This window comes from Heliconius melpomene, chromosome 2 (genome assembly GCF_056956725.1).
Source record: "Heliconius melpomene rosina isolate 202511_hmr_F chromosome 2, ASM5695672v1, whole genome shotgun sequence".
NCBI lineage: Eukaryota > Metazoa > Arthropoda > Insecta > Lepidoptera > Nymphalidae > Heliconius > Heliconius melpomene.
The window spans coordinates 4,680,339-5,203,253 of record NC_140390.1 but is presented as its reverse complement, the minus strand read 5'-3'; the positions used below and the strand labels follow the sequence as shown (position 1 = coordinate 5,203,253).

The 522,915-nt window shown below is 32.9% G+C and overlaps 29 protein-coding genes, 3 long non-coding RNA genes and 2 pseudogenes across 53 annotated transcripts; 22 read left to right on the top strand and 12 right to left on the bottom strand.

Annotated features, from left to right (window-relative positions):
* Positions 1 to 5,979: 5,979 nt before the first annotated feature.
* Positions 5,980 to 10,954, top strand: LOC146540528 (uncharacterized). Its single transcript, XM_085200084.1, has 2 exons — positions 5,980 to 6,444; positions 7,321 to 10,954. The coding sequence occupies exon 2, from the start codon at positions 8,421 to 8,423 to the stop codon at positions 9,537 to 9,539; it is 1,119 nt and encodes a 372-aa protein (XP_085056210.1). The 5' UTR covers positions 5,980 to 6,444; positions 7,321 to 8,420; the 3' UTR covers positions 9,540 to 10,954.
* A 2,168-nt stretch (positions 10,955 to 13,122) lies between these two features.
* Positions 13,123 to 18,625, top strand: LOC146540527 (uncharacterized; annotated as a pseudogene). Its single transcript, XR_014878888.1, has 2 exons — positions 13,123 to 13,264; positions 14,990 to 18,625. The product of XR_014878888.1 is annotated as an uncharacterized LOC146540527 (transcript).
* Positions 18,626 to 19,292: 667 nt separating this feature from the next.
* On the top strand, positions 19,293 to 44,387 carry Tango5 (Transport and Golgi organization 5). Of its 2 annotated transcripts, none has more exons than XM_085198801.1 (10): positions 19,293 to 19,434; positions 19,903 to 20,140; positions 26,661 to 26,767; positions 28,324 to 28,437; positions 28,555 to 28,654; positions 29,542 to 29,723; positions 30,759 to 30,959; positions 31,252 to 31,476; positions 36,998 to 37,285; positions 40,301 to 44,387. In XM_085198801.1, exons 2-9 carry the CDS (start codon positions 19,943 to 19,945, stop codon positions 37,251 to 37,253), a joined length of 1,383 nt encoding a protein of 460 aa, XP_085054927.1. In that variant the 5' UTR covers positions 19,293 to 19,434; positions 19,903 to 19,942; the 3' UTR covers positions 37,254 to 37,285; positions 40,301 to 44,387. The 2 variants fall into 2 exon arrangements, with proteins under 2 accessions (XP_085054927.1, XP_085054933.1); XM_085198807.1 differs by having other exon boundaries at positions 19,861 to 20,140.
* Positions 44,388 to 45,467: 1,080 nt separating this feature from the next.
* On the top strand, positions 45,468 to 48,273 carry bonsai (28S ribosomal protein S15, mitochondrial). Its single transcript, XM_085200767.1, has 5 exons — positions 45,468 to 45,769; positions 45,880 to 46,013; positions 46,542 to 46,615; positions 47,334 to 47,455; positions 47,918 to 48,273. The coding sequence occupies exons 1-5, from the start codon at positions 45,570 to 45,572 to the stop codon at positions 48,219 to 48,221; spliced, it is 834 nt and encodes a 277-aa protein (XP_085056893.1). The 5' UTR covers positions 45,468 to 45,569; the 3' UTR covers positions 48,222 to 48,273.
* On the bottom strand, positions 48,267 to 53,014 carry Dlish (Dachs ligand with SH3s). The gene is made up of 7 exons (XM_085200758.1): positions 52,807 to 53,014; positions 52,251 to 52,444; positions 51,870 to 52,057; positions 51,390 to 51,556; positions 51,188 to 51,283; positions 50,747 to 50,910; positions 48,267 to 50,250 (listed from the first exon to the last, which is right to left on the bottom strand). The coding sequence occupies exons 1-7, from the start codon at positions 52,853 to 52,855 to the stop codon at positions 50,086 to 50,088; spliced, it is 1,023 nt and encodes a 340-aa protein (XP_085056884.1). The 5' UTR covers positions 52,856 to 53,014; the 3' UTR covers positions 48,267 to 50,085.
* A 1,195-nt stretch (positions 53,015 to 54,209) lies between these two features.
* On the bottom strand, positions 54,210 to 77,386 carry Rph (Rabphilin). Its single transcript, XM_085202504.1, has 9 exons — positions 77,195 to 77,386; positions 70,610 to 70,755; positions 64,607 to 64,748; positions 63,861 to 64,032; positions 61,592 to 61,723; positions 56,364 to 56,709; positions 55,195 to 55,339; positions 54,873 to 55,106; positions 54,210 to 54,569 (listed from the first exon to the last, which is right to left on the bottom strand). Exons 1-9 carry the CDS (start codon positions 77,260 to 77,262, stop codon positions 54,272 to 54,274), a joined length of 1,683 nt encoding a protein of 560 aa, XP_085058630.1. The 5' UTR covers positions 77,263 to 77,386; the 3' UTR covers positions 54,210 to 54,271.
* Positions 77,387 to 78,832: 1,446 nt separating this feature from the next.
* Positions 78,833 to 107,435, top strand: Rilpl (Rab interacting lysosomal protein like). 9 transcript variants are annotated; one of them, XM_085197542.1, is made up of 9 exons: positions 78,834 to 79,231; positions 82,258 to 82,375; positions 83,976 to 84,115; positions 94,373 to 94,447; positions 94,837 to 94,935; positions 99,153 to 99,328; positions 99,610 to 99,735; positions 102,224 to 102,316; positions 102,845 to 107,435. In XM_085197542.1, exons 1-8 carry the CDS (start codon positions 78,932 to 78,934, stop codon positions 102,300 to 102,302), a joined length of 1,113 nt encoding a protein of 370 aa, XP_085053668.1. In that variant the 5' UTR covers positions 78,834 to 78,931; the 3' UTR covers positions 102,303 to 102,316; positions 102,845 to 107,435. The 9 variants fall into 9 exon arrangements, with proteins under 9 accessions (XP_085053639.1, XP_085053668.1, XP_085053658.1 ...); XM_085197532.1 differs by having other exon boundaries at positions 99,150 to 99,328; positions 106,072 to 107,435; XM_085197522.1 differs by having other exon boundaries at positions 99,150 to 99,328.
* A 4,702-nt stretch (positions 107,436 to 112,137) lies between these two features.
* On the top strand, positions 112,138 to 181,869 carry LOC146540521 (uncharacterized). Of its 2 annotated transcripts, none has more exons than XM_085200564.1 (8): positions 112,138 to 112,365; positions 121,409 to 121,445; positions 136,353 to 136,391; positions 157,593 to 157,789; positions 158,596 to 158,777; positions 173,367 to 173,623; positions 174,582 to 174,806; positions 179,683 to 181,869. In XM_085200564.1, exons 4-8 carry the CDS (start codon positions 157,625 to 157,627, stop codon positions 180,792 to 180,794), a joined length of 1,941 nt encoding a protein of 646 aa, XP_085056690.1. In that variant the 5' UTR covers positions 112,138 to 112,365; positions 121,409 to 121,445; positions 136,353 to 136,391; positions 157,593 to 157,624; the 3' UTR covers positions 180,795 to 181,869. The 2 variants fall into 2 exon arrangements, with proteins under 2 accessions (XP_085056690.1, XP_085056681.1); XM_085200555.1 differs by having other exon boundaries at positions 173,367 to 173,638.
* Positions 181,870 to 183,245: 1,376 nt separating this feature from the next.
* On the bottom strand, positions 183,246 to 213,907 carry LOC146540520 (uncharacterized). The gene is made up of 8 exons (XM_085207160.1): positions 213,584 to 213,907; positions 196,715 to 196,790; positions 193,641 to 193,841; positions 192,048 to 193,405; positions 190,585 to 191,352; positions 185,536 to 185,739; positions 184,218 to 184,342; positions 183,246 to 183,696 (listed from the first exon to the last, which is right to left on the bottom strand). The coding sequence occupies exons 3-8, from the start codon at positions 193,839 to 193,841 to the stop codon at positions 183,482 to 183,484; spliced, it is 2,871 nt and encodes a 956-aa protein (XP_085063286.1). The 5' UTR covers positions 196,715 to 196,790; positions 213,584 to 213,907; the 3' UTR covers positions 183,246 to 183,481.
* A 2,619-nt stretch (positions 213,908 to 216,526) lies between these two features.
* LOC146540518 (uncharacterized) lies at positions 216,527 to 238,300 on the bottom strand. Of its 2 annotated transcripts, XM_085200018.1 has the most exons (3): positions 236,962 to 238,299; positions 219,940 to 220,073; positions 216,527 to 218,982 (listed from the first exon to the last, which is right to left on the bottom strand). In XM_085200018.1, the coding sequence occupies exons 1-3, from the start codon at positions 238,150 to 238,152 to the stop codon at positions 218,979 to 218,981; spliced, it is 1,329 nt and encodes a 442-aa protein (XP_085056144.1). In that variant the 5' UTR covers positions 238,153 to 238,299; the 3' UTR covers positions 216,527 to 218,978. The 2 variants fall into 2 exon arrangements, with proteins under 2 accessions (XP_085056144.1, XP_085056153.1); XM_085200027.1 differs by lacking the exon at positions 216,527 to 218,982 and having other exon boundaries at positions 219,936 to 220,073; positions 236,962 to 238,300.
* Positions 229,225 to 230,931, top strand: LOC146540519 (uncharacterized). Its single transcript, XR_014879163.1, has 3 exons — positions 229,225 to 229,340; positions 230,230 to 230,286; positions 230,537 to 230,931. It is a non-coding gene; the product is annotated as an uncharacterized LOC146540519 (long non-coding RNA).
* A 910-nt stretch (positions 238,301 to 239,210) lies between the features above and the next one.
* beag (IC cytokine homolog beag) lies at positions 239,211 to 244,887 on the bottom strand. The gene is made up of 11 exons (XM_085199319.1): positions 244,601 to 244,887; positions 244,326 to 244,520; positions 244,034 to 244,097; positions 243,563 to 243,637; positions 242,708 to 242,815; positions 242,364 to 242,428; positions 241,935 to 242,178; positions 241,479 to 241,626; positions 240,926 to 241,132; positions 240,064 to 240,230; positions 239,211 to 239,399 (listed from the first exon to the last, which is right to left on the bottom strand). The coding sequence occupies exons 1-11, from the start codon at positions 244,747 to 244,749 to the stop codon at positions 239,322 to 239,324; spliced, it is 1,500 nt and encodes a 499-aa protein (XP_085055445.1). The 5' UTR covers positions 244,750 to 244,887; the 3' UTR covers positions 239,211 to 239,321.
* A 1,973-nt stretch (positions 244,888 to 246,860) lies between these two features.
* On the bottom strand, positions 246,861 to 247,849 carry LOC146540516 (macrophage migration inhibitory factor-like). Its single transcript, XM_085201760.1, has 3 exons — positions 247,550 to 247,849; positions 247,208 to 247,380; positions 246,861 to 247,052 (listed from the first exon to the last, which is right to left on the bottom strand). Exons 1-3 carry the CDS (start codon positions 247,655 to 247,657, stop codon positions 246,974 to 246,976), a joined length of 360 nt encoding a protein of 119 aa, XP_085057886.1. The 5' UTR covers positions 247,658 to 247,849; the 3' UTR covers positions 246,861 to 246,973.
* A 5,941-nt stretch (positions 247,850 to 253,790) lies between these two features.
* LOC146540515 (E3 ubiquitin-protein ligase SIAH1-like) lies at positions 253,791 to 260,054 on the top strand. Of its 3 annotated transcripts, none has more exons than XM_085201667.1 (8): positions 253,791 to 253,945; positions 254,031 to 254,204; positions 254,463 to 254,609; positions 255,082 to 255,219; positions 255,545 to 255,646; positions 256,551 to 256,791; positions 257,429 to 257,570; positions 258,035 to 260,054. In XM_085201667.1, the coding sequence occupies exons 2-8, from the start codon at positions 254,170 to 254,172 to the stop codon at positions 258,499 to 258,501; spliced, it is 1,272 nt and encodes a 423-aa protein (XP_085057793.1). In that variant the 5' UTR covers positions 253,791 to 253,945; positions 254,031 to 254,169; the 3' UTR covers positions 258,502 to 260,054. The 3 variants fall into 3 exon arrangements, with proteins under 3 accessions (XP_085057793.1, XP_085057785.1, XP_085057776.1); XM_085201659.1 differs by having other exon boundaries at positions 253,792 to 253,950; positions 257,429 to 257,576; positions 258,041 to 260,054; XM_085201650.1 differs by having other exon boundaries at positions 253,793 to 253,950.
* Positions 260,055 to 260,578: 524 nt separating this feature from the next.
* unc-119 (unc-119 lipid binding chaperone) lies at positions 260,579 to 266,987 on the bottom strand. The gene is made up of 3 exons (XM_085201748.1): positions 266,421 to 266,987; positions 265,901 to 266,073; positions 260,579 to 262,902 (listed from the first exon to the last, which is right to left on the bottom strand). The coding sequence occupies exons 1-3, from the start codon at positions 266,771 to 266,773 to the stop codon at positions 262,784 to 262,786; spliced, it is 645 nt and encodes a 214-aa protein (XP_085057874.1). The 5' UTR covers positions 266,774 to 266,987; the 3' UTR covers positions 260,579 to 262,783.
* A 651-nt stretch (positions 266,988 to 267,638) lies between these two features.
* Positions 267,639 to 287,959, top strand: vib (phosphatidylinositol transfer protein vib). Its single transcript, XM_085201700.1, has 8 exons — positions 267,639 to 267,832; positions 268,127 to 268,157; positions 271,453 to 271,564; positions 275,587 to 275,738; positions 275,936 to 276,013; positions 281,203 to 281,433; positions 284,509 to 284,567; positions 285,156 to 287,959. Exons 1-8 carry the CDS (start codon positions 267,816 to 267,818, stop codon positions 285,292 to 285,294), a joined length of 819 nt encoding a protein of 272 aa, XP_085057826.1. The 5' UTR covers positions 267,639 to 267,815; the 3' UTR covers positions 285,295 to 287,959.
* Positions 287,960 to 288,302: 343 nt separating this feature from the next.
* Positions 288,303 to 292,336, bottom strand: PIG-L (phosphatidylinositol glycan anchor biosynthesis class L). 2 transcript variants are annotated; one of them, XM_085201688.1, is made up of 5 exons: positions 292,168 to 292,335; positions 291,838 to 291,986; positions 291,304 to 291,594; positions 290,587 to 290,680; positions 288,303 to 290,081 (listed from the first exon to the last, which is right to left on the bottom strand). In XM_085201688.1, exons 2-5 carry the CDS (start codon positions 291,908 to 291,910, stop codon positions 289,907 to 289,909), a joined length of 633 nt encoding a protein of 210 aa, XP_085057814.1. In that variant the 5' UTR covers positions 291,911 to 291,986; positions 292,168 to 292,335; the 3' UTR covers positions 288,303 to 289,906. The 2 variants fall into 2 exon arrangements, with proteins under 2 accessions (XP_085057814.1, XP_085057806.1); XM_085201680.1 differs by having other exon boundaries at positions 291,838 to 292,336.
* A 289-nt stretch (positions 292,337 to 292,625) lies between these two features.
* Positions 292,626 to 295,301, top strand: Vps37B (vacuolar protein sorting 37B). Its single transcript, XM_085201733.1, has 3 exons — positions 292,626 to 292,918; positions 293,220 to 293,391; positions 293,474 to 295,301. Exons 1-3 carry the CDS (start codon positions 292,799 to 292,801, stop codon positions 293,827 to 293,829), a joined length of 648 nt encoding a protein of 215 aa, XP_085057859.1. The 5' UTR covers positions 292,626 to 292,798; the 3' UTR covers positions 293,830 to 295,301.
* Positions 295,302 to 295,394: 93 nt separating this feature from the next.
* Positions 295,395 to 296,951, bottom strand: LOC146540510 (uncharacterized). Of its 2 annotated transcripts, XM_085201719.1 has the most exons (5): positions 296,832 to 296,951; positions 296,535 to 296,731; positions 296,284 to 296,371; positions 296,059 to 296,212; positions 295,395 to 295,761 (listed from the first exon to the last, which is right to left on the bottom strand). In XM_085201719.1, the coding sequence occupies exons 2-5, from the start codon at positions 296,721 to 296,723 to the stop codon at positions 295,527 to 295,529; spliced, it is 666 nt and encodes a 221-aa protein (XP_085057845.1). In that variant the 5' UTR covers positions 296,724 to 296,731; positions 296,832 to 296,951; the 3' UTR covers positions 295,395 to 295,526. The 2 variants fall into 2 exon arrangements, with proteins under 2 accessions (XP_085057845.1, XP_085057836.1); XM_085201710.1 differs by having other exon boundaries at positions 296,535 to 296,923.
* Positions 296,952 to 299,517: 2,566 nt separating this feature from the next.
* Positions 299,518 to 300,828, top strand: LOC146540509 (uncharacterized). The gene is made up of 2 exons (XR_014879004.1): positions 299,518 to 299,660; positions 300,340 to 300,828. It is a non-coding gene; the product is annotated as an uncharacterized LOC146540509 (long non-coding RNA).
* Positions 300,829 to 301,781: 953 nt separating this feature from the next.
* Positions 301,782 to 305,222, top strand: sqh (Myosin regulatory light chain sqh). Of its 2 annotated transcripts, none has more exons than XM_085198756.1 (4): positions 301,782 to 301,953; positions 302,427 to 302,623; positions 303,197 to 303,335; positions 303,789 to 305,222. In XM_085198756.1, exons 2-4 carry the CDS (start codon positions 302,434 to 302,436, stop codon positions 303,982 to 303,984), a joined length of 525 nt encoding a protein of 174 aa, XP_085054882.1. In that variant the 5' UTR covers positions 301,782 to 301,953; positions 302,427 to 302,433; the 3' UTR covers positions 303,985 to 305,222. The 2 variants fall into 2 exon arrangements, with proteins under 2 accessions (XP_085054882.1, XP_085054873.1); XM_085198747.1 differs by having other exon boundaries at positions 301,783 to 301,953; positions 302,430 to 302,623.
* A 382-nt stretch (positions 305,223 to 305,604) lies between these two features.
* LOC146540507 (uncharacterized) lies at positions 305,605 to 310,942 on the bottom strand. Of its 2 annotated transcripts, XM_085198776.1 has the most exons (4): positions 310,828 to 310,942; positions 310,515 to 310,731; positions 306,545 to 306,644; positions 305,605 to 305,753 (listed from the first exon to the last, which is right to left on the bottom strand). In XM_085198776.1, the coding sequence occupies exons 2-4, from the start codon at positions 310,719 to 310,721 to the stop codon at positions 305,662 to 305,664; spliced, it is 399 nt and encodes a 132-aa protein (XP_085054902.1). In that variant the 5' UTR covers positions 310,722 to 310,731; positions 310,828 to 310,942; the 3' UTR covers positions 305,605 to 305,661. The 2 variants fall into 2 exon arrangements, with proteins under 2 accessions (XP_085054902.1, XP_085054894.1); XM_085198768.1 differs by having other exon boundaries at positions 310,515 to 310,936.
* Positions 310,943 to 311,359: 417 nt separating this feature from the next.
* On the top strand, positions 311,360 to 315,986 carry LOC146540506 (uncharacterized). 2 transcript variants are annotated; one of them, XM_085207156.1, is made up of 12 exons: positions 311,360 to 311,525; positions 311,599 to 311,666; positions 311,750 to 312,284; positions 312,378 to 312,444; positions 312,547 to 313,423; positions 313,507 to 313,586; positions 314,002 to 314,045; positions 314,145 to 314,254; positions 314,346 to 314,389; positions 314,503 to 315,245; positions 315,341 to 315,597; positions 315,779 to 315,986. In XM_085207156.1, exons 1-12 carry the CDS (start codon positions 311,492 to 311,494, stop codon positions 315,911 to 315,913), a joined length of 2,994 nt encoding a protein of 997 aa, XP_085063282.1. In that variant the 5' UTR covers positions 311,360 to 311,491; the 3' UTR covers positions 315,914 to 315,986. The 2 variants fall into 2 exon arrangements, with proteins under 2 accessions (XP_085063282.1, XP_085063276.1); XM_085207150.1 differs by having other exon boundaries at positions 314,002 to 314,066.
* A 699-nt stretch (positions 315,987 to 316,685) lies between these two features.
* Positions 316,686 to 318,547, top strand: mRpL44 (mitochondrial ribosomal protein L44). The gene is made up of 6 exons (XM_085207159.1): positions 316,686 to 316,928; positions 317,017 to 317,295; positions 317,379 to 317,539; positions 317,618 to 317,744; positions 317,834 to 318,007; positions 318,334 to 318,547. The coding sequence occupies exons 1-6, from the start codon at positions 316,859 to 316,861 to the stop codon at positions 318,489 to 318,491; spliced, it is 969 nt and encodes a 322-aa protein (XP_085063285.1). The 5' UTR covers positions 316,686 to 316,858; the 3' UTR covers positions 318,492 to 318,547.
* Positions 318,541 to 323,207, bottom strand: LOC146540504 (uncharacterized). Its single transcript, XM_085207144.1, has 3 exons — positions 319,803 to 323,207; positions 319,315 to 319,519; positions 318,541 to 318,843 (listed from the first exon to the last, which is right to left on the bottom strand). The coding sequence occupies exons 1-3, from the start codon at positions 323,063 to 323,065 to the stop codon at positions 318,712 to 318,714; spliced, it is 3,600 nt and encodes a 1,199-aa protein (XP_085063270.1). The 5' UTR covers positions 323,066 to 323,207; the 3' UTR covers positions 318,541 to 318,711.
* Positions 323,208 to 323,357: 150 nt separating this feature from the next.
* Positions 323,358 to 343,508, top strand: LOC146540503 (nardilysin-like). Its single transcript, XM_085205957.1, has 24 exons — positions 323,358 to 323,603; positions 323,849 to 324,056; positions 328,376 to 328,516; positions 328,835 to 329,003; positions 330,817 to 331,025; positions 331,332 to 331,502; positions 331,899 to 332,020; positions 332,419 to 332,539; positions 332,834 to 332,911; positions 333,397 to 333,537; positions 333,922 to 334,051; positions 334,360 to 334,618; positions 334,754 to 334,888; positions 335,306 to 335,354; positions 335,741 to 335,842; positions 336,028 to 336,155; positions 336,441 to 336,570; positions 336,948 to 337,052; positions 337,751 to 337,894; positions 338,880 to 339,016; positions 339,364 to 339,508; positions 339,929 to 339,991; positions 341,813 to 341,914; positions 342,300 to 343,508. Exons 1-24 carry the CDS (start codon positions 323,374 to 323,376, stop codon positions 342,495 to 342,497), a joined length of 3,417 nt encoding a protein of 1,138 aa, XP_085062083.1. The 5' UTR covers positions 323,358 to 323,373; the 3' UTR covers positions 342,498 to 343,508.
* A 1,516-nt stretch (positions 343,509 to 345,024) lies between these two features.
* On the top strand, positions 345,025 to 367,189 carry LOC146540501 (nardilysin-like). Of its 2 annotated transcripts, XM_085205993.1 has the most exons (24): positions 345,025 to 348,433; positions 349,552 to 349,669; positions 351,039 to 351,179; positions 351,930 to 352,098; positions 352,539 to 352,747; positions 353,401 to 353,571; positions 355,654 to 355,775; positions 356,151 to 356,271; positions 356,516 to 356,593; positions 357,010 to 357,150; positions 358,058 to 358,187; positions 358,467 to 358,725; positions 359,236 to 359,370; positions 360,022 to 360,070; positions 360,764 to 360,865; positions 361,233 to 361,360; positions 361,803 to 361,932; positions 362,957 to 363,061; positions 363,581 to 363,724; positions 364,011 to 364,147; positions 364,943 to 365,087; positions 365,944 to 366,006; positions 366,374 to 366,475; positions 366,914 to 367,189. In XM_085205993.1, exons 1-24 carry the CDS (start codon positions 348,270 to 348,272, stop codon positions 367,103 to 367,105), a joined length of 3,255 nt encoding a protein of 1,084 aa, XP_085062119.1. In that variant the 5' UTR covers positions 345,025 to 348,269; the 3' UTR covers positions 367,106 to 367,189. The 2 variants fall into 2 exon arrangements, with proteins under 2 accessions (XP_085062119.1, XP_085062125.1); XM_085205999.1 differs by lacking the exons at positions 364,943 to 365,087; positions 366,914 to 367,189.
* LOC146540502 (uncharacterized) lies at positions 355,569 to 361,335 on the bottom strand. The gene is made up of 2 exons (XR_014879277.1): positions 361,211 to 361,335; positions 355,569 to 355,760 (listed from the first exon to the last, which is right to left on the bottom strand). It is a non-coding gene; the product is annotated as an uncharacterized LOC146540502 (long non-coding RNA).
* A 2,836-nt stretch (positions 367,190 to 370,025) lies between the features above and the next one.
* Positions 370,026 to 396,234, top strand: LOC146540500 (nardilysin-like). The gene is made up of 24 exons (XM_085205143.1): positions 370,026 to 370,156; positions 372,998 to 373,112; positions 373,918 to 374,058; positions 374,267 to 374,435; positions 374,694 to 374,902; positions 375,591 to 375,761; positions 376,617 to 376,738; positions 376,880 to 377,000; positions 377,230 to 377,307; positions 378,011 to 378,151; positions 379,546 to 379,675; positions 379,901 to 380,159; positions 381,800 to 381,934; positions 382,453 to 382,501; positions 383,308 to 383,409; positions 384,017 to 384,144; positions 384,593 to 384,722; positions 390,048 to 390,152; positions 390,889 to 391,032; positions 391,823 to 391,959; positions 392,194 to 392,338; positions 393,831 to 393,893; positions 394,770 to 394,871; positions 395,296 to 396,234. The coding sequence occupies exons 1-24, from the start codon at positions 370,026 to 370,028 to the stop codon at positions 395,485 to 395,487; spliced, it is 3,219 nt and encodes a 1,072-aa protein (XP_085061269.1). The 3' UTR covers positions 395,488 to 396,234.
* A 983-nt stretch (positions 396,235 to 397,217) lies between these two features.
* LOC146540499 (nardilysin-like) lies at positions 397,218 to 419,650 on the top strand. Its single transcript, XM_085205970.1, has 24 exons — positions 397,218 to 397,747; positions 398,439 to 398,634; positions 399,269 to 399,409; positions 400,756 to 400,924; positions 401,360 to 401,568; positions 402,472 to 402,642; positions 403,664 to 403,785; positions 404,225 to 404,345; positions 404,912 to 404,989; positions 405,500 to 405,640; positions 406,147 to 406,276; positions 407,079 to 407,337; positions 407,729 to 407,863; positions 408,163 to 408,211; positions 409,158 to 409,259; positions 409,778 to 409,908; positions 411,173 to 411,302; positions 411,833 to 411,937; positions 414,231 to 414,374; positions 415,287 to 415,423; positions 416,225 to 416,369; positions 416,792 to 416,854; positions 417,308 to 417,409; positions 418,161 to 419,650. Exons 1-24 carry the CDS (start codon positions 397,569 to 397,571, stop codon positions 418,350 to 418,352), a joined length of 3,351 nt encoding a protein of 1,116 aa, XP_085062096.1. The 5' UTR covers positions 397,218 to 397,568; the 3' UTR covers positions 418,353 to 419,650.
* Positions 419,651 to 421,375: 1,725 nt separating this feature from the next.
* Positions 421,376 to 442,883, top strand: LOC146540498 (nardilysin-like; annotated as a pseudogene). The gene is made up of 24 exons (XR_014879198.1): positions 421,376 to 421,617; positions 422,062 to 422,257; positions 422,865 to 423,005; positions 424,099 to 424,267; positions 425,063 to 425,271; positions 426,036 to 426,206; positions 427,139 to 427,260; positions 427,497 to 427,617; positions 428,168 to 428,245; positions 429,398 to 429,538; positions 429,787 to 429,916; positions 432,661 to 432,919; positions 433,150 to 433,284; positions 433,551 to 433,599; positions 433,940 to 434,041; positions 434,693 to 434,823; positions 435,819 to 435,948; positions 436,553 to 436,657; positions 437,146 to 437,289; positions 438,310 to 438,446; positions 439,199 to 439,343; positions 439,732 to 439,794; positions 440,382 to 440,483; positions 441,116 to 442,883. The product of XR_014879198.1 is annotated as a nardilysin-like (transcript).
* Positions 442,884 to 444,615: 1,732 nt separating this feature from the next.
* On the top strand, positions 444,616 to 470,767 carry LOC146540497 (nardilysin-like). The gene is made up of 24 exons (XM_085205982.1): positions 444,616 to 444,850; positions 445,158 to 445,311; positions 445,627 to 445,767; positions 446,362 to 446,530; positions 447,917 to 448,125; positions 449,687 to 449,857; positions 450,015 to 450,136; positions 458,188 to 458,308; positions 458,768 to 458,845; positions 459,094 to 459,234; positions 460,345 to 460,474; positions 461,261 to 461,519; positions 461,818 to 461,952; positions 462,384 to 462,432; positions 462,952 to 463,053; positions 463,674 to 463,801; positions 464,365 to 464,494; positions 465,120 to 465,224; positions 465,713 to 465,856; positions 466,695 to 466,831; positions 467,533 to 467,677; positions 468,268 to 468,330; positions 468,753 to 468,854; positions 469,315 to 470,767. Exons 1-24 carry the CDS (start codon positions 444,687 to 444,689, stop codon positions 469,510 to 469,512), a joined length of 3,297 nt encoding a protein of 1,098 aa, XP_085062108.1. The 5' UTR covers positions 444,616 to 444,686; the 3' UTR covers positions 469,513 to 470,767.
* Positions 470,768 to 471,302: 535 nt separating this feature from the next.
* On the top strand, positions 471,303 to 496,129 carry LOC146540496 (nardilysin-like). The gene is made up of 24 exons (XM_085201204.1): positions 471,303 to 471,601; positions 471,901 to 472,087; positions 473,569 to 473,709; positions 474,032 to 474,200; positions 474,667 to 474,875; positions 475,735 to 475,905; positions 476,722 to 476,843; positions 477,287 to 477,407; positions 477,965 to 478,042; positions 482,531 to 482,671; positions 482,852 to 482,981; positions 483,334 to 483,592; positions 484,039 to 484,173; positions 484,545 to 484,593; positions 484,941 to 485,042; positions 485,768 to 485,895; positions 486,360 to 486,489; positions 487,111 to 487,215; positions 487,929 to 488,072; positions 488,848 to 488,984; positions 489,101 to 489,245; positions 493,742 to 493,804; positions 494,217 to 494,318; positions 494,800 to 496,129. Exons 1-24 carry the CDS (start codon positions 471,429 to 471,431, stop codon positions 494,989 to 494,991), a joined length of 3,333 nt encoding a protein of 1,110 aa, XP_085057330.1. The 5' UTR covers positions 471,303 to 471,428; the 3' UTR covers positions 494,992 to 496,129.
* Positions 496,130 to 499,420: 3,291 nt separating this feature from the next.
* On the top strand, positions 499,421 to 519,789 carry LOC146540495 (nardilysin-like). Its single transcript, XM_085207103.1, has 24 exons — positions 499,421 to 499,717; positions 500,049 to 500,235; positions 501,692 to 501,832; positions 502,155 to 502,323; positions 502,790 to 502,998; positions 505,328 to 505,498; positions 506,364 to 506,485; positions 506,921 to 507,041; positions 507,585 to 507,662; positions 507,897 to 508,037; positions 508,213 to 508,342; positions 508,930 to 509,188; positions 510,039 to 510,173; positions 510,592 to 510,640; positions 511,156 to 511,257; positions 511,897 to 512,024; positions 512,506 to 512,635; positions 513,139 to 513,243; positions 514,017 to 514,160; positions 514,736 to 514,872; positions 515,077 to 515,221; positions 515,819 to 515,881; positions 518,161 to 518,262; positions 519,009 to 519,789. Exons 1-24 carry the CDS (start codon positions 499,545 to 499,547, stop codon positions 519,198 to 519,200), a joined length of 3,333 nt encoding a protein of 1,110 aa, XP_085063229.1. The 5' UTR covers positions 499,421 to 499,544; the 3' UTR covers positions 519,201 to 519,789.
* Positions 519,790 to 522,915: the final 3,126 nt, after the last annotated feature.

The following is a 522,915-nucleotide window of genomic DNA, read 5'->3' as shown; positions in this document are numbered from 1 at the left end:
ATTCTGGTACTGGAGACAGAATTACTGTAGTTAAAGAGAGAAATTATAAAGTGGGGGATGAAGTGTATGAGGTTCTTCCTACCCTGTTACGTGTGGGATACAGCGTAAGGTGATTTTTTTTAAAGAGATAAAGGAAAAGTCTACAATTTGGAGTCAAAGGTCGGATCGTATTGGATTTTAGTCTATATAAAGGCACAGGTTATATTTATTTGTTTGATAAGCCCACTATAAATTATTTTATCTGTATCCTTCCTATATGAATTGTTGGACTATGAATCAATATCAGGTAAAAGAGAAAAATACACCTTGTTGTTTTATTTTAAGGTATACTGTGCCTTATCATTTTATTAAAATTTTATCTCCTTTTTATAAAAATAATAATAATGACGGTATGTCACGAAATAATAACAAATATCTATACTATAATAAAATAGTAAAAAAATGTGTCTGTACATTTATTTTCTTATTTGCAAAAAAATAATGTATAATTTTGAAAATTTTTGTCTGTCTGTTTGTATACCCATATATTTATATATTGGTCCAATTAAATTATATGAAATAATGAAATGCGTCCATAACGAAAGCGTCCAAAACGAAATTATTATTGTATATAGCCAAAATACCCTATAAGAAATAATGAAATGCCGCCCGAACAAAAGTTATTATGCGTGATAAGCATTTTACAGTGACATATTGAAATTGAAGATCTGGAACATCTGATGAATAGCCACACTGGTCCAGCTAAACTATAAGAAATTGTGAAATGCCACTTTAATAAAAAATTTTCAGTTTATTTATGGTGCTTCGAGCGTGCCAGTTGAGCACTAATCACTTCGCCAATGTCACGTTGTAAGGAGAACACACGAAGGAGATTGTACGGTAAAAAAGAGATAGTATTACACAAAAGGAGAATGCATGTCAAAAAGAGGTCCAGTGAAAGTACTGCCTTCACCTATAAAAATTGTTGAGTGTGATAAGTACTTATTTTGCAGTGACATGTCAAAATTCAAAAACTGGATAATTTCCGCAAGTTCAGTTCAGCAAGTTTTATTGTAATATTAATAAAGTTATTACAATGAACGCCAACAAATTATGTATTTTGTTAGGGTTTATATATCTTATACAAGGTTTAACACGACCGAAGGATCAAAGGTTGTCTATGGATAGTATGTATGATCAGCAATATTCAGTGATTTAGCAGATATTATATATTCTTTATTACATAAAACAAACATACAATAATATAAATTGAAAAAATAGTTGACAAGGGTGGACTTATTTCTAAAAGAAATCTCTTCCAGCCAACCAGTGGAAGTGGATATCTATCAAAACAGCGGGGAGAGCACATGCAATTAACAGTAAAAGAAAAAAAAAGTAAACAAAATACTTATACTAACAGATGAAACATGACACTGACAAAATAAATACATACATATATACAATTATACATTTATAAACTACATAAACATATATTCTTTGCATATATAAATACACTACACATATATTATAAAAAAATAGAAAATACTTATACTAAACAATACTTATATATGAAATAAATATATATATTTAAATGAGTTAAAAGAAAAGAAAAATGAAATACAGTTGCAATATTTTGAAACCAGCGAATTTTGAAACATTGTCGGAATGTAAATTAATTGTTCTCAGTAGCAAGTAAATGCTTTTTTAATTGGGATTTAAAGGATTTTATGGAAGGACTTCTCTGGATAGGGTTAGGGAGTTGGTTCCAAAGGGATGCAGCATAAACGAAGAAGGACTTTTGCAAGAATTTGGTGTTGCTCATAAGTATGTCAAGCGCTGGAACGACATACGACCGCCTAGAGCGTGAGGGAGGAGGAAGAACGTTGAAGCGGGAGCGAAGGTATGTGGGAAAATTTTTGTAGTTTAAAAAGAAAGGTAAGGATGTGCATATCACGGCGAAGACGAATTGGGAGCCACTTAAGCTTAGCACGAAATTGAGAAATATGATCATACTTGTGTAAGCCATAAATAAAGCGTATGGCGAGATTTTGAAGACGTTCTAATTTGTTAAGTAGCTCCTCAGTCGCGTCCAAATAGCAGACGTCAGCGTAGTCGAATATTGGAAGGAGAAGACATTGCGCTAGCATAACTTTGGTTTTGTGAGGAAGGAAGTATCGGAGACGCCTAAGGGAATGGAAAGAGAAATGCATGCGCCTGCTGATTGCATTGATATGTGGTGCCCAAGACAAGTTGCAATCAATAATAAGTCCTAAATTCCTAACCTCGCTACAATAGGGAACCGGCACTCCTGAGTAACGTATTGCTGGTACAGAATCCCAGTTAATTTTATGTCTCAGTCTATTACTGCCTATGATAATACTCTGAGATTTCTTTGGATTAATAAGTAGGCCAAAAGATTCGGCCCAAGTTCGAATTGCATCAAGGTCACTATTTAAACTGGCGATAGCTTCAGACAATCCATCTAAGTTACTATGACGGTAAAGTTGCAAGTCATCTGCATACAGATGGAAAGGAGAAGTAATGACTCTGGAAATATTGTTAATAAAGACAGAGAAGAGAAGAGGAGAAAGAACGCCGCCTTGGGGTACGCCAGCAGTGAGATCAAGCCATGTTGATGTGATATCGTTAGCTTTAACACATTGCCGGCGGCCGAAGAGGTAAGAACGAAACCAGCTTTCAGCTGCAGATGAAATATTGACTGCTCGAAGTGTGCCAAGAAGTATGTCGAAGTCCACAGAGTTGAAAGCACTGCTGAAATCTAACAACACCAAAACAGTGAGCTTGGTGTTGTCCATAGCACACCGAATGTCCTCCGTTATATTCAACAATGCACCAACTGTGCTGTGAAGAGGACGGAAACCGGACTGGAAAGGACACAGTAGATTATTGGCGGATAGAAAGGAGTAAAATTGGTTATTGGCTAAAGATTCAAGGACTTTACATAGAATAGGGAGGATGGAAATGGGGCGGTAATCAGCAACATTGGATGGATTGGATATTTTGGGTAATGGAATGACATAGGCACTCTTCCATAGTGAAGGAAAGACATTACTTGACAGTGAAAAGTTGATAATGTGGGTGACCACTGGTGCAATGCTTTCCAATACCGGAAGAATCATCTCAAGGCTGAGATTGTCAGTTCCAAAGGCTTTGGTGGAAATGGAGTGGACACACTTCTTGACATCGTCCTCCGACACAGCTTTAAAAGTAAAAGGAATGGAGTCTGGTAGGACGAGACGTGACAACAGTGATAATGTTTCCGACTTTATTAAGGGACTTATATTAATTGGTGGGGTTGTAAAAAAGGAATTGAGAGTGTGAAGGTCCACTGAGACTTGACGAGTTTCAATGGTTTTGCCTACACCGAACGACTCCAAGAATCTCCAAACTTGTGCTTGACTAAGATTCTGAATAGTATCATAGAAATAGCGACGTTTGGCATCCCTACACATTCTGTTGCAGATGTTTCACAGTTTTTTGTAGGCGGTGAGATTATCTGGCGAAGGAGATTTTTTGTTTTTTAACTTGGCTCTATCTCGTTTAGCCATTGTATTCTTGATGGCTTGTGTTAACCAGGGGGCAGGCGCGTGCTTCATACGAACTGGTCTCACAGGAGCATGGGTGTTATAAATGTTAATCAGTTCAGCAGTAAAAGATTGTACCATAGTGTCAATATTATTTGATTACATAATGGAAGACCAGTCGATGTTCCTCACATCCTCCCTTAGGCGTTCTAGGTCCATATTCCTAAAATTGAGGATGAACGCTGAAAAAGGATTTTGCCTCTAACCTTAGGAGGACGTAATTTATAAGATAGAAAAATAAGATCGTGAAAGGAGAACGGAGCGGTCATTTGACCGTGAAAAGAAACAAGTATAGGATTAGAGACAAAAATAAGATCAAGAAGAGAAGGTCTATAATTAGGAAAGTAATGAGTGGGGGAAGACATAGGTAAAAGATGTAAATTATAGGACTCGTTTAACGCCTTTAGTAGATGAGTTCTACGATCATTTTTTAAAAGGCACGTGTTTAAATCACCCATGCAAATTATGTGATCGTACAGAGGTCGTAGGTTCTCGAGAACACCTTCCAGAGTACTAAAATAATCGACATGATCATTGGGGGAGTACAGAACTCCGACCAGTGTTTTAGTATGACGCAAGGTCAACCGGACATTGCGAAATAGCTGATAGCCTGGAAGAGAATAGCAAGCAGAAGAAAGCGATGGTTTTAACCAGGTTTCAGATATAAGTATACCATCAACTACGCCGGAGCTAAAGGATGCGAGAAGGTCAGAATAGTGAGCTGAAACACTCTGCGCGTTGATATGCACCAGGGACAGGTTTGAAGAACAATTATTAATAAAAATTTTTGACAGCTTGTCATAGAGTGGTTCTGAATCAAAAGTGTCATCACTATCTGCACTATCATAAATGCTAGAAGAACAAGAAAAGTATTCATTTTCATTTAACATAATATAAACATAAAAATAAATAAATATATTAAACTATGTATATTTATAATATAATAAAATAAATATATAAAGGCAAATCAAATAAAAATTATAACTATACTATATAAAATTTACAAAAGCAATTTACCCGTACAAGTCAACTTAAATACAAATTTTACACAACACTTAAATTAAAAAAAAAAGAATTAATAGATATATAAAAAAAAAGAGAAGAGAAAAGGCTTAACATGAAACGGCACAGTTACACTTAGTTTAGTTAAAGTTAAAAATATGTTTTTAAACTTGCCTAAACGATAATAATTATCTGAGTCTTAGTAGGGTACAATGAAATTTATTAATAAAAAAAATATTGAAGTGATACAAACAAAGATCCGTCCGATCCGAAAACATTAGTTGTGAGCCGTGAGTTTCGTTCGTTCGTACGCGACAGAACTTTGTTCTATCAATTGTTTGAGTTCGCGTTGAGTGGAAATCTTGATTTTTGATTTATTTGGCATCAAAACAACAATCATGCCTTCCGATGACCAGCATTTTTTAATACCAAAATGCTTACGGGCTGCAGTAAAGACATCTTGGCGAGATTTTGTCAGGAACTCCGTCATAGTTATTTTAGTGCCTTTTAACTTAGTTTTCACACTCCATATTCTGGAACGAACCTGGCAACTAGTGAATCTAAGAAGTACAGGCCGAGCGGAGTCTTTTTTAACACCTAGCCTGTGGCAAGCCTCGATTGCAGTGGAATTAATGTCGGACATCTTCAAGTGGTTGGATAATACAAGAAGCATCTTCTGCAGAACATCTTCATTGCTGTCCTCTTCTAAGCCATGGAATAGAAGAACTTTTCTTCTGGACTGTGTTTCTAGGCGATCCAGACCACCTGCGACAAGTTCAATCTGAGACTTTAACAAGCCAAGGGTTTTCCACACAAAGGACTTGAATGTGTTAAATTCAGCAGCTAAAGTCTTTACTGTGGGGGTGGAAGCAGCAGAACCGGACTGGACTAGGTTTTTCTCGAACTCGCCCATTCTGGATGAGAACATAGAGGAGAGTTCTTCCATACTTTGCATAAGTTGCTCCACAGGTGTAGTCATTGTTGAAGTTGTGTAGAAAATAGTGAGTGAGTTTAGTTATTATTGACTTAAACACAGGTATTTACACTTTTACCACATATATGTACTTTTTTCAAAATTTATTACGAAAAAAATCACAGAGCTATTAAAAACGCGTCTATCAACTTTTGCGTCTACCCGCCGAAAGTATTTGAGAAAATGTGATTTTTGCGAATAGATATAACTACGATATATTCAAGTCCATGGTCCCTTAAAGCATAGAAGAAATCAAACTTCTAAGGTAATACAATGAAAAGCTACAAGCATTTATATGTCGATGTTGTTGCATTTTGAATGAAATTCACCTCGGAATCAAAACCTATAGGGTACTTTCCGTGGACCTACAGTTATGAAGTTTGGCACTTAGTGAGAACTTACTTTATTCAAATAAAGAAAAAAATCCGAATAGTGAAAAAAATCGTTACAAATTTATATTTGTAATTAATTTCGTACAAAATGAGTACTAAGTATGCTCGCAAATTTAATTTTGTCAACTTTTATAAGTTGTACAATGTACATCCCATTGGCCTATGATTCTAAAATTGGTATGGAACCCTCGGTGGGCGAGTCCGTCTCGCACTTAACCGGTTTTTTTTTCCTAAATACACTTAAATAACAATAAATAAAAAAAAAGGCGAAGCCGCGTAGAGGCCACTAGTATTTTATAAATCTATAGATACTCAAGGCTACATTACTCATCGCTATTCGCTCGCGTTTCCTCGAACCTGCGAAAAGTGTGTTTATACTTTATCAAATAACACACAACAATATTTTATCAGTATAAAGGTAGAAATAATTGTGGCGCTAGCTCTTGACTGACGTGATCGACTTTAATTCTCTAAAAGATTAAAAAAAAAAACGGTAAGTGTTTCAATTTATTAGTATCTAGTCTTATCATCTTCATTACTATGCACCTACTTTTGTATTGGGCGGATGCCTAAATATATCTATGTACTTTAACATTGAGTAAGTGAAATCATTATTAATACCTATGAAATCAATACTGTTTCAATATATTTATACAAAAAGTATACCCACATCGTTGCTTTAATTCAAAATTGCCATAAATAAATACAAAAAATCAAAAAATGTTTTTTTGAATTTTAAATTTTATATTTAGAAAAGACATTCAAATATTTCGCATTTTAAGCAACAAAAAACAGCATCCGTTTGTTTTGAACTTTTATTTTAAACGCCCGATATGTCATTTCAATTGGCATATTGTGAGTTACGTTATATTACCATATTTAAAAAAAAAAACATTTATGATGCTCAATAATATTATACAGAAAACAAAAATATTTCCAAATAATTGAGTTTTAAATAGAGAATTCACAATATGATAGAACTATTTTTAAATCAAAACAAACATACTTTATATTTATTTAAAACTAGTGTCCCACTCGCGGGTTCGCTGCTTCCCCACTTGTCTCCGTTTTCCCGAGAAAGCCTTGCACGGCCGGAGCATACAGCGTCCACTGTGCTATCGTTTGCATACCAACGAACGCTAGCATCTACTTGTAGATGCCATATATATATATATATATATATTCAGCATTCATATTAGCATATACCATTCATATTCAGATAAATATATGCAAAAAAATACTTGCCCAACAACTGTTTTAAAACGTACAATAATATCCAACAACTTATTTAATAATGAAGAAATATCATTATTTTAATTAATAATAAATCATTTTTTCTCTAAAATAAAATTTGTTTTGATTTTTCCAGATAGTAAATATGGCGCCGCTCAAAGTAGAAGGAAATACATTGGGACAGAAGCATCGAAGCTTCAATAAAATTGTCAATGAAGCTATAAAGAACAATAGTAATCCAGAAATTGCAGGTGTCGACTATGAAGAATCTGACTTGGATAATCTTTTTAAAATAGATTTAGCCAGTAATAATAGAAACGTCGAGTACATTTTGAACATATTAAAAAGTACAGACATGCTTTATATATCTCGAGCAATTAAACAATCTACATCATCATCATTGTGGAGATAATTAGTCATCAATCCTAATTATCTCCACAATGAACTCTTCCCAGAAATGACTTCAAAAGCCGTAAAAAAAATCTTATTGCACATAAGATTGAATCTTAAAGATGAAAAACGCGTAGAAGATTTTTTTAATTATTATAAAGAAGAAGATTTAGAATCTGCTTTCAAATGGCTACCTTTTTGTTCATCATAATTTATTGAAAATATTATTAAACAACATGCTGATGATATACCAAGACGGTTATTAGTACGTTTGTTTGAAAAATCTATTATATTTCTGGAAATATTTTTGATCAGTTCAAAAAAACATCACAAAGCTCACATTTTGCCGTCAACAATGTTTCTGTTGAAAAGCAATGCCGAAAAGTATTTAAATATCTTAGAACCGCATATTAATAGATGTAACTATATGCTTGGACCTCAATATACAAAACTACTTATGAATATATGTAGCGATAGAATATTTAATAATTTCGAATTATACGCAAATTCTGTGCACATACCCACTTTTGCCAAATTCATCAAAAAAGAAGACGTTAAAAATTTCATATTAAAACATATGAAGAATTCTAATTTGAAAAAATTTTTTAAGTGTGATAAAATAAAACCATTTTTGAATCAATTGTCTGGTGAAAATAGATTTCAGGTGGTTAAAGACATATTTATAGATAAAAATATCCAGAATCTTCTGATGATGACGACACGGATGATGAAAGCGTATACGGAGATACAGGATAAGGTAGTCCGCCATTCAGAAACCAACAGGAAAATGGTTACTCTTGGTATATATATGCTCAATTTAGTGTTGCTATCTTTCATCTAAAGAAAATGATTCAAAAGGAATCTAGTTCTGCTGAAAGATTAGGCATGCTTAAAGTGCTGCTATCATGCACAAAAAATAATATGCAAGATATACAAACACTATTAAAATTTCATAGAGAAAACCATATTAATGAACCATTCAAATTCAAAATACAATTTGTAAATCTTGTTATCAGTAAGACCAAGACGCACGAATTCGATAAAGTCACTTGGGGCTACCTGAATGACCTGTTCATCAGTATGGATGTGTATACGGAGTCAAAAAATGTCGAAGTTATTCAATCTTGCGTAAAGTCTATAATTTTGCATAGTGTCATTCAAAATGAAAGTGTTCCTGAAATCATAGAAAAGAAATTTATATTCGAGACTTGTAAGAAATATCAGAAAATTATCTCAAAGGAAGATACTGATAAAGTTTTTTCTTATTTACTAAAATATTTGACTTCGAAAATTGAACTCGATATAAAAGAATATAAACAGTTTACTAACACAATTGATATATTAGAAAATATTTTATATCTTTTATTAGATTGGAATCGAGAGCTTCAAGATTTCCCACAAATACTAAAAAAACTAAAAGATATGATTATCATAAAAAAGAAGAAATCATGGGATTATGATATATCAAGATGTTACAATATCAAGAAATCTTGGAAGAAACTTTTATTTACAGAATCAGTTTTGCTAAATCCTAGTCAAGAAACGTGTATCAATATACTTAAGCATGGTCCAGAATTATTAGAAATGTATAAATCTGAAGTCGAACTAATATGTCTTAGTAAGAATCGATACGTAGATCAGTTCCTCAAGAAACTTCGAATTTATTGGCCATCGCTGGCGACGTTTTACAAAAGTGTATTTATGAACAATTTTGATCAAATTATTAACCACAAGGCATCAGTTGTAGGTCTTTGTACCTTGTTACCTCAAAATGACCTTACAAATTTAGTTACGAAATATATACCGACAGAAGGGAAAATTGATTGGAGTCAACATGATGAAATAATTTTAAGCTTACGGAAACACATAGCGACCAGTCTGCACGTAGCGAGACCTCAGCCCTCTCTTACACTTGCTTTGTCCTATGCTAAAGGTGATTATGTCCAATATATATACCTTCGTTGAATGCAATACTCTATAATATGAGCTGTAATTACGCTAGCGATAAATTAAAGCAGCTACTTGACGCACCTGTCTCCCTTCAAAAACATGGCATTCGCATCTCTACAAAAAAGTTCAAAAATAAACACTTGGCCGAATTGTTTGCTGATATATGGAAATTAAACAAAAATAGTAGTATACGTAGTATTTTATTTTGTGAAACTTTCAATATTCTGTGCAAAGAGCGTGACTCAGTGACTATAAAGCTGATATGGCAATTATTAAGCTATTTTATAGACAATTTGACCTTGGAAGAAAATCAAAATATTTATAATCAACTAAGTAAAGTTCGAAAGGTACCTGAATGCATAAAAGGCGAGTTTTGGATGAAGAGCAATTCTTTTTTAAAAACTTTACCGGCGAGTGCAAATTGTGGTCATCTGATTCAAGAATTGCAAGACGCGTTGCCAGATATCATGGAATTTATTGAGGATGACTTGATTGTGCAAATGCTTTTGAATTCTTTAGATAGCAAACTCAGCACTGGAGGATATCTGGGTTCAAAACTAGCACCACGTTTTATATGGTTAAGTAAATCTGATGAAGAACAGTCACAACGCTACAATAAAGTCATAGTTCCTATTTTGGAACGGTCATTTGCTTTGTGGGATATTAAACATAAAGACCAATATTACGTGAGAGCAAATTTACTTCGAATGTGTCAATGGTTCGGTGTTTTATTCGAAGATATTTTTTTAAACAAAGCAACTAATCTTCCTTTAACAATTTTAACAAATATTACTGATAAAATACAAAGCAACTTACAATTGCAGCAGAATTATTCATTGATACTAAAAATTAAATTAGTAACTAGTTTTAATAAAATTTTGGGTAACATTGTATGCACGCAAAAAGATTTTTTTAAGGAAATAACGCAATCTACAATAGAAACCCATGGTAAGTGGCAGCCTTTGTACGAAAGAGCTGCTCCAGAGGTCGGTAAAGAATGTATAAAGTATTTGAAAGATGACGTTGCGAATATCTTTCCTTCAACATATAATATTTTTGCAAATGTTTTGTTAGACGTGTGCCGAGACTTTCGCTTTGATAGGCCTGCTATCCTAGCAATTGAAAAGGCTGTTCTTGAAGATAAAGATTTTATGGAGGGGCATTTGTTAGTAATTCAATTATTAAGAATACAAGGAAATTATTATGGTGATGACGATAAACTTAAAACAGAAGTTTTAAACGAAATAAGAAAGCATCCTTCTAAAGAAGTTCAAATACACTATTGGCATTATTGGCACGAATTTAATAATCATATTAACGATATATATACTTATGCATAATATTACAAGAAATAGTGTTTAAAGTTATTTTTTTAATAATGGCATACATACAAATGTAAAGCACTTAATATATTATATTCTGAATATTAATTCTTGTTTTATTTTTGTAATCCTGAAGTCGTCAACGGACAGAAACTTAAAATGTATGGAGAATCAAAAGAAAACCAAACAAATAAATAATAATCACTTGGTTGATACCAATATTCTGATGAATACCAAATTATTATCTTACAGATAAGAGAAAACAAAATACTCTTGTAAGTACGATCGTATATAATTTGAGTAAAAATTTGGTATATTAATAAGTTTATTTTATCGTTATCTACAGTAGCACGCGTGGGCCACTGAACTACGACTGACTCGCGCTCTCAATATATTTATATAAATATTGGTCAGAGCCGAAACCCGTCTACCCTCTTTTTCTACTAAACTACCGAAAATATGAAAAAAATAATAATAAGCTCACACAACAGTGATATTACTTACACTGGCACGTTGTAGCAAAACTTGATATACTTAAGCGTTCAGAGCCCGTAGAAGCCTTTGGTGTATGTGAGTTTATTCTGGTACTGGAGACAGAATTACTGTAGTTAAAGAGAGAAATTATAAAGTGGGGGATGAAGTGTACGAGGTTCTTCCTACCCTGTTACGTGTGGGATACAGCGTAAGGTGATTTTTTTTAAAGAGATAAAGGAAAAGTCTACAATTTGGAGTCAAAGGTCGGATCGTATTGGATTTTAGTCTATATAAAGGCACAGGTTATATTTATTTGTTTAATAAGCTTAATTCTTATCACAAATGTTGATTACACTACAGACCACTATAAATTATTTTATCTGTATCCTTCCTATATGAATTGTTGGACTATGAATCAATATCGGGTAAAAGAGAAAAATACACCTTGTTCCTTTATTTTAAGGTGTACTGTGCCTTATCATTTTATTAAAATTTTATCTCCTTTTTATAAAAATAATAATAATGACGGCATGTCACGAAATAATAACAAATATCTATACTATAATAAAATAGTAAAAAAATGTGTCTGTACATTTATTTTCTTATTTGCAAAAAAATAATGTATAATTTTGAAAATTTTTATCTGTCTGTTTGTATACCCATATATTTATATATTGGTCCAATTAAATTATATGAAATAATGTGTCCATAACGAAAGCGTCCAAAACGAAATTATTATTGTATATAGCTAAAATACCCTATAAGAAATAATGAAATGCCGCCCGAACAAAAGTTATTATGCGTGATAAGCATTTTACAGTGACATATTGAAATTGAAGATCTGGAACATCTGATGAATAGCTACACTGGTCCAGCTAAACTATAAGAAATTGTGAAATGCCACTTTAATAAAAATTGTTCAGTTTATTTATGGTGCTTCGAGCGTGCCAGTTGAGCACTAATCACTTCGCCAATGTCACGTTGTAAGGAGAACACACGAAGGAGATTGTACGGTAAAAAAGAGATAGTATTACACAAAAGGAGAATGCATGTCAAAAAGAGGTCCAGTTAAAGTAAGTAAGTTCACCTATAAAAATTGTTGAGTGTGATAAGTACTTATTTTGCAGTGACATGTCAAAATTAAAAAACTGGATAATCTGATGAATCCAGCAAGTTTTACTGTAATATTAATAAAGTTATTACAATTAACGCCAACAAATTATGTATTTTGTTAGGGTTTATATATCTTATACAGGGTTTAACGCGACCGAAGGATCAACGGTTGTCTATGACAGATATTTGATAAATTGTGTTTTTGCGAATAGATAACACGCTGAAATTAATATCATATATTCAGGTCCATGGTCCCTTAAAGCATAGAAGAAATCAAGCTTCTAAGGTAACGCAATCAAAAGCTACAAGCATTTATAGGTCGATGTTGTTGCATTTTGTATGAAATTCGCCCCTGAATCAAAACCTATAGGGTACTTTCCGTGGCACGAAGTGAAAACTTACAATTCAAATAAAGAAAAAAATCCGAATAGTGAAAAAAATCGTTACAAATTTATATTTGGAATTAATTTCGTACAAAATGTGTACTAAGTATGCAAATTTAATTTTGTCAACTTTGTCAAAGTTGTACAATGTACATCCCATTGGCCTATGATTCTGAAATTTGTATTGGTACACTTAAATAACAATAAATAAAAAAAAACAAGCGAAGCCGCGTAGGGGCCACTAGTATTTTATAAATCTATAGATACACAAGGCTACATTACTCATCGCTATCCGTTCGCGTTTCCTCGAACCTGCGAAAAGTGTGTTTATACTTTATCAAATAACACACAACAATATTTTATCAGTATAAAGGTAGAAATAATTGTGGCGCTAGCACTTGACTGACGTGATCAACTTTAATTCTCTAAAAGATTAAAAAAAAAAACGGTAAGTGTTTCAATTTATAAGCATCTAGTCTTATCATCTTCATTACTATGCACCTACTTTTGTATTGGGCGGATGCCTAAATATATCTATGTACTTTAACATTGAGTAAGTGAAATCATTATTAATACCTATGTCCTTGTCCTGCGTTGAATTCAATAGACATATTATAGTATGCTTGTATCAACCCCCCCTCAGGTAGTTTTGAAGTATTTGAAGAAAAAATGGCTCTGCCGCGTTCGCAATTAAGAAAGTAAGACAAATGACGGACGTTGAAACTGCCCGACTAGTCTACTTTAGCTATTTCCATAGTATTTTATCTTATGGAATGCTGTTATGGGGCAGTGCTTCAGATATCAATTCAATATTTATTCTCCAAAAAAGAGCCGTAAGATATATTTATAATCTAAGAGCTCGAGATTCTCTGCGAGATGTTTTCAAAGATGCAGGTATTATTACAGTTGCTTCCCAATTTCTATACTATAATATTCTCTTTGTCCGACAAAATATACATTGTCATAGAAAAAATAGCGACAGTCATACGATAGAAACGAGAAATAAAGATAAGCTTGTTACACCAAGTTTTCGCCTCCAAAAAGTTAATAAATCCTTTATGGGTCTGAGTATACGTGTATATAATAAAATTCCGCAGTGTATTCCTAATTTGCCACTTGCAAAATTTAAAATATCTGTAAAAAAAATTCTAACAAGTAAAGCTTATTACACTGTTCAAGAATATTTAGAGGATAAGCATGTATGGAATTAATGTCTATTGAATGTCAGGCAGGACAGCTGCCAGCTAATGTAATAGTAAAATATACCATTGGCTTTAAAAAGAGCAACTGTTGAGTTTCTTGCCGGCTCTTCTCAGGAGAACTGCCTTCCGAACCGGTGGTAGCTTTTTGTTGACATGTACATTCGACGATTCAAAAGTGCTTATAAAGTTTATTTGAATAAAGAATATTTTGAATTTGAATTTGAATTTATGAAATCAATACTGTTTCAATATATTTATACAAAAAGTATACCCACATCGTTGCTTTAATTCAAAATTGCCATAAGTAAATACAAAAAATCAAAAAATGTTTTTTTGAATTTTAAATTTTATATTTAGAAAAGACATTCAAATATTTCGCATTTTAAGCAACAAAAAACAGCATCCGTTTGTTTTGAACTTTTATTTTAAACGCCCGATATGTCATTTCAATTGGCATATTGTGAGTTACGTTATATAACCATATTTAAAAAAAACATTTATGATGCTCAATAATATTATATACAGAAAACAAAAATATTTCCAAATAATTGAGTTTTAAATAGAGAATTCACAATATGATACTATTTTTAAATCAAAACAAACATACTTTATATTTATTTAAAACTAGTGTCCCACTCGCGGGTTCGCTGCTTCCCCACTTGTCTCCGTTTTCCCGAGAAAGCCTTGCACGGCCGGAGCATACAGCGTCCACTGTGCTATCGTTTGCATACCAACGAACGCTAGCATCTACTTGTAGATGCCATATATATATATATATATATATTCAGCATTCATATTAGCATATACCATTCATATTCAGATAAATATATGCAAAAAAATACTTGCCCAACAACTGTTTTAAAACGTACAATAATATCCAACAACTTATTTAATAATGAAGAAATATCATTATTTTAATTAATAATAAATCATTTTTTCTCTAAAATAAAATTTGTTTTGATTTTTTCCAGATAGTAAATATGGCGCCGCTCAAAGTAGAAGGAAATACATTGGGACAGAAGCATCGAAGCTTCAATAAAATTGTCAATGAAGCTATAAAGAACAATAGTAATCCAGAAATTGCAGGTGTCGACTATGAAGAATCTGACTTGGATAATCTTTTTAAAATAGATTTAGCCAGTAATAATAGAAACGTCGAGTACATTTTGAACATATTAAAAAGTACAGACATGCTTTATATATCTCGAGCAATTAAACAATCTACATGGCTAATAATCGACCCGCAGTACGCGCACGTCATCAATCCTAATTATCTCCACAATGAACTCTTCCCAGAAATGACTTCAAAAGCCGTAAAAAAAATCTTATTGCACATAAGATTGAATCTTAAAGATGAAAAACGCGTAGAAGATTTTTTTAATTATTATAAAGAAGAAGATTTAGAATCTGATTTCAAATGGCTACCTTTTTGTTCATCATAATTTATTGAAAATATTATTAAACAACATGCTGATGATATACCAAGACGGTTATTAGTACGTTTGTTTGAAAAATCTATTATATTTCTGGAAATATTTTTGATCAGTTCAAAAAAACATCACAAAGCTCACATTTTGCCGTCAACAATGTTTCTGTTGAAAAGCAATGCCGAAAAGTATTTAAATATCTTAGAACCGCATATTAATAGATGTAACTATATGCTTGGACCTCAATATACAAAACTACTTATGAATATATGTAGCGATAGAATATTTAATAATTTCGAATTATACGCAAATTCTGTGCACATACCCACTTTTGCCAAATTCATCAAAAAAGAAGACGTTAAAAATTTCATATTAAAACATATGAAGAATTCTAATTTGAAAAAATTTTTTAAGTGTGATAAAATAAAACCATTTTTGAATCAATTGTCTGGTGAAAATAGATTTCAGGTGGTTAAAGACATATTTATAGATAAAAATATCCAGAATCTTCTGATGATGACGACACGGATGATGAAAGCGTATACGGAGATACAGGATATGGTAGTCCGCCAATCAGAAACCAACAGGAAAATGGTTACTCTTGGTATATATATGCTCAATTTAGTGTTGCTATCTTTCATCTAAAGAAAATGATTCAAAAGGAATCTAGTTCTGCTGAAAGATTAGGCATGCTTAAAGTGCTGCTATCATGGACAAAAAATAATATGCAAGATATACAAACACTATTAAAATTTCATAGAGAAAACCATATTAATGAACCATTCAAATTGTAAATCTTGTTATCAGTAAGACCAAGACGCACGAATTCGATAAAGTCACTTGGGGCTACCTGAATGACCTGTTCATCAGTATGGATGTGTATACGGAGTCAAAAAATGTCGAAGTTATTCAATCTTGCGTAAAGTCTATTTTGCATAGTGTCATTCAAAATGAAAGTGTTCCTGAAATCATAGAAAAGAAATTTATATTCGAGACTTGTAAGAAATATCAGAAAATTATCTCAAAGGAAGATACTGATAAAGTTTTTTCTTATTTACTAAAATATTTGACTTCGAAAATTGAACTCGATATAAAAGAATATAAACAGTTTACTAACACAATTGATATATTAGAAAATATTTTATATCTTTTATTAGATTGGAATCGAGAGCTTCAAGATTTCCCACAAATACTAAAAAAACTAAAAGATATGATTATCATAAAAAAGAAGAAATCATGGGATTATGATATATCAAGATGTTACAATATCAAGAAATCTTGGAAGAAACTTTTATTTACAGAATCAGTTTTGCTAAATCCTAGTCAAGAAACGTGTATCAATATACTTAAGCATGGTCCAGAATTATTAGAAATGTATAAATCTGAAGTCGAACTAATATGTCTTAGTAAGAATCTACACGTAGATCAGTTTCTCAAGAAACTTCGAATTTATTGGCCATCGCTGGCGACGTATTACAAAAGTGTATTTATGAAAAATTTTGATCAAATAATTAACCACAAGGCGTCAGTTGTAGGTCTCTGTACCTTGTTACCCCAAAATGACCTTACAGATTTAGTTACGAAATATATACCGACAGAAGGGAAAATTGATTGGAGTCAACATGATGAAATAACTTTAGGCTTACGCAAACACATAGCGACCAGTCTGCACGTAGCGAGACCTCAGCCTTCTCTTACACTTGCTTTATCTTATGCTAAAGGTGATTATGTTCAATATATATTACCTTCATTGAATGCAATTCTTCATAATATGAGCTGTAATTATGCTAGCGATAATTTAAAGCAGCTACTTGACGCACCTGTTTCCCTTCAAAAACATGGCATTCGCATCTCTACAAGAAAGTTCAAAAATAAACACTTGACCGAATTATTTGCTGATATATGGAAATTAAACAAAAATAGTAGTATACGTAGTATTTTATTTTATGAAACTTTCAATATTTTGTGCAAAGAGCGTGACTCGGTGACCATAAAGCTAATATGGCAACTATTAAGCTATTTTATAGATAATTTGACCATGGGAGAAAATCAAAATATTTATGATCAACTAAGTAAAGTTCGAAAGGTACCTGAATGCATAAAAGGAGAGTTTTGGATGAAGAGTAATTTTTTTTTAAAAACATTACCAGCGAGTGCAAATTGTGGTCATCTGATTCAGGATTTGCAAGACGCGTTTCCAAATGTCATGGAATTTATTGAGGATGACTTTATTGTGGAAATGCTTTTGGACTCTTTAGATAGCAAACTCAGCACTGGCGGATATCTGGGATCAAAACTAGCACCACGTTTTATATGGTTAAGTAAATCAGAAGAGATACAGTTACAACGTTACAATAAAGTTATAATTCCTATTTTAGAACAATCTTTTGCTATGTGGGATATTAAACATAAAGACAAATATTACGTGAGAGCAAATTTACGGCGAATGTATCAATGGTTTGGTGTCTTATTTCAAGATATATTTTTAAACAAAGAGACTAATCTTCCTACAGCAATTTTAACAAATATTACTGATAAAATCCAAAGCAACCTACCATTGCAGCAAAATTATTCATTGATACTAAAAATTAAATTAGCAGCTACTTTTAATCAAATTTTGGGTAATGTTGTGCATACGCAACGAGAATTATTTAAAGAAATAAAGCAATCGGTAACAGACCCACATTATAAATGGCAGATTTTATACGAAATAGGTGCTCCAGAGATCGGTAAAGAGTGCATAAACTATTTGAAAGATGACATGTCAAATATATATCCTTCAATATATAATATTTTTGCAAATGTTTTGTTAGACGTATGCCGAAACTTTCACTTTAATAGTCCAGCCATCCAAGCAATCGAAAAGTCTATTCTTGAAGATAAAGATTTTATAGAGGGGCATCTGTTGGTAATTCAATTATTACGAATTAGTGGAAATCATTATGATGACAACGAAGAACTAAAAACGGAAATTTTGAATGAAATACAAAAGCATCCTTCTAAAGAAGTTCAAGTACAGTATTGGCATTATTGGCATGAACATAACAATGATATTGACGATTTATAAAATTATGGATAGTATAACAAAAATTCATCAATTTTTGTTTAAAGGTCGATTTGTTTAAATATGGCACACATAATATTATTATGTAAAGTACTTAATATATTGTATACTGACTATTAATCTTGTTTTATTTGTTATAATCCTAACGGATAGAAACATACAATTAAATAACTCAGAAATAAAAATATTATATAATTCAATCACCGGGTGAAACTACTAAAATTATGAAAAAAAATGAAAAGAAAAAGTAACTTTTTAGTTAGAGCAATAACTATTTTGTTTATGGTTTGCTTTACCTTGTAACAAATACAATCACGTCTTTAAAGTCTATATCCCTTAAAATTGTAGTAACCAATTACCTCTTTTTGACTTGCATTCTCCTATTGTGTAATATAATCTCTTTTTTACCGTACAACCTCCTTTGTGTGTTCTCCATACAAATGACATTGTTCAACTGGCACGCTCGAAGCGCCATAAATAAAGAACCGAACCGAACCGTAACCAGTTAAAATAATTATAAATTTATTTCTTATAAAGTGTGGAATAATTCACGTAAATTAAACCTGGGCCATGTTTTTCTCGCTTGGAACTAGACGTTCATTTTGAGCTAAAAATCGGGCTGCTGGCAACACTTTCTGGCAAATTATATTAAAATAGACGCTAATAAATTATGTAAATTAATATGATTTTATTTTAACTTTATATGAAATTGAAATGTTAATATATTAACATTTTTTTTATATTGCATGTGTGTTCTTTATGGCAACAAAAAATTTAAAAATTTAGTTCATTATCAATAGTGTAAGAGGGTGTATGTGTTTTCTTTTTAAATTAGTTATATTATTCTCATATTTTTTAAACATTGAGTATAATATTAGTCTTAACATTTATTTCCATTCTAACTGTAACTGGATTACTTTTGCATGTAAGTATAATTTGCGTTATCATTTACTTTGTTAGGTTAGAAGTTGCATCAATTTCTGCTGACTGTCCCGAATGATTTTTAATAATTAAAATGAAGCTTATTACATTAGAGGCTGACAGTGGCTTGTTATTTGTAAATGCCTTAATAACTGAGCGTATATTTATGTTATTCTCAACATGCATTACGTTTCAGTGACCATCTATAAAATCGATACCTAATTTTGTAACTATAATTACACAAATTCAGGCAGTGCATTAAATCAATGTCACAGATAACCAGTAAAGCTATAAAAGTAAATTACTTTACAACACAACATCCTCCCAAATCAAAACAATTCAACATTGTTATTATTATTTTATATTAGTTTTATGGTTTATATTATTCATATTTAGTTTCATGTATTTTATATTGGTTTATTTATACAAGGAAGACTATTAACAAAAGATATTGATTAATTTTGACATGAAGAATCAAAACAGTGTTATATAGATAGTGGATATTCAGAATAATGACCAAATTAGCTGGCACAAGGCGTGCACGCAACCAGGCTACGTCTTTAGCAATACCTCGTCCAAACTCTATAGCAGATAATGGCAAGGCCCGTCAGAATTTAAGTCCAGAAGTACTGGCTTCCATGAATAAAGAACAACTGAGAGCGGAATGCCGGAAAAGAGGTCAACGAACCACTGGAAACAAAAATGAGCTGGTATCAAGTGTTTGCAAGTGTTTCTGCAGTGTTGTGCTAATTTTTTATTTTTATGTATTTTGAAGTTTTAATATTTTGTTAGCATTTAGAATATTTAGGCATTTTTTATTGTTTGTTTTTGCTTGTACTTTTTTATTTTGTAATATATCACACACCTTATTTGTTTCAGTAATATAAGCATATTTTTAGTTTATTTATTATGGAGCCCAGTCCTAACAATCACATATAACATATGTTAGTAATATAATACAAAAAAAAATGTTAACCATTTTTTATACTCTATAGACTAATTTTTACCTTTTTTTAAATACATTAAAGTATTATTTACACACTAAGAAAAGAAAAATATTTAGAAACACTTGTATGTTTCTTGGAAATGTATTGGATTGGTTTAATTTGTCCTAAATAATCCAATCCAATAATTACTAGTAGTTTGCTGTTGGGACGGTTTCCAATAAGTTACATTTTTATATATTTCTAAATTATTTTCTGTTTCCCATTTCTTTACAATAATAGTATCAAATAAAATTAAGATGTTTAAATTGACTACACAATCTAATTAATATGTTTAATAAATTATATAAATACTAATATTTTACAATTATAAACATCTACTAAGTATTAATCATTAATATTTACAATTTCTTTTGCCTGTTACCTTTTAATTCTGCTTTTTAAGTAATAGAACTTAATGCAAGTTTTAGATATATGTATTTAAATTATTATTGTAAATAAGTCGCAACATTTATATAAATAAGTCACAAGATTATTTTATTTAAATAATAATTAATTTTTAATTACTATTATGAACACAATGTAACTATTTAAAACAATAAATTTATATAATAATTATTTTATAGTAGGAGGTTGTAGGTGCTGAATTGGCTATAAAATATTAAAGTTCTATAATATCATTTTTAAATATTATATGACACAATTTTACTATAGGTTTGATTCCTATTCGAGGAAATAAATTATTTACATTTAGCTGGTAAAACATCTATGTCACTAAACACACTGCGAAAGCGGAAAGTGGAGAATAGAGTATCTGGAAACTATGTTATCTTATAATCAGTGTAAAGTATAAAGATAATATTTAGGAGTAATATTTAGGATGAGTTCATCATTAAAATGAGACATATATTTTTGCAACTATAACTTTTTCATTCAATTAAATATTAGTTTGGTATTTGGGTTAACAAAAAAAAAGATGGCTACACTAAATTTATTTTTTTATATAAAGAAGATATAACGTTTTTTTTTCTTATCTGTTGTAAAAGATACTAAAGATAAAAAGTATGTGTGTGTAAATCAAAGAATTGATTAAAAAAAATCTTCAAATAATTAACATAGATTAGAATAATAGATAAAAGAAACCTTCACTTCAACATTAAATTGCAGGTCAGTAGACTGCGTTCGGGCCACGCGACGATCACGCCACACACGCTCACTCTATTTCCGTATAATAAAAATCTTTACATTTAAATATCGACTCTAACTTTAAATATTACGATTGACTATTAAAAATCAGCATATGTTTTATATTATACTACAATTACATTATTATTTATTCTGAAAGTAATAAGGTGTTATATTATTTGTATTTTTGATGAGGCTTGAGGCCTTGTGGTGCAGTGGAACCAGGGTGTGATGGCGTCGGATGAGGGTTCGATCCCCATATTAATACCTATTTTAATTTCTTCGCTCTAGCAACAAGTCAAAAGCCTGGCGTTGAGTTCCTCGTTTCAACACGTAATGTCTCGAAAAAATCAGCGGAAAGTGGGCAACGGACCGTCTTGACTCTAGGTTCCCTCTGCTTACTCTGTTGTGTGCGGGATACAGCGTGAATCAGATATTTTTTTTAAAAGTAATGAAGTGTTATATACATTTTATTTTTATTACGACAAGTTCTTTGTTGTCGTCTTCTTAGTAGCATATCTAATACGTACATGTTTGGATGAATGCCACAGTATCGTCAGCTGCTTGTATTGATTAATTAATGAGTTACGTTTATTGTTCGCATGTGTTTGAAGTTTGAACGTCTGTAATTTTGAGGGTAGCTGTATATAAAATATTAGAGTCTCGCGATTTCGTTTACTTAAACTTATTTTAAACAATATTGTTTAATATATTTTTTATACAAAAAGTACCCTATGTCCTTTCTTATACCTCTAAGAATATGTGTGCAAAGTTATATGATAATCGGTTAAGTGGTTTTGGCGTGAAAGCGTAACAAACAGACTTACATTCACTTTTATGATATTAGTAGAGCATTGCCGCGTACATACAATGTGGTATTTATAATCGTCATGCCAAACTTTTATGTATACATTATTTTTTTGCGTAATTTGTATATGTTTAAAAATATAATTTGAATCAAGGATCGTTCTCAATTTTTCTTGAAATTTAAATATTTTTATTTAAACCGATAAACAATAGCTTTGTTCTTTTTTTTCACTTTATCATTATCTTTATCAAATAAAGTTGCAAATCTATATATATAAAATCGAAAGTTCACTCACTCATCACGAAATCTCAGAAACTACATGTGCTAGGAATCTCAAATTTTGCATACGAGTTACTTACAGGACGTAGGTGCTCATTAAGACGGGAGTTTGCAATAGTTCACTTTTAAGGGGTTGTTTTTGGGGTTGAAAGTTTGTATGAAACTTCGTTACTACAAATGCTAGGAGTCTCAAATTTTGCATGGACGTCACTTATAGGACGTAGCTACTCATGGAGACAGAAATTAATAATAACGTAGTTCACGCAGGTGAAGCCGCGGGCGGGCCGCTAGTAAATATATATTATTATATATTTCTCGTTTAGATAATAAATTTAATATAGATACGGTTTTTATTGAGCTAAGTCCATTTATAAGACTAATGAACTCATTCTCATCTCTTTGTTCTTGATCTCCAAAAGAACAAAGCGCGCTGTAAAATAACATTCCTTAATATTTCAAATTGAAAATATATTTTTTTTTAGCTTCACTCTGTATCTCGTACATAGTAGGGTAGGCAGAGGGTACCTAGTGTTAAGACACTACGTTCTCCACTTCCTGCCGAATTCTGGAGGCATTGCGTGTTGAGTGGCAGAACTCAACGCCGCGCTACGCCTTGACAACAGAGCGAAGAAATGAAAATATTCAACGTTTCGCGTTTACAGTCAGGCTTGTGCCCCTGCGTCACGCAGACGGCTGGCCTTGGACTTATTATTGTAAAGTTATAATTATTTTCAATCACTTAATGTATTGGCAATTTAATAATAATGAATTTTCGTTTGCATGAAAAAATTAAATATGTTTCTAAGTAGGTTTATTTTATACTAAACAATCAGTTAAATCTTTCGGTACAATGCGAATTTAAATATATTTTTTTATTTAAAATATAAGCATCTTTAGACTGAATGTTTTTTTAAAATATAATTCTACTTTTTTATAAAACGTTTTCTTAAGTTTGTAATAACAGTTTAAAAAATGTAAAAAAATATCTATTTCTATTACTCTTATCTACATAAGCGTAGACTGATAACCTTGTTTAAAAGATATCAAAATATTTATTTACTAACCTAATCTAACGAAAGGGAAAGCGGTGGGAAAGACCCGAGTTAAGTAAATTGTGTATCAATGAAGTAATAAAAATGGTATGTGCTCCGCACGTAGCAGATTCGGCAGAGGGAACCTGGGAACCTAGTAACCCAGACACTTTCGTCTCCCGTCTTCCGCCTGATTTTGGAAGCCTTGCGTATTAAATGGCGGAACGTAGAGCCGCGCTTTGCCTCAACACCAGAGTCAAGGAAATGAAAATATTATTTACAGTACGTTTACAGTTTTCCTTGCACCACGAAAAGCTTCAATGCTAGTTTTGACCGACATGCTAGTTTTAAAAAAATATTTGAGCTTATATACTCAAAACTACAAAGTAAAAAAAAAACGGACAGACAGATGGACAAAGGAATGATCTTATAAGTGTTCCTTTTCTCCTTAAAAAGTACGGAACCCTAAAAGTAAAGTAGGTGCAATACATATCGCTGTACGTAGAGAGTTAATTTCTTCAAACGTCACTTTCTGTCTATAATAAGTGGCCACTTTCATGGCAACAATATTTACATAGCATATATTCCTTTCTATTTAGTTACTTATTATGTTATACGATAATTAATTTTAAAGGATTGTTTAGCCAATGTGTCAATTTTATTAAGTTAATTTTAAATAATCATGAAATTTACCTAAGGCGCAGTGGACAGTTTCAGGCTGTGAAGGCGATGGTTGTAGATTCGACTCCCAACTCGGGGGAATGAAATATTTTTATATACTCGCACTGGTAATAAATCAAAGAACGGCTCGAAAAGTGTGCATATAGTGGTGGAAGGAGTGTTTTAACACTAGGTTCCGTTTAGAAGCTAATAAATAAAAGTCTAGCTATCCATTAAATAAAGTGAAACCTCCTATTTCATATACAATTTCGAAATATTTATATATATGTATATATGCATTATACATTAGGTAGGTACCTAATTATTATTCAAGGATAACTTAGTTAAACTGATAATGAAGTTGTGATTGCGTATTTGCCCTAGTAATTACAATGTTTGTGTAATATCTTTTTTTATAGGTTCGATTCCCACCTACGGGGTAAGAAATATTTAATATCTATATCATTTCTTCGTACTGGTAACTAGGCAAAGCGCTGCGATGTGTTCCGCCACTCAACACGCAGTGTCTCGAGAATTCGGTGGAAAATGATGAATGGAAATGCCTTAATGGGGAATGGAATGTCTTAATATTAGGTTCCCTTTCTTTTCACTGCTATAAGCGTGAAACTACAAAAAAACTACGTGTGAAATTGTTGTCGTACTTTCACCAATTTTTTCATCGTGATTAGATAATCTTTTGTAAATCGTCTGTTTTACATAAAACTTGTTTTATCTATACACGCCTAGTTAATTTTAAAATAAAATAAAAAAAAATATATAAATATTTTCATAATTAACTTAAGATATTTGTAAATATTAATTGATATTTAATTATAATTAGTAAGAGTTAATAGAGCTATAATAGATGACACGCGACGTCGCCCAGACGCCGTTACCGCTACCAGTGATTGGCCTCCAACGAGAGTGAAATGAGGAGGTTTGAGAGAGAGAGAGCTGTTTTTTGAAAGTGAAATTGGTACTCGCGTGATGTCACAGTTCACTCGTTTAAGTGCTAGTGCAAACTTGTTTCGTCTTTTTATTTAAATATTTACACGTAATATTTGTGTAATTTTATAGTTTTATGACTTCCTTGTTTTGAGGGGTATAGTGTGATCATTTAGTTGTGGTCTCTTCTTTTTTTTTGCAATACATTGGTAAGTCTAGAATTAATCTTAACCAAGACATTACACGTATAGTTTTGGATTGTCTCAAAATAATATTCAGGTTCAGATATTTTAATTTAAGATTCCATATAATGTTTCTATTTACTACTAACTTTGGAGTATTCTTAAATGTTATAAGTTATAACATTAGTTTTTTATAATATCACGTCTTATCCCGCATATAGCACTGTCTACCGGAGCAAGGGAACCTAGTGTTAGGTCACTCCGTTCCCCATTTTCTGCTAAATTATGGAGGCACTGCGTGTCGTGTGGCGGAACTTAACGTCACGCTTCATTTCTTCTTTTCTTCGCTCTGATGTCGTGACACTAGTCGTTCGTTTTTTACCTCTGCGTTTTTTACTATATACAATGAGTTTTAATTATTAATATTATTTAGTAAATATATTATCTAAAATGAGTATAGTTATTTAAGGTTTTAAAAAAAAAACAGCCTCACGCTGTATCCCGCACACAGCAGGGTAGGCAAAGGGAACCTAGTGTTAAAACACTGCGTTCCCCTCTTCCTGCCGAATTCTGGAGGAATTACGGAAGGGGAAAATTAATTATTTATATTTAATAAAAAAATAATAATATTGGGGGATGTTAAAGTATTCTTTTAGAAATAATATAATTATTTATAGTAAAATAGTATTGATAAGGAAATTTGAAATAATTTTGAAAATAAATTAATTAAAAAGTCAATTTAAATTATTGTATCTTGTGTATCAGAGTTTATTAAAAAATATTTATTAATTAAAAAATCTCGAATTTAAAAGAGTTAATTAATTAAAAAAAATTATGTTACTGTCGTGTTTAAAGTTCAAAAAAGCATATTAATTTTAAGTCGTTACTATTAGAATAAAGACAATATTAATTATTATTAATGTTAATAATAATAAACAAATAAAAACGAAAGCATGTATTATTTAAATAGTTTAATATATAAATAGCACAGTATAGTAAATGCACTTAGCACTCAATTATATTTGGTTTTAGTAACTAAGTACTAGTTGCATGAAATGTTTTTTTTTTTTTATAATTTATATTGAAAAGTTTGTGTGATCTACATATTTTAATAGAAAATGAAAGATATATTTATATTTAAATATTATTTGTATATTTATTGAGATATATTATTATAACATTTATTGTTTTCTCAGCTCGCCCGTCTCGGGTACTACAAGCTGGCGGCGGCTTCTGTAGTTCAAGTGGAGACAGAACAGCGTACGCGCAACGGGGTTCACCATTCACAGCCAAAGGAAATCAAGTTAGTATATAAATTATAATTATAGTCGTAGTTGAAAAGAGAGATTCTCCTTTTTTTGTTGCTAATTATTAGTTAAGCCTCATTTGTTTGGCTAATTGTATTTTCACATGGCATTAAGACGATGACAACGTTTTTAATATCGTTGTTAACTTGATATATGTAGTAGAACACGCGATTTATGTAGTTTTACGTGTTAATAGGGGAAAATATATTTTTAAATATTAGCGGGATTATTTTGGTTTGTGTAAATTATTTAGGGCAGTAGATATAGTGTATACCCTATTCAGGGAGCCATGAGATAAAAGGTAAACAAATCAGAAAAAGGTTATTTTATAGGTATACTATAAAACATAATATCTGTAGGACTTATATATAATCTTTTAAGTCTTATTGGAAATCAATTATCATGAATTACTTACATTATTTTCTTAACTTTTAATATTTGTGTTGTTTATTAAATAGTTGACATGTTGAAATCGAGGTGGTAGAAAAGGACGAAGGAAGTGATGAGTTCTCAACTTACATTTGTAAATGTTAATTAAAATTTTATTTAACATTTACAAATGTAACATTTTATTTATAAAATATAATTCAGGTAACCTTATATTTTGGCTCTCCCCAACCAACCTCAAAGAAAATATTTGTTGATATTTACAATATTTATGGCACCATATTTTTGGCATGTCACCCGTTTACGATCTGTTAAGAAATATATACCTATCATATGAACATTATATTAATCAGCACTGCATCTCGCATTGATTGCCAAAGCCCAGGCGACATTGTGTTCTGAAATATGTTCTTGTTAAATAACATTGTCTCTACAATGTAAAATATGATGATAATATTTGCTTATTGAGGCCAGTCGTGGCGTAGGGCCACAAGTTAGACTGGTGTTAAGTTCGATCCCCACTCGAAAACTGGTGCTTCAGCTGTTCTGTATTGCTTGTAATAGAAAATCTTGGAAAGCCAGAAAACAAATACTGTTTAGAGAGTATGTGAGATGTTATAAACATCACTTTAAAAGGTTTAGGTATTTTAAATATTTTATTTATAACCTTAGTCACCATTTGTATTTAGTACATTTTGACTGTGCCCTTACAAAAGGGGGGAGCCCTTTCGGTAGGAGACCCTTTTTAAAAGGAACTCGTTAATTTAGTTGGTTATCAAATAGAGCGTTGACCCCCAGGGGGAACGACCACGCTTGACTAAATAGTATTCACAACTAGAACTAATGAAATGAAATGGGTATATGAAGCATATACACAAATAAATTAAGATTATATTGAACATATGTATTTATTATTTAAATATCTTCTAGTAAAATAAAGATTGTAATAATGATGCAAAAAATCAACGTCGTCACCAGCAGGTTCCCAGGTTCCCCGCAGTAGGTACAAAAATTATAAAAAATATAGCATTGTGCTAATTTGGCTTAACCGGGATAAAATGGCTACATGACAAAGAAAAAGAATAAAAATACTACTAACTACTAATATCTTCGTTTCAATAGACATTTATTATTTTATTATTAAATAGTTGTTTTTTTTTTCCAGAACTAAAATAATTCCAATGGATCCAGACAGTCTTGTTCTTTGGCGAAAGCCTTTTACAACTCTTGAATATTTTTTTCGAGAACTCCTAATATTAACTTCCACAGGACTTAAAAGGTACGTTTACATTTAACGCCTCATATTAATATATATATATATATATATATATATATAGATATATAGATATATATATAGATTTTTAATCAATTGTAAAATTAATTTCTTTTGTTTTAGGTTGTTAGCATATAAGGCACTGGCGTTAGCACTACTTTCCGTTGTCTCCGCTACGGGTGTTTTATATTTTATTAACGGCCCACACCAAGCATATGTACAGGTATGTTTAGTTATAATATTATTATAATTATCTATAATATAAAGAAGTGAAGTCATAGTATGGCATAGTTAATATAATATGTGTACGAATATCATGTGGATTGGAGTCCATTTTGGGCCAATAATTATATTCAAAGTTATAAGAATTAATCAGCTTCAAGCTGTATCCCGCACATAGCAGGCAGAGGGAGCGTAGTGTTAAGACACTCCGTTCCCAATTTTGAGCCGAAGGAAAGCCGCGCTTTGCCTCGACACCAAAGCGACGAAATTTAAATATAATTATGATAAGCGATAGTATATTTAAAAGTAGTTTTTTAGTTGAAAAATATAATAAAATGTTTCTTTCGCACTCGTATAAGTATAATTAAATGTAAACTGTAAAGAACTATGTACAATCGATGTTCAAAAATATAACAGAAATACTTTTTATAATGATTTCTAAGCAATTTGTTACATAAAAATGACAAAAACATTTGTTGGCAACATTCCCGCGTTCTTATTAAAACACTTTCTCTATTAGAGAGGCCGTGGAGTTGAACTTTGAGAGTTATTTGTTTTTTTTTATTTTTTATGCTTTACCATAAATCATGGACAGTGACATTCCAATTTCTATTTAATCTGTGAAATTATTTGTAAATGTTTTTCATATATCTATTTTTGTCACAAATAAACCTTCATAAATAAATTTACTTCTAACCAAATATTTGTAATCATCCTTTAGTCTTTGCTGCCGCGCTTTGCCTCGTTACCAGAGCGAGGAAAAGAATATTAAATATTTATTCGTCAGAGCGCGAATCGAACTCACAATCGTCGCATTTGCAATCGATGACCTAACATACTTTTATAAACATATTGCCATTTTAAATAAGTATTATACTAATATTCCAGGATGTAGTATTAACCCTGGCATGGTGGGGCTGGTGGGTCATGCTGGGTGTCTGCAGTTCAGTGGGCCTCGGCACTGGGCTACATACATTCCTATTGTACTTGGGACCGCATATAGCACGCGTTACGTTAGCCGCGTACGAATGTGGTGGTTTGAACTTCCCATCTCCACCTTATCCTACTGAGTAAGTATTTTTTATTATTTTCTATTTTTCAGCTTCAGCTGTATTCTCCATGTTACAGGCTGGGCAGCCTAGTGTTAAAACTCTCCGGAGACACATTCTGGAGCTATTGCCGCGCTTTGTCCCGATATCAGATCGAAGAATTGAAAATATTTAAATATCTCATTTCCTCGAGTGCGAATCGAACCCACAACGTGTCGTGTTTACTGCCACACACATGTCCTCATGTGCCACGACTGGACTCTATTTTTTTGATAGGAATCTAAAATTCAGTTTTATTGTTTGTGACTTTGTTATAGATAAAAAAATCAGCTTCACGCTGTATCCCGCACACAGCTGGGTAGGCAGAGGGAACCTAGTGTTAAGGCACTAGGTTCCCTCTATCTATATCACTAGTTATAGATAGATAGATAAAAATATATTATTATATTCTTATGGAAATGTATTGTAATTAATTGCCATTACATATTATAGCGTATAGTACATTAAGTATACTGTTTGGAATATATAATAGTATAATTATGACAATGTATGAAACACAAGTATGATATAAGGAAAAATATTGTAGTTATTTTGAAGGTAACATTTTTAATAGTTTTATTTATATCCTTGTGATGTTTATATAATCTGCTATTTATCTGTTTATTAATTATATATTTACATATATATAATAATGCATTTAGAAAAATATATATTACACAGTACATTTAATTTTTTTGCCGTTTTAGAACGTCTGGAGATTTTTTTTATTTACAAAACTAAGAGTTCGTAAAATATGTACATATATTACAAACCTAACTAATGGTTCTCCTTGACCTGATAATGTTCATTTCATTGTATGATTTTTAAAATATTGTTGTTTTTAACAAATGGATTGAATATAAGTAGTTTTATGTTTCTTATTTAAAGTATATAAAAAATTTGATATTACTTTGTAAAGATATAGAAATTAACCTATTCCTCTCAAGAGGTTAACAATCTTTATTAATGTGTACAAGACAACAAAAACTTTATTTTATGTTATAATTTTTTTTTCAGTATAATCTGTCCAGCAGAAGTTGATCCAAAATACGCAGTGTCAATATGGAACATAATGGCGAAAGTGCGTATAGAGTCCATGATGTGGGGCATGGGAACCGCTTTGGGGGAACTGCCCCCATACTTCATGGCGAGGGCGGCGCGCCTCTCCGGAGGAGAGGTGGCAGAGTTGAGCGAGAAAGATGATTCTAGAACTGGCAGGTATGTGGTGTTCATATGGAATTTAATAACTTTAGGTTCTTGTACGTTTTGGTTTCGAGATGAATTATATATATTTTGTGTTAAATAATAAGTAATATAAGATTTGTTTTTAATTCATAAGAAAATATAATGTTAATAGAAAAATTTTTATATTTACTAACCAAATAAGAAAATACTCCATATCAATAAATGCTGCTGTTATGAATCTACCAAACCATAGCAAAATACCCAAAAAGTATTTTCAATATAATATTTATAAAGAAAATTATATATTAAAATAATATAATTTCAGGGCAAAAGTGATGGTCCAAAAGCTAGTACAAAAAGTAGGGTTTATGGGTATATTAGCATGTGCCTCCATACCAAACCCGTTGTTCGATTTAGCTGGACTTACTTGTGGACACTTCCTAGTACCATTCTGGACTTTCTTCGGAGCTACACTATTGGGCAAGGCTGTGATTAAAATGCATATACAGAAAATGTTTGTAATTGTAGCGTTTAATGAGAAGTTAGTTGGGTAAGTGTACTTTCTTACATTTATACTTCTATACTATTATTATAATGCAGAACAGTTTGTTTAGTTGAACGCACTAATCTCAGGAACTGCTGGTTTGTATTGAAAAAATAGTATTGTCTTGTTAATTGATGTTAATCGCAATATGGAATTGTACTCTCCCTTGAGTGGGCACTTTGAAGTAGAATGTCATGCAACATACACAACTCTTAGTTATTTCCATTTTAATATGCAGACAAAACCGTAGGTAGAAGCTAGTGTATAAGTAACATATAAAATATAGTTATTGTGATGATGTGATGTCATAGTTTAAGGATAATCGTTTCTGACTTATTCAATTCAATAATTATTTTTGATTATTTATTTATTTATTTATTTATTTTATTTATTTATTTATTTATATATATAAACCTTAACCTATTACAATAAATGGCGTATAATTAACAGTAACACAATTTTGGTTAAGCTAACAATAATTGATTAGCACTACCCTCCGAACTAGTAATACTGTATGACGGTAGGATAGTATTCCTCGCATGCTTGTTTTCTTACTAACGTAGTACATATAAAAAGTTTAGATGCAGCCATTTATTTGTTGAATTTTCTTAGTACTAAAATACAATAATAAAAACTTCTATGAAAGAATTATATAATATACGCTAAGAAAGTTTTATGTAAAATGAAAATATAAAAATATAAAACGGAAATATATATATAAAATATATAAAATATTAAATATATATAAATAAATATATATATATATATATATATATATATATATATATATATGTAAAATGTTAATATGATTGTATGTGAGTGTTTGCGTGTGAGTGCATGCGTGTGTGCGTGCGTGTGTGTGAGTATATGTATGTCTGAAGTGATTAATTTTAGCGATGAGTGAGTTTAATTTTTTCCAACATTTTCGAGTATTAAGTATGATTATATTAGTTTGATAAAATTTTCTGTGTCGTTATATGTTAGTGCTTTAAGATATTTGTCAACTGTTTTTTTAAATGTATAATTATTGAGGTTTTTAAGTTTTACAGATTTGGATATTTTATTGTAAATATGTGGTGCCAGTGAGAGATAGAATTTCCGTGCAAAAGCTGATTTAACTGTGGGAAGTTCAAACACTAGGTCTTGTCGTCTTCTTTGATTATGAGTTTCCACGATTGAGTGTTTGTGTTGGTCTTTTAAAATTGCCAATAAATATGTTTGCCTTACATTTAACATTGCTAAGTCTTTATAGAGTGTGTCAGTAGGGTATCTATAATCTTTACAAAATATTACTTTAAGAATAGCACGTTGAGCCCTTTCTACTCTCAATAATAGTGTCTTATTGGCCCCACCCCAAACAATGATGCCATAACTTATTAAAGAATTACAGAGCGCAAAGTAAATACTTCTTAGTAATGGAAGATCACATATGTATCGTATATTCTTAAAAATGGAAATCAATCTCTTGACTCGTCCATACAGTAAATTTATGTGATCTTTCCAGGAAAGATGCTAGTCAACAACAACTCCTAAATATTTTAAACTTTGTGTTTGTGTTACCTTTTGACAGTTACATATTAAATTAGAATCGTCAAGTCTGCAGTAATGTGCTTTTAGTTGTAGTGATTCTTGTTGGTGTTGGTCGTGGTATTTTTTTTCACGTATACAAAATGTTAGGTACTTGGTCTTGGCAATATTTAACGAGAGCAAATTATTGTCCAGCCATTTCATTACCACACTGAAGTCATTATTGGCATTTCTATAAACTTCTTCAGAAGAGTTTGCTTGTGAAATTAATACAGTGTCGTCTGCAAATGTTATTAGGTTAGTATGTTTTAGTCTCAAAAGACAAAGGTCATTTATATATATGAGGAAGAGTGTAGGCCCCAGGGTACTTCCTTGGGGCACACCATATTTGACATTAGCTTCATCACTTAGTAAATTATTAATACTTAACATTTGCTTTCTGTTTGTTAAGTAGCTAGTAAGCAATTGATGTGGAAGGCCACGTACACCTACATTTTCCAGTTTTTTTAATAAAAGAGGCACAGAGACCGTGTCGAATGCCTTCTTTAAATCTAAGAATATTCCTATACACTTGACGCGGTTATCTAAAAGGCTTATTATATTTGAGGTTAGAGATTTTAGAGCATCAGATATAGATTTATTATTTTGAAACCCAAATTGGTTTAGGGCTAATATTTTATTTTTCGTTAGGAATGCTTTTAGACGATTGTTTACAATTTTTTCAATGATCTTGGAAAGTGTTGGTAGTAAAGAAATGGGCCTGTAGTTACATATTTCCTCTTTTTTCCCAGATTTAAATATTGGTATAATTATCGTTTTTTTTAATGAATTTGGGAAAATCCCTTGTTGAAAGCAGGTGTTAGTGATTAAAGCAATGGGTTCAGATAAAATGTTTATATATTTCTTAAAAAATATAGATGTAATTCCGTCCCACCCACATGAATTGGTGTTTTTAAGTGATTTGGTAATATTAGTAACCTCATATATATCAGTTGGATGAAGGTAAAATGAACTACCTTGATTATTATTTTGTGATTGCAATTGTAAAAGTTTACTTTCTGTCATTTGTGTTCTATCGAGTATTTCATTTGCTAGAGTTTCGCCAACATTGGCAAAGTATAAGTTTGCTTGGTTTATCGATTCTTTTGGATGGTGTGTAAGTTCGAGTAATTCTAATGGAATATGTTCTTCTTTTTTCAAATTGCATACTTCTTTGATACAATCCCATTGAACTTTTGTGTTATGTTTATTATTGTTTAATTTATTTTTATAAAATGATCGTTTAACAGCATTTAAAACTTTTCGACAAGTATTCCTATATCTAATATAACTGATTTTAAGAATAACATTATTGGGGTCTTTACGTAATTTACTATGTAGTCTATCTTTATGTCTTATACATCTAGTTAAACCAGGCGTAATCCATCCTTTAATATTTCTTTTCCTCGATGATAGTTTTATTCTTAATGAATTTGAATTTATTGTTTTAGTAATAGTATTTAAAAATATTTCAGTTGCCTCGTCTGCATTTAAATTTAGTAATAAGTCGTTCCAGTCAATACATTTTAATTGGTTAGATATAGCTACATAGTTTATTTTTTCAATATATTTAGTTTGCGAGCGTATGGTAGGTTTATTTTGTAATAGCGAAACAATGACACTTGAATGATCCGTTATGGTCGACTGATAAACTATAGTTACAATTGGGAGTTTAGATTTTACAAAACAATGATCGAGACAACTTTTCTCTGTAGTAAGATAATTATGTGACGCAGTTAGACCATGCATAGCTAAAAGTTCTAGATAACTATCACATTTAGAAGAAATACAACCATCCTTAGTATCTATATTGAGGTCACCCATTAATATTAAATTAGTTTGTTTAAAATCATTTAAGATTAAATCCAGTGATTGTATAAATTTATCTAACTTACTAAATTCTGGTGGCCTATAAGCGCCAATGATATTAATATCTTTTAAACATGCAATAATACATGTTATTTCATTGGTATTTTGTGGTTCTATTACCGTTACACGCAAGGATTTTCTTATGTACATTACAACACCGTCATTTTTATTTATGTTCCTTACTGTAGAAAAACTTTTAAAATTTGATAATATAGGGAGTTGATTTACCTTAGAGAGCCAGCATTCCGTAAGTATAATAATGTCAAATTTTATTTCTATTTGTTGGAGAAGAATAATAAGTTCATCAAAATTTCTATTAATACTTCTGATATTCTGTGTTAAAATGCGTAAACTGTTATTACAGGTATTTTGTAATGTCCTTTTGCACTGTGCAACGTCACTCGTCACTATTGCTGTACCGACATTGATGTTCTTATCAATATCGGCATTTATTTTTTTTATGTCAAACATTAGTAATGAATTAATAGTCGATTTTAAAGAAGCAACAGTGATAGAATGACGTTAACTTGCATATAAAGGATGTTATTGAATATTTTTAACGCATTTTTATTTTGAGTGTATGGGGTATTATGTGTATAAATGAGGTGATTGTGTAATTGTCTAGAAGTGTAATTTTTAAATTTGTACGTATAGTGTGAGTAAATAATATTAAGTCTGCAGCTAATGATATAAACTAAGTATTGGTTAAATATTACTGATAATAACTTATACAAAATAATAAACACGAACAGTGAGAAAATAAGCAAATTGTAACATGTAAAAACCCGAACTAGTCACATTGTACCTTCCACTTTAATACGTTCTACTTGTTCCAATGATTTGATGAGAATAGCAGGATCACCATCATTTTTCTTTACAAATATTCTCCCTCCAGATATCCAGTTATACTTAAAGCCGTACGATTTCCGTAGCTGCCTGGTATGATAAAACAGCCTTTTTGCGTTGGGTGTGAGAAATTCATTTATGTAAATAGGTTCTTTTATATAATGATTACCGAGAACTTTTGTGCTCATTTTTTCATTATGTTTCTTATTGTACGATTTCACAAGTTTTAGAACTTCATTACGTATTTCCCCATTTTTATATTCTACAATTATCGGTTTTTTTGCACCCGACTTCATTCTGTAGCATTGCCTAATACTTTCGTCCACAGTCTTCAGACAAATTGCTTCGTGAATTTTTGTTACTATTTCATGAACATTTTCGTTATCTGTAATGGGTGTAGTTATTTCAATAAATGAACTACGCTGGCTACGCTGCATTTCTTCTATCTGTTCCTCTAAGACAGTGACTTTATTAGTTGTTTTTATGTAGTCATCTTGAAGTAATTCCAAAGACTTCCTAAGTTCACTATATAGTTCAGTTGTTTGAATCAGTTTATTTTCTATTTTTTCATTACAACTTATAATTTTTTCATTTTGATTTTTAAGAATATTATTCTGTACCTTTAGCTCTTCGATACTTTTAGTGATTTTATCAAATTTCGATTCTTGTCCGGATTTGATAGTTGTAATTAAGAGGTGAATTTCATTCCTTAAATCTTCAAATTCACTGCGTTCTTTGCGCTTCCGCCCAGGCACCAATGGCTCCAAATCAATTTTATTCGAACATGCTAAGTCCGGTTGAGAGGAATATTTACCGTCTTTTTTCGTTGGTGAGCGCTGCATCTCAAAATTTTATATTCACTATGCACTAATGGCTCGTCGATGTAAGGTAAAGAAACCGGTTATATCTGCAGTTGAAGAGGGTGTTTATTGTAAAAGGAGTCTTATAACTTTACTTTAAGGTCGATTTTCCTATGAAGAGATTTAATTTAAAATTGAGAAATAGACAGTATATTGTGCACACAGCTGATCGGCAGCAAGCTACGCGAAGGAATGAATTGAATGAATTTATCTTTAGATATTATTTATAACTAAGACTTATTTTATTATGTAGATACATTTTGTATTTATATTGTATGTACATAAGAGACTGCAGTCATTCTTTTAAGTTGCCAACTTAACTATAATATTGACTCTAAATATTTATATGAAACATATAAAAAAAATCTAATGATTATTTTTTACAGACAATCACTCTCGTGGGTTGGCAAAATACCTTACATAGGACCACAATTGGAGAAACCATTGCTAGAGTTCCTCGAGAACCAAAAGGCATATTTGCATAAAAATGTACCAACAGAGAGTAAAAGATCAATTTTATCGATTTTACTAGAAAAATTCATTTTAGTCATGGTATTATATTTCGTAGTGTCCATAGTGAATGCGTTAGCGCAGAATTACAGCAAACGGATGGTCAAAAAGAAGGGCAAGAAGAAGGATTAGGATTTGTATACGCTGGACTGTCGGCGGTCTAGGTAAGACTTAAATTCTACTCCTGCTAGTATTGAAAATTCGTGTGGATTTTGATTATACTTTCAAGTCAAAACTACTGAACTGATTAGGATGAAACCTTTCAGTAATATAGCATATCGTAGTTGCGCTTGCCAAAACCGCTATGTGTTTTTAGTCAAGTTTTCAGGAGAGACAAAAAAAGACAAAAAACAAATCTTATTTATTAAATAACAGCTTTATCAAAAAATTATAAATGCAGTATGGTGACAAAATATGTTATGTTTGAACTGAGATACAAGCGAACATGATAAAATGTACCCTTCATCTGCTATAATTTTTTTTAACCATTTTGATGCACATATCAGAATTGTCTTGTAACGATCATTTCTTACAAGTGAAAAATATGCACATATCAGTTTTGTAAAAGAACATAATCGGACTTATTTAATGTTATTATGAGGATAACAAAAATGTATTAAACTTAAAACAAATATGTATACTAATGATTAGTAATGATAAACGTGAGGAATTGTTGGTTTGGCCTTTTTTTACGTGAAAATGGTTAATCTGATAACGATAAAATAGTATGGTACGTTATATTAATGTTATGGTTATTAATACTAATAATAATTAACAAAAAAATGTTTAATAGAAAACTCGAAGGGTTGTTAGAAAGTGGTTAGGAAAGGTTTATAGATAGACTAAGCCTTTAATACTTATCCCTTAAATAACTAGGTAAATTTGAAGTAAAAAAAGCGAATTCAGTAAGTATTGCAATAAATTTTATCAAGATAATTAAACTAAATTTAAGTAACACAGTCGCCTTCGTGCCACACATGTACATGGACGTATTTATCGTTACTACAGTACATCTCTTTGCCTCCAACTCGAATATGGACGACCAAGGAATAGCGCCGCGCGCAAACCCGTGCCAGGGCTTAAAGCCTGAAATTAAGTTCAGCTAAAAAGCTGTTAGGCGAGCTCTGTCTTCTTCGGTCATCGACAAGTCGAGTGGATCAGATGACCCGATCTCAAAGAAAGGCGATGGTTCCGATCCATCTAACTACAGGCATATTGCCACTCTTGTTCTTGAAAGTGATGGAGAGCATTATCAATGATCAGTTCTTGGTTTAACTGGAGAATCACTGATTGATTAATGACAGTCAATATGGCTTCCGCCATGGTCGCTCAACCGGTGACCTTCTAGTTTACGTAATCCACCGGTAGGCTACGGCTATTAAAAGCAAGGAATAGCCATGTCCAAACTAACCGCCAGACCGGCAGTTAGTTTGGACATGGCGAAGGTCTTCTATCGCGTGTGGCATGAGGCGCTCCTTGCGATTCTTCCACACCCCCTCCCCCCCCCAAGGCTGAGTGCTGTGTGCCCTACGCTGTCTCTTCAGTATTTTCCTCTTATTTCGGTATGCTTCTTCTTTCTTTGTGTACCTCATATTCTTCTAGTGGCAAATTTTCTTTGAATACGGTGCACATGTCAAATTAAACCTTTCTTGGCTTAAATATGGGAACTTTATCAGCTTCCAAATTAATGTAAATAGTTCTCTTTATTGTATCCTCCTTATTTTTCTGGCTTCACTTTTTAATCGACTTCAGTGAAGAGGACGTTATCAATTCGAGTGTATTTTTTATATTTGTTACCTTAGAACTTTTGCCTTGGTCAACCGATTTTGGTTGGTGCTTCCCGTGTGGTTGATTTGGTCTATTTCTGACAATTTTATCCATGACAAAATCACATAAGTCTTAAATTTGCATTAAGTATGTGCGCAGAAATTGGAAGAATAACTCAATATCATAATAACCGATTTCGATGATTCTTTTTTTATTGGAAAGGATACACTTCAAGGATAGTTTAATGAGAGTTTGGTTATGTTCTAATTATGGGATTATTATGGTTTTTTTTTAATTGTTATACTTATTGTATACTTAAAACATGTGTGTCGTGATGTACTTGCTCTGCAATAATGATTAAGCTTGAACTTTTGGCAATAAGCCTAAAACCATTCTCACAGGCTTCTTACAGAAGCTGACTTACAAGAAGGATTTCTTGGTTTACTTTCAGAAGATGATTCTGGTTTGGTGGCATATAATTGCTTTATCCATGTATTAAAAGTATCGTTAGTTAAGTCTCTTCTACAATTGTATTAAGTACGCCTTTCCTGTCATAACTCTGCTTCGTATTAAAGTCGCGCTTTTTTTATTGTTGTATATTTCATCAATATCCATCTCCTCGAGGCTCGAGTGACGGTTCCCCTTAATGTATTACATTACATAATGTATTACATTCCTCATCGAATGATTGCTGCTGGATCATAACTGCACATAACGAATTTGTCATTGCCAAAAATAAAAATTATGTGCACATATCGATTTTGTTAAATCAACTTCTAGACGGAATTACTACATATTTGTTTTTGTAGGCTATGCAGAGTACTATTTTAATGCTATTTATCGAATAAAAAAAAATCAAAAAATACACATAACGGTTTTGGCAAGCGCACCGACGATATACATCAAAATAAAACATGAAAAATGACATTTTATGTATAGATTTTGTTTAATTTTGGATATAATGTAACAAAAACTCTGTATTTCTCTTTAAGTGAAATGTAATTTCTTTTGAGAAATAAATAAACTCTTTAACCACAATAAGCTGGGTGAAGCTGCGTTTAAGTCGCTATTACTTTGTATATTAGGCATTTTTGCATATTACGCAATGCATGTAAAAAAATCTGTATCCTGCATGTTCCAGGGTAGGCAGGGGGGTCTACTGTTAGTGGAAGACAATCTGCTCCCTACTTTCTACCTACTTCTGGAGGCATTGCTTATAGAGTGGCGGAATTCAACGCCGCCCTTTGCCTCGACACCAGAGTTAAGAAATGAAAATATTACATATTTCACTCCCCTGAGTCCGAATCGAATCCACAATCTGTTGCGTTTATAACCGCACTCTTTACCCCTGCGCCACGCCTAGTCTCATCTTGTTATGTTTTAATTAATACAATTTTTTTTTCTATCAACAGCGCGGTTATCTGACCCGCCGTGTCCGCTATAGAGGCGTATCACACGAACAGTTGTGAAAGTTAAACGTTTACTCTACGGACGTTACGTGCGTGTGGGAATGCCTTAACTTAATTCATCATTATTTATTAGTTTTTAAGGCAGAATTTATTTGGGAGTTTTATTGAAAAATGAAGTGTGTTATTTAATTTTTTATTTTTCTAAATTGTTTTATATTCTGAATATAGCAGGATAAGTAAGAACGAACGGGGAGTGAGACGGGAAAGGGAAGAACTTAGTGTTCAGCCATTCTGTTTTTCATGGACTGCCCAATATTTGAAATATTACTTGTTGAGTTGCAGAGCTCAGCTTTGTCTCTTACTTAGTAAGAATTGAACTCGCAACTGTTTAAGTTTTATGTACATAGTCTATTAATTTGTTTTTATTTAAAATTATTTTGTTGTTAAATTTTTTATTCTTTCTATTTTATTTACATAATATATTATAGTGTGAGAATTGGATAGTGCACTTCATTTTTCAATATGTAATTGGAATTCAAAATAAAGTTTTTGTTTACCTAATTCTGGTTCTATAAGGAAATTACAATAGATAAGGGACATTGGTTAGTCATTCACTGAACGTGATTTAATTTAAATATTATTTTATATTTTACTTTTATTTGAAATGAATTTTCTCTTTAACACCGTAAACTAAATGGATATTAAAATAATTTAAAACAATTTTTTCTATAATTCGAAGATAATTTTAGGGTACGAGGTAACTTTTTCATTAAAATATTACCATATTTTTTATTTTAACAAAAACAATATTTAATATAGAATTGAACTGATTTTCAATGTTTATTATTACATCGTAGTTACCATACCGGGTATTGTCTCGTGTAAGTTATGCCTTACATAAGTAGATAATTGCTTATTAAAATAATAATAATAATAATTTTCAAATTTTCTTCTCTAATTATATTTAAAATCAGGGTTTAACGTAAAATCATATATAAATCACATCAATCCCTCGATACGTCCTAAAGTAATTTTGTGCTAAATTATATGTCGAAATTGAAACATTAAAATTCATATAGAAATAAGTATATAAGTAAATTAAAATTATGTTTTTTTTTGTAAATACTTAAATGACACGCTATAAAGTAAAGAAAAATTTTAAATATGTTTAATATTATTAAATATATTTATTATATTTTTTAATTACAATGTTTTGTGATATTTAAGTAATGCATGATCCTCATTGAAACTGACAAGTAATCCTTAATCCCTATAAATATATTTTTTTAAACATTACTCTTGGACAGTTCATGGGGCTTAAAGCTGTGCTTTGGTTTTGTGTGCGTGTCACTGAAAGTAGAGTAAAAAAATCTTTTTTAAATAAGATTTATTATTAGAAATAAAAAAAAATCAAATTTAAGAAATTATCAATTTTTCTACACTAGACATTGCATAGTTCCATTTTATCATTAAGATCAGTGTTGTGTTTATGATTTTGTTTCTTTTATTGAATGCACATACGTTTTTCTTAATAACGATAGTGTCCACATAAAAATTTAAAAAATAAGAATTAAATAAGTATATGACATTGTTATCGGTGTAGTCCGTCAAAATTATTTTTGATATTCGTGTTAAATTGTGCAGAATAAATATGCGGAGAAAACGTTCGATCAATGTTACCATCCTGTTATGTTGTTTTACATATTGTTTATATGACTCTATCATATGATATTATATTCATATTTCATAGTAATGAACTAACAGCGTTAAACTCGCGTGCTTCTCATATGCAATAGCGATAGTGTTTAAACCAAGCTAAAAATGTGCCGCACTTAACCTCAGAGGTCACGTCTACACTATTATATAAACACTCACACAAATGCAAAGGTCAGTTTACACCTCACGGACTGTAATGAATTACGTTTTTTTTCTTCATGCTGTATCCTGCATATAGTAGGGTAGACAGATAACCTAGTAAGAGATTTCAGTTCCCCACTTACCATTTCCAATTTTCAAGACATTGTATGTTGAGAAAGATTTTTTATAGACAAACTAACTCGACAATATAATTTGTAATGTCAGCTTCATTTGTATGAACATTTTTAAACATAAATTTATTGTGTCTTATATATTATTATAATAATGTTTAAAATTTATTTCAATTTGAATTAAATATATATTTTAGTCAAATATATGTAAGTAGTAGTTTATAAATATTACCAGCTATCGCACGACGAGTTTTATATCTTGCCCCCCCTAATTGTATAATACATTTTATTGTAGTGTACTAGAGTAGATGTTTAACTTTTAAAGCTCAAATGTGTATTTAAATTAATTTCAATTTATTAAGCAATGGTGCTTATATTTTACTTTTCATTTATTTTAGTTAGCTAAAATATTTATATATTTTTTTTATGTCTTATAATTTCTAAATGTTACCATAATAGCACTTAAAATCAACAATTATGCATAGCATTATGCTTAATAATCTGATGCCTCTATATATTTCTAAAACCTTAAAAGTACTTCCCAGTACCAATTCTGTATATATGTGTCTATTTTATTATTATCTTTTATCAATTTTAGTCTTGAGAATTTCAATTTACATCTGAAATGTTTTCACGAAACAAACTTCAAATTTCTATAATATTAGCACTTTCACATACTAACTACATAATCAAACACTCTTTACTGATTTCTTAGCGATTTCTCTATAACATAATGTGTTTTATATATTATAGTCAATGTTAGAATGTGGACTTTAACAACCATTTTCATAATATATATAATAATTCTTAGACATTTGTAGAATGTGCCAAACTTTAATTGGTTGACAACACTCAAAAACAATAAGAAAACACTTATATTTCCGACTGCACTTATTTCTTGGCAATATGTTTATTTTTTTTAACTATAAATATTTTTTTAAAATAATAATAGTTGATCACATTTTGAGGGATATTATTTAGTTTAAAGAGTTCATATTTTATTATATTATACTATATTCAAGAAAGACATTTTTGTATTTAGATATAAATTAATATGTGTGTAGCTAATTGAAGTCCAGTATTAAATATTATGTACATTTTTATATTAAATTGTCATTAAGATTTTTTTGTTGGGTATCTCTACATTCAATTCGTTGATTCATAAAAGGTGGAAACTCCCTTTTGAAGGATATTTAGCAGGGATGTTATGGAGCTCTGTAACTGTAACCTATAGAGGTTTTATATATAAAAGTTTCAGGTAATTTTGGTTAATGATTTTGCCTGGCCGAAACCACATACTTTATGTTTTTAGAAAAATATAAACGACAAATATCAAAAATTACTTGGAACTACTTGATAATCCAAAATAGTGTTATAATTTTGTAACCCTATATAAAATTCTATTATGTCCCTGATATTTAGCTCCATGGCAGAGGTACAAATGTTGGCATTCCTTAATATGAATTATTTTTTAAGTATAAATGTACTGGCAAAATGTATTTATTACTAGTTATCACATAAAAAAATGATATTTTTCTTATATATGTAATTTTTGTTTTTCAACTTAATTATATGATTGTACAGCATTAGTGAATAATCATTGTAATAATAAGATTGTCTTCTGTGTTTGATACATTCCATATAAGTGCATAGTCAGTGAAATGTGTCTTTGGAATGTTTTAACTTCTTCATATTTTTACTATATATCAATTATTTATAAATAGTTCTATTTAATGTCAGATGAGAAGTTTTGAGAAATTACACTTAATTATTTATTTAAAAGACAATGTTGACTAGGATCCCCAAAAATTTATTACTTATGCTTAGAGAGAAATACCCTGAAATATATTATTAATTAATAGATAAAATATAATAGTGGTTTTGCTATTCACATCATTTTTAAATTTATTTCATATATTAAATATTATATGTAAATTGCAAAACATTTGTTTCTATTCTAGTATCATTAAAGTTTAGCTTAAAGTAAGTTCAGTCCTGTGGAGTGGTACATTTAGTACAAAATCAGCTGTAAGATTATAATTGTTTCACAAGTTTGACGTTTTATAATCTGAAAGCAATAATAAAGAGTGGTTACAAATATATTTAAAGGTGTTTTATTTCATTATGATATATTGTTGCCAACCCTGCAATATGCGGGATAAAAAATGACAAAAATTCTCGTTATAGTAAGAAGACAAATCGATGCATTCCGCTGTTTCTTACATTAGTCTAATTTTGTCTTAACATTATAGACTGAGATCCGGCCGTTGAATCCTGCATATACGAGTTTTCTTAATTAAACCTATATTAATTAATAATACATGATTAGCAGAACAGATTACACCTGGGTTGCCTGGAAGAATCCTGCCGCAATCACCTTTAATTACATTTTTTCGTAACTCGTTTTTGGAGAAAATTGCACCAATACGTTTTTTATATGAATCGCACATCATTTGAAAGATAATCGCATAAGGAATTGGAAAATTAAGGGTTGCCAGCTCTAAGTCTGCCGCAAGTCTAGGGTTGCCTGGTTTAAACATGTCACTAAATGTTAATAATTTGCACTCATGTGTTTTTTTAATGAATTATATATCAAATTAAAGCTTATTTTTTTCTGAACACTATAAAACAGGGTTGCCTGGAAAATTCCTGCCGCAAACAGGGGTTGCCAGCGTTTGAAATATTTTATTCCGGTTCCGTTTGACTATGAGAATAGACGATGAAATGCGCGGTCTGCCTTATGTTTTAAAGTAAAATATTATATAATAGAAGGTCAATCTTAAAATCAATGTTTATTCTAATTGTTCACCTGTTAAATTATGATTTTAATCATATTAAGTACACGCAGAAAACTATTTAAAGATGAAATCATTCTTATTTTTCAAGTAAAATAATAATCCATAATATTGAGTCTTCGCAAAATTTATTTTATAAATAATAATATTTAGTTAAATAACCCTTTTAAAAGACATATGTGGCACATAACAACAAAATGAGTTTTCATCCAACCGACGACATTTAATTTTTTTTATTCAATAATGGGTACGTCACTACAAATATATAAGTTTAAAAAAAAAAAGGTTATTGACGCGCTTAGCCTGGTCATACAGGATTTAATGAAAATGGTAACACTATTCACGAAAAGTCATAACTCAAAATCCAATTCAAATTCCCAACTGTCAACGTCATATTTAAAACGTCAAAAGTCAAAACATATGAAAGCTTCCTTTGCGCTGTAGAAATAGAAAAAAATAATATACTTCAACTGTTTTCTTGTTATTACAATGTTACGTAGTATAACGTCGATTATAATACAAACGCGAAATGCACAACAATTGGTGAAACCTTTAGTAAATATAAAATGGACGAAACCTGAATATGTGCCTGCGTATAAATCGGAGAGATCTGGTGACTTAGAGGGCTTACCTAAAATACCTGTTGACGCTATGCCTCTAGAATATAACTTAAGCGAGGAAATAAAAGAGTAACTTTTTCTATAGTGTTTTTTTTTTGCATGAATATTTTTTTTAGGTTATAAAGTAATACAAAGAAACTGCTTTGATAAAAATATAATTGGTTTAAATTTTTTTCTAGTGCACCAGAGTCTGTAAAAAGGATTTTTTCAGTAGAACATCTAGGAAAGAGAGAATATAATACCCTTGTAAAACAAGAATTAATGGACAGAGTGAGGAGACATCAATATGACAGCAATACAGCTGAAACAAGGAGTGAGTTACAATTTTTTTTATTTACAGTAATGAAACTTTTAATAATAATAATAAGTAGTTCAATATTTTAAATCTATAAATGCATTTGTAATGTCCATATTGAAATAAATGTATGTTTTTCTTATAAATTTTATAAGTTTTATTTTTTGTAATAATATGAATATACTTTTATAATTATATATGTTGCCTATGTATTAGTAATAATGAAATAACAAACACTGTGGTAAGTATGCATACATGCTACAGTTGTCAAATAACTTTAAAGTGCACCCGTTTATTTCCCCTTTATTATGTTTTAGCCGGTATTTTACCTACCAAATCATAATAAATATAATAAGGAGAGAAAATGGACAAGATTTGACACATTTGACTTTTTTTCTTAACAATTAGACATATTTCTGGTCTCACAAATATGTTAAATTGGGATTAGGGAATATATAACATTGTCTCTCTTTAGGAAATGCATTAAAACTCAATAATTATACAGTAGAGTTTAAAAATCTAATCTGTATTTTTAAATTGTTTCAGTTGCAAGAATAACTGCACAAATTCGCTGTCTTCAGGATACTATGGAAAATCACCCTAGAAATGTAAAAGCAAAGGTACTTATAAAATTTCTTAAAGTATATAGTGATTTTGTTTAGCTCCAATGTTTCAATGCTATTGTGGCACAGTATCTTAGCTCTTCTAAAAAAACAAATTATTTTATGACCTGAAATAAATCCTTCATGTCTATCCAAAAAGACATAAAAAGATAAATAAATCATAAAAATACAGTTATATTTAAAAAAAGAATTTTACATCATATTATTATGTAAAATTCTTTTTTTAAATATAACTATTGTGTAACTTCTATATAACATGCATAACTCAATTTAACAAAAAACTCTCAAAAGTATCAAATCTTGGTTAGTTTAGCTTTTTTGATATAATTAGAATATTGATGCTATGCTATGCAGATAATTGTGATTAAGAAATATGATATAATACAAATCTTTCTGTTGTCAAAATTAGATGTTGCAAGAAAGGAATATAGTGTTAAATAACTTTTCTAGACATTGTCATGTTGAATAGCAGAACCCAACACTTATCAGAGCTGAGCTTCAGTACAAATTGAAACTACTGGCACATACAGTCAGACATTCTGTGTTGTGCGTGTGTGCAATTTCTTGATTATTACTTTTATTGTTTCATTCTCTCTTTTTTCTTTCTACTTAAGAAATACTCTATAACGACATAAATTTCGCAGTTCCTTTAGTGTCGTTACATGGAATTTATGCTATATTTCGATTATATATATATATATCTCTTTATTTACAGCAAATTGTTCAAGAATTAATAGACAAAAGGAAAAAGCTATTAAAGTTTTTGAGGCAGTATGATTATAAGAAGTTTGAATGGCTTCTAGAGAGACTCAATATAGAATACAAAGCACATCCTGAGTAAGTAAAAACAAAAAAGGGAGAGCATACCACACTGAGTGGTGAAATTCAATGTTGTACTTTGTTTTGTGGAGTGAGAACTAAATTATAGGATCCGTGGTGTTCACACTCGGGCACTGTCCTGCGACGGCCTTGACTGTTATATTTATTTTTTAGTTTCAAACTGTATATCGCACAGGGCAGGGTATGCAGAGGAAACCTAGTGTTCCAATCAATATACTTCCGTTCCCCACTTCCCAACCAATTCTCGAGGCATTGAGAGTTGAGTGGCGTAACTCAACGCTGCGCTTTGCCTTGGTACCAGGGCGAAATAATAATTCATTCACCTGAGTGGAAGTCGAATATACAGAAGTCGCATGTTCCGTCGCACAACTTGTGCTCCTGTGCCGTGATGGCCTCAAATGTAACATATAATCTCCTCTATTACATCATAAATAATCTAAAACTTTTTGAATATTATAGATCCTTTCACAAACTGTCACGCAAAGAATCTCTACGCAAGTTGACCGAGATGCATTGTGAAGATATGCGTCAAAAGAAACTAACCGACTACAGGAATCTACTGGAAAGTCAGCAGGGACCCTTTCTGAGGCAAAAGATTGACGCTTTAAAATTCATTAGGAGTGAACAAATTGAATTAAAATTGCAAATAACAGTTACTGAACAAGATATAAAAAGAGTTGAGGAACAATATGATGAGTGGAAAGTAAAGGATGACTTAAAAGAGGAAGCTAAGAAAAGGAAGAAAGACCTACTTTTAGATTAATATTTTATTATATATTTACTAGCATAGACAAATAAAAGGCAGAACTGTACAATTTTTTTCATTTATTTTAAAATTACTCTTGAGGCCATCCATACAAAAATATACATGTAACATGATACATAAAATTTTTACATACTTTCTTTCATTTCAAAAATTTCATTATTCTTTTGAATTAGTTAATTAATATCTGTATTTTGAGAATAATATTATAAAAGTATATAATAAAATACGTTTTTATTAATTTCTATATGCTTATATTATAAAATTAAAGAATTTGGCAAGAATATTAAAGGCACCTGTTCGATAAAAGGAAGCACTTAGTTCTACATTGACTTATATAGATTATTGAGAATACAGTATAAAAATCGTTAATTAAACACATTTTAATTATTAATTAAACAAATAATATATAAGATTCATTGCTTTGCAATTTCTTATTTTACATATCTGTATTTTAAAGATGGCCCCTTGATAGTACCAAAATAATATATCAGTCAATTTGGACGGACAATTCACATAAACGCTTTTTCAGATCGAAACCTTAAAGGATTAAACATAACTTAAAATTAATATAGGGAAGGCTTACAATAAATTGTACATTTAAGCACACGTGGCTTTAAATCAGGGACATTATTGAAAATAAAAATCTATCTCAATATAGAAGATACAGACTATTTTAGATATGGGAGTCTAAATGAGACTTGTTGTCTCAATAGGATTTTAGGTTTTGTCTGGCTCTAGCTGATAAAATTTTTGGAAGAAAATCTCAAAAATGTTGTACAAACCTAACCTAAATTAACAGATAATTCGAAATAATTCATCATTATATTGCATTATCGGTTAACAGGTTTCAGCTTTAAATTGCTTAATTTTCTTTTAGAATAAACATTAGTTTATTTTAAGCATAATATTCGAGTAATGTTATTTAAAATGTTTAATATACAAACAACCTTACAATGAAATAAACATATTACGACTAACAATATTATGGCAAAATCTAAAAAGCAACTTAACATTAACTAACTTAATTGACAAATTAAATTGAATTTTAAATTTAAAGTTATAATTTTAAATTGCAAGAATAAATTGCAAAAATTAGTATTTAATACATAACTGTTATTATTTAATTATATATATTTTTAGACAACTTTGAGAAGTCCCAAATTACATCAATTGGTTAAACATAGTAATATTAAATCTGCCTTCCAGCTTCTAATTTGATAAGTTATAATTAGTTGATTAACTTTAAAAACCGTTTAATATGTATTTTGTTGTATACAATACAATACAAAGATATATAATCACCTTAACTTTCTTAATATCCTTATAAATTTAGATCAATTTACATATTCAATTGTCAATTATTATATTTTCTTTTTTAATTAAATGATCTTCGGTTTATATTGTGCTACAAAATAACAATATATTGCATATAGTGTTTTTTGTGATAATATACATCAATGAAAGGAATAGCCTAATTGATAGAAGAGAAGGATATATTTTTATAATAGCCTTAAAAGGGCAGTGGCATGTAATGGATATGAACCCAGACTTTCTGAATTTAAGCCTGTGAGCCCACAGCTACTTATGTGTTCAGGTTGAAATTCAAATTGAACTACCATTATTTTTACAATTTTTGCTTTTCTTATTCTAATAATATTATAAATGTGGAAATTTATGGATAGATGTTTGTTCTACTTTAAAAAAAAACTTAAAGAGATTTAGATGAAACAAAATAAGCAATACAATATAGACAATTTATGTTAAGTTTTTGTATAATTTAACTATAATATAATTCTAAGCGGATGAAGCCGCTCGTGGGTCGTCAGAAAAAAAGTAGATTCATTAGGAGTACATCATAGGTCTATAGGGAAGTAGTATGCGGTGCACGCGCATAAGCCGTGGGAATGAACCCGGACCTTCTCGACTTAGGCGCGTGAGCCCACAGCCAGCCCTCCACTGTTTGTTGCGTGAGGTCCGCGTAAACCCACTCTCCGCGTTTCACTGATAAATCGTCTGGTGCTTGTGCCTGGAAGGAATATTTTATATATAATTATTATTTTATTCATATTTTATTCCGCATATAGCAGGGCAGGCAGATGAAGTCTGCCCGCCCAATCTTTGTTCATATTGTATAGATAGTGTTGGAACTCAACGTCGCGCTTACAAGAGCGAGGAATTGGAAATAATTTAACCCACGACCGTCATGATTACAACGCGATTTAACTATTAATGTAAAATATTTATTAAAGGTTTGAAGCCATGGTAGTTTAGTGATACAAATGTGTGACGATAAACGCGAGTGTCATGGGATCGATTCTCACTTGGAGGAAAGAATAATATTATGATTTCTTCACTTATGTAACATAGGCAAACTGGGGAGCAGAGTGTTTAACATTCTGCCTACCCTTTTATAAGCGGGATATAGTATAAAGCTACAAAAAAAAAGTATTAGTAGTATATTAAAATATATATATTATATAAAAAAAAACAACTATAGAAACAAAACATTCAAAATCACTTACCTTATAATCATAGAGCATGACTAGCTCAGTGCCGTGGTAGCGCGCATCTGTGTCTTGTTGTGTGTTGTTGATGTTGCTCATGTTGTTCATACTGTTGTTGGTTGATAGCATTGTGTTGTTTGGTGGTGGTGGGTGCATCGTTTGATTTGTTTGATCTGGTGATGCTGGTAACCAAAAAAAAAGATATTATTACTTTGTGTAGTGTGAGACATTCTCTCTGACACTCAATTTTCAAGACACTACGAGTTGAGTGTTGGAACTCAACACTGTGGTTTGTCTAGCAGAGTGAAGAAATGAAAATATTGAAGTATAATCATTCCGTCGAGTGGGGATCGCACCCAGAACCACGAAGTTTACAGTCAGATGCTATATCCCTGCGCTACGACGGCATCAATTTTAACATAATTTTTTTAACATAAATAAAAAAAAATATTTATCTACCTTGAACAGCAGGATAAACAAAGCCAGATGGAATGAAACCTTCTTGACCATCACTCCGTACAATCCAATACCAGTCTGGATCTTCTCTGTTTAGAACTGAAAGTTTACATTATACATTAACCATACTGGAAAATAGTGGAAAACATTTTTCCAACATACAAAATGGTCGAGAAAACAAAGCCAATAAAAATAAATAACCTACCTGTAACAAACTCTCCTCTTTCCACATCAACATCATTCTCATCTCTTGCAGTGAATGTATACAGTACAACATATCGTCCTGAAGGGTCCTTACTGAAGGGGCACGCTTCACCCTCACTGCCTAATTCTGAATGTCCATCATTAGTTGCTCCATCAGACAATGATAACCTAAAAAGTTTTAAGATGATTAATATAAGTTTACATATTTGTTAATATTTTTTTAAATAGCATGAAATTAATAAAATTAAAACCCTACTTGATTCCTGAGACATAGGAGTTGTAGGATAGATTCACTTATAGGGAAGAATTATTATCATTTTCTAACTTTGGTCATCATTAAGACAAAAGGCAGTGTTAAGTTCCACCACTGAACATGCAATATATCAGAAATGTAAAAATTGAATATCTTAACACTTGGTTTTCTCTACTTGCCCTGCTATGAGATATAAACAGCATGAACCTTATATTATGTACAACTTACTGGGACACATCTCTATGTGCTAAGTCTGTTGGAGATCGACTTCTGGGGAGTTTCTTTTTCAAGTCATGGTGATCACATGGGGCACAATATGAGTGTGGTATGAATCCCTCTCTTCGAGAATCAGTTACAATTACATATACCCAATCATTTTCACGATATAGTACATTTACTATTTGTCCCCTTTTTACCTACAAAGTTGGTAGTAATAATTATAGTTAAATGCAAACTATACATAACAAAACATATGAACAGATTTTAAATGAGAATTATTATGATAAAAAATAAAAAAAAAAATATTAGAAAAATAAAAAAAAAAAATAAAAAAAAAAATATTAGAAAATTTTATTAAATGAACTACTACCCCTTTAATGAGCAACTTACCTCCAATTCATCATCAACATAAGGAGCAAAATCGTGTAACACAACCATTTTCGAATCAGGACTTAGCCCATGTTCCTTTTCAATACCAACACGGACTAATGTTTCTATACTGGCCGAGCCAGTAATACGGCCCATACCAGGACTTAAACCAGAACCAGGTCTAGAAAGTTCTTTGTCAGAATCACCACTACTCGCTGTTATAAAGAATAAAATATTTCATATATATACATACTATAAGATCACACATAATTTTATTAATATATTAAATTGCAATTGCTCTAGAATGAATTCGGTAAAATTTTATTCTTGGTTCATTATAAGAATTAAAAGTGAAAAAACAAGTATATATTTTCGTAAGTATTCAACATGCGTATTACATATATATTTTTGATTCAAAATCTATTTTCAGCAGTTTATACGATTTTTTATGCTTTATTAACGAAGAGTGAGTTTTGAAATAGAATAAGATTCATTTATTAGTTTAATTTATGATTATGTAGAAAGTTTGAGGTCATTGACTTGCAAAGTTTTCAATAAAAAGTTTGAAGTAACTTACATTTCTTCTTTTTCCCCCTTCTTATTCTTACAGGACATAGAAATGCCATAATGTAACATGAGCTATATTACGTTATCTTCTGAGATGTTTGCATAAATAATTTTTTGCACTTATATTAATAACGAAATAATTGAATAAAGCATTTCACACGATGTTCCCAAATGACATTGAATAATTGAACTAGTTTTTGCTGTGTAAATTGAAGTTTGAAGTTTGAACACGGATGACAGACAGATTACTGAAATATTCTTTATCTGTGCTCATAATTATTTTAATAAGATTAATAAGTTTTTTTTTCCACGAGCAATACAGTATAAAAATACAATGGATAAGAAGGAGTTAATATTCATTAATAAGTATAATAAGAGATTTAATGTGATTCAGCTTTTTTGCAAGAACAGATTGACTTATAACTTTTAGATCTTTTATCTATATGCTTATTATATGCTTATGTTTTTTAGCTTCATTCTGTATACCGCACGGCCCTAGCAGGGTAGGCAGAGGAAACCTAGTGTTAAGACATTCCGTTCCCCTTTTTCCGCCGAATTCTAGACGCATTGCGTGTTTAGTGGCGGAACTCATGGCCGTCTTTCGCCGTTATGTTTTATTTGAAGTAACATAACAAGACTGTTCCTCAGGCTGATAGGGTCACAAGAAATACTTTTAAATATGTAGAATATTTAAGACTACTTTATTACATAAATAAATATTTCTTTTAATAGCTATAAAAGAAATGGCCCAAGGAGATGGGCAAGAGGGCCAAGATTTACCGAAAAATGGCTATTTTTCTTATTATTTTAGGGTTATTTTTTTTGGCTAAAAAACGGAAATTATATTAGTGTACATACACACTAAAATAATAGAAGTAGATGTAAAAGAAATATGGATAAATTAAAAAAAGGTTGAAAAATATATATATATTAATATTATGTAATGTTAAATCGCAGTATTGTAGTCTAATAAACCTAAATTTTTAACAATAACAATATTATAATATTATTTGGCACATTTTCTTATATAAAAATACTGTTATTCTTTGTAATTTTACAAGAGATATATGAAACTTTTGATATCTATGAAAATATCCTATTCTATTAAAATATATTTTCTTATAAATTAAACTTACACATAAGATTTTACAAATGAAAAACGATAACAATTTTTTTATTCACCAGTTATGAACAATAATTAAATTTAATAAATATTTTTCTAAGCTTATATCTATAGACTTACGTAAGTTTTAACAATCAACAGGAAGCTTAATGTATTTATATACCATAAAATTTAAAAATTATCTTATTAATTAAAACAAGTACACTATTTTATATATTTTTTGTAATTATAGTATATTCAAATAGAATATTAAAAAATCTAAATTATATTAATCAAAATAAAATATAACATTTTATAATACATCATATGTATTTAATCAACTTGCAGTTAGTATTTTTCTAAAATCTAAATTTTACAAATGCTGTGTGTCAGTTAAGGAATGCCATTGCTCATGGCGATGATCGGGAAATTTTATACAATCCATCCAATGTTTTAGTCTTCGCCCTTTACTGCTAGCACCAAGAACCAAACTGCCAAGAAAGTCGTTCGGCTTGCCATAGTCTTTGTCCCAAACTGTCAATGTCAAATTTTGGCGGGAAAGTTCTGTCGGACGAGTTTCAAAAAGGAATTCTTCGTTCCAAACCGGGTTGAGGTTTCGCCATTTAATGGATGTTTTATGCTTTTTGTGATATGGATCTGGATCCAGATGCCTGTAAGTGAAAACATATAAATAAAATCGTAGGTAAGATGACTTGCAATATTCCAGTGCCATATAGACTTTTAAACATTTTTGCCTATTTCGCTTGGGACGTCTAATTTTGGGCTACAAATTGGGACGCCTGGAAAATGAACAATATATCCTGTAAAGAATTTACCGTATAAAGTAAACAAACTGATTGCAAAAATATGCATTTGCTACACAGTACCTATCTAATGTATTTGAATTTGCCTAGAGGAAAAAACTACCTTTTTAACGGCTGGGAAATACGTAGACTGCCCACACCAATACTTACAATTTAACAAAAGGATCAGAATATCCATTGCTGTCCTGTGGTGGTAGGTCGGCTCCTCTACAAACTGTAACCACCAGTGCCCGCTTCTTTGTACTATAGCATAACGCCAATAGCAACCTAGGACCAGTGGACTCTGACCCAGACGCTCCCGATAATGCCAGACGTAACTGTGCTGGTGACTTTACACATTCTCTGAGCGGAACAGTTGCAGATCCCATTTCGTCACAACCATATCTATAAGAAAACAATAAATATTATATTAATAAGTTTTCAAGTAAGTATACAGTATTTTTACCTATTTAAAATATTAATTTAACAATACCTGTCATCATCAAAAACGACAATTTCTAAACATTTAATGGCTAGATCAGATTCTGTTATGCCGAAGAAATGAAGAGTTTCATTGAATTCCGGATTTTTAGTTTTGTGCACTGTTTTTGTTCGAAGTCTATTTGAATAGGTGCCTTCTGAAATAATAAATAATAATTGATATTGTATTTTTTTTTTATTGTTTTATCAGCTTTACACTCACGCTGTAGTCAAGTCAGTTTCCCACTTTCCGACGAACTTTTGAGGTATTGTGTATTGAGTGGCGGAACGTAACGCCGTGCTTTGCCTTGATTTCGCTCTGGTAGCGAAGAAATGAGAATGTTAATAAATAATTATTTATTTCCCGAGTGGGATTCGTAACCACAACCGTCGCGTTTCGAGTCACACGCCCGTGCTCCTGCGCTACGACGGCTTCAAAAAACAATGTATTATTGTTAATAATTAAATCATAGTGTTTATTCCTAACACAATACAAGTGAGGTATTATCGGCAGGAAATTCCGAGTTTTAAAATAAATCATATATAAATAAATATCCCGCCAACTTGTTCGCTCAAAGCTAATATAAAGTTATTGAAGTTTACACGCAACTAGAATAAAAAATGAAGGTTTTTTATAATGTTATCATTTCTATTCTATTAATTAAATGTGTACTAGTGTGGACGCAAGAAGTCGAAGAAGATGGCTCTATAGTTTTCATAGATGACGAGTATGAAGTTGATGACAAAAGTGACATCCAGGCATTTTCGCTCAATAATAGAATAATTATAACTGTTGCCAATAACTGTCCAAAAGGTTATAAACGAATACGCCATCAATGTGTCCCGAAAAAAAAACAATAAGAGGCTATGAAGTGTTTAAGCTCTTCTTCATCATCAGTACCATCAACCTGTCCTCGTCCACAGCTGGACAAAGGCCTCTCTAATTGGTCACTGAGCTCGATCTTCAACTCTTAAGATATACAAATCGCTGGTGTACCTAGTATGTATGTACGTAAGAATAATATTTCTGCTAAATTATGTGAGTAATATAATTTTGCATATACTCAAAATCATGTATAACATTGTAAAAAACTATTAACTTTCGGATTCTTGAGATTACTGACAAATATTAAAAAGACGAAATAAAAGGAGAATTATCGATATCTATATATAAATAATTACCTCGAGGTAATACTTCCAATCTGCAAAATGGATCAGAAAGTCCAGTCATGTCCATGCCAGTTAAGCCTCTAGCTCTCATCACTATCACCGCCACTGAAGATGTAGCATTATCGTAAGCTAATTTAATTTCAAGTGTTCCAAATCCTGCATCAGGAATTATAGGTGGCCTTTCTATCTGTGTTGTTGGTTTTGGTATATCTTTTCTTGAGCTTCGAAGACTGTATGCGCTGCCTTTGCTCCCAGTTCGTTTCAATCCTAATGACCGTTGGTTGAGGCTGTCTGTCCTATGAAGACTTAGGCCGCTTACTCCGTGAGAGAGGATATCCGTTTCGCACCATTCGTGATCCTGGGAATTGTAAATATACTTATATTATATAATTTTGTAATGATGATGATTGTATTGACATTAAACTTACTATATTGAAAATTTAAGGCTTAAAACAAAGTTTAAGACCTCAATTTTATAAGAACTTTCTAGATATTTTAAGAATTTAAACAACAATATTTTTTAGAATAAACGTTACAATTAAAATAATAAATTCTGAAACGAAATATGATGCATTTTATTTATTTCTGTGTTCTATAATATCGCCGCGGGACGGTAATAAAGCCAATTAAGAGATGAAAGTAGTAATTGACGGGAGGTTGTTAAGTTTTATTAGTCTTTATCTTAAATATTGTTAGTTCACTGCTAATTTCAGAAGTATCATCTGTTTTCACGTTTTTTTAAAAATAAATCAGCTTCACGCTGTATCCCGCACACAGCAGGGTAGGCAGAAGGAAACTAGTGTTATGACACTTCGGTCCCAACTTTCTCCGGTCACTTGCGTGATGTGTGAGTGGCATTACTCAACGTCGAGTTTTGGTTCGTTACTGAATTGAGAAATATTAAATATTTATTTTTTTATTTTTTCTGGAGATCGAACCTACAACCTGTTGACAGTCACGCATTTCACCCCCTACACCACAACGGATAAATATAAACGTTACAGTATACTATGAAAATAGTAGCAACGCCAATTATTAGTTACGTCCGCCATTCTTCGTGTTTTCTTCGCCAACCTTGTCCATCTTAAGGGGAAAATGACCTTAATCAGACCCCTATCAAACCAATGAAACCGTCCAACAAGATTACCCCGATCGATATCAAAGCTTAATATTACCTTTGCTCTGTTATAGATATAGTTATAAGAAATAATATTAACTAATACTTAATTAATCAGCTTCATGTTGTATCCTGCACACAGCAGGGTAGGCAGAGGGAACCTGGAGGCATTGCGTGTTGAGTGGCAGAACTCAACGCCGCGCTTTGCCTCGACACCAGAGCGAAGAAATGGAAATATCAACGTAAATAAATATTTCACTTCCTCGAGTGGGGATAGAACCCACAACTGTCGCGTTACAGTCACATCCATGTGCCGCTGCGCCATAACGGCTTTAATTTACTTATAAATAATAATAATAAAACTTTTTAGCAGTGTCAAAAAGAAAGCAAAATTGTGCTTGTAAGCACGGCAGGTTCTGGGTTCACACTCCAAGAAATAAAATATTTAATATTTTCATTTCTTCGATTTGGAGATGAGGTATAGTTATTATTTTTATTTCAAATCCAATTAATGATTTATATTAATGTTGTAGAGAAACTAGAAACGAAGACATGGTATAATACTAAGAAAACAATATTTTTAATTACAGATATATGAACCTATATGTTCCCACATGTTATGATGATATATTGTATAGAAATAAGCATGGAATTAAGAAAAAACTTAAAAGTTCCATGGAAATAAATCAAACAAGCAATTTTTCATCTGAAGCTCTGTTGATATTCAAGAATCAAGGCTAATACGTTTTATCCTCTTGTTGTTCGTTTACTCTCAAAGCTGAAAGCGTTTACTAGAAGCATTATGAAATATAATAAAATCCGTATAATATTTGATTGTAAAAATGAGAAGCCAAGCACAATATATTTCACTTTTTAATCAACTTCTGTAAGAAAAGGAAAGAACTTTTGACTGGGTGAACCGATTTTGATGGTTTTTTTTTGGAAGGTAGGGCTTTCCGTGTGGTCCCATTTCTGACAATAGTATCAATTAGAGATTCTTGTTTTATTTGAAAGGACACACTTCAACGATATTGGTGAAAGTTTTTGTTTATAATATTCCTGGGATCTTATTTATGAATTATGTTATAATAATGACAAAACGAAATAGGGATAAATATAGTATTTGATTGCATAACAGGAAAAAAATAATTATTACATAACTTTAGGTCCTTGAACCAATTTAACTATACAATTTTGTGTTATTGTGTATTTGAAAGTCAGCTTCACGTGTATCCCACACACCTGGGGGAACCTATTGGTAAGACACTCCGTTTCTCTGAACTTTCCCTGAACCGCTGAACTTTAAGAAGCATTGCGTATGGCGGAACTCAATAGGTTTCTGCTTTGGGGGCAGAGCGAAGAAATGAAAATAATAATTCATGCCTTTGAGTTGGGGATCGAACCCATAACCCCCTCGTCGTCACACCCTTGCCCCTCTTCACCACGACGGGCTCTAATTTAACGATAATCAAAATATTTTCAAGTTCCAAAACTCTTGAAAGATTAGATATCTCCATATAGTAAGTATAATCTGTGACGCACGCGTGACGTAACGACGCGACAAAATGTATACGCCATACAATATGTATATTATATTCTAAGTAATTACAGCAATCTGTAGTACTTAGTTCGCTCGACCGAAACGTAGGCCGAAATTGTATGTAAATTTTGGGTTATGCTTGCTTAGTCTTATAAATATCTAGGTATTTATTTATATAGTGGAGAGTTAGGAGAAAGCTGTACTAGAGTATGAAGAAGAAAAGAGAATTTTTGACAAAAAAAAATCGACGTCAAACGGATTTCATAATTATAATCTAACCAAATTCTCATTAAACTACCCTTGGATTGTATCCTTTGTGTGCATCCTTTCCAATAAAAATAGAATCATCGAAATTGGTTAAAATCGTCCATCTGTCGCTAACATACATAATGTAAATTTAAGACTTATGTCATGTAAAGCATCAGCTGTCAAATGAAAAAGCATCATCAAAATCGGTTCACCTATTAAAAAGAAATTCTGAGGTATACCAACAGAAAAAAACTACAGTCTAATTTACACCTTTTACAGGAGTCTGTTCAAAAAGATATATCGGTATGGCTATATTATAAATTCGAAAGTAACTCTGTCTGTCTGTCTTTTACGCAATCAGGGCCAAAACGCTAATTTAATTATGATAAAATACTCATATAGAGATACGTGAGGGTCTCGGGATGAACATAGGATACTTTTTTTTCTCATATTTGTAATATTTTCGATATATATCAATATTTTAAAACCTTATTAATTTGACATACAATTTATTCCGCCATGTTAATAACAACCGTCGTTGCTAAGCAACGATTTGCAAAGTTTGTTATTAGAAAACGTCACCCAAAATGAGCTTGCTTAACGTATCTCTCTATTGAAAACTGAAAATAATTTCATAAATATATTTAATAAATATTCGTATAGTTCAAGCGGGCGTAGCCGCGTTCGGGTCCACTAGTATTATATATATTTAAATATCATTTTAATGGTCTATGGCTCTATGGTCTCAGGATATAAACATTTTTAAGAAAACATTATGTAGATATACTGGAGGCATATTACAAGATAAAACGTTATTCTACGTTCAATCCTAGCGGACGTCCGCTGGGATTTCAGTGTTATCTAGAATGATTACATTTAAGGGTTATTTTATCTTGTAAATTGAAAATAAATTCTATAGATATTGTTTCATCTTGTATGTGAGAATTAAGAATATAAATTATAATATTCGTTTATTATTATATTTTCGTTATTTAAATGGCTTAATTAAAATTATGAAACTGTTTGTCTATTTACGGACGATAAACTAAAAAAATATGATGTTTGTTATTTTGTAAAGATTGTTACTAACTCAGACGAAGCATTAGCCGCTAGAGCACTTGTAGCGATAAATTTATTTTATTTATTATATTTATTAATTTACTATTTTCTTTTTAAAGATTAATAAGAAAATATTAAAATAAAAAGAAAGTAAAAGAGAGACGTCATTGAATTTCTCTTAATGATGTGAGTTACTGGATTTATTAATTAAGCTTATAATATTTAATAGAAGTAATACTTCAAATAGAGTTTATTATTTAATAAGTAATAAGAACATTAATCGTTATTTTAACATTTCTAGACTACATTTTCTTTATATAAAAGTTAAAGTTAGTAAAAATCTTGTAAGTACAATATACAAGTGCTAATACAATCAAAAGCTACAGGTATAATAAGATTTAAGAACACTGGGATACCTCAATAATTTATAAACTAATTTATTATTCGGATTCTCCTCCCTCCTCCCTCATTACATGTAATGGATTCGTCAGAACAGCTGATTCAATAAATTGATTTAATAGAAAGGTCGGGTAAGTGAATTAGGCAATATATTAATGTTTTCTCAACCTAGCTTGAATAAACGAAAAAATTACGTTTTCTTATATTACGAAAATAATTTATAATAACAAATAGAGAAATAGGTAAAAGAGGTAGGAGACCTCGGTTGGCCTTCGAAAACACAGTATCAAAGATACTGGAGGAAGGTCACGTGAAAAGCAGGACTCCCCGGAGGGCATGTACGAAGAGGTTGATGACAGTGGACGAGGCGAAAGAGGTATGTAGAGACCGTAGCGTTTGGCGCTCCGTTCTCTCCGACTACCCCGCTAGGGATAATGCGTGAAGCTATGTATGTATGTATGTAAATAGAGAAATATTAGATAAATACTAGAGATGAACAAAAAGTCTTTTCACGGTTAACACTGAGTATATTCAAACTATTTTAAAGTATTGAGCATTGAGTAATGAGGCAGTCGTGGCGCAGCGGTACAAGGGTGTCACTGTAAACTCGACTGGTTGTGGGTTCGATTCCCACTCGAGGAAATGAAATATTTATTTAAATTTCTATTTCTATTTCTTTACACTGGTGTCGAGGCAAAGCGCGGCGTTTAGTTCCGCCACTCAACACGCAATGCTTCAGGAAAGTGCTGAACAGAGTGTCTTAACACTAGGTTCCCTCTGACTTACCTGCCGTGTGCGGGATACAGCGTGAAGCTGATTTGATTATATTTAAACTTAAATTTCTATAATAGAACAAGCGGAAGAAGATTTTCTTACCTGTGGCAAACTTACTGATTTTCTGCTATCAGTGTTGCTAGGTTGTCGAGTAAAAGTAGGCGGCTGCATGGTGAGCGGTGATCCTGGTTCAGAGTCCGTCTTTCCCTCATTGCTACTATTTCCTGCATGTTCCTGGCAAAAATGATGTAGAATTGTAGTATACTTTTTAAAACTTTCTAATTGAGGCCTGCCAGAGACAGCTAGGGGTTCAATTCTCACTGGAGGAAGTTAAATATTTAATATTTTCATTTCTTCACTCTAGTATCGAGTCTGGCTCTAAAGTCAAGTCTGGCTCTAGTGTTGATTCTGGCTCTAGTGTCGAGTCTGGCTCTAGCATTGAGTTCAATCACTCAAGACACATTGCTTTTAGAATTCAGCGGAAAGTGGGGAACGGAGTGTTTTAACACTGGGCTCCCCCTGCCTACCTTGCTGCATGCGGAATACAGTGTGAAGCTGAAAAAAAACTTTCTAATGAAATTATATGTTTATATCTAAATAAGCTTCAGCGAATATTATTAAATATGCCTGTGTATATATATAACAATGCCAACGATTTAGATATTAAATTACGCCGATACCGGTTGAAAGTTCACTAAGTGCCTATTGATTTTATCTAAAAATATGCACGCAACTTCCAATAATAAATGCTCCGTAAAGGGAAACTAATGTGGAAATTGCCAAGGCTGCTTGAGTTATATTACAAAAGTTACGGCATTTCTAGACAAACTGCAAGTTGTCGTTGAAACGTCTCCAAGTATTTTGTCTGCAGTTTAGAGTTTATTTTAACTTTGTTTTGATAAAAATAATTGAAAATGTCGTGTTTTTATCGCTTTAATATGCAGATATATTTTTATGGTCGCCTTAGAGACAATGCTTGTAAGTTCGTGAAATTTATAGTTCCATATAGTTCAAAATAAAAAAAATTACTGAATTTGAAGCACGAGAAACGGCCATATTGCCTTTTATAGGCCCTGGTCTCCTCCAACGATTTTCCACCATTCCCTATTAAGACCCGTCTTTTCTAGTTTATGAACTCTAAAATCTTGAAGTCCCGGGTAACTCCATTAAACTTCATGGAGGCATCCGCCGTGGCGCAGAGGCACAAGGTTGTGGTTTCGATCCCCAGGGGAGGAATTATTATTTATGAATACGTTTATTTCTTCGTTCTGACACCAAGACAAAAAGAACATAATTTGGTCATTCATTTTCAAATAACGTTTTTCTATACATATTTATATTTAATAACAAAATTTCTTTAAAGCAATTTATTATAAAATTTTAATTATATAAACTTAGTTGCTTCATCTTATTTTAATACGAGTTTCTCATTACGAAATATAAGGCCAAGCCAAAGATTAAAATTATCTGATACAAAATTATTTTCAGCTATTTATATAACCAGGAAAATGTATTAAGAATTTTTCACAGTAGGTACCTTATACGATTCCATATTTAATGGGATTAATTTATAATATCTATATATGCAGGATTTAAGTTACGTTTTTAAAAAAATATAAAAAAAATGCTTTTAAACATATAATACGGTCAGAGAATCGTGGCGCCCATAAATTAGATGTTCTGAAATTTTGCGCAATGGCAACTGCAGGACGGCTACGACGTGATGACCGTACTGCTTCTACATATAATGGTCTTCTATCGCAAAGAAGGAAATAAAATAGAAGAAAGAAAAAGAAAGAATAGATATAACCTATAATTAGAAATATCGCATAATATTATGTATATAGGCCATTGAGGCACAGCGGCTGCAGCTTCTGAATATAAATGGGGTGGTTTGAGGTATCCTTCAAGAGTGAAGGATTATTATATTATTATCATTCTTACGTTTATATTTCCATTTATTCGCTCTGGTGTCGAGGCGAAGCGCGGCGTTGAATTCCGCCACTCAATACGTAATGCCTCCAGAATTCGGCAGAAAGTGGAGAGCGGAGTGTTTAAACGTTGCGTTTACAATCACACGCTTGTGCTTCTGCGCCACGACTGGCTTCAACTTACTTACTTACTTAAAAGTACTTATTTGTCGCAGTTCGCTAAATTGAAATAGGCATAAAACACGGCATTTATTTTTCACCCCTTTTCTCGTAGAGATCACCCCATTATTACTGGAGTGAGCTTTTAAGAATAAACATTCTCTGGCGTAAAATACGAATAGAATAAGCTTCACGCACACAGCAGGGTAGGCAGAGAGAACCTTGTTTTAAGAATTTTTTTTTCTATAGGTTTTTAACAATTTCCACATTCTAATTCCCACCTGTAGTGATTTAGCGAGCTCCGTTTCGTGGTAGCGTCCGGTGAATTTTCTATCAGGCAAAATATATTTTGGTAATGTTTTGAAGAACCAGGCACCTGATTTTTTCCACATTTCTCGGGTTTCGGCACAGAGATTGCACATGTACTGCTCCCTGGAGTAAATGGACGACCTGAACAAGTAAAAAATATATTCGTTACTTATTTTTATTGTGGTCTTATTAAGATAAAATATTTTTATTTTTTTATTATAATTGTCAGGTGGGAAATTTGTTTTAACGAGCGACTCCCTTGGACTATACAATTATTTATTTTCTCATCTGAATTAAAAAAAAATTAGATTTTAAGGAAAATTTACCAAAATATAATAGTGAAAACTCAATTTATATCGGTTACGCCGTTTTTGAGATTAGTGAAACAACGCACAGACAAACAAATAAACTAACAAACACATAAAAATTTAAAAACTATTTTTATGGGTTCTATTACAATAATAAATACCCCCATTAATAGATATTTTCATTTTCTTCCACGTACAGACAGCGATGAGTTACAGTTTTATTATATGTTTCTATCATATAGAGAATATATCAAAATCCATATCCAGGGGGGCAGCCAGAGGAGACCTAGTGTTAAGACACTCCGTTCCCCATGAAAGTAATAACGTACAAATGAAATTATTATTTGCTATATATATATAGCAAAATATTATTATGTTTGTTCATCTATTGGAAAAACACTACTTTCCTGTGTGGTAGAGTATCAATAACACATTTTGAGCAGGCTGAATTTTGGCAAATGGAACACGTGCGTAGTGGCGCGAGTAGCTTCGAAGTTTCACCGCATAAGATACAGCATCTTGGGGCTGGACCTTGAGCTGATCTCCTCATTCCTGGCATAGAATTAAAAAAATATATAACGGTTTGTTTTTGTTTCTTAAATTATTTTTTTAGCTGCACACAGTATCCCACATATAGCAGGGTAGGGTACCTGAGAACATGGTGTTAAGTTACGTTCTCCACTTTCAACATAATTCTGGAGGCATTAAGGAGATATTGGCTGGCTGTACTCAACGTCCTCAACGCCTCGTTACCAGAATTGAGGTAATAGAAATATTAAATATTTCATTCCCTGGAGTGGGAATCGAACCCACAACCTGCCACGTTTCCAATCACCCCTTGCCTCTGTTCAAATGTAAATTATTTATCAAATTTTAGTTTGTTAAATTATTTATACATATTATACCACAACTGAAGCTAAAATAGCATTAGAAAATATGTATTCAAATTTCGCATAATAAAGAGACAGTACAAAGGTACAAGCACAAAGCGTAGTTCGTTCCATACACAATATCAAAGAGATTTCTTTATAATTTTAACAACATTTCAGTCGGATTATCTTTCCCCTCGAGATTTAAATTAAGATAAATTATTGAGAAGCATTGTCAAATGAATTATTATAAAAAAACTGTTTATTTATTTATGAAAGAAAATCGGCATCACAAGATCGATTTCAGAGTTAAGAGCTGTTTGTAAATACGGGCTTTACTTGTTTTATTGCAACCTGAAGGAAAATAAATTTAAATATAAAATTAACAGTTAATAACCCAATATAATGAATAAAAAAGGGTTCATTTAATGAAATATGGGGACCCAGGGTTAAGACATTCCAACTTTCCCAAAACTTGATTCGAGACATTGTGTATTATGGCGAACTTCAACACTGTGATTTGTCCAGTCTATATAATATTACGTCGCATAAAGTGAAAATTAAATCTATACTATAAAATAGTTTTTAGATTTTCAGTTTTTGAATAGAATAAGCGAAAAGATAGAAGGATATACTCCCAACTTTCGCGTTCAAGTACATTATATTTAAACGTGGCTGAATGAAAACTTTTCGTGCAACTTTGGGTATAAGTCTTGAACAATCGCAATAAAACTCCTTTGATGATTGTCGACAATGAAAATCTTTTTTTAGCCTTACGTTATATCTCGGAAATTGAAGAGTAGGCTTTCCTCCAATTTCTTAAGGCATTCCGTGTTGAGTGGCGGAACTTAACGCTGCGCTTTTCTTTGGTACCAGATCGAAAAGCGAAGCTATCAGATGTAAGGGCTCTGGCTAAGCTAAGCCTGAATTTCAGAAAAAGCTCATGATTTACAATTTTTGTACGGAATCCTCGGTGGGCGAGTCCAACTCGAGCTTGTCCGAGTTTTTTTTATAACACATACATACCTAGAGTAGTTTTTGATACATTTTATTATCACTTAACTTCTTTAAATAATTATAAACTAGCATAGTATATTCTTGGAACGAAGAATATGTTATATTTTAATAAAAATAATATCTATATATGCGATAAGTGGGTTCGATTCCCACACGAATAAATAAAAAACATTTATTTTTGCCATTTCTTCGCTCAGGTGTCTAGGTAAGGGGCGGCGTTGTGATCGTCATTCAAGACGCAATGCCTCCAGAATTCAGCGGAAAATGGGGGGTGGAGTGTCTTAAGAATAGGTACCTTTTGCGTACCCTGCTGTTTGCAGGATACAATGCAGCGAAGCTGATTTCTTATATTATTGGAACAAAGAAATATTATATTTAAAAAAATATATATATATGTAGAAGGAAGTGATTAGAACAGATATTATATTATCTTAGATGTTTAATGATTAGCTTTAATATCATCTGTAGCAACTGTTTATATTATGACTGGCTGTGTTCATGTAAAAAATGACAATGTGTATTATATTTTATTATATAACATTTGTATAGCTTCAGAGGAAGTGATCGAAAAGACACTAACTATTGATTATTGTAGAATTACGATTGGCTGACTTATGTTAAAGAGACTCCTATATGACTTTTATTAGACCGGTGAGGTAATTTGACCAATAACGCGGAGGCTTATGCCTTGAGTAGAGTCGTGACGTGTGAGGGTGAAGCTCGATTTTAAAATAAGGAGGAAGTTGACGATCGTAGAATGGTGTAGTCTTCTTATGTTTTGACGATCGTAGAATGATTCAGTCTTCTGATTTGGGAGAAAGGAAGGACTAGTGACGAGTGTCACGAATCTGCTGCGTTATTCCTGCTTGCATTAACCCACAATGGAGCCCACAGGTCCAATAAGAGTCATTTGCGAGCAATCTCCTACATATATATATATATATATATATATATATATATATATATATATATATATATATATATATATATATATATATATATACTACTAAATTTTCTACATCAAAAATTAATAATTAATAGGTAAGCGATGAATTTTTAGATAATTTTCGCTTAACTGGCTCTATGACTTCAAATATACCTACAAAAAGTTGCTTTCACCACATTAACCACATGTACAAATATAAGTAAGTATATTACACAAAAATAACACTTATCCCTTTTTTACCATTAACATTCGAAATACGAATATCTATTGAAACGCTTACAAATAGAAATCGAACCCATGCCATTAGGAAGTGTCAATCAGATACTATAAAAGATATTAACGATATAATTTGTACAAAACAGCTTCACGCTGTATCCCGCACAAAGAGATTGGCAGAGAAAACCTAGTGCTAAGACACTCCTTTCCCCATTATCAACCAAATTTTTCGAGGGATTGCGTCTTGACTTTTGCCTTGAAACAACAACTAAGAAATGAACATATTAATAAATAATAATCCATTCCCTCGAGTGGGGATCGAACCCTCGACCGTCGCGTTACAGTCGCATCGTAACACGAGGTTCCCTCTGCCTACCCTGTTATGTGCGGGATACAGCGTGAAGCTAAAGATATTACTTTAAATATATGAAAATTCATTAATGTCTACTCATGTGGAAATTGCCGTTATTGTTTAAAATATTTAAATACAAACCACAATTTTATTTATATTTCAAAATTTCAATATAGTTACTCGAGTGAACTGATGTGGATATTTGTATTCGTATGGTAATATAAAGTTATAGTTTTCCTGCTTCTCACTGTATTCTACATGTAGCAGGGTAGGCAGAAAGAGCCTAGAATTAAGAAATTCCCGATTCCCCCACTTTCCGCCGAATTCTGGAAGCATTACGTGTTGAGTGGCGGAAATTAACGCCGCGCTTTGCCTCGACACCAGAGCGAAGAAAATATTAAATATATAATTTCCTCGTGCGGGAATTGAATCCACAATCAGCAGAAGTTATAGTTGACAAAAATAATATTCTATTGAATTTAATATACGTTGACATTGTTGACGTTATTTAGTTAAATTCCCTTAACTCGTAAAAGGGAAGTATAAGTTGGAGGGTAACTGTTATATTGTATTGAAACTCGTAACAAATTTATATTCTGATAACATTATTTGACCCATCATCTCTGCTCTCTGCTCTCTCAACTAACAAGTACTCTCAAATGTGAACTAATATTTTTTTTTACATATTCTACATACAGCAATCTTAATTTTTCTTTTTTTTATCTGCTTTTTATAGGATAGGCAGAGAGAACCTAGTGTTAAAAATTATAATTCTAGAGGCATTGTGTGTTGAGTGGCGGAACTTAACGCCGCGCTTTGCCTCGCCATCAGAGCGAAGAAATGTAAATATGAATTTAAATAAATATTTCATTTCCAAGAGAGGTTCGAACCCATAACCACTTTTTGTCTCTATACTTTGTACCTCTAAGCCACAACTGGCCTCAGAATCAAAAATACGCCTAAGAATTGACATATTTAAGAAAAAAATTGCTTCACGCTGTATCCCGCACACCACAGAGTAGGCAGAGGGAACCTAGTGTTAAGACACTCCGTTGAAATTTGTTACTTCGAAATTTATACACTTAGTACAATACTATTATCTTTCCTTTATATAATTTATATCTGCTATAAAATTTGTGAAATTAAGAACCTCCTGTATAAGCTCTTCCTTTTTTTCCTCCCTTGTCCTTCAAAAGAGTTTTCTTTTATCGACAGGGAGCGAAGTGAAAGGGATTTGGCGAAGGAAGTGAGCAGTGGGCGAAAACTTATTTTATGTGATAGTGTATCATAGCATTTTTTGCCTTAAGGAATTAATTAAGAATTCGAAGTCGAAAGTCCTAATGTTATAAAGGAACGCAAAAACTACTGAACTAATTTAGATAAAACTTTACAGAAAAATGTTTAATATTATTATTATAAGTAAAGTATTTTCCTACATAGGTATATTTAAGAATATTTCATGCTTTTGCAGAACATTAATAATTTTAAGGATGATAAGGAATATATCAAAAAAAGTATGGGCTTCTAAACAATCTCAGACATCTAAAAATATGACAAATTTTATATCCACTTATCATGTATATTCAATTAAGTAATATAATTGTTCTTTCATTCTTATAGGAGCAAATATAGGAGAGTGGAGAACGAAGTCAATAAGAATTCTTGTATTTATTAACCCCACAGTCGCAGAATGCTGATGATACCGCCCGTTAAAACGTCAGCCACGTGACGCATTTTAACAATGGCTGCGTCAAACAACCTACTCGTAACATATGTATATTAAGTCTTTTTCCATTAATAGAAAAGGTCAGTGAAATGCTCAATGAATGTGTATATGATTAATATTTATTAATATATAATATAAGAGGCCGTCGAGGCGCAGCGGCGAGGGTGTGACTGTAATGCGACGGTCGTGGGTTCGATCCCACTCGAGGAAGTGGAATATTTATTTACGTTTATATTTCCATTTCTTCGCTCTGATGTCGAGGCAAAGCGCGTCGCTGAGGTGAGCCACTCAACACTAGAATTCGGCGGAGAGTGGGGAAAGGAGTGTCTTAATTATTTTTTGTATATGTGCCTTTTCATGGCGTTTTATTTCAAGATAAATATATTCTTAGGAAACATTGCGGAAAGCATTACTATTCATAAAGCTCTCAACGTATACCGACTAGTGATGAATGTTTTATAAAGTAAGGAGATGTTAATTCATTAATATATTAATTATGTTTATGACATTTTGAATGTATTTACATATATTCTGATTGCGGAATGCATTATAAATAGACTGTACGCATTAGCGTATCTGGAGATATTTTCTGGGGGGGATGGGGGGTAGCCTGGACTTTAACTTTGGACACATGTGTTCGATTGTTCGAATAAACTTTTCTTTTTAAATTTTTTGGGGCAAATTAAATTTCTGGGGTACATATAAAATTCAAATAGAATTGGATATTAAAATTGATAATTACTTAAATTTATTTCTTATTCATTTGAAAAATAAATGAAAAATTATCACAATTAATACAAATAGTGCATAGAATTTTTTTTATAGAAAATACTTGTTAAAAATATTCTTTGAAATTTCCCCATATTATAGAGGCAAAATGAATATCTACTCTGATATCGGTTCTTTTTCCACTTTCAAGCTTTCTGCACGAATACTCTTTGAAGAGCTATTGTGTTCATACATATCTATTATAATGATTTAATAATAAATAGTAAAAAGATTAACCTGTAACCTAGGAAATATTAGTGTTTTTATTTTGAACATTATATAATTAATATAAATATGAAATAGGTTTAAAATACATTTTAAATGGTTTATATTTGTAAAATTATTGATTTATTTCTAGTAATACTATTAGTACCTAATAACGTAACAAGGCAAAGTGCATCGTTGAGTTTCGCCACTGAACATGTAATGCCTCGAATTTCAGTGGAAAGCGGAGAACGGAAGTATTATAGGTTCCCAGGGTCCCTTATTTATATAGCTCTTTGTCATAAAATAGTTTACCTTCTAATCTGGCTACGAGACGGCCAACGCGTCGGGCTTCCACATCATCCAGCTTCTCCGCCCGCTTGACAACAGCGGCTATGGCGTCCCGTTCGCTCGTAGTCAATGGGGGGTCGCTCCTGGCCGCGCTCCACCCTGTACGCAGCCTATACACAATTTTTGTATTAGAAAACACTATTTTTTACATGGAAATTGTATTATGGGACTGTGTTTTTATATTGTATTAGTTGTATTAGTGTGTTAATTTAAGGGGGGAAACCGGTTTCCCCCCTTAAATGTGTTTTTATTACTGTGCTACAATTGCTAATGATTATACATATGAGGACTATACATTTTAATCAAATAGTCTACGTTTCTAAATAAAATGTGTAGTATTGGTTATATCTTTATGTGTCTCTAATAGGCAAAGGGAATTTCCCCATTTTTCCCCGAATTCTTAAGGCGTTGCGTGTTGAGGAAGAAAGGAAAAAATCAACGCCACGTTTTACCTCGAAACCAGACCGACAATATTTAATTTTCTTAAGTGGGAATCGAATCAACAACCTCTAGATCTAGATTGTAATATTTAATTGGCTATTATCAAAAATTACATGAAATCTTATTTGAAAATGAAAATTGTTTAAAAATACACATGATTTAAATATTAAACAGGTTTTCTTTACTCAAAGATTTTGAAGGACGGTAGCCTCGAGTCATTAGCCCGTGCGCTACGATGGCTACGGGGCTGGTTACGTTGTATATTTTATAACATTCAAAAGAATTATTTTGGGGTCGTTGCTGTTGGCATCTATATTAGATTATACGTAGAAATATTATATTTAATTATATGAAATTAGTATAATAGAACAATAATTCAATTATGGACAAATAAGCTTTCTTGAAACATTTAAGTTGTTTTAAAAAATCAGCTTCACGCTGTATCCCGCACACAGCAGGGTAAGCAGAGGAACCAGCAGTGTTAAAACACTCCGTTCCCCACTTTCTACCGAATTCTGGAGGCTTTGCGTGTTCAGTGGCAGAACTCAACGCCGCGCTCTGAAAAGTGTTATTACTTGTACATAATCATATTTTTTTAAATTTTATAATACTTATTTAATACGAATTAACTAATTTTACATTAGTAAAATTTATAACGAAAAAGAAATAACTAAAATAATTTTCTTATTATTTGTCTCGTAGCAACACGTTTTTTAAAGTCAAACTGACTAATTAACTTGCTAACTATAATATAATTTAAGAATCTTATTTTTTTTCGTAGTTTTATCAGAATTAAATTCAATATTGCGGGCAGTGAAGAACGGAAGTGTCTTAATGGGAACGGAGTATCCTAGCACTGGGTTCCCATGTTCTCTCTGGCTAACCCACTATTTGGGGGCATACACCGTGAAGCTAATAAGAAAATAAAGTTATAATAAATTAGATACTAGTAAGCAACCAGGTATAAGTTTCTATTTCCATTTAAATTTAGCATGCGAGTTGGTTTCCATTCAGTATAAAACCTCTGATTTCCTTGAATCCTCAAGACCTACTATAAGCTGCACCGTATCTTGTAAACATTGTCTTCTCCCATTACTCAGAATATATATTTAGGTATTTAAAACGTAGAAAAATGAATAATAATAATATTTCTTTTCAGCTTCACACAGTATCAGGGTAGGCAGAGAGAGCTTAAAACTAAGACACTCCGCTCCCCAGTTTCCTCCATAGAATCGTCACCAGAGCGAAAATAATGATAATAAAAAAAGAAATGATAATATTAAATATTTCATTACCTCGAGCGGGAGTCGAACCCATCGCGTCGTACAGTCACACCCTCAGTCTCTGAATAATATGGCCAAATCTGAATAATTTGTGACAAATTAGATAATAGCAACATATATATATATATATATATAACTCAAAAAAATTAAAAATATCAATATATATATTTTTTGAGTTATATCAATATATATATATTGATATTTTTAATTTTTTGAGTTTTTATTCCGCTGTTTGGCACTCATCCACTTCTATAGGTTGGCTTGGTTTTTTTTTTATAATTTTTTTATATGTGCAATAAAGAATATATATAACATTATTTGACCACATTCAAAAGTGAGTGTCCCTTCATATATATATTAATTTGCAAAACATAAAGTTATCAGTTCGGCATGAGTTGCTAAGATAAGGGGATCCAAATATACATTTTCGAGTAGCGATTATGCTAAAAATATTGAAGTTTTGTTTATCTTTTCTATGAAAGGCTGATTCTGTATCGTTTATGTCCCTTACATATCCAAAATATATATAAAAATATTATTTATCTTTTATGTAAATAATATAAATACTGTGAATAATACTGTAATGTTAATATTTATCTATGGAAATTATAATGTGATATAAAATGTTAATTCATATTTGTTAAGCGCGGCGTTGAGTTCTGACACTCAACACGCAATGCCTCCAGAATTTGGCAGAAAGTGGGGAACGGAGTGTCTCAACACTAGGTACCCTCTGCCTACCCTGCTGTGTGCGGGATACAGCGTGAAGCTGATTTTTATTAATATATATCTTAAAGCTTTTCATTAATTTAATTTGGCTGCTCTAATTGATCGAAACAGCCTTCGTAGAAGGCAACATTTGTGGTCGTTTTCAAAGTTTGTAGTTCGTCCAGTACATACTGTGACAAAAACCTATAGTATATTTCTGTTTTAGATACAGTACCTATGGATTAGTCAACTCAAATTAATTTATTTAATATCAATATATTTAATTTATTGGTTTAAAAGTTGACGTTTTTACGTCCAAAAGTTAACATTAAAAAACTACTATTAATAAAGTTTATTCTTTTAATTTATCATATATTTATTTTAAATGTTTTTTTTTATAGAGTTTTAAAGCTTTAACTTTTAATTAATCTATACAAACAACAAACATAAAATTTTAACTGACTGTACTGTCTGCACATAAGATATACGAGAATAGGCTTAAAAAGGTTTACGTTTTAAATTATATTATGTTATGAAAGAAAAAAACAATATTAAAATTATCTTCGAGCATTAAGATATTTTTTTGGAGAAGTAAAAGCTAAGTTCTAGAAAATGATGAGCCAAAAAACGTAATAAATCGGGATACAGCGTGAAGCTATAAAAAAATTAAATATATTTCTAAAATGATTTACATATCAATCTGTAAATGTACACAAGAGAAATTCAATTACAAACACCAAATTAAATGCATTTATGTGGTACGTATGCAGTACATAGTTCACAACGCTAATTAACCGCTTCAGCTAACTGACGATAGTTTAGTATAATTGTATAGCTTTTAATACCGACATCGATATAAATACATACAAATATATAGGCCGTCTTGGTGCAAAGGCAAATGGGTGCCACTGTAACGCGACGGTTCTGGGTTCGATTCCCTTTTGAGAAGTTTTTTTTAATTCGGTGTGGTAACAAAATGTTTCAAAAAAATGACGGAAAGTCTGGAACATAGTGTCGTTAAGACAGTAGTTTCTCAGGATTCTTCTGTCTGGTATCTGCGCTGTATCCTGCACACTGCAGTGTTTATGCGTGCGGGATACAGCGTGAAGCGTGTGAGAAGAGAACCTAATATACCCAATACTAAGTTTGTTTTAAGTTTTTAATTATAATATACATACAGGTATCGGAACAACCTTTTGAAGCTGTTGATACAAAGGTTAAGGGCTCAGAACGCAATCAGAAGGAAGAAAACGCATTTTCCAACCCTTATCTAAAATTAGATATTTTCATAGCATAATATTTACTTTTATTTTATTTATTGTATATTTTTAATTTTTTCTATTACATCTTATTTATAAATGATAATAATTCTTAATTTTTTGAATATTTTTTCTATCCCGCACATAGCAGGGTAGGCAGAGGGAACCTGGGAACCAGAATTAAGACACTTCAATTCCCTACTTTCAGTCTGGTCAGTAGTAAACGTATTTAGGCAAACCACATTATATCTATAACTAAATGTGAACGTAATTGATAAGTGCATATAAAAGCTTTGAAAGTTATAATTTTATTTACTTTATTTTGTCAAAAAAAAGGTATAAAATTGCTCTTTTGGATCAAATGGCAGGGTTGAAAAGCAATATGCTTAATTAATTTTCATCGTTGTCCTAGAGTGCAATTTGTTTTAATTAACATGTCATTTTAATATATTGCTGTTAAAAAACTACCTATATTTTTTAAATCAAAGTAACATATTGAAATTTTGGTTTAATAAATATTTTTTGTTAAAAACGTGCTCAGTTTATATGGACCCGTTCAAAGAATAAGTGATGAAAGAATGGCAAAAGAATATGATCTCGGTTGGCCTACGAAAATACAGTATTAAAGATATTGGAGGAAGGTCACGTAAAAAGCATGAGGACCCCACGGGGGGCATGTATGAAGAGGTTGATGACAGTGGACGAGGTGAACGAGGTATGCAGAGACCACAGCGTTTGGCGCTTCGTTCTCTCGGACTATCCCGCTAAGGTTTTTGTAACCTAAGCTAAGTTAAGTAAATCAAAATATTTTTAACTTAAAACATCTATACAGTTGTCTAATCTATTTTCAAATTAAAATAATATATAAAAAGAAAATAGACCAGAGTGGATATATATATATATATATATACGTATGATGATGAATCACATAAGTCTGAAACAATAAAGATGTATAACATTACACAAAATGACTAGTGGTTCGTCCAGTTCAGTTGTCCTGGACAGTAATTTATTGTCGAAAGGATAATGATATACCAAATTTGTATCTTTCATCTACAGTCGAATTCTATACATAATTTGGGTTTCGTGTCGGGTTTCGTTAACTTTGTAATAAATTTCAGGACGTGCCTAACAGCAAATCAAAAAACAATGCTCTTTTGAATTACCGCAAATAGTAGGGAAGGCAGGGGAACCTAGTGTTAAGATTCTCCGTTAGTCTCTCTCCGTTTGTCAGTCAGAATTAACATAATATCTACAAATTTCAAAGTCTTTTCGCACATCAAGGTAGAAAGAAAGAGCCTTTTGCCAAAACTCTACGGCACGTATTTATAAATCGCTCTCAAGATCGGTCTCAGAGTTGAGAGCGGGCCTATGTTCTCCACACAGCGGAAACAAAACTTGAATACCGCCACTCAACGAATATGGAAAAGAATATATTATGAAATATGAAGTAAACATGTTTTCTATTAAAAACGTCCAAACAAAACTAACAAAAGTTAGTTATCTAAAAATTAATTTACTATAGAAACCTAACAAAATCGATAGGCTTTATTTTTAATTTAAACATGTATGTAGGTGGATAGGTACATGTACAATAATGGAGATTACACTCGTAATGGAAACAAAACAAATAGGAAGCGGATGGAGTTCAGAGATAGCAATGTCGCAAGGCCAACATTCCAGCCTTGCTTTTATTTTTAGAAAATAAAACTCTTCGAATAGGTCCCTATTCTATTCTAATTTTCCTGAAGCCATGACCCTTCAGAAGATACGTCGTTTAATTTTATATACCTATTTATTATTAGATATTATTATTTTTTCAATTAAAAAGGAAATATTTCTAACATATTTCAATACTAAATATAAATATGTTTAAGAAACGGAAAAATATTTTTTTTTATTTTCTCCATGTTTTTAGGGAGAGACTTGAAATAAAAAAAACAACAAATTACATTCGCCACTATTAAACACCTGTAATGTATTATCATTTTATTACCTAGATTTAAGAAAATAATGTAAGTTCTAGATAAAATATTATTCAAGTAAAATATTATCGTGGTTATTATTGGACCCTAGAAATTTTATAGTAACATATATGTTACTAATATATAATTATGTTATATTAATTTTGCGGGTAAGCGCGGCGTTGAGTTCTGCCACTCAACACGCACTCAACCTCGAGAATTCGGCAGAAAGTGGGGAACGGAGTGTTTAACACTAGGTTCCCTCTGCCTACTCTGCTGTGTGCGGGATACAGCGTGACTGATTTAGTTTTGCGGGTTGCAATTGATAATGTACTACTTATTACAAGTCATTAAACTTTTTATCTCATCCACACCAGAAGTTTGATTAAAAAACTTTCTGGACTAACAGTTATTTAGTTACGTCATTAATATCAACCCAATATCGAGAAAGAAAGTTTTAATATTAATTACTTACTTCTTGCTATATTATTTTCGAGCAAGTTAGACAATAAATTTAATAATGATTACACTTCCATATACCTAGATATTATTCATGCCATCAATAATAATTATGCACCTTAAGTGGAAATTTAATGCTTAAAAAGTACTCATAAATTAATTTTACATACATTTTTCATTACAAACGTATTTAAAATATCGAAAAATAAATGTTATTAAAATTATTAATATTGCAACTCGTGTAAACTTTAATTTTTTTTATAATATATTCGATAAAACATTTATTATTCAACAATTTTATATTCTGTGCCGTTAATATATTTTTTTATAAACATTTAAAAATTAAAATAAAAAAGCGAATACCGAACCAGATGTCACTTTAACCGAAAACAAAACTTACAAAACTTTTAAAGTGCGAAAACACTAAATACTCACTTAGCTCGCAACGAGAGTTGTCGGTCGTTGGGACACACATATTTATTAGCTTTACTTTGAAAGTTCATCTTGTATTTGGAAATTTTAAATATTATAAATAAAAATAAAAATACGTTTCTTTTCGCGAATGGAAGGAGTCGTGCCGCACGCTCCCGCCTGTTGATATCATCCAACTGTTGCTTCGCGCGTGGCCACTTCTATTAATCGATATTTTAACCATGTTCTTGGAAACAGAGATAGTTGATGGGATTTGTTATTCCTTATCAGCTGTAAAAGGATACTGTTAGCGCGCATGTTTGTTGAATGTAATGGCGTTTAACATTATATGGTATACTGAGGAATTTAAAATATTACGTCTTAAATCTAAAAAAGGTAAGGGAGTGATATGCTTAGTTTACTAAAAAAATGTGTATTTACGCTTTTAATGTACATTGTTATTATTGATTCATGAACCAAAATAATAATATGTTTTCTCTCTTCTACTAAGCGTAATATAATTTGAATAAAACCACAAACGCATTATATATAACAATCAAGGATACCGTGCTATGTTTTGTATTAGTTATTATACACAAAAATTCATAAAGATAATTATTACGCAATACGTAAAGCTTATTTCAAGTATAATTTTGAATTACTATTTGTTATAATATAATTTAAATTTATATATTTAAAAAGTAAATGTAAAGGAAGGGGGGGGGTCTTGCTCTTGTTTCATTATATTTACAAATACAATAAATGATTTTAGTATATTAGATGGCAGTGTTAATATTGCCTTAGATTTTTAACATAATTGACATATTTAGTTAATAATTCATACCAACTACAAATTAAATGCAATTTTGTTATTTTTTATGTATGGTAAAAGATATATAAAATGAATTTCATACTTTACAGTTTATGTTTATGTGTGTATCCGAACGCATATTAAATTTAGTGATGTAACAAATATAGCTGTCATTACCAAAATACGAATACTGCTGCCACTCGACTTAAAATACTAAATCGATAATTGTAGTACACAGTTTAAATTAGGCAGTACTCGATTACCATTTTGTCGATAACGATTTAATATTTAGAGATTAACAATAATCAACATGTTTTATTTCTTTTAATTTAGCAATTCAATTACACACGCTTCCACAGCTGTTATGACCACATCATTTGATGAAAAACGTTTTCATGCATGATTTGTGCACATAGTTTTCTGTAACCAAATATTTCAGTTGAAATATTGCTTACACTGCCCAATGAAATGCCTAATCTTCTACTAAGCCTTCAGTTACTAGATGATTGCGTTCGAATGCGATATACTGTAATTCTTCTACGATTTCTGGTGTTGTTGTTGTTTTTGGACGTTTATAACGTGGATCATCTTCAAGAATTGAACGACCATCAACATTAATATATTTTAGTCGATCAACCTATTTTTCTGACTGAAAGTGAAGAGTTTTAACATTCGTTCTTAAATTCCAAAAATAAAAAAAATACTTGCTGCGTGATACTCAATTTTCTTCCATTGTAAAAAATACCGAGACATGACGACATCGAATATAGAATGATGAATCGAAAATGCATAACAATTCTATTCGATTAATTTTTGACATCCCTATTTAATGTAAGACGAATAAATTGACAGAAGTAAAATTCAGTAATAATGGCGCACTTGCGAAAGGTGGATAGCTTTCTGTAAAGATAACATTTCGGTGAGGTGGAGTGAAATTAAGGTGATTTTAAATGCCGTACCGCAGACGATTTTCCGCTAAAATGCAAGATTTTGATGACGAAGTTACCGTTGTTGATGTCTACGATTTAGCATCGGACATTGGAAAGGAATGTGAAATAATTATCGAGAAATACGGCCCTGAAGCCGTAACAGCTCTGCTACCTAAAGTGATAAATGCGCTTGAATTATTAGAAAATTTGGCTGTGCGAAACGAAAAAGAGAACCAAGCATTGCATGAATTAACTGCGAAAATCTCACAATTGGAGAATGACAAAATCGAGAAGGCAGAATATAGGCAAAGATTTGAAAAGGTAAGTGTTAGAGGTCATTGTTATTTGGTGATTGAATGAGTACGTATAAAAACATGAAATACCTAGTTGCTATAGTTTCAACATTTACTAATGCATTGTATTACACGAAATTAGCAAATTTATCATAATTTGCAACATTAATTGACATTATTTATTTTGTGAATGTGATCTTGGAGAGTTATGGTATTGTAATAACAATTCAAGTTGTACTATATATTCAGTGTTATATAAAAAGTGAACATCACAAAATGATATGCCAGTAACAATGTTAGTGTTTGGTTAAATATTGGATTGCATGTTGAAGATTAGACAATTTGAAAAAAAATGAAGTTAAATCTATTTTTTTAGATAACTAACAAATCAAGTATAAACTTGCTTTGTAATTAAAATAACACGATAATTATGTTAAACAAGTAATATACACAAAATAATAAATGTACAAACTTAATAAAACAATAATCCTTCCAAATAGTTTGTTTGCTATGTTTTGTGTTACTTTTATATACATCTTTGTTGTTTTATTTGTATATAAGATATTGCTATACTTTTTGGACTTACTGTATCTTTGTTTAAGAAGATAACAAACTGACATCAATCAATCAGTTTCTTTTTTCTTAGATCAATTTCTAAGGTATTCACAGTTAGGTTGTTGTGGCACAGTGTCGGACTTTCGGGTTCTATCCCATTCAGAAAGTTTTATATCCTAGCTCTAGTAATCGAGTAACAGAACTCATGGCAATAATTTGTAACATAAAAAAAAAAAATTGTGGTGGATAGTCTTTTTACTAGGATACACTAATGTCTGTAGGTTTAATTGGCTGCTAGGGATACTGTGTCAAACTAACGTCTGTAAATTACAATAACTATTTTAATGTAAGCTGCTAACTGAGATGAGAGTTACTAAAAACACCAATGTCATACATAGCTATTTCCGAATTATTATCATTGCCAAGATAATGGATAACTATGTATATATATTGAACAAATATAACATACAATAGATAAGAAACAGTACTTAAGTCTTGGGTAACAATATTTTGAAAACAATAGAGAGGCTTAATAGTAAGTCCTCTCTACTTATCCGGCTATTATATCAGGCATATTATATGAAGCATAAAATCAAAATATTCTTTACTCAATTAGGCTATTATAATTACTTTTGAATTATAAAATTGCATAGAAATGACAATTTTTTTTTTGAACTGAGTATGCTTTTGGTCCTTCTGACCACTACAGCATAATGAGGCTTGGGAGGCTGAACTAGAAGAGTCCAGACTTGGTTACCGTGGAAGGTACCAACAATTAAAACATGATATTGCAACGGCATCCCCTATAAGACTTGGACTGCCACTTACGTACACCATGTTTATAGTGGGGCAAAAAATGTCAGGGCAATAGCCACAATACCAATACCATGTCCTTGCAATAAGTAACAATACCCAATTGCAGAAATTTTCTTTGAAATTAGATGAATATGTTACATATTTGTAAAGTTTTATCAGCTTTGTAATGGAGTTTCAAATGATTTTTTATTTTAAATAACAACAAGATAAAGACATTAAAAAAAATTGTCTCTACATATACATAAATTTTATAAATGGTTGTTTACAACCAAGATTCTAAGCAACTTTTCACAATTATACTACACTTATTATTACACAATATTTACTTACACATATAATTTGATATAGAAGAATGAGGCCATTTATGGCATAGCGGCATAAGCATGTGATTGTAAAAGTGACAGGCTAGGGGTTTGATTCCTCTGGTTTTGAGGTAAAAATGTTCAATGCCTACAGAATTCATCAGAAAATGGGGAGTGGAAGGTCTTAATACTAGGCTCATTCTGCAAACCCTGCTACATGTAGAATAATGATTTATAATATCACATTATTTTAAATGATCAATTAGTTCTTTATGCTTTAACTTTACTAACATAACATCACCTTTTTAAATAGAGTATCCTTAAGTGTATGATTATGATTAATAGTATGATAAGAATATGATTATTCTACTGTTAAGTAGGAGTGTCTCAGTACACATATTTAAAAACACTACCTGGGAAAAGGAATGTCTTAACATTGGATCCCTTTGCCTACCCTTTTATGTGGGATTCAGTGGCAAGTTAAAAAAGTTATCATTTTGTATGAATCAAATTAAAATCAGTTTTATGCTATATCCCACATACAGAATGGTGGGCTTCTGCTGCATTGAGTGGCAACACTGGGCTTTTTGCTTTAGTGCCAGAGCAAAGAAATGAAAATATTAATAAATAATAATTTATTCCCTCAAGTGAAGATTGAACCCACAACCGTCGCGCTACAGTGACACCCTAGTTTGTATGAAGCATAGTTTAGAGGCACTGGCTGTAAATCACTCAATCCATATATTCCATTTTAGTTTTAAAATTCAGTAAAATCATACAATAAAAACCAGTTTTTTTTAAATAAAAGTATTAACTTACATATTATTTAGTGCATAAAATATGATACATTTTTTTCTAATAGCATTTTATTATAATGAGTTCCTAAAAATATTTTTGAATGTATATATAGCGAACCGCTAATAAAAACTACAACTCTCTTACTCAAATCATCTAAATGATTACTGCAATATAGTTAAAATTTCAACCAGATGCAATATAATTGGTAATATGTACCTTGACCAACTTCACTAGTTTCAGGATGCCTTGTTTTTATTACTGAATGATTCTATGTTGAATTTTATTTTCATTCATTTTTTTTTATTTTACTCATTTTATTATTACATAATGTCTTATGTTATTGTGTATTTTATGTTATATGAGCAAAGTAACAGGAAATATTTAACTTCTCAAGTAAATATAATTAAGTTGAGTGATGTATGATATTTTTGAATATGTAGGTACCGTAATTTTTGAGGTTGTCCTGGCGCTGGGGCATAATTATCGCCACTCCGTCCGGTCCTGCGCCCTTTGAATAACTTAACTTAATATGTATGTACAAAAAAAGTAAATTATATATATTTTTTTATTTATTGTTGTTCAGGAAATAGAGGATATCGAACAGCAATGGAGAACGGAATCAGCTGAGCTAGTAACGGCTGTCGCACGTCTACAAGATGAAAACAAACGTTTAAGGAGAACTGTAAATTCGCCTGCAGATGGTATGTAATTAAAAACAAGTTTTCTTAAAATCATCTTTAATGTTATAAAAACAGTTCTGTATGTTTGTTTGTGTGTATTATAGAACTAAATATAACGAAATTTGGCATAGTAAAAATAATCTATATATATAAAAGGACTTGTCCTCACTGATTGAGGTAAGACGCACGCAAAGCCGTAACCGCTGTGCGTAGAAACGTTAAATTTGGACAAAAGTTTACTTTCGTAATCTGGACATCCACTAAGAAGGGATTTTGAAAAATGTTAACCCTAAAGGGGTGAAATAGGGGTTCAAAGTTTGTATGGAAAATTTTTTAAATCGGCACCGATTTTTATAAAATTTGAAATTTAGATTTTTAAAAGTATTTAATTGAACACGTGTTTCATCGTTTTCTAGAATTCTCCCACTAAGGGTGTAAATAAGGGGTTGAAAAATTTGTATAGATTTTTTTAAAATCGTCACCAATTTTTATAAAATTTGAAATTCAGACTCTTAAACGTATATAATTAAACACATGTTTCATGGTTTTCTAGAATTCACTCCCTAAAGGTGCAAATAAGGGGTTGAAAATTTGTATGGGAAAATTCTTAAATCGCCACCGATTTTTATAAAATTTGATATTTAGACTTTTAAAAATATTTAATTGAACATATGTTTCATGGTTTTCTAGAATTCACCCCCTAAGGGTGCAAATAAGGGGTTGAAAGTTTATATGGAAAAATCTTACAATCGCCACCGATTTTTATAAAATTTGAAATTTAGACTCTTAAAAATATTTCATTGAACACATGTTTCATGGGTTATTAGAATTCACTCCTAAATACGCAAGCGAAGCTGCGCGCGTCCGCTAGTCATGTAATAATTAAACATAATATGAATGCGACAGATTGTGACTTCGATTCCCATTGGAGGAAATGAAATATTAATTATTTTCATTCGCTCTGGTGTCCAGGCACAGCGCGCTGTCGTGTTCCACCACTTAACACGCCTCCAGAATTATAATTTAGCGACAGTAGGGCGCGGAGTGTCTTAACACTAGGATCTCTCTGTCTGCTACACGTGGAATACAGCGTAAAGCTGAAAAAAAAAAACTAAATGCTATAGAAACTAATTTTAATAATTTCACTCATATCGCCGAAGAAAGCGTAATGTTTACAAGCGAGGTTCAGGTGATCCACTAGTATGAAAGTAATTGTGCGAAGCCGTTTCCGTTTTTGTATACGGGTGTTCCTTGTTCCGTCATATGTTTAAATATGGTGACATGAGTCAACCCTTATTGATAATTCAGATAAAGCCTGCTTAATATTTTTTATATGTTTAATTTTAACTTTGTAAAAGTAGTTTAATTGTTTTTTATATGAATTTTCTCGTAGGATGATATCTATTTATATTTGTATATATATATATATTACGTTTTCGTTTCTACGACCTGACTGGACAAAGCAAATCTGATCGATCTCCATCTTTTATTCGTTTGGAAGGAAATGATAAAAAAAGCCTAGTAAAGTAATAACCTGACCTGAAAGTGTTGGCAGTCGTGGATCCAAATCCTACTTCGATTTTAAGCATACTCTCAATACAGAAACATTGGTTAAAATTAGGTTCAAGCGCTCCACCATCACCGGCCAGAGAGCACGACCAAGAGGTGCTGTCACGACTAAGCAGTACTGCTGAGAAACAAAGAGCTACTCTACGCAGCCAGGAGCAGCAGCTGCAGAAGAAACAACAGCTTATTGAGAATGTGAGTGACATTCATTATATATGTTGTAATATTTAAACAATGCTTAAATCGTATTTGAAGCAGATTTATATTTATAAATTATAACGTTAATGTTTTTTAAACAACCCTCACGTCTCTCGTTGGCTGTCCTTTACTGTGGCTTAAAACATTAATTGTTTCTATAAGGCATCTCAGGCCCGAGTAATACCAGCTTAAACCCAGTGAAGCAAATTTCTTAAGAAATAATAGATTATTTATTTACACTTTATTTGTACCGGCAACCTTGTCACCGTAGTTGTTCTTTAAGCCAAATGCTGATGATACCAAAAGGGTTCACAGAAGGTAATTTTACGGAGAAATATAATTGAAAGGGGGAGCAGAGAGGGCAGAGGGAACTTAGTGTTAAGACACTCCGTTCCCCACTATCTGCCTAATTCTGTAGGCAGAAAGTGGAGAACGTACTAAGTGATAACTCTATATTGCACTATCATAGGTTATTTTTATTTTCTAAATTTAGGATATCAGTAATCGGACGCTATACCTCTAAGCGATACGATAACGATGAAATATAATTCAAGGCGAGCAATATCTTGTATAGGAACTAAGACGATTAAAAATTTTAAATTAGAAATTATGATAATTTATAAATTTACTTATAAATGCTTCTATTCGGCGGAAAGTGGAAAATGGTGTGTCTTAACTCTACGTTCCCTCTGCCTACACTGCTATATACGAGATACACTGTTAAACTGAAAATTAATAGTTTTTGTCGTTAGCAAGTAATAGATATTTTAAATTAACTTTTATGGTAAAATAGTGTAATGATTCTTCTTTTTTCACCATGTGCTCACACAGAGACATGTGGAATACTTGAAACCAGTATTACTTTTTGTCTAATCGCTGGATATATATTTTTTTCATTTATTTAGCTACATAGTTTGGCAATAGCTTCCCCACCATTTCCCTCCCCCATTTAGGACTTTACTTTACTTTTCACCGATGATGAAATAGTCCATTACCCCGAGTGGAAATCGAACCTGGAAATTATATTAGTTTCTAAAACCACTCTGAATGTCCAAGATATATTAACTGCTGCATCGAACTTTGTGGTTCAATACTATTATTACTATTGTTATCTTTTATTTTATTATTATCTTTTTTACTATATTATTACTGTTATTACTGAATGAAAAAATCGTAAGCAATTTGAATATTTTACTACATTGAATGTAACTTCAGAGAAGTTCTTACTTAAGAATTTCTTATGGTAACACACTATTAACTTTTTTTTACGTAACTTCATCGTCATAGTTCTGTCTTGTATGCGTATTTATAATTAAATAGAGTCACTTTTACTTTTACAGTGTGAGAGTATACATAGATGTATAATTGTATAACTAAAGCTTTACATCTATTAATTATACTATATTTGATATTGATGAGTAAAACTTTATCAATTTACAAATATATTAATGGTAATTATGGGGCCAGTCGTACCGCAGGGGAACAAATGTTTGACTGTAATGGCGACTGGTCATGGGTTCGATCCCTATTCGAGGAATTGAAATTGATATTTATTTAAATTTATATTTTCATTTCTGAGTTCCGTCACTCATTACGCAATGCCTCGAAGCATTCCGCAGAAAGAAGAAAACATAGTGTCTTGACACTAGTTTCACTCTGTCTTTACTGCTGTGTGATACAGCGTGAAGCTGATTTATTTAGTTTATTCTTTTAAAAAATGTAGGTACATTATCTATGTCCGTTGTCATATGGTCCCAGTTGGATATGTATAACAATGAAAAGTCGAGAAAATATATCTAAAATATATGTATGTATTTTCCCTAGACAGTTTCCCGAGTCTGGTTAGTTAGGCGAAATGTGATTTCGGCCTGTGTCTAGTATCTGTTTGACGGTACAAAATGTAGGACAATGTAATGTTATTATTTTTATATTCTGAGCTGGGCCAAAGAATGTTGAATTTGCATGATTATTAAAAATACATCGTTTTTTTACTAAAGCAGGGTAGGCAGAGGAAACCTAGTGTTAAGACACTCCGCTCCCCACGTTCCGCCGAAATCTATGAATGGCTTCTTCTGTTAATTGAAAAAAAAAAAAAACAATATCTTGACTTATACGTGAAGTGGAAAAAATATTCTCAAAAAATAGTTCTTTTATTCTATTCTCTAACACCTTTTAGCTAATACGGCGAGATGATCTCATTGTCTATGACGTCACCGTGACATTCCCTAACATAACACGAACCAAAATGTAACCTTTACCCCAGTACTGATGTAGGGCGTGACAGATTAAATAACCCGTATACTTGAAAGGTCTTCTCCCTATATACATACCAACGATATATCAATATAGCCTTTTATTTAAGCCAATTTGACATTGTTTTTTAGTTGATTAGTTCCAGTGTTGCCATGTCGTTAAAAATAAGTAAAGCAAACATTGCTTATTTGTTTAAAATGTTTCATCAAAATTAATATTGTTAGGTTAGGTTAGAAAAAAAATGTGGCACTATATTTTTTTTGTATTACCCTGCACTCAGCAGAGGCAGAGGAAACCTAGTATTAAGTTCTTCTCTATTTTCCGCCGTTCTCACCAGAGCGAAGAAAATGCAAATATTGAATATATAATTTCCTCCAGTGAGAATAGAACCCATACCCTGATCGTGTTTACAGTCCCACTTTGTGTTCCTGCTCCACGACTCTCCTCTATTCCATACAGTGTTATTTTTAGTTTTCAATTACTTAACATGCTCCCTCTTTAAGTGACGTGGCGTAGATAGGTAGACCCATTTGGGAGTCTACTTCGCGAATTGTAAAGAAACTGCTTAAAATGTTTTTTAATTTAATCTGTATATTCCTTTTATGATTATAATAGTTTATCCTGGAAAATGTTTGTTTTCGTTTTTTTTTATGTCAGTCGTGTTAGATTTAAAAAGGTATATTAAAATAATATTTAATTTACATTAAGTTAACATAATAATTATTATTAGATAGTACTGGTCGAAAATGTTGTTAAAATTATACTTTTAAAGTAATTATATAATTATAACGAACGAACGAGTCATTCCTATTGTAAATTGCTTACAGTCACGATTATGGAGAATTATTTTATTGAAAAACGACAATTCTCATGTTTAACATTTATATAAATAAATATTTATATTGTAATTCAAAGAAAAAATAATTAGAACATATAATTTATACGCGGAGTTAATGCTTCCAGAATTCGGCAGAAAGTGGGGAACGGAGTGACTTAACACTAGGTTCCCTCTGCCTACCCTGCTGCGTGCGGGATACAGCGTGAATGAAACTGATAAAAAAATACCAACCACCACCTTTATTATGTTGTTTTCTAGTAAGAATTTTTTAAAAAATAAAATAAAAACAACAATCGTTGTATAACGCGGTAGTGAATAACAAGTTCAAGCGAGTCGAGAGCGCGCACTCCACGTGTAATGGGATCCGACGAGAGGGTAAAAAGCCGGTCTGGAAAATGCAATTGACACTATTGCAGCAATTTTAGGTCAAAATATTTACACTGCAGCGAAATATGTAAACTTAGTTGTTCAATTATCGATTATTATTGCTAATATTGACTATAGTTTAATGTATATGTTTGACTATAGTTTTACTTTTATTATATTTGCAAGTCAGTATATTCTATGACTTATACTAGACTAGTCTAGACTTATACTATATTTGGATTCGTCCCTAGTGGTAATTTAGTGCCAAGTGAATACAGCATTTGATACCTATATAGGTTCTTCGATTTTTTTTTCGGCGAAGAAGGCGAGATCGATGTTAGGTTTATTCAACATTTATCTTGGCTCTCATTTCACATTTATGTTTTTGATGATATATCGTAACTTTTTGTAAAGAAGTTGTTGTTAAAATAATTTTATTTTCTTACTTATTTTATGTAACTTTCACACTTAACCTTTTTTTCTACTTTATTCATAGTTATCTATAATTGTCAGTTTTCAGATTTTTCCCAACATTTTATAAACTTTGGTTTCTAATATCAATTTTCTATGTCATCTAGAAGTGGGTTAGGTTTTTGGTAAGTGAGTCAGTCACAAAAATGCCGGTTTTTAAACGTTAATATTTCAATAACTGTTTGAATTAAATTCACAAATTTTATATACTATACAAGCTAGTGGGTATCGATAAATGCGCTAAATTGATATATTAAGTAGTTTAGGAGTTATATAAAACTCAAAAGCAAAAAGGAGCTAGAAATATTTCGCCTAAAATACTTAGTTTTTTAACTTGGCTGGACACGCTTACGTGTCCTTAATGAACATGTAAATGGATTTTTGGTATACATATATTGAAGACCTCGGTTGACCTTCGAAAACACAGTTTCCAAAATACTGGAGGAAGGTCACGTAAAAAGCTTGAGGATCCCCCGGAGGGCATGTACGAAGAGGTTGATGACAGTGGACGAGGCGAAAGAGGTATAGACGGTAGAGACCGTAGTCTTTGGCGCTCCGTTCTCTCTTACTACCCCGCTAGGAATAAAGCGTGAAGCTATGTATGTATGTATAAAAAACATTTATATGATATTTATTGTAAAAATTTAGAATGATTCATATAATAATATACTTACTACCACATTGCGATTACTCATCACCAATTCAACACACGAAGAAGTTGCGAGACGATATTATTATATCTAAAGATTATGGCTAACTTACAAAAACAGCTTTTATTCATATTTGTCTTTTTTAATATGCACGTTAAACTCGTATTTATGTTTATTCACATATATATAAGGATTCTGTTATTTTCTTTGTGAAGTACGGAACCTTAAAAATAGCTTTTATGATGTAAAATTGAGAACGAGTGAATAGGCACTACCTAGGCAAGCATGTTTCACTTTCGTTGTCATCGTCACTTACCACCAGGTTAGATAGCGGACAAATGCTTGTTTATCAACAATAAAAAAAAAAAAATATATTTGTATATTTACATTGAGGTTATAAAAAAATAAGCGATGGTTTTCATTAGAAGACATAAAACGGCCTGTACACAAGATTAGGTGTGCACCTATTTCAATCTTGTTATAACATGTGGTTTATACTGCAACTTAAGTTTAGTGACTACTCTCACCGTTGCCGTTGGGAACTAGGTATTTGAAAATAGTTGATTTTATTTGTGCAATACCCACGAGATTGTGGATTTAGGTCGTCTCTGTTACCAGCATAGTTTAATTATTTTCTATAGTGTAAGCAGTTAACTATTTTCCTTTTATAATCCGTAGGTATACTATATATATAATAGTTTTAAATATATCGTTCAATAGATTTCTTTGAGGTCTATTTGTTGTGTAATTATTATGTAAGAATTTTTTTTTATATAATCACTGGTGTTTAAAAAGATATTAAAAATTCACTTGTCTCGATCGATTCGATAGTAAATGTGAATGGTGAAAGTCTTTTAGAATGTAACTTAGAACAATAAATTAATATACACACTATTTCGTTGTAAATTTCATTATTATTTTGTTGTTTTGTCAATAGAAGATTTTTTAATTAACATTTTGCAAGTTAATTTTATTCTATAGATACGAATAATAAAATTATGACTCATCGCTGTTTGTACATGGAAGATTTATGAGAAAATCTATTATTAAATTTTTGTCTCTGTGAGTTTCTTCACATTAGTCTCAGAAACGGCTTAACCGATTTAAATGCAGTTTTAACTGTTGTGTTTTGGCAAATTTTACTTTAACATTTAGTGTTTATTTTATTTCAATCGGTTCATAAATAAAAAACGTTTTGACAAAATTGCTACAATTTTTTTATTGAATTGGCTGAAACTTTAGCTTTAAATGATAATGTTATGAGATGACAAAAATAAATCAGGTAAGAAAATGAATAATTGTGTAGTACTTACAAGCGGGCGAAGCCGCAAGCGTGTGAAATATATACATATAAACATATAATCCATTGCATGTGCATAAATGTAATTTCACTTGATGGTATTTGCTCGTCTTCATCAAAAAACGTTCTCTCGGTCTGATTTAAAACTTATTTTTATTTTAACTATTTATTTCTGTTCTACTTTACTTAGTTCCTAACTTTAGTTGGGCTACTCTAATTGTAATACCGCCGCAACTTATATAATATTTAACTTTAAATCTAAAACTTTATTTAGGCGTGCCTTATTTAGTGTGAGAAATAGGACATTTTGAAATATTTAATTGCAAATTCATTTCTTCACTCTGGTGTCGAGGCAAAGGGCGGTGTTGTGTTACGCCATTGAACATGCAACACCTCGGGACCACTACCAACGGAGTGTCTTTACACTGGGTTCCCTTTGCCTACCATGCTGCTTGCGGGATACAGAGTGATTTTAAAGTTTACCGAGCTCTTTGCATGTTATAACGTTATTATTTTGTCAAAAACAAAATTGACTTATTATACGATCCTTTACAAAAGATAAAAGATATTTAATGCGTCAGTAACTTGAGATGCAAAGATTATTTTAATCATATTGTCTCTTTAAAAAATCCGTCAGTGATCAAAATCAGTTGACAGATACAATATTCAATTTTAAAAAGAGGGTGGATTGGGCGGCCGTTTATATAAATTCGAAGAGCTTCCAACCCAATCTTATTTTATTTGGGATTCTTTTGTTTTTTCTTATATCCCCCTTTTACCATATTGTATTTTAAATATTTCAACCATGCGTAACAAGAGTACTAGCTAGCTATTTATTTGTGAATGTACATAATAAAGTGAATATTTAAATTTAGAAAATTATGTTTATATACTTTTTTTTCATATTAATATCGAATATAATCAGGTTCCCAGGTTCCCTCTGCCTTAAAAAGTCTAATATGAATTGAAAAATATTAATGAAATGTCGCACCTAAGTCGAAAAAAAAATTAAAAATGTATCATAATTATATGTAAATTCAGTAAATGTCATGTTATTTTTGCTAGGGTTTTTTTCACAAGATTTTTATTTCCGAGCTAAGTCTTTCAACAATGCATACCATTATAGAATGCTTTAATGTTATCTATTCAGCTGTGAAAACATTGCTGTGGTGTTATTAAGTTTAACTGCATCGCATACATATTAAGTTTTAAATTTTTTTACATGGAAAGTGGGGAACGGGAGAGTTTTAATTGGAACGGAGTGTTTTAACACTAAGTTCTCCGGTTCCCTCTGCCCACTTTGCTATGTTCTGTCGCACACTAAACACTGAGTCATGAGGAGGGGAGAAAGAACTGTCCGTTCGAAACACGGCTAGCGTTGGGTTAAGAGTGAAAGAGAGTGCGTGAGAAAAAGAAGCAAGACAAACTAGCGCCGTTACGCGTTACGTAACGAAACGTTTTTCCCTTCCATAAAAAGTTATCACTTGAAAATATTATTTCACATTTATAGGGTGAGACATGTGCATGCATAATGACTTCTATTTATGATGAAACATGTTAGGCCAGCAAAGACGAGATACATATATACCATGCAAACATCTATTGAATACACAGTTGAGCTGAGTGGTGACGGATTGCCTCTAGACGGATGTTTAAATATAGTATTTTGTATAGCAGTGATTACGTGTTTTTGTTTTCATTCATGTTTCTAAAGAAAATGTCGTTTTTATTATTTTATAGCAATTAACAAATATTTATTTTGTGCAAGAAATATACAACGTTTTGGTTTTATTGCTTTTTTATGTTTGTTTATTTAAATATTATAATATACTAGCGGCCCGATCGCGGCTTCGCCTGCGGGAACCACGGTATTATTGATTTCTGTCTCCATGAGTGACGTCCATGCAAAATTTGAGACTCCTAGCATTTGCAGTAACGAAGTTTCATACAAACTTTCAACCCTAAAAACAATCCCTTAGGAGTCGAATATTGCAAATTCCCGTCTTAGCGAGCACCTACGTCCTATAAGTAACTCCTATGCAAAATTTGAGATTCCTAGCACATGTAGTTTCTGAGATTTCGTGATGAGTGAGTGACCTTTCGATTATATATATATAAATTAAGTTTTCATTGCGTCATAAATGTTCAAAAATATTATAATTTAAATAATAAGTATAGTAAAAACCTATATGAGACTTTATTATATACAAGCTATATAAACATAATTTATCTTGTTATTTATATTTAATGTTTTCATTTCTTCGTTCTGATGCATCCCGAATTCGGTAGAAAATGGAGAACGGAGTGTCCTAAAACACCAGGTTCCCTCTACCTAACCTGCTATGTGCAAGATACAGCTTGAAGTTAAAAATATATATTTTAAATTTGAATGTTAATAATGTAAATCTCGTTAAGACCACTTCAATTTAGTACTTAATGAGTGTTCATTTTATTAATCGACAATAGTTAGTTGTTGCTTGTCATTAATTGTTATCGCTTAGATAATTTACGAATATTTTTTTTGTTATCATTTTACCCTATTTAAATATTTAGTACGTTATAATAGCAATACTTTCTGATTGTATTAGTTTTTATTATATCGTTAATTTTAAAAACAACGTTTGGTAGAATTTCATGTCATCTTTTGCGTGATTAACTCGGTGGTTGTGGGTTCGATCCCCACTCGAGGTAGTGAAATATTTATTTACATTTATATTTCCATTTCTTCGCTCTAGTTCTGCCACTCAACACGCAATGCCTCCAGAATTCGGCAGAAAGTGGGGAACGGAGTGTTTTAATACCAGATTCCCTCTGCCTATCCTGCCATGTGCGGGATACAGCGTGAAGCTAAAAAAAAATAATCCCGATTGGTAATATAAACTCAAAACTATTGTATTCGATCAGGGACATACTAACTGTACCACGATGGTCTTTTAAACTATTTCTATTTATACTGTCTTTTTTTCTAATTCCTTTAATTTCATTGATTACTCCATTCTAACGTTAAAGTGAAAAGTCTAATGTACCGCAACCAGAGCGAAACTGCTCGAATTTGCGGCATACGAGTGCTGACCTTCGGTTATTCAATAAATTACTATCATTATTACTAGGTACTAAATTATTAAGTAAATCAATATATTGATTACACTTAAAACATTAATAATCGATAGGCTGAAGGAATCTGGGAACCCATTGTGTAGTGTTAAGGCACTCCCGTTCCCCACTTTCCTTCGGATTTTGGCAGTATTTCGTGATGAGTGGCGGAACTGAACGCCGCGCTTTGCCTTGTTACGGTAGCGATGAAATGAAAATATTATTTTTTTTATTTCCTCGAGCCGGAATCAAACCCATTATATGTCGCAGTCATGTGTTTACAGTAGCACGCTTGTACGGAGGGTACACGTTAAGGCCACTGATAACTACTATCATAAATGAATGTTTTATTAAAAAATACATTATTATTATTATTTTTTGTTTATTTATATTTATTATTATTTTTATTTATTTATTACATGTTAGATTAAATTTTATAATTTTCGATTTGTTCACTGATGAAGAGACGATTTAATTGCTGAAACACTGCGTTATAGGTTGCTAAATCCAATGCATTGCTTTCTTTTCCTTGTGTAAATCTGTCCAATTTCTTTCTATTTAAATTGGAATTATAACAGATTTATAATATAACTTAGGCCCGTATTTATTAACCGCTCTCAAGTCTGAGATCGATCTTGAGATGTCGTTTTCATTCATAAATTATATATCTATGAATCAAAACAGCATTTCAAGGTCGATCTCAGATTTGAGAGCGATTTTATATAAACGAGTCTTGGTAACTGAGATATAAACTTATAGCTATTATGTTACAATATTGATTATTAATTAAATAATAACCATTCATTACTTTTAAAGCAAATATTATTGTTAATTGTTAATTTAATCTACCTTCCTCTGTAAATAGTGTTTAAATATTTATTTAACATTATTACTTAAATGATTTATCGACGACTGAAACAACAGTATATTATAGCAATTTGTTTAGATTTTTTGGCCTAAAATCTCCATTTGAATTTTTCCTTGTGTCTAAATGATTTCGGATTATAAGGATTGACGTATCTAATCATAAAGATATAATATGTAGTGTTTTTTATCTCCCGCAAAGCTAGAGTACTATCTTTATATGCCTACTACGTTATAGTTATCACATTTAAGATTGTATCGTTACCAAACATTACTGTTTAAAATAGTAAATTATATTTATATAGCCGCGGTTTTTTAAATTTTCAATAATATGTATTTTAAATTAATTTAACTCATTTTTTTTGCAAGATTTCTATTTTTTTCTAAAATATAAAATGGCCATTCTGGATGAATTACAGTTGACGAGTCAAGTGGAGAAATTAACTCAGGTTAGCCGCGACCTCGGACGGAAACACAAGCAGCTTCAAAGTCAGGTACTTGCCTCATTAGAATATGTACTTAAATCTCTTTATTTGCTCTTCGCTAATGTCTTTTTATTTAGATTAGTTAATTATGAAAATGTTAATTATTTTTAATTATAATGATAGTGTAAGAAAAGTAAAATATCATAAATAAAGATTTATTTTTGTTTTTTTTTTTTCATTTACATCTGTTTTTCTTTTAGTTATGATTGGACTAAATTATTGCAAAGAATTTCATCCTGAAGTTAGCTGTAGATAACTGCGCGTATTTGATTTTAGGATATTTCTTGTTTTTGATTACTTTCTTTCGAAGTTTAGAAAGTTTATTTAATTTGACAATAAAATAATATCGACGTAATTTAGAATATGATTGAGAATTAATTTTGCATTTCTTATTATAGATGCGCTTAGTGTGCGAAGAACGTACAGAGTTGACTGCCATAGTCCAGTCCCAGCAGCGCGACATAACCGCCCTTCAACAATCCGATGCACACAACAAGGTATGTAAATGTGAGCGGCACAAGGGTGTAGGTTCGATCCCCACTCGAGGAAGTGGAATATTTATTTACGTTTATATTTACATTTCTTCGCTCTAGTGTCGCGGCCGCACATCGCGGCCTTGGGTTCTGCCACTCAACACGCAATGCCTCCAGAATTCGGCAGAGAGTGGGGAACGGAATGTCTTGTCTCAGCGTGAAGGAATCGTCTTTTTTTTTTTTTCGGTCTTGAGGTTAATGCTGTTAGCCCTATTGGCCTTTACAGCGACGCCGGGTGGGTAAGGAAGAGGGTACTCTGTCCCTGAAAATATGCAGGCACTATGTGGCTGCCTGTGGGGTGGCCCCCTATGGGGCATGGAATCGTCCCCCCTTGCTTTTTCTTATATTTTTCTTATACATGAATACATTTAGTTATTTTATAGAGTACCCAAATGAAGTATCATATTAATAATAATTCATACATTACCTACATTTTGGTATTCTATACATTGCCGATGTATTGTATAGAATAATTCTATAATTATACACATTGTCCGTAACATATATGTATATTTATTGCAATTAAATTTGTACGCTTCAGTGCGTTACTACTTGTTTACCTTAATTTTAATATAATATTTTAATGAACATTGGACCTATGTTTTGCCGTCATTATAAATTAAACACAAGCGTGTGAATATAAACGCGATAGGTTGTGGGTACGATTCTCACTAGAGGCAATTAAATATTTATCTAAATTTATATTTTAATTCCGTGGAAAGTGAGAAACGGAGTGTCTTAACACTAGGCTTCCTCTGCCTAATTTGGTACATGCGGGATACAATGTAAAACTGAAAATAAATATACTAAATTGCAACAAGAAATCCACAAATTCTACGTTGTATATTGCATTAAATATATTAAAGAAAGGATAATAAATCTTACAAAAGTCAACTAACTGTCACTCGTTATCTGATGAGTTTATAAATACGCATATAGACGGAAGCAATTGTTCACAGCTAGTCTATAATGTATTAAAATGTATGTACATACATACATATATTTCTACTTACTTCAATTTAAATATTTAACATTTTAAGTCATTATGCAACTTAGTTTTAATTCGTAGTTTTCTATAATTTTTAAAATATTTATGTATGTATGTATAAAGGAAGTAAAATTATATTTTTTATTAAGACTACCTTTAAGCAATTAAAAACTTTTTGTTTTAATTTGGTTGGTCCGAAATACAGAAAGGAAGTTAATCAAATACCACAATCCCTTTAATTTTAATTTAACCCTTAAATGCATATTGTATCAAAAACGAAACAGAAAGTTTTACACGATTCAGAGCCCTTAAAATTTTTACTACGTATAATTTTGACTTATAATATAAACGAATAGTAGTTTCTGAACGAAAAAGTAAAGCATTGTGATTGGTCCGCCTTTTTATTATGCGTTCATATGTCATTGTTCGCTGTCCGTTACAAGTTTCAACAACAAGTGAATTTGAAAGTTTTCATCAGGTGTTATTGAATGAATCTTGAAGCTAATCCAGATAAAAAAAATATTTTATCGTAGGTAAGTACTTTGATTGCATGGTACCATAATATTTTACATTTGAATTTTATATTATAAATAATAAAAGCATTTCTTTTGCTTGTATCAAAAATGAGACATCATGCATTTCGGACTTTGACTTGTTTACATTTTCGCTTGGTTGCGGGCTTGAGCTTTTTATGTATTTTGTTTTAGAATGGAACGTAAAAGAATTGCCGATAAGGATATTGAAGATTATTTAAGCCAGTTAGAAGGTGGTTACTTATCCGACGACGGTAATGAAGTAGATGAAAACGATTTTGAAGAAATTCTAACTACTGCAGAGCTGCGAGCGGTAATTGAAGATGGTGAGCAATTTGAACCTCAAGCCGATGTGCAAGACCCTCCTGTGATAGAAGATCCTCCTTTAATTGAAGACCCTGTGCCAGGTATACACAATAATACTAGTAGTGGTAGCGAACCAATTCATGAAGCTATTGATGTGCAAAGGCTTATATGAAAAAAGCAGTCATTTATATCCCAAGAAGATAATATTCGATTTCAAGATTGTAATGATCTTCCTGCATGAATAATGACACTAGAAACGCCTTTTCAATTCTTCTCCTATTATTTTACTCCGGATTTCATCAGCAATATAACTGAAGAATCGAACAGATACTCCGTTCAAAAGCAACCAGATCGTCCTGATTGTGTAACTGACGTTGAAATACGTAAATATATGGGGGTATTCATCTTCATGTCTGTGTACCAAAACCCAAAAAATGGGCTTTCGGCCCATATCTGAAACTATGCCCGTATACAGTCAACAACAAGTGACTCGTACTTGGGCAGATACAGAATCTGCAAATCTGAAAAGTAGGAAGTGGTACATTAGACTATTCCATCATCTTCTTGACTTGACGGTTATAAATTCGTGGGTCTTATATAAGCAGGTTTGCTATAAAAAGAAGATAGCTGCGAAATATATATTGAATTTAGTAGAGTTTAGAACAGAACTTGCAGATGTTCTATGTAAATATAAAATCCACACCCAACCTGCAAGAGGTCGACCAAGTAGTAGTAGTAGTAGTATTCTTAATGGTACTATAGAGGAACCAGCTCCTAAGCGGAGGAATACCCTTCAGGTAGTGCCATCAACAGACATTATACACGATGGTACTGACCACAAACAAATACGCACGGATGATCGCATGCGCTAAGCTGCTAAGCAGCATCAAATGTGAAAAATGCAAAGTTTTTATGTGTTCAAAAAAAAATTCTGACTGTTTTAACAAGTTCCACATTTAATTACTTATACCTAATAAATAATTCATTACTTTGCAAACATTTTTCATTATTCCTGAAAATAGAAAACACCTTATCAAAAAACCAAAATCTCTTAGGGCCGTGAATACTTGATTAGATATTAAACGCATGTTGTATCAAAAATGATACCATACGTTTTTTGATAAATATTTATGATAGTATTACATAAATATTTATTTTACTATTTTTCCCGTATTTGTTACCCATATATATATAACATATATTTTTCTTATCACAATAAAAAAATCCATGCATTTAAGGGTTAAACATTTGCTCCAGTAGGATTTTAATCCCCTAATGTCTCCGGTCATCAAATACATAGTATTTCTTGTAAGCTTCTTGCTGTACCCCACATATAGCAGGTTCATATTCAAATATACAACACTTAAAACTTTAAAAGGCTTTAAAAACAACAGTTAAAACAAAATAAACTATTTTATCTTTCTATCGGTATCCTGCACATAGCAGGATGGGCAGAGGGAACAAATTGTTAAGACACTCCGTTCACCAATCCCGTCGAATTTTCGAAGCATTGTGTGTTCGCGGAACACAACGCCGGGTTGGTTTGCCTTGATGCCAGAGCGAAGAAATGAAAATATGAATAAATAATAATTCATTCCCTCGTGTGAAAATTGAATCCACAACGGTTACGGTACCCTTGTTTTCTGCGCGACGACGGCCTCGATCTGATCTATCTATCAAATAACATAAAAGCTATTTTATATTATTTGATAGAAAGATGAGGAAAGACATGTTTTGCTAAAACACTAAGAAAATTGCACTAAAAGTTATTAATTCATATAATTGTAGATGCAAGTATATTATAAATATAAAATAATGTCGCCAAACAATTGCTATGAGGAAAGTAAGCAAGCGTGGAGCGTGACGTAATTTCATATGATAAAAATCACACAGAAGTGCCATCGCTATCAAGATCGAGACTCAAGACAAGACTTAAGTACTGTATTTTGGACTTAAGCATCGCGATCGAAGATAATGTGCAAAGATTTTTATTATTTTCTAATAATAGCTTAATGTTTTTCGTGGCGTAGTGGTACAAGCGTGTCAATATAAACGCTACAGTTGTGGGTTCGATTCCCACTCGGGAATATAATATTTAATATTTTTTGTTTCATTAAAAAATATTAAATATATTTTTATATAATATTTTAATTTTTTCGCTCTGATAACAAGACAAAAGGCAGCGTTGAGTTCTGCAACTTGACTGTCTACATTGTCTCCACTATCTTAAAGATTCAGATGAAACTATATATATTATCACTAGGTTCCCTCGATCTACCCTGTTCTATGCGTAATACAGCGTGGAACTGAAAAAAAAATATATTAAATATTAATATACTTATATATTTAAGAAGTGCACATCATGCGGGCTAGCGCTAGCCGAGGGGGACGACGAGGACCAATCGTCGAAGCCTATATACAGCGTGCGCGAACTTCGCGATATATTACACGAAAGGAATGAACTGAAGTTGAAGTTGAACCGCGCTGAGGAGCAGTTGCAGGCGTTGCAGCCTGAGCCGCAGCCGGATAGGTTAGTATGGGGAACAGAGTGTTTTAACACAAGGTTCCCCCCTGCCTTGTCCTACCCTGCTATAAGAAAATTAACTCGGGAAGTTATGATGATGAAATTATTTTTTGAAAAGAACATTAGTTGAGTTTCTTGCCAGCAGAACTGGCTTTAAAACGGGTGGTAGCTTCCAGTAGAACTGACGTTACTGACATTTTCATATAACTTATGATATCAAAGTGTTTGGCCTAATTCAACAAAGAATATTTTTTGATTGAGATTTTTTTTTCATGTATATAAAACAGCAGCTCGGACACATCGCCGTCATTAAGCACATCAGTAGCAGAGGAAGACGAGGCTCCGGTCCAGGGACCCTTACCGGCGGAGCCCGACGACGCACCCTGGAAGAGACAAAGCGGGATTAGGAAGTTGTGAGTATATTATAGTATTTCTTTGAAGTTTTAATCTATTCCAAGGATAGAAAAATATATTAGAAAACGTATAAAAAATAATGTAGCAGGATTTGAATCGGCGGCGGCTCTTGGTAACCGTCCAAACGAGCATCTTCGAACTTAGCATCAGAGATGATAGGGAGAATAAGAAAATTAGTGGTCAAAGCGTTGGGATGGTTAACAATAGCCGCGGGTTCCTGCTTCGCCCAAACTTTTATATATTTTCTAAAATATATTTTGTTTCATTATTATTTTTTTGTATATATAAGGACGTTATAGAGTTAAGTGTTGCCATGTTTTTTGCGTTGATGGTATTTCAAATTGATTGGTAATTTATTTAGGATTCACTTAAAAGATATATATGAAATACGTTAAACTGTTTGAATAGAGTGATTGAAAATATTTTCTTAAAAAAATATAAAGAATATGGCTATACTTCTTGACGCAGTTGTTTAGGTCTATCTAATATTTAAAAATATACAACACTAAGATATTTAATATATTATATGCTTAAAGAAATACTATTCACTTTTTTAGTTAGACTTTTTTCGACTGTGTCCGAAAACAGTAAATAAAAATAATATTAAATCTTCGCTTAATTATTGAAAAAAATAAATAAACAAAGAATAAACTTATCCGATTGCTATATATTAAAACTGGAATCGATTGAATTTTTAATTTCAATAATAATTCGATATTTATTTTTGAAAATAGAACATATGTGATATTACATACATAGAAGTAATGGGTAACAGGAAAATAAACACTGCATTTATTTATTTAATGTTTCCTTGTTTTATTTATCTATGTTTAATTATACTGATTGTTTGTATGCAGTATTTAATTTTCCTGTGAAATATGCATGTTTGGGATAAAATAACAATATATGGGATATTAGGTTAAATCATTTACTAATGCATGCAAATACTATAAGCTTTCATTACATATTGTATTAAAAACCTTTATATTCATTAAATTAACATGTCTGCCTTATGGTTTTATGTATTTCTTTTTTAGCTTTACGTGTCTTTTCCTCTTTTTAGTGATGCGTTACTTTGCTTTCTATCGACTGATAAATAATTGTAATTATATAAAAAGAAAATTATTCATTAATATACTGTATTAAATAAGGTCGCTTGCGCATTTCTTTTCAATTTATTATATTTGTATGTTATTTTTATAATTATATTTTTATATCAAATTATACTTTAAAATATGAACTTAACTCTTAACTTATTGTTTTAAGCAAACAAGCTAATATAATATATAACTACGATATAGCTAATATAATATATATACGATGTATTGCTTCAAGCTGAATCTATTTTCAAAATGCACATTTTTATGTACATAATCATTTATTATAAATTGACACAACTGGCTTTCAAAATATTTATTTCAAAAATTAAAAACAAATACACCCCGCTTCCAATTGGTTCTGGTACATTTTTCCTATTTTTTTTGGTTTATTTATTAAAAAAAAAAACGCATGATTCACGATTTCTGGCTTATTATTTATATCAAAATTATGTCGATTGTTTTTAGGTGCGTTATTGTTTAAAATGTACGGCAAAATGCGACCAGGGCCGAAAGAGATCTCTAAACTATGGAGTCATCGTAACACTATGCACGACGCACGGAATCGCATGGAAGTAAAATACACTGTCGCTTATCGCTTGACCCCCACTTCCTTTACATTGTTTTAAATGTTTATTTTTTTATAGCAGATTTTGATAGGTTTTTTTTGACTTGCCAGTGGTAGCAAGCTAGTGCTAAAAATTTTATCTTTTATATAATTTTTAATTTTTTTTTTGGATTTTACACGAGTTTATCGTTTTTAAATATAATAAATGTCATTACTTACCAATGTTTAATCTCCTTTGTAGTAATCTCGGTTGATATTTTATATTATTGTTAATATTAATCAGCATTTCGTTCATTTGTCCCTTTACATATTACCGTCATTTTTAATCATAATTCAATAACCGTCTAAACGTGGTTTGCTAAAACCATTATCTCATTTATTGTAAACTAGTAACATGTTTGCGGCTTCGCCCGCTTTAACTACACGATTATTTATTTACTAATTTGAATTGCTTTCGTGTTCTAATAGCATTTTCATTTTTAAGGACAATTTCAAATTATAGCTTATTCAATAAAACAGCTATATATAGCAATTGTATCGAACAAAATTATTTAATTTAATATAACTTTTTTAAAATAAACACTAAATGTAAAAAAAATGACAAAATTCAACTGGATTTAAATCGGTTAAATTGTGTCTAAAATTATCACAAACGCACAGACAAACAGACAAAAAATATATAGTTAATAGTTTTCCTCAAATCTTCCATGTACATACAACAATCAGTTAAATGTTTGATTATATCTATAGATACGGAAAACCTAGCTTTTTTTTTTTTATAATTTTGTTGTTTTCGTCCTCGTCCCTGATTTTCGTGGGTAGGTTCCGGTTGGCGCTGACTTCCCGTCACGAAGGTCACCGGTCGCCACCGCCGAAGATCTCTTTCGGCCCTTGGTACTGATTTTTGGAATCAAGGTATTCAAAGTAAATTCGGTTTTTTTAATTTTTTTTTCTTCTTGTGTTTTTGCGATACTTCATATAGATAATGTTGATATTGATGTTATTAGAGTTGATATATTTTTTTGGCATGGATAGATATTTGGTTAGGAAGTTATTTTATTACTTAATTTATATAAAACTGTAAATTCCTATGAATTATGCAAAATCTATAACACACATAATGCTGAAAGCTTTACCAACTCTAATATCACAACGCTTACAAATGTAAAATTAGTATTTAGGTACTTCACGTTACAAACTTAGTTAAAATAAAATCTATTGAGAAAATAAAAGTAATAAAATTTATTTTTCGAGACAGTGCGTACTTTGCGGTATTCAGTTTCGCCAATAAGCACGCACTGTCTTGATAATTGGGCGGAAATGTGGGAACGGTGTGTCTTGTTAACACTTAAGTTTCCAAAGCCTATCCTGCTATATGCGGGATACAGCGTGAAGTTAAAAAATAAATTTAATAGTGAACTAAGAAAGTATATCGGTCCGCAGTTTTCGCAAGCTCTTTGCTGAGTCTGATATCGCCGTGGGCGGGTTCCCGCGCCCGCTATCGGCGCGCAAGGGAGCCGCGCACGCCGGACCCGCCTCCGCCCCCGCGTAGACACTCCGACACTGACACCAACACATCCACACACACACAACAGACACTATTTAGACGCTTCTCGGAAATCAGACACACAACGCAACACGTAGACCTCCGACAGGAACTCTTGCAGCTCAACCTGAACAATTGCGAAGTCGACTCGTGGCTCGGAAACAAATTTGATGAGAAGGAAGAGTACGATACTGATTTCAGATTCGAACACGATATACCGCTCCAGAAATCTATCTCCCTAGATCGTGGACTAGATATAGTCAACTATTTGAATACTCTTTCAGAATGTACGGACAGTCATGAGGATGTGTTTTGGACGATAGGCCCGGCGGAAGGCAGTTCGAGTTTGCGACTCGAACAGTATAGAAGTTTTGAGGATATACCAGCTTCTCCAAACGTGAGAAGTCGACACGTATCCGTGGATGTGACTAATTTGTACGGAAATAGTTCAGCGCTTACGGTGCTCAGAGAAAGTTACAAAGGAATGGAATCCGATAGTGGAAAGGTTAATCCTCAGATAAGGAAACTGCAAAAAACTTACTCGTTCAAAAATTTCGACGAGTATAGAGATTCTCCAAAGAGTTCTGATGAGCATTTGGAGAGGGTCGATACAGAGATCGACATGCATAGACTGCAAGTAAGTGTGCCAATTCATAGAAGCGTATCGTACAGTGGAAAGGATAAAATTGAAGATAATGTCAATCAAAACGTACGCCAGCGAAGATTTGGTGTCATCACTAACGTGTGGCATGAAAATCCCAATATTAATCTAAGAAAGGAAGTGCTTAAAAAAGTAAATTCAGATAATGTTAAGAGTTGTGATGACATACGTCATCATCAAAACAAATTCGTTTTTGGACGTGGTTCATACGAGGAAAACGTGAGTTCGAGGTCTAAAGATATAGAAATAAAATGCGATACACAAGCTATAAATAACCTTCGTAAACTTCGAAGCAACTTTTCAACTCCTATTTCTAAATCAAAAGATCGCAAACTTCCCAAGATAATTATAACAGAAATGGCGAATTCTGACAGTATTACAAACAATGATACGAATAAACTAATAGATTCTTCCATTTCAGTAGTTTTAGATAGAACATGTAACTGTAGGATTTGTAGCGAGAGTGATGGTGAGCAAACTGAATCATTTTTAGGCAAGAATTTGCTAAAAATATTTAAAAAAATTGTTTCTTACAAAGATTATGGACGTAATTTGTTATATTGGGATGAAAATATTAATTTCAATGATAACGAAATGTTTCATTGTTTCATAAACATTTTGAAAATGTTACTTGGGCTATGGCTGAGGCATTGTGACCACAAATATCATAATTTGTCTGTAACTGCAAGTGGATAGGTTTAATTTAAAAAATATATTTGTTTTATAATAATGCTTTAAAATAAAAAAAAAATCGCGAAATTGGTTGATTATTTAAATTTCTTGTTTACAAATATCACAATTATAATAAATTACTAATAAATCTAATTTGCTTAGTTTAGACTATCATTATTTCATTAGAGTTATATGATTGTTCTTGAAAAGCATAATTGACATAAACATAGGTGTCTAATATTTAAAATAATTTTATGATTTTAATGCCATTTTATTTCTAAAGCGTTGACTAATTTATTTATTTTCTTATACATTGTTGGTTCTACATAAGTATATATCAATAATGTGAGAAATGACCAATATTATATAGGGCTGTGTATGTGTGAAACTCATGTTTGGATAGAGTGTATTGGACTTTATATATGGTGTTATACAATATAATCTTTATACATGATGTATAAATTTGTTTAAAATCTGTTTATTCTTGCACACATTGAATTTTATTTGCCTTAACAAAATGGAAATGCGTATATGCAGTATAAATATTTAAATTTTCAATAGATATCTAACGTAAAGTGTTTTATTTTGACAAAAAAATTCTGTGATTTCTTATTTTTTTTTAATTTTATGAATTGTTCTGGCTTCGAATGATGCAACTTGTTCTTATTAGTGACGTAAGTTTGACAGAAAGTTGATATTATATCTGTATCGATTTTGTGTAGATATTTTATGGTTACGTCACTAATACATATTTAAAGGTTACTCGATAATTATTGCATGTTAATCGAAGTTCAATTATAGTATATATAACTTTAATTGTAAGTTTATCTGTTGTTAGTTAACAATAGTGTATGTCTAATTGGTATTGGGGAATAGAAGAGTATCACTCACATTGTAGACATTCTAGAAAATAATGGGTTTTCCATCGATTTCTGATAGAATTTTCAATATAATACATCTAAATGTCTACAATGTGCGGATGCTGTTAACATTAACTTTTAACAATTGGCATGAAAACTTTATATCTAGAAACAGTAGAGGTTTTCTTACTTTTTTATATCATAAGAAAAATATTATGACCATTTTGGTCGTGTGTTGCTATCGGAAACGAATTAATAAAATATTCGGTAATTTGTTACGTAATCGAATGGAGCGAGTCTTGTATCGATTTTGTAAATTACTTGCTCATTCGCAAAACTAAGGCATGGACAAGGGCGTTGAATTTATTTTGACAATTGCATCTTAAATAAGACTAATAAAATCCTTCAATAAAAATATGTAAAGGTAATAAAAAAATATATCGTCGCCTTAGAGTGTTAACCTGTTAATAGCCTATTTAGCAAATTATCTTGAGAGACAAAAAATGTATTTAAAAAAACTATGAATATATATGTATGTATTATCAGAAGATTTTTACAATTTCGAAAATTGATTTTTATTCTCTATTATGTGAAGTAAAATACAGGTAAATTTTGTATTATTCTTTATGTACTTTCGAATGGTATAAAAATGTACAAATAACGAAAAGACAAAAAATGATTTTAGCAGCTGTACCCACTAAGTCGACGATATTATATTTTTTTGGAGTGGGCGTTAACTTATGTGATTATTGAAAGAAAAAAATACATTCCAAATTTTGATGTCGATTTAATAATATATTTTTATTATTATAGTGGGAATATGTTCCATTGAACAACTGTCAAACACTTAAAAACACGTCAAGCATATTTGCATATGCAGTGCATGTCATTTTGTACTTGACGTTATTTAAAATGTGGAAAATCTTTACAGATGGCTCTCTTTGGTGCTCAAATGTACATTGTTCAGAATTCTGAGAACGAAAAGCTTCGACGGCTAATTCAATAAGGAATTTAGTGGTCACAACTCGCAATGCCTACTATTGTTAATTGAAATTTTAATGAAACTACATATTTCTATTTTATCAATATGATTTGCAATTGAACTGTTCCTAAAGTATCTAAACTAATTTTAAATATTGATTTCTAATTCAAATATATGCTTGTATAGACATTCTCTTGTTTTCTTGATTTTGAAACACTATAGTAAAAGTTTTCTTAATTCCATGCAAAGTTTTATCGTTTTTTTCATTATCATTTTATATTTAGATACAATTAAAGGGCCTATCAGTAATTTGATATTTTTATTATATGACAGTAGCTACATTGGGTGTATCAGATTTCGGAGATCGTTTTAATTCTAACTCGGGAAGTGTCAAGATATTACACAATTAGATGTTAGACAATAAAATAAACCAAATTTTTCTCTAAATAGATATATTTAATTGAATTCTAGATCTATTGAAACTAGCTGAGACTCTTCTAAATAATAGTACTAATAGTTGGACTAGAGCCGTTTTATAGAACACTAACAACTAAGTAACATTTTTTGATCGAAAGTTTACACTTTCATAGACTAGATATCACTCGCGGACCGTTCCGTGTGCCTCAATTGATAACGGTCCTTATCACACGAAGTATTGGATTATAGTACATCCATATATAATTGGTTGTTGTTATTAAGTTATTGTGAACGTAACCGTTCGTTAGCGTTAAGGCAAATGTAATCATTCCTTAAATTTCTTTCATAGATATTAGTAAAGCCGTTTTACTCCTTTTTTTTCTAGCGTGGTTCGTTATTTATTTGACCTTCAGGAATATAAAAAAATCGAACCGGCTTTATGTTAGCTATGAGAGAAGTTTTTTTTTATATATTCTATTATTATGGCATCATGTGTCATCGCGTTACAATGCTAGTCATAGTGCTGTTGAGGTACTAGATATAAAATGTTCTGTAAATTGAGGAATATTGCTCGTTCAAATGGTTAAAAAAATACTTATTATTGCAAGAAATCATTCTTTTTTCGATTCGATTCGAATGTTCTCGAAATTTTCTCGTTAAAGATTTTTTTTTTGCAATTTAATTTAAAGTAATGCTTGTAATATTCCGCCATTTATAATGAATATGTCACACGTTTTTTTTTTGGGTTCTCGTGATCGCAACAATGTCCACACAATATATTCTAATGATTTTTTTATGTTTATCTTGTAGAATGTTAAAAATGTAAGATTTATTGGTAAATAATACGAAATTTATAAGTTGACGGTGTCAAATAATTAAAATATGTTTATAAATAAGTTGAGTGTGTGTTTTATTGAACGAGTGCAGCTCGATGTTGATATTTTCATTTTTTATCTGTAACCCATTTTACATGTTTATTTGGAAATACAGTAATGGCGGATAAAATGAAAGAAATTGAAGGTGTTTCACGTAAGTATCAACAGTGGAGGTCAAGCCAAGAATTTTAGTGATTCTTTTTTAGGTATTTTTTGTTATATTTTATTATACAAATATGGTAGAATGACGGAATACAAACATAAATACATGGCTTTTAACATTGATACTGGTTAATATTATAAGTATATTTATTGAACATAAGTTATCTTTATGTGAGTAATAGCGACTGGGATAGATTTAACATTAAGCCTTTTCATATTCTAAATATGACTGAATAATGTCAGGAAAATATTTAAAAAAAAGTATAAAAAATTTAACGCGTCTTAGCCAACCAGCTCTATAACCATATACTGTTCCGTTTCATATAAACATTTTTTTTACAAATAGTATAAAAAATAGTAAAATAAGACTAATTTCCTCGAATCGAACCCACAACCTCGACTTTACAATCGTACGAGTGCACCACTGCGTCAAGATTGGCATCAAGCTTTCAAAATGAAAAAAAAATATATAATATAATGTTTTAAATCATAAATTTATTGTCGATTTCCAATGACATTTTTAGTATTTAATACTTATCACCGATGCTTTTTTTCTAGACCGGTTATACATAGTGAGTTCACAACAGGTTGCGGCCCACATATGGCAACTTTCTTCAGATTGAAAAAATCCGATGCTTGACAGGTGAATATTTCGATGCCTCAGGTTAAACTATCCGTTACTCAAGACGAGACTAGAGCAGTGGTACTCATTTTTTATTGCCGATTAAAATTGCTCTAAAATTTTATGTTCGAGCATAAAGAATGTTAATTTGATGAATTTAGTGAAGTTAAGTGATATACGCTATAGCTTGGATATGGATGGGTTTAATATAACAACTTTATAATAAAAAGTGTATGATATATAAAAGTATTAAATATTGGATGAAAATAATGAGTGAATTATATATAAATACGGGCATTAATGTTAAAATACACGCTGCTTTCTGTTTAAATTTACTTACAACCATTGCGACTACGATCAGAGTCTAGAGACTGCCATCATATCATCATCATCATCATAATCATCATCAGCCTGTCCTCGTCCACTGCTGGACATAGGCCTGGACATAGACCCATCATATGTACTTAGTTAAATATTTAAAATACATTTTGTTTCTCAGTCGATTTACAACTACTTTCTTTTATAAGAAAAGGAGATGTTTTTACACTACGATCAACAAGTCGAGGCCGCCCTGAAGTTAGTTTCTAAACTATTGCGCATTGTTCACTCGGTAAAACAATTTTAAGAAGTAAGAAAAATCGTAAAATAAAATTTGCGCAGCTATTTACAGCTACTTTCAACTTTAGAGCGACCACGAATCGTTCGAACTGTAGGTATATTGAATTTGATTATATTTAGATAGCTATCTGTAATACTTAAAATATAATATCTACTTAAAAAAAAAACGTAAAATATATAAAAGAAATTTTAACTTGAGCGTCACTAGTAAACTATTATTTAGTTATTTAGAAATGATAAACAGTTAAGTTCAACGTAATTTGGTACTTCAATATGTCACTGTAATGGACGGCGAGAAATTAGACACATCATTGCCTTTGACGTTTATGTTAATTACTTTCGTGCAACGATATATATTATATTTGCGTACCAGTCTACGCGAAAGGACGTGGGTTCGATTCCCACTCGATGAAATGAATTAAATATTTTGCATTTTTTCGCTCTGGTATCTAATTAGGCAAAGCCCAGGTTTGAGTTCCGCACCCAACACGCTATACCTTTATAATTCGGCAGAGTGTATTAACTCGAGTTTAAGAGACAAATATAAAAAATCTAATCGTAATTGTATAGGTTCCCTCTATACCCTAAATATTAACTGCTCAATTTTGGGTAAATTGCGTGTCGAGATGCGAAACTTAACTCCGCGCTTCGTTTATAAGAACGTGGAAAATCAAATAAATGAGATTATATACCTACATATTATGAAATCTTTCTTTAAGAATGCTTTATCTATTAGAAAAGAGTAGATAAGTTTTTATCATCGATTGCTAGATGAGTTATTTGAGAAAATTGCTTAATACTTAAGAAAGTTATATTTTTATTATTGATTATTATTAATAATAAATTATGTAAGAAGGATTAGAATAAAATTATGCACCTTAATATATTTTTTTGCTTCACATAACAGAGGGTACCTGGGAACCCAGTGTTAAGACATTCCGTTACCATTAAGACACTTTCGTTTCCCATTTTCTGTTGAATTCTGGAGGCACTGAGTGGCGGACCCTGACGCCGCGCCTTACCTCGTTATTTAATAGTTTTATGGTTATTTTTACGGCCTGTTGGGCAAGTGTCTTTCTTGGGAGAATGACTACCTTCAATTGTTTTTATTATTTAGTCTATTATAGCGGGGCATTGCGTTCCGCTATTAAACACGCAATGTATAAAAATAAGCAAAAAGTGACTGGGTTCTCTGTCCGGTTTTAGATATTGCAATGAAATTAGTAGCTTTCGCCTACTTATATTTTTTTTACATACCAATAACTCAGGAAACGCCTCTAGTATTTGGCAGGAAGCGGCCAGGAAAGTGTCTTAAGTAGTTTCAACAGCTTATACAAACAAATATCTCGTTTTATCCCGCATCCCGTTAGATAGAGGGAACCTAATGATTAGCACACCGTTCTCACTTTCCACCCAATTTTCAATATATTACGTTTCAACTTGCGAAACTGCTTACTCAGCTAAATGAAAGATACAGTGTTAAGCAGTAAAAATATATGTATAACATCTATTACGAATATTAACAAATTGTTCGTACAGGTACAGGTGCGTGTTTAAAATAACATGCATATTTAATCTCGAGGTTTCGGTTTCTCAATTTTCTATTAGAATCGACAATCGACACGCGCGACGGTGTCGAAATAACTGGAAAACGACAAAACATTAATAGACATTTCTACTTTTTGAGTAATATTCGATTATGACATGAACTTGTCATAATGGATCGATCGTAATGGATTATTAATATGACTACATTCTTCACATTTTTTTGCGAGAGATAGAGAATTATGAGATGAATTCGGGATATGGCAAAAATGGGGAACGGAGTGTATTAACACTAGGTTTGTTTACACTACTGTGTGTGGGATACAGCGTGACACTAAAACGACACGTTTAAAATTTTTAAACAATTTTTATATAGCAGTTTCGCAATTAATATTGTTACCTTTTTATTAAAAAATCGGCAACGCCAATTCGCCATGAATGGATTCTTGATTAAAATTTCAAACAGGTATTGCACCTATCTACCTTGTGTATATATTTTTTAGCATGACACTGTATCCCGTGCATAGCAGGGTAGGCTGAGGGAACCTGAGCACGTTGAGTTAAAACATTTCCCATTCCCAAATTCCGCTGAATTCTGGGAAAATTGTGTGTTAAGTGGCGGAATTAAACGCCACGCTTCGCCTCGTTACCTGAGCGAGGAAATGAAAATATTAAATGTTCCATATCCTCGAGTGGGAATCGAATTCACAACCTGTCGGATTTACGATTACACGCTTCTGGCCACCTGCCACGACTGGCCTGGTCCTCAAGTATATTAATTACAATTAACCATTATTATATGAATGATAAAATATACTATTAATTTCTATTAATATAAAAAACTTAAAAGATTTTAAGTACTAATTAAAAGGGAAACTTTTTTTTTGCAATAACTGGCGAATAAATCTAACACGAATGTGGATTTGAATGATGCGTGAATGTGGAATATTGTGAGGTTGTGTGCGTCTACCGAATATCGAGGCCGTACCACGGGATGTCGACGGAGTTACGCGGATTGATACTATTTAATACTTTATTATTAATATTTATTAATTAATTATTATTATTTTTCTCTGGAAAAATAAATATTATGTGATATAATAAAAATATTCAAAAAAATTCAAGAGTTTATCGTCAAGTTTGAAATATAAATAACATTATCTAGTCTAATAGAGGCCAGTCGAGGCGCAACTGCATAGAGTGTGACTGTAAATGTGACTTGTTGTGGGTTCGATTCCCAGTCGAGAAAATGGAATATTTATTCAAATTTATAATTCCATTTCTTTGCTCTGTTATCTAGGTAAAGCGCGGCATTAAATTCCACCATTCAACACGCAATGCCTCCAAAATTTGGCGGAAATTGGAGGCGGAGTGTCTTAACACTAGGTTTCCTCTGTCTACCCTCATGTGTGCGGAATATACACTACCATCTAAATATTACAATATTCATTTGTATCTTTGGTGTTACAACAATACATATAGTAATTACAATCAGATAATTAAAATAAAAAAAAAAATTCAATCGGTTGACCCAGTCAAAAGTTATGAGGTAACAAACATAAAAAAAATAAAAATAAAACTGTTGAATTGATAACCTTCTTTTCTTACAGAAGTCGGTTAAAAAAAATATCTCACATAACAAACGTACCAAGAACTATACACAATATCGAAGGCATTTAATAATCTATTCGTGTTATATCAAGATATATCAAAAGCGCTACACGAAGTAAAGGTGAGCTCTGCGCGGGCGCAGCCAGTGACGTGTCGCTCACTTCTCTTCCTTCAGTGAACCGCCAACCGCCGCGAGAGCTTGACGCTTTGAATCCACGAAAAAGATATATAACAATAATATAATTGGCATTAACATTAGTGTTCCTTTCTATTCACCAACTCTCTTTCCCCTCCCGGAGAGTTGGACTTGGACAAAAGACAGTGTATTTGGAAGTTTGTAGTGTTGTTAAAATTTTGTGATTTCTAGGATTGCGTGCTTTAACGGATCGATCGGTAAGTTGTTCCAATCAATAAGGTTAGAATTGTATTGAAATGGGGGAAAAGTAAATGGATAATTCATTTATAAAAATATTATTACTTTTCCTAGTCATATAATTTAAATACTTGTAGCTGGTACTAGAGTTGAAGCGTGACTTCTTAAAAGTGATACAACGGTAGATATTCAAATGAAATCTGTACATACAATACAATACGACAAAAAACTATAATGATGTGTTAGATATTTTAATGGTATGTGAATAATACGTAGTTAAGAATATATATATATAATATATACGTATGCACACACATATTTTTTACACACACACATATATATATATATATATATATATATATAAAAGTGTAAGATATGTGTGTGCGTACATTTTATGTTGTCTTCAATTATAGCTTATAACAATGCGTAATACGTTAATTACTTGTACTACCTGTGGTATTTAAATACTGATTATTATTTATATAAAATTATTTCTCGATGTTCGTACCTATGTCTGTACATCTGAAGTAGGTATGTAAATATATCTAAATTTTGAATTACCTTCTTTATTTTCTAAGAAATCCTTAGTTGATATAATACTACTATTGAAAAACCTTCTAATGAACGATCATTGTTGTAATGGAGTTGTGTTTGTTGGCGGGTTTGGTATTCGTGGCCGCCTTAGTTATAGTACTATGAAATGGCTTCTTCAACTGTCATCTATAAAATAATATCAATGACATTGGCTCTAAATCCACAAATACAAAGCTACAATATAAAAAATCCCCACAACATTCTTACCGTTGCCGAAAGCCGAAGCCGTTTAAGTTACACTTTTGAAACGTTCTCCATACATTGTTCATACAAATTATTTGCACACACATAGTCTATGCCAGGGGTTCCCAATCTTTTCTTGCTCAAAGACCACTTTTATATTAATATTTCACTTTGTATGTATAATCAATATAAACTCACCGCACTAAAATTTAAATTGTTCGCGGACCATTTGTAGGCTTCTATTTAGGCTTCTGCGGACAACTGATGGTTCGCGGACCACTGGTTGGGAACCACTGGTCTATACAAATTAATATGAAAGATTACGTCTCGTTAAATAGTTATTTTTTAAAATTAACTACAATATATTCTTATCACATAATTAATATATTTTATTAAACTATAAACAATTTTAAAAGTAAAGATTTTTGTTTCATATAAATTTAATAAATGAATATTATCGTCTACAGTCTAGACGTGCGTCGTAAGCAAGTAATAAACGTTTTACCAGTTTATAACCAATTTTCTTATTTCTACTGATAACATCTTATCAGAAAATTCTGATTCGAGATTACATAGTGCTAGTTAAACTAAGTATATGTTTATTGCTATAACTGAACATACTGTGTAAGGTAATAAGCCTTAAACAAATTTTTGTACATATTTATGGCATTTCTTTTATATATAAAATTCTAATTTCGTTGTAAGTACATCATGAAATCTTATTAGGAATTTTACTTACAAAAAGTGTGTTGAATGCTAGGGGAAGCCAGGGGACTTATCCAGCTGTGAACGTAAGAAAATTCCAGCTCTAGGCGTTTGATGATGACGAAAAGTGGAGTTCATTTCTGTTAAACGAAAATTTGACTTGGCAAAAATACTTTAAAAAAATATAAATATGTATTATTTAAATTAATTAAATACGTAAAGCTTGCTTTTTAATATTACAATTATAAATTGATATATCTTTGTCTATTTACATTAAATTACATTTTAATGCAAAACGATACCAGTCGATAGCGACATTGTTGGCATGTCGTTGTTAAGATTGTAAATAATAATATTGCTTGTATACTTCTAGTTGTACAAACAATGACATTTTTATTGTCAACACTTATTACCAAGTATTATAAATATTAATATAATAAAACAAGTACATAAAAAAAACCTGAATCTTGGTTGTGATGCAGGAGAAACCAGAACCCAAGGAAATTATATAACTTTGGGTTTTGGTTCATGGAAGTCAGAGACTGCGTCTTATAAGTACCTATTTATACGCTTCATTTGTAATTCTATTTTCCATACAAATCTTTATGAAAATTGAACTAAAAGTGTTCAATAATTTAATATTATAACGAAAATTGTAGTTTTGTAATACATTTTTTTTAATGTAAATTTTTTTCTTGATAATTTCGTTCTTCTTCTTAATGTGCCTCTCCAACTAATGAAGGTTGGCAGTCAACTTCGCATACTTGGTCCTGTCCCTAGCCAAATGAATGAAATCTACGGCGGTTTTAATTCCAGTCCATTCCTTGATGTTCCTTAGCCATGACTTCGTTAATTACATATAATAATTTCGTTAAATACATATAAGGCACGAAATATAGTCGAAGTTATGTAACTTAAATGAAAATACTAGCTTCTATATTACTATATATTTCTCAGTTCAGCATTTTATTAATACCAATACTTGACCTTTATATTTCATAACAATAAATAAGATTTGAATTTATCAAATTCTATAAATATAAGTTCAATACAAAAGACATCAACGATAGCACGCAAATAATAAAAGAAATTACTATTTAAATTATTTTCATTCATTCATTAGATAAAGCGCTGCATAGAATTCTGTCACTCATCACACAAGGTCTTGAAAGTTGGGCGTAAGTATAGGGGGGACTGGATGGTCTGTGCTTACCCCAGAAATTTTAATAAAAAATATAACTTTATTATAAAAAAAACTTTTTCGTGAAAATATCTGTTCAAAGCTAAAGTCCAAGTTCACCCAGAAAATATCGTTAGATACGCCCATGCAAAAAGTGGAGAACAGTGTTTTAACACTGCTGCCTACCCTGCTATAGGGAAATAAAAATGAACATCCTTTTTTAATATATTTGACAAGATATTAAATAGAAATAATATTATGGCCCATACTATTTATTAAGTTAAAAACAACTATAAAAACAGAATTCCTTCTTCATATTTCAAAATATAAAATTTAGGAGTTACAATCGTCATTTTAGTTTTTTGTTTCACTCGGAATCCTAGACGACGACCCGTAGCCGATTGTTTTTTTTTATTTTGATTACCGACACTAGGTAATAATTACAAACAAATTTGAACTCTATTTTATACGTCATACAGTATGTTATAAGTTACAGTGTTATAGAAAATTATCGTCGTCATAAATAATAATCTTTTAACAAACATGTAATGTGGTACAATTTATACCGTTCAAAATTACTATAGGATTTTTAAATGGAAAATTTCATAGGATTTTTAGACCCGTATTCGTTCGTAACTGTTCTGAAATCTAAGATCGATCTTGAGATGCCGTACTCATTCATAAATAACATATCTATGAATGAAAACTGCATCTCAAGATCGATCTCAGACTTGAGACTGATTTATATCTACGAGCCCTAGTTTAGGTACTTAAATTTAACAATATATATTTCAAAACGTTTGCAGGATTAAAAATAGCACCTACTATGCTGTTTTAGAGGAAGGCAGTCACGATGAAATATCTTAGGTTCTTATTAAGTAGAAAAGTGACTTAAATGGTGAGACTAGGCCCCAAGTGTATACACTTATTTAAATACGCTATACTTACTGTAAACATAAATTACTCTATAAGTGATTTTTTAAAATTACGTTTTTACATAAACTTTATAAAATATATTTTTATAAAATGCTAAATTTGTAATTCGTAGACATTTATCTGGTGAGATACCATTTCAATGCGGCTATCTTGATTATTTTGTGGGTCGTTCTCACTGCTTGTCACGATCGACATAATTTTATTTTTTAATGGAATACGAGAACGGCCATTCATTTTACTTATTTTTCTAAATGCAGTCGTCATTTATATTTATAATAATAATTTCTACTTAACCTAATAAATAAATTAAAAGGTGCAAGCTGCATTTTAGTGAAAATCGAGAAGTGAATATATTTCAGTACTTCATAGAAAAATATCATAATAAATTTGTAATTATAGTTAATTTCATACAAAATGATAATACGCCAGCAAACTATCATCGTTTATTGGTTATACGTCTCGTTAACTTACAATCCCGAAATTAGTACGAAACTCCGGGTAGACGAATCCAACTCACACTTGACCAATTTTCTTTAACAGTAATCACGTATATGGTTTAAAAGATTAATTATTCTCTGTCAACTTTCCTTTCCATTCAACAATATAAGGAATACAATGAAATCAAATTCAAATTATGTTATTTATCAAAACATAATTGATCTTTTGTATATTTCAAACAGTCAGCTACGATTGTTTTCGCGCCCATCTAATGACGAAGTCGTGTCCTATTAGTGTGTTAAATTATGTTGAATTAGTAGTACAATACACTATTTATCTAATAAAGCTTGGTAGTGATTCTTTGTTTAGTTTTGGGGGTTCGATTCCTATCCTAGGAAACGAGTTTCGCCATTGCAATGCCTACAGAAATTGACAGAAAATTGGAAACGGGAGTGTCTCAGCACTAGGTCCTTCTGCTTACCTTGCTGTGTGCGGGATATCCCTAAAAACGGGTGACCCTCAAAAAATTATCTTAGATAACTATACCTTCTAAAATTTCTTAGACACTGTATTCCACACTCAGCAGGGTACGCAGAGGGAACCTAATGTTAAGATACTCCGTTCCCCACTTAGACAGATATCGTTAAATATCAATATTTCCATTAAAAACAAATTACGTAAAATATAAATCATCAATTCGATACACTTTCATTGTAAATACGTTCGTTCGTACATGGATCTCGAGCGATCCACGTTTACATTCGAAAGTCTTCGCCATAATTATTAGCGAATCTTCGATCAGTTTCTTGTTGGCAATTCTATTATGTAATACCAATTAAGGAGAGTAAAATATAACAATATAGGAACTACTTTTTTTAAATCATTGGTTAAGTTATAATTTATATTTGATAATTTGGTTCGTCTTTATACATTAACTATTTTTTTTTCCTTTTCACGCTGTACTCGCATCGAGCAGGGTAGGGAGAGGTAGCTAGCTAGGAGCTAGCTCTACTTACCGTCTAATTCTGGAGAAATTGCGTGCTGAGTGGCAGAACCCAAATCCACGCTTTGCCTCGACAACAGATGGAAGAAATGGAAATTTAATATTTCCATTTGATTTCCTCTAGTAGGCATCGAACTCACAACCTAAATAACTCCTGAATTTGATGATATTTGGCATACCAGCCTTAACAATTACTAAGTCTAGGCAAAACTAGAGATAGATAGATAGATCTCTCTCTCTCTCTCTCTCTTCTAAGAGCTATTGCAGACCAGTACTTATGGTGTAAACAGTGTACCGGACAAACAGCCAGGGTGATCGTTCGGTCAAGCTAAATATAGAATACCCATAGGGCCATACCATAGCGAGATACGCGTGATTTAATGGCTGGTTTGCACTGAATCTAAGGGAACTAAAGTTAAGTTATAATTTTATTTTAATTTATTATGTAACTTATATAGAATATTCGATAGATACTGTGAATATATGGACGTTTTTTTAACTTAGTGTCAAGATATTTGGTTCCCATTAAGACATTTCCCAAATTTGCGACGAATATTGGCATTGCATGTTTAGTGGCGTAACTCAACGACGCGCTTTGCTTCGTTATCAGAGTTAGGAAATGAAAATATTAAATATTTAATTTCTTCGAGCGGGAATCGAACCCACGACATATCGCGTTTACAGTCGCACATCCTCTAAGAATCTAAAACGTAGCTGTATATATTATTATTAGTTTTTTTTAATATGCTTTTATATCTTTTCCTGCCAAAAAGGAAACGTAAATATTCGTTTCCATGTTAGAGTACTCATATGAGTATGTACTAAATAAATTTACCTTCTATTAAATTAAATTTAACTTTAATTTTATTAATTAAATAAAAATAATAATAATTATGACTTACAAAATGAAGTCAAGGATGGTGCACTTATTTAATTTCGACTTATTTCCTACTTTATAAAATTAATTATTTCGGCAATAGTTTACATCAGATGTGTAGATTAATTAAATTTCTACACCGACTCACCTGAGATCCACAACTTTTACTAGGTTGTGACATGAATTTAAAATTAAAATTTTACTAGATTTTAAATATATTAATGCAATTGGCAATTTATAATAAATATTCACGAATTAAGATTTAGGGAAGAGAAGGCAGAGGGGGAAAACTATTATTAAGACACTCCTTTCTATATTTGCCGACGAATACTAGAGCAGCGCTCAACGCCGCGGTTTTCCTCGACCCCAGAGCGTAGCAAAGAAAATATTAATTCAAATTCTCCAGTAGGAATCGAACCTACAACCTGTTTACAGTCAAACTTTGAGTCCTTGCACCACGACTGGCCTTCCTAACTGTTGTTAATATACTTAACTGCTTGTTTAAAATTCTATGGTGGTGATTCTTGATGGTACATTAAAAGTCCATTAAGAGCTTATTAAATTGAAATAATATTTTTTCATTCCACATCACTAGACGTTTCATCTGTTGAATTGTTATTCGAGTTTCTATTATACAATATTTTTCTATTCTACGATGAGTAAATGTTTGTTTGTTTGTATTTTTTTGTTTGTAGATACTTTTTAATTTATTTTTATTTTTTGATATTTTTTTTATTTTAAATTCGTCAAAATAATTGATAAATAAATAAATGAGGCCAGCCTTGGTGCAGGGACACAAGCGTGCAACTGTAAACGAAGAAATAAAATATTTAGTATTTTATTTTTTTTACTCTGGTAACCCCCGCCACTCAATGCCTCCGAAATTCGACGGAAAGTAAAGAACAGAGTGTTTTAACACTAGGTTTCTCTACTCTGCTAATAATCGGAATATCGCAATAAGCTAAATAAATTTAAAAAAATGATTTTTTTTCCAGTGTCTCTATTCACAAATTAGAAGAATTAGGTAGAGATGCATGTTTAAAATGTGCAATATTTCCTAGTTTCGTATTTCTTACATATAAATAAATATACGAAATCGTTATTGCGAAAAATTTAAGTTCTTAGGAGCGACGGTTTTAACCAACATTGACGATTTACGTAAGGTGTGATCTCATCATATTTAAACGTTTCAAAAAAATATATGAAACTTCTCAAAGGTTGCACAAATAATATGGAATTAAGTAAACAGTCAAGTTATGTATTCAGAGCTGATTGCAAATATTTCATTTATATTTATTTATATGCTCACCTCTAACTATTTTATTTAAATTCTTAACAAATTATGCTAATATTTTATTATTAAATCGTCTTGGGATGAGCAAATCCATTTGAAATAATCTTTTTAATTTTTTTTATATATATTGGAAACAAATATTAGGAATATAATTTTAATGAGTATCTATAGAAATTTTAAATTTAGATCCAGTTATGAAAGATGCGTAAGGATTAAATTTCTGAAAAAAAAAAATTTTTTTACCTTTACCGTAATTTAAAACAACGTTGTCTTCTGTATTGCATACGTAAAGACTCCAACTATATAGGTAAATTGAGCTAAAGATGTCATTTTATGCTCTGTAAACTTACAAAATAATATAATTGCTTTCAACTTATCGCATCGTTTTCTAAACATTAAGAAAGTAACAACGTTATAATAAAACAAAAGAAGTAACTATAGCCACATTCTGTATTGTATATATATGTAAACTAGCGGCCCGCTCGCGGTTACACCCGCGTGAACTATGTTATTATTAATTTCTGTCTCCATGACTACGTCATAGTGACGTCTATGCAAAATTTGAGACTCCTAGCATTTGTAGTAACGAAGTTTCATACAAACTTTCGACCCCAAAAACAACCCCTTAGAAGTCGAATATTGCAAATTCCCGTCTTAGCGAGCACCTATGTCCTATAAGTAACTTCTATGCAAAATTTGAGATTCCTAACACTTGTAGTTTCTGAGATTTCGTGATGAGTGAGTGACCTTTCGATTTTATATATATAGATATGAGTGAGTGAGATATGCATAATGTGAAGTTTTTTGAGTTTTTCAAGAAGTTAAAATATTAAATTAAATCGCTGTATCCCGCACCTAGTGTTAAGACACTCCGTTCCCCACTTTCCGTCGAATTTCGGTGGCATTGTGTTTTGAGTGGGGGAACTCAACTTTACAATCACTATGTCACTCACCACGACTGGCCTCAAGAAGTTGTTGTCAACCAACCCAAAAGTTGAACAATCATGACTTTACGAAAAGTGGAGAACAGAAAATTGACTTTCTCTTCTAAAATAATAATAACAAAATAAATACAACAAAAGCATGTTCAAATCAGCTACATGTTTTATTCCTTATATAGCAGTAGACAGAGAGAATAAGAGACACCCGAGTTCGAGACATTGTAATAAAACACACCCACACACCCACAAAAACCAACTGTGTTAAACTATTAATATATGTAAGTAGTTTCAATTAAAACACGTTAAAAAATGCCTAAGGAACGATTTTTATTAGGTATTTTGACAAAAAAAATATTAAAACTACCCTCCTTAGTCGTTCAAAAGAAAAATTAAAAAAAATTGCGATTTTTACAACAATATTTATTACGATTTTAATATCAATAAATAAAAACGGATAGTGAGAGTGTAACTGACGTGAACATTATATAAAAACGATTGATATCTGTTTTGCATTATTTATTACTTCACAGTATATACTCGTATATTAATTCTATTACATATTTATATGTAAGAAAATATATTTTACGCTGGAATTATATTGGAAAAAGAAAGAGAAAATAAAAGTGAAGAATATTATACTGAAGTGGGTATTTCTAATGAAGCATCAACACTTTTAATATACATATATACGGCGTACGTCAAACGGTGAAAGTTGGATCCTACGAGCGTATTATTTTGCGCCATTAGGCCGTTTTACACCACTTTCCCCATATTAATGTAATATCAAATGAGTAATTTAATTTTTATCGGTGTTTTTTCTTTCAATTTTATCCAATTTAAACGTTTTTCCCTTAATTGTTTAATAGATTTCCAGAAATATATTTTGTATAACGTTGTTTTTTTCTTTTACAGATTCATTATCGTCGGAAAAATTGTGGAATCAGATTAGGTGAGATATTTATCATTGCTTAAGGTTTTTTAATGTTTTTACAGCTTCAAGAAAGGCAGAGGGAACCTAAGTTAAGATACTCCGTTCTCCGTTTTCCGCCGAGTCCCGAAGGCATGCGTGCGAAGTAATGAAAATATTCAATACTTTTATTTGCTTGAATGAGAATCGAACCCAGCCTGTTGCGTTTACAGTCACTGACTGGCCACGACTGGCACGACTGGCCTCTTATTATTATATAAGATGGCGGAATTTATTGCTCATTATACGAGTATATTTACATAAATCACAAGGACATTAATTTAAAACAGGTTGCTTTTAACGAATTCCTTAATGAACACCATTATAAAATACGTAAAAATTTAAAAAAATATATATAATAATATATAATCAAGTTTTCTTTGATAATATTATTTAATTATAAGCTTCGTTAGCATGGTATTTAGATAACCTTTTGACTGATATTACCTGTATAAAAAAAATTATGTATATCAAATATTTAATAGATGAATTCTTAACATTAAGTATTTTGCATCTTCTGTATATATTTATATATATTTTAATGAAAAAGTATTCGAAATCAACAATCTCTTTATTAGTTTTACATTGAAGTTGGTGTCAATAGAAATAATATAATTATTTTTTTTGCATTTGCACACAGTAGAGGGAACCTAGTGCTAAGACACTCTGTTCTCCGCCGAATTCTGGAGGTATTGCGTGTTGAATGGCGGTATTCAATATTGAGCTCTCCCCTCGACAGGAGAGCGAAGAAATTAAAACATTAAATTCTTCATTTTTTCGAGAATCCTCGAAGAAATGAAGAAGGCCTCTAAATAATAACTTAACAAATAATTATAACGTAACAGTATTTCAACTGTAACTGCTTAAATTATTCTTTAACGATGTATAAGTGTTCTTTTAATGATATAGGATTTACTACCATTTGAGTTTTAAAAGCTATTTCCTTTAACGAGGTAATAATAGAGTGGAAAGCTGTTAACAAACAAAATTATTCTTAATAAGTTATTAAAATTATAATAAATATTATTTATATTAAATACAGTATATATTTTACCAACTTTTGTTAATGTTGAAAAAATAATTTTATTAACATTTTTATTGTAAACCTGATAAACTTAGTTGTACTATATTTTGAGTTTGTGATTTAATAGCCCCTAGAAATTTATCAGAGAGTTACGAATGAAAGTCTTAAACTAGGTTCCCAGGTTCCCTCTGCCTACCCTGCTGCAGCCTTTATAAATAATAAATCAAACACTAAATTAGTGTAACGTAATAGTTTCTTATTCGCTCTTGACAAAGAGGTCGGGTGTCAATATCTTTGAGGTCACGTTGCCGTAAAAAGTTATAAAACTTAGAATGAGTTGACCTAATAGAGATATCCTTGATATCTAGTTTATATTCTTATACATTATAATTTATTATATAATTATATAACGAAGCAATAAAATATTTTTAAGTATCAATATTACGTCAGATATTTTTTTAGTTCAATTGCTATTTAATATTTTGTCTTTAAAATTCGATTAGATTTTTCCCGAAATTAATTATTATGTTGTTGCTGTTGCTGATGCAATGCGACTGTAAACGGCAGGTTTTGGGTTCGATTTCCACTCGTGAAAATACAGTATTTAATATTTCTTCGCTCGGTAACAAGGCAAAGCGCGGCGTTGTGTTCCACCTTTCAGTGCCTCAAGAATTCCGCAAAAAGTTAGAACTCTGACTTAAATTTTCAACTTTACATTGCCCTTATAATCCAATATTTCTCAACAAACCTATAAATAAAAGTCTATTGTTTTCACCATATGGACGTTCCCACGATTGGGCGGTTATATCATACATACAAAGGTGCGAAATACGAGAGAGAAATTTGACTAAACACAGAAACTCTACACCTGTCCTCTAGACACTTTCAATTGTAAGCCTCTTAGAGAAGCTATGGATAGTGAAATTTAAATTCTAAACGTATATAAAATAAACCCTGCGGGCGTTTCAATTATGTATGTCACTTTCTTTGCACCTTCGTGTTATTATCTATTTATTTATTATTTTCTTTTATTAATATTTAACGTTTTGTATACTAAATATACTATATATAAATAAGTATTTCTCACTATTTCCATCCTCCATTTTGAGAGAAACGCAAAGAGATTAGTGACGCATTTCTGCGTTCTCTACTTCCTGTCCGTTTAAGATATACGTTTTGGATGATTTAGCAAACATATTTAAATATATTTTAATAAGTACTTGAAAAGATTAGTAGCACAGATTTAAAATTACGGTACCTACTAAAAAATCTTTGCTGTGTAAAACAATTGGAAAATCCTTATTGAAACTACGAAAATGCGGGTTGCATTAGGGTTTAATTAATATTCACATTATGTTAAGTGTTTTGCAAATATACATTATATGAATAATCCAGTAGTTAAAGCGGGCGAAGCCGCAAGAGGGTCGCTAGTGTATGTATATAATAAACATAAATATTCTTTCAAGTAAGTTTTAAATCCAGACAATAAAATATTTCTGTCATAATTAACTTTCCATTCGTGTTACAGCTATTTTCAACGAATAAATGTAAAATAATAAAAATAGTGGCGTCTCCTATATTCGGCGGAAAGGGAGAAAGAGAAGTGCCATAATGTGAATGGAGTGTCCTGTCTAGGTCCCCAGGTTCCCTTTGCCTACTCTGCTATGTGCGGGATGCAGCGTGAAGTTAAAAAAAGTGAAAAATAATTCACACATGTTAATATGAAAATTTAAAACGAACTTAAAATATCACTGTTTAATCCACATTTAAATATTCTTAAGTTTTCTAAATTTCTAACAAACAATTGACAAAAAGCTTCGTCCCTGATTACTTTTACGAAGCGACTACTTAGTGCCTCAGATTACGTAGATAACAATATTTGTTGACACTAGAACCTGAGATAACAGCTTATTTTAAAAGTATGAGGCCATACGTGGCGTAGGGGCGATAGGTTATGAGTTCGATTCTCACTCGAAGAAATAAAATATTTAATATTTTCACTTACATATTGTATTGGAAGAGCGGGGTCTCCTAGTACAGGCATTACTTGCTTAAAAGGATATCTCTGTAACAATTATTTATGTGTAAAATCTGTTGAACAAATAATGTATTTTTAGTTTGTATTTATTTATTTATTTCCTTGCTCCAGTAACGATTCAAAGCGCGGCGTTGAATTTCGCCATTCAATACACAATATCTCTACTATTCGGCGGAAAGTTGGGAACAGAAATGTCTTAATGGGGACGCACTGTCTTAACACTAGGTTCCCAGGTGATTTTCAAACAAAATATAAGTAGGTATATTACAAAATTAAAATATTTTAAATATTTACTGGTTTGAAAGTAAATCCTTCCATAAACGTAAATTCTTGTTCTACAATGAGAAGCTATGAATCTGCTTATCTGGTCACATGGTCAACCTTAATTTGAATTAAATAAATATTTGATCGTCGACGTCCATGTTAGATTAGGTCACCTTGTAGATTACACGTAATGGCCGCAATTAGTCTACATTTTTAACCGACTTCAAAAAGAAGGAGGTTATCAATTCGACTGTATTTTTTTTTATGTAAATTATTCCAGTAATAGGCTAATGTTGTTTGTTTTATCATATATTGGTGCTTTAATTGGATTTAATAACGCATCGAAATTATGTCGACTTTTTAAATTGCTAAGAACGAGATAGTTATTCTAGTTTTACGTATTTGATTTTGCAATTGAGAATTTCTAGGTTTTTTTTTCTATTAATTAAAAAACATTATATTTATAAACTTGTTTGCTAGTCATTAGACTCGTTAGGTATTTTTATTTTTTTGCTTGACACTATATCCCGCATATATCAGTGGAGGCAGAAAGAACTAGGGAACCTAGTGTTAAGAAACTCAGCTCTCATTAAAATATTACTGTTCCCCCTTTTCCGCCGAATTCTGGAGGTACTGAGAGGCAAAAATTATAAATAAATAAATTTAAATTTTCTATTAATAAATTTTTACTAATATTTTGCACATATCCATTCTTATAGAAGACAAATTGAATATTAATGTATATAAAATGTTATGTTTTACATCGTCCACTATATAATTAAATAGTAATAAATAAGAAAGTGAGTACATCCAACACTCTCACAATGTCGTTTTCGCTACGCGTGTGGCATGTCAATAAAACTACAGATAAATATTACATAATGTGAAATTTCTTTCTTTAAAGCCGCCATGGACGTTTTTTTTTGTTAATTCTTTAGAAATATATTTAATCTGTTTTGAATGTAATAGATAATATGTTATTACTTTTGTTGTTTATTAATATTTTAAATATATATTTATGGTTATACAAAAAGCTAAATCTTCTGTTTGTTTATTTTGATAGTCAAAAATTCATATTTTTTAAATTTAAATGCCTTATTTAAATAAATTAATTTGTATCTATTTGTCTGTCGATTGTCCACGTAACTACTAAACTGTTAAGCAAAATATATAAAATATTTAGTAAATATTTCTTTGATAACTTATCAATTATTATACTAATATTTGTTTAATAAAAAATTCTATAGCTTCTTGTAGATTCTTCCAATTGTCATTACAGGAAGCTAGAACAATAGGCAGGAAACGTTAACCGGATCCATTATTACCATATTTGAAAGCGAAATATTATCGTAAAAAGTTAATTTATTGAGAATACGCGTCAAATGAAGCGTAGAGCGAAAACAAAGCAACAGTATATGACATAGAAGGTCTGGAAGCTTATATCGTTGGACTAGTAAGCTATTGAACCATGATTTCTTAGTCATTTAATGTTAGTAAAACATTTTTTAAAAGTGTTATTTCACTTCTTCTTTGTTTCACGCTGTATCCCGCACATAGCAGGGTAGGTGGGGAACCTGGGAACCTAATGTTAAAACACTGTATTCCATTTCCCGTTTACAGTCGCACGCTTGTGCCCCTGTACCACGACTGGCCTCAATAAAAATGTTTTAGTAAAAATATAATAAACTAGTGGACCCGAACGCGGCTTCGCCCGATTGAACTATGCGAATATTTATTAAATATATTTATGAAATTATTTTCAGTTTTCAATAGAGAGATGCGTTAAGCAAGCTCATATTGGGTGACGTTTTCTAACAGCAAACTTTGCAAATCGTTGCTTAGCAACGGTCACATAACGACGGTTGTTATTAATATGGCAGAATAAATCGCATGTCAAATTAATAAGTATTTTAATATATTAGTATATATCGAAAATATTATAAATATGAGAAAAAAAAAGTAACCTATGTTCATCCCGAGACCCTCAAGTATCTCTATATGAGTATTTTATCACAATTAAATTAGCGGTTTGGGCCTGATTGCGTAAAACACAGAAAGACAGACAGACAGAGTTACTTTCGAATTTATAATATAGGTATGGATTTAACGTAGCCTATAGACCTTGCACGTCGCTAAAGAAGACATTTTTATATTATTATACGTTTTCTAATTAATAATGATATAGCAATGGTTATTTCACAATAAATAATATAAAAATCTTATGTTATATTTTAGTGAAAACAAAAACTGACTTCACTTCTACACCTGTTCACTTTTACTCAACTCACGCAACCCGGTGAAAACAATTGGTTTGTCACTACACGTTAGTATGGACACAGCATGGCGTGTAGTACTTGCACTTTCTCTAATTTCTTTACAAATAATTCCTTAACTATAGCATAACATACAGACATACATTAAGGATGTAGTAAACGAGACAGTAGTGGGTTCAATTCCCACTTATGGGTAAAGGCGCGGCCAAAGCGTGAGCGTGTGTTGAGTGGCGGAATTAATTTCTGTCATTCAACGTGCAATATCTCTAGAATTGGCCAGAGAGGCTATCTGACCGACCTGTCCTATAAAAAAAATATACATATCTATCAGAAAATAGCGCATATTTAAATATCTATATTTTATATAAAATCTTAAGAAGCTTAAAAAAATAATATAAGTGGTTTTGCGATCCTCACTTCGTTACGGTGCGTACAAAGAACTAGTTTCTTTATATTGTTTTGGTATCGTTCTGTCGAAAAGTGTTATAACTTTTTATTAAATGAAATAGCACTACATATAATGTATGTTTTATATTATTATAATTTAAAACTCGATTTCTTGTACAGTTTTAAAACACGTTTGGTCTTACATTTTTTTTAAATTAATGTGCCAAAAAATAATTAACAAATCGAGATTGAAAATTCGATAGAAAGAAATTCATAATTACCAATTACATTCATAAAATAAAAAGTAACTTACTTTTTGAGTTTTCCAGTATATTATTTAATGATGATAAAAAATAATGTAATAACACTTTTCATCTTACGTGTACCTGTAGTTTTTAGAAGGTGTGTCTGGAACGTTAATGGCGCAGGTTCGATTCTTGATCGCGTGCCTCATATTTTACTTTTTTATATTTTTTGTAAGCTTGTTTTTTTTATTGTCGAATTACTAAAAAAACACTATGGAATTTCAATATCAAGGATTACCTTATACAGAATGAATTCAACTTGCGTACGGCGATTAATTGAATTACTTTTTACGCTTTCGACATTGTTGTTGAGTTGGGCATGCGTGACTAATTTGTTAAACCTGTGGTATTTTACCTTTTTTTACCTCTCCCGTTATAATTTTTATAAATTTTACATGAAAAAACCTTTTACAAAAGTAAGATTTATGTTTTTATAATGTATTCGATATATCTTTTTATTAGGGTTCCGTACACCAAAAGGAAAATACGGAACTCTTATAGAAACACTTTATCCGTATGTATGTAATTAATATCAAATTTTTAGGTTTACGGTCCCTTGGAGCACAGGGAAAATCAATCTTCTAAGTTATGTATCGTTTTTGCTGCATTTTATATGAAATTAGAAGACTTCTCGTGGACCTACAGTTTTGAAATTTGGCAAGAAGCGAGTGAGCTCGCAAAGAGTGCATAGGTACGACCGCAAAATTAAATATGTCAACTTTTACAAATTGTACTTACTAACGGAACCCTCGGTATACGAGTCTGACTCACATTTGACTGTTTTTTTAAATATTTACCTATAATCTATATATATAAAATCGAAAGGTCACTCACTTATCACGAAATCTCAGAAACTATTTGTGCTAGGAATCTCAAATTTTGCATAGGAGTTATTTATAGGACGTAGGTGCTCTCAAAGACGGGAATTTGCAATATTCGACTTCTAAGGGGATGTTTTTGGGGTTGAAAGTTTGTATGAAACTTCGTTACTACAAATGTCTCAAATGTCTCAGTAGTCTCAAATTTAGCATGGACGTCACTTATAGGTCGTAGGTACTCATAGAGACAGAAATTAATAATACGCGGGCGAAGCCGCGGGTGATCCGCTAGTTACTTCTATATAAATGAAGCTAACTGCATAGTTTTCAATTGTATTTTATTTGTATCTTAAACATCGGGGTTTTGACCTATAAGGAATTGAATCGTTGTCCGATTAGTTCAGTAGGCACTTGGCCGACTTGCGGGACCGACGCGCCAATTACTACAAATTGATTCCGTAAAATTGATATCATAGTTGCATAATCCACAGACAGAATAGTTGAAACTTAATAGATAATAAGAAATATTATCAGAATAATAATTTTCGTCTTAAATATAATTTTAATTCTAATTTACAAGACAGCATTGAGGCCACCTCTGGCGAAAGGGCATAAGCGTTTGACTGTAAGCGCGACAGGTTGTAGGGACGATTCCCACTCGAGGAAATGCAAATAGTTTGTTAAATAAATTAAATAAAAAATACGTTAAATAAATGAAACAAATATATTTGACAATATACTCTTTTATACTTTCTTAAGTGTGGAATAACACTTTAAAAATATAAAAAATATACACTTTTGTTTAAATTATAAAGTGATATACACGTTGCTATGGCAACGCATCACGAGTCAAAAGGTCCTCTAGTATAATTACTATAAAATTAATTATAATTTATTAATTTTTATTAAGTAATATAATAAAATTGGATATTGGCCTTGTAATATTAATAAATTCAATAGCACAAGAGATGGCATAATTTATCTGTGAATAGAATGTCCAATGTCCATCTATATGCCTTTGTCATGAACGGAGCGACCTTCATGCTGCCCCTAACATTCACTGGACTTAGCCAGGGCTTTCTAAACCATGGCCTGCAATACTATGCCCATAATATATTTAGTTTATTTCAGTCAAGAACTGGTATGTTATCTTAAACAAGTAAATAAGAAGCTAAACGTGTACATACAATTTAATATATAAAATATAAAAAAATGACCTAAGAAATTTTATCTTATCTATCTTTTATAAAAATCGAACCCCGTTTTACCTCTTAGCATTTAGTTTCACTATAACAAGCTATACTAATATTTCGAAATACTTTTAAGCTTTTTACTAAATGAATACCTACGTAACTAAGAAAAAAACTCCTTACAAACACAAATTTCAAAAGAATAATCTTTTATCTTTTTTTTTTTTTTACGACCCAGATATGAAAAATATATAAATAAAGCCCAGATTAATAATATACTCGAATCAATACATTCTAACAAAGAATTATTTACGCAGTGTAAGCTGTAAGGCCAGTGCGTAAATATGCGGTAGTTCTTTTCCCATTTAATTTTTTTGCTACGAACTAGTTCTTACTCGCTCCCAGGTAGTTTCATTTTACTATTGATTGTAGATTTAATAAATAAGATATATAGATAAGTATGTTTTATATAGAGAAACACAGATTATTGGTATTTTGAAACATTATAGAAAACAAAGGAATTCTTGGCTCATTTTTCAACATCGTAACAAATTAGTTTAATTTAAAATTGTTTTTTTACTTGCCATTAGCTTGAGCATCTCCATTTCTATCTAGCATAGTCCGTAATGGTGCAGGGGCACAGGGTTGTGACTGTAACGCGATGGTTGTGTGTTCGATTCCCATTATTATTTTGCATTTCTTCGCTCTGGCAACAACGCCTGGCGTTGAGTTCCCCTACTTAAAATTCGACGTAGAGTGAGAAACGAGGAGTGCCTTAACACTAGGTTCCCAGGTATACAGCGTGATCTAGCATAAAGTGAACAGGTGTTTAATATCCAATATAACTACCGACAAATATAATTACGAAGTTCTTTTTGAGGTCAGTAGGACCAGCTATAGCTATTTGTTTGAAAGTCTTGTATCTATGTAAATTATACGTTATTTGCAACTTTTCTTTCCGTCACTACGATAAGAGATTACAGGCTTATACGATAGCAATCTGGAGCCGTCTTTACATTCAATAACGCGTACAAATGTGGACTGGACAGACAGACGAACGGAGAAATGAGGTTAAACCTGTTCTTGATCATTTTCCATGAGATAGCCTGACCTATCGCCTCGGCGAAAGTCTAACAAGGCTGCGATAATAACTCTGTGGAATGAGCGTTTCAGACAACTGAGAAATTTATAAAAATAAATTATTTATGATATTTTACTTTTTATACAGGTTGTGGGTTCGATTCCCACTCGAGGGAATGAATTATTAGCGATAGTTACAAAATATATATATATAGCGAAGGGTCCGAAAAGCTGAGGATCGAGTGTGGTGGCGAGAATTGGGGAAGGCCTATGTCCAACAGTGGACAAAAGATGGCTGTTGATGATGATGATGATGATATATGTCCTAAGAGTTTTCTTTAAACTTTCTGAAAATTTTCTCAATTTTGATTATATACATAAAGCACTGATAATTAGGGTACGGGACGCATTGTAGACAGAGGGAACCAGGGACCCTAGTGTTTAGACTCGTCGTTCCCATTAAGACACCTACGTTACGTTTCCCACTTTCCACCGAATTCTAGAGGCATTACAACATTACGGCATAATTAACATCTATTATATGTATATTCAACGTTTCAGTTAAGAAAGCTACCTAACGGAAAATATTAATGATGTAAGACAGTATGAACTCATCGTTGCTTATAGCGTAAAAATATTTACATTTAGAGATTAACTTAACTTTATTTTATTTATTACAATAATATACGAGAGGAACAGGGGCATAAGCATGTGACTGTAAACGGAACAGGTCATGGGTTCAATTCCCAGTCGAGGAAATAAATAGTTTCGTCGAAAATTTTCATTTCGTCGCTCTGGTGTCGAGGTGAGCGAGACGTTAAATTCTTTTCCACTCACTCAACAAACAATGCCTGGAGAATTTAACGAATTATGGGGAACGGGAACTTAACATTAGGTTCCCTCTGCCTACTCTGCTGTGTATTCTTGTTTACTTGAAACAAATTATTCAATTCAATTGTCGTATTCGCTTGAAAGTCGACTAGTAAACATTGCTCGGACCGGGCGCCCTCCAGTCAAGGTAAGGCGGTTGACCTGTTACATTCCGTTTAAGTCATCAGCTATATTTGTTTTTATATTGAGAAAATATTTCTTTATTCTAAACTTTACACGTAAATCTTTATAATTCTTTTTCTTGTACTTTCTCTATTGTTAATAAGAATATAAAGGCATTTGCAGATTAGATTAAAAAAATAATTTATAGCATTTTAAATATTTCAAGATTAAATTTTAAATTAATTTAACTATGTTTATTAATCTATGAGATATGAACTTGACTATACAGTACTTATTTTTTATATAAAATTGTGTAATTTTGCTGTGGTAACGAGGAACATGCGGTGTTGAGCACCGCAGCAATGCCTGCAGAATTCAATGGAAAGTGGGGAACGGAAGTATCATATAGGGAATAGAGTAATAAAACTAGTTTCCGAGGTTCCCTCTGCGTACCCTTGCAATGTTTTTTTTTTACTTAAGTCGAAAAGTTTGATAACATTTGCATATAAATATTTGGATTGGAAAAGGTAAGGTTAAATAAATTTTAAATAAGAATTTGGGATTATCTAAAACCATCTAAATCATGGTCGACTTTAGCAAAAAACATGTTTTTGGGATACCAATTTATATAAATACTTTTTAAAGTAAAATTTTAATTATATAATAACATTTTCTTCGAATTAGGTGTGAGTTGTGAGTTCAATTCCCACTGGAGGAAACGAAATACTTAAAGCGGGGAGCGGAGTGCCTTAACACAGGTTCCCTGTCTACCCTACCCTAGTACATGCGGGATACAGCGTGAAAACGAAGAAAAATGTATATTAATAAGTATTATTGGTGTAAATCAAATCAATACAAAATATAATAAATTAATTTAATAATTTCTTACTTAAAAATATGGTCATTGTGCTATAAGTAGGTACTCGTAGGAACTCTTATTGTACTGTAGAAATAAACCTAATATGGAATACCAACATACGGAAGAAAAAGCGATGCGAATAATTGTAAATATTGTTTATAGGAAGTTTCTTATATATCGTTTTCTTGTCATGTACGTGGCAAACGGCCACAAGTGTGTTATTCTAAACGCGACTGGTTGTAAGTTCGATTCCGACTCGAAGAAATTAAATATTTAATATGCTAGGCTAGAATATGCTAGGTCTCACTTCACTAGTTACTTATGGTTTATTTTCAGTAAAAAAAAATCATAATAAATCACGCTTCACGCTGTATCCCTCACACAGCAGGGTAGGCAGAAGGAAACTAGTTTTAAGTTCCCCATATTCTGTCGAATTCTGGAGGCACTGCGTGTTGAGTGGTACAACTCAACGCCGCGCTTTGCCTCGACACCAGAGCGAAGAAATGGAAATATAAACGTATATAAATATTTCACTTCCTCGACTGGGGATCGAACCCACAACCGTCGCGTTACAGTCACACCCTTGTGCCGCTGCGCTACGACGGCCTCTATAGACTATAAAAATAAATAATTTATGAATATTATTTTTAGTAAGTTGAAACTTAGACTCTTAAATATATATCATTGAACACATGTTTCGTGGTTTATTTTAATTCATCCCCTAGGGGTGTAAATAAGGGGTTGGAAGTTTGTATGGAAAAATCTTTGTATCACCATTGATTTCTATAGAATTAGAAATTGAGACTTAAAAATATTTCATTGAACATGTGTTTCATGGTTTATTAGAATTCACCCCCAAATAAGCAGGGGAAGCTGCGCGCGTGCTCTAGTACTCTATAAACTATTTTAATATCAACTTAACTTTGTTTCTATTTTATATTAATTTAAAAAACCATATAATAAATAACCTTAAATAAATATATTTTAATATAGTCACGTAACATGTACACAATTTGCGGTTGTGTGTTAAATAAATCTATTTGCATGTAATTGCTAATCAAAACTTATGTAAAAAAATGGAAATCTTTCATTAGTTTTAAAGAGTTTTGAAATAAAATGAAAAATTTTGGAATATTTATTAAAAATACTATGTAGAAACTTTAATTTTACTGTTTTAATCATTATTATTATTTACAATTAGTTTTTTTTTTTTTAAAAAAAAGAAAGAAGTGGGGAACGGAGTGTTCTAACACTAGGTTTCCTCTGTCTACCCTGCTGTGTGCGGGATACAGTGTGAAGCTGATTTTATAGTTTTAAATATATGGTAAAAATCACATTAACCTTAACCATTTTACTTAAATTAATACTGTTCTTCTTTATTGTTCTTTCAGTTAAATTTGTCTATACTAACTGTATAATTAATTAATTTAAACTTATTTATTGATCAATGTGTTCCACAGAGTAATCATTTACATAATTCAAATGCTCAAAATGCCAAAATATTATTTAATTATTTTAAAATAAGACAAAACAATTACTTATATTATAATAGCTTACCTAATCTATATATATAAAAGGACTTGTCCTCACTGACTGAGGTAAGACGCACGCACAGCCGTAACCGCTAATGGTAGAAACGTGAACTTTAGACAGAAGTTTACTTTCGTAATCTGGACATCCACTAAGAAGGGATTTTGAAAAATTATAACCCTAAACTGGTGAAATAGGGGGTGTAAGTTTGTATGGAAAAATTTTTAAATCGGCATCGATTTTTATAAAATTTGAAATTTAGATTTTTAAAAGTATTTAATTGAATACGTGTTTCATAGTTTTCTAGAATTCAACCCCTAAAGGTGCAAATAAAGGGTTGAAAGTTTGTATGGAAAAATCTTCAAATCGCCACCGATTTTTAAAGATTTGAAATTTCGACTCTTAAAAATATTTCATTGAACACACGTTTCATGGTTTATTAGAATTCACCCCTAAATAAGCTATTTTGTTTAAACTTTTTCTGCAGACCATACCTGCAAATGTAGTACAGTCAGTTACATAAAATTAATTAAGAAAATTGTTTAGTTGCAATGGAACTGATTAAAATAATTAAATTACGTGTTAGATTAAGGTTAACGTAAGTTTTTAAAGTAGGTAATTTTATATTATATAATTTCTAACTCTTACAAGTATTGCAGCTGTTTTATTGAATAAAAATAAATACGATCAAAGCCTGTATATATTTTGTAAGGTAAATTATTGGGAAGCAATATGTACTAAAAATATATAAATACAGAGATAATAGAGACATCAAGGGCCTAATCTAAGAATTTTCAATAAAATAAACACTAAATTATATTTCAGTAAATTTATTTTTCAAGAACATTTCTAGTCGATGAAAAATTTTGTAAGGATATCCTTATCCTTGCTTATATGAGAATAAGTATCTTCTAATGGTCTGTTGAATTGCATATTTCTGGTCTTGTTTATTTTTTATTTTGCAAGTTTTTGTCTCCATATTAAAAACAACGTAAACAATTTTCGTCTAGAAACCTTAAGATGTTTCTTCGAAATACTCTATTGTAATATCTTCCTTGTTTTACAATAAGAAAAAAAGATAAATAGACAAAGTAATAAAAGAAAACTTAAAGAATCGCGAGTGCCCACACGTAAAGGAAATGCAAGCGGCTCGCATTTCCTTTCCGTGTAGCAATACTTATTTCTTAACCCAGATGTATAGTTAATTAGTCTAACTCGTGGCATAACAGCTCTTCACGCAGATGTAGGTTATGGGTTCGATTCCCATTCGAGAAAATGAAATAGTTCCTTTATGTCCCCCTTGTGAAAAAGCAAAACGGAGTGCGTTAACACTAAGTTCCCTCAGCCGCTCCTCCATCCGTGATACAGCGTGAAGCTGAAAAAAAAAGTTCCATATTTTATTTATATCTATACTTCTATACTAATATAATAAAGCGGAAGAGTTTGTTTGTTTGTTTGTTTGTTTGAACGCTAAGATCTCTGGATCTACTGGATCGATTTACTTTGTTTTTGTTTTGTACGAAAGCTGCATTCTTCAGAAATGCTATAGGCTATATAATATTACATTACACATATATACTAATAAATTAAAATACTTTCTAATTTGACATGCAATTTATTCTGCCATGTTAATAACAACCGTCGTCGCTACGCGACCGCGTTCGTTACCGCGTCATTTTGATATTCATCCTTATGAAAATAAATATAATAGTATATTTCTATAGAAATTATATTCTTATATTTCAAGCAGGCGTAGCCGCGTCCGGGTCCGCTAGTTTATTTATAATAAGACTTAATGAAAGGTGTTTTTGTTTTCCACCAAAAGCCACTTTTTGTCTAGTGACACCTGTGACACGAATATATTTTAAATATTATGACAACACCGTAGGATATTCATTCTCAATTTTCAAAAACACTCTCACTAATATATAGGAAAAATACCTTTCTTTCTTTTTCCTTTTTTGTTAATCTTTTTTAAAAAATGTAATCCTTTTTCTTTAAGGCAAAAAGAAATTAAATATTTTTTTCTTTAAAATCAATGAATATCATAAAAGTTATCGTTATTTATTTAAATAACTGTGTCATTATTCACGGCAATTAATAATTATTTCTTCTATTTTTTTTTCAGATAACGTTTCAACAATCAAAGGAATTTAATATTGTTAAGGTAAAATTTTTATTTATTTAGATACAGGTTTATTAAGGACAAGTTAATGTCAACAGACTATATACGATTTGATTATTTTTTCTTTATTTTTTTAGTTAGCTCCAAAGTTGATCTTAAAAGGTAAAAAAATAAATAAATCAGAAAGAAAACAGCTTCACGCTGTATCCCGCATATGGCAGGGAAGGCAGAGGGAACCTATTGTTAAGACAATCCGTTCCCCAAATTTACTGAAATTTAAGAGGCATTGCCTGTTGAGTGGCGGTACTTAACACCGCCTTTTGCATCGTATCAGAGCGTAGAAGTGAAAATATGAATTTTAATTATTTTATTTCCTCAAGTGGAAATCGAACCTACAAACAGTCGCCCTCAAAACAACATTCTCGTCTAAAAATAAGATACTATCTTAAAGAATTTCGTTCACCATCGACTTTCAAGTGTAGTATTTACGAAATATTCCCCACTTATCAACATTCTTCGTTTATCTGGAGAATGTTGAATTTATTTCCGGATAATTTAAAAATATATGTCACTTCTCGATCACTGTCAGATAAGTGGTCTGTGAATTGTTGTGTTTCTATATCTAAATATATGTATATATATAATTGCTTGAAATAAATGAAATTTTAAAATAAATAAATTATTATCCTTCAGTGGTAGAGACGGTCGTGTGACTGAACGCGACGGTCGTAGGTTCAATCCCCACTCGGGGGGAATGAATTATTTTTTAGTATTAATATTTTTAGTATTTTTATTCGCTCTGGTAAAAAGCACAGCATTAATTTTCGCCATTCAACTCGCAATACCTCGAAAAATTCGACGGAAAGTGGAGAACGTAGTGTTTAACTACGTTCCCTCACTAGGTTCCCTCTGCCTAACCTGCTATACGCGGGATACAGCGTGAAGCTGAATGACTATTAATAGTAATTACCTAACTTGGAAAATACAATTCATAGTACATATAAATACCACAGATATTTTTTACCTGGTTACATCATTCCTAGCGATGAGTGTATTGTAATGTCAAACATAGTTAAAAGCATCAAGTTTTTGTTGAGGTAACTTCCAAAACTTCCACTTAAATTAAAGTATTTTTTACATTAGCACAGTTATATAATTAAAGAGTTAACTTTGGTTCCCATTGAGTGGAACCAAATATTTAACTGACAAGATATTTGGAAAGTTATCTATAAGTTATATAATTTAATTTAGATATGAACTTCACGCTGTATCTGTATATCTTTATATGTACATATGGTAGGCAGAGGGAACCTGGGAACTTAGCGTAAAGATACTCTCACCTAGATATTAAGTATTATTTTATTACATAGCAGTATACTACGGAATACTACGGAAAGTGAAGAGTGGAGTGTCCTAACACTAGGCTCCCCCTGCCTATTCTATTACATGAAAGAAATGTATTAAGTACGGCATATACGGATTATTCGTGTGGACATTCTGTTTATTGAAGAAAAACTTAATTTGAAAACTCATTGAAGCCTGAAAGGAGCAACCACCTGTGGTTAACAGCAAATAGCTCCAATTTGTGATTCGTATATTTATTTCTCTTCAGCTTTCTTTTTCTTTAAATAAGTTTTGATGAAAAAGTTAAACTGTTAAGGTATTTCTTTTTTGTGAAAGTTTGTAAAATAAAATTTGGAGAGAATAAAAAGTAAATGAGCAGTAAGAGTTTCAGATCTGAAATTTAAAATGATGCCTAGAAAATGTTACTAGAATACATATTACGAAAATTATTACTTTATCAAAGTATTTTACTGTGACATTTAACGTAGCGTAGGGCGCACTCCAGCTCGATTGACCGACGACCTGAAGAAGGTTCCTGGCTTCGACTGGATGCGGAAAGCGGAGGATCGGGAGCTTTGACGCACCCTGGGAGAGGCCTACGTCCAGCAGTGGACCCGAAAAGGCTGATTTGATTGATTGATTGATTGATTGATTGACTGTGATATTATAGACAGTATGTGGGTAGTAATTGCCGCGTTTGCCTTGGTACCAGAACGAAGGAATGAAATAACAAATAATGATTTAATTCCCTCTAGTGGGAATCGAACCCACATTTACATTCACACGCTTATTCTCCTGCGCTACGGCGGCCTTAATATTATAACAATAGCATAACTCGAAATTATCAAATTAAATTTTAACTTACAACGGATCTCTATAAAATGAAGTCGTTTAACTATCAACGGCTTCTACAGTCAACTTTAAGGCTCATATAGTACAAATAATGTTTTCAAGCTTTCCGTTGACACGTTAACAGAATAACGGAAACGGATGCGGTCATTGACAGTGGTCCTGTAGTGGTTGCTATACTAACATTTTATGGTACATTTACACAATCTATTACTAGAGGCTGAACGAAGCTGAATGTATCTAATAATAATATCGAGTTTATTGATATCTCTGATGTCGAGACAAAGCGTGGTGTTTAGTTCAGCTAATCAAGAAACCATGCCTTCTAAATTTGGCGGAAAATGGGGTACGGAGTATCATAACACTAGGTTCCCTCTGGCTACCCTGCTGTGTGCGGGATAAGCCGTGAAGCTGTATATTTTAAAGATAGTATATTATAATATAACATGTTTATTATATCCCGTTATCCTGTCTTATACCGGTTAGACATAGATTATCGCCAGGAAGTCGCTTGGACCTAAGCCTTGATATATTTACTTCATTATCCCATACTGTTTCAAAGAAAACTGGACTATTATCAACATAAATTTTAATTGGATGTCTGTAAAGGCTATATCCATATTTATTTATTCAGATTAGATATTATAAATAAAAAAAATAATTATGCCGCCTTTTTTCATGTATATTAATTCCAACCAGACTCTATTTTTATTTAGATTCCAGTTAGGCCTAGGAGAAAAAATATTTTTTATTGAAATTTATGCTTATATTTATGAATTTAAAACCGTATATTGTATGTTGAAAGATTTGACTGGAAGACGATTAATATATACTTTCACAAAAAATCAATTTTGTAGTAGCACTAATAAGAATTGGAAGAGTAATTCTAAAAAAAAAGTTTATAATTATCTAGTAAATAGATATTTGAAATGTGGTTATTGGGCTTGCTTAAGTAATATAGCTTCTTTTTTGCAGGATATTACAATTTGTTTTTTTTTTTGAAAACCGCTATACTGATTATAACAATATTTATTTACTGGAATTTGTTTAGTAATTGAAAAATTTTATTCATTGTTTTCATAAAAATATATTTTTATGATTAAAAATCTGCTTCACGCTGTATCCCGCACTCAGCAGGGTAGGCAGATGGAACCTAGTATTAAAACTCTCCTGTCTCCACTCTATTACATACTATTTTATTGATATATTCATAAAGATATACATTACGTCTCTACTGCTTAAAGCTGGTGATATAATGAAAATAATGGTAGGGAAAGTAAATTTACAACTTGCGTGATTCCAATTGTGCATATAATAATTAGACTATCAATCAGATCTTCAATTTAAAAGCTGATTTGAGAAATGAAAGGAAGTAATATGTGGAAGAAGAAACAAAGAAATATATTATTATTAATATTCATGTATGTATATAATTATAATATAATTATATATATTTAAGTATTTGTTACTTCCCCTATGAATTTTTATGCGTTTAATTTAATTTTATTTCCTTATTTTATATACTGGGTTACGTGAAAAAAAACCTATAAATATATAAAAATATATAGAATATTGACTTTAATATAAAATAAATAATATTGTAAATTGTAGGTATATTATAAATATATGTACATACCGTATAAATAATATATATTATATATTTATGAGTGTATCATAAAAAATATTTTGCTATAAGTAGTGCGTAAGACCACGAGATTTTTTTTAATTGAATTGTAGCTTTCTCTAGCTGTCGTTGTGAAGGAATAATTATATTTTTTTCTATTTCTATAGATGATAACGAACTATTATCTATATGTCCAATATATACAGACGTACATACATACTAGTACGTACAGGCGGTTCAATATAACAGAAAAAAAGAGCATTGTTATAGAACCTCTGTCCGTTTTAAACGACTTTCTCATAATTTTTCCATTTGTGCCATTAAAAGCGAATTTCACTCTTATACTTAAATTATAATTTAAGCTTTAACTTGTTATTAAGTTGTTAATTATTTTGATCATTGTTTTATTTCTAAATTACATACTTTACTCGAAGGTTTGGGTTTTGAATGTACCTACAGATAGCATCTTTTTTTTTTCCCTACGACTTATAATGACTTAGAACTCTTTGCTTATGCCTTGGAAGAATTGGTCAATTAAATCTTCCATAAAATTAGCTTAATTCGCCAATTTGCAATTAAAATTACATACGTAATGTAATATACAAAACAACCTAAAATAATATTTACAGAAAAAAATTAAAGCGATTTCCGAAAAGTTTTTATTCCAATTAAAACATTATTTATAATTTGACACTAAGATTAAAATAAAAAATATACCCATAAAATATATCCTTAAATTAAAATGTATGTAGCTTGCGTAATATTGAGCGAAATTAAGAATTATCTCTAGTACTATTAAAAATGTCATCACATACGATACAGCATTTATTTTAGCTGGATTCTGAAACCACTGCGTGTTGAATGGCGGAACTGAATGCCGCGCTTTGCCTGGACTATGTGAATCGAACCCACAATCTGTCGCGTACAATCACACTTTCTGCTTCTGCGCCACGATTGGCCTCTAATTGTTATTATCACCTTAGACAATTTTCTATGTCCTCGATTCTCTAATTTGATAGCAAGGTAGTGTTTTAAATTACAATTTTATTTTCTTTGCGCCATTACTTCGCACGAAATGGCGTCTAATTACGATACGAATATTATTTAAATTATTCACGCGTGAACTGAAACGCAGCCTTGCTCCGAATGTGAATGATATTGTTATAAAATAATGAGCGTATAGTACGGCCAACAAGTTGTGGTCGACGTGAAGTTAGCTGTCTGGCTGCGCAGTTGATTTTTTCATTTCCGAGTGAACTATGCGCAAGAATTTAGAAAACTTAACTTCAGGACGCCCACGACTCGTTGGCCGTATTATATTAAACTAGCGGACGCGCGCAGCTTCGCTAGCTTATTTAGGGGTAAATTCTAACAAACCATGAAACGAAATATGTGTGTTCAATGAAATATTTTTAAGAGTCTAAATTTCAAATTTTATAAAAATCGGTGCCGATTTAAGAATTTTTCCATACAAACTTTCAACCCCTTATTTGCGCACTTAGGGGAAGAATTCTAGAAAACCATGAAACATGTGGCCAATTAAATACTTCTAAGAGTCTGAATTTCAAATTTTATAAGAATCGGTGCTGATTTAATTTTCTTCCATACAAACATTCAACCCCTTATTTTCACCCTTAAGGGGAGAATTCTTGAAAACGATGAAACACGTACTCAATTAAATTCTTTTAGAAATCTAAATTTCAAATTTTATAAGAATCAGTGCCGATTTAATTTTTTTTCCATACAAACTTTCTACCCCTATTTCACCCCTTTAGAGTTAAAATTTTTCAAAATCCCTTCTTAGTGGATGTCCAGATTACGAAAGTAAACATCTGTCCAAAATTCACGTTTCTACCACCAGCGGTTACGGCTGTGCGCGCGTCTTAGTCAGTGACTTGTCCTCAGTCAGTGAGGACAAGTCCTTTTATATATATAGATGTAAGCACAATGTTAAGTTTTTAAACAATGTAAAAAACCCTGGAAAGTTTAAAATGTTCACTTGTTCTTTTATCAAAATAAATGGGATATATTTTTCCCATTTCTCTCACGATTTCTTAACAAATCAATCGCTTTTAGTTTAATATGATTAAATATTATATCAAATCAGGTTCACACCGTTTCGCCGCACACAGCAGGGTAGGCAGCGGGAACCTAGTGTTAAGATACCACGTTCCCCACTTCCTGCCGAATTCTGGAAGCATTGCGTGTTAAGTGGCAGAACTCAACGCCGCGCAAATGTTTAAATATATTACTTTATTTATAGAAACTGTTATTTTAATTATATATTCTAATTTTTATTCATGTCATAATCGTATAACTAACGCGTCTATAATAAGTACGTAAAATATCTCATTACTTCATTTATTTATGATGGTGATTATTATAATTTCTAATTTACAACTTTAAGTACGAAGATGCGTGAATTTCAAAATAATTTTGTTAAAGTTCCACATAAAACAACATTTTACAAAAGCTAATTACAAATTGGTGGCTATCGTGGTGCAGGGGTGGAAAGGTGTGATTATAACACGACGTTTCTGGGTTCGATCCCCACTCTAGGCAATAAATTATTTTCAATCTGTAGGATATTTATAACCATATCTGGTTAAACAAAATGGATGTTTCTGTTTCATATAAAAAATATAAGATCTTATTAAATAATCGTAGGCCTGTATTTATAAACCGCTTTCCACTCTGAAACCGATCTTAGGATGTCGTTTTCATTTACACCGACATCTCAAGATCGATCTCAGAACCTTAGATCCGATATCATATCCCAATATAAATCTTCAAACTAATAAATTGTTGACATCTTTCCATATAATTGCAAGTCGTTTTTCTTATAACACGTCCGCAGTGAATTGGCTGTTGAAGTAAAAATAAAATGGCGGATATTGCTAAATATCTATAAAACTTAATTGGTTTAGAATGGTATATCGAATTTATTAGTTAGTAGGACAAGTTTATTTATTGCATAATCGATAGTTCCAGTTAGAAGCAAGTGCTTTCGTTTTTCTTTTAATCGAATTTTATTTTTTATTTTTAATTCCATTTTATTTTAATAATTGAGTTTATTTCTGAAATTTATTAAATTTTAAACAAAATTTATTTCAAATAAATGAACAGAAATTATTATCTTCTTCAGCTTCACCCTGTGACCTGCATGTAGCAGGGTAGGCGCGCTTTGCCTCGACCCCAGAGCAAAGAAATGGAAATATTAAATATTTAATTTTCTCGAATGGGCATCGAACTCGCAACCTGTCGTGTACCAGACCCGTTTGTGCCTCTGGGCCACGACTGGCCTCTCAGGAATATATACCTATATACGAATATTATAGTGATGTAACTCTATTTGTAGGAATATAATACGTTAAACGAGACTGGAATATATATCTCTAGAACATCGTACAAATGGTATATTTATATAATGGATAACTTAATTTTAGCTTCACACTGTTTCCCGCTTATGACAGAATAGGCAAAGGGAACCTAGCGTTAAGTCCATTCCCCACTCTCCGCTCTCAACCGAATGATCGACGCATTACGTGTTGAATGTGGAATTCAACGCCGCGTTTCACCTTTCTTGATATAACTTGAATATCCATATATTATATAAACATAATATTATATAAAACCATCACATAAGAGCACATTTACTCGAATGTGTACTGACGTCCTACTGTACTTATTGCCTTCGCTGACAAGTGACACGAATGTAAGCAGACTGGTGCCGATACTTCCGGTAGGGGAAGTTACGTCACCTGGATATGAGTGCGTGAACTCTATCTAAATTTATTAATTATTTATTTAAGATTTATTAATAAATGGCTGTTATGAAATTTTCTTCTGTAATATGTAATTTATTATTATTTTATTTTGGTTGCGTCTAATAAAATCGAAAGGTCGCGGAGTTTGTGTTAATGCTTATATAATGTTTATCTAATGGTTGATTTCCCATATTATACAAAAATTTAATTTATGTATAAAGAATGAACTTTTTTTAAGAGTCACTATATCCTCTGGCCTCAAAGTATATAGTAAAAGTAGGGCTTAGTAGAGGTTAATTCTAATAAATTTTAGCAGTAGTTTTAGAGATTAAAGCGTTAGCCATATATATAAACTTTATAATATTACTATAGAAATATAGACATACTAGCGGCCCGCTCGCGGTTTCACCCGCGTGAACTATGTTATTATTAATTTCTGTCTCCTTGACTACGTCCTAGTGACGTCCATGCAAAATTTGAGACTCCTAGCATTTGTAGTAACGATGTTTCATACAAACTTTCGACCCCAAAAACAACCCCTTTTAAGTCGAATATTGCAAATTCCCGTCTTAGCGAGCACCTACGTCCTATAAGTAATTCGTATGCAAAATTTGAGATTCCTAGCAAATGTAGTTTCTGAGATTTCGTGATGAGTGAGTGACCTTTCGATTTTATATATATAGATAGATAAGCTTAAGTAGAAGTATGAAATCTAACTCCACCTACTACAATACCTTCACGCAACACAATGCACGAACAGAAACGACAGTGTGATGTCGTGATGCCTCGTATAATGCCTAACAAATTATTCAAGATTTCCGTTGAATTTTCTACTTTCTTTACCGTTTAATCAAGTAAAAACGGTAAGCCAATCGAGGCGAGGCATTTGTCGTTTTTGTGTCCTTTTAGTTAAATTCTTGCTAAATAAATACTATTTATAGATATATTGACATTAGAATCCCGTTCTTTTAATTTTATGCTATTTAAAGTTTTTAATGTAGAATAGATTAAATAAAAGTTGTCCCTCTCTCTCTCTTATTTAGATATTTCACTAAATGAAAGATTTAAAGGTAATCATCTAACGTTTATATCGGATCTTTAGCCCGAATTGTATAACTATACAAGTATTTATTCCGTTCTCTGCTTTCTTTAGGTCGGATCGATCCCACAACCATGACGGTTGCATTCTGACTCTTCCATTGCGTCACTTTATAAATATCATTTAATAATTTACAATTAATAATATAAAAGACTACTACTAAGACTGTCTTTATATAAAAAAATATTCCTAATTATTTAGCGGAAAGTGTTTATAGGAATTTCGTATTACCTAAGTTCAAATTAACTTTTAAAAAACCTTCCTAGTTAAATCAAAACTCGACTTACAGTTAAAGAGAGAAGAACTAAAACAGAATAAAGAGAGTTTTAGTCGTGACTTGATAGAACAATAAGCTATTTTTTTTTTTCGCGGCTAGATTCGCAATTGCAAAGACGTACTTTTAAGAGCTCTTAATTTTTTTACTAATTTATTTAATTTAATAAGCATATGTGTTAAAAATTTAAATACCTGTGCTTAGGTTGACTCCAACTCCACTTTCCCACATAATTTTGCACTTATTACGAATATGGAAGCACCAATGGAACACTTACTCAAGAGCATGGATGAACTCTCCACTATGTTCTCTTCTCGAATGGCTGAATTTGAGAAGAACCTGTCCCAGCCAAGTTCTGCAGCCCCAAATCCCACAATTAAAGCACTGAGTGCTGATTTCTATACTTTTAAGACTTTAGTGTGGAAGTCACTTAGTCTTTTAAAGTCACAAATTGAGTTGGTTGCACACGGTTTGGATCGCTTGGAGACACAATCCAGAAGAAAGGTGCTTTTGTTCCACGGCATAAAAGAAGAGAAAGATGAGAACGTGTTAAAGAAGACAATGGAGGTGTTATCCAGGTACATGAAGTTGTCCGACCTTTCGCCTGTTTCGATCGAATCTTGCCATAGACTAGGTGCCAAAAAAGATTCTGCCAGACCTGTCCTCGTTAGGTTTTGCAATCTAAAGGTACGTTTCAGCGTGTGGCTTGCAAAAACCGCTTTAAAAGGTACCAAAGTAACCTTGACGGAGTTTTTAACAAAATCGCGCCAGGACGTCTTTGTCGCCGCCCGCAATCACTTTGGTATAAAAAAATGTTGGTCAGCTGATGGCATGATAGTGATACTACTCAATAACAAATCCAGAGTCAAGATTTCTACGTTGTCAGAACTCAAACTATTAAAACAACAAAATCCCTCAATGAAGTCCACCATCAACATTTAGCCGGGTAGCTTTTTCTTTTTTTTTGTATCAATTTAACTCAGCCGGTTTACACATAATTTATTTTATATTTAAACTCATTTGTAATTTTGTCGACCGTAAGCTACATTTTCTCTCTATTTTGTCTTTGTTAAATTTTCACAGTTTTCCAGTTCATTACCGTCCAATATTTAGTTTGTTAGTTTAACTTGAAAATATTAATGTATAACTGTAGCAATGATAACAAATTGTTTACACAATAACACATTTGACAAGTGTCACTTTGCCGTAGAATGTAAATAGTAAGTTAATAGATAATACCATAAATAAGATATGTTAAAATGAATGATTATTGTTATTGTGTTTTTGTATTTGTTCATGTTCGATTGCGTTCCATTTTGTTTTACATGTGTTCTTTTTTTTATATTTGTATTTCTTTCTTTACTACTTTAATGTGCAGATTATTCCAAAAGTCAACCTGTGCGCGTGGATATTATTAGTTAATTTTAAAACGTTTTTATATATATATTTAGTTGTTTTTCTTTAAGTATATATATATATATATATATATATATATATATATATATATATATATATATATATATATATATATATATATATATATATATATATATATATATATATATATATATATATTATTGTAATTCTATTTATTATTGTATATTTATATATATATTTTATTTACATATTTATAAAATACTAAAATTATGAATATTGATGATGAGTTCTTTTCTTGCTCATCTAGTAATTATGATAGTGCTGACAGTAATAACTCGTCAGTCTCAGATTCAGATTCGCTTGTAGATAAGTTATCGAATATCTTTAATAACCCATCCGGTTCGCTTTCCTTAGTGCATATCAACGCACAGAGCATTCCAGCTCATTATACTGATCTTCTCGCATCTTTTGGCTCCGGAGTAGTCGATTGTGTACTTGTATCGGAAACCTGGTTAAAACCGTCTCTCTCATCAGCTTGCTATTCTCTTCCAGGCTTTCAGTTATTCCGGAATGACCGCACTGAGCGGGTTGGTGGAGGCGTTGGTATATACCTTCGTAACAGCATCCCTGCCAGGGTCGTCTCTCACTCCCTTAATCAGGCTGAAGGAATTCTTGAATATCTCTTTTTAGAAGTAGAACTACACTATAAAAAAATTCTTTTAGGCGTTTTATATTCCCCTAATGATAAAGTGAATTATTTTAATGCTTTGGAAGATATTATGGAGAGTCTTTTTCATCATTATGACCATATAATTTGCATGGGCGACCTAAATACCTGTATGTTAAAAAATGATACTAGAAGCAACCAGCTCAAGGCACTGAATGAGTCATATAACTTGCATATTCTACCCATGTCTTCCCCCACCCATTTTTTTCCTAACTGTCGTCCTTCTCTGATTGATATTATCTCCGTCTCTAACCCTAATTTTATTATTTCTCATGGTCAAATGACTGCACCTTTCTCTTTTCACGATTTAATTTTTCTTTCTTATAAATTACGCTCTCCCAAGGTTAGAAGCAAAATTTTTCTTCAGCGCGATTTTAAGCATATTGATCTGGAACGCTTCAGGGATGATTTGAGGAACATCGACTGGTCAACCACATTGTCACTAACTAATATTGACGATATGGTACACTCGCTAACTTCTGAACTGATTAACATTTTTAATGTTCATGCCCCCGTAAGACCAGTTCGTATCAAGCATGCGCCTGCACCATGGTTAACGCCAATTATTAAACGATTTATGACTAAGCGCGATCGAGCGAAAACTAAAAACAAAAGATTTCCTTGTGAAGAAAATCTCACAGCATACAAGAAACTGCGGAACATTTGCAACAGGATGTGTAGGGATGCTAAGCGTCGCTACGTTCACAATACCATTCAGAACCTCTCTCAAGCGCAAGTTTGGAGATTCTTAGAGTCGCTTGGTATAGGTAAAGCCACTGCTGATCATCAGATCTCAGTGGATCTTAATGTCTTAAATTCTCATTTTACAAACCCAAATATAAAAATAAATGCCCACATAAAAACACATACACTTGCTTCTTTATCTCAAAATGTCCTACCAGACTCAACTCCCTTTTCATTTAAAACTGTATCTGAAGAGGAAGTCAAGAAGTGTGTCCGCTCCATCTCCACTAAAGCCATTGGAAGTGACAATCTCAGTCTCGAGATGATTCTTCCCGTGTTGGATGTCATTGCACCAGTGGTCACCCACATTATCAATTTCTCGCTGACATGTAATGTCTTTCCATCACAGTGGAAGAATGCTTATGTCATTCCGTTACCCAAAACCTCGAACCCTTCCGCTGTCACTGACTATCGTCCTATATCCATTTTACCTATCCTATCAAAAGTCCTTGAAACCATCGTTTATAATCAACTGTACTCTTTTCTCTCCTCAAACAATCTTCTATGTCCTTACCAATCCGGGTTCCGTCCCTTTCACAGCACAGTTAGCGCACTGCTGAATATCTCGGAGGACATTCGGTGTGCCTTGGATAACACCAAGATCACTGCAATGGTATTACTGGATTTCAGCAATGCTTTTAGCTCTGTTGACTTTGACATACTTCTTGCTACTCTTCGTGCAGTTAACGTTCCTTCCACAGTTTTAAACTGGTTTCACTCTTATCTCTTCGGTCGCCGACAATGTGTGAAAGCCAATGACAATACATCGTCTTGGCTTGACCTCACTGCTGGTGTTCCTCAAGGCGGCGTTCTTTCTCCTCTTCTATTTTCGGTTTTTATTAACAATATTTCAAAAGTAATTTCTTCTCCTTACCACCTGTATGCCGATGATTTGCAGTTGTATCGACATGGCTACTTACATGAATTGCCTGAGACCATCGCGCTCTTAAATGAAGATCTTGCTGCGATTCAAGACTGGGCTGAATCTTTTGGCCTATCAGTTAACCCAAAAAAATCGCAGGCAATTATAATAAGCAGTAGCAGACTTGGTAGTAAAATCAATTGGACCTCAGTGCCTAAGATACTCTACTCTGGATTTCCAATTCCATATTACGACAAAGTGAGAAATCTGGGTCTAACCTTCGACAGCAACTTGACTTGGGCATCACATATTAATGATCTTAGTAAACGTATGCACTTCTCTTATCATTCTCTGAAGCGTCTCCAATATTTCCTCCCTCATAAAACAAAAATTATGCTTGCGCAATCTCTTCTACTGCCAATTCTTGACTACGCTGACGTCTGCTATTTGGATGTGACGGAGGAGCTACTCAATAAGCTAGAGCGCCTTCAAAATCTCGCCATACGCTTCATTTACGGTCTTCGTAAGTATGATCACGTTTCCCAATTTCGAGCTCAGCTTAATTGGCTTCCAATTCGCCTTCGCCGAGATATGCACATCCTTTCACTCCTTTTTAAAATCCTTAATTATTCAAAATTCCCCCCTTATCTTTGCTCCCGGTTTCATTTACTTCCCACTCCCACACGCTCTAGGCGTTCTTGTGTCATACCGACACTTGACATACCAAAGAGTAACTCTAAATTCTTCCAAAAATCCTTTTCTGTTTATGCCGCATCCCTATGGAACCAACTTCCTAAATCTATCCAGAGAAGTCCATCTATAATGTCCTTTAAATCCCAGCTTAAAAAATATCTGCTTGCAACCTTAAACTCGTAAACTTCATATTGTAATTACTTCCACATTTTCATCTCATATATCTATATATTTCTTTTTTATTTTTTTATATATTTATTATATAACTATATGTATATATATGTGTATGTATGAAACTATATATTTTATATAGTGTGTATATGTATATCGACATATATATTTGTTTTAATTATGTATTTATATATTGTAATATAATATGTGTATTTTGTTTTGTTTGTGCTAAGTTAACTAAATGTTTAAAGTAATAACTTAATTGTACTATGATCTCACCCGCTACTTGTAACTCATCCACTTCCACTGGTTGGCTGGAAGAGATCTCTTATAGAGATAAGTCCACCTTTGCGAACTAAATGTATTTTATTGTTTTCTTATGTATATTTTGTGCAATAAAGAATATTATATCTATTATTCTATCACGGACTGCGGAGGACAAGCCCAGTTGAAGAAACGACAATAGCCACGTGTGTACGTTTGTCCTAATTATTATGCGAGTTCTTCATGATATTTACACCGCCATTTTTAAATCTATCGATTAAATATGAAACTTACACGAATTTATTAAATGAGCTTCACGCTCTATCCCGCATATAGCAGGGTAAGCAGATGGTATATAGTGTTCAAACATTCCGCTCCCCACTTTCCATCAAATATTATATATATATATATATATATATATATATATATATTATTAATTTATAGGGTACGTAGGTATATTGAATACCTACCTAGGTATATTGAAGTATACTTTTTACTGGTAAAAATCTATTTGAACGTTTTGAGGCTTCGATCATTTATACGAATATTTAAATAAATAATACGAATAATTAAATAAATATAAAAATTGAGGCTTCATTCAGCTTAACCTAAAACAGCAAAAGCAATTATAACTTCAAAGACAATTTTATTCTCCTCTAGAAGGATTATCTGAAAAGTTTCCTTATTTATCTGATGAGTTATGGGTCCAGTATAACTGGAAATCTAGCCTGTCCTCTTTATATTAGACGTAGAAATTGTGAAGGTCGATGGCTCTGGTTTGAAACTATATCACTAGAAAGATTGTATTTAAACCGAGTCTACTTTCTGTATTAAACAAGTAATAAAGATTTAAATTATAATGTCATGATATATTATTAATATACTAGTATGTTAATTCGTTGAAATTAGAGTAGAATGCTTGAAGTAATTTATAAGAGACACTTTCCATATATTTTATATGGTGTAGACTCCTGTCGTCCGAAATTAAATATTTATAGTTGATTAAAAGATGGATTTTGCTTTAAACATTGATATAATACCTCTACCAAAAATAATATAAATTAATTTTAATATTTTTCATCGAATAGGATAGGCTGTGTGTCTTTCTCTGTCTAGTAACGAGGTAAAGCGTTGAATTCCGTCACTCAACTAGCTATGCCTCCTGGCTTCGGCGGAAAGCGAAAGTGTTTTAACACTAGATTCCAAGTTCCCTGGGTCTACCTCTCTATATACCAGATGCTGCATCCCATCCCATCACTATTTAAAAAAAAAAAATGTTACTAAAAAGAAATACTGTTTAATTTTTTTTATTATCATCTATTTATAACAATCACATCTTAAGAATTAGATTAGTATATTAGACTTACTCATCATGCTCTAATAAACAATTATCCTGACCCGGCATAGCTATGTGGGTTGCGTTTAACCGACGTTGCGGGTCGCGGGTGCGAGTTACATAACCGTTAAGTTACCCGTTAACCGTTGGTGACGGTAGGCAGTAACGGTATAACTCAACGGAGTTATTAGTTCGTCTTCATGTCTTTGGAACTAACTTTGTATCCTATGTTCGTGCTAAATTAACACGGAAGTAGTGTTAAATAAGATTATATTTAATGGTTTGATAGTAGGATAACATTAACTTAACGAGAGAAATTATTTTTTATTTTATTACTGGAATAATTATAATTAAACTTCAATTAAACTTTAATTATAATTTAACTCTAGGTACCCTCAGCCTACCTTGCTAAAATGCTAGATTTATATGGTATGATAAATATTTGACACATGCACTTGTTATCATGCGTATAAAAGACATTTTTTTTAACATCATCCTGTATCCCACAGCAGCAGGATAGGTAGAGTTAACTTAGTGTTAAGGATTGTTTCTCCACTTTTCGCTGAATTCCGAAGGCATTGCGTGTTGAGTGGCTGAACTCAACACCTCGCTTTGCCCTCGATGCTAGAGCGATGAATACAAAAAATATTTCATTTTCAGCAATTCAAATGTATGGCGGAAAGTATTCTGCTTAAAGTAAAAGAGCTTAAAGAAGCATTGAAGATGTTTCATTTTAATCTTTTATTTATTTTATATTTATAATTTATAATAAGAGAGAAACAATTTAAAATTTCCTAATTAAATATTAAGACAGGTATTCGATGTTGTAATAATTAAAGTACAAGATATGATGTTCATTAAAATTCCTCATACGTTACGTAACGTAAGTTGTAACTCTCGGTCATAATAATGCATTTTTCTTTTGACGGTTGTTCGAGCAGGTGTGGAAATTATAAAAGACTAGCGGCCCGCCCGCGGCTTCGTCTGCGTGAACTACGTTATTATTAATTTCTGTCTCCATAAGTACCTACGTCCAATAAGTGACGTCCATGCAAAATTTGATACTCCTAGCATTTGTAGTAACGAAGTTTCATACAAACTTTGAACCCCAAAAACAACCCCTTAGAAGTCGAATATTGCAAATTCCCGTCTTAGCGAGCACCTACGTCCTATAAGTAACTCCTATGCAAAATTTGAGATTCCTAGCACTTGTAGTTTCTGAGATTTCGTGGTGAGTGAGTGACCTTTCGATTTTATATATAGATTCAGAAAAAATATTCAAACCACAAGCAATTATAGCTAAAATATCAAGTTTGTAAGACTATAATATAGCTTTTAGTTGACTAAAAGCCAATATTAGATGTAAGTTTGCATCTTAGATTACCTTTTTTTTTATCAGGTTCACGCTGTATCCCGCACACAGCAGTGTATTCAGTGGGAACCTCGTTTTAAAATACACCGTTCCTCACCCCATTTTATTCAGGGTATAATTTCTTTTTTTTTTGTATCCCGCACAACACAGGGTATTCAGAGGGAACCTCGTTTTAAGACACTCCGTTGCCCATCCCATTTATTTGAGGGTATAATTCCTTTCTTTCAGCTTCACGCTGCCGCAAATAGCAGGGTAGCCAGTGGGGAACCTAGTGTTAAGAAACTCCGTTCCCATTAAGTATAGTAGATATATATATACATAAATTCGGCTTAGAATCACGTGCCCAGACCAAATGATATACCACAAAAAATATGGCCATAGGTAATTATTTATTTTTATTGCGGCCACAAAGGACAGTGACCGCTTTCCAAATTGGGTAAACCAAGGTAACATTCCATCTAAAATACTGTTAGAAGCTATTCAAACTCAATTGCTTTACAAAATTTGCGTCACCAGCTAGATCAGTGTACCTACTACCTACTACCTACTACCTAGTACCTACTGTACCTAGTACCTACTGTACCTACTGCACCTACGACCTAGTACCGACTACCTAGTACCTACTGTACTTAGTACATACTGTACCTACTACCTACTGTACCTAGTACCTACTGTACCTAGTACTTACTGTAACTACTACCTAGTACCTACTGTACCTAGTACCTACTACTTAGTACCTACTACCTAGTACTGCTACCTACCTCGGGTACCTAGCTCTGTGGGTTACACACCGACGCACTTGTTAATTCAATCGTTTGTTATACTAAGCAACAATAAATTACATTAAAAGTCAAGGTTATTGAGAACGTTTATAATTTTGATGTTGAGAATAGCAGGATACGCAGATGGGACCTGTGAATCCAGTGTTAAGACACTCCATTCCCATTAATATTTCCATTCTCCTTTTTCCGCCTAATTCTGAAGGCATTGTCTGTTGAGTGGGGGAACTCAACGCTATACCTCGTTACCGGAGCAACGAAATGAAAGTCTTAAATATTTCGTTATTAAGAATTTCATTTCGAAGGTGTTGTTGGAAAATTAATTATTTTATTGAAAGGATAAAAATTTACAGAAATAGGTATAATAATGTCTTTTTCTATCTGATATGTCTCCACACCATATGGTTAGTATTTAGTCCATGGATTCAAATTTCATCACGAAAAATGTTCTTTTTAAAGAAAATAGTAGAGAATTCCACTGAAACACTTATTAAGCCAAAATAACAGATTTATATTTGATAAACACTTGTAAATCACTTCAACAAGTGTTTATTTTGCACTTTCATATAAATTTAACACCACATTTAACCTGGTCATTTTTTTCGAAGATTCACCAATAAATTGCAAGGTGTAACATAACACGTATGTGGTCCCAACGAGGACACCACTAGAGCTCAAGAAACCTGTATTTTTTTCAAGTTTTTACAATCACTTGTAAGAACATACTTTCTTTAACCAGCTATGACTAAGATGTTAAACAAGTAAATCTACGGTTGTTTATACATTTTGGTTAAAAAACAAAGAGCTTTCGAGACCGGCATGTGCCTCGTAACCGAGTGGCCTCGATATTTGAAACCACTATTTCATCTCGTATTGTTCTTACGCCAGTCTTCACATGGTTAATGAGTTTATTCTGTAAATATATTTATTATAGTCAAAGTTGGCTGGTTTCTCAGACGGTGAACTATCATGAGGTTTCGTTGGTTCATCTCACGTTTTCTCTTCTTATATTTTTGACAGCTTCATGCTGTATCCCATATATGTTTGGAGCAGGATATGCAGAAGAAGTCTAGTGTTGAGACACTCCACCCCACTCTGTCTCTCTAGTGTCGACACCAGAGCGAAGATATTAAATATTTCATTTCCTCAAATGGAAATTAAAGCTAAGAATGGTTGCTTACTCCACGACTGGCCTCAATGGTTTCTCATCTTATATTGATAAGATTATCTTATTCCAAATCTAATGTAGTCCAATCTACTATCATTTAAATAAGTTTAGTTATTATAATTCAAGTTTAAAGCTTTACAAATGTACTGTTTAGCTCGGAAACTTTAAAATTACGAGATAAAATGAAAGTAAAGGCGGCGTTGAGTTACGCCTCTCACCACGCAATGCCTCCAGTGTATGTGCCTTTATTTGAGGAGTGTCTTAACACTAGGCTCTCTCTGCCTATCCTGATATATACGAGATAAGCGTGAAGCTGATAAAACTACTAAAATCAATTAATAGGAATAAAACATTCTCTTCAATGAAAAGTATAATTATCTATATTAAGGTTAAATATATTTTCACAAACCTATATGTTTCAAAGTATATAATTATATATTTATTATTAAATACATAGAAACCCGTGTGAAAATTAACGACACCTCATATCCACCATGGACCGACGACAGCAAAAACTAATTGGCCATTGTTTTTCTATAAACATTCGTATTGTGATGCAATACCACGTAACAAAGACATATTGTCATACGTGCATAATTACATGTTTATATAAAATGGATCCCTAATTTTAGGTATTCTGAAGATACGTGGTTTTTTTTCATGTAAACAAGCTGAGCAAGCGTTAAAATATATGAGAATGCAATTTAAATGTCAATTGTAAGTAAATATAGTTTTGAAGTTTATAGCAAATATTATGTTTTGCCTCTTAACTCTCTGTGTTAGTTTTACGCTGTCCCGCACACGGCAGAGTAGGCAGATTGAGCTTAGAGTTAAGACACTCCGTTCTCTATTTTCCGCGGAATTCTAGAAGAGAATTCAGAGCGAGGAAGTAAAAATATGAAATAAATTAGTTCTGAAGTAGAAATTGAACTCATAACGCACGCTTGTTGGGTACAAGCGCCACGATTGGACTATCAGAGAGTAATTTCTGATAGTATTGTTAAATTAAGATATATAATAATTATTTTAAAGTGCAAGTTAACAGCCGATTAAATCTAACATTGAGCAAGTATCTTCATACGATTCGCAGGTTTCGCGTATTCTTAGCGAGTTGTTAAAAAGAAGTCAAGGTTTGAGAAATAAATGAGGCAACAAATGCGTGAGAGAATTCGTAATAAACAGACGGACCAATACATACATGTCTGTCTACACTAGCTGGACTATAAAAACTGAATTAAAATTTCAAATTTTGGATTTTCTTTTATAATAGATAAAAAGATACATATAAAGAAAAAGATATATTATAAGCTATATATTTTCAAAGTGTAATGAAATTCTTGTCTTTATTTTCAAGTTAAACTGAAGCCAGTTATGGCGCAGTGGCACAAACGTGCGATTGTAAACGTGACAGATTGTGTGTTCGATTCCCGCTCGAGGAAATAAAATATTAAATATTTTTCTGTCTTCGCTCTTATATCAAGGCTAGGCGACACTCACAGGTAATGCCACCAGAATTCAGCAGTAATTGGGAATCTGAAGTGTCTTAAAGGGAACCTAGGGTGCCTCTGTTATATACGAGGAATAAAACAAATTATACATAAATAAACTATGTATACATAGGTTTAAATAAATACTTGCGTAAATAAGAGCAAGAAAAAAATTAAATAGCGGATATTTCTAATTCCATTGCCCTTATATACTGCAACTATTACATACATTAGTACCTAATTTTATTACATACATTTGTAACATGGCCGTCTTATCCAAGTATAGAATTTTAAATGGTACGAGAATTGAATTCTAATTTAATAGACTTATATGGAATATAAATATTGTTTTTATTTTATTATTTTTAATCTTAAACTCTATGCAGGTAGAAGTTATTTTATATTCAAATCATTTTATATCAGTTGTTTCGTGGAAATGTTTCTATTGGATTTTTGTACCATATATAGGAATATTTTACGTTTTTAAGTAAAAAACATGTGTATCTTTGAATTTAGTTTTTCATGTATAATATCAAAAATATAAAAATATACATGATTTTAACATAATTATAAGTATCTACCTATATTATAGAAACATATTTACATATATATTTTAACAGAATTGCAATTAATTATCTACCTATATTATAGGGAACATACATATATACACATGTACATAATATGTGATTACATTGAGGCCAGTCGTGGCGCAGATGCACAAGCGTGTGGCTATAAACACGTTGTGGGTTCGATTCCCGCTCGAGGCAATGAAATAATTTATATACTAGTTTTTTTCGCTCTGGTGTTGAGACACATGCAATGCCTCTAAAAATCCGTGGAGTGTTTTAACACTTGGCTCCGTCTGTCTAACCTTCTACAAGCGGGATATAGCGTGAAGCTGGAAAAAAAGTGATTATGTATACATACTGGTATTGCTATATAGCTATGCATAAAACCCTGTAACTTAGGAATGGTATTTTAAAGCAATTAACAGTACCTTTCACTCACTCTATTTGGCCATTACTACATTCACGAGAAAACTATAATTTAGTGGTACAAATATTAGGCATATCTAAAATATAAAAAAAATTAGCTTCACGCTCTATCCCGCACACAGCAGGGTAGGCAGAGGGAAGCTGGGTTAAGATACTCCGTTCCCCACTTTCCGCCGAATTCTGCGTGTTGAGTGGCGGAACTCAACGCCGCGCTTTGTCTCGACACCAGAGCGAAGAAATGAAAATATAAATGTAAATAAAAAATGTATATCTCAAAATTCAAGTAAATAAAATGATTCTCTCCTTTACAGGTACACAACAATGACATAAGAGTTAAAACAAAATGGCGTTACGACTAAAAAAAGATATAAAAAAGGCGTCGTACTACGTGTGGTTCCTTGGAGCTCAGGAGTCGCGTGGTCTGCGGGGCGAGGAGTTCGCTATACCTGCAATACGACTTTTGGAAGAGAGGTCGAGGGATTTGGAACCTTTTAAAGTTACTTTGCAGGTAAGTTTTAAAATTCGAAATAATTTTTCTTTTGAAGAAGATTTTATTAAAGTTTGAGAATTACTGTTTTACTGTAATTACGTTACTGGTAAAGAACTGTTCGCCTTCTTTTAAGTTGGTTCAGAAATAATTATATTAATTATTGTTGATTTACACTGTATACCTCATATAGAAGGGAAGGGACAAGACATTGCTCTCAACACCGCGTCTTGTCAACAATAAGCAACTAAAGTGGGGTGGGTAATGAAAATAATTCATTCCCCAATCGGGAATAGAACCTACAACCGTCACGCTTACAGTCAGGTACTGTGCCAATGCTCATAACACCCTCAATTTTAATCATAATGTTAATAAGAAAAGAAGAATTCAATTTTATACAGTTTTTTAATTATGTACTCAATACCTATACTTATAATAAAATCGTAAGAGGGTCGGTCTGTACTTGGAAGATATTTAAAAATAAATGTTATTGGGAACTTTTATTAACGTTATAGAGCCCAAAACAATGATTTTTAAAATTGTTACCTGTTTGTGTTTGTCTGTGCGTTCGTTTTCGCTAATCTCAGAATCAGCTTAACCGATTTAGATGCGGTTTTCACTATTGGATTCTGGCAGGCTCCCGAAAACATTTTGTTTTATTACAATCGGTTCATAAATAAAAAAATTTAGTCAATTTAAAGTACTTAGTTAGGTCGGTTTTTGTTGAATACACTCAAATAAATATTCGTATAATTCGAGCGAGCGTAGCCGGACGGGCCCACTAGTTGTTACTAAAAGTTAAATAAACATGAACTCTACTCCTACAGGTGTCACACAAAGGACTAAAAATAATTCAAAATGTAACAGCGAAAGGAAAGCAGCAAACAATCAAGCACTTCATACCGCATGGCAGCATCACCAGCGCGGTGGTGCAGGGTGACGTGGTGGCGTGTGTCCTGCTGCTGTACAACCCCATCACCGGCTGTCCCGTCCACGTACACGCGTACCGGTAAGAAGTAACAATTAAAGTTAATTGGGTTTAAATATGGATAAAGAATTTGTTTTGATAAGGAGTTCTCTATAGTTAGAGATATCGTGAAAGTGATTAAATACTAAATATTCTTTCTTATATGTCTTCCAACTGCACGTGAAGGAGCTTAGTGTTAAGACACTCCGCTCTCTATTTTCCGCCCAATTATGAAGGTATTGCGTGTTGAATTGAGTGGCGGAACTCAACGCCGGGCTTTGCCTCGATACTAGAGCGTAAAAGTGAATTTATTTCCTCCAATGGAAATCAAACCTACAACATGTTACTAAAATACTAGGCATAATTTTTTTTATCATAATCGATTTTCTATGAAGATATAAGACTTTAAAAATTCCATTCCTTAAAGGCTAACCTGTTCCATGGCTTACTTACCAGATGTCGATATAAATGTATCAAATAAAAGTTACAAGTGTTACAACACTACGAGTTACTTAGAAACGCGGTCGTGCAAGGCAACGCCGTGATTTACACATTTCTATAAAATGACTTGAAAAGGAATTGTTCCGTAATATAATGCAATGGTAGTACACCGCAAGTACGTTATGACTGGTGTCTAATATCTTTTGCGAAGGAACTAGAAACGAATCACGCTTCACGCTGTATCCCGCACATAGCAAGATAGTTGAGGGAACCGTGTGTTAAGACATATCTTATCCGGAACATAGTGTTTGGACAATCTGCTCCCCATTTTCTGTTGATTTTTTCGAGGCATTGTGTGTTGAGTAGCAGAACTCACTTGGCTTTTGCCTTGGTGCAAGAGCGAAGAATTGAGAATATTAATAAATAATATTTTTTTGCCTCGAGTGAGAATCGAACTCACAACCGTCAGGTTACAGATATATAGAGATTTACATTAAAACAGTATTATGGACGCCTGTCACTTATCATTTCGTTCCTTCATCCGCTTAATGATCCAAGATTTAATGCTGAATCATTAACAAAGAAATTGTAGAAATTTCATTTCAATATATTAAAAGATATTTTATTAGAAGCCAGTCGTGTCAAGACAGGTTGCAGGTTCGATCCCATTCGAGGAAATAAAATATTGATTTAAATTTATATTGTCTCTTAAATTTATGTGTCGGGGCAGAGCGCGGCGTTGTGTTCCGCCAATCACCACGCAATACCTTTAAAATTCAGCTGAAAATATCTTGTCACTAGGTTCCCTCTTATATCTTGTACCTTACTATGTGCGGGATACAGCGTAAAGCTTACACTTAAATATTGTAAAGACACTTCCGTTATACACTTTCCGCGGAATTCTAGAGGCATTACATGTTGAGTGGCGGAACTTAGCGCGGCGCTTTACAAGGCAAAGAACTAGACTCCAAGAGAAAGGAAGTGAAAATATTAATTTAATTTCCTCGAAAGGGAATCGAACCCAAAACCTCTCGCCTTTAAAAGCTATAAAAATTTTCTTAAATACATATTTAAAATTCTGTACATGTAAGCGATTGTATGGCAACAGACATGTGATCTACCGTCCGCGAAGCCTTAACAGGTTTGAGATCTCGAGATATATCACACCACTGGCCGGTGGCCACTGACCTGCCGAAATAATTTGGATTCATAGCGTCGTTTAAAGTTGGAAATATATTCGTATTACAAGTAAATAAGTAATATAAAATATTTTTAATAATTCATTTTTAATTCTTCGTTCTGATTTTCTTTGATTTAGTTGAGTTCAGCCTCTCAAGACGCAGTAATGCCTCCATAATTAGACGGAAAATGGAAAGCGGAATATTTTAACACTAGGTTCCCTCTACCTACCATGCTACCTGCGGAATACGAATTAATTTTTAAATTAGATAAATAAATAAATAGATACATTTGTATATTATTGTTGATATTAATTGGACTTAAGAAAATACTTACAGCCTTTCTTAATAATTTAGTATCATTTAAATGCTAATTGACATCTCTGCGAGTCGTGCAGCTGTTTGCTAACTGTTTCTTATAGTTTCGTGTGTTATACAAAAAAATGTAAAGAAATGTAGAATAAATACTAAGGAATATGTAGAACGATATTATCGTTATCAGAATTTTAAGTAAAGAAAGTTATTCTATAAAATTTAACATTCTTAATCTTAGGTCAATAGGTCACCATTTTATTTTTTACCTATATTAAATTATTATATATGAATTTTAAGACTGCTTCTTATATGAATATAAGAAGTGTTTAGTTCAGTTAAGTTGTGAATTTCTTTCCTTCAAATTTATTATAATTGTGGGCTCTAGGCAGGGCACAGCTTATATAAATCTATATATAAATAATCTATGTGAATTGTAAAATGTAACGGAACATTAATATATTACGTGAAGTTATTTTTTATATGAGAACTTATCCGTTTCAGTAGAAATATTACATTTCAAATACAGATTTAAATTTTAATATTTTTAAATTTTTCTTCTTTATATCTTTACACTGTATCCCACACACAGTAGTGTAGAGGGAACCTAGTGTTAGGACACTTCGTTGCCCATTTTCCACCGAATTCTGAAGGCATTGCGTGTTGAGTGGTGTGACTCAACGCCGCGCTTTCGACACCAGAGCGAATAAATTAAAAAAAATCTATATTTCATTTCCTCAAGTGAGAGTGAGAGAGAACCTAACCCATAATCACAAACCCAAACTCAAAGTCACACCTTTGTGCCCTACGCCAGGATTGGCTTCAATTCAATAATAATAATCATCCATCCATCCATCAGCCTTTCAACGTCCACTGCTGGACATAGGCCTTCCCTAATTCTCGCTACTCCATCCGGTCCTGCGCCCTTTGAATCCAGCGGATTCCCGCTGTCTTCTTAAGGTCCTCGGTCCACCTGGTTGGAGGGTGGCCTGTGCTCCTTTTGCTGAGACGGGGTCACCATTCGAAGATCTTTCTTCCCCATCGGTTGTCGGCCCTCCTGACAATATGGCCTGCCCATTGCCAATTCAGCTTGCAGATTTTGAGATAAAAGAAATACCAAGCATAGCCCTCTCCATCGCTCGCTGAGCCACTTTGAGCCTGTGGATAAGGCTTGCAGTGAAGGACCACGTCTCAGTGACCACCAATAATAATAATAATCTTTTAAATTCCTACAATATATTCTATAATATGTGGCTTCGTAAACAATAATAAAAGCAGGTGCCCTTTATCCACCATTTACATAGGCAAAACAAAAGCTGACATTTGGCGTGTTTCAGTGTTTAGTGTCGCAATGGCCCCGAATAGCGGTACTGGCGCATCTTTGAGAGCTGCGCCTGCGCAATACAAGTATTCAAGTCGAGTATATTTGTTTTTAACCTAAAGAGGTTCCCTTTGGGAAGGTCATTTTTGAAATTTTATATTTTTAATACAGGTTAACGTGATAGTATAGAAATTGTAATATTTTTCATTTTGCAAAAATAGGCAAAAAAGACCGATTAACTTTTTACATACATAAATATTTGCCTCTTACTTTGTTTGTAGTAAATATTAATTTAACAAAATTGTTAACATATTTACAATTTAAACGTAAAAACAAAACGGAAATTGAATACTTTAATCTCTCTACAAAATTAGGATGACATTTACAAAGCTAAAAAGTTTATTTTTAATTAATGGATTCGCCAAAAGGTGAGAAGTTAATCGTCAAAAGTTTCTCTCTGTAATAGAAAGGGGGACCTTTGCCATACAATAGAAAATTACAGCCAAGCTTATTGTGCTATCTGAGACAGTAAATGTTAATTATATATACATACATACATATACACTATACTTTACTCGTGTCTGTATATATATATATATAGCAGTATAAATATATAGAATTATTATTAGTTAGTACCAAATATTTTGAAAAAGTTGAATTTTATGTTTAACGCAATTCATAAGGTAAACATTGTGAAAATGTGTTTTTTTTAAATATTTTTAAGATTTTTTTCAATTCGAATCTATTGGATTTGAGTTGATTATTTAAAGATAAACTTAAAGTTACAGTCATGGCACAAGCCAGTAAACAAGACAGGTTGTCTGTTCGATTCCCACTCGAGGCAATGAAATACGAGTATGTAATATTTTCATTTCTTCATTCTAGTGTCACTGCCACTTACAAAACGCAATGCCTCTAGAATTCTAAAATATAACAGAGTGTCTTAACACTAGGTTCCCTCTGCCTAACCTACTGTATGCGGGATACAGCGTGAAGCTTACACTTAAATATTGTAAAGAGAAAGTATGTTAAATTGATATTGAGGTGTTCCAGCAATTCTATTGTTGCTAGCAAATTAGTCATGTGTCCACAATAGATATGTTAAAAAGCTATACGCCTTACAGTCACAGCTTACAGCCTTACGGTACCTAATTTCAAATGTATATATCTACTAGTGGACCCGTACGCGGCTACGCCCGCTTGAACTATACGAATATTTATTAAATATATTTATTAAATTATTTTCAGTTTTCAATAGAGAGATGCGATAAGCAAGCTCATTTTGGGTGACGTTTTCTAACAACAAACTTTGCAAATCGTTGCTTAGCAACGACAGTTGTTATAAACATGGCGGAATAAATTACATGTCAAATTAATAAGTATTTTAATATATTGGTATATATCGAAAATATTATAAATATGAGAAAAAAAAAGTATCCTATGTTCATCCCGAGACCCTCAAGTATCTCTATATGAGTATTTTATCACAATTAAATTAGCGGTTTGGCCCTGATTGCGTAAAAGACAGACAGACAGACAGAGCTACTTTCGATTTTATAATATAGGTATGGATAGATAACTTTAAGCTTATAGCAATAATTTCTATCGTTATCGCTTACAAATGATAGTTCTTATGTTATCTTATCATACAGTATCTTATATACAGTAGATGTTTTCTGTATATCTGTCTGTCACCCTTCTCCTCCTAAACGAATGGACTAATTTAGCTGTAATATTTCTAGCCACTACTGGCCTCACTAGACATGTAGGGTTCGATGTCAACTCGAGGATATGAAATATTTCCAAAATAACTTTGGTAACGAGGCAAGTGCGGCGTTGAATTACGCCACTAAACACGCAAACTCTAGAATTTGGCGGGAAATGGATAACGGATAATATTAACATTAGGTTCCCTTTGCCAACTTTACTAGTAACCCAAAAAAAATAAGGAAGTCATCTTCAAAGCTAGATTTAATAATAATAAACTAAACATGAAGCAATTCTAGTGACATATCACGGTGCATCTCAGGTCGTAGGTAGTTTAGGTCGTACTACCTACGACGCGAATACCTCGGCAGGTATTTGTGACAAGGACTGTCTGTCTTCGTAAATACCCTTTTACTTATAAAACCTTATAAAAATGATGTCCTTTTTAAGAAATGGTAAACTATTTATATTGGTTCCTTAATAGGAATTTTTTTTCACGCTGTATGCTACACATAGCAGGGTGGGTAGAGGGAACCTGGGAACCTAGTTTGAGACGCTACATCCCTCATTTTCCGTCGTATTCTAGAGGCATTGCGTATTTGCCGCGTTACCTGGGTGAGGAGCATTTTCAATATTAAATATTTAATTTCCTCATGAGAATCGAACCTACAACCATTCGTGTTTAGAGTCGCACGCTCGTGCCCTTGCGCTATAACGGGCCTCGATGATACTTAGGTAAACAAAAAACGTTATTAGAATTCAAAACTGATACTATAAAAATATTAAATATTATTTACAACAAAAAAACTGTAATTACTACGTTTCAATCTAAAATGTCTGATGACAAATTTAAATGTCTTTTTTTTTCAACTTTAAATGTCTTTATTTTAAACAAATAATTATGAAATTCTTGTTATTTCTAGCAAAACTTAGTGTAATTTAGATAACAGCTTCATAGAAGTTGTCCAGTAGCATTGACCCTAAGATGTGATCAGGAAAGCTAATAGAATTATAATTGAAATCCTGCTTTTCCACTTTTTCATTCTAACACCTGTCGTCCAGTAAAAGTCGCGTGGTTTCGCTTTATTTTAAAAAAATCAAAAAACAGATGATTTAAATTTTCTCTCTTTTTCAAACACAAATAATTAATGGTTATTCTTCCTCCTGGCATTAAGGCAGGCTTCCTTCTGGCAGGAAACAGTGTAATTATGATCTATAATAATATAGTATTTTGTTTAGGGAACGTAGAGTTAAGACGTTTCCCATTTTCCACCGAATTCTGGAGCGAAGAAATGAAATTATTAAATATTTCATTTTCTCGAGAGTTAATCGAACCCACACTTTGAGCGCCTACGCCACAAACAATACACGAACTAGCACTAGCACTTGCACAGTAAAAGTCGACGACAACCATCAAAGCGTACGATTATCATATATCACTGGAAGCGACATCAGTTAGGTTACTGTACGCGTAAACATCGTAAGTTTAGTTTTCACATTACCTTTCTCTTTATTAACATAATGCATGATAACAACTGCGCCTAGAAGCATTGACCCCTGTCTCTGCGCATTCAAGAAAACAACATATTTTTAGTTTCACGCTCTATCCCGCACTTAGCAGAATAGGCAGAGGGAACATGGGAACCAATTAAAGTGTTACTACACTTCTTAACCTAACTTAACTTCACGCTCTATTTCTAGCGGGTTAGTCACCTCTTTCGTGAGGGTACATACCTCTTTGGCCTCGTCCACTGTCATCAACCTCTTCATATATGGCCTCCGGGGAGTCCTAATGCTTTTTACGTGACTTTCCTCCAGTATCTTTGATACTGTGTTTTCGAAGGTCAACCGAGGTCTCTCCTTACCTCTCTTACTACTCACTTTTCCATTATAAACCTACGACACTTCTATTCCCCACTTTCCATCAAATTTTGGAAGCATTGCGTGTCGCTTTGCCTTGTTACCAGAACAAACAAAAATATCAAATATTTCATTACCTCAAGTGGGAATCGCATCCACAACCTGACGACTGTCATCATTGAATAAACTTGCAATTGCCAACTTAAATCCTGCTTTTCCTGTTCCAAGCTATTTTAAGGTAGGAAGGAATAAATATTCTTATAGCTATTCATATGCTAATTCAATATATTGCAGTGTATACGGCGTTCATGTAACTTGCTGATGTAACATACATATTTCCATACAGTCTTACATGTATGGGTACCTACAGTTAAAGTTAATAGTACTTATAGAATTCGTTTAATGTCATTTTATAGGGATTTTTGTCTATGAAGTAATAGAATATTTCATTTTGCTTATATTTTATTGTAGATTTTAATATAATTATTTTGAAGTTTTTATAAATTAATAGTAAGTAATAATTTAATTAAAAACGGATTACGGTCTCTGCATAGCTCTTTCGCCTCGTCGACAGTCATCAATTGTTTTCGAAGGTCTACCCAGTTTTCCCTTACTTCTCTTACCGATCCGCCATATTTAATAAAATTTTAAATAAAATCAAGTTGTATTAATATAATAGTCATATTAATTTATAATCTATATATATAAAAGGACTTGTCCTCACTGACTGAGGTAAGACGCACGCACAGCCGTAACCGCTGTGCGTAGAAACATGAGATTTGGACAGATGTTTACTTTCGTAATCTGGACATCCACTAAGAAGGGATTTTGGAAAATTTTAACCCTAAAGGAGTGAATTAAGGGTTGAAAGTTTGTATGGAAAAAAATTTAAATCGGCACCAATTTTTATAAAATTTGAAATTTAGACTTCAAAATATTTAATTGAACAAGTGGTTTATGGTTTATTCTAATTCACCCCTAAGGGTACAAATAAGAAGGGGAAGCTGCGCGCGTCCGCTAGTATATCCATAAAATGGAAAACCTCACCGCTTTTACAGAGATATTCGCAAAAGCGAGAGTATCCACATACAACTAAGTTAATTTTCATTAAGCAATTACGAAGTTGTCAAGAGACGACATTATCTCCTTTATTTATGTTCACAGATTTTCTATCTTCAATCGCTTTCCTATCTTTATATGGGCAATCGTTGCTCATACTTTCTAATTATTATTTCTTATATATATGTATTATATATATTTCTTAGTATATGTTAGACATTTTCATGGTGTAAAAGTATGTAAAAGTATGGATATAATGTAGCAAAAGCTGTAGTTTTCGCACTATATGTATATTACTTTTATTTCATTTGAAGAGAATTAATGAGTTAATATTTGAAACTATTTTTGAGTACCTAAATGATGAATTCGTTGCGCTTTTATTCTTTATAATTTTTTTTTCAGCTTCAGCATAGAGTTAAGACACTTCACTACGCTTTTTTTCACCCAATTCTGGAGGCATTGCGTTGGAATTCAACACCGTTCTTTGCCTTTATACCAGTGAGAAAAATATTGGATATTTCATTTCATCGAATGGGAATCGAACTCACAACCTGTCGCGTTTACTTAATTGTTTTAATATGTTGCTCTTTTTGGGTTATCGAGTTTTGGAATTTTCTATCTACATTTTTTTAAGTCGGCAAAAAATATTTGTTTTTACTAAAAAACCGGATTATAATAAATAATCGTAAAAATTCCGTGTTACTTTCACCGCCGCTGTCGCTTTACAGTTCCGTAGATGAAATATTTTTGTTTTCAATCGCGAAACACGTTTGGGTGCCAAAAAGACTTGAATAAACTGCTAACTAAGCGTGAAGTGAAAATTTAAAAAGGTTGCCATCATAAGTTTTTGTTTTTTATATTATTACAAAGTTAGAAATTTAGTTTCCTTCTTAAAAGCTTTTTTTAATATATATTTTTTTCTTGTGACTAGTGGAAGGCAATTTCACGTAATATAATTATATTAACTTTTTATAGATTAGAGATTTGTTCAGCTATAAAAGCAGGAGCAGGAAAGCCTAGTGTACACCCTCATCTGTTTGGAAGAGGGGTAGAGTTACAGGGTTTCCTGGATTGGAGAATTTACACTTTCTCTTTCTTTCTCTACTCTCAATCTCTCATTTTGCTATCAGCGATTAAATGAAAGTAATTCCTTCCACCTAATAATAATCAGACCAAAAATATAAATAATAATAATAATAATAATAATATCTTTATTTAAACACTTATTAGTTACAATTTGGTTAAGGTACTGTCCTCTTAGATAGGTTACAAAGTAACCCGTAGTAAAGAGTAACAGTGCCGTGTCCCACGGAGGGTACTAAATGAAATGTTCCTTTATACGAGTTACAAGTCTTAATGTACATATTATATTATAACCTAATTATTTCTTTAATATTATAAATATTTTGGTGAGTATATAAGATGTGTGTGCGTGTGTGTGTGTGTGTGTATGTGTATTTGTGTTATATGTAAGGTATGTATATGAATATGTATGTTTTATGCATGTAGTATAAGATTTTTATAATATAGTTTATAATAATGTTTGTAGAAATAATTCTGTTTCCTCATATGTTTTCTCTTGTAAGAAGGAACGGACAGTTGCTTTACATTTATGGATAGATAGATTATACATGGAAGTACTTGTATTAATTTTATTGTATAAGAAAGGGCCCAGATAGAAGAAAAATTTTTTAGAAAAAGAGTAACGTATAACAGGGAGAGGACAAACATTATCTTTACGTCGCTTAGTTATCTTAACGTAGGGGGTGATTTTGTGTTGACGTACGATTGTATCCAACACAAATAACTGCCTGACGCTAAGAACATTGCAGTCCTTATAAAGTTGCGTAGTCGAATAAAGGATCGGTCGAAAGGTGGCAACTTTCAGGATGGCTCTGTGTGCAATTTCGAGTGGGAGCATCACTGTTTTAGAGGCCCCCCCCCAACAAGATATGCAATAAGACACTACAGATCGACCGAGTGCATAATAGACATTGCGTATAATAAATTGATTCGCAACGTATCGAAGTGTCCTAAAAATAAAAATTAATTTTCGTATTCTGCCAGTTAGGGCTTCCACGTGAGCTTTAAAATTTAATGTCTTGTCCAAAATAATACCCAAGTACTTTATATTGTTTACCGAAGCTATCTGTGAGCACTGGCAATTGTGCCCAAATTGTGTGATGCATGAGTGGGCTATGAGGGTAATAGGATTTTTGGGTTGGGAGGTTAGTTTGGAAGAAAAAGTGATAAATTTAGTTTTGTCAGTATTGAGCGTAAGTGTGTGAGAGCGTAGCCAATTAAGGACAAGTGTTATACCAGTTTGAGCCACTGTTTGGATTTCCGACCAGGAATCTTCATAAAAAGTGATTGCAGTGTCGTCTGCGTACGTAACGATTTTTGAATTTGGTATACTAAGATTGCAAAGGTCATTTATAAAAATTAGAAACAAGGTTGGCCCAAGAATACTCCCTTGGGGCACCCCATATTGTATACGAAGTTCATCACTTACGTGGTTACCTATTTTGACCATTTGCGTCCGATCTGTCAAATAGCTCTGAAAAAATTTAAGTTGTTGGCCTCTGACACCTATACTTTCAAGTTTTTGTAAAAGAATTGTAATAATAATTTAATATTCTTAATATAATAAATAATTTAATAATAAAATAATAATTTAATATTCATCAAAATTATGTTTTACAGTAATAAAATTTTATTAACATTCCTGAAGTTCAATTGATTTATATATATACAAATACATAAATATATTAAAATTTTGTCCTCGATATTTCAACCTACTTATCTAGAGGTCGACTGAGGAGTACGACGTATGTACTTTTCACTAAAAACCACGTTCACCTCTCACGATTCGAAATTCAATTTAAATAGTGAAATAATATCTATATATGTAATATGTATACTATATACCTACATACCGGGTTCGATTTCCGCTCGAGCAAATGAAATATATAGTAGGTATTTTCATTCCTTCGCTCTGGTATTCGCTTGAAACTGGGTAGCGGAGTGTCTTAACACTAGGCTCGCTCTGCCTACCCTGCTACACACTACATGCGGGTTACAGCGTGAACGTGGAAAAAAAGTAATAAATTTATCATAATATTATTGATTTCAATGTACCTAGTACTAGCTTACAATTTTAGTAAACGCCTTGTAAATGACGTAGTTTCTAATTTTTTAAAGTAATTAATTTAATGTTATATACTTGTGTTTATATTGTAGAAAATACATTTTAATTATAAAAAATAAATGTACAAAAAACACTGATAGCATCTTTCAATTCTTTAAATATTTTCAAATAATTACCTTCCTTATACATATCTAGTTTCGTTTTTACAGAATATTAATTAATATATAAAACTTAAATGATATATTTATTTATCCTTGACATTCATATCTTGCTTATTTTATGAAATTCCTCACAAGTCAAATGTAAAAAACAAGATTTGCGGGTCAATTTGAATTTTTTTACAATTTTATTCTTATAGTTTTTCAATTTTAATCTTAATTGTAATCACCTTCCCGGACGCCCAAGGAAGCGCTGGTTGGATGTCGTGATGCAGGACATGAGAGCCTGGTGTCTGGTCTAACCACCGAGGACGCAAAAGACCGTGCAAAGTGGAGTAGGTTGAGTAGGAAGGCAGACCCGACAGCCGGGATTAATGCCAGGAAGAAGGAAGTTTCATCTTAATTCTATCAAATCCAATGAGTAAAGTCACACAGCAGGGTAGGCAAAAGGAATCTAGTGAGAAGACATCTGTTCTCTATTCCGGAGACATTACGTGTTGAGTAGCGAAACTTACGCCGCGGTTTGCCTCGTTACCCGAGTAAGAAAATTAAACTATTAAATATTTCATTTTCTGAAATGGGGATCGAACCAATAACTAGTGCTCATGCGCTACGAATGGCCTCAAGGAATATTTACACAATTTTTTTTATTTTTTTCTTTTTTCCAAAAGCTTCTTAGATCATACAATAACTTACAGTATTTCTAAAAAAAATATACAAATAATAAAATATAAAAGAAAAAAAACTATTTTGTAATTTCAACTCTACTAGGTACATCCGGGTTCATACTAAAAAGTTGACCTTCTCAAGCACTACTCATCAACTATTATAAATACGACATTGAATATAAAATGTCAACATTCCAACACTAGCTTGTATCGTCTCTAATAATAATTATTATAATTAAATTATATATGCGTAAAACAAGATGTAGGCAAGTAATTAAAATACTATTATAACATTAAGGAAAATTTAAGTGTCTTAAAGGGAACGGTGTGTCTTAATTCTATGTTCCCAGATTGCCTCTGCCTATCCTGCTATATGCGGGATACAGAAATTAAATTTCTTTAATATTGTTTCAGCGATTTTTTCACGTTAAACTATTATAACAAAGGAATTCTTAAACTAGTTTATTAAAATGTTTATATATTATAATAAAAATAAACATATTGTATATAATATATAGAAATACGTTATCTAAACAAATTTTAGTTATTCAATAACTCACTATTTACTCGACTCTATTTACTATTCGTATACACTCAATTATTGCACAATATTACAATAACTATATACATATTAGCATTATAACAGTAAAGGTCAGCTTCACGCTTTATCCCGCACGCAGCAGGATTAGCAGAGGGAACCTAGTATTAAGTTAACACTCTCTTCACCATTTTCCGCCGAATTCTGGAAGCAATAGTTGTTAAGGCAGGATTCAACTTGCCTCATTTCGTCATTAGAGCGAAAAATAAAATTAAATATAAATTTAAATAAATATTTTATTTCCTCGAAAGGGGATCGAACCCACGATCGTTCGTAACTCATAATAACAAAGTATTAGAACTATGAAGGATAGTTTCGAAACTAGACCAAGCAATGACATGATCGCCATGACAATTAATAATGAATATATAATGAATATATAATAAACTCATGGTGCCTATAGAAATAATTATTTATTTGAATTCTAGTTCGCTCCGCCCATACGAACTACCGCCCAGTTATTACGTTACGAATTCTTGTAAATATAATTTTTTTTTTCACATTCTTGCGCTTTGTTTCGTATAATAAATATAAATATATGATTTAAAAATATGGCGATGTTTTTACATATTATTTATTTTTAGTTCTGTTTGTATAAGAACGTTGAGCTCTGCCACTCAACACTTCCAGAATTTGGCAGAAAGTGGAGAACGCAGGTATTTTAATCTCTTCTGCCCTGCTATGTGCGGGATACAGCGTGAAGCAACAGCGTGAACAGCATTTTTTTTAAAATAAATGCTCATATTATTGCTTGCTACAAAAAATGTGACTAAAGGCGAACTGACTTGTGGCCTTGTCAAGAACAAGCCACGTCGCTTACGTTATAACGTCAACTCTGACATTACAACAAAAATAGACATGGCAAATACATTAGCTATTATAGACACTGTCAAAACCTATGAATATTGAACTAGATGATCGATGATGAGGGGTTATAGGAGAGTTTTAACTCTTTAGGTTACCGATAACGAGAACTACATTGACAGTTATAGGAACTTAATATATAGAGAGGTCTGGTAGGAGGGGTTTGGTTGGCAGATGGAGCCTAGTCTTAAAACATTATGTTCCCCATCTTTCCACCGAATTCTGGAGACATTGCTGTCGCGAAACTCAACGCCACGTTTTGCCTTGACACCAGAACGAGAAAATGAAAATATTAAATGCTTCCTCATGTGAAAACTCAGCCTTATTTAATTTGGTGTTATACAATTTATACATTATTATAAAAATAGTTTGGATGTCAACCATAGAAAAGAATAATTTTTGGCACCATCAATGATTTAGTGAGGTTTGTGGTAGAGGGAACTAAGTCAAGACACTCCGTTCCCCACTTTCTGTCGAATTCTGGAGCCATTGCGTCGACACCAGAGCGGAGAAATGGAAATATAAACGTAAATAAATATTTCACTTGCTCGAGTGGGGATCGAACCCACTACCGTCGCGTTACATAGCTATATAGCTATATAGTTGACACGTTTTCATAAAACGGCCGCGGCAATGCAATACCGGATTTGGAAAAGTATCTCGTAGGTTGGTCGGTCGGTCGCGTTACGGTGATTCCCTTTAGAGACAGTAATAACCTAATTTACTATGTACTGTTATTGGAATTAATGAGTGTTAGAGTTTATATAAAGTACATATAATTGTATAGACATTATTTTGTATACTTGTCGATACTTGTCAGTGAGTCATATTATTTAACTACCCGCTTATACTATAATTGTCTAAGATTTCTTATGAAGTGTTTCTAATTTGTATGACAGTCTAGTCTGAGACGTAGCAGTGGACGGTCGAATAAAGCGTTGTACTAAATTGTACTTTTATTCTGAGCCCCTTTATATGAGTATGACTAATTCGTTAAACCTAGCCTAGTTTTTTTGTATAAAATTCTTCAACTTTTAATAGATATATCAAAAATTATCTAAATATTTAAAATTTACCACATTAGAGAAGAAAATAAAGAATAAGAAGAGAATAAAATATATTGACCATAAAACGGCGTTTAGTACCGCCATTCAACACGAAATGTCTCCAAAATTGGGTGGAATGTGGGTAATGGAACTGTCTTAATGGTAACGGAGTGTATTAACACTAGATTCCCTCTACCTACCCTGCTTTGTGCGAATACAGGGTGAAGCAGAAATAATTATCATTAAAAACCTTATTTTTATTCCTTGACAGGTGCGACTCGGACCACACAGCGGAGATGCTATACACACATCTCCTAGCACTGATAGAACGTCCAGAAAACCAGAAGAAATTTGCCGATATCGAGAGAAAACTTCAAATGCGAGGTGCTTTACCTTCAAAGAAACCACCTGACTCTTCCCTCGGCAGCGAGGTTTCCAGAGAATCTGACTCCGGCAGCAACGAGGATAGGAACGTGGCTAACCTGTACGACAGTCTTGCAGCGGAACTGAAGCAGAAGTTGTCAACAGGTAAAAAGGGTCTAGGTCAGTCGATTTTCTTTGTTTTACGTAGATTGATGATGCTTTTGTCACTATTTTTGCACCTGGTGGTATGTATTTGTGCTTTTTTTTGGGTTAGAGCCAGGTTTTAGAATTTGGATGGTGTGAGAATTTGAGTGGTAGTGCCTTTATTTTCTTTAGGATTAGCTTAGCTTCAAGTATTTTTAGTCATTGATAATTAAAACTATGTTATAATATATTAATAATTATAAAATATTTACAGATATATAAAACAAATATTGTATATGAACTTAAAAAGAGGGCAGTAGCGGCGCATGGGAAGTGTGACTGATTGTGGATTCGATTCCCATTCAAGGAAATTAAATATTTAATATTTAGCTCTTTGTAGAGGCAAAGCGCCTTCAGAATTCTATGAAGAAGTTTCTATGTGTCTATATTATGTATATATGCATTAAATCCAAGCTGATATATATAAAACATTAATATATTTATTTATAGAAAGTTCTAATATTATATATACATATATATACGTGCAATTTATTCTTATTTTTTGCCTATTAGCCACGCTCACGTAAGCTTTTTATGATTATCTAATAATGTATTATATATGTAAATATTTGTGTTTCTATTACGATTAAGTCACATATTGGGTAACTAGTTATATAGCACTAGCACTATAATTAAAATAGTATTAGTAAATATCGAATAATTCAAGTACAAATTGTATATAAAAAGAAATGTGTGATTTTTTTACTTATTATAAAAGTTACTATTGCAAATATAATATTTCACTGACTGTTCCCTACACGTTCCAATAAAAATAAACAAATTCAAATCCCTTACACGACTTAAGAAATTTTTAAATTAAGAAAAAACTTAAAAATGTTAAAATGGCCATAATAATAAACAATCACAACATTTTTGTATAGAATTATACAATAATAATATAAAAAAAATTAAATTTCAGGCAAAAGTCCAATCCTGCTGCCACCACGTGACTACGACACCGTGCACCGCCAGAAGGGCAACTTGAGCAATATAGACACTAGGCGGTGTTTAAATCAGAATATTGTAGGGATCAACGCACGCCGCAAGCTGGAATCCTCTGGCGGCAGTTCTGGTATAGGCAGCGACCTCGCACCCTCGCCAGAGAGGAATGAATATCCACGACATGATAACCATAGCACTAGCGGTAAGTCACCAAACTATTTATTGACTTTTTTTCAGTTTCTCGCTGTATCCCGCATATAGCAGGGTAGGCAGAGGGAATCCAGTGTTAAGACACTCCGTTCCCCACCTTTAGCCGAATTTTCGAGGTGTAGCGTTGAGAGCGAAGAAATGAAAATATTATTAATTAATACTTCATTCCCCTGAATGGGGACCGAACCCATAAATGTGTCGTTAACGGCCGGGCCTCATTTATATAATTCAATATTATATGTTTCATTTGTTGTTTTCAAATGTAGCGTATTATAAGAACATTTAAATTTTTCCTTATTATCGATGCTGAAATTATTTAGACTGCTATTACGTTCAAAAGAACAAAGAGCAGTAAGTTTAAAATTTCAACATGGTCAAAGACAAATTAATTACAAAAATTTAATATTTCAATTGATTTATATTATTATAAAATATATAAAAAGATTTTCGTTGATATTCAATTGACAATTCTTTAATATTATTATTTATGTACATTTATATAATAATTACAAAGAATAACCTTCATATCTATACAAAAAACATTGTAATATATAAGCAATTAATATTTAGCATTCAATTTCTCACATAAGTTTGAACTTTGACTAACATAATATAATTAGGAACGCATCTGTCAATACCCACGGTCTTAAGATGGAACTTACGAGTTAACCTTGTGAGTCATACAACCTTTTATTTATATGAATATACTAGCGGCCCGCCCGCGGCTTCGCCTAGGTGAACTACGTTATTATTAATTTCTGTCTCCATGAGTACCTACGTCCTATAAATGACGTCTATGCAAAATTTGAGACTCCTAGCATTTGTAGTAACGGAGTTTCATACAAACTTTCAACCCCAAAAACAACCCCTTAGAAGTCGAAGCACCTACGTCCTATAAGTGACTCCTATGCAAAATTTGAGATTCCTAGCACTTGTAGTTTCTGAGATTTCGTGATGAGTGAGTGACCTTTCGATTTTATATATATAGATTAACGAATACATCGTTTTAATAATTAAAATATTTATTCTTATAATTTTAAACCTGTTGGTTAATGATCATATAAAAATCTTAGCTTATATCATTTTTTTTGTGCTTAATATATAAAAAGTTTGATCATTTCTTGTTTCGTGATTTTTATACGAAAATTATCTTTTACAAAAAAAAAACAACTAAAAAAGATGTATATTTTTTATTAATTGGTTATGTACTTGGGAAATAGAGTTTATTATCACTAAATTCCCTCTTTTTACACTGTTATGTGCGGATAAACGCGTGAAGCTAAAAACTGTGACTCTAAACAAAGGGGGAATGAAATTTCTCAAGACTGCCTTCCCAGGTTCCCTCTGCCTTCCCTGGTATATGCGGAAGCTAAAAAATAAACATACTAAGATAAAATCCAGTACTTAGTACTTAGATGATATCACTAAGTTTAAAAACTAGTAGGTCTAAAATGTACACGGATATAGTTCTGCAACATACACTTCAAGTCACGATGTTGTGCCGGGTATTAAAATAACTGCATTCCAGTCTTAAATTTATAATAAAATAAATATCTATATATATTAAAACGACTGCTATGTAAATAAAAAAAATACTTTATAGGTTTTGGGAGGGAACCTAGTGTTAAAACATTCCGTTCCCCACTTTCCGCCAAATTCTGGAAGCTCAAACGCCATTTGCTTCGATTTCAAAGCAAAGAAAATGGAAATATTACATATTTTATTTCCTCGAGTGGAAATCTAACCCACGTCTACAGTTGCACTTACTGCCTCTGCGCCACGACTGCCCTCTTTAATAATAATTGATAATTATAGTTAAGCAGTTAAATTAATAATGTTCTATTTATATCAATAGAGGATAAAACGCTAACCTTGTATATGAAAAAAAAAAACTAAATTTGCATATTTTAATTTGTTTACTTGAATTGATCATGCGATTTTTGTTGTGCCACTTTCTTTTAGTAGAAATTAACAATTTCGCGCATAATCACGGAACATGTTTTAATACGACAGACTTTCATAGTATTTTTTTTTTGACTGAAAATATGGACATATTTAATTATTTATACAAAAATAAATTTTACTGTAGATATTATTATTATGTTGTAATATTTACATTATATATTTCATTTATTCTATTAAGGCCAGTCATGGCGCAGGTGGCAAGCGTGTAATTGTAACCACGATAGTGGGTTCGATGCTGACCCCAAAAAATGAAATATTCATATTTTAATTTCTTCGCTCTGTTGTCGAGGCAAAGCGTGGGGTTGAGTTACGCCACTCACGCAATGCCTTCAGAATTCGTTAGAAAATAGGGTTTCGTGCGTGCTGAAAAAATAACTAAATATGTGCTATTCACATATTTCCCTAATTCAATTAAATTTAATAAATTAATAACTGTATTAGAAAAAAAACTATCGTAACATAATTATAATGCATTCAAAGGCAAGTTTACATAATGTACATACAATCTCTCGCTCTCAAATGGTTCAAGAACGAAGGCTCACCTTCGTTGAGAATGACTTGGCAATTGAATTTATATACTGTCAGCTCGAACATATGGATATATTTATGGTTCACTGTTTAAACATCTTTTTGTTAATATTCTAAGAAAAAGATGTTTAAATATTAATTATATTATTATATATTACATTTTTCTTACCCTATATTAGGTATGTATACCTAATTGTACGTATGTACTTTATAATTGAGTACATTTACTAAATATATAATAACAGGGACAGCTACTATAGTTGAAGAGAGCTAAAATTCTATTCTATAAAAGAAAATATATCAAATTTTAATATTAAAAAATATATATTTTTAATTTATTTTATTTTATTAATTTTAGTAATTTTACCGTTGTGGCCAGAGACACAAGCGTGCGACTGTAAAAACTTTAGACAACTATATTAGACGATTCCCACTGGAATGAAACATTGCATATTTTTGTTTCTTCACTCTGGTAACCACGTAAACCACGGCGTTGAGTTTCGCCACTCAACACACAATGCCTCAAGAAGAAAAGAAGAACGCTTTTTTTAATTAATTTTAGTCTATGCCTACAGAATAAAAAAACAAAACAGTTCACGGCCATTTTGGAAATACTATTTGTTTTTTTACATAATTAGCATAATTATGAAGATAAAGAAAAAAACGCGAATCTACATATATGATGATTATTTCATATAGACAATACTTATTGAAGAATGCCATTAATTATTTGACTATTACAGGCTGTATGGGATTCTATCAACAATTGCCTATTGTTTAAAATTGGGAACATCTTAAAACAATAACTTCGAGATGGTCTATGGTTTCACACAATTTACAGTTTATTATTTGTCATTTTTAATTATATCCACACATAATTATATTTGAACATACGTTTATATGTTCAAATGTATGAGGCAGTCGTGGCTTAGTTGCAGTTCTTCGCTCTGGTAACAAGGCAAATGCAGATCCAGAATTCGGAGGAAAATGGAGAACAGAGTGTTTACTCACTAGGTTCCTTCTTACCTTCCCTGCTGTGAGCGAGGAACAGCGTGAAGCTGCTTGTATGTTTGATGCCAAAGACAAATTTTGATTAATTTTTATATAATAAAAAAATGTAAATGTCCCCAATCATCGACTGTTATTACTTTACAAATTAATGCTATCTTCATTCACGTTTCCATTAAAACATTGATTATTAATTTAATTTTTTACAACATATTACAAATAAATGAAAAAAATATGTTTTAATTTCGCTCGGAGTAGTCCAATTACATAAATTATAACAAGTATTTTAGGTTACTCTCCCTCTCACAAGAAAAGTACGAAATTGCAATAAATAATCAAATTTAATTACTTTCCCTTTTGTTTTAAAGTAATCTGGGACACCATTAAAAATAAAATGTATATTTATGTTCTAAACCTCAATGCGCGTGCGCATTAAAGTGCGATAAGGCGAGATAAATGAAGACACGTGGGAGACTGACTTTCTTTCGATGTCAAAAAAAAAATATTCGCACAGATTAAATAATAATTAGTTAGTTAACTATTTGATGAATCTAATTAATGTCAATTTACTTTCTATTTACTTTTTTTTTATTTTTTGTCTATATACAATTAAAAAAGTAAGTTTAATTTTTTTAAAACATAAGTGTTAATTTCCTTAATATTTTGTGCCATTGAAAAATTTAAAATAAAAAAAATACGTAAGAATAAAGCTTTTGCTTCAAATTTCATTCAATAAATAACGAGTAATTAACCTTTACATATGCAAATTTTATATTACTCACATAAAAAACATTACCAATTAGTTAGCTCCAATATAAATTAAATTTGTAATTCAACCAATTCCCGAGACGTGAATAAAGATGAAGTCATTATAAACTGATTTAGTGTAAAACCAAAAATAAAAAAAAACTAAAATACCAAAAAAAATAGCTGCTGGCAATATTTAACTAAATTACCAAATAAAGTTTTTTTTTTATCATCTCATATACGGCATACACAAACTTTCAAACAAGTTTAGTCTCAAAAGGCATGCTTAGAGATGAACTCCCGTTATACGTAAAACTGAATTCGACAATAGGAACAACCTGACCGAAGTTGAATATATTATTACAAGTAATCTAGGTAATCAGGCCATGAAATATTTTTCAACTAAATTTTATCTTTAATTAAAATATTATTTAGGATATATTTTTTGTTAATTAAACGGTCGAAATGTTTCATGTTCTTGAATCATTAGATTAAATATTTGTAAAGAACAACAACGATAACGATGCTTAACTGGTATAAAGAAAGTTTCTTGATCGACACAATTATGTCGCAAGTATTAAAGGTATAAATATTAAAATATTTTTTCCTTTCCATTTCAGAGGAAGATTGGGCAGAAAGCACAGCTTATTTAATGCACGAGGCATTTGACGCATCTCCACCTCGTCGAGCCCACTCTCCACGCCGAGCTCACTCTCCACACCGCTCTTCTCCTCCTCCTCCTCGTCGTACCCTGTCTCCACGTCACTTCGAGAGAGCTTACAACGATGACTATAGTGACCAGTACCGTGACCAAATGCCGTCATTCCGTGACCAAGCAACTTTTGAGCGACGCTTCCGTCATGAATCTCTTGAAAGGAAGGATAAAACTGATAAATTCGATGACGATACCAGCTATAGACGACGATATGTCGCAGAAACAAAACCTTCCAATAGAAGTATCGATAGAGTCGAAGATCGCAGATTAGGTAAGCTACAAAGGGGTGCAAGTGAAGGAAGCCTCAAAGTTATTGATGCCTCCCCAAAAGAACGGTTTAACGTCGCTAAGGAAAAGTTCATGAATTTGGAAAGAGCGAGGTTTAATAAAGAACTTGAAGCTCACATGGCCATGAGGAGAAGCATGCTAGAACGGAACAGTCGCTCGACTTCTTCCCCCGAGGAAGAAAGGCGAGATGAGCGTCAGGACCGACAGGTGAGCTCTCGGCGAGAAAACGACCGCTCCTATCGCGACGTAGAACGTTCTCACAGAGAACCGGACAGGCGCAAAGAAGACAGAGTTCGTGACTTAGGTGTGGTTCCTGATTTGGGTCAGAGAGAAATAGAGAGACTTCCTAGAGTCGGACGAAAACGTGACGAAGTCAAAAGATACGAGTACGGCACGGAGGATTATTTGAATAGAGTCGAGTCAAAACAGAGGAGTGACTTTGACCGCTACAGAGATAGGAGGGAATTAGATCGTCGCATTGAAGAGGATGAAATCATTGAGCCAGTAATAGAAGAAAGGAGAAATTGGAATGACCGACAGAAGGCATTCAGTCGTTCACGACTGCTGGATGACCAACGCCAGTCTTATGCAGAAGGGGACAGAGATAGATTTTACGAAAGGGACTATAGAGACTTTTCTGACCTCGCCGACAGGCAGCCGGCGAAATATAGGCACAGCTACGCTGAACCGCTACCCAGAGGCCGCCTAGGTACTGTCAGGCCTTACTAGAAATGCCATAATAGAAATAAAATTTAGCACTTGTTATATACGATGACGATGATTACGTAGTAATCAAATTGTAATTGCATTTGTCGAGAAATACCTATGTATATTTTGTAAACCGATTCTAATTTGTAAATACCGTCAATATATAGGAACAAATGTACCTAATATGTCTATATCTTTCACAAATCAAAAACTTTAACAAACTTTTACTAGTCTCTTTTAAAGAACTAAAATAGATAAATATAAAAATGTTTATACTATACATATATGATGCGTACATTTATTTTGAACTTTATAAGGGGACATATGGTAAGAGTAAAAGATATATTTTTCTAAATTTCAATAAGTTCAAAGATTTGCACAATAAATTGGTGCCATTATACTAAAAAGCTCAGATTATATGTAAACATTCATTCCATATATTTTATCTTATATTTTTTTGTTTTCAATAATACCAGAAATGTTTAAAATAGAACAGAACCTCCACTCACAAATAACATAGATAAATACTCATTAAGTGTCACAGAAATATATTTGTAAATATAAATTATAACCATACTTATAGCCAAGTTAACATAGATATTATATATACCTGTAAACCTATCTAGGAACAGAATATATCAGAAGAGATTATTATATAGTTGAAAAATGTATAGAAAAATATTTTACAATTTAAGGTTGTATCTAAGGTCATTTTTTGCAGCGATCCAATCGCAAAGAAACTTAAATAAGGACAAACTAAAGTATGCTTTTATTTAGATACTGGTTAGTTTTTTTTACATCCAAAAATGTATATATATATGAACCTAAAAAACTGTATATTTAGTATATATAGCATCAATATTGAATACAAAAATAAGTTATAAAAATTTGTAGGCTTTTAAAACGGAAGTGCCGTTGCAAAAAATTACCCTAGCCTTAATCCAGACATTATCAGATATTAAAAAAAAAAATATCGTAAGTCCTGACCACAGGATAAATAGGAATAAAGTCCACCAGTGGCGATATGGTAACGGTCATATCCGTCTTAACGTTTTGACAATGTATCTGTGAAATGTTAATAAATGTTTATTAATTATGTTTGACTGTTATTGCGTCATTTTTTATTTTCATATTTCATGCTATACGCGGGAGGCCATTTTGACATGCGCTGTCATTCAACTGTCATTTAAAGAGATGGCGTGGTGAATGCTATAGTGCCATATTATTAACTAGATACTGTAAGAAGTTCTATTGGAAAATATTAAATAAAGTGGGAAAGGTTTATATTTTAACAAGGCTTCAAATAATTATTAAGCAACTAAAGGAAATTATCTAGCAGTCTAATAACATATCCGGTTCTAAAGAATTCATCGGGCAGAGTGACGTTAGCGATCTTTTTCTTTCGGTCGCCGTTGACAGCCCATAAAAGTGCCAGCCAGTAATTAGAGTCGTCCTTATATCATTCTCAACCTCTATGGTCATAATTTCTAACAATACCTACATATTTTTTTTATTATTACATTTAAAATTGTTATTCACATACCCTAACACTAAAAAAGTATTTAAAAATTTTTAAAATCTGGACTCGACATTATACTACGTCCAATTTTATCTTCAAATAAATTTTAAAATTTTAAAATAATATGGAGGAAATATAAAAATGTAGTAGTATAATAGAATGAAACAACATCACTGATCATAAAATATTTATTTACAAAAAAATATTGCACGTAATACATTATATTGCACTGAAATTGCACAATCGTGAAATAAAGGAATCAAAACTCAATTAATAGAAACCTTATTTGCTAATTATATAGATATAGTAACAAAACGATATTTGAAGTAATTTCTAAAGATTTAAAAAAAATAAAACAAATCAGTTTCACGCAAAATCCCGCATATAACCTATATAGGCAGAGTAAAACTTAGTGTTAAGACAATCTGTTTTCCATTTTTATTCGCGGTATTCTGGAGACATTGCACGTTGAATGGCGGAACATTACGCCGGGTTTTGCCTCGACATTTTGCTTGATTCAATCAATAATCTTTCTTAATTTTAGATAAAATTTTAAACAATTAATATTTTTGCTCGTTCGCCCCGCCATATCTAAATATGGTCATAATTTACAATATTTACTAAAAAAATCGTTTCGTAATAGATAAAAAAAGTAAGCTTAAAACTAAACGTGACTGATTTACATCTATCCTATGCATAACGGTTATTTCCCGAATAAATAACTAAATACATAGTTCACTAACAAATTCTATATACCTAATAAAAATCCTTATTTTTACGAATAAGGTGGTATACGTGATGAGATTCATTTTATTAATAATGAAAAAGAAGATAAAAAACAAAATACAATTACTGAATACAGATAGAAAAATAACTTACTATGAACACGAAGCATCTAAAAATATTCAGTAATTGTCCTATTTTATAATAATACATGTGAAATTGTAAATATAATATAAATATAATAAGAATACACGTGTAAATACATAATATCTAAAAAAATCATATAATACATTATATATTATGAAATAAACAAAAGAAAATTAAAGCGAAACATTTAATTCAAAATTTTTCCTTAATGACGACATCGGATTTCGATTTTCAATGTTTAATTTCAAACCTCTACAAAACCATACTTATATTAAATAAATATTGGTAGTATATACTTATTACATTCCATATCAAGTATTTAAGGGAAATACCCCAATGTATCCTCCAAGCTGGCGTTCCTGCTAAGAGGTCTGTGGTCGAACATTCTGGCGAGAGGTGTCGCCCTCGCTCTCCGCCCCGCGAGAGAGCGCACGTCGGTCCTCTGAGAGAGCTTCACATCCGCGAAGAGAGCTGCCATCTCCGCTGACTTCTTGACGCTGAGCGCGTCTTGAGATCCCGCACCTGTGCTGCGAACTGGGGGAAATATCTATTTAGATCTATAGAATTGATGCATAAATTAAATAGATTCATAAATTTAGTAAAAATATGACAAATTATAAAATGTATTATAATAAAATAGAGACCATCGTGGCTCGGCGTCATATTTTAATGCGACAGTCGTGGGTTCGATTCCCGCTCGGGAATTAGAATTATTTAATTTTTTTCGCCCGGATAATACGACGAAGCACGGCGTTAAGATTTGCCAACTTTTGCTTAACTTACATTGTCTCGAAAATCAAACAACCCCAAAAATCTCTAGATACGCTTATACGTAAAGCTAAGGAAATAGATATTAAAATTAGAATCCATCAATAAAATAAAAAGAAACCAGTCGTTGAGCAGGGGCGACAAAAAACGCGACAGGTTGGGGGTACATCGTCTCGCTCTATTAACGATTCAAAGCGCTGCGTTAAATTCTGCCTCTCAACACGCAGGTTCCCTCCGCTTATCCTGCTATGTGCGGAATACAATGTTAATCTAAAAAAATATATTACCAGTAAGCCGCTGCATATTCTTGTTTCGCGGCTTGTTCTGCAGCAACAGCTCGTAGTCGAGCGCCAGACTGTCGGAGCTCCGCGCTCGTCGCCGCTCCTCGCGCCTGCGGCTGGAGGCACCGGACCTGGAACGTTTACTTCTAGTTATAGCTAAATGTAGATTAGTAAATATAATAATACAAATAATGACCAGTACCGCGAAGGAGATGCGCAGAAGAAAAAAAAGGACGTATTCCATTGAATATATTTAATTAAATAAACAATTTCTACCAAACCCTCATAGAACACCTCCTCCCCAAAATATATTGGCTTAAATTAAAATTTAATGTATAATTTTCTATTTACAGATATAATGTAATTGTACAAATCGCGCGGCCATGATTTTTTTCAGCTTCACTCTGTATCCCCCATGTAGCAGGATAAGTAGAGGAAGCATAGTGTTAGACACTTCGATCCCCACGCATCGCCCAGCTTTGAGACATTGTGTTGAGTAGCGAAACTCAACGCCGTGAGTCGCCTCGACACCAGAGCGAAGAAATGAAAATTAAAAATATTTCATTTTCTGGAGTGGGCCATATTCTATAGCTTAGGTAATTAAACGTAGAATATAGAAGATTTTTTCTTAAACAACTAAAATTACACCAATTTAAAAGTATTGATACAAAATAACTTATTTGTTGTTCTTTAGATCTGACATTTCACTAAAGTATATATTATTAAAGGTAAATTGGATACAGATACGTTCGATAGTAAGTTATTACATTGTATTAGGTATATATACTAATAAAATGGATCCATTAAAAATATTATAGACTAGCGACCCGCTCGCGAGTTCGCCCGCTAAACTACATAATTATTAATTTACTAAACTGCATTACTTTCGTTTTTTATTAATAATATCATTTTAAGAACAATATCTAAATCTACATTTAAAAGTAAATTTCAACTAATCTTGTGTAACGTTTTTGGTGAATAACATTCTTTTTTTAAAGAACTACCCTTCTTTTTTTAAGAAACTACCATTTTTGGTATAACTTTTTTATTTATGAACCCTAACACTAAATGTTATGGGAAGCTTGCCAAAATGAAAACTGCAATTAAATAGTTTAAGCCATTTCTGAGATAAGCGTGAACAAGCGCTCAGACAAACAGAATAACATACAAACAAACAATTAATAATAAAATCATTGTCTTTGATCTAATACGTAATTAAACGCCACAAATAACATTTTCTCTTATATATCTTTGATGTACAGACAGATTCGTTACAATTTTATTATAAATATAAATATAGAATATATAGATAATATATACTAACCTGGTCCGTGGCTTAGTTTCATAGTCATTAAAAGCTCTCTTCATACGATCAGAATAAGTTTTATTGGAGGGACTCTTCAGATATTCCAGGCTCTGCGAGCTTTGCATCGTGGTCCTCCTTGGGCCTGTGCAGTAACACTTGTTGCTATCAGCACAGCTCTCCGAGTCGCAGGAACAATAACTATAGTCCCCGTCGTATACTTCTCTGAAAAAAATATGTTATATTCTTGAATAAAGGATTATGATACACTCACAACAATTTAACTTATACATGTACATTGTCGTCGTTGGTGTCGGTGCAACGCGCGGCGTTAAATTCCGCCACTCAACACGCTATACCTCTAGAAACCTACCTCTACAGCGTGAAACTAAAACATTAATAACACTGTTCTTCACTTTCCGCCTATATTCAAGACATAGTGTTGTGTAGCGAAACTCACCGCATTTTAACTAAAACTAAAATCGAGAAATGATAATTATTCATAATATGGAGATGTGGAGTACGGAATGTTTTGAAATGTAATCGAACTTAATAAGGTTCCTTTAACTTAATGAGGTTCCTTTTATCTACGCTGCTATATACAGTATAATGGGTTAAGTTAAAAAAAACACATGTGCAGTAGGTTGTGGGTACTGTCACTGTGTAATTTCTTCGCTCTGGTGTCGAGGAAAAGTGCGGCGTTCACTCAACACGCAATGCCTCCAGCGGAAAAAATAGAGATCGAAGTGTCTTTACACTAGATTCCCGCGGCCTATCCTGCCAGGTGCGGGATGCAGCGTGCTAACTATCCTGTAGTTTTACATCTGTGACTCCAAACAAAACATGTATGTTGTACATATATACACATACATGTTTCGCGACTTATTATACCGTAGAAACGAAATCAATGTCAACATATTCGCCATCAATAAAATCAATATATCTAAAAGCATTAACTTTCCTCTTTTTATTATATACGCGACAGATGAGTTCGGAGATTTAAAGCTTTGAAGATGAAGAGTAACCATACATAAACTTGTAATTCGAAAGTAGGTAGAACCTCACATTTGGAAAGTTTTACAAATGACTAATATAAATAAATGTGCTAAAAGATCGAGGTGGCAATGGCCTTTAGATACATTTAATTGGATTTTAATTAATATATGCAATTAATTAATTAAACTTCAGTTGTTTAAGGATTAAGAAAAATAAGTCACGAGAGTTGTAAAAGAAATACCTTCCAGGCTTGGAAGTATCAAAGTAAAGAAGCGATGGTTTTAAATTCGATTTCTGTTCAATAGAATGTTTATGTTTATCGTATGTTAATTTTTTTACTGTCTGGTTAGAGTGTTAAGGTTTAACATATTTATTTTCACTGCGGAAACCGATAAAAAAACAAATAAAATAAATATAAAAACATTTTTTCCAATAAATTGAAAAAGTTAATCGTATAAATAAAATAAATTAGCAATCATTATAATTTGTAAGACATCAACAAAAAGACTCATCAGCTTTTAAATTAGCAATTTTGCACACTTTAGATAATTTTCAACATAAATTATTTCCATAATTGAGAATGACCATATATTAAATATGATATTAGGCCAGAGTTCATGGTACGCAAGTAATCTTTCATTTAGCAATTTCATTATATTAACAGTACGTTTTAATCATTTATAATTTTCTCAATATACCTATATATTTTAATTTATACAGTAAGTAAGAAAAAGCTGAATATAATTTTTAATAACACTAAAAAACTGTATACTTTTATTTTTCTTCAAATATCTATATATATAAAAGGACTTGTCCTCACTGACTGAGGTAAGACGCACGCACAGCCATAACTGCTGATGGTAGAAACGTGAAATTTGGACAGATGTTTACTTTCGTAATCTGGACATCCACTAAGAAGGGATATTGAAAAATTTTAACCCTAAAGGGGTGAAATAGAGATTGAAAGTTTGTATGGAAAAAAAATTAAATGGGGACCGATATTTATAAAATTTGAAATTTAGATTTTTAAAAGTATTTAATTGAGCACGTGTTTCATCGTTTTCTAGAATTCTTCCCCTAAGGGTGCAAATAAGGGGTTGAGTTTGTATGGAAAAAATCTTTAAAATGCCACCGATTATTATAAAATTTGAAATTTAGAATCTTAAAAATATTTAATTGAACACACGTTTCGTGGTTTATTAAAATTCACCCCTAAATAAGTAAGCGAAGCTACGCGCGTCCGCTAGTAATATTATAAACAATTGGTAGACATTGAAAATATATCCATTTTTTTTTTCATTATAATTCCTGATATAACATTGTTTTTTATTTCGCGTGTGTCTCATTCTTTATTAAAATCATTTGAACATCTACGTGTTATTGAGGCCAGTCGTGGCGCAGAGAAGAGCACAAACTTGAGGCTGTAAAAGCGACAGGTTGTGGTTTCGATTACCGCTCGAGTACACGGCATATTTAACTATTCGTTTCTGAAATAAAATATTTAATATTTTCATTTACTCGCTTTGCTTCGACACCACAGAGAAGAAATGAAAATATTCAATCATTACCTCGAGTGGAAATCGAACTCACAACCTTTCGCATTACATTCACAAGCTTATACCACGACTGGCCTAAGTTACGTAAATATTATGCATTATATATTTCAATATAAATATCTACTGTATAAGGCAAACTCTATACAGGAATTCAGTAAATTAACCGTTTCTAATGACTGACTGACTCTACAAGCGCAGTAACAACTTGCCAAGTCATCTTTTGCAATATATAAATAACTAGTAGTTTATAAACCTGACACCGCACGTTTCAATGTTAAAGCGCGAGTCAAATGAATATATACATAGTTAAAAGCCATCATTTATCTCGTGGAGAAAATTGAATTGTGGAAAGTTGGGAACGGTGTCGTAATGGGAACGGAGTGCCTTATCACTAGGTTCCTAGGTTCCCTCTGCTATGTGCGGGATACAGCTAAAAAAATCTTAATGAATATGAGAACTTTTTAGTAAAAAAAGTTTCTTTACTTATTACCTACATACATAATAGCTTACATAGGCGGTGTTTATGTAATTATTTTTTTTAGCTTGCAAAGAATGCAGAAAAAAAAATACAGCAGATGTGCTGAGAACCTAGTGTTAAGAGGCTCCATTACCAATAGAACGTTCCGCCGAATTCTGGAAGCATGGCGTGGAATCAAGGAAGCATGGACTCAAGACCTCAAGGATCTCAATATCGCGCTTATCGTGCTTGTGTTTGAGTAATTCTTCTTTTTGGTTTTTGTAATTCAATAAAGAACCTGCTCTTTTAGTACTATTCAAATAAAAAACAAATTGACACCAGAGCGAAGTAATGAGAATATAAGTTAAGATAAATATTTTATTTCCTCGAATGGGGAACGAACCCACAACCAGTCACGTTTACAGTCACACACTTGCCCCTACGCCATGACTGATCTCATTATGAATTTTCCTATATAAAATAAATTAATAAATTGATATTAACAATTTCTATATTTAATTTAAACAAACGGTTTATAACATACACAAGAAGAAGGCGTTAGAAGAAAACATTTTTAATATAATCAACGTGTGTTTTATGCTCTGTTTAGTCTCACGTTTCATTTCTATCTAACGAAGACATACTAATGTGGACTTTATTAAACACCCTAATAAAGTTTCTATTTATTTATTTTATCTAACAAGTGGTAATATAAGTAATTATTCAATATTATGTTTTAAAAAAACATACTTTTATATGTGAGAAATGGATTGGAAAGGAATATGTAGACGGAAAATTACAACACTCCTTTATAACTGTTGTATCTGACTTCCGTAAATTCTTACTTAAATATAAAAAATGTAAATTGTGTTAATCGTTTTTTATATTAATTTATACATTTAAATAATTAATATTGAATAAATATCAAATATTATTATTAAACAAATTAATATTAATATCAATTATTCAATATCTAGCTTCTAAGTTAACTTAATCAAAATATATGATTATTTATGCATAGATTTTGGACGTGCGACTGTAAACGTAACAGATTGTGAATCGATTCGTATCTGACTCGAGGAAATGAAATATTTAATATTTTCAATTCCTCCCTCTGATAATGCGGTAAAGCGCGGCGTTAAGTCCCGCCACTTTACACACTATTCCACCAGAATTCGACAGAAATTAGAGAACGGAAATGTCTTAATGGGAACGAAAATCCTAATATTAAACACTAGGTTCCCAGATTCCCTCTGCATACCCCACTATGTGCAGGATACAGCATATAGCTAAATAAAAAGGAAATCAGAAGTACGTAACGACCACTGTTAAAGCCTTAGATAATCCATTAATACAATTCCAACTTTCATCTAAAACACGTCGCGTCGGGTGTTCGCGTGGGATTCGAATATAAACCGGTAGTTAAAGATAATAATGGCACTTACAAATTATATGCTAAATAATATTTCTAACCTTTACCACGTGAAAGTCTATTAGCGATTTGCATATTATTTTGCATAAATATTGCATATACGACTTACAAAGCTATTGGAAAGCTACGCTAATATTGGCCTGAAATTATATATGGAATATTGTCAAAACAACAGAAACAGAAATGGATTTTATAATATATATTTTTATTTTTAAAACTTTGAAGCCTTTCGTGGCGCAGGAGACTATAAACGCGACTGATAGTGGGTTCGATCCTCACTTGAGGAAGTGAAATATTTATTTTCATTTCTTCGCTCTAGTGTCGAGGCAAGCGCGGCGTTAACTTCCGCCATTCAACACGCAATGCCTCCAAAATTCGGTGGTAAACTGAGTGTCTTAACATTAGGTTGCCTCTGCTACCCTGCTGTCTGCTGCTATTTTCCGCCGAATTCTGGAGGCGTTGCCTGATGAGTAGCAGAACTCAATTCGGCAATTAGAAAGAAGAACCAGAACCACAATCTGGTGCGCTGGACTGGCCCCAATTTATTTTCTAATAACTTAAATTATGTCAGACTATACGAAAAATGCCATAATATAAATGAATACAAGAGTAAAATAAAATAAACTTACTTGGAACATTCAGTGCAGTTCTTCCCCAATAACTTAGCCCTTGACCCTTTAGTTTCAGAACAGTAGCACTTCTTATAATCAGGCTTTAGAGAGCAGTAGCAGCGATCTATACAGCTTTCAGACTCACATTCAGAACAAGAGACATATCCACTAGAGCTATTTCTGTTCTGACATCTTAAAGTTAAAAAATCTGAATCTTCTGAAGAAGTTCTGTCTCCTCGTGATTTTCCATGTCTTTCCGATTTCTTACTACTATTCCTTTGTCTCGGCTGGCGTTTTGGTGCTGGAAATTCTGGTTCCTTCGGCCGAAACTGTCGTAAGTCGTAGCTAGATGTTGATACGGAACTCTCATTCTGTTCTTTTGCTTTTAAATTAGTCTTCACAGATTGAATTTCGAAGTTCTGTTTCTTTTCTTTCCTCCGAAATTCCTTCCCAAAGGGCATCCTAAAAACCATGCGAAGTCCGCTCGCACCTTTAAATATTTTCCGCCTTTTATTTTGAAATGTGCTATTTCTACGTAAAATTTTCTTTTTTTGCTTCTTCATTATTGCTTTGCTGTGTTGAAAGATTTCATCTTTAGTCAGCGTGACGGCCAATTTTAGTAGGAATTCCTTATAAATTGGTTTCAAGTCATTAAAAGACATTCCTTCCGGATCAATTATCGCGTTTAAAATTTCGTCCATTGAATGCAGGTTTTCCTGAACTTTAAATTCATTAAATAACTCATTGAAGCCTAGGGGTGAGCCACCGCCTTTTTTCCCATTATTTCTAAAAACAAATACAAATATTAAAAGTTCTGTGCAAACAATTGTAAATTAATTAACAGGACGACGCAGAGGGAAGAGAGAGTGATAACACACTCCACTCTATTTTCCGCAGAATTTTTATTTTCAGGGAGTGACAGAAATCAACATCGCGCTTTACCTTGTTACCAGAACGAAAAAATGAACATATAAATAAATAATAATTCGTTTCCCCGAGTTCCCCAAACCCTCAATCGCATAAGCATCACACTCTTGAGCCCCTGCACCAACGGCCTTAAAAATATTATGGTCATATATATTTTTTTTTAATTTTTAAACGATAACATATAATAGTGAAATGAATACTGAATCTGTATGTATTAATAGAGTGGATTAAAGGAATGCCGGTTGCAGCAGGTACCACAATTATTTACACGCGAGATGTCGAAACAGTCGGCTAAGCATGCTCTATTCGATCTCGTTAACGTTATTTTTACTTTGGTTCGTCGAGTGTAACAATTGTGTTAATTGAGTTGAATATATTAACTGGCTTCGGGCTTTTGCTTAATATATTGCGATGGGGAAAGAAATTTTATATATTTTTTTTAAATATGTTATGTCTATTATAACATATATATGTTAAATAAAGATAAATTCGTAAATCTTTTATAAATACTAGACCAAATTTAAGAAAGAAAATTACATAAACATAATACCTACCTTTGCCCAATAGATTTGTAGCGAGTTAAACCGCCAGCATTTAAAAAGCTTCCTGAGCGAGGTATAGCCACTTTTGTAAGAATATCACCAGATTCACTTAGTGATTTCCTACCGCTTTGACTTCTCCTTAAAGGTTCCTTAACAGACTCAGTCGTAGATACATTTGGCTTTGAGGGTACAGGAGGTGGTAAATTTGGAGGTCTTTGTATACCTTTTCGTCGTTCCAACTCTCTGAACAGCTCTATCTTCTCCGACACTTTACTCCGAACAGACGATTCGGTACTACTTTGGATATTTTTTATAACCTGAACTGGACTACACGAGTTATTTAAAATATTCGAATCATGAGACTCACTGCTTGTATCGTTTTGTTTTATTAAATCTAATTTAGCTTTCACTTCTTCAACAGTGATGTGTTTGGGTTCATATGAAGCTATATGAGAACTTTCTAGAACATTATTCGTTCTCTCCAACTTAGATTTTTCACTAAACGACTCGCTGGCAGAAAAGCCGTCTGCTCTATCGCTGTCGCTTAAGGATGATGTACTGCGTTTTTTTCGTGGAGGTCGTATCGGGATATCATTAGCCGGTATGCTACTCGTGACACTCATGCAGCTTACTCCGTTCCTATTTCTTAGTTTTTTATCGTTATGGCCTTGTCTACTCATATGTGACATAAGTGATTTGTATAACGTGGCCGCTATTACTATAGCGTCCTCGGTACTCTGGCATACAAATCCATGACACTCAAGCTGCTTTGCCACCCCTATTTTCCTCATCACTACAGCGAAAAGGGGAGAATGGGAATTTTCGTTGTGGGAGAGGATATATTTCTTTTCAGATGAATTTAATGTTTTAAATAGTGCGTGCCGGTCAATATTATCAGGATCGGTGATAAGAGGAACGAATGCGTAACTCGATTCATTTTGGTCTTTGTCTGATGGTTGTACCAGGAATTTTACAGCAGACCATACCGCTATAGTTGGAAAAGGATTTAATTTTTCTAAGTCTCCTTTCTCTCCCTTATACTTAACTTTTAAACCACTTTTAGATATTTCTAGCCGACCAGTGAAAGTACCCTTATGGCGGAAATTACTTTTGTAGGCAAAATATAAATCTCTTAGTGGATCTTGCAGGCCAGATAGACTAGTCACTTTACTCTGAAGAGGAGTTGAACCTAAATAGTGCACACTGAACAAGTGCACACCAATACTCTCCGTTTGTCTAGACTCTCCCGCCATGTCTGCAAACATTCTCTCTATACGATCTTGAACAGTATTGTTTATTTTTTTGATTTTATTTTGGCAGTAGCTGTTTTCATCTTCAAATATTGTTTTGGAATCATGTGTTATGCTGACCTGAAAATATTAAATTAAATTTAAAATAAATTAGATTTACGTAAATTAGATTTCGCCATTGGTATTAAGTTGAATTAATACAAAATTCGGCGCAAAATACCAACACCGAACAAAATCTCTAAAGTAACGAATATGTAAAGAGCTAATAGGTGCATGAGTTACCTTTTTTTACTATAATGCCAGAAAATTATGAAGATATATATATTTTTGTAAATACTTAAATAATTAAATTGACCTTGCTATCTCTTCGTCCTGTATCCGAGGTGGGAGCATACTGTGGTAAGCTGGTAATGGACCGCGTATCATCGAATAGGGCATCAATCTTCTGCTTGTAAAGCGAGAGGGAGGAGACGCTCGGCGCTCGCGGTCGGTGGTCATCGTGAGCGCCGAGGTGGAACCCGCCAAGTGACGTACTCTCGTTGTCGCACGTTACCATCTAGTGTATAACAAAAAATGTTAAAAGAAGATAAGGAATTATGTAAAAAATTACTTAAACTTAAAAAAACATATTAAATTTTCATTTATAAATAGATGTATAAACGAAGATATAATGTGCGTAATATAAATTTAAAAGAGCAGCCAGTGACCGATTGTGGGTTTCATTACTAAAGGAAATGAAATATTTAATAATTGAGACATAGCGCAGCGTTGAAATCCACCCATCAATACGAAGTACCTTCAGAATCCGGTTGAAAGTCGGACACGGAAATGTCTTCATGGGAACGGAGTGTTAACACTAAGTTCCCAGGCTCCCTCTGCCTAACCTGCTATAAAAAAATAGTGACCCTTGTAGTATAATCGGTAGGTTGAGGGTACGATCCTCTCTCGGGGTAATGAATTATTTTCATTTCCTCGCCCTGCCATGCCATTCAAAACACAGTGTCTCAAATTGAAACGAAAAGAGGAAAATTTAACTACTAAATACTCTTTGCCAACCATTTTTTTTACATCAACTTTTTATTATACCGCTATAAAAAAAAATTACAATTCACGAGTAATTTCTTTGTTCAGATTAACACGTAAACGTAATTTAATGAGCGGCGTGAAACATAACGCATCACATTACCCTTAGCTCGCAATAAAAGTGAAACTTATTTTAAACTCAATTACGTAACGGAACTGAACTGAATTAAAATGCCACTGTTTGAAATTAACAACGTATTATACATATACATATACATATATATATATATAAAACCTGGCTAGTATCACTGTTTTAAATCTTCTCATGACCTAATGCTGTTATAATTATATATATTTTTAAATATGGCTACGAATTAGATAATGCGTTCATATTATGTGATTTTAAATAGATATTTGAAACTTGGATTTGGGATTTAGAATAATCATTAATTTAAAAAATATAAAATTATAAATATTAGGTATAAACGTTCCAAGTTCAAACGCTTTATTTGATATTCAATTAACAAAATATCCAATAAAATAGTTATAAAATAGTTATATATTGATAATAGTTATAAATATTATTCATAATTAATTATATTTAATTATTATATTAGCTATAACTGTTACAATAAATATTATACTTAGTCTGGTCATAAATACTGTTACAATTAAAAATTAACAAAATATTACTTTTGAATTTGGAATCTGTCATTTTTATAAAAATAATACGATGAAATAATCGTATACGATTATTCCCGCCAATATATTGTAAAATATTTTGTGATATTAAAATGGATTAAAGAGAACCGAATCGCTGTGAAAAGCCAAATATGATATGAAACCTTCCTGTTTGTTACAGACAAAGACCTGGCCGTCCGCGTAGTGTTCGTAAGAAAAAGGCGATGGAAGCAGTAAGGGAAAGTCGAAGAAATCCTGTTCGTAATCCTAGAACCATGTTGCGTATTTTAAAAGACAACTGAGGACTTGCAACCTTTAAAAGACGCTCTGGTCATTTTTGAACTGATAATTTAAAAAAAATATATGGTAGGAAAATTAAAATAATTACTTAAGCGGATTTTTTTTTTCACGGATAAGACAGTTTTTTTTATAATTAAGCAATATTTTAATAGACAAAATGACCGTATTTATGCTGAAAGCTCTAAAGAAGTTTCCTTATTAGTCAACAGAGTATAACGCAGGCATTATCCAATTTAAGTGATGGCTTGTTGGTTGTGACAGAACAACAGTATTTTTTTTAACCGACTTCTGTAAGAAAAGGAGGCTATCAATTTGTCTGTATTTTTTTTTAATTCTTTTGTAACTTATAACTTGTGATTTTCCAAATCTTAAGACCTAATTCTTTATAATTTTTTTCTAGTCATTTTAACACTTCTTGAAAGAAATTTACAAGTCTTGCTATTATCGCACTGAACTAAGAAAATTTTCATATAAATAACAGTATTTATTACTAATTTCATGCAATATTACCAATACAATGAAAATTTTCAACACATATTCCAATGAACCGTAAAACAGTCTTAACTCTAAGTTTTAATAAATAAACAAGAATTCCTCGTCAATGATGCGTGTAAATCGGTGCTCACGTGGAACGCAACACCGGGAGTGCATACCTCGAAGGCGGTTATAAAAACAAACGTTATTTATCAACTACCTATTCTTGTAATATAATCATATTTATAACTACTTATAATATATCTGAGGCCAGTCGTGGCGCGAGTGTGTGTTTGTAAGCGAGACTGGTTGTGAGTTCGATTCCCAATCGAGCAAATGAAGCATTTAACGTTTCCATTTCTTCGCTCTGGTCGATTCGAAGCGCAACAGAAAGTGGAAACCCAAAACTATGATTTTTAATTTTTTTATCTGTTTGTCTGTCTAAGCGTTTGTTCACGCTAATCTCAGAATAGGCTAAACCAATTAAATCAGCTTCACGTCACGCTGTATCCCACACACAGCCTTCTGTGTGCGGGATATAGGAAGAGGGAAACCACAAGTCTATTACTCGCTACTACTTTTCGCCGAATTCTGGAGGCATTGCGTGTTGAGTGGCGAAACTCAACGCTACACTCAACTGAACTGATTTTACTTAAGTTTGCAGTTTTCAATATTGTATTTAGGCAAACTTTCCTTAACATTTAGTGTTTGTTTGAATAAAATGGGTTCGACAAAATTGCTGTAGTTTTTTTTATTGAATTGGCCAAAATTGTAATTTCTGATGTAGATATAGATATTGTCTTTAAAGTGTTAATGTTATTAGAAAACAAAATTAGTTGAAATTAGTAAATACATAATTAATAAATTAATTCTTTATAATAATAAATATAATAAAATAACATATATTGTTTTTCTATATCTAAAAGTATAAGAATAATTAATGTTAGTTACCTCGCCTACAGTTGATGGGCCTTTGGCCCAAATTTTATGAGCATATTGATATCCTCTCGCACGCTATGCTCGGCAACTGAAACAATAAATAAAGATGAAAAAAGTTTTATGTGCATTTCAAATTTTAACTAAAGTAAATTATTAATAGGTATAACTCTAAAATCCCGGGCCAGTTGTGGCGCAAGGGCTCAAATTGTGACTGTAAACACTAATGATTACACAGAAAATGGGGAATTGAGTGTTATAACACTAGATATACATTTAGAAAAAGAAATATCTATACATTTAGAAATCTGTAAACATACAAAGAAACCTTGCCTTTGTACACGTACGTTCATTAATTAAAATATGAGTTTCATCAGTCAATGATCGACTATTGAAGTCAATGACCAATAAACACTTAAAGAATCAGTAAACTGAGGCCAGTCGTGATGCAGGGGCACAGTGTGCGATTGTAAGCGTGATAGGGTATGGGTTCGATTCCGATTAGAGCAAATGAAATATTAAATATTAAAATTTTCTTTACTTTGGTGTACAGACAAAGCGTGGAGTTGACCCGGCATTCAACAAGCAGTGTCTCCAGATTTCGGCGGAAAATAAGAAGGAAGTTTCTAAAAAAATCGGTAAGTTACGATTACCTTTTTAGTTATATGATATGTTTAAAGATAATTAGTATGTCATTGCGGCATTAGAGGAGATTAGAGGCATTGCGAGTTGAGTGACGGAACTTAACGCCGCGCTTATGCTTTGGTGTCAGAAAGATGAAAATGAAAATATTAATAAATAATAATTTACTACCCCGAGAGCCTCAATTTTTTTTTTTTAAATTATGTCAAAATATACACGTGTTTTATGTTTACAGTTTTAAGTAAATTAGAACGAGTTATTCACTATTGAAAAGTCAAAACACTGTTTACCTAAGTGAAGTGCCTAACGGAACTACCTGTTAGAATTTTTTTTAAACTATTAAAATTATGATGTTAATACTAATATTAAAGAACCAGACAAGCGCGATTCGATCGAAGATATTTCCTTTTTTTTAACGGTTTTTTTGAGTGGCAATCGAACTCTCAACCTGTCGTTTATAATCACACACTTAAGCCCCTGCGCCATTGGGGTCCTGGCTGATTTAACAAATATTATTACAATATATCTAATGTTAGAAAACGGAAGCTGTTCACGTTTTTAAAATAAACACGATAAAAACACATACCGTCTATATGTTTACAACGTACTCGGACAGAGGTTCCACGTAATTACAATTAGTGACATGTATCACTCAATAACAACACTACACACTAGATACCTTCCAATGAGGGGGAACCCTACGAGCGACTGTGTCCGTTTGACACAATTCCACTGCTTTTATTGTCTTTTTTTTCACCTAAATCTACCCACATTTACATTTATACCCTAACACTAACTTATTTTAGCTATATAAAAAAGCAAAAACAAAATTGCCTAAACCATATGTGATGCTATCTATAGACCTGACCGAGTTTTATCGCGTCGAATTCAATCAAAAGCTCAACATTGGTTATTGTAACGGTAACACCGCAAGTAGTCAGTTACCCTCGCAGCGTACAGTTACAGGTTTACCCTACTTCGAGAGATTCGTATCGGAAATTTATTAAGTTTCACTGTCGTTGCAGCTAACAGCTATTAGAATATTCTTGTGAAATAATCGTAAAATAATATACGAGTATTATGAATTGTATGTAAATAAACGCGAACTATTTGTTATTGTTTATTGAGGGTAGATGTATTTTTAATGTCTCAACAAATATAAGATGTCAGCTTCTCACTGCATTCTACATGTAGCAGAGAAAGCCCAGTGTTAAGACACTAAGCTCACCAATTTTTTGATGTATGAAGGAATGAAGGAATACAATAAAATTATAATAAAATAGAATATCTGTTTTCATCGGCGCGCTAGCTCCTAAACGGAATTAAAATTTATTCAATCCTTTAAAGATTATTAGCTATTTTCTAATATTATTGATAAAGGCATCGAAGCAACTTTCGAACACGTATTAGAATAACATTTTCAATTTAATATTATGTTATACTAATTTTATGACCACACTTTACATCTGATAATATCAATAGATATATTTAGACAACAATCGGTTCGCGACTATTTTTAGGGTTCCGTACTTTTTAAGGAAAAAAGGAACCCTTATAAGATCACTCTGTTGTCCGCCTGTCTGTCTGTCTGTCTGTCAAGAGCCTTTATCTCAGGAACGCTTGGAGATATCGAGTTTAAATTCAAACCATATTCTCAGATTTATGGCCCTATAATTTCCTGACAAAAAACATATTTCTATATTTACTTAGAAAAAGATATGGATTCGATTACAGTCACAAAAAGTAAATTTTAGTTAAATAAACACAATTAGCTATATATCCATTAAATATTATTAAAAGAGTTTCTCTTACATTTGTTAGTTAAAAGGTTTATATAATATCGACATAAATAAAAACGTTTAACACTAACTGTGTATTAACACGATAACAATGAATGCCTAATAGATAATTAAAAATACATTTTCATGTAAATAAATGCGTTATTAAATACTGTATGTATACTTGTATAGTAATTTGTTCTATACCTGAAAAAAACACGTAGTTATGAACACCGAACACCTAATGTAATAGATTATTATATAGATATATAAAGTATGGCCTTGCTATATCAGTTCCTGGAGTGAGACCTCCCGGACGCCCAAGGAAGCGCTGGTTGGAAGTCGTGATGCAGGACATGAGAGTCAATGGTCTAACCACCGAGGACGCAAAAGACCGTGCAAAGTGGAGTAGGTTGAGTAGGAAGGCAGACCCTGGCAATAGCCGGGGTTAATGCCGCTCGTATTCGTAAGCCAAGTACAGTACGGTTAAAAAATCGTGGCCGCTTTGAAGTTAGGTTTACTGATCTTTTGTGCATTTTTAGAAGTAAAAAAACCATCAAATTCAATCTGTGCATGCGTTTATAGGTGACTTCATTGTGGTCACGACTTGTTGGTCGTACTATAACAAAGCTATGAACCTTATAAATGAGGTTTAGTTAGACTGGTGACAGCTGTCAGCCATTTATGTAAACAAGTCTAAATACTCGTAGTTGACATGAACTAGTGAATATAAACGAGATTTCTCAATGTTGGCCGCGTTACTCGCTTTCGCTCTATACCGTGGATTTTATGCAGATTTTAATAAAATTCCTACGAATTATTATTGATAATATAAATTATTATATTTTTTTTAGATTCACAGTGTGTCTCGCGTGTAACAGTGTAGCCAGAGGGAGCCTAGAGTTAAGACACTGAAGTTCCCATTTTCCGCTGAATTCTGGAGGCATTGCGTTTTGGGTGGCGGAACTTAACGCCGCACTTTGCCTCGACGCCAGTGCGAAAAAACGGAAATATTGAATATTTTATTTTCTCGGGTGGGATTTGAACTCAAAATCTGTTGTATTTACAGTCATACGCTTATGCCCCGCGTCACGACTAGCCTACCATGATTATATAAGCGATGAGCGATGAGGTTCAATCAATTTTATAATTCCCTTTAGGCAGTTAATATACCAGAAATTTGTCGAAAGTTATGCCTTTAAATTATCTTTAATAAAGAATATCAATTAACTGACCACGCTGGTTATCTTGAAAGAGAAATTTTTAGGTTATGCAATATCCAATGTGTTAGAAAATATTTTTTTATATGTTATTATTATAAAGATGCCTTTGAAAATACCTTCTTGTATTAAAATCTCGAAAAAATATAAAAATATTCAAGCATCAAACAAAATCCCGCCAAATGCGAGTCAGGCTCGCACACCGAGGGTTCCGTACAAATTTTAGCATTATAGACCAGGCGTTACTACAACTTATGATAGTCGAAGAACTACAACTATAAATTTATAATGATTTTTTTCTATAATATAATAAGTATTCACTTTTCAGATGTTTTCCTTTATTTGTATCGTAAGTTCTCACTTCGTGCCAAATTTCGTAACTGAAGGCCTACAGGTTTAGGTCACGCAACGAATTTCATACAAAATGCAGTAAAAACGATACCTAAATACTCGTAGCTTTTAATCACGTTGATTTAACTTTAATAGTTATCTGTGCTTTAAGAGACCACTATACTTAAATATTTGTTATTAATTTCAGCTTACTCATAACAAAGTGACCCTATAAGTGTTCCTTTTTTACTTTATGAGGTACGGAACCCTAAAAATTAATAATTACGTACAAATAATACAGAAACATACAATTTATCGATCGTTTTGCGCTCAAGCTTAGACCGCAATACCTCTTATTAAAGCTGTCATTAAACTGTAGTATAAATTGACATAGCACGGTTAAGCGGAGTTAACGATCTACTTTCTGATCTTTGCTCCTTCGTCATGCAAGATCATTATAAGGTGATAATAATTGTTATATATATAATAATTATAATGCATTTAATGATAATACCAACCTTAGCTCCCTCCTTGAAAACAAGTTTAATAATTTCCCTAAAAATTTTAATGTTGTGCACATCAATGCGCAAAGCTTACCGGCGCATTATACAGATTTGCTCGACTCATTTAATTTAAAAAATATCCACGCTATTCTAGTATCTGAAACATTTCTTAAACCAGGTTTGCCATCTACTGCATTTCCTCTGCCTGGTTTTCACCTAATACGCAATGATAGGACTGAGAAGGGTGGAGGGGGAGTAGCCATTTACCTCCGCAGTCACATTCCTTTCTCAATATTACACAAATCTCCTTCTGCCTACTCAAACTCATCGGAGCATATCCTAATAGAAGTCCTTTTTGGCACTCTCAAAGTCTTACTTGGTGTATTTTAGTCCCAACCTACATATAAACTACTTTGATGACTTTGAGGATCTGTTAGATAGATATGCCCCAGGGGCTGACACTCCATTATAATGGGTGACTTCAACACATGCTTGATTAAGAGTGACTTTCGTACAAATAGATTAAAAAATATTATCAACAGTGCCAACTTAAATATTCTTCCTACGAACGCTACCCGCTTCTTTCCTGGCTGTGCGCCTTCCTTGTTAGACCTCATGATTGTATCATCAACAGAACGTGTTGCAAGCTTTGGTCAAATGTCAGCTGATGCGTTTTCGTACCACGACCTTGTCTACCTGTCATATAAAATACGTCCACCAAAACGGAAGCCGACAGTTGTAATGCGAAGATGTTTTAATAACATCGACAACGAAAAGTTAATGAACGATCTTGCTTGTATTGACTGGAATTGTATATTTAGTGCCGGTAATATCAATGACAAATTGAATATTTTTAATTCAATTTTGACAGAGCTTTTTGATATTCACGCACCGCTCCGGCCTGTTAAAATAAAACATCTCCCCGCTCCTTGGTTAACTTCAGATATCAAGTTGCTTATGTCCAAACGTAATACTGCAAAGTCAAAATACAAGAAAAATCCTACGGACGCAAATCTGCAAAGGTACAAAACACTACGGAACCGATGTAACAAGGCTTGCAGAGACGCACGACGTAATTTTATTCTCTCGTCTATTGACAATAGCAATCCCGCAAAAACTTGGAAATTTCTGAACGCGATGGGAATAGGGGACCGGCGCACCAATGATTCAGCTACCTTAAACAACTGTACGGATTTGGACTCGCTGAATAAATTTTTTACCTCTGTCTGATGTATTAGCTGATAATACTAAAGCAAGAACCCTTCACTCCTTGTCATCAAAATCTAATCCTGCAACAAAACCTTTCCTTTTCTCTCCTATTTCACAAGCGGAGGTTCGCAAGCATGTGTTGTCAATTAAATCCGACGCTACTGGGTTTGATAATATTAGTCGACGCATGATTCTTCTTACACTTAACTCAATTCTTCCTGTCCTGTGCCATATTTATAACTTTTCCCTTTCCCATAACGAATTCCCTGATGCTTGGCGTCATGCAATTGTGATCCCTATTCCTAAAGTACCTAACCCAGCATCTTTCTCAAACTATCGTCCTATATCCATACTGCCTTTCCTATCTAAGGTTCTTGAACGCATTGTACACGAACAAATCTATCTTTTCCTACACAATAACAACATACTATCTCCTTTCCAATCTGGTTTCCGTCCTGGGCACAGCACAGTTACAGCTCTAAATAAAGTCTGCGACGATATAAGATGCGGTTTTGAACACCAGCAAGTGACTTTACTTGTTCTGCTGGATTTCTCTAATGCATTTAACACAGTTGACTTCGATGTTCTATTATCTATTTTAAAATCTATTAACTTCTCCTCGAAAGCTACTGAATGGTTTTCCTCTTACCTACACGCACGCAGACAAAGTATCAAGCTTGATGGAAAAGCTTCATCAATTTGCAGTATAAACGCTGGCGTCCCACAAGGTAGTGTACTATCACCATTACTCTTTTCCATTTTCATTAACACTCTCACTCAACTCATATCATCATCGTACCACCTTTACGCTGATGACTTGCAAATTTACACAACTGCAGCTGTAAACGATATACCAAATGCGGTTAGTGAAATTAATTCAGATTTACAAATTATTAGTTCCTGGAGTAAATCGTTTGGGCTCTCTGTCAATCCCAACAAGTCTCGGGTGTGTATATTTGGTAGCTCTAAACAATTGTCTAAATTACGTTCTCCTTTACCCTCAATTTTTTATGATAATGTTTGTTTGGAGGTTAGTGAGAGTGTTAGGAATCTGGGAATCAGGATGGATGGTTCTTTTTGCTGGTCGTCTCAGGTATCTGAGCTTAGTCGTAAGGTCTTTTGTACCATAGGTAGATTGAGAAGATGGAAGAACGTCTTACCGTTAAAGACTAAAATCTCTCTTGCCCACGCTCTCCTTCTACCTATCCTAGACTATGCTGATACATGCTACTTAGATCTGTCCCAGCAACTACTAAATAAACTTGAGCGTCTGCAAAATCTTATAATTAGATTTATTTTTGGGTTAAGGAAACATGGCCATGTGTCTCAGTATCGTAGTCAACTGAAATGGCTGCCAATAGAATACAGGCGTAACTTGCATGCCCTCACTCTTCTTTATAGCATCCTTTTCAATCCTGTTACACCATCCTACCTCAAGGAGCGTTTTAAGTTCCTGGGGTCAGACACCTTCGATTCCCAAAACCTCCGTTCCCACCTTAACCATATCCTCGAAATTCCTCTATGCCACACGAAATGCTATAGTGACTCTTTTACGGTTAAAACAGTAAAGCTATGGAATAAGTTGCCGCTGGAAGTAAGACGGTCCCAGTCAATTGGGATTTTTAAACGACGCGACGTCTTAAACTTTACTATCTCCAACTCAATTCATAAAACGACAATATTATAATTATATATGTATTTATCTTTAATTGTTGTATGTATATATGTATGTATGTAGGCATTTGTGTAGATATGTATGTATATATGTAGATATGTATGTATAAATGTATGTATTAAACTATTTTGTGTTCTCTGAATATTGGTTTTTATATATTTTATGTACTTTTTGCACCTTTCTGCCTTCTTTTCTAAATTTAATCCTTCCGTTTTTCTTTGGTTGCCTGTAAGAAATCGCTTTTAGTGATAAGGCCGCCATTGCACACTTGTTAATCGTGTTTCTAATGATTTGTATTTTTTTTTTCTCTTCTTATTTGTGCAATAAAGTATTATATTATTATTATTATTATTATTACCAAATAATAACATATATTTAATAAAAAAACCATAATTATAGTTAAAAATCAGGTTCACGCTGTATCCTGCACACAGCAGGGTAAGCAGAGGGAACCTAGTGTTAAGACACTCCGTTCCCAGTTTTACGTCGAATTCTGGAGGAGAATATGGCGGCACACAACGATAATTTGTAGAGTAAAATGTAGGTTTATCCTAACTAAGTAAAGGCAACGATTTTTACAGTTACAGTCAGCTCATTCTGCAAGAATCCAGGGCAGTCTGTACGCAAGGCAATTAAGAAATCGTTGGCGGTAGTTTGATATAATAATTATGTCAACTAACAGACGAATGCCACCTCAGTGTACTTGTGACCACGGACTATTTAAATCTTATTTATATCTTATATATGAAAAAATATAGAAAATATAAAAATATAGAAATACGGAAAAATGCATGAAGAAAAAAAACATATTTTATAACACAAATTCCACAATAAATTGATAAATAATGCGTGTGGAGAGTAATGATTTATCGTTTTTACGTTCACGCCTTGTCTCTTTCACAATAAATTACAAAAAATAAAGAATTGTTTTAATTTCAATGATTATAAAGAAATTAATTTCAAATAGGGTGGGTACATTTTTAACAGGATGTATTATTTTAAATTTATTTTGAGTTAGGTAGTATAAATACAAAAAAAAAAATTACTATACGTTTCATATTTCTAATAGTTTTACCTATACAAATATCAAGCTCTGCGGGAATAAATAATTAATTTATTGGAGGTTTATCAAGTAATTAATTATATCAAAATCAAAAAGCGGCTGCAAAAATTACATACTCAAGCCAGATCTAGGTTAGATTTTATCCATTTATCGTACTATTGTCCTTAATTAAAAAATATAAAACCAGTTAAGTGCGAGTCGGACTTTCCCACCGAGGCTTCCGTACCAATTTCTAGAAGTAGGTCAACGGAAAATACAACTTATAAAAATGACAAACTTAAGTTTACGGGCATATGCACTCATTTTAAATAAAATAAACTAGAAATATAAGTTTGTGATGTTTTTTTTTCTAAGAAATATCTATAAATTTAATTTTTGTCCTATAATTGTATTGTAAGTTCTCACTTTGTGCAAAATTTCATAACTGTAGGTAAGTACCCTATTATTATTTTTATTAATTTCATGTGTCATCGACGATTCAAAAGTGCTTATAATAATTGCCTATTTGAATAAAGAATATTTTGAATTTTGAATTTTTTTTTAATTTATAAAATGCAGCAAAATCGATGCATATGCTCGTATCTTTTGATTACGTTGCAATCATGAAATAAATGGTCTTGATAGACGGACGGACGGACATCAACGTGATCCTATAAGGGTTCCGTTTTTACCGTATGAGGTACGGAACCCTAAAATAGCCTTAAAAGTGAAAATTCTTCTCTACATATATGTAAACTACGTAATATGAAAAAAAAAAATTCTAACGACTAATATCGACTAAATTTAATAGTAGCAAATTATCCTATATCCGTATATGTGAAATACCTTTTCTTTTTAACTATCCAATAAATTACTAAGCTTTTATCGATGTAACATCGTGTATCCATTTCGAATCTAGAAACCAGTTCTGTTATGCAAAATAAATGTATAATATAACAATTTGTTGAATATTCGTTTTCATTTTTAAAATGTTTCCGTTTGACAAGTAAAAGTGAATGATTATTTTTCACTATTATTATTAAATGTTTTGGTGTTTGTGAAAGTTTAATTAAATATAGATTTGCTGTGTAATGTTGGCATTGATTTTGAACTGCCCCTTTCCACTTGTACAAACTCATAAAACATGATTCTATTTGGTATGGAAGATATTTTAACTTATATGAATACTGATTAACACGTCATTGTTTAAATATTAGCTTCACGCAATATCCCGCATGTAATAGGGTAGGCAGAGGAAACATGGTGTTAAAATACTCTTTCCCCCGAATTTTCGAGACATTGGCAGAACTCTACATAGCGCTTTCCCTCATTACCAGACTGCAGAAATGAAAATATTAATGAATAATAATAAATTGCCCGAGTGGAAATCGAGCCCACTACCGTCGCGCTTACAGTCACACGTTTGTACCATTGAACCTCGATAGTCTTTTATATCATTTTCTTGAATTATTAACGTAATTACAAGCATTATATTGTTTGTAAACTTTATATTTTTCTATCTATTAACTTTTATATAACATGGAAAAAAGAGCCGTAGACACAAAAAAAATTGTTCAAGGCGTAAAAGTAGATTACAATCACAATCGGAAGAAAGTATCTATATGAATTTCTGGTTCCCCTACCGTGTAGCTTGGTGGTGAATCCCACACACAGTAGGTTAGGCAGAGGGAATCTAATCTTAAGAAATTCAGTTCCCCATTCCCCATTTTCAAGCGAAGAAGTGAAAATATAAATTTAAATGAATATATAATTTCGTCGAGTGGACATCGAACCCACAACCAGTCGCGCTTACAGTCACACTGTGCCCCTACGTCACGACTGGCCTCAAATTATACTAGAAATATATATATTTTAATATAAAGAATTGTGTTTACTCTAACCCAGAAACCAGTATTGCCTTACATATTCTAAATACTATATTAAAATATTATGATAATTTAAAAACAACTAACACTATTTTGGTGAAAGGAGGTTCAGAGTTACATAGCATCGTACCTAGTATTCTTAAATATATTGAATACCGCTAATTATATAATTTTAAAAAAAAAAAAAACAGTCGTAGTAGCACAGGGGCGTAGGCGTACGATTGTAAAAGCGACGGTTATGAATTCGATTCCTAATCTGAGAAATAAAACCTCTGGTAACGTGGCACGGTTAAGTTCCGCCAATCAACACAGAGTCGAGAATCGAGAATTCGGCGGATAGTGGAAACCGGAAGTGTCTTAATTTGAACGGAGTGTCTTAACTCTAGGTATAGTGTAGGTAAGCTAAACTAAATAAAAGATATAAAACTTATTATAATAATAAATATAAAATATCTTGTATTACTAAGTATATTTTTCCATATGTATGTTTTACTTCCTTTTAACCTACTACTACCTTTTACTGTTGTTGCTTCCTGCGAAATGTTAGTCGTGAACCTAATGTTAGGTAATTTTAACGCTAAGATATAATTATAGCAACTGTACATACAATATAGATAGAATCAACAACTTAGCAAAGTGCTGCGTTAAGTTCCGCAACTCAACACGCAACGCCTCAAAAATACGGCAGAAAGTGAATAATAGAGTTTCTTAACACTAGGTGCCCTCTGCCTTTCCTGCTAAACATATGAGAGATTAAAAACGAATATTGAATTGGTATTTATTTTCTTAAACGTCGTGATTTTCGTTTACACAAATAAAAATTGTAACAATTACAGATGTATACGTAAATTTTACTTAAAGAATTACATTTAAATACATAATCAATACAAACTCGTTTAAATAAATAATAAGTTTATGTAAATATATACTTACATAGACTATAACCGTGTTCATAATAACATGCAAACTTATACACATTTGTATTGTATGTTTCCGTGAAATATAGTTATTGCGAAAATATTTAACATATACTTAACATATACAACGTACATACATACTATTCTGCTCTTAAGTAAATACATATTTTCTTGGCAAAATTTTAAAGTATATTAGGAAATATTAAAGCAGTTTTACCACGTAGCGAGCCATTCTGCGTTCCCCACTCTTTTTTTTAGTACTTTTCACAGTTTTTGCTGTATTTTCTATTAACATCTTGCAGGTTGCTTCCCGTTGACTTACAGTTATGAAATTTGGCACTGAGTTATAGCTTACAATAAAAATACAGGGGATAATAAAAGAAAAGTGAAAATTTATAGTTATTTCATACAAAAAAACATTGATGACATTTTCATGGGAACGCCACCCGAGTGGGGACTTGAGCGGATTATGAGAAACTCATGAACCCGCAGATGTGGACCGCCTACACTAGTTCTCCTTGACAGCCTCAGTCCAGGGCTACGGAAGCCACTTTATCCTACCAGAATAAAAATCGAACCTATAATAAACATCGGATTTACAGTCTATTTAAAAATAAACTGGAACATTTTGCAATTTTAAAATAACCAATTATTTTAAATTTTACAAGTACTCGTATAGAATAATTACTTATTTATTATAGCAATTATAAAAATTATATGTACAGGAACAGTTTGAAATGATAATTTCCTTGGAAAATTATATATAAACAACCACTTTTCTATGTCCAAGTAAAGCCGAAGGCGACGAACGAATTAAATTACTCATGTTCGAACCGCAAGTAGACTATTACAGGTATAAATGGATTTTTCTTCCGATTTCCTAGTAGTTATGATGGCGCATCACGTATAATTTTTCTTTGCACTGGATAAACTAGTTTCGATTAAGCTGAAAGTACTAATTTTCCATCCAAATAGAAAGTATATGTGCTGGTTTTAAAAAGAGTTTTACAATCACCTATATAAAACTCCAATTATTTTTCAGCTTTACGCTGGAGAGGGAACTTAGTGTTAAGACACTCCGTTCTCTAGTTTCCGCCGTATTTTTCGACATATTGAATGATGAGTAGCGGTACTCAACACCGAGCTATTGGCCTAATAATAATTTATTCTCTCGAGTGAGGTCCAAACCTACACGGTCCTGCGGGACAACAGCCTCCATTATTTACAACAAAAGAAATTAACTGTATGACTACGTAATTTCTTTAAAAAAAACGACCTACATAAAAGAAAAACCAAATCGATTGTCAATAAATAACACTTACTCTCAATTTCATTGTGTGGACGAACAAACAAAGTTTGACCTTAACTTTCGCTAAACAATATAAACTTCAATAACCGCCAACTCACTCTGAACTTGAAACGTACCTGAATAATTCGAACGTGACATGTAAAGAGAAGTGAAAATACCTTTTGTCTTGCCGTAATGCTATGTCCATATACGGATAGTAAATCTTATTTGCAATTTTAATATATGCACCTCTTTGTTTAGTCCTCGTGGTTACTGTCTTAGTAAAAGTAAGAATGCTTCACGCTGTATCCCTCACACAGCAGGATAGGAAGAGGGAACCATTCTGGAGACATTGCGTCGACTCCAGAGCAAAGAAATGGAAATATAAACGTAAATAAATATTTCACTTCCTCGAGTGGGGATCGAACCCACTACCGTCGCGTTACAGTCACACCCTTGTACCGCTGAGCTACGACGGCCTCAAGTAAGAATGTTTTGGTTAAAATACAACATTTGTCTGTGAATCATTGTAAGACAGCAGCAGGGTAGGCAGAGGGAGCCTAGGGTTAAAACTTTATTCTCCACTTTCCACCGAATTCTAGAGTCATTGTTCAGTAGTGGAACTCTACGCCGTGCTTTCCCTAGATACTAAATGGAGAAAAAAAATTTTATTTCCGCGAGTGAGAATCGAACCCACAACCTGTCGCGTTTATTGCTTGTGCGCTTTCGCAACGAAATGGCCTCAAATATTTTGGAAAGAAAAAATATTAATGATAAATTCAATTTCTTTTGCTGACTACAATTTATTTCTAACACCACGGAAAGTCGGAAGAACCCAGTGGACATCAATCATTCTTCGTTGACTGACCACTTTAAAGATATTATAGTCTGGATGTAACAAATCCATAATGTTGTAATGGACATTTTATATGAAAATCAAAGAGCAGGAAGAGGGAACCTAGTGTTAGGACACTCTGTTCTCCACTTCCCGCTGAATTTTTCAAGACTTTGCGTGTTCAATGACAGAAGTCTACGCCAGGCTTTTACCTTGGTGCCAGAGCGAAGAAATAAAAATGTTAACACATAACAATTCATTCTCTCCAGTGGCGATAGAACCCAGAACCATCACTTTACAGTCCCGCGACTGTGCATGACGGGCTATTATATTATATTGTAATAAATATTAATATTATTGCTTGGACATATCCCAATTAATTCGGCTCACTAATTAATATTTACCGTATTGCTGTAAAAAGTTTGATATACTAACCCACTACGCTTCAAATATAAAATCATTTCAAAGGAATGTAGGTCGTCGCGTGCTCGTAAATATTACCTTTATTTAATTCTACGGTCATTAGATAAAGGGATTTATCGATTTTTGTATTATAATAACAGTAATTTAATTTTAAATAACCGAGTTACTGATTTATTGTGGTTTGTGGTAACCAACTAGATTATTAATCTATATCTTAATATTAAAAAAAAAAAATTTTTGTCTATGCCTTGAATTAAAGGTCTAAGTTTTTTTATTGTCTTTGGTTTTAAAGAAAACGCATTTTCTAGAGTAAACAGTAAGTTTCTAGTGTCACGATACTCCATTGTCCACATTCGGCTCAAGTTTGCGACTATACATATGAAGACTATTTCCATTTAGCGCGGAGAAATAAATAAAAACCGGTCAAATGCGAACAACCGATACCGATGGTTCCGTACCATATTCTGCACCAGGCAGCATCAGATATTACAATTTGAAGTTTAGTTTCCGAATTGAAGTAGAAATCAAACTCACAAGCATTACGTTTAAAGAGAGATCCTGTCCCACAGACCACTGCACTATCATGGTCAATGCTCCATGCGCCTTATTACGAAAGTATGTTAAGTCTTATTTCGAAATTATTTTAATCTTTTCTTCCTTTAATCATAATTAAATAAATTCCTCGAATGGCTACCACGTCTCGGCAAAAGGAGTACAGGCCGCCCTCCAACCAGGTGGGCCGACGACCTCAAGAAGACAGCGGGAACCCGCTGGATTCAAGGGGCGCAGGACCGGACGGAGTAGCGAGCATTGGGGGAGCATATGTCCAGCAGTAGACTTTAAGGCTAATGTATGGATGAAATAAATTCGTCTCTTAAGTAGTTAAATTTATATATAACTTAAGATGTGTACATATACATATATGTTAAGTAGATCTATGATGTCTCGTAAAAGCTTAAATAAATAGTCCACCAATAAAAATAAACAAATTCTGCTTTCATATTTTATGAGAACTTATCAGTAACTGTAGATTTAAGAATTGTAAAGATTTTTAAGATTTTTTTTTGGTATAAAGACGACATTTAATTAAACTACAGAAGTGACTTGCTCATTTTCACACTTGACATGAAAGTGTGTCTGGTTTTACTAAAGTAGGGCGCTATTCGCACATTTGACGGCCCACTAGACAATGTAACAAAAATATTTTTAAGTTATTTTAAGTAGAATATACTCGTATGTGGTACATTAAGATCCATTTCTTCGCTCTGGTGTCGAGGGAATTCGGTAGAAAGTGGGGAACGGAGTGTCTTAACACTAAGTTTTCTCTGCCTACCGTGCTATGTGCGGGTTACAGCGTGAAGCTGGTACATTAAGATAAAAATAAGATCGAATTGCAAACAAAAGTATATTTATTTATAATAATTGTTAAAACAGTTTTATTAGAAGAAAATTAACTTCAGATGTATAAATTATTATATTTTTTTAATTTCACGCCGTTTGCCGTATATAGTAGGGCAGAAGGAACATGGGAACCTGGTGTCAAGATATTTCCTATTCCAGTGAAATATTACTGTTCCCCACTTTTCGCCTAATTGTTAAGGTATTGCGTGTTGAGTGGCGGATCTTAACGCCGCGCTTTTCCTCGTTTCCGAAGTGAAGAAATAAAAAAGTTTAATTTTTCATTCCCTCGAAGACAATATTATGTTGTATAAGCACATCCGTGCGACTGTAAAGGTGCGTTTACAGTAAATTTTTCAAGATAATTTTATATCATATTAGCGGCCCGCCCGCGGCTTCGCCTGCGTGAACTGCTTTATTATTAATTTCTGTCTCCATGAGTACCTACGTCCTATAAGGGAAGTCCGTGCGAAATTTGAGACTCGTAGCATTTGTAGTAACGAAGTTTCATACAAACTTTCAACCGCAAAAACAACCCCTTAGAAGTGGAATATTACAAATTCCCGTCTTAGCGAGTACCTACGGCAACTAACTCCTATGCAAAATTTCAGATTCCTAGCACTTGTAGTTTCTGAGATTTCGTGATGAGTGAGTGACCTTTCGATTTTATATATCTACGCTATATATAATCTATAGATTTTTTATATAATCTATAGATTTTATATATATAATCTATAGATTTTATATATATAATCTATAGATTTTATATATCTATATACGCTACTACAACGCTTCTAAAACTATATATTGAAGGTACTTACTATTTTTATGGTAAAAAGTATTGTAACTTAATTAAAGATATCAATGTGAAAATAAATTAGAAAAACTAAAAGTGTAAAAGCACTTTATAGCAGGTAGTTACACACTTAGACACGTAACTAAATATATGAAAAACTAGAAACTGTTTTTAAACTACCCATTTCGCATTATTTTCTAAAAAAAAACGTCGTAAAACCAAAACTGGATACATAAACTCTAATGTCTTACAAACCAAGTTTGAAATGGATTCTCATACTTTCATTTGTTAAAACTTAATATTCAACGATTTTGGAGTAACGTAAATTTCTCGATGTGTTATTGAGCTCTTATATTATGAGGAAAGCGTCACACTCGATGATCTTTCTTTTTTTTTTGATATAAGTTTTTGCAAGATTTACGTAAATAATTCAATTGTACGCATTTATTTCTTTTATATTTGTATGTGTTACATCTAATGGTTAAGTAACGTTAATAGTTTTTTGTGAAATTTCCACTATTTTCACTCAGTTCACGCATTTTAAAGGGAAAATAACTGTGTCAGATAACACATGTTAAATACGTACGTTTTTCATTTTCTGCCAATTTAAAATTAGTTATTAAAACCCAAAACTACTTCCTTTTATCTAGAAAATTGTTAGTGTTAGTGTTATTTGTAAGACTTACATATATATGAACAATTTCTTTGAAAATTAACACGGAACAATAATTTATTAATATATTATTATTACAATAAAACTTTTGAATTTAACCGTACAAAGTTATTACATTATTATGTAATCATTGATATGTAGACGTAAAAACATAGAGCTAGTACAATATACTCTTACGATCACAAAGTTTTCTAATAATTTAAAATTATTAGAAATCTTCGTTATCATAGAATGTTTCTAATGAAAAACATATTATTTATTTTACTCACCATCATAAAATGTCGGGAACACAGCAAACGCTTGTAAATCCAAATCATCGAAAAATGTTTCTCCAACAATTAACAAAAACAACTAAAAATAGATAAATTATAATTAAATTTATCAGCCACGATATTTCTCACAAACACATCACATTCCAAGCAGCATCGTTCGTTTAGATTGCGCGCGTAACATCCACAGATAAAGTTTTCTTTTTAATTGGACGTTTTTTTTTTTATTGTCTCTCGCGTGCCAGTGTTAATAACGGGGTAAGAGCGTGTAAAGCGTGCTCTGTGAATGCCGGACGGTGGTCAACTGCTCGGAGGTAGAGGAGAGGAGCATTCACGCAACTAAACGCAACGGTGCCTTACCGTTTACGATGCACTTCGCTGAAATTATTATTTTAATGTTTTTCTATGAAAATTATGGAAAATGAAAATATTTATATTATTAGTATAGTTTAATTGTATATTATATTTATATTTGAAGTGTGTATTTCTAAAGGATTTTTCTAGATAACCCGCTGCTACTATATGAATATAAAAAAATATATATATTTAAGATCGAATTTGAGCTTAAATAAATTAAATTCATAAACAAATGTGAAATATTCGAATGTTTTTTATTTACCCACAGTGCCTATAGATTCAGTGTGAAAGTTAATATTTTGTATTTCTAACCACTCCCTCGTGCTCGTGAGTTAAGGTTGTGAAAGTGTGCAGTTTTCAAAAGATGAATTAACATTTAATAATGTTACGAATAACATATTAGTGTTAGCTCGTATGTTGCTAATGAGCTTTAATTGCTCTTATTTTTTTGGAAATCTAGTTTATTTATTATTTATATTTAGACTTTCCCAAATATATTATAATTGATAGGAATCCCAAATTCAGAGAAAGTTCGACCCTTGCCACATGGACCGACGACCTAAAGAGGTTGGCGGGAAGCGGATGGGTCGAGCTGAGGATCGAGGGTGATGGCGAGAATTGGGGAAGGCCTATGTCCAACAGTGGACAAAAGATGGTTGTCGATGATGATGATAATGATGATGATACAGTTTACTCGCAATTTTTTATTTTTTTTTGTTAGTAAATAATATGATGAGTTCCTAAAATATGGTGATTAAGTACGGGTGGTTTTTCCAAGTATACCATTCTGCCTTCCCCTCCTTCCACTATAGTACATGGCATTTACATATGTCAGTTTTTTTTAGATTCACGCTGTATCACGCATATAGCCGAGTAGGCAGAGGATAGGATAGCTCCAAATCATCAAAACATTGCGTGTTGAGTACCTTCCTCCTTTGTATCAGCGAGGGAATGGAAACATTAGTAAACAATAACTCATTCCCCCGAACGGGGATCGAACCTACAACCGTCGCGTTACAGTCACACCATCGCTTGTAACATGGCAGTTTGCTTTCATATTAATCTTAACAAAGTAATCGACACAGAACCCGCCTTCTCCGTTATTAATTATAATGCACTTATCGGTTGAATAACGATGGCTAAGCCTACGCCATGTATAATATTTATAAGCTATAAGCTATAATCTTCCTCATATTTATGATGGAGAAACTCAATCTAGACAGCTGGCGTAACGAGATTAAATTATACCCTATCCTCGTGGGGTATGTCGATGCTGTTAAATAAGCATCAATTATTCCAGCATTTATTGCGATATAACTGTCACCAGTAACCTTCCTCTTCTCTACTTGTACAAACACATTAAAATTCATAATATGTCATAAATATTATTAATTAATTATTTTTTTTATTATCTAAATTTGGTTTGAATATTTTTTAGGCAGGAAGTACACTAACTTACCAATATAATAAAACCTGTTTTAGGGAGTGAAATTTAGAGCTTGAATATCCTGAATGAACATAGAACTCGGCACCTCTAGAGTGAGAGAACCCTAGAGCGAGAGACCCCCCTGGGAGAACTTCCCATTCTTTTGTCGACTAAGTCGATATGTTTTTGATGGAATTCTAGTAAATAGATAATACAAATAAATAAATAAAATATTAATGCTATAATAAAAACCTATGCGAATCATTTCTCAGGATAATAAAATATTCAATTAAAAACTAAAACTAGTAGCTGGCTGGCTTTGGCTTATGTTATTCCATTATACAATACGCCCAACGAATCATGGCCGCTGTAAATGGCTGAAGGTAGCTGTAAATAGCTCTGCAGTATTTAAGCATTTGATTATTTTCTTACCACAAAGTTCAGAAAACCTAACTTCAGAGCGGCCACGACTGGTTGACCGCACTGTAATTATAAATTATGAAACGATTAACGAACTGACTGGCTTCATATATCGAACGCCATCTATATGAATATGTAAGAACTATTTTATTTGCTAAACTCTATGACCGTAGTGTTGAATTTGAAGTGAAAGGATGTTATTTCAATAGAAGAAAGTGTACTGTACTGTAGATGGCGGTAGGTAGAGCTAAATTTTCATTATTCGTCGTGGCATTGTCTTTCCATGGCCAACGGTGCTCATGACCAAATACTTTGTATAAACTAGATTTATACAAAAATTATATTTATACAAAAAATTGTATAAATTATTTATAATTACATCTTTTTTTACGAAAGAGACGGCCCCTAGTGTTAAAGCACTTGTTCTCATTAAGACACTTGCGTTCATCACTTTTCGTCAAATTCTGGAGGCATTGAGGGTTGAATGGCGGAGTTGAACGCCGCGTTTTGCTTGGTTACCAGAGTGTATAAATTAAAATATTAAATATTTCATGTCCTCGAATGGGAATCGAACCCACAACTAGACGCGTTTACAGTCGCACGTTTATGTCTCTGCGCCTCAACTGACCTCACTATATTATTCAGTACAATTAATATACATTTTAATGTCATACAGGCCTTAGCTCCAGTTACCTTATTATTTTTTTTTAACTAACAATTAATAAATAAAACAAAACATATATATTTATTAATTTATTATACATGTATAAAAATAATGGAATGAATAAAATACAATCGTTGTGTAACTTTTGAAATTAGTCTAAAACATAACTATACCAGTAAACCTATATACATTTTTTTTATTTAAAATAAGTACGTTCGTATTTATATAATAATAATTACTATTTTAATTTTTAATTATTCGATGTTTATAAAGAAATTACAAACGAAATAACATTAATGGCACTCATAGCCTAAAATATTTAAGAAATTTCGTAGCTGTGGACATTTATATACATGCTACTTTCAATTTCATACAAAAATAAAATACAATATAAAATACGTGAAAACCCACGCTTTTTCATACTAGAACATTAAACGATAAGAATTAAGATGCAATCCAACAAGATATAACAAATGCAATTTAAAAAGTGTACCTGTTATAGAACGACGGTATGAAATATGTTATTAAATAGTTAAATTACAAACAAATTAACATAGGGTATTCAAAAAGAAAGTTTTAAAAACCAAAATTAATAAAACTGGATTTTGTTTAGAAAACATTTAATTATTGGCACTTTAAGCGATATGTGTACAAGAAATATCTATGTTAAATGTATGCCTTTTTAAAAGAAGCTAATAGTTAAAGGTAAGGGATATTTTTTCACTTATTTTGTCCAAAAACAGCTATTTTATTACTTGTAAAAATAAAAAAAATATAGTTCGCTTCAATTGATTAATTTCAACCATATATTGGGATAGACCAAATTATTGGGATACATCAGACCCAATATTTGTTGCCATTTGAAAAATAATAACCATAGACAAATCTGTATTTCTTGTCGTTAAGGTGTAGAATAATGGTTGTTTTTTCAGGGTTTTGTAGAGTATTCTTCAATAGGCAAAAATATCCCATTTTTGACTGTAGTCTGCCATTGTATATAATTATTTGTAATTTAAAAGAAAACTTACCCTATTCTTTTGTACAACATCCATGTACAGGAGGCCAACTTAACTCTATGGTCTGAGGTTACTTCTGTGCTTCAATGTCTATTTAGGTACTGTAGTAAAACAATTTGACTATTCTAGTAATACAATAGAAATTTTAGCTGCTATTAGTTATTTATTGTAATATAGATATATTGGAATGTTTATATTTATAATTTTGATATATAATTTTGGTATATTTATAAAATGTGCCAAAATCACAACATCTAAAAGCTGAACGAATATGTAGTGATCTTTGGCCTGCATTAATATAAACTACCAAGTATATAAGAATAAGAGAAAAGACAAAACTTTCATTTGCGATTTCATCTACATATTATGGTGAAGGTCCATTGAATTATTATTATAAAAAAAATTATACAAAATAAGGACTCCCATATATAATCTTGTTTATTAATTTTTATTTACATAATAAAAATAAAGTATTATTGTATTTTTTATCTTTTCAATTTGAAATTACAATTTATTTATTCTTTCGCTAATATTCCAAAGGAATTATTATTTATTTCATAATAATTTCCACAATCTTTAAAACACTCTGTTAGGTTGTGTGTTCAATTAAATACAGTCCAATGAAATCTTAATCTACTGACTCGTTCGAACTTCATATAATATTACAGATAGCTTATTCTAATTTTTATTATTATTATTAAAACATTTATTATCTGTGACTCTTATATATTGTTATTTTTTTTTTTAAAACAAAAGAACGTTCGCGTGTTTTTATTGCCCCAGCCAATTAACTGACAAATTACTTTATCGCGTTTTCCTCAATTTGTAAGTTGTTAACACCGATACTAACTTGACTATTAGAAACAAATTAAGTTTTAAAATAATTAAATATTTTTTAATTATTTTTTAAATGATACAACTACGCATAAACTCCAAAATTACATTTTTTTTTATATTGTTGTTGTTAATTTTAAACAACAACAATATAAAAAAAACATACATTTTTTCGATTTCGAACAGCTTTGTTTAGGCGTGAGTTATTTAAAAAAAATTGATGACAAAAAAACTATTTATTAAACTTTCCAAAAATAATAGCTTATTTTAAAGGAAAATTGCTACATTTATATAAATTTACTTTGTATCGTTTATATAAAAAAAACACATCCAAGAAAAGTAAATCGAAAACAATGCGACACGACGTCGCATTGTTTTCGATTGCACTGTCTCCGTTTCAAATGTATTCCACATTTGAAAATGTATTCCACATTCGAAACGGAATGAAAGAACAATCGTGACAAATCGATGCAAATGAATCGAGTTGTATTGACATCGATTCGATTCAATTTAGCAATCGATATTCTACGAGCGTGCGGGCCAGGCCTAGGGGGCCTAAGGGGCTCGAGGCTGGGTAGAAATGTTTCATATATTCGTAATTGGTGATGATTGGTGCTCTACGAGAGCAACACTCGTTACTCGTTTCTTCAACTCGTTGGCACTGCTCCCGGCGTAATGTTATCTGAAATGGAAATAACATTATTTTTATAACTTCTCGAGAATTCTACACAATACATTCATTGTTTGAAGCCAGTCGTCGCGTAAAGTGTGATTGTAAACGCGACAGGTGGTGGGTTCAATCCCACTAGGAAATTAGATGTTTCATATTTTCATTAATAGGGTGGCGTTTAGTTCCGCCGCTCAACACGCAGTGCCTCCTGAATTAAGTGGAAAATGAAGTGCCTTCACTCTACGTTCCCTCTGCATATCTGTGTGCGAGATACAGCGGGACGCTAAGACAAATTCAAATTCTTTTCAAAAATGAACAAAGAGTGTTCTCAAATCTTACTCATAATATTTTTTTATTCGGTGGAAAGTGAGGAACGGAGTGTATTAACATTTTGTTTCCTCTGCCTATCCCGCTGTGTGCGGGAAACAGCGTGAAGCTGATTATTTTTTATTAATTGTCAACTTTGAATATTAGATAACTCATACAATATTTCCACTATAATAATGTACCAATAAGTCAGTGCCATCAATTTCCATACAATTGCTCGATTGTACTGACTCAATGGCACACCCATGGTTCTTATACTGCATATATGCTATAGCTAACATTGTGAAATAATTATTACCTACTTTCCTAACCTATATTTATAGCATTGTTTTATTTACTTTTAATAATATTATTATCAAATAAGCTTCACATTGTATCAGCAGGATAGGCAGAAAGAACCTAGTGTTAATACACTCCGTACCCATCTTCCACCAATATTTTCTAAGCATTACGTGTTGACTGGCCGAGCTCAACACCCTTAGTCTTGACTATAGTATATATGTTATTGTTTATTATTAAATCTTACTAATAAAAAATTACTTCTCGTAATCTAATATAGCCAAGACTTCGACTTTGAGAAGAACTTTCGTGGAAATTAATAAGAAAATGATGAAGAATTCAATAATATGAAGGCGTCCTTACCTGGGGCCGTGCCTCGCGCGTATCATGTGCGGCGGTACTTCTCTACGTTCGACTTCATCCGAGTTGAGTTGCAGACCAGCTACTAGCTGCATGATCTCGCGCTCTTTCTTTAGTTCTTCACGACCTGTCTCCACCTGGAATATTGGAAATTATGATGTTATTTTTATTAATATTCACAAAAAATATACCTATACCTTTTAATTGATTATTTATTATGTATTTTTATATTTTGTGATATTTACAAATTCTAATATGGCAGTAGTCAAAATTACATAATATTTTCTTGGAAGAAATCAAAAGAAATACAAATTAAATGCCAATAACACTTATTATCATTAAATTTTCGCATTAGTAGATATTAAAAATAATTGATGCGTTGATTCTCTAACTAGAATATAGAATATAAATTGCACTGCAATCCATATGCTCTATAATAGTAAGTAAAGAAATCAGATTCACGCCGTATCCCGCTCACAGAGGGATGAGCAAAGAGAACATTGTGTTAAAACACTTCGTTCTCACTTTCCACCGATTTTTTCGATACATTGGCTAATACAGAACTCAACGTCGAGCGTTTGCCTTAGAACCAGAGCGAAGAAATGAAAATATTAATAAATAATAATTAATTCCCTCGAGTGGGAGAACCCACTACCGTCGCGCCAGTCATACCCTTGTACCCCTAAGCCACTACGGCCTCAAATTATAAATAGTAAGTAAATTACAAAGTACGTCGTAAAATTGGTACGACCCGGTCATACTATCAAAAGAGTTGACGTAACCAGCGAGTTACACAATCGATGTTACGGTAATAGTTTGCAGTTGGATGTAATCGCTAACAATATTGCTTCTCGATGGACACTTCGCTAGGACGTGCTATGTCTTTGTACAATTGTGTACTATATACTCGTACATTAAAGAACTTTTGCAATTTTAACCTATAAAACCGGGCAAGCGCGAGTCGGGCTCCCCCACCGAGGGTTCCGTACAGAAATTGGAGGTCTCGAGCTTTTTCTTAAATTCAAGTTTAGTTTAACCAGAGCCCGTTCATCTGATAGCTCACTTGAACTAGCGGCTTTAATCCTCTTCCAAGACTATTAATTTTAGGATTTAAATGTAAATCTGTAGATTTCATTTTTTCCAGAACTAGTACTACCTGTAGATGCTAGCTGCCAAATTTCATAATTCTAGGTCAACCAGAAGTACCCTATGAATTTTGATTCTATTTATAATGTCGAAATACGTGTTTTTTGCTATATAAACGGTAATATCTTTTTTTAAGTAAATGTAGAAATATGTTTTTTTTCAGATACCGTAGATCTGAGAATATTTGAATTTCTCCAAGCATTCAAGTTTTATCTCATTTGACAGACAACAACGTGATCTTAGAAGGGTTCCTTTTTTCCTTTAAATACGGAACCCTAAAAACGATAAATGTCAAAAAAACCTAAGAAAATATGCTTTAATATCATTGCATTTTAATTCATTTTTTAGGAAAGCCACAAAGTTAAATGTATTTGTTTAATATAATATTTGCAAAACATCCCAAAATTAGACTACGTAAAATTTATTATGTGATTTCCTATTTCATTATAAATGGAAATGGAATGGAATGTAATTCTATAGTGTGAATAACACTTTAAAAATCCCTAAATAACATCTTGTAACACTAATGTTACATTTTTCCTGAATAAAATGTAATAATAACAAGCATTGCCTGTAATAGCTAAACTATTCCTTGAAATCACGTGTCAATGACTAAACACGATAAAATCAACGAAAGCGTAAATAAAAGAAATGTAGTAAAAAGTAATTTTTCAAGTGTGGACTAACAATATTATACAAACAAATATATACTGTATACTCTAGAAATTACGGCTAGTAATATTTTACTTTCGCATAGTAATAATCGTGAAGAAATAAAACCGTACCAATATTTATATGAACGTTTTCACTTTAATAAAGAATTTCCATTGATCTTTTCTACAGAAACCAACAGGCGTTGTAATTTCTTTCATTAAAAGAACAGGTTTATAATAAAAAGTAATTTTATTGTATTTAATAAACGAATTCATGTAAATATTTATTTAAATTAGAAGGTGTTTTTTACGTCAGTTTAGGAGTTTTTTTAAAGTAAGGGGGGATATACAGCGCAAGTCTGTCTCGAAAAAACATCGACCAGTGCCGAAATAACAATATAATAAGGAACCTGGTTCTATTTAAGCCAGGAAATATAAGCTTTCATGTTAAACACTAAGAAAATCCCATTCATTCTCAGTTACGTCACCAGTTTTCGAGAACACTCATCTTAAAGCCACGCCTAGTGTCAGAATGTCTGACATTTACTTCAAGTTCCTTTACGTCTATTTCCACCCAAAAGGCCGGCAACGCACCAGTAGCTTCTCTGATGTGACACGGGATCCTCACAGAGATCACTTACTATCAGGTGACCCTTACACTCGTTTGCTTTGTTTTTTTTTTTCATAAAAAAAATTATAAATCATAAGGAGAAATTCTCACTGCTGCTAGATAAAAAGTGTTATACAATCAATATATTTTGTATAAGTTTATACAATTATACATTTAAATTTAAAGTTCCTACGCATATATAAGGAACCTAGTGGAAGTATCTCTAAAATTTACTTAGTCCTAAACGAGATTTGAACTCACAAATAACGCGTATTAGAAATATTTAAATATATGTATTTACTTAACATTACTGAATAAAATATCAAAATTGTATAAGCATCCATTAATTCTTCATCACCGTTTATAACAGCGGAAGCATATTTATGTAATCTTCACCTATTCTGTTGGTTTCGCGTTAAATCGCTAATTGTCCGCTCTTCCTTCTCACGTCACATTCAAGAGGTATTTAGAAATTCGAATCAAATACCAGTGTGAAAAAAGTTTGTTGTGCAATAAAGGCAAGTTCGGATGGAAAGTTGACTTGCTATATGTGGAGAGTCAGGCCGGTGCGAAGACCCGGAGCCGGGCCGTGTGGACATTGCTAAAAGGAAATTCTTGTAACTACGTAGCTACTTAAGAGAGTTTAGTAAATAAATGAAGAATTTATCATAAAGTTCATTTATTATAAGAAAAATCTGCGTTTATTAAGTTTGTTAATAATATGTTAATTACAATATTAAATATATCTTATTCGGTCGAAGTTTCATCCATAGCAGAAAAGGAACCTAATGTTAAAACACTCCGTCCCCCACCATCCACCCAATTTTCGAGATTGAAAATATTCATGGACTCAGAATCAAATCCATGACCATCGCATTTAAAACCACATGCAAGCCACTGTGCCACGAAGTTCTCTAAATAATGTAATATAGTATTTTTTTTAAAAAAATGTACAAATAATTTTCTACCATGTTTTAATTTAACGAGAAATACCCATAGGAATAGATATTGACGGATGTGTCAAATTTTGCACTAATGAGAGACTCGTTTCCTTTTTAAAAAAAGGAAAATTAAAATTAATTAATATTTTTTGTGTCATACGTATGATTTTTATTAATTAATTGTAACTTGTAAGCCAAAGCTTGTTATATTAAGTAAAAATTTAAACATATTTAGAAACGTTCAATAGAAATCATTGTTGAAAAAATATCAATAATTTTTTTAGCCAACTGCTGATTTCAAAAAGGAAGAGGTTTCGTCATCATTCATCAACAATATTTTTACTTCTTCATATTCGAAAATAATAAAGAGAGACAAAGAAGTCATAATTTTTACTCAATTGTAAAACCTAGTATTTTAAAATATAAGATTACGAACAGAATATATTTCGTTTTTCTTTTAGTTCTCTAAAAAACCTGTCCCCCGTTGACTTGCTGTTAAATGAACATCTCAACAGGTATATTACCTCGAAACTTACTTTCTACCATCTTTACAAATATTGACTTTACAGAGAGCCTTCACAACTGAGTGTTAATGTACTCTGTAGAAGCATAATTTTAAATAGTAACGGCATCATTTACAACTGATATTATTAATATGTTTCATATTCTTTTTGGGGTTTAAAAGGAAGTAATAAAACCCTTTCAACCCTTTTGTTATCTGTCCGTCTATTGAGATTGTTTATCTCAAGTTACAATACAAATAAAGAAAAAAATACGAAAAGAATAAAATTATTGGTATTTCATAAAAAAAACATCACAAACTTATTATTGTAATTCATTTCATACAAAATAAGTAAATATGCCCGTAAATTAAGTTTGTCAACTTCTAAAAGTTGTACTTCCTGTTGACCTACAATTGTGAAATTAGTAGGGATGCCTTGGTGGGCGAGTCCGACTCGCACTTAACCGGTTTTTTATGTTTCATGGTTATGCATAGAACTAGAGTTGTGTAGAGTGTGTGTGAGAATTGAGAATCTTCATTATCCGTTTTTATTTTTTTCAGCTTCACGCTGTAACCCGCACACAGCAGGGTAGGCAGAGAGGACCTAGTGCTAAGACACTCCGTTCTCCACTTTCCGCTGAATTCTGGAGGCATTGCGTGTTGAGTGGCGGCACTCAACGCTGCTCTCTGCCTCGACACCAGAGCAAAGAAATGAAAATATAAATGTAAATAAATATTTAGTTTCCTCGAGTGAGGATCGAACCCATAACCGTCGCGTTACAGTCACATCTTTGTGCCGCTGCGCCATGACGACCTCTCCGTTTTTATTTTTATTTATAATATAAAAAAAATGTATATTGCTGAATCTATATTTCCAATGATTTGTATTTTTTTAGTAGTTATTAAGCCTAGGACGGACATACGGTATCAATGACTTTGAAGACTGTGACACCTAAAACAGGTTCCTAAAGTTCCTTGCCGTGGCATTTCCATGGGTAAGCTAAATGTATGAGATTATGGATATGTGATTCGTATTTTTAGTGACATGTGAGAATCAAAAGTGTAGAATATATTATTATAACCTTAATAAGCAAAAAAAAATACTTGCAGTGATATATATTAAAAAAAAAAAAGTAATATAAGAGAACAAATTATCATTATTATATTAGTATCATTAATTACTTTCACGTCGAAAAAAAGCAAGCACCACTAGAATATTACCACATTTATATCATTAACTTAATTTAGATAAGTTCTTAATGTTTTAATCTTAATTTATTTAAAGTATTGAATGCATAATTGAATGTCATTTAAAGTTGAAATAATTATATAATTTTTATAGTAGTTATTTCGTTATTTTATTTCACTTTCCATTTTAAAAAAAATCTTTTTCTTTTAATTTTTTTCTTATTTAAATGTATTGTAATTTAATAATTACAATAAATTTAAATAAATAGTTTTTCTGTAAAAAAAAAATCTGGAACTCATCGCTGTCTGTCTAAACATTGATATTTACACAATAAGTTTAATACAAAATAAGTGCTTCATTAATTTATCTTATAAAATTTATATATAAATTATCTTTAAAACGATAATATTGTTAGATCACAATTCAGACGAAAAATTAACAATTTTGAAGAACAAGCGGGCGAAGCCGCAAGCGGGTCGCTAGTATAATCATCATAAAAGTATAAATATACCCGCATAAATCACTTCTTCTGAGATAATATTATGTTCGTGCATATTACATGCTTAATCGAGTATAGATTTCTTTGCAACATAAACATTATGATGTCAGCTGTGTATCGACTTGACAAGCAAAAACATAGTAATGGCTGAGCGACTAAATATCTTACTTATTTGAGTTAAATTATGTAGATAAGATGTTTGTTTAGGTTCAAGTGGGGAGCCTAGTGCTAAGACACTCCGTTCTCCACTTTCCGCCAGATTCTGGAAGCATTACGTGTACTGTGGGGGAACTCAACACCGCCTTTGCCGCGATACCAGATTGAAGAAATGAAAATATTAAATATTTCCTTTCCTCGAGTGGGAATCGAACCCACAATCAGCCGTGTTAACAGTTACATGCTGCCCCTGCGCGTGCGCCACTACTGACTTCAAATATTATATAGAAATGTCATATACATTTTATCGTATCTTATGTGTATAATATATTATTTATATTATTATATTTAATTATATATAAAAAAATATCCAATTGATCAAAAGGAGTGCCTTATTAATGAATGAGCTTTAAAAATACATATTATGTACGAAAAAAAGTACAGTAGTAGCAGCTGCAAAAATTTCAAGGCGAAATTAATCATATTTGTTTTTATTTTTAATTAAAATATCAACTATCTCGTATAACGTATGAATACTGTAAAAACATTAATAACTTAACTTCACGTTTTATCCCTAGCGGGGTAGTCAGAGAGAACGGAGCGCCAAACGCTACGGTCTCTACATACCTCTTTCGCCTCGTCCACTGTCATCAACCTCTTCGTACATGCCCTCCGAGGGTTCTTCATGCTATTACGTGACCTTCCTCCAGTATCTTTGATACTGTGTTCTCGAATAATAAATATTAAATATATATAATGTTCCTCATTCTTGCGTTCAAGGGTAAAGTAAAATACAGTCGATGACCTCCAGTTTTGAATGCATGCGTAAAACAAGTACTTACGCTGCTTTGTACTTATCTAAGGAGAGATATGAGCGAATCACGCTGTATCACGGGCACCCTCTAGACCAGAGACCCACTCCTCTTCCCACTTTTCTTTGCCACGACTTATCTCGACACCAGAGCGAAGAAATGAAAATATTAAATATTTGTTATCCTCTAATGGAAATCGAACTCGCAACCTGTCGTGTTTACATTCACACATTTGTGCCTCTGCGGCACGACGACGTATCTACGTGTATATTAATAACGTGCAATAAGCATTAAAAATATTATAATTATAAATTGTTGTTGAATTAACATGATCGGTTTCGCAAGACAAGCACTATGAGGACAACTTACTCAAAGTAAGTATATTTATTATATATATAATTACGTTGACAGCTTGTAATTTAATCACATTTAGTGTTATTATAACATTAGACTACGCTGCTACCAGCCGATATGGACTACTGTGTAATTATATCTTTTTACTAGCAACTACACACATTCTTTTAGCGTCACAGCAAGGTAGGTAGAGGGAACCTAATGTTAAAAGACTCCGTTCCCCATTTTCCGCCGAATTCTGGAGGCATTGCGTGTTGAGCTTGAGACACCAGAGCAAAGAAAATAGAAATAATTATTGAATTCAAATTCAAAATATTCTTTATTCAAATAGGCAATTATTATAAGCACTTTTGAATCGTCGAATGAACATATGAATAAAAAGCTACCACCGGTTCGGAAGGCAGTTCTGCTGAGAAGAGCCGGCAAGAAACTCAACAGTTTCTCTTTTCAAAATACTTTATTTTTGTCTAGTGGGAATCGAACCCACTACCTGCAACGTTTACACGTTTGTGCATCTGGGCTTCGATTGGCCTGGCAATAAATTAAAAGCGTCATATTATTTAAGGGAAATTGTTAGTTACTTGCATAGTATAATTTTGTGCAATTATATTTCTAAAAATGTCTTTAACTAGGACGATAAGTTGGATATGATAATAAATGTTCAACGTCCATAATATAAATTACGTAAATAAAATAATAATTCAAGAACTGAAAAAATACTTTCACTTTAACTCGTTATTCTATATTTTTGTATAAAAAAATTGTAATATTATTAAAATTAATATTTTTATAAAGAAGATGTATACTTTATAAAAATGAAAACAAGTTAAATATTATATGAATTTGTCAATAATGTTGCCATAAGAAAGCCAGAGCCCAGACCAAACCACAACATAGTGCGATATGGCAACATAATATATGTTTTTTACTAAATATTTTTGTTTTAAACACTACTATTTGCGTATACAAGATATCTGCCCAAGGTTGGGTGATGATGAGAAGTAAAGACAAGTTTTGATGACAAACCAGTTCGGTCATAAAACACTGCCAGATGCGGCCAGGAGTTCTCATGTTCCACTGCAGGAGTATCGAGTGTCAGTCGGTCACTGATCTCAGTTTTGGCGGGAGAAACTTAACAGACGAGTTTTTTGTGTATTTACTTTCTCGAAACCGACGCGGCGCGTGTTTGACGAATAAAATCAATAAAAAAACTCGCATTTCGCATTCGCCTTGATTTATTTGGCGTTTAATTGCGTACAGTTGTTTCAGGTTTTTATTATTTTATAATTGATTAAAGAACAAGAACATGAATTGTGATTAAAAATATCATTAAAAAAATTTTGTATTATACGTAGAATTGAATCAATGATTTGAAAATGATAATATAAGGAGTTCCAAGTATTTTCATATCAGGAAGGTCCAAGACAGCTGATTGTGTGAAAGCGCTAACCTTGAACGAGTGTCATGCCTTTGTGAATGGACGCAGTGCTGACTGCTGATTGCTGACTGCTGACCCACAAACGTCATAATCGAACTGTAACTGATATTTTTCTAGCGGTACTATATAATAAAATTATAATTTCTTCATATGACATGGACGACGATGGAAAAGTACTTGAACTATTATTTAAATAATAATTTTATTATTGTATTCTTATTCAGTGCACCTTTCAAGATAGACTGAGAAATCTTATTCTCTACACTATATTCTCCACTAATTCTCCACCTTTTTTTCTAATAAAATGACCACTTACAAGAAAAAATATTATTGCATTCACGTTACACTCAATTATAAATAAAATTCAAAGATATTTCTAAGATGTGAGCTTACATCATTCATTGCATTTTCATACATAATTTAAAATGCATTAGCATAGCTATTATAGCTATAAATAAAGATAGATTGTGAGTGTCGTCTGTAACGGGAAATATTTTATGTACTCGTAGACGCTGAGCCCTTACAAGGTTACAAATTTTAATATGTAAAATAGATATCGACTTGAGGACAGTGTGGCTATAAGCGCGACTGATTGTGGGTTCTATCCCTATTCGAAGAAATTAAATATTTATTATTCACATTTCTTCGCTCTGGTGTCGAGGTAAAACGCGGCGTTGAGTTCCGCCACTCAACATGCAATGCCTCCTAAATTTAACGGAAAATGGGGAACAGAGTGTGTATGTGTGTGTGTTTGTGAACTCTAGGTTCCCTCTGCCTACCCTGATGCGTGCAAAATACAAAGTAAAGCTAAAATGAAAAATAATTATACAAACGATTTATTCTCGATTATAATTATGTTCATCAATAATTAAAATTAAAAAATTAGATGTCAGCGATTTCTTTGTAGCTTCATTCTCAAAGCCACGTGATTACGTCACATTGACGTATTCCACAGACAATAAAGGTTAAAATCGCTTGTCTAGAATAAAGAATATATATGAAGTGTTGTATTCGGAGCATCGAGTCGGTTCATTCGAAACCCGCATTCCAATCGGCGTTCCACTTGCCTGACATTTGCATTAACGTACTTGGACCTACATAAAGGTATGTAAATTTAATAGTATCTATTATTTGAGCGTCAAGGTCGACTTTCGCCTGGCTATTGTTTCGACGTATTAATTTACTAGCTGCAAGTACATCCCTAGATTTCATAAATTGTCTATGGATATGCTAGTGAAGGCACTAGGAAGTATTCTGCGTGAGTAAATTGGTATAAATAAGCACCTATATAATATAAATTTTAGGCCGTCATGGCATATAGCATGAATTATTATTTATTAATATATTTATTTCTTCGCTCGCGTAACAAGGGTGGGGAGATCCGCTACTCAACACGCAATGCCTCTAAAATTCAGCGGAAAGTACGGAACGGAGTGTTTTTACACTAGGTTCCCTCTGCCTATCCTGATACATGCGGGATACAGCGTGAAACTGAAAAATATAATAAATAAATAAACACCCATATGATTTAACAGCAATTTACATTGTAATAGCAATTATTGCGATAATATTTGAAATATTCCTATTTCTCAACAATAATAATAAATTATTCAGTATATTTTCTCGCATATATACAATTCACAAGTCAGATTTTTTAACGTCCTAAAAAACATAGTTCGCGATATTTATGTAGAAATAAAATACATATTATGTAGATTAAATACATAGATGAGCCAGTTGTGAGTTCGATTCTCGCTCGAGTTAATGAAATATTAAATATTTTAATTTCTTCGCTCTAATATGGGGGCAAACACACACACGGTCAAGCAATGACTTCGGAATTCGACGGAAAATAATAAGCGTAGTGTCCTATCACTAAACTATCTCTAATTGACTGATATAACCTGACGAACATAACTCTAGTGAAAGTTAACATATCGTCGTTAAAACATCGAAGAAGTATTATTAAATGATTAATAACTATTATCCATAGATGAACGTAACCGATAGCGAGACGAGGTTGCGCAACCATCACGCATGCTCGAGCAAGGTATGTCTACATAATATACGCTTAGGCGCGAAGTGGGTTACGTTTAAATTATATATATACATATATATACTTTATTTATATGGTTTTACGTTATATTTTCCTTTACCTTAACTCTTTGAATTCCTGCCAATATCACGATCATACGTTAGTAACAGCTTTGCTTGATAAATGTTGTAATGGAATGGTAAATTGTTGCTAATTTCTAGTTTTTAGCTGATGTGACAATTAAATTAAATATATATTTTTTTAGGAGGAATTATATAGAAAATGTGGAACGCAAGTGTCTTGATGGGAACGGAGTGTCTTAACACTAGGTTCCCTATGCCTATACCGCTATCTGCGGAATACAGTGTGAAACAAAAATAAATTAGTAAATATTATCAATTGTCTGTGCTATCAATTGCATACAATAACTAAAGTTTAAAATTAGTAGATGCTCGTCTTCTTGTAAAAGTGCATACATATAAACTATAATTGTTTATAATGTTTTGAAAACGAAAATATTATTCTAATGTTTTAGCAAGATCTTTCAATAAGTCAGTAAAAGTGGTTGAATTGGGCTTCCTAGGTGTTTCCCTGAAAGCGATGTCCACATATGACTCGGGGAAGTATTGTTGTGACATTTAAAGTATATTTTTAATATAATTTACAGTTGTTTAATATATATTTAAATCCGTGATTAGGACCTTTCTGCTTTTTCTTTGTCATAATATGCTATTGTACCTGGAAGAAATTTCTTAGATATTATATATATGTATTTTTGATGATATGTTACTTATTTTGTATGCAATAAAGAATTATTTTTATTTTTATACGAAGACGGAAAGAATTCCTCCATACACTTTAGAATTTAATGTCATTATTGATAATTTTTTAAAGAATCTTGCCATTTAGCTTATCCCTTATGTAATTTAAAAGGCATATTTGTTTAAAAATCCAACTGTTTAACTATTCAATAAGTATTATTTAAGTACATTAACTTTCTATTTGTTATGTGTTTTCTAAGACTTTTCTTTTATGCATATTATGTGTCTATGGCTTATGGCTTTCCAACTTTAACACGTCACCTCGCACCTTTGACAAACTGAACTATTAATAGTTTCTATTATATTTCAAACAAAACTCATCTTTCATTATTTTATTCATATAATATAATGCCAAAAAATTATTGTTATTTTTTTAAATATTTAGTAAAAAAGAGAACAAAGACGCAAAACATCGTCCATATATTGTGAAATTTTATATAAATCAATAGAGATTTCGATAATTTATTACGTAAGTGTTAGTTAGAACATTGACACTACGGTAAAGTTGTAAATAAAACAAATATTTTTTTTAGAATATAATTCAAATTTAGTTTATTTGTTAATCTACGTCTCGGCATATGAGATCTTGATTATTAATAACATTAAAATATAAATAAAAACAGTTATATTTTAACTACTTTTCCTTGAATTTTTGTGAACCAGCACAAAAAAACATTATACTCGTATCTCCATGTGGCTCTTTTAGAGTATTCCTGTCTATATATATATATATATATATATATATATATAAGTATACATAATTAATTATATAACCATTTACTCCGTACGGTATAAACAAACAAAGCCTAAAAACATGCTACTATAAGAACTTATTGAAAATACAAAAAAATAGTAACAAAAAATTAAATTGAAACAAATTGAAACTTGTTGAAAACCTGTCAAAGGACAATTAGATTACTGTAAAATTAAAGAAAGAAAGTGGAATAATTTTTGACAATTTTAAGTGTTATTTCACATTTAAGAACTTTTTTTATAATATATTTATAATATAATTTATATATATTTGTATATAAATTATAATTTAACAACATATTTGTTCGTTATATTTTGATACTAGAACTACTTTCTAGTTAACTTCTATATAAATGTGCTCTCGATAAATCTTGATTAACGACTTAACTCATGTTGACTTGTAATAAATACAATACTAGTAATTACAAGAAAATAATTCAGCTTCACGCATTATCCCGCACACAGCAGGGTTGGCAGAGGGAACCTAGGAACTTAGTATACAGTCGATTTCCATTAAGATACTTTCGTTCCCCACTTTCCGCCGAATTCTGAAGGCATTGCGTGTTAAGTAGCGGAATTTAACACCGCACGATGAATAGTTAATTTTTATTACACCGTTGTATTACACCGATTTTACTAATTCAACTATCCCCTACTACTTGTTAGTATAAAAGAACTAAACTAAAGATATTGTGTCAATAAAAGAGAATCTTTGATATTTAAGTATAAAAAATTAAAAAGAAGTAATGTAATTATGGGCTTAAAATTGTTTGTGTTTTATACCGTTAAATTCATCTCGGTTCGTAAATCAAATAGGTGATCAAAAGTATAACGTTTTCCAAGTACTTTTTTACTTACGAAATATTTTTAAGTTTTTATGTATTATTTTCTTGTATTATATTTTTAATACTAAGCTATTTGTAAGGCAAATTAATAAGAAAAATAATAAAAAATATATAAAAATAAATATTTTAACGATATATCTAAAAAAAATCATAGATATCAATAAGTAAAGTGTTATTAAATTATTGGAAATATAACTCTATACTCTATGCTCTTTTTTTAACAATAAACATCTTAGTCTATAAATTCTTTATTAAAAAATAAAAATAACTTCAAATAACCTTAAAAAATATTTAAAAAATGAAATTTAACACAACAAAATATTAATTTTCGTCAAAATCGATCCAGCACTGTGCTCTCGTTGTCAAAGAGACCCGTTAAAACCAATTGAAATACGAAAACTTTACGTCACGCTCATTCGTTTTATGGAACACGTGGTAATTGATAGTTCGATCTGTAACTGTTACTTTGAGAAAAACCTCGTTTGACATGACCCTTTTAGGTTCCCGCTAAGACAATCCCCTTCTTACTTCCCACAGAATTCTGGAGGCATTGCTGCCAGAAATCATCGGGAATAGAGGAAGTTGTTGTCACTATGTTCCCTCTGCCTACCTTCCTGTGTGCGGGTTACAGCGGGAAGCTGATTTTTTTTATTACTAATATATATTGCACAGAATATGACTATAAAAATCTGAATACTACATATATTTCATATTAGAAACCAAATTTATAAAATGAAACGTGCGTGAGTGGCTATAGTTTCATTTTAATGGCAAGTAATATAACACGGCTAATGGAATTTTAGCAATACAAGTTTACTGGTTCGTGCGTAAGTAATGTTATATTAGTTGTGTATATATTTCAATAATACGTATAATAAAAGACTAGACAAATATATAAAGACAAAGACAAAATATATAAATAAACAAAGTTCCATTTCAACATTTTCCAGAAAAAATTAAAGATTATTAATAATAAACTACTCATGGTGTAAAATATTTATGGGTAACGTAGATAGGCATACATAAAAAACATTTAAAACTTGAAATAAAAATTGCTCCATACTGTTGTCAGAATATATTTGTGAAACGTATTAAAAAATATATGAGTAGTGGAATTCGAGCCAAGCCTTCTTGTATAACATGTTTTTATATAAATACTAGCGGCCCGCCCGCGGCATCGCCTGCGTGAATTACGTTAATATTAATTTCTGTCTCCATGAGTACCTACGTCCTATAAGTGACGTCCATGAAAAAATTGAGACTCCTAGCATTTGTAGTAACGAAGTTTCATACAAACTTTCAACCCCAAAAACAACCCCTTAGAAGTCGAATATTGCAAATTCCCGTCTTCGCGAGCACCTACGTCCTATAAATAACTCCTATGCAACATTTCAGATTCCTAGCACATGTAGTTTCTGAGATTTCGTGATGAGTGAGTGACCTTTCGATTTTATATATATATATAGATTATTAATATAGAGGCCAATGATGTCGCAGGGACGGCAAGCATGCGACTGTGAACGCTACAGGTTTTGAATTCGATTCCCACTTGAAGAAATATTTACTATTTTCTTAACCTCTCTCTGGTAACGAGTTAAATTCGGCAGAAAGTGAGAAACGGAAATGTCTCAATGGGAACCGATTGTCTCAATACTAGATTAAATCATAATTATAAAAGAAATCTCATTTCAATAACGCAACGTTTTTACAACCTAATACATAGACCTTAAAATAAATTTAAAAAAGCAGCAACTACTGCAAATTGAGAGAAAAGCAGAATAAAATTTATATTCTCTCTCTCTGCTTTTCTCTGGAAGATAAAAAAATATATTATTTAGCAGAGCAGCAGAGCACAATAAAAAATATTTGATAATATTAAAAGACCGACCGAACATTGAATACAGAACCATTGACCGTCGCGTCGTGCGACCGCCTCGCGTGGGACTTCCAGCTATTACTTCTTTAAGCTGCGCCGAATACGCTAATAAAAGGGAATAAGGAACAAAATCGCTTGCATATTGACAGATATTCCTTGGTATTCTCCACAATAGGGGGTCACACGTTGTAATCACATTTAAGTAAACTAGTGCAGTGTAACTGTGGCCTGGGACCGGCGAAAACCGCTTTTATTAACTCGACTATTACTTACTATTACTTTTCGCTATTAACTATGGGACGGAACTACTATGGTTTTGGGTTCGATCCCCACTCGGGAAAATTAATAAATCATTAATATTTCTATTTCTTCGCTCTGTTAACATCGTGTTAACAGAGTGAAGCATTGGGTTTTGCCACTCGAAACGTAATTCCTCGGAAATTTCGCTGAAAGTAGAGAACGGAGTGTCTTAACACTAGGTTTTCTCTGTTTACAATGCTATATATGAAATACAGTGTGAAGCTGAAAAAGAAATAAACTAGTGATTGATAGCGAACCACCTCATAGGTATTTATTGAACGGTTTACCTTAACTATGTTATCAAAACTTACATTTGATACCTAACGCTATTTTCATTATTTTTGCTCTTAATTAATAAATGAAACTAGCATTATGGTCCAAATGTAGTTTTATTTAACTGGCCAAGTGTTAAAAATGTAAAATTCTCTTTAAAAAAGTATATGAATGAACAAATGCATAATATTTTTTTGCAAGTAGAAAAAAATATTAAAAACTATTTAAATATTCTTATATATTGCACGTTAAGAAACGATATTATCGATGGTAAATCTATCTCAATTAGACATTATTAAAGCGAACTTGGGTATATTTTTTTATTTATATACTATATACCATACTACCATACACTAATGTATGTTAAAAAATGTTATAAATAAAAAAAGAACTAAAATATTCGTCATACAATAAAACCTTTACGAAAGACATCAACGCGCTCAATGTTGGCAATCAAATTTAGGCACGATTATTGATATTAACACGACGAAATATAATTTTAGAAACATGAAGTAGGCCTTTAGGCTAGTAATGGCGCAGGAGCACAAAGTGTAACTGTAAAAGTGAACTATGGCTGTGGGTTCGATTTCCACTCGAGGAAATTTTTTATTTTCATTTTTTCACAATGCAACACAATATACAATATGTGCAGAATTCGGCGGAAGATGGGTACCGGGGTTCCCTCTGCCTACCCGACTATGTGTGGAATACAGCGTGAAATAAATAAAAAATAAAAAAGTACTCTTCCATATAAGGAAAACATTAACTTCACACATTAATTTCAACATAAATAATGATATGCACTTAAAATTTTAAAAAAATCGACAACCGTTTTCCGAAAGTACTAAACTACGAGGTCAATGAAAACCTGATGCCGGCATTTGGTAACGTTTTCCGTTTCCAACAAATTGCATGCACACGCTCAGTAAGCCATGTAAAGTATGCACGGACCAGGAATGTATTTCCAAAGTAAATGTATTTATAAATGTACATTTTTTGCTCGCCTTACGCAAGTCATACGATGAGCTCATTCATATCAACTATATGTATATTATATAGCTAAACTGGTTTCCAAACCTTCATTTCAAAGTAATAAGATTTCAAATGATTCCTTCTGAATAATTGTAATTACACTATTTTAATTAACGCCATAGATTTCAAAAACAGGTCGTCATTAACGCTGTGAAATATTTTTATGTTAAGGTCGTAATTATTAGGTAATTTCAAATTATTTAAATACCTATAACGAGTACTCACAAATTAATGATTAGGAAATGATTAACGTAGAATTTAGAAATGAGATATTATCTGAATTCTGACTACAGAATTCTGACTCAGCTTCACGTCTTTTCCCGCACACAGCAGGGTAGGCAGAGGGAACCTAGTGTTAAGACACTCCGTTCCCCACTTTCTGCCGAATTCTGGAGGCATTGCGTGTTGAGTGGAAGAAATGGAAATATAAACGTAAATAAACATTTCACCGTAATACCTATTAATTTTGGAAGGAACATAAGAGAGTTCATGATTTGGAACATTCGAACATGGAGACAAATCTGTGGTAACATCGTTGGCAACGTTTGTAACTGGTTTGACCGCGTGTGACGACAAGTTCCTTAATCGACGTAACCGCAATCGAGGCCCGGCTCGATGATAGGCGACTGTAATACTGTAATCTTTCTTGGATTACTTACATTCCACAGAAGTGAGCGATGGTCACGCTTTACTTAGAGCTGCAGAAATACTAGCAATTAAATACTAATATATAACATTAAGACTATAAATTCAAAGGGAAATATTAACATGTAAATAAATATATCCTTACCTCGGGTGGAGCAGCGAATTTGAGGTTAGCAAGAGATCCATGCGACCGACTCCTATGCTCCTGTCTTATACTATACGAAAATGCCCGTTCATTTAAATGACCCTTTTTTCTGTATATTCCGCCCGAATCCTCGACAGCTTCCAGACCTGTCATACTTTGAGCGGCTTTCATTGCTGACGGAGGTGGCTTTGAGCGTCTTGGATCAACTGTGGCATATTGTATTCGACCTCGTCCAGGAGGTGGTCCTGGTGGAAAAGGGCCCGGTGCCAATGCTGCGGGTACGCGACCTCTGTGGCCCATCGTAGCTGGTCTGGCGTGTGGAAGAGTAGCAGCCGGATGCGCGACCAGAACCATCGGATGACCCGCCGCCGCCCAGGCGGGTGGTGCGCGTCCTAACGACCTTCCATTCATTACAGCGGGACCAGGCATCGTCGCGTATAATTCGTCTGCTGACGCTGATGATTTCTTTTTTGATTTTTTGGTTGTTAATTTCTTTTTTGGTTCCTCAGGTGGTGGAGGGGGAGGTGGTACGGATGCGGGTCGTGTAATTTGTCGAGGACGAGGTGCTCGAGCTGGGTGAGGAATATCATCGCTCGCATCGTCGCGTTCTATTTCTCCAACCCATACTTTATGGTTTTCATCTCCATCGAATACTTCAACCTCCTCGTCACCTTCCGGCGGCAGCTGTGACGGTGACCTTTCTGCTTCAAGTCGTTTTGCATATGAACTATCGGCGTACGCGTGAAAACAACATCGCACAAGGGCATTTGCGGCCGCTTCGCGACGGCAGATAAAGGCGTGACATTCCAACACCTTTATACCTTGTGTACGACGCAACACAGCTGCGAATAAAGGAGGCCGTCTCGCCGCCGGCGCTCTTGCAAACGGAGAGTCCAAAGGTAAAAATCTGGGCGCACCCTCGACGCTCACACGCCTTACAGCAGCACAATAGTGCAAACTAGAAATGGGAAAAAATCTCGATACCCTCGAGCCACTCTCGTCGACATTCTCCAGCAAGATTCCATTCGACCACACCGACAGCCACGAGTCTATTCCGCCGGTGGTCGCCCCCTTTTCCGGATACAGCTCGCGCAAAGGCTCCTGAATGCCCTGTAGGCCGTCCTTGCTCTGCTGGGGCACCGCGGAGCCGAGGTACAACACGCGACACCGACAGATCGGCGTCGATTCCATTTTTAGCACTGCACTATCACATGACACTTAATCACTATCACTAAGAATCACTGCTGTTGATAACTTATGAGTCGCTCGCTGCAAGACGACGTACGTGCGGCGGCCGCGAGACGGGCGCGGGTCTGACTCTGAGTGAGCGGAATTCAAGATGGCCGGCGAGTGGGAGCGCGGAGGGGGCGAGCGAGGGGGTAGGGGGGCGGGGAAGGGGCACAGGCTGTACCTGCGCTTACGCACCTGCGAAGACGCCTCTAAGGGTATAGGTAGGTAAAGTAGTGCCGATGAACCGGCATTGTGTCAAACGAGTCGTCGCGAATTCGGCCGCATTTCTCTCACCCAACGCGTCACCAGTCACCACTGCACGCGTCGACGTGACGGAATGTCACACTTTTGTCTTGATATAGTGAAATCTGAAGGTCAATTCCACCGATGGGAGATAATTGTCGTTGTGGTTTCATTACATATGAATCGTTTCCGGAAATATATATAGGCTAAATACGGAGAGTAGATCCAGAACTTTATCTATCAAGATAATGTTATTACAGTATTTTTTTTCACACCTCTATATGGTTCAAAGATCATATGTGGCAAATTGATTCTCTATCTTTTGTCTTTATAAAAATTAAAACAATAATGATAAATCCCAATCCCAATAAATAATTACATAAACAAAATTATCATTAATTAACGAAGATTTAGAAGAACATTTTTTAAGCCTTCTTCATTTTTAGCCACTGTATCCTGCACATAGCAGGATAGGCAGAGAAACCCTGGGAACCTAGTTAAAACATTCCGTTCCCGTTTGCGTGGAGGTCATGAATGATGGAACTCAACGCCACGCTTTGCCTCGTAACCAGAGCGAGGAAGTAAAAATATTAAATATTTTATTTCCGTGGGAATCGAACCCACAAGTTGAGTGCTTGAGTGTCTTAAATCTTCATTAATTTATTATAATTTAAAATAGGCTATAACATAATATTGTGAAAAGAATACTTTAACTTTTAACTATAAAATAATTCAACGAAAATAATATAAAAGAATTATTAACAGAAACAATTAAGTATGTGAAAAGTTTATTTCTTTCATTTATGTTATTTACACATGGTATTTAAATCTTAGTACATAGAAAAGTACATAATATTTAAAATATTTTACGTAATAAATTTTATTGTTTAATATCTAGGTGTCTTGAAGCCAGTCTCGTCTCCTGTGTATTGCGGGGCTTTTCGTTTTTGTATAATATTTTGTATCTGAAACAATTTAAAGCATTTATCAATCTATAAATGCATATTATTTTGAAAAAAAGGGTCACAACTTTTCTAATATATTCGTTTTTGCTTGCTTGTGCAAGGACTTCAAGCATTTTTTTTTTGGATTAGTTTAACTAAACGTTGTAATGCTAATACAAATATCATAAAATAAATAAAGCTTTACTTTAGCAAGAATGGAACTCCGACTACTCCTAAAATACTAATAACATTTCTCAAAAATATCAAATATAGCGGCCATCGCCTAAAACGCCACGGTTGTCTGTTCAATTCCTGCTCGGAGGAATAAAATATTTTAGCCTAGCTATCGTGTTACATGTGGGCAATAATAATAAGTTTCTAAAAAGTCTACATTACTACAGTCTGACAATCTGTCTGACATGATACTCGGATTGTAGTAATATTGTCAAACATGTCTGACAACGTTACAGCTGTCTGACAATATTACAATATTTTTGTAGAAATTTCCAAATCGATAAAATCGTTAAAACGGGGAACAGAGTGTTTTAATATTGTGTTTCTAACCTAACCTACCCTGTTGGAAACATGTTCAAAAAGTGAAGCTGTAGAGGCCCTAATATTTAAAAATAGACATTAGGGCTCCTTAGTAAACATAAAGTTACAATATACACATATGTTCCAGTACCTGTTGCCATTCCCGATCTAATTCCGCCTTTTCACTCTTATCTTTGGTTTTTCTTGTCTTGCGGCCGTCCTGGGTTTTCACTCCATATTGGAAAGCGGCCTTTGGCAACGCCTCCTTACTGCTCATGTACGCCGAGTACTCCTCCTGCGTGTCGAAGTCCCAACGACCTTTTGGAAACAAAATTATAAAAAATATAAATAAATATACAAAAGGCTATTTATATATTTACATATTGTTATTATTAAGCCACATTAAAAGAAGTTAAATATTTTTAGAGTACATGTATTTTTTTACTTAGCGGACTCGAAATCGCGCCTCTTTAGACCCGTCCCGGTTCTATAACTAATAAGCTATACATTCTTATGAGGTCTTCTCATCTTCATATACAACTTAATAACAAAATTATGAAATGTAGCAAACAAAAAAATATTATAAATATATTTAATTTTAAATAAAAGGAGTACAAAATATTCTGTGTTTGAATGCAGTATCTTATTGTGCAACTGATAATATAATTTCTTGTTTTTTTTTTCTTTATCAACTGCGGTCGGGCTATTGTAATGATATATATATTTATAGTTTTGATATTCACAATTATTTATTATAAAAATGTTAATCAACCTCTTTGTTTAGTTTTGAAAATAAGTTTATAGGACTACCACCAGAGGACACTACTAAAATGAGGCTTTATGTGGTCGGAAAATTCAAGATGCACTTTTGGAATTGGTAGCGGAAAGAGAAAGAGGTCCTCTAGAACAACATGCTGTATAAGAATTTAAGAGATACATTGTACAAGCTTAATGAAAAAAATATAAATTCTGTAAAAGCCTCGAGGTGTTCGATTTCGTTATACTATACAAACCTATAGGACCCTTCTTGTTCCCAGCGTCCATCTTGCTATAGTCCACTTCATCATCAGAGTCGTCAATGGCGTCATCCATCTCCCTCAGCCCGGGGTAGCACTCCGCGTACCCCTCGGGCTCAGCGGCGAGACGTGACAGAAGTGCCGCTGATCGTTTGTCACGCTCTTCAGGGTTACCGACTTGCCGGCGAGGTAAGGGGCCTGGACCTGAGTAGTAATAAAGAAAAAAATTTATTGAAATCTTAAGTATTTAAAATGTAATATCATATAGGTGAGCTTTATTTCATTCTAAACCAGCATAGTAGTAACAATAGCAAAACTTTAATATTTGTATTTTTAAAAATTATATATTAAAGTATTTTTAAAAAATGCCATTGATAAACAAAGTAATTATAAAGTAAATTTATACCTTAATTTAAAATTTTATGAAACTGGTCAAGAGATTTAGGCAAATCAGCCACAGATTATAATTATATTATAACTTATTTTAATTAGTAGCAATAAAAAGGTTAACATTTACCAAAATAATGATGTTTCACAATAAAAACCGTACCTTCTTCCTTTTCAATTTCCATGGGTTTATCGAAGTAACCAGATCGAGGGCGTTCATCTCTACGATCGTTGCGCTTGTCGCCCGCAACATAGTCTCCTATGTCTCCGTATATAGAATCTTCATTACGGCCTTTTTCCGTCGTTTTATCCTAAAAAAAATAATTTCAAATTAAATTATATTGTTATAACTTTAATTAATTATTTATTTTTATTTCCTCGCTCTGTTAACAAGACAGAGTCCGACATTGAGTTTCGCTCAACACGTAATGTCTCGAAAATTCGGCGGCTGCGAGTGTCTTAGGAGTAATCGAGTAGAAAACTTCCCTAGGTCGGATTCGAACTCACAACCATCATATTTATAGATTGACGATATCACATTACAACTTTACAAGGTTTACCCTGCCACACGCCTCTTTACAAATATACATAAAATAAAACAATAAAAAAAAATAAACACCTTAGTCTTCTTCAATTTCCTGTGCCTCCCATGTCTCAGGTAAGAGAATATCTGCGCCAGTTTATCCAAAACCACATCGTTTCCGGTCGACGCTGAACTCCTCTCATCAGCTTCAGGCACGTCAGCCTTACTCCTGGTCAGGGTTGTGGGTATGTCACTGTCTATTGTGCCTTCCTCGTCTAATTCCACTACGTAGGCCATACGTCCGGCCGCGAATAGTTCGTTACGTAACACTTTCTTTGATCTGTGAAGTGATATTGAATGTATTTATTCTATGATCTTTGATCTTGGTGATTTTTAGACATTTTAAATTAAACTCTTCAAAGGGACAGATTGGTCACGTTTATTTAGTATTAGCGGCCACCTCGCCCGCTTGTATTACATATTATACTCATTCATTATAAATTAAAAAAAAACATGTTGATTTACCTCTGTTCCAAAACTAAATTATAAACGTTTTTCGCCATTGGAATCTGAAACTGCATTTCTTCTTCCTGAAATAAAATAAAATTTCAATTCGTAGTAAAAATAATCGTCGTCGTCGGCGTCGTCTGACTGTAAACGCGGCGGTTGTGGATGCGACTCCCACTGTGTGGAATAAATTATTTTACTTCCTCACTCTGGTAACAAAACAGAGCATACTATTGAGTTTAGTACGCAATATATAGTGTTAGACACTAGGGTCTCTCTGCCTTCCCTGGTATATATTAGATATAGAGTAAAGCTAGAAAAAAAATCTATTTCTAATAATTATGTATGTCACATTTACATACCACTGGAACAATTTCCTTTTTCTCTTTAACTACTTCTTCAGGTTCAGACACAAGCCGCTCCATTTCTGCCTCTTGCTCTTGCTCACGAGTTTGTATTTCTGAACGAACCTATTATAAAATATAATTTTACCTATAATATAATCTCTTTTATAGTGGTGCAATACAACTAACTCTGTGTGTAAATGTAATAGTTGTGGATTCAATTTTCATTTGGGGATAAAACTATTTCATATATCAATTGGGGATTTCCTGCTCTGGAATTCTGCCACTCACCATGGAATGTCTTAACTCCATAAAGAAAAAATAGAAAAACCAGTCCAGTATCACTTCAGTATCACTGTCCAGTATCACTGTCCAGTATCACTGTCCAGTATCACTGTCCAGTATCACTGTTTGTTTTTCCACTAATTTTGTATTAAATCAACTATATCATAAGTTTTAAAGGATTTATTTTTGTGATATATCCATAAATTATATTTTTTTTTTCGAATTTATTTTTGGATTTTTACTGTAAAATTTTTACTTCTCGCCAAATTTCATAACTCTAGGTCAACCAGAATTAGCTTGTATGGTTCATTATGTGGTGAATTACAGATAGTATGCAGCAACATTTTTTTAGCATAACCATTTTTATCTTTTGATTGTATTGACTGGAGGTTAATTTTTTCCATATAATATTTGACAATTATTTTAGCTTGATAACTCTAAGATTGATGGATGTAACAAACAGACAGACAGGACTACAAAGCGATCCTATAATGGTTCTGTTTTTTTTCATTTTAGATGTTGAAACTCTAAAAATGTGTTTCCCTAAAATATATGTTATTTATTTTAAAAATAAAATATTTTTTTTACCTTTTGTAATAACGCATAATCAAGACCCTTCACCAAGTGAGTATGCTCCATGTCACCTCCAAGATATTTTGATTCCTAGAAAAGTAAAATGTTTTTTTTTATATTATTATTTTTTATATTTATTAAATTTGAAATTTATATTATGTGATGTTTTAATTTTACTTATTTTACTAAAAATAACAAATATTTAAGGGCAATGGGGCACAGAGGCATAGTTTTAGACTATAAACTTGGAGGAAAGAATTAATTTTCCTTTTCTTTCTCTACTAAGAATTTCCCATTCAACATAATCATGATACTACATTAAAAATATATATGCAGCCCTGTAGGCCCTGGCTAAAAAAATAAGTAAAAAATATTTAAAACATATATAAAAAATAGCTTTATTCAACACAGTTATCATGTAATTTGATTTGTTATATTTTTTTATACTAAAAAATATTACATTATAAAATTTTTTTAAAAGTTCACCTGAATCATCTGCCGTCTTCTTTCTTTTGCATCCATTCCTGATTTGGCATCTGGAGCCACAGCTCTAGAAAATAAAACAAATGAATGATGTTAATCTTATGTTAATATGATTATTGAATGACTACAATTTTTCCCATTGTATTTTTTGTATTTACACCACAAACATCAAAAATATTAAATAAACAACAATATCTAAAAGGCAGTGTTTTACACTGCCATTTATTTGTTGATTGTTGTAGTTGCCTGGCCTCTAACATAACAAATATAATATTTAAAACACCACTCCATTTACCTGTAAGCACTGCTTGCAGTGCTAGTAGGATCGGATGCCAATTCATTGACTCCATCACGTCTTTCCCGAGCTCTATCCCTATATTTCTCTGCTAATTCTGCAAGTTTATTGTCTTCTTGTTTTTTTAAAGCAGCATAATATGATTTCTTTTTGCGACGGAGCTCACCCTTATTTTCTGGTGGCGGTGGCATAGACCTATAAAGTTAAATTTGATAAGCGTATATAATGTGTGCGTCCAAAAATCAATAGAGCAGTTCTAGAATAATTTAACCAACCCAGCATTAGCCATAGCCTCCCTAACGGAGCCAGCTGCATGAGTTCCTCCAGATGGGGTAGATCTTGGTGTCATAAGCAATTTTCTAAAATCGTCATTAGTAAGCCTTTGGGACACAGGAGTGTCCTCAACACTTCTATGATCATCCATATTGCAATGTTTAATATCACGACTTAAAAATAAATTGGAATAATTTGTATTATCTGGTTTAAAATGGATCAACAAATGTTATTCCATATTATTTATGTTACAACATCGCTATCAATAATGAATACACCATTTAAAATAAAAGGCTGGCCCGCTGCCTGTAGCGTAACAGCACATAACAAATGTCAAACATTTGCTTTGACATTCAATACAGATACAAAATATATAGAGTAAAAAAATACTATCTCGAATCTGCACTTTATTTGTACACCTGAAATGGAAAAATAACTATTTAAAATACAAATTTTACGAGAATTAATATTGATTAGAATAAAAAGATCTCTATTTATTTAGAAGATTTTTAACAGTCAGACACTGTCAATAGCTCTATAGAATATAATTTTCTTTGGTCAATAGCATAACTAGTACACACTAATGCCTTATTTAATTTTTAAATTTAAAAAATCAGCTTCACGCTGTATCCCGTACATAGGCAAAGGCATAGGGCATAGGGCAGGTAAGGCAGAGGTAATCTAGTATTAAGACTATCCATTCCCACCTTGCGCCGAATTCTGGAGGCAATGCGTGCTGAGTGGCGATACTCAGCGGAATTAAAGCGAAGAAATGAAAATATTAAATAAAATAAATATTTCTTTTCCTCGAGTGGGTATCGAACCCAAGTTTATAGTCGCAGTTTATTGCGCCGCGACTGTATTTTTCGCTGGATATATTCGAAAAAAAATATTGTTTAAACATCATTGTACTTATTTAAATCAAATTTATATTTGCATCTTTGAATACACCAAAAAAAAATAACAAAAATGCGTAATTTCACCAATTTCGTCACTCTTGAATCATAATTTAAAATATATTATGTTAATTATGGTACTATAGCAAATTCTATTCAATAAAATCCTTTTACCATGCCATATTCATTTATCACTTAAGAGTGAATTTATACCCTGAGATCCGGCCGTTGAATCCTGCATATACGAGTTTTCTTAATTAAACCCATATTAATGAATAATACATGATTAGTAGATCAGATTACACCTGGGTTGCCTGGAAGAATCCTGCCGCAATCACCTTTAATTACATTTTTTCGTGACTCGTTTTTGGAGAAAATTGCACCCATACGTTTTTTATATGAATCGCACATCATTTGAAAGACAATCGCATAAGGAATTGGAAAATTAAGGGTTGCCAGCTCTCAGTCTGCCGCAAGTCTAGGGTTGCCTGGTTTAAAGATGTCACTAAATGTTAATAATTTGATAATAACTCGTGATTTTTTAATGAATTATATATCAAATTAAAGCTTATTTTTTTCTGAACACTACAAAACAGGGTTGCCTGCAAAGATGATCTAGCGTTAGCGTTACACTCAGTTTCCCACTTTCCGCCGAATTCTAGTGGCAATGCGTGTTTAGTGGCGGAACACAACGCCGCGCTTTTGCCCAGACAGTAGAGCGAAGAAATGGAAATATAAATAAATATTTCCTTTCCGAGTGGGTATTGAACCCACAACCGTCGCGTTACATTCACACCCTTGTGCCCCTGCACCACAACGGCTTCAGCAAAAATATTTCATAATTTATTCCCCTGAGGGCAGCGAACCCACAACCGTCGCGTCACACACTGCGCCATTACACAATTACAATCTTCAAAGTTAAAATAATACATTCATAATAATATGCAATAAATAGTGTATTATCTGTCTGGGGTACCCATCACCTGGTTATGAACCCCAAGAAGACTCGAAGGTGATTATAATAGGTAGTCCAAGACTCTTCTTTTTATGATTTACTGTCTATATTGCTTGATGAATTATAGTCTCATTTACTAACATTGTTTTAATACCATAACTAAGCTTTTATCTTAGGTATTATAAAGTATTTGCAGCGGTTGCACCATTACATCAACTACGTAACTTTCTATCCATTCCTACTAAAATTGTGCTGGCACATTCACTCTGCCTCTAAAATTGCCATTGATTCTGCCTCTAAAATTTATTTTCTTTAACAATCAAACAATCTAAAACTTTAAAATATTATCTTACACACTAATAAGTACTTTTAATAAGTAATAAGACCTTTTTAGTAAATAAAACTACACAGAAAACTTAATATAATTCAATTTAATGTAAATACATAAGAAGACAGATTATTGACATTAATACATAATTTATATAGAGATTCTAAGAAATAAGAATAGGATATAGTACAAAAGTTTAACCAAATATAGCATGGAAGGTAGTACCCTTGAATCCCACATTACCAGTTGGTTCGTCTTGAAATGTTATATACATTCTGAAAAGGGAGAACACGAAAAATCTTAAATTTCTAAATATAAATAATGTTCTTTTGTATACTAGACTAAATGGAAACATTACAAAACAAAAATAAACAAACACTATTGCGATAAAATTGAATATGGCACAATATATCATACTGTTTGGTCCTACCTGTCACTTCCAACACCCAATTCTTTTTCTACCAACTCAAAAAGAACTTTTGAATGTTTCTTGTTTTGTTCAACCCCCAGGGCACCAATTGACATGAGATTTGCAACTGCACATGGTTCAGAGCTACCTCCAAAACTCATTAGAACATCTGGGATAACAGATACTACACAGTACTGAAAGATAATAGGTTTATCCATTTAGTTAGGTAGTTCACAGGATATATCTCCTGATATATCCTGTGAACCTCCAAGATGGGAGTCATAGACTGGTACAAAAGAATACAAGGATATGTTGTACGAGTCTAATTTGTGTCCTATTTTATTTCAATATCATGATACCTACTTGTTCTGGTTTTCCAAGAGCTTTAGCAAGCACAGGGATTGCTTTACTAACAAAATCCTGTGGAATTTTAGATTTCGGTATATTCGTCTCAATTCTAAAATGAGGCATTTTTAGAACGAAAGTATCTTAAATTAGAACGAATTTGCGAAATGTATATAATACTTTATATACAAATCGCCACTAAGCAATTAGGCGTTTAAAGCTGACTTCCAATCTGTTGTTACTGAATTTTAGGAGATAATCAAATATATTTTTACTTTTAGAGTCAAAGTTCAAGTAATATTAGTACAAGTTTTACATAACAATAAAACTTGTATTATTGTGGAGAGACGATGCACAGCATCTGTGAGAGGGCGCTGTATACTTCCCTTTGATTATCCAATGATTTTCACTTCCGGTTGCTGTCTTCGACCAATCAGCGATCGCCGGAAGTCACGTGGTCTCAGGTGGTAGGGCGCCGGAACGTATAATAGGCGACACTACGCTTCTTACCTCATAGCAGATTCTCACCAGGAGCCTTAAAATGATGCTGTGCATCGTCTCTCCACAATAATACAAGTTTTATTGTTATGTAAAACTTGTACTATTATTTGGGATGTGACGATGCACAGCATCTGTGAGAGACGTGTTTATAACTCCTGGTGACCACGCACGACGCTATGTGATCTAAATCAGAATGATTGTATAAACTGATTCTGATACATTCAGATAAATTGATCTGTAAAACCACAAAAAACATGAGTAACATTGTTTTATTTATAAGCAAATTGTTAATTGCTTAATTTTTTAATTCAATTAATAATCGCTCTGCCGGAAGCTGAGCCAAAATAATCTAACTTCAATTATTAGATTTACTTATAATTTGCATACAAACAAATTTTAAAAGATGATCCGCAACTCGCTGATAAGCATGAGTAGGAAAGGAAGCTCGCATAACCGTCTAAATAATAAAGATAGACGTGCTCACCTCTTTTGATAATAATTTAATAACCTGTTTATATAAGTATTCATTATTATTCATGAAGCCCTTGCGTAGCCTCACCTCTAAGTTACACAACAAAATTGTTACCTTTTGTAGCCTGTTTCCGGTGGTCTAGCTAGTTTCTTAATGTAGAACCTAGAAAAACATTTTTCTTAGGATGACACCACCGTCTCTAGAGCGTAATTTTCGACAGGTCACCGGTTTCACCAAAATATTTCTAAACGAAATATGATGTTAGAAGTACGAGCAGGATCGAAATGACAATGAAAATGTCGTCCGGTCTATTGGAAACCATCTCCGGCTCAGACAGCGGGTCGTAGATAGAACCGGCAACCAACTCCATACTTCCTTTTTTAACAACTATAATAAATTTATAGTAAGTAGAAGCGTTCTAGAGTGGACACCACGCCTTGACAAGCGTAATTAAAGACGTCTTCCCGCTAAATGGGGTGACGATGTCCGCAAGGTGGCGGCAACGGCCGGATGCAGAGAGCCGAAGATCGAGCCCAGCGGCGCGCCATTGGAGAGGCCCACGTCCAGCAGTGGACGAGGACAGGCTGATGATGATGATGATGAAGTAGTTACCCAAGTTAATTTTTACCTTGTAATTGATGCCATTAGTACAACATATCTATAACACGAGTATTTAATAGAATGCTCTATAAAATATTATGTACTTAGCCCAATAATATATTCTTATACTGGTCAAACCTTTGAACGCATTTGTAAAATTTAAGACTTGATTTCATTATCACATACTTTGAGTATTACAACTTCACAAAAGCATCAATGAATGCTTACCCGATCCGCAACCAGACCGACAATTCATGATATGAATGTCCTATCTGCTACTTAGGTACAGTTTTGAACCAAACTGGACTTGATATACGATGCGTTAGAAAATGTGAGTTTATGAGCTCATTAGTTTTTCAACAAAATTCAGGCCGACTAATGATTATATCATTCTTCGAAGTGTAATAAAGTTATAAGTAATTGATACTACTATACATTTACATATAAAGGTATCAATTTTATAATATTTCAATTATCGCTTCTTAGCTGTATTTTAGAACTACAATAGTTCACTCTCTGAAATTCGCTTTTAGGAGCAACTTCACAGTGTCAAAATATACGATTTAAATACAGATGTACTCAATTCAAACGTCCGACTTCCCCGGACTTAATGATGTCGTAGACATCCAACATGCTCTCCGCCATATTGGAGTTGTGACTACGTGTACACCTCGCTAGCCAGGTTCAGTTTATGCAAAACTCCTGGCAATATGCGGCGGATATCTACATATGTAACTACCTTTACACAGCCCTCATGTCCCATGAAGGCGATTATTTTCATTAGCTTTCCTCAGCTATGGAACCAAAGTTACAAAAAATGAATGAAACTTCTTGATAGTCTTTTTGCAATATTATTGATTATCATACTTTATGGTATCCAACAACTTAGTAATAAAAGGTTGTCGTCTGTAATTCTCGCATTTCATATTTTGTCATATCTAACAACTTCAGTAATAAGCCGCTCAACTGGCGACTTTAATTTGGTCTTGATTTGCCTTCTGAATTATTTAGCTGCCTTCTTTTCCTCCTTCTCCTGCTTCTTACTCTTGCTAGATGCAAATTTTACTTCTTTTTCCAAATACTAACATCAGTCGCCGTCGCATTTTCTAGCTGGATTCTTTTCTTCTAGGTGGATTATAGATTTCTTCCACTACATCAGCTTCAATTCTGATGGCTACTCGAATGCACCACAGGGATGTACGGTATTATATAGTACGTCAGCTATAAAATACTTTTGCCGCGGCACTCGCGGGGATGTGCACTCACTTGCACGAGGGTAATGCCAAATTAGCCCAAAGAAACTTTCGGCGACTTTTTATAATACTTGAACCCGCTATTTTAGTCAGATTTTTAATTTAGTTTTGACACATTGCTTCTTTTTATCCATTACTCAACCATCCATATCCTATTGGTTTGCTTTATCAGTTGTAGAACGTGAGTCGAACCATTTTCTATCCTTGCTTTCTCGAACCGCTTGAAAATTCTTATTGGATAAAGCCAGAGACGATATGGAGAATGCTCATTATTAAGTCGAAAAGAGTTTTCAGAGCCCCCAAACCATCTACACCCGTTTTCGATATACCCATAGGCAGCCTCCGTATTTCTTAACACCATGTATACAGGAAGATACGGTTACATTTAAATAAAATTATTAACAATCATGCAACACCCTTGTACTAAGTTCTGGGCTTGTGTTACCCGTCGGCGGGTTCTCACTCCATACTTCCGATATCCGGTATGCACTGATACTTGACAATTGCTAATGTATAATTAAACGTGCTAGAGTTTCATACTCAACGCATGCTTCTCAATTTTTGATGCATGTACGGTTGACGAAGGTCTAACTGCTTCAAATAATCTTGGAAAAGGATTATTGGTGGCATGGAGGTAAATGGCTAGATGCATTCCCGCGATTAAACCGGGAAGGGCCTACGGAGCCCAAACCATCAGCCACTGCCTCCGATACGCTCAGAGGCAGCCTCCTTATAACTGCCCCCCTCCCGTACAATTGAGAGCATTAAAATAGTACCGAGCTTTTTTAAATTCTAATGTACGGATAAATGCACTTTAAATAGTTGGACATACCTTATGTCAAGTAATAGCCCGAGTCCCTCTTAAGGCAACTAAGATAAGGTGACTGGCTAGAACTTTTGCCGAAGAGGCCATACAGAAGATCCCGTGATTGCTAAATACTATGGAGCCCATTGTTAAATGTTATGACGTTCACAGCGATGGCAGTAACCATGAATAAGCAGCAAATCCACAATTCTTTTATCCTCACTCCTCCAGGATTGAGAAAATGAACCTCCGATATTCCGTGTTTGAAACACTTTTCCTGCCAGGAAAGCAGGCTTTGAAATTGTCTTCGAATCCTTGTGTCTAATTCTTCCGAGTGCAGGGAATGCAATCGTCAAAAGAAGCCAAAAGAAAGTCCCACGCAGATTTATCCATTGTTATTCGTTAACTCGCTTAGGATACGCTCCCAGCGATTATAACATTTCAACAACGTTAGTAATTATCCTATTACAAATAAATAAAAAAGATTTACCTAAAAATAGACAGACTTTTTATGTATGTCGCAGAATAAGGTGTTTGGGACCGGAGCTTGTTCCGATCCCATTTCTGATTGTCATCGATCGGTGTCACGTCAGAGTGACAGGCAACGCCATCTGGTTTTGACAACTGGCAACTATTAAATAATCCGCTTCCCTGATATATATGAGAACAGAATTTTTTATATATTTGATAACTCGCTCAGGATACGCTCCTAACGAATTTATCGTATTTAAACGAAGGTAGTACATATATTAATGGATAATACAACTAAGTAAACTCGGTGAAAACCGATTTATTTAGTAAACTCCGTTTACATCGCATGACATTATGCCGAGAGCGTTAAACAAGCGATGAGTCCTCTTGCTTTTTGCAATGCCCGTTAGTTGAATAAAATTGGGCCATAACTGCTGAAAATCTGAGACATATACCTAACCTTATTGTAGGTTATAACACAGCCGTGTTCGGTAAGCTCAGAATCCACTACAGTATTGGTATATATAATACCAAGCAATAGAACAGTATTACATGCATGTAGAAACTTGTTACACAAGAGATTCAAATGACTCACCCGTTGTCCATTTTGTTACCTTTGAATTTCACAAAAGCAAATTCTCTCGATGAGGATGAACCTCTTTGCTGGAGGCCTTCCCAGGAGTAGGCCCCATATAGAAATCCAGTTCACGATGTGAAGAAATTCCACCTCCAACACTACACTTACCACAGCACTTTCACTTTTAAACGATGTTACTCTGATGGGAAATAACGACGCTATGAGGTAAGAAGCGTAGTGTCGCCTATTATACGTTCCGGCGCCCTACCACCTGAGACCACGTGACTTCCGGCGATCGCTGATTGGTCGAAGACAGCAACCGGAAGTGAAAATCATTGGATAATCAAAGGGAAGTATACAGCGCCCTCTCACAGATGCTGTGCATCGTCACATCCCAAATAATAGGTGTTTTTAAATAGATAGTAACGCTGAAGTATAGCTGAAGTAAGTAATACTCTATAGAGCAAGTAACATTATACTCTATATAAAATACATAAGGTATAGTATAGCTTGTTAATTGTTATGCTTATATTCACGTTTCGATCGTTGACAGGCTAAGGGTGGGGGGGAAGTGTTAGGTAATAGTCACAGATGTTAAAACAAAATAATTGCAAATTATCTATGCATTTGTAATTAACGTTAACTTTTGCATTACATAATACATTACTGACCAATTAATTTACTTTAGTCCAAGTCCTACAATTTTTTCCTCCAAGTTACAAACCACAACACGGCTCGGAGTGCACACACTTGACTGCGAAACTGGTCACGATTTTCATATAGAAATATAAACTTAAATAATACGACATATAACATTCTAATAATTTCAATTTTTTTATTTAATAATATTTGATTTGGTAGATAATTTGATAAGGCACCTCGCGAGATTTAATGCACCTCTCTCGAGACGTTTCCTAGCGATAGTGCGGATGCCTACCCTTCATTCTACAAGCCTCGTGCCGAGTCTCTAGAATGTGCCTCGTGACAGTATTGGGCTTTAGAATAAAAACTATAAAATGAGCGTGATAATTCTCTTTCCAGGGTTGCGCTGCACTATTCACCCGATGCTTTTCCAGTGCAATATGCAATAGATAAAAAAATATCATTTTTGTATTTTAATATAATTATTATAATTTTAAAAAACCAACATAGTATTTAGTTATTTCTTTCTTACTTAAAGATTAAGAACAAAATAAAAAATCGTAACTATGTAATATGAAATGACAGACAAATGACAATTTACTAAGTTGAACTTAAAATAGTTGATACATATGTATTTTCGTAATACTTACTAATATAATATAACTAGGTACATTTAAATTTACGGGAATTATTTTTCCTTCATGATAATTTGACACTGTCTATACTCTATGTTTTTATTTACACTAAATGGGGGAATTACCTTGTACTTCACACACAGATAATATAATAAAAATAGATAAATATTCATTGCTTGTATTAATCACAATAATAATATTTAAAAAACAAATGATCTTGAATATTTTAAAATAAATAAATAATTAACACATGTTGTTTCTTTTTAATTTATGCTGCCTAGTCATGTTGTATATATTTAGATTTACTCCTTTCTAGAAATATTTATGGTCGGTACTTTACACGTAACTTTAATTTGAAGTGGATATAAATATAAGTAGTCAAGTACTCAAGAAGTAGTTGGAAGACATATTATAAATACTTATTCGTGAAAAGTTTTTAAAGTGAAATAATATATATTGTAATGTAATTATTACTTATATTGAATATTCGTATAACGTACTACAATTAATACGAACTTAATCATTTTATTGTTTTGTTTATAGAGTAATAGTCTTGACGTGTACAAAATACAAAGGAGAAGCCATTTTGGAATCATTAAAAATATAATAGTTTTTAAAACATTATTTATATCGTAAATCGTAATTAACATCTAGTGAACAACCGAAACCGCATCAACCTAGAATGGGGGCTGAAAATTCAACACCAGTAAAAGAAAGGTAAAGGAAACTTTGTTTTGCATTTGTTTATATTATTATGTTATATCTATATTTTACATCAATGTATTTACGACTTATTTAAAATGTCAATCAGAAACTTTATATGTATCTAAAGTAGGACTCATGTCTGAATTTCGTTAGGGGATGGCTATAAATAGATTCCAAGATTGCTTTTAAAAAATAATTTTAATAACTATCATTAATATTACCTTAATCACTATGAAATTAACTAAAAGGATATATATTTTTTATATTTAGAAATGATAGAAATTATGCTGAAAAGGCAATACAAGACGCTTTAGAGCGACAACGACAAATGTTTGAGCGAAAGTGTGATATGATAATACAAGCACAATCATCACCACCACATTATCCTACTCATCAACACAGTTTTAATTATAACAGGTAAGCTTAATACTTTAAATATAGTTATTAAATATGTTGCAATAATAATCTTCAGCCTGCTCTCCAGCAACATGTCAAGCACAGCATCTTACTATAGTACATAGTGAGGTGTTGAGTTCTTTTACTCAACATTTAATTTTACTTAAATTAACTACGACTCACTGCCCTGTTATATGCGATATAAAGTATAAAACTTTAAAAAAATATATTTTTTATATTTCATGATTTTTTTAATTTATATTACTATGTATTTTATTTGGTTGTGGGTTCTGTTCCCACTTGTGTTAGTGAATTATTTTTATTATATATTTTTTTCACTCTACAAGACAAAAGTGTGGTGTTGGGCTTTAACAGTCAACACACAATGCCAAGCAATTTTGCAAGTCTTAACACTTTGTTCCCTCTGCCTACTCTGCTATATGCGGGATACAATGTAAAAAATAATAATAATAATAAAGTATTTTTATCTTAGTGTTCCTCCACCGCAAATGCCAGCTTCAACAAGTAACACATTGTACCCTAATATACAAGAACATAGGATCCTTGAAAATAATCACTTTGTTCAAGGACATGTACAATCTCCATGTGCCTCAAACTTACGTGAATTTCAGTAAGAACTAAAAATGTCTATATGTTTAGATGATAAAGTTAAGTTTTAAGGTCATTGTGGCTCACCTGGACAGGATGTTTTTTGGTAATTGAAGGTTCAATTCCTACTTAGAACAATATATATATATATAATACTCACATTTGCTTACCTTGCTTAAAAATGAAATTGAAATGAAATTCTTAAAGGAATGCATAACATAGGACTTTAGATTTTATTTGTATATAAGTGAAATAGTAAACATCAACTATATACTCGATCAACTACAAATTTTTTATTTACATTTGAAACTTTCAAACTAAAAATAATAATTAATTGTGTTATTTAGTTTCTCTTCTGTGGTACCATCTGCTCCAGTTGAATCTCCTCAAAGTCACAATGGAGAAATTAATCAACAAATTCAAAGCAAAGGGGCCATTCCTAAAAGCCGGTGAGTGTAGCTTAACTTAGTTTCATGCTAGCGGGGTAGTCTGAAAGAAGGAAGCGCCAAACACTACTGTCTCTACATACCTTTTTCGTCTCGTCCACTGACATCAACTTCTTCATACATGCCCTCCGGGAGGACCTCATGCTTTATATATAACCCTCCAACTCCAGTATTTTTGATATTTTTTTCAAACATCAACCAAGGTCTCCCCTACTTTTTTACCGTTCACTTTGCCATCACAAATCTTTTCTCAGTAACGGTACCAACAGTGCATTATGTAATCCAAATGTGCAGCTGTGCTGACGTTTGGTTGTTTCATTAATGTAGCTAAAGTTTCTTTAACTGTGTTACCGGCGGCAATACGCGTTTCCGCTTTTATCTCGTATCTTTGATACTTCCCAAATAATTAAGTTGAGTGTAAATGACAAAAATTCAAATCCTTGGAAGTCATGTGGTAGTGGTGCAGTGGCACGACGTCTGAATGTAATTGCGACGACTTTTGGTTTAATTCAGACTCACGGGAATGAGCTGTGGTATCAAGAGAAAGTATTTACTTCTGCCACTTAAATCACTCAATATTCGAGGCATTCGGTGGAAATTGGGAAACCAAGTGTATTATCACTAGGTTCCCTCTATCTTAATACTTATTTTGAGCAAAATTAAATTCACTTTCAAAATAAGAGGTAGCCACTCGCTTCCAGTACTACACTCCCTCTGTCTTATTCAATTCTATATTATTCAATTTTATTTCGTAATAAAATAACGAGATAATGTTAAAAAAGTAATAAATTATTAATATTCTTCTTGGCGCAATTTACGTAAATTATGTTGCACATGTGGTAGTTGCTTTTTTTGTCTATGTGTCTGCTATGGCCAGATTATTAACCATTAATTAAATTATTTACAGAGGCAATCAGGCAAGACAATCGAATAATAATAGTAATAAAAATCAAAGCTTGGGCTGTGTGTCTTGTTCGGGCAGCTATGGAATGTATATATACCAATGCCAAAATGGTCACAGCTCCTGTATGAAATGCAAATCTACTTATAAACCTTGTGGCATTTGCTCTAAACCCATAACAGAAATGAGGAACATAACTCTTGAGACACTAATAGCAGATATGGAGATCAAAGGAAATGATAATCAAGTAAGTTTTAATTTATTTAATACTAGTGGACCCGAACGCGGCTACGCCCGCTTGAACTATACCAATATTTATGAAATTATTTTCAGTTTTCAATAGAGAGATGCGTTAAGCAACCTCATTTTGGGTGACGTTTTCTAACAATAAACATTGCAAATCGTTGCTTAGCAACGACAGGTGTTATTAACATGGCGGAATAAATTGCATGTCAAATTAATAAGTATTTTAACATATTGGTATATATCGAAAATATTACAAATATGAGAAAAAAAAGTATCCTATTCATCCCGACACTCTCTAGTATCTCTATATGAGTATTTTATCACAATTAAATTAGCGGTCTGGCCCTGATTGCGTAAAAGACAGACAGAGTTACTTTCGAATTTATAATATAGGTATGGATAGAAAAGTAACTGTAGTTATCTATTGATTTACTAAAAATATTTAATGTTATAATTTATTTGCTCTGGTGTCCAGACAAATCACGGCGTTGAGGTCCGCTACTCAAGACACAATGTTCCGAAAGTTCCGAATTCAGAGAACGGAGTGTCCGTGACACTTACACATACTAATATATTCTCTGCATACTCTGCAATTTATCTCTCATAAAAAGTATAGCTTTAAATATTTAACATTTTAGGAAAAAATTAAATGCACAAATGCAAAAGATGGTTGCTGTCTTTCTTTCACCAAAGAAACTTTGACTGACCATTTAAAGGAGTGTCCCTTTATGGACTTAGAGTGCCCATTATCAAAAATATTTGGTATTTGTAAGTGGAAAGGTAAGAGTTAATTTGCTTAGAAATTGTAAAACATGTCAATATATTACTTAAGAAAGTAAGCCCAACAAAATGGTTGATACAAAAATTAATTGTGTTTCAGTGCAATGAGTGTTTTAAATAATGTACTATACATAGCAAAAAAGTTTCGTAATTCCATGTGAGAAAATTTTGACATGATTTAATTTTTACTTTAAGTGAAATTATAACTATCGAAATATCAATGTATACTTTAGAAGTAGGAGCGAGAGGTATAAGAGTTAAATATCTTTATAGTTTGCTAAAAAATTCAGCCTCTCTAGTACTATCATCGATTCATATCTAAAACATACTGTGTCAGATCTTCCACACAGTGAATTCAAAGTATGCTAAGTAGTTTCTTCTATTCATAACAATAATAATAATAATTTATTTATTATTAATAATAATAATCTATTTATTATTAATAATAATAATAACATTTTCAGGTAAAGTGAGTCACTTATCTGTACACTTTAATGATGTGCATCCAGAACACTGTATTGCCGATGTGGGGAAACAAATGACTTTACTGGACACAGAAACAGAATCTGTAATTGTATATCTTATTAAAATTGGTACATTTAACTTTTTATTTTATATCAAACGTGATATGGAACAAACAATTTATATGACAGCTCAATTATTTGGCACTAAAGTGAGTGCTTCAAAATGGATATACGAAGTTCAAATGTATAACAAAAAGGAGCCCAAACGGAAATTTACATCCATAGATATTTGCAATTCATATAGTGTGTCAGTCGACGATATATTTAAAAAAGGTCAATGTGCCATTGTTAATAAGCAATATGCATCAACATTTTTTAATAATAATGAATTAACTTATGAATTTTATCTAAAGAATGTAACTAATAATAAAAAGTGTCGCTCAGCAAAACTAAAACAGAATGCTTAGCAAAAACGTGATATATGTATTAATATTTAGCTTTAAGACTATAATGAGAAACATTTATAATATACTAGCGGCCCGCTCACGGTTTCACCCGCGTGAACTATGTTATTATTAATTTCTGTCTCCATGACTACGTCCTAGTGACGTCTATGCAAAATTTGAAACTCCTAGCATTTGTAGTAACGAAGTTTCATACAAACTTTCGACCCAAAAAACAACCCCTTAGAAGTCGAATATTACAAATTACCGTCTTAGCGAGCACCTACGTCCTATAAGCAACTCCTATGCAAAATTTCAGATTCCTAGCACATGTAGTTTCTGAGATTTCGTGATGAGTGAGTGACCTTTCGCTTTTATATATATACGATGGTACTTAAGGACATACATATTTACAATTTTGCCTTTAACACTACCACAAATATTATATATATTCATCATCATCATCATCAGCCTGTCCTCGTCGACTGCTGGACAGGCCTCTAATGGCACACCAGTGTGCTCGATCTTCAGCTCTTCGCATCCAGCCGTTACCCGCCACTTTGCAAATATCGTCACCCCATCTAGCTGGAGGACATCCTACATTATGTTATATATATTACTAGGAATAATATTTTTTTTGCTGTTGTTAAATTTCAAAGCAATCAATGATTGCAATGCCATTGCACTAACGTAATACAATAGTTTAAGTCGATAATATGGTGATGTAAAACATTTAAACTATCATCATATTATATTTATAATAGTATTAATTATAATTTAAATACAGACCATTATTTTTGTTAATCTATATTTTTATTTTTTAATTAATAATGAAATGGTAATGGTTCGGTGTCTGTACATGGAACCATCGAAGATATATAAGAAAAGATGTTATTGGGACTTATTGCAGTAGTAGAAACCAATTTTTTTATTCATATTTTATCAGTCTGTATTAAGACTATCATCAGATTTGTTGAGATTGTATGGGTTCATTTGGAGCAGGAGGCCAGTGCTTAATCTATGTCAACAACGTAGGTAGCAATTGATACTTCATTGTATGAGGTCGGTAGGTCCAATGTATAGATGTTATATAACACAGGGTTTCAGAAACGAGCCTTGGGACACGCCGGCTTCAACAGGGTATAATGTTGATTGACTTGGAATAAACTGTTAGAGATAGGTCTCCAGAATGAAGAATACAGAATTTACGTTTTCCTTGCCCAGCCATCCTCTATGCCAAACACGATTGAATGCCGCGAAACACTACTTTTTACGTTAAAACATTATCTGACGGTATAATATAATATCCTAATTGTTGAATAGGAATAATATCGTACTTCTCAATGATCGCATTAAGAAGGTGCAGACATATTCTTTGTCACAACTTAGACAGAACAGGAGAGTATACTGCGAGACTTTCCACTGATTTGGGAAGGCCGATTCTATGCACAATCTTTAATATACATAATATTGATTTGGTTGTACCATAATATAAGTTTAAACTTTTTTTATTTTCAAATGTGTCCTTTGTAATTGTTTGTAATCTTTATGAATTAATAAATGATTTTAAATAAAAACTTTTGTTTATTTATATATTAATTTGCCACTAGCTTTTCTTAATTTAATATTTGTCAACTCCACACAGTTCAAAACCTTATAAATTTCTTCTGTAATATAAAGAATTGAATATAAGTTTCCATTTTTTAAAATTTTCCCATTGTTGGTATAGTAAGCTCTCACTTTTCAATGAATGATGGGACCCTATAAGTTTTGATTACCCAAATTTCATAAAAAATGATGCATAAACGCCCGTTTCAATCTTTTTATTATGTTGATTTAAAAACCATTTTTTTTTCTAAGGTCTACGATGACCTGGTTACTTGATATTAATTTAATAGCTTAATATTTCCATGCTTTCTTTAGATAAGTGATCTTAACAAACAGACAACAAAGCGATGCTATAAGGGGTCCATTCTTTTCTTTTGTGTAAACCCTACAGATATATGGCGTCATGACACATTCATCACCTTTAATATCTTCTTCTATATGCATTTAGTTTAATTTGAATTATTGGATTGGTTATAGATTAAAGAAAATAAAATCCTGCATCATATATTTAATTCATAAGATCTTTACAATCTCAATATAAGCTTCGTCATCTAAATCTACAGGGTGAATATCACTAATTCTTAAATATTTTTTACACAAAACAGACCAAATTGTCTCACACAATATAAGGGGCCATGCATAAATTACGCCAATTTCATAATATTTTTGACCCTTCCTCGACATTGTACATTTGTAAAACTTTGCAAAGTTTTAAAGTAATATTTTAAGTTTTAAAGTAAAAGAGCAGTTTAAGTATATCTTTCTTTGTCACTTTCTCGATCCCCCCTCCCGCCTCCCCCTTAACATGTGACGTAGTTTATGGATAGCCCCTAATGAAATAAAATAAGTATACCATTGAAAAGTGAACACATGTTAGTTCGTATGTTAACTTCGAAAGTATTTTAAAGCAACAATCCTTGTAACAAACAAGTGTGTGGACGGCATGAGGTTTTACATTTCCAGTTTTAGATTTATTAGAGATTATGCCGTCAAAAATAACTCAATAATATTTAAATTAATCATTCAAGCTTTATTAAATATAAAATGTTTCAAACAGTGGCAGTGAAAATGCACAACTAATCTTAATGTGCCACACATTTCGTAATTTCTATTCATAATTTGCAAAATAACCACAAAAATTACAAATGCGTTTATAATGTAATACTTTAATAATAATAAAAGTGTTTGTAAAAATGTTTGTTCTTATAATTGAAAACAAATTATTTTTGGAATGTTAATATGGTTATATCACATTAAAATATTGGTTGTCGTATCAATATTTTTTTTAATATCAAATTTAAATATTATATGATCTTAAATTTAAAAATTAACACATAAAATATTAACTACATTTTAAGAATGATTTCAAGTATTTCACAATTTATATAAAAGGCTGAGCCAAATATAATTAAGTTTTTAACGAATATAATAAAAAACAACATATATTTTTTAAACTTGTTTCATTTTGAATAATCATGACACTCACGAGTCATTGATTCACGACTAGTTTAAAATAAATTTATCTTATCCAATTCCCGTTCCCTGTACTTGCAATAATTTATTGTTACGTACTCATAGGCGTATCTAGAGATATTTTCCAAGGGGGGCCTGGCCTCCAATATTTTACATGGTTAAATAACAATGTAGTTCAAAATTAAATAATGCGTCTACTAAAATACAGCGTCGGGATGGAGAAAACATGCGTAATTTTAGTATATGGCAACACAGACTTATAAATATTATTTATGGGTTACTGATATTTTTTACCTACTCTTGACTCCAGGAGGTGTTCCTATCTTGTTGGCGCGAACTCAAACTCACCTGTCATTTCACAGCTTTGTGAATTTTGATGTCTAACGTCTCGCAAATTTGAAAAAATATAGCTTTATTTTTATAGCTAAGACACATTACCCAGTCTGGATGTCTTGACTCTATGTTTTACCCAACACAATAATTGTTGTTTTAATGCAAGGCAGTTATATAACATTATATGAGCATATATGCCTTCAAATTTTATATTTGTAAAATCAAAATGAGACAAATATAGTATAAAAATTACCAATTGTCTTTTTTAGTAAAAATTAGGGTGGACACGGGCCACACCATCCCCACTCCCACCATTCTTACGCCCATGCTTCTATGATAAGATGATATTATCATGTAGATACACAACACTAACAAACTGACTAGATTTTAAGAACAGTGTACACTTACTTGCTATAATATAAAATAGTGTTACACACAAAATATCTAAAGACAATGCAAACAGTGCTTATAGAATAACACAATAAATTAGCACAAATTGTCATAAAAAATATTGACAATAAAGCTAATGAGATCAATATTTAATATTGTGGTTTTAAGTTAACTAAGATTTAAAATTCAAACTTTCGCCTTCAATCAGGAAACATTTACTAAAATCTGATAATATATGTTGTCAGATACGACTTATAGCAAGGAATGTTTAAGTAAACTATATTGTTTTTTGAACATTCAACTACATCAAATAATAAACTGTATACATTATTGGTCAAATTTAAATAAAGCATTAAATTTACATATTTTTGCTTTTTATGTAGAACTGCCATGCAAATTCAAAGTTATTATTTATATTATGTGGCTTATCTCATTTTTAGGTATGTATTATCCTTTTGTATACCAATTTTGTTTCACCAAGGCCATAGATCATTTGTTATTGTTAATTGTTTATACCTCCATTATATGCATAATCAGCTTTATTATGCATGACTAAATGGTTGTCAACAAAGTAGAAACTGTCAGAACAAGTTTCAAAAGGTGCAGCAATCATCTCTTCGACTGAAATACAAAATATATTTTTATGTTTAATTGACAATAAAGGTAGGGAGTTGTGGCACAGTGACGGTTGTGGGTTCGGATCCCAATTGGGGTATTTTCCTCATTCTGGTATGAACACACAAAATTTGCAAGAATGGTTGTTAAAATAACTTCAAATACCCTGAGATCCGGCGGTTGAATCCTGCATATACGAGTTTTCTTAATTAAACCTATATTGATGAATAATACATGATTAGTAGAACAGATTACACCTGGGTTGCCTGGAAGAATCCTGCCGCAATCACTTTTAATTACATTTTTTCGTAACTCATTTTTGGAGAAAATTGCACCCATACGTTTTTTATATGAATCGCACATCATTTGAAAGATAATCGCATAAGGAATTGGAAAATTAAGGGTTGCCAGCTCTCAGTCTGCCGCAAGTCTAGGGTTGCCTGGTTTAAACATGTCACTAAATGTTAATAATTTGCACTCATGTGTTTTTTTAATGAATTATATATCAAATTAAAGCTTATTTTTTTCTGAGCACTATAAAACAGGGTTGCCTGGAAAATTCCTGCCGCAAACAGGGGTTGCTAGCGTTTGAAATATTTTATTCCGGTTCCGTATTACTATGAGAATAGACGATGAAATGCGCGGTCTGCCTTATGTTTTAAAGTAAAATATTATATAACAGAATGTCAATCTTAAAATTAATGTTTATTCTAATTGTTCACCTGTTACATGATGATTTGATTCATATTAAGTACACGCAGAAAACTATTTAAAGATGAAATCATTCTTATTTTTCAAGTAAAATAATAATCCATAATATTGAGTCTTCGCAAAATCTATTTTCTAAATACTAATATTTATTTATTAATTTAAATTACCATTTTGAAACAATTAAATTATCTAATTAAATAAATGTTTACAAATATCGATCTACTATAAACTATTAATATACATACATATACATCATGTTCCCTTAATATAATGAAGGGTGACCATTATTGCGGATATTTTTTTTTATAAATTATATTGAAAAATACATTTCAATGAACTCTCTCTCTCTCTCTCTTCGTTCTCTACTTGTTTGATTTGACAACGCTTGCCGCAATTTTATTTTCCCCCGCAATTTTTAATAATTTGCATAGGAAAGAAATATATATAATAGAATTATAATAAACAAAACTAGTTAGCAAAATAAATTCGAAGAAAATCCGACAGTAATGCCGACTAAAAAACGCTATTTACGGTTTATGACCAAGAGTCGGCAAATATCAATTAGTTGGCTATTTTTTACTATAGATAAACATTTTACGGCGCGATACAAAGCGAACCAAATGCAATAAAATTATTTTCGAAGATGTATTGTTTCTAAATGCAATGAAAGTGCAGATGGCCAAATAAGTTGTATTTCAGCATACTTACTTACCTTTCGTTTTGGAGTAAAGATGTTTTTACTTGACAAAAATGAAGACGTGTTTTTTGTGCGGCAGGAGTGAAAATGTGATAGAATTTAACAAGGAATCTCTCCAAAAGTGTAAAATCATGTTATTGTTTCACCAAAAAATGAATTTTATACAGTGACATTTTTTTTAAATAGTGACACAATGCACGGTTATCATTTACAGTGTTACAAAAAGTTCATTGTTTTAAAACAAAAATATAAAGTATTTTTTAATTATTTTCTAATGCAAAACGTAAGTATACTTTAATGTTTAATATTATATAGTTTAATAAAATGTAGACAATTGTGGCCGTGGGAGTTGCCTCAGTTTTGATTACACTAAGTTAGGGACGTGAGTGAGTGATTACGCTTAATTATAATTATAAGAACAATTCTTTCAGACCTAAATGCCTTAAAAACTATCAGCATAGACGGACAAGTTCTTGCTAGCGACATTTTTTTATCTATATTTTAATAGTTTTTATTAGTTGAATAGTTTTCATTTACTTTCCAAAAACCTAAATATTCGTACCAAAAAGATGGGCGCCATAGTTCTTTCTACGGATACGGACGGCGTTGTCAAATCAAACAAGCAGAGGGCGAAGAGAGAGAGATTGTTTATTGAAATGTAATTTTCCATATTTTCTTAATTAATAAAAAAAATATCCGCGATAATTGTCACCTCTCATTATATTAAGGAAACATGTTGTAATTAATACCTTATAGTAGATCGATATTTGTAAACATTTACTTAATTAGATAATTTAGTTGTTTTAAAAGGGTTATTTAACTAAATATCATTATTTATAAAATAAATTTTGCGAAGACTCAATATTATGGATTATTATTTTACTTGAAAAATAAGAATGATTTCATCTTTAAATAGTTTTCTGCGTGTACTTAATATGAATCAAATCATCATTTAACAGGTGAACAATTAGAATAAACATTGATTTTAAGATTGACCTTCTATTATATAATATTTTACTTTAAAACATAAGGCAGACCGCGCATTTCATCGTCTATTCTCATAGTAATACGGAACCGGAATAAAATATTTCAAACGCTGGCAACCCCTGTTTGCGGCAGGAATTTTCCAGGCAACCCTGTTTTATAGTGCTCAGAAAAAAATAAGCTTTAATTTGATATATAATTCATTAAAAAAACAAATGAGTGCAAATTATTAACATTTAGTGACATGTTTAAACCAGGCAACCCTAGACTTGCGGCAGACTGAGAGCTGGCAACCCTTAATTTTCTAATTCCTTATGCGATTATCTTTCAAATGATGTGCGATTCATATAAAAAACGTATGGGTGCAATTTTCTCCAAAAATGAGTTACGAAAAAATGTAATTAAAGGTGATTGCGGCAGGATTCTTCCAGGCAACCCAGGTGTAATCTGTTCTACTAATCATGTATTATTCATCAATATAGGTTTAATTAAGAAAACTCGTATATGCAGGATTCAACGGCCGGATCTCAGTCTAAAAAGTTTAGTGATGGCTCAATATATAAATAATAAGTAGTTTATATAAATATTGTCAATATTATATATTAAACATACCTAAATCCGGAGGTAAGGAGGGAAATTCATAAATATGCTCACAAGTGTTTCTTGAAAATGGAATACAAAAACCAAATTCAAAATCAAAAGTTTTCAGTAAAGTGTCTCTAAAAAAATGTTTTTCAATCATTCGGAAATGATTGACTGGGCGAGCACCTACAGTGAATTCCACTCTGAAATTCAAAAAATATTTAAAATTAAATAATGAAACATTATTTGTTCCAAGTATATTAAGAATAAAAAATAAAAATATTTTGCCCCAGGTGCGAGTTAAGCTTGCTATGCCACTGAGTCTGAATATCATCAATCAATTACACTATTTAGGGATTGGAAAATATTATGTAAAAATATCGGCTTCACACTGTATCCCGCACACAGCAGGGTAGGCAGAGGGTATCAAAGTGGTATATTAATATTTTATAGTTATTATTTATATTAAAGAAAGTTTTATTAATTTTACTAATCAGTAAGAATAATCGATTGCTATTGAGTACAATTTATTGGAATAACTAATACTTACGTAGCTCCTACTGTTTTTAATTTTAAAAATTGTGGCGTAAATTGGTATCGAACGAATCGTCCAGCATTGGGATCCAAAGGTTCCTCTGGTACTTCATCTGATCCTTCATTATCAACACCAAAATCAGTGGGGGGTTTAGCTATTTCAAATAAGACAGTACCAGTTTCCAAATCACGTATCTTAAACCTTGTGAAATCTATATCATATACATTTGCCTCAGGACTACATAAATACGTATCTGTGATCTTATCCAACCTTAAAACATCATCAGGGGTGACATCACTGGGCATTATTTCACCCCTATTAGATTCAATATGGGATATCGATTCGCACTTTTTACCAACCAAACTCATTTTTAAAACTACTTTTATCTAATACACATTACATAAACTACCGTTATGGGTAATTTTAGAAATTAGACCTTTTGCTTAAAGCATCATATTTAGAATCATTTTTGAACTTTAATATTTTTAAAAGTTGAATAAGCTGTAAAACGTGAATTAGTGATTGTCAAATGTAAATGTTGTTGAATTGTTGATTGCTTGTCACGTCAACTATACACATGTTGTACTAATCTGTGGTTCATTTAATTAAATACTATGCAATTGCAAACGATATTATGGAGCATTTATGTAATTTTCACAGTTCAATAAATATTTTGCGAAATTATATATCGATTTTTTATCATAAATAAGAATACAAACTAAGAAATACATTGTAATGATTCATTCGTCTCATATGGTGACAATATTTAGCAATTTAAGAGGTTACACTATTTTCAAATCTTGTTGAAAGTAATTATCAACATAATATTCTCCAAATTTGAGTTTTGCCTTTGCCTGCATGTTTTCAATTACTTTCAAACGGCAATTTACATTTCTAGATCTTATTGTACCCTATTATTTTCGTCGGTTTCTACTTTTGTTCTAAATTACATTTATGTATATGGCAGATTCTAGTAAAATTATATTCACAGAAATTTTTAGTATTTCTATTCATTACTAGATGACTTTTTGATAAATTCTCATAGTTACTACACTGGATCTTTCTTCCCGATTACCGCTATTAATCTAATATCATCTAAAAATATATCTATTCATATGTTCATTATTATTATAATTTTTTAAAACAGATATCGTTAAGTTTCACAAAATGTAAAGACTGCACAAAGTTGTAATTTTGAACGAGGCCGTAGTTGTTGACGTAATTTCCGTTGCATCATTGAGTTGAAGCATGCGCCTTGTCATTTTCAATCATTGGTTGGACTTGGCTTTTAAAATTACAATAAATCGGATAATCGGGCCGTCGCTCAAGTGTCGAACTGTGATAAGTTTATTTTAAGGTTGTAGTGATATATCTGATGTGCATTTAAGTGAAATATAATAAATAATCAAGATGCTTATCAAAGAATAGTGAGTATAGCAAAGGTTATATTATGTCCTTTTGTTAATATAAATCGATTTTTAGCTCGTCAGATAAATCTCTTAAGGCACTGTCAAATCGTTTTTTTAAACTTTGATTATTACTTTGATTAAAATTAATAATTTGTTTTTTTCTTAGTACTTCATTAGTAGTTTGCCTCAAAAATGCAACGAAATTTACTTTTGCTTATATTCTAATTGATAGCCATTTGTTGAATGTTGAATAATCTCTAAAATTATAAAATATACCATATGGTACAGTTAATTTTTCATCGTTTTTTTCAGTCGTGTTACACTTCCTTTAACAGTTGAAGAGGTAAGTCAAATATTTATATTTATTAAATTAAATTTATAAAAATATTCTTTAATTTTATAAACCCAAAAATCTCCTAAAATTTTTTTTTGTTATAAAAATTTTTCATAGGTATTTTATATTTAAATTATTATAAATGTCAATAAAAAGCTTTTTTCACAGTATTTATACTTTGTATTATATTATGTTTGTATTAAAATATTTAATTATCTTTAGTATCAATTACCATTTGTTATTCTAAGAATTTATATTATATATTTAATGATAACTTTATGATAAGATTTTATATTTATAGCAATGTAGTAATATGCTATTATATTTTTTTAGTTGTTTCATCTGCATAGCAAGGCAGGGTAGGCAGAGGGAACTTGGGAACCTATTATTGCTAGTATTCAGACACTCCAATTCCATTACAACACCTCTTTTCCCCACTGTCTGCTCCTTTTCCACTGGAGGCATTGCATGTTGAATGCATAACTCAACTTGGCACTGCCTTATTATCAGAATGAGTATGTGAAAATACTGAATATTTCCTTGAGTTGGAATCAAACTCACAAACTGTTATGTTAACAGTCATACACTTTTAAATAAAATATTTATTAGCAATCATATTATTCATAATTTTATTAATTATTCATTGGTTCAATATTTCATGTAATAACAAACTACTTACTACATAATGATAATAATAATTTAAAATTTTCTAATTTGAATATTAATTACTGGAATACTAAAAATTTATTAGATTATTTTCTGGTAATAGAGACTATCTCAAATTATCAGTTCTCTATTGCCAGCAGAAAAATTAGAAGGTGAAAAGAATAAAAATATATGTAAATAAATTTTATATATTGTTTTTTTTTTAAATCAGATTCTGTATCCCGCACACAGTAGGGTAGGCAGGGGGAACCTAATGTTAACACTCCGTTCCCCAGTTTTCGCCTAATTTTGGAGGCATTGTGTGTTAAGTGGAACTCAACACTGCTTGGCCTCGACACTATAGCAAAAAAAATCTAAATATAAATTTAAATAAATATTTCACTTCCTCAAGTGGGGATCGAACCCACAACTGTCATATTACAGTGTGCCACTGTGCCACAACGGCCTCTATAAGTTACTTCTTTTATAATTACTATTTATAAACAAATTTCATCCACCTTTCAAATGTCTAATTAGCTGGTAAACTAGCAATACAACATTAAGTTAATCTTGTCTATTAACAGCAATTATATGAAACTAATTTTACCTGTTATTTTGACTAGTTTTTACATAACTCAAGATATGAAATAAAAAAACCACTTATATTTTTTATTAAGTAATTCAATTGAAACATCGATTAAGTAACATTTAATTGGTAAAAAGATAGATAATTTAGAACTGTTGAACATTGTACTACCAGAAAATATTTATTCTACAGTTTTACTACAGTCTGGCATTCAAATAGATTAACCAAACCTTAAAATACATATATGAAGTACCTAGAAACGAGAGATGAGGTTTTTCATTATGTCAAAGACTATAATTTTTTCAACGACATACACACCAATTAAGAATAATTTTAAAACTATGTAATTATTAATTTGTCTAAGTAAAGAAAAATTAGAATATTAGTTATACAGCTGAAAAAAAAGAGGCCATCATGGCCCAGAGTTAGGCCCAGTACAAGTGTGTGACTAACGCCACAGTTGTGGATTCAAGTCCCACTCGAGGGAATGAATTTTTTTAATATTAATATTTTCATTTCCTTGCTTTGGTACTTAGGCATAAGTTTGGCATTTACTTCCGTTACTCAATGCCTCGTAAAATTCAGTGGAAAGTGAGAAACGGAGTGTCTTTACACTAGGTTCCGTCTACCTGCTTACCCTGCTGTGCGGCAGATAAAGCGTAAACCTGATATATCTATATATATAAAATCGAAAGGTCACTCACTCATCACGAAATCTCAGAAACTACATGTGCTAGAAATCGGAAATTTTGCATAGGAGTTACTTATAGGATGTAGGTGCTCGCTAAGACGGGAATTTGCAATATTCGATTTCTTAGGGGTTGTTTTTGGGGTCGAAAGTTTGTATGAAACTTCGTTACTACAAATGCTAGGAGTCTCAAATTTTGCATGGACGTCACTTATAGGACGTAGGTACTCATGGAGACAGAAATTAATAATAACATAGTTCACGCGGGTGAAACCGCGAGCGGGCCGCTAGTTTTTTATAAAATTGACAAAAAATATTTAATAAACATTGTTGTAAGTATCAGCAAAATTAAATCAAATTATGAGTTAAGAAATCACCTATAATATTCGTGATTATGCAATTGTTCAAAGAAACAGAAGAAAGTTTAGTCAGCACAACAGATATTTTGCTGAATTTAAGCACCATGTGTAATTAGTCTGTACAAAAGCTGTGCTTGCGAGGCCGCGGGACTGGGTCAAGGACCCTCGGTTAGCAAGCTGCGAGAAATATACTTACAGCGCCTATTCTGTCACTATTGTTTTATACAGTCCCGTTAATAAAATAGAAAATTATGTTACACCACTCAGTTACAATATATTTAATAGAACTAGCAATACAAAAGTCTATTTACAAAGAACACATCGACGCGGGAATCTTCACGGTGTATCTCATATAGCTGTAGACAGAGGGAACCTAGTGTTGAGACACTCCGTTCTCCACTTTCCGTTGAAATTTCGAAGCATTGCTTGTTGAACCCACTAGTGAGAATTGAATCCACAACCCTCGCGTTTACAGTTAGACGACCTCTTGATCTGGAAAATTTTAATTTTCAAAATACTAACATTTTTACTAACACAAACTTGAAACTACGTTGCTAAAACATTGTTTTTTTACATTTCCGTACATAAAATCATTAAGCGATCTTTCAAGTAACAAGCTGTTTTTTTTTTCAATATTACGTAATTTATTAAAACATAAGTCAGGTAACTTAATTTTAATATAATTATTATTTATTTTTTTTTAATATATTTTTTTTATATATTATATTTTTTGGTGACCCTGAGTAACTTTGACAATGGCTATGTGTTTATATTATTCTTATCTTAGAATAATTTTATAAAAAACAATATAATTGTTTCTCAAACTATGCTTTCTATGAATCATTTATTATATTTTTTTATACTTTGCTGTAGTATATAAAAATAACTTTAATTATACACACGATTGGAAATTATTATTCTAATAAAGGCACCTTATTTTTTTTTTACTAGTGAAAATTATTTTAAAAATTTATTTAGTTTTTACTAGTGAAAAGTGAAAGTAAATTTTGTACTTTTTTTACTCAGTACCAAGTCGCGCAATTGTACTGCGTTGCGGAAGTTTCCAAAAATGAGACCGGTGGCGGTGAAGGCATTGAAGTCATCAAGAACGAACCCTTCAAAGACTATCCCTTGCTTGGTAAGTGTGCATAAATATTTTTTGTATATTAAACTAAATAGATTCCCGTTGTATCCCGCATATAGCAGGGTAGACAGAGGGAACCTAGTGTTGAGACACACCGTTTCACTCTTTCTACCGCATTTTAGAGGCATTGTGTGTTGAGTGGCGGAAGTAAACGTCACGTTAATAGATATGATTTATTTCCTTCAGGGTAAATGAACCCATAACCATCACACGCTCCCGCGACTGCGATACTACGACCGACTAATAAACTAAATGATAAATAATATACACTTACAATATGTCGCCGTCTGGACACGAACTTAATAATACCCAATTACACGGTAGTTCCGCTACCTTGTTAGGCAGTAGCGTTGGCTGCCATAACTACTAGATATATGATTTGTTTGGTTTAAAAATTACTAAAGAGCATAAAAGCAAAATTTTATTTATTCAATCAATTAATTAATTATATTTTATTTAATTATCTTTATTTAATAAATATGGCAAGTTAAATCAATTATAGTAATAAAAGTACGATACCGATAAGGTGACGTCGATGACAGTAAATACTGTTGTTAGTGTTTTTCGCTATCTAATCATATTGTTCCGAGGTAGATTTGCATTGCGGCATACTACATGTTTAAATTTGTTAGGGGAATTTACGAAAATATAGATAGGTATATGATGACGTCATGAGTTAGAACGATTTCGATAAAGGTTGTTGTAACTTCACAGACGAATCAACGTTTACAGACAGTAAAGACTTGAATAGTCTATTTTTTGTCAACTTCACGCTGTATCCCGCACACAGCAGGATAAGCATATAGAACCTAGTGGTAAAACTGGAGTTTGGAAGTTTGGAATTCTGGAGGCATTGCTTGTTGAGTGGTTTAACTCGACACCGCGCTTTGCCACCGAAGCAAAAAAATGAAAATATAAATATAATAGAATAAATATTTCATTTGGATTTTTTTATATTTTAATTATATTACGTTTACGTTATCTATTAATATCAATATAATGAAACTTCCTCATTGCTACTACAATTAATAGACGTTACAAATGTAACATATCTATTTATTAAGTTTGAGGAACACTTTCAAGACTTAATGATAATAATTAATAAACTTTAATAAATGAGTAATTCATATTTTAAATTTATTTGTTGTTAACAAGTATAATTTTCTAATTTTTAAATGTCTCGCAAATTGTCGTTACTGAATCACTAAAATGTATCAATAAGTTGCAGACCTGTTTCGGCCAATGTGAACGACCTCATATTGGAGATGAACAGTTATATTTTCAGGATATCTAAATTTCTCAAGCTCGTCAAGCAAATCTACTTAAGTATTTCACGGGAGCAGATATTATTCTGTTTTATCTATATTATAATTAATAGATATGTATGTAAAGATAAAAAAAGGCAGAGAGAATCTGGTGCTACGACACTCCGTTGCCCACTTTCCGCCGAATTCTGGTGGCATTGCAGTGTTGAATAAATAAACATACTTTTCTAATTTTAATTTTATTTTCTAATTTTTTTACATGTATGTTAAATAAACAATTTCCAGTAACGAAAGATAACAAACAAGCTGCTAGCTCAAATATTTCTGGCGAGCAATTGTCGAAGTCCGACACGTGTGGCACTTGCGGGCCGTGTGTTGAAGATGGTATATGAATTATCAAAGATTTTAGTTCTAGTTAATATGAATTAAATATATTGTACATGTATTTTATGTAGATTTTTGAAAGTAATCGCATTTGAGTTCTATTACTAGATGTAACCTAGATATCATTTAGTTATAAGGGTAATAATTAATTATATTGTGATAGCTAAGTTAAAGAAGTTGCCATCGTAAACATCTTATATTGATGGCCGAGTGCCAAGTATGATATTCTTCATGCTCTATAAAAGGCTTAGATATTGATTGACAGCCCGAAGCCGCAGCAGTAGAAGAACGTTGCGGCTCATTCAAAAACTAGGTACACAAATGATTTTCTAAAATAAATCACTACAAGTAGAATATATTTCTTTTTTTTAGTTTTACATTCAAATTTATATTTAGGGAATACGCTAAACTAAATCAAAGGCAAGAGCCCGGCGTTGAGTTACGCCACTCAACACGCCATGTCTCGAAAAATTCGATGGTACTGGTTCTTCGGTCGCATAAAATAATATATAAAGTACGTATATATATAAAATATCTCCAGTAGTAAGTTTTTGCATACATTAAGTAAAACAAGTTAGTATCTACTATCGAAAAATCACTATATTGCTGTCAAATTATATCATCGTACGAAACCAGACTATTTTTTTTTTATTAAAACTGTTGGCCGCTTGAGCGAAGTTGTAAATGAGTACTGTAATATGACGTCACACTTTCAGTGTATACAGATGTGGCGATGTTTGTATAGGTGTGCTTGTAAAACAAAATCCTTTATAACTTCCTTAGATGACCTTGCATTTGGCTACATTATAAATTTTTATATTATATTTATTTATTTATTTCTTTTATACGTATTTTTTGTTGGATTTAATTTGGTATAATTAATTTTATTTTTTAAGTGTGAGGATACAAAATTTTATACGTTTCCAAAGAAGTACAATCGAATATTGTTTTCTTTTATTTTTCATATTCATACTAGCGTCCCACTCGTGACGAAAAAAAAATTAAAAACCAATATTTTCTATTGTTTCTTTTCCATTGATAAATGCCCCCAATAATAGATTTTTCTTCATCTTCAACTTCCATGTTACGACAGCGTTTTCAAATATTTTTTCTCACCCTCAAAGGCTGACATTGTTTTTTTAAAATACGTAATGACATTTCCCATTATGTTTCATTATTACAATGATAAAATAATTTAAATATATACTTAAAAATTCCCTTGAAATTATTACACATTACCTACTTATTATATGAATAATTAAAATATAAAAACTAATATAGACTTTTTATTTTACTTCATTGTTGAGAATAATTGTAAAAATAATTATATAATTCAAAGTATGACGTTATTTGCTGTTATTAAGCTAATAAAATCTATTTGTTTTTAAGATTTATGGTTTAAAGAGAGCTACCCGAATAGCACGATTTAGTTTTAAACTTTTATTGGTCACATGGGGCGATTAAAAATTTGCCTAATTATGATAAATTTTTCTATTTAATTACCAAAATTTAATAAATATAAGCCATGCTACATGCTGGAGAGGTGTAGAGCTAAAAAAACAGCCGCCTTCAAAAAAATTAATAACGACTTTGACGTAGTACGTATACAAACTTGAAATTCACTTCGGCAAAGTATATAATAATAATGTTATACGAGATTGTATCTCATTCGAAACCAGGAAAAGAACTTTGGTATATTCGAATAATATTAAAATTGTAATAATACATAAATTTTTATTTACATTTGTTATATAAATTTAATTAGTTATAGTTAGATTCATTATTTTACCTCTAGCTTTTTTATTATTTGGGTATCGTAAATAATATTTACTTATATTAATTATTTATAGTAGGTTCTTACTATATTTTAATGACTTTGAATACCTCTAAGAAAATCTAGAAACAACTATTAACGTATTTGTTGTTCATGTTATATAAAATTCCCTCCGTCCAAGGGTCGTCATGGCTCAAAGGAACAAGCATGCAACTGTAAACGCGGTTGATTATGGGTTCGATTTTCACTCGAGGAAATGAAATATTTCATATTTACATTTTCCTCACTTTGGTAACTAGGCAGGGCGCGGCGTTGAGTTCCGCCACGCAATGCCTTCAGGATTCTGCGAATTCCGGAAGTGGGGAATGGAAGTGTCTTACGGGAACAGAGTGTCTTAACACTAGGTTCTTAGGTTCCCTCTGTCTACCCTGCTTTATGCGGAATACAGCGTGAAGCTAAAAAAGAAATATAAAACTTCCTCGTTCAAAGACAAACAATTGAAGGATATAAAAAGTGATTATAATATATAAATAAATAACAATAACAATTATTACGTAACTTGTTATTTTTCTAAATGTATTGTAATTATGCAGGTGGTAAATATTCTTCTGGTCAATACACCTACAAGATCTACCATCTCGCGTCAAAGGTGCCAGCTTTTATCAGGCTCCTGGCGCCGAAAGGCTCCCTAGAAGTACACGAAGAGGCCTGGAACGCGTACCCATACTGCCGGACTGTATTAACGGTAATATTATATGTGAAATAATTCTAATTATTAATTTATAAATTGTACTGTATTAATTAATTTTAAAATCAAAAAGTATTAATTTTATTGATTATTACAATATTAATAACTATTATTTATTATGATTGTATTATTATAATAAATTATATAATTTTATAATTGTATATACTTTTGCTAACAAGATCTTTTGGTTTTAGAATCCCGGTTATATGAAAGAGAACTTTGTCATCTGTATAGAATCCTTGCACTTACCTGACGCCGGCGACCAGCAAAATGTAAGCTGCTTAAATTAATATAGTTAAAAATAACATGAAATATGATTTTACATTTGTTGGTAAGTGTTACTGAGAAATTTAAAGTTTATCGTTATCGTGATATCAATAATAATCGTCAAGATGTCTTTATAAATTGCAATGTGGTGAATAAAACATGTGTCCATTCGAGTATGTAACGACGTTATCTCTAAGAGATTTGTTAGAAGAATAGTCCAGAATAGTCTTGTGCCCATCCCAGAATTTTTGCTGACTATAAGTTTGTCCATAAAAATTAAAAGAATTACGTGTAAACGAACATGTCTGTTCAGAGTTAAAGTCCAGCCAACCACCACTCTCTTTGAAAAACTTCTCTAAATACGCATGTCCATATATATCGCAAATTCTTTAATTTCAAATTAATTTATAACGCAGTTGGACTCTGTGCACAGTCTACCGACAACCATGCAATATTCCATGGTAGATAAAGATAAAGATGCCAATATATACACTATTAAATTTTTTTTTATTTTAAATGTACCAATTACGAACTGCCTCATAGTAGTTGCGTAATAATAGCACAAGATAATAAAAGAAAAATGATAAAATAAACCATGGCCGTCGTAACTAGGTATAATTAATATAAAACAAATAATACAATTGTAAAACTAAAAATGTCTGGTATATAAGTATTTACATATATATATATAATCTATTGATCATTATCAAAGAGCACTCATTGCTTATTGTGTTGATAAGAAATTCAACCGCTATTGATTGTAATTCTTTCGTTCAACGAAAATATTTTTAACCGACTTCAAAAAGAAGGAGGTTATAATTTCGACTGTATTTTTTTTCATACGAACGATATTATACATATTATCTATATCTATACTTATAATTAAATCGTAAGAGGGTCGGAATATTAACGTAATAGAACCCAAAACAATGATTTTTTAAATTTTTGTCTTGTCTTGTTTTTTTCTTTTGTCGGCGTTTGTTTTCGCTAATCTCAGAATCGGCTTAACCGATTTAGATGCGGTTTTCACTATTGGATTCTGACAAGCTCCCGAAAACATTTATTTTATTACATTATTATTTTATTACAATCGATTCATAAATAAAAAAGTTATATCAATTTAAAGTAGGTACTTAGGTCGGTTTCTCTTAAATACACTTAAATAAACATTTGTATAATTTAAGTGGGCGTAGCCGCACGGGCCCACTAGTTTTTTATATTTTAAAGTAGTCTACACTTAAAGAAAAATACTTTTTAAAAAGTCTAAAAAATTTAACGTAGCGGGATTTGAATCCGGGCCTCTTGGAAACCGTCTGAGGCTTTTGACCAACTAAGCCATGTTATATTACATTATAAAATAATTACAAAGAACAGGTTAATATTTAATTACATAAACAAATGCTATTATCGTAGTAGGAAATGTGTCGACGTCGGCCTTGCCGGTGATGATGATGGAATGAAAATAAAAATACAATAGGCAGCTGTAGTGCGTTACGTTTACGTTTTCACAAACAAACTAAAAAAATGCTAATTCGAATAATTACATCGTACAGCTAGTTGGAGCTGGTGAGTATAAATATTTAGATAATATACGTTAATTTTATACATACACTAGTCGACCCGAACGCGGCTACGCCCGCTTGAACTATACGAATATTTATTAAATATATTTATGAAATTATTTTCAGTTTTCAATAGAGAGATGCGTTAAGCAAGCTCATTTTGAGTGACGTTTTCTAACAACAAACTGTGCAAATCGTTGCTTAGCAACGGCGGTTGTTATTAACATGGCGGAATAACTTGCATGTTAAATTAATAAGTATTTTAATATATTGGTATATATCGAAAATATTATAAATATGACAAAATAAAGTATCCTATGTTCATCCCGAGACCCTCGAGTATCTCTATATGTGTATTCTATCACAATTAAATTAGCGGTTTGGCCCTGATTGCGTAAAAGACAGACAGACAGACAGAGTTACTTTCGAATTTATAATATAGGTATGGATAGATGAGGCCAGTAGTGGCGCACAGGCATGAATGTGTGACTGTAACACGATAGATTGTAGGTTCGATCTCTACTGAAGAAAATTAAATATTTTTATTTCTTGGTTTTGTTTCTGCCATTCAACACGCAGTGTCTCTGGACTTCGGCGGAAAGTGGGGAGCGGAGTGTCTTAACATCAGCAGAGGGATCGGCCTACTCAAAAAATCATGCATTTATACATTATTGGGTATAATATTACAAAACGTCGTATACAAATGTCTTAAATACTATTAATGTTTTGATATAACTTTAATAATGTCTTTTATGTTTTTCGAAAATTAAAGAAGCCTTTAAGGTACAACGGAACAGTAAATCACTGAAAACATTCGTGGGTTCGACCCCACTCGTATTGTTTTTTTTTTATTTCGGAGTATCTATCTTAACAATTAAGTTATCATGTCGAGGTGTTAATTTTCACAAGAAGGATAATGGAATAGATTTTTTTTAAATTGTTTAATACAATTCACAAACTATTTGATAACATAAATTATATATTGTATATTGAATTCAATATAAAATAATAATACAAAGGTACAAAGTACGACTGTAAACGCGTCAGGTTGTAGGTTCAATTTCCACTCGAGGAAATTAAATATTTAATATTTGCATTTTCTTCGCTCTGGTGTTGAGGCAAACCGCGGCGTTGAGTTCCTCCACTCAACACACAATGCCTGCATTCGGCGGAAAATGGGGAACGGAGTGCTTAAGCTATATCTATCATGACGGAGAAGGCCAGATTTGAGAACTTGACTTACTTGACTGATTTTCAATAATTGCTTCGAACTGCTGAGATTGTTACATATTAACCCCCAAGTATTAGAGGTTAAGTAGCCGATGTGAAATTTATCATTGGGTCCTTTATAAATGAATCATTTTCTATACTACGTATTTAATATAAACTAGAAATTACGTATATTATCTGTGATATTTTAATTTAAAATGTTATAAATAAATTGGTTCCTTATTTTCCTTATAGCAACAGTAATAAAAATAAAAAATAATATAATTATTGTTTATGGTTTCAATTATAATTGAAAATTGATGTCTGTTGCTAATGTTGTTTGCTCTTTAATTTACTTAAGCATTTTTTTAGTTTTTCGGATTTCGCTAATTTCATTGTAAATATAATAAAATACGTAGCAAAAAATATTATCTATACTGTGTTAATTTTATTTTACACTAGCGGACCCGGATGCGGCTACGCCTGCTTGAAATATAAGAATATAATTTCTATACAAATATAATTTCAATCTAGATGAAATGCTAAAAGTGACTATTATATTTATTTTCATAAGGATGAATATCAAAACGACGCGGTAACGAACGCGGTCGCGTAGCGACGACGGTTGTTATTAACATGGCAGAATAAATTGCATGTCAAATTAGAAAGTATTTTAATTTATTAGTATATATGTGTAATGTAATATTATATAGCCTATAGCACTTCTGAAGAATGCATCTTTCATACAAAACAAAAACAAAGTAAATCGATCCAGTAGATCCAGAGATCTTAGCGTTCAAACAAACAAACAAACAAACTCTTCCGCTTTATTATATTAGTTTTACATAGTTTATACGAAGATATATGTTTTTAGTTTTATCTTGAAATCGGCTTAGTGTTAGTTTATATAATAAATCTTTATCAGTTTCACGCCGTATCCCGCACACAGCAGCAGGTAGGCAAAGGGAAGCTAGTGTTAAGACACTCTGTTCTAATTTTTCCGCCAAATATGAAGGCATTGTGTGTTGCGGGGCGGAAATATAAATTTAAATGAATATTTAATTTCCTCGAGTGGGAATCGAACTCACAACCAGCCGTGTTGACAGTCATATTTAGTCTTGATGACACTTAATAGTGTCTATTGTGTCATTAAAGCATAGATTGTACTTACATTATAATTTGCAAGAAAATAATTAATAGCCAACAACTTGTTTTTGTAATGGTGGACCGGTTTTTTAATAACTGACGTTTAATAATTGTGGTGTCGTTTTTGCGGTGTTTAATAAACAGAAATGGAATCTAAATTTTAAAAATTATATATATATATGTAAAAAACAACATTTGTGGCTTCTTGCTGTATAGCGGCAGTCTTGGTTAGATAGGACCCAGTGCTGCTGATCTATCGACACATAAGAACCCCATTTCCAGTCTCGAAGGCAAGAACTAGACATTTATCTAAAGATATGAAGAAGATGAGATTGGAGAAAAAGTTTTCATACCATTGTTTTAATTAGTTTTGAAGATATTTGTTCATATTTTTTATTTCTTTTGGTATACTTTGGTGTCATAAAAACTTAAACAATCCTTATTTCCGTTTATATTTGGCTTTTAATGGGTTAATAGTTATTGTCTCGAATGGGGAATGAACCCACTACCTTCGAGTTAACATATCAGTCAGATGCTATACCACTACGCCGCATCAGCCTCAATATAGCAATAGCAGAGTATGAAATCTTTTCATCTATCAAATGATCGGCTTTTAGACAGTGTATCAAGATTAAAAAATATAGATAGATATACATTTGTCTAGTCTAGATAATAATCCGTTAATTATATCTACATAGGTACCATTGGGGTATCTACTCTGTGGTATCTCGTTAAATTAATAAATTTAATTTCAATAGCGGTTATTACAGTTTATATAGAAAATTCACTGACCTTTTTGGCTTAAGATAAAATACGGCGCGCAAACCACCATCCTTGACCTAATAACATATATATTATATAATATATCTAAAACGTTGCATAATATTGCAGTGCGCTATTCGATTCTAAGTAGAGACAGTCTAAAAGATTTGTGTAATATTTTGGTAATTGTGACAGAAATTTATTTTGAAATAATCTTTCCAATGGAACATAATAAAATATCCTAGTTTTTTACCTTCATATTGTATCCAGCACATAGCAAGAAGGGAAAGGGAACCTGAGTACTTAGTGTTTAGACTTTACGTTCCCATTAAGACAGTTGCGTTTTCCACTCTACTCTCAACTCTCAACTCTACACTTGCCTTATTACTAGAACGAGGAAATTAAAATATTAAATATTTCATTTCTTCTATTGGCAATCGAACCCACAACCTGCCGCGTCTACAGTCACACTATTATTATTTATTAAGATTTTATTATGATTTTTTTCCCAACAGGTACACGAACTGCCACCAGAAAAGCTAAAGAACCGTGAAGTGGTCAACATAGACATCGCCAATGATCCTTTATCCTCAGCCGATTACAAATCTGAGACGGACCCAACCAAGTTCAAATCGGCCAAGACCGGCCGTGGCCCCCTCGTGGGTCCCAATTGGAAGAATGACGTGAAACCTGTCATGACCTGCTATAAGTTGGTCACAGCCGAGTTCAAGTGGTTTGGTTTGCAGGTGAGACTTTATTTTAATTTTTCAAATCCAATCAATTCAATTCTCACATAGACTCCACTCATATCCGAAATTTTCTTTTGTCGTTTACGATTACGGATAGTTTTTTGTTACGGATATCTGATAATTTCGGTTACGCTTACGGAGTTACATAACATCTCTAATGGGTGTATCATAAAATACTTGAAAAATCCAAATTAAATAACATTTATCAGTCGTTAATTTTGCAGCAAGGCCGTGAAAGAAATAAAAATAATTATTATCTTTTTAAAGATAAAGTAAATAATAAAACCTGTCATATACATACTAGTATATACAAACGTACCTATTATACAATTATCGTCAGACTTTATTACCGTCGTTTAAAGTTCACATTGACCAATTTAAAGAAGCGGGTACTATCTAGTTTTAGATAAATTGAGTTAAATGATTTTTTTATCAGCTTCACGCTCTATCCTGCAGAGGGAACCTAGTGTTAAGACAATCCTGTTCCCCATTTTTCCCTGAATTCTGAAGACAATACGTGTTTTTAACGTCGCGTTCAATTTTCTTCAACACCGGAGCGAAGGAGTGAAAATATAAATTTAAATAAATATTTCATTTCCTCGACTGGGAATTGAACCCACTTCTTGTCACGTTTACAGTCACACACTTGTCAAAATTTAGAATTAAATGATGTTACGAAAAAATATGTTTTTTTATATAGGTACTTAAAGCAATAGATCTTAAAACAAGTACTATTGTTAGGTTTTCTAACGCACGAGCCCTAAGACTGCTAACTGTATTTACACTTGTAGTGTTAGCAAATAGGATTAATGCGCACTGCGATCATTAACCTAATCCTATACTTTTCTATGCTTCACAGCTTAAATTTCAGTATAGAGACATTACTAGATATTGTAGTGTCTAAATATTTTACGGGTAGTTTTACAGTATTTTGAAATAGACATCTCAGTCAGTCGCGGTTTTAATCATTTTCCTATATAAGACTGCGGCGTTCAGGTCCGCCACTCAACACGCGAGATCTCGAGAATTCAGCGGAAAGTGACGCACGGAGTGTCTAAACACTAGGTTCCCTCTGCCTACTCTGCTGTGTGCGGGTGGTTCAGCGTAAAGATAAAAAAATTGTCATATTAAAATTCCGTACAAAAGAATTTCATACTTCTTGCTTCTTTTGAATAACACCCACGTTACTTAAATTAAGGCTAATGCATCTCACTGCAAATAATTGACCCCATTAAGAATTATATTTTGACTTGAGACCATTGTGCAGCAGCAGGGGCACTCCCGCTCAGGGGAAAGAAATATTTAATATGTTCATTTTCTTCGGTCTGGTAACGAGGCAAAGCGCGGCGTTAATTTCCGCTTCTTAACATGCAATGCCCTGAGAGTTTGACGGAAAGTGAATAACAGGAGTGTGAAGCATCAATCATAGGTTCCCATGTTCCCTTTGGTTGGTTTGCGGAAGGCTTTTTTTAAAGAATATTTTTTACTTTAAAACAAGCTTCCGCAGACCGACTTCGTGTTAATATGGATCAAATCTTGGAAAACAAATTTGACCTACAATTTCCAATGTTTTAAGTTGAAATTTTAAATATTTTTACTTCAGATAACAATGCAATTATTCATCGGAAAAAAGTAGATTAGATTTTTATTTACAATTGAATAATGAGTTCTTTTTATAAGAACAGACTACCACAATTTCATTTTTTAAAGATTTTCTTATGTAAAATAAAATAATAATAATCTGTGATATTTCTCTAGTTAGACTCTTTTCAGGTCTTTTAAACATATTCTTTTACAAAATACTATAATGTTACAGAAGGCAATCTGTAAATATATTTTAGTAACTATTTTTAATATCAAGTTAATAAGTAAATAATTAATGTTATCATTAAAATGCAAAATATTAACGGAATCAAATTAATTCCGTCGATATTTTGCAAGTAAATTTGTATATCAATTATTTTATTTAATATTGATGTTTAAAAACTTAACAAAAACTCTATAATGTGGTAACTAAATAGTTTCACGCTTGAGCTGTCGTAAGATCTTTACAATTATTTTTTGGTTTTATTTCTCTTTACCTTTTTTTTACACAGATAAATCTTTTTTATGCCTACAGATAAAAAAAATAAAAATTTTTTGCAATGTATGTAATATCTAGCAGAATCTTTTATTTCGGTAGCAGTTGTAAAAAACCAGAAAAACAACAGCATAAAATATAATTTTACACCATAAAAATAAATACTAGTAATAAATTTTTCTGACATTAAATAATAAAACATATGTTCAATAAGTATGCCTGTACCTATAATGACGTTGAAAAGTTTAATGTTTTATTTAATGTGGCGTAAGTAAAAAATATATATTTTTTTGTTTTTTGTTACATGTATAAATAAAGTTAATACTATTTTGTAGAAAATCTGTTTAAATGTATTGCGCAATATCTGTATTTAAATCTCGGTCTGCCTGTAAATGTAATCTGTATTCCATTGTTATATCTGTATTTAAAATTGCAGTAAGTTCTATTTTTCAATTAATAATTTTATACATTGCATAGTGATGGAGATATTCGCGACACAAAACGATCAGCATTTTTTGTTTTATCACGTAATCGGAGACGATTTAGGGCATATTAAATTACAAACGAAGCTACTTAAAAACTCCTTTGGTTACGGTATCGGTTGTTAATTTTTTTTTAAAATAAGAATAACGAACTCTTCTTATATAGTCTGTTGCTATTATATTTTTTTTCTTTTGTCTGTGATATCTTTACGTGTACTAATACTAGAGTTAAGTGACGTATAAACGTATTATTTTAATGAAAAAACGTAAATCATTAAATTATTTTAATGATTTTTTAACTTTAACTTTAAAAACTTTTAGTTACTTAACATTGAACGATAAAAAGTGCTCAATCTATTCAAAAATGTTGTATAATTTTGTTTTCATACTTGAGAAAAACAATACTTTATATGAACTTGTTAAAAGAAACAAGTTTCACAAGTCGATACACTTATTTATTTGTAATATTATTAGAATCGAAGGTTATATTATATTTTTTTTTATTTTCAGAGCAAAGTCGAAAATGTGATTCAGAAGTCGGAACGGCGGTTGTTTACCATATTCCATAGGTAAGAACTTTGTAATTTATTTATTTATTTGTTTTTATTTTGTTTATTTTCTGATATTTATAAAAAAAAAATACTTCAGAAATCAGAATATAAAAATATAAAGGATTATATAATGTAAATCTGGCGTTAGAACTTATATTTCTTTTTATTGGAAAATTCTACTTTTTTACAAATTAAAAAACATACTTGCTTTAGCAAATATATTATATAAAAAACTAGATTCTAAGGTCAATTACATAATATAAAATATTACTAGAAGTAAAAAGAAATATAATTTCTTTAATGAAACCAATTAAAACAATAAAAGAAAACGTAAAAAAATGAGCGTAACGGAATTTTATCTGCGAGGTTGTTCTATTCCCACTCGTGGAAATAAAATACTTAAAATTTTCATTACCTGGCTCTGGCAACGAAGCAAAGCGCACTAAAGGCGAAACTAATATGTTAAATGAAAAATGAAGAACGAAGTTTATACACTAGGAACGCTCTGTCTACTCCTTTATATGCGGAATACAGTGTAAAAGTAGAAAAAAAAAAATTTCTCCAACATATTATATAAATAAAGAGAAACATAAAATGCGTTCGCAGGCAAGTATTCTGTTCCATGGACGACTGGTACGGGATGACAATGGCTGACATTCGCGCCATAGAGGACCGCACCAAGGAGGAGCTCGAGAGGCTCCGTCGCGAGGGCGAGGTCCGCGGGATGCGCGCCGACAACGAGTAGGGGGCCTATCCGACCCCACGCCCGCGTTAACCCTTTAAGGTCCTTTATATTTTTTTTTGTAAAATGAACTTGAAAATTGTTAACATTTTTTTATACTTAGCGATTTTGTTATTTAGTTGAGATAGTTAATTTTTATATGTGGGTTTGATTGAACATATGTATTCGTCGATTTTAAAGGGTTAACGTTTGGGAGTGCGCGCTATGCCCGAGCCTCAACTAGAGATTGCGATAAGGACTGCTGGCAGTCGCGCTCATTATTTATATTCGCATATACGTTTCGTGTAGGGCTGTTTTTTTTTATATTTTGTATGAAATTTTAACGTAATTGACATATTCTTGTTCTGTGGACAACGTTCGTCGTGTAATTTAGATTAGACGTGTGTTCCTATGTCGACGGTTTTCACACTGACGTCGTTGACTTGCTCTACAAATTAACATTGAAAGCAATATATTTAGTATTTTTAATAATAATTACGTATAATGCATTCATTACACAAGTCTCCAACTAAAAAAGCTGTTTGAATAATTTCAAGTCAATCATATGTAATTTGAGGTTCTGGAAACAAAAAACAGAATAATTCTACAACGTCCAAGTTTTTTAGAAATTACAAATTAATATTTTACTAATTTTACCTTGTATTGGGACAGACATTGTAAAATTTACATTATATGGAACGTTTTTTTTTAAGACAATCTTTCAATTAATTAATTAAAAGAAAATAAAAGTAATTAGTTTAAGTTTAAGATTTCTATTGTGATAGAAGTTCAATCAACTGACCCCAGAAAATCAGGTTTTTATTTATTAAGCACATCATTGATTATAAATGAGTTGAAAATATAAAAACAGCTTTCCTAAAAAAAAATTACACCTGTGTATTTAATTAAACAAATATCTCGTTTGAAGCGCGGGCATGCCGTTAGACAATTTTAACATGTGGTATAGATTAAATACTATTTAAATAAATAAGTCTATATGTAGTCTGTGGTTGAAGGTAGTGTCGTCGTTACCTAACAGAGTTAATTCAATTTAAAAAATTCGGGACAAATACATTAAATATCTGTGGATATTAATGGCATTTTAGATGAGACGTTTAAATATTTCGCTGTTTTAATAACTATCGTTGTATGGTAAGCGCCCGTTTGGGACTACGGCTGTTGTATATTATAGAGATACGCTATCATATTGCATATATATATATATATATTAGCACTCCGATTCGTCGATACAAATGTTTTGAGGGTTAAAAATATTTATTGGTGCAATATATTTTTTATCGGAATCCAGAGGTTATCTGTGGCGGTAGCTCGGTTAGTCGATTTATTAGAGGTGTTGCAAGGAACTTAGGTTTATTTATGTATTATTTATACATATTGATTATATATATACATATGTATGTATGTCGGTTTGCGGTAATCCACTAAACATAGCACGGGGGAGGTTCTGACGAGCGCGCTGCAACACCCTGGAGTGATAGCAAGTATGTTTAAGTTGTCGTTTAACAGATCAGTATTTTAATAATTGAGTGACATTCCAGATTCGATTTGGATCGAGACGATTAGCTCCCTTTAGCTCTCTTTCTACTAGCGGAAAATGCATATGGTGCATATTTGTGTAGGACTCATGATATATTTACTTAATTTATTATTATTGTCAGTTCAAAGTGTCAAAAGTTGTTATTCAGTAGACTTACTATTGTTGTTCAAGTGAAATGTACTGCGAGTTCCTTATTAATATTTTTTTTATGAAATAGTGTGTGAATGTTCCTTTTTTGCTTTTGTAAACATATGATTTTTTTTTTATAAATACACTTGATTTTTTTTATTTTAGACTTATAATTTTACGTCCTTCGCTTATTGTACTCTGCTTTGTCACATTATGTTCAAATTGAAGTATTTAGAGAGTTTACTTGCAATCGGCATCCGCTTTTAGTGTCGCATAGTGCTTCGTGTTTTATGTATTTATTTTTTTTATAATTTTGTTTATTATCTGTTCGCATTTAAGGTACTTAATTTTGGCCGCTGTTGTTTTTTCTCCATATTTTTATATTTGTTTTGTTCAACCAAGAGATAATACTTTGCAAATTATGATATAAAGTAAATATGAACATGTTCAAACATGTCCAAACCAACCGCGCTCGTGCAACTGTTACCAAATAAAAAAATTAAGTACACATAAAATTCTTTTTCTGTAATTCCCTTAGATACTAATAGCACTTAGTGCAATAATCGCTATGAATTATATCCTTATAGATCTATATTCGGAAAAGCATGTAATGCCTTTTACCATTTATATTTGCTTTTACCCTTTTTCTCCTGAATTCTAAAATTATTATATTTACAAAATATTTTTTTATAAATGTTGAGTCTACAAAGAGGAATAGATTTCAAACAGTCCTGTAATTTTTTTGGTGTAGAATTATTAAAATTTATTTATTTTCCATAGTTTTATGTAAAAGAAATCGTAATTAATTTTTAGCACACTTTAGTTTATAATCAGTGCAAGTTTGTATAGAAAGCTGAAATTGTCAATTTTTAAATATTTAGCTAATAAAAAGTTTTGACGAGTCTCGCATTAATATATAATTGTAAGTTGAATAACATTTGTTGTAAAATGTATTATGGATATTTTGAATGCCAACAGAAATAAATTGATTCTAACCTGCCATTGTTTCCTATTATTTATAATTCTTTTTTTAAGCGTAACGTTGTCTCCAGTATATTGCAGGGAAGGCAGAGGGAATCTAGTGTTAAGACACTCCATTTCCCACTTTCCGCCTAATACGAGAGTGAGAGAAAGAAAGTGACATAACTCAACGATACGTTTTGTTTTGTTACCAGAGCGAAGAAATTAAAATAATAACAGTTTATTCCCGAACCTACAACCGTCGGTTTCAGTCAGACACAGTGCCGCTGCACTAAGGCGACCTCTATTTATGACGGTCTTTACTTAAAATATATTTACATTTTTTTTATTTTAAGGACAGAGATGTAAAACAGAAAGCCACCAATCTGTTGTTTGATATATTAGCAAAAAAAATAACAAATTTCATTTCTGAAATGAATAACTAACACTATTTGAGATCTATAAAGGAAAAGCATCAAAACGTAACATTATGTAATAAAATTATTTGACTTTTTCCTTTTTAACACAAACACATATTTATAACATTTTTTGCAAATTTATAATGGAAATTTATAATGGAATGGAAAAATTACAAAATTATAAAAGAACTGTCAAGTTATAAAGACATTCTGGCAATTGATAAAATATCTAGCTCTCACAACACACAATAATAGATAATAAATAGTATATAAAATTTACTTATTATTATATCGGAACTTTCGTAGAAACATTTTGATTAGTTTAAATCAATAGCTGTTACCTTTAAGTGTTTTGCCTGAATATCATTATGGGTATTATATAGGCGAAAAATTACAAACTTTAATAAAACTAATGCTAAGTTAGCATTATATGCATATTATTTTAAATAAAATAAAAATCATATTATATATAAGTATAATAATAATTATATCGCTAAAACGCGATGTTATCGTAAGCAATTTATCTTCCACACCTGACAATTTTGACGATAAGACGCATTATTTATTTTCATTATAATTAGGTAAAATGGCTTACCTAATTGTAATGAAATTTTGAATACAAATACAGCGAATGTACTCAAAATATACGAAAATACGACTGAAATACTCAAAATAATAATATCATAATTTGTTAGACTGCAGTCTCCATATTATTAATAAAATTTATTATTTTTTTAAATATATTGGTGACAATAACTCTAATTAGTAACTGTTAAAACAATGTTAATTGAGAAATCTTGTTACTCCAAGTCCAAGAACATTGAAAGGATAAGTGGACTTAAGATTTATTTTATGGAAGAATATAATTTAAAAAAATTATATTGAAAGAGCAACAGTTATTCAGCTCAGCTCGGCCCTTCTATTTGAATAAATAATATTTTGCTTTACCTATTTAAATAAATAATATTTTGAATTTAAATAGAATCTCGTTTGAGCTGAAAGCAGAAAACAAAGTATCAGCCTACTAGGGAAATAGTGTCTATGGGACCCTGTGATACAGTGCTTGTAATAATTATAGGATCAGATTAAATTTCATTTCTTATAATATACAAATATATCGCACATAAAAATTATCATTAACAATAAGTTTAATTTATTTTTAAAAAAAATATATAGAAGGTAAATTAAAACAGTCATAAAGAAGCTCTGAACTTAAGATTACAATAAATAGGAAATCTGTATAAATTTTGCATATTAATTTTATTTTTAAAATTTTTCTTTTTGCTTAGTCTAATTTGAACATTATATTTAAATTTTTACGTTACAAATACAAAATTTCTTTATAAACTTTTTTGTACATGGGAAAATTTGACTTTTTTGTGATTTCCAAAATAATTAATCATATAGAAGTAAATTAATAACTAAATTTTGCTTTAATTCGAATAAATTATAACACAGACTTAAAAGATTAATTCAGTTTCAACATGGCAATTGTAAATTAGCATGAAGACTGCCATAAAATATTGGTTGAAGCTCTCATGAATTTTATGACTGAAGAAAAAAAGATTTCTCAATCATCAACCTCAAGTTCTAATTCAATGTCGACAAGATTAATTTTCCTTAGTGTGTTAATCACCATATATCTAGAAAACATTATATATAAATACCTAAACCAGACCATTTGACTTTTATGTTGCTTCATAGCTCGAGTCACACGGCGACTTTCTGTCCAGCGAAGGAAATATCTAAAATAACAAATTAAATTTGAGTTGAATTCCACCACTCAACATGCAATGCCCTTCCAATTTGTCGAACAATGAGGAATGGAGTGTTTTAACACTAGGTTCCCTCTGCTTACCGTGCTGTGTGCGGGATATAATGTGGAGCTAATTTTAAATTACTAACAGAGGTCATTGTGTCAACATGGGATTTCCACTCGAGAGAATAAATTATTTTAATTTTTTTTGCTCTGGTAAGAAGATGTAGCACAATGTTGAATTCCACCTACCCTGGTATATGCAGGATACCTGGAGAAGTTAAACAAATTGAATCATTATTTCTATTTTCATAATTTATATTCCTATGTAAAACTATTTTTAAACCATCTATAAAAATGTTATATTTGCTGGTTATGCTGAAATGGTAGCAATAGCTGTATAGTACTTATTCATTGTATCAAAATTATGGGGCTTCAATTAAAGTATTATGTTTAAGGTCTTAAAATAAATATAATAAGTTTTAAGATTTTACCTTTTTGAGGACAGTAAAAAGCTTAATGGTAGATCTAAAAAACTCAAATATTTTCTCAATATGTTGACAGAATCCAAAGTATATACTGTACATTCTGAAACAAGTAAATTACAGACTTTATTATTTAAATAGGAAGGATACAGCGGCTTCACGCTGTATCCTTCCCACAGTCACTGCTGTGGGAAGGCAAATGGATACGAGTGTTAACACACTCCATTCTTCCTTTTCCGCCGAAATCTGGAGGCATGAGTGGTAGAAATTACTCACTTTTTCTCAATAACAGGGTGAAGCAATGAAGATATTAAAATATTTAATTTATTCAAGAGGGGAACCCACAATCAGTTGTATTTATAGTGACACACTTGTGTCCCTATGCCACAACTGGGAATAATAGGAATGATAAGGAAGATAAATAAGTTAATAGTTTTTTAGTTTTAAATGAGGCCATTATACAGCATCTGAGTGTATACACAATGATTGTGGGTTCATAAAGTTCCACCACTCTACATGCAATGTCTCAAATTTGGGAAAGTAAAAATGAAGTGTCTTGACACTAAATCCTCTCTGCCTACCCTGCTATGAGGGAAAAAATATAGCTCAATCATCAAGCAATCTGATTAGGCATTATTTAGAGTACTATATATAAAATTACCCAAGAAAAGCAAATTTAAAATAAAAATTGTAAAAAACATGTAATATTAACAGAATTTAACTTACTTTGTGGCATGTTCTTTTCAACAAACATGTAAGCAACTGCATAAAATACTGCCGAATGATTAGGATGTGAGGATACACCTCCCCTATCAAATGTGACTAAAGTATCAATATCTAAAGCTTCTAACTGCTGTTGTATGAGTTTAGCTATGACAGGTACAGGCCATTGTGCCTTTGGGTTATCCTGTAGTCTTGTGTCTGATATAAGACATATGTTACAATCTGGCACACCAAGAGCATAACAAGCGTTCCATAATTCTTTTCTTCTCTCATTTCCTTTTCCTTCGTAATTACCTGAAATGTGCAAAGATTTTGTTCAGTGACAGGAGTGGTATGTATGTACAGCAAGTGATATGATTTGTTTAATAGCATTTTTTACATTATGTATTTGAAACATAATTTTTAAAGAAATTGTTACACTAGTAGATGTTCAAATATCCAATTTTACCAATAACAAAAATTTAAGAACAATATTAAAACAACAGTATACAAAACACAGATAAATATAGTTAACAATTAAACTAAAGAGTATTTTACCATTTGATAAACACAGTAAATAAACTTCAGCTCCTTGCTCACATAATCGGAAAATTGTTGGACCGAAAAACATGCATTCATCATCAGGATGTGCTATCACTATTAAAACTCTCTTAGCTCCAAGAGCTCCTCGAGTCCTGGTTGGCAATCTCCTCGCGTATCGGCGATACACAAAACAACAAACAAGCAAGTAACCAATTAACCATACGCTGATGTACAATATAAAATTTCTTATATAAATTAATGATTCTGCCACAAAATGTACGTAAAAATTAAAAATAAATTTCAAAGTTGACTCATAAATTAACATTTCTGACTAGAATATGATACCTTTTAAGTAAAATCTGGTGGCTTATGCGTTTTATTAATCTATTATAATAAGCAACATATTATTTAAAATATAATTAAAGCCCTAAACCCTAAAATTGCACTTCTTATCTTCATTTCGGTCGTCAACAATTCAACATAGTTCTTTGACGATTTTTTATAGTAAATGTACTAAATGTCATCATAGATAATAAATTAAAAATATGTCCTACCCGTAAAGTTGTGCATAGTCTAGATATTGGGTATTAATTTTTATCAGAGGTTTTTAAACCAAATTATTAAATTAAATTTAAACTTAAATGTTTGGATTTGGATTGTTAACATAGTTTGACAAATTTATCTTATTAATTGGGACACTGTTTTTATGTTGCACTTAAATTATTAATCCCTAATCTGTATATTTACGTCTGTGGTACCGTCAGAAATAAGTTTATAAACTCTATAACTTATTTCTGTGCCTCTGTGGTAAATGTGTTGAGCTTGTGTGGTCTGTGGTATGAAATATGAATGAATAACAAATTGCAAACAGTTTATTTGTTTCGTAAATTAATTAATAATATAATTTAGATTACAGTGTTTGAAGATATTATTGCTAAAACTAAGCGAGTTCTTGTTGTGTCCATAGTAGTACAGAATGATTCAACCGGATTACGCCTCTGCAATGGGCTTACTTTCTCATCTAAATTCAGATGAACTAAAGGAAATGCTCAATGATGATACAAAATTCGATTCTGTCCTTAAAGATGTTAAACAGGTAAACGAATTCAACATATTAAGTTTATGTCTGGCCACTACGCTTTTTTGGAAACTTATTCGAAATTTATTCTGCCTGTGAGTAATGACTAATTAGTCACTGAAATTAAAAGTCACTGAAAAGATACAGAAAAATGTTCTTTGTACTTTTACGTATATTTCTTTTAATGAATTTTACTGAGTTTCACACTGTATCCCTAGCTACTTGAAGCGCCAAAAGCTACGGTCTCTACATACCTATTTTGCGTCGTCCACTGTTGTCAACCTCTTCATACATTCTTTTTATCTATTTATATTAATAGGTTAAAGACTGGGAAACTGAAAAAGAAATGATTATAGCTAGTAATCGATCACTAGCAGAGTTCAACTTAAGTAAGGAACCAGAATTAGAAGAATTAAAGGCACAAGTCCAAGAAAAATCTAAAGATGGTGAAGAAATGTGCACTCGCATACAAGACCTGTTAAATGATTATAGTAAGTGAAACCATTATTTTCTATTATAGATACAAATTTTAATTATTATAAATTGTATGTATTATTCAATGTCTATTTTTAGAATCAAAATCAGCTGGAATATCTCCTGATACAACATTAGCGTTACTACAAACTGCAGCAGCAGAAGCGGAAGAGGAATCAGAAAATATTTCACAAGATTTTCTTTCTGGTAAAATAGATGTAGACAAATTTCTTGAAGACTTTGAACCAATTCGTAAGACAATGCACTTGAGAAAATTCAAATCTGATAAAATGAACGAACTATTAAGAACAAATCAAAATTCTTACGGTAATGGTATTGCTAAGCCATATTTACCTTATCCAAGTTATGGCCAAACTCCTGGTGTACCAAATATGCCTTATCCTGTAGGCCCTCTAAACATGCCTATGCCAGGTATGTATGGAAACCACTTTTAAAAACCCCTATATGATGTTAATAAAATATATAATTATATTAAAATTGTATAATGTTGGTATAATTATTTTTTATTAAGATGTTATAAATAGTTGTCTTATACACCCTATTAATGTTTCCTTGTTAATTTACTGTTCATTTTTAAGTGACTTTTAATGTTTTAAACATACAAATCTTATTCTTTTTTTAAATATTGTAAAACTTTTATTATATAGGAACAAAGATTTTATTAATTACAAGAATTGTTCTTTTTAAAGCAGTAGCAAACATAATTATTTTCTGTAAGGTCAATTAAACTAAAGTAAGTGATTGAGTTTGTTCAATAAACAGTCCACTTGATATTGGTGCTTGTAGATAAAATGTAATTATTTGGGTAAATAATATTTAAATAAATTGAAATTTGTGACCAAAACTATTGAGTTTTTGCTGACCCTATGATGAATAGACGGTAATGGCTCATCTTTCTTTAGAATTAAGTTAATAAAAAAATATTTATAAATAACTTTATTCATCATCTAATCATTTCTATGACATTTAATATCTATTACTCTCAGGAATTGTTTTAAAATTTAATAATATTTCTTAAACTCTGTAAATATTTAAAATTATCTAAGAATTTTAATTCATATAAAAAAATAAAATTGTGTTTGATAGTCTATTTACCAAGTAAATAAATTTAATCATTTTTATGTAATCCACTGTGTTGAGGTGAATGTGGTTGTAGTCCGAGTCGTCTCTAGCATTTATAATATGTCACATTTGAAATACATCTATTACTTATTTTCATTTGACCATGCTGGGGATGTCATAGACAAAAGCTAGTGTATTTATTATGTAGCTAAAACATGCGGTGTAGAGTTCCGCCGGGCCCCACACAATGAAACCAGAATTCGGTGGAAAGCCCACTTTCATATGTACAGGATACAATGTGAAGCTAAACAAAACATGTAGAGTGGGTATAACCACTGCTGTATCATAATATATATGTAATTATTTTAGAATGTTATATTAGAATATACACTTATAAATAAGCAAAACACAATGATGATACTTGTATCAAAGCCAAACAATGATCCTAAATTTGGCATTTTTATTGTAAATTTTATTTGAAAAGTTATAGAAAATTTGCACAATTATTTTATTAAGATATATAAGATGTATTATCTTATTGACTGTTATTATTATCACAATACTCTTTTATTTTTGGACACTTTAAACTGTAAGGTTTATTTACTTCAAAAGAAGTATGTGTAAGCATTAAAATATAGGCCTTTTTAAAAATAAAAGCTTGAGATTATACAAGCTACAAAATATATTAATTTCAATTCCTTATATTGTTATGTGAAAATGTTATTTTTTGTAGCAGCAAATGTATTTATTCTATTTTCCAGAAATACTATATGGTATTATAAATTCAATGTCTTATTTAATACTAGTTCATATAGTTTATTTAAAATAAAAATTGTGTAATTTATTGAATTTCTTATTTGCTTCACTTTTATTTTAAGATGTCTGTGAGAAGTTTATTAACAAATTTTATCATAAAGAAAATAAAAATACCAAAAAATATATATAATTATTCATTTGTAAAATATTTACAATATATACAGATGATTAATAATAATAAATTATTAAAAATAAACTATGAGTTACAACTAACATTCTTTATCTATTGAAAACTTGTACTAGTTAAAATTTATTAGCTTTTTGTTTCAACAGAAGATTTCTTTTGATTATCAATGTTATTATTATCATAATCAGTTTTGCCATATATCACAAAACCAGCAAAGAGTGTTGATATGAAAATTGTTAGGTACATAACTAACTCTTGGTTTTGAGCTGTTGTTTCATCTTGTTGTTTACGAGCTCTTCTACGAAGATGTTCCTTTTCATATTGAGATTTTTTAAATAAATCCCCATAGTGATTTCTGGACCTGCAAATATAATTTAGAATAAATATGAAATAATTTGCCATTAACAATATAAATTTTAGATTTAAGTATTAATTCAAATAAGTTTATTACAATAGCATAAAAAAATTATGTATTGTTTTGGGTGTGCATGTGTTTTTTCAGATAGAATAATCAATATTAATACATATTAGTTTATTTTTCTACATTATAATGTGGAGAAGAAAGTGTCTTAACAGTAGGTTCCCTCTGCCTATCCTTCTGTATGCGGAATACAGTGTGAAGCTGATTTGATTTATACATTATAACAGGTATTCATACCAAGAATCAAAGTCATAAATGGGTGTCTTTCCATCCATTGTTGGTATAATATTTCTAGATTGTCGTGATTTATAAAACTTGACAACAGGATCATTAGGTTCATCATCAGGATGAAAATCCATGCGGCTTGTGTTCTCCCTTCCTACAAGTAGACCTAAGCACAATTTGTTTAGTTTAGTAAATAATCAATTAGTAAAATTGCTCTTATATTTTTTAAAGATTTACCTTTGTCATACATTTTTTTTAGTTTAATATTTCCTAATACTTCATAGGCTTCACTAATTGATCTAAACTTTTTTGCAGATTCTTCATCCTGAAATATATTATGTACATAACAATTTGTGAATTATAAACAGAAATTTATACTAAAATATTAAATTTTAAGTGATTAAAATTATTTATTATAAATGAGCTGAGCTGAGTTTATACGTTAGTCATTTTTTTAACGGCCTGACTGAATATAAGATTTTACAAACCTTAGATGTATCAGGGTGATACAGTTTAGATAATTTATAATATGCAGATTTTATATCACTTTGCGTAGCTTTCGGCGTCACTCCTAATACATCATAATGACTCGCTCCGATTCGAGATGTTGTACTGAATGTGCGTAAAATTAAATCAGTTGCACCGTAAAATAATTTTGACTTACTGTGAGCCAGCATTGCAATAGCTGTAATATTTATATTATAACGTGAATTATTTTTTGACCCTTTTGCATAAAAAAATTAAAGTATGCATTATTGAGTAAAGGTTTAATATTTTATATATACCTAAATAGTAATTTTAGATAATAATTTAAGAAATTTTATCACATTTTGATTGATTACACAATGAATGTCAATGTCACACATCATATGGTTGCATTCACAGAACACATTTACTCAAAGAATGTTCACTTCATACTAAAAAATGGGTGACTAAACGATGCTGCTGCCATCTCTGTGCCTGCCCCCAAAACACAATTTGCGGGAAATTCAAAATTTGGCTTTAAATCGATTTTTATTCAAAAGCCAGAATTACTACTCTTTCAAAATCATTTGGAAGTATTATTATTTAAATTATGTAATACCTCCAAATGAGTTTGAAAGAGTCTGAATAATTTATGGTACAATAATAAAAAAATAATGCAGAAATAAAACGAATAAATACTATAAATGTTTTTTATTGCTTATAAACAAATTCAATATATTTTACATTTAAATAGACAATTATAAGCACTTTTGAATCGTCGACATATAAACAAAAAGCTACCACCGGTTCGGTAGGCAGTTCTGCTGAGAAGAGTCAATAGTATATTTAACTATTACATTAGCTGGCAGCTATCTTGCATGATATTCAATAGACAACAATTAAAACAATTAAAATAAACTGCTAATGATAACAATATTGCAACAAGACAAACTTGCCCTTACATGTTAGAAACAATAACAAAACAATTACAGATAATGATAAAAATAATAAAATAGATATAATGAATTTAATACAGTCGAGGCAAAGCGCGGCGTTGAGTTCTGTCACTCTACAGTGGGGAACAAAGTGTCTTAACACCAGGTTCCCTCTGCTTACCCTGCTATGTGCGGGATACAGCGTGAAGCTGATTTGATTTAAATCTAACATTAATATACCATTACTTATTTTTTAATATATCTATTTTCCTTTTTAACGATTTCTGATAATCTGCAAATTGTCTATTTTTACCTGTACAAAATCTTTTTACTGTTATGTGGAAGACACTATTACATATAAAATGAACATTTTCTTTAAAATGTTCCTCACATTGGGCAAGAAAACTAAAATTTACATCTTCTTCCAATTTACAAATTACCAGTTTTTTGAGGTTTAAAGAATATGATAATGTTTCGAATAAATTATTGCACATTGTGGCACAGTTCTCAACACATCTAATAAAATCTTCAGATACATAGTTTAACTTCTTTTTAGCATTATCATATTCTTTGAAATCCATGAAAGTGTACAATAATACATTATTGGTATGTTTAAGTTTTAAAACTGAATCACAAACCTTGCATTTATTGCCAAGGTTCTTTAATAAAAATCCACAGACATATGCACAAGCTTGTAATTCTTGTGCATCAGATACACTTTCTTGAAAGGATGACTCCACAAATGAGAGCATCTCTGAAACAATTTGACTTTCTGATTCTGTGCATGTGCCTGTGGGAGAGGTTGTGGTTAAAAATTCCTTGTAATCTGACATAGAACTACAATCATCTATTTTACAGTTTCCTGACCCTAAATGAGCAAGATTGGATAAAATCGCCGTCTTCAGGCCAGCAACAAATTGCCCTGAAGTTGGATTATAATTTGATCCGCAATTCCCTCTAATAGTGCCAAACAAATTTTCTAAAGAATCTTGCTGAAGACGGCGAGTACATAAAGCTTTTATTTTATGTTATATTTTTAAATTATTATACAACCTTAGGATACTATTAATTGTCCATATCCAACCTTCCTTAGATGGGGGCGAGCTATGACATCCTACAAATGTACAATTTTCAAAAAAGTCATACATTTTCTTCAAATGATCCAAATGGGGAGAATTGTCAGTCATGTTGGTACAGTGTGGCTTTCCTTTCTTTCGATCTGCAGAATCACTATTTAAGCAGTCAAATAATTTATCCATATTTGATACTAAATTTGCAGTGACTGTTGCCTCTCCAGGTAGCAATCCTGAAAATTACAAGAGCTAATAAAGATCATGTTACAGAAACTAAAATCAACATGTCATTGTTAGATGAATCTTCTTGTTTAAGCAATTAAAAGAAAATTAAAGAAATGGTTTAGTTTTAAGATTAATTCAATTTTAGTCGTAACTATAAGATTTTTTTAAATTTCTCTCTGTGTTTATGTTTTAAAAATGTTAATTAATATTTAATATTTTATTTTTACATATATATCTATCTATTTTAGGTTTTCATGTGTAATTACCATATTTGTGATTTCTTCTTTATGTGAACCAATAAACAGAAAAAAAAGTTAAAACAATACCTTGAGATGTTTTGGCAAACATCCCCGCGGCAACTGAGTGACTTAGTACTTGAGCAGCAAGGTTCACCCTCATTTTCTGCTTAGCATTTGGACACATATGATCCTGTTTTAATTTGGGTGCGAATACAAAATTTCCATCACCATTGTCTATTTGGAAGAAATTTACTATGTGTTCCCATTTGGCTATACCTATAATGTAATAAATGAGACTTTATGTTAAAAAATATTTTTTTCAACTTTCATTTAACTATTAGTAACTAGAAACTCGTACTTTTGACAGGACTATGCATATTTGTGCTTTATGCATATTTTTGATAGTAATAAATTTAAAAAAATATGTAATTTTTATGTAAATTATGATAACATAAAATTACCTTGTCCTTCAACATTGTTTGATGTAATATTAGTATTACATTTTATATTGTATTTTAAAAATAAATTTCTGAAGCATTTCAGTAGGTGAGGTGGATCAAATATTGTTATAATTTCTTTTCCCTGAAACATAAAATAAGGAGCTTCTTTTGAAGCTCCCAAAATCTTTAGTGATCTTCTATTAACACCGCCCATATCACAAACTGTGGCTGCTATATGTAAACCATTTTCAAAACATTTTTGTATAATCTGGAAACAAAAATACAAATAATAAATAAAGCAACTAATTTTATAAATCAAGTTCTCACTTATAGGCATATTTGATATATGAGAATTAGAACTTACTTCTTTTATTAGAACAGATAATCTATCTGCTGTCACATTGGAGCCTGACAAATAATATGCAACAGGCTGCTTAATTTTTCTTCTTATGCCTCCCAGCATAAACACGAGTGCATGTGTAACTTCATTTGGAGATCTACCATGTTTGCCATGGTCTTGGTAACCTTCTATTTTGTCTTCTTTAACATTATATGACAAATGTTTTTTTATTGACATTTCATCAAACATTAACACATATTCATTATTAACTGGGTCTTGTTTTTTAGAATGTTTATTTAAATTAAGAAAAATTTTTTCATTTATGCCCACATTCAAGTGAAATTTTCTCAAAATGTGTTTTAATGTGGATGGTGCTGGAAGGCACCAAAGACGTCGCAATAATTGATAAGTGGATGGTGATCTCTTGTAAAGCCTTAGTGCAATAATTTTTTGATCAGTGTCCCATCTTCTAGCTACATATTTTCTCTTTGCATTCTTTAGTTCCCCTTGTAGAAGTAATGCTAGTGATGGGGTTAGGTGTTTTATTAAACCTTGTACTGCTTCATTATCGTTTAGGATGTTTAACATATGCTTTAATTTGATGTTTTTAATTTGGTTTTTCAGCTTATGCACTTTTTTCACATAATTTCTGCATTTTTTATATATAATATAATTCTTTTTACTCATTGTAGATTGATCATTAACAGGCAATGTCTGAAAAAAATCCGTGTACTTAAAAGGAAATTGTAATAAAATATTTATTTAGAATAGTAGATTAGAACAAAACACTAAGAAGATGATCTACATACTTTTTGATCTAGTTCTGTTATTTTCTTATTTAACACACCAGAAGGGCCCGGTTGAGGTTCATCCTTTAATGTATCCAGTATAATATTATCACCCACATCACTAACATTTACCTAAAAAACTAACAATATATTTTCGATATAGTTGTGTACTTTTTCTAAAAGAAATGGGAATATAAAAGCAATGAGAAACAAAAATGCTAAAAACAGGTTCCTTGTTTAAGCGCCGAAAACAAGTAGTAAGTTCGCCATTTGCAAATGCTAATGATACCATTGCCATATCAAAACATAATCCTACTACTGTACTTTAAATACCGGTTACATAAAATGTTTCTCATATCGAAAAACATTTTATCACGGTGCCTTACATACATGAACTATTATGAAGAAAGTTATTTATTAAACATTAAGTAACTAAATCGTGAATTAAAATTAAATTCTTAGAAAAATATTCTTAGAAAAACTACTAATTAGTAGTTTTACTTTAATATAGCAACTGGACACGGGTCCCCCGTAGGTATGTCGCCCAAGCTCCTAAGGAAGTCGACCGGGCCTGGTTGCATTATATTCAAACATTGTTATTTGTCACTGTCACTGTCACCTTGGACGCCAGACCACAGAACACATTTACTCACCATTTACGCGCCAGACCGTTGAAAAAATGTGCGTTGAAGATTCGTAGTTTCGTACGATTGCAGCTTCACCTCGTAGCACAGTGAGACATAACAAAGATGAGAATGAAATAAAAAATTATGGATAAACATGGATATTTACAGATAAACGGTCTTGTTAATTGGACAAATTTAATTTCAGATCCTTAAAATTATGATAAAAATTGTATTAACAATAATGTTAGTTTTTACATAAAATATTACCGTACATACTTAGATACATATTATGTAAGACGTTTAGTTATGATATGATTTTAATTACAATATTTAACATTCCTGTAAGCTGAAAAAAAAGGAAGATCAGAAAAGTATTATATTTAAAGCTTTAAATAATAAGTAACAAGGAATGTAAGATACCACATCTTTATTTAAAAAAGATACATCTTTGTTTTTCATAATAATGTTCAATTGTAGAAAACTAAAATATTACCGTACTTTATTTATACTCCTGTTTTTTTTATATTTTTTATTATTTTTTTTAATGTTATCTGTTAAAAACTAATATTTATTCTGTGGTAGTAAAGCAATACAGTTGTCGGTTGTCCCCTTTTTTACAACTACAATTCTCGAGTTGACGGTGTACCGTGTATTGCGGATCTGTGGGTGGTGTTTTAATATTAGTCATCGCCTGCATTCTTATTTATTCATTTTATTGTGATAATTATTTTCTTATTTTGTTGTCTCTGCCTACTACAGTTCTACCTAATATATACGTAAGTAAACTATTTCATTTTTTAAATGAGACTGGAACAATATTACTTTTGCAGTAATTTGAACATATTTGCCTTAATACACGTATATTATCAATTCAAGACCTTATAAGGATTGCAAGTCTGTTTAAGATCATGAATTACGAAATCGTGTCCTACATTGTATATACATTCCAGTTTTGTCATATGCAAGACTTAAAAGGAATTTGTATTTGACCAAGTGACTCATCTACGTTATAACGGGCACAAATTCTTTATCAAATTTGTATGACGTTATTTTTGTTTAAGGATATTAGCCTTTTGAATGTAGCTTGAAATAAATTCACACTATTTGATAAGAAATTAGCATTTTAAGCACATTGGGTAATCGAAGTACGAATTTTGGGCTTGCAATAACTTTTTTTTAGTAGTACTTAATTACTCATTCATTATGTTTTTTTTTATTATAACGTTTATTTACATGTTTGTTTAAAAAGCAGAATCATGTCGTCACGCAAAACAGCTGGCCGTCGTGGGACCAACAAGAAACGCGCCCAGCGGGCTACTTCCAATGTATTTGCTATGTTTGACCAGGCACAAATTGCTGAATTTAAAGAAGCTTTCAATATGATTGACCAGAACAGAGATGGTTTTGTAGATAAAGACGATCTACATGATATGCTTGCTTCTCTAGGTATGCAATGCAATTTTATTATACAAATAATGTAAAATGTAGATGAGACAAGTCATCAGAGGGCGTCATGGCGCAGCAGCACAAGGGTGTGACTGTAACGCGACCGTTGTGGGTTGGAGCCCCACTCAAGGAAGTGAAATATTTATTTATATTTTTATTTCTTCGCTCTGGTGTTGAGGCAAAGCGCGGCGTTGAGTTCTGCCACTCAATATGCAATGCCTCCAGAATTCGGCAGAAAGGGGGAACGGTATGTCCTAACACTAGGTTCCCTCTGCCTACCCTGTGTGTGGGATAAAGCGTGAAGCTGATTTAATTTGATTTATTTATATGACAAGTCGTTTCACATTAATTTATGCACATATTTAAATCTGAATTGCATATTATAGAACAATTGTAGTTATGACTATTGTGACATATTTGAACAGCATCTGATTGTTGCATTGGTTTTAACATGAAAGAATCAATTATTTTTATTTCCATGCCCTGGTAACATGATATAGAGCTAGTCTCATAGATAAATTTGTATGATAGCTTGTGTTTATAAATATAAATTTTATTATTTTTAATAAACAGGAAAGAACCCAACTGAGGATTATCTAGAGGGTATGATGAATGAGGCACCTGGACCTATTAATTTTACTATGTTTTTGACACTCTTTGGGGAACGTCTTCAGGGAACTGATCCTGAGGATGTAATTAAGAATGCTTTTGGGTAAGTGTCTACTTGGATCTTAAATCTCTAAGCATATTTGTGCATTTCTATGATACCAATACCATGACATTGTATATTAGCTTCAAGCTGTTTCATCATAGTAGAGTAGGCAGCGGGAACCTAGTGTTAAGTCATTCTGTTCTCCACTTTCTGCTAAATTTTAGCGATGGTATGAAAAGTGGCGGAACATCCGCCTTACGCCGCACCTTGCCTCGAACGCCGCGCCTTGCCTCGACACCAGAAGAAACGCGAAGCCGCGAAGAAATGGAAATGGAATAAATATTTCATTTCCTTGAGTGGGGATCAAACCAACAATCAGTCAATTTTACAGTCAAACTTTGTGCCACTGTGCTCGGTTTTCCAAAATTATGATTATCAAACCATCTTGTATACAGGTGTAACCACTTCCTACCTTTACCACAATAAAAATCTAACATGATTATTAATTAACAGATGCTTTGATGAAGAAAACACGGGTGTGATAGCCGAAGAGCGTCTACGTGAACTCCTTACCACTATGGGTGACCGTTTTACCGACGACGATGTCGACGAAATGCTTCGTGAGGCTCCCATACGTGACGGAATCTTTGATTATGTGGAATTCACTCGCATATTGAAACATGGCGCTAAGGATAAAGATGAACAGTAAAACTTTTTTCAATGGCAGGTTGATGATGACATATTTGTTTTTTTTTTATTAGGGATGTTATGAAGCTCTGTCTCCGTAACTGAACTATCAGATATCCAAAAATCCAAGCTACTATAACCAAATGTGATATGGTTAGTAATTTTGGGAATACGAGAAGTCTAAATGAGGCTTGTTTGATAGGTTTCTGTATTTGATTTTTGATTGCACAAACTGACATACTAGCGTTTAGTATGAAGGGGTGTAATTGCAAAGAGCTTTTGTTCCTCGCAAAAACTAAACTACAGATCTAACAAATGATCTGAAATAATTGTTTGTTTATAATATGGGTTTTGGTTCCAAAGCCATAACAAAAATTAATATATTCTTCTTCTCTGAAATTATTAACATCCCTGTTTATATTTTATAACAATATATTTATAAATATTTTATTAAATTATAATTGGTAGTTTCAAAATGCTTTATAATGTTAGGCGGCCAATACCAAGCTTGTCAGGCTTCTCTTTTTATGTATGAATTTTATTGTTTAAGTACTTAATTTTCAACCTGCCATATTTATTTTGATTGATAAGTGTCATAAAAATATTATTTATCTTTATATTGTGTAACATGCCAAACTAATCTTTTCTATAAGATTTTTTTTCCTAAATGCTAAGTTAGATGGATTTCAATAATCTCAAAAAGACCATGAGGTGCTAAAATAGATATATTATAAGGTCTGTTGCATTTTCAATGAGTTTAATCAGGCATTTGTTAAATCATTTCCATGTATGTAATTAAGTTGATATATTTTTAATTTATAAAATTGAAGACTTTTAATGACAAATTAAAAAAAAACGTCAGTCAACGTTCTAAATCTTTAAAATAGTCAATTATTATATAGATTCTGAATTAATAACAAATTGACTCACAAATAACAATGAAATAATTTATTTCAAGAAAAAAAAAATCAATCAATATTCAAAGAAACTAAAATATTATCATTATTAAAAGTAAAGTAGACTGATTAGAAAAGTATTAAAACCATTCCGTTTTTAATCAACCGTTTAATGCAATTTAGTTGCTTGTGATGAAATATTAGTAACATTCTTAAAAATTCGATTTTAATTATTAATTATTATTATTATAGAATATGTTGTAACATGTAATCCTCACTAACAATCGTGTGTAAGAAAGTATCGTTTGTATAATCACTTATGTATTTATTTTGTGATTTCCTTATAAATTCTTTTTTAAATATCTAATTTTGTTTTATTTTTAAAACCCTCATTTAACTAATTGTATATTAAAAATGATGGCTAATGATGTGTCGGCGATGAGAACAGTTAACGTTATAAATTTATAAATAGAATTTTAATGAAGCTTGGTTTTTATATTAGCTTACTTATTAAAAGAAAAATTCGTGTAGTCATCTTTTTTAAAAGTTATCAATATTTGCTGAAAATAAATGTAATTAAAACTTGAAATTAGAATTTAATTCAATGAGGTAAAATACACTTTCCAGGATAAATGATGAACACAAATCAAACTTTTTGGAATCATTTTTTTATAAATAACAGTCTGTAAATATTTAATAGCAGAGTAACATTTAATTTATAGAAATATAAAATTATGAACATAAAAATATTTTTTTTATATATTTTATTGCAAAAGAGAAAAGAAATTGGTGAATACAAATCTTTATTGATCACACAAGCTAGGTTTACCTTCATTCAGAAGAACAGCCCATTCTAGAACGTTCTCTATGCGCATATTTGGATTTTCGTTTTTAACTGAAATAATTAACAATAGTTCATATCACTTCTGTTCTAACATTCACTTATTATGACAATATAGAAAATATACTCGGGTATTCCTTCTGCTCTCCACTTTCCATTTTTTTTAGAGATATAGAAGTTTTTGTACATGTTACTTAACTAATTAAGTGCAGAACTAATTTATTACAAATATTGGCTCAAGCAGGAATCTGACCTACAGTTATTGTGTTGAGACCGTTCTGGCGCAGTGGCACAAGTGTGTGCTGTAAAGGCGACGGTTGTGAGTCCGATCTCCACTCGAGGCATGAATTATGATTTATTTATTTTTTTTTTGCTCTGGTATACTTAATGCAAAGCGCGGCGTTGAGTACCGTCACTCAACACGCAATGAACTCTGCACTCGAAAATTCAGTTACAAGTGGAGCGAAGAGTAGTAGTCTTAAAACTAGGATCCCTCTGCCTAAGTCACGCACACTGAAACTAAAAAATAATAATATTGTGAATGGTTAAAAAATTCCAACTATACAAGAAAAGGGGATAATAAGTCTAAATATTCGAGAAATAGACGACTCGATCGATTTTTTTAACGACTTGCATACTTACTTTTACGAGAATTGAATCAGTAATAATATGTAAGCTGGTAATGAGTCATTATAGATACTTATTTTCATATTTAACGTCTCTGTAACCAGCTTCACGGTGTATCCCGCACAGCAGCGTAGGCAGAAGGAACCTAGTGTTAAGACACTCCGTTCCCCACTTTCTGCTGAATTCTGGACGCACTGTAACCAATATAGTTTAATCACCTTGAACTCGTACAAATTCTTTCGTCGGCAAGTCGTACGGTTTCCATTTTGGTCTACTCAGTTGAAAGTGAGTCGTTGAAGCGATACCTTTATGCAGTTCCTAAGAAATCCAAAAAACAGATACACATATAGCATAGTTAAGCAAGCAACCAAAAACAAGCAACCAGTTCATCTTAAAGCGATCCTTTCATGGCTTAAGTATTTAAGTAATTTAAAGCGGTTTTTTAGGTTCAAATCTCTATTTTTCAAGTATTCGTCAGATTTTAAAAAAAGCAGTTGTATTCCCACATAAAATCTGTACCTCAGGTGAATTCATCGATTAAGTATAACATATCCAGATTCTTCTTCTTCTTCTTCGTGTCAATGAATGGAGAATTCATATCACATTTTGCCAGTATTTAGCCACGTCGACTGCGGCATCTGTTGCTTCCATCAGATCGTCATGTGAGCAGGTGAATGGACATTTCGGGCAGGAGAGTAAGTGTGCCATCGTTTGTGGATCGGCGCCACAGTCACAGGGTGACCCATCCCTCAGTTCGTACCCCCATCTCACGAGAAGCTCTTTGCATCGGCCAACCTGGCTCCGTAAACGATTAAGTGACTTCCATGTTGGCCACTGCAAGTTGTAACCTGCGGGTAGGCACTCTTTGGGGGGAACAAAGCCTGAAGGTGGCGAGTAGATTGTCTGCCATAACCGTATCCTAGCGCGACTCGGAATGCAATCTAGAGCTTTGGTAGCTTGAATAAAACTGTGGCGACTTTTCAAGCGGGCACGAGGTGCGGTGTAGCCAAAGAGTGGGTGCCGAGGGTCTTTTTCCTGACGCATTTTTTCGACAGAACATGCCACCTCACGTCGAACTTTAGGAGGCGCTATTCCGGCCAGAGGGTAGACCTTGTTTAATGGTGTGGGCTTAAGGCAACCAGTAATTATTCGACAAGTCTCATTTAATGCTATGTCCACCTCCTTTGCATGAGCGGAACGGTGCCAAACTGGACACGCATATTCACCCGCAGAGAAAGATAGAGCGAGGCCTGTTGTACGAAGTACGTGCGGAGATGCCCCCCAATGTGTTCTCGTTAGCCGACGGAGCAGATTATTTCTTGCACATACTTTTTGTTTGGTATACAGGCAGTGAGCTTTAAATGTTAAAGACCTGTCCAGTATAACTCCCAGGTATCGTGGTTGTGGACAGTGTTGAATTTGAGCACCTCGCCAAGATATTTGAAGAGGCCTGTTTGCTTCACGATTCCTCAGGTGGAACGCACACGACTGAGTTTTAGACGGGTTGGGTTTAAGGGCGTTATCGTCATAGTAAGAGTCGAGTGCGCTTAGGGCTGTCTTCAGCAAACTTTCCACCTCCTCAAAACATGGCGCCTGAGCAGCCAAAGCAAGGTCATCGGCATAGAGGAATTGATGGGTGTTTGGAGTTTTTGGTTGATCGTTGGTATAAATGGAAAATAAGGCCGGGGCTAAGACACTCCCCTGTGGGAGGCCGTTTTTCTGACTGCGCCACCTACTTTTGTTACGATTAAGGTGAACCTGAAATCTTCTGTTGTTTAAGATATCTCTTAGTATGCGGACGAAGCCTTGATCGTTAGTTATGTTGTGAACTTTAACTAGGAGTCTACGAATGTTGACGGTATCGTATGCAGCTGTTAAATCAACAAAGACAACGCCAGTTATTCTCCTGTTTTCAAACCCGTCCTCAATAGCCTGTACAAGATTCAAAGTTTGCCTAGTGCAGGACTTGCCAGGACGAAAACCAGCTTGCTCTGGGATTAGGTGTTCCTCAAGTAAAGGCGTCAGGCGGTTTAAAAGCATCCTCTCAAAAAGTTTGAATGTATGGCTTAATAGCGATATGGGGCGGAAACTTTTCGGATCATCTGGGCTTTTACCTGGTTTTAACAGAGCTATGATTTTGGCCCGCCTCCAGACCTTTGGGATTGTGCAGAGATTCAGGCATGAGTTAAACATTGCTAATAGCCATGAGATAGCTACGGGACCCAAGTGTTTAATTTGTTCCGTAGTAAGGTCGTCCAAGCCAGCCGCTTTTCCATTTTTTAAAGATTTAATGCTTGCTACTATTTCGGCTAGTACAAAGGGTTTGCTGATGGCATCGGTATTGTCAGTCGGTGAGATAAGTGGCTTTAGTTCCCTGGGCAGGCGGTGGGGTGGCTTTCCATTTAAAAGAAGCTGATGGGCAACTTGATTGGCAGTTACTTGACCAGAGTTTGTAGCATTTGGGGGGTCGCCAGTTAGCTTTTTAATGGTGTTCCATGCCTTCTTGCTGTTATGGGTCATGTCAACGGAAGATATAAGCTGAATCCAGCTGTTTTTTCGGCTTTCAACAAGTGTCCGCATAAGTTCCTCTCCAGCCAGAATGGTGTCCTCAGAAAAAGGGTCTTTGGAGTAGAGCGATTCATAGGTAGAAAGCAGCTTAGCAGACTGATCCTCAAGGCCTGGGATGTACAAGCACCGGCAGCCGCGGGGTATGTGCTTACGAGCTGATTCCCAGATGATATCCACAAATAAATCGTAGTTCTGCGGGGTTGGTTCTACATCTATCAGCTTAGACTCCACGTACTCAGAAAAGGCCCGCCACTTGGCTTTCCTGAAATTAAACCGTCTTCTAAAGGGAACCACAACAGGAGTTATCGCTGCTTGAATTTGGCAGGAAATAGGTCTGTGTTGCGTGTGTGGGATGGGCTCATGAACTCTCTTTTTACATAAGGAACTGATGTTTTGACTTGTAAATATAAGATCTGGATTATATCCCCGATGCCAAATTCGACTATTAAATGATGCTGGAAGTTTAGAGTCATGTAGTAGGGTGAAGTTTTTAGCTTCAGCCCAGGCCTCAACCGCCTCACCATCTTTGTTAGTAGAGGAATAGCCCCAGGACGAGCTATGGCTATTAAAATCTCCAATAATAATGTGAGCTGGGTGATCAGTAATTTTTATGTCGATTGGGCCAAAGGGAATGTTTGGGGGTTTATAGATTGATGTGACACTACAGTTTCGGAAATCAGCGGTGATAATTTCTATATCATTTTGGGTGGCTACGGATATAGCATCGACAATCGCAGCTGGGTTAGCAAACATTGCGCTTCCATATTTTTCATGTGGGATCTCGGCTATAAGTGTCATGCCTGAGATATAGGGTCTTGATTGGTTTGCATCTCTATGTGTCTCCTGGACGCACAAAATGTCGCAAGCGGTATTTTTACAGAGATTCGCGAGTAATTCGGATTTTAGGGAAGAAAAACCTTCGATGTTAATAGATATTACCGTGAGAGCTGCTCGGTAAGGGTTAAGGTTAGATTCGTCACAATCGGCGTGGTCACTTGTTTGGCCCTGAGAAGGGCAGTTACTGGCTTTTGGAACATTCCAATTCATTGTGGGGACAGGATCAGTCAGCCTAGGCCCTGCGTTACCGGACCTAGCTGCTTCCAGGGTGCGCCACGTGGAGGCTCCTATCGTGCACCCTAACATGTAATATTAATAAACGAATTAATTGGCGTTATTCTCGAGTAGTTGGAAAGTGGTACGAGATGTTGTTATACGGTGGTTATAGTCTTGTTTGTAATTCAGGGAAATATATTTAGGCCGTCGTAGCGCAGCGGCACAAGGGTGTGACTGTAACGCGACGGTTGTGGGTTCGATCCCCACTCGAGGAAGTGAAGTATTTATTTACGTTTATATTTCCATTTCTTCGCTCTGGTGTTGCAAAAGGCAAAGCGTGGCGTTGAGTTCTACCACTCAACACGCAATGCTTCCAAAATTCGGCAGAAAGTTTGGAACGGAGTGCCTTAACACTAGGTTCTCTCTGCCTACCCTACCTTGTGCGGGATATAGCATGATGATAGCCGTTGCGCCAAGGCGGCCCCATACCTACTACTCATAGTACTAATAAAGTTTGACTTTCAATTTTTATTTCTCGATTAATGTTGCTAACAATATTGATCTCACCTGGTCCCATATATTGCGTCTTATTATTTTTGGTTCTTGTCGATCTGACCTAGCCGATTTAGGATTGTAGTCAGGCGGGTGGTACAGCATATCGTAAGCACACAGTTGTTGTCTATTCGATTCCCATTTCGTATTGAAGTAAGATTCTTTAGATACTGGTATTACCATTTGGGTTATTAGGCGATCCTCTAACATTTTGCAATCCATATGAGTTTTGCTTAATACAGAATAAAATATATTGGAGTTAGGCAAACAAAGTTGGACTAAAATTTCAATCAAAACATTTCAATATGTGAAATTTTATTCCATTTACGTGAATCCCCTATGATGAAGCCCCTAAACGAAAAATTATTTGAATCTTTCGAAATCATATATAAATAGGTACTTAATAATTTTGTCATAGATATTATTAGTTTCAAATATTACAAATTACAATCTTTTGGCATAAATGACAAAAGGTTAAAGCTAAGGTTATATGTATATGTATACATATAGGACAGATATGGCGAACCTTTTTTGATGTTACATGCTACGAAGTCATAAAACAGCTTCTCTAAATGTCCCAGATATAAGTATGATTTTAAACGGTTAAAGAAAAACGGAATTTTTCAATTTCTGAAATTTTTAAAATGTCTGCTCGGCGTAGATATTGTTAATTTATATTATTTTACAATAACAGTATTTCGTAAATATATGTAGAACTAAATTTAAAATATTTATTTATTATAGAATATATATAATTTAATTTATTTATTTAATGAAAATAAATGTATAAATACTTGTACTTATATATTTTTTAATTAGGACTTTATAGAAAAACATTTTGACATATTTTCTATTGACATGAAATGTCTCGGCTTGTATCGTTCGACGTTGAGAATGGTTTCCAGTGAACCTTTTATTTTTTATTTAATGTCTTAATGTTTTGATTATTATTCAGTGATAAAAATTACTTTTACTCAACATCCTAAATTTGTATGATGCTTTTAAATAGCATCTCTACAACCACAAGTTAGTAGTTTCTCATTATTAAAATATTTTATTTTTGTTTTTGTATTGTTTATTTATATTTTGATTTATTTAGAGCAACTGGAATATCAGAAACGATCACAAAGTGAAATTTTATTTTCCAAAGAATCGAGGACGAAAACGGTAAAGGCATAAGATATTATGTAGGTATTAAATATATTTTTGGGTACATCCTTAAAAAACTTACTCTATTTTTTTACTTGTAGTTGCTTCATCATAGAACAAATAGAAATTTAACTAACACAATAACTCAGCTAGATTCTTTCAAAAATAAAACTCCAAACCAAGTATTAAAAATAACCGTTTCATTGAGAAAGCCTATAAGACGTCTGTCGAGAGCATTTACTAAGCAAGAATATTATAGAAAAATTGAAACAACAACTTCAAATCACGAAAATTCCTTACAAAATATAAACTTACGTTCTATTAAAGAAAAAAATAGACAAAAAATATATGAAATAAAAAATTCCGATAGTGATATTTTACATTACAAATATAATAATAAATATGCGCTCTATAAATGCACAGATTTAGATTTTTTGAAAATGGAAAATAATCGTAAAGATATTAAAACGACTAGAATAAAAAGAACGGGCAGAGATTGTAATTGTGAAACTAGTAATTACAAATTAGAAAATGATAATGAAAGAAAAAACAGAGTTACAATTGTCGGTCAACTAGGACTCACACAAGATGAAAGATATGTACTAAAATGTGCGGCCACAGTAAATGATAAACCAAGTAATTATAACATACGTTGTTCAAATATTATATGCAATAGAGATGTTAGAGATTATTGAGTTATAATGTATAAAAATAATACTTTTATTACAGTTCCAACGAATTTCTCGCAAACATTGAAAAATCCCGAACGCCCTTTAAAACAAAATATGCTTAACGAGTAAGTTACTTGAAAATTATCATTAAGTTTTTACTAGACTTGATCATTATTTTTAGCAAAAAGACAAATTTGTAAATAAATAACATAATAAATCTATTTCAGTGCAGTAACGCAAGCCACTCAAGTGGACTTGAATTTATTACAGACAAATAGAAAATCTTACAAAAATAGATTCGTGCAATGTGATTGCACTGGAGGTAAAATCGATGCTGCAGTATCGAAAGTTAATGTTATTAAAGAATGTAACAGTCCTCTTGTCATAATATCAGTTTACCCCAGACAAGGGGAAACGGAAAACGATGGCTATTGTCCAGTCAAAATTGTTCAACATCAGAATATAAGTCAAAATAAAATTCAAACAAAATTAGAAACGGAAAGATTCAGAGACAACGAAAAGCAAAAAAAAGATAGATCCTTTTCACATATCAAGACAGAACGACTCCGTCCCAGCAGATCTCCTTCTCCAGTTAACAAAACAGAAAATAGAACTAAAGATTCCAATGCCTTTGCCATGAATAGCGTTTCAAGGAAACAAAGTCCTGAAAGTAAAAATTATAAGACTTCTAAAAAGCCTAACGATTCCAAAAAGGACGTGTTTCGCGTTTATGAACAAAATAAATACAACAAAAAATTCAAGAATCAAAGCCATAAAGTTGAACGTACGGATCTAAAGACTGATGCGGAACACGTTAAGAGAGCTTTGGTTAGCAATTTTATAAGAAATATAGATTCAATAGATAAGCATCAACCGAAAACGAAGGTTATACATGCCAAAGACGATGCGTCTAAAATAACAATTAATATAGACGGCGATAACGAGTACTATGACGTTATGCTTGAACGCAGTGACTTGGACACCGGCGTGACAGTTCGTAAGACAGCAAGACGTAGAAATAGAAATAAAGAAGCAGCTGATGCTAATTCAATGCAAAACTTCCTCATGTTATCTGATGATGCAACGAAGGCAAGTCACTCTCGGGTAAGCTTTACCGTATACGTTTTAATTATATAGGTATATTTATAAAAGATCCTCGTTTTATTATATTATTTTCATATTTTCAGAGACCAAATTATGTAGGCAATGAAAGTATGTTAACAGAATCGAAACTAAACGTTCGGGATAGTTTAGAAATCAAGCACAGGTAAAAAATATAAATACAATTTAATCTAAAATTAGTTATTATCTAAATCTATGTTATATAATACACATGAATTATGCTAGTTTAAAAAAAACAAGATAAAAACACATATCGTCTAATGTATATGTTTCTAAATTATTCTGAAAGAGGTTCTACGTAATTCCAATAAGTTATATGTATATATCACTTAATACCCATACTTCACACGAGTTTCCTTCTAATGAGGGCTGTTGCTTACAAGCAACTGCCCCCGAGTGACTTTTTTTACGACTTGGCTTTACTGCTGTTGACCTGGGATGGTCTTTACAGGGCCACAGTAGCTCGCCCCAGAAGAAAAAGTACGAGCTTTGTTGGCTTTGTTTGGAAGACAATTTTAATGTAATTTTGTTAGTGCAATAACTTATTTTGTTCATTTTAGGCGTGAAAAAGAAAAAACAAAGAAGAAAAATGATATTGAAAAAGGTACATATTCGAACGATTACGGTATGAAAAATGTTAATTTCTAAACTGTAAAATGCTACGCTATACTTAAATCATTTAATTCTGTGTTTTTTCTTGTAGCACCGGTGAAACACTATCGTGGTGATAATTGTTCCTTAACAGATCCGAATGAAAGGGACAGAGAAATCAGAGAGCTTCTAGGAGTTTTACGGGACAGTAAAAAGTATAATGTATGTAATACCTATAAATTTGAATTAAATTCAAAGATATTAAAAAATAAACGTTTTTACTAGACACTAACTATTTATTTATATTTTATAGATAGCTCCAGACAAACCAGATAGAGATAGCTGCGTTAAAACATGGTTTTGATTTTTCTTTTATTTTTTTTTGTTTAATTAACGTATAACTACACATACACATATACTTAAATTGTTACTTTATTAAACGTGTTTTTATAAACATCTGTTTATTGCAGCTCAGAAAGTTTAATAACAGGATATAATATTGGAAGTTTAGTTGATGTAAATATGAATAAAAATAAAGACATGTGTGAAAACCGAAACAATCTTGTACCAACAAAAAAAGAACAGAATGTAGAAACAATTCTAAATTATTGCACTTTTACAAAAACTTATACGAATAATCTGCCCCAAAATTTTATATTTAGTCGTAATATACAAGTGTTTATCCAACTCGACGACATCAACAAAGTTCGCCCAATTTTTCTAACACGAAATCAGTATCAGAAAGTTAAAAGAAACGTTCAATGTGCTATATCTAAGAAAAGTAGTATCGAAAAAAAATGCCGAAATGTTACATATACAAACAGTGTCTCCATTGGAGAGGTTAAAGTTAGACCAAAAGTCGTTAAAATCCTACATTTTGATCGCGAAGTACAAACAGATTTGTCCGAGATAAGAAAAATAGCAAAAAATGCGAAGCGGAAATATTGTCAAAACATTAAAGTATTTAATGAAATTCTAAATAAATCGAATTCCACAAAGTGTATCAATAAAGCTTTGACTTGTGAATGTAAACATACTAAACAAAAACATTTCATGTATAACGATTACCACCACGTTGTTTCTTCAATAGAAATAGGTTATAGAGATGTTGGACATATGCAACCTGCCATACCTCCACCACCTGCCATGGACAGTGAAAAAAGATCTCTTTCTAGTTTTAAACAACATAATTCAATACAAACATTATTTAAAGGTATTTTAATAATTTTTCTTTCTTTAATTCCTTATATACAGAAGAATTAATTTCTTATCCTTAAACAGTTTAAACAAAATTAGAAACATTTGCAGGACATCGAAGATCTGTTACACCAAATCTTGGCACTTCTGCGATTTCTTTAGATTCTGAAAGAACGGGAATAAATAATTCTGTAAAACCATTTGGCGCCGGTGATTCTAAGATTAAGAAACCATTTTTACGAAGACTTATATCATGCTTAGTAATGAGATCAGCTCAGACTTCGATATTAAAAGCTGATATTCCAGAAAAGGAACGTGTACGATTAAGCAACTCTGTGGACTCCTATCATATTAACACTTCTCTAGGGGTAATCAATATTTTTACTTAAATATTTAGAAAGTTAGTAATAAGTAATGTTCATGATAATATTATTAGCTCCACGCTGTATCGCGCACACATCAGGATAGGCGGAGGGAACCCAGTGTTAAAACATTCTGTTCCCCATTCTTTTTTGATAATATTATTAAATAGGACTTTAATGTTTCCAGGCCTTTGAAATGTCGTCGTCTCTTTATGATACTTCGATATCATTCTACAGCAATCACACCACTATGCCGATAAATAAAATAAAAAGAGGGCTTTTTACTTCGGTACGAGAATTTCTGACGGGTCGAAGAACTTAAATTGTTTTTATATATGCTTTAAATTTAATGTTACGTTTTTATTATGTAATTAAACAAGTTTTTATCTCTGGTATTTATTTGTATTCAAACTTATTATATAATATGCTTTATATAATATAGGAGCTTTTACTGGCTTTACCCCCATCAGACGGAAATAATTAAGAGGGTTACCTCGAAATAATTAACGTGATGAAGTAAGACCTTTTTCAGACGGTTAAGTACCATAGGATTGGTCGTAAAAGTCCAGGTTGTCGTCGAAGAGTGAAGGATGATTTGAAATTGAACTTGGGGTCCTTTTGGCTTAGAAAATCTATAGATCTAGAGCACCGGGCACTGAGACATTTTATTATAAACAAAGTCAGAAATATAATTAATTAATTAGGATTAGAAGTTGTTGAAGCTTGCAACTTTTATGTAATGTTTGAAATGTTGTTCTATTGTTATTATTATAATGTAGGTTAACAAAATATATTGACTAATTTGGCCGTCGGTCACATATAAATATAAGAATTATTAATAAAATAATCTACTATTAACACTATATTAACAAAAGAATCAAAGTAAGGAAGCTTAGATTTGGCCTCGCTTTACCTAGAGATTTCATTACTTTTTATAGAGAAACAGACAGACTTCGAGACTTCGCTGGTTTTTAAAAGGATGTTTTCGGTGGGATAACTTCTTCTTCTTCTTTATGGTATGGTATGGTTCTTTAAATCTGGCGTTCCGAGCGTGCCAGTCTTCTTCTTTAACCATAACTTGAAATGTCACAAAAATGTCAACTGTCAAGTTCTGTGTACTGTCATATTATAATAAGCATAACCTCACGTTTTATTGTAATCTCGCTGTTATTTAAATTGCGATTATATTTAAAAACAGCACTATTCTTCAATAAGAAAAATATGTTTATTGCAGTATAGTTTTTGTATTGCAATAAATTTATATAACATGGCTCTTGCAAGACGTATTGCACCTTTGTTATTAAAGACACTTAAAAATGTTAAATTTTTCCAACAAGGTATATTAATTGTTTCTATATTACAGTTACTACTAATATTTTATCATTGTGTTTATTTATTTTTATTCAATATTATGTAAAAATTTAGAAAGGCAAATAAAACGATGGGTTGCGCCAACATTAATGGAACTAAAATTGCGTGAAAATAAAGCTGGTGGCAAGGTGATCAAGCCAAGAAATACATTCTTAGAATGGAATCTAGAAGCAGAACTGTATGCGTTTGCAAAACGTTTGAATGAAGACATTGACTCAGATCTTCTACTTCAAGCTTTTACTGACCGTTCCTATGTTATAAAAGAAGAAATGAAACAAAAAGAAATTGAATTTGATTTGAAAATGAAAGACAACAAAGAGCTAGCAGAAGAAGGTAATATAAAATTAAAAGTAAATATTGCTGTAATATTTAATCATTACAGCAATATTTTCTTATTAACAAGATAATATTTACAGGTGAAAAATTTATGAAGGACTATGTTAATATTTATTTAGAAACTGTTTTACCAAAGTTTCCTATGGAAGGTATAATAGCTGTTCGGAATTATCTCATCAGTGAAAGTGTACTCGCTAATATATCATTACATCTGGGCACCAAAGATATAATTTTGGCAGCTGTAAGTTGCATACCTTTTTGATATACATACACAAATATACTATGTTTTTTATATGTGAAGTAATTATTTTATTTGTAGGAATATCCAGTGGACAATCAAGTTTTAGCAAATACATTCAAAGCTATTGTTGGAGCTTTAATAAAATCATCTGGGGAGGAACAGACAGCACATTTTGTTAGAGATTTTGTTATAACACAATTACAAGGTAATATGTGAGGGATAAAATAATTGAAAATGCTTTTTTAAAACCATTTTTACTTAATGTTCATGTTTATTAACTATTTTCTGTTTTAGATAAGGATGTAAATGAATTTTGGCAAATTGAAAATCCATGGGAAATGTTGAATGATTTGATTTCTCAAACTAACAGTGAATTAGAACCACGTTTGATCGGAGAAGTTGGAAAGAATACCTTGCTTGCTTGTTACAGAGTCGGACTCTATTTAGACAAAAAAATGTTATCTTCAGGTAATTTTAACATAACATTTATCAATTGAGGCTGTTGTGATTGAAAGTAAATACATTGATTTGGTTCAATGCCCACTGAGGGAATGTATATTTTTTATTTTCATATTCTGTAAAGATTTTCATCTAAATATTCTGGGTTAATTTTTTATCATAAATTTCCATGCTATCATGGGTGTGGGCTACTTGTACCACTTTCTAGACAACTCAAGAATATTCTCCAATCCTATCATTCTTTACTATATAGAGTTTCAATGTTTATAATACTGTATTTCACAAAAATATTAAAAAGTTACAAAAAAGTTTCTTTATTGTCATTATTTTTATAGGTTTCGGTGAAAAAATAGAAATTGCAAAAGAAATGGCTGCTAGAGAAGCTCTGAAGAAGATTTTTGGCACTCAGGAGAATATGTATCCAATTAATTTTAAACTTAATGGTATACCAAGATTAAATTCTAATAAGAGGTACAAGATATCAGCTAGTTAAAGTATTCAATTAATATATTGTAGAGAAAAGGTTTAATAATAAAATATAGTTTAAAAAACATATTTTTTATTTTTTATATAAGCACAATTCATCATTAATTAACAAATCATAAATTTTATTAAATAGTAATGCTTAAATCTAAGTTTGAAATCTAATTAAGTTTTTAAAGTCATAACAAGGCACATAAAATCACAGAAAAATCATAGAATTAATATTTCTTTCACCCAGAAGCGGAATCCATTATTAGGCTGCCATGTTTATCTTTTATTCTGACACGTCCAGAAGCATATCGAGTTTCTGATGTTCCATCATTATAAACCAGTTTAACGGTTCCATCAGGGTACTCACGACGCTAAAATGATACAAAACTTTTAGCTTTACTTCATGTGATAGGCAGAGGAACCTTAATGTTAAGCACTCCATTACCTACTTTTCGAGGCTGTCATGGTCAAGAGGCATGAGGATGTGCGTATAACGCGATGGTGAATTGAATCTCCAGTTGATTCAATCTCCACTTGAGGGAATAAATTATTATTTATTAATATTTTAATTTCTTCCTTCTGGCACCAAGCCAAAAGCTCACGTTGAGTTCCGCAACTCAACACGCAATGCTTCAAACAATTTAGCGGAAAGGGGGAACGGAGTATCTTAACACTACATTCCCTCTGCCTACCCTCCTGTGTGCGGGATACAGCATGAAGCTGATGATTAAATTAAAATATTTCACTGTTTTGAGTAAGAATCGAACAGACAAACATCGCGTTCGCGTGATCAGCAGCCCCAAAATAAAATTATAAAAAGTATTTGCTAATCAACTTATTACCTTATGATCCTTGGCATGCACTTCAACTTGTCCATTAGCAAAGACAATTCGTTGGGTGCCATTAGCAGAGACAGTGAGCGCAGCACCATCAGGGAAGCGCCACTCCTCTCGCACATGTTCATTTTTAGGATCATAGTATCTAATACTACCATTCGGTAGTCTAATTTCTGATGAACCATCCTTGTATCGCTTTTCAACCTGACCACTAAAAAAGTGCATTATAGAAAATTATACTGCTGAAAAGAATATTCATATAAAAAACACAATAATATGAGGCCATTATCAACACAACTGTCATGGTTTCAACCACCACTTTGGGAGAATTCTGCCTCTTAACATGTTGGATCTCTTAACATGTTGGATCTCTTAACATGTTGGATCTCTTAACATGTTGGATATGTTAGGGCAGTAGATGGAGAAATTAGTGTTAAGTGCATATTCTACTATGTGGGCTTAAGCTCAATAAATGTACATTATTTGTTACTTACTCTGGGAACTCCAAAACTTCTAATCCATCAGGATGTGTGGTGTGATAAGTTTTTGTTTCTGCATAGTAGTATTTTATTCTACCTTCATTATAAAAGTTTTCTTTTATATCTCCATTGTAATATATAAACTTACTGTATTTTCCATCTGCTGACATCAATTTAATATTACCATTTGGAAATCGAAGTTCTTTTGACCCATCAGGCTTAGTAATTTCAGTTGGACTTAATTTAGTTTTAGTTAAGCTACTTCTACTTGATAGTGGCTCTGGGCTGGGAGCAAGGGTATCTAAATTTTTTGGTTTACTTATAATAGTTCCACATTTTAGACTGGAAGATGATCTATTACTTAATATAGACACAGGTGATTTATTCCTAATATTTGAATCTGGTTCAAAATTTGAGATGAGATCATTTTCATTATTAATATTCAATGATGACTTAGAACCATTCATAAACCTATTTGCGGAAATTGAATTTGAGGGTGGTTGACTATCCATGAAACCAGAAGAGGCGGATTTTTGTGAAACACTCGATTTTTGAAGAAAAAACTCATTACTATGCATTGACTTATCTGAAGTTTTATTTATATGATCATACAGACTAATAGATTTGGTACTTGATACTGGTGATATGGATTTAAATCTTTCATTGTATATTGTTTCTAATCTGTTTTCATCTTCACTTTCAGGGCTGTTAGACCTAGATACATCTGAATCATCATAAATATTATTTTTGATATTTGATATATTATCATCAGATATATTTTTGCAATGGTTTTCTAATTTATTCTTTTCTTTTTCACTAAGAGAATCCTTTTGGCTGAAATATTTGGCATATCTAGAAGTTACATGTAAATTAGGAACACTCTTTGCTCGTTGTTTTGGTCCCCTTGACAAATGTTGAGTTTTTTTTGCTCTACTTTGTCTCTCAATCTCAAAAGTTTTATATTTTATGTTAGAATCCAAATCCACCTCAGATCTACAGTCTTTAGTGGCCATGTTGGTTAGTTTTTTATTAATTTGTTCTAAATATTTAATATTAGTTAGTCTTCTTGTCATTTCATTACTGTGTTGTATTCGTCTATTCTCTTTTTTCAGTTTCTCTATTTCTTCCTCAAGACTTTTCTTATCTTTTTCCATTAACTTTAGCTGATTGCGCAGGCGTGCAATTGTTGATGTAGATTTAGCATCTTTTATTTTTATTTCCTCCCTTAAGTCATGAATTTCCTTTTTTAGAGTGATTATTTCATCTTTTTCTTTCTTGTTCAAGCGGCCTCTCATGTCTCGTACATATCTTTCATACATTTGTTTCTGCTTATTTAGTTTCTCTTTTTCTTCTGCTAAGTAATACTCAGATAGTATTTTTTCTTCATTAAATTTCTGTTCAAATATATTTTTTTCTTCATAAAATTTTTGGCGCTCCAAATCTACTTCTTCACGCATTTTTGTTAAATTAGCATTTTCTTTTTTAAATGTTTCAATTTCATCTTCTAATTCCTTTAGCCTATCCCTAAGCAGCTCACTTGTCGCAATTAATTTAGAATTCATTTCCATCATATTAGCATTGATAGTTTCATTTTCAGCTGTCACATTGTCACCTTTTTGTTCTTTACAATTTTGTTCAATAATTTGAGATTCTTGAACTTTTTCTATTAAACCTTTTTCGTTTTTTGGACAATTTTTAATGCAGCTTTCATCCAAGTGGGTTTGTGTCACTGTTTTACAGGAACAGCAACTTGAAAAGGTGGAACAATTTTCACTAAACTCTGTACATTCACTATTACAGGTTTCAGTATCACAATCGTGTGAGCAGTCATTTTTTGGTCTCTGTTGCACTTCAGGGAATATGTGTAGTAAATTTGGATTTTTAGATAAATATTTCTGCATAATTAAAGGTGTACTCTCTCCTGAACATTCTAAGTTATTGTTCCTTAGAAAGCGGTTAAAAAATGAATTATGTATATTGAAACTTTCATGACAAACTTTATTTTCTAATAATTCAAACATGTTTTGCTCCGCTATTTCTTTTTCTTGTTTGAATCTAGAATAATCTTCATCATAACTTAAATTTGATACAATACTTTTGGTTGGTGATTCAAAGTTTTTATAATAATCGCTTTGTTTTAATTTCTTTAGTAAATCATCTTGCTCTTTTGTCAACACTGCTGCCCATGTTTTGCCTTTATCTTTTTGAATATATTCATCCACTTTACGAGTAATGCAAGTTGACTTGTTAGGATTCTGTACCTCAACAGAAAAAAATGGAACCCTTTGAGGATTATTTTGCTGTCCATCTGCCTGACCATCTGTCTGTCCGTTTAGATCTTTTTTTTTATTTAAAATCAAATTATTTTCCTTTATCGGTACATTTTTATTTATTTCCAACTTTGTTTGTGGTTTGGTTAAAGGTTCAATAACTTTTTGTTTTACAATTTGTTTATAATTTTCTTGTGGTTCAGAATTAATCTTTAATTCTAAACTTTTTAATTTTTTTAATGGATTTGATGTATTGCTTATTTTAATTGGTTTCTCTTTTAAGTTTACAGTGCTATTTTTAGGTTTACAATTCAACTTTGTAGTTTTCTTTCTCCAAGGTAGAGACTTTGTGTTTTGAATAACAAAATCTGTTTTCTGAACACCATACCTGGCTGTACCCTCCCCTCGTCTAAGAAAGGGCCTCTTAATATTTCTATCATTATTTGTAATAACAATGTTTTTTCCTTTTTCCAAATTTGTGTCATTTTTTAGTTTTTCTGTTAACAATGTTTCAAAATCTTTCTTTGGGGAAAGAATGGGCATATCATCCAAAGAAATTTGTTTATTTGTAGGTTTATTTTCATCAATATTGGAAGTAAACAGAATGTTATCACTGCCAATTTTTTCCGAATTTGAACTTCTTGTTACAGTAGATGAATTAGTAATAACTTCGGATTCTGAAATATTTAAAACTGAAACACCGTCAATAACATTATGTAAATTTTCCCTTTTAGATAAACTGCTAATATCCAATTGTGAGGAACCATTATTTTGTGTTTCCCGCGAAGACTCTAATAAACTTCTGAATGTATTATAGCTAGTACTATCACCAAAGTGACTGACGATCTCTGTGATACTTGAAGTTATTTCAGGAGACTCTTGGTATTGTAAACGCTGTTGCTGCAACTTTCCTCGTTGTAATATTTGTAATTGCCTAAGTTTGTTCAAACGATCTAATATTTGTGAAGGTGACAGTGAAACATCACTTTCCGAATGCGACTGATCCATTATTTAGCTTCATAACACTATTTGTAGATCAACTTACTGAAAATGTGGAACAATCTAAATTAAAAATATACTGTACGTTTACTTTGTTGTGAAGTAAAATTTTAAAATTTTTGGCAGTTGTAAGCTACCACAGATAGCATTTTTTATACTCTGTCAAGTCTGTCATAATTGTAATTGTAACAACACTTTATGGTACGCTTACACGCTTGCCAAACTTAATTAAGTATAATTTATGGTAAAATAAATAACTCTTTGACCAATTGCTTGTCTATACTCAGTTGTCAGTTGACTGTCATTTGTCACAATAAATGACAAAATTTCTGTCCAACTTCATTCAAATAACATCTGGCTATTTGCAGTATAAACAGATTTTGATCACAATGTCTAAAAGGAATAATTTTCACAGAGCTCCTAAATTTAAACCTGAAGTCAAAGTAGTCAATCGGCCGAAGCCAATTTTAAATATAAGCAGTAAAAAGGAGAAAATCGAAGTTCTCTCCGAGCCTATTAAATCTGTTTCTGATAAAAAGCTTTATAAGTGAGTATGAAGATTTGTGAATAACGACATAATTTTTAAAAAATTAAATCAAATTATTTTCATATTAAGCAAATGACAAATTATTTTATTACAATTTTTTATTTTTACAATTGAAGAATAAAATTCGCATTTTAGTACCTAACCAAAAAGCAGTATAGTTTATCTTTAACTCCACACATATTATTCAAACTATATTTGCGTATCATGTTATGAATTGTACTGCAAGTTTGCATATTATTTTGTAGAACAATAAGGTTAGAGAATGGTCTAACTGCACTACTCATATCAGATCCAAGTAGGCCATTCATTAGCAATGAGAGTTCAAGTGAAGAAGAAAGCAGTGGTGCAGATGAGAGTACAGACCAGGAAAGTGATGATGGTAAATCAGTACAATCTGCTAGTAGCGATCAACATGGTACCAAAAGAAGAGCCGAATTTGATGAGGAAAAGCTGGTAAGTTACATTATTGTAATTTTAAATCTTCTATTAAATAGAGTTAAAGTCAGAGTTGCAGTATATATTAAATTCAAATTCATTTCATTTAATAAAAGTATATCATATAAGTATTTTCAATATTTTATTATTATTTTGTAATTTTTTTAGTATTTGAACTCCATACAATATAATAAATAATTGTTTAATATTTTTTTATATTGAATACTGTGTCAAATTCTTTTGATATAGTATAAGTTATGCAATAAGACATTGATCTAGTCAAGTATCTTGTAACCTTGAAAAATACTATTATTGTTGTGGTCCTATTATCTAGCAGTTTGGTTCATGGTCAATGATTGGTAACTTAAAGTTTTCCAATTTATAAACAAAACCTATCAATTTTGAGATTATGATTTTATTTAAATTATAGTAATCTATAAAGTATATTATACATTTATTTATATTAAATGAAGTACAAAGTATTATTTATACATTTTCATTTTAATCAATTCAAAGGTTGTTGTGGCACAGTTTAACAATGTCTAACACAACAGCTGTGTCCCCATTTGGGCTGAATGAATTATTTTCATTTCTTTGGTTTTGTAAGAAAGCAAACTAATCATGGCCATATTTATAGTTTTATATATAAAAAAACATATATTCTTATATAGAACATGTCTCCATCTCATAAATAAAACTTATTTATTATATCTTTTACATTTAATGGAAATCTTAACTCCATTATGCAGTTTTTTTATTATTTAAATAAATTTAATGACATACATAAGATATATGATTGCTTGTGACATGGTAGAAACCAATACTAAAAAATATCCTACCAGGCTAAAGGGGAATGCTCATAAGATTCCCCCTTAGTTTATATAGTTTAGTTTATAGGTTTTGTTTGACCTGCAATCATATATATTCATATTTTATCATAATTCACAACACAACACTGGGCCCACTCTCTGAAGCTGAAGATGCTTTTATTATACAGGTATTATATAGAAAAGAGTATTGTTCTGAAAGGAAAGAAAATAGCATATAAGTATTTTAGAAAACACTGGGGTATATTTAAAAAGAACATATATTTTTACTTCATAAAAATTATACTTTGCTACATTCATATAAAATCCATATCATGGTCCCTTGAGTGATTCAAACCACCAATCCTCAACATTTAACTTGTCCTAACTTGGTTATTTAATAAAAATAACAATAAATAATTTAGATTTTATTGTAACATTATAGAAAGCTGCTTCTATGCATAAGCTTCTACGCATAAAAGAATAAAGTACAATATTCTTTTATATACTATAAAATTTCTTGTACATACTATGTTTGTTACATCATTGGCTACTCTACAAAAGAAATAGACCGAAACAAGTACCAGTATAATAGTAAAGATAGAAGATTGTATATTTTGTAACCTGTTTCATGTTCATGTTCATTACATAAATTAATATTTAGAATTTATCACAGTTCATAGTAAATTTATTAGATTTTATAATTTATATTTCCAAAAGTAATTGATTTGAAATATTAAAGTGCATCTTATTATTTCTTATTAAAATATATAGGTAATTGTTTTCCTTCAATCCTGAAATCGTTCTATATACATTATAGATGTAGTTAACATGCAGTTAGTAGTGAGTGTAGAGGCCATTCGTGGCGCAGGGTCACTAGTGTGGGACTGTAAAAGCGATTGGTTGTGGGTTCCATCCCCACTCGAGAACATTAAATATTTAATATTTTCATATCTTCGCTCTGTCGAAGCAAAGCGCGGCGTTGAGTTGTGCCACTCAACCCGCAATGACTCCGGAATTCGGCGGAGAACGGGGGACGGAGACAAGAACAAGAGTTAAGACAAACATGAGATTTCCTCTGCCTACCCTGCTGTGCGTGGGATTTTTTTTGTTCGTCGAGAAACTGTTACTAAGTGATAGAGAAAGTAATTTCCAACTAGTTTTACCCTATATAGTATTTCCTGAAAGTTCACTTTCTCCGACATATTAGTAAAAAGTTTATGATCAAATTTTTAGGGTTTTATATTTTGTCACCCAATAAACAAAAAGCTACAACATTCAGGTAGGTTCATGCAATATAATTAAATGAAACATACATTAGAGACAGCGGGAATCCGATGGATTCAAAGGGGACGAAACGAAATGGCGAAAATTTGGGGGAAGTTAAGTTAGTTTAAGTTCCACCATTCAACCCGCAATGTAACGAATTCTGGCGAATATAGGAGAACTGATCTTAATACTAGTAGCTCTCTGCCAGATATGCGAGATAAAGCGTAGAGTTCAATAAGAAAAAATATTTATATTTAAAACTTTTTATAGTCCAAAGTCATGCTAACTCTTCATACCTTTGGCAGGTTGTTAGCCAAAGACGCAATATATTTAGATTTATGAAGAACAAGTTTGAACAAATATCTAGAAAGCGATGCAAGATATTACTAAACCAACTTTCACTTGACACGGTATGAGGTGTTAACATCACTTTATAGCACTTTTACTATATAGATACCATGCTTAGAATTTATAGTTTAAATTAATATTTTAGTCGTCGTGGCGCAGTGGCCTAAAGGTGTGACTGTAACGCGACGGTTGTGGGTTCGATCACCACTCGAGGAAGTGAAATATTTATTTACGTTTATATTTCCATATCTTCGCTCTGGTGTCGAGGCAACGCGCGGCGTTTGGTTCTGCCACTCAACACGCAATGACTACAGAATTCGGCAGAAAGTGGGGAACGGTGTGTCTTAACACTAGGTTCCCTCTGCTTACCCTGCTGTGTGCGGGATACAGCGTGAACCTGATTTGGTTTTTATTAATATTGTAGGTAGATAGATGGTAGTTTATTTATCAGAATGATACTTATATTTAAATGTTACTATACTTTTTGGTTTAATATAATTTTTATTTGTTCCATTTGTTTTTTGTTAATCTTGAGTTATGACTCATTAAAAATAAAACAAAAGATTTAGAAAAAGAAAGGGTTTGCCCCCTTAGTAATAACTTAACTTAGTATAACCGAAAACGGATATAGAACTGCGCAATGCTTGGTTTATTACAATAATATATACAAAAATAATTTGGATAGATAAGATATTTAAAGTTATGTAATATACATAAATGGCTTAAAAATAGATTATTTTTTTTAAATAAAAAAAATAATTAAAGAAGGTTGCATAAAATAGTTGTAGAACTAAAATCGTATAAACGTTATTTATTTCCTACTTTATATCATATGTTAAAAATGAGAAATAAAAAAAAACAATCAGTAATACACCAGTACGTTAGTCTATTCTACATGCAAGTTAATGTATTAAAATAAATACTGAGGTCATCTCGAATACGTGCTTAATTTTCTAACGTGAATAGATATAAGTAGGTGGATGATAATCCTTCGTATTAAATAATTTTATAATATGTATATAAAAAAACAATAAATTATAGACAATGAAGTTTAATTATAATATTTTATTATTATTATTTCTAAAGTAAAAAACGAACTATGTACTTAAACGTTAAGTATATACTTAATATAATGTTTAGCAGTGGCGAACTAAGGCTAAAACGGGCCCTAGGCAACATTATAATCCCGGGCCATTATGTAATGAAGTACTTTGCGTTTGGTACTTCGGTTTTAAATGATATAGTGTGTTCTATTTAATTATCGGAATCTAAGAAAAAAGAAGAAAATAATATGCATTTACGTTTTTCTGTTAAATAATAAAAATAATTAAGTACAAAATAAAAAAAAACTAATTTTCGGGCCTCAAAAATTACGGGCCCTAGGTCTAGGCCTTAGTCCGCCCCTGATGTTTAGGTATATCAGTTATTTCTATGTAAATATATGTATATTTCTCTTCGCAGCTATTGTATTTTACCATAAGGATTCGATGTGGTCTACTGCATGATATAATGCCATAGTAGACATAGAATATACTTATTGTTCAAAATTGTCGGTCATTTTCGTCAGGTACGTGAGGCCAGTAGTTGCGCAGGGGCACAAAGTGTGACTGTAAACGCGACTGGTTGTGGGTTCGATCCCCACGCGAGTAAATAAAATATTTAAATTTATATTTCAATTTCTTCGTTCTGGTGTCGAGGCAACGCGTGGCGTTGAGTTCTGCCACTCAACACGTAATACTTTCAGAATTTGGCACAGAGTGGGGAGTGGAGTGTCTTAACACTATGCTCCCTCTGCCTACCCTGCTTCATACGGGATACAGTGTGAAACTGAAAAACATGTTTTTTTTTAAATTGAGACGATTCCGACTGGCCTCAGAAAACTCTTATTTACAATAAAATATTTTCTTCTTTTAGGCAGCGTGTGCTCTTTCTGTAGGAGTCGGCAGCTACAGCGACCCACCAGACATACAGGGATTGGCCCACTTTGTAGAACACATGGTGTTTATGGGCAGCGAGAAATATCCAAAGGAGAATGAATTTGATTCATTTATTAAGGTAAATAGAGAATATCATCGAATCTGTATTAATATAACAATTAGATAAAAGGTATAAATAAAAAAAAAATTAAGAAATACCACAATGTATTTTAATACTTAAATATTGAAAAAATTGTGGCTAGGCTAATTTTTTTTAGTTTTACCTGTGTTAGTCCTAGTAATTCATATTTTAATTTATTGACTTTATATATTATTGTTAGGTTATTAAAACTTTATCGCTGTTTTATGAATGTATAGAAGTAAACACAACATTATATGTTTCTAATATAAATAAAAGACTACTATGAAAATTTCTTTTAATACTCGTTTTCCATAGAAAAAGGGTGGTTCCGACAACGCCTCGACTGATTGTGAGGTCACAACATTTTACTTCGAGATACAGGAGAAACATCTGCCACAAGCTATGGATATATTCAGTCAGTTCTTCGTAAGTCCACTCATGAAGAAGGAGGCTATGCAACGCGAAAGAGAAGCTATAGAATCTGGTAATAACAATGATTTATGTAGAAAGAAAGATTGTAAAGTAATCTTTTAAGTTTTACAATGAGTTTTTGCTGGGCGCAGCATCAAGGTCGTTGTCGACGGTTTTTGCTCCAATCATATGCCCGTGAACGCTGGCGTTCCCCAAGGCTGCGTGCTGTCCCCCACGCTGTTTCTTCTGCATATCAATGACATGCTGGAAGATTCTAGCATTCATTGCTATGCAGATGACAGCACGGTGGACGCTGTTTACTCCGGCCGCGCAAGTCTTTCTCGGGAAAACGCTGAACAGTACCGAAATAAACTTGTGTCTTCTGTTGAGGCGTCCCTCGAGATTGTCTCTTCATGGGGTGAAAAGAACCTGGTCCAATTTAACCCCCTGAAGACACAGGTTTGCGCGTTAACCACTAAAAAAACCCCATTTATCGTATCGCCAGTCTTTCAGAATACTCCCCTTTTAGCCGCGCCCAGTATCAGCATATTGGGCCTTAATGTTTCGAGTGACTGCCAGTATCGCGATCATCTGGAAAGCAAGGCCAAGTTGGCCTCGAAGAAACTGGGGGTCATCAATAGAGCGAGACGGTACTTCACGCCAAAACACCGATTGGCCCTATATAGGGCCCAGGTTCGGCCACACATGGAGTACTGTTCTCATCTCTGGGCCGGTGCACCCCAGTATCAGCTTGACCCATTTGATCGCATACAACGTAGAGCTGTTCGAATTATTAAGGACCCAGTAAGCTGTGAAAGGCTTGACACTTTGGCTCTGCGTAGAAACGTCTCCTCGCTGTGCGTTCTCTATCGCATTTTTCATGGTGAGTGTTCTGAAGAACTGTTCGACCTGTTACCTGCCGCCGAATTTTCCAACCGCACAGTACGTCACAAACTTAAATACCATCCACACCACCTGGATACGTGGCACTCCACTACTGTGCGGTTTCGTAGAAATTTCCTTCCACGCGCCACCGAACTGTGGAATGGCCTACCCGCGGCAGTGTTTCCAGGTCGGTACGATATGGGTACCTTCAAAAAGCGCGTCTCATCTCCACCTTAAAGGCCGGCAACGCACCTGTAGCTCCTCCGGTGCTGCACGGGGTCGTGGGCGGCGGTGATCATCATCAGGTGACCCGAACGCTCGTTTGCCTTGTCCTTCTTCCATAAAAAAAAAAAAAAAAGAGTCACACCATCGTCTTTTGTTTTCAACATATCTAAAAAATATTATACTCGAGAAATCCTCTTTTTATTTTCTTTCTATCTTCAAACATGACTGAGATATGAAACATTAAAGTATGGCATCCGAGGCTAAGCGTGTGACATATATCGTGTCTGGCCAATAGGCGCTTCGCGAATACCTTCGTACTACTGCGCTACTGCGTGACGTCAGATACGACGACACACGGACAGACACGTCTCAACACCCACCTGTTACCCTCTACCCCCTTGCCTTTTTCCTTAATATTAGAATCTTTTCACTTGAAAATATAACTTATATTTAATCCACCACTTAGATAATACAATAAACTAATATTTATTTACTACTTTTGTCACGTCGCTTCTAATAGTCGTAACTATATTTTATATAACAAATAAATAACACACAATTACACAACAAAATATACATTTTTGTAGCTTCAAGTTTCAACCCACCTACAGCAGGGTAGAGAGATTCTATGGTTAAGACATTCCGCGCGTGCTGAGTAGCAGAACTAAACGCCGAGCTTTGCCTTGTTACCTGTGCTTGTGTGCCAGGAATTCACTGTCCCGAGTGAGAATCGAACCTACAAAAAAGATCAATAAACACAAAAAAATGTGTTACAGAATTCGCAATAGCGTCTCCATCCGATGCAAATCGTAAAGACCAGCTCCTCTCATCCCTTTTCCCGGACGGACACCCAGCTGGCACATTTACTTGGGGCAATCTACGTAGCTTACGCGACGATATACAGGATGATGAAAAATTACACAAAGCTGCCCATGAGTTTAGAAAACGCCATTATAGCGCCCATAGAATGACTGTGGCTGTACAGGTTATTTGATGTTTTTAAATTATCTATTAGAACTTGGAATAAAAAAAAAATTAAAACCTATTTTTTTAAAGTTTATTATTAAGCATGAATGCTACATATGAACATCTTTACAAAATGAAACTTAACTATTGCCGAAAATGTTATTGAAAATAGAATATAAAAAGTGATGTTACAATAATTTATATTTTAATATATATTCTTCTATTTAAAATTATCAAAATTACTTCAGTGCTAGAATTTTTTGATTCTTGTTTTTATAATGATTTCTTTATTTAATCCTTTTTTTTATTTATGCATAATTTACAGGCCCGTATGGACCTTGCAGATCTAGAGAAATATGTCTCAAATACATTCGGACAAATACCTACTAACAAGTTGCCAGCTGATGATTTCAATGATTTCTCTTTTAAACCAGAAATGGTTTCACCAAAATTCAAAGATATTTATTATATGAAACCAGTCAGCGATACTACTGAGGTAAAGTCAAGCAAAGTATATTGTTTAACGTTTATTAGTTTTTTTATTGATTTTTTTTCTATATTTATGTTTTGTTTGTGCAGCTAATTATTTTTTAAAAGGCATAACTGAATACTGAAGGCATAGGGCATTGCCACAAAGTACACACTACACAATGTGCTTAAAACATGCTTAATGTTGAGAACCCTGACTGACTAATATTTATTTCCCTCTGCTTACATAGATATATGTTAAATATGAACAAATATATTAAAAATAAATTGTATTCAGTCATGGCGCAGGGGCACAAGTGTGTAAATGTAAACGTGACAGATTGTGGGTTCGATTCCCTTAATTCGCTTTCGTGCAATGGTTCCACAATTTAGAGGAAGATTAATTGCTTTATTCTTCTTATAGATACATTTAACATGGTGCATGAGATCCTTGCTCTCCGAATACGAATCGAAGCCGCACCAATACGTGTCGCATCTACTGGGACACGAGGGACGCGGTAGCCTACTGTCATATTTAAGGAAAAAGTATGTTATAATTTTAGCTTTGTTATAATTTTAGTATTTATATTTTTAGCTTCGTTAATTTATTTACAAGGAAACAGGTCCTTGTAATTCAAATTGTTAAAAGTTAAATTTCCAGGAATCTTTAATCTTTTATTTGACAGCTTTAAGCTATGTATCATGCATTGCAATATAATTATGTACTTTCTATTTTATAATGTTGCATATATACTATACCTATTTTTTTATGTGTAGCGAATATTTTTAGTGTAAACACACTCAGTTTCGCTCGAATTCGAAAAATTACGTGTTAAGCGGTAGGATTTAACGACGAATTGAACCCGCAACCGTCGCTCTGACCCCATTTATTTACCCTATAATTTATATATTTATGATAATATTTTTTATTTTATTTACCGTAGAGTATGGGCGCTCGGTATCTACACGGGTAATTCAGAAAGTGGCATAGATTACACTTCTATGTACAGCCTGTTCTCAGTACAAGTTGTTCTTACTAAAAATGGACTTGATCATGTTGACGAGGTAGGTATTCAACTAATAATTAATTTTTATTTTCTCGCTGTATCTCACTTTTAGCAGGTTAGACAGAGGGAACTTATTGTTAAGACATTCCGTTTCCCACTTTTCGTCTAATTTTTGAGACATTGTTAAACGGCGACGTTAAACTCAACGTCGTTCTTAATCTACCAAGAAGCGAAGAATGTAAATAATCATTATTATTTAAATATAGTGTATTAACAATTGTAATATATTTTTTATAATAAGGATATTTTTGAAATATTATTAATGTTATGTAATATTTTTCGTGTTCAACAGGTACTTGAAGCTATATTTTCATATATACAAATGTTGAAGCAGATTGGACCATCAGAACAAATTTATGAAGAATTAAAGGTAAATTAAAAATGAAAACAATTATGAGTTATTCAAGTATTATAACAAAATTATTATAAATTTTGTTTATTTTTATACATCTCTGACACATTCAGAGTAGGTGAAAATAGTAATAGATTAGAGAGACTACTTTGTACCCCCATTGAGATTTCTTTTTTCTTCAAGTTGTACACCCGCGCAGAGCAGGATAGTCAGAGGGAACTTGGGAACCTACTATTAAGCCACGTCTCTATCATTAAAACACAACTTGCCGGCGAATAAATTTTGAAAACTAGGTCCATAATTTGTATGATTACTTTGGAAAAAGCTATATTATACCCTACGTACGTCTAATTGACTTTTATATTTAAAATTCTGAATATTTATGAATTGTTAACTTAGGAAGAAAATAATCGAAAGTAAAAATAATCGTAAAACCAAATCTGCGCAACCATCTACAGGTAACTTCACATTGATCGTACTGTATGCTATAAAATTATTTTTAGACAATAGAAGAAACAAGTTTCCGTTTCGAAGAGGAGTCTCAGCCGGCGGACTACGTGGAGTCGCTGGCGGAAAATATGCACTTCTTCCCACCAGAGCATTATATTACAGGGGATAAATTATATTATAAATTCGATCCTAAGGTAAATATTTTTTTTATATATTTATTTGTAAGAGATACATGTTGTGTGTATTTATATTTTTTTAAGCTTCACGCCTTATCATGCATATATCAGAGTAGAGTGAGGGAACCTAGAGTTAAGACACTCCCGTTCCCCTCTTTCCGCCGAATACTGGAGACATTGAGTGTTGAGTGGCGGCCGCCCTTTACCTCGACACTAGAGCGAAGAAATGGAAATATATAAAACAAACTACATAAAAACATAAACTTTTAACGTGTCAGATTAGATCTACGCTATTCCACTCAATTTACTTTAAAAATGTTTTACAAAATCAAATATATGTTCATATTTATATTCTATATTTAAAAATATGATGGATAATATATATTTTTTATTATTACTCAGGGTATAACAGAACTTCTAGACTGTATGAGGGCAGACATGGTCAACGTGCTCATCCTGTCCAACAAGCACTCGGAGCCGATACACTATGACTCTAAAGAAAAATGGTTCGGCACTGAATATAAGAGAATAGGTATTTATTTCATATTTAATTTTAGGCTTTATCTGTTGCTTTTAATTTTACGCTTTATTTAGTTGGCTTTTTTAAATTTTAGGCTTTATCTGTTGCTCTAGGCTTTTGCTGTGTCCGTGTGCATACACGGACACAGCAATGCTTCAAACACCTTGGCCAAAGTAGGGAGTGTAGATTTAGATCTATGATTAGTAACTTAAGTTTTGCCACAATTTTCGTGCACAGGTTTGGTTTGAGTGGGAATCGAACCCACAACGAATGCTATCTATGGATCTATTATATATATATATTTGATTTTCTTCTTACAGAAAAACCAAAATCATGGTTAAATAGATGGATGAACATAGAACCCTACAAAGAATTTCATTTGCCTGAAAAAAATATATATATAACAAATAATTTCGACCTCGTACCGCCATCGTCGGTGTATTTAGAGGAAGCGGAGAGACTAGGCATTGATTTAGTTAATAGTTCCGTAAAAGATATTCACAAGAAAGTGTCTGATAGCGAGAAGAGAACTAAAGTATTGTCTCAAGGAGATTTGATAGCGACGGTTAATAATTTTAGGTATGTATTTATAGTATAAAACATCTAAAATAAAAAAATTACGCAGCGCAGCTAACTTCAGGACGGCTACGATTGGTCGACCATATTGTAATTGAAAAAATTATCTAAAAGATCCTGAATTATTTTACTTTGCAGATTAGATCAACCAAATTTACTACGTAAGAATCGTCATATGGAGTTGTGGTACAAACCAGATTTTAAGTTTCGGTTTCCCACGGCGTTACTGTATTTTTACTTTATTACTCCGCTCAGTTTAAGATCGCCAAGAGAGTAAGTTTTATTTTTATATTTTTTCACATATATGTGTAAATAAATGTCCTCATTATTTGTTTATCATATTTATAAATATACATATTTGTATAATTAAATGAATCAGTATCCCGCACATTGCACGGTAGGCAGAAGGGACCAGAGAACCTAGTGTTCTCCTGTTTGTGTGAGGCATTGCGTATTGAGTATCGGAACTCAACGCCGCACTTTACTTCTTTACCAGAGTTAAGAAATGAAAATATTAATAATAATAATAAATATTTTATTCCCGCGAATGGGAATCATAGTGTTTACAGTCGCATGCTAGTGCCCCGTACCTCCGAAATCAATATAATTTTGATATTTTGATTTACTGTTATAATTTTTTGATTAATTATTTATATTTGATTTACCTATAATTCCAATTATTAATTTCAGCGCTTGTCTCATCGATCTCTGGTCTGATGTATTACAACAAGGACTCAAGGTATGCATTTTTTTTCTATTTGTTATAAAATATATTATTCTTTAGAATATATTGGGTTTCTATTTCGACTTGGAGGAATCTATTATTTCTATTTTCTCGCTCTGGTAACAAGACAAAGCGCGGTGTTGATATCGGCCACTCAACGCGCAATGTCTTAAAATATTAGGCGGTAGGTGGAGAATGGAGTGTCTTAACACAAGGTTTCCCTGCCTACATTGTTATATGCGGTATACAGCTGTGAAGCTAAATATATACTTATATTTTTTTATTACCTGAACTTACTACTTACTAATTACTATATTGTTTTTGCCTTATGTTATGTGTTGTAATTTTACGAGAAATTATGTTGTAAGTAGAAATATATATTTTTTTTTCAATTGTAACAGGAAGAAGTGTACCCGGCGACTATGGCGGACTTATCGCATTCGTTGTATGTTTCTGACAAAGGATTAACGCTGAAAGTGAGCGGTTACAGCCAAAATCTACATGTAAGTACAAATTTAAAAAAAAAAAAACTTTAATATTTTTCTATATAAGTCAAATAGTTGTTATAAAAGGTTTATGTCATATTCATATTCTATTGACATTTGTTGATTATCGAACATTTTAGATGATAAAAAATGTAAATGTATTCATGAACCTGGATTAGCCCCCCATTTACATTTCCCCACAGCTGCTGGTCGAGCTGGTGTCGCGCGAGATGCGCGCGGGCAGGCTGACACCGCAGCTGTTTGAGGCGGTGCGTGAGGTGCGCGCGCGGACCTACCACAACGTGCTTATTAAACCGCATAAGCTGGCCAAGTGAGTGTTATATATTATGTTTTAGTGTGACAGGTTTTATTTTTAGGGTTCCGTACCTCAAGAAGAACCCTTATAGGATCATTTGTTTGCAAGAAGAGATAAATTACAAAATGATTTTTTGTTCATTTTTGATTTGTTCAAAAATTGCATTGTTCTCAACATTTATACTTTATTTCCTGTTAATATTACAATCGCAAATTTCGCCAGTGTTTTTTTTTATAGAAAAACAAACGACTATAATTTAATCTGTTTACTGAACTTTATTGAATTATATACTTGTTACAGAGATGTCAGGATGAATGTACTTCTGGAGCCCTATATATCTCCCAGGGACAAAGCCGCCGTCATACAAAATATTACGTTTTCCGAATTGAAAGAATACACTAACAAGTTGTTAGGAAAAATGTACTTGCAGGTGAGAATAGTATGATATCTATACAATATTACAATATAAATAAGAAGAAAAATATTATTTATTTTCTTTTATCCACACTCTTGCAACTTTTCGAAACATTAAGCCATGCCTTGCTTTGTCTTGTTACCAAGGCGAGGAAAAGAAAGCTATTTACTCCCACGAGTAGAGAGTAGTCAATGATACATTGAACCTATAACGGTAACGTTTACAGTTAGAAGCTGTGCCTCTGCATCGCTATCTTGCTATTTATTTCTTTATTTTATCGTTATAGGAAATGAATATATATAATAATTTTATAAGCAAAAATGGCTTCTATTTGTATAAATACTAATAAATTATACTTGATTTATTATTTAAAATTAAAAAATATTTTTAAGGTACTTATACAAGGCAACCTCGCCTGGCATGAAGCTATCACGATATCTGAGAATGTGCATAAAAATATAAAATGGGAGGAACTGTCTGAGGATGAAATGCCTGAGGTAAATAATAATTTATTTTATTTTTTTGTTACAAAACAAATAAGAACTGCTTGAAGCTTTTCCTTACACAGTCGGACAACATAGAGTTGAGTCACTCCGTTGCGTCTAATTAAAATACAATATTTCCCCCAAGTGGGGATCAAACCTACAACCAATACTTTTACCATCCGACGATGGCCCATTGTTGCACTATTGCTACGGTCTTATTACCAAGTATTGTTTATTAACGCCTTTCCTACGCCTACTACTTGATCACTGGGAAATGGCATTGGTTTCAAACCTTTAAATTTTCTATTAAAAAAAGCAAGTGCAAGTCGTACTTGCTTACCAAAGGTTCTGTACTAATGTCAAGGGAAATACAATTTACAAAAGTTGACAAAGTTAAGTTTGCACTTATTAAGTTTGAAATGAAATACAAATATGAGATTGTCATAGTTTTTTTTCTATGATATACTTAAGATTTTCAGTTTTCAGATTTTTATTTGTGCTTTAAATTCTTCCTTTTTGTCAAATTTCGCCAAAAATATATAAACGCTTGTCTGTTTTTATGACGTTTAGAGCTTAATGTTTTCTGTGTTCCAAGGAACTGTAGACCTGGAAATTTGATATCAATTTCATACTTTTTTTTTCAGTACTATGTGGAACATAATATGTTGTTATTCTTTTTTTTTTCTAAAATTATTATATTTTCTAAATAGATTAAAGTACACGAGTTGCCATTAGGAGAGAAACGTGTTCGAGTTGCAAGTCTTAACCCCTCATCTACTAATAGTATAGTGACAACGTATTACCAGGGTGAGGTAGCTAGTCCTAAAGATACCGCAACTTTGGAGGTTATTATGGTATGTATTTTGATATTCTGAATTAAATTTGTGATGATGTCTTTTCGTCATCAATACCGCAAAGTCTAAAGACGAAGGTCTTTAATGAGTGCGTCCTACCAGTTATGACATACGGAGCTGAGACGTGGACACTGACAGTGCGATTGGTCCACCAGCTTAAAGTCGCTCAGCGTGCTATGGAAAGGGCTATGCTTGGAATATCTCTGAAGGATCGAATTCAAAATGAAGTTATCCGACATAGCCTTTAGAGAGGATTAGCAGGCTGAAGTGGCAATGGGCTGGTCACATTTGCCGCAGAACCGATGACCGTAGAACGCGCTTAGTTCTACAGTGCAGACCACGCCTCGGCAAGTGTAACGTAGAACGTCCTCCAGCTAGATGGGGTGACGATATTCGCAAAGTAGCGGGCAGCGGCTGGATGCGAAGAGCTGAAGATCGAGCTCAGTGGCGTGCCATTGGAGAGGCCTATGTCCAGCAGTGGACGAGGACAGGCTGATGATGATGATGATGATGATGATGATGAATTAAATTTGATTTGTTTTTATTATTGATAAGTTGCATTTTATCTATATTAATATTATAAAGCTGAAGATTTTGTTTGGTTGAACACATTAATCTCAGAAACTAAGTATAGGTTTGAATTGAATAAATCTCTTTGTGTATATAGTCAATAATATATATGGATTTTGATAGATGAACAACCATGATGAGTTAGTGATGAGATAAAGTGATGATCATAATTTAATTTATATGGGAATTATAAGACCAAAGGAACGTAAAAGACTATTAGTAAAAGATTTCGTTTTAGTAAATTACCATACTTCATTGATCACCGTTGATCACAGTTTGTGATCTAATCGTTATTACCTTTTTTGTTTTATTATATGTGAGGAAAAAAAAATACTGGTAGATGCATGTATAACAAAATTGAAAACATAGAATTTCTTCACCTATTACTGATTTTTTTCTCTATCTATGAATGTAGATGCTTATGGAGGAACCAGCTTTCGACGCACTCCGTACAAAAGAACAGCTTGGCTACAGTGTGTTCAGTATGATGAGATACACTTTTGGAGTTTTAGGGTGTTCTCTTACTGTCAACACACAAGTGGATAAGTTTAGGTATGTTCTTATCACTATTTTTTTTTTAAATTTATACCATACCCGACATGTGTGTTACACCTATAGTCACCCCTATAGTGATCGTAGTCGTGGTCGCCCGAAGTAAGTTGTAGATGGGTACGCAGATTTGATTTAAAGATTTTTCTTACTTTTGTTTAAACTTTTTCCAAGAGAACTAAAGCTAAATAAACTTAACCCTAAAATAAAAACGTTATAGGATAGTCTGAGGTTAATTTAATTCAAAACTACCCTGAATTATCAATAATTCACTTTATTCGATATTTAATATATTTATATATTAAATATCGAATATAATTAAAATAACATTATATACAATTCCCACACAGCGTGTCGTACGTAGATCAACGTATAGAGGCGTTTCTAAAGAAGTTCGCTCGGGACACGCGTCGCGGCGGCGAACGAGCGCTGGCGCCGGCGAGGCGCGCCCTCGAGCAATTGAAACATACTACTGATTATGAACTAAAGGAGGAGGTTATTATTTTGCTTACTAATATTACATTGTCGATGTGAATTTTGTCATTAAAAGTATTTTTTCAGGTTTTCATTAAAACTAGGTTCAATCTACCTAAGATTGAACCTAGTTTCCACCGAATTCTGATGGCATTGTTTGCCTGCACCGCGACTGGCCTCGTCATTCTTATATTGTCATTTATAGCTTATAACTAATTATATAAATTGTTTGAAATCTTTTTTTTACTATGTATTACTAAGCATTACTTTATTCAATTGCACAGACATTAGTGTAACTTGACGCCATTAGTTAGCCACGAAAATATGACTAGATTTTGTTACAGCAGGAAAAATAGAAAAGTTATTATTAGGATAAATTATAAATTCATTTATATCTTTTGATTTATTTGCATAATATAGAAATTGCCATCAAATTTGCAGGTTGAAAGAAATTGGCGTGAGATCGTAAGCCAAGAGTACCAGTTCCAAAGGCTGTTTATTGAGGTAATTGCACTATTTTGACATAAAACACATAAATTATATATCACAACTTTTGCCATTTTCTGTCTTTTTTATTAATTTATCATATTAGATGTCCAAACACCGTATTTTATTTTTAACCCTAACGCAAATAAAGGGTTATGTTATAAGCTTTACGAGTCTGTGTGTTTATTTGTATTTCTGTTTGCACTAGCGGCGTTAGGGTAGGGCGAGGCTGGGCGACCGCCCAGGGGCGCCGGATAAAAAGGGCGCTTTGCGCAAAGATGTCTCCTCGCTGCAGTGGCGTAGCTAGGGTATTTTTGGTGCGGCTTAAGGGACTTGATGCCCTTTAAAATGGTCTAAGATCTAAAAAAAAACAAAGTCATCGTCGTTGTTTTTGATATCTAAAAAAAAACAAAGTCATCGTCGTTTTTGATATCTAAAAAAAAAACAAAGTCATCTTAACAACTTTGAAAATAAAATAGCAGAAAACATAGACTTTGAATGCCTAATAAAAGAGTTCGCAGATAGAAAGAAGTGAAATTTTATTAGTTTTTGTCATTATTTTTTTGTATATTATTGAAATGTAGTTAGGGGGCGCCGAAAAAATTTCGCCCAGGGCGCCGGTAATGCTAAAACCGGCACTGTCTGTTTGTAGCTCCCAAACAGATGAACCGATTTTGATTTCGTTTTTTATTATTTTAAAAATAATCCAAAGGGTTTACAATCATTCGTTTTGAAGGCAATATAAGTGTGCAATAGCACTTTAAAAATGTATATACAATTGAAAAGCTTTTTAAAGTTTAATGTGTGATTTCTTTTTTTTTTTATTTATAGGCCAAGGTATAATAGTTAATCTATATATATAAAATCGAAAGGTCACTCACTCATCACGAAATCTCAGAAACTAGTGCTAGGAATCTCAAATTTTGCATAGGAGTTACTTATAGGACGTAGGTGCTCGCTAAGACGGGAATTTGCAATATTAGACTTCTAAGGGGTTGTTTTTGGGGTTGAAAGTTAGTATGAAACTTAGTTACTGCAAATTCTAGGAGTAACAAATTTTGCATGGACGTCACTTATAGGACGTACGAGTATGTACTACTCGTATGTACTACTCATGGAGACAGAAATTAATAATATCGCAGGCGAAGCCGCGGGCGGGCCGCTAGTATATATATATATATGTATATGTATATATATATATATGTATATGTATATATATATATATATATATATATATATATATATATATATATATATATATATATATATATATATATATATATATATATATATAATATGGATGAAAGCGTTTGCGCTCCTTTTACGGGAGCAGTTTATAGGGAAAAATATTTCAAACCCATACTTAAAAAAAATAATTAAGATCACAGCTTAGACGTAGGACTTTTTTAAATTTCACACTATTTATCCGTACTGTATAACGTTTGACGCAGTTACGAATAGATACCAGTAACGTAAACACTTACTACTACATTAATACTACTTAAGGTTAAACAACTTTGAACTTTGCCGCCAATACCTACGGCTCGATTTCGGATTGAGGCGTTTGCGGCGGTGTCCCTTTGATGGGTTTATGTCTGCGTGCGTCGTTCCTTACAAATGGTGTTTTATTTTACGATGATAATTTTATCAGTTATTTTGTTTGAAAATATTATTTTTTCATTTTTGGCATAATCTCTTTTTATAGAGAAGTTAAAACTGTGGTCTCATTTAAAGTGGTGATGACAAAACAATGTATATTGTATGTTATTAAAAATATTTTATTTTATTATTTTTGTCGAAGTTTTAAAAGTATTTATTGCGCTTATATTATTATTATAGGCTGAGGCAATACAGCAAGTGAGAATCGCGGACGTTAAGAATTGGATCGAAAGCCACTTCTCCACTGGTAATAAAACGCTGTTTAGGAAACTTTCTGTTCAGGTAATAATTATATTTTTTATGAAAATAAAAGTTCACAAATTATATAAAACACTAATTCTATAATAATTGAACTAATTATTTGTTCAGAGGCCACACTCAATTATTAAAAAAAATATATTTTTATAAATTAAAATGGATAAATATAATTATAAAATTAATTGAATGTGTTAATAAAATAAACTCGTCGATCCTCGCTTTCCATCAAATTTTAGAGACATAATATGATGAGTGGCGCAACTCAACGCCGCGGCTTGAATCTTTATCCGAGCGAGAAACTAAAAATTCAACTTCGAGTGGGAGTCGAACCCACAACGCGCTTACCACCAGACGCTGTGTTTTGACGGCTTCTAGTAATATTAAAATTTTCAATGATTTTCTAATTCAGATTGTCGGAAACAAACCTAAAGATGATAATGAAATAGCAGAGAATACAGAACCAAAGAATTTGACGCTTCATTATTTAGACGGCAGCGATTCCGGAGACCTACAAGAAGACGAAACGGATTCCATCAAGGATATCGACGAATTCAAGAAGAATTTACCTATTATTAATGTTCCTAAAGTTGAATTGACTCAGTGCTGATAGAATATATATTATATCCGAATATGTATATTTAAATATTAGTTTAAAAATATACAAAAAAAACATATGTACGCTTCGTAAATACATTTTATACTAGTGATAAAAAAAAATTCTTCTTTAATATATTAGGTTGATTATATAATAAAAAAATCCTTTAATTTCATTAGAAATATTATATGAATATCTAATAATATAACTAATAATTGTAATCACATAATAGACTTTATATTTACTTTATCATTTGTTTTACATATTTATTTGTACTTTGGATAATAAGATTTAAGAATCGGATTTTTACTAAATAACAATGAACCTATTTGAGCTTAGAAGTAAAAAAACACTGTGGCGTGAACAGGACTAAAATAAAAAAAAATATTATTCGCGCATTCGCGAATTTTTAATATAAATTCGTAACATTACTACTTTGTACGTCCGTTTTTGAGTTATTGTAAATTTTTTTTTATTCGTTCATATTAAATATTTCTAATATTTTAAAATTATTGGAAAGCTGTTTATTTTTGTGTGCATGTGACTTATGATGTTGATACTTACAATAAATATAAAATAGAAATTTATTAATTAATTAATTAGATTATATATTATAATATAGTCTGAGTTACATAGTATGTAGAATTAACTTTAGACGTTTTTGAATGGTTGTACTATATGTTAAAAGATGCTTAAAATCATTTAATTTTAATACTAAAATATGGGTTTTGACTCAAAATACTTATTTAATATTTATATAAAATGAAACAGCAAAAGTAAATTTTGTATACGCAATTGACATGTGTTCAAAAGTAATAAACAGGATAAATATATATTATTATTATATTAATGATTTAAAATTTTACTTTTATACTGAATATTGAAATTATAGTTTAACATGTTACACATTTTACTATTATTTTAAGCATTTTATGTACTTTACTGGTATTTGTTTTGTAGAATGTGATTTTGTTTGATCGACTTATCATTTGAACAAGAAATCAAAATATTTTCGCAATATCAGATGTTTTGTTTAATTTTCACATTATATATATTTTAAAGAATGAAAGAAACTGCAATATAATAGATTTCAAAAATAATTAGTCTACAATTTGGATGTGACCGTCTCTCAGAGCCGTCCCCTGCTTGCGCAAGTATCGCTGTAGCATCACGTAGTCTAAGTTCAAGTTTATGGTTACGTTTACTTATTATTTTTGTTCATTTTAATTAGTTAGATATTTTTTCTATTCTTTCGAAATTTGTCTACTTATCATTCTTTTAGGCTTGTTTTGATTATTTAGGTTTTTATTTTCTTACCAATCCTATTGAAAACTGAAAATAATTTCATAAATATATTTAATAAATGTTCTTATAGTTCAAGCGGGCGAAGCCGGGTCCGCTAGGTCGCTAAGTGTATCGGCGCTACGTATCTACATGGACAATACAGAATGTGGCATATATTACATTTCTATGTACAACCTGTTATCCGTACAAGTTCTTACTACTAAGTTCTTACTAAAAATGTACTTAATCATGTCGATGGGTATTCAAGAAATAATTATGAAGATTTTTATATAATTTTTGTAGGCAGGAGGAAACTAGTGTTAAGACATTCCATGCCCCACTTTTTGTCTTGTCCTTATGACATTGTAACCAAGCGAAGAATGCAAATAATAATTATTATTTAAAAATAATATTATATTAACAATTGCAATATATTTATTATAAGAAAATAATGATATTTTTTAATTAGATATTGTTAATATAGAGTAATGTTTTTTGTGCTATCACGTGCTTGAAGCTATATTGTCATATATATGAATGTTGACACAGATTGGACCACCAGAACGAATTTATGAAGAACTAAAGGTAAATTGAAAATTAAAATAGTTATGAATTATTCATGTAATATAACAATGTTGTTTACTTTTATACTGACGCATTCAGAGCAGTGGCGGACTAAGGGGGGGGCGGCAGGGGCGGTCCGCCCCGGGCCTCGGGTCCTGGGGGGCCTCCAAATCCGCATAAACGCATAGTATCTACTTAAGAGGAAGTTTGAGGTTGGAGGGGGCCTCCAATAAACAAATAAGTACAAAGATTAGTGCAGCCTGTACCGGTAGTTTACATTATATTAATTAAAATTACTTTTATCTTTCTATTGTTCATTTAGTTTGCATGTGGTTTCAGTTTCGTAGTTTTTTTACTTCAAGTTCCTAGGGCCTCTAGACCGACGTCATTTTATAAAAGTTTGCGTACTCACTAGCCTGAAAGTGGGGCCCTTCCAGAAGTAGTGCAAAATAAAGGTACATCTCTGTCTGGGAGGATGATTGAGCCATCAGATCGGTTTGGATGCTTATAAGGGGTTTTAAAATAGGTCATAAATAATATATGTAAAATTATAGCGTACTTTTTCCAAAGTGGTTTTGGAAGTCAAATGGCAGTTGCTCCATTTAAAAACCTCCATCCGCCGCTAATATGGAACGCAACAACGTGTCAAGTACGAACACTGCTTAAAACGTTAGTACCCAGATAGAAATTCCGCTCTGCACTGAACTCGCAGATGTACTTATAAGACTTCGGGTCCAGTGTGCTTTTCTCCAGGAAGCTTGCAATAAGTCCCGCAATAACGGACAGGTTACCAGCTTATATACACCGGGTCACCGGTAAAAACGGTGTGGCAGTAGTTCTTTCTGAAGAGTTTCAGAACTGGCTTCTTGAAACTGATGGTCGCTGCAATAGCTTGGTGCATATAAGGGTGCTGATTGAAGGCGTAACTACATACTAAATTAGTGCCTATGCGCCGGAGACCGGCTGTAGCGTGTCCGAAAAAGAGTCGTTCTGAAAGCAGAATGAAGAGATTCTACTTGCTATACCGTCTACCGAAATGGTTGTTTGTTGTTGGGGAAGACTTGAACGGTCACATCAGTAAGGCTGCTGAGCCGTATGAACGTGTTCACGGGGGTTTTAGATACGGTCTTCGTAACGGTTCGAACCTATATTGCGTCTGATCTGGCCGTCGCGAATACGTTCTTCCACAATAACCCTCAGCACCTTATTACGTATAAATTGGGTCCGAAGAAAAAAATAGCTGAGAAACGTAGGCCTCGGATCAAGTGGCCCAATTGAACCGATGCAGACTGACTTCCTAGCAGAGGTGACGGCTGATATACGAGAGCATACCTGTTATTTTATACGGCAGTGAATGCTGGCCAGCAGTATCTCGGCACATTCAGGAGCTTCACGTCATGGAAATGAAGATGCTAAGGCGGATGTCCGGCGTAAACGGTATGACCGCAATCGTAACCCATTCATTCGAGATAGTCTTGGAGTCCGTGACGTAACGGATAAACTCCAAGAGCATTGCCTGAGATGGTTTGGCCACGTTACGCGAATGCAAGTACCAAGCTACATCAGGCCCTGGAGTGAGACCTATCGAAAACCGAAGGATGTGCTAATTGGATATTGTGATGCAGGACATGAGAGCCAATGGACTCACCACCGAGGCACTTAAGACCGTGCACAATGGAGTAGGTTGAGTAGGAAGGCAGACCCTGGAAATAGCTGGGATTAATGCCAAGAAGAAGAAGTATAGCGTATTTTGTCCCAATTTTAAACAATGTTTAGGACGTCTGGCAAGAGTAAAGCTTACATAAAGGGTTTGGTTATAATATTTTTTTTTTACATTTTTCTCAAAAATATACTTAAATACGAGCGTTTTTCTTTAACGTAAGTGAGCGTGTACCTTAAATTGGCGCTATCTTTGAAAGGGCCTCACTTTCAAGTTAGTAAGTACGCATACACTCTTACCTACTTATTAGACTATTAATCTTCAAAATTTCAGCTCTCTTTATTTTATTTTACTTTATACGCGGATTATTACTCTATTTTATTTTATACGCGGAACTAATATTACTATAGCGTGTGAACTAGCTCATGATGATAAATTATTATCTATATTGAAACTGAGCTTATGATGGAAGATTCAGATGACGCTCTGGCTGTAGTACTAGATAATCTGGTAGAAATTTACAATGAATTTAAGAATGATCAGATTTTACATCTAGAGCAGTTGATCTGCCTCCACCTGTACCTCTGTATCAAATGGTTGTAATAGAGAATATCAGTGCTCGTACCATTCATATTTCGGTTTTGATACAAATTCCTCTTTTCTTCCATACGTTATTTAGACGGATCATTGCTTCTTTTGTTATCCCAATTTGTCTTTTTATCTCGAGGACACGGAGATTGTTTTTGCTACATTCTACTACATGTACTTTTGATATATAGTATTTTATTTTTCTATGTTTATGCAAATCTATTTTAAAAGTTAATAAAAAGATGTAAAACAAATAAAAATACACACTGATTTGTACATGAAAAAAAACGTGAAATGTCACTCATTCGGGGTTATTGTTCTGGTCTGGGGGGGCTTCATTCGACTACACCGCCCCGGGTCTCTGACGGGGTTAGTCCGCCACTGATTCAGAGTAGGTGAAAAATCGTAGTAGATCACGGGACAATGTGTACGCTTTTACAATTGGATTGCAGAAAACGTCCGAGAATGTTCTATATCATAATTTAAAAGAGTTGTGAAAAGAAGTTCGTGCGTTAAAGGTTATTACCAAATTAATGATAACATGAATGGGAACGCCTTCGGAATGAAATGCTAGCTCCAGTCTGTTTCAAAGTATAAAAATCCCGCTGGGTTTTTTGCGTCGGTTCTTCTCAGATCTGAGGCATTAACTTTAGTGAACTGGTAGTGGTAGGTTATTTAATGAAGCCAGTGGCGTAGCTAGGGTATTTGCTGCCCGGTGCGGCTCGGGGGACTTGATGCCCCTTTTCTGTTGATGAGTTCTGAAAAAAAAAGGTAATCATCGACGATGACTTCTAAAAAAACCGTGATCGTGGACGTTGACTTCTAAAAAAAACGTGATCGTGGACGTTGAGTTCTAAAAAAAAAAAGTGATCGTCGACTTTGATGCCCCTTTCCTTTTGATGCCCGGTGCGGCTTAGAGGACTTGATGTCCTTTCAAATGGTATAAGGTCTAAAAAACAAAGAAAAAACACACTAATCGTCGATTTTGATGCCCTTTTCCTGTTGATGCCCGGTGCGACCGCCCCGCTCGCACCCCCCTAGCTACGCCACTGAATGAAGCATGTAACTTTTTATTTTGAATAGAATTATTTGACTCTGACTTTAATGCCAAGAAGAAGATTTGTAATAATATTAATTTTATAATATTTTTATATTTATAACTTTAGTGAAAAATATAGGGAGAGATCAAAAAGTTATATGACAAAATCAAATCAGCTTCGCACTGTATCCCGTACACAGCAGGGTAGGCAGAGGGATCCTAAGGATATTATTTAATTAATTACCATAATGAAGGGACTGACAATCTTCCCCATGTTATTAAGCAGTGGTTCATTGTTAACAATACATTTTTTTGTAAGTAAGCTAAATACAATAAATAAAGTATCGGTTTTTTCTTTCTATCAATTATAGACTTAACACGTTCGCATACAAATAAAGCTACTGAGTGACTGCGTCAGATTTTTCGACGAAATATTGTGTAATATACGAGGCCATATATACAATATTATTGTCAATAAAATCACACAATATTATTCAGCCACACTTGTGTCAATATTTTATTAACAATAATATTGTGTGAGTGTGGCCAGCCTTTTACTGTCATTTGACACTATAAAAGCCGGCAAAATTTCTACCCAACTTCATTCAATAACATCTGGTTATTGCAGAATAAACATATATTGATCACAATGTCTAAAAAGAAAAGTTCTCATATAGCTCTTAAATTTAACCCTGAAGTAGTAAGTAAAGTAGTCAATCAGACGAAGCCAATTTTAAGTGAATGCAGTAAGACGGAGAAAATTGAAGTTCTCTCCGAGCCTATAAAATCTGCTTCTGACAAAAAGCTTTACAAGTGAGTATGAACATTTTAAAATACCTCCATAATTTCTAATAAAGTTAAATCAAATTATTTTCATACTAGCAGCCCGCCCGCGGCTTCGCCTGCTTGAACTACATAATTGATTGTTGATGTTAATGAATAATTTAATATATTCGTTCAGAAACAGCCTTAAATGTCAAATTATTGGTTTGGGTAACAATTTATGATATTATTTGTAAAATAACTGTAATGATTGCATTACAAAACATACCCAAATCGAATCGAATAATCCAATATCGAAATCGAATCCAAATGAATTAATCGAATAAATAAATCGAATATCGACTCGAAAATAATTTATTGTTTTGAAAGTCGGTTAAAAATACAGATTTATTACAAGCAAATACAGATTTCTTATAAGTATAGATATAAATTGCTATATATTCGCAGGCCAACTAATGCCTTGAGTTCATTCAAACGAAGATAACTATATCAAGACGATAGCAAAATAATAATGAACGCCATCGAATTGCGGTAAGCGCGTGCGCTGCAAAAATAGTAAAGTATATGTCAATGATATATTGTATGGAAAAAAATGTTCTTTTTATTAGTTCTAAAAAAAGTCAGTGATACTGTATATCTATCTCTTATAAATAAGTCACCATAAGGCATTTGATGACAAAACATATTAAAAATTGCAAGGTGATATTTCTACTTTTTTATTTTACAAAGATATTGAAACTTAACGAACAAAGGTTATTCCATCATCAAGGAAATTTTATGAAGATGTGCTTTGGCTTTTACAACATGTCATTTGAACAAATGAAATTTAATTCGAGAAAATGTAAATTTAAAATAATTTAACGCTTTTTTTACGGCTGCAAGCATACGCAGGGGCGGCAGTACTACGGCAGTACTGCGAGGGGCGCCCTTGCCGCCGATTTCGTCCTCGTAAGCAACTTTCTCAAAATAATTGAATATATTTATATTCAATTATATTGATTATATAATTTATATTGATTATGGTATGGCAAATGCAGCATAATATAAGAATTATAAATGATAAGCCGCGAGTGGGCCGCTAGTTTTAAATACATCACACACACCATTATGTCATAAATTGAACTGCCAGTTTGCATATTATCTTGTAGAACAATAAGGTTAGAGAATGGTCTAACTGCACTACTCATATCAGAACCAAGTAGTTCAACTGATGAAGGAAGCAGTGGTACAGATGGGAGTACAGACCAGAAAAGTGAGGAAAAGCTGGTAAGTTACATTATTGTCATTTTAAAAAAAAATCATACAAACTTTCAACGCCTATTTCATTTAGGGATCCACTTCTTAGTGGATATCCAGATTACGAAAATAAACATCTGTCCAAAGTTCACGTTTCTACGCACAGCGGTTACGGCTGTGCGTGCGTCTTACCTCAGTCAGTGAGAACATGTCCTTCTATATATATATAGATATAGATATATCCACTTATACAGGCTTGAAGCGTCGGCGCTCCTTTTACGGGAGCAGCATATAGGGTAAAATATTTTAAACTCATATCTAAAGAAATTAAGTACCTCAACTTTTCGTTCTCAAAAAACATATAAGAACAAGAAAGGGATATCTCTCGTTCCATTTTACGCAATTCAATATCGCCGACATTAAATAGGTACGGACTCGATTTCTTGAAGAGGCGTGTGCGGCGTTATCGTTTTGATAGGTTTATGTCTGTGTGTGCTATTCTAGCCAAATGGCGTTTTATTTTACAATGATAATTTCATTAATTATTTTGTTTGAAAAAATCACTTTCAATTTTGGAAAAATCTCTTTTATTTTAATTGTATTAGGTTTTTATGGAGTAGTTAAAACTGTGGTTTTATTTAAAGTGGAGATGACAAAAACACTCTGTATATGTAGTATTATTTTTAATTTACTTTTCGAATATGTTAATTCAAATTTTCGATACATACGAAGTCAGTAACATCATTTTGCAAGAATTTTTCAATACATACGAAGTCGCTAACAACATTTTGCAAGAGCTTTTCAATACATACGAAGTCGGTAACAACATTTTGCAAGAGCTTTTCAATACATACGAAGTCAGTAACATCATTTTTTATTTTGCATTACATTTGCAAGAGTAATAAACAAAGAAATTAAAAAAATTATGACTTACGTGTCTCAAAGTTAAAACACCGAGGCTGGTCGAGGCGCAGAGGCTCAAAGTGTGACTGTAAACGCGACTGGTTGTTACATACTTTCATTTCTTTGCTCTGGTGTCGTAGTAAAGCGCGGCGTTGTGTTCCGCCACTCAACACGCAATGTCTTCAAAATTCGGCGGAAAGTGGGGAGCGGAGTGTCTCAACACTAGGTTCCCTCTACCTACCGTGCTCTGTGCGGAATACAGCGTAAAGCTGATTACTTGCAGTTAAAGCAAGTTAAGTTCCGCCTTTTAACACGCCATGTCTTGAATACGGGCGGACAGTGGAGAATAGAGTGTACACTAGGCTCTCTCTGGTCTATGCCTACAACACAATACAGAAGATTAAGCATCAAACAGAAATCGCTTCGATTAAAACAAAATTAATTAAAAAATAATAATTAATTAAATAATATTTAGAAAAAATATTTTTTGTTTCAGGCAGCGTGTGCTGTTTCTGTTGGAGTCGGCAGTTACAGCGACCCGGCAGACATCCAGGGGTTGGCGCACTTTGTAGAACACATGTTGTTCATGGGCAGCGAGAAATACCCAGAAGAGAATGATTTTAGTTCGTTCATTCAGGTAAATAGAAAATATTACCGATTTATGTATTAATTGACATCGTTGTGACGCAGTAAACTAAGCGTGTGACTGAAACGTAATTTTTGTACGTTCGACTACCACTCGAAGGAATGAATTATTATTTATTATTGATTTTATTTCATTTCTTCTCTGGTAACAACGTAAAAGCGCGGCGTTGAACTCCGTCACAGAACACGTAATGACTCCAAAAAAGTTGTGGAATGTGACGAGTGGAGAGAACCTATAGTGTCTTAACACTATAGGTTCTATCTACTAAGTTAAAAAAATCATATTAATTTTATAATCTTTGTATAAATACGAGTGCAACAAAGTTCTTTTTTTAATATCTATTAAAAATTTAAAAAATAAAATAATTATCTTATTATACTAATTATATAATGTATACTGAGTAATCTTTTATGTATTAGCTGTAATGTTTCATATTGAACATTAAATTAAAGGGTAGGCAGACGGAGGAACCTAATGTTAAGACACTCCGTTCCCCACTTTAAGTAGAATTTGAGAGGTATTACGTGTTGAGTGGCGGAACTGAGCGCCGTTCTTTGCTTCGACATCAGAGCGAAGATGAAAATATAAATTTAAATAAATATTTAATTTCTCGAGTGTCACACCTTGTGTCCTTGGGCCACAACGGCCTCAAAACGGCCTCAATGTTATGTTATTAAATCTGTTTTGTAATATTAATAAAAGACTATTTATTAAATTTCTTTTAACACTTGTTTTAAATAGACAGAAGGTGGTTACGACAATGCTTCGACTGACCGCGAGGTAACAACCTTTTACTTCGACGTACAGGAGAAACATCTGGCAGAAGCTATGGATATATTCAGTCAGTTCTTCGTCAGCCCACTCATGAAGAAGGAGGCTATGCAACGCGAAAGAGAGGCTATACAATCCGGTAATAAGAATAATTTATATAGAAAAAAATTATATATTTTATTTTATACTTCTAACAGTTGTACAAGTACTTGCTTGTTAAAAATTTTCACATTCTGTTTATAACCTGGCTGGTGTCTTTTTTTAATAGATTCTTTAGTGTTGAACATATTATACAACTAAATAATATTAAATTCACCACAATTAAATAATAATTCTACTAACTATGCCATGTTGCTCAAATTGGTAACGTGTCTTACCAATACATACATAATATAAAAAAAAAACAATAAAAAAATGCGTTTTCATTTCCTGGCTCTAGAGACAAGTCAAAGCGCGGCTTAGAGTTCCGGCATCCAACAAGCAATGTCTTGAAAATTCGGTGGAAAGTGGTAAAATGGAGTGTTTTAACAATTAGAATGTAGAAATGGCGTGAAGTTATATACAAAATTTCTATTATAGAATTCGCAATGGTCGCTCCGACGAATTCAGTTAGGATAGACCAGCTCATCGCTTCACTTTTCCCGGACGGACACCCAGCTAGAACATTTAATTGGGGTAATTTACGTAGCTTACGCGATGATATACATGATGACGAGAAATTGCACACAGCTGCCATTGATTTTATAAAACGCCATTATAGCGCCCATAGAATGACTGTGGCTGTACAGGTTAGTTGAGTTTTTTATTAATTGAAACTTAGAATGAATAGTAATGTTAGGTTGATTAGGAATTTTTATGTAGGTATTGGTTAATTCCCATCGTGAAAAATGTATACCCCGGCATTTAAACCGAAGTTAAGTAGTGGCTTACTTAATACCTCTCCAGTATCTAGAGGATCACCGATTGAATAATGACCGTCAATATGGCTTCCGCCATAGTCGCTCACCCGGTGATCTTTTGGTTTACCTAACCCACCGCTGAGCTGCGGCTATTTAAAGCAAGGGAGAGGGCCTGGTAGTTAGTTTGGACAAGGCGAAGGCCTTTGATCGAGTGTGGTATGGGGCGGTCCTTGCTAAACTTTCCATCCTATGGGCTTCCAGAGAATTTATGCAAGTGGATCGCCAGTTTTCTCACTGGACGCAGTAGTAGTAGCATAGTTCCACATCAGGTATCCAGATTTTAAAAAAACAGACAAAGAGACAATTTTTTTTGTGAATTTGGGCTCTATTACTGTTCCTTAACCCCCATCAATTATTATTTTGTAAATACAGTCAATGTACAGACGCGCCATTTTTACTTCTTCTATATACGCATTTTTAATGTAAGTTAATAAAAAGTAGTAATATAAGTTTGTTATTTCTAAGTTTTACATCATTTACAGGCCCGTATGGATCTTGCGGATCTAGAAAAACTTGTATCATGTATGTTCGGACAAATACCCAACAATAAGTTGCCAGCTGATGACTTCAGTAAATTCTCTTTCAAACCAGAAATGGTGACACCGCAATTCAAAGACGTTTATTACGTAAAACCAGTTGGCGATACTACTGAGGTAAATTAAAAATTGTATTTTACCTTACACCACTGTATAATAGTGTGCACTTTTTATTTATATGTGTAATAACTACTACATTTATCTATTATCTATATATATAATCAATTATCTATATATATATAAAAGGACTTGTCCTCACTGGCTGAGGAGACGCACGCACAGCAGTAACCGCTGATGGGAGAAACGTGAAATTTGGACAGATGTTTACTTTCGTGGACATCCACTAAGAAGGGATTTTGAAAAATTTTAAATTTTTTTTGAAATAAGGTTGAAAGTTTGTATGGAAAAAAATTTGAATCGCCACCGATTTTTATAAAATTTCAAATTTACACTCTTAAAAATATTTCATTGAATACATGTTTCGTAGTTCATTTTAATTAGGGGTGCAAATAAGGGGTTGAAAGTTTGTATGGAAAAACCTTTAAATTGCCACAGATTTTTATAAAATATGAAATAGAGACTCTTAAAAATATTTCATTGAACACGTGTTTCTTGGTTTATTCGAATTCACCCCTAAGGGTGCAAATAAGCAGGCGAAGCTGCGCGCGTCCGCTAGTCTAATATAAAGAACTAGATCGGCTTGGCTAGGATGGCGATTTAAAGATTTTTCCATACAAACTTTCAACCCCTTATTTGCACCGTTAGGGGGTGAATTCTAGAAAACCATGAAACACATGTTCAATAAAATATTCTTAAAAGTCTAAATATCAAATTTTATAAAAATCGGTGGCGATTTAAGAATTTTTCCATACAAACTTTCAACCCTTTATTTGCACCCTTAGGGGGTGAATTCTAGAAAACCATGAAACACATATTCAATTAAATATTTTTAAGAGTCTAAATATCAAATATTATAAAAATCGGTGGCGATTTAAGAATTTGTTCATACAAACTTTCAACCCCTTATTTGCACCCTTAGGGGAAGAATTCTAGAAAACTATGAAACACGTATTCAATTAAATACTTTTAAAAATCTAAATTTAAAATTTTATGAGAATCGGTGCCGATTTAAATTTTTTTCCTTACGAACTTTGAGCCCCTATTTTATCCCTTTAGGGTTAAAATTTTTCAATATCCCTTCTTAGTGGATGTCCAGATTACAAAAGTAAACATCTGTCCAAATGTCACGTTTCTACCATCAGCGGTTACGGCTCAGTCTTCGGTCTTACCTCAGTCAGTGAGGACAAGTCCTTTTATATATATAGATAGGTAACAGAGTAAAAAAAGCCTAGAGCTTCACCAGCCAGTACACAATGTCCTATAACAAAAGAAAACGGAATATATGTGAAATATAGATAAATAAAAACACAGTGATCTAACACAGTGCGCCAGAATTTCTGTGGTATTCGTGTAAAATGCAAGAAATATACAGGGTGGAAGAGGCAGCGCTCTTTTTACTGAAACTGCATATAGGGTAAAATATTTCAAACCCAAAATCAAAAAAATATTCAAAGTACCTCAACAGATTGGACGTAGGATTTTTTTTTCATTTCGCGATTTTTATCCACCTGTATTTCGTGTCACGCACACATACGTATGCGACGTTGCCGCTTTGACAGGTAAGTGTGTGCGTGCCTATGTTATACTTTACAAGTGGCGTTTTATTTTAAAACGATAATTTTATTATTTATTTTGTTTGAAAAAATATCTTTTTAATTTTTGTGAATTATTCTTTTTTAAATTATATTAGGCTTTTATAGAGTAGTTAAAACTGTGGTTTAATTTAAAGTGGTACTGACAATTCCACCCTGTATAATAAAAATACTTACACGTGCATTACGTTATAAAAACTTACAGTACGGCCGACAAAACGTGGCTAGACTGAAGTTGAGTTTTCAGATTTTTTTCTCTTTGTTCACTCGGGAAGAAAATAATTAAAAGTAAGAAAAAATCCGAAAAAATCAAGTCTGCGCCACGACTTGTTGACCGTATTGTAAATGATAATATTTTCTATTTGAGAATATAGATGTATGTTTGCACTGGAATAAAAAATATTTATTGGAACTTTCAGCTTTTTTATTTTATATATGATTATAATTTTATAATAGATAAGTAATAGTTAATTTGTTTTTCTTCTAGCTATACTTAACATGGTGCTTGAGATCATTGCTTTCCGAATACGAATCGAAACCGCACCAGTACTTAACATCTCTACTCGCACACGAGGGAAGCGGCAGCCTCCTCTCCTATTTAAGAAAAAAGTAAGTTAAAATATATTTATATTTTCAGATACACCATTAAACTTGTAACATTAATTGTTGAAATTTTGTAGGGATTTTAATTTTGTTTTATCTTTTGATCAATATTTTTTTTTACCTTTCATCTTTTTGAATAAATCGTCTACTAAAAGATTTCCTTTTTTATAGTGCTGCATATATTCTATATTTACATTTTTTTTATTGAGCGACAACCCTTTGTCGTTATTTGTTACTTTCATGAGTGTAAGCACACTCCGTTCCAAACGAATTTGAGACATTACGTCTTAAGCGGCGAGTCTCAATGTCCAATCGAACCCGCAACCATCGTATTTATTAATCAATATATTACTAAATATCTATAATTTTCGTTTATCTTAGAGTATGGGCGCTCGACTTGCTCGCGGGTATTCCAGATAGAAGCATAGATTACACTTCTATGTACAGCATGTTCTACGTACATGTCGTTCTTACTAAAGATGGACTTGATCATGTCGAAGAGGTAGGTATTCAAGAAATAATTTAGAAGATTTCTAAATAATTTTTGTAGGCAGGAGGAAACTAGTGTTGAGACATTCCGTTCCACTTTTCGTCTTGTCCTTGAGACATTGTTATTAACGGTCTACCAAGCTAAGAATATTAAGAATATTAAAAAATTAAATATGTAATATATTTATTATAAGTAAATAATGATATTTTTAAATTAGATATTATTAATGTAATGTAATGTTTTTTTGTGTTAACAGGTGGTTGAAGCTATATTTTCATATATACAAATGTTGAAACAGATTGGACCATCAGAACGGTATTATGAAGAACTAAAGGTAAATTGAAAATTAAAATAATTAGGAATTATTCATGTAATATAATAATGTTGTTCATTTTTATACTGACACATTTAGAGTAGGTGAAAAATAGTAATACATCAAGAAAAGAAAAAATATTATACTTATATTTTCTTAGTAATCCTATTGAAAACTGAAAATATTTATTCAATAATCGCTCCCGCCAAAAGAGACAAAAATAAAGGAAAAGTATCCTATTGCCTTTGTGTTTATTTACATGTATTTTCCTAAGATATTCAGCAAAAAATTCTTTCACCATTGCATCGTGCTCGTGGCCTATTAAATATTAAATGTTCGTGGAATGTTAAATAAAATCTGCGCAATCATCTACAGCTACCTTCATAGCGGCCACAACTCGTCGATTATACTGTACCTTACTCTAAAATTATTTTTAGACAACAGCAGACATAAGTCTCCGTTTCAAAGCGGAAGCAGAGCCTGTAGCCAATGTGGAGCCTCTGGCGAGAAACATGCACTTCTTCCCGCCAGAACATTATATTACAGGGGATAAATTGTATTATAAATTCGATCCTAAGGTAAATATTTTTTTTGTTTTATTTACTTACATCAGAGAACAAATTGACGCATATAATCTGTCTCCGAGACGTTATCGAACCCACAACTGTCGTCATTACAGCGAGGTACAGTGCCGCTAAGCCCTTTAAAATTTTAAAATTACATGATATACCTAATATTTTAGGAACGTCAGTAAGTTAACAAAGTAATATGCACTTAATCTTTTAAAATTTACATATTTTTTATTTAGAATTGACTGACAGTCAAATGTGTTGATGTCAATGAATAATTTAATTTACTCATTCAAAAACAGCCTTAGATGTTAAATTATTGGGTATTTGGGTAAGGATTTATAATATTCTTTGTAAAATAACTGTGATGATTGCATATTATAAAACATACTCAAATAGAATCGAATAATCCAATATCGAAATCGAATTCAAAATAATTAATAGAATAAATGAATCGAATATCGAATCGAAAATATTTATTTGAGAACCTCCTCCTTGTTTTGAAAGTCGGTTAAAAATAGAGATTTATCACAAACAAATACTGATTTATTATAGGTATAAGTATAGATATGGATTGCTATATATTTGCAGGCAAACTCATGCCTTAAGTTAATTCGAATGACGATAACTTTTTTTTTAATCAACTGATTTTGATGAAACGAACTTTCGATGTAAAGTTGAGTTAAAACAAAGCAATTGGTAAAAGTTTTAAGTAAATCGGTTGAGTACTTTCGGAGATAAAAGTGATCATACATACAGACAGACAGGAAATTAAAAAAAAAATGTTTTTGCTTTTTAAGTGTCCCTCATTCCATTTCAGTCAAAAGTACTGAATGTACAGACAAAATAATTTTACTGTTTTATTATACATATAGAGATTTCTGAATATGATGGATAATATTTTTATATATTACAGGGTATAACTTCACTTCTAGACGGTATGACGGCGGACATGGCGAACGTTATCATAATGTCGGACAAGCACTCGAAACCTATACAATACAACGCTACAGAGAAATGGTTCGGCACTGAATACAAAACAATAGGTGTTTATTACATATTTAATTTAACCTTTTTCTCTGTCATGACGCAGCGGAATAGCGTCTCATTATAAGCCCGACAGTCGTGGCTTCGATTTCCACTGGGCGAACTGTACATACGCACTCAGCAAAATTTCAAACACGTTGAAAGTTCGTTCAAAGTAGAAAGTGTAGATATATCCATATATCAATATTTTTTCGAATGTGAATCTAACGCCCAACCTGTCGCGTTTACTACTGATTTATTACAAGTATTACATTTTATATTTATTATTCTTCTTACAGAAAAACCAAAAGAGTGGTTACAAAAATGGCTGAATGTGGAGCCTTACAAAGAATTTCATTTGCCTGATAAAAATATATATATTCCTAATAATTTCGACCTCGAACCGCCCGCGCCCGCGTACCTAGAGGAAGCGGAGAGACTCGGCATAGATTTATATAATAGTACCGATAAAGATATTTACAATAAAGTGTCTAAAAGCGAGAAGACGACTAAAGTGTTGTCCAAAGGTGATTTGATAGCGACGGTTAAAAATTTTAGGTATGTATTTATATTATGAAATTTTATAAAAACCGGTAAGGATTTAAATATTTTTCCATACAAACTTTCAACTACTTATTTGAACCCTTAGGGGTGAATGAAAAATCAACCATAACAATTAAAAATAAAATAAACCATGAAACACGTGTTCAATTAAATATTTTAAGGAGTGTAAATTTCAAATTTTATAAAAATCGGTGGCGGTTTAAAGATTTTTCAATACAAACTTTCAACCCCTTATTAGCACCCTTAGGGAATTACTTAAAATAAACCACGAAACACGTGTTCAATGAAATATTTTTAAGAGGCTAAATTTCGAGTTTAATTAAATCGGTGCCGATTTTTAAAAAATCCATACAAACTTTCAACCCCTATTTTATCCGAAATGAAAAAAGTAAGAAAAAATTTAAAACATAAAATCTGAACAGTCATCTGCGGCTAACTTCAGGGCGACCGCGACATGTCGATCGCACTGTAATCAAAAAGATTATCTAATATTTTCCTTTGCAGATTGGATCAACCAAATTTACTACGTAAGAATAGCAACATGGAAGTGTGGTACAAACCAGACTTCAAATTTCGGCTTCCCATGGCCTTAATGTATTTCTACTTCCTTACTCCGCTCATTTTACATTCGCCACGAGAGTAAGTGTTTTTTAAATTAATCTAATTATATATTAATTTATCATATTTATATACAGGGTGAAGGAGGCAGCGCTCCTTTTACTGAAACTGCATATAGGGTAAAATGGAGTGGTTAAACTGTGGTTTCATTTAAAGTGGTGCTGACAATTCCACCCTGTATGTGTAGAATTTGATTTTCAAATAATGCAACACACACACCCCACACTAGGCAAGCCTGTCTTGTATCTTTCAGAATTTCAGAACGTAATTTCTAGCGGTTACGAATTATTCGTTGTAATATTACGAAAAACAATATTCATTACTTTTTTTACCTTCACGCCTATCTATGGGGGATTTTAGGCAAAAGGAATCTGGGAACCTAGTGCTAAGACACTCCGTGCCCCATTAAGGCACTTCAGTTTCCACTGCACTCTTGAGGCATTGCGAGTTGTTTGGTGGAACACAACGCTGTGCTTCGCCTCGTTACCAGAGCGAGGAAATGAAAATATTAAATATTTTATTTTCCTGAGTGGGAATCGCCACGAAGGACTCAACATTGATTAGATGAAAATAATAAGAAAATAATAGCAAATGACGCTTAGTTCAGCTTAGCTCTACTCTGAATTGATCTGAAAGAAATTAATATAATATTGATTATTTGACATGTTCCAGCGCTTGTCTCATCGATCTCTGGACTGACGTATTACAACAAGGACTCGCGGTATGCATATTTATATTTTTTTTGTCCAATATATTATTCTTTAGTTCCTTCCTTTTAGGAAGCTGTTTTTAGGGTCTCATACCTTTTAAAGAAAAAAGGAACCCGTATAAGATCACTTTCTTGTCTGTCCGTCTGTCTATCTGCCAAGAGCATTTGTCTCAGGAACTCTTGGAGGTATAGACTTCAAATTCAAACCATGTACTCAAATCTACGGCCCCATGAGTTACTAAAAAAATATATACGTATACACATATTTCTTAAAAAAAGATATGGCCGTTTATATTGCAAAAAATACGTATTTCAACACTACACTGGAATCAAAATTCATAGGGTATTTTTGGTTACATAGAATTACGAAATTTGGCTCCTAGAATCTACAGGTAATATCAGTTCGGGAAAAAATCTGAAAACTATAAATTTGTGATAATAATAATTCTTCAATCAATAAAATCTTTACCAGGACCCCGCATAACTTAAAAGAGGTCCCGATTGTTAATCCTAATAAACTATTGGAGTTGTTTATTTTCTTTTTCGTTTTATGCAGTCGGAGTTTTTGTTTCTGTAAATATTTTTTTATTAGCTAAAAACTTTATTAATTTATTTTGCACCACATTACATGTTGCAGTTTTACGAGAAATTATATTGTAAAATTGTATGTAGAAATAATTTTGATTTATTTTTCTATTGTAACAGGAAGAATTGTACCCGGCGACTATGGTGGACATATCGTACTCTTTGGATACTTCTCAAAAAGGATTAACGTTGAAAGTGAGCGGTTACAACCAGAATCTACATGTAAATATAAACTTTTTTAACATTTTTTTAAGTATTTTCAACATGAGTATGGACCAGTTGAAATAAAATAAATACAGTTTTTAACAAAGAAAAACCGGACTTCTCCAATTTCATCCGGATCCCATAAACAGAACCTAACCAAACTTTCATTAAACTACCCTTGAAGTGTACCTTTTCCGATATCCGATAATCATCAATCATAAGTTGGCGGGATATTGAGTTATTCATCCATTTGTCGCGCGCATACTCCATGCAAATTTAAGACTTAATAATTTTTTCATGATGTGATCGTAGCGTTTAAAATAAAAATGTACATCAGATCCCCTCCAATGTATCGATTCTCACATCTTCCTCTATTGACCCGCAGCTGCTGGTGGAGCTGGTGTCGCGCGAGATGTACGCGGGCCGCCTCACGCGGGAGTTGTTCGAAGCGGTGCGCGAGCAGCGTGCGCGCTCCTACTACAACTTGCTCATCCAGCCGGATCAGCTGGAACAGTGAGGATTCACATTTACACGAATATCAAGTGTGATAGCTTTTTTTGCGTTTCGTACCTCATAAAGAAGAAAACGGAACCCTTATAAGTTTCTTTTTTTTGTATATTTGACTGTCTTTCTGCCTGTTAAGACCATTTTATGTCAAAAGATACGACAGTTTATGTATGAAATTGTCCCCGAAATAAAAAAAAATGTCATAAATAATTTTTATATTGACCTAGAATTATAAAAAAATGAAGAAATGACAAGACAAGCTTCAAATAATCTAATATGCGCATTGCAGTTTATAATGCGTATACGCAAACTTAGATTTTTCAACTTTTATAAGTTATATTTCCTGTTAACCTACAATCGTAAACTTGGCCACTTTTTTGTAGAAAACCAAACACATACCCAAGCGAATACAATTTAAACTATTTACTGAAATAAATACTTGTTACAGAGATGTCCGGTTCAATGTATATATGGAGCCCTATATATCTCCGAGGGACAAAGCCGCCGTCATACAAAATATTACGTATTGCGAATTGAAAGAATACACTGACAAGTTGTTACAGAAAATGTACTTGCAGGTGCGAATAACATGACTGTAAATATGATACTAGCGGACGCGCGCAGCTTCGCCTGCTTATTTGCACCCTTAGGGGTGAATTCTAGAAAACCACGAAACATGTGTTCAATGAAATATTTTTACGAGTCTCACGGACCGTTGTGGCTTGAATCGTACTAATATTTATTAAATATATTTATGAAATTATTTTCAGTTTAGGGATCCAAAAAAATCCATACAAACTTTCAACCCCTATTTCATCCTTCTAGGGTTAAAATTCCCCTTCAATCAACCCTTCTTGGTGGGTGTCCAGATTAGGAAAATAAACATCTGTCCAAATTTTACGTTTCTGCCATCAGCGTTTACGGCTGTGCCTGCATCTTACATCAGTCAGTGAGAATATGTCCTTTTACGAGTATATATGTATATACTCGTATAGATATAGATTACAATTTGAATTTTGTTTAGAGGCCGTCATGGCACAAGGATGTGACTAACGCGACGGTTGTGAGTTAGGGGCTCGGTCCCGACTCGTGGGAGTAAATCTTTATTTATTAATACTTTCATTTTTTCTCTTTGACACCAAGACTAAGGCCTGGCGTTGATTTTCACCACTAGATATCTGCAGGATACAGCGTAGAACTGAAATTTTTTTTATAGCTTCACGCCGTATCCTGCGTGTAATAGGGTAGGCAGAGGCAGAGGCTGACACACTCAATTTTCTGGATGTACCATGTCAGTTGGTTTGCCGTGTGACCAGAACAAGGAAGTGGAAGTAGTTACTCCCACGAACGGGAATCTAACCCATAACAGTAACGTTTACAGTCGTACTCTGTGCCGCTGCACATCTAAGACCTCAACATTCCTATTCACTAAAATGTAAAATATTTAGTTATTTTTATATATACCTATTCGTTATAAAAAATAAAGAAATAATGCAATATATTTTCATTTTCAATTTTTATAAATAAGCAAAATGGTGTTAGGTATTTATATCAATGAATATGACTTAATTTATTAATTAAAAGTAAGAAATACTTTTTAAGGTACTTATACAAGGTAACGTCGCCTGGAATGAAGCGATCACAATATCTGAGAATGTGCATAAAAATGTAAAATGGGAAGGACTGTCTGAGGATGAAATGCCTGAGGTAAATAATAATTTTATTACAAAACATAGGAACTGCTTGATGCTTTTCCTCACATAGCCGTGTAGGCAGACCGAACCTAGTGTTGAGTCACTCCGTAGTGTATAAATAAAATACAATATCTCCCCCGAGTGGGAATCGAACCCAGAATCGGTGCGTCTATCGGTCCGACGCTGGCCCACTGCGTTACTTTTAATAAGTGAGCAAAAAAAAAATGGAAAAAAATGAGTGTTCAAATTAGATTTATTTGTGCTGTAATTTTTCCCTTCTTGAACAAAATTCTATTATGAAATTAGACAAATGAGAAGTAAATATCCTACAGGTTTTAATTACGCGGCCAATTTCCTACAAAATCCTACAAAAGATCCATCAACGATTATCTCTTTCAATAACCTTTACAGCTTAACGGTCTGTCCATATAAATAGATGGACATTAAATTAACGCTAAATGAGTTAAGTTTTTTTTATTCTAGATTCAATGTTATTATATTTTTTTCTAAAATTATTATTTTTTCTAAACAGATAAAGGTACGTGAGTTGCCGATAGGAGAGAATCGTCTTCGGGTAGCGAGCTTTGACCCCACATCTACTAATAGTATAGTGAATGAATTCTACCAGGGTGAAGTATCTAATCTTAAAGATAGGGAGACTATAGAGCTTCTTAAGGTATGTCTTTTAGTATTATATATATTAGATTTATTTTATTGTTGATAAGTTAAAATCAGCTTCACGCTGTATCCCGCACATAGCAGGGTCGGCAGAGGGAACCTAGTGTTGAGACACTCCGTTCCCCACTTTCTGCCGAATTCTGGAGGTATTGCGTGTTGAGTGGCAGAACTCATCGCCACGCTTTGCCTCGTCACCAGACCGAAGAAATAGAAATATAAACGTAAATAAATATTTCGTAAATTTAATTACTGAATTTTTGCTCTATTTCCTCGTACGTATGTAGATGGCTATGCAGGAACCATTGTTCAACACGCTCCGTACTAAAGAACAGCTCGGCTACACCGTGTTCAATACGATGAGATACACTTTTGGAGTTCTGGGGTATTCTGTTGTTGTCAATACACAAGTGGACAAATTTAAGTATGTTTTTGTCACTAGTTTTTTGTTTAATTTATATGATATGGCCGACTTACGTAGTATATTATATAGTATATATAGTAGTATTACGTAGTATAATAATGGTCGTGGTCGTAGTCGCGCTGAAGTTAGCTGTAGATGGGTGTAATGTGATTTAAAGACTTTTCTTACTGTTTATTTTTTTAGACTAGGTAGACTAATGACGTTAGACCGTTTTAATAAAGTCCTACCTTATAACAGTGATTTAAGATTTAGTTTCGACTAGCGCTTTACTACTTCTAGACTAGACTAGCTGTAGATGGGTATGGGGATGGATAATATATGATTTAAAGACTTTTCTTACTGTTTATTTTTTTAGACTAGGTAGACTAATGACGTTGGACCGTTTTAATAAAGTCCTACCTTATAACAGTGATTTAAGATTTAGTTTCGACTAGCGCTTTACTACTTCTAGACTAGACTAGCTGTAGATGGGTATGGGGATGGATAATATATGATTTAAAGACTTTTCTTACTGTTTATTTTTTTAGACTAGGTAGACTAATGACGTTAGACCGTTTTAATAAAGTCCTACCTTATAACAGTGATTTAAGATTTAGTTTCGACTAGCGCTTTACTACTTCTAGACTAGACTAGCTGTAGATGGGTATGGGGATGGATAATATATGATTTAAAGACTTTTCTTACTGTTTATTTTTTTCTCGAATGAATGTGAAAGTGAAAACCTGACTTCAGGGTTGTCACAACTCGTCGATAATATATACAATAAAAATAACATTATATACAATTTCCCTACAGCGTGTCATACGTAGATCAACGTATAGAGGAGTTCCTAAAGGAGTTTGCTCATGACACCCGTGAGGGCGGTGAGAAGGCGCTCGCTCCACTGAGGCTCGCCCTCCAGGAACAGAAACTTACTGCTGATTATGAACTAAACGACGAGGTCCTTATTTTGCTGTTTATATATATATATATATTAGCGTCACATTGTATTACACACACGGCGGGATAGGCAGAGGAAACCTAGTGCTAAGAGACTCCGTTCCCCATCTTATTTTCCGCCGAATTCTAGAGGCATTATCATAACAAAACATATAAACGTTTGAGACTTCGATCACCTATACACTAGATATCAGATTGCATACGACTCAAAAAAATTGGCAACAGTCAATATAAACCAAAATTCAAAATATTATTTTAATAAAATTTATAACAGCAATTTGAGTTTTAGTTTCGACTAGCGCGTAATGGATATAAATCATTTTACTCAGCGACGTTAACGACACAAAAGGAAAAGATATTTCAATAGTTTTTATAATAATTATAATAGCTCTAATAATAGCTCAACTGGCGAGTCGGGAGTTCTTAGGAGCAAAAGACCTTGGTCCGCGTCTGGGGTTATTTTTCATATTAAAACCAAATAAGAACACAACGCTGTTTGTGCTCTTATTTCTCGGGTCGTTTTCTAAGACTGTAATCCTTAATCTAGTTTTTAGTTGATCGAAGGTTTGAGATTATATATACTTTTACTTTTACTATTATATATACTTCACACTAAGTATTACTTTATTTGATTATCTGATCTGATGATCTGATGCCTATCAGGTAAATCTAAACAAAGTTGATCAATGCAAATTGATTTTCGTATGTATTCAGTTCTATTAGGCAAGCCAATGTAAATAAAAATAAGACATATAAGTTTTATTACACATAGTAATACTATTATTTTTGGAAAAATAAATTTATTTATAAACTTTTGATTTGTTTGCACAAAATTAAAATTGTCATCAAATTTGCAGGTTGAAAAATATTGGATTGAGATCGTAAACCAAGATTACCTGTTCCAAAGGCAGTTTGTTGAGGTAATTGCATTATTTTGATCAATTTGATAAACTAACGTCTGGTGAATTGGTAAAAATTAATTAGTAAAAAATACAAAATTATACATCACAACTGCTGCTACCTTCTGTCTTTTTTATTAATAATTAACTAATAGTATTAGATATAGCATTTCATTTTTAACCCTCCACGCAAGCAAAGGGTTGTTATAAGTTTGACAAGTCTTTGTGTCTATCTGTATTTCTATCTGTAGCTCCCAAATTATTAAAAATTTCCATATTTTTTTTTACGTTTTACGTTTTTACGTTACGATGGCTACATTATGAATTTATTAAAAATATTTATTTATTTTTGTAGAAGATTTTATTTATTGTGCTTATATTATTATAGGCTGAGGCGCTAGAGCAAGTGAAAATTGAAGACATCAACAATTGGATCGAAAACCACTTACCCATTGGTAGGAAGATTTTGTTTAAGAAACTTTCTATTCAGGTAATGATTAAACTCCTTTTTTTCATTTCTAGTTAATTGTGCCAATAATAATTGTTTGATATGAGATTTAGTATTCATCTTATTTATTATGTATTAAATTTGGTATATATTCGTACTTCTCAAAACTATAATTTAAATTGATCACACAACTGCACGCTTAACTGTATAATTTAGTACACTTACATTGCATGTTTCCAAATGTTTATTATTGTTGTGCAATACAAATTCTCTAATCTCCATGTTCTGGCATATTTTAGAGAAATTGTGTGATGAGTGGCACAACTCCACGCCGTGGTTTGTCTCTTTATCAGAGTAAGAAACTAAATGTTCAGGTTCGAGTAGAAATCAAACCCACAACCCCTTCGCTTCCAAACAGACACTGTACACTCGATATAGCCTGCAAAAATATTTAAATATTTCTATTATTTTTTAATTCAGATTGTCGGAAACAACCCCAAAAATGGAAGTGAAACAGCAGAAGATACAGAACCAAAGAGCTTGAAGCTCCATTATTTAAACGCCAGCAATTCCGGGGGCCCAGATTATGGGAATTTTATCATGGATATCGAAGAATTCAAAAAGAATTTACCCGTTTTTAAAGTTCCTAAGGTTAAATTGCCTCTAGGCTGATTGAATATATATATAAAAATCGATTGAATATATGTATAGTATATTTAAAAATAGCTTAAATAAAAAATATATGTACACTTCGAATACTATGTCAATAATTAGATAAAACCACTTTAAATTAAAAAAAACTTGCATATCAAGTAGGAACATATTTTCTCCGACGAAACTTTTTATGACACTAACAAGTACCACTGTATACTAACAAATGGCGTAAAAACTAATTTTGTAGTGTGCATTATATGTTTTCAAAGGGTCCCCATCTTACCTCGCCACCCCGTCTTAACCCACCTTCCCCTACGCAATTTACATGTGTTCAATAGTAATGAACGGAATTTTATAAATATAATATTTTATTATTATATTATATTAATAACTTAAAATTTTACTTTTATAATTAATAGTGAAATTATAGTTTAACATGTATTTATATGAATTTTATTACTATTTTAAGCATTTTATGTACCATACTGGTTGGTACTTGTTTTGTAAAATGTCTTTTTGTTTGATCGATTTATTATTTTAAAAAATGTTTTCGCAATATCCGATGAGTTTTTTTTCCTTATTTTCATCGCTTAATTCATACTTCAAATCACGTTTAATACATATATACATTTCAAAGAAAGAAAGAGGGTCTGTCCAGAGGGTGTCCAGACTAATATCTGTCCGATATTGGTTTGTGGGCATACGGGTACGCGACCCCGGATCCTCGAGCCGCCACTCTTATATCCTCATCCAGTCCGTAAGAATGGTGTCCCCCCCCCTCTCCTCTTTCCTTAGCTCTCTCCTTCTTTTTCCTATCCTACCCTTCTATTTTCCTCTCCCTTCGGTTTACCCCACAAAGGGGTTTGGAGGTCATACGGCAGTCGCTCCACGAAAACCGCAAACCGCCAGTACATGAAACGGACTAAGAAAAGACTGGGTACGGCTAGGGCGTCGCCGCAAAACGACGCGCAGGCACATCGCCCTACACCTGCGACAAGTAGGCAAGAGCTACCGTGTCAAGTACGGGCACGGTTAAAGACGCAAGTACCCAGACGAAAACTCCGCTTTGCAACGTGGAATATTGGCTCTCTAACCGGACGATGCAGGGAACTCGCAGATGTACTCATGAGACGTCGGGTCCAGTGTGCTTTCCTCCAGGAAACTCGCTGGAAGGGCAATAAGTCCCGTAACATCGGACAGGGTTACCGGCTTATATACACTGGGTCACCTTCGGGTAGAAACGGTGTAGTGCGTGCCTTATACCAGTCCCTGGGGTGCGACCTCCCGGACGCCCAAGGAAGCGCTGGTTGGATGTTGTGATGCAGGACATGAGAGCCAATGGTCTAACCACCGAGGATGCAAAAGATCGTGCAAAGTGGAGTAGGTTGTGTAGGAAGGCAGACCCTGGCAATTAGCCGGGATTAATGCCAGGAGGAAGAAGAAGAAGAAGATTTCAAAGAAAGAAAGAAACTGTAATACAATACATTTTAAAAATATTCAGTATACAATTTGGATGCGTCCGTCGTGGTCTCTCAGAGCCGTTCCCTGCCCGTGCAAGTATAGCTGCAGCATCACGTAATCTAAGTCCAAATTTACCAAATCTTCTCTATTCTTCGATAGCATCTGTAAGAAAGTTATTTACATATATGTATATTAAAGCATCTTCACAACTCCAGGTAGGCAGAGATAACGGAATTATACCAGCGCGGAGAAATGAAAATAATTCAAATATATATTCCACCATGCGGGATTGAATCCACAATTATCGCGTTTATACTATATTACAGTACCTATTATAAGATATAATTATGATCAATCAATCCTTGTTGATACCTACTCGAGGACATAAATTATTTTTTCGTTTTATCATATCAATCCAGACTAGTTCATGTATTATCGTCCCGAGAGTCACAGCCGTCATTTTATATATATACGGTGGGTAGCAGTCGGACGGCAGCGGTCCAGTCAAGCTCTTGAGTACTGCGGTATAAAAAATATGATGCACATAAAGATTCGTACCGTAATGTATAATAAATAAAAAAAAAATAATGACACAATCTTTTAGGATCGAATTTCTACCATTCGATTTACAGTCACACTTTGTACCCCTGCGCCATGACCTGCCTCAATATTTACCTTATGGCTTAAGTGGTAGTTTGGTTGGTTGCTAGTTCACAGCTCCAATCGGCAACGTAATAATGGAGACGAGCTAGAAGCTGTTCACCGAGAAGCTGCAATTCTTACTGCTCAAGAAGTCGGCATCATACAGCAGTGATATGTGTATAGAACCATAGGCGGATACTATTACATAGTTACAGACATACACCAGAGTTCCAGGACATAAAATAGCTACACGCACCCGAATGTGTGAATTACCATAATAAAGGGCCTGCCAATCTTCCCCATGTTATTAAGCAGTGGATCACTGGTAACAATACCTTTGCCTCGTTCCCTATTTTTTACCGAATTCTGGAGTTGCGGAATTCAACGCTGCGCTACTCCTCGACACCAGAGCGAAGAAATAAATATTTCACATATTAAATATTTCATTTTTTTCACCTTTGACCTCTGTTAGTTGTACTTCATTAATAATATTGAAATGATTAAACTCATGTTTTTCCTCAGCCAGTTCTCCATTTTTTGTAAGTAAGCTAAAGAGAATAAATAAAGCATCGGTTTTTTCCTTCTATCCATTTTAGAATTAACACGTTCACATACAAATAAAGCTACTTAGCGACTGTGCGGATTTTTCGGCGAAATATTATGTAATATGCGAGGCCATATATTGAACAATAATATTGTCAATATTGAAATTACAATAATAAAGTGTGTGCGGCCAGCCTTTTACTGTCATTTTACACTATAAAAGCCGGCAAAATTTCTGTCCAACTTCATTCAATAACATCTGGTTATTGCAGTATAAACATATCTGATCACAATGTCTAAAAAGTTTAAACGTGAAGTAGTAAGTAAAGCAGTCAATCAGACTTTAAATGAATGCAGTAAGACGGAGAAAATTAAGGTTCTCTCCGAGCCTATTAAATCTGCTTCTGATAAAAAGCTTTATAAGTGAGTATGAATATTTTAAAATACGATAAATTGTTTTATTTTATATTTTTATTTTATAAATGAAAGTAATTAAATAAGCATTATAGTAGCTTATCAACACAGCAGTTTAGTACTTTAACTACACAGATATTATCTATACTAATACAATAATGCGGGAAGAGTTTGTTTGTTTGTTTGTTAGAAAAGTCACGATCTTTCGACTAACACCGAGACTGCTCAGGATGCTTGGGATCGGGCTCTGTCGGCAATCATTGCGGCGGGCAGGCGAGTTCTTGGCCTTTCTAGGGGAGGACGTGTCATCGACAGGGAGACATGGTGGTGGAATGACGAGGTCCAGGAGGTAACCCGTGAAAAGAAGGCTGCCTTTAAGAAGTGGCAGGAATTCAACTCTCCTGAAGACAGACTGGAGTACACAGGAGCTAAACGTGCCAGTAAAAGAGCTGTAGCCAGAGCCCGCAGTGAAAGTTTGTCACCATTGTATGATAAACTTGTAACTGTGGAGGGGCAGAAGCTCATTTACAAACTGGCACGTTCCCGGGATAAAGTGACGCAAGATATCGCAAAATGTCTTTGCGTCAGAGATTCCCAGGGCACGCTGCTCTGTAGTCATGCCTCTGTGAAGGAGAGGTGGAGAAGCTACTTCCAGGAGTTGCTGAATACTCAGCACCCATGCAGTCTTCATCACGACCCGGACTTATTGCCCCAATAACCCTTGACGAAACACGTAATTGCCATCGACGCATGAAGAACGAAAAAGCGGTGGGACCTGACGACATTCCGATCGAAGCGTGGAAATCGTTGGGCTCTCTTGGTGTGCTCATGCTTACTGACCTTTTTAACCATATCTTGAACACTGGTAAGATGCCGCATCAGTGGCGGCTTAGCTTTATTACCCCTATTTACAAGGGAAGGGGCAGTGTTCAAGATTGTGGCAGTTATAGGGGCATTAAGCTTATGAGTCATACCATGAAGCTCTTCGAGCGCATGATCGACCTCAGGCTCCGCCGAGAGTGTACTGTCTCTGAGTCTCAATATGGATTTCAGCCAGGATCGGGCACCATGGACGCCATTTTCGCCCTCAGAACTTTGATGGAGACATACAGGGAAAAAAGGACGTGGCCTTGGTCTGCACGTGGCCTTTTTAGATCTGCAGAAGGCCTTTGACTGTGTGCCTCGTCAGTGTATCTGGTGGGCATTGCGATCCAAAGGGATCCCTGAGGCCTATATTGAGATTATCAGAGACATGTACCACTATTCCGCTTCTATGGTTAGGACTGCTGTTGTCGACACTAGACCCTTCCCGGTTACAGTGGGGGTTCACCAGGGCTCGGCTCTTAGTCCATTCTTATTCAATGTAGTGCTCGATACTGTCTCGGCTCACATCCAGGACCAGCCTCCATGGCTGATGATGTATGCCGACGACATAGCACTCATTGCCAAGAACCGACTGACGCTGGAGCGTAAAGTGAACCTCTGGAAGGGTACGCTTGAGAACGGCGGTCTTAAACTAAATGTGTCGAAGAAAGAGTACATGGCCTGCGGGAGCCGGGACTCGAGCACCATCCTTATAGGTCCTGAGCCAGCCGTTAAGTCGGAGAAGTTCAGGTACCTTGGATCCGTTATGCACGCAGTCTGGACGCATCGATCACGATATCCAAGGCCGGATAAGCACTGCCTGGCCCAAATGGCGGGAGGTCACTGGTGTGGTCTGCGACCGCAGAACACCGCCCAAGCTCAAGGGGCTGATATACAAGAGCATCATCCGACCGGTTCTTTTATACGGCAGTGAATGTTGGCCAGCACTATCTCGGCACACTCAGGAGCTTCACGTCACGGAAATGAAGATGCTGAGGTGGATGTGCGGCGTAACGCGGTCTGACCGCATACGCAACACATTCATTCGAGGTAGTCTTGGGGTCCGTGACGTAGACGATAAGCTTCAAGAGCGTCGTCTGAGATGGTTTGGCCACGTTACGTGCCGGCCTAAGAACTATGTCGGATGCAAGTGCTATATCAGTTCTTGGAGTTAGACCTCCTGGACGCCCAAGGAAGTGCTGGCTGGATGTCGTGATGCAGGACATGAGAGCCAATGATCTAACCATCGAGGACGCAAAAGACCGTGCAAAGTGGAGTAGGTTGAGTAGGAGGGCACCCTTGGCAATAGCCGGGATTAATGCGAGGAGGAAGAGTTTGTTTGTTTGTTTAAACGATAAGATCTAGATACTGGTCCGATTTATTTATTTTTGGTTTTGTATGAAAGCACGGTCTGCAGAAGTCCTGCCATATAGCATTATGGAATACATAATAGAATTGCTTTTAGCGGGTGCGCTGTAAAAATAGTAAAAATAGTAAAATTGTATGGAAAAAATGTTCTATATTATTAGTTCTAAAAAAAGTCCGTGATACCGTATATCTATCTATCTCTTATAAATAAGTCACTATAAGGCATTTTGTAACAAAAAATAATTGAAATTTGCAAGGTGATATTTCAACCTTTTTATTTTATAAAGATATTGAAACTTAACGGAATATACCGAAAGTTATTCCATCATCACCAAGGATTTTTTATGAAGATATGTTTTAGTTTTAATAACCATGTTATATGAACGTATATTTTTAGAGAAAATGTAATTTTAAAATAACTCAACGCTCTTTTTACGGCTGCAAGCATACGCAAGAGTACTGCGAGGGGCGCCCTTGCCGCCGATTTCGTCCTCGCAAGCAACCATCTAATGCTTACACTTCAAAATAATTGAATGTATAAATAATATTGATAGCCGCTAGTTAAATACATTTCACCATTATGTCATGAATTGAACTGCAAGTTTGCGTTTCTTTTAGAACAATAAGGTTAGAGAATGGTCTAACTGCCTTACTCATATCAGAACCAAGTAAGTCATCTACTAGCAATGATACTTCGATACTTAGTGGAGCCGACTCTGATGAGGAAAAAAAGGTAAGTTACATTATTGTCATTTTAAATTTTCTATTAAATTAGATCAAAACCAGAGTTGTCTTTGCAATATGTAATAAATTCATGTTGTTTTAAACGCATTTAATAAAACTATATCATATAACTATATGATACTTTAACTTTAACTTAAGTTTGTACACGCTAACGGAACGGAACTACTGGACAAATTACCTTCAACTGGACAAATAGACCTTAACAGCCTGTCTTAACTATAAGAGATATAAATATAGTGCCTTGGGGGAAATTGAATAACATGATAAACAATTTCCACCCACATAACAAAAATGAAGGTCTAGAGTATCTGACGTGGAACCCTAGCAGCCCATTTAATCTCTAAGAGATATAAATATGGAGTCTTAGTAAAAGTTGATGAAGATCTGGAGCAGCTGACCCCAACAGCCCAGCTAAGCTTTAAGAGATATGAATATAATGGCTTTGGAATAGTTATTTGCGTGGTCATAATCATGTAGTTGAAGCGGACAAAGCCGAGGGCGGGCCGCTGGTTTTAGATATAAAAAAAACATATAAACAAGATGGTCTCACATTTTTTTTTGTCTTTTAAATTTAATGGAGTGTCTTAACTCCATTTTGTACTTTTTTTATTATTTAAATAATTTTAATATCATGTATAAGTATTGTGATTGCTTGTGTCATGGTGGTAACAATACTTATAAATAACCACCAGAGTATAAATAAAAAAATATTTAAGGGCATTTTCCTTTAACTCAATTAGAAATCGTTTCGATTAAAACAAAATTGATACTTAGAAAAATATTTTTTGTATTAGGCAGCGTGTGCTCTTTCTGTAGGAGTCGGCAGTTACAGCGACCCACCAGACATACAGGGATTGGCGCGCTTTGTACAACACATGGTGTTCCAGGGCAGCGAGAAATACCCAAAGGAGAATGAATTTGATTCGTTCATTCAGGTAAATAGAAAATATTACCGATTTATGTATTAATTGACGCCGTTGTGACGCAGTCCCATAAGCGTGTGCTGGGGCGGTGTAGCGCCCGTGTGCAATGAAACTCTGTGCCCCTGGGTCACGACGGCCTCAAAACGGCCTCAATGTTGTGTTATTCAATTTGTTTGTAATATAAATAAAAAACTACTTATTAACACTTGTTTTAAAATAGAAAGAAGATGGTTACGACAATGCTTCGACTGACCCCGAGGTAACAACCTTTTACTTCGACGTACAGGAGAATCGTCTGCTAGAAGCTATGGATATATTCAGTCAGTCCTTCGTCAGCCCACTCATGAAGAAGGAGGCTATGCAACGCGAAATAAAAACTATACAATCCGGTAATAAGAATGATTTATATAGAAAAAAGTAATATATTTGATTTTATACTTCTAAAAGTTGTAGAAGTAGTTGTTAAAAATTTACACATTCTGTTTATAACCTTGGTTGGTGTCTTTTTTAATTTTTTTATACATATTAGACAACTAAATAGCGGAAAGTGATGAATGGAGTGTTTTAACAATAGGACATGCTATAGCGGGATAGGTACCTACAGCGTGAGGTTGAAAAACAATTAATACACAACATTTCTATTATAGAATTCGCAATGGTCGCTCCGACGAATTCAATTCGGATAGACCAGCTCATCTCATCACTTTTCCCGGAGGGACACCCAGCTAGAACATTTACTTGGGGCAATCAACGTAGCTTGCGCGATGATATACATGATGACGAGAAATTACACACAGCGGCCATTGACTTTATAAAACGCCATTATAGCGCTCATAGAATGACTGTGGCTGTACAGGTCGGTAGAGTTTTTTTATTAATTGAAACTTGGAATGAATAGTAATGTTAGGTTGATTAGGAATTCTTGTGTAGGTATTTCAGAAATACATTAGTAAAAAATGTATACCCCGGCATTTAAACTCGTCGTTAAGTAGTGGTTTTATGCCACTGCATTTCGCATTAGGTAATGCCGGACTCCGGTGAACTACTGGAGTCCGGCAGTTCACCGGACCCCAGGAGGTACCAGCACCTACGATGTTGGAGAATTCCTCCCTGAGTCTTCAAATTCAGGCCGCCTCTCGAGTTCTGGGGAGGGACAAGTGCAATATTTAGACAAAAAACCATAAGCGCCGACTCAACTCAAGTCGGGCTGTATTTGCCAATTTTGTTCAAGAATCCGCTTTTCACAAAATCTGAAATATCTGCTGAACTACTACATAATCGGCGAATATACATGGGGATGAAATGTATAGATACTGATCCTCTACCCATAGACAACCGTTGATCCGCCGATCGCGTTACAACCTGTAGATTCTCAACCCAATATCTTCGAATATTAAAATTACTTCAGTGCTAAAATCTTTTAATTCTTGTCTTTATAAGAATTTCTTTATTTAATATATTTTTCTATGTACGCACTTTTAATCTAGGTTAATAAAAAGTAGTAAATATAAGTTTGTTATTTCTAAGTTTTGCATAATTTACAGGCCCGTATGGATCTTGCAGATCTAGAGAAACATGTATCATGCATGTTCGGACAAATACCCACGAATAAGTTGCCAGCTGATGACTTCAGTAAATTCTCTTTCAAATCAGAAATGGTGACACCGCAATTCAAAGACATTTATTACGTGAAACCAGTTGGCGGTACTACTGAGGTAAAATACACTTACTTGACGTTTTCATTGCTTAGAACATGCCTGATAAATGTGATGATTGTGTAATAATTACAATTGTTCGAGATAATTTATATATTTACAGTATTTTTATTTCCCTGTCTCTAGTTTATTATAGGTTGTCAGTTCTGTCATTAGAAGAACGTACATTACAATACTGCAAGTACATTATACGTAGAGCACTAGATGTGTAAATGTATGTAGGCGACGTAGGATCTTAACTCATCCGGTGTAAAAAGAAACGTTATATTTATAGGGATCTGACCTAGTGCAATAGAATTTCTGTGGTATTTTCGTGTAAAATCCATGAAATATATACATAATAAAAATACTTACACATGTATTATGTTATAAAATTTACAGCACGGTCGACAAAACGTGGCCAGACTGAAGTTGAGTTTTCAGATTTTTCTATTATTGTTCACTCGGGAAGAAAATAATCAAAAGTAAGAAAAAATCCGAAAAATCAAGTCTGCGCCACGACTTGTTGACCGTATTTTCACCCATATAACAAAAATGAAAGTCTGGAGTACCTGACGTGGCACCCTAGCAGCCCATCTAATCTCTAAGAGATATAAATATAGCGACTTAGTGAAGTTGATAAACATAACAAGCATTTTCTGTCCATACAATAAAAATAAAGATTTGGAGCAGCTCATATGGAACCCTAACAGCCCAGCCCAACTTTAAGAGATATGAATATAATGGCTTCGCAATAGTTGTTCTGTGTGGTCAGTGTTAAATGAGGTTATTATTCTGACCTAATAACATAAATAACATAAGCTAGGAGTACCACCACATGGTGAAGGCGGTAATAATAATTTGTTTTTCTTCTAGCTACATTTAAGATGGTGCTTGAGATCATTGCTTTCCGAATACGAATCGAAGCCGCACCAGTACATGTCATTTCTACTCGCACACGAGGGAACTGGTAGTCTCCTCTCCTATTTAAGGAAAAAGTAAGTTAATATATATTTATATTTTCAGATACACCATATAAACTTGTACTATTAATTAGCGGCGGGTCTCAGCGCCATCATCGCATTTATTAATCAATATATAATGAAATATCTATAATTATATATTTATATTTATCTTAGAGTATGGGCGCTCGATTTGGTCGCGGGTACTCCAGAAAGAGGCATAGATTACACTTCTATGTACAGCGTGTTCTACGTACAAGTTGTTCTTACTAAAGATGGACTTGATCATGTCGAAGAGGTAGGTGTTCAAGCAATAATTTAGAAGATTTCTATATAATATTTGCAGGCACATTTCGTCTTGGCCTTGAGACATTGTTATTAGCGGTCTACTAAGCGAAGAATGTAAATATTCGTAATAATTATTTAATTACAGTATATTTACAATTGTAATATATTTATTAAAAGTAAATAATGATGTTTTTTAATTAGATATTATTAATGTAACGTAATGTTTTTTGTGTTAACAGGTGGTTGAAGCTATATTTTCATATATACAAATGTTGAAAAAGATTGGACCATCAGAACGAATTTATGAAGAAATAAAGGTAATTTAAATAATTATGAATTATTCATGTAATATATATAATAATGTTGTCTATTGTTATACTGACATATTTAGAGTAGGTGAAAAGTAGTAGACTGAGATTACACTACTTTTTACTTTATTGGGAGATTTTTTATAGCTTCAAGTGATATGTATACCTGAACAGAGCAGGGTGGGAAGAGGAAACTATCATTAAAACACGTGAAATACTAAAAAAACATTCATATGATTACTTTAGAAAAAAAATTATATTATACTTGTTAAATAAGAAACTCGCTGTCCAATTTTTACCTTTAAATTTAAAAAAAGTAAATTTTCGGTTGTTGGAACCCTTCCCAGGAGTAACTCAAAAATAAAAATCCGCCTCACAATGTAAAAAAATTCCACCTTCACATGACACTTATCAGAAAAACTAAAAATAAATTAGTAACAAATAAAAATGAAAATATTTATTCAATAACCGCTCCCGTTAAAAGAGACAAACATAAAGGAAAAATATCCTATTTCCTTTGTGTTTATTTACATGATTTTTCTTAAGATATTTTTCAGCCAAAAATTCTTTAACCATTGCATTGTACTCGTGGCCTATTAAATATTTAATGTTCGTGGAATGTTAAATCAAATCTGTGCAATCATCTACAGCTAACTTCATGGCGGCCACAACTCGTCGATCGTACTGTACCTTACTCTATAATTATTTTTAGACAACAGCAGACACAAGTCTCCGTTTCAAAGCGGAACCACAGCCTGCAGCTAATGTGGATCCTCTAGCGAGAAACATGCACTTCTTTTCGCCAGAAAACTATATTACAGGGGATAAATTATATTATAAATTCGATCCTAAGGTAAATATATTTTATTTTATTTACTTATATCAAAGAACACTTAATCTTTTAAAATTTACATATACTCGTACATATTTTTTTTGCTTTTAGGCAGCATTCGGATTTCTTTATATATAGAGAGAATAAATTACCAATAATAAATATAATGTTTTGTTGCACGAAAAACTCGTGAATTCTTGAATAAATTCCTTCCTAAAGGTGTTCCACTGAAATTATAATTGACTACTTGTGACCCAGCGACCTTCGTACCGCCTAACAGTCATTCTTTAATTTTTGTTTTTTTAATACCTACCGGGACCGGGTGATATTATTAAATAAAATAAAGTTGATATGTCAACAATTACATTATGTCAAAAAATAAAAATTATTTTTATACTCGCCAAAATATCACAATGAGAATTACAATTTCAGGTTTCTAATTATGATACCTACTTATTATACAGGTGGAAGAGGCAGCGCTCCTTTTACTGAAACTGCATATAGGGTAAAATATTTCAAACCCAGAACTAAAAAAAATAATCAAGGTACCTCAACAGTTTGGACGTAGGATTTTTTTTCATTTCACGATTTTTATCCATACCTGTATTTCGTGTGACGCACACATAAGTATACAGCCACTTAGTGCTTGCATTTCTTCAGGGACAGAGTACCCTCTTCCCTTCCCAACCGGTGTCGCTGTAAAAGCCAATAGGGCTAACAGCATTGTCCACATGTTCGAAAAAAAAAATTATTATTAGCTCCTGTACAGTTTTTAAATTAGTTATATATATGTTATATATATGTAAATCTTAACTTAATGTAAATCTTAACCTTTTCCTTCGTAAAAATGTTTTTTTTTATTTCTTTTTAGACCGTAAATTTAATTTTTAATTGTTAATTAGCAACATATGTAAAAAGTTCATTTCTTTTATATTCACTACATGTTTCATGTATATGGAAACTTTATTGGCAAATGGAATATGGATATGTATTATACTAAAAAGTATTGTAAATGCTGTTTGTTTCCCAATTTAAAATAAATAAACAAATAAAAATAAAATTTACAATGTTTATATGTGATAGTTTTATTTACAATGGTAGAACATTTTTGTTTTGATTTATCAACAATCATATTCAAAGTCATATAATCAGTTCGTGTTTGAAGTCACTCTTTTGCCAAGCTTATTACCAGTGCGTAGACAGACAAACAGACAAAAATTCCAAAAATGCTGGAAATGGATTCTGTTAGTTATCCTTTTACACCCTGGTTAATTTTTTCAAATATTTTCAAGGTACAGGTACGATTTTTCTACAGATTTACTATAAGTATAGATATAGATATAGATATAAAAAAAAATAATAATATATTCATATATATATGAATATGGTGAATAATATTTTTTTTTATATTACAGGGTATAACGTCACTTCTAGACGGTATGACGGCGGACATGGCCAACGTGATCATTATGTCGGACAAGCACTCCAAACCGATACAATACAACGCTATAGAGAAATGGTTCGGCACTGAATACAAAACAATAGGTGTTTATTACATATTTAATTTTACCTCTTTATCTGTCATGACGCAGCGGAATAGCGTCTCATTATAAGCCCGACAGTCGTGGGTTCGATTTCCACTGGGCGAACTGTACAAACGCACTCAGTAAAGTTTCAAACCTCGTCGCCAAAGTAGAAAGTGTAGATATTTCCCGTTTACTACTGCTCGATTACAAGTATTACATTTTATATTTGTTATTATTCTTACAGAAAAACCAAAAGAGTGGTTACAAAAATGGCTGAATGTGGAACCCTATAAAGAATTTAATTTGCCTGATAAAAATATATACATTCCAAATAATTTCGACCTCGAACCGCCCGCGTCCGCGTACTTAGAGGAAGCGAAGAGACTCGGCATTGATTTATATAATAGTACCGATAAAGACATTTACAACAAAATGTCTAAAAGCGAGAAAGTGACTAAAGTGTTGTCCAAAGGTGATTTGATAGCGACGGTTAAAAATTTTAGGTATGTATTTATGGTATAAAAAAATCTACACTAATATAATAAAGCGGAAGAGTTGGTTTGTATGTTTATTTAGGCGCTAAGATCTCTGGAACTACTGGACGGATTTTATTATTTTTTGTTTTGTATGGAAGCTACATTCCTTAGAAGTGCTATAGGCTACATAACATTAAGTCTTAAGTCTTAGTCAGCTTTAAATAACGTAATGACAAGAACTAGGAGCGCCATCGTATTACTTTAACCGCGTGCGCTGCAGAAGTAATTACATGTAGGTAACTACATTGTGTTACAAAAACATTCTGTTCTATTAATTCTAATATAAAGTCCGCGATACCGTATATCTATCTTTCATAAATAAGTCACAATAAAGCATTTTGTGACAAAAAAAAGTAATTGAAAAGCAAGGCTATATTTTATGGTTTTTTATTCGACAATAATTAAAAGATTTAATAAAGTCTTACGAGTGAAAGTTATTCCATCATTAAGAAAACTTTATGAAGATATTCTTTGGTTTTTATAGCACGTGATTTTGGCGTAAACTTTTCGAGAAAATTTAAAATTATAATAATTCAACGTTGTTTACGGCCGCAAGTCTATGCTCGAGTCCCATAGGGGGCGCCCTTGCCGCCGATGTCGTCCTCGCAAGCAACCACATAGCACTTGCTCTTGCTCTTTCTCAAAATTATGACAAATGATTAAATGGATAAATTATATAATCAACCTATTTACAGTATATAAAATATTGATAAATATACCAAGCAAAAAATAGATGGTATGCGGGCGAAGCCGCGAGTACAGCCGTTAGTAGAAATATATTATACTAGCTGACGCGCGTAGCTAGTTATGTTGCCTCATGGCGTGAGAACGGTACCGGTAAACGCCTAATCAGCGTTTGGCGTATGTAACGCGAATCCCCTCATGCCATGGGAAACAAACGTAGTGCTTTAGTATTAATTATTCTATATTTTATTCTTTAGTCGATTAGAGCATGCACTTCTGCTCGGTCGATTCATTAGTTAAGTTAATTTTAAGTTAGTTATAAGAACATAAAACATTGTTCTTATTTAAATTAAAGTAAATTTAAATTTAACTTTCTTAGTTATTTTTAAAAGCCCACTCGCGCTCCCGTAAACATGTCTAGCTTCACCTGCTTATTTGCACCCCTTGTGTTCGTGTACGTGTTCAATGAAATAGTTTAAATTTCAAATTTACAAAAATCGGTGGCGATTTAAACAAACCCATACAAACTTTCAACCCCTATTTTATCAAAATTCCTTCTTAGTTGATATCCAGATTACAAAAATAAATATCTGTCCAAATTTCACGTATCTGCCATCAGCGGTTACGGCTCTGTGTAAGTGCGCGTCTTACCTCAGTCAGGGTCCTTTAGAACATGTCTAAAGGACCCAACCAGCGCTTCCAATCAGCGACATAGACATCTTACATCTTTCGTTTAAGTATTTTTGGGTAAGAGAATAGTAGGTAGTCTGTTGTTTATAATTTCTTTCGGTTAAGTTTTCTGTTGTTTGTTTTATTTATTTAAGTGTGTTTTTTTAAAACAATTGGAAAAACATCTCTAAAACAAGTCATAAAAAGATGTTTTATTTTTTAAAAGATTCTTTTTTAAATATTTTCCTTTGCAGATTGGATCAACCAAATTTACTTCGTAAGAATAGTAACATGGAGGTTTGGTACAAACCAGACTTCAAGTACCGGCTTCCCATGGCTTTATTGTATTTCTACTTCCTTACTCCGCTCATTTTACTTTCGCCACGAGAGTAAGTGTTTTTTTAAATTAACCTAATCATATATTAATTTAACATAATATTTAAATTTGTGGAGAATTGGATTTTAAAATAATAGAAAAAAACTGTTATAACCAACAAGAATACAATTCACATCACCCGTTGGCCCCACACTAGGCAAGACTGTCTTGTATCTTTCAGAATTTTAGAACATAATATTTCTATATATAATTTCTATCAGCTACGAATTATTTGTTGTAATCGTTTTTTTTTTACCTTCACGCCTATCTATGGGAGTTTGAGGCATTGCGTGTTGAGTGGTGAAATACAACTCTGCCTTCGCCTCGTTACCAGAGCGAGGTATTAAATATTTAAATATTAAATATTTAAATATTAAAATATTTAAATATTAAAATATTTAAATATTAAATATTTAATTTTCCTGCCACAAGGGCTCAATATTGAGATAAAATAATACAACAGCAAATGACGCTTACCTCAGCTTAGCTCCACTTTGATTAATATAATATGAATTATTTGACGTGTTCCAGCGCTTGTCTCATCGATCTCTGGACTGATGTATTACAACAAGGACTCGCGGTATGCATATATATTTTTTTCTTGTCTATTCTTTATTTAAAAAGAAGCTGTTTTTAGGGTTCCGTACCATTAAAGGAAAAAAGAAACCCTTGTCAGATAACTCTGTCCGTCTGTCTCTCTGTCAATAACATTTGTCTCAGGAACGCTTGGAGGTAACAAATTGAAATTCAAACCATACACTCAAATCTACGGCCCCATTTCCTGAATAAAATATATTTCTACATTTACATAAAAAAAGATATGGCTGTTTATGTTGCAAAAAAAACACGTATTTCGAAACTATAAAGAGAATCAAAATTCATAGGGTACTTCCGTTTGACATAGAATTCTAAAAATTTGGCACCATGAGTAACAATAAAAGTTTTGAAATTATCGATTTGTGTTTAAATTTTAAAAATAGCCTTAAAAGTGGGACAAAATTTGGTATTAAAGCCGCTACTTCAAGTGAGGTATCAGATGAAAGGGCAATTTTGAATTTTCAAAAAAACTCGAGACTACGAACTACGCTGGGTTCCGTACAGAAACTCCTCCAGTTTCTGTACGGAACCCAGCGTAGGAGAGACCGACTCGCGCTTGTCCGGATTTTTTTTCTGAAGTGAAGGGGGGAATCTGTTATTTTCATTTCCTGGTAACAAGACAAGATAAACCGCAGCGTTGAGATCTTGTGTTTTGACACTCTAGTTTACCAGTTAGCTAAAAACTTTATTAATTTATTTTGCAACACACTACATGTTGCAGTTTTACGAGAAACTATATTGTGAAACTATATGTAGAAATAATTTTCTTTTATTTTTCTATTGTAACAGGAAGAATTGTACCCGGCGACTACGGTGGACATATCGTACTCGTTGGATACTTCTCAAAAAGGATTAACGTTAAAAGTGAGCGGTTACAACCAGAATCTACATGTAAATATAAACTTTTTTAACACTTTTTTAAAGTATTTTCAATACGAGTATGGACCAGTTTAATTAAAATAATTACAGATTTTAACAAAAAGAACCGATTTTTCCCATAAACAGAACCTAACCAAACTTTCATTTAACTACCCTTGAATTGTACCTTTTCCGAAAAAAAATAATCATCGTAATCGGTTGGCGGGATATCGAGTTAATCGTCCATTTGTCGCGCACATACTTAATGCAAATTTAAAACTTAATTGATTTTTTCATGATTCGATCATGCCATTGTCAGAAACTGTTGGTCCTTTAAAATAGCACAATACGAAACGCCCCAGCTTTCAAATAAAAAAGGATCGTCAAAATCGGTTTACTCAGTTAAAAGTTCTAAGGTGACAAACAAAAAAATACAGTCGAATTGATAACATCCTTTTCTTACAGAGGCCATTAAAATTTTTTATAAATAATTAATGCTGAAATTGTGTAAATATAAAATATTGCTTTCCCTATTTGAATGTATTATTATTTCAACTATCGTAACATTTAAAATAAAAATGTACGACATCAGATTCCCTCGAATGTATCGATCCTCACATCTTCCTCTATTGACTCGCAGCTGCTGGTGGAGCTGGTGTCGCGCGAGATGTACGCGGGCCGCCTCACACCGGAGCTGTTCGAAGCGGTGCGCGAGCAGCGTGCGCGCTCCTACTACAACTTACTCATCCAGCCGGATGAGCTGGAAAAGTGAGGATTTACATTCATACCAATATCAAGTGTGATAGCTTTTACTTTATGCGTTTCGTACCTCATGAAGAAGAAAACGGAACCCTTATAAGTTTCTTTTTTTTGTATATTTGACTGTCTTTCTGCCTGTTCAGACCATTTTATGTCAAAAGATACGAGAGTTTATGTATGAAATTGTCCCCGTAATAAAAAAAAATATCATAAATAATTTTTATATTGACCTAGAATTATAAAAAAATGAAGAAATGACAAGACAAGCTTCAAATAATCTAATATGCGCATTATGCAGTTTATAATGCGTATACGCGATCTTAGATTTCTCAACTTTTTTAAGTTATATTTCCTGTTAACCTACAATCGTAAACTTGGCCACTTTTTTGTAGAAAACCAAACACATACCCAAGCGAATACAATTTAAACTATTGACTGAATTAAATACTTGTTACAGAGATGTCCGGTTCAATGTATATATGGAGCCCTATATATCTCCGAGGGACAAAGCCGCCGTCATACAAAATATTACATATTGCGAATTGAAAGAATACACTCACAAGTTGTTACAGAAAATGTACTTGCAGGTGAGAATAACATGACTGTAGATATAGATATAGATACTAGCGGACGCGCGCAGCTTCGCCTGCTTATTTGCACCGTTAGGGGTTAATTCTAGAAAACCATGATGACACGTGTTCAATGAAATATTTTTAAGAGTCTAGTGGACCGCCGCGGCTTCGTCCACTTGAATCATACAAATAATATTTAAAAAAAAATAATAAAAAACAATATTTATTAAATATATTTATGAAATTATTTATGTTTAGGGGGTAAATTGTAATAAACCTTGAAACACGTGTTCAGTTAAATATTTTTATGAGTCTGAATTTAAAATTTTATAAGAAAGTAAAAAAAAAATAATTTAAGTTAAGCAGTTTTATATTGCAGATAACTGTACTAAAAGCTAAAAAATAATTTCATGGATACCATCATTTCACGGGCACCAATATGTATACATTGTTATATTTTCAAAATAAAGTAACTCGTAACATACTCACTTGCTGGAAATATCTATGGTCACATAAATTCCTAAAAATGCAATATACATATATGTAAACACCTATGACAAAAGATGTCATTTTTGAAATATACAAATTTTAAACATATGTATTGATTAAACTAAAATAAAATCAAGGGCACGATTTTATTTTAGTTTACCCCACGTTTTTATTTTAGTTTAATCAATGAAAAAGTTATTTTTTCAAACAAATTAAATAATAAAATTATCGCTTTAAAATAAAACGCCATTTGTAAAGTATAACATAAGCACGCACACACTTACCTGTCAAAGCGGCAACGTCGCATACGTATGTGTGCGTCACACGAAATACAGGTGGGTAAAAATCGCGAAATGAAAAAAAAATCCTATGTCCAAACTGTTGACGTACTTTGATTAATTTCTTTAGTTCTGGGTTTGAAATATTTTACCCTATATGCAGTTTCAGTAAAAGGAGCGCTGCCTCTTTCACCCTGTATATAGATATTTTTTTATTTATTTTATTTTATTTGTAAAAGGTTCACCAGCAGTTGTTACAATGATACTTATAATACTAACACATGCAATTAAAAAGAACTTAATTGTACAACTATATAAAGGTAAACACAGCATGCAATCACATAATTGTTTTACTTAAATCTAATGTTTATAAAAACAAATTCTAATCAACCTGTATGCAGTTTAAGTGCTACCTACTAGTTAATGAAAATTATTTGAGATTTTTCAAGATATTATTGTGAAATTTATTTATCGAATCATAAAATACATCCGCAACCATACTATAGTCGTTTAGAAGTTTGCTCAAACGAGGAATTGCTGAATTTGAACCGAGTACAGTGCGACGAAATGGGATAGCTAGTGGTGCAATTTTAGACCTAGGATAGCAACGAGGGACTTTGAAATTAAAGCTACTTAACAGTTGAGGACAGTCGATATAATTATTTAATATTTTATAAATAAAGCGAATATCTAATAAAGTTCTACGATTGTCCAGTGATATCATTTTAAAATATTTTAACCTCTCGCTGTACGAAGTTAACTTTTTAACGTTTCCTGTAGAAAATGACAGATTCCACAAAAAACGCTTTTGAAGACGTTCCAGTCTCAAAATATGTGTAGCATAATGTGGTCGCCACACTACACTGCCATATTCTAAAATACTTTTTATGAGACTATTATATAAAATAATTTTAGTGTTTGGTTTGAGAAAAAAATTTGACATGCGTATTACAAACCATAACTTTTTGGATGCTTTTTTTATCGTCTGTTCAATATGTGGCAAGAAAGTTAGTTTTGAATCTAAGACTACGCCTAAGTCCTTTAATGTTGTGACCTCTTCAAGTATAATTTCTTTAATGGAGTAAAATGAAGGAACAGATCGTGCATTACGTGTGAATTTTATGTGTCTACATTTAGCTGCATTTACGCTCATGCCATTATCATTGCACCATTCAACTAGGCGGTCAATATCCTCTTGAAGTAAACTTGAGTCCTCCAATGTTCCTACGGCTCTAATAAATTTAACATCATCAGCAAATATATACGGACTTGAGTTCTGAAAACACACTATAATATCGTTTATGAAAATATTGAAAAGAGTAGGACCCAAATGGGAACCTTGAGGTACTCCTGATAAGCATACTTGAATATTTGATTTATATCCGTTTAATACAACATAAAAAGAACGATGTTTTAAGTATGATGAAAACCACTTTATTAATGGACCCATAACACCATAGGCGGCCAGTTTTTTTAATAAAATATCATGCGGCACACGATCGAATGCCTTGCTCAAATCAGTATAAATTGCATCTATTTGTAATCTCTCATCAATCGCTTGAATTACAGAATCGGTGAAAGTAACAAGATTTGTGATAGTTGATCTACCTTTTACAAATCCGTGTTGTTGATCTATCAAGGAAGGTTTAAAGTGGGAATTGATAATAGGACAGATAAGATCCTCAAATACCTTCGCAAAGTGCGACAGTATTGATATCGGTCGATAATTTTTGACCATAGTTTCATCTTCCTGCTTATGCACAGGAACGACTTTAGCTTCTTTCCACTTCACAGGAAATACTCCAGACCTAAGCGACTCATTATATAAGTAATAAAGTGGCAATGAAAGATTACTCGCGCACTCAACAATAAATATAGAAGGATTATTATCCGATCCAGCTCCTTTAGAAATATCAAGTGTTTTGAGCTTATCAAGTATATGTTTTTCGCAAATTTCTACATAAGATAATGGGGTATTATTTTTTTGAACAGAATAAACATTTCTAATTGCATTAATATCGTTGGAACCTGAAGGAGAATTACAAACAGATGCAAAATATTGAGCAAAGAGATTACAAGAATCTTCCCCGTTGCTAGCAGTTACTTTGCCGTTACTTAAAGTAGCTGGATATGTACTCTGATGTTTTTGTGAATTTTTGACAAAATTGAAAAAGTATTTAGGATTTTTTTTTATACTTTGTTCAGTGTTTTGAATGTACGTCTGAAATGATTCAGAAGCTAATTTCTGGCAACGTCTGCTAAGCAATCTCAGAGTTAGTTCATCCATAGGATTATTATATATTTTATATCGTTCTTTTATTTTTATTTTTTCATTTAGACGTCTAATAAATTTTTTAGGAAGCCAAACCGGGAAATTATTGCATTTATTCTTAGATAAAGGTACAAACATGTCAATAGATTTTTTTAGTATGTTGTAAAATGTTAACACCATTTCATCAATACATTCACATTTATAAAATTCTGTATGCCAATCTATATCCGCTAAATATTTATTTATAGAACCATAGTCAGCCTTATAAAAATTTAATCGTTTGAGATTTGTATTAATTGTTAGTCTATCTGATGTTTCTGTGTTTACTTTAAATTCAATTGGTGGGTGCAATGGATCACTCTTACATAAAACGTCAATTGATTCTGTCACATTACAGTTTGGTATATCAGTTAACACAAGATCAAGAATTTTATTTGAGCAATTCATTACATTGTTACACTGTCGTAAGTTATTCATTGCACAGAAGTCCACTAAAGATTGGCAAATTGAAGAGATCGGTTGAATGTAGTGAGTGTTAGATGTACTCCAGTTTATGTTATTGAGATTAAAATTTCCAACAAGGCAAGTGTAAAGATTATGGATTTCAGATACTCTATTATAATTAGCCAAAAAAGTCTCGAGTAACGCTTTATTTACTGGTGGTGGTAAATATACTACAGATAAAACCATATGACAAAGTTTATTATTTATAGGTGTATTTATAACAACCCACAAATCTTCGCAATTGCTTTGCCATTCAATCATATTTTTAGAAGAAATATGTTTTTTTACAGCAATCAAGACACCACCTCCGTCTTTCTTTTTAGAATTACTATCAATCATCCGATCTCTCCTAAAAACATTATAATTATTCCCAAACAACATATTACTACAAACAGTTTCATTTAACCAGGTTTCCGTAAGCACAATTATATCAGCGTTCACACACAATAAATTACAATAAAAATCTTTTGTTTTTGTTCGTAAACCACGAACATTTTGATAATAAATTGTTATTGACGAGAATTTTACGCAAATTATCTATTTGAATTAAACTAACACAATTAATTCTAATTTATTTTTTCTAAATAATCAAAACTTTTTATTATTTTAAACTCTGAGCTATCATCTTTTCTCATATAAATTTTTCCGCTTCTGACCCATACATATTTATAATTAATTTGCTTAGATTTTACCCTTGCAGCAGCATGTAATGCCTTATTTGTGGGTGACAGATGTTCAACTACATAAATAGCTTGTTTATGTCCTTTGATATCAATATGAGATGTATTCAGTTTATCCGTGGGATGCGATTTGTTATATTTTATACAAGCTGCCAATAAGCGGTCTCTAATTTTTTGAGATGTCAATTGAACAACTATAGAACGGGGGCGATTGCTGGATCGATTAGACTTTGCAACCCGGCTACATGCTGCTATTGTATCTTCCGTAATATTACAACCCACTGCATTACCTAATTTAGTGACTATCTCTATAATGCTTTCTTGTCGGTTTTCTGGGACACATTGTACTTCAATATTATTTAAACGTGCATGCTGTTCCATTAAGTCAATTCGGTAACTTAATTTTTTTACAGTCGAGTGCATTGTGCTTTTTTCCTCTTTTAAGCGTATTTAAGGTTGACTTATGTTCCTTGAGAAGATCTTCGTACTGATTGCTTAAAAAATTTATAGAATTCTTCATATCTGTAAACTCCTCACGTACCGATTGTAATTCTTCAGAGAGTAGGCTTTTCATTGAGTTTGTTATTTCCGTAACTAGTTCGATTTTGTGAGAATCCATAATTTCTTCGATAATATGCTGCATATTTTCTGCAGTAACTTGCGAACTATGTTCTTCACTGCGAGGGGAAGAGCTTGCTAACCGCTTGTTCGATCTCTTGGTTATGTTAGAATCTTCCTTATATTTGGTTCCAGGTCTCACTTTTATAGGAGTATTATCAGAAGAAATATTTTTCTTTTTGGACTTGCATAGCGGACATTTCCATTCCGAATAATATTATATATTCAAATTGTAATATAGATTACAATTTGAATTAATAAAGACATATTAATATATTTTTTTCTTTATCGGCCGTCATGGCACATGGATGTGACTGTAGCGCGACGGTTGTTAGTTAGATCATAGAAATTTTGATTTATTAATATTCTCATTTCTTCTCTCTGGCACCAACACTAAGGCCCGACGTTGATTTTTACCATTATGTGCGGGATACAGCATTTGTATCAATGAATATTACTTAATTTATTAATTAAAAGAAAAACTTTACTACTTTTTAAGGTACTTGTACAAGGCAACCTCGCCTGGAATGAAGCGATCACGATATCTGAAAAAGTGCATGAAACTATAAAATGGGAGGGACTGTCTGAGGATGAAATGCCTGAGGTAAATATTAATTTATTTAATCTTTTTGTTGCAAGACATATAGGAACTGCTTGATGTTTTTCCTCACATAGCCGTGTAGACAGACCGAACCTAGTGTTGAGTCACTCCGTTGTGTATAATTAAAATATAATATTTCCCCCGAGTGGGGATCGAACCCACAATCGTTGCGTCTGCCGTCCGACGCTAGCCCTTTGTGATGGGTGATTGTGATGGTGATATTATGATGATCTCGGTCTTGTTGCAAAGCATTTTAATTAAAGCCTGCTAAATCACTGCAAAACTTTTTATAAGAAAACGAGTTTTAAAACTAGATTTATTTGTGCTGTAAATTTTCCCTTCTTGAATAAAATTCTATTATGTAATTGGACAAATGGGAAGTAAATACCCTGCAGGTTATAATTACGAGGCGAATCGCCTTCAAAATCCTACACAAGATCCATCAACGCTTGTGATTATAACGCATAACTTGTTACAAGGGAATGTAGACCTGGAAATTTCACATTAATTTCAGCTTTATAACTCGATGCTATTTTGAAATTAGTGGCTTTGATCAAACGGTCTGTCCATATAGATAGATGGACATCAAATGAATCCTAAGTGGGTTAAGTATTTTTTATACTAGGTTTAAACCTAGTATAAAAAATAACATAATAACTAAAATATATAATAACTAAAATATAAATAATAACATTAATGTTATTATATTTTTTCTAAAATCATTAGTTTTTCTAAACAGATAAAAGTACATCAGTTGCCAATAGGAGAAAAACGTCTTCGTGTTGCGAATCTTGACCCGTCATCTACTAGTAGTATAGTGAATGACTACTACCAGGGTGGAGTATCTAATCTTAAAGATTACGAGACTGTAGAGCTTCTTAGGGTATGTATTTTGATATTATATAAATTAGACTTATTTTATTATTGATAAGTTGCATGCACTGCCTCTGCGGTAAAGTACGCCGGGTACTTTACTGTGTCTTGTGTCTTACACTCTTAATTATATTGTTTGACTGAAAAAGTAATAAGAGCTAGTCAATAGTACATAAGGATTTTCCAATCTTTTATTTGTTTAAATAGATTTTTGTAGATACTTATATTAATGGTACATGGTACGTGATAAAATTGAGTCATAGATAATAAATTAATTGATAGAGAAAAGATTAATTAAACCACAGAAAATGTAAAGACTATAAAGAATATCAGTAAAAAAATATATTTTATTAAATTACCAAACTTGAATATGTATACGCCAAATTCGTCGTTGTAAGGCTATGAGACTACGCATCCACTCACGTTATCGTATATGTACACGTGATCACAAATGCACAAATGAGGCCACATATGATAATACACATCCACACATGTGTAAACACGTTCAAACTAAAGCGCACATTTGTACGTGAGAACACAGACATGTGATTATACATCCATACAAGCACTCACATACACATCCACACTTGAGGTCACGTCGACATCTGTGATGAGACATCTATACATGAGAACATCCATTCGTACATAAGATGAGAAAGTAATCAGTTTGTTATTTAATTGATATTATTATTTTTTTTATATATCGTTTAAAGTATTTTTGAGGACTCACTTATATAACAAAAATGAAAGATAGAATTTCTACACTTATTACTGAAGTTTTGCTCTATTTACGTATGTAGAAGCTTATGGAGGATCCAGTGATCAACACGCTCCGTACTAAAGAACAGCTCGGCGACAATGTGTTCACTACGATGAGATACACTTTTGGAGTTCTGGGGAGTTCTGTGACTGTCAACACACAAGTGGATAAGTTTAAGTATGTGTTTTTTTTTATTTATATCAGATGGCCGACTTACGTAGTACATAGTGGTCGTAGTCGTAGTCGCACTGAGGTTAGCTGTAGATGGGTGCGCATATATGATATAAGGATTTTTTAACTATTTATTTCGTTTCACGAATGAATCTGAAAGTGAAAACCTGACTTCAGGGTTGTCACAACTTGTCGATAATATATACAATAAAAATAACATTATATACAATTGCCTTACAGCGTGTCATACGTAGATCAACGTATAGAGGAGTTCCTAAAACAGTTTGCTCATGATACCCGTGAGGGCGGTGAGAAGGCGCTCGCTTCAGTGAGGCTCGCCCTTGAGCAAGTGAAACTTACTGCTGATTATGAACTAAAGGACGAGGTCATTATTTTGCTTTTTCTTTTTATTTATTATATATATATATTTTTTGCGTCACGCTGTATCACGCACACGGCGGGGTAGGCAGAGGAAACCTAGTGTGCACTCCGTTCTCCATCCTATTTTCCGCCGAATTCTGGAGGCATTATCATAATAAAATATATAAATGCTTGAGACTTCGATGAACTATACACTAGATATCAGATTGCATACAAATACGACTCGACTAACCGTTTTCATAATCTTACGGTGACATAAACAGTATAAAATATTTATTATTATTAACATTTTAACATCAGTTTAATATCAATGGGATGCGGTTGATTCACGTGCGGTCGCTGGATCCCGATAAGAGGAGGCTATCGTGGCACAGAAGATTGTGGGTTCGATTTCTACTGGGGGATATGAAAGATTTAATATTCTCATTTCTTCGCTCTGATATTGAGCGAGACAACTAACGAGAAAAACGCGGCGTTAAATTCCACTCAAAATGCAATACCTCAAAAATTGGGGGGAATGGGGAGAGGAAATGTCGTAATAGTCAATACAATAAAACTAATAGCCCTGTCTAACTTATGAGCCTAGTGTTAAGATACTCCGCCTCCCTTCCGTCTGTCACTGCTATATATGTATTCTAAGAAACTATTGGAAATATTAAATAAAGTAGGAAAGGTAATGAATTAAAACACGGCTTCAAATAATTATTAAACAACTAAAGGGAATTATCTATCAGTTTAATAACAATATCCGATTCTAAAGAATTTATCGGCCAGAGTGACATTAGCGACCCTCCTCTTTCGGTCGCCGTTGACAGCCTTAAAAAGTGCCAGCCAGTAATAAGAGTCGTCCTTATATATCCTCTATGGTCATTATTTCTAACAGTATATTTAAACTTAGTATATATAGCATCTAAATATAAAATTCTTGGGCGACAACTGATATTCATTGTGCACAGAAAAATAGGTGAGAAGGAAACTTATAAAACAAAAAAAATAAAACAATGATAAAAATGAAAACAACCACTATACAACACACCATACATGTTTTGATCCAGAACAACCAATATTCGCAGTCGCAAATATTGGGCAAGCTATGAAATATTTGTATTTAATTGTTTAATACTGATTTTATAAAGTACACTGATCCATTTTAGCACGTCCGCATGTTGGCTGAGGTTGGACCATACTAAAATCAAATAAAGTTATAATAGTTCATCCGGGGTGTCGGAAGTTCTCAGAAGCAGAAGACCTTGGTTCGCGTCTGGGGTTGTTTTTCGTACTAAAATCAAATAAATTCAACAAAACAACATAGAACACAACGTTTTTTGAGCTCTTATTCCTCGGGCCATTTTTAAGACTGTAATTCTTATGTGACATTAAAGTTTTATTAACCTAGACAATAATAGTAATATTATTATTTATTGGAGGAAAAATTATACATTTATTTATAACTTTAGATTTTTTTCACAAAATTGTAATTGTCATCAAATTTGCAGGTTGAAAGATATTGGAGTGAGATCGTAAGCCAAGAGTACCAGTTCCAAAGGCAGTATGTTGAGGTAATTGCATTATTTTGATCAATTTGATAAACTGACGTCTGGGGAATTGGTAAAAATAAATTAGTAAAAAATACATAATAATATCGTAGCAGCAGTTGTGATGTATTTAGAACTGCTGCTACGATATGTCTTTTTTATTAAAAACTAGTGGACCCGAACGCGGCTACGCCCGCTAACTATACGAATATTTATTAAATATACTTATGAAATTATTTTCAGTTTTCAATAGAGAGATGCGTTAAGCAAGCTCATTTTGGGTGACGTTTTCTAACAACAAACTTTGCAAATCGTTGCTTAACAACGGCGGTTGTTATTAACATGGCGGAATAAATTGCATGTCAAATTAATTAGTATTTTAATATATTGGTATATATCGAAAATAATACAAATATGAGAAAACAAAGTATCCTATGTTCATCCCGAGACCATCAAGTATATCTATATGAGTATTTTATCACAATTAAATTAGCGGTTTGGCCCTGATTGCGTAAGAGACAGACAGACAGACAGAGTTACTTTCGAATTTATAATATAGGTTTGGATTAACTAATAGTATTAGATATAGCATTTCATTTTTAACCCTCCATGCAAGCAAAGAGTGTTATAAGTTTGACATGTCATTGTGTTTATCTGTATCTGTAGCTCACAAACGGTCCGATCGGGATCGGGAACGGGTGATCCGATTTTGATCTAGTTTTTTGGTTTATTATGATGGTTCAATAAATTATGTACAATCATTTATGGTTTAGTGTCGGGGTTTCCATATTTTTTAATTTATAGAACTGCGCTACAATGGCTACATTTTGTATTTATTAAAAATATTTTTTATTTTTGTCGAAGATTTTATTTATTGTGCTTATACTCGTATTATTGTAGACTGAGGAGCTAGAGCAAGTGAAAATTGAAGACATCAACAATTGGATCGAAAACAACTTCCCCGTTAGTAAGAAGATATTGTTTAGGAAACTTTCTGTACAGGTAATAATTCAATTCCTTTGTTTTCATTAATAATAATTAATTATGCTTTTAATAAATGTGTGACGATGCCAATGAGACGAGACTTGATATTCAACTTATTTAATATATATTTAATTTGGTATATATGTTATGTACAGTAACTTAAATTGATGGCACAACTGTACGCTCAACTATTTAATTTAGTATACTTACATTGTGTGTTTCAATAATATTTATTATTATTGTGCAATATAAATGTATATAAATTCTCCCATCTCCATGTTCAGGTAAATTTCAGAGAAGTTGTGTGATGAGTGGCGTGATTCAATGCCGTAGTTTGTCTCTTTATCGGAGTAAGAAACTAAATGTTCAGGTTTGAGTAGGAACTGGCACTGTGCCTCGATATGGTTTTTAAAAATATTTAAATATTTCTATTATTTTTCAGATTGTCGGAAACAAGCCGAAAGATGGAAATAAAACAGCAGAAGATACAGAACCAAAGAGCTTGAAACTCCATTATTTAAACGCCAGCAATTCCGGGGACCTAGATGATGGAAATTTTATCATGGATATCCAAGAATTCAAAAAGAATTTACCCGTTTTTAAAGTTCCTAAGGTTAAATTGCCTCAATGCTGATTGAATATATAAAAAAATCGATTGAATATATAGTATATTTAATAATAGCTTAAATAAAAAATATATGTATACTTTTTATATTTACTAGTGATGTAACGAATATTTTGCGAATGTAAATATAAAAAAAATAAACACTTTAAATATAATATAAAATTCCATTCCTTTCACAATACAAAATTCTATTCCTTTCATAAGAAATATTTTTTGAATATATAAAAATGTAACTGAACATTATAATTATATTATCGTTTCATTTCATTTACTTTATCATTTGGTTTAGATATTTATTTATACTTTGGAAAATAACATTTAAAAATCGGATTTTTCTAAATAACAATTAATCTCATTTGAGTTTAAAAACACTGTGGCGTAAACGAGAGAAATAAAAAAGAGCATGTTTGCGTTCGCGAATTTTCATTTTAAATTCGTTACATCACTCTGTACGTCCTGAATTGAAAGTGTTATTGTAATATTAAAAAAATGCTTTTTTTTATTTGTACATACATAAAATATTTCTAATGTGGCTCATTTTTGTATTAATATTGTACTGGAACTTTTCATAATATAATCAAAAACCGAATTATTTTGTGAAGCACGTAACTTATGATGTTGATACTTACAGTAAATACGTAATAGAAATTTATTAATTAATAGATTAATATATTATACTATAGTTGACTTAATATAAGTTACACGAATAGAATTAGCTTTAAATGTTTTTAAGCGGTTGTACCATATCTTAATAGTGAATTTATAGTTCAACGTGTATTGATATTTTACTATTTTATTTTTTATTTTTTAACTATTTCAAGTATTTTATGTACCTTACTGGTATTTGTTTTGTATGAAAGAATTAAAATTAAAATAATTAAATCACAGTTTTACGCTGTATCCCGCACACTCCATTCACCGACACCAGAGCGAAGAAATGAAACTATAAACGTAAATAAATATTTCACTTCCTCGAGTGTCGCTACAGAATGTGACTGCAGTCACGTCACACCTTTGTGCCGCTGCGCCACGACGTGACGGCCTCTATTTAATATTTTAAAAATTTTCGGCAACGTTGGACGGTGAAGAGACAGAGAATTCATCAGTGGTGAGTAACACAATTGTAGCACCTCATCTCTTACACTACGCCTTCTAGTAATATTGAAAGTAGGGATAACTGAAACATACTTACATAGACTGAGAATGGGATTGGATAAAAATTAATTCGCTGCAGTAGCTGTTGAAAATTCTACGCTTATTTTGTTGCGACCAACATTTCTCACACCATCGCTGGTGATATTCGATATTTTATTTATGTGGAGGAATTGGCCAAATTTAATGGCTTTAAGGGAAGTCCCAGCTGCAGGGTCTGGAGTTTCGCTCGACACATACACTATAAAATCTAGGTAGGATTTTGGACTTTCGGATAGGATAGGGTAGGGTAAATGTATAAAATTTGAATTGACGCAGTAGCGGTAGCTGGGTTGGGTGTTTTTATACTTAAGTACTCAGCATTCATTTTAAAACGAATTAATCTAACTTATCTTATACCTAATCTAATTACGAAAACACCACAAATATTAACACCAATCTCACACTACAGATCTTTTCTGTTTAAAAAGACCCGCAATTTAAATTTAAAATGATCTACCAATTACTTAAAATTGTAAATGTAGTAAAATCAAATATTAAGTTCATAAAATCACAATTTTCGTTCAGTGGGAACATCTCCTTTTATATACACATATAGATAAAAAACTGTTTATATAGTTCAACATCTGACTAATAGAGGGTGTTGATCCATGTTACCACTTTTGATGCCGAAGATTGTTCCCTATTATAGTATATTACTCTGAGGTTAAGTCTGTCACAATCATAACAATATTTTCGAAACGTTTACACGCTTGCCAAGTTTAAAGTATAATTTATGGTAAAATAAATAACTCTTTGACCAATTTCCTCAACTTGTCTATACTCTATTGTCAGTTGACTGTCATTTGACACAATAAATACCGCTAAATTTTGTGTCCGCCTTCATTCAAATTTCGAATATCATCTGGTTATAGCAGTATAAGTAGATCTTGATCATAATGTCTAAAACTAAAAGAATCGGTTTTCACAGAGGTCATAAATTTAAACTTAACTTTGATGTCAAAGTAGTCAATCGGACGACGCCAATTTTAATTACAAGCAATAAAATTGAGAAAAGTGAGAAAATTGAGGTTCTCTCCGAGCCGATTAAATCTGCTTCTGATAAAAAGCTTTATAAGTGAGTATGAAGATTTTAAAATACCTACTTCATTTGTGTACAGAAAAATAATTCTATATTTCTATGAGGCCATCGTGGCGCAGCGGCACAAGGTGTGTCTGTAACGCGACGGTTGTGGTTTATATTTATATTTTCAAGTTTTCGCTCTGGGGTCGAGACAAAGAGCGGCGTTGAGTTCCGCCACTCAACACGCAATGCCTCCAGTATTCGGCGGAAAGTGGGGAACGGAGTGTCTTAACACGAGGTTTCCTCTGCCTATCCTGCTGTGTGCGGGATACAGCGTGAAGCTGATTTGATTTAATTTTTGATTTTGACAAATTATTCTATTGTAAATTTTTATTTTTACAAATGAATAATATCGCACCTTTTGAATTGTAGTGACCTAATACAAAAAGAACCTTGATTTTAATTAAGAAAGAAAAAAGATATAAATAAATAAATCAACAATTAATTTAAGAAGCATTTACTAGTGTATCATCTAAACTGATGTTGTAAGCCTAATTTTTATACAAAAACGTAATTGTACTCATCTTTATTTGATGTTTCCCAAAACTTGATGTTTTTAAAAGGTCTCTATAATTCTAAAGGTGCTATATGGTAAGTGTACTATATACACATATATATTATTTTAAATGTATTTGACCATTATGAATTCATGAATTGAACTGCAAGTTTGCATGTTATCTTGTAGAACAATAAGGTTAGAGAATGGTCTAACTGCACTACTCATATCAGATCCAAGTAAACCATCTGTTAGCAATGATACTTCAAGTGATGACGGAAGCAGTGGTACAGATGAGAGTACAGACCATAAAAGTGATGGTGATAACTCAGTCCAGTCTGCTAGTAGTGATCAACAAGGTACCGAATCTGATGATGGAAAGCTGGTAAGTTACATTATTGTTATTTTAAATGTTCTATTAAATAGAGTCAAAATCTGAGTTGTCTTTGCAATATATAATAAATCCATGTTTTATATAAGACATTAAACTCTGAGGCACTTCCTAGTCGAGTGCGTAAAGTCATTAACATGATGAAACTTCAAAGATCATCAGCTTGTTGTTTGTAAATCGATTATAGTCTAGTGCATTTACTCCTGAGGCGACGCCTCGCGAAGTGATGGTAAGGAAGTCTTTCTTATATCCAACATCTAAACTTTACGAAGACAGTAACGTTCTTATTGTACGTCAATTATTTATTCAAAACAACACTTAAAGCTCACTCGAATAATATGTTGTTTCTAATTATCCATATCCGACATACAAAGTCGGGATCATCATTACATTTACAAGAGAAATAAAAACAATAAAATTAAAAAATATATGACTTAAGATCTCAAAGTTAAAGTGTGTTAAGTTCCGCCATTTAACACGCAATGTCTTGAATGCGGGTGGATAGTGGATAACAGAGTATATACTAGGTTCTCCATGCCAACAATACCACACAAAAGATTAAGTCTAAAACAAAAATCGTTTCTATTAAAAGAAAATTCATATTTAGAATAAATATATTCTGTTTTAGGCAGCGTGTGCTCTTACTGTTGGAGTCGGCAGTTACAGCGACCCAGCAGACATACAGGGATTGGCGCACTTTGTAGAACACATGTTGTTCATGGGCAGCGAGAAATATCCAAAGGAGAATGAATTTGATTCATTTGTTCAGGTAAATAGAAAATATTACCCATCTATGTATTAACTGACGCCGTTGTGGCGCAGTAGCATAAACGTGTAACAGAAACGGGATGTTTGTGGGTTTAATTCCCAATCGAAGGAATAAATTATTATTGATTAATATTACGTATATTTATTAAATATATTTATGAATTTTTCTTCAATTTAGGTGGTAAATTCTAATAAACCATGAAACACGTGTTCAATGATATATTTTTAAGAATCTAAATTTCATAGTTTTATAAAAATCGGTGCCAATTTAAAGATTTTTCCATACAAACTTTCAACGCCTATTTCACCCCTCCAGGGTTAAAGATTTTCAAAATCTCTTCTTAGTGGGTGTCCACGTTATGAAAATAAACATCTGTCCAAATTCCACGTGTCTATCGTTAGCGGTTACGGGTGTGCCGTAAGGTAAGACGCACTTACCTCAGTCAGTGGGAAGGAATATCTTCTTTTATATATACAGGGTGGAATTGTCAGCGCCACTTTAAATGAAACCACAGTTTTAACTACTCTATAAAAGCCTAATATAATTCGGAAAAAAATAATTCTCAAAAATGTAAAAGTTTTTTTTCAAACAAAATAAATAATAAAATTATCGTTTTAAAATAAAACGCCATTTGTAAAGTATAACATAGGCACGCACACACTTACCTGTCAAAGCGGCAACGTCGCATACGTATGTGTGCGTGACACGAAATACAGGTATGGATAAAAAATGTGAAATGAAAAAAAAATCCTATGTCCAAACCGTTGAGGTATCTTGATTATTTTTTTTAATTCTGGGTTTGAAATATTTTACCCTATATGCAGTTTCAGTAAAAGAAGCGCTGCCTCTTCCATCCTGTATATATAGTGTTTTTATAAATACCACTTTGAATGAAACCACAGCTTTTACTAATCTATAAAAGTCTAATGCAGTTATTTTTTTTTACCCAAAATTGAAAAAGTGTTTTTTTTTTCTCAAACAAAATAAATAATAAAATTATCTTTGAAAAAATAAAACGCCATTTGTCAAGAACGACGCACACAGACAGAAACTTATCAAAGGGATAACGCCTTATTTTACCCTATATGCTGTTCCTGTAAAAGTAGCGCTGACGCTTTCACCTGTATATAGATTACAATCATTGTACAAATATAACGAAGTTTTTTTTTAATATCTATTAATCTTCTATAATTAATATAATATAATTTGTTATGTTTCATATCGAACATTAAACATTGACTTCAATTATACTAAAAAGTATGTATATGTTATGTTCAGCTATTAAATCTGTTTTGTATATAAATAAAAGACTACTTAGTATTTTTTTTAACTCTCGTTTTAAATAGACAGAAGGTGGTTACGACAATGCTGGGACTGATTGCGAGGAAACAACGTTTTACTTCGATGTACAGAAGAATTTTCTCCCACAAGCTATGGATATATTCAGTCAGTTATTCGTAAGTCCACTCATGACGAAGGAGGCTATGCAACGCGAAAGAGAAGCTATACAATCTGGTAATAACAAAGATTTATGTAGAAAAGTAATATATATTGTTTTATACTTTAAAAAAAAGAACATACGTTATAGAAGTACTTACTTCCTAAAAGTTTAAAAGTCTTTTTTTTTAAAGATTCTTTTGTCTTGAAAATATTAGACAACTAAGTAATACTTAATTCACCACGTAAATAATACAATTAAATAATATTTCTACTAACTACGAGTATGTCATGTTGCTCTTCATAGTGTTAACAAATTCATACCCGCAATAAAAAAAATGCATTTTCATTTCCTTGCTCTAGTAACAAGACAAAACGCAACATACAGTTCCGGCTCCCAACAAGCAAAATCTCTAAAATTCGGCGGAAAGTGATGTAGTATTTAAGCAATAGGACCGGTTATAGCGGTATACAGGTGAATTTGGTAAAAAAATTAATACATTTTTATTATAGAATTTTCATTGGCCTCTCCGGTGGATGCAAACCGTAGAAACCAGCTCATCTCCTCCCTTTTCCCGGAGGGACACCCAGCTAGAACATTTCCTTGGGGTAATATACGTAGCTTGCGTGACGATGTACATGATGATGACAAATTGCACAAAGCTGCCGTTGACTTTGTAAAGCGCCATTATAGCGCCCATAGAATGACTGTAGCTGTTCAGGTTGGTTGAGTGGGTTAGAAATCAATAATAATGTTAGGTTGATCAGGAATTTTTGTGTAAAGTTGACTATTAAGTAAAAGTACAATGATAGTTATAAAAGTGCCGAACACGTTATTGAAAACCGAATATTAAAATACAATTGATTTTACAATATACAAGACCCATTTTACCTCTATGCATATTCGCCGATTTTTGGTGATTCGCAGATATTTGAGAATTTGTGATTTTTTGGAGAGATCACATATTTTAATTTTTCAATAAAATTGGCAAATACTAGTATTAGTATACAATTAGTAATTTCTGAAAGTTTCATAGACTTAAAAATTTGCGCAACTATTTAAATTTTTTACCGGTCTACATTAATAAGACAATATTTGTACTCAATAAACATTGTTAAGTTTTTGACAAAATTTAGCTTATTTAAAAAAGACTTTTGTTTCATTGTCACTTTCAAAATTTATAGCCCAGATAGTTTTAAAATATTACATTATACAAAAAGTTTACTATTGAGGTATATTTAGAAAAAAAATCACGAGCACAGACTCAACAGTCGGGCTGTATTTGCCAATTTTCTTCTAGAATCCCATTTTTTCCAATAAACCAATAATTCTCAAATATATGCCGAACCACTGTGAAATGGATAGGTACTGAAATCCTCTTGCCATAGACAACCGTTTATCCGTCGATCGCGTTACAGCCTGTATATTCTCAACGCAATATCTTGGAATATTAAAATTCCTTCATCTTTTGATTCTTGTCTTTATAACGATTTCTTTGTTGAATGTATTTTTCTATGTGCGCACTTCTTTTGTATGTTAATAAAAAGTAGTCATAAGTTTGTGAGAAGTTATATATATATAAAAACACAAAAAAAGAAAATTCTGAATTTTTCATAATTTACAGGCCCGTATGGATCTCGCAGATCTAGAGAAATATGTATCGAGTACGTTCGGACAAATACCTACTAATAACTTGCCAGCCGATGACTTCAGTAAATTCTCTTTCAAACCAGAAATGGTAACACCGCAGTTCAAAGAGATTTATTACGTGAAACCAGTTAGCGATACTACTGAGGTAAATTAATAATTGTGCTCTACCCTACACCACTGTATTATAGTGTGTACTTTTTATTTATATGGAATTGTCAGCACCACTTTAAATGCAACCACAGTTTTAATTACTCTAAAAAAGCCTAATATAATTCAGAAAAAAATTAATTCCCAAAAATTAAAAAGTTATTTTTTCAAACAAAATAAATAATAAAATTATCGTTTGAAAATAAAACGCCATTTGTAAAGTTTGACATAAACATGCACACACTTACCTGTCAAAGCGGCAACGTCGCATCCGTATGTGTGCGTCACACGAAATATGGCTAAAAATAGGAGAAATGAAAAAAAAAACCTACGTCCAAACTGTTCAGTTATCTTGCTTAAGTTCTTTAGTTCTGGGTTTGAAATATTTTACCCTATATGCAGTTTCAGTAAAAGGATCGCTCCCTCTTCCACCCTGTATATAATAAGTAATAAAAATTATCTCATATAAAGAATGACTGAATAAAAACGGCGCAGGGCTTTGCCGCCTAGTTACAAGGCGAAAACTTGAAAACGGTACAAATATCCTAAAACTAGTTTCTCTTTACCTATTTCGAAATATAAGTAAATAAAAATAATAAGTTGATTAGATGGCTTAGAACATACCTACCTGATTAAATATGATGGTTGTGTAATAGTTACTTTAAATATAAGTAGCAGAGTGATAAGACCTAGTGCTCTAGAATTTCTGTGGTATTTTCGTGTAAAATTCAAGAAATATAAAAAAAGTCGTGGCCGCACTGAAGTTAGGTTTTTAGAATTTTTGGTCAATGTTCACTCGGAAAGAAAATAATCAAAAGATTGTTTTCTTTCTTCTCGAACAAATCCCAAAAATCAAGTCTGCGCTACGACGTGATGACCGTATAGTAAATGATAACATTTTCTATTTAAGAATATAGATAAATGTTTGCAATGGAATATAAAACATTTTTTTGAAACTTTCAGCTTTTTTATTTTATATTTTAAAAAAAAATGAAATAGTTAATTTCTTTTTCTTCTAGCTACATTTAACATGGTGCATGAGATCATTGATTTCCGAATACGAATCGAAGCCGCACCAGTACGTGTCGTTTCTACTGGGACACGAGGGAAGCGGTGGCCTCCTCTCTTATTTGAGGAATAAGTGAGTTAAAATTAGCTTCTATATGTATATTTATATTTTTAGATACACCATGTATAATTGTAACATTAATTGTTGAAATTTTGTATGGATCGTAATTTTGTTTATCTTTTGACCAATAATCTACCTTTCATCTTTTTAAATAATAATAATCGCGTCTCCGCTCATAAAGAGGCGCCAAATAGTCCGCAAAACTTTTTAAACATACATATGAAATTATAATCTGTTCACCTTGGGGGTGCTATAAAAGTATTTTGCCCCGGGTGCGAGTTTATTTATCAGTACGGTTAGAAATCAGAAGTGAAGTATATTAAATAAAACGTTACTAAGGTACAACACACCTGTTAACACTACAGAAGTGGGGCATGGAGAAGTGTCTGTGTCTCTTGCGACAATATATAATTAACATATATCTATAATTATGTTTTTTTATTTATCTCAGAGGCTGGGCGCTCGGTATCATCACGGGTAATTCAGAAAGTGGCATAGAATATACTTCTATGTACAGCCTGTTCTCAGTACAAATCTTTCTTACTAAAAATGGACTTGATCATGTCGACGAGGTGGGTATTCAAGAAATAATTATGAAAAAATCAAAATTAAAATCAGCTTCATGCTCTATCTCCATTACAGCAGGGTAGGCAGAGGGTACATTGTGTCGTAATACTCCGTTCCCCACTTTTCTCCGAATTATGGAGGCATTGCGTCTTGAGTAGCGGAGCGCTGGTCCTCCACACCAGAGTGAAGAAATGAATTTATATTTTATATTATTATTATTATTTTAAATTTAAATAAATAGTTGCTTTCCTCGAGTGGCGATCGAACCCACAACCAGTCGATTTTGCGGCACACTTTGTGCTAATGCGCAACGACTGGCCTCGTATGATTATAACAAATTCTATATAATTTTTGTAGGCAGGGGGCAATTAATGTTAAGACATTCCGTTCCACTTTTATCTGTCTTATCCTTGAGACATTGTTATTAACGGTGTACCAAGCGAAGAATGAAAATAAAAATTATTATTTAAGTAAAGTATTTGAACAATTTAATATATTCATTATAAATAAATGAGGATATTTTTTAAATTATTATTAATGTAATGTAATGTTAATTTTTTTGTGTAAACAGGTGGTTGAAGCTATATTTTCATATATTCAAATGTTGAAACAGATTGGACCATCAGAACGAATTTATGAAGAACTAAAGGTATATTGAAAATTAAAATACTTATGAATTAATTATAATAATGTTGTTTATTTTTATACTGACTTATTCAGAGTAGGTGAAAAATGGTAGTAGATAACTACTTTTTACATTTATTGGGAGATTTTTTATAGCTTCAAACGTCCGTTCAAGAATTACGTCAGCACTATAGGGGAGCAGGGGGAAGGTCTTTGTTTTACTTATTTTTGATGAAAAAAAACTTCGTAGTTTTTTTAAGCGTAGACTTTTTTTGAAAAATTTAAAGTATGTTTTTTTTCATATGTTTCCTGAATATATTCTAATTATATTATTAATTATAATTCCTATATGATGGAGTTAAAGCATGATTTATAATGAAAAATATTTCATAATTCGTTGCTAAAATTCAATAATGTATCTCGTGACAACGTGAAGCTGATTAGCTCTATCTCTCCATCTACAGCTAGCTTCAGAGCAGTCACGACTTGTCGATCGTACTGTACCATATACCATATACTATAAAATGATTTTTAGACAATAGAAGAAACGAGTTTCCGTTTCGAAAAGGAAGCAGAGCCTGCAGACTATGTGGACGCTATGGCGCAAAACATGCACCTGTTCCCGCCAGAACATTATATAACGGGGCATAGATTATATTATAAATTCGATCCCAAGGTAAATATTTTTTTAAATATATTTATTTGTAGTAGTGAACCAATTGAAAGGTATAATATGTACCAAGCCGCTCGGCATTGGTATCAATAATTAATTGCCGAGGGATGTCTGTGTGTATTATTATTAATATTAAAAAAATAGATGAAAACAAAAACTTTGAATTTATATTTTTTATCTAATTACAAATATAAATATATAATATCTATATCGTCTTGTATTCATTAATAAGATGGATAATAAAGCGAGACGTGGTGCAAGGGCACTAAGTGTCACTGTAAAACTGACTGGTTGTGGGTTCGATCCCTAACTCGAGTAGATGAAATATTTATTTAAATTTATATTTCCATTTCTTTGAGTTCCGCCACTCAACACACAATGCCTCCAGAATTCGGCAAAAAGTGGGGAACGGAGTGTCTTCACATTAAGTTCCCTCTGCCTACCCTGCTGTGTGCACCTGCGGTGCGGTGACTACCTTTTATAGAATAATAATATTTTTTATATTACAGGGTATAACTTCACTTCTAGACGGTATGACGGCGGACATGGCCAATGTGATCATAACGGCCGACAAGTACTCGAAACCGATACAATACAACGATACAGAGAAGTGGTTCGGCACTGAATACAAAAAAATAGGTGTTTATTACATTTGTTGTTGTTGTTCTTTAATTATGGCGATCCGAACGTGCCAGTTCAGCACTAATCACTTCGCCAAATTTATTACATTTTTCATTTTATTTCTTTATCTGTCACGATGTGGGATAGTGTCTGATCATCAGCACGACGGTCGTGGGCAAGCTAAGCTAAGCATCCTCCGTCCAAAGTAGAGTGTAGATAGATATACAGCATGGAAGAGGCAGCGCTCCATTTACTGAAACTGCATATAGGGTAAAATATTTCAAACCCAAAACTGAAGAAATTGATCAAGGCACCTCAACAGTTTGGACGTAGGATTTTTTTTTCATTTCACGATTTTTCTCCATACCTATATTTCGTGTGACGCACACATACGTGTATGACGTTGCCGCTATGACAGGTAAGTGTGTGCGTGCCTATGTTATACTTTACAAATGGCGTTTTATTTTAAAACAATAATTTTATTATTTATTTTGTTTGAAAAAATAACTGACAAACAATATGAGTGATGAAAGAATGGCAAAAAAGATTAATGACAGAGCAGTGAGTGGAAAGAGAGGTAGGGGGAGACCTCTGTTGACCTTCGAAAATAGTATCAAAGGTATTATCAAAGGTAGGAGGGCCACGTTTAAAGCATGAGGACCCCATGGAGAGCATGTATGAAGACTCAAGTGTGAACGAGGCGAAAGAGGTATGTAGAGACCGTACCGATTGCCGCTCCGTCCTCTCTGACCCCACCACACTAGGGGTAAAGTGTGAAGCTAAGCTAAGCTAAGTTAGATATATTTTTTTATTCTTACAGAAAAACCAAAACCCTGGTTAAATAGATGGCTGAATGTGAAACCCTACAAAGAATTTCATTTGCCCGACAAAAATATATATATTACAAATAATTTCGACCTCGAACCGCCCGCGCCCGCGTACCTAGAGGAAGCGAAGAGACTCGGCATTGATTTATATAATAGTACCGATAGAGTTATTCACAAGAAAGTGTCTAAAAGCGAGAAGAAGACTAAAGTGTTCTCTAAAGGTGACTTGATAGCGACGGTTAAAAATTTTAGGTATGTATTTATAGTATAAAACAAATAGTAATATATGTGTTTTTTCTTAACTACAAACTGTATTTCGCGTATAGCAAGTAGAAAGCCTCTACACCTAGTGTTAAGACACTCTGTTTTCCACTTTCTAGATATTACGTGTTGAGTGGCCGAAATCAACATACAATATCAATCATACGTCTTCGTAAACAATTTGATATAATATAGTACGGTACGACAATTCGTGGCCGCCCTAAACTAATGTTTCTGAAATTTAGAATTTTGTTTATTTCGTAAGAAAATGATCACAGTATGAATAAGAAATCTTCGCAATCATCTGCAGCTAACTTCAGGGCGACAAGGACTTGTCGATCGTCCTGTAATCAAAAATATTATTTAATATTTTCCTTTGCAGATTGGATCAACCAAATTTACTACGTAAGAATAGCAACATGGAGGTGTGGTACAAACCAGACTTCAAGTATCGGCTTCCCATGGCTTTATTGTACTTCTACTTCCTTACTCCGCTCAGCATACTATCGCCACGAGAGTAAGTTTTTTTTTATTAACATAATCATATTTAAATAGAAAAATTTTATTTGATTTTGAAATAATAGAAATAAAACAACTTCACGCTGTATCCTGCACACCGAAGAGTAGGCAAGTAGGCAGACGGAACCTATTGTTAAGACACTCAGTTCCGCACTCTCCGCCGATTTCTTGAAGTATTGCGTGCTCCTCAAGTGAGGATCGAATCCACAACCAGTCGGTATTACAGTCACACTTTGTGCCCCTGTGCCACGACTGGCCCCTAATTAACTTAAATTTTTATTATTTGACTTGTTCCAGCGCTTGTCTCCTCGACCTTTGGTCTGATGTATTACAACAAGGACTCAAGGTATATATATTGTTTTTCTTAAATCTATTATTCTTTATTTCCGAGGAAGCTGTTTTGAATTGTATTATCTTATGCGTATTAACAATATTAATTTACGAGGGGCATTCAAAAAGTAAGTTTCCCTATTTTCTAAATGATGTTAAAAACAATTTTTAGGATGATGGTAAAAAATGCATATTTATTTATTATTTGAAACTTAAACTATTTTTCTACATAGTCGCCTTCGACTTGGATACATTTTTTATGTCTGTATTGAAGTTTAAGCAAACCTTCCTTTAAAAAAACGTGTCCTGTTTTGCAAACACTTTGCGGTAACCCAGTTTGTCTTTCAAGATTGTAAAGATTGAAGTTCGGCAAATGTCAATACCAGAAGGAATCAATACAAGAATATCATCAATAGTCAGTCGTCTGTCATCTTGAATGATGTTTTCAACAGCATCGATAACTTCGTCCGTAGTGGCTGTTTTTGGCCGTCCTGCTCGCTGTTCATCATACGCCATCGTCGCACATTTGCACATTCATACAGTTGTCACCGTAAACTTGCACTAATTTACTGTGAATATCGTTTCCATTTAGTCCTTTAGCAGTAAAAAATCGAATAACTGCACGCAATTCAATATTGGACACGTTTTCCAAAGGTACCTTCAGTGTTGTCAAGCTTAGACTGCTAAAAAAACTATTTTCGGTCATCAATATCGGTGCCGTTCTTACCAGCAGACCCAAAACTGAAACTATGTTCAGTGTGAGCCCGCTAGATGGTACTCATTAAAAATGCCAGACCAGCGAAACTTACTTTTTGAATGCCCCTCGTATAATAATTAGGCATTTCTTTTGGTTACAAGACAAACTGCAGCGTTGAGATCCGTTACTCAACACATCTATATGTGGGATATTGTGAAAAACTGTATATAGAAAAAATTTTGTTTTATTTTTTTAATTGTAACAGGAAGAAGTGTACCCGGCGACTGCAGCGGACTTATCATATGCGTTATCTGTTTCTGACAAAGGATTAACGTTGAAAGTGAACGGTTACAACCAGAATCTACATGTAAATATAAACTTTTTTAACACTTTTCTTTTAAATATTTTTTATATAAGTATGGACCAGTTTAAATAATAAACAGAACCTAACCAAACTCTCCGTAAACTACCCTTGAAGTGTATGTACCCTTTCTAATAAGAAAATCATCGTAATTTGTTTGGCGGGTGAAAATTGGCCAAAATAAAAAAGTCAAAAAATCGTCTAGATCGTCTAAATCGGCTCACCCAGATAAAAGTTCAGAGGTAACAAACAAAAAATAAAGTCGACTTTCTTTTTTTCTGCTGAAAATGTATTAATATAAAATTTAGCTTTCCCTAATTGTCATATTATTATTTCAACTGTCGTAGCATATTAAAATGGAAAGGTACGACATCGGATCCCCTCGAATATCCCTCCCTACACTAGGATTTGGTCATGGGTTCGATTGTCACATCATTACGCCACCAGATCCCCTCGAATGCCCCCACACTAGCATGTGGCTGTGGGTTCGCTCCTCACCTCATCCCCCACCCACCTGCCCGCAGCTGCTAGTGGAGTTGGTGTCGCGCGAGATGAACCTCACCTCACGCCTCACGCCGCAGCTCTTCGAGGCGGTGCGCCAGGATCGCGCGCGCGGCTACTACAACTACCTCCTTGACTCGCAGAATCTGGATGAGTATGTTTGAATGTGATAGCTTTTGTTTTTTTGGTTCCGTTTCTTAGTGCTCCTTAGTATTTTATTTACGTTACATATTTAATAATAAGTTCCCAATAAATATTGTATTAGCTAAATAGCCTGACATGAACTAAACTTGTCATACATAATTCCAGCTTACCCACTTGAATTCACTTTATTACTTTTACTGCTGCTTATTAAAGCAAATAAGTAATAAATTAGTCGGTAATGAGTATGGCACGCGGTCTATGTCCGCAGGCAAATTCGAGGTTCCTAGGGTGCACAACTATTATGGTGATAGAACCTATGTGCTTAATGAATTGCCTGAGGACATACGCTGCGAGCCAGACTTAAGGAGGTTAAAAATTAAACTTAGAGAGTATTTTTTGGCAACTGTATAATTGGAACAGTTGATAGAAAATACTTCTTAATTTAATTTTAATTTTAATTATAAGTAAAGACTACTTTACTTATACTTTACTTATAGTACTGGAGATCAAACTCACAAAGAGTTTTGCAGGACACAGTTTAACTTTTTATGTATTGTTAAATGGTAGTGATAAAATTAAAAATATAAAATTAAAAATAAAAATAAAAATAAATAAAATTAAAAAAAAAGTAAATTGTATTGAAAATGTACTTAAGAGTTCGACTCGAGTATCTTCCGACTACCTTATATATATGAGATGACTGTTGCGACACTCGGGATGTCAATACATGAATTAGTCAAGATTAATATAATATGAAAAATATATAAATTGTATTGTATTAACTATGTTATTTACATGTTCAACTTATATCCAAGGTACGAGTACATACTGTTACAATATGACACTTATAAAAAATAAAACGGAATCCTTACAAATATCCTTTTTTTGATTATTTGTCCATCTTTCTGTCTGTTAAGACCATTTTTTGTCAAGATCACCTCGACTTATTTTCTTCAAGTCAACGCAATCAAAAGATACGAGAGTTTATGCTATTTTGTGTAAAATTTTCCCAGAAATAACAAAGTAGAATAAAAAATACATTAATTAGAAGCTAGAATTCTACAATTTGGCACGAAGTCCAAAAATCCATAAACTGCACAATGCGGACGCAAATTTAAATTTCTCAGCTTTTATAAGTTATACGAGTATACGGTATTTCCTGTTAACTTACAATCTTAAACTTGGCCACTAGAACTTTTTGTAGAAAACTAAACAAATACCCAAGCGAATACAATTTAAACTATTATATACACTGAATTAAATACTTGTTACAGTGATGTCCGGAGGGATGTTATTCTGGAGCCCTATATATCTGCGAGAGACACATACGCCATCATACAAAATATTACGTATTGCGAATTGAAAGAATACACTGACAAGTTGTTAGGGAAAATGTATTTGCAAGTAAGAATATCATGACTATATGTAGATATTACAATTTGAATTAAAAAGATATGTAATTATTATTTTTCGTTTAGAGGTCGTCATGGCACAAGAGTGTGACGGTAACGCAACGTTAACGACAAAAAAAAATTTTTGCTTCACGCCGTATCCCGCGTGTAATAAGGCAAAGGCAACATCGTGTTAAAACATTCCACTGACTACTCAATTTTCGCGATATTGCATATCTTGTGACCAGAACAAGGAAATGAAAGTAGTTTACTTCCACGAGTGGGAATCGAACCTGTTAACGGTAACGTTTACAGTCGAACGCTGTGCCGCTGAGCCCCTTAGAACTTAACGTTCTATTCACTAAGATGTAAAAAAGTTATTTCTTTATTTAATCATTCATGTCCAATTATTATCAATAACCAAAATGTTGCTATTTGTATCGTATCGTAATAAATTAAGTGATATTTATTATTACTTAATTTATTACGTCTAAATTTATTATTACTTAATTTATTATTTGAAAGTAAAAAATACTTTTTAAGGTACTTGTACAAGGCAACCTCGCCTGGAATGAAGCTATCACGATTTCTGAAAATGTGTATAAAACTATAAACTGGAAGCCACTGCCTGAAAAGGAAATGCCTGAGGTAAATAATAATTTATTAGATATATATTTTTGCTGTAAAACAGATAGAAACTGCTTGAAGAGTTGTTGAGTCACTCTGTTGTGTATAATTAAAATACAATATATCCCCCGAGTGAGGGTCGAACCCACAATCGTGTTATTGCATCATTTTAATAAAAGCTTGCTAAATCACTGCGAAACTTTTTAAAGAGTCAAAAAAATTCGAAAACGAGTATTAAAACGAGTATTTATTTGTGCTGTAAATTTTACCTTCTTGAAAAAATTCCACCATGAAGATCAGACCCCTGGGAATTAATAATAATAATAATAAAGCCTTTTATTTACCATTGCCACAGTTACAAACTTAATGCTAATTTAATATAGTTTACTTTCTAATTTATTTATTTTATCTACACTATACTATTATTTATTTTATCTAAAATATTACTAATAATATTTAAGTATATGTTATAAGGAGATATATATATTATATTTTTACATATTCTAATTTTACATTAGCGTTGATTAATTGTTTCTTTTACTCATTACTTTATAATACACACTCTACTACACTAATTACTTGTTACTTACTGTTCATTTACTTAATTTTTTTTTCTTTTTAGTTAACTTTTATTCTAGAAGAAGAAGATCTTTTGTTTTAATTTTGTTTTTTTTTTTTTATTTCTTCTTTTCTTATTAGTTTTACTATGGAGGAGGTGCTTGATTGCTATGCTTGTTTGTTTTATTATTATTCTTATTTGTAGGATTAATTACAAAATTTAATTTTCCTTGTTTTATAACTCCTTCTGAAAGACTGTTTGATGGTTTAGCTGGTACATCCTTTTGTTGTATTTTGTTCTTTTTATTTATTTGTATGTTTTTCTCTATATTGGTTATAGTAGCATTTTCAGGTGATGTAGGTAATTTACGCTTAGAATTATTTTTCCATACAATAAGTCGATCATATTTGATTACAGCTATGTTCCCTTTATCTCTTTCTAATTGTAATTGTTGTTGTAGTTCTCTTCTTTTCTCCAGTATCTGTTTTGGATAATCTTCTTTGATGTAATACTGCGTACCTTTTAACTCCCTCTTTTGTTTCATTATTTTTATTTTTGTGCCTAGAGTTGAGAGAGTAACTACTATTGGTCGTGTTCTTTCATCTTTCTTTCCTATTTTTTTGACTTCTTGAATGTCGGCATAATTTAGTTTTACAGAGAGATATTGCTCCAACCAGTTGATTACGTTTCTTTCTAGGCTCTCGTATGTTTCTTCGTTGTTTTCTATACCGAAAATAACCACATTATTTTTTCTTGTCTGTCTTTCTAAGGCTTGAATCTTTTTTTCTTGATTTTCCACTCTATCTTTCAGATTTTCGTAGTGTTTTTCTATTAATGAAAATTTCTCTTCAAATATTCTAGTCATACTGAGAGTTACTTGTTCAGGAATAATTCTTCCCGTTTCTCTGATTTCTTGTTTTTGATCGTTCAATTCTATTGTAATTTTTTTAAGAGCGTTTAAGATTTCTTCCATGATTCTAAAGTGTTATTGTTTTGTGTTAATACAGGTAGTGGCCTCTGTTGTCGTCTTTTAGCAGATAATTTTAATATTTATTGATATATATATATATATGTATATATATATATATATATTTATAAGTCCTGCCCTCTCGTGGTCAGTGGAAGAAGCACTGATTGATTTTCTTTAACAGATCTATGTATTTACGCCTGTTATCCGCTAGATGGAGTCTTACGGTCGTGTCGCAGTTCCCTATCGAAATGACTTGCTTTTTTTTCTTTTTTAATAAACTCCCAGATTAATCGTCCTTACAATTTGTAGCAGATATAGGCAAAATTGAACAATAAATCTGTCCAAAAACTGCGTTCACTTCACCATAAATTTTTAGTGTCTAAGCTATGACAAACACAACCGTCTTTCGACCGTTAACACTGTCACCGGTACTTTTTTCACTGTTTTTGCACTTATATGTTCTTAATCGCCGACACTTTACACTTTTCAAGTTCTTTTATAGTCCATGGATATATTCCAACACTATTTATTGCAATTTTTACAGTAATTAAATAAATAACCAAAATTATTCACAGAGCTGATGTTAACCGTGGCACAGCAGCGCCCCTCCCTAATCCCTAAGGGAATTAATATCCTACATTTAATTTGATATTAATTTCAGTTTTATAGCTCGATGCTATCTTAGAATAATGACTTTAGTCAAACGGTGGGTCCATATAAATAGACGGAAATCTAGGTTCAATGTTATTATATTTTTTTCTAAAATTATTATTTTATCGAAACAGATAAGGGTACATAAGTTGCCATCAGGAGAGAAGCGTGTTCGAGTGGAGAGTTTTAACCCCTCATCTACTAGTAGCATAGTGACAAATTACTACCAGGCTGAGGTAGCTAGTCCTAAAGATACGGCGACTTTGGAGGTTATTATGGTATGTTTTTTGATATGTTTTTAAATATAAATTAGATTTATTTTATTATTGATAAGTTGCATTTTATCGTGTTGAAGAATTTGGTTAAGATTTGTGTTGGGTTATCCATTTTTTGGCTAAGGCTGTAAGCCATATAACATTACGCTAATCGTTTCAATGACCCATTGACTGGGTTTTTCACTCTTTATTATTTCTGTTTGACTGAAAAAATATTAACGGATAGTCAACAGTACATAGAAATATTTCAATATTATATTTGTTTAAATAGATTTTCGTAGATTGGTAACGGTACATGGTACGTGATAAGATTCGAATCATAGATAATAAATTAATTGATAAAGGGATGATAAATAAAACCACAGAAATGTTAAAGATTAAAAAGCATATTAGTTAAAAAAATATTTTATTAAATTACCAAACTTGAATAAAATATATACACCAAATTCGTCCTTGTAAAGCTATGAGATAACGCATCCAATCACGTCATTGTACATCCACACGTAATCACACATGCACAAATGAAGTCACATATTCACACATGCGGTTACATCCACACATGATATTACACATCCACGCGTTCACACCAGAGCGTACATTCACACATGAGGTCACACATCCACATATAAGATCACACATCTACAAGTTGAGTTGCCACTCAAATCCACATATGTGATCATACATCCTTACGTGAAGTCACATGTCGACACATTTGATCACACATCTATACATGAAAACATGCATTTACATAAAAGATCACAGAGTCCATTTGTAGTCTAATTGTTACTACCTCTTCAGTTTTTTTAAATATGAGAAAAGTTTTAAAATATTTTCGAGGACTCACTTATATAATAAATACGAAAAGTTAGAATTTCTTCTCTAATTACTGAATTCTTTCTCTATTTACGAATATAGACGCTTATGGAGGAACCAGTGTTCGACACGCTCCGTACTAAAGAGCAGCTCGGCTACAGGGTGTTCAATACGATCGGATACAATTTTGGTGTTCTGGGCTTTTCTGTTACTGTCATCACGGAAGTGGATAAGTTTAGGTATGTCCTTGTCAGCACATTTTGTTTTTTAGTACCGGTCCCGATTACCGTAGTAGATAGTTGACTCGGCCGTGTTCGCACTGAAGTTAGCTGTAGATGGGTATGGGCAGATTTGACTTAAAGGTTTTTCTTACTGTTAATTAGGGTTCCGTATCTTTTGAGGAAAAAAGTAACCCTTTTAAGATTACCTTGTTTTCCGCTTGTCTATCTGCCTGTCTATCAAGCTTCTTTACCTTAGGAACACTTGGAGATTTCGAGTTGAAATTCAAACCATACACTCATATCTACGACCCCATGATTTGTTAAAAAATCACAATTCGTATTTTTACATTTACTTAATTAAAAATATGGCCGTTCATACCGCATAAATGCATATTTCTAAATTACAAAGAGAATCAAAATTACTAGGGTACTTCCTGGAGAGCCTAGAATCATAAAATTTGGCAGTTAGCCTCTACACGTAGTACTAGTTCAGGAAAAAATCTGAAAACTATACGTTTGTAACTACAAATGTATAGTTACAAATTTATAGTTTTTTTAGGATATAACCATATCCTAAAAAAATAATGTCCAAAATTTGATATTAAAGCCGCTAATTCAAGTGAGATTTCAGATGAAAGGGTTCTGGCTAACTAAGATTGAATTTGAGAAAAAGCTCGAGTTCCATTTATTTTACGGAACCTTCGTTTTTTTCTGGAATGAATGTAAAAATGAAAACCTAACTTCAGGGAGGGAGGCTTCAGGAGGATAGCGTCGACTGTACAAACAATTAAAATAATATTATATACAATTTCCATACAGCGTGTCGTACGTAGATCAACGTATAGAGGCGTTCCTAAAGAAGTTTGCCGGGGACACGAATCTGGGCGGAGAGAAGGCGCTCGCTCCGGTGCGGCGCGCCCTCGAGCAACAGAAATATAATGCTGATAACGAACTAAATGACGAGGTCATTGTTTTGCTTTGTTTCTTTTTATTTTTTAACCTTAACTTGTATTGGCAATGTGAATTTTGTTGTTATTATACAGTTTTAGGGGCATCCTGTATCCTGCACACGGCAGGGCAGGTAGAGGAGAGGAGACTCCGTTCTCCATGCCATTTTCCGCCGAATTCTGGAGGCGTTGTGTGTTGAGTGACGGAAATAACACCGCCGCCACCGGAAATATAATAATAAAAATTCAATGACCAGACAGGTCATATTGAATAAATAATATATAGATTTTCATTTTTCTTTTTGTTAGGCAAGCCAATATAACCAAAAATATGTAATATAAATATTGTTACAACAGATTAAAAAAATTACTTATTTTAGGAAGAATTATTATAAATTTATTTATTTGCATATAATATAAATTGTGATCAAATTTACAGTTTGAAAGATATTGGAGTGAGATCGAAAGTCAGGAGTACCAGTTCCAAAGGCTCTATACTGAGGTAATTATATTATTTTCATCATTTTGATCAACTTACGTCCGGTATATTGTTAAAACTAAGTTAGTAAAACATGCATACTTATACATCGCAACTGTTGCCACGTCTTTATTAATTAACTAATAGTATAATAGTAATATAGCACTTCATTCTTAACCCCCGACGCATACAAAAGGGTTTTATAAAAGTTTGACGTGTCTGTGTTTATCTGTAAGTCCGTCTGTAACTCCTAAACGGATTTTGATCTAGTTTTTTTTTTGTTTCACAACCACGATTCAATAAACTATGTTCATTCATTTAAAGTTTAGTATCGAGGTTTCTATATTTTTTTAATTTATAGAACTGTACTACAGACATATTTTCAATTAATTCAAAATATAACCATATTTTGTATTAATTCAAAATATTTAATAATTTTTGTCGAAGAGTTTATTTATTGTGCTTATATTATTATAGGCTGAGGCGGTACATCGAGTGAAAATTGCAGACGTCAACAGTTGGATCGAACAACACTTCGCCTCCGGTAACAAGACGTTGTTTAAGAAACTTTCTATTCAGGTAATAATTAAACTCCTTTTCTTTTTTTATATTAAATTGTTCTAATAAAAAATGTGTGACGATGCTAAAAAAATGAAAGCGTTGAAAGTTCATAAATGAAAAAAAAAATGAACTAACGGTTTATATAATCTTATGGTGTCATTTACTCCTCAAAACAATTACTTACATTGATTACTAAACTGTACGCTTAGCTATTTAATTTAGTACACTTACATTGCATGTTTCCAAATGTTTGTTATTGTTGAGCAATACAAATGTATATAAATTCTGTAATTTCCATGTTCCGCTAAATTTTAGAAAAATTATATGATGAGTGGCGCAACTCAACGCCGTGGTTTGTGTCTTTATTAGAGTAAGAAACTAAACATTCAAGTTCGATTAAGAATCGAACCCACAACCCATTCGCTTACAAATAGACACTGTGTCTCGATGATCACTAGAAATATTTAAATTTTTCTATTATTTTTTAATTCGAAGAGAGGTCAGTCGTGACGCAGAGGCACAAAGTGTGACTGTAAAATCGACTGGTTATGTGTTCGATCCCCACTCGAGGAGATGAAGTATTTATTTACATTTATATTTTCATTTCTTCGCTCTGGTGTCGAGGTAAAGCGCGGCGTTGCCACTCGACGCGCAGAACTCGGCGGAAAGTGTAGAACGGAGTGTCTTAACACTTGGTACCCTCTGCATGGCCTGCTGTGTGCGGGATATAGCGTGAAGCTGATGTTTTTTATTTGTTTTTTTAATTCAGATTGTTGGAAACGAGCCCAAAAATGAAACAGCAGAAGAAACAGCACCAAAGAGTTTGAAACTCCATTACTTAAACGCAACTAATTCCGGGGATCCAAAAGAAGACACAAATAATTTTATCATGGATATCGACGAATTTAAGAAGAATTTACCTATTATTAATGTTCCCAAAAATGAATTGCCTCAGTCCTAATCATCGGCATAGAAAGGGAAGGGAGGGGAGCCGAGTGGTCAATGCAATCAATGAACTTTACTTACGACAAAATTGGCAAAATAAAAAAAAAGCATTGACACGAATGTTTGTGTCAATGCTTTTTTAAAATTTTTAGCTTTGAACAGATATATATTTGTTCAAAAGTCTTGGCCCCACTCCCAGAAAAAATATCTAGATACGCTAATGGTGCTAATTGAATAGATAATGTATTTAAATATTAAAATATCGGCTTGAAAATATTGAAATATTAGCTTAAAAAAAGTAAAAATATATGTACGCTATATGTTTCTTTTACCCACTTCCACAGGTTGACTGGAAGAAATCTCTTTTAGAGATAAGTCCACCTTTATTAACCTCATTTCTATAACTTAATTTTCTTTGTTTATTTTGTTTATCGTGCAAAAAAGAATATTTATTTTTATTATTTCGCTTCGTATATACTATTTTTACTAATGATGTAACGAATATCTTGCGAATTTAAATATAAAAAATAAACAATTTATAACTTCAATATATTATAATTCATTTCTTTCATAAGAAATATGATTTCAATATCGAAAAATATATGTACGAGTAACTGACCATTGTAATCATATTATTGGATTTTCATTTACTTTATCGTTTTGCTTAAATATTTATGTGTACCTTGGATAATAAATTTTAAGATAAGTACTTTTACTTAAAACTGTGACGTTACTATTAAAATTTAAAAAAAAAACAATATTTGCTTTTGCGAATTTTCAATTTAAATTCGTTACATCACTATTTTGTACAGCCGTTATTAAAAGTGTTATTATAATATTTTAAATTCATTTTGTTATTAAGTGTTCTTATTTTATTTTATTTTTATTTATACATACATAAAATATTTCTAATATTGCTCTTTTTATATTAATATTATTCTTTTTGAGGCTGTATACATTATATATATATATATATGTGTACATTAGAAATTTATTAATATTGACACAGTTTCACAACTACTGAATTAGCTTTAGACTTTTGCAATGGCAAAAGTAAGTGATGTATATGTCATTGACGTGTGTTCAATAGCAATGGACGGAATTTTATAAATATAAAATATAGTAGGTACCTATTCTTATATTAATGTCTTAAGTTATAATTAGTAATTTCACTTTTATATGATACACAATATGAAATCAGCAATTATTTTAAGTATTTTATGTACCATACACTAATAAGTATATATTTTATAGAATGTTATTTTGTGTGATCGCTTTATTTTTTGAAAAAGAAATAAAAATGTTTTTCCTATTGCAGATGAGTTTTTTTAATATATGGTTCATAGCACATTATATTCAAGTATTTTTTTTTTAAAGAAAGAACGAAACTGTAATATAATACATTTTAAAAAATAATTACATATTAACATACAACTTGGATGCGTCCGTCGCTCGCTCAGAGCCGTCTTCTGTCGCCGCAAGTATCGCTGTAGCATCACGTAGTCCAAGTCCAAGTTTACCAAATCTTATTTTAATAATTAAAATAATAACTTCTTATACTCATATATATGAAGTAGTCAAGTAATAAATAATTGGATCGCTTATACTAAGTTTTCGCGGTTATCATACTAATATTATAAATGTTAATATAAGTTTGTTTGTTACCCTTTCACGCCAAGACTACTCAACCGATTGTCATGAAATTTTGTACATTTAATTAGATAAAGGTATTGAACTTAGTAAAAGGTATTAAAAAAGACAGTGTAAATACTTATTTAAAAAACTAAGCCATACGTTCGTCCATAACTCTGATCACTAAGGCATATGTTCTCATCGGGCTATATCGAAATTTTTATACGCGTCGCAGGCATATACTTATACGATATATTATTTTAACTTGTTTGTTTAAAAACGTTAACCGCTTCCATTTCTAACAATATAATAATAATATAACCGAATTAAAAATAAGTTGAGGAAATGTACTAAACCTTTTTTTTTAAATGCAGATTTTTAATATTTTTATATACATATGTATTTTTTATACACAGAGTGTTTTTGTCAGCATCACTTTAAATGAAACCACTGATTTTATTAATAATTTAAAACGCCATTTGTAAAGACGACGCACGCACACATAAACCTATCAAAGGAACAACACCGCACACGCCTCACTCCGAAATCGAGTCGTAGGTATTGGCGATAAAGTTCAAAGTATTTTTGTAGTAGTAAGTGTTTACGTTTCTGGTATCTGCGCGTAAATACGTCACACGAAATACAGCTATGTATAAGAATCGTGACATGACAAAAAAATCCTACGTCCAAACTGTTGAGCCATCTTGATTAATTTCCTTAGGTATGGGTTTAAAATATTTTACCCTGTATGCTGTTTTCGTAAATTGTTCGTTGACACTTCCAGCCTATATAACCCTAAAGTCTATTATTGTATGTGTGATTCAAGAAAATCGATAAATTGGAGATGTATTTTATTTTTGCATTCTTTTCCTACATATACATAACACATACAACAAAATAAGAACGAATGACTATATATATAGGCATATATAGTAGCATATACATAGCTTTATCTGCTTCACGCTATATCCCGCACACAGCTGGGCAGGCAGAGGGAACCTTGTGCTTAAGACACTCCGTTCCCCACTTTTAGCCGAATTCTGGAGGCATTGCGTGTTTAGTGGCAGAACTCAGCGCCGCGCTTTGCCTCGACACTATAGCGAAGAATTGGAAATATAAACGTAATCAAACCCACAACCGTCGCGTTACAGTCACACCCTTGTGCTGCTGCGCCACGACGGCCTGTGATTTAAATTTTATTTTTACATAGCTATATATTATTTATAAATTAAGTATATTACAATATACTCTGTGTTTAAGTCTGTCACAATCATAACAATACTTTTGGTACGTTTACACGCTTGCCAAGCTTCAAGTATAATTTATGGTAAAATAAATAACTCTTTGACCAATTTCTATACTCAGTTGTCAGTTGAATGTCACTAGACACTATAAATACCGCTAAAATTTGTGTCCGCCTTCATTCAAATTTCGAATATCATCTGGTTATTGCAGTATAAGTAGATCTTGATCATAATGTCTAAAACTAAAAGAATCAGTCTTCACAGAGGTCATAAATTTAAACTTGATGTCAAAGTAGTCAATCAGACGAAACCAATTTTGACTACAAGCAATAAAATTGAGAAAAGTGGGAAAATTGAGGTTCTCTCCGAGCCTATTAAATCTGCTTCTGATAAAAAGCTTTATAAGTGAGTATGAAGATTTTAAAATACCTACTTCATTTGTGTACAGAAAAATAATTCTATATTTCTATGAGGCCATCGTGGCGCAGCGGCACAAGGTGTGTCTGTAACGCGACGGTTGTGGTTTATATTTATATTTTCAAGTTTTCGCTCTGGGGTCGAGACAAAGAGCGGCGTTGAGTTCCGCCACTCAACACGCAATGCCTCCAGTATTCGGCGGAAAGTGGGGAACGGAGTGTCTTAACACGAGGTTTCCTCTGCCTATCCTGCTGTGTGCGGGATACAGCGTGAAGCTGATTTGATTTAATTTTTGATTTTGACAAATTATTCTATTATAAATTTTTATTTTTACAAATGAATACTACATGGTAAGTAGACACACATATTATTTTAAATGTGTTTGACCATTATGTCGTGAATTGAACTGCCAGTTTCCATATTATCTTGTAGAACAATAAGGTTAGAGAATGGTCTAACTGCACTACTCATATCAGATCCAAGTAGACCATCTATTAGCAATGATATTTCAAGTGATGAAGGAAGTAGTGGTACAGATGAGAGTACAGATCAGAAAAGTGATGGTGATAAGTCAGTACAGTCTTCTAGTAGTGATCAACAAGGTACCGAATCTGATGATGAAAAGCTGGTAAGTTACATTATTGTTATTTTAAATGTTCTATTAAATAGAGTCAAAATCCGAGTTGTTTTATTATGTCTTTTTATATAGGTACATACTCCCGATTATATAATTCATCAGCTTGTTCTTTGTAAATCGATTATTGTCTAGTGCATTTACCCCAGAGGCGGTGCCTCGCAATGCTGTCTCGGTCCAGCTTGAACCAGCTCATAGGTCTTTACTCAATGTGATTCTTCTTATATCCAACACCTAAACTTTACGAAGACAGTAACGTTCTTATTGTACGTCAATTATTTATATTCAAAACAACATTTAAAGCTCACTCCAATAATATGTTGTTTCTAATTATCCATACATACAAAGTCGGGAATATCATTATATTTGCTAGAGAAATAAAAACCATAAAATTAAAAAAATATATGACTTAAGTATCTCAAAGTTAAAATGCGTTGAGTTCCGACATTAAACACGCAATGTTTTGAAAGCGGGTGGACAGTGGAGAACAGAGTGTATACTAGGTTCTCCCTGCCAACCACACACACAAGATTAAGTATGAAACAATAGTCTTTTCGATTAAAAGAAAATTCATACTTAGAATAAATATATTCTATTTTAGGCAGCGTGTGCTCTTACTGTTGGAGTCGGCAGTTACAGCGACCCAGCAGACATACAGGGATTGGCGCACTTTGTAGAACACATGTTGTTCCTCGGCAGCGAGAAATACCCAAAGGAGAATGAATTTGATTCATTTGTTCAGGTAAATAGAAAATATTACCGATTTATGTATTTAACTGGCGCCGTTGTGGCGCAGTGACATAAACGTGTAAGAGAAACAGGATGTTTGTGTGTTTAATTCCCAATCGTAGGAATAAATTATTATTGATTAATTTTTCTTTTTACTCTCTAGTAACAAGGTAAAAGCGCGGCGTTGAACTCCGTAAGAGAACATGTAATGACTCGAAAAAATTGGTGGAAAGTGATGATTGGAGTGTCTTAAGCCTATAGGTTCCCTGCCCTGCTTTATGCAGGATACAGTGTGAAGTTGATAAAAAATATATCAACACTAGCAGACTCGGGCGACTTCGCCCGCGTGAAAACCGTATATTTATTGAATAAATTTATGACTTTTTCTTCAATTTAGGTGGTAAATCCTAATAAACCCAAGAAACACGTGTTCAATAAAATATTTTTAAAAATCTGAATTTCATATTGTATAAAAATCGGTGCCAATTTAAAGATTTTTCCATACAAACTTTCAACCCCTATTTCACCCCTCCAGGGTTAAAGATTTTCAAAATCTCTTCTTAGTGTGTCCACGTTATGAAAATAAACATCTGTCCAAATTTCACGCCTTTTTGTTGTAGTATATGTTTACGTTATTGGTATAACGTAAACATATACTACAACAAAAATGCTACTGTTTGGTTTTGTCTATGCATATCTGCGTCATACGAAATACAGGTATAAACATCGTGACATTAAATAAATTTTCTGTGTCTAATCTGTTAAGGTAGATATGGGAAGAAAAAATATTTTACCATATATGCTGTTCCTGTGAAAGAAGCGCTGACGCTTCCACTCTATATATACGAGAGATTACAATCACTGTACAAATATAACGAAGTTTTTTTTAATATCTATTTAAAATGAAACAAATCAAGTATCTTATTATATTAAATGTATTACACTCGGTAATCTTTTATGTATAATTTGTTATTTTTCATATCGAACATTCAACATTGACTTTAATTATACTAAAAAGTATGTATATGTTATGTTCAGCTATTAAATCTGTTTTGTATATAAATAAAAGACTACTTAGTATTTTTTTTAACTCTCGTTTTAAATAGACAGAAGGTGGTTACGACAATGCTGCGACTGATTGCGAGGAAACAACCTTTTACTTCGAGGTACAGAAGAATTTTCTCCCACAAGCTATGGATATATTCAGTCAGTTCTTCGTAAGTCCACTCATGAAGAAGGAGGCTATGCAACGCGAAAGAGAAGCTATAGAATCTGGTAATAACAATGATTGATGTAGAAAGAAGTAATATATTTTATTAGAAAAAAAAGAAAATGAAGAAAATTTATACAAGTAATTGCTTGCTAAAAAACTTGCTTGCACCTGGCTAGTGTCTTTTTTTATATAAAAAAAAACTAAATATGCTTTATTCAAATAGACTATTGAATCGTCGAATAAACATATAAACAAAAAAGCTACCACCGGTTCGAACGGCAGTTATGCTGAGAAGAGTCGGCAAGAAACTCAACAGTTGCTCTTTTGCAAGTCAATAGTATAATTTTTTTATTACATTAGCTGGCAACTATCCTGCATGACATTCAATAGATATTAATTCCATACATGTTTATCCTCTAAATATTATTGAACAGTGTAAAAAGCTAAGAATACTGGGGAATTTTATTATATACATATATACTCAGACCCATAAAAGATTTATTATATTTTTGGAGGCGAAAAAAATATATTTATTAAGATGTATTTTTTTGTCTTTAAAATATTAGACAAAAAATAATGTTTAATTCACCACGTAAATAATACAATTAAAAAATATTTCTACTAGCTATGTCAAGTTACCCCTCATAGTGGTAACTTATCTAACAAATACATTCACACAACATAAACAAAGTTTTTATTTCCCGGCGCTAGTAACAAGACAAAGCGCGGCTTAGAGTTCCGGCACTTATCAAGCAAAATCTCTAAAATTCGGCGGAAAGTGATAGTGTTTTGAATAGGACCGGCTATAGCGGTATACAGGTGTAGTTGGTAAAAAAGTTAATACATTTTTATTACAGAATTTTCATTGGCCTCTCCGGTGGATGCAAACCGTAGAAACCAGCTCATCTCCTCCCTTTTCCCGGAGGGACACCCAGCTAGAACATTTGCTTGGGGTAATCTACGTAGCTTGCGTGATGATGTACATGATGATGACAAATTGCACAAAGCTGCCGTTGACTTTAGGAAACGTCATTATAGCGCCCATAGAATGACTGTGGCTGTACAGGTTGGTTGAGTCGGTTAGAAATGTTAGCTAGATCAGGGATTTTTGTGTAGGTATTGGTTTCTAACAATACATTCGTAAAAAATGAATTTTTAAGTTCACTATTAAGTATAAGTATGTGATAATCAATGATAATCGATAAATCGTTTTGAAACGATTTTTATTTCACTGTTACTTTCAAAATTTATAACCCGGATAGTTTTGAAATTGTATTATTTTATACGAAAGGCTTACTATTGAGACATATTTAGAAAAAAAATCACGAGCACAGACTCAACAGTCGGGCTGTATTTGCCAATTTTCTTCAAGAATTTTATTAGTTCCAATAAACCAAAAATTCTCAAATATATGCCGAACCACTGTGAAATGGATAGGTACTGAAATCCTCTTTTCATAGAGTCCGTCCGATCCGTCGATTGCGTTACACCTGTATATTGTCAATGCAATATCTTGTTATTTTAAAATTACTTCATCTTTTAATTCTTCTCGTCTCTCGTCTTTATCACGATTTCTTTGTTTAATGTATTTTTCCTTTGTATGTTAATAAAAAGTAAGTAAAAGTTTGTGACTTTCTGAGGAATTAGGTTTCTCTAGTTATACTTAAGCCTAGTTTAAGTTGCAGATAAATATAAAACTGCTGATTAGCTGATAATTATGAAAAAGTTTAAAAAAAGTACGGACCACGTGTCTATACTGTTTAGTTAAAATACATATATATAAAGTAAGAAAAATAAGTTTGTTATTTCTAAATTTTACATAATTTCCAGGCCCGTATGGATCTTGCAGATCTAGAAAAATATGTATCGAGTACGTTCGGACAAATACCTAACAATAAGTTGCCAGCTGATGACTTCAGTAAATTCTCTTTCAAACCAGAAATGGTTACACCGCAATTCAAAGAGATTTATTACGTGAAACCAGTTAGCGATACTACTGAGGTAAATTATTAATTGTGCTCTACCCTACACCACTGTATTACAGTGTGCACTTTTTATTTATATGGAATTGTCAGCACCACTTTAAATGCAACCACAGTTTTCATTACTCTAAAAAAGAAAAAAATAATTCCCATAAATGAAAAAACGCCATTTGTAAAGTTTAACATAGGCACGTGTTAGAAAAATGATAATAGATAAGCTATACACGCATACACTTACCTGTCAAAGCGGCAACGTCGCACACGTGTGCGTCACACAAAATACAGGTATGGATAAAAATCGTGAAATGAAAAAAAATCCGACGTCCAAACTGATGAGGTACCTTGATTAATTTCTTTAGTTCTGGGTTTGAAATATTTTACCCTATATGCAGTTTCAGTAAAAGGAGCGCTGCCTCTTCCACCCTGAATATAATAAGTAATAAAAATTATCTCATATAAAGAAGGCCTGAATAAAAACGGCGCAGTGCTTCACCGCCTAGTTCACCAGGCGAAAATTTGAAAACGGTATACCTAAAACTAATTTCGCTCTACCTATTTCGACATATAGGTAAATTAAAAAAAAAATAACTTGACGTCTTCATGGCTTAGGATGGCATGGCATACCTACCTGATTAAATATGATGGTTGTGTAATAATTACATCGTACAATCGTTAGTTTACTTGTGTTCTAGAATTTCTGTGGTGTTTTCGTGTAAAATTCAAGAAATATAAAAAAATATAAGTCGTGGTCGCACTGAAATTAAGTTTTCTGAATTTTTGCTCATTGTTCACTCAGAAAAAAAAACCGTATTGTAAATGATAATATTTTCTATTTGAGAATATAGATATACATATGTTTGCACTGGAATATAAAACATTTTATGAAACTTTCAGCTTTTTTTAAATATTTTTATTAAAAAATATGAAATAGTTAATTTATTTTTCTTCTAGCTACATTTAACATGGTGCATGAGATCATTGATTTCCGAATACGAATCGAAGCCGCACCAGTACGTGTCGTTTCTGCTGGGACACGAGGGAAGCGGTAGCCTCCTCTCCTATTTGAGGAAAAAGTAAGTTAAAATCAGCAAGGGGTTCATCATGCCCGGCCGCCGCTTATAAAGGGGAGCTAAATTGTCTGCAAAATTATTTCAACTCGTACATATGAAATTATATTGTGTTCGTCTAGGGGGCGTTGTAAAAGTATTTTGCGCCGGGCGTGAGTTAAGCTCAATATGCCACTGCCCGCAATCATCGTATTTATTCATCAATATATATCTATAATTATGTTTTTTTTTATTTATCTTAGAGAATGGGCGGTCGGTATCATCACGGGTAATTCAGAAAGTGGCATAGAATACACTTCTATGTACAGCCTGTTCTCAGTACAAGTTCTTCTTACTAAAAATGGACTTGATCATGTCGACAAGGTAGGTATTTAAAAATTAATCATGAAAAAATCAAAATTTAAATCAGCTTGATGCTGTATCCCGCTCACAGCAGGGTAGGCAGAGGGAACCTAGTGTTAAGAAATTCCGTTCCCCACTTTCCGCCGAATTCTGGAGGCATTGCGTGTTGGAACTCAACGCCGCGCTATGCCTCGACACCAGAGCGAAGAAATGAATTTATATTTTATAAATTTAAATAACTATTTGCTTTGCTCGAGTGGCGATCGAACCCACAACTAGTCGATTTTGCAGCACACTTTGTGCTCCTGCACCACGACTGGCCTCGTATGATTATAAAGATTTCTATATATTTCTTGTAGGCAGGGGGGAATTAGTGTTAAGACATTTCGTTCACATTTCGCCTTATCCTTGAGACATTGTTATTAACGGTGTACCAAGCGAAGAATGAAAATAAAAATTATTATTTAAATAAAGTGTTTGAACAAGTGTATAATATTTATTATAATTAAATAAGGATATTTTTAAATTATTATTAATGTAATGTAATGTTAATTTTTTTTTGTGTAAACAGGTCCTTGAAGCTATATTTTCATATATACAAATGTTGAAACAGATTGGACCATCAGAACGAATTTATGAAGAACTAAAGGTAAATTGAAAATTAAAATAATTATGAACTAATTATAATAATGTTGTTTATTTTTATGCTGATACATTCGGAGTAGGTGAAAAATGGTAGTAGATCACAAGTTTTTACATTTATTGGGAGATTTTTTATAGCTTCAAAGGTCCGTTCAAGAATTATGTAAGCACTATAGGGGAGCGGGGGGAAGGTCTTTGTTTTATTTATTTTTGATGAAAAAAAAACTTCGAAGTTCTTTTTAACACATTGCCATATGTTCTATTGCCAGCATAGTTCTGCGGAGCACGGAACTTTATTTTCCCAGCGCTTTAGTGCAAATAAGGGGCAAGTTACAGCCTTGGTTTGATACGTCTTGCAAGCTTGCTGCTTTTAGAAAACGCGAAGCTTATCAAATCTGGGACAAGGCTCTGGTCACCTAAGGATCCTAAGGAAGAAAGCTGACGGAAACGTTCATACAATAAAATAGAAATGCATATACTCGTACCTACCAATGTTTACGTAAACGTGAGAGGAGTTAAGAGTAAAAATTGGAATAAATCTGCTTACGTAATACTTCAATGGCTCCCAAATTGTATACCTGCATAGAGCAGGGTAGGGACATGGAACTTGGGAATTGATATTCTATCATTAAAAGACTTGAAACACTAACAAAACATTCCTATAATTACTTTAGACATAAACTATAAGTTGACAAAACCTACTAGACTTTTATCTTTCAATAACAGCTTTCGCTGATAGAGACCAAAATAAAGGCAACGTGTCCTATTGCCCTTGTGTTTATTTACATTTTTGTCCTAAGATATTTCTCAGGATAAAACTCTTTAACCATTGCATCGTGCTTGTGGCTAGTTCTCACTAAAGCATCTTAAAAAAATATGGTATACCTAGTAGTCGACGACTTTTTGAAAATTTGCGCATTGTTAACTCGGAAAGAAAAAATCGGATCGGAGGCGTGCGTGCATCGTGGCGCAGCGGTACAAGAGTGTGACTGTAATGCGAAGGTCGTGGTTCGATCCCCACTCGAGGAAATAAAATTGTTTATTTACATTTATATTTTCATTTCTTCGCCCTTCGCCGCGTGTGCCAGCTAACTTCAGAGCAGTCACGACTTGTCGATCGTACTGTACCATATACTATATACTATAAAATTATTTCTAGACAATAGAAAGAGCAAGTTTCCGTTTCGAAAAGGAAGCAGAGCCTGCGGACTACGTGGCGGCTATGGCGCAAAACATGCACCTGTTCCCGCCAAAACGTTATATTACGGGGCGTAGATTATATTATCAATTTGATCCCAAGGTAAATATTTTTTTAAATATATTTATTTGTACTAGAGAACCAATCGAAAGTTATAATCTGTACCAAGCCGCACGGCATCGGTATCAATGATTGATTGCGGAGAGATGTCTGTCTGTATTAAATATATGAAAACTAAAACTTTGAATTTATATTTTTTAACTATTTACAAATTCGACGACCTGCTATGTGCGGGATACAGCGTGAAGCTGATTTTTTTTTATATAATATATATATTTTTTATATTACAGGGTATAACTTCACTTCTAGACGGTATGACGGCGGACATGGTCAACGTGATCATAATGGCCGACAAGTACTCGAAACCGATAAAATACAACGCTAAAGAGAAATGGTTCGGAACTGAATACAAAAAAATAGGTGTTTATTACATATTTAATTTTACTTCTTTACCTGTCACGATGTGGAATAGTGTCTGGTTATAAGCACGACGGTCGTGGGTTCGATTTTCACTCGGCGATTTGTACATACGAACTCAGCTAAGCTTCCGCCACCAAAGTAGAAAGTGTAGATCCATACCTATATTATAAATTCGAAAGTAACTCTGTCTGTCTGTCTGTCTGTCTGTCTGTCTGTCTTTTCCGCAATCAGGGCCAAACCGCTAATTTAATTGTGATAAAATACTCATATAGAGATACTTGAGGGTCCCGGGATGAACATAGGATACTTTTTTTTCTCATATTTGTAATATTTTCGTTATATACCAATATATTAAAATAATTAATTTGACAAGGAATTTATTCCGCCATGTTAATAACAATCATCGCTACGCGTTGCTAAGCAACAGCTTGCAAAGTTTGCTGTTTTAAGAAAACGTCACCCACAGTGAGTTTGTTTAATGCATACATGGTGCGCGCCGATATAGATTTATACAAATCTCTTTATACAAATCATTAACAAAAATTAGATGATTTCTATAATTTGATATTCATCCTTATGAAAATAAATATAATAGTCACTTTTAGCATTTCATCTAGATGGAAATTATAATTTACTGTATAACATTCTAATAAATAATTAAGATGTGACTGATTCCAAATGACCTAGCCTTCGGGCGGCATAATATGAGTATGACCGACGCGAACGGGCGGATGACTTTGATGATTTTGTAAATTTTTATAGATTTTCGAATTACTATTATTTTTTATGTAATTATTTGCTGCTTATAATTAATTTATCTCAGTTCGGTTATCTATACCGATGTTATACACTTAAAATATCGTAATTTTAATCATTTGAGATTTTATTTAATATTGTTCGCAAAAATTAATAATTATTTAATATAGAAAAATGTTTAGTACGCGCGCACAGCAAACTTTAGGTTTTTTTTTCTAATATTAAGAATTTCCTTTAGTTACTTTTACTTCTTTGGTTTGTTCATTTCGGTTACTCAGATATTTTTTCTAATAATAAATCTCCACTTATTATTATTTTTTAACTTATTTTAATGATTTAGGCTTATATTTTCGCGGGTGTAGCCGCGTCCGGGCCCACTAGTATATAAATATGTCATTAATAAGTTTAGTTTTGTTACCATTTTTGTGTACAAGTGTAAATCGAACGCACAACTTGTCGCGTTTACTATTATATTACTATATATAATATTATATAACTATTGATCTATTATATCATTGTTTAGTGGATATTACAGAAGAAGAATGAATGCTGTGGAGATATGATCTCTTCGTAGGATATTCGGAGTCAGCTTAGCTGTTCGAATCCGCAATGGATGGCAGGTACTAGCGAGGATGTTACGGCAAGAATAAAGAGAGGTGCCTGGGCACGTTGAACGAATGAGTGATGAAAGAATGGCAAAAAAGATTAATGACAGAGCAGTGAGCGGACAGAGAGGTACCTCTGAACCTGATACCTTGACCTTCGAAAATAGGAGAGCTTTGCTCTGACTGGGCTGATTTGGTTACTGGTGTACCTCAAGGCGGCGTACTCTCTCCTCTGCTCTTTTCCATTTTTATAAATGACGATTTACAGCTATATAGAAACTCCACTCTTGAAGACTTAAATACTGAAATTCTGAACATCAATTCAGACCTCGCTCATTTTAGTGAGTGGGCGACTTTGTTTGGCCTTCTCATTGACCCCTCCAAATCTCAAGCTCTAAAAATTGGCAGTAGACAATTACATGCCAGAGTAAATTTTAACACCCTGCCTTGCATTAAACTAAACGAGACAATAATATCGTTGTATGATTCAACGAGCGTGCTGCTGCTGCAACAAGCTGTGCGTTTACGCCGTAACCTGCACATTCTCTCTATTCTTTTTAACATTTTAAAGTCATCCTCTCCTCCTTACTTAAGGGAGCGTTTTCAATAGACACTTCCAAGTGAAAGACTTTTACGCTCATGTGTAACTCTAAGAAAGCTTAAGTACCCTATATTTAATACCTCTTTCTATGAAAAATTTTTCACAGTTCAAGCAGTGCGCTTATGGAACTCTCTACCTAACTAACTAACTAACTTTAAACTGTCGGGTAATCCATCTCTAAATACTTTTAAAAAATCAAATTAAATCAAATCTTTCTAATCTTTAGTAGTCGCTTTGTCTTTTTCTTTATTTATTTTCTTTTTCTGTTTCAACTCTTTTATGTCATTGTGTATATTTATGTTTTAATATGTTTGTATAAGTATATTTGTGTAGTTATAGTTATTCATTTTATGTATAAATTAATATTATGTATATTTGTATATAGCTTTATTATTATTATTAACATAATATTAAAATGCCGCACCCGAATTATTTCTTTTAACATCTCCTACGTTCAAGGGTTTCTGGTAGAGATCTCTATTAGAGATAAGTTATCCATTGTGCACATTCTTTCTGTTGTCATAAGTTTTCTGTACTTTCTTTCTTATGTGGTACATAAATAAATTTAAAAAAAAGAAAATAGTATCAAAGATACTGGAGGAGGGCCACGTTAAAAGCATTTGGACCCCACGAATAGCATGTATGAAGAGGTTGTTGAGAGTGGACGAGGCGAAAGAGGTATGTAGAGGCCTTAGCGTTTGGCGCTCCGTCCTCTCTGACCCCACCACACTAGGGGTAAAGTGTGAAGCTAAGCTAAGTTATATATATATTTATTCTTACAGAAAAACCAAAACCCTGGTTAAATAGATGGCTGAATGTGAAACCCTACAAAGAATTTCATTTGCCCGATAAAAATATATACATTACCAATAATTTCGACCTCGAACCGCCCGCGCCCGCGTACCTAGAGGAGGCGAAGAGACTCGGCATTGATTTATATAATAGTACCGATAGAGATATTCACAAGAAAGTGTCTAAAAGCGAAAAGAAGACTAAAGTGTTCTCTAAAGGTGATTTGATGGCGACAGTAAAAAATTTTAGGTACGTATTTATAGTATAAAACAAATAGTAATACATATGTTTTTTCTTAACTACAAGCTGTATTTCGCATATAGCAGGTAGAATGCCCTCATTCACTTTCCACTCAATTTTCTAGACATTACGTGTTGAGTGGCTGAAATCTTCGCAATCATCTGCAGCTAACTTCAGGACGACCACGACTTGTCGATCGCACTGTAATCAAAAAGATTATTTAATATTTTCCTTTGCAGATTGGACCAACCAAATTTACTACGTAAGAATAGCAACATGGAGGTGTGGTACAAACCAGACTTCAAGTATCGGCTCCCCATGGCTTTATTGTATTTCTACTTCCTTACTCCGCTCAGCATACTATCGCCACGAGAGTAAGTTTTTTTTATTTAACATAACCATATATTAATGTATCATATTTAAATAGAAAAAAATTATTTGATTTTGAAATAATAGAAAAAAAACAACTTCACGCTGTATCCTGCACACTGAAAGCTAGGCAGACGGAACCTATTGTTAAGACACTCATGTCCGCACTTTCCGCAGATTTCTTATCTCTCTCTTACAGTAACACTTTGTGCCCCTGTGCCACGACTGGCTTCTAATTAACTTGAAATTTTAATTATTTGACATGTTCCAGCGCTTGTCTCCTCGACCTTTGGTCTGATGTATTACAACTAGGACTCAAGGTATATATATTGTTTTTCTTAAATCTATTATTATTTATTTCCGAGGAAACTGTTTTTATTTTAATTTTATTATCTGATGCGTATTAACAATTAATTACTTTATAATAATTAGGCATTTTCTTTGGTAACAAGACAAACTGCAGCGTTAAGATCACACATTACTCAACACATCCATATGTGTGATACAGCGTGAAACTGAACTATATTTTTATCAGTTTTTTATTAGATAATAACTTTATTAATTTATTTTGGTTCACACTGCATGTTGCAATTTTACGGGAAACTATATTGTGAAACTGTGTATAGAAATAATTTTGTTTTATATTTTCAATTGTAACAGGAAGAAGTGTACCCGGCGACTGTAGCGGACTTATCATATTCGTTATCTGTTTCTGACAAAGGATTGACGTTGAAAGTGAACGGTTACAACCAGAATCTTCATGTAAATATAAGCTTTTTTAACACTTTTCTTTTAAGTATGTTTACATATAAGTATGGACCAGTTTAAATAATAAACAGAACCTAACCAAACTCTCAGTAAACTACCCTTGAAGTGTACACGTTCAGATAAAAAAAATCGTCGTAATTTGTTTGCCGAGTGAATTGAGTTATTCGTCCATTTGTCGTGCACATACTTAATGCAAATTTAAAAACTTATGTGATTTTTTCGTGAATTCTTGTCTAAAACTTATGTGCATTTTTCTTAGAAGTAGATCAAAATAAAAAATAATCTAAATCCGTCCACCCAGATAAAAGTTCTGAGGTAACAAACAAAAAAATTAAGACCAATTTCTTTTTTTCTCATAGAAGTAGGTTAAAAAAACTCATTACGTTATTATTATTGTAATCATAATGCTGTAAATGTATTAATATAAAATTTAGCTTTCCCTAATTGTCGTATATTATTTCAACTGTCGTAGCATTTTAAAATAAAATGGTACGACGTCGGATCCCCTCAAATGTCTCGATTATACCACGTGGTAGTGGGTTCGATCCCCACATCATTACGCCATCAGATCCCCTTGTATGCCCCCACACTAGCATGTGGCAGTGGGTTCAATCCTAACCTCATCCCCCACCCACGTGCCCGCAGCTGCTGGTGGAGTCGGTGTCGCGCGAGATGAACCTCACCTCACGCCTCACGCCGCAGCTCTTCGAGGTGGTGCGCCAGGATCGCGCGCGCACCTACTACAACTACCTCCTCGACCCGCAGAATCTTAATAAGTATGTTTGAGTGTGATAGCTTTTGTATTTTGGGTTCCGTACCTTAGTGTTTTATTTACGTTACATATTTAATAATAAGTTCCCAATAAATATTGTATTAGCTAAGTAGCCTGACGTGAACTAAACTTGTCATACATAATTCCAGCTTACCAACTTGAATTCACTTTATTACGTAGCAAAGCAAATACCTACGTAAATTCTAAAATAACATTCTTTGAAAATTCATTAATTTATACCTTTAAGAATATTATTTAATAAATACTGCTTGCTTTGACTCGCAATTTGTCTAGTGGTTAGAACCGTTTATAGTTTTGATCATTAATAACGAAAAATCTTTTAGAGATTAAGAGGTAAGTAGCAGTGTTAAGAATGTTATATTATGACGTCAAGAGGTATCGCTCTAATAAAATATTTGCCATCAGAAGGTTTTTAGATAACTCGAAACTCGACATTGTATTGCCATAACTCGAAGCTCTTCCGAAGAAAAGCCAAGAGCGCGTCCTATCTTCCTCTCCATTATAATTGCAAGCTAGTTATAATTAAAGGAACAAAGAGTCGTCTACACCGTCAATTCGTACAAGACTGCATACGAGTACATACTGTTACAATATGACACTTATAAAAAAGAAAACGGAACTCTATAAAAATATTTTTTTTATCTGTCCGTCTTTCTGTCTGTTAAGACCATTTTTTGTCAAGATCACCTCGACTTATTTTCTTCAAGTCAACGCAATCAAAAGATACGAGAGTTTATGCTATTTTGTGTAAAATTTTCCCATAAATAAAAAAAGTAGAATAGAAATTACATTAATTAGAAGCTAGAATTGTAAAATTTGGCACGAAGTGACAAGATTCTAAGAATCCACACAATGCGGACGCAAACTTAAATTGCTCAGGTTTTATAAGCCAAACTTGGCCACTTTTTTGTAGAAAACCAAACAAATACCCAAGCGAATACAATTTAAACTATTTACTGAATTAAATATTTGTTACAGAGATATCCGGAAGGATGTTATTCTGGAGCCCTATATATCTGCGAGAGACACATACGCCATCATACAAAATATTACGTATTGCGAATTGAAAGAATACACTGACAAGTTGTTAGAGAAAATGTATTTGCAAGTAAGAATAGCATTACTTTATATATAGATATTACAATTTGAATTAAAAAAATATATAATTATTATTTTTAGTTTAGAGGCCGTCATGGCACAAGGGTGCGACTTTTATGCGACGTTAACGACAAAAAAAAAATATTTAAGCTTCACGCCGTATCCCGCGTGTAATAAAGCAGAGCAACATAGTGTTAAAACATTACTGAACATTGTGTTAAAACATTCCAGTCACTACTCAATTTTCGGGACATTGCATATCTTGTGACCAGAACAAGGAAAGGAAAATAGTTTACTCCCACGAGTGGGATCGAACCCATAACGGTAACGTTTACAGTCGAACGCGATGCCGCTGCGCCCCTAAAACTCAACGTTCCTATTTCACTAAGATATAAAAAAGTTATTTCTTTATTTAATCATTCATGTCCAATTATTATAAATAAGCAAAATGATGCTACTTGTATCGTACCGTAATAAATTAAGTAATATTTATACTTAATAAATTAAGTAATATTTATTAATACGTAATAAATTAAGTAATATTTATACTTAATAAATTAAGTAATATTTATTAATACTTAATTTATTATTTAAAAGTAAAAAACACTTTTAAGGTACTTGTACAAGGCAACCTCGCATGGAATGAAGCTATCACGATATCTGAAAATGTGCATAAAACTATACAATGGAAGCCACTATCTAAAAAGGAAATGCCTGAGGTAAATAATAATTTATTATATATTTTTGCTGTAAAACAAATAAAAACTGCTTGAAGCTTTCTCCCCCATAGCCGGGAAGGTTGACGGAACCTAGTATTGAGTCAGTCCGTTGTGTATAATTAAAATATTCCCGAGTGAGGATCAAGCCCACAATCGTAAATTAACAGTAAAGTAATTAATTTAAATTAAAGCTTGCTAAATCACTGCGAAACCTTTTTAAGAGTAATAAAAATCGAAAACGAGTATTAAAACTAGTATTTATTTATGCTGTAAATTTTGCCTTCTTGAAGAAATTCCCCCATGAAAACCAGACCCCTAGACCCCTGGGAACTAAATATCCTACATTTAATTAGATATTAATTTCAGCTTTATAGCTTGATGCTATCTTAAAATAGTGGCTTTAGTCAAACGGTGGGTCCATATAAATAGACGGAAATCTAGGTTCAATGTTTTTTTTTTTTTCTCTAATGATTATTTTATCGAAACAGATAAGGGTACATAAGTTGCCATCAGGAGAGAAGCGTGTTAGAGTCCAGAGTTTTAATCCCTCATCTACTAGCAGTATAGTGACAAATTACTACCAGGGTGAGGTAGAGAATCCTAAAGATACGGCGACTTTGGAAATTATTATGGTATGTATTTTGATATTTTTTTAAATATAAATTAGATTTATTTTATTACTGATAAGTTGCATTTTATCTATATTAATATTATAAAGGTAAAGAATTTGGTTAAACGCGCTAAACGCTAATCTCAGAAACTGTCCAATGGTTGGAGTTGAATAAATATATTTGCGTCGGATTATCCATTTTTTGGCTGTAAGCCATATAACATTACAGTAATCGTTTCAATTTTATAATATAAAAGTTTAAACTTAAACTTAAAGAGTATTTGTTATCAACTGTTTAATTTGAACAGTTGATAAAAAGTACTTTTTACTTTTATTTTAATTTTAATTATATATAAAGAGACTCGAGATCCTGCAGTCAAACTCATTAAGAATTTTGTAGGATATAGTATAATTTCATATGTATTATTAAACAGCACTAATAAAAAAAAACCACAGAAATTAATTTAAAGATTAAAAAGCATATTAGTTAAAAAAATATTTTATTAAATTACCAACCTTGAATAAAATATATACACCAGATTCGTCTTTGTAAAGCTATGAGATAACGCATCCATTCACGTCAAAGTACATCCACACGTAATCTCACATGTACAAATGAAGTCACATATTCACACATGCGGTTACATCCACGCATGATATGACACATCCACGCGTTCACATCAGAGCGCACATGTGAGGTCACACATCCACATATAAGATCACAAATCTTCATGTTGAGTTACCACTTGGATCCACACATGTAATCATGCATCCAAACATGTACTCACATATCCACACACAAGGACACACAACCGCGAGGTCACATGTTGACACATGGGATCACACATTTATACAAGAGAACATGCATTCACACAAAAGATCACAGAGTAGTCAAATTATAGTCACTCGTTTACCTTTTTAGTTTTTTTTATATATGAGAAAAGTTTTATCAACTGTTCAGTCTGACTCAGTTATATAATAAATATGAAAAGATAGAATTTATTCACTAATTACTAAATTCTTTCTCTATTTACGAATATAGACGCTTATGGAGGAGCCAGTGTTCGACACACTCCGTACTAAAGAACAGCTCGGCTACAACGTGTTCAATACGATCAGATACAATTTTGGTGTTCTGGGCTTTTCTGTTACTGTCGTCACGGAAGTGGATAAGTTTAGGTATGTCCTTGTCAGCATATTTTGTTATTTAGTACCGGTCCCGATTACCATAGTAGATAGTTGACTCAATCGTGTTCGCACTTTAGTTAGCTGTAGATGGGTGCGCAGATTTGATTTAAAGGTTTTTCTTACTGTTAATTAGGGTTCCGTACCTTTTGAGGAAAAAAGTAATCCTGTTAAGATTAATTTGTTGTCCGCTCGTCTATCTGCCTGTCTATCAAGCGTCTTTACCTCAGGAAGACTTGGAGATATCTAGTTGAAATTCAAACCATACACTCAGATCTACGGCCCCATGATTTCTTGAAAAAAACATATTTTTACATTTACTTAATAAAAAATACGGCCGTTAATTACATAAATTACAAAGGGAATCAAAATTACTAGGGTACTTCCTAGAGACCCTAAAATTATAAAATTTGGCAGCTAGTATCTACACGTAGTACTAGTTCAGGAAAAAATCTGAAAACTATACATTTATAACTACAAATGTATAGTTACAAATGTATAGTTTTTTAGGATATAACTATATCCTAAAAAAATAATAACCTTAAAAGGGGGGCAAAATTTGATATTAAAGCCGCTAATTCAAGTGAGATATCAGATGAAAGGGCTCTGGCTAGCTAAGCTTGAATTTGAGAAAAAGCTCGAGTTCCATTTATTTTATGGAACCCTCCTAACTTCCGGGAGGTTTCAGGAGGATATCGTCGACTGTATAAACAATTAAAATAATATTATATACAATTTCCATACAGCGTGTCGTACGTAGATCAACGTATAGAGGCGTTCCTAAAGAAGTTTGCCGGGGACACGCGTCTGGGCGGAGAGAAGGCGCTCGCTCCAGTGCGGCGCGCCCTCGAGCAACAGAAATATAATGCTGATATCGAACTAAATGACGAGGTCATTGTTTTTATTTGTTAACCTTATCCTATCCCTTACCTTATTGTATTGGCAATGTGAATTTTGTTGTTATTATATAGTTTTAGGGGCATCCTGTATCTGGCACACTTCAGAGCAGGCAGAGGAAACACACTGTGGAAAGACTTCGTTCTCCATTCCATTCTGACAGCCGAATTCTGGAGGCGTTTGTGTAGAGTGGCGGAAATAACACCGCGCTTTGTCTCGAAAATATTAAATATTGCGTATCCTCGAATGGATGGAATGGACATCGGACTTACAACTTGTCGCGTTTACAGTCATAATTTCAACTGTATTACTGATATGTATTAACTGAAGAATTATTATAAATAATATTTGCATAAAATATAAATTGTGATCAAATTTACAGTTTGAAAGATATTGGAGTGAGATCGAAGGTCAGGAGTACCAGTTCCAAAGGCTCTATACTGAGGTAATTATATTATTTTCATCATTTTGATCAACATACGTCAGGTATATTTTTAAAAGTAATTCTAATGTTGCCACGTCTTTTTTTATTAATTAATAGTATTAGATATAGCGTTTCATTTTTAACTACCGACGCATACAAAGGGGTGTTATAAAAGTTTGACGTGTTTGTGTTTATCTGTAAGTCCGCCTGTAATTCTCACACGGATGATGCGATTTTGATATAGTTTTATCTAGTTTATTTTGTTTCACAACTATGATAAACTATCGCCCGATGTTAACCATATTACCATTAACCATAGATTGAAATAGACAGAGATGGAGGACGGCATGCAGGTTAGTGATTGGATAGACATGTCAAAAAATCCAAGATTGACGTTAACTGGAGATCGGAGATACATTATTAATATTGGGCGTTAGTTCATTCTTTTGAAGTTTAGTGTCGGGGTTTCAATATTTTTTAATTTATAGAACTGTGCTACAGTGGCCATATTTTTAATAAATACAAAATATGGTCATATTTTGTATTTATTAAAAATATATAATTATTTTTTGTCGAAGAGTTTATTTATTGTGCTTATATTATTATAGGCTGAGGCGGTACATCGAGTGAAAATTGCAGACGTCAACAATTGGATCGAACAACACTTCGCCTCCGGTAACAAGACGTTGTTTAAGAAACTTTCTATTCAGGTAATAATTAAACTCCTTTTTTTTCATTATTAAGTAATTGTTCTAATAAAAAATGTGTGACGATTCTAAAAAAATGAAAATAACGCTTTCATAAATGAAAAAAATTATGAACTAACGGTTTTTATAATCTTACGGTGACATATACTCCTCAAAACAATTACTGACATTGATTGCTGAACTGTACGCTTAACTATTTAATTTAGTACACTTACATTGCATGTTTTCAAATGTTTGTTATTGTTGAGCAATACAAATATATATAAATCCTCCAATTTCCATGTTCCGCTAAATTTTAGAAAAATTGTATGATAAGTGGAGCAACTCAACGCTGTGGTTTGTGTCTTTATTAGAGTAAGAAAAAGCACGTCAGTCGTGACGCAGAGGCACAAAGTGTGACTGTAAAATCGGTTGGTTGTGGGTTCGATCCCCACTCGAGGAGATGAAGTATTTATTTACATTTATATTTTCATTTCTTCGCTCTGGTCCCGAGGCAAAGCGCGGTGTTGCCGTTGGCAAAACTCGGCGGAAAGTGTGGAACGGAGAGTTCCTTAACACTAGGTACCCTCTGCATAGCCTGCTGTGTGCGGGATATAGCGTGAAGCTGATGTTTTTTATTTATTTTTTCAATTCAGATTGTCGGAAACGAGCCCAAAAATGAAACAGCAGAAGAAACAGCACCAAAGAGTTTGAAACTCCATTACTTAAACGCAACTAATTCCGGGGATCCAAAAGAAGACAAAAGGAACTTTATCATGGATATCGACGAATTCAAGAAAAAATTACCTATTATTAATGTTCCCAAAAATGATTTGCCTCAGTCCTAATCATCGGCGTAGAAAGGGAAGGGAGGGGGACCGGGTGGTCAGTGCCCACTCCAGAACTTTACTTACGAAAAAATTGCCAAAAATTTTAAAAAAAGCACTGACACGATTCGTTTCAATGCTTTTTTAAAATTTTTAGCTTTGAACAGATGTGTATCTGTTCAAAGCTAAGCCCTCCCCCCCTGTTGGCCCCTCTCCCAGAAAAAATCTCTAGATACGCTAATGGTGCTAATTGAATATATAATGCATTTAAATATTAAATATCAGCTTGAAAATATTGAAATATTAGCTTAAAAAAAGTAAAAATATATGTACGCTATATGTATATTTGTTTTTATTATTACGCTTCGTATATACTAAATTTACTAGTGATGTAACGAATATCTTGTGAATTTAAATATAAAAATTAATAAACAGTTTGTTAAATCCATTTCTTTCATAAGAAATATTATTTGAATATCGAAAAATGTATATAATTGATCATTGTAAACATATTATTGGATTTTCCTTTACTTTATCATTTAGTTTATTTAAAAAATTAAAAAATATTTATTTATGTGAACTTTGGATAATAAATTTTAAGATTAGAACTAAATAACATTTAATCTCTTAAAAAACTGTGACGTAAACAAGATTAAAATAAAAAAAAAAACAATATTTGCTTTTGCGAATTTTCAATTTAAATTCGTTACATCACTATTTTGTACATCCATTATTGAAAGTGTTATTATAATATTTTTAATTCATTTAGGTTATTGGTTGCTCTTGTTTTATTTATTTTTTATTTATACGTACATAAAATATTTCTAATATTGCTCTTTTTTATATTAATATTATTCTTTTTGAGGCTCACGACTTATGATATTGATATATGAATGTATATATTAGACATTTATTTTGACTACTACTGAATTAGCTTTAGACTTTTTTGGGTAGTTAAACTATGTTTTAAAATAATGTAATTTTAATATTGTTTGTTATATGTATAATAAATATAGGTTTTGTGACCTAAAATATTTAATATTTATCTAAGCAATAGCAAAAGTAAGTGATGTATATGTCATTGACGTGTGTTCAATAGCAATGGACGGAATTTTATAAATATATAATATAGTACCTATTCTTATATTAATGTCTTAAAATATAATTAGTAATTTTACTTTTATACTATACACAATATGAAATCAGCAATTATTTTTAGTATTTTATGTACCATACAGTAATTACTAAGGTAGGTACCTACTGGTATATATTTCCTAAAATATTATTTTGTGTGATCGCTTTATTATTTGAAAAAAAAATAAAAATGTTTTTGCTATTGCAGATGAGTTTTTTTAATATATGGTTCAAGTCAAATTTTTATACGCTTGTTACAACTTATTTATGTTGTTAACATCTCTGTAGGGAGATTTTTACAAAATGTATCTAATATTGTTAGCGAAGTGTAAAAGAGGGTAGATGTAGGTGAGAAAGGAACTTATCGGAAAGAAACTCGTGTAAAGTATGGATATTGGGTGATACATATTACTTATTGCAATTACGTAGAATGTCTTTTCGAATAATTTAGAAATATATAGACGATATATGTTTTTATCTTATTTATTTAAAAACGTTAACGGCTTCCCATTTCTAACAATATAATAATAATATAACTGAATTAAAAGTAAGTTGAGCAAATGTACTAAATGTTTTTTTTTAAATGCAGATTTTTAATATTTTTATATACATATGTATTTTTTTATATACAAAGTGTTTTTGTCAACATAACTTTAAATTAAACCACTTTTTTATTTCTGTATAAAAGCCTTATGCCAGGGGTTCCCAACCTTTATCAGCTCGCGGCGCAGTTTCAAGTTTGGTATTTTTTGACGGCGCCATACCCAAGCTAGTTCGCTATTAAAAAAATAGATCAGTGGCGTAGCTAGGGTGTTTGCTGCCCAAAGCGGCTTGGGGGACTTGATGCCCCTTTCCTGTTGATGAGTTCTAAAAAAAAAAACAAAGTGATCTTCGACTTTGATGCCCCTTTCCTTTTGATGCCCGGTGCGACCGCCCCGCTCGCACCCCCCTAGCTACGCCACTGAAATAGATACCTACACCCAAATAAGATCAAAAATTAAAACATCGACAATATGAAATTGAGAAAATAACAATTTAGGAACTTTCATTCTTTGATTTCAGATTTAGGAACCAACTCACGGCGCCCCTTTTTACTTTCTGCGGCGCACAGGTTGGGAACCCCTGCCTTATACAATAAAAAAATTTTTAAAACGCTATTTGTAAAGACGACGCACGCACACATAAACCTATCAAAGGGACACCGCCGCACACGCCTTACTCCGAAATCGAGTCGTAGGTATTGGCGATAAAGTTCAAAGTTGTCAAACCTTTAGTAGTATTTTTGTAGTAGTAAGTGTTTAAGTTTCTAGTATCTGCGCGTAAATATGTCACACGAAATACAGGTATGTATAAGAATCGTGATATGACAAAAAATCCTACGTCCAAACTGTTGAGCCATCTTGATTCATTTCCTTAGGTATGGGTTTAAAATATTTTACCCTATATGCTGTTTTCGAAAATTGTTCGTTGACACTTCCAGCCTATATAACCCTTAAGTCTATTATTGTATGTGTGATTTAAGAAAATCGATAAATTGGAGATGTATTTTACTTTAACATTCTTTTCCTACATATACATAACACATACAACAAAATAAGTACGAATGACTATATATAGGCATATATAGTACACACAGCAGGGTAGGCAGAGGGTACCTAGTGTTTAAGACACTCCGTTCCCCACTTTCAGCCGAATTCTGGAGGCATTGCGTGTTGAGTGGCAGAACTCAACGCCGCGCTTTGCCTCGACACCATAGCGAAGAAATGGAAATATAAACGTAAATAAATATTTCACCTCCTCGAGGGGAAATCGAACCCTCAACAGTCGCGTTACAGTCACACTCTTGTGCCGCTGGGCCACGACGGCCTCTGATTTAATTTTTATTTTTACATAGCTATATATTATTTATAAATGAAAACAATATACAATGTTTTGTATAGTTCTACATCAGAATAATAGAGGGCGTTGATCCATGTTACCACTTTTAATACCGAAGATTGTTCTCTATTATGTATATTAAAATGTACTCTGTGGCATAGTCTGTCACAATCATAATAATACTTTCGGTGCACTTACACGCTTGCCAAGCTTCAAGTATAGTTTATGGTAAAATAAATATCTCCTTGACCAATTTCCTCACCTTGTCTATACTTAGTTGTCAGTTGACTGTCATTTGACACAATAAATACCGCGAAAATGTTTATCCGCCTTCATTCAAATTTCAGATAACATCTGGTTATTGTAGTATAAACAGATCTTGATCACAATGTCTAAAAGTAAAAGGAATAAGACTTACAGAGCTCATAAATTTAAACCTGAAGTCAAAGTAGTCAATGGGACGAAGCCAATTTTGAGTAAAATCAGTAAAGTGAAGAATATTGAGGTTCTCTCCGAGCCTATTAAATCTGCTTCTGATAAAAAGCTTTATAAGTGAGTATAGAGATTTTAAAATACCTACAAAAGTTTTAATGAAGCAAAATCTAATTATTTTTATATTACGTACATGACAAATTATCTATTGTAAACTTTATTTTTATAAACGAAAGTATTAAAATAGGCACTAGATGTTTTAATATAATATATTTAAAATAATATTTGTGTAGTTAAATTATATACTGTTGTTTTGATTATGTAACTAAAACAGCAGTATAGTATCTTTAACTACACACATATTATTTAAACTATATTTGCGCATCATATTATGAATTGTACTGCAAGTTTGCATATTATTTTATAGAGCAATAAGATTAGAGAATGGTCTAACTGCACTGCTCATATCAGAACCAAGTAAGTCATCTACTAACAATGATAGTTCAAGTGACCAGAAAAGTGATGGCGGTAAATCAGTACAGTCTGAAGTAAGAGGAGCTGACTCTGATGGGGAAAAGCTGGTAAGTTACATTATCATTTTAAGTCATTTTAAATCTATTGAATAGAGTTAAAGTCAGAGTTGTCTTTACAATATATAGTTAATTTAAATTCATTTCATTTAATATAAGTATATCATATAATTTTGATATTTTATTTAAATATTTTTGTCGATATATAAGTTTTTCAGTATTTTAACTCCATACAATATAGACCTAAAATTATTTGATATTGTATTTATAAACACATGTTATTATAGGTTTTTAAAATATATAGTTGAGGCCAGATGTGGTGCATATATTTTCAATGTGCAAAGTGCAAAATATTTTTTGTTTTAGGCAGCATGTGCTCTTACTGTTGGAGTCGGCAGTTACAGCGACCCAGCAGACATACAGGGGTTGGCACACTTTGTAGAACACATGGTGTTCATGGGCAGTGTGAAATACCCAAAGGAGAATGAATTTGATTCATTTGTTCAGGTAAATAGAAAATATTACTGATTTATGTATTAATTAACGCCGTTGTGTTGCAGTGGCATAAGCGTGTGACAGAAACACAATGTTTATGGGTTCAATTCCCACTTGAAGGAATGAATTATTATTTATCAATATTTTAATTTTTTTTCTACTAACAAGGCAAAAGCGTGGCGTTGAACTCCGCTAACATACACATAATGACTCGAAACAATTGGTGGAAAGTAAGGACACTGAGTGACAGATAGGACACTCCCTGTCTTAACACTATAGGTTCCCTCTGCCTATGCTGCTGTGTGCGGGATACAGTGTGAAATTGAAAAAAATATTAATATTACAATCTTTGTACAAATACAACAAAGTTTTTTTTTTTAATATCTATTTAAAAATGAAACAAATCAATATGATTACTCATTATATTAAATATATAATGTATTCAGTAATCTTCTATGTATTAGTTGTAATGTTTCATATTGAACATTAAACATTGACTTTAATTATGCTAAAAAATATATATTTATTATGTTCAGTTGATAAATCTGTCTTGTATATAAATAAAAGACTACTTAGTAAATTTCTTTTAACACTCGTTTTAAATAGACAGAAGGTGGTTACGACAATGCTTTGACTGACTGCGAGGAAACAACCTTTTACTTTGAGGTACAAGAGAAACATCTCCCAGAAGCTATGGATATATTCAGTCAGTTCTTCATAAGTCCACTAATGAAGAAGGAGGCTATGCAACGCGAAAGAGAAGATATACAATCTGGTAATAACAATGATCCTCCTAGATGATACTATAACCCGAACCGATCCGATCTTGCTCCACAGCTCTTCGTCACATATGTTCGTTTTGCTCGCTTGAAAAACAATTGAAAAATGGCGGGAACTAGTTTTTTTTATTTATTGCATCTTCACAATGTCACATTAATGGTATCAAAACCAGCCAGTAACATTCAGTACAGCCAAAGACGCTTGATTACTAATAATACATTCAAAGTACAAAAATACTTTTGCCCCAACCTATTAATACAATTAAATAATATTTCTACTAACTTTGTCATGTTGCTCTTCATAAATTCAAATTCAAAATATTCTTTGTTCAAATTGACTATTACAAGCACTTTTCAATCGTCAAATGAACATGTAGACCAAAAGCAACCACCGGTTCTCAAGGCAGTTCTGCTGAGAAGAGCCGGCAAGACACTCAACAGTTGCTTTTTTTAAAGTCAATGGTATACTTAGTTTAATTATTACCAGTGCCGGTTTTAGCACTACCGGCGCCCTGGACGAAATTTTTTCGGCGCCCCCTAACTACAATTCAATAACATACAAAAAAGGGAATGGGTACAACGAAATAACCCCATAATAATAAAAATAACTATTTAAAAAAAAATTAAAAAAACTAATAAAATTTCTCTTCTTACAGCCTTTCTATCTGCGAACTCTTTTATTAGGCATCCAAAGTCTATGTTTTTCGCAATTTTATTTTCAAAGTTGTTAACATCACTTTGTTTTTTTAGATCTTCGACTATTTTAAAGGGCATCAAAGTCGACGATCACTTTGTTTTTTTTAGATCTTAGACCTAAGCCGCACCGGGCAGCAAATACCCTAACTACGCCACTGCAGCGTGGAAACATTTTTGCGCAAAGCGCCCTAAACGGGCGTCTACGGCGCCCTTTTTATCCGGCGCCCCTGGGCAGTCGCCCACCCTCGCCCTACCCTAACGCCGCTACTGATTATTACATTAGCTGGCAGCTATCCTGCATGACATTCATAGACGTTGATTCCAAACATGTTTATCCTCTAAATATTCGTGTACAGTGTAATAAGCTTTACTTGTTAGAACTTTTTTTACAAATACTTATATATTATATTATATTTTGGTAGTGGCAAACTTAGAATAAACTGCGGAATTTTATTATATACACGTATACATAGTGGTAACATATACAAACGCACAACAAAAAAAATGCATTTTCATTTCCTGGCTCTAGAAACAAGACAAAGCGCGACATACAGTTCCGGCACGCAAAAGCAATGTCTCTAAAATTCGGTGGAAAATAATGAATGGAGTGTTTTAACAACAGAACCTATTTTAACGGGATACAAGTGAAGTTGAATAAAAATTAATACACAACTTTTCTATTATAGAATTTTCATTTTCCTCTCCGTTGGATGCAAACCGTAGAAACCAGCTCATCTCATCTCTTTTTCCGGAGGGACACCCAGCTAGAACATTTACTTGGGGCAATCTACGTAGCTTGCACGACGATGTACATGATGATGACAAATTGTACAGAGCTGGTCATGAATTTTGGAAACGCCATTATAGCGCCCATAGAATGACTGTGGCTGTACAGGTTGGTTGACTGGGTTTGAAATGAATAGTAATGTTAGCTTGATTAGAATTTTTTGTTTAAGTATTAGTTCCTAGAAATACATTCGTAAAAATGAAAGACTTTTTTTTTGAAAGTTTACTATTAAGAATAAGTACAAATGTAGTAATGATATTTACAAAATTGCCGAAAATGTAATTGAAAATGGATTATAATACAGTTGATGTTACAATCAATTATATCTTAATATACAGGTGTAATAGGTACGCTCGTCTATGGGTAGAAGACCTCAGCACCAATCCATTTTGCCGATTTTCAGTGATTCGCCAGATATTTAAGAAAAAGAAAAATGCCAAATTCGGATTCTTGAAGAAAGTTGACAAATACAGCCCGACTGTTGAGTCGGCGTTCGTGGTTTTTATTTTTCAATATAATCTTTTGTATAATGTAACATTTTAAAACTATCGTCTTATAAATCTTAGAAATAACGTGGAAATAAAAATATTTTTGAATGAACTAAATTAAGCTGAGCTAAGTTAAGCCTCCAGAATTCGGCAGAAAGCGGGGAACGGAGTGTCTTAACACTAGGTTCCCTCTACCTACCCTGCTGTGTGCGGGATACAGCGTGAAGCTGATTTTTCTTTTTTTTTATTAAGTTTAAAAACTAGGAGTATTAGTATAGAAAAACCTCTAAAAGATTCAGAAAAACCTCTAAAAGATTCAGAAAAACCTCTAAAAGATTCATAGGCGCAGCTCAATCATATGTAAAATTTACTCAAATCATGAATAAGTATAAAATTGTTTTTCTTATGACGACAATTGACTATATTTAAATCGATTTTTTTACATATTTACGCAAGTGTTTTAATTTTTCACCGGTCTTCTTGAATAAGGCAATATTAGTACAAATATTGTCTGATTAAGTAGACCGGTGAAAAATTAAAACACTTGCGTAAATATGTAAAAAAATCGATTTAAATATAGTCAAGATGTTGTCATTGAGCTGCGTCTATGAAACTTTGAAAGATTGTTCTATGCTAACACTAAATAATAGTTTTTAAAAAATCACAAGAATTTTTTTTTCGGTTTGGCCCTTCATAGTTTTTGATAGAACTTAGCTTATTTAATAACGATTTTTGTTTTTCTCTGGTCTCTATATTTCCAAGATTTATAAGTCGATAGTTTTGAAATATTACATCATACTACTTACTCATATACTTCAAGAATCTGATTTTTTCCAAAAAAATCACTTCAAATTTCTGACAAACCACTGCAATATCGGCGAACATACGTGGGGGTAAAATGGATAGGTTTATTTTTCTATGTACGCACTTCTTTTGTAGGTTAATAAAACATAGTAATTATAAGTTTGTGACTTTCTTAGGAATGAAATGTCTAGATAATTATCTCTAGTTATAAGCCTAGTATAAGTAGCAGATATATATATATATATATATATATATAGAGATATATATATATATATAGAGATATAAAACGGCTGATTAGCTGATAATAATGAAAAATTTAAAAAAGTACAGACCACGTGTCTATAGTGCTTAGTTACTAAGTTTTATATAATTTACAGGCCCGTATGGATCTTGCAGATCTAGAGAAATATGTATCGAGTATGTTCGGACAAATACCTACCAATAAGTTGCCAGCTGATGACTTCAGTAAATTCTCTTTCAAACCAGAAATGGTTACACCGCAATTCAAAGACATTTATTACTTGAAACCAGTTACCGATAATACTGAGGTAAATTAAAAATTATGTTTTGCCCTACACCACTATATCGTAGTGTGCACTTTTTATATATATATATATATATATATATATATATATAAGTGTACATTTTATATATATATATATAATTTTATTAAAATAAGTAATAGTTAGTTTGTTTTTCTTCCAGCTACATTTAACATGGTGCATGAGGTCATTGATTTCCGAATACGAATCGAAGCCGCACCAGTACGTGTCGTTTCTACTGGGGCACGAAGGACGCGGTAGCCTTTTCTCTTTTTTGAGGAAAAAGTAAGTTAAAATCAGCTTCACGCTGCATCCCGCACACAGCAGGATAGGCAGAGGGAACTTAGTGTTAAGACACTCCATTCCGTGTCAAGTGGCGGTATTCAATGCCGCAAAGTAAGTTAAAATATATTTATATTTTCGGATACACCATATATACTTGTCATTAATTGTTGAAATTTTGTAGGGACTTCAATTATGTAGGGATTTATTTTTTGACCAATTTATTTTTTTTACCTATCATCTTTTTAAATGTAGCGTCTGCTGTCTAAAGATTATTTTAATATAATTATACTTCTAATATTACTCTATAATTATTTGTTGCTATTTATTTCTTTCGTAAGTGGTAAAAAACACACTCGGTTCCAAAACGAACTCGCTTTTATTAATCGCTTTACTACTGGATTATTCATATAATGTATGTTTGCAAAGCATTTAAGATAATGTAAAAAATAATTAAACCCTTTTTTTTTTTTTTTTGTCGCTGGGAAATGCATTTACGCAGACCGCCCATACGGAAGGCGTGCCTTACGGATGAGCGGTACTGTGGGACTCACCGGTGAGACCGATCCTACCCACTAAAACCCAGCGGAAACCCTCTCCACCAAAATGAGCCGCCGCAGGATCGCTCGCGCATACTACTACGACGCCTCGGTGGAAGGCCCGCCTTTTGCAGGCCATCATCGCTTTCAGGGTGCCCTAGGGCATCCGCAATAATCTTGCAGGAAGATCAACCTGACCCTCCCGCGGTAGCTCCTCTAGGGTAGGGGGAGTAGAAGATGCGCATACCGCCTTCTTCTACCCCCTGGCCTACGGCGGCGGAGCGAGTCTGCGTTCGAGCTGGACTCGCGCACCCGCTCCGCGGCCTCCTTCAATGCGATTACTGATTCGCAGAAGGAGACCATTGCAGACCAGTTCCTCTCACAGTCCAGCATAGCTCCTACCACACTGGCCAGTGAGAGGTCTCTACCCACTGCCGCCATCAAGGCATGGCGTTGTGGGGCCCAAGCGGGGCATTCAGCCAGAGTGTGATACGCCGAATCCACGGAGGCATCACACTCGTGGCACACCGGCGACATCTCCCGACGTGCAATCTGATGCAGGTACTTACCGAAACAACCGTGCCCCGTCAGAACCTGCACCAGTCTGAACGTCAGGACACCAAAACTCCTTTTAACCCAGCGATCTAAGTGTGGGCGAACTGCCTCCACTGTCGCTAGGCCTGCCGCCGGTGACCCCAGGTCCTCTCTCCAACGCCGGATCAGGGCTTCATCCGCTCTTCTCCTGATCCGCGCGATAACCTCTGCCGATGGTTGCTCACCTCGCGACCGCTCACTTGCTCGAAAAGTGTAAACTTTAGCAAGCACTTGCGCCTGCAGCTCCCAAGGCGGATCGCCCGCCAAGAGTGTAGCCGCCGTCCACGACACCGTACGGTAACCTCGAATTGCTTTCACCGCTATAACCCGCTGCGCTTTCCGCAAGTGGGTTTTATTGTGAGCGGTGAGAGCGTCAGCCCACACAGGTGCACCGTACAATGCCATGGATCTCAACACACCGACATAAAGTCGTCGGCATGAAGAGTCCGGCCCTCCGACATTCGGCAGTAGCCTGCCAAGGGCTCCAGCGCAGTTTACAAGCTTTGGTGCAAGCAGAGCGAAGTGCGGTTTGAACGACCATCGACCGTCTAGGGTGAGACCCAGATATTTCATCTGGGTCCGTACCTCCACCTCCTGACCCTGGATGTTCAGAGTAGCCCTACGGGGGGGACCCCTCCGCCGGCCATGGAATAGGAGAGCCTCTGTTTTGGGCATCGAGACCCTCAGACCTAGCGCTTCGATGCGGTCGACGACAAGGCGAGTTCCGGCTTCCGCCAAACGTGCCACTTCTTGATATGATCGTCCTCGGGCCGTGACCAGAGTGTCATCCGCATAACAAATGACCCCCATCCCAGTCGGAAGACGACCACGCAAGAGCCAGTCATAGCCAATATTCCACAGCAACGGGCCCAACACCGACCCCTGTGGAACCCCGCAACCGACACTTCGTCGACCGATCTGACCATTTTCTCCAATCCATACGACTACTCTGTCTTGGAGGTAGTCGTCCAACAATCGCCGGAGATAGAGAGGTACCCCATGGTACCGGAGAGCCTCTCTTAACGTCTCGAACGGCAGACTGTTAAAGGCATTGACCACATCCAACGAGACAGCGAGGAGAAAATCGCCGTCTGTTGTCGCGGCCAATGACCGAGTCTTCAGGGCGTTCAGGGCATCAATGGTTGACCGATTGGCCCTGAATCCGAACTGAGCCTCTGATATGCCCGGCCCTACCTCCTCTAGGTGCTGAATAAGACGGGAAGCAATGATCTTCTCGAAAAGCTTACCCGTCTCATTCAGCAGCACTATAGGCCTATATGCTGAAGGAGAGTCCAGAGGACGACCCTCCTTGCGCAACAGGCACAAACCTCCTTCCTTCCAAATCTTCGGGAACTGTCCAGTTAGAAGGCACTCATCAAAAAGTTCCCGAAGTTTCTCGCCTAGGTATTCCATGGCAATACTCAAAAGCCTTCCTGGAATACCATCTGGCCCCGGGGCCGTCTTCTTGGCCCTCAGTCTCCTGAGCGCCATATCCATCTCCCCCTCAGTTATGGGGGGAACCACCGCCACTTCCTCATGCACTGTGTAAGGGGTCATGCTAGGAGGAACGTGTCTAGGCGACTCCGGAAACAGTTCAGTCACGAGACGCAGCACAAAATCCGGCGACAGGGTTTCCGTCAGTGGAGCGGACTGCACACGAAGTTTGTTCCGGGCAGCAAGGTAAGGGCGACCCCAAGGATCCCTATTTAGGCTTGCAAGAAGCTCTTGGCGCCCCTGATCCTTTGCCAGTCTAATGGCGAGCTGGAGAGCATTCTTTTTTTCTTTGTAGGCACTCCGCAGCTGGTCCTGAAGTGTAAGATCAAGGCCATTTCGCCTTCTACACCTTGTGTAAGTCCGCCGCGCCCGATTACAGGACGCTCGCAATTTGGTTAACTCATTAGTCCACCAATATACTTGGCGGCATCGTCGTCGTCGCCGAGTTCTCGGCATTGCCGCGTCACACAACCTCGTTAGGTGGTCGCGCATTCGACTCGCCCGCTCTTCGACGTTGAGTCTAGCGCCCACCAAACTATCTTGGGTGCACCAGTTGGCCACAATGGCCGCCTCCTTGACCATCTCTTTGTTAAGCTGGGTCAGAACCCACCTCGGGAACCTACGAGATGAGCCTCTGGAGTTAACCATTGACACCGGATGAGTAGAGACCTCGAACCTGATGTAAAGATGGTCCGACAGGGTCTCCACTTCTTTTTCCACTCTCCAGCGTGAAATCTTGGAAGCAACAGACGGACTAGCGAACGACAAGTCCACTATAGATCCACCGTTATGTCGCACACAGGTGAATACCGACCCAACGTTCAATAAGGACAGCCCAGAAAGCAATGCCCACACCTGGACGGCTTTCCCTTTGCTGTCCGATGTTGGGTTTCCCCAAGCTCGGGACTTGGCATTGAAATCGCCGAGGACCAGTACTTTACTCGACGATTGTCGAGAAATCGCAGCTTTGACAGAATCGAGGAAAATTTCGAATTCTGCCAAGCTACGATTAGGGGAGAAGTAGATGCCAAGAAGAATATACTCCCCCCACCCTGCCACAACGTACCCAGAGCCTCTCTCTAGCGGTGAAAGAGACGGGGCAGTGCTGTTACCAGACACTATTACGACCGAGTCGTCTAAGTCGCCTATCCACCTTGAGTGATTGGGGACAAAGTAAGGTTCACAGATCACACCGATATCAATGCACCACTCCGCCATGGTCTGTGTCAAAAGATCCTGTGCTGCGGCAGAGTGATTGATATTAGTCTGGAGAAAACGAGTTTGATGTTTATCCATTATGGGGACATGACACTTTCCTCTTGATGCCCACTGATCCCGGCTTCAGGAGAGACTTCGATCCTTTGAGTCTCTGCTCCCTTGACAGACGGTGGATTGCATTTTGCGCTACCCATTATATGATCAGCCGGCCTCTTTGCGTCAGTGCACACCATACATAGAGGCTCCGCCCGGCATGTATGTGCCTTGTGCCCCTCACAACCGCAACGAAAACAGAGATTCTCCCGAGAAACTTCGGACGGACACCGCAACCTAGAATGCCCTAATGCCAGACATCGAAAACAGCGCAAAGGGCGCTCTTCTAGAACCTGGACCTTGGCAGCACTCCATCCGACCAATAGACGACCTTTCTCCACAATGACCTTACCTGCTTCACATGGACATCTTACTACTACCGACCTCGTTCCTCTAGGCCCTAGGGTCACTTCTGATATGGTCACAGCATTAGCAGCACAACCGCTTGCACTAACCACCGCATTTGCTACGTTGTCCTTTGTGACCGAGTCATCAAGACCCACTAGCTTCAGTGTGCAATGCTTGTGGGGTCTAGTGATAACAGCCACCCCCTCTAATACTACGCGTAAACGATCCGCGAGTTTGTCCGCCTGGTCCGAGGAATGCACTGCGGATAGCTCTAGCAGGCGAGCACCCGAAATTGATTGGCGTATAGCCAGTCCCTCGGAAATACCAAGTTGTACTAGATCCACGCCCTGTTGCGCTCGTTGTAAAACCTGAGCATAAGACACACCCTTACTAGCAGCTTCTGGCGTCAACGTGACTATAACCGCCTTAGTTCGAGGTGGTTTAGCCAGTTTAGGTTTCGGTCGCTGCGGCCTCTTGGGAGCCGAGGAATTATTCTTCTTCTTCCCTCTCTTTGCGACTGTGACCCAATTTCCACCTTCTTCATTACTGGTCTCAAGGCTCGTAGCTGGAGACAGTGTAGACGCTGTCTTGGAAGACGAGGAGGCCGGCTCTACGCGCGTCACTTGAGCACGAGCTGCAACCTTTTTACGATTCGGTCTACGTCTAGTCTTGTCCTCAGTTCCTGCTACCTCCGAATCTACAGGAAGAGGTGCCACTCTTGTTGGTCTCTCGCAAGAGTGTCTCATTGCGTCTGACGCCAAAGGCGGACGCATGTTCCTTACTGGCAGAAGACGCTCTTCAATACCGGCAAATCTGGCGTCGATCATAGTCTTCATAGAAGAGATTATAGACCTTTTCAGCTTCTCAAGCATCCCTTCACTAATAGCCGGCAATGGATCAATCTGAGGCACTTCATTAGTGGCCGGAAGTGACGCTCTTAGTCCCTGAATGTCTTTGCGATAGCAGTTTAACTCTTCGCGAAGTTTCTCTACCACCTCTCCAAGACGCCGGTTCTCTTCTCGCAACCGTTGTACTTCATCACTCTCTGTACGAGTGGCAAACAAGTTAACAACATCGGCTAGGGCTGCGGCTGCATCTTTAAGTTTGCGCACGTACGTGCCTTTAAGATGTTTGGATTTAGTGGCAACCTCCAGTATAGAGGCAGCACTTTGTCCAGCGTATGTGCGCAGCTCCTCGGCCGAATATTGTGAAGTGTCCCTCCTCTCTTCTACAGCTGTTACGCTCTCTACATCTGTTGTCTGAGCGGACGTATCCCCCTGGCATGCCCAGTCAGACAAGTGCCGCTCAAAAACTTCACCTCGCGCATCTACATCGCACCGACTTTGCTGTTTATGAGTGCGCGATAGTCCACTACAAGTTTTCGGGGGCCTACCCCTCCTTGATGTATGGCACTTTCCGCCTACCTCAGCGTCTGAAGCTGAGTCCTTGCCACTTCCTCTAGGTTTATCGACCATAGGCCGCTTGCGCCTCGTGCGCTGCACTGTTCCCGCGTCTGAAGCGGATTCTATAACTCCCACATCATCATTTGTGTTTTTAAAATTTGAATTCTCCATACTGTTCCCACGAGTATGGGGGAAAAACGGTCCATCCAAGCAGTGCCCCCTGTACTTGGATAAGCCTACTACGCCACGGGTGTCGGCCTGTACCCTGGCGGGACCAGCAGTAGCGACTGATCTCCCCATCAGCCACGAACCCCTCGCGCTGCTTCGCCGCTTGGGTTGGGGTAATTTTTTATAGAGGTTTTCTTCCTCGCAGTCCGGCCGGTAAAGGCAAGACCCTCGGTCCCGTGCGTGGCCGCGAGACATGACCACAGACACCGCTCACGGGATTACGAAATGGACGGAGAGCACTGCTCTGTCCGACGGCGGGGTAAGCGCACGCCGAACCCGCCATACCTCCACAATGGCCTAGCGCGTACGCGCAGAGCCATCACAGGGATCCCTCCCTACAATGCGCTCACGGGACAACTCTTACAATACAGAGCGCCGGAGCGCATTCCCGCGTGTCGGTTTATTAGCCGCGACGAGCAGCAGCACCACGACAGTGATGCTGCTGCCCGTCCCGTTGCCCAGGGTGCTCCACGAGGAGGTAACCGACATAGCACCCCAAATAATTAAACCCTAATGCAACCCGCATTTTCGTAGTTTCAATAAGGATTTTCCAATTGTTTTACACAGCAAGGATTTTTTAGTAGGTACCGTAATTTAAAATCTGTGCTACTAATCTTTTCATGTACTTATTAAAATATATTTAAATGACTATTTTTAGATAGTTAAATGACTATTTTTAGATAGTTAAATGACTATTTTTAAACGGAAGAAATTATAAACAAAAACCTATCTACTAATAACTACTACAAAAAATATGAAACCAAATATATCGCGCTGAAATAATACATTCAACTCCAATTATCCAATACGTGCAAACGCATCTAAATCTTCGTTGCTATAAAGGCAGGCGGGTTTTTTTTTCGAGCTTGTGGTTAATGCTGAAGAGGGTATTCTGTTCCTGATGAAAAGCAAGCACTACGTGGCTGCCTGTGAGGAAAATTAAATGGAATGCATCGGCCGGGAATCGTTCCAGGGCCGCCCGCGTGGCAGGCGAGCATTCTACCACTGAACTACCGATACGTGTAGGCAGGCGGGCGCGGCGGACGCATGGCGAGTGGCGAGTCGTTTCGCAGCAAGGATTTTTTAATATTGTAACAACTTTTAAAGTACTTATTAAAATGAAAAACAGTAAAAAACGGTTTTGATCTACATTAAATGGCCAACGTAACTAATATACTTATTTATATGCTGAGAGTAAGGGATAAGTGAAACTTGAGTAACATACAGCTGATGTGTGAACGGCGGGATGTGTCAACAATTAAATGCGTTTTTCTCTAAAACTATTCGCAATTTCGAAATAGTGTGAAAAGCAAATTTTATCTTCGTTTAACGTAGAAATTTAATAAAGTATTTTAAAGGATAAGGATTAATACCATTATGGAAAAATTTCCCTCACAATAAAAAATATATTGAAATTATAATTTTTAGACAGAAATGTGATCACTACACGTTATTCTTAAAAGATACGAATATGCTGTCGCGGACTTTTCTGTAGATCTTATTAAGAGGAATAATACTTTAGTACATTATTTTCATGTAATACTTACCATTAAAGCAGCGCATGCGCGAAAATGTCTCAACGGGTAGGACCTTATACACATTTATCGTATTTATGTTAATTTACATAAGAATGTACAAATAATAAACTATATATAAACCTTCCCTGAAAAATACTCGACCTAATGGTGAAAATTGCATCAAAATCCGTTGGGTGGTTTAGAAGAAGAAGAGTTAGAAAGTTCAGACAGACACGAAAAGCGACTTTGTTTTATAAGATATAGGAATAGGATATATCTATAATAAATTCGTAAGAGGGTCGGTGTCTGCACTTGGTAGATGTTTAAAAGAAATGTTATTAGGAATCTTTAATAACGTAATAGAACCCAAAACAAAGATTTTTATCATTTTTGTCTGTGTGTTTGTTTTCGCTACTCTCAGAATCACCTTAACCTATTGAGATGCGGTTTCCAAGAGCTCCCGAAAACATCAAGGGTTAATTTTATTACAATCGGTTCATAAATGCAAAAGTTTATGTCATTTACACTTAAATAATCATTTGTGTAATTCAAGCGGGCGTAGCTGCACGGGCCCACTAGTAATTAATATATTTATAATTATATTTTTTTTATTATCTTAGAGGATGGGCGCTCGGTGTCTACACGGGTAATTCAGAAAATGGTATAGAATACACTTCTATGTACAGCCTATTCTCAGTACGAGTTAATCTTACTAAACAAGGACTTGATCATGTCGACGAGGTAGGTATCCAAGAAATAATTATGAAAAAATCAAAATTAAAATCAGCTTCACTCTTTATCCCGCTCACAGCAGAGTAGTCAGAGAGAACCTCGTGTCTTAACACTCCGTTCCCCACTTTCCGCCGAATTCTGGAGACATTGTGTGTTGAGTAGCGGAGTTCAACGCTTTGCTTCGACTCCAGAGCGAAGAAATAAAAATATAAATTTAAATAAATATTTCCTGTCGTCGAAGGGGATCGAACCCACAACTAGTCGATTTTGGAGATTACTTTGTGTTTCTGTGCAACGACTGGCCTCATATAATTACCTATAAAGATTTCTATATAATTTTTGTAGGCAGGAGGAAACTAGTGTTCTCCAATTTTTTCGCCTTATGTAATGTATTAACAAATATTTGTCATAAGTAAATAATGATTTTTTTTATTATTATTAATGTAATTTAGTATTTTGTGTAAACAGGTACTTGAAGCTATATTTTCGTATATACAAATGTTGAAAGCGATTGGACCATCAGAACGAATTTATGAAGAACTAAAGGTAAATTGAAAATTAAAATAATTAGGAATTATTCATTTAATATTATAATTGTTGTTTTTTTTTTTTATGTTGACTCATTCAGAGTAGGCGAAAAATAGTAGTAGATCATAGTAGATGCAAATAATTGAAAAAAAAAAATATAAAAAAAAAATCTGTGCAGCCATCTACAGGCTACAGCTAACTTCAGAGCGGTCACAACTCGTCGATCGTACTCTACCATATACTATATACTGTAAAATTAATTTTAGACAATAGAAGAAACAAGTTTTCGTTTCGAAAAGAAAACAGAGCCTGCGGACTATGCGGAGACTATGGCGCAAAACATGCACTTGTTCCCGCCAGAACATTATATTACGGGGCAAAGATTATATTATAAATTCGATCCCAAGGTAAGTAAATATTTTTGAAATATTTGTTTATATTAGAGAGCAATTGGCATTGGTATCAATGACTGATTGCAGAGGGATATATGTCTGTATACAGTTAATCAATTTTACATTTTTAAATATAAATTATTATAACATTTAAAAATATAAAAAAAAACCACTCTTCCGAAGGCGGAACAAGGGTCCAAGCCATCGGTGGCTAGGGCTCCAGAGAGAGGAACCTCCGCACAATACGTGCCGTCTCAAGTAATACTGCCTTCTGTATCCGGTTCTTGATCCAACAGCTAAGCGATAGCCTCTTAAGGTGTTGGTCGAGGCTTTTCGCTATTAAACTGTTAACCGAAACCACTATCGGCACAATGATAGTCGTATTGACATCCCACATGGCGGTAATCTCATGGGCTAGGTCCAAATATTTAGATTGTTTTTCTTTTTCGGCCTTCACGAGATTGTCATCATGTGGGATAGTAACGTCAACAATCACTGCGCGGCGCGCCACTCGGTCTACTAGTACTATATCAGGTCTATTGGCAACAATATACCTGTCAGTAATAATAGACCGACCCCAGTAGAGCAAAGCACAGCTATTTTCAAGAACAGACGTGGGATTGTACCTGTAGTAAGGCACCTCCAATTCTACAAGGCCATATTGAAGAGCAAGTTGCTGGTGTATTATCTTGTCTGTATTATTATTAAGATTTTAAAAAATATATAAAAAATATATATATTTAGAAAGTTTTTGGAATTCAAATATATAATATTTATATAGTCATATATTCATTAATAAGATGGATAATAATGAGGCCAATGAGGTGAGTGAGTGGCGCAGGGGCACAAATTGTGACTCTAAAGCCGACTGGTTGTGGGTTCGATCCCTACTCAAAGAAATGAAACATTATTTAAATTTATATTTCCATTTCTTCGCTCTGGTCACAAGGCAAAGCGCGGCGTTGAGTCCTGACACTCAACACACAATGCCTTCCGAATTCGAGGACGGAGTGTCTTAACTCTAGGTTCCCTCTTCTACGTACCCTGCTGATTGAATTGATTGATTGATTGTCCTAGTAGAAGTTGATTTTTTTATAGGATAATAATATTTTTTTTATATTACAGGGTATAACGTCACTTCTAGACGGCATGACGGCGGACATGGTTAACGTGATCATAATGTCCGACAAGTACTCGAAACCGATACAATACGACGCTAAAGAGAAATGGTTCGGCACTGAATACAAAAGAATAGGTGATTATTGCATATTTAATTTTTACTCTTTATCTGTCATGATGTAGGATAGCGTCTGATTATAAGCACAACGGTCGTAGGTTCGATTTTTACTCGGCGATTTGTACATACGAACTCGGCTAAGCTTCAAATACCGCCATTAAAATAGAGAGTACAGACATGTAGCTATATGCTTAGTAACTTTAGTTTTGTTACCATTTTTGTGCTCAGAAAGAACTCTTGCTATTTTCCACATATCAATGTTTTTTCAAGTATACATAAATCGAACGCACAACTTGTCGTGTTTACTATTATATTACTATATATATAGATTATATAACTATTGACCTATTATATATTTCTTTAGTGTTGTGTTATAGAAGAAGAATGAAAGAAAGAGAAATGCTGTGGTTATGGGATCTCTTCGAATAGAATGGATCGGTAGGATATGCGGAGTCAACTTAGCTGATCGAATCCGCAATGAAGAGATACACAGAATGGCAGGTACTAGCGGGATGTCACGGTGAGAATGAAGCACGTGGTCAGTCGGTTTGGGCACGCCGAACGGATCAGTGATGAAAGAATGACAAAAAAGATTTATGACATAAACGTGAGCGGAAAGGGATGTAGGGAGATATACTGGAGGTCACGTAAAAAGTATGAAGACCCCCCGAAGAGCATGTATGAAGAGGTTGATGAAAGTAGGCGAGGCGAAAGAGGTATGTAGAGACCGTGGCGTTTGGCGCCCCGTCCTCTCTGACTACCTTATCGATAAAATTAAATTATATATTTGTTTTTTTCTTACAGACAAACCAAAACCCTGGTTAAATAGATGGCTGAATGTGAAACCTTATAAAGAATTTCATTTGCCCGATAAAAATATATATATTACCAATAATTTCGACCTCGTAGCGCCCGCGCCCGCGTACCAAGAGGAAGCGGAGAGACTCGGCATTGATTTATATAATAGTACCGATAAAGATATTCACAAGAAAGTGTCTGAGAGCAAGAAGAAGACTAAAGTGTTGTCCAAAGGTGATTTGATAGCGACGGTAAAAAAATTTAGGTACGTATTTCTAGTATAAAGCAAATAGTAATATATTTGTATTTTCTTAACTACGAACTGTATTTCGCGTATAGCAAGTAGAATGGCCTCTACACCTAGTGTTAAGACACTCTGTTCTCTACTTTCCGCTCAGTTTCCGAGATGGTTTTCGATAGCACGAGTTGTTTCCGCCCTAAGTTAAGCTTTCTGAACTTTTGCGTATTGTTTATTTTGGTAAGAAAATGATCAACTGTGAAAAAAATGTAAAATAAAAAATCTGCGCACACTCAAATTCTAAAATAATTATTTTCCTTTGTAGATTGGATCAACCAAATTTACTACGTAAGAATAGCAACATGGAGGTGTGGTACAAACCAGACTTCAAGTATCGACTCCCCATGGCCTTACTGTATTTCTACTTCCTTACTCCGCTCACCATACTATCGCCACGAGAGTAAGTTGTTTTTAAATTAACATACTTATATATATGTTAATGTATCATATTAAAATATGTGAATAATTTGATTTTAAAATAATAGTAAACATAAAAATATAAAATATTTTATTTCTCCAGCAGAAATCAAACCGACAACCCGACACACACGAAGAAGGGCTCAATATTGATTAGATGAAAATAATAGCAAATTACGCTTAGCTTCTCTCGTAATTGATCAGAAACAAACTAATGTAAATAAATAAGCTAATAAGAGGGAACCTAGTGATAAAACACTCCGTTCACCACTTTTCACCGAATTCTGAAGGTATTGCGTGTTGAGTGGCGGAACTAAATGCCACGCCTTGCGTCGACACCAGAGTGAAGAAATGGAAATATATAATATAATTAAATTGAAATTAATACAATTTTAATTATTTGACTTGTTCCAGCGCTTGTCTCCTCGACCTCTGGTCTGATGTATTACAACAAGGACTCAAGGTATACATATATATTTTTTTCTTAAATCTATTATGTATCCTTTATTTCAAAGGATTTGTCGTCGTTTGTGTTGTTTGTTATAAGTTCTGTTTTTTTTTTTAATTTTATTATTTGATGCGTATTAACAAAATTAATTTATAATAATTAGGCACTGCTAAAAATTATGACGGTTTGTCTTACGTAAATATTTTTTAACAATAGTTTAATATTTCTTGTAGCATTTTTGTTCGTAGATTTCTTACACTCGAATGAATCTGTTATTTTCATTTCCTCTGGTAACATGACAAACCGCAGCGTTGAGATCCGTTACTCAACACTTCCGATAGATTACCCTTACCTACATTGTTATATGTGGATACAGCGTGAAACTGAATTAGGTTTATTTTTATCAGCTTTTTTGATTAGCTAAAAACTTTATTAATCTATTTTGCATCACACTGCATGTTGCAATTTTACGGGAAACTATATTGTAAAACTGTGTATAGAAATAATTTTGTTTAATTTTTTCAACTGTAACAGGAAGAAATGTACCCGGCGACTATGGCGGACTTATCACATTCGTTGCATGTTTCTGACAAAGGATTAACGTTGAAAGTGAGCGGTTACAACCAGAATCTACATGTAAATATAAACTTTTTAACACTTTTCTTTTAAGTATTTTCAATATAAGTATGAACCAGTTTAAATAAAATAATTACAATTTTTTATTTAAAAAAACCGACTTCAATTTCTATACAATTCCATGAACAGAACCTAACCAAACTCTCATAAAATTACTCTTTAAGTGTACCCTCTTCGATAAAAAAAGAATCATCGTAATCGGTTGGCGGGTGAATTGAGTTATTCGTCTATTTGTCGCGCAGATACTTAATGCAAATTTCAAATTTATGTGATTTGTCATTAATTCCATTGTCAGAAATAGACCAAAATAAAAAAGAATCATCAAAATCGGTTCACCCAGATAAAAGTTCTGAGGTAACAAATACAGACGAATTGATAACCCCTTTTTCTGATTAATATAAAATTAACTCCCTAATTGTTGTATTATTATTTCAACTGTCGTAGCGTTTAAAATAAAAAGGTACAACATCGGATCCCCTCTAAAGTCTCGATTATACCATGTGACAGTGGGTTCGATCCTCACATCATTACGACGTCAGATCCCCTCGAATGTTTCGACTATACGATGAGGTGAGGGACGAACTCACTACTACGGATAACCCTCACCCACGTTCTCACAGCTGCTGGTCGAGCTGGTGTCGCGCGAGATGCGCGCGGTTCGCCTCACGCCGAAGCTGTTCGAGGCGGTGCGCGAACGTCGCGCGCGCACCTACTACAACTTGCTCATCGACTCGCGGAAGCTGGATAAGTATGTTTGAGAGTGCTAGGTTTTGTTTTAAGGGTTAGTATGGCTTACGTACCGCGATCCCATTGCCAGACGGCCTCAGTCACGACGTACTTAATTAATGTCGCTATAACAGTCAGCCTTCACAAAGTCAAGCAACATTCATATTGGTCAAATATCACTTTGATCTACAATATATGTCGCTCCCACACATATACTGTATTTATAAGAAATTCAATCCTAGCAGATCGTGCCATAAAAGGCTTCGAATTATTATATTATTAGTACGAATCTTTATCTTCCGACTCCCTTACACCACTATATATATGAGATGACTGTTGCGATACTCGGGACGTCAATACATAGTCAAGATTAATATAATATGAAAAATATGTAGATTGTATTATTTATAATTAATTATGTTATTTATGTGTATTGCCATCCATATTTTATTATTTTGTTAGCGTAGTACTCGTGTAGATGTATAATCTTAAACTTCTTCAATCAAAACTTGGCCACTTTTTTTGTAGAAAATCAAACAAGCGAATACATTTTTAACTATTTATCGAATTAAACACTTGTTACAGAGATATCCAGAAGGACGTACTTCTGGAGCCCTATATATCTGCGAGGGACACCGCCGCCATCTTACAAAATATTACGTGTTCCGAATTGGAAGAATATACACACAAGTTGTTAGGGAAAATGTATTTGCAAGTAAGAATGGCTGTATATATAGATATTTCAATATGAATTAAAAAAATATATAATTAGTGTTTTTTGTTTAGAGACAGTCATGGCTTGTGCCATGGGCGTTAACGGCTGTGAGTTAAATCCTCACTCGGGGGAGTAAATTTTTATTCATTTATATTTTCATTTCTTCGCTCTGGCGCCAAGGCAAAAGGCGGCGTTGATTTTCACCACTATGTGCCGGATACACCGTGAAGCTGATTTTATATTAGCTTCACGCCGTATCCCGCAATAAGGCAGAGGCAACATAGTGGTTAAGACACTGTTGAACACTCCACTCACACACACAAAATGTCACTCCACACACATTTTTGCGCCGCGTCTTGCTTTGTCTTGTGACTAGAAAAAGGAAACAAAGGTAGCTTCCCCTTTCGCTTCCCTTACTGCCATTATACAAATGGGAATCGAACCCATAAACGTAACGTTTACAGTCGAACATTGTGCCCCTGCTGCGCCCCTAAGAGCTCAACATTCCTATTCACTAAGATGTAAAAAAGTTATTTTTAATTATTATAAATAAGCAAAATATTGTTATTTATATCAATAAATATTGCTTAATTTATTATTTAAAAGTAAAAAAATGCTTTTTAAGGTACTTGTACAAGGCAACCTCGCCTGGGATGAAGCTATCAGGATATCGGAGAATGTGCATAAAACTATAAAATGGAAGCCACTGTCTGAGGATGAAATGCCTGAGGTAAATAATAATTTATCATATATTTTTGCTGTAAAACAAATAAAAACTGCTTGAAGCTTTCTCCCCCATAGCCGGGAAGGTTGACGGAACCTAGTATTGAGTCAGTCCGTTGTGTACAATTAAAATACAATATTTCCCTCGAGTGAGGATCGAACTCACAATCGTTGTGTCTATCGGTCCGACGCTAACTCATTGCGTTATGATTACCTCAAAAAAAATAGACCTCAGTAGAGTACTAAAACTAGTATTTATTTGTGGAGTTAATTCTCTCTTCTAAAAAATCCATCATGAAATTAGACCCCTGGGAAGTAAATATCATACAGGTTTTAATTACTCGAATGTAGACCTGGAAATTTGATATTAATTTCAGCTTTATAACTCGATGCTATCTTGAAATAATGCCTTTATTATTCAAACGGTCGGTCCATATAAATAGGGTTGTTTTTTTGTATACTAGGTTCAATGTGATTATATTTTTTTCTAAACAGATAAGGGTCCATAAATTACCGTTAGGAGAGAAACGTGTTCGAGTTGAGAGTTTTAACCCCTCATCTACTAGTAGTATAGTGACCAATTACTACCAGGGTGAGGTAGAGAATCCTAAAGATACGGCGACTTTGGAGGTTATTATGGTATGTACTTTTATTTCTTTTTAATATAGGTATATTAGTTTTGTTTTAATATCGATAAGTTGCATTTCATCTATATTAATATTATAAAGGTGAAGATTTTTTTGGTTAAACTGAATACCCACTGGTTGGAATTAAATAAATCTATTTGTGTTGGATAATTCATTGTTTGGCTAAGGCTGTAAGCCATATGACATTACGCTAATCGTTGCAATGGGTCACATTGACTGACACTGCTGTAAGGGACGCCATACACTTTGCTGTGTCTCATATCTTACACACTTAATTATTTCTCTTTGACTGAAAAAATAGTAAAACTTAGTCTATAGTACATAGGGATTTTTCAATATTATATTTGTTTAAATAGATTTTCGTAGATTAATAATGGTGTGTGGTACGTGATAAGATTGAGTCATAGATAATAAATTAAATGATAAAGGGATGATAAATAAGACCATAGAATAGTTAAAGACTAAAAAGCATATTAGTTAAAAAAATATATTTTATTAAATTATCAAACTCGAATATACATATATAAGCCAAATTCGTCCTTGTAAAGCTATGAGATTACGCATCCAATCACGTCATCGTATGTTACATACACACGTGATAATAACATAAAAGTTCACAGAGTAGTCCATTTGTAGCCAATCGTTACTACCTTTTTAGTTTTTTTAAATATGTGAAAAGTTTTAAAGTATTTTCGTGGACTCACTTATTATAATAAATATGAAAAGATAGAATAATAAAAAATAGAATTTCTTCACTACTTACTGAATTCTTTAATAATGATTTCTTTAAAATTGAATTCTTTAACTAATATATATACGAATACTCCTAGATGCTTATGAAGGAGCCAGTGGTCGACACGCTCCGTACTAAAGAGCAGCTTGGCTATAGCGTCTTCAATACGATCAGATACAATGTTGGTGTTCTGGGCTTTTCTGTTACTGTCGTCACGGAAGTGGATAACTTTAGGTATGTTCTTGTCAGCACATTTTGTTTTTTATGACCGGTCCCGATTACCGTAGTAGATAGTTGACTCGGTTGTGTTCCCACTGTAGTTAGCTGTAGATGGGTGCGCAGATTTGATTTAAAGGTTTTTCTTACTGTTAATTAGGGTTCCGTACCTTTTGAGGAAAAAAAGTAATCATTTTAAGATTACTTTGTTTTCCGCTTGTCAAGCGTCTTTATCTTAGGAACACTTGGAGATGTCGAGTTGAAATTCAAACCATACACTCAGATCTACGGCCCTTACATTTAGTTTATAAAAAATATAGCCAAAATATAGTAAATATATAGTAAATGTAAGCGTGTGTAGCAAAAATATAGTAAATGTAAGTATATATATAAAAATATATACAACAAAAAAGGTGTATTGGTGTAGGTGTATTTCTAAACACAAAGTACAACGGAAATAAAAATTAACAGGGTTCTTCCAGTTGACATAGAATTATTAAATTTGGCATCTTAAAAAAATAATGTGAGAGTGACATATAAAAGGGCTCTGCCTAGTTAAGCTTGAATTTCTGAAAAAGCTCTAGACCCCGGTAGCGAGCACGACTCGCACTTGAATTTTTCTGGAATGAATGTGAAAATGAAAATCTAACTCGAGGGAGGGCACACTATCGTCGACTATATATACAATTAAAATAACATTATATACAATTTCCATACAGCGTGTCATACGTAGATCAACGTATAGAAGCGTTCCTAAAGAACTTCGCTCGAGACACGAGTCGGGGCGGAGAGAAGGCACTCGCCCCGGTGAGGCGCGCCCTCGAGCAAATGAAATATACTTCTGATTACGACCTAAGTGACGAGGTCATTGTTTTGCTTGGTTTCTTTTTATTTGTTAATCTTGACTTATATAGAGAATGTGAATTTTGTTGTTATTATATAGTTTCAGGGGCATTCTGTATTCAGCAGGCAGGGTAGGCAGAGGAAACCTAGTGTTGAGAGAACTCCTTTCTCCATCCCATTTCCCGCTGAATTCCGGAGGCGTTGCGTGTTGAGTGATGCGTGCTGGCTCCGCTTTGCCTAAAAAATATTAAATATTTCGTTTCCTCGAATGGGCATCGCACCTACAACTTGTCGCGTTTACAGCTACTACTGATATTAAGGCCAATTTATAATTGAAATAATTATTTTGCTTATTATCCTTTTGTTAATAAAATTGTCTTGTCATTGAGAATTTAGTCTTTATTATATTATGTCATTATTTATTAACTTATAACAAAATATATAAACGTTTGAGATGTTTACTTCACACTAAGTATTACTTTATTTGATGATCTTATAACTGATATCTACCTATATAACTTAACGAATGAAAAGTGCTCGCCATTATTATTTTTATTTATGATATTTAATTTATTAGTTGCATAAAATATAAATTGTGATCAAATTTACAGTTTGAAAGATATTGGAGTGAGATCGAAAGTCAGGAGTACCAGTTCCAAAGGCTCTATACTGAGGTAATTATATTATTTTCATCATTTTGATTAACTTACATCCGGTATATTGTTAAAACTAAGTTAGTAAAACATACATCACAACTGTTCCCACGTCTTTTTTTATTAACTAATAGTATTAGATATAGCATTTCATTTTTAACCCCCGACGCATACAAAGGGATGTTATAAGTTTGACGTGTCTGTGTTTATCTGTCCGTCTGTAACTCCCAAACGGATGATGCGATTTTGATCTAGTTTTTTTTTGTTTCACAACCATGATTCAATAATTCGTTTTCATTAATATTCATTCGTTTGAAGTGTAGTATCGGGGTTTCTAAATTTTTTTTTATTTATAGAACTTTGCTACAGTGGCCATATATTGTATTTATTAAAAATATATTTTTTTGTCGAAGTATTTATTTGTTGTACTTATATTATTATAGGCTGAGGCGGTACATCAAGTGAAAATGGAAGACATCAATAATTGGATCGAAAAACACTTCTCTTCCGGTAACAAGACGTTGTTTAAGAAACTTTCTATTCAGGTAATTATTAAACACTTGTTTTTCATTATTTATTAATTGTTCTAATAATAAATGTGTGAAGATGCTAATGAGACGAGACTTAATCAACTCATTTATTATTTTTTAGTTAGAAATCGGAAGCGGTTAACGTTTTTTTAAAAAAACACGATTCAAACAAATCGTCTATGTTTCTAACGTATTTAAGAGAGTCGAACGCAGGAGCACAAAGTATGACTGTAAAATCGACTGGTTGTGGGTTCGATTCCCACTCCAGGAGATGAAATATTTATTTACATTTATATTTATTCGCTCTGGTGTCGAGGCAAAGCATGGCTATGAGATCCGCAACTTAACACGCAATGCCTCCAGAACTCGGCGGAAAGTGGGGAACGGAGTTAACACTAGGTTCCCTCTGCCTAGCCTGTTGAGTGCGAGATACAGCGTAAAGCTTATTTTTTATTTATTTGATTTATTAATTCAGATTGTCGGAAACATGCCCAAAAATGGAAATGATACAGCAGAAGAAGCAAAACCAAAGAGCTTGAAACTCCATTATTTAAATGCAACCGATTCTGGGGACCCAAAAGAAGACAAAAACAACTTTATCATGAATATCGACGAATTCAAGAAAAAAATACCTTTTATTAATGTTCCCAAAAATGATTTGCCTCAGTCCTAATCATCGGCGTAGAAAGGGAAGGGCGGCCGGGTGATCAGTGCCCACCCCAGAACTTTACTTACGAAAAAATTGCCCCAAAAATTAAAAAAAAGAATTGACACGAACATATCTGTTCAAAACTAAAGTCTTGACCCCGCTCCCAGAAAAAATATTTAGATACGCTAGTGGTGCTAATTGAATATATAATGCATTTATTGAATATATAATGCAAAATATTCGTTTGAAAATATTGAAATATTCACTTAAAAAAGTTAAAACATATGTTATACGTTATATATTTTTTTAACCCACTTCCACGGGTTGACTGGAAGAAATCTCTTTTAGAGATAAGTCCAACTTTGTTAAACCTCAGTTCTATAACTTTATTTTCTTTGTTTATTTTATTTATAATGCAATAAAGAATATTTATTTTTATTATTACGATTCGTAACTATATATTATTTTTACTAGTGATGTAACGAATATCTTGCGAATTTAAATATAAAAAGTAAACAGTTAAAATATTCAATATATACTTATTAATTTAATAATATTACAAATCCATTTCTTTCATAAGAAATATGATTTGAATATCGAGAAAAATATATACGAGTTACTGACCATTGTAATCATATTATTGGATTTTCATTTACTTTATCATTTGGCTTAAATATTTATATGTACTTTGGATAAAAAAATTTAAGATTAGGATTACTAAATAACAATTAATCACATTTAATCTTAAAAAAAACTGTGGCGTAAACAAGATTATAATAAAAGAAAAACAATATTTACATCACTATTTTAGACACCCGTTATTGAAAGTGTTATTATAATATTTTAAATTTATTTTGTAATTGAATGTTATTGTTTTATTTATTTCTTATTTGTACATACATAAAATATTCCTAATATTGCTCAATTTTGTATGAATATTTCTTTTCGAATAATATATTCGAATTATTTTTGAGGCTCGCAATTTATGATATCGATATTTGTATATATTAGAAATTTATTAATAAAGATTATATATTTGGCAGAATATATATTTTTTTAAATAATTTCTTATAATTATCAATTGGCAAGAGGGAATGCTGCTTATTAAATATTTTTTGATATTTTAGTGTTATTCCACATTTTGAGTCTCTTGAAAACCGTCCAAGCGCTCGACCAGTGGTCAGATTATTAATTTAGTGGTCAGTGACCACTAAAATAATTCTTTTACGTGTATTTTTTATTTTTAATAGACAATACGATGAGCGAGGAATAATCAGTAAGTTTATTTCTAATAAAATTACTGATTATTCCTCGTTATATTGAAATATAAAATAAAAAAAAAATTTTACTCTATAATTTATTTGTATTTGAAATGTGTTCGAAATTTGGGAATAAATCCTTTGGTTTTACATGTCAAATATTTAATATTTATTTATTAAAAGTTAAGAAATAATTTAAGTAATTTATGATATTCAATTACTCATAAGTCCTAAAGGGTTATTAGGATACTTGTTTGGGTTAGTTATAATTACATTACAGAAAAAAAATGACACCTGTATATATACATATATAGTAGTATAACGGTTATATATTATATATAAATAAAACATTTTACATGGTTCAACATCTGACTAATTGGGCGTTGATCCATGCTACCACTTTTGATGCCGAAGATTGTTCCCTATTATAGTATATTACAATATATTCCGTAGTTAAGTCTGTCACAATCATAACAATACTTTCGGTTCGTTTACAGGCTTGCTAAGCTTAAAGTATAATTTATGGTAAAATAAATAACTCTGCCCAATTTTATCACCTTGTCTATACTCAGTTGTCAGTTAACTGTCATTGCACAATAAATACCGCGAAAATTTTTGTCCGCCTTCATTCAAATTTCAAATAGCATCTGGTTATTGTACTATAAACAGATCTTGATCAGAATGTCTAAAAGTAAAAGGAATAGGACTCACCGAGCTCATAAATTTAAACCTGAAGTCAAAGTAGTCAATGGGACGAAGCCAATTTTAACTACAAGCAATAAAATTGCGAAAAGTGAGGAAATTGAGGTTCTCTCCGAGCCCATTAAATCTGCTTCTGATAAAAAGCTTTATAAGTGAGTATGGAGATTATAAAATACTTTTAAAATTTTTAATGCAAAATCTAATTGTTTTTATATTACGTACATGACAAATTATTCTATTATAATTTTTATTTTTATAAACGAAAGTATTAAAATAGGCACTAGATGTATGTAATATATTTAAAATAATATTTGGGTAGTTAAATTATTTAATGCTGTTTTGATTATGTAACTAAAACAGCAGTATAGTACCTTTAACTACACACATTTTTTTAAATACATTTGACCTTTATGTCTTGAATTGAACTGCAAGTTTGCATATTATCTTGTAGAACAATAAGGTTAGAGAATGGTCTAACTGCACTACTCATATCAGAACCAAGTAAGTCATCTACTAGCAATGATATTTCAAGTGATGAAGGAAGCAGTGATACCAAGAGTACAGACCATGGTGGTAAATCTGCTAGTAGTGATCAACTTGGTACCACAGGAGGAGACAATTCTGATGGAGAAAAGCTGGTAAGTTACATTATCATTTTGAGTCATTTTAGATCTTCTATTGAATAGACTCAAAGTCAGAGTTGTCTTTGCAATATGGAATAAATTCAAATTCATTTCATTTAATATAAATATATACCTAATTATGATATTGTATTTAAATATATTTGTTAATATATAAGTTAATTAGTATTTTAAGACTACAATATAGTATAAATTTATTTAATATTTTTTTATTTACATAAATATACTAATATACTAACTTAGATTTTTTAGATATTATAATATAAATCTATTATCTTAGGTAACCTTTCATATATTGTCTATAAAATCTATCACAATTTTGAGATTATTATTTAAAAATTACATATATTTTTGTCCCTAACAGGATATATAAATTATATTTTGCTACATTTATTTAAAACCCATTCATGGTCCCTTGAGTGGTTCAAAATGAAATGCTTAACATTTAACTAGTCCCCACTGGGCTATTTAACTAACATAGCAATTAATAATTGGGACCCTACACTATAGCAACATTTTAGAAAACTGCATAGAATACACTACAATATTTATATATATTTTTGTATATTTTGTATACATGTTTCATGTTCTTTACATAAATTAATATTTAGAATTTTTCACAAAATACTTATATAGTGAATTAATTAGATTTTTTGTTTTCACAATTTAAATTGTCAAAAGTAATTGATTTGAAATATCTCGTAAATATATCTATCTACCTATCGTAAATAATCGATTCGTAAACAAAAACACATTTTATTATATGTTTTTAAAATATATTGGTGAGGCCAGTTGTGGCGCAGAGGCATAAAGTGTGACTGTAAACTGACCTGGTTCGATCCCCAGTCGAGGAAATGAAATTTATATTTCCATTACTTCGCTCTGGTGTCTGGTGTCTGGTGGCGTTGAGTTCCGCCACTCAACATGCAATGCCTCCAGATTTCGGCGGGAAGTGAGGAACGAAGTGTCTTAACACAAGGTTCCCTCTGCCTACGCTGCTGTGGGCGACTACAGCGTGAAGCTGACTTATTTTATATGTTTTTAAAATATATAGGTACAATTTTTACATACTAAAATCGATCTATATAGTTATTAGTAGTGATTACACGTGATTGGTAGGTAGATAGACAGACTGATACAAGTTAGAGAGGAGGTTACGTCCCACCAAAATTGGGATTTTTTAATTTATTCCGCACTCTAATATTTTTCTAATTTTCCATTTATATGAATAATCGGGAATTCGGGAATATCATTACTATTGCAAGAGTAATAAAACAAATATATAAAAAAATTATGACTTAAGTGTTTTAAAGTTAAAGGACGTTTAACACGCAATGAGTGTACAGTAGAGAACAGAGTGTGCACTAGGTTCCCTCCGGTCTCTGCCTACAATATTACACATATTAGATTAAGCCTGAAACAGAAATCGTTTCGATTAAAACAAAATTCATATTTAGTAAAATTATAATTTGTTTTAGGCAGCGTGTGCTCTTTCTGTTGGAGTCGGCAGTTACAGCAACCCAGCAGACATACAGGGATTGGCGCACTTTGTAGAACATATGGTGTTCATGGGCAGTGAGAAATACCCAAAGGAGAATCAGTTTGCTTCGTTTGTTGAGGTAAATAGAAAATATTCCCGATTTAACGTCGAACTCCGCCATAGAACACGTAATAACTCGAAAAAATTGGTGGAAACTGAGGAGTGGAGCGTCTTAACACTATACCATTGCCTAAACTGCTCTATGCGGGATACAGTGTGAAATTGGAAAAAAATATATTAATTTTTGCAATCTTTGTTAAATATTACAAAGTTTTTTTATTATCAGTTTCTATCATATATAATATACATTTAGTTATTAAATCTGTTTTATAATATAAATAAAATAACCATTTTTACCTAAGTACTCTTAGTAAAATTCTTTTAACACTCGTTTTAAATAGACAGAAGGTGGTTACGACAATGCTTCGACTGACAGCGAGGAAACAACCTTTTACTTCGAGGTACAGAACAAACATCTCCCAGAAGCTATGGATATATTCAGTCAGTTCTTCATAAGTCCACTCATGAAGAAGGAGGCTATGCAACGCGAAAGAGAAGCTATACAATCTGGTAATAACCATTATTTATATAGAAGAAAGTAATATATTTTATTTTATACTTCTAAAAAAATAACAGACGTTATAGAAGTACTTACTTCCTGAAAGTTTAAAAATCTTTTTTAAAAAGACTCTTTTGTCTTGAAAATATTAGACAACTAAGTAATACTTAATTCACCACGTAAATAATACAATTAAATAATATTTCTACTAACTACGAGTACATACTCGTAGTTAGTAGAAATATTAACACTATGAAGAGCAACAGGACATCTTGTTGCTCTTCATAGTGTTAACAAATTCATACACGCAATAAAAAAAATGCATTTTCATTTCCTGGCTCTAGTAACAAGACAAAATGCAACATACAATTCCGGAACCCAACAAGCAATGTCTCGAAAATTCAGTGGAAAGCAATGAATGGAGTGCTTTAACAAAAGGACCATAAAAAAAATTACTACATAATTTTTCTATTATAGAATTTTCATTGGCCTCTCCGTCGGATGCAAATCGTAAAAACCAGCTCATCTCATCCCTTTTCCCCGAGGGACACCCAGCTAGAACATTTGCTTGGGGTAATATACGCAGCTTGCGCGACGATGTACATGATGATGACAAATTGTACAAAGCTGCCCATGACTTTAGGAAACGCCATTATAGCGCCCATAGAATGACTGTGGCTGTACAGGTTGGTTGAGTGGGTTTGAAATGAATAGTAGCGTTAGGTTGATTAGGAATTTTTGTGTAGATATTGGTTCCTTGAAATACATTCGTAAAAAATGAAACACCTTTTTTTTTAAAGTTTAATATTAAGAATAAGTATAATGATATCTACAAAATTTCCAAAAATGTAATTGAAAATCGAATATAAAAATACAATTGATGTTACAATATTTACGCAAGTGTTTTAATTTTTTGCCGGTCTATTATAATCAGATAGTATTTGTACTCAAAAAACATTGTGTTATTAAAGAAGACCGGTAAAAAATTAAGACACTTGTGTAAATATGTAAAAAAATCGATTTTGTTATAGTCAATTCTTATCGTAAGAAAAACTATTTTTTACTTTTTCATAATTTGAGTACATTTTTAACATGTTATTGAGCTGCGCCTATGAAACTTTCAAAGATTATTCTATTCTAATATTAACAATTTTTTAAAAATCTCCAGTATTTTTTTTCGGTATGGCCCTTGAAAGTTTTTGATAAAATTTTGCTTAATTAAAAATGGTATTCGTTTCCCTGTTATAATCTTCGAATATTAAAATTATTTCAGTGCTAAAATCTTTTAATTCTTGTCTTTATAATGATTTCTTTGTTTAATATATTTTTCTCTGTACATACGCATTTCTTTTGTATGTTAATAAAAAGTAGTAATTATAAGTTTGTGACTTTCTTAGAAATTAAAATTAATAGATAAATATAAAACTGCTGATTAACAGATAATTATGAAAAAGTTAAAAACGGACCACATGTCTATAGTGTTTAGTTAATGTATATACATATATTAACTAAGTAACATCTTTCTAACTTTTATATAATTTACAGGCCCGTATGGATCTTGCAGACCTAGAGAAATATGTATCGAGTACGTTCGGACATATACCTAACAATAAGTTGCCAGCCGATGACTTCAGTAAATTCGCTTTCAAAAAAGAAATGGTTACACCGCAATTCAAAGAGATTTATTACGTGAAACCAGTTAGTGATATTACTGAGGTAAACAAAATAATGTGTTTTACCGCTGTACAGTGTGCACTTTTTATTTATATTATGTGTAATAACTACTACAAATTATCCTATATATGACTGACTCAATAAAAAGGGCGTAGGGGTTCGCCACCCAATTCCCATGGCGAAAGATAGAGAACGGAATATCCTAACACTAGTTTGTTCTACATACTAGTATGTTCTTCTATAAGCGAAATATAAGTAAATAAAAAAAACTTGAAGTTTTCATGGCTTTTACCATACCTACCTGATTAAATGTTATGATTGTGTAATAATTACATTCGTTCATTAGTGGAATCTCAATTCTATTATACCTCGAATGTATCACAATACTTCTAGTACATTACATGTAGAGCACTAGATGTACATAGATTGTAAATATATGTAGCAGATGTGGACCTTAGCTCATACGGTGTAAGAAGAAACGCCCTATTTATTTACAGTGATCTAAAATAGTGCACTAGAATTTCTATGCTATTTTCGTGTAAAATGCCAGAAACATAAAAAAAATAATTACAGATACAGTACGGTATAAAAATCTACAGTACCGTTAACAAGTTTTGGCCGGCCATGAATTTTTGCTCATTGTTCACTCGGGAAGAGGATTAAAACTAAGAAAAAATCGCCATGACTTGTTGACCGTACTGTGGAAGATATTTTCTATTTGAAAATATAGATATAAGTTTGCACTGGAATAAAAAACATTTTTTTGGAAATTTTCAGCTTTATTATTTTATATATAAATATACATATGTTTTTATATTTTTTTTGAATTAATTAATAGTTAATTTGTTTTTCTTCCAGCTACATTTAACATGGTGCATGAGATCATTGATTTCCGAATACAAATCGAAGCCGCACCAGTACGTGTCGTTTCTACTGGGGCACGAGGGACGCGGTAGCCTTCTCTCCTATTTAAGGAAAAAGTAAGTTAAAATCAGCTTCACGCTGTATCCCGCACACAGCAGGGTAGGCAGTGGGAGCCTAGTGTGAACACACTCCGCTCCCCACGTTCCGCTGAATTCTAGAGGTAAGTAAGTTAAATTATATGTATATTTTCAGATACACCATAATATATCCTTGTAACATTAATTGTTGGAATTTTGTAAGGATTTTAATATATTTATTATATTTGCCCAATTTGTTTATTTTATCTTTCATCTTTTTAAATATAGCGTCTACTGGCTAAAGACTGTTTTAATATTATATACTTACTTCCTTATATTATAGTGCTGCATATATATTTTGTTGTTATTTATTTCTTTCATAATTGTAAACACAATCAGTTCCGAATCGAACCCGCATACATCGCATTTATTAATCAATAAATAATGAAAAATCTATAATTATATTTTTTTATTTATCTTAGAGGATGGGCGCTCGGTATCAACACGGGTAATTCAGAAAGTGCCATAGAATACACTTCTATGTACAGCCTGTTCTCAGTACAAGTTCTTCTTACTAAAAATGGACTTGATCATGTCGATCAGGTAGGTATTCAAGATAATTATGAAAAAAGCTTCACGCCATATCCTGCATACAGCAGGATAGGCAGAGAGAACTACGAGGTTGTCATGGCGTTTCAAGACATGAGTCTTAACACTCCGTTCCCCATTTTCCGCAAAATTCCGGAGGCATTGCGTGTTAAACTCCGCTAGAGTTCAACGCCGCGCTTTGCCTCAACACCAGAGCGAAGAAATGAAAATATAAATTTAAATTAATATTTCCTGACCTCGAGGGGGGTCGAACCTACAGCCAGTCGATTTTGGAGCACACTTTGTGCTAATGCGCAACGACTGGCCCCATATGATTATAAAGATTTCTATATAATTTTTGTAGGCAGGTGGAAATTAATGTTAAGACATTCCGTTCCACTTCTCGTCTTATCCTTGAGACATTATTATTAACGGTCTACCAAGCGAAGAATGTAAATAAAAATGACTATTTAAATATAGTATATTAACAATTGTTATATATGTCTTATATGTAAATAATGATATTTTTTTAATTAATATTAATGTAATGTAATGTTTTTTTGTGTAAACAGGTGCTTGAAGCTATATTTTCGTATATACAAATGTTGAAAAAGATTGGACCATCGGAACGAATTTATGAAGAACTAAAGGTAAATTGAAAATTTATATAATTATGAATTATTTGGGAAGTGACGATGCACAGCATCTGTGAGAGGGCGCTGTATACTTCCCTTTGATTATCCATCGATTTTCACTTCCGGTTGCTGTCTTCGACCAATCAGCGATCGCCGGAAGTCACGTGGTCTCAGGTGGTAGGGCGCCGGAACGTATAAAAGGCGACACTACGCTTCTTACCTCATAGCGTCGTTATTTCCCAGTTATCAAATATATAAAAAAATCTGTTCTCATCATATATATATCGGGGAAGCAGATTATTTAATAGTTGCCAGTTGTCAAAACCAGATGGCGTTGCCTGCCACTCTGACGGGACACCGATCGATGACAATCAGAAATGGGATCGGAAGCTCCGGTCCCAACCACCTTATTCTACGACATATATAAAAAGTCTGTCTATTTTTAGATAAGTCTTTTTTATTTATTTGTAATAGCATAATTACTAACGTTGTTGAAAGGTTATAATCGCTGGGAGCATATCCTAAGCGAGTTAACGAATAACAATGGATAAATCTGCGTGGGAGTTTCTTTTGGCTTCTTTCGACAATTGCAAGCGAATACTCGGAAGAATTAGACACAAAGATTCCAAGACAATTTCAAAGCCTCCTGGCAGGAAAAGTGCTTCGAACACGGAATATCGGAGGTTCATTTTCCCAATCCTGGAGGAGTGAGGATAAAGGAATTGTGGATTTGCTGCTTATTCATGGTTACTGCCATCGCTGTGAACGTCATAACATTTAGCAATGGGCGTCATAGTATTTAGCAATCACGGGATCTTCTGTATGGCCTCTTCGGCAAAAATTCTAGCCAGTCACCTTATCTTAGTTGCCTTAAGAGGGACTCGGGCTATTACTTGACGTAAGGTATGTCCAATTATTTAAAGTGCATTTATCCGTACATTAGAATTTAAAAAAGCTCGGTACTATTTTAATGCTCTCAATTGTACGGAAGGGGGGCAGTTATAAGGAGGCTGCCTCTGAGCGTAACAGAGGCAGTGGCTGATGGTTTGGGCTCCGTAGGCCCTTCCCGGTTTAATCGCGGAAATGCATCTAGCCATTTACCTCCATGCCGCCAATAATCCTTTTCCAAAATTATTTGAAGCAGTTAGACCTTCGTCAACCGTACATGCATCAAAAATTGAGAAGCATTCGTTGAGTATAAAACTCTAGCACGTTTAATTATACATCAGCAATTGTCAAGTATCAGTGCATACCGGATATCGGTAGTATGGAGTGAGAACCCGCCGACGGGTAACACAAACCCAGAACTTAGTACAAGGGTATTGCATGATTGTTAATAATTTTATTTAAATGTAACCGTATCTTCCTGTATACAATTGTGTTAAGAAATACGGAGGCTGCCTATGGGTATATCGGAAACGGGTATAGATGGTTTGGGGGCTCTGAAAACTCGTTCTCCATATCGTCTGAGAGAGATCCAATAATTTATCCAATAAGAATTTTCAAGCGGTTCGAGGAAGCAAGGATAGAAAATAGTTCGACTCACGTTCGACAACTGATAAAGCAAACCAATAAGAATTTTTCTAATAGATAACGAAAGGTTTATCAAAAAGAACAAAAAGTTTGATATATGGATGGTTGAGTAATGGATAAAAAGAAGCAATATGTCAAAACTAAATTAAAAAACTGACTAAAATAGTGGGTTCAAGTATTATAAAAAGTCGCCGAAACCTAACGTACTATATAATAGATACCGTGCATCCCTGTGGTGCATTCGAGTAGCCATCAGAATTGAAGCTGATGTAGTGGAAGAAATTTATAATCCAGCTAGAAGAAAAGCATCCAGCTAGAAGAAAAGCATCCAGCTAGAAGAAAAGCATCCAGCTAGAAAATGCGAAGGCGACTGATGTTGGTATTTGGAAAAAGAAGTAAAATTAGCATCTAGCAAGAGTAAGAAGCAGGAGAAAGAGGAAAAGGCAGCTAAATAATTCAGAAGACATATCGAGACCAAATTAAAGTCGCCAGTTGAGCGACTTATTACTGAAGTTGTCAGATATGACAGAATATGAAATGCGAGAATTACAGACGACAACCTTTTATTACTAAGTTGTTGGATACGACAAAGTATGATACACAATAATATTGCAAAAAGACTATCAAGAAGTTGCATTCGTTTTTGGTAACTTTGGTTCCAAAGCTGAGGAAAGCTAATGAAAATAATCGTCTTCATGGGACATGAGGGCTGTGTAAAGGTAGTTACATATATACCTTGGCGATATCCACGTGCGTAACGTAGATATTCCGCCGCATATTGCCATGAGTTTTGCATAAACTGAACCTGGCTAGCGAGGTATACACGTAGTCACAACTCCAATATGGCGGAGAGCATGTTGGATTTCTACGACATCATTAAGTCCTGGGAAGTCGGACGTTTAAATTGAGTACATCTGTATTTAAATCGTATATTTTGTCACTGTGAAGTTGCTCCTAAAAGCGAATTTCAGAGAGTGAACTATTGTAGTTCTAAAATACAGCTAAGAAGCGATAATTGAAATATTATAAAATTGATAACTTTATATGTAAATGTATAGTAGTATCAATTACTTATAACTTTATTACACTTCGAAGAATGATATAATCATTAGTCGGCCTCAATTTTGTTGAAAAACTAATGAGCTCATAAACTCACATTTTCTAACGCATCGTATATCAAGTCCAGTTTGCTTCAAAACTGTACATAAGTAGCAGATAGGACATTCATATCATGAATTGTCGGTCTGGTTGCGGATCGGGTAAGCATTCATTGATGCTTTTGTGAAGTTGTAATACTCGAAGTATGTGATAATGAAACCAAGTCTTAAATTTTACAAATGCGTTGAAAGGTTTGACCAGGTTAAGAATATATTATTGGGCTAAGTACAGAGTATTTTATAGAGCATTCTATTAAATACTCTAGTGTTATTAATATGCTGTACTAATGGCATCAATTACAAGGTAAAAATTAACTCGGGTAACTATTTCATCATCATCATCATCATCAGCCTGTCCTCGTCCACTGCTGGACGTGGGCCTCTCCAATGGCGCGCCGCTGGGCTCGATCTTCGGCTCTCTGCATTCGGCCGTTGCCGCCACTTTGCGGACATCGTCACCCCATCTAGCGGGAAGACGTCTTTAATTACGCTTGCCAAGGCGTGGTGTCCATTCTAGAACGCGTCTCTATTTACTATAAATTTATTATAGTTGGTAAAAAAGGAAGTATGGAGTTGGTTGCCGGTTCTATCTACGACCTGCTGTCTGAGCCGGAGATAGTTTCCAATAGACCGGACGACATTTTCATTGGCATTTCGATCCTGCTCGTACTTCTAACATCATATTTCGTTCAGAAATATTTTGGTGAAACAGGTGACCTGTCGAAAATTACGCTCTAGAGACGGTGGTGTCATCCTATGAAATGTTTTTCTAGGTTCTACATTAAGAAACTAGCTGGACTACCGGAAACAGGCTACAAACAAAAGGTAACAATTTTGTGTGTAACTTAGAGGTGAGGCTACGCAAGGGCTTCATGAATAATAATCAATACTTATATAAACAGGTTATTAAATTATTATCAAAAGTGAGCACGTCTAGCTTTATTATTTAGACGGTTATGCGAGCTTCCTTTCCTACTCATGCTTATCAGCGAGTTGCGAATCATCTTCTAAAATTTGTTTGTATGCAAATTATAAGTAAATCTAATAATTGAAGTTAGATTATTTTGGCTCAGCTTCCGGCAGAGCGATTATTAATTGAATTAAAAAATTAAGCAATTTACAATTTGCTTATAAATAAAACAATGTTACTCATGTTTTTTGTGGTTTTACAGATCAATTTATCTCAAGGTATCAGAATCAATTTATACAATCATTCTGATTTAGATCACATAGCGTCGTGCGTGGTCACCAGGAGTTATAAACACGTCTCTCACAGATGCTGTGCATCGTCACATCCCAAATAATAGTACAAGTTTTACATAACAATAAAAGTTGTATTATTGTGGAGAGACGATGCACAGCATCATTTTAAGGCTCCTGGTGAGAATCTGCTATGAGGTAAGAAGCGTAGTGTCGCCTTTTATACGTTCCGGCGCCCTACCACCTGAGACCACGTGACTTCCGGCGATCGCTGATTGGTCGAAGACAGCAACCGGAAGTGAAAATCGATGGATAATCAAAGGGAAGTATACAGCGCCCTCTCACAGATGCTGTGCATCGTCTCTCCACAATAATACAAGTTTTATTGTTATGTAAAACTTGTACTATTATCCATGTAATATTATAATAATGTTGTTTATTTTTATACTGACAAATTCAGAGTAGATGAAAAAGAGTAGTAAATCACTACTTTTTACATTCATAGGGAGAATTTTTTTATAGCTCCGTAGGGTCCATTCAGGAATTAATCTTCGATCGAATTCGATCCGACTCGTCGATCGTACTGTACCATATGCTATAAAATTATTTTTAGACAACAGAAGAAACAAGTTTCCGTTTCGAAACGGAAGCAGAGCCTGCGGACTATGTGGCGGCTATGGCGGATAACATGCACTTGTTCCCGCCAGAACATTATATTACGGGGCATAGATTATATTATAAATTCGATCCTAAGGTAAATATTATTTTTTAATATATTTATAATTGAAAGGTATAATACTTACCAAGCCGCACTGCATTGTTATCAATTATTGATTTCTTATAATTTGCATTTTATATATAAAAATCATTGTTATTAATCCTATATTATATGTGCAATAAAGATTTTATCTTATCTATTTTTTTTATATTACAGGGTATAACGTCACTTCTAGACGGTATGACGGCGGACATGGCCAACGTGATCATAATGTCCGACAAGTACTCGAAACCGATACAATACAATGCTAAAGAGAAATGGTTCGGCACTGAATACAAAAAAATAGGTGTTTATTACATATTTCTCTTCTCTTTATCTATCATGATGTGGAATAGTATCTGATTACAGCAGCTCTTGTTGTCTTTCAAATATCAATGTTTTCTCAAATTCAATTCAAATTATTTTTATTCATATAGATAGACCCTTACAGGCACTTACGAATAGTCGCGATTTTAATAAGCCAGTTTACAAAGCAGATCTCACAATAGAGAAGAACGGCAAGAAAGTCCATGTTTGCTCTTTTTAATTATAAATTAATTATAACTTTTTAATTATAAATTAACTATAATTATAATAAAACGACGAATTATAAAAAATTTAACGAAGTAATCTAATATGTATAAATTTTTTTCTTACAGAAAAACCAAAATCATGGTTAAATAAATGGTTGCACGTGAAACCCTACAAAGAATTTCATTTGCCTGATAAAAATATATATATTACACATAATTTCGACATCGTACCGCCCGCGCCCGCGTACCTTGAGGAAGCGGAGAGACTCGGCATTGATTTATATAATAGTACCGATAGAGATATTTACAAGAAAGTGTCTAAAAGCGAGAAGAAGACTAAAGTGTTGTCCAAAGGTGATTTGATAGCGACGGTTAAAAATTTTAGGTATGTATAGTATAAAACAAATAGTAATATATGTGTATTTTCTTAACTACAAACTGTATTTCGCGTATAGCAAGTAGAATGGCCTCTACACCTAGTGTTAAGACACTCTGTTCTCCACTTTCCGGTCAGTTTTCGAGACATTGCGTGTTGAGTGGCAGAAGTTAACTTTCATTGTCAATCATACGTCTTTGTAAACAATTTGATATTACATAGTACGGTAAGACGAGTCGTCGGCCGCCCTAAATTCAGCTTTCTGAACTTTTGTGTTTTGTTTATTTGATAAGAAAATGATGGTCTTGACAGACAGACTCTTATAAGGGTTCCTTTTTTCCTTAAAAAGGTACGGGACTGTGCAGTCATCTGCAGCTAACTTCAGAGCGGCGTCGATCGTACTGCAATGGAAAAGTTTATTTAAAACATTTTTTAAATTAATTATTCTTTTGCAGATTGGATCAACCAAATTTACTACATAAGAATAGCAACATGGAGGTGTGGTACAAACCAGACTTCAAGTATCGGCTCCCCATGGCTTTATTGTATTTCTACTTCCTTACTCCGCTCACCATGCTATCGCCACGAGAGTAAGATTTTTTATAATTAACATACTTATATATTAATGGTAAATAATTTAAATTTGAAATAATAATAAAAAAATAATGTAAATGAATAAATCAACTTTACGCTGTATCCCGCACACAGCAGGGCAGGCAGAGGGAACCTTTTGTTAAAACCCTTCGTTCTCCACTTTTCTGGAGGCATTGGGTGTTGAGTGGCGAAACTCAACGCCGCGCTTTGCGTCGACTCTAGAGCGAAGAAATGAAAATATATTAAAATTTAAATAAATATTTCATCTCCTCGAGCTGGAATTGAAGCCACAACCAGTCGCGACCACGCCACGTGACCTCTAATTAATTTGAAATTAATATAATTTTGATTATTTGACTTGTTTCAGCGCTTGTCTTCTCGACCTTTGGTCTGATGTATTACAACAAGGACTCAAGGTATACAATATATATATTTTCTTAAATATATTATTATTTACTTCAAAGGAAGCTGTATTTTTAATTTTACTATATGATATACACTGAATATGTTATTTTCATTTCCTCTAGCAACAAGACAAACCGCAGCATTGAGATCAGTTACTCAACACTTCCCGATAGACTACCCCTACCTGCATTGTTATATGCGGGATACAGCGTGAAACTGAACTATATTTTTATCAGTTTTTTTTATTAGCTAAAAACTTTATTAATTTCGTTTTGCGTCACTATATGTTTTACGAGAAACTATATTGTGAAAAACTGTATATGGCAATAATTTTGTTTTATTTTTTCAATTGTAACAGGAACAAGTGTACCCGGCGAATATGGCGGGCTTATGGAATTCATTATATGTTTCTGACAAAGGTTTGACGTTGAGAGTAAACGGTTACAACCAGAATCTACATGTAAATATAAACATTTTAACATTTTATATATTGTATGGATTTAAAAAAAATAATTACAGTTTTTAATAAAATTCCAACCATATCCCATAAACAGAAACTAACCAAACTCATAGAATTACCCTTGAACTGTACCCTTTGAAATCGGTCGACGGGATATTGAGTTATTCGTGCATTAGTCGCGCAGATACTTAATGTAAATTTAAGACTTATTTAATGTTTTCATGAATGCCTTTGTTAGTAGTGGACCAAATTATAATAAGACCACACGGGACGCCCCAGCTTTCATATACCTAAAAAAGTCGTCAATATCGGTTCACCGCGTTAAAAGTTCTGAGGTAACAAACAAAAAAAATACAGTCGAATTGATAACCTCCTTTACTCATAGAAGTCGGTTTAAACGTTATTATTATTATAATCATAAAACTTGAGGCCAGTCATGGCGCTGGGGCGCGAAGTGTGATTGTGAGTTCGATCCCCACTCGAGGAAATGAAATATTTATTTAAATTTATATTTACATTTGACCTCGACACCAGAGTGAAGACTCCGGTGACCTCGACACCAGAGTGAAGACTGGTGTCGAGGCAAAGTGTAGCGATGAGTTCCGATCCGATTCGATTCGGGTCGATTCTCACATCATTAGCCATCTGATCCCCACGAATGTCCCCACACTGGGATGTGGTAGTGGGTTCGATCCTTACCTCAACCCACACCCTCGTGCCCCCAGCTGCTGATAGACCTGGTGTCGCGCGAGATGCACGCGGGGCACCTCACGCCGCAGCTCTTCGAGGCGGTGCGCGAGGATCGCGCGCGCACCTACTACAACTTCCTCCTCGACCCGTCGAATCTGGATAGGTATGTTTGAGTGTGATACCTTTTATTTTTTAGGATTCCGTACCTTATTATGAAATATGAAACGTATGTTAATAAAACACTGAGTAAGTATTGTATTATTATTTGTAATCCTTTTTTTGTATATACTTCATCTCTCTGTCTGTTAATTCCATTATCTGTCAAGATTACCTCGACTTATTTTCTTCAAGTCAACCTAATCAAAAGATACGACAGGTTATGCTATTTTGAAATGAAGTGAAATTGTCCCCGAAATAAAACACTATTATAAGTTTTTTTTACATTGACCTTATTGTGTTGCCCAAATATAAAATTTCGTAAGACAAGCTTCAAAAAATTCAAAAACTGAGATTTCTCAAGTTTTATATAAATTATATTTCCTGTTAACCTACAATCGTAAACCAAACAAATACCCAAGCGAATACGATTTAAACTATTATATACACTGAATTAAATACTTGTTACAGAGATATCCGGAGGGATGTTATTCTGGAGCCCTATATATCTGCGAGAGACACCTACGCCATCGTACAAAATATTACGTTTTCCGAATTGAAAGAATACACTCACAAGTTGTTAGAGAAAATGTATTTGCAAGTAAGAATGGCTTTATGTATATTACAATTTGAATTAAAAAATATATTGTTTATTGTTTAGAGGCCGTCATGGCACAATTTTTATTTATTAATATTTTCATTTCTTCTCTCTGGCACCAAGACTAAGGCCCGGCGTTGATTTTCACCACTATGTGCGGGATACAGCGTGAAATTTTATTTTAGCTTTACGCCGTATCCCGTATATAATAGGGTAAGCAGAGGGAACATAGTGTTAAGACATTTTTGAACATTGACTTAAGACACTCCACTCACCTCTCTATTTTCAGGACATTTTTTGCGCCGCGTCTTGTTTGGTTTTTTGACCAGAATAAAGAAATGTCGGTAGTTTACTCCCACGAGTGGGAATCGAACCCATAACGGTAACGGTTACAGTCGAACGCTGTGCCACTGCGCCCCTAAGACCTCAACATTCCTATTCACTAAGATGTAAAAAAGTTATTTCTTTATTTAATCGTTATAATATAACGATTAAATTATAATAAAAAAAAGAAATAATGAAATATTTCTCCATGTTTAATTATTATAAATAAGCAAAATGGTGCTATTTATATCGATAAATATTACTTAATTTATTATTTAAAATTAATAAATACTTTTTAAGGTACTTGTACAAGGCAACCTCGCCTGGAATGAAGCTATCACGATATCTGAGAATGTGCATAAAACTATAAAATGGAAGCCACTGTCTGAGAAGGAAATGCCTGAGGTATATAATAATTTATCTTATATTTTTGCTGTAAAACATAAAAACTGCTTAAGTTTTTCTCCCATAGCCGGGTAGGTTAACAAAACCTAGTGTTGAAACACGTCGTTGTATATATGTAATTAAAATACAATATTTCCCCCGAGTGGGGATCGAACCCACAATCGTTGCGTTTATCAATTCGATACGAGCTCATTGCGTTATGATAATAGTTCCGAGCTTATGTGAAGAGAAATACAGCTTTTTAAAATTGACAAAGTTAAATTAGTGGGCTTAAACACTCATTTTATGTGTAATGAACTACAAATTTTAGATTGTACTGTTTTTTTCCTATGGTATATAAAAAAAAATACAGTTTTCGGTTATTTATTTGTGCTGTAAATTTTCCATTCATTAACATAAAATCCATTATGAAATTAAATCCATGGAAATTAAATAGCCTACGGGTTTTAATTAAGCGGAGAATTTCCTACAAAATCCGACAATAGGTTTTAATGACTGATACTGTACTTTGGAACACAGAACGTGTTTCAAGGGATTTTAGACCTGGAAATTGGATATTAAGTTCAGCTTTACTACTCCATTATTAAGTCTGTCCATACTAATAGATACCTAGATATCAAATGAATCCTAAAAGAATTAAATTTCTTTTTTCTATATTAGGTTCAATGTTTGTTTAATGTTTCTATTTTTTGTTCTAAAATGATCTGAAACAGATAAGGGTACATAAGTTGCCATTAGGAGAGAAACGTGTTCGAGTTGATAATTTTAACCCTTCATCTACTAATAGTATAGTGACAACATACTACCAGGGTGAGGTAGCTAATCCTAAAGATACCGCAACTTTGGAGGTTATTATGGTATGTATTTTGATATTTTTAAAAATATAAATTAGAATTATTTTATTATTGATAAGTTGCATTTTATTTATATTAATATTATAAAGGTGAAGAATTTTATACACGCGCAAATCTCAGAAACTACCCAAATAATCTAAAATAGATTTTCGCATTTATGTATACATGGTACGTGATGAAATTGAGTCATAGATAATTACTACAGAAAAGTTGAAGATTAAAAATAATATTAGTAAAAAAATATAATTTTATTAAATTACCAAACTTGAATATATATGCCAATTTCGTCATTGTAAAGCTATGAGATTACGTCTCCCGTCATCGTACATCCACACGTGATCGCATATGCGCAAGTGAAGTCACATATTCATACATTCGGTTACATCCACATATGATATTATACATCCACGCGTTCACACCAGAGCGCACATTCACACGTGAGCTCACACATCCACATACAAGATCGCACATCTACACGTTAAGTTACCACTTTAATCCACACATGTGATCATACATGTACTCACATATCTCCATTCCACACCTGAGATCACATTGACACATGTGATCACACATCTACATATGAGAACATATAGATACAAAAAAGAACACAGAGTAGAAAATTTGTGATCTAATCGTTAAATGTTTTTTGTTTTTTTTTTCCAATGAGGAAAAAGTTTTTCCAATGAAAAATATTTCCAAGGGGTTACTTATGTATTAAAAATGAAAAAATAGAATTTCTTCACTAATTACTGGATTCTTCTTCTATTTACGATTGTAGATGCTTATGGATGAGCCAGTGTACGACACGCTCCTTACTAAAGAGCAGCTCGGCTACAGCGTGTTCGATACGATCAGATACAGTTTTGGTGTTCTGGGCTTTTCTGTTACTGTCATCACGGAAGTGGATAAATTTAGGTACGTCCTTGACAGTACTTTTTGTTTGTTAGTAGCGGTCCCGTTAACCATATTAGATAGTTGACTCATCGACTGTATATATAATTAAAATAACATTATATACAATTTCCATACAGCGTATCGTACGTAGATAAACGTATAGAGGCGTTCCTAAAGAAGTTCGCTCGGGACACGCATCGGGGCGGAGAGAAGGCGCTCGCTCCAGTGCGGCGCGCCCTCGAGCAACTGAAATATACTTCTGATAACGAACTAAATGACGAGGTCATTGTTTTGCTTTGTCTCTTTTAACTTGTTAACCTTATCTTGTATTGATAATGTGAATTTTGTTGTTATTATATAGTTTTAGGGGCATAAAACCTAGTGTTGAGAGACTCCGTTCCCCATTCCATTTTCCGCCGAATCCTGAAGGCGTTGCATGTTGAGTGGTGGAACTCAACGCCGTGCTTTGCCTCAACACCAGAGCGAAAAAATGAAAATATTAAATCAAATGGACATCGTACCTACAACTTGTTGCGTCTACAGTCACATTTTGAGCCCTTGCGCTACGACTGGCCTCTAGGCCAATTTATGATTGAAATAATTATTTTGCTTAGTTTCTTTTCATTAATAAAATTGTCTGGTCATTGTGAATTTAGTATTTATTCTATTATGTCATTTATAGCTTTTAATAATATATAAAAAAAACAACCCTAGCAACCGTCAAACAAACATGTCAGAAAAAATTTTCACTGTTGATATAAATTAATAAATAATTTAGAAAAAGTACAAAACCATAAGAAAATGGGATACAAAAATATGATCTGGATTACTAGAATTAAAACAAATATTGGTAAAAGATGGCACAAGAGTAAAAAGTAGTGAAGGATGCCAGGAGGACAAGTGCACTCCCAACACCATGGGCGGAGATGTTGCCCTTCGAATCCACAACCGCCGTCTATCGCACTGCGGGTTCGGAGGGAGGAATGTCAGAGTCGGAAGGGCCGGCTTTAAGACCACGCCGGCGCGCCGACATCCCACCATCGGAGGGTTTGGAGCCAGGAGTGTCGAGGATGCTCAACAAGGCTCCCGCTACCGGTGGTAAAGTGCCTCGCATGAGATGGTCTCAACAACTGAATGAGAGTGTCATGCGTGCGTACTATAGGGCAACAGAGGGGGGAACTAACCTCACTGCGTATCGTTCAAGGTTACTGTCTATGTTTTAGGAGCTTGAACCAACAGCGACCGTTACTGCACAGCGACTGTCGGACAGGGTGCGGATCATTCAGCGACGTCATCTGCTGGATGAATCCGTACTGGAAAGGCTACGCTTGAGCTTTCAGCAGGTCAATACTACCAACAACAACAGTTGCGACATCCGGTCACAGTTCCAGCACGCCAACATTGAGTCGCAAGGTAATATTGAGTTGTCTGTGAGTGCCCAGGATGATGAGCGTTTGAGGAGAAGTTTGAAAGATGCTATTTTGGATTATGGTTCCATTCCGGTAAATCTCAGACCAAAATTACCTCGTTTGCCTATGCATAGACGTAACATAGCACTAGTGAGCATTCTAGATCAACATTTGCCAAGTGATTTTAACAACTGTAACGATCTTACTGTTACGCATTCATTGTTGTATTGTGGTGCTGTAGCTGTATGTCGTGTTGCTGGTGTACAGTTCCCAAATAAAAGGGGTACTAAGGCGTCAAAGCATACGGTGCCGGCATGGCAGTACGACACTGAAAAGCGTATCAATCTGACTAGAATCCTCATTGGTAAGCTAATAAGTTTCAAGACGAGTAATCGTCGACCGAGGGTCATGCGGTTTGTGGCGGAAGCATTTGCTGGAACAAATTTAAAGCCCAGTGAGTATATGGCTAACGTCACAAACCGTATTGACTTTCTGAAACAGAAGCTCTATGCATTGGCAAAACGCATTAGAAGATATAGAGAACGATGGGACCGATACAATCAGAATAGAACCTTTCAAAAGAACCAACGGAGTGTATACAGGAAATGGGAACGTTCTGGGGATAGTGTGGTTAATTGCGAGATACCGAATCCAGATGCTAGTGCTGGTTTTTGGCGTAGTATATGGTCGGCTCCTGTTGAACACACTGAGGGTGAACGGTTTTGTGATATTGCGAAAAATTGCGAAAATATTATACCAATGAGATCAATAAAAATAAGCGAAATTGACGTGAAGTGTGCTATTCGTTATGCTAGTAATTGGAAATGTCCCGGGCTAGACGGGTTGCATAATTTCTGGCTTAAGTGGTTTCGCAGTTCACATTCCGTTTTCGCAACACAATTCCAGGATGCCCTTGACTCTGGATCGTTACCAACATTTTTGACAACAGGTGTAACATTCCTGTCATACAAATCCGGATGTACCACGGAGCCCAAAAACTGTCGCCCTATAACATGCTTACCTACCATCTATAAGCTCCTTACATCTATTGTGAATAAAAAAATCACACAACATATTGTTCGTAACAAAATTTTGGCACCGACTCAGAATGGATGTAAGGCTGGTGGCCGTGGTACAAAGACACTTCTTCTCATTGACACAACTATAAGCCAACAGGTAAGACGGAACAGGAAAAATCTCACTATAAGAAGGCATATAATTCAGTGCCACATACTTGGCTCTTGAAGGTCTTGGAGTTATATAAGATTGATATTACTTTGAGATCATTTTTGGAGGCTTGTATGGGACAATGGGTCACTGTCCTTCGTCATCTAGGGGAGTGTGATATTCCTGCAACGTCTGAACCGATAAGGATAAAGAGGGGTATATTTCAGGGTGACAGTCTGAGTCCTTTATGGTTTTGCCTAGCTCTGAATCCTCTTAGCACTTTGTTAGAGGATTCAGGTTTAGGCTTTCGTCTTCGCCGGGGGGGTAAGGTCATATCTCACTTGCTGTACATGGATGATCTAAAATTATTTGCGTCAAAACGTTCTGATCTTATGCGGCTACTAATGGTTACTCAAACTTTTAGTAGTGATATAAGAATGGAATTTGGCGTCGATAAATGTGCGAGCATGCATGTAGTGCGGGGGAGTGTGATAAGATCTGATAGTATTTGCATTTCAGATTCTGTTTCCTTCAGAACTCTTGGTGAAGGTGAGACTTATAAATATCTTGGAATGTCTGAAGCATTGGGTATTGATGAATGGAGCATAAAGCAATTGGTGAAGGAGCGTTTCTTTGGTCGCCTGAAAAAAGTGCTTGGCAGTCTTTTATCTGGTGGCAACAAGGTGCGTGCTTTTAACGGTTGGGTTATGCCACTGTTAGCCTATACTTTTGGCATTGTGAGATGGACACAGACTGAGTTAGACTCTGTAGATCGCCAAATACGTAAACTGTTGACGACATACCGAATGCACCATCCGCGTTCGTCTTTAATGAGACTGTATATCCCGCGTAAGTGTGGAGGTCGTGGCTTTTTAAATGTCAAGAACCTCCATAACCACGAGGTATGCAGTCTTAGAGAATATTTTCTCAAGATTGACGTGGATATGCACAAGGATGTGGTAACAGTTGACAAAGGCCTTACTCCTCTTTCCTTGGGCAAAGAGAACTGGCGTCGGCCTGTAGTACTTACTACTTCTAATCGCATGGCTGTATGGAAGAGCAAGGAGCTGCATGGTAGATTCCATAGAGCCCTAGTGGGCCAGGACGTGGCTACTGCTTCATCATTATCTTGGTTACAGTTCGGGGATCTTTTCGGAGAAACTGAAGGTTTTGTCTGTGCAATTATGGACGAAGTTATGAAGACACGGAACTACCAGAGACATATTATGAAAGATGGCACTATCGACATCTGCCGGGCGTGTCATCGACCTGGGGAGTCCCTCAGACATATTGTCTCTGGTTGTTCTCATCTTGCTAATGGTGAGTAATGCATAGACACAATCAAGTAGCCAAGATAATACACCAGCAACTTGCTCTTCAATATGGCCTTGTAGAATTTTAGGTGCCTTACTACAGGTACAATCCCATGCCTGTTCTTGAAAATAGCTGTGCTTTGCTCTACTAGGATCGGTCTATTATTACTGACAGGTATATTGTTGCCAATAGACCTGATATAGTACTAGTAGACCGAGGGGCGCGCCGCGCAGTGATTGTTGACGTTACTATCCCACATGATGACAATCTCGTGAAGGCCGAAAAAGAAAAACAATCTAAATATTTGGACCTAGCCCATGAGATTACCGCCATGTTGGATGTCAATGCGACTATCATTGTACCGATAGTGGTTTCGGTTAACGGTTTAATAGCGAAAAGCCTCGACCAACACCTTAAGAGGCTATCGCTTAGCTGTTGGATCAAGAACGGATACAGAAGGCAGTATTACTTGAGACGGCACGTATTGTGCGGAGGTTCCTCTCTCTGGAGCCCTAGCCACCGATGGCTTGGACCCTTGTCCCGCCCTCGGAAGAGTGGTTTTTTTATATTTTTAAATGTATTTTTTTTATAATAATTTATATTTAAAAATGTAAAATTGATTAACTAATTTAATAAAAGTATTTTGTATAAAAAAAATATTATCTGCTCTAATGCCTAACAGGCATATCTACTATATAACTTGCCAATGAAACGTGCTTACCATATTTCAATAAAGAATGTATTGATTTTCACTTTTTTTGTTTTGTTCAACAAAATATGACGTAAAACTTTTTTACAGCACCCAAATTTACCCAAAGGATAAATTATACATTTATTTATGACATTTAATTTATTTGCTTTAAATATAAATTGTGATCAAATTTACAGTTTGAAAGATATTGGAGTGAGATCGAAAGTCAAGAGTACCAGTTCCAAAGGCTATTTACTGAGGTAATTAATACATTATATTATATTGATCTACTTACTACTACTACTTTTGTTAAAAGTAAGTTGGTAAAAAATACATTTTCTTTTAACTAATAGAATGCTATATTCATTTCATTTTTAACCCCCGACGCATACAAAGGGGTGTTATAAATTTGTCGTGTCTGTGTTTATCTGGAAGTCCGTCTGTAACTCCCAAACGGATGATGCGATTTTAAACTAGTTTTTTTTGTTGTACATTTGTTTGTAGTTTAGTGTCGGGGATTCCTTACAATAGCGGTACATATATTTTGAATTTATTAAAAATATTTAGATATTTTTGTCGATGGTTTTATTTATTGTGCTTTTATTATTATATATATATATATATATATATATATATATATATATATATATATATATATATATATATATATAGGCTGAGGCGGTACAGCAAGTGAAAATTGAAGACATCAATAATTGGATCGACAAACACTTCTCCTCCGGCAACAAGAGGTTGTTTAAGAAACTTTCTATTCAGGTAATAATTAAACTCCGTTTTTTCATTATTAATTAATTGTGCTGATAATAAATGTGTGATGATGAATGAGACGAGACTTAGTAATCTACCTAACTCCATGTTCTGCCAAATATTCACGTTCGATTAGGAATCGCTTAGTCACTGTGCCTCGATGGTTTCTATAGTTCGAGTTAGAAATATGAAAATTTTTCGATTATTTTTTAATTCGATGAGAGGCCAGTCGTGACGCAGGGGCACATGCGTGACTGTGTAATCGACTGGTTGTGGGTTCGACCAGAACTCGAGGAAATAAAATATTTATTTACTTGTATATTTTTATTTCTTCGTTCTGGTGTCGAGGCACTAGCGCGGCGTAGAGTTCCACCACTCAACACACAATGCCTCCAGAACTTAGTGGAAAGGAGGGAACGGAGTATCTTAACACACCCTGCTGGATACACATGTAAAGCTGATTTTTTATTTAATTGATTTTTTAATTCAGATTGTCGGAAACAAGCCCGAAAATGGAAATGAAACAGCAGAAGAAACAGAACCGAGAAGTTTGAAACTCCATTATTTAAATGCAACTAATTCCGGGGATCCAAAAGAAGACAAAAGGAACTTTATCATGGATATCGACGAATTCAAGAAGAGTTTACCTTTTATTAATATTCCTAAAGCTGAATTGCCTTAACAAAAATGTTAATCATATGCGTATAAAGGGAAGGGAGGGGGGCCGGGTGGTCAGTGCCCACCTCAAAACAGTCTGGTGCCCACTCGACACGAACAAAAAATCATCGACACGAACAGATATCTATCTGTTCAAAGCTACAGTCATGTCCCCCCACTCCCAAAAAAAACATCTAGATAAGCTAATGGTGCTAATTGAATATACATGCATTTAAATATAAGAATATTAGCTTAAAAAAGTAAAAACATATGTACGCTTCGCATATATACTATTTTTATTAGTGATGTAACGAATATCTTGCAAATGTTAATATAAAAAAATAAATAGTTTGAATATAAATGTAATTGACAATTGTAATCGAATTATTAGCTTTTCATTTACTTTATTATTTGTTTAAATATTTATGTCCTCTTTGGATAATAAGTTTTAATATTAGGGCTTTTACTAAATAACAATTAAATTAATTAGAGTTTAAAAACTCTGTAACGTAAACTAGATTAAAATAAAAAAAAAACAATATTTGCTTTTGCGAATTTTCATTTTACATGCGTTACATCACTATTTTGTACATCCGTTATTGAAAATGATATTACAATATTTCAAATTTATTTTGTTATTGATTGTTGTTGTTTTATTTTTTTTATTTGTACATACATAAAATATTTCTAATATTGCTCATTTTTACTTTAATATTATTCTTCTCGAATAATGTATTTGAATTATTTTCAACCCTCGCGACTTGTGATGTTGATATATGTATAGTTGACAGTTTGACTACTACTGAATTAGCTTAATTATGTATAGACTTTTTTAGGTGGTTGAACTAAGTCTTAACAGTTTTAAAAAAATGTAATTTTAATATTGTTGTTATATGTATAATAAATATAGGTTTTGTGATCTATATATTTAATATTTATCTAAAATGCAATAGCATAAGTAAGTGATGTATACGCAATTAACATGTGTTCAATAGTAATGGAAGGAATTTTCTAAATATATAAGGTCTTAAGTTATAATTAAGGTAAATGTACGGGAGTTCGGCAGTTTAAGGCTCTCAAAACTTTAAACTATTGTAAATACATTAAAGGTTATATGAATTTGCAAATTTTAGTGTGATCAAAGTGGGTCTTTTGGCAGTAATTTAATGTGTGAATTATGCGGTTTAACTTAACCTGAATTTTTATATTAATTTATTTGTGGACCTCTAATTTGAACCCTACTTCGTGATAAAATTTAGCTCTGTTTCTAACTTCGTGAGTTTGTGTCCCCTTTCGGGTCACAAGTTTTTACCTCGCGAGTGAGGTTTTATAATAAAAAAAACTAACACCTTTATTGGTTTTGATTGTAAAGAATTTGTAAATAAAAAAAAATAGGTAGATCAGCTTAACGACATTAAAACTTTTATAAAAAAAACAAATCAAATTAAATCATCTTCACGCTGTATCCCGCACACAGCAGGATAGGCCTAGGTAGGTAGGTAGGTAGATAGGTAGGAACCTAGAATAGAATAGAATAGAATATACTTTATTGCACACATAAAAGAAATATATAGAAAGAACAACACAAATAAAATTTAAAGAAAAACACGTATGCAAAGGCGGTCTTATTGCTTTAAGCAATCTCCACCAGACGACCTTTGAAACATTACGGAAAAATTGTAATGAGGAGAAAGGGGACAACGTCTCAGTGTAAATCTTATGAAATATAATTAATTATTATATAATATATAATAAACTAAGTCAATAATATAAAATAAACTTACATAAAATGTGTTTAATGTTTATATACTTTACACATACATACATACAAATATTGAAAAATAATATATACTTACACATATATACATACATACATAAAACGTGTTCAAAAATATATACATAATATAAATAAAAACATAACCTAGTGTTTTTAAAACACTCCGTTCCCCACTTTCTGCGGAATTCCGGAGTCACAGCATGTTAAGTGGCACAACTCAACGCCGCGCTTTGCCTGAAATATAAATTTAAATAAATATTTTCTATTTTCTATACTATTCCTATTTTCATCTCCTGGAGTGGGGATCGAACCCACAACCAGTCGGTTTTACAGTCACACTTTGTACTCCTGCGCCACGAGTAGCCCCAACTTTTAAAATTTACAAATTATAAAAGCTCAGTTTAAAAAAAAAAAGCATATATTCAATGTTTTATTCGAATAACTTACCTTTGTCTTTCTACAACCTTAAGAAATTCTTACGCTAGTCTTACGGTCGCAAGCATCGCAGACACGTTACAATGCAGTTTGTAGCCAACTCTGCGTTTAAAATGTCGCTATACGCTCAATTTTATCATTAAAATATTGTTACTTAGTTTTTAGACAGTTGAAAGTATAAAGATTATATACCAATATATAGTTTCCGTAAATAATACGTAAATTGCTTATTATTTTTGCCAGAAGCAAAACTCACGAAACCACGTACTATCACGAAGTTACCGTCACTTACCTTAGTAATTTTACTTTTATATGATATATACAATATGAAATCAGCAATTATTTTAAGTATTTTATGTACCATACACTAGTAAGGTACTGGTATATATTTTCTAAAATGTTATTTTGTGTGATGACTTTATTATTTGAAAGAGAAATAAAAATGTTTTTCCTATTGCAGTTGAGTTTTTTTTAATACATGGTTCAGATCACATTATAATATTTAAGTATTGTTTTTAAAGAAAAGTCGTAACTGTAATGTAATTTATTTTAAAAAAATATTGGTATGGATGCGTCCGTCGCTCCCTCAGAGCCGTCCGCTGTCGCCGCAAGTATCGCTGTAGCATCACGTAGTCCAAGTCCAAGTTTACCGAATCTTTTTTTAATAATTAAAATAAAAAACTTCTTATACTCATAAATATCATATCTAATCAAGTAATAAATAATTGGATCCCTTATACTGTGGGCTATAGCATCGTGGTGATGCTAATGATACGAGACTTAATATTGAACTCATTTATTGTTTGTTTAATTTGGTTATTTATACGCTACAAAACAATAGTGGAACATAATTTCACAATTGCATTTGTAGCGAATAAATTCAGGGCGCTGATTTAGCATGTTTATAAAGAATATAATAAGACTTGTGCAATACCGCTACAATACTAAGTTTTCGCGGTTATCTTACTAATATTATAAATGTTCATATAAGTTTGTTTGTTACCCTTTCACGCCAAGACTACTTAACTGATTGTTATGAAATTTTGTACACTTATTGTAAGAGGTTAGATTTTTAATATTTTTATATACGAATGATACGACAAAAAAATCCTACATCCAAACTGTTGAAGCATCTTGATTAATTTAGGTATAGGTTTGAAATATTTTACCCTATATGCTGTTTTCGTAAATTGTTCGCTGACACTTCCAGCCTAAATAAAAAGCTTAAAATATTGTATAAATGTGTGATTCAAGAAAATCGATAAATTGGAGATGTATTTTATTTTTGCATTCTTTTTCTACATATACATGTGTTATGTAAGAAGAATGCAACAAAATAAGTACAAATACCTATATACATTATGTATAGGCATATATAGTAGCATATACAAAGCTATATCAGCTTCACGCTGTAACCCGCACACAGCAGGATAGGCAGAGGGAACCTAGTGTTTAAGATACTCCGTTCCCCTCTTTCTGCCGAATTCTGGGGGCATTGCGTGTTAGGTGGCAGAAATCAACGCCGCGCTTTGCCTCGACACCAGAGCGAAGAAATGGAAAAATATTAACGTAAGTAAATGTTTCATCACCTCCTCGAGTGGGAATCGAACCCACAACCGTCGCGTTACAGTCATACCCTTGTACCGACGCGCCACGACGGCCTCTGATTTAATTTTTATTTTACATAGCTATATATCTATATATATAAAATCGAAAGGTCACTCACTCATCACGAAATCTCAGAATCTCACATCATCTCAATCATCACACGTGCTAGAAATCTCAAATTTTGCATAGGAGTTACTTATAGGACGTAGGTGCTCGCTAAGACGGGAATTTGCAATATTCGACTTCTAAGGAGTTGTTTTTGGGGTCGAAAGTTTATATGAAAATTCGTTACTACAAATGACAGGAGTCTCAAATTTTGCATAGACGTCACTAGGACGTAGCCATGGAGACAGAAATTAATAATAACATAGTTCACGCGGGTGAAACCGCGAGCGGGCCGCTAGTTATTTATAAATTAAAACTATAAATAAAATGTTTTATATGGTTCAACAACTGAATAACAGAGGGCGTTGATCCATTGTACCACTTTTAATGCCGAAGATTGTTCTCTATTATGTATATTAGAATGTACTCTGTGGTTGAGTCTGTCACAATCATAATGATACTTTCGGTACGTTTACACGCTTGCCAAGCTTCAAGTATAATTTACGGTAAAATAAAAATTTCCTCACCTTGTCTATACTCAGTTGTCAGTTAACTGTCATTTGACACAATAAATACCGCGAAAATTTTTGTCCGCCTTCATTCAAATTTCAAATAGCATCTAGTTATTGTATTATAAACAGATCTTGATCACAATGTCTAAAAGTAAAAGGAATAGGACTCACAGAGCTCATAAATTTAAACCTGAAGTCAAAGTAGTCAATGGGACGAAGCCAATTTTAACTACAAGCAATAAAATTGCGAAAAGTGAGAAAATTGAGGTTCTCTCCGAGCCTATTAAGTCTGCTTCTGATAAAAAGCTTTATAAGTGAGTATGGAGATTTTAAAATACTTACAAAATTTTTCAAAATCAAAAATCAAATCTAATTGTTTTAATATTACAAAATCTAATTGTTTTTATATTACGTATATGACAAATTATTCTATTATAATTTTTATTTTTATAAACGAAAGTATTAAAATAGGCACTAGATGTATGTAATATATTTAAAATAATATTTGGGTAGTTAAATTATTTAATGCTGTTTTGATTATGTAACTAAAACAGCAGTATAGTACCTTTAACTACACACATTTTTTTAAATACATTTGACCTTTATGTCTTGAATTGAACTGCAAGTTTGCATATTATCTTGTAGAACAATAAGGTTAGAGAATGGTCTAACTGCACTACTCGTATCAGAACCAAGTAAGTCATCTACTAGCAATGATAGTTCTAGTGATGAAGGAAGCAGTGATACAAAGAGTACAGACCATGGTGGTAAATCTGCTAGTAGTGATCAACTTGGTACCACAGGAGGAGACAATTCTGATGGAGAAAAGCTGGTAAGTTACATTATCATTTTGAGTCATTTTAAATCTTCTATTGAATAGACTCAAAGTCAGAGTTATCATTGCAATATGTAATAAATTCAAATTAATTTCATTTAATAAAAGTATATACCTAATTATGATATTGTATTTAAATATATTTGTTGATATATAAGTTAATTAGTATTTTAAGACTACAATATAGTATAAATTTATTTAATATTTTTTATTTACATAAATATACTAGTATACTAACTTAGATTTTTTAGATATTATAATATAAATCTGTTATCTTAGGTAACCTTTCATATATTGTCTAAAATCTATCACAATTTTGAGATTATTATTTAAAAATTACATATATTTTTGTCCCTAACAGGATATATAAATTATATTTTGCTACATTTATTTAAAACCCATTCATGGTCCCTTGAGTGGTTCAAAATGAAATGCTTAACATTTAACTAGTCCCCACTGGGCTATTTAACTAACATAGCAATTAATAATTGGGACCCTATACTATAACAACATTTTAGAAAACTGCATAGAATACACTACAATATTTATATATATTTTTGTATATTTTGTATACATGTTTCATGTTCTTTACATAAATTAATATTTAGAATTTTTCACAAAATACTTAGATAGTGAATTAATTAGATTTTTTGTTTTCACAATTTAAATTGTCAAAAGTAATTGATTTGAAATATCTCGTAAATATATCTATCTACCTATCGTAAATAATCGATTCGTAAACAAAAACACATTTTATTATATGTTTTTAAAATATATTGGTGAGGCCAGTTGTGGCGCAGGGGCATAAAGTGTGACTGTAAACCGACCTGGTGCGATCCCCAGTCGAGGAAATGAAATTTATATTTCCGTTACTTCGCTCTGGTGTCGAGGCAAAGGGTGGCGTTGAGTTCCGCCACTCAACACACAATGCCTCCAGATTTCCGCGGGAAGTGAGGGACGAAGTGTCTTAACACAAGGTTCCCTCTGCCTACCCGGCTGTGGGCGACTGACTTATTTTATATGTTTTAAAAATATATAGGTACAATTTTTACATACTAAAATCGATCTATATAGTTATTAGTAGTGATTACACGTGATTGGTAGGTAGATAGACAGACTGATACAAGTTAGAGAGGAGGTTACATCCCACCAAAATTGGGTTTTTTTAATTTATTCCGCACTCTAATATGTTTCTAATTTTCCATTTATACGAAGTCGGGAATATCATTACTATTGCAAGAGTAATAAAACAAATATATAAAAAAAATATGACTTAAGTGTTTTAAAGTTAAAGGACGTTTAACACGCAATGACGGGACAGTAGAGAACAGAGTGTGCACTAGGTTCCCTCCGGTCTCTGCCTACAATATTATACATATTAGATTAAGCCTGAAACAGAAATCGTTTCGATTAAAACAAAATTCATATTTAGTAAAATTATAATTTGTTTTAGGCAGCGTGTGCTCTTTCTGTTGGAGTCGGCAGTTACAGCAACCCAGCAGACATACAGGGATTGGCGCACTTTGTAGAACATATGGTGTTCATGGGCAGTGAGAAATACCCAAAGGAGAATCAGTTTGCTTCGTTTGTTGAGGTAAATAGAAAATATTCCCGATTTAACGTCGAACTCCGCCATAGAACACGTAATAACTCGAAAAAATTGGTGGAAACTGAGGAGTGGAGCGTCTTAACACTATACCATTGCCTAAACTGCTCTATGCGGGATACAGTGTGAAATTGGAAAAAAATATATTCATTTTTGCAATCTTTGTTAAATATTACAAAGTTTTTTTATTATCAGTTTCTATCATATATAATATACATTTAGTTATTAAATCTGTTTTATAATATAAATAAAATAACCATTTTTACCTAAGTACTCTTAGTAAAATTCTTTTAACACTCGTTTTAAATAGACAGAAGGAGGTTACGACAATGCTTCGACTGACAGCGAGGAAACAACCTTTTACTTCGAGGTACAGAACAAACATCTCCCAGAAGCTATGGATATGTTCAGTCAGTTCTTCATAAGTCCACTCATGAAGAAGGAGGCTATGCAACGCGAAAGAGAAGCTATACAATCTGGTAATAACCATTATTTATATAGAAGAAAGTAATATATTTTATTTTATACTTCTAAAAAAATAACAGACGTTATAGAAGTACTTACTTCCTGAAAGTTTAAAAATCTTTTTTAAAAAGACTCTTTTGTCTTGAAAATATTAGACAACTAAGTAATACTTAATTCACCACGTAAATAATACAATTAAATAATATTTCTACTAACTACGAGTACATACTCGTAGTTAGTAGAAATATTAACACTATGAAGAGCAACAGGACATCCTGTTGCTCTTCATAGTGTTAACAAATTCATACACGCAATAAAAAAAATGCATTTTCATTTCCTGGCTCTAGTAACAAGACAAAATGCAACATGCAATTCCGGAACCCAACAAGCAATGTCTCGAAAATTCAGTGGAAAGCAATGAATGGAGTGCTTTAACAAAAGGACCATAAAAAAAAATAATACATAATTTTTCTATTATAGAATTTTCATTGGCCTCTCCGTCGGATGCAAATCGTAAAAACCAGCTCATCTCATCCCTTTTCCCCGAGGGACACCCAGCTAGAACATTTGCTTGGGGTAATATACGCAGCTTGCGCGACGATGTACATGATGATGACCAATTGTACAAAGCTGCCCATGACTTTAGGAAACGTCATTATAGCGCCCATAGAATGACTGTGGCTGTACAGGTTGGTTGAGTGGGTTTGAAATGAATAGTAGCGTTAGGTTGATTAGGAATTTTTGTGTAGATATTGGTTCCTTGAAATACATTCGTAAAAAATGAAACACCTTCTTTTTGAAAGTTTAATATTAAGAATAAGTATAATGATATTTACAAAATTTCCAAAAATGTAATTGAAAATCGAATATAAAAATACAATTGATGTTACAATATTTACGCAAGTGTTTTAATTTTTTGCCGGTCTATTATAATCAGTATTTGTACTCAATAAACATTGTGTTATTAAAGAAGACCTGTAAAAAATTAAAACACTTGTAATAAAATTAATGTAAAAAAATCGATTTTATATTCAATTCTCGTCGTAAGAAAAACTATTTTAACTTTTTCATGATTTGAGTACATTTTTTAACATGTTATTGAGCTGCGCCTATGAAACTTTCAAATTTTATTCTATACTAATATTAATAATTCTTAAAAGATCTCCAGTATTTTTTTTCGGTATGGCCCTTGAAAGTTTTTGATAAAATTTTGCTTAATTAAAAACGATATTCGTTTCCCTGTTATATCCAAGATTTATAAGCCGAGAGTTTTGAAATATTACATTATACAAAAGGTCTAGTATAGACCTAAAGGTCTAGTCGGCGCCGACTCAACTCAAGTCGGGCTGTATTTGCCAATTTTCTTCAAGAATCCTATTTTCACAAATTCTCAATTATCTGCCGAATACTGCATAATCGGCGAATATACATGGGATGAAATGGATAGATACTGATCCGTTGATACGTCGTTCGCTTTACAACCTCCACATTCTCAACTCAATATCTTAGAATATTAAATGATTTCAGTGCTAAAATCTTTTAATTCTTGTCTTTATATTGATTTCTTTGTTTAATGTATTTTTCTATGTCCATACGCATTTCTTTTGTATGTTAATAAAAAGTAGTAATTATAAGTTTGTGACTTTCTTAGAAATTAAAATTAATAGATAAATTTAAAACCGCTGATTAGCTGATAATTATGAAAAAAATAAAGAAGTACGGACCACATGTCTATAGTGTTTAGTTAATATATATATAAAACTAGCGACCCTCTTGCGGCTTCGCCCGCTTTTACTACTGGATTATTCATATAATGTATGTTTGCAAAGCACTTAAGATAATGTGAAAATTCATTAAACCCTAATGCAACCCGCATTTTCGTAGTTTCAATAAGGATTTTCCAATTGTTTTACACAGCAAGGATTTTATAGTAGGTACCGTAATTTTACATCTGCTACTAATCTTTTCAAGTACTTATTAAAATATATTTAAATTACTATTTTTAGATAGTTAAATGACTATTTTTAAAAGGAAGAAATTATAAACAAAAACCTACCTACTAATAACTACTATAAAAAATATGAAACCAAATATATCGCGCTGAAATAATACATAAACAATTATCCAATACGTGTAAACGCATCTAAATCTTCGTTGCTATAAAGGCAGGCAGGTTATTTTTTTCGTGCTTGTGGTTAATGCTGAAGAAGGTATTCTGTCCCTGATGAAAAGCAAGCACTACGTGGCTACCTGTGAGGAAAATTAAATAGAATGCATCGGCCGAAAATCGGACCCGGGCCGCCCGCGTGGCAGGCGAGCATTCTACCACTGAACCACTGATGCGTGTAAGACAGGCGGGCGCGGCGGACGCGCTTGTATAAGCAAAACATCGCGGGACGCACAGCTAATGTGTGAACGGCGTGATATGTTAACAATTAAATGCGTTTTTCTCTAAAACTATTCGCAATTTCGAAATAGTGTAAAAAGCAATTTTATCTTCGTTTAACATAGAAAATTAATAAAGTATTTTAAAGGATAAAGATTAATACCATTATGGAAAAATTTCCCTCGCAATAAAAAATATATTGAAATTACTATTTTTAGACAGAAATATGATCACTACACGTTATTCTTAAAAGATACGAATATGCCGTCGCGGACTTTTTTGTAGATCTTATTAAGAGAAAGAATACTCCATTACATTTTTTTCGTTTAGTACTTACCATTAAAGCAGCGCATGCGCGAAAGTGTCTCAACGGGTAGGACTTTAGACACATTTATCGTATTTATGTTAATTTACATAAGAATGTACAAATAATAAACTATGTATAAACCTTCTATGAGAAATACTCGACCTAATGGTGAAAACCGTATCAAAATCCGTTGGGAGGTTTAGAAGAAGAAGAGTTAGAAACAACAGACAGACACGAAAAGCGACTTTGTTTTATAAGATATAGGATAGGATAAACAAAAAAAGTAATAAAAGTTTGTTCTTTCTAAGTTTTATATAATTTACAGGCCCGTATGGATCTCGCAGACCTAGAGAAATATGTATCGAGTACGTTCGGGCATATACCTAACAATAAGTTGCCAGCCGATGACTTCAGTAAATTCTCTTTCAAAAAAGAAATGGTGACACCGCAATTCAAAGAGATTTATTACATGAAACCAGTTGGTCATATTACTGAGGTAAATAAAATAATGTGTTTTACCGCTGTACAGTGTGCACTTTTTATTTAGGTATATTATGTGTAATAAGTACTACAAATTATTCTATATAAAGAATGACTGAATAAAAAGGGCGTAGGGCTTCGCCACCCAGTTCACAAGGCGAAAGATAGAGAACGGAATATCCTAACATTAGTTTGTTTTACGTAGCCATAAGCGAAATATAAGTAAATAAAAAAAACCTTGAAGTTTTCATGGCTTTGACTACCTGATTAAATGTCATGGTTGTCATTACATTCGTTCGAGATAATTTATATATTAAAGAATTTTTATTTTCTTGATCTCTAGTTTATTATAGATTCTGTCATTAGTGGAATGTAAATTTTATTATACCTCGAATGTACCACAATACTTCTAGTACATTACAAGTAGAGCACTAGATGTACATAGATTATAAATATATGTAGCAGATGTAGGATCTTAGCTCATACGGTGTAAGAAGAAACGCCCTATTTATTTACAGTGATCTAATCGAGTGCACTAGAATTTCTATGCTATTTTCGTGTAAAGTGCCAGAAACATAAAAAAATACTTACAGATACAATACGGTATAAAAATCTACAGTACCGTCAACAAATTTCGGCCGGCCGTGAATTTTTGCTCATTGTTCACTCGGGAAGAGGATCAAAACTAAGAAAAAATCGCCACGACTTGTTAACCGTACTGTAGATGATGATATTTTCTATTTGAGAATATAGATATAAGTTTGCACTGGAATAAAAAACATTTTTTTGGAAATTTTCAGCTTTATTATTTTATATATAAATATACATATGTTTATAATTTTTATAAAATATAAGTAATGGTTAATTTGTTTTTCTTCCAGCTACATTTAACATGGTGCATGAGATCATTGATTTCCGAATACAAATCGAAGCCGCACCAGTACGTGTCGTTTCTACTGGGGCACGAGGGACGCGGTAGCCTTCTCTCCTATTTAAGGAAAAAGTAAGTTAAAATCAGCTTCACGCTGTATCCCGCACACAGCAGGGTAGGCAGTGGGAGCCTAGTGTGAACACACTCCGCTCCCCACGTTCCGCTGAATTCTAGAGGTAAGTAAGTTAAATTATATGTATATTTTCAGATACACCATAATATATCCTTGTAACATTAATTGTTGGAATTTTGTACGGATTTTAATATATTTATTATATTTGCCCAATTTGTTTAATTTATCTTTCATCTTTTGCAAATATAGCATCTACTGGCTAAAGACTGTTTTAATATTATATACTTCCTTATATTATAGTGCTGCATATATAATTTGTTGTTATTTATTTCTTTCACAAGTGTAAACACTATCAGTTCCGAATCGAACCCGCATACATCGCATTTCAATAAATAATTAAAATATCTATAATTATATTTTTTTATTTATCTTAGAGGATGGGCGCTCGGTATCAACACAGGTAATTCAGAAAGTGGCATAGAATACACTTCTATGTACAGCCTGTTCTCAGTACAAGTTCTTCTTACTAAAAATGGACTTGATCACGTCGACCAGGTAGGTATTCAAGTAATAATTATGAAAAAAATAAAATCAGCTTCACGCCATATCCTGCACATAGCAGGGTAGGCAGAGAGAACTACGAAGTTGTCATGGCGTTTCAAGACACGAGTCTTAACACGCTGTTCCCCACTTTCCGCAAAATTCTGGAGGCATTGCGTGTTAAACTTTTGGAGTTTCGAACGTAGCGAAGAAATGAAAATATAACTTTAAATAAATATTTCATGACCTCGAGGAGCACCGCACCCACAACCAGTCGATTTTGGAGCACACTTTGTGCTAATGCGTAACGACTGGCCTCATATGCCTACAAAAATTATATAAAGATTTCTATATAATTTTTGTAGGCAGGGGAAATAATGATAAGACATTCCGTTCCACTTTTCGTCTTATCCTTGAGACATTATTATTAACGGTGTTCAAGCGAAAAATGTAAATAAAAATTATTATTTTAATATAGTGTATTAACAATTGTTATATGTAAATAATGATATTTTTTAATTAATATTAATATAATGTAATGTTTTTTTGTGTAAACAGGTGCTTGAGGCTATATTTTCGTATATACAAATGTTGAAAAAGATTGGACCATCAGAACGAATTTATGAAGAACTAAAGGTAAATTGAAAATTTAAATAATTATGAATTATCCATGTAATATTATAATAATGTTGTTTATTTTTATACTGACTAATTCAGAGTAGATGAAAAAGAGTAGTAAATCACTACTTTTTACATTCATTGGGAGAATTTTTTTATAGCTCCGTAGGGTCCATTCAGGAATTAATCTTCGATCGAATTCGATCCCACTCGTCGATCGTACTGTAACATATGCTATAAAATTATTTTTAGACAACAGAAGAAACAAGTTTCCGTTTCGAAACGGAAGCAGAGCCTGCGGACTATGTGGCGGCTATGGCGGATAACATGCACTTGTTCCCGCCAGAACATTATATTACGGGGCATAGATTATATTATAAATTCGATCCTAAGGTAAATATTTTTTTTTTAATATATTTATAATTGAAAGGTATAATACGTACCAAGCCGCACTGCATTGTTATCAATTATTGATTTGCATTTTATATATAAAAATCATTGTTATTAATCCTATATTATATGTGCAATAAAGATTTTATCTTATGTTATCTATTTTTTTATATTACAGGGTATAACGTCACTTCTAGACGGTATGACGGCGGACATGGCCAACGTGATCATAATGTCCGACAAGTACTCGAAACCGATACAATACAATGCTAAAGAGAAATGGTTCGGCACTGAATACAAAAAAATAGGTGTTTATTACATATTTCTCTTCTCTTTACCTATCATGATGTGGAATAGTATCTGATTACAGCAGCTCTTGTTGTCTTTCAAATATCAATGTTTTCTCAAATTCAATTCAAATTATTTTTATTCATATAGATAGACCGTTACAGGCAATTACGAATAGTCGCGATTTTAATATGTCAGTTTACAAAGCAGATGTCACAATAGAGAAGAACGGCAAGAAACTCCATGTTTGCTCTTTTTAATTAATTTAATTAATTTAATATTTAAATATTTTACAATGTTATGTTTCGTTTACATTGTGCATACACAAAAGTCTAGGTAAAACTTATATGAGGATAATGTAAACCTGACGTAGCCTAATTAGGATTAAAATATAGCAGTCCCAACCCAGGTCCCAGCACCCGATTTACAATCAGGTACTACATACTCGTAGTGCTCACATAATAACAGAGAAGCTATTGAATTCAATTGTACAATAAATGTCTACCAAGTAAAATACCTAGAGAAATAAATTTCTCGAGTGTGAATCGAACGCACAACCTGTCGCGTTTACTATTAATCTAATATGTATATATTTTTATTCTTACAGAAAAACCAAAATCATGGTTAAATAAATGGTTGCACGTGAAACCCTACAAAGAATTTCATTTGCCTGATAAAAATATATATATTACACATAATTTCGACCTCGTACCGCCCGCGCCCGCGTACCTAGAGGAAGCGGAGAGACTCGGCATTGATTTATATAATAGTACCGATAGAGATATTTACAAGAAAGTGTCTAAAAGCGAGAAGAAGACTAAAGTGTTGTCCAAAGGTGATTTGATAGCGACGGTTAAAAATTTTAGGTATGTATAGTATAAAACAAATAGTAATATATGTGTATTTTCTTAACTACAAACTTTATTTCCCGTATAGTAGGTAGAATGCCCTCATTCATCACCTAGTGTTAAGACACTGTTCTCCATTTTCCGCTCAGTTTTCGAGACATTGCGTGTTGAGTGGCAGAAGTTAACATTCATTGTCAATCATACGTCTTTGTAAACAATTTGATATTACATAGTACGGTAAGACGAGTCGTCGGCCGCCCTAAATTCAGCTTTCTGAACTTTTGCGTTTTGTTTATTTGATAAGAAAATGATCAAAAATAAGAAAAAAACAAGAGCGAATCGGGCTCGCCCACCGGGGCTTCCGTAAAAACTGGAGGTTTTGAGCTTTTTCTGAAACTTGGGTTTAGCTTTAATACCAAATTAGATTGAACTATTTTGTCCCCTTTTTAAGTCTGTTATTTTTTATAATTTAACTGCCTATTTAACCCTTTTTAAGGCTATTATTTCTAGATCAACCGATAGAACCCTATGAATTTGATTGCCTTGATAGTGACGAAATATAGTTTTTTGGTATATAAAAACTTTTTTTTGCGTAAATATATAGAAATACGTTTTTATGAGGAAATCATGGAGCCGTAGATCTAAGTATATGGTTTGAATTTTAACTCGATATCTCTAAGCGTTCCTGAGATAAACGACCTTGACAGACAGACGAACGGACAACAAAATGATCTTAAAAGGGTTCCTTTTTTCCTTAAAAAGGTACGGAACTGCGCAGTCATCTGCGGCTTACTTCAGGGCGGCGTCGATCGTACTGCAATGGAAAAGATTATTTAAAACATTTTTTAAATTAATTATTCCTTTGCAGACTGGATCAACCAAATTTACTACGTAAGAATAGCAACATGGAGGTGTGGTACAAACCAGACTTCAAGTATCGGCTCCCCATGGCTTTATTGTATTTCTACTTCCTTACTCCGCTCACCATGCTATCGCCACGAGAGTAAGTTTTTTTTTAAATTAACATACTTATATATTAATTTATCAAATTTAAATATGTGAATAATTTTAATTTGAAATAATAGTAAAAAAATAATGTAAATAAATAAATCAACTTCACGCTGTATCCCGCACACAGCAGGGTAGGCACAGGGAACCTTTTGTTTAGACCCTTCGTTCTCCACTTTCTGCCGAATTCTGGAGGCATTGGGTGTTGAGTGGCGAAACTCAACGCCGCGCTTTGCGTTGCCTCTAGAGCGAAGAAATGAAAATATATTAAAATTTAAATAAATATTTCATCTCCTTGAGCGGGGATTGAACCCACAGCCAGTCGGTTTTACAGTCACATTTTGTGCCCCTACGCCACGTGACCTCTAATTAATTTGAAATTAATATAATTTTGATTATTTGACTTGTTTCAGCGCTTGTCTCCTTGACATATGGTCTGATGTATTACAACAAGGACTCAAGGTATACATATATATATTTTCTTAAACATATTATTCTTTACTTCAAAGGAAGCTGTATTTATAATTTTACTATATGATATGTATAATCAATATTAATTTATAATAATTAGACACTAAACTAACTTAAATTATGAAGGTTTGTATTACTTTCCTTTAGAATTTTTTTTCGTATGTCATTTGTTATCGCAGCGGCACAGCGTGTGATTGTTGGCGTGACGGTTATGGGTGTGGTTTCACTGGAGGTGAATCTGTTATTTTCATTTTCTCTAGTAACAAGACAAAACGCGGCGTTTAGATCTGTTACTCAACACTGCCCGATAGATTACCCCTCCCTACATTCTTTATGCGGGATATAGCGTGAAACTGAACGATATTTTTATCAGTCTCTTTATTAGCTTAAAACTATTAATCTCGCTTTGCGTCACACTACATGTTGCAATTTTACGGGAAACTACTAGTATATTGTGAAAAACTGTATATAGAAATAATTTTGTTTTATTTTTTCATTTGTAACAGGAAGAAGTGTACCCAGCGACTATGGCGGGCTTATCGAATTCATTATATGTTTCTAACAAAGGTTTGACGTTGAAAGTGAGCGGTTACAATCAGAATTTACATGTAAATATAACCTTTTTTAACATTTTATATATAAGTATGGATTTAAATAAAACAATTATAGTTTTTAATAAAATGCCAACCATATCCCATAAACAAAAACTAACCAAACTCATAAAATTACCCTTGAATTGTACCCTTTCCGTAATGTTTTCATTATTGCCATTGTTAGTAATGGACCAAATTAAAATAAGACCACATGGGGCCCCCAGCTTTCATATACCTAAAAAGAATCGTCAAAATCGGTTCACCCAGTTAAAAGTTCTGAGATAACAAACAAAAAAAATATAGTCGAATTGATAACCTCCTTTACTTATAGTAGTCGGTTAAAAAAACTGATAACGTTATTATTATTATAATCAAAAAACTTGACGCCAGTCGTGGCGCTGGGGCGCGAAGAATGATTGTAAACGCGACTGATTGTGGGTTCGATCCCCACTCGAGGAAATGAAATATTTAATTAAATTTATATTTACATTTCTTCACTCTGGTGCTGAGGCAAAGCGTGGCGATGGTTTCCGATCCGATTCGATTCGGGTCGATTCTCCCATCATTATGTCATCAGATCCCCACGAATGTCCCCACACTAGGATGTGGTAGTGGGTTCGATCCTTACATCATCCTACACCCTCGTGCCCCCAGCTGTTGATAGACCTGGTATCGCGCGAGATGCACGCGGGACACCTCACGCCGCAGCACTTCGAGGCGGTGCGCGAGGATCGCGCGCGCTCCTACTACAATTTCCTCATCGACCCGTCGAAGCTGGATAGGTACGTTTGAGTGTGATAGCTATTATTTTTTGGGATTCCGTACCTTATTATGAAATATGAAACGTATGTTAATAAAACACTGAGTAAGTATGGTATTATTATTTGTAATCCTTTTTTTATATATACTTCTACCTATCTGTCTGTTAATTCCATTATTTGTCAAGATCAACTCGACTTATTTTCTTCAAGTCAAAGCAATCAAAAGATACGACAGGTTATGCTATTTTGTGTGAAGTTGTCCCCGAAATAAAACACTATTATAAGTTATTTTTAAATTGACCTATTGTGTTGCCCAATTGTAAAATTTCGTAAGACAAGCTTCAAAAAATTCAAAAACTGAGATTTCTCAAGTTTTATATAAATTATATTTCCTGTTAACCTACGATCGTAAACTTGGCCACTTTTTTTGTAGAAAACCAAACAAATACTTAATCGAATACAATTTAAATTATGATAACACTGAATTAAATACTTATTACAGAGATGTCCGGAAGGATGTTATTCTGGAGCCCTATATATCTGCGAGGGACACAGCCGCCGTCATACAAAATATTACGTTTTCCGAATTTAAAGAATTCACTCACAAGTTGTTAGGGAAAATGTATTTGCAAGTAAGAATAGCTTTATGTATAGATAATACAATTTGAATTAAAAAGTAGTATTTCCATTTTTTTTCTCTGGCAGCAAGACTAAGGCCCGGCGTTGATTTTCACTACTATGTGCGGGATACAGCATGGAACTGATTTTATTTTAGCTTCACGCCGTATTCTGCGTATAACAGGGTAGGCAGAGAGAACATAGTGTTAAGACATTGTTGAACACTGTGCACACGCCACTCACCACTCAATTTTCGGGATATTTTTGCGTCTCGTCTTGCTTTGTCTTGTGACCAGAACAAGGAAATTAACTTAGTTTACTCCCTCTACGGTAACCTCAACATTCCTATTCACTAAGATGTAAAAAGTTATTTCTTTATTTAATCGTTATAAAAAAATTAAGAAATAATGAAATATTTCTCCATGTTTAATTATTATAAATAAGCAAAATGGTGTTATTTGTATCGATAAATATTAATTACTTAATTTATTATTTAAAAGTAAAAAATACTTTTAAGGTACTCGTACAAGGCAACCTCGCCTGGAATGAAGCGATCACGATATCTGAGAATGTGCATAAAACTATAAAATGGCAGCCACTGTCTGAGAAGGAAATGCCTGAGGTAAATAATAATTTATCTTATATTTTTGCTGTAAAACAAATAAAAACTGCTTAAGTTTATCCCCCATAGCCGGGTAGATTAACGGAACCTAGTGATGAGACACTCTGTTGCGTATAATTAAAATACAATATTTCCCCCGAATGGGGATCGAACCCGCAATCGTTGCGTCTATCAATCCGGCGGCAACTCAAGTTCCGGTCTTATGTGAAGAGAAATACAACTTTATAACATTGACAAAGTTAAATTTGTGGGCCTGAACACTCATTTTGTGTGTAATGAACTACAAATTTTAGATTGTACTGGTTTTTTCCTATGATATATCAAAAAAATACAAGTTTTTGGTTATTTATTTGTGCTGTAAATTTTCCCTTCTTGTAAAAAATCCATTATGAAATTAGATCCATGGAAATTATGTAGCCTGCAGGTTTTAAATTACGCGGACAATTTCCCACAGAATCCGACATAAGATTTTAATAACTTTAACAGCTTAATTTGAACCACAGAACGTGTTTCAAGGGAATTTAGACATGGAAATTGGATATTAAGTTCAGCTTTACAACTTTACAGCTTTATGCATAGACTTGGAAATTTCATATTAATTTCAGCTTAATAACTCCATAATATCTTGATGTTTAATAATGGATTTGGTAAAACGGTCTGTCCATATAAATAGACAGACATCAAATTAATCCTAAATGAGTTAAGTTTTTTTTTCTATACTAGGTTCAATGTTATTATACTTTTTTTCTAAAATGATTATTTTATCTAAACAGATAAAGGTACATAAGTTGCCATCAGGAGAGAAACGTGTTCGAGTTGAAAGTTTTAACCCCTCATCTACTAATAGTATAGTGACAAATTATTACCAGGGTGAGGTGGCAAATCCTAAAGATACGGCGACTTTGGAGATTATTATGGTATGTATTATATTTTTTTAAAATATAATTTACTTTTATTTTATTATTGATAAGTTGCATTTTATCTATATTAATATTATAAAGGTAAACTACCCACTAGTTGAAATTGAATGAATCTATTTGTGTTGGATTATCCATTTATTGGTTAAGGCTGTAAGCCATATAACATTATTACGCTAATCGTTTCATTGGCTGATTTTTTCACTCTTGATTTGACTGAAAGAATATTAAAAGCTAGTCAACACAGTACATACATTTTCCAATATTATATTTGCTTATTTAAAAAAAACCATGTACTATTATTAAATACGAAAATCTATTTAGATTTTCCATCCACATATGTGATCATACATCCACACATGTACTCACATATCGACACATCTGTACATGAGAACATATATACACAAATAACATCACAGAGTAGCCAATTTGTGATCTAATCGTATTTTTTTTTGTTTTTTTTTTTTTGAGGAAAAAGTTTTAAAGTATTTCCAAGGTGTTACTTATATAATAAAAATGAAAATGATAGAATTTCTTCACTAATTACTGAATTCTTCTTCTATTTATGAATATAGATGCTGATGGAGGAGCCAGTGTTTAACACGCTCCGTACTAAAGAGCAGCTCGGCTACAACGTGTTCAATACGATCAGATACAATTTTGGTGTTCTAGGCTTTTCTGTTACTGTTATCACGGAAGTGGATAAGTTTAGGTACGTCCTTGACAATACTTTTTGTTTTTTTAGTAGCGGTCCTGTTTACCGTATTAGATAAGTTGACTCAGTCGTGGTCAAGATTTTTCTTATTCTTTATTTTTTTTCTCTCAAATGAATGTTAAAGTGAAAACTTAACTCCAGAGCCACATCTCGTCAACTGTATATATAATTAAAATAACATTATATACAATTTCCATACAGCGTATCGTACGTAGATCAACGTATAGAGGCGTTCCTAAAGAAGTTCGCTCGGGACACGCATCGGGGCGGAGAGAAAGCGCTCGCTCCAGTGCGGCGCGCGCTCGAGCAACTGAAATATACTTCTGATAACGAACTAAATGATGAGGTCATTGTTTTGCTTTGTCTCTTATCTTGTATTGACAATGTGAATTTTGTTGTTATATTATATAGTTTTAGGGGCACCCTGTAGTCCGCACACTGCAGGGTAGGCAGAGAAAAATCTAGTGTTGAGAGACTCCGTTCCCCATCCCATTTTCCGCCGAATTCTGAAGGCGTTGCATGTTGAGTACTCAACACCGCGCTTTGCCTCGACACCAGAGTAAAAAAATGAAAATATTAAATCGAACCTATTTTGTGCCCTTGCGCTACGACTTGCTTCTAGACCAATTTACGATTGAAATAATTATTTTGCTTAGTTTCTTTTTCATTTATGAATATGTCTGGTCATTGTGAATTTAGTATTTATTCTATTATGTTATTTATAGCTTTTAACAATGTATATAAAATGTTTAAAATATTTTCTTCCCACTAAGTATTACTAATTCAATAGAGAATATATTGATTTTCACTTTTTTCTTTTGTTAAACAAAATAAGACATAAAACTTTTTTACAGCACACAAAAGTACTAATAGGATAAATTATAAATTTACTTATGACATTTAATTTATTTGCATAAAATATAAATTCTGATCAAATTTATAGTTTGAAAGATATTGGAGTGAGATCGAAAGTCAAGAGTACCAGTTCCAAAGGCTCTATACTGAGGTAATTATATACTGAGGTGATTATATCATTTTCATCATTTTGATCAACTTACTTTCATCTATCTATGATCTGAATAATGTTTCTCAATATGACTATGACAACGTCAAACGGAATTTATGCCTTGATAAATTTGACAGTCGCAGCCTATCTAACGTGCGCGTAAACCTTAGTGAAATCATTAATGTAATAAAAAAGCTCGATCACAACAAAGGTGCTGGAGCAGATAATATATCTCCTATCTATTTAATAAACTGCGCTGACTCGTTGGCTTATCCTTTAGAAAAAATATATAACAACTCGCTTAAAACAGGTATCTTCCCTACGAAATGGAAGATCGCAAAAGTTGTTCCAGTATTTAAAAATGGTATTAAATCAAGTGTCAAAAACTACAGGCCTATATCCATACTTTCTTTATTTGGTAAAATTCTTAAATCTCTAGTCTACTAGAGGATATCTAATTATTTTAAGCATTTTTTTAACATTCACCAACATGGCTCACCAAAGGTGTACCACGTGTACAAAAATCTTGTTAATTCCTGTGAAATATTGATTGAAGAAGTCGACAAAAAGAATAGAGTAGACGTTATTTATACCGACTTTAGTAAAGCTTTTGATTTGGTGCCTATTCCCTTGCTTACTACATAAACTATCTAAGTACGGAGTAGTTAATGCATTGCTCGAGTGGTTAAAATCATATCTCACGGAAAGGCAGTTTTATGTGGTTGCGAACGGATATGAATCTATTAAATGCCGCATCACTTCAGGAGTACCACAGGGTTCTCACTTAGGACCACTCTTGTTCAATATATTTAATAATGACCTGCCAAATTGCTTCTTATTTTCTACACCACTGATGTTCGCAGATGACCTTAAAATTCTCAAACTTATCCGAAATCCAAACTATATTTGTTTGCTACAAAAGGACCTTACTAATTTGAGTAATTGGTATAAGATAAATGCTATGGTGTTGAATGTTAAAAAATGTTTTTATGTTACGTTTACGAGAAAGAAACTTAATATACCGGCAATATATTATCTGGACAGGGGAACCCCTGTCAGTACAGTGGATACTATAGGGACTTAGGTGTTATATTCGACAAAGCGCTGACATTTGTACCGCACCTAGAAAATATCGCTGCTAGAGGGAGCAAAATGCTGGGATTTGTAATACGAAACTCAAAATTGTTTAAGAAAAGTCGTAAGATGTTAATCTTATACAAAAGCTTAGTGAGTAGCGTATTGGAGTACGCCAGTGTTGTTTGGAGACCCCATTATGCTTCCCACTGTCTCAGAATTGAAAGACTGCAAAAGCGCTTTTTATACCACCTCACCTTTTCATGTGGAGAATTGAGTTCACTTAAAACCTATGCGGATAGGCTTGCGTACTTTAAGTTAAATAGCTTGGAAAATAGAAGAAAAATTATTGATTCGCTTTTTTTATATAAAACTATCAACAGCTTGTACGACAACCCGTGTCTAGTACAAAATTTCTATTTTAAAGTTCCTAGGAATTCCCGCAAAAAAACTAATCTTCTCAAAGTTCCTTGTCGGAGGTCTGTTTTGGGCAATAATTCCCCTATGTCTCGATTTTGCACAATTGTTAACGAAAGGACCGCTTTGGATCCTTTCGGTGACTCCTTCTTTAAATATCGCCGAAACGTAACACATTGTAGTATTTAATATTGTATTTACTGATGTTTAAGTAACTTAACTTTAATTTTTTGTGTATATTATTGTGTAAAATAATTAGGTACATGGCTATATAGTACACTACATCAATGCATGTGGTATTCACCTTAAAAGGTAATGCATTTAGCTGTAATAATTTAAATGTAAGAAACTTACTGTATGATTAATTTAATGTTATTACCACTGGTGGATCTTAATAAATAAATAAATAAATAAAACTTACGTCTGGTATATTGTTTAAACTAAGTCTAATGTTGCCACGTCTTTTTTTATTAACTAATAGTATTAGATATAGCATTTCATTTTTAACCACCGACGCATACAAAGGGGTGTTAAAAGTTTGACGTTTCTGTGTTTATTTGTAAGTCCGTCTATAACTCCCAAACGTTTGATGCGATTTTGAACTAGTTTATTTTGTTTACCAACCATGATTCAACAAACTATATACACATTCGTTTGTAGTTTAGTGTCGGGGTTTCCTTATTTTTTTAATTTATAGAGCCACGGTACAATGCCTATATTTTGAATTTATTAAAAATATTTAATTATTTTTGTCGAAGGTTTTATTTATTGTGCTTATATTATTATAGGCTGAGGCGGTACATCGGGTGAAAATGGAAGACATCAATAATTGGATCGAAAAACACTTCTCTTCCGGTAACATGAGGTTGCTTAAGAAACTTTCTATTCAGGTAATAATTAAACTCCTTTTTTTCATTATTAATTAATTGTGCTAATAATAAATGTGTGATGATGAATGAGATGAGACTTAGTATTCTACTCATCTATTATATAATAAATTTGGTAAATACTCCTAAAAACAATAACTTAAATTGATTGCAAAACTGCACGCTTAGCTAATTAATTTGGTACACTTACATTGTATGTTTCGAAATGTTTTAAATTATTATTTATATAATTAATAAATATTTTTATTATGCAATACAATATACAAGTATAGTACAAGTATATAAATTTCTAATTAATTTCAATCTCAAATCTCTAATTTCATTCTCAAATCTCCATGTTCTGCCAAATTGCAGGCAAATAGTGTAAGTACGAACTAAATATTCAGGTTCGATTAGGAATCGCTTACAAACCTTGATGGTTTCTGGAAACATGATTTTTTTTCTATTATTTTTTAATTCGAGTAGACGCCCAGCCCTGACGCAGGGGCAAAAAGTGTGACTGTAAATCCGACTGATTGTGGGTTCGATCCCAACTCGAAGAAATAAAATATTTATTAACTTGTATATCTTCATTTCTTCGCTCTGGTGTCGAGGCAAAAGCGCGGCATTGAGTTCCGCCACTCAACACGCAATGTCTCCAGAATCCGGCGGGAAGGGTGGAACGGAGTGTCTTAACACTAGATTATCTCTGCCTACCCTGCTGGATACAGCGTGAAGCTGATTTTTTATTTATTTGATTTTTAATTCAGATTGTCGGAAACAAGCCCAAAAATGGAAATGAAACAGCAGAAGAAACAAAACCAAGGAGTTTGAAACTCCATTACTTAAACGCAACCAATTCCGGGGATCCAAAAGAAGATAAAAGGAACTTTATCATGGATATCGACAAATTCAAAAAGAGTTTACCTATTATTAATGTTCCTAAAGCTAAATTGCCTTAACAATACTGTTAATCATGTGCGAATAAAGGGAAGGGAGGGGGAAGGCCGGGTGGTCAGTATCCACCTCAAAATAGTCTGGTGCCCACCCCAGAAATTTAAAAAAAAGTCATCGACACGAACATATCTGTTCAAAGCTAAAGTCATGGCTCCACTCCCAGAAAAAAAACTCTAGATACGCTAATGGTGCTAATTGAATATACACGCATTTAAATATAAGAATATTAGCTTAAAAATATTGAAATATTAGCTTAAAAAAGTAAAAATATATGTACTTACTTCGTATATATACTATTTTTACTAGTGAAGTAACGAATATCTTGCAAATGTGAATATAAAAAAATAAATAGTTTGAATATAAATGTAATTGACAATTGTAATCGAATTATTAGCTTTTCATTTACTTTATTATTTGTTTAAATATTTATGTCCACTTTGGATAATAAGTTTTAAGATTAGGACTTTTACTAAATAACAATTAATTTAATTAGAGTTTAAAAACTCTGTAACGTAAACTAGATTAAAATAAAAAAAATAAACAATATTTGCTTTTGCGAATTTTCATTTTACATGCGTTACATCACTATTTTGTACATCGGTTATTGAAAGTTATTTAAAATATTTCAAATTTATTTTGTTATTGATTGTTATTGTTTTATAGTACATATAATGACAAATTTCATTTAATTGACACTAACAAAATAGTTAGTAAAACTTTATTTTTGACTCAAAGTAAATATTATTTTGGTCATAGGTTTAAGAGACAGATAGCTTCTGTGCTATCCTATTATTTTGACTTATCAGCCAAGAACTTGGCTACTACTTCAACTGCTTCTATTGAGCAGACTGACATTCCAATTTATTCTGACATTATGTCTAATAATTTACACTCTGTTGACATTTCTCAACATTTAAATTAATTTCTCAGACAACAGAGGTAGCAACCTCTAGCTCTAATTTATTATTAAATATCCATTTGATCCAGCCAGCTTTACAATTAAATTACAATAATCACGCACATTGCACATCATCACAATATCCATGCAAAAATAATAATAAAAATGTTAATTCTATTAGATTAGTTCATCAGAACATCTGTTGCTTGACGGGGGGCAAGCAGCTAGAGCTGGAATTATTCATGAACTCGGAGGAAATTAGTATTTTGTGTATTACTGAACATTGGTTAAAGGTGAACCAGCTCATGTTTAATTTCAGAAACCACCGGGTAGGAAGCTCATTCTGCAGAATCAACACAATACACGGGGGGTCGCTTATAATATTAAACAAGAACCTTAAGTTCAAGGAACGGAAAGATATTGTGTCCCTTTCTGTAGAATGTTCTATCGAATTAGCGTGTGTTCAATTAGAGAAATTCATTGTTATATGTGTATACAGACCTCCCTCCGCCAATTTAAAATTATTTTTAGAAGTAATGGATGAGGCCTTAAGCAAACTTACCAAGTCGGGTAAGCCTTTGTTAGTGTGTGGGGACTTTAATGTTAATATTTTGGAAAGTTTTAGTCCCACCATTAATTTATTAAGTCTTTTTAAGTCACACAATTTACTTAATTTATTTATGGAGCCAACCAGAATAACTCCTACGACTAGTACTTGTATAGATAACATATTTACTGACATTATTCCATGCTACAAAAGCATTATTAATAAATTGGATTCTGACCACTCTGGTCAGCTAGTAGAATTCTATAGTAAGAAAAAACAGGTGGCTAAGAAAAGAATTGCTGTTGTACCTGTCACAGCTAGTCGTTTGGAACGTATGAGAGTTAGTTTACTAACTAATTTACTAGTTTTAGATATAACTTTACCTCCCAATTCTTTGTACAATTCTTTTTTTTACTCTTTTATTAATAAATTTCATTCAATATTTACTCCCAAAGAGATTACAATTACTGATAGTCCTATCTTTGGAGACTGGGCCACAGCAGGTATTTATAAGAGTAGGGAGACACTGTATGTGTTATATTATGAAAAACAGTTTAATAGTGGTGAAGAGTTTAAAGAGTACTTAAAATCTTACTCTAAAATTTTCAAAAGAGTTTGCAAAATTGCTAAATCTTTATTTATTAAAACAAAAATCAGAAATAGTAATAATAAAATTGAAGCCACTTGGAAGGTTGTTAATGCCGAGACTGGGAGAACTAGGGTGAAAGATTCTAATTTTAAACTTAGTATTGACGGTCACATTGTTGATTCCGATTTGGAAGTGGCCATTGCATTTGAAAAGTTTTTCTCTACTTTCCCAGTCAGTCTAACAAACGATTTAGGTTCTTCCACCACTATTGCAGAATCGTTAATTAAAGACAATGTTCCCGAATTTTATAATGGTTTCGTTTTCCGTCATGTAAATTATTCAGACATTAGTGTAGCTTTCAAATCAATTAGTATGAAAAAGACAGCCGACTTGTGGGGTGTCTCAGTTAATATCATAAATTCTTTAATTGATATTTTGATTCCTGATTTAGTTACAATTTTTAATAGATGTATTGATTGTGGAGTGTTTCCTGATTTGATGAAATATAGTAAAATAACTCCATTGTTTAAATCAGGTAGTACGCAAGACCCCACAAATTTCAGACCGATTTCAGTACTACCTACGTTTAGTAAAATTTTTGAAAAGCTGATACTCAGTCAGCTTCTTACTTATTTTAATAAAAATAAATTACTATGTATTCGCGGCTTGGGAGGAGTCACGTGATGCCTTTGGGGTGTTTTGTGACTTATCCAAAGCATTTGATTGTGTGCAGCATAAAACTCTTATCAGGAAGCTACACCACTATGGTATAAGAGGCATTGCTTTGGATCTTCTCACTTCTTATTTAAGTGATAGGATTCAAAAGGTAAATGTCAACGGGAAACTATCACACGGGTCACCTGTAGCATTGGGGGTGCCACAAGGCTCTATTCTGGGTCCGTTTTTGTTCCTTTTGTACATTAATGACTTACCTCACCTTATGAGAGATATCTGTGAAATGGTGTTGTTTGCAGATGATACATCTTTAGTTTTTAAGGTTAATAGACAGCAATTGGAAATTGACGATGTAAACAATGCTCTTTCTAGGATATTGCACTGGTTTAGTGCCAATAACTTGCTTTTAAATAGTAGTAAAACTAAATGTATCAGGTTCTTTACTAAGAATGTTCAACAAGTAGAAACCAGGGTTTTGATGAACAATAAGGAACTTAAAGTAGTTAATGAAACTGTTTTCTTAGGTATAACATTAGATGCTAAGTTACAATGGGGTCCGCATATAGAAACTTTATCTGGTAGACTTAGTTCGGCAGCGTATGCTATCCGCAAGATTCGTCAACTGACCGATGTTGACACCGCGCGTTTAGTATACTTCAGCTATTTTCATAGCATTATGTCTTACGGCCTATTACTTTGGGGTAGTGCCGCTGACATAGATACCATTTTTGTGCTCCAAAAACGGGCTGTCCGAGCAGTCTATAAAATGGGTCCACGGGAGTCACTAAGGAATAAATTCAAAGACTTTAACATCCTCACACTACACTCCCAATATATTTACGACAACTTAGTATATGTGCATAAGAATATTAATAAATTTAATAAAAACAGTGACCTCCATCAATATAATTTAAGAAATAAAAATAAGCTTGCTGTGCCCTTCTCTAGGCTCCATAAAGTGTCTCACTCATTCGTAGGTCAAAGTATACACTTTTATAACAAACTTCCAAA

Bases quoted from the DNA above. Each gene is read 5' to 3' on its own strand.
- LOC146540528 (XM_085200084.1), top strand. From the start codon at position 8,421: ATGATTCAAAAGGAATCTAGTTCTGCTGAAAGATTAGGCATGCTTAAA.
- Tango5 (XM_085198801.1), top strand. From the start codon at position 19,943: ATGACCAAATTAGCTGGCACAAGGCGTGCACGCAACCAGGCTACGTCT. The intron at 20,141-26,660 runs GTATCAAGTGTT...TTGTTTTCTCAG, and splicing joins CTGGAAACAAAAATGAGCTG to CTCGCCCGTCTCGGGTACTA. The intron at 28,655-29,541 runs GTATGTTTAGTT...CTAATATTCCAG, and splicing joins CACACCAAGCATATGTACAG to GATGTAGTATTAACCCTGGC.
- bonsai (XM_085200767.1), top strand. From the start codon at position 45,570: ATGTTACGTAGTATAACGTCGATTATAATACAAACGCGAAATGCACAA. The intron at 46,616-47,333 runs GTACTTATAAAA...CTTTATTTACAG, and splicing joins CTAGAAATGTAAAAGCAAAG to CAAATTGTTCAAGAATTAAT. The intron at 47,456-47,917 runs GTAAGTAAAAAC...TGAATATTATAG, and splicing joins GAATACAAAGCACATCCTGA to ATCCTTTCACAAACTGTCAC.
- Dlish (XM_085200758.1), bottom strand. From the start codon at position 52,855: ATGGCATTTCTATGTCCTGTAAGAATAAGAAGGGGGAAAAAGAAGAAA. The intron at 52,058-52,250 runs GTAAGTTGCTCA...CCAACTTTGTAG, and splicing joins ATGTTGATGATGAATTGGAG to GTAAAAAGGGGACAAATAGT. The intron at 51,284-51,389 runs GTAGGTTATTTA...GTAAACTTTCAG, and splicing joins AAGAGGAGAGTTTGTTACAG to TTCTAAACAGAGAAGATCCA.
- Rph (XM_085202504.1), bottom strand. From the start codon at position 77,262: ATGAACTTTCAAAGTAAAGCTAATAAATATGTGTGTCCCAACGACCGA. The intron at 64,033-64,606 runs CAGGAAAGTAGT...TTTTTACTTGTT, and splicing joins GTTATTGATACTCTACCACA to CAGGTCGTCCATTTACTCCA. The intron at 56,710-61,591 runs GTAAGAAAATCT...TACAATTCCCAG, and splicing joins AATCAGTAAGTTTGCCACAG to GATCACGAATGGTGCGAAAC.
- Rilpl (XM_085197497.1), top strand. From the start codon at position 78,932: ATGCCGTACCGCAGACGATTTTCCGCTAAAATGCAAGATTTTGATGAC. The intron at 79,232-82,257 runs GTAAGTGTTAGA...ATTGTTGTTCAG, and splicing joins ATAGGCAAAGATTTGAAAAG to GAAATAGAGGATATCGAACA. The intron at 99,736-102,844 runs GTGAGTATATTA...ATCGGTCCGCAG, and splicing joins CAAAGCGGGATTAGGAAGTT to TTTTCGCAAGCTCTTTGCTG.
- LOC146540521 (XM_085200555.1), top strand. From the start codon at position 157,625: ATGGCGTTACGACTAAAAAAAGATATAAAAAAGGCGTCGTACTACGTG. The intron at 158,778-173,366 runs GTAAGAAGTAAC...ATTCCTTGACAG, and splicing joins GTCCACGTACACGCGTACCG to GTGCGACTCGGACCACACAG. The intron at 173,639-174,581 runs GTCAGTCGATTT...ATTAAATTTCAG, and splicing joins AACAGGTAAAAAGGGTCTAG to GCAAAAGTCCAATCCTGCTG.
- LOC146540520 (XM_085207160.1), bottom strand. From the start codon at position 193,841: ATGGTAACGTGCGACAACGAGAGTACGTCACTTGGCGGGTTCCACCTC. The intron at 193,406-193,640 runs GTCAATTTAATT...TAATATTTTCAG, and splicing joins CAGGACGAAGAGATAGCAAG to GTCAGCATAACACATGATTC. The intron at 183,697-184,217 runs GTAATATATTTT...TATTTCCCCCAG, and splicing joins GAATATGCAGCGGCTTACTG to TTCGCAGCACAGGTGCGGGA.
- LOC146540518 (XM_085200027.1), bottom strand. From the start codon at position 238,152: ATGGAATCGACGCCGATCTGTCGGTGTCGCGTGTTGTACCTCGGCTCC. The intron at 220,074-236,961 runs GTAAGGATATAT...CCAATATTCCAG, and splicing joins AATTCGCTGCTCCACCCGAG to GTGGAGACAGGTCGTGAAGA.
- beag (XM_085199319.1), bottom strand. From the start codon at position 244,749: ATGGATGATCATAGAAGTGTTGAGGACACTCCTGTGTCCCAAAGGCTT. The intron at 242,429-242,707 runs GTATGTAAATGT...ATTTTATTTCAG, and splicing joins AAAAGGAAATTGTTCCAGTG to GAAGAAGAAATGCAGTTTCA. The intron at 239,400-240,063 runs GTACTGGAACAT...AAATTGTTTCAG, and splicing joins TAGATCGGGAATGGCAACAG to ATACAAAATATTATACAAAA.
- LOC146540516 (XM_085201760.1), bottom strand. From the start codon at position 247,657: ATGCCTCATTTTAGAATTGAGACGAATATACCGAAATCTAAAATTCCA. The intron at 247,381-247,549 runs GTAGGTATCATG...ATTATCTTTCAG, and splicing joins CTCTTGGAAAACCAGAACAA to TACTGTGTAGTATCTGTTAT. The intron at 247,053-247,207 runs GTAGGACCAAAC...CTCCCTTTTCAG, and splicing joins TTGGGTGTTGGAAGTGACAG to AATGTATATAACATTTCAAG.
- LOC146540515 (XM_085201667.1), top strand. From the start codon at position 254,170: ATGGGGGCTGAAAATTCAACACCAGTAAAAGAAAG. The intron at 255,647-256,550 runs GTGAGTGTAGCT...AATTATTTACAG, and splicing joins GGGGCCATTCCTAAAAGCCG to AGGCAATCAGGCAAGACAAT. The intron at 257,571-258,034 runs GTAAGAGTTAAT...TAACATTTTCAG, and splicing joins TGGTATTTGTAAGTGGAAAG to GTAAAGTGAGTCACTTATCT.
- unc-119 (XM_085201748.1), bottom strand. From the start codon at position 266,773: ATGAGTTTGGTTGGTAAAAAGTGCGAATCGATATCCCATATTGAATCT. The intron at 266,074-266,420 runs GTAAGTATTAGT...TTTGAATTTCAG, and splicing joins TTAAAAACAGTAGGAGCTAC to AGTGGAATTCACTGTAGGTG. The intron at 262,903-265,900 runs GTATGTTTAATA...TTTGTATTTCAG, and splicing joins CTCCTTACCTCCGGATTTAG to TCGAAGAGATGATTGCTGCA.
- vib (XM_085201700.1), top strand. The intron at 276,014-281,202 runs GTAAGCTGCTTA...TTTTCCCAACAG, and splicing joins ACGCCGGCGACCAGCAAAAT to GTACACGAACTGCCACCAGA. The intron at 281,434-284,508 runs GTGAGACTTTAT...TTTTATTTTCAG, and splicing joins TCAAGTGGTTTGGTTTGCAG to AGCAAAGTCGAAAATGTGAT.
- PIG-L (XM_085201680.1), bottom strand. From the start codon at position 292,147: ATGTTAATTTATGAGTCAACTTTGAAATTTATTTTTAATTTTTACGTA. The intron at 291,595-291,837 runs GTAAAATACTCT...TGCACATTTCAG, and splicing joins TTTACTGTGTTTATCAAATG to GTAATTACGAAGGAAAAGGA. The intron at 290,082-290,586 runs GTAAAATCTTAA...TTGTTATTTTAG, and splicing joins TTTTTACTGTCCTCAAAAAG to ATATTTCCTTCGCTGGACAG.
- Vps37B (XM_085201733.1), top strand. From the start codon at position 292,799: ATGATTCAACCGGATTACGCCTCTGCAATGGGCTTACTTTCTCATCTA. The intron at 292,919-293,219 runs GTAAACGAATTC...TTATATTAATAG, and splicing joins TCCTTAAAGATGTTAAACAG to GTTAAAGACTGGGAAACTGA. The intron at 293,392-293,473 runs GTAAGTGAAACC...GTCTATTTTTAG, and splicing joins AGACCTGTTAAATGATTATA to AATCAAAATCAGCTGGAATA.
- LOC146540510 (XM_085201719.1), bottom strand. From the start codon at position 296,723: ATGCTGGCTCACAGTAAGTCAAAATTATTTTACGGTGCAACTGATTTA. The intron at 296,372-296,534 runs GTTTGTAAAATC...AATATATTTCAG, and splicing joins ATCACCCTGATACATCTAAG to GATGAAGAATCTGCAAAAAA. The intron at 296,213-296,283 runs GTAAATCTTTAA...AATTGTGCTTAG, and splicing joins AAAAAAAATGTATGACAAAG to GTCTACTTGTAGGAAGGGAG.
- sqh (XM_085198756.1), top strand. From the start codon at position 302,434: ATGTCGTCACGCAAAACAGCTGGCCGTCGTGGGACCAACAAGAAACGC. The intron at 302,624-303,196 runs GTATGCAATGCA...TTTAATAAACAG, and splicing joins TGATATGCTTGCTTCTCTAG to GAAAGAACCCAACTGAGGAT. The intron at 303,336-303,788 runs GTAAGTGTCTAC...ATTAATTAACAG, and splicing joins GTAATTAAGAATGCTTTTGG to ATGCTTTGATGAAGAAAACA.
- LOC146540507 (XM_085198776.1), bottom strand. From the start codon at position 310,721: ATGGATTGCAAAATGTTAGAGGATCGCCTAATAACCCAAATGGTAATA. The intron at 306,645-310,514 runs GTGAGATCAATA...TGGATTTCTTAG, and splicing joins GACGCAATATATGGGACCAG to GAACTGCATAAAGGTATCGC. The intron at 305,754-306,544 runs GTGATTAAACTA...TAATTATTTCAG, and splicing joins AGAATTTGTACGAGTTCAAG to TTAAAAACGAAAATCCAAAT.
- LOC146540506 (XM_085207150.1), top strand. From the start codon at position 311,492: ATGATGCTTTTAAATAGCATCTCTACAACCACAA. The intron at 313,424-313,506 runs GTAAGCTTTACC...TCATATTTTCAG, and splicing joins CGAAGGCAAGTCACTCTCGG to AGACCAAATTATGTAGGCAA. The intron at 313,587-314,001 runs GTAAAAAATATA...TGTTCATTTTAG, and splicing joins AGTTTAGAAATCAAGCACAG to GCGTGAAAAAGAAAAAACAA.
- mRpL44 (XM_085207159.1), top strand. From the start codon at position 316,859: ATGGCTCTTGCAAGACGTATTGCACCTTTGTTATTAAAGACACTTAAA. The intron at 317,540-317,617 runs GTAAGTTGCATA...TTTTATTTGTAG, and splicing joins AAGATATAATTTTGGCAGCT to GAATATCCAGTGGACAATCA. The intron at 317,745-317,833 runs GTAATATGTGAG...TTTCTGTTTTAG, and splicing joins TGTTATAACACAATTACAAG to ATAAGGATGTAAATGAATTT.
- LOC146540504 (XM_085207144.1), bottom strand. From the start codon at position 323,065: ATGGATCAGTCGCATTCGGAAAGTGATGTTTCACTGTCACCTTCACAA. The intron at 319,520-319,802 runs GTAAGTAACAAA...GCACTTTTTTAG, and splicing joins GAAGTTTTGGAGTTCCCAGA to TGGTCAGGTTGAAAAGCGAT. The intron at 318,844-319,314 runs GTAATAAGTTGA...GTATCATTTTAG, and splicing joins TGCATGCCAAGGATCATAAG to CGTCGTGAGTACCCTGATGG.
- LOC146540503 (XM_085205957.1), top strand. From the start codon at position 323,374: ATGACAAAATTTCTGTCCAACTTCATTCAAATAACATCTGGCTATTTG. The intron at 331,503-331,898 runs GTAAAGTCAAGC...TTCTTCTTATAG, and splicing joins CAGTCAGCGATACTACTGAG to ATACATTTAACATGGTGCAT. The intron at 339,992-341,812 runs GTAATTGCACTA...TTATTATTATAG, and splicing joins TCCAAAGGCTGTTTATTGAG to GCTGAGGCAATACAGCAAGT.
- LOC146540501 (XM_085205993.1), top strand. From the start codon at position 348,270: ATGTCTAAAAAGAAAAGTTCTCATATAGCTCTTAAATTTAACCCTGAA. The intron at 358,726-359,235 runs GTATGTATTTAT...TTTCCTTTGCAG, and splicing joins GCGACGGTTAAAAATTTTAG to ATTGGATCAACCAAATTTAC. The intron at 365,088-365,943 runs GTCCTTATTTTG...TCAAATTTGCAG, and splicing joins ATTATGAACTAAACGACGAG to GTTGAAAAATATTGGATTGA.
- LOC146540500 (XM_085205143.1), top strand. From the start codon at position 370,026: ATGTCTAAAAAGTTTAAACGTGAAGTAGTAAGTAAAGCAGTCAATCAG. The intron at 374,903-375,590 runs GTCGGTAGAGTT...CATAATTTACAG, and splicing joins GAATGACTGTGGCTGTACAG to GCCCGTATGGATCTTGCAGA. The intron at 375,762-376,616 runs GTAAAATACACT...TTTTTCTTCTAG, and splicing joins CAGTTGGCGGTACTACTGAG to CTACATTTAAGATGGTGCTT.
- LOC146540499 (XM_085205970.1), top strand. From the start codon at position 397,569: ATGTCTAAAACTAAAAGAATCGGTTTTCACAGAGGTCATAAATTTAAA. The intron at 408,212-409,157 runs GTATATATATTG...TAATTGTAACAG, and splicing joins TATTACAACAAGGACTCAAG to GAAGAAGTGTACCCGGCGAC. The intron at 409,909-411,172 runs GTATGTTTGAAT...TACTTGTTACAG, and splicing joins GACTCGCAGAATCTGGATGA to TGATGTCCGGAGGGATGTTA.
- LOC146540497 (XM_085205982.1), top strand. From the start codon at position 444,687: ATGTCTAAAAGTAAAAGGAATAAGACTTACAGAGCTCATAAATTTAAA. The intron at 461,520-461,817 runs GTACGTATTTCT...TTTCCTTTGTAG, and splicing joins GCGACGGTAAAAAAATTTAG to ATTGGATCAACCAAATTTAC. The intron at 468,331-468,752 runs GTAATTATATTA...ATATTATTATAG, and splicing joins TCCAAAGGCTCTATACTGAG to GCTGAGGCGGTACATCAAGT.
- LOC146540496 (XM_085201204.1), top strand. From the start codon at position 471,429: ATGTCTAAAAGTAAAAGGAATAGGACTCACCGAGCTCATAAATTTAAA. The intron at 485,896-486,359 runs GTATGTTTGAGT...TACTTGTTACAG, and splicing joins GACCCGTCGAATCTGGATAG to AGATATCCGGAGGGATGTTA. The intron at 489,246-493,741 runs GTCATTGTTTTG...TCAAATTTACAG, and splicing joins ATAACGAACTAAATGACGAG to TTTGAAAGATATTGGAGTGA.
- LOC146540495 (XM_085207103.1), top strand. From the start codon at position 499,545: ATGTCTAAAAGTAAAAGGAATAGGACTCACAGAGCTCATAAATTTAAA. The intron at 505,499-506,363 runs GTAAATAAAATA...TTTTTCTTCCAG, and splicing joins CAGTTGGTCATATTACTGAG to CTACATTTAACATGGTGCAT. The intron at 507,663-507,896 runs GTAAATTGAAAA...AATTATTTTTAG, and splicing joins GAATTTATGAAGAACTAAAG to ACAACAGAAGAAACAAGTTT.